This window comes from Homo sapiens, chromosome 9 (genome assembly GCF_000001405.40).
Source record: "Homo sapiens chromosome 9, GRCh38.p14 Primary Assembly".
Classification (NCBI taxonomy): domain Eukaryota; kingdom Metazoa; phylum Chordata; class Mammalia; order Primates; family Hominidae; genus Homo; species Homo sapiens.
In genome coordinates this window covers 3,161,320-3,738,035 of record NC_000009.12, presented here as the reverse complement: position 1 = coordinate 3,738,035, position 576,716 = coordinate 3,161,320, and the positions used below count along the sequence as shown (strand labels likewise).

The 576,716-nt window shown below is 36.7% G+C and overlaps 1 protein-coding gene and 4 long non-coding RNA genes across 37 annotated transcripts, besides 16 other annotated features; 2 read left to right on the top strand and 3 right to left on the bottom strand.

Moving 5' to 3' along the window:
- Positions 41,096 to 41,708: an enhancer, noted in NCBI's record as "OCT4-NANOG hESC enhancer chr9:3696328-3696940 (GRCh37/hg19 assembly coordinates)". NCBI's record gives its function as "activates a minimal SCP1, AML or CMV promoter by ChIP-STARR-seq in primed H9 embryonic stem cells {active_cell/tissue: H9 hESC(primed)}" and the evidence as "EXISTENCE:reporter gene assay evidence [ECO:0000049][PMID:30033119]".
- Positions 46,280 to 69,950, bottom strand: RFX3-DT (RFX3 divergent transcript). Its single transcript, NR_121586.1, has 5 exons — positions 69,628 to 69,950; positions 66,391 to 66,562; positions 63,388 to 63,625; positions 47,077 to 47,199; positions 46,280 to 46,532 (listed from the first exon to the last, which is right to left on the bottom strand). It is a non-coding gene; the product is annotated as an RFX3 divergent transcript (long non-coding RNA).
- Positions 62,695 to 63,894: an enhancer, noted in NCBI's record as "CDK7 strongly-dependent group 2 enhancer chr9:3674142-3675341 (GRCh37/hg19 assembly coordinates)". NCBI's record gives its function as "activates an origin of replication core promoter dependent on BRD2, BRD4, P300/CBP, MED14 and CDK7 cofactors, with strong dependence on CDK7, by STARR-seq in HCT116 cells {active_cell/tissue: HCT116}" and the evidence as "EXISTENCE:reporter gene assay evidence [ECO:0000049][PMID:35650434]".
- A 28,643-nt stretch (positions 69,951 to 98,593) lies between the features above and the next one.
- LOC124902110 (uncharacterized) lies at positions 98,594 to 211,551 on the bottom strand. Its single transcript, XR_007061398.1, has 8 exons — positions 211,259 to 211,551; positions 191,124 to 191,258; positions 169,147 to 169,242; positions 135,452 to 135,513; positions 131,298 to 131,343; positions 130,349 to 130,381; positions 104,571 to 107,098; positions 98,594 to 104,185 (listed from the first exon to the last, which is right to left on the bottom strand). It is a non-coding gene; the product is annotated as an uncharacterized LOC124902110 (long non-coding RNA).
- Positions 160,047 to 160,247: a silencer, noted in NCBI's record as "fragment chr9:3577789-3577989 (GRCh37/hg19 assembly coordinates)". NCBI's record gives its function as "represses an EF-1alpha promoter that drives an FKBP-Casp9 reporter gene in an ReSE screen in phorbol 12-myristate 13-acetate-treated (for megakaryocytic differentiation) K562 erythroleukemia cells {active_cell/tissue: K562(+PMA)}" and the evidence as "EXISTENCE:reporter gene assay evidence [ECO:0000049][PMID:32094911]".
- Positions 211,091 to 211,390: an enhancer, noted in NCBI's record as "active region_28142". NCBI's record gives its function as "activates an Ori minimal core promoter by ATAC-STARR-seq in GM12878 lymphoblastoid cells {active_cell/tissue: GM12878}" and the evidence as "EXISTENCE:reporter gene assay evidence [ECO:0000049][PMID:35858748]".
- Positions 211,651 to 211,700: an enhancer, noted in NCBI's record as "active region_28141". NCBI's record gives its function as "activates an Ori minimal core promoter by ATAC-STARR-seq in GM12878 lymphoblastoid cells {active_cell/tissue: GM12878}" and the evidence as "EXISTENCE:reporter gene assay evidence [ECO:0000049][PMID:35858748]".
- Positions 211,881 to 212,070: a silencer, noted in NCBI's record as "silent region_19740". NCBI's record gives its function as "represses an Ori minimal core promoter by ATAC-STARR-seq in GM12878 lymphoblastoid cells {active_cell/tissue: GM12878}" and the evidence as "EXISTENCE:reporter gene assay evidence [ECO:0000049][PMID:35858748]".
- RFX3 (regulatory factor X3) lies at positions 212,035 to 519,739 on the top strand. 33 transcript variants are annotated; one of them, XM_006716844.3, is made up of 20 exons: positions 212,035 to 212,289; positions 247,691 to 247,757; positions 249,144 to 249,260; positions 342,440 to 342,564; positions 391,272 to 391,369; positions 407,519 to 407,777; positions 436,416 to 436,490; positions 444,778 to 444,959; positions 449,786 to 449,905; positions 460,575 to 460,696; positions 462,424 to 462,536; positions 466,918 to 467,033; positions 467,511 to 467,665; positions 471,731 to 471,828; positions 474,952 to 475,101; positions 480,837 to 481,045; positions 489,851 to 490,004; positions 508,178 to 508,240; positions 509,147 to 509,189; positions 512,756 to 519,739. In XM_006716844.3, the coding sequence occupies exons 4-20, from the start codon at positions 342,448 to 342,450 to the stop codon at positions 512,992 to 512,994; spliced, it is 2,313 nt and encodes a 770-aa protein (XP_006716907.1). In that variant the 5' UTR covers positions 212,035 to 212,289; positions 247,691 to 247,757; positions 249,144 to 249,260; positions 342,440 to 342,447; the 3' UTR covers positions 512,995 to 519,739. The 33 variants fall into 33 exon arrangements, with proteins under 33 accessions (XP_006716907.1, XP_016870489.1, XP_024303398.1 ...); XM_017015000.3 differs by having other exon boundaries at positions 249,141 to 249,260; XM_024447630.2 differs by lacking the exon at positions 249,144 to 249,260 and adding an exon at positions 214,275 to 214,406 and having other exon boundaries at positions 247,691 to 248,667.
- Positions 212,278 to 212,894: an enhancer, noted in NCBI's record as "H3K27ac hESC enhancer chr9:3525142-3525758 (GRCh37/hg19 assembly coordinates)". NCBI's record gives its function as "activates a minimal SCP1, AML or CMV promoter by ChIP-STARR-seq in primed H9 embryonic stem cells {active_cell/tissue: H9 hESC(primed)}" and the evidence as "EXISTENCE:reporter gene assay evidence [ECO:0000049][PMID:30033119]".
- Positions 212,501 to 212,590: a silencer, noted in NCBI's record as "silent region_19739". NCBI's record gives its function as "represses an Ori minimal core promoter by ATAC-STARR-seq in GM12878 lymphoblastoid cells {active_cell/tissue: GM12878}" and the evidence as "EXISTENCE:reporter gene assay evidence [ECO:0000049][PMID:35858748]".
- Positions 258,566 to 259,765: an enhancer, noted in NCBI's record as "MED14-independent group 3 enhancer chr9:3478271-3479470 (GRCh37/hg19 assembly coordinates)". NCBI's record gives its function as "activates an origin of replication core promoter dependent on BRD2, BRD4, P300/CBP and CDK7 cofactors, and independent of MED14, by STARR-seq in HCT116 cells {active_cell/tissue: HCT116}" and the evidence as "EXISTENCE:reporter gene assay evidence [ECO:0000049][PMID:35650434]".
- Positions 259,494 to 259,543: an enhancer, noted in NCBI's record as "active region_28140". NCBI's record gives its function as "activates an Ori minimal core promoter by ATAC-STARR-seq in GM12878 lymphoblastoid cells {active_cell/tissue: GM12878}" and the evidence as "EXISTENCE:reporter gene assay evidence [ECO:0000049][PMID:35858748]".
- Positions 262,285 to 262,434: an enhancer, noted in NCBI's record as "active region_28139". NCBI's record gives its function as "activates an Ori minimal core promoter by ATAC-STARR-seq in GM12878 lymphoblastoid cells {active_cell/tissue: GM12878}" and the evidence as "EXISTENCE:reporter gene assay evidence [ECO:0000049][PMID:35858748]".
- Positions 265,833 to 266,127: a silencer, noted in NCBI's record as "tiled region #5337; HepG2 Repressive non-DNase unmatched - State 23:Low". NCBI's record gives its function as "represses a minimal TATA promoter and a strong SV40 promoter by Sharpr-MPRA in HepG2 cells {active_cell/tissue: HepG2}" and the evidence as "EXISTENCE:reporter gene assay evidence [ECO:0000049][PMID:27701403]".
- Positions 335,474 to 337,005: an enhancer, noted in NCBI's record as "VISTA enhancer hs1350". NCBI's record gives its function as "enhancer in: neural tube[7/8] | hindbrain (rhombencephalon)[7/8] | forebrain[6/8]" and the evidence as "EXISTENCE:transgenic organism evidence [ECO:0001131][PMID:17130149]".
- Positions 446,331 to 447,132: an enhancer, noted in NCBI's record as "H3K27ac hESC enhancer chr9:3290904-3291705 (GRCh37/hg19 assembly coordinates)". NCBI's record gives its function as "activates a minimal SCP1, AML or CMV promoter by ChIP-STARR-seq in naive and primed H9 embryonic stem cells {active_cell/tissue: H9 hESC(naive and primed)}" and the evidence as "EXISTENCE:reporter gene assay evidence [ECO:0000049][PMID:30033119]".
- A 17,796-nt stretch (positions 519,740 to 537,535) lies between the features above and the next one.
- Positions 537,536 to 556,447, bottom strand: LINC01231 (long intergenic non-protein coding RNA 1231). The gene is made up of 5 exons (NR_121585.1): positions 556,147 to 556,447; positions 551,001 to 551,118; positions 544,442 to 544,576; positions 539,112 to 539,850; positions 537,536 to 537,736 (listed from the first exon to the last, which is right to left on the bottom strand). It is a non-coding gene; the product is annotated as a long intergenic non-protein coding RNA 1231 (long non-coding RNA).
- Positions 542,237 to 543,609, top strand: LOC105375959 (uncharacterized). The gene is made up of 3 exons (XR_929439.3): positions 542,237 to 542,324; positions 543,143 to 543,335; positions 543,472 to 543,609. It is a non-coding gene; the product is annotated as an uncharacterized LOC105375959 (long non-coding RNA).
- Positions 556,101 to 556,735: an enhancer, noted in NCBI's record as "H3K27ac-H3K4me1 hESC enhancer chr9:3181301-3181935 (GRCh37/hg19 assembly coordinates)". NCBI's record gives its function as "activates a minimal SCP1, AML or CMV promoter by ChIP-STARR-seq in naive H9 embryonic stem cells {active_cell/tissue: H9 hESC(naive)}" and the evidence as "EXISTENCE:reporter gene assay evidence [ECO:0000049][PMID:30033119]".
- Positions 556,133 to 556,302: a silencer, noted in NCBI's record as "silent region_19738". NCBI's record gives its function as "represses an Ori minimal core promoter by ATAC-STARR-seq in GM12878 lymphoblastoid cells {active_cell/tissue: GM12878}" and the evidence as "EXISTENCE:reporter gene assay evidence [ECO:0000049][PMID:35858748]".

Sequence of the window (576,716 nt, the reverse complement as noted above, 5' to 3'; positions counted from 1 at the left end):
TTGTTTTGTATAATACCTAAATCCTGCTCAGGAGAAACTTCCAGTTACCTCCCAATATCTAGTCTTTTCTTCTCCAGTAGGAACAGAAATCTGAGTTTTAGCTGGGCCAGTGTTGTCCAGATAATAGCTACATTTCCTGGTCTTCTTTGAATTTATAGTCTGATGAGATGTAATACAAGTGTTTTGTGAGAGTTCTAGCAAAGCTACTTAAAAGTGGAGAGGTGTGCCTTTTTCTTTCCTTCCTTCTTCCTGCCATCCTGGAGTAGGCAGGAGCTCCAGCAGTCATCTTGGACCAAGAGGGGAAAACCACATACTGAGGATGGTGAAAAGGAAAAGTAGACATCTGTACCCTTGAAATCACCATGGAGTTTTCATACCAGTCCCCAAATACGTACCTTTGGATTTTGTTATATGACAAATAATTATTCTATCAAAACTCCTGTTATTTGGGGGTTTTCTGGTGTTTACAGCACAATTCTATCTCACATACCCTTTACCTTTTGCTGAAAATATATTACTAATTTTTGAAGTGCATGTTCACGCATTACTTTGGACTATTAGGGTAGGGGAAGTGGAGTAGTGACGTGTGGGGGTGGGGAAGGAAAAGTCTCAGGTTTGCTTCTAAGTAGACTTGCAAAAAGGAAGATAGTCATATTTAGTCATCTGATTTAGCTTTGAGTATAAATGTACTCAATAGGTTGCTTTTGTAGATTATTTGCATCTTATTTTGTTATCTTTAGTCCACCATGTTTGATTAAGTAAGAAGAGCCTTTGTGATTATCCAATGCAATATCTGTCTACTTCAGGAATCTTCTCTACAACACCCCTGTTGCGCCATCCACCCTCTGCTAAAAGACATTGGTAAGAAAATATTTAAGGTCTAAGACACCCAATCAATTGATAAGAAGGACTTCCTTGTGCTGATGCTGCACCTGCCTATTCAAAACTTCTGTCCACCAGGTCATGGTTCTACAGAGCTGAACTTCCTCTCAATAGCTCCTGTGGCTATTTAAGAAAACTATAATAGTATGTTGCCTAAACGTCTTCTCAGCTTTAGGCTAACCAACCCAGTTCTTTCAATTATTCTTCTTTTCAGGTAGTTCCTGGATCTCTCTATTGCTCACTGACACATTTTAGATTGTCAACAGTCTTCTTTGCTAAAACTCATTTTGTTATTCTGTGTCTCACAGAAAGCAGAGGCACATCATCTGCTATCATGACACTTTCATAATCGATGGCTATGATCTCTGCCCTCTGCAACCTTCTGTTCTCCTCACAAAACAGAAACTTACTCATTTTCCTCATAGTTCCTTAAAGCCCCTTAAAAAACACTTAATCTCTTTCAAATAGGAGGCACAGAAACACCCTCCAAAACAAAAACAAACAAGCAAACACACAATAACTTGATAGAGAGAAAAGAATTTTGAAATACATTCCAAAGTATTTAAGCCCCCCAAATTAAAATGAATTAAGACATATGCAAATAGATCATGTTCCCAATAGTTTCTCCTGAACACACACACACACACACGCACACGCGCACACACTAGCAGCAACTAGTAAAGCCTTTTGCAACTTGCGGTGTTTCCCAATCATCTAAATATAAGAAGCTATGAGCAGCTCCAGGCTGCCTTATCTCTCTCACAGATATCTGCCTCCTCTTGGTCCTGGGATTAAATCTTCTCTAGATCACTATCTCACCCTTCAGCTATTCAGTTCCCCATTGACAATGTAAATGTCACTTTGAAATAACTGTCCCTGTGACTTACTTTGAGGATGCTTGAAAAAGTAGTGCTTTTGCAGAAGTTGACGTTGGGTTATATTATTTCACATAAAACAGAATGTGGTCAGTGGGCAAATTCTGCTTCTTAAGGGTGTTCTAGTTCCTTTTAAGAAAGATTTTATGCCAAGAGAAAATAAAAAGTAACTGACCTTACCTTGGGCCACCCCTCCTTTTTTCATGATTGTAACATCCATATTATGTCAGGAGGCTAACAGGTCATAGGTAGTGGTGTTTTTTTTAACTAAAAATTAGTGTCCTCCACTGTTGTACATTTTGGCCAAATGTTTGTTCCACACTGGTGTGGAGTGGAGATTTCTGATTCTCAGAAGGCCTTGCCTAACTGTTCACCATCTTCTATCAGCTCTCACAACCCTCTCTTAATAACAAACCTTGGCCGGGCATGGTGGCTCATGCCTGTAATCCCAGCACTTTGGGAGGCCAAGGCGGGTAGATCACCTGAGGTCAGGAGTTCGAGACCAGCCTGACCAACATGGTGAAACCCCGTCTCTACTAAAAATACAAAATTAGCTGGGTGTGGTGGTGCATGCCTGTAATCCCAGCTACTCTGGAGGCTGAGGCAGGAGAATCACTTGAACCCAGGAGGTGGAGGTTGCAGTGAGCCGAGATTGCACACTCTGGCCTGGGCAACAAGAGCAAAACTCGATCTCAGGAAAAAAAAAAAAAAAAAAAAAGCCTTGGTAAACCTCTTCTTTTGTTGACACAACCATGGTCCCCATGTGTCCCATGGTATTTTTATAGCATTCCTGACAAGTCTATAAGAAAACGACCAGTAACCTTTGGAGAGAGGAGTCCTAACTGCTACCATGTGCCCTGGGTTATCTCAAGAATGTTCAGAGCTAAATTTACCACCTGTGCCATCTGTCATAGTTGACTCCCTCCTCATTCCATAGTCTCGTTTGCCTTTTTCTGTGGTATTACCTTATGTATTTTGTATTGTTAAGATTTCTCCACATCTTATTTGGAAACAGGCACCATGCAATAGAAATAGACTAGATCCATTTTGTCAGCAATTGACTTGAAGCAGTACTTACCTTTTCTAGTGCTCAGTTTCCAAACATATGAAATAAGAGGGTTCAACTGGATTTTGAGGCCACTTCCAGCTCTCACATTCTTTCACCAGGTGACTTTGGGGCTCTAATAATGCGTTTTGAAATACAGTCTAAAAGGAATACAGAGCTAAGGCTTCCACCGGAACAACAGGGCTGTTTTTCTGCCTACTTTGGGAAAGGAGTTAGGGTATGGGGAGATACTGGGTCCAGAATTGGTGTGTTCTTGATCTCACTGACTTCAAGAATGAAGCCATGGACCCTCGCGGTGAGTGTTACAGTTCTTAAAGGTGGCGTGTCCGGAGTTTGTTCCTTCTGATGTTTGAACGTCTTTGGAGTTTCTTCCTTCTGGTGGGTTCGTGGTCTCGCCGGCTCAGGAGTGAAGCTGCGGACCTTCACGGTGAGTGTTACAGCTCTTAAGGCGGCGCGTCTGGAGTTGTTCTTTCCTCCCGGTGGGCTCGTGGTCTCGCTGGCTCAGGAGTGAAGCTGCGGACCTTCGCCGTGAGTGTTACAGCTCCTAAAGGCAGCGTGGACCCAAAGAGCGAGCAGCAGCAAGAGTTCCTGCAAAGAGCGAAAGAACAAAGCTTCCACACAGCGAAGGAAGACCTGAGGGGATTGCCACTGCTGGCTCGGGCAGCCTGCTTTTATTCTCTTATCTGGCCCCGCCCACCCCCCCCCACATCCTGCTGATTGGTCCATTTTACAGAGAGCTGATTGGTCCGTTTTGACAGGGTGCTGACTGGTGCATTTACAATCCCCGAGCTAGACACAAAGTTTGCCACCTCCCCACCAGAGTAGCTAGATACAGTGTCCACTGGTGCATTCACAACCCCTGAGCTAGACACGGGGTGCCGATTGGTGTGTTTGCAAACCTTGAGCTAGATACAGAGTGCCGATTGGTGTATTTACAATCCTTTAGCTAGACATAAAGGTTCTCCAAGTCCCCACCAGACTCAGGAGCCCAGCTGGCTTCACCCAGTGGATCCCGCACTCAGCCGCAGGTGGAGCTGCCTGCCAGTCCCGCGCCGTGTGCCCGCGCTCCTCAGCCCTTGGGCGGTCGATGGGACTGGGCGCCGTGGAGTAGGGGGCGGCGCTCGTCGGGGAGACTCCGGCCGCACAGGAGCCCACGGAGTGGGGGGAGGCTCAGGCATGGCGGGCTGCAGGTCCCGAGCCCTGCCCCGCAGGGAAGCAGCTAAGGCCGGGCGAGAAATTGAGCACAGCAGCTGCTGGCCCAGGTGCTAAGCCCCTCACTGCCCGGGGATTGCCGGCTGGTCGGCTGCTCCGAGTGCGGGCCCGCTGAGCCCACGCCCACCCGGAACTCGCGCTGGCCCGCAAGCGCCGCGCGCAGCCCCGGTTCCGGCCTGCGCGTCTCCCTCCACACCTCCCTGCAAGCTGAGGGAGCAGGCTCCGGCCTTGGCCAGCCCAGAAAGGGGCTCCGTCAGTGCAGCGGCGGGCTGGAGGGCTCCTCGAGCGGGGCCAGAGTGGGCGCCAAGGCCGAGGAGGCGCCGAAAGCGAGCGAGGGCTGCGAGGGCTGTCAGCAGGTTGTCACCTCTCAATACCACTGATTCATAAATAGAAGCTATGTTCCCCTGGGAAGAAGCTATAAGCTGAATCCACTCCTCGTTGTGGCTGAAATATGTCTCACTTTTGAGCTTTCAAAGGATGCAATCTGGTTTATTCAGAGGATAGAGGTAAGAAAGTATCAAACTACTTGCAATAGCTATGTACTAAAGGTATTTAAGGGTGCTTCACAGAAAACTGAGATAGGAACTGCGGGCTGCACAAAAGGTGGTATTCAATCCAGACATCAGGTTCACCAAGACCCATGAGATCCTACCCGTGCCAGAAACAAAATCTTCATTGAAAACTTTCATTATTTACTTGCTCAACAGGGACTAAAAAGTCCCAGCCTAGTGTTAACTGGTTCATCTGGTGACCTGATCTGGCCCTCTGTGACCCGTTACTAAGTGAAATCTAACAGAAGTGAACCGTGACCCATTTGTTTTCCAAGCATGCAATTTGGTTCATGAATCTAGAAAACAATAGTGTGAAAAGCCTTTCACTTTCTAACTTTGGAAAATGATTATTTTTTAAAAACCTAATTAGATACCATGTTTCCTCTCTCTCTTTTTTTTTAAATAAGTTAGTTTAGTTAGAAAAGGCATTTCTGTGATGCATCTAATGGACTTGCTTGCTGCAGTGTGCTGGTAGAAATCTATAAAGAGTAAGTGCTGGGGGTGGGCCTGGAGTGGTGGGGAGAAGGAAAGCAAGCCACATCTCCTGATGCACAATTCTAAAGAATCCAGTGGTTCTTGAGTGTATATAGAGAGTACATATGAGTCAACAAGTAGACAAAGAAAATCCAGACCTTTGATGACCCCTGGTGAATAAACTAAGCACTGCATTGAAATGCAGCTAGAGCCACAGACTTCCGTGCAGGCAAGCCTCTGGAATGGCTCCTCTCTCGAGTAAGGCAAAAGGTTTTTTCTCCCCCAAATGCCTGTTTCATTTGTATTACAGACATACCTTACATACTTGAGGCATCGTTATCCTTCTGAACAATTCTCATGTTGGTGATCTCTGTTGGTAGAGACTAAGAAATGTGTATCCAACACTACTTTCTATTTGTGCTGTGACCTCTTAGACCCGAACAGTGTTATTCATGGAACACTGAAGAATTCAGTGACCTCCATAAAGCAAGATCTGTAACTATCTTTCAGATTAGGTATCTATTTATTATTTTTATGGAATAATTATAAAGAATAAATCAACCATCTTACATCACTCAAATTTAAGATCAGAGTTTAAAGATAATCACTTGTCTATAACTGCTGAGTACCGGGTAAAATACTCTTCTAGGCAGCAAAAGTCTGCATTTTTGTAAACAGCTGTGTGTGACCAGCATGTGGTACATGCGAGCCAGAAAGCAGGCTGTATTTTGTCAGCTTGTAGAAGAGAAGGGAAATTTGCCATTGTAAAAGAAGGAAGCAGAGAGGGGAGGTGCAGAGACTGAAATATTTTTATTGTACACCCCAGGCGTCCAATTATAAAAGAAATGTCAAATCCCTATTTGTAATAATCCAGAATGGAACCTACCTGGTAAAGTTATATAGAGTGGAATACAAAACAGTTTATACTGTTAATACAGTTTAGCTTATCAGTTATTTGCGTACCATAACTATTGGCTTTTAAGTTTTTGTTGCCTGAACAGGAAATATTTTTTATATCTCTCAGATTGGTGTACGCAGGGTGCTGAATTGCTGAGTTTATTCCTGCTCCCTTCACCCTTTTTAATCACCACAGACTAAGGAGTGCCTTTTTTCTCTGCTATGGTTTGAATGTTCCCTCCAAAACCCATGCTGACATTTAATTTCCAATAAAATGGTATTGGGGAGTGGGGCCTTTGAGAAGTGATGAGGTCATGAGGGCTCTGCCTGGTGAATGGATTAATGCTGTTACAGGAGTGGATTAGTTATCTCAGAAGTGGGGTCCTGATCAAAGGGTAAGTTTGGCCCCCATTTTCTCTCCACCTCATGCACTTGCTCACCACATAATGCCTTCTGCCACGGATGATGCATGGGAAGGCCCTCACCAGATGCTGGGGCCATGCTATTGGACTTCCTAGCCTCCAGAGCTGTGAGCCAAATCAACTTCTTTTTTAAAATGAATTACCCAGCCTGTGATATTCTGTTAAAACAGCAGAAAATGGACTAATAAAATCTCTTTAAAAATGAACTAAATTAAATTTTTAAAGAAATACAAAGCATTACGTATTCCAAATATGTGCTTCAGCTTCATGGGTAGGCATCTCAGTCTCTCCACTGGGATTACAGGGGCTCAAGTAAACATAAGTCATCACTTTCTTATGTGGCCTTCAGCATAGTCCTTCTGGATGAGGAGGTTGGCATTCAGGAAATTTAATCAAAAGCCAGAGGTCTAAAATTTCAAAGGTGGAAAGTATCTTAGAAGTTGTTTAGTTTAATTCCTCCACTTAGTTTGAACATGAGAAAACTGAAACCTAGAATTGGGTGATGTTTCTAATACAGCACAACTAAACACAGATCTGTTTCTTCCCAGTCTAGCTGTCTGTCCTTTCCATCACTCTGCCTTCTTTGGGGCATGTTGAACATTCTGTGCCTTTATAGAGGACAGCCATGTCACCCTTGGGAGTATCGAGTAAATTGTTAAATTAGGAAATGAAGTGAAGAGGGGATATAATGAAACGTTAATAAGAATTTAAGAAACAACTCAATTTGGAGGAACATTTATACAATTTTCAGTTTCTTTTTCAAATTAGAAAAAGTAGTTTTGATTCTAACCACAAAGTCCATTTGTGTTTATTACTTCATTGCATGTTTTAATGACAAGTTATAGCATTATATATAGCACATTATAATGTGAAAGGTATGTCATGATACTATTATTGGTGTGATTAGGTATGTGTCCCACCATGTGGCTGAAGGACAAACAAATTACTAAGAATTTATGCACTGTGTGTCTCATTGTTACAAGTATTTTCTGAGACTTTTAACCCGGATATGACACATTTTGAAATCTTTATCTCATGTTTGAAGTTCGCTCATCTTTCATTTCTATATGAAGTACATATCCCAATTGAGTAAATGTAGCATTAAAAAGTCTCTTGGGGCTGGGTGTGTTGGTCATGCCTGTCATCCCAGTGCTTTTGGAGTCTGAGGCAGGAAGATCACTTGAAGCCAGGTGTTGAAGACCACCCTGTGTAACAGAGCAAGACCCCATCTCTACAAAAACATTTTAAATTAGCCAGATATGGTGGCATGCACCTGTAGTCCTAGATACTCAGGAGGCTGAGACAGAGAATTTCTTGAGCCCAGGAGTTCGAGGTTAGTGAGCCATAATTACACCACAGCATTCTGGCCTGAGCAACAGTGAGACTCTGTCTCTAAAAGAAAAGAAAAGGCTCTCCAGTATGCCACTGAGGCAGAAAAGTATCTGTGTATAAAGTGTTGGAAGATATGTCCAAATGCCTTCAAACTAAAAGTCATGGGCTCTAAGCCACCAAATACAACATAGGACTATTCACCCCAGATTCAATGAATCCTTCCTTTCAAAAGATCAGCTGGACATGATATGAGGTTCTTAGTAACCTGATCAAGGTTTGTTTCCCAGTTTTGAATCCATAGAAACCAACAAATTTAATGGAAAGGTAGCAAGATTTAATGGAAAAAGCATTGGGAATCTGAAGACTTAATTTTGCAACCCATCTCTGCCCTCTATAGCTGTGTAACTTTGGGCAAATTCTTTAGCCTTTCTTGTTGAATGAACTCAGTAATGGGGGTTAAGGAAAACTAACTCTGGCATATGTGGCTACAACCTGAAATTCTTCTGGGCCTGGTTATAGGGTAGTAATTTTGGCAGCCATAGCACAGGAGTATGAGCTAGACTGATTGTAGAGCCTCCTATAACATCCACACAAGAACATCTCCACAGGAGTAACCAAGCATCCCCTGGACTGGGCAAGACCAGTGTTCAGTGGCCACAGTGTATAGCTCTGGCTGAAGTTTGGCACCTATAAACTGAAGAACTATCAAGCCTCTTCTTCATCTAAATATAGGTGGTTTGACTTTTTATGCATGGGTGTGTGGCAGAGTAGGGAAGTGGGTATGTATCAAATGATGTATCCTAGATTTTCTTCTTTAAATGGCAGGCTTAGACTCAAGCAATTAATTGCAAAAAATAATGCAAGCATGACTAGTTTCACTTGAAGTTTAGATTTCTTGCCCATCATGCTGCTAAGAAAATTAATAATTTTACTGGCAATTCAATCAATTTTGAAGAACAAGCTCTTCCTGCATTGAAAACAAAAGCAAAACAAATAAAAAAACCTTAAATGTAGAAAAGTGATACAATTTACATTGTTCTCTATAGTACAGTCTTTCCTAGAGGATGGCGTTACAGTGTCCCAGGTTGATAGCCAGGTGTGGTGGCTCATTCCTGTAATCCAAGCACTGTGGGAGGCCGAGGCAGGTGGATTACTTGATGTCAGGAGTTTGAGACCAGACTGGCCAACACGGCGAAACCCCGTCTCTGCTAAAAATACAGAAATTAGCAGCATGTGGTGGCCTGTACCTGTAATCACAGATACTCAGGAGGCTGAGGTGGGAGAATTGCTTGAACCCAGGAGGCGAAGATTGCGAGTGGAGATCCTGCCACTGCACTCCAGCCTGGTTGAGAGGAAGTCACTTTTTCTTTTTCTTTTTTTTTTCCTTATTTTGAGACAGGGTCTTGCTCTGTCACCCAGACTGGAGTGCAGTGGCCTGATCTCAGCTCACTGCAACCTCCACCTCCCGGACTCAAGCCATTCTCCCACTTCAGCCTCCCGAGTAGCTCGACCACCATCACGCACCACCATGCCTGGCTAATTTTTGTATTTTTGGTAGAGACAGGGTTTCACCATGCTGCTCAGGCTGGTCTTGAACTCCTGAACTCAGGTGATCCACCCACTTGGCCTCCCGAAGTGCTTAGATTACCGGCGTAAGCCACCACTCCCGGCCAGGAAGACACTTTTTCTGATTTCATACATGTCACATGTCCCTTTCCATCTTAGAATGACTGCTTAATTTCATGACAGTATTTACTAATGGATGTGAGTTGTACATGTAAACAAGTATAGAGCCAGAAAAGCAGTTGCAAAATTTGGATTTAACCACAAGTGCAAGTAGATAAAAAGGAATCAATGTATGATGTGGCATAAGGTTCCAGAACCGCACAAATGAAAGAAAATATTCTTCAGCTATCTAGAAATGTGTTATTCAATCCAACAATTATTTATTCTATGTTACCTTAAATTTCCTACAATGATGCCTTATGGCGTCTAAGGCCTTTAATGATTTGTGATCTATCTGTCTGCTTGATCTTCTTCCACTGGCTTCTTGAGTTGCAGTAATTCAGAATTTTTAACCTTTGTTTGAAAACATTATTCTGTTCCATGCCACTACTCCTTGATATACTGTTTCTTTTTTTTTGGATTTTCTTCCTCCCCTAGTGAATTCCTACTCATTCTTAAAGACCTGGCTCAAATGCCTTTTGTCACCTGCCTTTGCCATGCGTAGGCACAATTAATTGCTGTTTTCCCTGCATATGTCACATTGTATTCTAATTATTTGTAAGCAAGTATTTTAACCATCCAGACTATAAACTTCAAAGGGCAATGACTGTGTTGTCGTCCTTCCCCAGTTCCTGGAACATGGTCTTTAAGCACCATTTTTGAATGAATGAATGGTATGAATGGTAGATTGAGCTACAAAAATGAAGACGTGGCCTTTAACCTAAAGAAGATTATAATCACAGATAGGAAATGAACATCTTAATCCAATCTTCACTCAAAGACAGATTTCCAAGGCTTGTCCTGAAGATACAAAGTGCTGTAGGAGCATGTGAGCCTAACAGTAAAACTTTTGTTGAAAGAATAATGAATAAAATAAACATTTATTGAATAAGTAACAAAGGACAATGATGAGAAAGTTATTGTAAGGGATAAACAGTAAACACTTGGTGGAGGAGACAATATTTGAGCTGAGGTTTAAAATCTTTACCACTGAGCAATGGTAAAGATTGCAAAGATTGAGCAGTAGTGCTGGTACAAGCAGAATCATAAAAACATGGTGTGTTGGGGAAATGAAAAGCAATCCAGTTGGTTAGAACTTAGTGAATATAGGAAGGGCTATTAAGGGATTTGTCTGAAGATCTGTATTGCAAGTACTATGAAAGCCTTGGATTTTAGGGGAAAAGCAGTGGGGAGCTGTTGAAGGTTTTAGAGCAGAGGAGTGAACTGAGCTATAAATACCTGTGTTGAATGAGGATTAAATGAGCTAATGTATAGAAACTGCTTGGAATAGTGGTTTGTACATAGTGAGTAACTCATGCATTTTTGTTATTATAGTCAGATATGTTTGGAAGAAGAAATAATGTGGGAAGAGATTGAAGTCAAGAAAAAAAATAAACTATAGCAATAGTCCAGATAAAAGGTAACAAATTTCTAAATCTAGACAGAGGTTGTAGGCATGAAAAGGAAAAGATTATATTCAAATGACATTTTAAAGGTAGAATGGAAGTACCTTGACCACCAATTGGTGATCCAAGAGCAATTTAGCCTTGCCATATAGAAGAGTGGTGGTATAAAAATAATGAAACCAGAGGAGTTGGTGGTCTGGAAGGCAGGTAATGTGTGCGTTGGATATGTTGAGTTGGATGGATCTTGGGACTCAAAAATGTCTACCAACCTAGTAGTTGTGTGGGTCTGAGGTCCAAGGAAGAGGAATAGATGAGAGATATAAATTTTGTGAATCATCAGCATAGAGGTGATCACTGACACCATGCAAGTGTAGAGGAAGAAGAGTATTGAGGGCAGAAAATTGGTGACTGCTAATTTTTAGCAGCAATCTGATCTTGTGTCTGATAATCCTTGAGACTTGCAGAGTGTCTTCCTTTCTTGCCAGTCATGCTATTTTGGGTACCAGTGGATGTTGTGTGCAGGAAAATCAGAACACAGAGCAAGGCAGCATAAATATGTATAAGCTGAGACAACTTAATCAATAATAACCTTCTTATTTCAACAAAATACAGGTGCTTTAAAAGGGCAAAGTAAGCATGCTAAGATTCCACCATAGTGCCCCTTAGTGTATTTCTAACCTGATCATTGACATACTTCAAATTAGGGAAATGCTTCTTCATTAGGAGCAAGCTTTCTTTTTTGTTGTCTCTCGATTCTGATATTGCATGGAAACTGACTTTTAATGATGTGCCTCACAGCTTTCACTTCACAACAATTATTTTTAAATGGTTATACCTTACAATACTTTATAATTATATAGCTCTTTGCAGCTTATAAAACTCTTAATGAGATTTTCTCAGTAACTTCATAAGATAGGCTGTATTTATTCCCATTTTACAGACATAAAAATTGAGTTTGAGGCCTCATGGCTTGATAATGACATTGAGAGGAAACTTCCGTGTAGCTGTACTTTAAAAACTGAAATATAACTAGATGCTTTAGAATGATCATCTCCCTTAATTTGTTGCATGTGGTCATTATTGATCCATGCAAGTTACTCTTTTATTTTTCTGTTCTTCATATCTCATTCTCCATTTCTAATTCTTTTTATTACCACAATAGGCACATACTCTCGTATATATTGTATATAACGTAGAGTGAAAAAAAGGAGCAGAATGAGATGTGTGGAATAAGATCTCTTATTTTCATTTATAATATATTTGTAGAAAAATCTATGTGTTATTTATGGATACGTTTATATGTGTGTAGGGTAGAGGAACAAGAATATTAAAACCTCTCTTCTGTCTCCTAGGAGGCTTTTGGAAATTCTGCTTTCCAGTGAAGAAATCTTCAGGTGTAGAGAACTGGTTGTCAAACTTGAGCATGAATCAGAAGCTCCTGAGGGTTTCTGAAAACACAGATTACTGGGTCCCCTGCCAGAGTTTCCTATTCAGTAAGTCTGGGATTTGCCTGAGAATTTACATTTCTAACAAGTTCCTGGGCAATGCTGATTCTGCTTATCTGGGACCACACTTTGGGAGACGCAGGCATAGGGGGAAAGGAAAGCCTAAGGGATGGGCATGTAATCCACAGGACTTTTTCAAATTCGCCAACTATCACCAAACGTTTTTTTCCTATGAAACAAACCCAAAATTTATTTTATTTCATTTTTAAATGTTTTTTTCTTCCAATTTGTATTTTAGGTTCACTGGTACATGTGCAGGTTTGTTACATGGGTAAATTGTGTACTTTGAGGGTTTGGTGTACAGATTATTTTGTCACCAGGTTATAAACATACTACCCTGATAGGTAGTTTTTCGATTCTCACTCTCCTCCCATCCTCACCCTCAAGTTGGCTCCAGTGTCTATTGTTCCCTCCTTAGTGTCCAGGTGTACTCAGTGTTTAGCTTCCACTTATGTGAGAACATGCAGCATTTGGTTTTCTGTTTCTGCATTAATTCACTTAGGGTAAGGCCTCCAGCTACATCCATATTGCAGCAAAGGACTTGATTTTGTTCTTTTATGGCTGCATAGTATTCCATGGTGTATATGCACCACATTTTCTTTATGCAATCCACCATTGATAGGCATCTAGGTTGATTCTATGTCTTTGATTTGAATAGTGCTGCAATAAACCTACACATGTATCTTTATGGTGGAACTATTTATATTCCTTTGGGTATGTACCCAATAATGGGATTGCTAGGACAAATGGTAGTTCTGTTTTAAGCTCTTTGAGATATCTCCAAATGGCTTTCCAGTGACTGAACTAATTTACATTCCCACCAGCAGTGTATAAGCATTGCCTTTTCTATACAACCTTGCCAGCATCTGTTATTTTTTGACTTTTCAATAATAGCCATTCTGACTGGTGTGACATGTCATCTCAGTGTGGTTTCGATTTGCATTTCTCTAATGATAGTGATGTTGAACATCTTTTTCATATGCTTTTTGGCCACATGTATGTCTGCTTTTGAGAAGAATCTGTTCATGTCCTTTGCCCATTTTGTAATGGGGTTTGTTTTTTTGCTTGTTAATTTGTCAATTTTTGTTTTTGTTGCAATTGTTTTTGGAATCTTCACCATTAAATCTTTGCCGGGGCCTGTATCCAGAATGGTATTTCCTAGGTTTTCTTCTAAGGTTTTTATAGTTTTAGATTTTACATCTAAGTCTTTAATCCAAAAGTGTCTTTCACCTTTTTTGTATATGGTGAAATGAAGGGGTCCAGTTTAAATCTTTTGCATATGGCTAGCCAGTTATCCCAGCAGCGTTTATTGAATAGGGAGTCCTTTCTCCATTGCTTGTTATCGTTGACTTTGTCAAAGATCAGATGGTTGTAGGTATGTAGTTTTATTTCTGGGTTCTTTAACCTGTTCCATTGGTCAGTATGTCTGTTTTTTTATCAGTACCATGCTGTTTTGGTTAATGTGGCCGTGTAGTGTAGTTTGAAGTTGGGTAACGTAATGCCTCTGGCTTTGCTCTTTTTGCTTAGTATTGCTTTGGTTGTTTGGGCTCTCTTTTGGTTCCATATGAATTTTAGAATAGTTTTTTCCAATTCCTTGAAAAATGGTATTGATAGTTTGGTAGGAATAGCTTTGAATCTGTAAATTGCTTTGGGGAGTATGGCCATTTTAACAATACTGAGTCTTCTTATCCATGAACATTGACTGTTTTTCCCTTAGTTTGTGTCATTTCTGATTTCTTTGAGCAGTGCTCTGCAATTCTCATTGTAGAAATCTTTCACCTCCCTGGTTAACTTTATTCCTAGGTATTTTATTCTTTTGGTGCTATTGCAAATGAGATTGTGTTCTTAATTTGGTTCTCAGCTTGGATATTATTGATGTATAGAAATGCTACTGATTTTTGTACATTCCAAGTCCCTTTCTGGCTTTTTTTGTTAGCTCCAGTTGTCATTCTATTTCTCTCCAGCTCTGCCTATAGTTTGGTAGAGTGGACAGAGAGGAAAGAGTTCTAGCCAAATAAATCAGCTCTGCCACTTTGATTAATGTCCGAGCAAATTACTTAATTTCTTGCTATGCTAGTATTCTCATTTCTACAGATCACAAAAATACTGCTAGTAAATCTTCAACTTTATTCATTAATTTCATTGTTCATAGTAATATTGGCATTGCTATTTTGAAACCATGTTATGAATATTATAAAATATGGCAAGTCAGTTATTAGAAATCAAGATATTCTAGATACAAGAAAACAGATATAAAACCAAATAAGTTCAGCAAAAACTCTAGATTGTCAAATGAGAATTGAAAATATTATTAATTTCTACTACTAAAAAATACATTTCCTACATCTGTCCATTGAGAAAAACTAGAACAATGACATCACAGTAGTAATAAGCATTCCCGGTTCCTTGATTTTGGTTTCTAAATACTATTTCCTACTAAAAGGACTCAGAGCTCCTTTAAGAAATATGTGATTTGGCTGGGCGTGGTGGCTCATGCCTGTAATCCCAGCACTTTGGGAGGCCAAGGTGGGTGGATCACTTGAGGTAAGGGGTTTGAGACCAGTCTGGACAACATGGTGAAACCCCATCTCTACTAAAAATACAAAAATTAGCTGGGCATGGTGGCACACACTTGTAATCCCAGCTACTTGGGAGGCCGAGGCAGGAGAATTGCTTGAACCCAGGAGGCGGAGGCTGCAGTGAGCTGATATCATGCCATTGCACTCCAGCTTGGGGGACAGAATGAGACCATCTCAAAAAAAAAGGTGGGGGGAATGATATGTGAATATGTGATTTTTGGTCTGAGGCAGCAGTTGTACAAAGTGAGCTGGGACATTTTCGAGGTCAGAAAGCTAACAAGTATTTAAAGATTAATGTGATAATGATAAAAGAAGACAGACTTAAGGGTCTCCCACAGGCCAAATTTGGGACAACCTGAACATCAAAAAAGAATAATTACTATAACCAAGTGAAGCACAGTGAATATGTAAAACTTTATGAGTCTATGTGAGATTCAAAAAGAGAAAAAAAAGAGTAATGAACTTCATTTGACACCCTTGGGATGACTATTATACCACTCCTTAATTTGAAAATTGGTTATTAAAGAGAGAGAATTAACCATTTATCCTGCTCTTGATGAGAGTAATTGCTTCTTTACACACACACACACACACACACACACACACACAGACACACACGCAAGCTGATAAATGTAGAAAGAATGATAGCATTAGACAAAATATCATTTTTGAAACCCTAATAAAATAATTGGTTTACATAAGAGTCATCAATTATTACAAAACTATTAGCTAAAAGGTTTATAGAAAAGTGGATATTTGCTAGCCAGTTGCAAAGGGAGGACCATATCTTTCCGATGGAGAGATTTGGCTGTTACCACCTTAATCCACTGATCAAACACAGCATCACTGAAAACGGGACAACTAGATATTATGTGCTTCCTGGTGGGATATAATATAGAGTAACTTTCAGGAAATCTTGCCAGGATGTTCAATCTGACTCCAATAAAGCCTTTAGATCCAAATTCTAATATACAGAGAATACAAGAGTTGCAGGAAAATGTTTAACAACTTTACATGGGAACAATTCTACAAGAGAGCTGGCCTGAATTCTTTAAAGAGCTAATGTCATAAGGAAAAGAATTGAAGGAAGTATTCTGATATTATAAGAGATATAAGACATACAGTAATTAAATAAATGTATAATTCCTGGTGAGATCTTGGTTTGATAAATTTTGGGGTCTTTTAGGGAAATTTAAATATAGAATGGATATTAGGGAATTACATTTAAGTGTGATAATAGTATTGTGGTTTTGTGGGGATATATCTTTAATTTTTAAAAATGGATGCTAAGTTATTTATGAATGATGTGTCATGATGTCAATAACTTATTTTAAATAGCTCAACAAAAAGCTATCTAGATAGATAAAATAAATATGGCCAATTGTTAAAAATTGCAACTATGGGTTTTCATTTTACTATTTCTTCTACTTCTCTGTACATTTGAGATTTTTAATAATGTAAAAATTTTGAGTTTAAAAATATTTTTAAATTTATATTCTATATGTGACATATATTTTAATCTGTATGTGTCCAAAACATCTATCACAAATAGTAGGGGTTTAAAAATGTTAGTTCCCTTCCTTACACTGAAATAAGAAGAAAAAAACAAACCTTATCTTTGGCTCAGCTTAAATTCTTTTTTTAGAATGAAGTGAAGTTTAAACAAACATACACATAAGTAAACAAGCAAACAAACTTCTCACCCCATTCTCCCTTCCACCCCATTCCTCTAATTGATTTACTTGGCTTGCCTTTGTTGTACCAACAGAGAGAGCCTTCAGCTTTTAATTCACTCTGGATAGTGCCAAAGACATTTTGCACTTATTCAAATCATAAGGTCTAAGAGAGAGAAAGTGGGAGAGAAAGCATGCAATGAGAAGACAGATGGAGTGGGGAAGAGATATGAGACAGATGGGCCTCTCTCAGAACAAGCAATATTGCCATAATAATAAAACTGTAAAAACAATTCAAGGAGAATGGTTTAAATACTAAGAGCTGGACTGCCCCAACTTGCTAGAAATATGGCCAGAGGGGACCTAAACTCACCCTAACCTTCCTGAAGTCAGAATTCAGATTCTTTCATTCTAGTGAAAGATCACCTTGGCTTATTTGCATATAGGCAGGCCAAGGTTATCCAAGTTTCAATTCACGTCTAAAACAAGGAATACATAAGTAGTCACTCTTTCAACAGATATTTATCAAGCTTCTACTATATGCCAGGCACTTTTCACGGAGCTTGAGATATATTAGAGAACAAAACACACTAAAATTCCTGCCCTTATGGACAGATAATAAATAAAGAAATAAATAAGCTAAATGGAGCATGGTTTGCAATTTAAAATAGGACGGTAAAGATGGACTTCGCTGAGACAGCCATTTAAGCAAACACTTAAAGAGAGCAATGGAGTCAGCTGTGCTACTGGTTGCAGGAAGAGCTTTACAGGCAGAAAGAATGGAAAGTGCAGAGACCCTATGGCAGCTATGTGCCTGGTAAGTCCCAGGAACGGAGCACAGGCTGGGAGGACTAAGAGTGAGATTGAGGAAAATGGTAAGACATAAGGTCAGAAGTAATGATGACCAGGTCATGAAGGGCCTTGAATACACTGAAGAATTTGGATTTTACCCTAAAGTTAAATAGGATCCAAGGAGCATGAGTAGAGAGGAATGACATGCTCTGGCTTATATTTTTAAAAGAGGGCTCTGACAACTGTGTTGTGAATAGACTGAAGGGGAGCAAGGTAGAAGCAGGGAGACTAATTAAGTAGCTACTGCAGTAATCAGGTGAATGGTGATGGTTGCTTGGATCAAGGTGAAAATGGTGGAATATAAAAATAAATGTAACTGGATCAGATGCTTGCAGTGAGAAGAAGCAAACAAAAAATTTTAGCTCCTTATTTCTCAATGTCATATATGAAGATGTTTACTTTTTCATCTAAAGGTAAGCTTTATCCAACATGTACATGACCTTGTGAATTACTATGGAGTGAATTATCTTGTATGGCTTTCTGTGGAGTTCAGGGAACAAGATAATGGGAAGTATCTTTAGGGCTGATGGGAGCATGAGTGGAATGAGTACTTACAACAAGGACCCAAGAGTCCAGAAGAAATTCCAGGGCCTGGCTATATTGCCTGGCTATATTGCATATCAATACAAATTTTGTTGAAAACCATTTAGACCGTCTGGCCTTGCTGGCATGCCAGAATTTTTTTTTTTTTTTTTTTTTTTTTTTTTTTTACCAGAACCAGGTCCACTTTCAGGGCTCCATGGGGGCTCTTCAATGATAGTTACTTTAAAAATGCTAGACTTCCTTCTTGTTAAAGGCAAAGACATAAAGTGAAATTGTAATTCTAAAGTTACTTTCAAGTGATAAAGTCAAAGGTTTGACTCAAGAATAGAACTTAGCGAATAGGGGGAAGCAATGACTCATGTCCAGGCTGTGTGGTCATCCCACCTCTGAATGATCTTGGCAGCATCCTAGAACTACAAGAAAAGCAATTAGAAGAAACTGGGATTGCAGTTTAGGACAGTAGAGCCTACAACTCTCCTCCATACTGGTTGTACTAATTTACATTCCTGCCAACAGTGTACAAAGGTTCCTTCTTCTCCACATCCTCTCCAGCATTTGTTATTGTCTGACTTTTGGATAGAAGCCATTGTAACTGGGGTGAGATAATATCTCATTGTAGTTTTGATTTGCATTTCTCTGAAGATCAATGATGTGGAGTACTTTTTCATATGCCTCTTTGCCATATGTATGTCTTCTTTTGAGAAATGTTCAAATCTTTTGCCCATTTCTTGATCAGATTACTAGATTTTTACCTATAGTTATGAATCCATTGTCAGATAGATAGCTTGCAAATATTTTTTCTCATTCTGTGGGTTGTCCCTTCACTTCGTTGACAGTATCCTTTGTTGTGCAGAAGCTTTTTAACTTGATGTGATCCCATATGTCCATTTTTGCTTTGGTTGCCTATGCCTGTGGGGTATTACTCAAGAAATTTTTTGCTCAAACCAATGTCCTGGAGAGTTTCCCCCATGTTTTCTTGTGGTAGTTTCATAGTTTGAGGTCTTAGATTTAAGTCTTTAATCCATTTTGATTTTACTTTTGTATATGGTGAGACATAGGGGTCTATTTTTATTCTTCTGCATATGGATATCCAGTTTTCCTAGCTCCATTTATTGAAGATACTGTCCTTTCCCCAAGATAAGTTCTTGGTAACTTTGTTGAAAATGAGTTCAATGTAGGTGTGTGAATTTCTTCCTGTGTTCTCTATACTGTTCCATCAATCTGTGTATCCGCTTTTATGGCAAAAACCATGCTGTTTTGGTTACCACAGCTCTGTAGTTATTATCTGTGGTATTATCTGAAGTCAGGTAATGTGATTTCTCAAGTTTTGTTCTTTTGGCTTAGGATAACTTTGACTATTCTGGGTCTTTTTTGATTCCATATAAATTTTATGATTAGTTATCCTGTTTCCATGAAGAATGCCATTGGTATGTTGATAGGGATTGCATTAAATCTGTAGGTTGCTTTGGGTAGTATGGGCATTTTTAAAATATTGATTCTTCTAATCCATGAACATAGAATATCTTTTCATTTTTTTTGGTGTCCTCCTCAATTTATTTCATTAGCTTTTTAAAGTTTTCATTGCAGACATCTTTCATTTCTTTGGTTAAGTTTATTCCTAGGTATCTTAATTTTAGCTATTGTACATGGGATTACTTTCTTGATTTCTTTTTCTGATTCCTTTCTTTTTTTGCTGTTGGCATATAGACATGCTACTGATTTCTGTGTGTTGATTTTACATCCTGAAACTTTCCTGAATTTTCTTATCAGTTCTAATAATTTTTAGATGGAATCTTCAGGTTTTTCCAAATATAAGAGCGTATCATCTGCAAACCAGGATAATGTGACTTCTTCCTTTCCAGTTTCGATGCACTTTCTTTCTTTCCCTTGTCTAATTTCTTTAGTTAGGACTTTCAGTACTACGTTGAATAACAGTGATGAAAGTGAACATCCTTGTCTTTTTTTAGATCTTAGAGGAAAGGCTGTCGGTTTTTCCCATTGAGTGCAATACTAGCTGTGGGTCTGTTGTATATGGCTTTTATTATGTTCAAGTATGTTCCCTCTCTACCCAGGTTTTTGAGGAAGGGATGTTGAACTTTATGAAATGCTTTTTTAGCATCAATTAAAATGATCATATGTTTTTTGTTCCTCATTCTGTTGATATGATATATCAATCTGATGATTGATTTGCATATCTTGAACCATCCTGCCATCCCTGGGATAAATACCCCTTGGTCATGATGAATTTGGTTTGCTAGTATTTTTTTGAGGATTTTTACATCAATATTCTTCAGTGATATTAGCCTGTAGTTTTCTTTTTTTAATGTATCTTTGTCTGGTTTTGGTATCAGGGTAGTACTGGCCTCATATAATGAGTTTGGAAGTATTCTCTCTTCCTTTATTTTTTGAAACAGTTTTAGTAGGACTGTATTAGTTCTTTAAATGTTTGGCAGAATTCAGCCATGAAGCTATCAGATGATGGACTTGACTTTACTGGGAGACTTTTTATTAGGGCTTCAATCTTGTTATTTGTTATTGATGTGTTCAGGTTTTGTATTTCTTCATGGTTCAGTCTTGGTAGGTTTTATGTGCCTAGGAATTTATCCATTTCTTCTAGATTTTCCAATTCATATAGTGGCTCATAGTAGCCTCTAATGAGCCTCTGAATTTCTGCAGTATCAGTTGTAATGTCTCCTTTTTCATCTCTGGTTTTATTTATTTGAGCTTTCTCTCTTTTTTTCTTAGTTAATCTGGCTAAAGCTTTGTCAAATTTGTTCATCTTTTCAAAAAAAAACCACTTTTTGTTTCCATTAATATTTTTTATTTTTTCTTTTCAAATTCATTTATTTCTGCTCTGATCTTTATAATTTTTTTCTTCTACTAATTTGGGGTTCAGTTTTCTCTTGCTTTTCTAGTTCTTTAAGATGCATCATTATGCTATTTATTTAAAGTTTTTCTTCTTTTTGAACTAGGCACATAGGTATAAATTTCCCTCTTAGTACTGCTTTCACTGTGCCCATAGATTTTAGTATGTTGTGTTTCCATTATCTTTTATTTCAAGAAAGGTTTCAATTTCCTTCTTAATTTCTTCCTCGAGCCACTGGTAATTCAGGAGCACATTGTTTAATTTCCATGTGTTTGTATGGTTTCCAAAATTCCTTTCGTTGTTGACATACTAGTTTTATTCCATTCTGGTCAGGGAACATGCTTGGTGTTATTTCAATTTTTTCGAATCTTTTAAGACTTGTTCTGTGACCTAACATATGTTCTATCCTAGAGAATAATCCATGTGCTGAAGAGAAAAATGTATATTCTGTAGCTGTTGGGTGAAATGTTCTGTAAATATCTATTAGATCCTGTAAATATCTATTTGTTCTATAGTGCAGATTATGTCCAATATTTGTTGATTTTCTGTCTGGGAGATCTGTCCAGTGCTGAAAGCGAGATGTTGAAGTCTCCAGCTATTATTGTATTGAGGTCTATTTCTCTTTTTAGCTCTAATAATATTTGTTTTATATATCTGAATGTTCCAGTGTTGGGTGTATCTATATTTACAATCATTATATCCTCTTGCTGAATTGACCCCTGTATCATTACATAATGACCTTCTTTGTCTGTTCTTACCATTTTTGTCTTGAACTCTACTTTGTCTGATATAAGTATAGCTATTCCTGCTCTTTTTTGGGTTTTCCATTGGCATGGAATATCTTTTGCCATCCTTTTATTTTTAGTCTACATGTACCTTTAAAGATGAAGTGTGTTTCTTGTAGGAAACAGATGATTGGATCTTGTTTTTTCAACCATTCAGCCACTCTGTGTCTTTTGATTGGAGAGTATGGTCAATTTACAATCACTGTTGTTGATAAGTAGGGACTCACTCCTGCCGTTTGGTTACTTGTTTTCTGGTTGCTTTGTAGTCTTATTATCCTTCTTTCCTTCTTTCCTGTATTCTTTTAATGAAGGTAATTTTCTCTGGTGGTATGCTTTAACTTCTTGCTGTTTATTTTTTGTGTATCTGTTTTATGTTTTTTGATTTGACGTTACCATGAGACTTGCCAGTAGTACTTTATAACTCATTATTTTAAACTGATGACAACACTGACTGCATAAATAAACAAACATGCAAAAATAAAACTGATTAAAAACTGCACTTTCACTTCATCCCCCTGCTTTTTAACTTTTTGCTGTTTCTCCTTATGCCTTATTGTACTATGTCTTGAAAATTTGTTTTGGTTATTTTTTATTGGTTCATAATTTAGTCTTTCTACTTAAGTCGAGATGTTTATACACTGCAATTACAGTGTTATAGTAATCTGTGCTTTTCTGTGTGCTGTTACCAGTGAGGTTTGTACCTTTAGATGATTTCTTCTTGCTCATTAACATCCTTTTCTTTCAGATTGAAGAACTCCCTTTAGCATTTCTGTAGGACAGGTTTGGTGGTGATGAAATCTCTCAGCTTTTGTTTATCTGGGAAGGTCTTTATTTCTCTTTCATGCTGAAAGGATATTTTTGCCAGATATACTATTTTAGACTAAAAGATTTTTCCCCTTCAGCACTCTAAATATGTCATACCACTCTCTCCTGGCCTGTAATGTTTCCCCTGAAAAGTCTGCCAGATGTATTGGAGCTCCATTTTATGTTATTTATTTTTTTCTCTTGCTGCTTTTAGGATCCTTTTATTTATCCTTGACCTTTGGGAGTTTGAAGATTGAATGCTTTGAAGTAGTCTTATTTGGGTTAAATCTGCTTGGTGTTCTATTTCCTTCTTGTACTTCAGTGTTGATATTTTTCTCTAGGTTTGGGAATTCTCTGATATTATCCCTTTAAATAAATGTTTTACCCCTGTATCTATCTCTATCTCTGTCTCTATCTCTATCTTTATCTCTGTCTCTATCATCTACCTTTATCTCCTCTTTAAGGTCAAAAACTCTTAGATTTGTGCTTTCGAGGCTGTCATCTAGATCCGTAGGCATGCTTCATTGTTTTTTATTCTTTTTTCTTTTGTCTCCTCTGACTGCATATTTTTAAATATCCTGTCTTCAAGCTCACTAATTCCGATTAATTCTACTATGAAGATAATCTGATGCATTATTCAGCATGTCAATTGCATTTTTCAACTCTAGAATTTCTGCTTGATTCTTTTTAATTATTTCAATCTCTTTGTTAAATTTATCTGATAGAATTCTGAATTCCTTCTCTGTGTTATCCTGAATTTCTTTGAGTTTCTTCTTTGAGTTTCTCAAAACAGCTATTTTGAATTCTGTGTCTGAAAGGTCATATATCTCTGTTTCTCCCTGATTGGTCCCTGGTGCCTTACTAAGTTCATTTGGTGAGGTCATGTTTTTCTGGATGGTGTTAATGCTTATAGATATTCTTTGGTGTCTGGGCATTGAAGAGTTTGGCATTGATTTTAATCTTCACAGTCTGGGCATGTTTGTGTCTGTTCTTGGGAAGGCTTTCCAGGTATTCAAAGGGACTTGGGCCCCAAGCCCAATAATAGTGTGGTTTTTGCAGACTCATGGAAGTACCACCTTGGTGGTCTTGGATAAGATCCTGAAAAATTCTCTGAATTACTAGGCAAAGACTCTTGTTCTTTTTCCTTACTTACTCCCAAATATACAGAGTCTCTATCGCTCAGGGCTGAACCACCTGGAACTGGGGGTGTGGTGATGCAAGCACTTCTCTTGCCACCACCACTGGGACCGTGCTGGGTCAGACCTGAAGCCGGCCTAGTACTAGGTCTTGCCGAAGGCCCTTCCTTTCAGTGTGGTGAGTTCCCCCAGGCCCCAGGTGTGTCCAGAGATGCAGCCTGGGAACAAGGGATTGGAGTCAAAAACCTTTGCAATTTACCTGATGTTCTATTCTACTGTGGCTAAGCTGACACTCAGACCACCATACAAAGTCATTTTCACTCTCCTTTCCTCTTACCACAGACAGAGAAGCCTTTCCCTGTGGCCACCACCAGCAGTAATCTAAGGTGAGTTCTGCCAGGCCACCACTGATATTTGCTTAAAGCCCAAGGACTCTTATGTCAGCTTTTGGTGAATGCTGCCAGGCCTGGGACTCACCCTTCAGGGCAGTGGGCTCCCCTCTGGCCCAGGGCAGGTCCAGAAATGCTGTTCAAGAGCCTAGGCCTGGACTTGGGGACCTCAAGATCCTTCTTACTGCTCTATCTTACTGTGGCCAAGCTGGTACATAGGGTGCAAGACAAAGTCTTCTTTACTTTTACCTCTGCTTTTCTCAAACAGGAGTCTTTCACTATAGCCACTGTAGCTAGGAATGTGCTGGGTCTCCCCTGAAGCCAGCATGTTTCAGAGCCCAAGGTCCAAGGTGTACTTCATGGTTATTACTGGTGGTTATTCAGGGCCCAAGGCTCTTTAGTCAGCAGATGATGAATTCTGCCAATACTTGGTCCTTCCCTTCAAGGCAGTGGGTTCCCTTTTGGCCCAAGGTGTGTCTAGAAATATCACCCAGGAGCTAAGGCCTGAAATGGGAGCCTTGTGACTCTGCCCGGTGTCCTGTCTTACTGTGGCTGAGCTGGTATCCAAGATAAAAGACAAAGTCCTCTTTATTCTTCATGCTCCTCTCCTTAAGCAGAAGGAAGACATCCCGTCTTCCTTCTGTGACGTCTTCCTTCTACGACTATGACTTTCTCCCTTGCTATGAGCTGTGCTGCCTGGGGTTGGGGGAGGGATGGCTTAGCCATCAGCTGGTATCTCCCTAGGTCATGTACCACCCTCGTTCACTGGCTCTAAGCCCAGCCTACCACTAGGAGTTGCCCAGGAATTGTAGTCCTTGTGTCCTAGACTACCTTTAAAGTTTACCTAGGACCCCAGAGCACTTTGGCTTGCAGTGGTGAGGCTTGCCAAGAAACTCAAGTTTTGATTGAAAGGATGGGTGACCCACATCTGGCTAGGGCTGGTCCAAATGCTCCCTCTATGTGCTGGAGCTGGCTGAGCCCAGCACGGCTTTATTTTCCACTGTGACAGAACAGCACTGTGTTCCATGTAAAGTCCCCCAGTCACTGCACTCTTCCACCCCAAAGTGCACAGATTCTCTCTCCTTGCAGCATGGTCACTGCCAGGGGATGGGGAAGGGATGGTGTTGGTGACTCAAGACTGCCTCTCCTGCCCTCCTCAGTGCCCCTTTCCACAATATGAAGTTAAAACCAGGTGCTGTGATTGCTCACGTGATTGTTTGTTCTTGAGACGGTGCTTTGCTGTGTGCAGAGAGTTGCTAAAATTTGGTGTTCCAGTTGGGGAGCTAAGGGGGTGTACAATGTAGGCTTCTATTCTACCATCTTGCTCTGCCTGCTCAAGAATTGCATTTAAGTTACAAAACAATTTGTAGAGGATTGATATCTTAATATTAAATTTAACCAATAAATAATTATTTAGGTCTTTAATATCTTTTAGCAATGTTTTATAGTTTCAGTGTACAGAACTTGCCCATTATTTTTTAGATTTATCTCCAAGTATTTTGTATTTGTTGATGCTTTTACAAATTGTTTTGTTTCTAAATTTCCATTTCTGATTACCTATTGCTAACATATAATCAATTATATTTTTCAGATACCTACAGCTGTGTGAAATTCAGTAGTTCTAGTAATTTTTTTTGTAGAATCCTTATAATTTTATGGACTGTCATTTCCTCTGTGAATAAAGACAGTTTTACTGCTTTCTTTTTTATTATTTTATTTTTTAAGTTCTGGGGCACATGTGCAGGATGTGCAGGTTTGTTACATAGGTAAATGTATGCTATGGTGGTTTGCTGCACCTGTCAACCCATCACCTAGGTACTAAGCCCAGCACGCATTAGCTCTTTTTCCTAATGTTCTCTCTACCACCCTCCCCTGACAGTCCCCTGTGTGTTTTACTCGCCTCCCTGTGTCCATGTGTTCTCACTGTTCAGTTCCCACTTATAAGTGAGAGTTTTGCTTCTTTATTACCACTCTAGATGCCTTGTATTTATTTTCATTGCCTGATTGCTTTGATTAGAACCTCCAGTACATTGTTGAAAAAAAAAGGTGAGAGAAGATATCTATGTCATGGTCCTAAAAGTTAGAGGGAAAGTGTGCAGGCTTTCCCATTAAGTATGGTGTTAGTAGGTTTTTCATAGATGCTCTTTAACTGGTTGAGAACGTTCACTTCTGTTTCAATTTTGCTGGGAGTTTTCTTTTTCTAATCAGGATTGAATGTTCAATTCATGTTCAGGAATGTTCAAGAATACTTTTCTATGTTTATTGAGATGATTATATAGTTTTTCATTTTTAGTTTGCTAATATAGTGAGTCACATTTCTTGATTTTAAAATGTTAAACCATTTGAAATTCTACATTCATAAGCTAAATCTCATTTGGTCATGATATATTGTTCCTTTTATACATTATTGAATTTTATTTGGTAAACTATTGATTTTTCGCATCTATATTCATGAGAAATATTAATCTGTAGTTTTCTTCTTTTATAATGTCTTACTTTGATTTTGGTATCAAGGTAATGCTGAACTCATAAAATGAGTTGTGAATTGTTCCCTGTCATGTTATCTTCTGGGTATTTGTGTAGAATTGGTATTATTTCTTCCTTAAATTTTTGATAGAATTTACTTAACCCATCTAGAGTTTTTTCTGTGAGAAGATCTTTAACTATGAATTCAATTTTTTATAATAAACACAGGGCAATTCTGATTACCTACTTTTCTTGAATGAGCTTTGGTAGTGTGTCTTTTAAAAAATGTGTCCATTTTACCCATGTTGTCAAATTTCTTTGCGTAAAGTTGTTCATCATATTCCCTTCTTACTTTCTAGGTATCTTTCAATAATTTTAATATGAGTTTAGTAGCTTAGTAGTAATGTACCCTGTTTTATTCTTAGTAATAGTAATTCGTGTCCCTGACTTAATCTTGTCATTCTCTCTCTGCTTGTCTCTCTGTTTGTCTCTCTCTCGTCAACCTGACAAGGTTTATTGATTTTATAGATCTTTTCAAATAATTAGTGTTTTTTTATGGATTTTCTTCATTACTTTTCTGCTTTCTATTTCATTGATTACCATATTGGTACTTATTATTTTCTTTTTTCTAATTTATTTGGGTTTAATTTGTTCTGCTTTTTCTAGGCTTAAGGGAGAAGATTTGAGACCCTTCTTCTTTCCTATTATAGGTGTGAAATTCTATAATATTTATTCTAACTTCTGATTTAGTGGCAGTTGTGTATTTTGTAAGGCTGCATTTTTATTTTCACTCAGTTAAAAATAGTTTCTAATTTCCCTTTGATTTCTTGTTGAGTCCTGCTTCTTATCCAATTTGATAATCTCTACATTTTATTTGCAGGGTTTAGCCCATTTACATTTGTGGAATTTTCAATATGTTTAGACTTAAGTCTATCATCTTGCTATTTGTCTTCTATTTGTCCTGTTATTTATTCTTCTTTTTCTGGCTTCTTTTGGAGTAACTAAATATTTTTCATCATTTCATTTAATCTCCTTTGTGGCTTGTTAGCTATAACACTGATTATTTTAGTGATTGCTTTAGGGCTTACAATATATGTTTTTAACTTGTTATAGTCTATGTTCCAGTTATGTTATATCATTTACATATAAAAATCTTATAATAGGCTGGGCATGGTGGCTCATGCCAGTAATCCCAGTACTTTGGGAGGCCAAGGCAGACAGATCTCTTCAGTTCAGGAGTTCGAGTCCACCTTGAGTGACATTGCAAAACGCTGTCTCTACAAAAAATACAAAAATTAGCCAGGCATGATGATGCACACTTGTAGACCCAGCTACCCAGGAAGCTGAGGCAGGAGGATCACTTGAGCCTAGGAGTTAGAAGTTGCAGTGAGCCAAGATTGTGCCATTGCACTCCACCCTGGGTGACAGAGTGAGATTCTGTTTCAAAAACAAACAAACCAACAAAAAATAAAAAAAACCCTTACAATATATTTTCATTTCTGCCTTCCAGACTTAAATTGCGGTCATGTTTTATTTCTACACATTATGAACTCCACAACATATTATTATTATTTTGCTTGTATAGTCAATTATCTTTTAAAAAGATTTAAATAGTAAGAAAGTATCTTGGCTGTGTGTGGTGGCACACACGTATAATCCTAGCACCTTGGGAGACCAAGGCAAGTGGATCACTTGAGCCTAGGTGTTCAAGATGAGCCTGGGAAACATGGCACAACCTCGTCTCTACAAAAAATTAAAAAAAATTGCCTGGGCATGGTGGCACATGCCTGTAGTCCCAGCTACGCGGGAGGCTGAGGTGGGAGAATCATATGAGCCCTGAAAGTCTAGGCTGTGTGAGTTGTGATCATGCCATTGCTCTCCAGCCTGGGCGACAGAGTGAGACCCTGTCTCAGAAAAAAAAAAAAAAAAAAAAAGAAAGAAAGAAAAGAAAAGAAAGTATTTTCGATAATTACCTATATTGTTTCCATATCTGGTGTTCTTTATTCATTTGTGTGGTCTAAACTCCAATTATACATTTATTCGGCCACTTGAAATTGTCTTACAAATTACTTATGCTATATTCATTTTTTAAAATTCTTTTTTTCTTTGTGTTTAATGTGAACAGTTTCTATTGATAGGCTAGGTTTTCTTATCTCTTCTTTTGTAAAGTCTAATTTGCTCTTAATTCTATTCAGTATAGTTTTCATCTGAGATATTTATAGTTTTCATCTCTAGAAGTTCAATTTGGGTCTTTTTATATCTCCTATGTAGTAAAATTTTAGAACATCTAGTATACAGTTATAATAACTGTTCTTCTCTTAATTCTAATATTTATGTCAGTTTTAAATAGGTTTTGATTGGTTAATTTTTCCCTATTACAGGTCATATTTTCTTGCTTCTTTGCATGCTTCATATTTTCTGATTCTATGCCAGATGTAATTTCTACCTTATTGGATACTGGATATTTTTGACCTGTATTACAGTCAAGTTACTTGGAAACAGTTTGATCTTCTGGAAACTTGCTTTTTAAGATGTGTTAGTGAGACCAAAGTAGTATTTAGTTCAGGGACCATTGTTCTCCACTACTGAAGCAAGACCTTCTGGGCATTCTGCCCAATGCCTCATTAGTTGTCAGGCTTGTGAGAATAGTCACTATTCCTGATCCTGTAACAGTACCAGCCTTGTGCCCTCCAACTCTTGTTTTGTTTTTTGAGACAAGGTCTCAGTCTGTCACCCAGGCTGAAGTGCAGTGACATAATCGTAGTTCACTGCAGCCTTGAATTATTAGGATCAAGAGATTCTTCCACTTCAGCCTGCCAAGTAGCTGGAGCTACAGGTGTATGCCACCATGCATAGCTCAATCCTCTTATTTGGTTCTTTTCCAAGTATTGGGTAGTTTCCTTATGAACAGCATGCACCAATCAGTACTCCACTGAATTCACTGAATTCTCCAGAGGTACTTCCAGAGGTACTTTTTTTTTTTTTTTTTTTTAAGACTGAGTCTTGCTCTGCTGCCCAGGCTGGAGTTGCAATGGCGCGATCTCGGCTCACTGCAAACTCTGCCCCCACGGGTTCAAGCATTTCTCCTGCGTCAGCCTCCCAAGTAGCTGGGATTACAGGCGCCCACCACCACTCCCGACTAATACTTTGTATTTTTAGTAGAGATGGGGTTTCACCTTGTTGGCCAGGCTGGTCTCAAACTCCTGACCTCAGGTGATCCACCTGCCACAGCCTCCCAAAGTGCTGGGATTACAGGCGGAGCCACTGTGCCCCGCCTCCAGAGGGACTTTTTACAGATTTCCAGAGAACTTTTTTGCGCAGCTCTCTCCTCTATGGTCCTCTGTTCTGAAACCTCTAGCCACTAAGGTCTCCCCCGATCCTTAGCTCTGTCTTCTCAACTTAAAGAGGAAGTTTCCTGGGCTCCAACTGGATTTTTGCTTCTTGCTCTGTGGCCTTGAAATTCTCTCAAGGCAATCAGTAAGTTCAGCAATCATAGGTCTCACCTTTGTTTCCCTTCTCTCAAGAATCACTGTCTTTCGTTGCCTGAGCCTAGTGTCTTATTGTTTTATATATTTTGTCTTTTTGTTTGTTTGAATGTTTCAGTTGGAAAATAACTGTCTGGATTACTTCATTTTGGCCAGAAGCAGCAATCACTGGTGAAGTTTTAAAGTGGAAGAATTCTGTGTTGCCGGCTGAAAGGAGATTCAAAGCTTATAGATTCTATGCTACTGGTAGCAGAGCTGAAATTTTGTTTAGAAATCACAGAGCTTGCTTTGAACATTTTTGCCTTTGGCCTGGAAGGTGCTTGAAGTAACACCAGCGGCCAGGGGTACCTTATAGTTTCTTTATTTGATATTACAACTATAAATTATAGCAGTTAAACTCAGCTGGTACAAGTCACTTATTTATTTATTTATTTATTTATTTATTTATTTATTTATTTATTTATTTATTTATTTATTTGAGATGGAGTCTCATTCTGTCACCCAGGCTTGAGTGCACTGGCGTGATCTCGGATCCCTGCAACCACCGTCTCCCGGGTTCAAGCGATTCTCCTGCCTCAGCCTCCCAAGTAGCAGGTGCCAGCCACCATGCTTGGCTACTTTTTTTGTATTTTTAGAAGAGATGGGGTTTCACCATGTTGGCCATGCTGGACTCGAACTCCTGACCTCAAGTGATCCACCTGCCCTGGCCTCCCAAAATGCAGGGATTACAGGCATAAGCCACCACTCCTGGCCCAAGTCACCTCTTTTAAAATGCAAAATCCCTTGGGAATTAATGAGTAGTAACCTTCTAACAAGTTAAGAGCTACTGATTATTGGAAATTTCCTGGTATATGTCAGCCACTTTAGTGAACATTTTATATCCATTCATTCATTGAATCTTCACATTAATCCACTCAGGTACCTTTGTAGCTTAAATAGACTGGAAGAAGTTGAGGAACTTGTCCAAAGTCTGAGAGCTCTTGAGTGCATTAGAACCTAGACTTAGAAGATGCCAACCTCTTGCTTTTCAAAGTGTAGTCCACAGACCAGCAACAATAGCACAACCTCAGGCTCTATTCTAGACCTACTGAATCCAGACTTGCATTTTAATAAGGATTCCGCTTGATTTACCTGAACAGTCAAATTTCAGAAGTCCTGCTCTGATCCGTGCTCAACCTGTTCTCCCTGTCAACTGGTTGAGAGAAAAACATTAAAGGAAGTTGAGCTTTAAGACAAGGTAGGCAGGATAATGTGAAGGCTTGGAGTACCCTTCTCATGGTTCAGGCAGGCAAGGTTGGGGTGCCATGGTGTATGTATTGCATAATCAGAGGTCATAATGAAAAACATCTTACACACTGAGTACTTCCTAAATGGTGATACTGTTCTAAAGAGCTTTGCAATATTAACGGACTTAACCTTCACAACAAATCTATAAAGGTTTGTGCTCATTTTATAGATGAAGAAACTGGAATTCAGAAAGCTTAAGTACCTTGCTCAACCCAATTTATTAGTGGCAGAGCTACAGTGTGACCTCAAGGCAGTGTAGTTCTAGAGTCTAAGCTTCTAGATCACATACATCATACATCATCAGAAAGCATGGAGAACTTGGGCAGAAAGTGGAAAACGCAGAGGACATGGAAGAAGAGGAGAGGTACAAAAGATGACTTCTATCTTGCTTGCTCTTTTTTTTTTTTTTTGCCAAAAATAAAGCTATGCATAGTAATATAACATGAAAGTGTGCTAGGAACTTTAAAATATCTACAAAAGTCTATTTCTTTGCATATCTGAAATCCAATGTGTCATGGCTCTGCAGGTGAGCATAATTAAATAGCAATGAAGATTTCTCATCTACTGAAAGAAAAGATGAAGAGATAGAGAGTAATAGTTTTGGCTATACAATTTTCTGCTAATCCTGAGCAGAGAGAAAACAACATACTCAGAGGGTATTTCTGTGTACTGTAAAGCAAAGAGAGATAAAAATATGAGAGCTGCTGGCCCTCATTGAAAGGATAAAGGGTTGCGGATTGGTATTTCCTTTTAGGCTTTATAGAATTTTTGTTTGTTTGTTTTTTGAGACAGAGTCTTGCTCTATCGCCCAGGCTGGAGTGCAGTGGTGTGATCTCGGTTCACTGTAAGCTCCACCTCCCGGGTTCTTGTCATTCTCCTGCCTCAGCCTCCCAAGTAGCTGAGACTACAGGTGTACGCCACCACGCTCGGCTAATTTTTTGTATTTTTAGTAGAGACGGCGTTTCACCGTGTTAGCCAGGTTGGTCTCAATCTCCTGACCTCGTGATCTGTCCGCCTCAGCCTCCCAAAGTGCTGGGATTACAGGCGTGAGCCACTGCGCCCAGCCTGAAGTTTTAAATTTAAGAGGACACTGCTGCTTGCTGACGTTGGTGAGGATTTTTGCTTTATGTAGAGTGGATTAATTGTGCTCATGCTTATTTGTAGCTTTACTGAGATATTTTAGATATAATCTGTAGTTCCTCCTCCTAGAAGGAAGCAATACAAAAGCACGAGTCAGCTGGCTTCTGGGGCACAATTCAGAGCCTCTGTGTTTTATTGTGCATTGCCTCAGTTAATTAGCTTTCTAATTATGATTTTATTCTAAGTTGTTATTTTAAATCAATGCCCAGAGATTGTGTTGAGGTAACATATTACTTGAGAAATAATAGGGATTTGGTTCTCTGCCTTTAGCTCTGAAAGTTACACTGTTCAGAAAAACATTGTTTATGTGTTTTCTTTTCCCGCACCAACCCTGCCTTCTTTTGATGTTTCAAGCCACCAACAAGACTTGTGCATTAATCAGGAAAGGTGTTCATTCAGCTCTGTTCTCAGAAATCACCCATCTCACTTTACTTTCCACCTTATTTTATTCTGCTCCATTTTCACCTAGTCTTTTACTTGGTTTTTGCCTCTCTTGTTTTTATCTGAATTTCTACTCTTTGGACTTGCACTTCTTTAGCATTTTTTGTCCAAGGACCTTTGGAGTCCTGTAGCAATTCAGTATTGACCCAGTGGCTCCTCCTGATCTTGCCATGGATTGCATAACTTGATCACTCGATTTCAGCCCCTTGAGAGCCAAACCTTGGAACTAACCTGCTGGGCAAGTGCCTTGGCTGGGTATATTTGGAACCCCTCGATATCTATCCCTTGATCCTACCAAGCCTGGAAAAACATGCAATTGGAACAGGGTTGACTTCTACTATCATCTCCTTTTGGGTTTATTCTTTCTTTGCCCCTTACCTTCCCACATGTATCCAGAAATTTTGTTGATGTTGTCCACCTTTATTTCTTTCAGAAAAGCTCTGATCTATATCCCATTGTCACAGTAGCTTACTTTTTACTGGATGTCAGGTGTCTGATCTGTTAAACCTAAGCATGGATTTCTTTAAAAGATGGTAGTAGATTATACTTCTCCCACTCGAGGTAACATGTGCATCTTAATAAGCCACTTGACTGAGATCTTCTGACTCATATACTGAAGGTGCCTTAATACCTTGCTTGAACAAGGTGTGATGTAAATAAATATAATACAAAGCAAATCAAAAAATAACAACAGCAATAACTCTTCTCACATTAGGAAAATCTGATATTGTGGTACATGCTACGACTATTTGTTGGTTGTCTTCTAGAGACTTTTTTCCTGGGCACAAAGTTGCCAAGACGATATTTCTCAGCCTTCCTTGCAGTTACATGTGGTCATGTGATTAAGTTTGGAACAATAGACTATTAGAGTATATGATGTGCTCAAATACCGTGTCACTTGCAAATTCAGATAAGATTCTGGCTTTGGACTTTGCCTCTATCCCTCACATCCCATGGTCAGCATTTTGATATGACAGCACCCTAGTTTTGGCTATGCAGGTGAAGACACCACTCAGGAGAAGGCAGAAGCCCAACATGAAAAAAACCTGGGTCCCTGAATGATTTTTGTAGAGCAGAGTTGTTCCCACCAGCCTATATTGGCTAAACTGTTACTTGAGTGAGAAATAAATTTCTCTCATTCAAGTGACTATCTTTTGGGTTCTTTTTGTCACAGCAGCTTAGCATTTGCCCAAACCTATTGGGGGAAAATGTCTGAATCATTGCCTTGGGGAATTAGGGTTTGGAGACCTGGGTTCTATATGTCTGACATTGGATAAGTTCTATCTCAGTCTTCCCTAGGAAGATAAATTGATTTGTGGTTGGGGCCCTTTCTATCTTTAAAACTTTGTTGGTTGCAGAGTTTTCATCTGTATCACAATCATCTTGAGGGCTTTTTAAAACACAGATTTTTGGGCAACACTCTCTGGGTTTCTGATTCAGGAATTCTGGGGAGGGCCTGAGAATATGCATTTCTAACAAACTCCCAAGTGGTGCTGATGCTGCTGGTCCAGGGATCACTCTTTGAAATCCCCTGACTTTCCTCTAACAACACATTAGAGAAATATTTTGCCAACGTTGATTTGAAGGGCCACTGTAGGAGATGTTGAGGCTCCACCCCATAACTTTTGGATCACCTGTGAGTTCTCTTGTAGCTCCAGTGGACAGTTTCTACACTGCTGACAGATTCCCAACCAAGTCCATGGGCTTCTCTATTTCTCTGCCTGAGGGCTTTCTCTAGCACCAGTGCATCTTGCTCAGCCTGCCTATACGGCAGCCTGGAAGGGCTAGGGATTGGTGGCTTCCAAGGAAAACCCTCCACTAACAAGGGATGGCTGTTGGTAGATAAATACCCAAGCCTCCCTAGCCCTGAGTAGAACAGTTCTGGCTGTTTTCTTTGTTCAGATAATCAAGTTGCAATTGCCCACAACAAACTTATACTCCTTTTATTGCTTTTTCTCCCTTCTTGACTCACTTTCCCCTCTCCCTCACTCCTGCTTTGCAAGATCACCTCCAAATAAACTACCTACACCAAAGTCCTCCAACCAGGATCTCCTTTGGGAAAGAGGGGTGGATTTAAATAGAGCCACCTTTCTACTTATTCCATTGCCTAGGCACCCACATATCTTGGTACAACTCTAAGTAGGACAGAGTCTCAAGGGGAATTGGCTATCACTGAAGGTGGGCCATTTATTATTATTAGAGTCATTTAAACAGCAACTGGACCACATTTCAGCAAGAACAAATGAGAGGCAGTAAGGAGCAACCTTTATGGGAGCAAGCTCTGGAGCCATAGTGCCTGATTCAAACCTCAGGTTTGCTGCTTACTGGATGAGATGCTGGGCAAATTATTATGTCTTTGCACCTCAGTTTCCTTATCTGTAAAATGGGGGTAGTAATACTTACCACCATATAGGGTTTGGGGAGGATTAAATGAGTTAACATATAAAAAGTTCTTAGAACAGTGCATACACGTAGCAAGCTCAATAAGTGTTAGCATTTTATTGCATTTCTGGGGCAGGGACTCCAGAATAATGGGGGAGGAGGCTTCTAAGTCCTTTCCAACCCTAATGTACCTTCTCTTCATGTCAGGAACAGAACTGCCATCTCTCCACCACTTGCTAGAGCAGACAGCTGGCAGAGAGCTATGTGTTCTCAAATTGTTTGAAAAGTGGAATGACTCTCTTGTCCTTCTGTTAGCCTGTGTTCCTTGTTGATTTTGGTAAACTACCAGTTAAAATTTAAAAAAAATGGAGACAATAAAGGATTGTCGTAATCTTTCAAAGTCATTAGCAATGGAAGCTTCCTAATATCTTTCTGCTAGACACATCCACAGCAAGTGATTAAGGAGCATAAACATATTATGTACTTTAAAAATACTTTTAATACCAACAGTACATCCTCTCTGTAAACAATTTAGAAAAAAAAATGATCAGCCATAATAATCCTACTTCTTACTAAGATATTGGTGTATTGCCTTACATAGCTTTCTCTATAGATAGATGGATAGATAGACAGATAGACAGATGATAGAGAGACAGATTGAAAAATGAGATTGTTCCATACAAGTTGCTTTAAAACATTTTTCACTGAATATAGTATGAATAGCAAACTGTGCCTTGAAATATTATTTCACATTATTTGACTCTAATTTTACTCTTAGAAGGTGACTTACTTTGATATAAAAAGGGTATCTTGCTATCTAACTAATGTCTCTGAAAATACAGATAAACAAGAGATTTAAGAAAATCTATAGATAAATGTCCATACAAAGCTTAAAGGGATTAGCTGAAAACAGCCAATAGGGAAATGCTTTGCACATAGATAATTTTTTTGAGTGGAACTGGGATCACCAAACCTTTTCCTAAAGCTGCTAAAAAATCACATTCAGAAGTATTTTTTAAATCCCTTCTCTTGGTCTCTACCCTCCCACAGGAAAAATTACTGAAGATAGGTTAAGAAAGACATTTTATCAGCATTAGCAAGGAGAGTTATCAAGTTGATTAGATAGAATATAAACTGAATTGGAAACTTTGAAATAATTCTGATTTCAATTGTGGGGATCAGGAAGGAAGCAAAAAGTAGGACACTGGACCAATATTTTGTTCTCTAAAGGTCATGGATGTGAGCTAATTACACAGGGTACATTCCTCTGTGGAACTAGAGAGAGCCCTGCTTTTGTGTATGTGCCTCTTTCAGGTACATAATGTAGAGGACACAAAAAAATTAGACTCTTCCTTCTTTCTGGGAGTCAAGGACATATTGTCCCCCTATGGTTACGTACCACCAGACATAAGCAGCATAACCCAAAATTGACTTCTGACTTTTATAATTAGTTCCTAAATCAAGAGAATGTAATAAGTATACTAATACATTATACAACGGTTTGAATGGGAAAGAATTAGGGATAAAAATAAGGTAAAGGATTTTAAGTCTGTTTTGGGGTAGCGACTACCACTAAATGAATTCGAAAATTATTTAACTTTAAGTAGTGCTTTGAAGAACATGGAAAGAATGAGAGACCCCATTCATGTTAAATCCTTCTCATATCGTTCCAATTGGCAAGAAAGCAAGAATGCATACCAGGAGAGGTCAAGGTGATTTTGAGGCAGTGATGCCCCCCTCTCCCTGTGCAGCAAAACAGTGTGGTTATGGAATTCAAAAAGGAATGAAGGCAGGCAGAGGGACTTGGAATGGTGCACGGGGGGAAAGAAGTAATATTGAGAACTTTGAAGTGGTGAGTTTGACTTTCATGTGGAAACAATTGATGACATCATCAATATCTTAAAAAAATGATGACACAATCCAAGTGGCAGGAAAGATGGGAAATCTTGTTTGAACATACTTCGAGTGTACAGGACATAGAAGCAGAATGTGAGCAGAGGAGATGAAAAGACTGGAAACTGCCTGTTGATAAGTAGAAAATGAGTCTGTGGGCAGAGCAAAGAGGAAAAGGGCATCTTAGTTGGATCCAAAAATAAGACCCATACTTTCTAAGGATCTAAATATGTGATACATCAACAGAAAGGTAAAAGAAAGTGGTAAGCATCTCTGTTTTGGACCTGGAAGGAGAATTATGTATTCTTTGAACTGGGATGAGAAGAAATAGGAAAGGCTTTAAAATTATACCAAGCAAAATAATGGGAAGTTAAGAAAAGATGCTGTTCAGTCAGAGCTGGAGATTTCAAGTCCAAGTCATTGTGATAGTAAAATTCAAACTCACCACTAAAGTGATAGACAAAATATATATTATATCCTCAGGATAAAATATATTGTCCTGAGGAAAACAGAGAAATAGAGAAAAGCATTGATGCAAACCTTTTTGCATTAATTTCTTTCTTTTCACAAAAAAGGAGATGATAGAAAACTGACCTACTTACTGGTAATGGTAAATCAGCATTGAAGCTCAAACATTAGATAATGTGCATCCTGGGAAACGGAAGAGTCAGATTGTGAATGGGCTAGGATCACATTTCTGCCCAGGGAACTGTTGGGTAAAAGAGAGTGAACCTAGATTAGACCTGGAATGGACTTTAGTAAAAGCAAAAATCTACATTTTACAAGTGTTTGAATGTCTCGCTTTTCAAGTTTTGCCTCAGAGAGACAAGTTTGCCAAACCAGTTCATGCGCTAAGGTCTCAAAGCAAAGTAAACCTTAAGAAGGCAAACAAAAGCTTTGCTCAGGCAAAATAGCTTGAACAGGCTTGAAAACAGACACATTAAACAGAACCTAGAGTATGAACTTGACTAATTGTTTTCTTTCCCGTTATTTGATTTGGATGTAAACAGTGATACACAACTCATCCAGTCCTGTCTCCACCCTATAAAGGTATTTCCTTTTGATATTTCTGTTTATTTTTTTTCAAGAGGAAGAGAACTATTATTGGTTTCTGCAAGGTGTAAATGGGAACTAAAGTCAAGTCTATACATCACCAGGCAAATGAGATGGGACGATACGATTGGCTAACTCACACCTATAATGGAGAATTTTAAAGCCAGTGATCAACAGGGGGCTTTTGGCTCTCTTGGCATTAAGAACTACACCAGGGAACTGGACACAGACACCTCTTAAAAATTATGATTGTCTGCTTCTCTCTTATATAGAGGGATATGACCATAAATCATTTTACCATATTTTTACCACTAAGGTCACAGCTAATTTTCATGGAAGGACCATTAGGTGAATGGCATTGATTATTTATTTTGACCAGCTATTGAAAAGCTCAGATTGGATCCACTAAGTGTTTTGAATTGACTACCTAATTGAGATATATAACAATTTAATTAAATTCAAAATGCAGACAATTGACAAAACCATTACAAAGAAAAATTCTTAAATGGAATTGAACAAACAGATGGTTAGGCTGAATTATTAAGAATGGGTCATGTGAAATAATATAGCTACAGAGAAGAGCGCGTCATGGCTCAGAGAATGTCCAACTTAGCTGATCTGAAGCTAGTCTTTCTCTCTGCTTTATCAAGGAGTCTTCCAGGATGAGGAGCTATGTATAGAGGGAGAGACTGCTAGGATTTGAATGTAAGGAGGAAAATGACTGAGTGGTTATGGAAGGGAGTGATGGTTCTAGGTATCCAGAACAATACGAATTTGTGCGGATGTGTTGAGCAAAAGGGTGAACTCAGTAAAGTTACTTCATTTTTTGAGACTTAGTCAAAAATCTGGGTGAATAATATGTATATTGTGGTAGTTTGTGGGGAATAAATGAAATGATTTAATGTTAGTAAATTACCTACAGTGGGGCTTACAGCAAATGTTCAACAAATGTAGCTGCTATTATTGTTGTTGTTAACGTTATTGTGATGTCAGGGTCAAGCTTGTTTCCCAGATAGAGAGGTTGATTTTTTTTGTGTATGTTTGCCTCAAGGCCAGCCATTTCACAATGCTTATTAATGAGCACAGTAATTGAGGGACATAGAAACTGTAAAGGCCAGAGACAGCAAATAAAGGGCACATGTGTCTCATGCTCACTACTTCTACACCCAAAGCAGACATAAGTAATCAATTGTAGTACTCTCCACTGACCCTGAGCTCACCCTCGAAATCCTTCCCACATTCTTTTTCAGGCAGCTCCCAGCCCAGTGATTCAAAGGGAGCACTTGAGATGAAATCTACTTGGTAAAATAGAGTTAGCTCCGATGAAATTGCACTCAGGGGAATAGTACTCATGGGGAAAATGAGCCGAAGTTTTACCATTTTTAGAGGATAAAACAGCTTTGAAGAAAAACGTGAGTTGATTAGTGCAATGAGCAAAGTTTGTTCTGATACGAGATTCAAAGATTAATAAACTGTCCTTTTTCTCAGGATATTGTTTTGTCATAGTAAAGGAAAACATTGAGCTTAGGTTGGGGAAAAAACATATGCCGAACACAGTGTTTTCAGTAACAGCTGCTGAACAATCGAGGAGACATCATGTCCTGCCTCTGAGTCCTTTACCTTGCTCCTCTAAATGGAAACACAAGTGCCTGGGGATATTTGAAGCATGACAAACACTGGAGGAGTGCTGATGGAAAGCCCTGTAAAGAATTTCCATGCCTGATCATATAACAGATGGCTCCCTACAAAAATCATTTTAATATTAAACAGACAATTCAGGCCTATGAAAAATTCTGCCATAAATCTGTAATTGAAAATATTAAAAAACATCCATTCAAAAAGACTGTAAATTTTTACAAGGAATTTCTTATGCATTTCAGAGCTTATATCAAAAGAGGGAATGTCCCCTCTTATTTAAAGAGGGGATGTCAAATCAATTCAAAGTTCTATAGACTTAAAAAAAAATCTTAGAAAGAAAGGTGTGTGTCTCTGTATGGCTCTGTGTGTGCGTGTGTCTGTTACTTTGTCTGTTTGATCTTCTCACACACCTATACTCACTGAACACCTTCCTCAGCCCATACTGACCCATAGGCCCTCCTGCTTCTCCCGTCCTTCAGCTCCTTGTGGATTCCGTAGTCCTTTAGCCCAGCATCGATCCCATGCTCAGATGCTTTTGATGACACTCTTTTTAGGACACTCTGGAATGTCTGACTTTCTTGATTTCCCACCACTCCTATTGCTACTCCGGCAAGAGCTCTGAAAGTCAAGGCTTTTGAGGACTTGGCAGTTTCCTGGGTCCTCAAGTTATTGCTGCTGAGATTTCAGTTCGATAGTATACATGATTTTGTCCAGCCTTCTTTGTTGCTGTTACTTGTTTTTCGTTGCTACCCAAAACACCTCCCAGCAATTCGTAGCCCTAAGTGAATTCTCACCCCATCATTTCCCCATCTGCTTTATGCATGGAGAAAGGAGAGACCTGCCCAGCATCTCACTTCTAGAGCATGGCCTTCACCTGCTGCCTGGCCCACCTGCCCCTTCACACCCTATGAAGCTTCTTGCTTCAGGCCTCCATGGAGTTGTGTTAACATCTGTAGATTCTAGCTTCTCTTAGATCAGAACCCTGGTAGTTCAAGAGATTGTAGGAGAGATGTGGACAAACTTTTAAAAAATTAAATAGTTATATATTTGTTTTAGTATGATTTTTAGAAAAAAGTTATCAAAACCATAATTTCATGGACTTTTTAATTATTATGATTAAGGGGAAGGCTAAGGAAAAACAGTCCATTTAAAGTTGGCTTTGAAGACTCAAGGCAAGGTGAAGAGAGGATGCAAAACAAGGACACCAGATGCTAATCTGAGGAAGACTGTGGAATGAAAGGATGTTTGATGGTCCAAGTTAGAAAACATAAAGACAATCATCTGCACTGGACATGTGTCTGTAATTGGCAAATGGAAATATATTCTCTGTCCCCCTCTCTTTCAGGTCATAGACTCTTGTCTTCCCTATCCAGACATTACAAGACAGCGTTTCCAATTTCCACGCTGTTGAGCTAGGTGATATGGCTCTTTAGCACTTCTTCTGCACCATAATAGCAATAAAATCTCTTAAGAGTTTAGGAGTCAACTGATTTTGCTTCCAGACAATTCTCCAGTCCTTTAAGGAGCCATAGCAACTAAAAGGATATACTGATGTTTGGTAGTTGTTGTTATTGGCTTTCTTTTTGTTTATTTTGATTTATTTACTTTATATTTAACAAAAGCAGGAAACATCAGTGAAGAGTGAGGGTGGTCAGCCCCAGGTGTCCTTTGCTTCCTGAATAGGAAGTCTTTTGTTAGCATCCATTAACACGTTAGGGGACTTTCAAATCAACATGCCCTTCCTGACCCAGAAAGGGCTGTGGTCGTAAATGGTTCCCTTAGGGGGAAGCTTAATAGTTCCCTGGTCCTTACTTAACATGGGAGGAGGTTTAAGTTTAAGTTCTCACATAATAAAGGCTTCAAAATTTTTACTTTAACAGCTGCTTACATAGAGCTATGGGAAGGCTTACTCCAGGCACTTCACTAATATTAACGGATTTATTTTAATCTCCTTAATAACTCCATGACTAAGTGTACCTTATGTCCCCATTTTCGAGTTGAAAAGATGAGGCACAGAAAAAATACATAATGGGCTCACAACCCTACAAAGAGTGAGAGGAAATTTGAACTAGGATTCACATGTTTTCCACCACTATCCGAGGCTGAAAAGTACTAAAAAGGGGCCAGGCCCTCATATGCAGATTTATCTAGTCTCTAAAATTGAGGTGGAAGAATAAAAGACAATGGTATCTTTATGCATTCCTCCAAGAAGAAGCACACATGTCCTCGACAACACACACATACACACTTACATATGCATATATAGGGCTGACTTCACAGGTGTGTGATCTGTGCAGTCTCACAGGGCCCTGCATTTAGAAGGACCCCGACACATAGTTTAAAGCTCTACTGTAGCCGTCTTGAAATTCTTTATAATTTTTGAATAAGGAATCCTGCATTTTCTTTTTTTTTAAATTTTATTATTATTACACTTTAAGTTTTAGGGTACATGTGCACAATGTGCAGGTTTGTTACATATGTCTACATGTGCCATGTTGGTGTGCTGCACCCATTAACTCGTCATTTAACATTAGGTATATCTCCTAATGCTATCCCTCCCCCCTCCCCCCACCCCACAACAGTCCCCAGAGTGTGATGTTCCCCTTCCTGTGTCCATGTGTTCTCATTGTTCAATTCCCACCTATGAGTGAGAACATGCGGTGTTTGGTTTTTTGTCCTTGGGATAGTTTGCTGAGAATGATGGTTTCCAGTTTCATCCATGTCCCTACAAAGGACATGAACTCATCATTTTTTATGGCTGCATAGTATTCCATGGTGTATATGTGCCACATTTTCTTAATCCAGTCTATCGTTCTTGGACATTTGGGTTGGTTCCAAGTCTTTGCTATTGTGAATAGTGCCACAATAAACAGACATGTGCATGTGTCTTTATAGCAGCATGATTTATAATCCTTTGGGTATATACCCAGTAATGGGATGGCTGGGTCAAATGGTATTTCTAGTTCTAGATCCCTGAGGAATCGCCACACTGACTTCCACAATGGTTGCACTAGTTTACAGTCCCACCAACAGTGTAAAAGTGTTCCTATTTCTCCACATCCTCTCCAGCCCCTGTTGTTTCCTGACTTTTTAACGATAGCCATTCTAACTGGTGTGAGATGGTATCTCATTGTGGTTTTGATTTGCATTTCTCTGATGGCCAGTGATGATGAGCATTTTTTCATGTGTTTTTTGGCTGCATAAATGTCTTCTTTTGAGAGGTGTCTGTTCATATCCTTTGCCCACTTTTTGATGGGGTTGTTTGTTTATTTCTTGTAAATTTGTTGGAGTTCATTTTAGATTCTGGATATTAGCCCTTTGTCAGATGAGTAGGTTGCGAAAATGTTCTCCCATTTTGTAGGTTGCCTGTTCACTCTGATGGTAGTTTCTTTTGCTGTGCAGAAGCTCTTTAGTTTAATTAGATCCCATTTGTCAATTTTGGCTTTTGTTGCCATTGCTTTTGGTGTTTTAGACATGAAGTCCTTGCCCATGCCTATGTCCTGAATGGTATTGCCTAGGTTTTCTTCTAGGATTTTTATGGTTTTAGGTCTAACATTGAAGTCTTCAATCCATCTTGAATTAATTTTTGTATAAGTGTAAGGAAGTGATCCAGTTTCAGCTTTCTACATATGGCTAGCCAGTTTTCCCAGCACCATTTATTAAACAGGGAATCCTTTCCCCATTGCTTGTTTTTGTCAGGTTTGTCAAAAATCAGATGGTTGTAGATAAGCGGCATTATTTCTGAGGGCTCTGTTCTGTTCCATTGATCTGTATCTCTGTTTTGGTACCGGTAACATGCTGTTTTGGTTAGGCCCTGAGAATGATGCAGCCAGTCCTACACATATGTGCACACATGCACGTGCACGCACACACACAAACACACAGAGACACTGAACACAGGTGTGTTCGGAGTAGGAGGAGTCCCTATACTATTTACTACTTGAAGGCAAAACTGTACCTGTTTACTGGTGTATCCCGGATAATTCACCAGATAGTTAGAGTGAATGAATGGAGAGATGGTACTGAATCTATGTATGAGGAACAATGTAACAAATCTGTCAGTGAGTTACCAGTACCTACACTGGGGGCAAATCTGCTTATTTGATACCTTCACGGCATCAGCAGCATACCTTGCAAAATACGTTTATTTCGAGAGGCTGACAGCAGAAATACTCTGTGGTAAGGTCACAAAATTTAATGAACACCACTGCTGAAAATAGCTAGTTCTTTTAATTTGCCTATACTTATGTAGTTACAGTTCACACTTTTCCTGAAGATCATTATAAATTTGCTGGTTAGTAGGAAGATAAATTAACCAAATAATTTGATCTAGATTAAATTTAGTTCAACCCCAAAATTTAAATTGTCCCTTGAGGCAAAGCTTAGTTTCTGCAGGGGAAAAACGTTTATGCCCTTAATAATCTATTGTTTCTCCTGCTCCTTTCTTTAAAATGTCATGTGGGCCGGGCGCAGTGGCTCACGCCTGTAATCCCAGCACTTTGGGAGGCCAGGCGGGCGAATCACTTGAGGTCAGGAGTTTGAGACCAGCCTGGCCAACATGGTAAACCCCATCTCTACTAAAAATACAAAACTTAGCCAGGCATGGTGGCATGTGCCTGTAATCCCAGCTACTTGGGAGGCCAAGACAGGAGAATTGCTTGAACCCGGGAGGCAGAGGTTGCGGTGAGCCGAGATCGCACCATTGCACTCCAGCCTGGGTAACAAGAGCAAAACTCCATCTCAAAAAAAAACAAAAAAAAAACCTCATGTGTTTAGGGGCAAGGAATGGGAGGTTGGGTAGGGAGAGACACATGCTACTCCTCGGGTGTGTGTTGGCTAGATATTGGTCTCCTGGTCTCTGGGATATTCTTTGCCCACTGGTGTCATCCTTGCCCTGCTGCCTTTGGATGCCATCTTCTAAGGCTGATTTAACTTAGGATTCATCCTTTTTTAAATTTTTTTTTTAAGACAGGGTCTCGCTCTGTCACCCAGGATGGAGTGCAGTGGTTCAATGCAGCCTCGAATTCCTTTGGCTCATGTGATTCTCCCACCTCAGCGTCCCGAGAAGCCAGGACTATAGATGCACAGCACCACACCTGGCTTTTTTTTTTTTTTTTTTGTATTTTTTGTAGAGGCAAGGTTTTTCCATATTGCCCAAGCTGGTGTCAAACCCCCAGGCTCAAGTGATCTGCCTGCCTCAGCCTCCCAAAGTGCTGGGATTACAGGTGTGAGCCACTATGCCCGGCCAAGGTTCCATTTTTGTGACTCAGTTTCTCTAGCTGGGCCATCTGTCTAGTCCTTTTATGTGGCAGTTCACCCCCAGCATCTCCCCTAGCAGACCCATTGGCTTCAATTCAAAATCTGCACCACCTAAGAAGGAAGAATAGCATGGGCATACCAAACTGCAGGAGCTCCTCTCTCTAAGCCTGTTTGTTTCTGTGACTATGCCCCAGGGTAGTGGGAACAATGCCTCTTCTTTACCTTGAGGAGTATCATCACTGATGTAATAACACATCTCCCTCTGTCTTGTAGTCTAAACCCAGAAAGGGCAAAGCCAAGACATTTATGTCTGGTTGCAACACTTCCTTTCGCTGTCTCCTTTCCTTCTCTCTCATCCTATTTTCAAGGACAAGATATGTAGGTTTTTCTATTAACTCTATATCATATCTTTTTTTTTTTGTGACTGAAGATTAGCCTTAAGGACAGACTTGGCCTTGATATGCTAAATGGAGCATGAAGAAATTTGGAAAAATTCTTTCTCAAGAAAATAATCTGGTTTGCGAGATATTCTTATTGCACAAACCAAGCTCATGTCAAGAGCTGAATATTACCTCCTCTTTCTCTTTGCATACCTTCTGCTTTAATTACTAAGCTTCCCTCAGACAAATAGATACTGAGGACAGATTTAGAGTAAAAGTCTTATACTCAGAAAGGTAAAAAAGAAAACATTAATGTTTAAAATTATTTCTCCTATAAAAACTGTACCTTCATGATCACTCTGCTTTAGGGATACACAACAATACAACAACAGTGATATCTTTTTCTTTTTCTTTTCCTTTTTTTTGAGACTGGTTCTCACTCTGTTGTCCAGACTGGAGTGCAGTAGCACAGTCATGGCTCACTGCAGCCTCAAACTCCTAGGCTCAAGCAATCCTCCCGCTTCAGCCTTCCAAGTAACTAGAACCAGAGGCAGGTGCCATCACACCCATCTAATATATTTTATTTTTTGTAGAGCTAGGTTCTCACTATGTTGTCCAGGCTGATGTGCTGTCTTCTTAGAATGTGTGTCTTTCGCTTGGACAAAGGAAGGCTATGTGTTGGTTGTGTACCCTTCTTTGTGGTTTCACTTGTTGGTCTTGTACAAGTGTATCTCATTTTATTGCACTTTGCTTTGTTGTATTTTGTAGATATTGTTTTTTACCAGTTGTAGGTTTGTGGCAATCCTGCATCTACCAAGTCTATGGGTGCCATTTTTCCAACACCATGTGCTCATTTCGAGCCTCTATGTCACATTTGGATAATTCTCACGATTATGTTTTATTTTTTCCTACATAATGAAGGTACACTCCCGGCCCATCCTGTAGTGAGACATATGAATAATTCTGGCCAATGGGCTATATGAAGAAATAAAGTGCTTAGCTTTTGGGCTGAACATAGGAGAGTAGTCATGACAACTGGCAGCCCATGTATTCCAGATAGTACGGCTACAAGATGTTGAAGCAGCTGCATCCTGGGTCCCTAAGTCGTATGTGGATCAGAGCTGCCCCAGCAACCTGCAATGGAAGTGAAGTGAGAAACTTTTGTTGTGTTAAGTCGCTGACATTTGGGAATTAAATTTTCACTGCAGCATTAGCAGTAGCTAATTAGCATTAGCCTAATATGACCGACAGAAATGGAATGGGAAAAGAACAAAAAGCACATGTCTGTTTCCTCCTGCCCATTTTTAAGGAGATTTTAAGGAAGTCTCACTCAACATCAATAATTTATTTTATTAGGCAGAGATGTGTTATAAGGCCGCCCCTATCTGCATGGAAGGCTAAGAAATATCATTTTTTAACCTGACATATACTTCATCCACTATTATTAGTCAAGAAAAATAGAAGGATAACTATTGGGCAGGCAACTAGCATGGTTTGCCACAATCTACCCCCTTGGTTACCTGTCATTCAGATGTACCCTTATTTCTAGTGGTATGGAAATAAGGCTTGTACCAGCTCACAAATGCCAGCTGTTACAATTTCAGACATTTTGTGAGTTGATTGTTAGAGATAGCCATTATTAAGAATTAATATATAAGGTAGGCATGATGGTGCACACCTGTAATTCCAGCTACTCAAGAGGCTGAGGCAAGAAGATCATTTGAGCCCAGAATTTCAAGGCTGCGTGAGCCATGATCACACCACTGCATTCCAGCCTGGGCAACAGAGCAAAGCCTTCTCTCTGAAAAAGTATAAATAAACAAAATTATATACATTTACAGTTAAATAAATGGCATCTAAAACAAAGGTGATATATACTCAAAATTCATGACTTCTTAATTATTTTACCACATTTTTCTATTATCTATGATCTTGAAGTTGCATGTGTCATATCTGTATAATGGAGATACTTCAAAGTGATGTGATAAAATGCATTTGATCCAATTCCACCTTCATTGACATCATGTTGGTATCTTGAAATCAGCCATGGTGGGAGTATTTACACCACAGGATTCAGCAAATACTCTAAATCAGGGCTTGATCTTTCTGTTTATTAATTGTCTAGACTTAATCATAAAGAAAATATTACTAATGTAAATTAAACTAAAGGTATATTATGACAATAGCCTCTATATGGTAAGTAGCACCAAAAATCGAGGAAACATTATTTCAGTATTTGACAACTAGGATCTGAAAAAAGTTGCTTTCATCATTGAATAAATAAATTCTGACATACTCTTCATTACATCTTCATTGCTTCATTTTCATCTTACTCATAAAAACAAACATATCAACCATCATTCATGTGGGAATTACACTTATTTGCAATTTTTTTTTGTCAAAAAACACATTCTGTAAGAATCAATTGGTCATAAGGAGTTTACAATAAAGAGTACTGTATATATTACTATTATTATTTGTAAGTTATGAGATACACATCCTTTATATCAGCAACATTTATAATAAATATATAGCGTGTGCGTGTGTGTGTGTGTGTGTGTGTGTGTTCTACACAACCCTATCTCAGCTGGTTGTTAAGCATTTATCAGAGCCCAAGTTTCTTTCCAAAGAACATTCCAAGTGAGATAACCTCAAAGGCTCTTGCATTTCTTGCATCCAGCTTAAAATGTAGGTACTGTGGGAGATATGCAGTCTTTCCATCAGATACAAATGGAAAATTGTTTGTTTGTTTGGTTTGTTATGGGTCTGCTAGCCTATAAACCAAAGGAAAATTGGTCTGCCCTCCATGTACAATAGTGGAGAAGAAGCAGGACTACCATAATAAGCGCCCATTTGGAAAAGAGGCTGGAAAGTGCACAGTCATCAGTTATTAAAGCACACAGTCATCATAGAAATTAGGCCATTCTGCTTGACAAGAGTAGCAAAGGCTTCCTATCTTGTCATGGGTAAGTTCCTTGGTTGGCCGATCTGGCTGAATTTGTTTATTCTCTCTGGAAGGATCTACCGGAGTCCCTCTTCCCCTCCCCTTCTGGCTCTCCCCTCCGATGTTGCTTGGTAAAGATGCTCTTCCTAGGGCTACACAGCATTCAAAACCAACTTGCTATTGGTGTGCTTTTAGTAACCAGGGACTATTTTAGGGGTTTACTAATCATAGAGAATCTGGGGACAGTCTTAGGGAGAAGAAACTTCCTTGGAAATATATTTCCCTTTAAACTTAGAACAGTTTTGCTTTATTTGCTCCTGGTAAAGTCCGCATTTAAAAATAACAGTCAGCTGGGCGCAGTGGCTCATGCCTGTAATCCCAGCACTTTGGCAGGCCAAGGCGGGTGGATCATTTGAGGTCAGGAGTTCAAGATCACCCTTGTCAACATGGTGAAACCCCGTCTCTACTAAAAATACCAAAATTAGCCAGGCGTGGTGGCGGGCGTCTGTGATAATCCCAGCTACTTGGGAGGTTGAGGCAGGAGAATCACTTGAACCCAGGAGGCGGAGGTTGCAATTAGCAGAGACCGCACCATTGCACTCCAGCCTGGGCAACAAAAGCGAAACTCCATCTGGAAAAAAAAAAAAAAAAAGTAAATAATAATAATAATAGTCAAAGATGTTATCCAGATGTGGATTTCAAGTCTCAGGAACCTCCTCTTTCATGTTCACGACTCCATGCTCTGCCCTTCTTTCTTGCCCTGGATTCAATGGCTGTTGTCCAGAAGCAGTTAGAAACAATCAGTTCCCAGGGGGAAGCAACATCCCGGATCCCATCACTACTGGCAGGCTCTGTGCCTTCTTCCAGTGGAGCACCAGTATGTAGGCTACTATTTGTCAATCACCATTCATAATTGCTTCAAGTTTGAAGGACAGAACCAATTGCCTTCAGGACTCTTTTCACCATAACTTGTAGACAAAAGTCAGGGAAAGATTCTTTAGAAAATAAAGGTGTTTCGGCTGGGCATGGTGGCTCACGCCTGTAATCCCAGCACTTTGGGAGGCCGAGGCGGGTGGATCACTTGAGGTCGGGAGTTCGAGACTAGCCTGGACAATATGACGAAACCCTGTCTCTACTAAAAATACAAAAATTAGGCCAGGCATGGTGGCAGGCGCCTGTAATCCCAGCTACTTGGGAGGCTGAAGCAAGAGAATTGCTGGAACCTGGGAGGCAGAGGTTGCAGTGAGCCGAGATCATGCCACTGCACTCCAGTCTGGTAGACAGAGTGAGGCTCCATCTCAAAAATAAATAAATAAATAAAAATAAAGATGGGGCGTTTCTTCCCTTCTCTGCTTGTAGCTCAAGTAGTTCTAGTCTGGTGTCATCTCTTCAGTCAGATTTGTCTGAAGGTAGTAGAGCTAGTACATACCCATATATAAAATCTTTGCCATCATTTCTCCTTATCGTATAACCTCATTTAGCCGATTACCTGCATTACCAGTAAAGCAGGCAGCAATTAAATCAAATGTTCTGCCACTACTTAACAAATATCACCAGCTTTCTGACTTAAAGTCTCTAGGTGCTTGTTACCCAAAGCCCCATTTCTATTTCTCCCACAATTTCAGTTTCACATTTTAGGATTACTGAAAGCATCCCCCTTCGAGATACCAAATTTTGTTATCAGTTTGATATTATATTTAGCTCTGAAAGGTAGAAAATGGAACAATAGTAGTTTGAACATATTAATGATTTTGTTTTTTCCACAAAATCAGAAGCCTAGATTCAGATCATCCAAGCTGGTGCAGCACTTCACCCCTGCGTCAAGTTCTTGCTCCACTTCCAGCATTATGTCTGTCATTCAGAAGGTGAAAGGCAGAATACGAGGGGTATACACAGAACTGATCTAGTCCCTGTAGAGCATTACTGAAACCCCCTCATTCAAAATAATAGTGATAATAATGAATAATAAAAATTGTAATTTCTGGTAAAATGTATCAAGATATCACCATAAGAGGAAATCTGATAAAGCTACACTCAGATACATTAAATTCAGATTTTTCTGTAACTAAGTGTTAATTATCTTTTTACTATAACTGGAATAATTTCCAGAGAAATCTCTGCATTCAGTTGCCAAGGGCAACACTAATGTCAAATTTTTGACTTTGGTAACCACAGTAGAACTTTTATAAGATGGGTTATAAAAACCAAAATTATCTATTGATGATTGGATAAGAGACCTGATTCAACTTTATGGTCTTATAGCAATTTCTGCATTTTATAAATTCAAAAAGAACTGCCCAGCTGGGATGCAGTAATTTCATTTTCTCTAAAATATCAGTGTAATCACATAAAAGGGAAAATGGCCCCAGGAGAAGTTCTCTTGCTATTAGCAGTAACATATATAAAACTCTTCTCAGAAAAGGGCTGTTAATCATGTCTTGCAAAGGGCCCTAAAAAGTCATTTATGCCATCTTGGGTGGATAAATGAGTATTCTAACCTTAAAAATATATCCAAGGAAGAAGTTTCAAACTCTTCTTCTGTTGGCTTAATTATTACGGGCACTGCCTTGGAGCGATGTTAAAAAACATTGATGATGCAGTTCTTTCAACAGGTATTTATTGAGCATCTACTGTGTTTATAACATAGTAAGAGAAACAGCGAAATATGAGATATGGTCTTTCACGGCAAAGAGATTATAATGTAGTTGAAGAAATAAAACATGAAGAAGGAAGAGTTTGCCACAGAGAAAGGTATGAAATGAGCTAAAAAGAATTCCTGAAGGAAGGTGACTCTGTTGGGCTTTCATAATCAGAATTTGGAGCATGAATCTCAGGAGAGAGAACATTCCCATGCATCCAATTTTTATCAAGTTCTCCCTAACTCTCACCCCTGGCACCTCTCTTACCCCTACTTACTTTTTTGTCTCCTTTCTTGCCTTGGTTCAAGCCTCTGTGGTTTTCCACCTAAACTATTATGATAGATACTGAATTTCCCTCAATTTCTCGGTTTTTAACCACCAAAGTCTTTAGCAACCCGTACTCATCACTATAAGAAAGTGATCTTTAAAACATTGATATGATGGCTTTTTCCAGGCCTGGGATTAGGGGAAGACAAAGGAAGCACTCGCCTTGAGTATGAAATTTAGGTGGCCTTAGAAAACTCAGTAACTAAGATGACTAACTTTTTAATGAAACATTTTTTAAAAATCAGAATTAATGCAAAAGATCCATGATGAACAAAATGTCAAAATTTTAAATAAAAATAAGATCTGACAGTGCTGTGCCAAGCCATATTGGAGCTTGAGACAAAAGTAAAAATGTATGTTCCTAGAGCCATGTTTTTATGTGTTTTTAAAATGGTTGTTTTCCAGAATATTAAAGTAACTGAAAAAATATTGAAAAGTTGAAAAATAAGTATATTAGAACTCAACATTATTTTATCCAAATATTTTATTTTTAATAAAAAACATTATAATTTTAATGCTTTGGTTTTAATAAAAACAAAGTCATCAATTCAACAATTTTTTTTTTTTTTTGAGACAGAGTCTCACTCTGTCACCCAGGCTGGAGTGCAGTGGTGCGATCTCGGCTCACTGCAACCTCTGCCTCCCGGGTTCAAGCAATTATCCTGCCTCAGCCTCCTGAGTAGCTGGGATTACAGGTGGGCGCCACCATGCCAGACTAATTTTTGTATTTTTAGTAGAGATGGGGTTTCACCATGTTGGTCAGGTTGGTCTCAAAATCCTGACCTCATGATCTGCCTGCCTTGGCCTCCTAAAGTGCAGGGATTACAGATGTGAGCCACTGTGCCCAGCCAACAATATTTTTTAAATGTCTTTCTTGCCTTGATGCCTTTGCTCATAGTACTACTTCTGCCTGGAGTGCCCTTGCCCAAATGTATATCAGGCAGATGATTATACATTTTCCAGAAATAAGCTTTTCCTGAACCACCCTCCCCTCCCCTTTATTCCCCAAATCAGGCAGAATAGACCATTTTTCCTTTGTGGTTTTCACTGTAGTCTGTACTTACCTCTATCAAAGAACCAGTGGCATTTCAGACATATGTATTTTATTATTTGCCCTTTCTAAAATAGGACTACCTTATATACACCATGGAATACTATGCAGCCATAAAAAGGAACGAGATCATGTCCTTTGCAGGGACATGGATGGAGCTGGAAGCCATTATCCTCAGCAAACTGACAAAGGAACAGAAAACACTGCATGTTCTCACTTATAAGCGGTAGCTAAACAATGAGAACACATGGACACAGGGAGGGGAACAACACACACTGCGGCCTGTCACAGGGGTTGGGGATGGCAGAGGGAGAGCATCAGGATAAAGAGCTAATGCATGTGGGGCTTAATACCTAGGTGATAGGTTGATAGGTGCAGCAAATCACCATGGCACACGTTTACCTCTGTAACAAACCTACACGTCCTGCACATGTATCCTGGAACTTAAAATAAGATAAAATAAAATTTAAAATAAATAAATAAAAAAGGCAGGTATTGCTCTTATTCATCACGGAATCCTTGGTGACTAGTGTGATGTCTGAGACTCTGTAGGTACTTAATAATATTTGTTGAATGCCTGGATTAATGGACAAACAAGGGTGAGAAAGTGATAAATATAGTCAAAGAAAAGTAAGTAGAAAAGATTTCTTGGAAACGTAGAAGCTATTTTAGATAAAGCCAAACATTTATGTTTAAACTGCAAAAATTCATAGTAAATTACTACAAAATAGACAAGTCAATTTAATTAGTTGGTTAATTAAATATACTTAACTATTTAGCAAGGCTAATCTGTTCACCCTCTATTGAAGGACAAAAGAACTTCAGGCAGGGAGACAAAATAAAAGTCTATTGTAATAGTTTGTGTCTGACATGATAACGGTCTATAAAAATGTTGCGGAAGAAGAAAGGAAAAGCAAAATCTGGATGAAAAGTTTTGAAGAATTATTTCATTGGATTTGGTAAAGAGAAGGTGGAATGCCATGAGAAATATTTACATTGCAGTGCAATTTGTTCTTAAATTTGACACAGCTAAAGCTTCAGGCATTGTTCAAGGCCAAGGTCCTTGTCAACATCTAGGGCCATTTTATCTTTTAAGCCCTAAGGCACCATGCCATACATAGTTCCATAAGTTTTTCATGCACCCATAGAAGTGTTTATGACATTACAAACAAAAAAAAAATCATTGACTCCAAAAAAACAGGAAAAGAAAATTGCAGTGTTGAAATGAACAAGTGTTTGAGTCAACCTCCACAGAAATGTTTGAAAGATTAAAAATATTTTATTGGCCGCACAATATTGCAAGGAAGACAGCAACATTGAAATTACAAGTGTTTAATTAAATGTCTCTGGATTGTGACATTAGGTCAACTAGTTGAGGGCAACTCCATTCAACTCATGTATATATTACATTTAATGTGGAATGAGAGCATTTTAATATGTGTAATAAAAGATAAGAGTCTCCAAAAGTAAGAGTGCATAGAGCCTATGAACTATCAAAATAACCTTGTCTACACTCCGTGATGGTTCTTATCACAATGATCATTATCTCTGTACCTCACAGGTGGATTCTGAATGGTGGGTCAATGTCCATAGGAAATGGCTCCAGTTGTCTATACTGTTTTCTAAGCATCTGGACCTGAACCCTAAATAAGAATGTAAAATGAAATACTGTATTCCTCATTCTATTTCTTCAAAGTTTATATTGTGTTAATTTTAAAAAAGCAAAGTTTAAAGTATGTTTCAGGCTGGCCATAGTGGCTCATGCCTGTAATCCCAGCACTTTAAGAGGCTGAGGTGGGTAGAACACTTGAGGTCAGGAGTTCAAGACCAGCCTGGCCAACATGGCGAAACCCTGTCTCTACTGAAAATACAAAAATGAGCTGGGAGTGGTGGCACGTGCTTGTAGTCCCAGCTACTCGAGAGGCTGCGGCAGGAGAATTGATTGAACCTGGGAAGTGGAGGTTGCAGTGAGCCGAGCTCACGCCACTGCACTCCAGCCTGGGCGACAGAGGGAGACTCTGTCTCAAAAAAAAAAAAAAAAAGTATATGTTTCAATGAAAACAAGAAAACAAATGCTATTGATGGTAAATAATCACATAGTAAATGTTTCTCAGTAATTGGCATTTTCAACACAAGAGGATGAGCTGAATTTATCTGTAAGTGCTTATGCAATGCATCCTTTGCTTTTACCCTGTCAAGAATGGGGAAGCTGGATTTGGATACAATGGATGGGAGGTACACCTAGTTTGAGCTTAGTCATTATCAGAATGGTCCTTTAGATCAATAACTAAGAACATTAACCAGTTCTTTAAACTGTCTTGAGTGTAGCATCCACAAATTGCTGCTCCTGTGCCATTTTAAAAAGCCTGTTCCTAGGGACTTTGTCTTCAACAATGTAAACAATCAATTTACAGAGCACTGATCTTCTTCAAGTCCAGGTGAATTCTCACTGTGACAGTGGCATGTAGAGGTGGCATGAAGTGCCAGGAGCAGCAGTGTCTCATTGGCGAAAGCCTGGGTCCTACCTACGGAACCTCAGCAGGTGTGATTGTTACACTGGAGAACACCAAAGGTGAGCTGCACTGTAATTCCACTGCAGTGAGCCCTTGTCTGTAGTAACTAAAGTCACCTCTGGTAATAGCTATTTATACACCATTTTTCAGATGAGTAAATTTTCTTTAAGCAACTGTACTGGCTGACTAGGGAAATGGAAGTTTAATTCAAAAAGAGAGAAAAAATAGGCTTTGCTTTCAAGGGGATTTGACTCTGTAAAAAATGCAATTTGTATTTTGAACCATTTAATTCTGGTTTTCTTTTCTAAGTTATCTGAACTAAGTTAATCTTAGGCATCAAATTGTTGGAAATACTCATTTGCTTGGTTTGTTTTATGCTGTCCCCACAAAAAGCTTACATTTTCCTAAAATTCCTACTAATAGTTTGTAGAAAGTCCATATATCCACAAACACCTGCCTTTGCTTGATATTCACTCTTTTTCTCCCTCTTACAGATCAAACAATTAAGACACAGTGATTTCCCCAAGGTCACACAGTTCTTGGGTGTTAAAGCTTTTACTAGACATTCTATTTTGTGGCTCCGGTCAAAGGATTTTTCCCACCTGGGTCTCAATGTACCCTTAGCTGTTTCTTTTATTTCTTAATTCCAGTTCTGAAAAGGCCAAATAGAACTGTTCATGTTAACATTCAACAAAAACATCTGTTACAGGCAGTTACTGACTGACTAGTAATATTCATCTTCTCTGCCAGATCTAAATTGGACCTGGGAGAATTTCCACATTTGCTGGTAAACTATTAAAGGCTCCATGATGGGGCATTTTCCTGAGAGAAGAAATAGCTCACATACCTCTTCTTAACGCCTATGAAGAAAATTGCCCCCAGATGGGTAGACTGTGACTTCTTATGGGAAGGAAAGGAGGATTTCACAAAAAGTGGAATCTCTCTTGCTTTGGCTAAAGCGTCAACTCATTTCCCACTGCCAAATTTAGCAACGATGTACACCTGTGTCCACATAGTCTGCCTCCCCTCGTTAAAATGGACAGGCTGAATCCACTCACATCTAATGTCAGCCGTTCCACTTGTGTGCAGAATCCCTTTCTTATTCCCCAGCTCTCCTTCTGTAGCTATTCCTTTTCCCCTGCACTATTAAATTTTTCATCTCTCCTGGATCCTTCATATTAGCATACATAGAGGTTATCTCTCCCATTTAAAAACAAACTTTTATTTCATATCCTCTCTAGCCATGTCCTATTTTTCTGCTCCCTTCATCGTGAAATTCCTTCCAAAAGGTCATCTGTGCTTTCCGTTTTTCTTCACCTTTTATTCTCTTCTCAGCCCACACAAATTAGATTGCCATCACGACAGCTCTGCTGAAACCAGTCTTAACAGGGTCACCAAAGCCTAGGGTGACCATATGTTCTTGTTTGCCCAGGACAGTCCCAGCTTACACCTATTGTCTTGGCAAAATTATTAATAACTTTTCTGTCACTCTTAAAAAACCATGGGTTGGAGTATAAATTACATGGATAAAAAACCATCCAACCAATGACCTCCATCTTGCAAATCTGACTGTCACTTCTCTGGACTTCTCTTTCTTAATCTCCCTGAAGTGCTTCTTGTGGACCTTTAAATGTTGACATACTGCCAGGCTTCCAACTCAGCTCTCTTCTCTCCTCTCCTCTCCTCTCTTGACTACCCACACTCTCTCTGTAAGTTATCGCATCCAGTCCTATGGCTTTGGGCACCATCTGTATTCTAAGAACTCATGAATTTGTGCCTTCTCTATGACCTCTTCTCTAAACTCCAGACGTACCTTTTCTGCCTATTGGAGAGTTCCACTTGTATGTCTAACAGGGATCTAAACTTTAACATGTCCAAAACAGAACTTTTATTTTCCCTCCATCCTTTACCTTTTCTTCCCTAGTGCTCCCATTCTCAGCCGCCAGGTCAAATACTGTGTCATCCTGTTAGTTCTCACTTTTCTTCACAACCCATATCCAATCTTAAGTCAATTAATCTTTAATTGACTGCCTCAAAACCTATCATCCACCTGAGTATTCTCCATCTCTCCTCGCATCCCCACAGTCCCGGTCACTCTCCATCCTTACTAGGACTACCAATAGTCTTCCTGTGTCTATTCCTGCTCCTCTACAGAGCAGCCAGAGTAATACTTGCCAATTGTGTATCAGGTTATGTTGCTCTTCAGATCATGCCCTCCAGAGACATCCCATAGAGCAATGAGAATAAAATCTAGACTTCCTCCCATTGCTTAGAAGGCCCTGGTTTCCTCTGTGTCTTTCATCTCATTTTTAATCATTCTCTCCTTGCTCTCTCTGCTCTGTCCATGCAAATGGCCTTTGTGCTGCAACTCAAACACACCAAGCTTCTTCCTGTCTCGGAACCTCTGACATTGAGGTCCCCTCCACCTGAAAAACTCTTCTCTGGGCCCCCTAATGGCTTTGCTCTCTCACTTCCTTCAGTTCTGACTCCCCAGCTATTATAGCACCCCCATCACTCTCAACTCACTCACAAGGCTTCATTTTTCCTTCTAGCACTGATGATTCCTCCAAATTGTACTGCCTTTTTATATGCCTATTTTCTATCCTCCCCATCATAATGTAAGAACAAGGAATAGAACAAGGGGTCCTATCTGTGTTATTAATCCCAATATTCAGAGTATCTAATTTACTATGACTATATATTAGATGCTTAACCAACATTTTCTGAAGGAATGAGTCACCCAGTTTTCAACTGAGTGAATTTTGAACAGTCCTCACTTCATCAAGTATCTGCTCCCTTCGGAATTTGTGGACTATTTTGTTTCATTGTCTTCATTTTTTAGATCTGTCTAGTTGAGTGATACTCCCACAGCCTGTAAACTCCCAGAAGGCAATGATTGAGGGAGCCAATTAATCTAATTTAGCCTCCAAAGAGCTGCACATCAGGGTGCCTGACTTTCTTGTGTCCGTTTTAGACAGGCAAACATATCCATGTGACTGTAAAGACAATAGTGAAGGTCTCATATCTCAACAGCTCTAGACTCTCTTCCCTGCTAGTTTCTTGTTCAATCTCCATATAAATCTGAATTGGGTTTCACATCTGATTCTAAATCTACCTTTAGGTGAGGGTTGGAGTCGGAGATAGAGTGAGAAATACACATCTACTCCCCCAACTCCCAAGAGAGATGAAAACATACTGAAACTGTCATAAGAAGAATAGTCAAGAGCATATATTAAATCATTTATGTATGTCACATGTGGAAAAATAAAAATAACTATCTTAAACCAATAGAAATAGCTATCATAACTACATCTAAGCAATCAATATCTCCTTCTCATCTTCAATTTTTGATATGGGAACCTGTTTCCCTGAGGGCTAGATGCTGAGTTCTCCCAAATGAACACTTAATTCTCCCGTGTGCCTTGCTCTAGACCATCTCTCTTAGTGGTTTACAGGAGTGTGCTCTCTTCCTGAAAGCCCAGGGCCAAGCAGTGACCCTTTTGCTGTCACTGAAGCTGGGACAAATGAAGGTCTTTGCGGATTGTGCAGAGTCATCTGGGCACATCCAGAGCTTTGAAGTGCTTCATAATATGGTAAATATTGCAAGTCAACAGCTATCTAGATTGCAATATAAATAAGGTTGATGATGACAAAATATTTTAGTACAAAGACATCAGTTTAACTGAAGAAGTCATAGCTATCAGGCCTCACCATGACTAGGATGAAAGATCCTTCAAGACTGCCTGCCACCTCCGCCCTGATTCTACATTCCCCTCAGGAACCTTCTGGCTATTAATTTGGCTTCCCAATTATTCTGAAACCAGAAAGGAAGTGTCTTTGTGTGACTGTCCCCCAAAGTAAGTTAATAATTGGTCATGTGATCTTTGCTTTTAAAATATTTATTCCTTTTAACACAGTAATTTTATTTCCTATGACACTAATAAGCAATATGGTAAAAAAAAAACACTTTGCATAAAAATGTTTATAACAGTATCATTTATAATGGCAAAATTTTTGGAATAACAAACGTTATATATCTAAGAGTGGTTTAGTAAAACACTTGACTCATTCTTATATATGCTGTCATTAAAAACATATTTTAATGTCTACATAATGACATAGAAAAATGCTCACAATATAACGTTGAGAAAAAAAGAATATAAAACTGTTTAGTATGACTCAAAATTTATAAATGTTGTATGTGTGTGGAGGGTGTAAAATACTAGAAAGATACCAAAATATTAATAACGCTTGGATCAAATGATAATTTTAAAAACTATTCTTATTCTACTATATTTTTTTGTTCTCTTATATTTTTTGTAATTTCTAAATTTTGCATGAGCATATAATACTTTTTAAATCAGAAAACTACGCATAAATTTACATCTACTTAAGTAATATTTTAGCCAAAAAGGATTTCCTTTCAGAGACATACCACATTTTTTCTATACGTTTTCCCCCATCAGAAAAGTACATTTACTTTGCAGAGGTCACTAAACTCTAAGTTAGTTATAAAAATCATTAAGAATGGAGTCCCTGAAAATATGCAGTTTTAAAATGTTATTTAAGTGAAGGCATAAATACCATAGTTCAGGAAACTGTAAGAATTTTCATTGTTAAGTGTGATCACAGCGATGAAATAATAAAATTAAAATTCTTATTCAAAATCTAATGCCCAGATGCCTATAACTCATCAGGTGCTTGAGGAGTTAATTTCCAGAAAAATGAGTAAGTAGCATGAATTGTGACATATCTATTCTCCTACCCCTCCCCCCATCTCTGAAAATATCCAGAATTTGCTTTAAAAGCTATGCAAAAATGGCAACCCCCCATACAGATAAAAAAGATCAAGGGAGGGAATGAAAGATGAAGCAGCAGATGAGATAATAGACAAGATAATTACAGAGTTTTAAAAGCCTTGGATTTATTTTTAAGATGTAAGAGCTCTATTTAGAAAAGCCCATAGCTAACTTTATGTGAATCTTGAATGAATTGTTCTGAAACATGTGAATAGTAATAAAATGAAGGAAAGAAGAGTTCACTTTGTTTTCTGTGCAATGACTATCCTGACTGTCCCCATGGCTAAGGTGGCCTGGTGACGTTCTGTCCTTTACATGAAAGGTTAATGCCACTGACTTCCCCATGGGCAGATCAGGGCTTGGGGTTTTGTAGCACAAGCTATTTGCCTCTCTCTGACTTTTCACCATGGCCCACAAAATAAAATTGCTGTGGTTTTAAAAGAATTAAGAAGCATCGTTCTGTCTCTCTCTCTCGCTTCCCAATAAAGGAATACTAACATCTCAGTTGTGAGGTCAAGAACAAACGAAACCTCTTCTGTGCTTTTGTTTTTAAGCCGGTCTGTTCTCAGATGGTACTTGCCCTTTTCTCTGGAATTTGCCCATTGGCCACATACAGCATTCTCTCCATGCATAAACCATTCTCTGCCATGCTCTGGCCTAGAGCTCTAGGCCAGAGGTCTTCTGTTTGCACTACTTTGGGTTGGATGGGCAAATAGTTACCCATGGCCTAGATGCAAGGTCTAGTGAATATGTAAAAGCTGATCTTTTGGCCTCTATCTGACTCAGTTGTCTGTTTTTAGGTGGTTCCTAATTAGGAGAGAGAAAAGAGTTTGGCTACTACTTACTTCAGAGAACCCAAAAAGGCTGCATTTCCTTGAGTGGTCTTCAACTTATACTGACATGTCCACATTAGTTCAGAATGGATCTCTCACTTAGGTGACAAGATAAGGCTATATATTGCCAGTATTGCCAATCAAATGAAAGGTTGAGGTTTAGGCCACAAAATGTATTCTAATTGGTACAATTTATAGGTATAATTTATCTGAGTGCAGGGTTCTAGAAAACAAAATCTCAGCATTATTGGGAAGGATGGATTGTCTACTGATGACTTTAGGATTAGAGGAAGCACTGTGGCTTCTTGGAGAAGAGAATGAATTAGGAATTTATTTTGAAAAAAAGTCATTTATAAGGAATTTTAATCTGTCACAATCTAGAGTCCAAATCTGAGTGGCAATGTTAGGCATTTTCAGCAGGAGACTAATTTAGAGCCACATTCTTTGAGTGTGTGGAGATGTACTTCCTTAAGTGTAGGTAAACAATTTACCTTTAAAACTAAACAGAGTGTATTATGTCAGTCTTGGTCCTTCAGGACATAGCTGCTAGGACAGAGGTAAACAAGCAACGGTTTTATTGGCAGAACCGTCTGTGTGAGAGAAAATGGGAGACCGTATGCAAGTCTGGCACTGAGTATAGGGGAAAGAAAAAGGACAGGTTGAGTAGAAGCATCTGAGGTAGCAAGGCTGCCAGGGAGTCCTGTGTCTCCAGGAATGAGCCTGCCTCAGTATGCCTGCCCCATGAAGCCAATGGCTGGAATCATCCTGGGAAGCATGGCCAGGCACAACTCACAGGTGTGGGGTTGAATTTTAGAAGGTCCCACCTGGGGCCCTGGGTCAAATTGCTCCCCGTCATTGCGGCCTGCAAAGCACCTTACCAAGGCCACCTGACCCAGGATTTAGTAACCAAGAGAAACAAAACTAGACTGTTTTCGAAGCTGTATTTCCACTGTAATTTGCTAACAGTACTCCACCAGTGGAATGTTTACTTACCTAGGAAGCAACTGATTGAGAAAATCACTATTTTTGGTATGTCATGTACATAACTGAGAAACAGTTACAGGAAAACAATTTGCTAATGAACAAGACAAGCTCAAGGGGTATTCAGAATTTGCCAAGAATCGTTCCATACTGTTTTTTTCATCAGGGACAGTGTTTGCTCTGAATACTAGGTCTATTACCTGCTAAATTTCTGAATTCCCAATATGTGGTGTGTGTGTATGCATGTGTGTGTGTGTGTGAGAGAGAGAGAGAGTGCGTGTGTGTATGTGTGAGAGAGTGCGTGTGTGTGAGAGAGAAAGAGAGAGAGAGATGTGTGGTGTAAGAGAACTGAGGAGAGAAGCAGAGAGAGATTTGAGATCCCTAGAGCTCAAACACATGTCAGTGTTCAGTCAATAGCTAGCTGGCACATGTGGAGCTAAATTTAAACATATGTTTTTGGTTTAAAAAACCTTGTCCTGACTGCCAGAGGAAGAGAGAGGTCTTAAAGTTTGCTTTTAACCATCCTGAATTTATAATAGGGTGTTCATATGAAGCAAAACATAATAAAATACATTTATCAGAAACACATTTATGTTTGTACCAGAAGAATAGGGTCATAATAATCTATCTAAAAGTTTTATGGGGGATTATTCTAGGCACTTATTTTTCAAAGCTTTTGCATATTTCACATAAGCCTGTGCAATGTAATTTTTATAATGGTTCCTCAGATATATCATTTTTACTATCACCAAGATCTTTTTTCATCTGAGTGAATGAGGATGAGGTGATGTTTCTTTGTCATAAAGTTGAGGATCTGAAATGGTTATAGGGTACAGCCTCATCAAATCTCTTGATTTTGCCATGCAATGGGATGGGGCACAAGTGTTCTCTAAAACAGGTATGCTAGCTACATAGTCCTGTCCACATAGAGTCACTTTCTGATCACCAAGGTAATCCAAGAGCAGAATATTTGGTCTTCAGAACTTTTCCCCCTCATTTAATAGCTGTTTCTCAGTTGTGTGCCAGCATTATGCCCTTCACTTCACTTGATGAAAAATATTTAAAAGTGGCTATGTGAAACCTACTGTTTCATATTGCAGGGATATTGTTGAGGCCATTGTCTATTATATTAAAATATCCTCTCCTTGGAGAAATTTCTTCCATCTCAATTCTTGGAAATATTGTTTTTTTCCAGCGTACCTGACAAATGCTTCCTTCTAGGCACTTTGAGTCTTGATTCTGATCATGCTTTTCTCTTCACTTTGGCCAATGGGAATCTCAAAGGCAAATTCACAACTAAACTTTAATCATTGTGCAGACATCTTAGTGCACATGTCTGTGTCTAAAATTTACCCATTTTCTACTCTAGAAGAGTTATTTGTTATTTTAACTTAACATGTTTGTCTGCAGTCCATAGAGATTAACTTTTGGAAAAAATATATGGTGTAAGTAAAACAAATGTAAATTTTCTGGAGTTTTACAGTAACTGTAAAATCAAATCTAATTCATTTCAGATCCCCAAGAGCCTTTCTTCTTTTTCTTATGATCTCTAGGACTGAAAATGACACTGTAGCTCATCTCCTAGAAGAAGGCAGTTAATCAGCAACACAACATCTTGTGAGGGATCACATTTCTGTTTTACTGAAATGAGACTGTGAGCTGATTTTGACAATAGATATACTGACGCATTCCATGAGTGCATGCTCGTGTGTGTATGTGAATAACAGAAGATTTTGAGATCCACCAGAAGATAAACAAAGAAAATGGTGACATTTCACCTGGTTTCCCTCTCCTGCCTCTCCCTCCATAATTTTTTGGTCTTCCAGAGCTGAGTCACATTGACAAGTTCAATTCTCTCTAAAAGCACATCTCTTGCCCTTGCATTGCCGCTGACTCACGTACCTGAAATCTTTCCTTTGTGTGGAACGTACTTTTACTTTTGAACTCTAACCTGTTCCTTCATTGCCCTTCCCAGCTTGGTTTTCTTCCTAGTTTTCTTCTGTTCTTCACCGCCTTCAACAGTGAGCAAAGTAACATCTGATGCTCTTGTTACACAGCTTTCTTTTTTAGAGGCCATTACAAACTTACAGAGATAAAAATAACAATATGAAGGATGTATTGTGCAAATCTTTTTAAAAGCCTGCAAAACAGCAGAAAGAAATCAATTAGAATTGCCATGGCAACTACCAACAATTTTATATGCAAGAACGAAATAAAATAAGAAAAGTAACAAAATAGAAAATGCATAAACCGATTCAAATACCATGAAGTGTTTATGAAGTAAACACTGTAGAGTGAAGCTACATGAAAATAGATTTCATTAAGGTAAATGAAACATAGTTTAACTCTTCATTACAAATGAGCGAGGTATAGATCATGAAATAAACTATTATTGATAAACTCTTAATGATATAGTTTTTTAGTTAAAACAATTTTTGGAAAACAAGTTTAGACAGATCAGAAGAGTAAATTAAAATGTATAAAGTGCAATTAAGAATAACATTTTTTCTAAGCATATATTTCTTCTAATAATACTTAAAGCTCATATATTAAATTTGATAGCTAGAGGTAAATTAAAGAAGTGGGACAGGATATGTAACTAAAATACCTGATGGAAATTAGAAAAGAACAGAATTCTAGGACATGAGTGCTCTGGATTTCTGTCCTCACCTTCTAGAGTTAAGGTATCGACTTCCTCATCCTAAATCAGTGATTCTCAATCCTGCCTGCACATAAAAATCACCTGGGTTATCCAGATCTATGTATCCCAATATTACAATGTCTGGAACCCATACCAAATCTATTACATTAGAATGTCTGAGGGTGTAATCTGGTCATTTGCATTTTTAAGGCTTTCACAGGATTATATATGCAGCTAGTGTTGGGAACCAGGGCTGAATCTATACCTTAGCCTGCCTGCACTCTTACCTACTACCTACGGTATTACCAGGAAATTCAGTATCTCTCTGTTTGGATTCCTTTGTGTGGTAGGCAGAATAGAGGCCCTCCCAGTAGATGTGTTTCCTATACCCTGGAACCTGTGAATATTAGGTTTCATGGCAAAGGAGAATTAAGGTTGCACATGGCATTAAGATTGGCAACCAGCTGACCTAAAAATGGGAGAAATATCCAAGTGAGCTCAATATAATCAAAAGGGTTCTTATGAGTGGAAGAGAGAGGCAGAAGAAAAAGAACCAGAGGCAGCAGTGTAAGAAGGACTCAGCCTCACTGCTGAAGGAAGGGGTCACCAGCCAAAATATGTGGGCAGTCCTCAATTGCTGCAAAGGGAAAGAAACAGATTCGCCTCTAGAGTCTCCAGAGGGATGTGGCCCTGACTACACCCCTATTTGAGCCCTGTGAGACCCAGTTCAATCTTCAAACCTACAGAACTGTAAGATAATAAATTTGTATCGTTTTAAGCCACTAAGTTTGTGGTAATTGGTTATAGCAGCAACAGAAAACAGATACATCTTGTCTCCATAAATTATCCCCAAAATCCTGGGTCTTACGTAGTCCAAAAATGTCAGTACAACTTAAACATCGTGTTGCTACTGCGAATCTGCCCTTTGCGGGCCCATGGAAGATTCTTGGTCACTCTAAAATACTGCCTCACTATGCAGATTCCCATTCAGGCCTCTGCAGTCCTTTCAGAGATGTAGCTCCCTCCATTTTAATCACAGCCAAAAGTTCCCTATAGTTTTTCTTCTTCAGCTTTTCCAATGGCCTCTCTTCCTTTCAGGAATCTATAGTCAGGATTTATATAACTTTCACTTTTCCAACCTAAAGCGTAAGTTGCCTGATGATACCTCCTTTTCAGGGTGAAAGACAACTTGTTTCAAGAGGCAGCTTCTATGTTGCCTGTCCCCCGTAATTGCTGGGTACACTGGCCTTCTTACCATTACCGCAGGGCCACGTGTCCTGCACCTACCTCCGGAAGTAGAGTTCACTTCAGTGGTGCCAGGACTTCCTCTTAACCCTTCCTCCCAAATGTGAGTTCCAAAGTTGGTTATCTGGCATGTCCCTTCTCATATGGAGTCAAAAACACAAATCAATTCATCTCCAGGAGAGCATTCTATCATATGGGATCTCCCACTCTAACTTGAGAATCACATAGGCTCACAATTAATGTGAGGAAACCACAGTTAAACTGTTCTATTTTTCACAGGATCTTTTGGATCCTAAACAATGTTTATATGTCTGCCAGCCTGGGATGAGCTAGAGAGGTAGTGGAAGGACTATCAAAACTTAAGAAAGACATCACCACCATTGAAGACATTACTCAGAAAATAACACTGATGATTCCAATGTGCCACTGTGGCATCCTGTGTACGATGGTAATCTCAACTTTCGCCTAGTCACTACACTGGCGTTCATCTCCATCCATACCACCATTCAAAACTCTGTGAAGAAACACTTGATATTCACTGTTAATGGCAATGTGCAAGACTATACCTGAAATTTCATTGTTCTTACCACTTTGCTTTCCTCTAGAGAGAAAGCACCAGGTGTACCTCTAATTCTGTCCTAACACAGGGATAGCTGTGTGTTCAAGTATAATGATGCTATTTTATAGTTGCCCCTACCCTGAAATAAAACATAATCAGTAAGGAATTCTTGAAAGCCTGTAAGTGGAAATAGCAGAGTGGACGTGTCGATATAGTATATGAGGAGCACCTGGTAGAAGGGCAGTGGGGTGGGAGGGGGGAGTGGGAAAGAGGGAGACAGCAAAATTATAAGCGAGACTGATTGAGTGCAAGCTAGTGAAAGCATGAAATTTATGTTTATTATTCCTTTCATTTTAAGTTCCAGAATCAGGGATTTTGTTGTGGGTAGAAACTGTACTGGGTTATGGTATGTAGATTACATTTCAATAGAGCAGTTAATTTTTCAAATGGCACTGGGTACCTGTTTCAGCTTTAGATCCAGTGTTTCCTGTAGGTTGAGAGGTGTCCTGGAATCCCAATCCAATTTCAGGAGAAAGAGGCAGCTTAATGAGACTGGAGGAGTGGATGCATTCTGTTCTTTATTCCTGTCACTTCAGCCAAGTGATATGCACTACTGTTTAATCCACTGCCTCCTAGAACAGGCAAAGCTTATTTAATGTCATGCAAAGTGTCTACCAATGCAGGAATCAGCTTCAAAAGTGAATATTTTAAAATCCCTAATGGGCCCTGCTTAGAACTAAAGGTTATGAAGGAAAGCATTTTATTTTGATTTTCTCTTCAATATTGAGGGGGCTAATAAAGGTAAATGTTGTGATGCAGATAAATTAGAATCCTGAGTGTCTTTGTAAAGCCAACAGAAAACATGGAGTCCTTGTGGGGAAAATTACGCAAGTAGGTTATGAGCTCTGGACTACTCTAAATGAATAAATAGTGTGCTGGGGAGACTGTATACACATAATACATGTTGGGAAGTTCAACATATGTTCTGTATAATGATTGGTAAATATATGAGACTCTAACAACAACAACAGCAACAACAATTCAAAGAGAAACATATACACATGCTTTCCTACAGTTAGCAGATTAGAAACATAAGTCTAATTGTTCTTTTTTTTTTTTTTCTTTTTTGTGGTTTTTATGTTGACAACACGAAAATACATTGCAGTGATTTTGGTCCTACTCAGGCCTCAGTTTGGGGGCCAGCTCTACCACAAACCAGCTTTTTGAACTTTTTGACCCTGAGTAAGTTATTTTATCTCTCTAAATCCCTGTTTTCTTATAAGCTTAAAAGTCTGAAATAAAAAATACCATAAGTAGTTATTGGGAATAAATAATATATGCAATAACAGTATGAATAAAAAAATACCATGAGTAGTTATTGGGAAGAAATAATGTATGCAAGGTACCTTGTACATAATTGGTGCTTATTAAATGTTAGTCTCCGCTCTTCCGTTTAATAAGCCTGTTATGCCTAATAACAACTGGAAGTCAGTCTTTGGTAAAAATATGAAAGGAACAGAGAGGAATGAAAGAATTTGAATGGGCCAGGAATGTAAAAGATGGTAAAGTTTCCTTAAATTGTGGGGCAATCATATATTGATTTTTCTCAATATCCTTCCATTGTAGCTAATAAACTCCTTTTCATATTTGTATTTAGAGATACGGAATATCCCAGAAAAGAAAACAGGACTAAATTAAGTGCATTTAAAACCATCTTGTCTCAAGATGGTTGCCATTCAGAAAAGCAAAATAAGTAAAACCCTAAGCAGTGATGTTTGAAGTGTGGAACATAAAATCAATATAATGGTCTCAAACAGCATTTTAAAAAGTTAAATAGAGTAGAATAGAATATTTCAGAGTACACCAAATTGAATAAGGGTAAGCTTTATTCCATGAAGCTATTATTTCAGATACACACATACACCATGCATGGGTGTGTATCAGGTCACAATGTAAAAGGTATTTCTTACTGTGGGTTGTGGTAAGGAAAAAAAATATTTAAAAGCCACTGTCCAAAAGGGAAAGAAATAGCTATGTTCCTTTTCAATAAATTAGATTCTGTCTTGGCCTTGTTCAAAGAAATGGTGTCATTGCTTTTAGGGGATGTAGACTTCTATCTCAAGATTCTTGTCCTTGAGTCATCTCCAAATGATTCACATTATTTCAGATCATGATGTAGTTTTATCAATATTTCCATACATTTCATCAGGAAAATAGATAAGAAACATTGTCAAGTTGAAGTAAGAAAAAATTTAAAAGGATATTTTTATTTTCTTCAGATTCCTGATAGCTCCTCCGAAAGATAGTAACAAAAAAATATGAGACAGAAAATACCAGATAAACTCACTCTGCTTTTTTCTAAAGAATGTTTTCCGCTGGGCACGGTGGCTCAACCTGTAATTCCAGCATTTGGTGAGGGTGAGCCAGGTGGATCACGAGGTCAGGAGTTCAAGACCAGCCTGGCCAAGATGGTGAAACCCCATCTGTACTAAAAATAAAATAAAGGCCGGGCGCGGTGGCTCACGCCTGTGATCCCAGCACTTTGGGAGGCCGAGGCGGGTGGATCACGAGGTCAGGAGATCGAGACCATCCTGGCTAAAACGGTGAAACCCCGTCTCTACTAAAAATACAAAAAATTAGCCGGGCGTGGTGGCGGGCGCCTGTAGTCCCAGCTACTCGGGAGGCTGAGGCAGGAGAATGGCGTGAACCCGGGAGGCGGAGCTTGCAGGGAGCCGAGATCGCGCCACTGCAGTCCGCAGTCCGACCTGGGCGACAGAGCGAGACTCCGTCTCAAAAAAAAAAAAAAAATAATAATAATAATAATAATAAATAAATAAATAAATAAATAAAATAAATTAGCCGGGCGTGGTCCACCTGTAATCCCAGCTACTCTGGAGGCTGAGGCAGAGAATTGCTTGAACCCGGGAGGCAGAGGTTGCAGTGAGCCGAGATTGCGCCACTGCATTCCAGCATGGGCGACAGAGCAAGACTCTGTCTCAAAAATAAAAATAAAAAAGAATGTTTTCCTAAGTCATCCAATAGCCATACATCAATGAAAGCATTTAAGTGCATAGATAGATGTAAGATATTGCAAAGGAATTGACTCAGAAAGAGACTGGTCTTGGTTAAAAAAGAAAACAAAACAATTGGGCTATATAGGAGCTAATGCTTAATTAACTCCTACTCTGGGCCTAACATTCCATCAAGTGCTGTAACATAATTATTTTATTTAGTCCTTAAGCAAAGGCAGGTAGTATATATTCCCACTTTACAGGTGAGAAAAATGAGCCTCTGATTGGTTACTACCCCAAGACACCCCACAATCCTGAACCACATCTGTCTGCCTAATTCCAAGCCGAGATGTATCTGCTCCACTTTTTCTCGAAGCACCTGTCCTTCAAGTCCTGCTCCTTGTTTTCCTGCCTTTTTGCCCCGTGGAAACCATCCCTTCACTCCTGTTAGTGCTTCATGCTTTCTTCCCATCAGAACTTATTTTCCATATTAAGTTATTTATATCAAAATGCAGGTAATGACATTGCTTTGCCTTGCATTTGTAATAGGAATCAAATCTTCGGCTAAAGAGACTCCTCCAAGGTGGAATTTCAAACATCAGAGAAAAGGTCGAGGAAATTTTAGGGATGGGAGGTGGGGGAAGAAGAAAGGGAAAGGAGTATTTTATGATGCTTTTATATCTTACCAATGCAGTGTTGTTCATTGCATAAAAAGTTGTCCAACTTCTAATCCCCCTTCAGGATCCCCATGACTCTCCTGTGTGCTTTGCATTCCATATCTGTTCAAGTCCAGTCTGCTTTGCTTACATGCTGAGGTTTTTCTTGTTTAAAACTAAAACAAATTACAGTTAAGTAGGCCACTAAAATGTTTTTTAAACTATCAATTTGGCAGAGACCTCATTTTTTTCTGCCTCTGTAATTCCATTCTGTACACCCTCAATGAATGCACACACAAAAAGTGACTGGCAGATAGAATTTAGAATCCATGAAAAGAAGTAACCATTGTCTCCCTTCTATCAGAGTTCAGGTTCTTTATTGTAAAGTTGGTGTTTGGTCCTTAGATTTTCAGGCCACAGAAGCCCAGTTCTACCCACAAATAAAGGTACTAGGGCCCTCCTCCTTCACCTCACCAGACGTCAGGATTCTCTTTTGGTCTTAGTGGTTCTAGTTGCTCCTTAAAGGGTAGCCACATGGTGATGACTTATTAAAGATGGTTGGATGAGACAGGCATTGAGTGCAGACTGGGCAAATTCCCACACTATTAAAGTCATGTCAGTATCAGCACAGGCATCTGGGTGTAGGTTTATAACATTTCCACTAATGCAAAGTCATGAGGACATCTCCTATATTATCATCTGGAAACGATGTTGTCTTGCCTTTCACATTTAGGTCTATAATTCGTCTGTAATAATTAACTTACTTATGTTGTGAGGAAGAGGTAAAATTTCGTTCTTTTTTTCCATTGAATATCTCTTTGATCCAGTTCCTTCTATTGAAAAGACTATCTTTTCCCTTCCTTCCTACATTGCCTCTTTTATCCACATTCAAGTGTCCAAATATATGTGTGTCTGTTCATTCACTCCCTCTGTCCTGCCCTGTTTGTCTATACTCATTGGATGCCATACTCATTGGATATCATATAGAATGAATCCCGACTTTGTTATGCATCTTTAAGAAAATCTTGGCTATTTTTAGCCTTTTATATTTAAAAATAAAATTTTAGAATCAGCTTATCTAGTTCCATTAACCAATCTGTTGAGATTTTCATTGAGATTCCATTGAATCTATATATAAATTTTGAAAGAATTATAATTTGAATAATTACATTTTCAGTTTCCAATATATATGTTCATAGGATACTTCTCCAGTTACCCAATATGTAGTTTTTTTAATCCTTCACCCCTTTCCCAACCTTCCCCTCCAAGGCCTCAAAGTCCATTGCATCATTCTTATGTCTTTGTGTTCTCTTAACTTAGCTCCCATTTATAAGTGAGAACATGCGATCTTTGTTACTGAGTTACTTCACTTAGAATAATAGCCTCCAACTCTACCCAAGTTGCTGCAAAAGACATTTCATTTCTTTTTATTGCTGAATAGTATTCCATGGTGTATATATACCACATTTTCTTTACCCACTCGTTAGTTGATGGGCACTTATCCAATCCTTTATTTTCTTTCTTGCTTTGCTACACCAGCAAGTTATGTTAAAAAGCATAATGTTGAAAAGAGAGTACATTTGCCCTCTTACTGATCATAGAGGAAACACTTTCAACTGTTTATTCTAAGAATGTTATAAGGATTTCTTTTCTTTCTGCATCATTTTTTAACAAATTTTTATTATGAATCAATGTTAAATTTGATGATATTGTATCTTATATTCCCGGGAAGATATAACCTGGTCATAATGCTTTCTTATATTTTATTTAAAACTTTTGCATCTATATTCATGAATGAAAATGGCTGGTAGCTTTTCCTTCTGTTATTGCATTTGTTAGCATTTCTTATCAAGATTATGCTAGCATTACAAAGTGATTTTAGGACTGCACCCATTTTTTAAAGTTTTTAAACCTGTAATAATTTCTTCCTTAAAGTTGATAGAACTTACCATTAAAATCATCTGGGTGGGTTTAGAGTTCTATTTGTGGAGAGGATTTTAATCATTGTGTCAGTTTTATGGGCCTATTAACAGTCTCCATTTCTTAAATAATTTGCCTAAGAATTTCTCCATTTCATCTAAATGTTTAAATTTGTTGACATAAACTTGCTCATAGCATCCTCTTTTCATCTTAATATCTGTAGAATCTGTAGCAATATCCTTTTTTCATTCTTCTTATTGATTAATGGGCCTTCTTTCTCCTTTTCTGGATCAATTCTGCCAAGGCTTTATTTGTTCTATCAACTTTTCCAAGGAACTAACTTTTGGCTTTGCTGATCCTCTCTATTGTATGTTTATTTTATTTTTTTAACGTCTGCCCAAATCATTATTCATTTTTATTTCTTATTTATCTGGGGTTGGTTTGCTGTTCTTTAATAATATCTTTACAAGGATGCTTAGATCATTGATTTTTTTGCCTTTCTTCTTCTCTAACATAATTAAGTACAGTACTGCATTAGCTGCTGTCCACAAGCTTTGATTTGGTGTATTTTTATCACTATTTAGTTCAAATTATTTCTAATCTCCATTGTGATTTCTTCTTTTACCCATTAGTTATTTAGAAGTATATTTCTTCATTTCCAAATTAATTTTTATTAATATCTAGTATAACTTCATTGGATTAGAAAACATATTCTACTGAGAATTTTGTGACTGTGCATGCTTGAAAAGAATAAGTTTTCTGCAGCTGTGTCTATTAGGTCAATTTTGTTAATCACGTTATTTAAATCTTGTATGTTCCTTCTTTTTTGTTTTATTTTTCTGTAAGTTACTGAGTCATAATAAAAATGTCTCACTATGATTGTGGATTTATTTTTCATTTAATTATGTCAATGTTTCCCTCACATATTTTGAGGCCTTGTTATTAGTTGTGTGCAAATTTTAAATCCTCATGGTAAATAGGACATTTTATCATTATGTAGAGATGTATTTATCTATAGAGTTTATTATACTGTATTTATTATATAAAAACGGTATATTAGTATAGCTATAGCTGATTTCTTTGGGTTGGTGTCTAAAGGATTCTTTTTTCTTTTTACTCTCAAATTTTCTATATCCTTATATTTTAGATAAGTTTTTATAAACAGTACATAATTGCATTTTCTTTTGTTTTCAATCGAATTTGCACATTTTGCTTTCAAATTGAGTTTTTGATCCTTTTATATTCAATGTAATTACTGATATATTTGAGTTAAATTTATCATCTTATTTTGTGCTACTTATCCCAACTGTTCTATTTGGATTTTTTTATCATTCCAATTTTTGTCTGTACTATCTTCACAGTTGTAATTTTTCAATTTTTTAAAGTAATTTAACTACAAGTAACAACATGTTTTTTTGTTTTTGTTTTTGTTTTTTGCCTTATCAAACTTCAGTGTTAATTGAAAACCCTTCCATTGCTCGCTGGCTTCCTTTGTTACTATTGAGAAGTCAGTTCTCAGTCTAACTGTTCTTCCTTTGAAAGTAACTGCTTCTTTTCTGATGCTTTAAGATTTTTGTCTCTGTCTATTGTTGTCTGAAGTTTTGCTGCAATGTCTGGGTGTGAGTTTCTTATAATTTATTTTGCTTAGGATATATGGAGATTCTTAAAGTTGTAGATTGATATCGTTTTTACTTTTGAAAAATTCAGAGCTGTTATTTCTTCCAATTTTATATCTGTCCCATTCCCTTCACACTTTCTGGGCTACAACTTGTCACTGACCACTTATGCCTCTTATCCACTCTTTTCCAATTCTTCCCTTTTATTTCTGTGTGCTGCATTCTGGAGGATGTTTTCTTCTTGTCTTCCATTTAAAAATGTTAGCTACATTTCATTTGCTCTTAAGCCCATCTTAATTTTGAGTATTATATTTTTGGATTTTTTTCTTAATATGTCACATTAAATTTTAGAGTTTCCTTTTCACGGATGTTTTTAAGCTTGGAATTTATTTCATAAATGTAAAAAGCATCGTTATTTTGTGAACCATATCTGATCATTTCAATAATTCATGTTTTGGAGGCTTTTTTTGTAGCTTCTCTGTCTTCTGTTACTCATTCAGTGATCTTGTTGCCTTGTAAACCCTTATTTTTCATTGTATGATGGAAATTATATTTTATAAGTCATATGGAGGAAGTGCTGAGGCCTGTTATGATGATGTCTTTCTCTTGAGAGGATATTCATTTGCTGCTGCAAATAGCAGTGTGTGTTATCATTCCAGAAATATCTTAATATAATGTCAGAGTTGAAGTTTACTTGTACTGTTAAATGATGCAAAACTGACTACAATTCTGTGCCAGGGCTGGTTTCCTAGCAGCTACTCCTCATATTGAGAGTGTGGCCTTTCAGATTCTCAGCTCGAAGGGGGCTTGAGTTATTAAATCCCTACTCCTGAATCCCTATTCCTGGCAGGTTTTAGTTTCTGACTTCTGTTTGTCCGGCTCTGAGGAATCATCAAAAAATATAGTTTAGCTTTGCAGCTGCTTCCCCAGACTTGGCAGAAGCCCGCAGGGGGGAAAAAAAGTGATTTTACGGCTGGGTTTCTTTCTCTAGTTTCTTGTCTTTTCCTAGATCTTGACTTTAAACTTCCTCACTATCTTGGACGTCTTTGATGCTTTCAAGTAAGTGCTTTTTATACTTCATCCAATCTTTTTGGTTGTCCTCAGCAAGGGGATTGGTCCAAAATACCATGTTAGCCTTATAGAAGGTAGAAAGCAATAAGATATTAAGTCAAGATACATAATTTAAATAGGCTATTTAGAGTCTCTACGATATTATTTAAAATAATATATGTATTATTATATAAATAGGTAACCATCAAAATAGCTAAAAAGAAAGAGATGGCCACATGCGGTGGCTCACGCCTATAATCCCAGCACTTTGGGAGGCTGAGGCTCGTGCTGATCACGAGATCAGGAGATCAAGACTATCCTGGCCAACATGGTGAAACCCCATCTCTACTAAAAATAGAAAAATTAGCCAGGTGTGGTGGCGCACCTGTAATCCCAGCTGTTCGGGAAGCTGAGGCAGGAGAATCACTTGAACCTGGGAGGCAGAGATTGCAGTGAGCCGAGATCACACCACTGCACTCCAGCCTGGCGACAGAGCGAGATTCCATCTCAAAAAAGAGAAAAAAAAGAAAGAAAGAGATTTGGATTCTACTAGTGGTTTCCTATAGGGATCAGTATCGAGTGTGAGAAAGGTTACAGCAGATGACTGTCATTTCCATGATACACCCCACGTCCTAGTTGAACTTTCAATCATGCTGTATGTGTGGCCGAGGTCACTGAATATCCCCAGTACGTATTCTCCCCTTTTCCTTTTAGTCATAGAGGGCAATGCAGCTACAGACTCTATTTTCTAGCCTTTTGGAAAGATGTGGCCAGCTAGGTAGCGGCTCAGTTTGGCCAAAGGGTATGATTATTAATGAAACTTCCTTAAGGTCTCTTCTTTAAGAATAAAGCCATGTAACCCAGACTTTCCCTTTTCCCACCTTCTGGAATTGAGACATCAAGAAGAAACAGCTTCAGTCATGCAGATAAACACCCTAGGCGATGACAGAATAACAAGACAGAAAGAACTCGGGGTCATGAATGACTTGTGGTTTGTATGCTCTGGACTACACACATTCCTCTAGCTGTTACATGAGAGAAAAATATGCTTCTGTTATATTTAAGCCACTGTATTTAGATCTCTTTGTTATAGCAGCTTAGCTAGCTAAAATAACATAGACGTAGTTGGGTAAAAATTTAAAAGTAAAGTATTTTATAAAAAGAATAATGGTGCCAGAAAATGTGAGTTTGATCTCTATGAGATGATGATATTAGGGAAAGAGGGAAAGAGGGAGTATATGACAGTATTTTTCATGGAGACTGGGTCAGTGTACAGCTATATGTATTAACCAAAATAAAGAAAAGTGATAGCCCTGGGAACCATAGAAAGAAAACAGGGTAAAGAGAGTGAAAAGTCAACAAGCCATATTGGGAGTAGAAGCAAAGTGTGGAACTATGATGTGAAACTCCTGGTTAGTGACGAAACTTCTCTTAGTTAATTGACATCAGTCTTGTATGAGTGATGAGACTCTGCATACCTGTGGTCTTCTTAATTGATAAGTCATTTATACAGATCATAATCCGTAGACAAATAATTTAGAGGGCACAGTCTAATAATAATAACAATTGGTATTGTTGAGCAATTACTATGTGCCAAATACTGTGCTATGTACTTTATTATCCAAGTAACACTCACAATATTACAATATAGGTACCATTATTATCCCTATTGACAGAAAGTTCTATGATTTGCCAAAGTAAAGCATCTGATGTGTGACACAGCTAGCATTCAAATGCAGGGTGTTTGATGCCAAAATCTTTAGAGTTAACAATAATGAAATATGGTAACAGATAGTTTTGGGGACTCTAAAGAGCTAAGAACGTCAGATGTGGAAGAAGACACTGTGAGGAAGGGAATTAAAAGGAAGACAAGGGTCAGAGTGCCAGGGTGTAGTCTTGGGAACAGAACCCCTAGGGCTGGTGGAAGCAGGCGCACCCTTGGCAGAGGACAAGAGTGATTCCACCCCGTGTGTGTTCTGAACCCATTTGAGCAGAGATCCACCAAACATCATCAGGGATGGAAGACCGGTGTTCAGACTCTCACAATCAGGGCAGCTAGAATTTCTGCTGGAAGTGGGGGTGCTGAAAGTCACAAAGCTAGCTGACAGCAGCAGCAGCAGCAGCAGCAGTGATAACAGCAGTGGCAGAACGTGCATGATGTGATAGTTAAGACCTCAGGGAGAATGAGGAATCCTGCAAAAGCCAGAGAAAGAAATGGGCTAGAGGCTGGGTGGAGGGGCCTTTATAGAACTGTCAGACGAGAGAGTCTGAGGAGGGCAGAGCAGGTTGGCAGCATTCTCTACCTTCAGAGAAACAGAAATAATGATAGCAATGAAAACAGTGGCAGGCAGAGGACTGGAGAGGCAGCCCAGAGAGAGGAAAGCAGGCTTGGCAGGAACTTGGCTTTTTACCTACCTGGGGAAAAAGTTTTGTGTCATTTTTTTTTCTTTTTCTTGTGGGGCATAAGGAAATAATCAGCCCCTCTGGAGATCTTTTACTTGAGTGTCTATCTCTTGGACTGTCATTTTACTTGGTGTGCAGTGTATGGAACAAAGGCAGAATAGAAGTCCTTCATAGGCTGATGCCTCATTATAAATATGAGTTAGCCAAGGCATTTAATTTTCCACTTTATGCAGTTAAACACTGCATCCTGTGCAGGGGTTAGATTTAACATTAAGCTATTTGTACAAGATTTGAAAGAATGAAGTCCATGGCTGAGCTCCAACTGTGACTTTAAAGTAGCTTCCTTATCTCTGAGACAAAGGGGTTGGGCTAGATCACTTCTAAAATCCTCTTGGTTTTCTGATTTTGTTTGTTTTGACTTACTTAGGGAGATCTGCAAAAGACTGCCTAGAGCACTTGCCTAAGATTGTAGGTCAGATTTTTCACCACTGCCCCTCTATAGAGACACGTGTGTGCATGCATGTGCGCATGTGTGTGCGCGCACACATGCACACACACACACAGGCACATATACACACACCCATAAGCTGTAATGTATGCCTGTAATGTAATGTAATGTAATGTAAGCTGTAATGTAATGTAATGTATGCCACATCAAAATTAGCAAAATGATCTATTTTGCTAAAATACTAAGTATTTGTCAGTGTTTCATAACCTTTTGTATATCACAGTAGACATCAAAATTGATAATATTTGTATAGTCATGGCAAAGGCTAAGGGGCACATAAGCCCAGTGTACCTCTAAAATTCATTCCCATCCTATCATTGGGAACCGATCTCACCCGTTAGGCAGGTTAATATTTCTGACTACATTAGAATCACCTGGAGAGTTTTTTTTTTTTTTTAAATAAATAATACTTAGGCTTTGCCCCAGAACAAGTGAATCCAAACAACTTTGCTGGTGGCGGTGGGGGTCGGGGAAAGGTGCCCTGGCATTAGAACTTTTAAGTTTTTAGAATATTCTAATCATAATAGTTTGAGAATCACTGCATAAGCACCAAAAAAGCAGGGAATATATCTTATGACCCACATATAGTGCTTAATGCTTAACAAGCACTCAATAAGTAGGTGCTGAATTGATTAATTACTACATGTCCTGGACAGTATAGCCAGGGATAGTCCTAGACCAACTTGAAAAGCTAATAACATTTAACTAGTTCCATATTCCCAAGAGGGTCATCTCTAGTCATTGTTAAGTACTCCCTCAACTTTCTCTCCTTCCCTTATCCCAGATTTGTGCTATTTCCCAACTGTCCGGTAATTATCACTAAATCCATCACAAGATGTTAACCACCAAGAATTGTCTTCACTTCCAAGTCTCATTAAATTTCCCCAAATAGGAATAGAGGTTCAAGAAGGCTCTCTAGAGACATTGGACACAGGCCCTTTCAGAAGAAGAACCAAAATTGTGACTAGATAATCACACCTCAAATAGAACATCAAAAGAGAATACTGGCGTTTGACAGAGAAGTCACAGGAAACGCCTAAGACACAGAAGGAGTAGGAAGCAAGCAGTCAGGCCTGCTGAGATCACCTGGGAGATGGGAGGAGCTCCCTATTGTGGGGAAAGGGTAAATGAGAAATCCTCCCTGTTGTGGGGAAAGGGTATATGAGAGATCCTCCACCATGGATTGCTGCACTTCTAACCCATGGGAGAGCTCCTCCACCCACATGAACTTGGAGACTAGTGTGGGCAATGATCTGCACCCTTTTGCAAGGGCACTGCACCAGACTCATGCTGGGTCACTCACAACCCCGAGACCTAAGTAGCTACACCATGGCACCATTGTGAAAGCACTGTGTTACCGAACTGCATCCTGCCTTGAGGACCACAGCCCCCACATTTCCACATTTTGGGACCCCCAACTGACATCTCCCAGTATCCACCTGGAGGATTGCTGTGGCACAGTGCTTGCTGACCCAAAGGTGTTGCCGGGTTTCCAGTATGCTAGCCCACATGGAATACTACTCCCCAGGAAAAGGACGATATAGCAAACCAAGGAGATGGACTGTGGAACAAAGGAAACCAGAGTATGCACTTTCCAGACCCTGAGAGCTTCCTGCACGGGGCTGTGAGGACAAAATTTGGAGAGTGTAATCCCTTCTCTGACTCTGCATGCTGCCCCAGCAGTTGCTGCAACCAAACCCAGGTGGGCAAGCCTGAGAGCTGACTGTCTGGGATTGGGGGCCGCAACTCTCCCACAACTGGCAGAGTGGCCTCTGTACTCAGGCTTGTACACAGAGTGGGACCCCTTCTCTGTACACCACTGCAGCCACAGGCACTGTTGCTGCCACTGGGAATTGGGACAGGCAAGCCAGTGGGTTGCTTGTCTGAGGCTGTGAGTGACTACTGCACCCCTCACTGGTGGTGTGGCCCCAACTCTCAGGCTCACATATGGAAGGAGGAATCCGTTCCCCTCTCTGCATGGCTCTATGGTCACTGCTGCTGCCAAGAGCAGGCAAGCCTGAGAGCTGCATGTCTGGGGCTATGAGTGGCAACCCCAACCCTGCTGGCCGCAAGGTCTCTGTGCTAAGGCCCACACACAGAGGTTGCGGTCCCTCCCCAACTCTACACAACACTGCAGTCACTGCTGTAGCCAGGAGCCAAAGCAAATGCTACCCAGAAACTGAGAGCTCCCTATTTAGGGGTGTGGGTGCCAATCCTGCCCACACCAGGAGCAAGGCCTCTGTGCTATAGTGCATTTTCTGAATACAGGCTCCCCCCACACACCAATGCAGCCACTGCTGCTACCAGAGATGAAGTGTACACTCCCTAGAGCCTTAGAGCTGCCTGTAGGAGATTGCTAATAGTGACCTCACCCATACTAACAGCAGGACCACTGTGCTCTAGCATGAGCTCTGAGGTCAGTTTACCCAGACCCACCACAGCAGATCTCCCTACCCTGCCTACTATAGCCTACACCCCTACACACCATCTGAAGCCTGAGCTCAGACCCATCTAGCCTGGCACTTCCTCCTACCCCAGTCCCCAGAGCCCAAGCATGCTGCCTTAGGACCTGGGGATCACTACACCCATTCCACCACCTCTGGCATCTGTGCAGTCCCTTCAGGAACCTGAAGATGGGCCCACCCAACCTGACACCAACACCACTGCCAGCACCCACCCACATGCACTACCTAGGAGCCTGGGGACTGTCCTGCCCAGCCCATCGAGCCATCACCAATACAAATATACACTTCTCAGGACCCAGAGGGTCATCTGCCACTACTAACTGCCATCACACACACCATACTTTCTTCCCAGGGACTGAAGAACCTGCCCACATGCCCAACCCACTGCCGCCAATACTAGCATCTGAACAAGCCACCCTGGAGGCCCAAGAATCAGCCTGCCTGGACCTGCTGACACTGGTGACAGTGGACACCATCCTGGGGTCCAAGAACAGGGATGCTTGGCCCTCCACTGCCACCACTGGAGGCTGAAGACTGGCCCATCTGGCATCTCTGTTTCCAGCCAAAGCTCACCAGAGCCTCCACTAATAACCATACCCTAAGCCACCAAGGAAATCACGAATACCACTGATATTGTTTACAGCCAAAGAAATTGTACAGAGAGACTACACTACAGTATGCACCCAAAATAAAAGCCAAAGGGCCATACCTGACCAACACCATTAATGCATCGTCAGAAAAATTTCTCTCCTGTGAAAGCAAATACAAAAAATTGGAAGAAGTGACAATAATAGCAAATATGAAGGTATCAATGTAAGAACACAGGAAACTTATAAAAGCAAGGAAATATGACACCTCTAAAGGAACCCAGTAATTCTCCAGTAACAGATCTCAATAAAAAAAATTTCACAAAATCACAGAAAAAGAATTCAAAATTTTGACAGTAAAGAAGCTCAGTGAGATACAAGAGAATTCCAAAGAACAATACAAAGAAATTAGAAAACAATTCAGGATATGAATAAGAAATTTAGCAAAGAAATAGATGTCATTAAAAAGAACTAAATAGAAATTCTAAAACTGAAGAATTCATTAAATTAAATACAAATCATATTTGAAAGCTTCCACAACAGACTAGATCAAGCAAAAGAAAGAATCTCAGAACTTGAAGACAGGTCTTTTGAAATAACTCAGTCAGACAAAAATAAAGAAAAGGGAATAAACAAAGCTTTCATGATATATGGAAAGTGGAACACCGTAAAGCTACCAAATATATGAATTACCAATATCCCAGAAGATGAAAAGAGAACAAAAGGGTTCAAAAACCTATTTAACAAAATAACAGATGAAAACTTCCCAAGTCTAGCAAGAGATATGGATTTTTAGATACAGGACACCAAGCAATCCCCAAACAGATAGAATACAAAAGGTCTTCTCCAGAGCACATTATAGTCAAATTGTCTAAAGTCAAAGCAATTAGCTGGGCATGGTGGTGCATGCCTGTAATCCTAGCTAGTCGGGAGGCTGAGGCAAGAGAATCGCTTGAACCTGGGAGGCGGAGGTTGCGGTGAGCCGATATTGCGCCGTTGCACTCCAGCCTGGGCAACAAGAGTGAGACTCTGTCAAAAAAAAAAAGAAAAAGAAAGAAAAAGAGAATTCTACAAACAGCAAATGAAAGCATTTACAAAGATTACAAAGATCACCTATAAAAGAACCCCCATCAGACTAACAGTAGACTTTTCTGTAAAAACTTTACAGGCCAAAAGAATGGGATGATAGATTCAAAGTGCTAAAAGAAGAAAACTGCCACCCAAGGATATTATAGACAGAAAAATTATGCATAAATTAATGAGAAATAAAGTCTTTCCCAGACAAGTAAATGCTGAGGGAATTCATTACCACTAAAGTAGCCCTATGAGAAATGCTGAAAAGAGTCCTAAATCTGGAATTGAAAGGATGAAGGTTACCATCACAAAAACACACGAAAGTCTAAAATGCACTGGTAAAGCAAACATACATATGAGGAAGAGAAAAGACTCAAATGATACCACTTCAGAAACCGCCAAACCACAAGGACAAACAATAAGAGAAAAAGAAAAGAACAAACAACATACTAATAACCAGAAAACAATTGACAATATAACAGGAACAAAACTTTACATATTAATAATAACTTTGAATGTACATGGATTAAATTTGCCACTTAAAAGATGTAGGCTAACTGGATGGATAAAAAACATGATTCAACTATATACTGCCTTCAAGAAATATGCTTTACCTGTAAAGACACATATACACTGAAAATAAAGGGATGGAAAAAGATATTCCACACAGAAACCAAAAGCAAGCAGGGGTAGCTACACTTACATCACATAAAGATACTTTAAGTCAAAAACAGTTAAAAAAAAAGACAAAGAACATCATTATATAATGATAAAGGGATCAATCCAGCAAAAGGATATAATATTCTAAATATGTATGCCCCCAACACACTGGAGTACCCAGATTTATATATCAAATATCACTGGATCTAAAGAGAGAGAGAGAGACTCCAATACAATGATAGTTGGGGATCTTAACACCCCACTCTCAGCATTAGACGGATTATCTAGACAGAAAATCAACAAAAAAAATATTGGATTGAAATTGAACCTTAGACCACATGGACTTAAAGACATTTTATTCAACAGCAGCAGAATACAATTCTTCTCATCAATGCATAAAACATTCTTCAAAATAAACCCAATGTTGGTGACAAAACAAGATTCAACAAATTTTACTAAATTTAAATCATATCAAGTACCTTCTTAGACCACAGAGGAATAAAATTAGAAATCAATACCAAGAGAAACTTTGGAAACTATACAAATACATAAAAATTAAAGAACATGCTTCTAAATGGCCATTGGCTCAATAAAGAAATTAAAATAATTTAAAAATTTCTTGAAACAAATGACAATGGAAACACAACATACCATACTAAAACCTGTGTGATACAGCAAAAGCAGCACTAAGAGAAAATTTTCCACAACAAATACCTACATCCAAAAAAAGGGAAATATTTCAAATCATCTAACAATGCACCTCAAGGAATGAGAAAAACCAGAATAAACCTAACTCAAAATTAGCAAAAGAATGGAAATAATAAAGATCAGAGCAGAACTAAACCAAATAGAGGCTAAAAAGAATGATGAATTAAATGAAAAATTGGTTATTTGAAAAGGTAAGCAAAATTGATAAACCGCTAGGTAGACTAACCAAGAAGACAGAAGACCCAAATAAACAAAATCAGAAATGAGAAAAGAGACATTAAAGCTGATACCAGAGAAATGAAAAAGATAATCAGAGACTATTGTGAATACTAACAAACTGGAAAACCTAGAGAAAATGGATAAATTCCTAGAAACTAGGAAATCTGAACAGACTAATAATGAGTGGTGAGATTGCAGCAGTAATAAAAAGTCTCCCAAAAAAGAAAAGCCCAAGACCGGATGGATTCACTGCATAATTCCACCAAATACATAAAGAAGAATTCATACCAATCCTCCTGAAACTATTCTAAAAAATTGAAGAGGGGGGAATTCGCCCTAAGTCATTTGACAATGCCAGCATCACCCTGATACCAAAACTAGACAAGAGCACAACAAAAAAGAAAACTACAGGCCAATATTCCTGATGAGTATAGATGCAAAAATCCTCAAGAAAATACTAGCAAACTGAACCCAACAACACATCAAAATGATTATATACCATAATCAAGTGCATACCAAGGATGCAAGGATGGTTCCACATATACAAATCAATAAACATGATATATCACATCAATAGAATGAAGGACAAAAACCATATGATCATCTCAATACACCCAGAAAAAGCATTTGATAAAATTCAAAACCCCTTCATGATAAAAACTGTCAACAAACTAGGCATAGAATGACAAACACGCAGCTAACAACATACTGAATGAGGAAAAGTTGAAAGCCTCTGCTCTAAGAATTAGAACAAGTCAAAGATGCAGACTTTCACCACTTCTATTCAACATACTACTGGAAGTTCTAGCCAGAGTAATCAGTCAAGAAAAAGAAACAAAAGGCATCCAAATTGGAAAAGAAAAAGGCAAATTGTTCTTCTTTGCAGATGATGTGACCTTATATTTAGAAAAAAAACAAAAGTTTCCATCAAAAGCCTCTTAGAACTGAGAAATTTGCTAAAGTTGCAGGATACAAAATCAACACATAACAATCAGTAGTGTATCTATGCACCAATAATGAAACCCAAAAAAGAAATCAAAAAGGCAATCATATTTACAATAACTACACAAATAAAATAAAATAAAATACCTAGGAATAAATTTAACCAAAGAGGTAAAATATATCTACAAGGAAAACTACAAAACACTGATTAAAAAAACCGAAGACACAAGCAAATGGAAACATTCCATATTTATGAATCAGAAGAATAATTATCATTAATATGATAAACACTGCCAAAAAACAGTCTACAGATTCTATGCAATCCCTATCAAAGTACCAACATCATTTTTCATAGAAATAGAAAAAAAAATTCTAAAATTTACATGGAACCAAAAAAAGAGCCCAAATAAAAAAGCAATCCTGAGTAAAAAAAAAAAAAAAATACCTGGAAGCATCATATTACCTGAAAACATATCACAAGGCTATAGTAACCAAAACAAAATAGTATTGGTGTAAAAATAGACACATAAACCAATGAAACAGAATAGAGAACTCAAATAAATCCACAAATTTATAGCCAACTGATCTTCGACAAAGCCATTAAGAATATACATTAAGGAAAATACATCCTCTTCAATAAATGGTGCTGGGAAAACTGGATAATCTCATGCAGAAAGATGAAACTGGACACCTATCTCTCACCATATACAAAAGTCAACTCAAGATTCATTAAAGATTTAACTGTAAGACCTGAAACTATAAAACTACTAGAAGAAAACATAGGGCTGTTCAGTACATGGGTCTAAGCAGTGATTTTATGGCTAGAACTCAAAAGCATAGACAGCAAAAACAATAAGAGACAAATGGGACTATATCAAACTAAAAAGCTTCTGCACAGCAAAAGAAACAGTCAATAGAGTGAGGAGAGAATATCTTGAAAGGGAGAAAATGTTTGTAAACTCCTTTATGTGACTAATATTCAGAACATACAAGAAACTCAACAGTAAAAAAAACCGACAATAAATAATCCCACTAAAAATGGGAAAAGGACAAAAATAGACATTTCTCAAAATAAGACATACATATGGCCACCAGGTATATGACAAAATGCTCAGCATCACTAATTATCAGGGAAATGCAAATCAAAACCACAATGAGACATCATTACACTGCAGTTAGAGTGGCTATTATTAAAAAGACAAAAAACAACAGATGATGACAAATAAAAGACAAAAAACAACAATGGTGAGGATGTGGAATAAAAGGAACTCTTATACACTGTTGGTGGGAATGTAAATTAGTACAACTTCTATGGAAAGAAGTATGGAAATTAAAAAATAACTGGAAATAGAACTACCATATGACCCACCAATCCCATTACTATTTATCCACAGGAAAAGAAGTCAGCATATCAAAATGATACCTACATTCGCACATTTATCACAGCACTATTCACAGCAGTAAAGACATGGAATCAACCTAAGTGTCCAACAATGGACAAATGAATTTTAAAAATGTGTGTATACATAATGGAATACTATTTGGCCATTAAAAAGAATAAAATCATGTCATTTGCACCAACATGAATAGAACTGGAGGTCATTATGTTAAGTGAAATAGCTAAGGCACAGGAAGACAAATGCCTCACATTCTCACTCATATGTGAAAGTTAAAAATTTTTATTTCATGGACACAGAGAATAGAATGACAGATACCAGAGACTGGGAAGAGTGGGTGGATGAGAGGGGGAATAAAGAGAGGTTGATTAATGGGTACAAACATATAGTTAGCTAGAAGAAAAAAGTTCTAGTGTCTGATAGCCAACTAGGGTGACTGTACTTAGCAACACTATTTTGTGTGTTTCAAAGTAACTAAGAAGAGAGGACTTGAAATGATACCAACACATAGAAATGATAAATACTCAAGGTGGTGGATACTCCAAATACCCTGACTTGATCATTACACAATTTATGCATGTAAGAAATACTCACATGTGCCCCACAAATATGTAAAATATTATGTATCAATAAAAGAAAAAAATTCCCCCATACATAAAAGCAACATGGTACAGTAGAAACATCAGTTGCTCTGGAATCTGAGAGAGCTGGTTCTAAATCCAAGCTCGTTCATTAATTAATTGTGTGCGAGCCCCTACCCTTAAAATTTCTTATCTATCAGATTGTGATAACACCTATTTCTTGGCACTATAGAGATGATTAGAAGTTAGTAAGAAATATATATATATTCCATCTTAGGCACAGATAAAGGAGAAAACTTTGGAGAATCAAAGGCATTACTTAAACTCCCTCACCAGTACACAACTTTCACATACTTTCTTTCTTCATGTTCTTTTCCTATAATCTTATATTTCTTTTTCTATTTTTCTCCCCAAAAATGACTCAATATGTAGAAATCCTACCTTATAAAATCCACTTTGCAGATAGGGTTTACAGACAAAAAGTTCTGTCACTGGGTTAGGGGGCTTTCTTCTCAACTTCTGTGTAAAGCTGGGTCTTGGCCCTACAGTCAGAAAGGTAGTGTATCAGTCCATTTTCACAGTGCTATAAAGAACTGCCTGAGACCGGGTAATTTAGAAAGGAAAGAGGTTTAACTGACTTACAGTTCTGCATGGCTGGGAGGCTTCAGGAAACTTACAATCATTGTGGAAGGCAAAGCCTTTATCACAAGGTGGCAGAAGACGAGTGGGCAGGGGAAACTGCCACTTTAAAACCATCAGGTCTCATGAGAATTCCCTCACTATCATGAGAACAGCATGGGGGAAACTGCCCCCACGATCCAGTCACCTCCCACCTGTTCCCTCCCTTGACAGGAAATGAGAATTGGGTGGGTTCACAGAGCCAAACCATTTCAGGTAGGGGGCATGAAGTACATGTTGGGGAGAGCACAGGCCTCATCCCTCCCTCACCCTGATCGTCCGTCAGTACTATCATCAGAAGTGTGAAGCTGATATGAACATTCTCCAGGGTAGCAATCACTTCATTTATTTCTTTGCAGAACAACTGTATTTGGGGCCCCTGCTGCACCCCTGCCCTTTAAGTAATAAGTTTCAGATTTCGGATGTCATTCTCTTAAAATGGTTTGTCACTACCACACATGTGCACCTTAGCTTCTCACACCCCAAACCTACTCTGTCATCAACACTGACCAGAAGTTATCAGTTTTAGATTTTATAGTAAACTAAACTTAATAAAATATTTTAATGAAAAATAATATACATACCCAAATACATCAATCTTAGTTCTTTGTAGGAATATTACTTTGTTAAGAGAGCATAAGCAAGCTATCATTTATTGAGAATTCACACCTTCTGGTATCTCTTTATTGTATAGAGAAAATTTCTGAATTTATTTCACTGTTCCATTCTTTGGCATATGTGAAGGTGATATTTTACAGGAGTTATGCAACATCCAAGGCTGGACAAGGCAATTCTTACAGATATTGTTGGTTTGCCTACATTATAAGCCCAATAACTCTGCTCATGGATCCATGCCAAAATTACAGTTTTCAGAAACTTCTGCAAAAGGATTTAAACAGTTTTGTGCCTTGCCACCAAAATGTGTGTTCATTTTCCTACACCTCCACGCCTGGCAGTATTTCAGCCCAACATTTGTTACAGTATTTTCAGTTCATCTTGTTTATTTTCTGCTTTATTTTTTCCCTTCAGGTACATTTTATGTGCAAAAGCAAAGTTATCATTCCCCATGTGTACTGCTACTGTTTAGCCCTGCTCCTAAGCCATATTATTCTTAACTAAAATACACTTTAAAATAACGTGGTCAGCAGGGTTTAACATTTTTACTTCCAGCCTCAACTGTTGTAGCCCATGTCCAGAATAGTATTTGTTAGATCTCAGATCCATAGGGCAAAATTGCAGAAATATTACTAAAAGTGAGTATTTGATATAAAATATTGTTTCTGAAAACGCATGTTTTAAAATATTGATGAGATGTCAGTATTGCAATAGGATAGGGAATGCATTGTTAAAAGGATGCAGTGTGACAGTGTACAAGAAGCTCAGAATGTGAAGTGAAATGGTCTAGATTAGTCGTTCTCTCCCACTAAGTTCCTGGACCAGAAGTATCAGCACCACTTGGAAACTTGTGAAAAATTCAGTCTTGCGCCTTACCCCAAACTAACTGAATCAGAGAGTCTAGGGGTGGGATCCAGCAATCTGTCTGTTACCAAGTCTCTGGCCGACTCCTACCCCATGGATCTGACACATGCTGTGTGAGCATCAGTGGTTATTTTCAAACCTCAGATCAGCTGCTAACTCTATTTGTGGCCTTGAAAAAGTAACCTCTCTGAGCATTAGTTTCCCACTCCATGTTCTCTCTCTCCATCTTCCTTTCCTGTACTCTGACTGTTTAGAGTCAAGAAGGCAGGTCTGCTGGTGAAACTGATGTCTAGCTGGGGAACGATATGCCAGCTTCCACTTCTTGTAGATGCCCCAATATTCACATGAGATTTTCTTGACTCCCTTTGGGTTTGGAGTTTATTTTGTGGATTCTCTGAACTGGCCCTTCCCAGTAAAACTGTAGAGAAAGTGGCTAGGCCCCCAAATTGGGGGTCCCTTGGACTCAAAATATAAAACACAAAATGCAGAATCCTTTGTCTTCATCCATGAGCCTTCACTATAATTCCAGAACCACAGGAAACACTTCCATTCACCATTCTGCTATGTTGGCAACATGTGGATAATTATACACTGTATTCTCCATTTTGCAGAATTATTGTGAGGGTCAAATGAAAGAAATGATTATGGAAGTACTTTAAAAACTGTAGAGCACTACACAAATGCTAGTTATTGTTGTAATCTAATACTCTAGAGAATTTTTTTCTGTTTCTGTTTCTCTATCCTTTATAATTCTAGTCTCAATAAAGAAAATGAGGCCTCTTCCCTTACCTGTAAGTATTTAATTGTTGATTGCATCACTCTCATTTCTGTTTTACGAGGCAATGATAGTAAGGCCTCTTTTGGTTGTGAATAGCAGAAATCCATCACAGACTTGTGTAATCCAGAAATGGGGAGACAATGAGGGTAACCCACAGAAACAAAGGAGGGGCTGTAAGAAGCAAGGCCTTGGGCTCTGGAATAAGACAGTCAACACTGCCGTGGCTTTTTCTCTCCTGCTGCAGCTCTCATCTCTGTCAGCCTTTCACTTTGCTTTTAGCACTAGCCTGTTTCTCCTACTCCAGCCAGGTTATCACCACGTGGCAGAGAACATGACCACAAGCAGCCGAGGTTCAACAACATTTGAGGAAGGAGATGGCATCTGTTTCTCACTGTGCATATATGGATCCCAGGGAGAAACTCTGATTGGACCAAGAGTATGGGTACAGTTCTGGGTCATGTGACCTCTCCTGAAGAATGAGTAGGCGGCAGCTCCTGGAGTACATAGTGTATCACCAGAAGAAAGATCTGGGGGAAGCTTATTAGGACTACCAAAAAAGCTAGCTGGCTAACTAGCTAACAAATCCCTCCACAAGAATTATCTGGGTACAGTCAATTCTGTTACAGGGCCTGAGAGGAGATTTCTGTATCCACTTCCAGTGGTTTACATTAATACAGAAAAGGACTTACAATGCTAATATACAAAATAATGCGAAAGTGTCTTTCTAAGCCTAAAACCCAAGCCATAAATAAAGGTTCCTTTTTTTTTTTTCAGTAGAATCCAGCCAGTCATGTAGCTTATTATTTGTCAGTAAACAAAATCTAGATAAGAAATGAAACCCACAATACTGAGGTTGTAAGGAGCGAGGAGGTGTACCTGCCCTCATGATCCCATTGGCCCAGGAGTTAATCAATCAAGCATGTTGATAATGCATTCCACGCTTCCTCGTGGCAATTTCCATCAAGGAAAAGACAAATGACAAGTTTATGGTTTTATGTGGCTTTTATACAAAACTGCATAGCTTCTTTCTGAAACGCAGACGACATATACTCAAATAATGTCTATGCCCTTTAAAATACTAAAGTTTGACTAGGACTTGATCTTTCTTCTTTAGATCAAAAACATCTAGCATTTCTTCCAAACTACATGTAACAAGAGACTACAGCTTCTTAAAACAAAACACACATGGGCGAGTGGCGCAGTGTAAATTTATGGCTGAGAGAGGCAATGTTTGAAAAGTCGAGGATTCCCTAAGAGTCGTGGTGGCAACAATTTATGAATTTATATGTTGTTCCAGATTAAAGTAATTATTTAGACTGGCCCAGGGAAGCCAACATAATCCCCACTCTTAAAACAAGCTATAGATTGCATTTTCTTCTTGAAAGCCCTGGTTAGACTGGTACATCTTATCAATAATTTTGAAAACAATATTTCCACTGAGAAATTACAAAAGAAATAACACCATTCAATTTCTTCATGTTTTGCATTCTTTCAGAGTCAGCAAACATAAAAAAGTCAGCAGGTGGAGCTCCTATTCCCTCAGCAGACCTGATAGAAGTCCTTCTCTTGAAAGAACTTTCAATTACAGACTGTCTCTCTGGCAGCCCCGTTCTAGGCTCCCTGCAGACAGTATCAGAATAATATATGAAAATGCAAGACTTGGAGACATTACAGTATGCTGTCATAGGCCATGAAGGAGAAGAAAGAAAGAAGAGCCAGAAATATATATATATATATATATATATATATATATATATATTTTTTTTTTTTTTTTGCTATTTCTCCCATTTTACATTTCTTTTCAATTAACAAAGAAGGTGCCATCCTTCAAGAGTGAGACGTGACAGGTGTACTAATTCATTTGTTCCCTGGTACGCTTTGTACCAGTTCTCTTACCCTTTCACAATGTGGCACTTCATTACCACTGAGCTCAGCATTGGATCAGACAGGAGAAATGGTATCCAACAGGAGAATGAAAAAAGTATGGAACCAGAAAATGCCTTGGACTCCTCTTCAAATTTTGTTTTGTAGTTATTCTGTTGGGAAGTAAATTCACGAAAAATTTAAGTATCTTTCCTGTTAACCACTAACTCTGATATCTTCTCCAAATTTTTCATGAGGGTGTGTGATTGCCATTTTGCAGCCAGCAATGACAATAAAAATACCCTTTTAATTCACTACATTTGATATGCACATAATTCCTTTAGTGTGAAACCTACTAGTAAGTAGTTCAATTTGCCATTTCTAAAGGAGTAGTGAGAAACTGGGTGATCGAATACATTTCTTATAAGGACCTGGCACGTGGGATCATGTGACAGCAGATGGCATGTGAAAGCCGTTGTGGGAAATACGGCCCCTGCTAAATAGGCTGTGAATGTACAAGGTTGTGCGTGTCTCCTCAGAGTGCCATCCAGTCACCCTGGCATCTGCAGGAGAGTAAACAGCATCTCGTTCACTTTCATAACAAAAGCTAATGTGAACGACCTCAGGACAGTCATGGAGCTGCAGGTACATGCGGCCTGCTGCCCTGTGGTCAAATGCACAGAGCAAAGCTAATAGCATTCACTCCACAGGGGCCCTGAGCTTGGACAGGCCATGGACATTTGGAATGTATCAGAGTGTTCAATAAGGCACAGACAATTGAAATCTCAGGGGCTGCATGTGGAGAAGCAGAAAGAACGCAAAGTTCTCCATTTGGTATTAAAATTCCTCTCTGTCTATCCTACCCTGGTTGGAGAGAAAAAAGAGATTCCTAAGCACATCCGAAGGTGTTCCCTATACTAAGATCTTCAAACCTTTTGCACATTCTGAGAATTTCATGATCTTCTCTTGATTCACACCAAGGAGAAGCTAAATTTTGCTCTGCAGTACACATCCAAGGCAGCATGCTAATGAGAATTATTATTAAGCAATGTAGAGTTGGCACCAGTCTCTTGCAATCTGCTCAGCAGCAGAAGCAGGAAGGGCAGAGGCAGAGAGTCAGAAAAGCAGCTTTACTGAATGCTCTTCTGGACCTGATTAGTTTTGGTCACTTTCAACACCAGGCAAAGCCAAGTATAATTGCAAGCTTCACAGGCATGGCACACTGTTTCCCACTCTAATATATTTGGCCTTTCCTTAAAGAGACTTCTAGATTTTACTGTTGCTTTAAAAACCTTCCACTCTTTAAAACTGCAAAATCAAGTGTTTTTGTAAATGCAATAACTAGGGTACAGGAAAAATGGATTTGCTGTGCATTTGGGATTTCTTTCATTTTAGCACCCCATCCAAACAGGCCCATCTCAATCTCAGAATAGGAATTATGTCTCAGAACACTCCCTGGCATAGTTTTTGGAGTAGGCTGTAACATCTTGGTCAGATGGAAGGAACTGGACCACCAACCAGTGCCAAACAGAGGAGCCTGAAACTAGAGCTGTTACGAATAATTCTCCAAGTATTTAGACTAAACCCTTTTGTGAAGATGGAGCATGAAGCAAATTATTTGGAATTAAGCCACAAGACCAAAATAAAAGATCATTTTCACATTTGTATTGATTCATTATTAGACACACTTTATCAGAAAGGTTTTTACTGGAACATCCTGATGTGAGATGGTCCTAAGATTAACAGGCAGCAGCCATCCATACTCTCTCTCTCTGTGTGTTGAGTATTAGAACCATAGGCCCACATAGCTGATTGCCACTCAGATATTCCTTAGGCACTTCAAATGGAATAAGTTCCCAATTGTATTCACCGAGGTATGTTCCTTTTCCTTTTCCTATAGTCTCTAACAGTCAAGAGACTTGGAAGTCAGCCTTGGTTGGCTTCTCAGTTTCCCTCAACTCTCTCTGTCTCTCAGATTCCTGAGCCCAACCCTAGACTTTCTGAATTCAAATCTTTGTGGATATAATTTAGAAATCAGTCTTCTAAAAAGCACCTCAAAAGATTATGTACACTCAAGTGTGTCTATCATTTTAAGAGAGAATATACTTTAAGCACATCATCTGACATTAGAAAATAAATTTAGTTTCTAAGACAGATAGCATAGACTGTGATTATTTTAAAAAATATTTTGGGCTGGTGCAGTGGCTCACGCCTGTAATCCCAGCACTTTGGGATGCCAAGGCAGGCGAATTGCCTGAGCTCAGGAGTTCAAGACCAGCCTGGGCAACACGGTGAAACCCCGTCTCTACTAAAATACAAAAAATTAGTCGGGCGTGGCAGCGTGCGCTTGTAGTCCCAGCTACTCAGGAGGCTGAGGCAGGAAAATTGATAGAACCTGGGAGGCAGAGGTTGCAGTGAGCCAAGATTGCCCCACTGCACTCCAGCCTGGCCGACAGAGCAAGACTCCATCTCTAAAAAATAAATAAATAAATAAAATTTAAAAATCACATATTAATTATATTTTGTTATCTGCTCCTGGGTTACCAATCAAAATTAGTACATATTAGAAGAATTAGGAAATTGAATAAATGTAAATGATCGCAATTGATGAACCAATTGAGCAACTTTCATTGGTTAACTACTATATTATGTTTCAGGCACGTTGCTAGTGGAATTTCCTGAGGTGAGAGGTCATTGCAGGAAGGTAGGGTTATAGATGACTTGAAAATACAACATGGTTTCCCACGACTCCCATGCTCCTGATTTTCCTCTATACCAGAACCCTACATTTTAAGCTGGGAACATAAGATTATATTTACTAGTCTCTTTTGCACCTAGTCTGGCTATGTGTCTGAACTCCAGCTAATGCCATGTAAGTTGAAGTGTTGTGTGCAATTTCTCAAAGTTTCTTAAAAGAAGGGAGCATGCCTTTTCGTCTCATTTTATTCCTGCTTTTCTGCAGACAGGCTGGATAGCCAAGGACATCTTGGATCTCAAGGCAACCTTGGGGATAGAGGTTATACGTAGCAGAACAACAAAATAGAAGACACCTAGGTCACTCACACTGTTGAGAACATAGCCCTGAATCACTTACTCCCAGACTTATAAATCAGAAAGAAAAGAGCATCTAATTTGCTGAAGCCACTATTTCATAGGTGGGGATGAGGGAAATTCTGTCACTTGCCATTGAACTAATGTTAAATTAATAGAGATAGTATTTCTCAAATTTGGAGGCAAGATGTTAGGAGTATGAATTCATTACAGACAGGTCTTTGATTGCTTTTAGTGAAATCTAGAGATAAATATGTAGGCCCCTGTATAATGGTGACAGTTAATCACAAGTGTAAAGAATAGTGGGTTGGGCCTTCTCTTTTGTTTTTCTAAAAAAAAATTGTCACATATTAATTATATTTTGTTATCTGCTCCTGGTTTGCCAATCAAAATTAGTACATATTAGAAGAATTAGGAAATCGTATACATGTAGATGATCACAATTTATGAACCAGTTGAGCAACTTTCATTGATTACCTACTATATTGTTTCAGGCACGGTGCTAGACTTATTTACAGAGGCCATAAAGAAATTCAATTTCTTGTCTCTCAAGTCAAATGGACTTCCTGTAGTTTTATTAATGTGAGAGGAAGCTTAACTTAATAATGTCTATAAATTGGGGTTGAAGTGCAATGTTCTGCCTGCCCTATTTCTTTTGTTGTTATTTTATTTTATTTTATTTTGTTTTCAGGGGATATATGAGCAGATTTGGTACAAGGATATATTGTGTAATGGTGAGGTTTGGGCTTCTAGTGGACTCATCACCCAAATAGTTAACACTGTACCCAATAGGTAATTTTTCAACCCTCATCTTCTTCTTACCCTATCTCCTTTTAGAGTCCCCAATGCCTATTATTTCCATCTTTCTGTCCATGTGTACTCATTGTTTAGATCCCACTTGTAAGTGAGAACATGCAGTATTTCATCTTTCTGTTTCAGAGTTACTCAGAATAATGGCCTCCAGTTCTATCCATGTAGCTGTGAAGAACATGATTTTATTCTTATTTATTCCCTGGCCTATTTCTGATGATTGGGATGGGTGAGGTGAGCCAAGCTGGAAAGAAAGACCCCACTATACCAAACATGTTCTGTTAAGACATAAAGATAAGACAATTACTATTGAACATTCAGGTAGGTTTCAAGAGGTAGGGCATATTTTGGGAGGGCTACATAATTTGCGGAGTCCAATGCAAAATGAAAATATGGGGCCCCTTGCATTAGGAGAAATACCCAATGTAGATGACGGGTCGATGGGTGCAGCAAACCACCATGGCACGTGTATACTTATGTAACAAACCAGCACGTTCTGCACATGTACCCCAGAACTTAAAGTATAATCTAAAAAAGTAATAATAATAATATTAGTTAACCCATTAAAGTATAATCTAAAAAAGTAATAATAATAATATTAGTTAACCCATAAAAAAAGAAAATATGGGGCCCCTTGCTCAAAAAGCAGGAAAAGGGTGACATTAATGCTATTAAAACATAAAGCTTCTTTTCTTTCTTTGGTAGTGACTCTCTCAAATTGTCATGGTGCGCTTTCATTTGCTATTTAATGTTGTTCTAAGTAAAAAAAAATTAGAGTTTAAAATTTTTAGCATGAATTTTACCATTCATCTTTATATTGTGCAATGGCAGTTTTAAATGCAAATATAAGATCATTCACCTTGCATGTGGAATCATTGAAATTCCATAATTCATATTTCATAGCTCATACCTACATATGTATATTGTTCTTGCCAGAATGGCAGAATAACTACATAAAACTAACTCAACTGTTTTTATTTTACTTCTTGATCTGCACACATTCTATCAACACTCCCTACCTTAAAGTTGCTGATGAGTAAGGAAGGACTTATTATCATTGTTTTAGTGTAAGCTGTTAGCTAGTATAGGGAAATAACATGAGTAAGAAAGGGTATGAAAGTGTACCTGAGTTCATGTTTCTTAACACCATTGCCATCTTTTAAAAAAATTATTTTTTTCTGATTATCATTTTTCTTTTATTCATTTATTTTATTTTATTGACAAATTGTATATATTTGTAGTGTGCAACATCATGTTTTGAAATGTGTATACATTGTGGAATGACTAAATCAAGTTAATTAACAAATGTATTACCTAAAATAGTTACTATTTATTTATTTTCTTTTTATTTAATTTAGTTTAATTTTTTATTTTTTATTTTTATTTATTTATTTGTTTATTTTTTTGAGATGGAGTCTCGCTCTGTCGCCAGGCTGGAGTGCAGTGGCACGATTTTTGCTCACTACAACTTCTGCTTCCCAGTTTCAAGTGATTCTCCTGCCTCAGCCTCTCGAGTAGCTGGGACTACAGGCGTGTGCCACCACGCCCAGCTAATTTTTGTATTTTTTAGTACAGACAGGGTTTCACCATGTTGGCCAGGATGGTCTTGATCTCCTGACCTCGTGATCCGCCCACCTTGGCCTCCCAAAGTCCTGGGATTACAAGTGTGAGCCACTGTGCCCAGCCTATTTTTATTTATTTATTTTTTTAATTTTACTTTAAGTTCTGGGGTACGTGTGCAGAACATGCAGGTTTGTTACATAGGTATACATATGCTATGGTGGTTTACTGCACCCATCAACCCATCATCTAGGTTTTAAGCCCCACATGCATTAGGTATTTGTCCTAATGCTCTCCCTCCCCTTGTCCCACACCCCCTGACAGGCCCTGGTGAGTGATGTTCCCCTCCCTGTGTCCATGTGTACTCATTATTCAACTCCCACTTATAAGTGAGAACATGCAGTGTTTGGTTTTCTGTTCCTGTGTTAGTTTGCAGTTTGCTGAGAATGATGGCTTCCAGCTTCATCCATGTCCCTGCAAAGGACATGAACTCATTCTTTTTTATGGCTGCATAGAATTCCATGGTGTATATGTGCCACATTTTCTTTATCCAGTCTATCACTGATGGGCATTTGGGTTGGTTCCAAGTCTTGGCTATTGTAAATAGTACTGCAATAAACATAAGTGTGCATGTGTCTTTATAGTAGAATAATTTATAATCCTTTGAGTATAGATCCAGTAATGGGATTGCTGGGTCAAATGGCATTTCTGGTTCTAATCCTTGAAGAATCACCACACTGTCTTCCATAATGGTTGAACTAATTTACACTACCACCAAAAGTGTAAAAGCATTCCTATTTCTTGGTAGCCTCACCAGCATCTCTTGTTTCCAGACTTTTTAATAGTCACCATTCTAACTGGCATGAGATGGTGTCTCACTCTGGTTTTGATTTGCATTTCTCTAATGACCAGTGATGAGGACTTCTTCAAGGAGAACTACAAACCACTGCTCAAGGAAATAAGAAAGGACACAAACAAATGGAAAAACATTCCATCCTCATGGATAGGAAAAATCAATGTTGTGAAAATGGCCATACCGCCCAAAGTAACGTCTATATTAAATGCTATGCCCATGAAGCTCCCACTGACTTTCTTTGCAGAATTAGAAAAACTACTTTAAATTTCATATGGAACCAAAAAAGAGCCCAGATAGCCTAGACAATCATAAGCAAAAACAACGAAACTGGAGTCATTATGCTACCTGACTTCAAACTATACCACAAGGCTACAGTAACCAAAACAGCATGGTACTGGTACCAAAACAGATATATACACCAATGGAACAGAATGGAGACCTCAGAAATAACACCACACATCTACAACTATCTGATCTTTGATAAACCTGACAAAAACAAGCAATGTGGAAAGGATTCCCTATTTAATAAATGGTGCTGGGAAACTGGGTAGCCATATGCAGGAAACTAAAACTGGACCCCTTCCTTATACCTTATACAAAAATTAACTCAAGATGGATTAACGACTTCAATGTAAAACCTAAAACCATAAAAACACTAGAAGAAAACATAGGCAATACCATTCAGGACATAGGCAAGGGCAACGACTTCATGACTAAAACACAAATAGCAATTGCAAAAAAAGCCAAAATTGACAAATGGGATCTAATTAAACTAAAGAACTTCTGCAAAGCAAAAGAAAGGTTCATCAGAGTGAACAGGCAACCTACAGAATGTGAGAGAATTTTTGCAATCTATCCATCTGACAAAGGGCTAATATCCAGAATCTATGAGGAACTTCAACAAATTTACAAGAAAAAAACAGCCCCATCAAAAAGTGGGCAAAGGATATGAACAGACACTTCTCAAAAGAAGACATTTATGCAGCCAACAAACATATAAAATAGTTACTATTAGTGGTGAGAACACTTAAAATCTGCTCTATTAGCAATTTTGAAATATACAATACGTCGTTATTAACTATAGTCACCATGTTGTACAATAGATCTATTGAACGTATTCCTCCTGTCTAACTGAAATGCGAATATTCTTTAACCAACATCTCGCACCATCCCTCACACTTCCAGCACCTGGTAACCACCTTTCTACTCCGTGCTTCGATGAGTTTGACTTTTTTGTATTCCACATGTAAGTGAGATCATGCAGTATTGGTCTTTCTGTGCCTGGCTTATTTTACTTAACATAATGTCCTTCAGATTCATCCATATTGTCACAAATGGCAGGATTTCCTTCTTTTTAAAGGCTGAATAGTATTCCATTGTGTATATATACCAGGTTTTCTTTATCCATTTATCTGTTGATGGACACTTAGGTTGATTCCACATATTGGCTATTGTGAATAAAGGTGCAATGCACATGGGCATGCAGACATCTCTTTAATGTACTGATTTCAATTTTTTGGATATATATCCAGTAGTGGGTTTAGGTAATTCTATTTATAATTTTTTGAGAGACTTCCAAACTGTTTTCCATAATGGCTGCACTAATTTACATTCCCCCGAACAGTGTACAAAGGTTCCCTATTCTGCACATCCTTATCAACACTTGTCTTTCATCTTTCTGATAGTAGCTGTTCTGATAGGTGTGAGGGGATATCTCTGCGATTTTAATTTGCATTTCTCTGATGATTAATGACATTGAGCTTTTTTGCATATACCTGTTTGCCATATGTATGGTTTTTTTAAATGTTTATTCAGATCCTTTGCCCATTTTTAAATTGGGTTATTTGTTTTCTTGCTATTGAATTGTTTGCATTCTTGAGTCCCTTATATATTTTTGATATTAATCCCTTATCAATTGTATGGTTTGCAAATACTTTTTCCTATTACATAGGTTGTCTCTTCACCATTGCCTTATTTCTGCATTCAAAGCACGTTCTAGTTCAAACACTGGCCTCTTGCAGCTGTCAGTTTCTGCTTAGTCAGACATAGATGTAACAAACTCACCTTGTACTTGCTTTGAGTCTCACTGCATTCCCACCCATCATGGGTCCAGAGAAATTCTGTGCTTATGGGGCATACTGAACATTATGTGGGAGTGGGGTGGCAAAAATGGCAGCACACATGCTTATTGCCATATCCTGTGTTCAGGCTCCATCATCTTATTGCACTTCATTTAAAAAATATAAATTCAAAGAAAAAAGTAACAATTTCAAGACAGTAAGAGTAGAATATTAAACCAAGTGCAGGACCTTTCTGATAATGTGTTCTGTGCAACTATGTAGGTTGCACATCCACAAAGACAGCCTTGTAGGGTATGAGGAGGAATAGAAGTTACAGTAATTCTCTTTGACTTCACCATTCATTTATACAGCACCTGGGAAAGCACTTCCGGACTTAAGCCTCATGAGAAAGATGCTCCTAACTTATGCTTTCTCCCTCACTACCTTATAAACAGCCCTCACCCTTCTCTCTCTTTGTTCAAACCTCCATAATCAAACCTTCAAGTTCCTCAGTGACTCCACCTTCCCTCCTGGGAAGTTCTGAGAGAGATGTGTTCCCCTCTTTGCCAGGACTTACGGAATCTCTTATCTGTCCATTCAAGAAAAAGAGAAAGAGTTGGGATGTGGACACTCATCCCATAATCAAGGATGAAGATGACTATGAATGCTCCAATTTCAGGTCAGTTTCCCCATCACAGAGAGATGCAAAATACTTCTCCTATTCACTTAAGAAAGGTAACCATATCACCAAGACAAACATTTCATTATTTTCTAAGAGAATATTGCCTACAGTCATATTGAGGAAATGTTCTTCTATTTAGTGACTTTAGTCTTTCCCCTTTTGAATAATAGACCCTTCAATTATTTTGTTAAGCATTATGTAGTTCTTAACATTGGCTTGCTTTACCAGAAAAAAACCATGTTGGTTGAAAGTGGCTCTCTCCAGTGAAGAGGCAGAGTGTATATTTGGCCCTTTCTTCTCAGACATACAGGCCCTTCGCCACCTCTGGTCACTTGACCTTGGACTGTAAGCATATTTCCCTTTTCAATGGGCATCTAATGGTCAGAAAACTTATGCTCCCATTATCTGATAATAGCTTAATGAATCTCATTTCTAGAATTTTTATCTTAAGAGGAGACTTTTATAAGTGAAAGAAGGAGGAGGGGGAGGAAGGGAAGGAGGAGAAGGAAATGATGGAGGAGAAAAATCATTTTTAATATCAAAAGTTTTATATGTAACAGAGGATGCAAAGGCAAAGGATCACCCTGCTAGTTATTAAGCTTGTTTTATATGGAGAAACAGTTAACCTTATGAAAATAGAAAGAAAACTATACTGAGAGTTACATACTCCAGGGTAATAGTGGGGCTTTGCTGAACTCCTTCGACAAACACTCTACTAATTCAAAACAATTGTGTTTCCTGGAAACAAAAAAAGCTTCACAGCTCTTTTTCATTCAGTTAAGTAAAGGGAAAAAAAAGCTCATATTCAATAAATATCCTAGCACCATACTAAAAATGATTTCATGGTAGTGAGGTTGGGAAGCTAGAATATTATAGGATAAACCTTATAGACCACTTCCTTCATACTGTTTTAAATGTTAAAGATAAATTAAATCAAATTAAAGAAGGCTAGAATGAGATATCAGGAAAACTTGATGTGTTTCCCTCTGACCCTTAAATAACATCTTTTATTGAATTATCACCTACCGGGAAAAAAGTCTCACAAAGCCTTCTGGTTCCTGCACACCTCTCCAACATTCTTCTTTCCTACTCTCTGCTTCACAATTTTTTCTCCAATAACATGAATTGTTTACAATATCCCTTTATACCAGGCTGTGTCTTCATACCTTTGTTCATACTATCTTCCCTTTGTGAATTTTTTCAACTCCTCCCCAACCAGCCTTTAGCTAGCTAATGCCTATTCATCCTCAGCTCAAATATCATGATCTCCAGGGAAACTTTCCCTTCATTCATCTCCAACCTGAAGTTGACTTAAGTATCCCTTCTAGATATTTCCAAAAGACCCCATTCACATCTCCATCGCTGTACTTAACTCAGAAAAGTTCCTTGTGCTATGTACCACCTGTGTCACTTTACTATGAACTCCTTGAAAGCAAGGACAAAGTGTTATTATTATTATTTTTTAATTCTCCAAACCGCAATAGGCAGTCAGTAGATGTTCATTAAATGAATGAATAAATGATTCATTGAGTCTAACAAGCTGAAAAGAAAACTATAATTTGGAGAGGCAAAATGGCTTTCCTAAGACCTCATCACTAGTTTAAGACTTGTATCCAGGTCTCCTGAGCTCAAGTCATTTCTCCATAAACAATAACTTAGAAATCCCTAATAATAGAAAAAAAATGGTGGTTAATTTGGTTTAAAAAAAAAAGAAAGTCAAAGAAAAAGGACTGAGACTGAAATCACTAAGGCGTGTGGATATGTTTTCACTTTAAGAAAATTAAGTGGTTTTCTGAATTTAGATGCCATTCCACCCCTTTAAAGATAAAATGCCGAACTTACCATACTTATTGCTCAGATTTGTACTTGGTAAATTTATTTATAAGATTAAAGATGTAAACTGGCTCATTAAAGAGTGTCAAAAACTTGTCAAACATCAAATACCTGTTACATAACAACATTTTGAAGTCTACGTTATTATATACAGATTGCATTTCCACTTTAAAAAAATTTCACATCCTAAAATTTCAGGGAAAATCACCACTTAGGTTTTTCCAAACTCCAAACAACCTGAAAGTGTTCAGAGCCGTTTGAGAATTCTACAAACTGGCTGGAGATAGTCTATACACAAAATATTGTTATTCTCACTCAAAATTATTACTGTAGGCAGGGTGCAGTGGCTCACGCCTGTAATCCCAGCATTTTGGGAGGCCAAGGTGGGCGGATCACCTGAGGTCAGGAGTTTGAGACCAACCTGGCCAATATGGTGAAACCCCATCTGTACTAAAAATACAAAAATTAGCCAGGCGTGATGGCGGGTGCTTGTAATCCCAGCTACTGGGGAGGCTGAGGCAGGAGAATCGCTTGAACCCAGGAGGCAGAGGTTGCAGTGAGCTGAGATTGTGCCACTGAACTCCAGCCTGGGTGACAGAGACTCCATCTCAAAAAAAAAAAAATTATTGTAATTTCAGCAAGGGGGAAATCAAATGAGAAAAGATGTGGATTCTTTTATTTCTCAACTGTTTAAAAGCCAAGTATTGTATGAAAAACTATTCTGAAAAAAAAATTTTCCTGCTTCATTCAACCCCCAGAAAGTTTTTTGATGACGCCTTGTTGATTACCCACCCAATATTTATTTCCCTCTTCCCAAGAGCACCCCATTTTCATTTATACATCCACGGCTCCCTTACCAGAAGCTATGTGTCTTAGGAGTAATCTTATTCCTTTGCTAATGATTGGTTCAGGAATGAGGAATAAGACACAGTACTGGCTAGTGACGTCAAGGAAAACTTGTTGAGAGTTTCTGGAAAATGTTTCTTTACCTTTAAGTGAGAGCTGTTGGAAGAAGTTACGCACCAGTGAAGCTGGGACTGCCATTTTGTGAAGCCAACAGAGGAGAACAGAGCCTAAGAACCAGCTTTGGGAAAGAAAGCTAGTGCTTGCCAGACTAAGCCAACTCTGAAGTCTGTTCTACTTCTAGACTCAGTGTTGAGTCAATACACTTCATTATTGTTTAAATTTCTTGAGTTTCTGTACTTGCAGTGGAAGGAATCTTGTTTAATATGCAACAAAAATAGTGATTTCATTAATATATCCAGTGTAAAACTCCAAGAAATTTTTTGCTTTAAAGTTCTGCTGCAGAGTGGCACAGCAGAAGCAGGCAGGTCCATAAAGTTATTCAGCTTCTATTTTTCAGTTCTTGGGCTACTGGGGGGTTTGGAGGGACATCAAATATTTTAAACTTACTCTCCATCACTTTACCTCTCAGATAGATAACTGTCTATGTGTTCAGTTTAATGGATGTTCTCATAAAATTCTGATATTATCACCTCCTGCATTTGAGGACCATGATTCCACTAGCTAGTAGTGAATATATTCACCCTACACAGAGTAGATTGTGTGGTTCTGATTAGCTCCTCGGGGCCTTCAGTTATTCAGGTACCTCAATAAATGTTGTGTATTCTCAAGGAATGTCAATGTACTATGAAAATCCCAGAAACTTTATCCTATGTTCTTGGGGTTATTCCACTTAAGTGGGTGCTTTTTGGGACCGCACAGGTCCTAAACACTCGAAAGATTTAATGTTAATGAGTTACTTAAAGAATTTGTTATGGAATTAAAAAACAGATACAGTGCTATCTATAGTTACCAGATTAAGAAAATTACTTATTTAGTCCTATTCTTTTGATTAAAAGATATTTCACCAAGAAGCTGGCTAAATATAACACTTTTAGTCAAATTAATTTTGAGGTATTGGAGGGAGTATAAATGATACAATGTTTATTCTGATATTTTATATGAACACGATAATAATTATTATAATTGCTCAAATTTATTTTATATACTGTGAGCTAAGCATTATACTCAAGTATTTTGCTGTGTTATCTCATTTAACCTTTACAACAACCCTTTGAAATAGGTTCTGGTATTTTCTTCACTTTGCAGATAAGAAAATTAAGGTTTAAATAAGTTTCAGCAATATTCCTGAGATCTCCAGAGCCTATGTTCTTAACATCGATTCTAAATAGTCAACAGACTATATTCTAAACAGCTAACCATGTTATTGAACTTCCAAAAAGGCAGTGTAGTCTTCAATTGCCTTTATAATTGAACATTATTAAGAATCTTTAAAATGGCCAGGTCAGAAATTTTACCTCAGGTAAGTAAGATTGTATCTGAGGCATACTGCCAAATAGCAGGCTTCACAATTCAGGGAGGACAATAGCGAACAAGAGTTCAACCATGGGAACACATCAAATATGGTGGGAGTCTGAAAAACATCTCATACAGATTGGGCAAACTATTTTGCCAGGTTGACTATTAATTTTCTTAATGATACTTAGAGAAACAATACATGTGCATTGTAGAAAAATAAAAAATATAGACAAAAGAAAAAAAGAATGTCACATACCACCATCCAGAGATTGCCATTGTTAACACCTTAGTGCATATCTTTCGAATTGTGTGTGTGTGTGCCTGTTGTTTAATCTTTTAACAGTCTTTTTTTAAAAATGAATTTTGAAAACCAAAGGCCAGTTGGTCCCTGGAATATTCTATCTTTTAAGAATTTGTTCAATTGTGTCCTGTTACTTCATCTCCTGTGGAAGTGATTTTAAAGGCTTGATGAATTCAGGTGAAACACTGTGAAAAGAATATCATAGATGATATTGTGTACTTCATGTTTTATCACATCAGAAGACACAGAATTTCTAGTACATTTACCATTAATTTGATAAGATTGACATTCTCTGGAGTAACGACAATCTGAACCTGCTATTGTGTAATTTTATTTTATCTCTTGTGATTAGAAATTATTCTGTGTAATATCAGCTGGGCACAAAATGAAGGTCCAGTGTCCCAACATCCATTTACCTAAGGATTTTAACCTTGATAAATCTTGTCTGAATCAATAAGTTAAATAGAATTTGTGAAATGCTATTGTCCTAATTCTGTCATTTCTCCCACATTAATTAATTGGCATTTAAAGTAGAGCTTTCCCTCATCAACTGTTTTGAGCCTCACTTACCTCCTTGTGTGATTATGAAGTTATCTAGATGATGTCTATAAACTTTTAAATCCTAGAAGTATTCAAAGGAACACATAAAGTTACTAGATATGTTCATAATGCCCAGAAAGAAGAATACATAACTCTTTATACATTTAAATCTAGTCCTCTGGAAAATGAAGTAGATTTATTATGCATTGTTCCAGAGGGAAGTTTTGGGAAGGCAACTATTAACGCAATACAGGGAATAAGTTTCTTGTAATTAAAGACACCCATTAACGAAAGGTTTTTCTCACAAAGTAATAAGGAAATATTTGCCTCTAGAAATATCAGAGGCTGAAACTGTCATGGTTATTAGTCTTTAAGTCTATCCTCCTCAATTGAAATGTTAGAATAATAAGAAAATATAAAGATCTTCGGTAGAATGGCAAAGTCAACAGAAATAGTGCCTGATCTTATAACATCTCAGAAAGCATACTAGTAAGTAAAAAAAAAAAAAAAATCCTAATAAATCTCAGTAATATAGCCAAATTCCAAGAGATGCAAACTGAGTGGGGGTCCTTACCTTTGCAATCTTCATATTGGGATCGATAGAAATACCTTCTGGGGGAAAGGGAGAAGTAAATATGGGTCTGATTCTCTGTGAGGGAAGTAAAGGTTTTAGGACTAGTCACTGAATTGTGGACTTCAGCTTTTTTCCTCCACCCAGGAACAGTTTACATCACCCAGTTAGGTGGATTGAATCCTGGTATAGCATATTTAACAAAATATTAGAATAGTTCTGATAAAGAAGTATACCATTGGAACATCTCTTACTGCTCATCCCTGCTTCCTATTTCTTTTATTTCTATCCCTGTGCTCAGTCCCATTCCTTTAGGTAGAAAATAACCAATCCTAAAACTGAAGACTAAAACAGTGTTGGATATGGTACAAAGATAAGCCATGTGTCTTTTGAAGTATATCAGAACAAAAAGAATACCTGCCTTGAGAATCATGCAGCCATCCTCCACACCCACAGCCACTAACTTCGTTAGTAAAAAAGCAAAGCGCTAAAACAGAACACATGTTCCAAGTTCAAATATTGATAAGAATGACAACTTGGATTTAGTCCAAAGTGACTTTCACTTTGTAAATTACCAAACCAGCAAAATTATATGAGATGAAGCATGCAAGTTAGTAGATGCCTCTCTGGTACCTCCTAATATTTTTTATGGCAGTACACCTGAAGTTTATTGATGAGTGTGGCTCCAAATGAAATAAAATCTTCCAGGCTGGTAGACGTGGACCCACCAGTTGGTATCTTTTATGCTACTGGGGCTGGTTAGGAGGCACATTATTTTCATATGGGAAAATCTGTGCTTTGGGAGGCCAAGGTGGGTGGATCACCTGAGGTCAGGAGTTTGAGACCAGCCTAGCCAACATGGCGAAACCCCGTCTTTACTAAAAATACAAAAAAAATTGCTGGGCATGGTGGCAGGCACCTGTAATCCCAGCTACTTGGGAGGCTGAGGCAGGAGAATTGCTTGATCCTGGGAGGTGGAAGTTGCAGTGAGCTGAGATCACGCCACTGCACTCCAGCCTGGGCAACAGGTGAGACTCTGTCTCAAAAAAAAAAAATAAATAAATAAAAATAAAAATAAAAAAAAGAAAAGAAAAAAGAAAAAGAAAATCTGTACTGTGCCAGAGCATATATGCTTCCATATCCTAGCTCTTATTATATCATTGAGTCTGCTTGAGTTTTTAGTACAGTAGGTCTGGCTGTGACCTGCCACCTTGCCAAAGAGGGAAAAGAGAACTCTATTTAGAGGAAAACATAACTCAGTGGACCAAGAAAAAGACTGGCTATGATTACTAATGAATGGGTTGACAATAACTTAAAATTCATGGGTACAGGATATGTATTCCTTGACTTTGATTCCAAACAATAAAAACGTTTCTTAATTCACATAACAAGAAGTCCAGAGATGAATGGGCTTCATAACTGGTTGAGTCAGCAACTCAATCATGTCACCAAGGATTCAGGTTCTTTCCATGTCTCAGCTTTGCTTCACTGCTTGTCATAAAATTGTTATCTGCTAGATAACTGCCAGCAGAAAGGGGAGAATTTTTTTCCTTTGTTCAGTTTAATAGGAAAGAGAAAAATAATCCCCCCACATCAGTGATGAAATGTAAACCCTTCTCTTGAATCTAATTGTATCCCTTTACTTTTTTTAAGAGACGGGGTCTCACTATGTTGACCAGGCTGGACCCCAATTCCTGGGCTCAAGCAATCCACCCACCTCAACCTCCCAAGTAGCTGGGACTATAGGCACACATCAGTTTGCCCAGGCTCTCCTTTTACTATTGTACTTTCTTCTTTCTTTTTTCCACATGCTAAACAGAGTAAACAAGACCTGCCTCCTCCCCTCTCATCCTATTTCTAGGCAGCTATTTAGTTGCTGACCTAATGACCCTCTTATTTACCTCAGATCTGCATTACGGTAGCAGTTGATTATTATTTGATTCCCCATTTTCTACTGCTCCTTATTGTTAGAGATACATCATGAACCCTGTGGGGATAAGTGGCAGGGAAGAATTTGAACAGTCTATTGTCATAGCACCAATGTTATCAAACTAGCAATAAATCCTACCTCAATTCCTATGTGGTTTTAATTCTCTCTCATTCTTGCATATTTCTACTTCCAATAATACCATACCATTTTAGTGTGCACTTTCTTAATTAATTGTGTTGCTCTGTAATAAATCTGTGCTTATTTATGTAGTATATTGATACCGAACCATTTCATGAAATGCCATGATTCCTCCTGCCTGGGAGAGTTGGGCCAAACTTCATAGGTAAAGGGCACAGTCCTCCACAAGCATGCCTTCACTTTATACACCAGCCACAAGTCTGGGGTCCCCAGTTGTTGCAGTCCATTTTGTGCTGCTCTAACAAAATATCTGAGACTAGGTAATTTATAAAAAATAGATATTTATTTTCACTGGGCTCCAGGAATTTCAACTTCAAGGCTTGGGCTGTTTGGTTGTCTGGTATGGGCTACTCTTCTGCTTTCAAGATGGCATCTTGTTGCTACATCCTCTGGAGGGGAGGAACACTGTCCTCACATGGCAGAGGTGAATGGGCAAACCAACTGAACAATGAGTGAAGTTGCTTTTACAGGGGCCTTAATCGCATTCACAAGGGAGGAACCCTCGTGGCCTAATCACCTCTTAAAGACTCTACCTATTAATACTATCACATCACATTGCCAACACCTGAGTTTTGGAGGGGACACATTCAAACCATAGCACCAAGCCTCCTTTACTTCTGATCAGTTGGCTACAAAGTCAGGGGTTCCCACTACCCCCTCAGTTTTGATAATTCACTAGAAAAACTCACAGAACCCCAGAAGGCGCTATACTTGTGAGGACAATTGTGTTATAGCAAAAAGATACACATCAGAACCAACGAAAGGGAGAGTCATATAGAGTCACATAGAGCAAGGTATGAAAAGGTCCAAACACACAACTTCCATCATCTTCAGGGATGCATTACCCTCGCAGCCAGTTTATACCTGACAATACACAGAGTACTGTCATCAGGAAATCTCATTTGAGCCTTTGGTGTCCAGAGTTTTACTGGAGCTTGAGCATGTACTGCTCATGAGGCTGATCTTTAGGCTCCAGCCCATCCTGGAGGCTTAGGCTAATGCCTTTAGCCTCTAGTTCCTCTGGATGTTAGAGCTGAGGTAGTATGTTCCAAAATCTTCATCATAAATCACACTGTCGGACTGTTCACTGGTAAAAGCTCCCAGGCAAACAAAAACATTCACATCAAGCAGGACATTCCTGGGGCCTAGAGATCTCCTCCCAGTAGCCAAAAGCAAAAGCCAGAGCTCTCTTTGGGTAAAGTTAATTCTTCACTATACAAATCCAAGCCCTTTTACAGAATGTGCATTTATAATTTTTAGTCAGCACTCTAAGTAAACAATTTTTATCCCTAATCCTGTGTAGAATTTTTAAATCAATTAATGCTACATTAGTGATTTTTAAAGTTTAAGAAATGCATGAATTGAAGTACGTCTTCCTCTTCATGACAAAGATGACATAATGTTTAGTAAGAAATAAAGGAATATTTTAGGCTGGCAGTATTGGCAGTGAATCTCCCTGAATCATTAATAAAACAGAAAGAACAAGTAGGATAATGAAAGCAAAAACTCAAGCACAATATCTACAACTAAACTAGGCAATAAAATATTCTCAAGAACCTAAAATATAAACAAGTGGTGACAAATAGCCCATTTTATAAGATCCATCAGTGTCTGTGCAAGAGAAAGCTGAGGAAAGGCAACAAGATGGCCCTGAGAATAGAAGAACCTCAAAATCACCAACAGGTACTCACTGGAAATTGCCAGGGGACAATCTGAGAACAGAATCTAAAATGTACACTTTTAGAGTCCAGTTCACAGGGACAGGATAAGACAGTTATCGTAAGTTCTGAACTGTTAGGATTGTATGGCCCTAAGGACTTTAAAAACTATGACATCTGAGGCTCCTATTGGGACAAGGTCACACTTAGCAGAAACTGCTTGGAATATAACCCACATTGGGCAAGACAGGGACAGTAGTGGGTGGGGAAAAGAGAAGATCTGGATAAAATGGGAAGGAGGACAGGAGGCAGCAGACTTTGAAAAGTAAGAGAATATATATTTTATCACTTCCAGAAAAAATAGCAAAGACAGTCCTAGATCACACCAGCAAAAATGTTAACCTAATCCATTCCTACATTCAGAATGTATAGAAAAACTATTTTTACTTAAATTAAGCAATGGAGAAGGATCGTAATTGAATCCACACAATTTTATTATAAGACAAAATAAAATAAAGAGAAAAATAATAGCTGCAGAAGTGGCTGAAATATGAAGCATGGGGAAAAGGAGAGAACTGTAAAAAGAAGAAAATCTAGAAATCTGAATTTGGTTCCCTTGAGTCTTTGGCCAAAGATTAAGCAATGCAAGTACAAAATAAGGCAGTGGAAGGCCAAGAAAAACTATGAGTTGAAAGGGGATTCCAGAGCTTGCACAGGGCTTGGAAATGTTGGGTTTCTGCCTAGCTCAAGTGAGACACTTAAATAAACCTGCAGACATGCAATTGACACACAAGAAAGGCCAAATCTAATAAGTAGGCTATTCCAGCCCCAGACTAGACCTGCCATATTAAAGCTTATAAATAGTCCTCTAAAGGATCAAGTGGATGCACAAGTAAATTAACTACCTGCCATAACAAAGTTCAATCCTCTTTACAAAAGAGAACAAAATTGATGGCATTCAATACAAAATTACTACATATATAAATAAGCAGGAAAAGGTGGCCTACAATACAGAGGAAAATCTATCCATAATAATGAGACTTACAAATCACAGAAATTATGTATTAGAATGTAGCATTAAGGCATGTATGTTTAAGAATACAAAGTAAAACATAAACATAATGAAAGGAACCACTAGGAAATCTCAATAGAGAAATGGAAACTATCTAGAACAAACAAATGAAGACTTCGGAATGGAAAAATACAATATCTGAAATTAAAAATTCACTGGATGGGCTTGAAAGCAGACTAGACACCAAAGAAGAAAATATCATGGGACTTTAAGACAGATTAATAAAAAAAGTCCAATCTGAAGACAAGACAGAAAGACAATTGATGAAAAATAAATAGAAGCTCAGAAACCTGTAGAACAGTAGCAAATGGTTTAATGCGTAAGAGAAGAGAGCTCAGATATAGATCCACACTTAAAGAGTTAACTGATTTTCTCCAAGGGTAGCAAAGCAATTCAATAGGAGAAAGAATAGTCTTTTCAACAAACAGTGCTAAAGCAATTGAATACCTCTATGGAAAAAAAAAATCAATCTTCATCCATATTTTTCCTTTTTACAAGAAAAAGATCAAAATAGATAATAATCTGAAATGTAAGTTATAAGACTAGAAGAAGACAGGAAAAAAATAAGTTTAACCTCGAGATAGGCCAAGATTTTTTCACAGGACAGAAAAAGGACTAGCCAAGAAACAAACAAACAAAAACATAAAACCTGATAAGTTTGGACTTCATCAAAATAAAAATCTCTGTTCAACAAAAAACACACTAAGAAAATTAGTGGGTCAGGGCCAAGACGGCCGATTAGATGCAACTGCGGTCCAAGGCACTTACAGAGAGGAATGAAAGGAGCAAGTGAATTCAGTCAGCACCTTCAACTGAAATATCCAGGTTCTTGCACTGGGACTGACTAGGCAAACAACCCACGAAGAACGAAGAAAAGCAGGGTGGGGCAACAGATAGCCTACTTGGGAGCAGCACAGAGGCAAAGGAACCCCCACCCCAGCCAGGTAGTGACTGTATGAAGCAGTAAGTGATTGTATGACCCTGCCCAGGAAATCATGCTTCTCCCGTGGATCCTTGCAACCTGTGGATCAGGAAATCCCCTCACGAGCCCATGCCCTCAGGGCCTTGGGTCTGATAAACAGAGCTGTGTGGAGTCTAGGCAGAGCAGCTGCTCAGGCACACAGAGAGACCCAGGAATTTTACATATTTCAGCCCCAGGATCCCCAGCAAGGTGGGAGATCTGTCTGTTCATATCCCTAGGAAGAGGGCTGAATCTAGGGAGCCAATCAGCATTGTTCTGTGGGTCCCACTTTCACAGCACCTCACAAATTAAGACCCACTGGCTTGGAATTCCAGCCAGCCAGTGGCACAGGCTGGAGTCTGACTGACGCAGGACCAAGTTCCCAGGGGAGGGGTGACTGCCATCTCTGTAGGTCAGTAGACTCAGCCATTTCAGCCTGCCAGCACTGGAGAATCCTAGCTGTCCAGACGAGGAAGGGTCCCCCACAACACAGCACAATTGCCTTGTCAGCTGTTAGCCAGACTGTTTCTTTAAGCAGGGCCCTGATCCATTCCTCCTTACTTGGAGGGACCTCCCTGCAAGGGCTTCAGCCACTTCAGCCAGGGTTATACAGACAGCTCTGATTTCTCCTTGGGATGGAGCTCATGGGGTAAGGGGTGGCTGCCATCTCTGTAGTTTGGTAGACTCAGCAGTTCCAGCCTGCTAGCTGTGGAGAACCCAAATGGTCTGGATGAGTAAGGGTCCCCCTCAGTGCAGCACACCTGCTCTACCAAAAAGCAGCCAGACTGATTCTTTAAGCATGTTCCTGATCCTGTTCCTCCTGACTGGGTGAGACCTCCCAATAGGTGTCTCCAGCCACCTACTACGGGCATGCTCAAACCAGCAATAGGTCAGCACCCTCCCAGGATGGAGCTTCCAGAGGAAGGAGCAGGCTGCCATCTTTGCTGTTTCATAGCCTTCACTGGTGATACCTCCAGGTATGGGGAAAACCAAGGCAACTAGGGTCTGGAGCAGACCGCCAGCAAACCACAGCAGCCCTGCGGAAGAGTGGCCTGACTATTAAAAGAAAAACAAACAAAATCCCAGCAATATCCACAAAGAAAGATCCCACAAAATCCCATTCAAAGGTCAGCAACCTCAAATATCAAAAGTAGATAAGCCCACAAACATGAGAAAGAATCAACCAAAAAAATGCTGAAAACTCAAAAAACCAGAGCTCCTCTTCTCCTCTAAATGACCACAACACCTTTCCAACAAGGGCGCAGAACTGGGCTGAGGCCGAGATGACTTATTGACAGAAGTAAGCCTCAGAAGGTGAGTAATAATGAACTTCGCTGAGAGCTAAAGGAGCATGTTCTAACCCAATGCAAAGAAGCCAAAAATCACAGAAAACAATACATGAACAAATAGCCAGAACAGCCAGTTTAGAGAGGAATGTAACCAACTTGATGGAGCTGAAAAACACAACATGAGTACAATGCAATCACAAGTATCAATAGCAGAATAGACTAAGCATAGGAAAGAATATCAGAGCTGGAAGACTACCTTTCTGAAATAAGACAGGCAGACAAGAATAGGGAAAAATGAATGAAAAGGAATGAACAAAACCTGCAAGAAATATGGGATTATGTGAAGAGAATGAACCTACAATTGACTGGGGTACCTGAAAGAGATGAGGAGAATGGAACCAAGTTGGAAAACATACCTCAGGATATTAACCAGGAGAACTTCCCCAACCTAGCAAGACAGGCCAACATTCAGATACAGGAAATGCAGATAACCCCAATAAGATACTCCACAAGAAAATCAACTCAAGACACATAATCATCAGATTCTCCAAGGTCGAAATAAAAGAAAAAATGTTAAGGGCAGCCAGAGAGAAAGGCCAGATCACCTACCAAGGGAAGTCCATCAGACTAGCAGCAGACATCTCAGTGGAAACCCTACAAGTCAGAAGAGATTAGGAGCCAATATTCAACATTCTTAAAGAAAATAATTTTCAACTCAGAATTTTATATCTAGCCAAACTAAGCCTCCTAAGCAAAGAAATAAGATCCTTTTCAGACAAGCAAATGCTGAGGGAATTTGTCACCAACAGCCCTGCCTTGCAAAAGCTCCTGGAGGAAGCACAAAATATGAAAAGGAAAACCTGTTACCAGCCACTATAAAAACACACTGAAGTACACAGATCAGTGACACTATGAAGCAACTACATTAGCAAGTGTGCAAAATAACCAGCTAACACCATGATGACAGATCAAATTCACACATAACAATACTAACCTTGGTTTCCTGGGCAAGATGGCCTAATAGCAACAGCTCCTGTCTGCAGCTCCCAGCAAGACCAACACAGAAGGCAAGTGATTTCTGCATTTCCAACTGAGGTACCCGGTTCATCTCATTGGGGCTGGTTAGACAGGTGGTACAGCCCACAGAGGGCGAGCAGAAGCAGGGTGAGGTGTCGCCTCACCCGGGAAGTGCAAGAGGTCGAGGAAATCCTATCCCTAGCCAAGGGAAGCTGTGAGGAACTGTGCAGTGAGGAATGGTGCTATCCGGCCCAGATACTACACTTTTCCCACAGTCTTCACAACCTGCAGACCAGGAGATTCCCTCAGGTGCCTACACCACAAAGGCCCTGGGTTTCAAGCATAAAACTAGGTGGCTGTTTGGGCAGACACCAAGTTAACCACAGGAGTTTTTTTGTTTGTTTGTTTGTTTGTTTTTTCATATTCCAGTGGCTCCTGGAACACCAGCAAGATAGACCCTTACCAGTGGAAAGGAGGCTGAAGGCAGGGAGCCAAGTGGTCTTGCTCAGCAGATCCCACTCTGACAGAGCCCAGCAAGCTAAAATCCACTGGCTTGAAATTCTCGCTGCCAGCACAGCAGTCTGAAGTGGACCTGGGATGCTCGAGCTCGGTGGGAGTAGGGGCATCTACCATTACTGAGGCTTGAGTAGGCGGTCTTCCCCTCATAGTGTAAACAAAACCACCTGGAAGTTTGGACTGGGCAGAGCCCACCACAGCTCAGCAAAGCCACTATAGCCAGACTGCCTCTCTAGATTCCTCCTCTCTGGGCAGGGCATCTCTGAAAGAAAGGCAGCAGCTCCAGTCAGAGCATATAGTCGAAACTCTCATCTCCCTGAGACAGAGCACCTGGGGGAAGGGGCAGCTGTGGGTGCAGCTTCAGCAGATTTAAACATTCCTGCCTGCCAGCTCTGAAGAGAGCAATGGATATCCCAGCACAGCGCTTGAGCTCTGCTAAGGAACAGACTGCCTCCTCAAGTGAGTCCCTGACCCCAGTGCCTCCTGACAAGGAGACACCTCCCAGCAGGGGTCAACAGACACCCCATACAGGAGAGATCCAGCTGGCATCTGGCAGGCGTCCCTCTGGAACGAAGCTTCCAGAGGAAGGAGCAGGCAGGAATCTTTGCTGTTCTGCAGCCTCTGCTGGTGATACCCAGGTAAACAAGATCTGGAGTGGACCCCCAGAAAACTCCAGCAGACCTGCAGAAGAGGGGCCTGACTGTTAGAAGAAAAACTAACAAACAGAAAGAAATAGCATCAACATCAACAAAAAGGATGACCACGCAAAAACTCCATCTGAAGGTCACCAAAAGCAAAGACCAAAGGTAGATAAATCCAAGAAGATGAGGAAAAACCAGCACAAACAGGCTGAAAATTCCAAAAAACAGAATGCCTCTTCTCCTCCAAAGGATCACAACTCCTTGCCAGCAAGGGTACGAAATTGGATGGAGAATGAGTTTGATCAATTGTCAGAAGTAGGCTTCAGAAGGTGGGCAATAACAAACTCCTCCAAGCTAAAGGAGCATGTTCTAACCCAATGCAAGGAAGCTAAGAACTTTGATGAAAGGTTAGAGGAATTGCTAACTAGAATAACCAGTTTAGAGAAGAAAATAAATGACCAGATGGAGTTGAAAAACACAGCATGAGAACTTCGTGAAGCATACATGATTATCAATAGCTGAATTATCAAGTGGAAGAAATGACACCAGAGATTGAAGATCAACTTAATGAAATACAGTGTGGAGACAAGATTAGAGAAAAAAGAACAAAAAGGAATGAACATAGCCTCCAAGAAATATGGGACTATCTGAAAAGACCAAACCTACATTTGATTGGTTTAACTGAAAGTGACAGGGAGAATGGAACCATGTTGGAAAACACACTTCAGGTATTATCCAGGAGAAATTCCCCAACCTAGCAAGACAGGCCAACATTCAAGTTCAGGAAATACAGAGAACACCACAGAGATATTCTTCGAGAAGAGCAACCCCAAGACACATAATCATCAGATTCACCAAGGTTGAAATGAAGGAAAAAATGTTAAGGGCAGACAGAGAGAATGGTTGGGTTACCCACAAAAGGAAGCACATCAGACTAAGAGCGGATCTCTCTGCAGAAATGCTAAGCTAGAAGAGAGTGGGAGACAATATTCAACATTCTTAAAGAAAGGAATTTTCAACCCAGAATTTCATATGTAGCCAAACTTAGCTTCATAAGTGTAGGAGAAATAAAATCCTTTCCAGACAAACAAATGCTGAGGAATTTTGTCACCACCAGGCCTGGCTTACAAGAGCTCCTGAAGGAGGCATTAAATATGGAAAGGAAAAACTGGTACTAGCACTGAAAAAACAAACCAAAATGTAAAGAATATCAACACTATGAAGAAACTGCAACAACTAATGGGCAAAATAATGAGCTAGCATTATAATGACAGGATCAGATTCACACATAACAATATTACCCTTAAATGTAAACGGGCTAAATCCCCCAATTAAAAGACACACACTGGAAAATTGGATAAAGAGTCAAGACCCATCAGTGTGCTGTATTCGGGAGACCCACCCATCTCACGTGCAAAGACACACATAGGCTCAAAATAAAGGGATGGAGGAATATTTGCCAAGCAAATGGAAAGCAAAAAGAAACAGGGATTGCAATCCTAGCCTCTGATAAAACAGACTTTAAACCAACAAAGATCAAAAAAGACAAAGAAGGGCATTACATAATGGTAAAGGGATCAATGCAACAAGAAGCAGTAACTATCCTAAATATATATGCACCCAATACAGGAGCACCCAGATTCATAAACCAAGTTCTTAGAGACCTACAAAGAGACTTAGACTCCTACACAATAATAGTGGGAGACTTTAACACCCCACTGTCAATATTAGACAGATCATCAAGACAGAAAATTAATAAGGATATTCAGGACTTGAACTCAGCCCTGGGCCAAGTGGACCTAATAGACATCTACAGAACTCCCCACCCCAAATCAACAGAATATACATTCTTCTCAGCAGCAAATACCACTTATTCTAAAATCAGCCACATAATTGGAAGTAAAACACTCCTCACCAAACGCAAAGGAACAGAAATCATAACAGTCTCTCAGACCACAGTGCAATCAAATTAGAACTCAGGATTAAGAAACTCATTCTAAACTGCACAACTACATGGAAACTGAACAACCTGCTCCTGAATGACTACTGGGTAAATAACGAAATTAAGGCAGAAATAAATAAGTTCTTTGAAACCAATGACAACAAAGACACAATGTACCAGAATCTCTGGGACACAGCTAAAGCAGTGTTTAGAGGGAATTTTATAGCGCTAAATGCCCATAGGAGAAAGTAGGAAAGATCTAAAATAGACACCCTAACATCACAATTTAAAGAACAAGAGAAGCAAGAGCAAACAAATTCAAAAGGTAGCAGAAGACAAGAAATAACTAAGATCAGAGCAGAACTGAAGTAGGTAGAAACACAAAAAACACTTCAAAAAAATCAATGAATCCAGAAACTGTTTTTTTTTTGAAAAGGTTAACAAAATTGATAGACCACTAGCCAGACTAATAAAGAAGAAAAGAGAGAAGAATAAAATAGATGCAATAAAAAATGGTAAAGGGGAGATCACCACTGATCCCACAGAAAAACAAACTACCATCAGAGAATACCATAAACACCTCTATGCAAATAAACTAGGAAATCTTGAAGAAATGGATAAACTCCTGGACAAATACACCCTCTCAAGACTAAACCAGGAAGAAGTAAAATCCCTGAATAGACCAATAACAAGATCTGAAATTGAGGCAGGATAGCTTACCAACCAAAAAAAGCCCATGACCAGACAGATTCACAGCCAAATTCTACCAGAGATACAAAGAGGAGCTGGTACCATTCCTTCTGAAACTATTCCAAACATTAGAAATAGAGGGACTCTTCCATAACTCCTTTTATGAGGCCAGCATCATCCTGATACCAAAACCTGGCAGAGACACAACAAAAAAGAAAATTTCAGGCCAATATCCCTGATGAACATTGATGTGAAAATCCTCAAAAAAAATACTGGCAAACCGAATCCAGCCGTACATCAAAAAGCTCATCCACCACAATCAACTCAGCTTCATCTCTGGGATGCAAGGCTGGTTCAACATATGCAAATCAACAAATGTAATCCATCACATAAACAGAACCAATGACAAAAACCATGTGATTATCTCAATAGATGCAGAAAAGGCTTTAGATAAAATTCAACAGCACTTCATGCTAAAAACTCTCAATAAACTAGGTATTGATGGAACATATCTCAAAATAATAAAGAGCTGTTTATGACAAACCCACAGCCAATATCATACAGAATGGGCAAAAACTGGAAGCATTTCCTTTGAAAACCGGCACAAGACAAGGATGCCTCTCTCACCACTCCTATTCAACACAGTATTGGAAGTTCTGGCCAGGGCAGTCAGGCAAGAGGAAGAAATAAAGCATATTCAGATAAAAAGCTAGGAAGTCAAATTATCTCTGTTTGTAGATGATATGATTGTATATTTAGAAAACCCCATTGTCTCAGCCTGAAAATCTCTTAAGCTGACAAGGAACTTCAAAAAAGTCTCAGGATACAAAATCAATGTGCAAAAATCACAAGTATTCCTCTACATCAATAATAGACAGAGAGCCGAATCATGAGCAAAATCGCATTCACAATTGCTACAAAGAGAATAAAATACCTATGAACACAACTTACAAGGGATGTGAAAAACCTCTTCAAGGAGAACTACAAACCACTGCTCAAGGAAATAAGAGAGGACACAAACAAACGGAAAAACATTCCATGCTCATGGATAGGAAGAATCAATATCACGAAAATGGCCATACTGACCAAAGTAATTTATAGATTCAATGCTATTCCTATCAAGCTACCATTGACTTTCTTTACAGAATTAGAAAAATCTACTTTAAATTTCATATGGAAACAAAAAAGAGCCTGTATAGCCAAGACAATCTTAAGCAAAAAGAACAAAGCTGAAGGCATCATGCTACCTGACTTCAAACTATACTACAAGGCTACAGTAACCAAAACAGCAAGGTACTTGTACCAAAACAGATATATAGACCAATGCAACAGAACAGAGGCCTCAGAAATAACACCACACATCTACAACAATCTGATCTTTGATAAACCTGACAGAAACAAGCCATGGTAATATGATTCCCTATTTAATAAGTGGTGTTGGGAAAAGTAGCTAGCCATATGCAGAAAACTGAAACTGGGCCCCTTCCTTACACCTTATACAAAAATTAACTCAAAGTGGATTAAAGATTTAAACATAAGACCTAAAACCATAGAAATCCTAGAAGAAAACCTAGGCAATACCAATCAGGACATAGGCATGGGCAAATGCTTCATGACCAAAACATCAAAACCAATGGTAACAAAAGCCAAAATTTACAAATGGTATGTAAGTAAAGTAAAGAACTTCTGCACAGCAAAAGAAACTATCACCAGAGTGAATAGGCAACCTGCAGAATGGGAGAAAATTTTTGCAATCTATCCATCTGACAAAGGCCTAATATATAGAATCTACAAGGAACTTCAACAGATTTACAAGAAAAAAAAAAACCCATCAAAAATTGGGCAAAGGATATGAACAGACACTTCTCAAAAGGCATTTATGCTGCCATACGCCGGCAACATACATATGAAAAAAAGCTCATCATCACTGGTCATTAGAGAAATGCAAATCAAAACCACAATCAGATATTATCTCACGTCTGTTAGAATGGCAATCATTAACAAGTCAGGAAACAAGAGATGCTGGTGAGGATGTGGAGAAATAGGAATGCTTTTACACTGTTGGTGAGAATGTAAATTAGTTCAACCATTGTGGAAGACAATGTGGCAATTCCTCAAGGACCTAGAACTAGAAATACCATTTGACCCAGCAATCCCATTACTGGGTATATACCCAAAGGATTATAAATCATTTTACTATAAAAACACATGCACACGTATGTTTATTGCAGCATTATATGCAATAGCAAAGACTTGGAACCAACCCAAATGCCCATTAATGTTAGACTGGATAAAGAAAATGTGGCACATATACACGATGGAATACTATGCAGCCATAAAAAAGAATGAGTTCATCTCCTTTACAGGGACATGGATGAAGCTGGAAACCGTCATTCTCAACAAACTAACACAGGAAGAGAAAACCAAACACTGCATGTTCTCACTCATCAGTGGGAGTTGAACAATGAGAACATATGGGCATAGGGAGGGCAACATCACTCACTGGGGCCTTTCAGGGGATGGGGGCAAGAGGAGGGATAGCATTAGGAGAAATACCTAATGTAGATGACAGATTGATGGGTGCAGCAAACCATCATGGCACATGTATACCTATGTAACAAACCTTCATGTTCAGTCCATGTATCCCAGAACTTAAAGTATATATATATATGTGCTAACCTTTAATGTAAATGGGCTAAATGCCCCAAATAAAAGACACAGAATGGAACATTGGATAAAGAGTGAAGACCCTTTGGTATGCTGCCTTCAAGAGATCCATCTAACATGCAAAGACAAACATTAGGATCAAAATAAAGGAATGGAGGAAAATTTACCAAGCAAATGAAAAACAGAAAAAAGCAGATGTTGCAATCCTGATTTCTGACAAAACAGACTTTAAACCAACACAGATTTAAAAAAAAAAAAAAAGACAAAGAAGGATATTACATAATGATTAAGGGCTCAATTCAACAGGTAGAGCTAACTATCCTAAATATATATGCACCCAATACAAGAGCACCCATATTCATAAAGCAAGTTGTTAGAGACCTATAAAGAGACTTAGACTCTCACACAATAATAGTGGGAGACTTTAACACCCCATTAACAATATTAGACTATCAAGACAGAAAATTAACAAAGATATACAGGGCCTGAATTCAGCTCTGGATCAAGTGCACCTAGTAGATATCTACAGAACTGTGTACCTCAAAACAACAGAGAATATACATTCTTCTCATTGCCATGCAGCACTTATTCTAAAATTGATTACATAATTTGAAGTAAAACTCTTTTCAGCAAATGTAAAAGAAAAAACTGAAATCATAACAGTCTGTCAGACCACAGCACAAACAAATTAGAACTCAAGATTAAGAAATTCACTCAAAACTGGCTGGGCGCGGTGGCTCATGCCTGTAATCCCAGCACTTTGGGAGGCCGAGGCAGGCAGATCACGAGGTCAGGAGTTCAAGACCAGCTGGCCAATATGGTGAAACCCCATCTCTACTAATAAAATACAAAAAATTACCCGGGTGCGGTGGCACACGCCTGTAGTCCCAGCTACTCAGGAAGCTGAGGCAGGAGAATTGCTTGAACCTGGGAGGCGGAGGTTACAGTGAGCTATGATCATGACACTGCACTCCAGCCTGGGTGACAGAGTGAGAGTTTGTCTCAAAAAAAAAAAAAGAAAAAAAAGGAATTCATTCAAAACCACACAACTACATGGAAATTGAACAGCCTGCTCTAGAATGGTTCTTGGGTAAATAATGAAATTAAGGCAGAAATCAAAAAGTTCTTTGAAACTAATGAGAACAAAGAGATAACATATTAGAATTCCTGGGATGCAGCTAAAGCAGCATTAAGAGGGAAATTTATAGCACTAAATGCCCACATCGAAAAGATAGAAAGATCTCAAGTTGACAACTTAACATCACAACTAACAGAACCAGAGAACCAAGAGGAAACAACTCCCACAGCTAACAGTAGACAAGAAATTACCAAGATCAGAGCTGAACTGAAGGAGATGACATGAAAAACCCTTCAAAAAACCAACAAACCCAGGAGCTTGTTTTTTCAAAAAATTAATAAAATAGATAGACCACTAGCTATACTAATTAAAAGAAACACTATCAGAAATAAGAAGGATATCACCACTGATATCATGGAAATACAAACAACCATCAGAGAATATTATAAACACCTCTATGCACATAAACTAGAAAATTGAGAAGAAATGGATAAATTCCTGGACCCATACACCCTCCCAAGGCTGAACCAGGAAGAAACTGAATCCCTGAATAGACCAATAATGAGTTCTGAAATAGAGGCAGTAATAAATAGCCTATCAACCAAAAAAAGCCCAGGACCAGAGGTCCTGGCTGAATTCTACCAGAGGTACAAAGAAGAACCGATAACATTTCTACTGAAACTATTTCAAACAATTGAAAAGGAGGAACTCCTCCTTAACTCATTCTATGAGGCCAGCATCGTCCTTATACCAAAACCTGGCAGAAATACAACAAAAAAAGAAAACTTCAAGCCAATAACTTTGATGAACATCAATGTAATAATCCTCAATAAAATACTGTCAAACTGAATCCAGCAGCACATCAAAAGCTTATCAAACGTGATCAAATTGGTTTCATCTTGGGATGCAATGTTGGTTCAACATATGCAAACCAATAAATGTGATTCATCACATAAACAGAACTAAAGACAAAAACCACATGATTATCTCAAAAGATGCAGAAAAGGCCTTTGATAACATTCAACATCCCTTCATGTGAAAAACTTTCAATAAACTAGGTATTGAAAGAACATACCTCAAAATAGTAAGAGTCATACGTGACAAACTCACAGCCAATATCATAGTCAGTGGGCAAAAGCTGGAAGCATTCCCCTTGAAAACTGGCACAAGACAAGAATGCCCTGTCTCACCAGTCCTATTCAACACAGTATTGGAAGTTCTGGCCAGGGCAATAAGGCAAGAGAAAGAAATAAGGTGTATTCAAATAGGCAGAGAGGAAGTCAAATTTTCTTTGTTTGCAGATGACTTGATTCTATATCTAGAAAACCTCATCATCTGAGCCCAAAAGCTTCTTAAGTTAATAAGCAACTTCAGCAGTCTCAGGATCCAAAATCAATGTGCAAAATTTGCTAGCATTCCTATACACCAACAACAGGCCATCAGAGAGCCAAATCTTGAATGAACTCCCATTCACAATTGCTACAAAGGAATAAAATACCTCTGAATACAGGTAATAAGGGAAGTGAAGGGCCTCTTCCAGGAGAACTACCAACGACTACACAAAGAAATTAGAGAGGACACAAACAAACGGGAAAACATTCCATGCTCATGGGTAGAAAGAACCAATATTGTGAAAATGGCCATATTGCCCAAAGTAATTTATATATTCAATGCTATTCCCATTTAGCTACCATTGAAATTCTTCACAGAATTAGAAAAAGAAAACTATTTTAGAATTCATATGGAACCAAAAAAGAGCCCAAATAGCCAAGACAATCCTAAGCAAAAAGAACAAAGCTGGAGACATCACACTGCCCAATTTCAAACTATACTACAAGGCTACAGAAAGCAAAACAACATCGTACTTGTACACATAGACCAATGGAACAGAATAGAGAACTCAGAAATAAGACCACATACCTCCAATCATCTGATATTCAACAAACCTGACAAAAACAAACAATGGGGAAAGGATTCCCTATATAATAAATGGTGCTGTGAGAACTGGCTAGCCATATGCAAAATATTAAAACTGGACCCGTTCCTTACACCATATAAAAAAATAACTCAAGATGAATTAAAGATTTAAATGTAAAACCCAAAACTATAAAAACCTTAGAAGGAAATCTAGGCAATACCATTCAGGCCATAGGCACGTGCAAAAATTTCATGATGAAAATGCTAAAAGCAATTGTAACAAAAGCAAAAATTGACAAATAGGTTCTAATTAAACTAAAGAGGTTCTGCACAGCAAAAGAAACTATCATCAGAGTGAACAGACAACCTACAAAATGGGAGAAAATTTATGCAATCTATTCATCTGGCAAAGATCTAATATCCAGAATATACAAGGAGCTTAAACAAATTTACAAGAAAAAAGACAAACAACCCCATTAAAAAGTAAGCAAAGTACATAAGCAGACACTCCTCAAAATAAAACATATATGCTGCCAATAAACATATATAAGACTGTTTATTAGAGAAATGTAAACCAAAACCGCAATGAGATACCATCTCATGCCAGTCAGAATGGCTAGTATTAAAAGGTCAAAAAACAACAGATGCTGGTGAGGTTGCAGAGAAAGGGATCGCTTTTACACTGTTGGTGGAAGTGTAAATTAGTTCAACGATTGTGGAAGTCAGTGTGGCAATTCCTCAAAGACCTAAAGGCATAAATTACATTTGACCCAGCAACCCCACTACTGGGTATATACCCAAAGGAATATGAATCATTCTGTTATGAAGATACATGCACATGTGTGTTCATTAAAGCACTATTCACAATAACAAAGTCACAGCATCAACCTAAATGCCAATCAGTGGTAGACTGGATAAAGAAAATGTGATATATATACACCATGGAATACTATGCATCCATAAAAAGGAATGAGATCATGTCCTTTAACAGGGACATGGATGGAATGGGAAGCCATTATCCTCAGTAAACCAAAGCAGGAACAGAAAACCAAAAACCACATGTTCTCACAAGCAGGAGCTGAATGATGAGAACACATGGCACACTGGGGGAACAACACACACTAGGGCCTGTCGGAGGGGAATGGTTGGGGGAGGGAGACCATCAGGAAGTATAGTTAATGGTTGCTGGGCTTAATACCTAAGTGATGGGTTGATCTGTGCAGCAAACCACTATGGCACAGGTTTACCTATGTAACAAACCTGCACATCCTGCACATGTACCCCTGAACTTAAAATAAAAGTTGAAGAAAAAAATAACTGGCAAGACATAACTTCTAACAAGGAACATGTATGTAGAATATAAAAAAAATTCCTCTAACTCAACAAAAAATACAGCCCAGGAGAGGTTTATAGAGGAGGCAGAGCAATATGGCCAAATAAAAGCCTCCAGCAACCCCCACCCATACACACACACACACAGGAACACCAAATTGAACAACTATCCACACAAAAGAATACCTTCATAAGAATGAAAAATCAGGTGAGTGACAACAGTACCTGGTTTTAGCAAAATATTAAAGAAAAAGGCACTAAAAAGGGTAGAAACTACAGTCTTGAATTACCTACACCATCCTTCACCCATCTTGTGGCAGTGGCTACAAGGCATGGAGAGAGAATCAGTGCACTTGAGGGAGGGAAAGTGCAGGGATTGTGGAACTTTGCATTGGAACTCAGTGCTGCCCTGTGACAGAAGAAAGCAACACAAGGCAGATCTCACCCAGTACCCATGGAGGGAGCATTTAGACCAGCCCTAGCCAGAGCTGAATCATCTATCCCAGCAATCAGGGCAGAAGTTCCAACAAGTGCTATCACCATGGACTAAAGCACTCTGGGGTCCTAAATAAACTTGAAAGGCAGTCTAGGCCACAAGAACTGCAATTCCTGGGCAAGTCTTATTGCTGTGCTGGGCTCGGAGACCGTGGACTTGGGGTGAATGTGACCTAGTGAGACACTAGCTGGGGAAGCCAAAGGAGCGCTTATATCACCCCTTCCCCAACCCCAGGAAGCATAGTTTGCAGCTCCAGGAGAAGCCCCTTCCTTCTGCTTGAGGAAAGGAGAGAGGGGAGAGTATAAAGGATTGTCTCTTGCAACTTGGATACCAGCACAGTCACAGTAGAATAGAACAAAAAGAAGACTCCTGTGGCTCACATTCTGAGTCCTAGCTCCTGAACATTTCTAAACACACCCTAGGCCAAAATGAAACCTGCTGGCTTGAAGGGAAAGACCCATTCCTGGAAGAATTCATCACCTGCTAATTAAAGAGCTCTTAAGCCCTCAATAATTAGTACTAGTAGCCAGGCAATACTCACTCTGGGCCTCAGAGCCATGCTGGCTTCAAGTGTAACCCAGCACATTCCCAGCTGTGGTGGCTGCAGAGCAAGAATCCTTCTGGTTGAGGAAAGGAGAAGGAAGAGTAAAAGAGACTTTCTCTTGCCACTTAGGTACCAGGTCAGCCACAATGGAGTAGAACATTAAGTGGGTTACTCGGGTCCCTGATTCCAGGCCTTGGCTTTTGGATGGTATTTCTGGGGCTGCCCTGGGCCAGAGGGGAGCCCACTTCCCTGAAGGGAGAGCTAGGCACTGATAGCATTCACTATAAGGTGATGGAAGAGTCTTTGGGCCTTCAGTGAACATCAGTGACAGCCAGACAGTACTGCCACAGGCTTATGGTGGTGGTGGTCATGGAGAGAGACTCCTCTGCTTGAGGAAAGGGAAGGGAAGAATGAGAAGGACTTTGATTTGTGGCTTTGGAACCAGCTGAGTCACACTAGAATATAACTCCAAATATATTCCTGAGGTTCCTGACTCCAGGCCCTGGCTCCTGGATGGCATCTTCAGAGCCATCTGGGGCTGAGGGGATCCCATTTCCCTGAAGGGAAGGACACAAGTTTGGCTAGATTTGCCACCTACTGATTACAGAGCCTTTGGGAGAGAGAGAGGGAGAGGGAGAGATCCCATTTGTTTGGGGGAAAGTAAGGGAAGAGAACAAGAGTCTCTGTTCTGATCTAGAGAATTCTCTAAGATCTTACACAAGACCAAGAAGGGGGTACCTCTATGAGTCTGCAAGAGCCACAGCATTACTGGGCTTGGGGTGCCCCTAAGAGCAGATGCAGCTTCAGTGACCAAAGAATTAAATCACAACACCCAAGTCCCTTCAAATACCTGGAAAACCTTTCCAAGAAGAATGAGTACAAACAAGCCTAGACTGTGAAGACTACAATAAATACCTAACTCTTCAATGCCCAGGCACTGATGAATGTTCACAAGCATCAAGCCCATACAGGAAAACATGACCTCACCAAATGCATAAAATAAGGGACCAGGGACCAATCCCAGGGAGACAGAGATACGTGACCTTTCAGACAAATCATTCAAAATAGCTGTTTTGAGGAAGCTCAATTAAATTCAAGATAACACAGAGATGGAATTCAGAATCCTATCAGATAAATTTGACAAAGAGATTGAAATAATGCAAATGAATCAAGCAGAAATTCAGGACTTTAACATGCAATTCATATAATGAAGAATGCATCAGTGTCTTCTGACAGCAGAATTGATCAAGCAGAAGAAAGAATTAGTGAACTTGAAGACAGGCTATTTGAAAATATATGGTCAGAGGAGAAAAAATAAACAAGAATAAGAAACAATGAAGCACACTGACAAGATCTAGAAAATAGCCCCAAAAGGGGAAATCTAAAAGCTATTGCCCCTAAACCAAAGGTAGAGAGGGAGGTCAGGGCAGAAAGTTTATTCAAAGGGATATAAACAGAGAATTTCCTAAATGTAGAGAAAGATATCAATATTCAAGTACAAGAAGGTTATAGAGCACCAAGCAGATTTAACAAGACTACCTCAAGACATTTCATAATCAAACTCTCAAACATCAAGGATAAAGGAAGGATTCTAAAAGCAGCAAGAGAAAAGAAACAAATAACATACAATACATCTCCAGTGCATCTAGCAGCAGACTTCTTATTGGAAACCTTACAGTCTAGGAGAGAGTGGCATGACATATTTAAAGTGCTGCAGGAAAAAAACTTTTAACCTAGAACAGTACAGCCAGTGAAAATATCCATCAAATATGAAGGAGAAAAAAAGACTTTCCCAGACAAACAAAAGCTGAGGGATTTCACCAACACCAGACCTGTCCTACAAGAAATGCTAAAGGGAGTTTTTCAATCTGAAAGAAAGGGGTATTAATGAGCAATAAGAAATCATCTGAAGGTAGAAAACTCAGTGGTAATAGTGAACACACAGAAAACCACAGAATATTATAACACCGTAATTGTGGGGTATAATTACACATATCTTGAATAGAAAGACAAAAAGATGAACTTAACCAAAAGACTAACTACAAGCTAGGAGTGGTGGCTCATGCCTGTAATCCCAGCCAGCACTTTGGGAAGCTGAGGCTGGTGGATCACTTGAGCTCAGGAGTTCAAAACCAGTAGGGGCAATATGGTGAAACCCTGTCTCTACAGAAAATACAAAAATTAGCCAGGCAAGATGGTGGACACCTGTGGTCCTAGCTAACTAATACTCATTTATGAAATATTGGGAATTTTTTCTATGAAGTTGGAAAAAAGACAAGGATACCTATTATCACAATTTCTGTTCAACACTATACTGGAGTCCTAGACAGTAAAACTGGGGGGAGTAGGGCAAATATAAATAAATTGGAGAGAAAGAAAAAAATCTGTTATTATTTGCAGATACTATAATTGTGTACCTAAAAAATCTAGAAAAATCTAAGTGATTAGTAAATTTAGCAAGATTGCTTCATTCAAGGTCAATATACAAATTTCAATTGTACTTCTGTATGCCAGCAACATAAAGAGAGAAAATAAATATTTTTAAATTATATAATTTATAATAGTATGAAAAATGTCAAATCTAGGAATAAGTCTAATCAAGAAGTGTACAACATTGACCAAAAAAAACTGCAAAAATATTTCTAAAAAAGCTAAATGAAACAAATGTTAATTAGCTCAATTTAGCCATTCCATAATGTATACATATTTCAAAACAACATATTGCATATGATAAATATATATAATTTGTATTTGTCAATTAAATATTTTTTTTAAAAAAAGGACTATTGTAAATAGCTTCAGAAGCTTAAGAAAAGATACAACATAAATAAAACAAGAATAGGAGGCTATAAAGAAAGAAACATTTGGGAACCAAAAAAAGAACTTTTGGAGTTAAAGATGTGGTAGTGAATTTTTAAAATTTAGTAGAAGGATTGGAAGACAAAGTTGATATATATCCCATAAAGTAAACAAAAACACAAAGAAAACTCAAGCCAATATCCTTGATGAACATAGATGCAAAAATCTTCAACAAAATACAAGAAAACTGAATCCAGCAGCACATCAGAAAACTAATCCACCATATGAAGTAGGCTTTATCCCTGGGATGCAAGGTTGATCCAAAATACGTGAATCAATAAATGTGATTCACCACATAAACAGAACTAAAAACAAAAACCATACGATCATCTCAATAGATGCAGAAACAGTTTTTGATAAAATTCAACATTCTTTCATGTTAAAACCTTCAGCAAACTAATCATTGAAGGAACACACTTCAAAATAATAAGAGCCATCTATGACAAACCAACAGCCAACTTCATACTGAATAGGCAAAAGCTGGAAGCATTCCCCTTGAAAACCAGAATAAGGCATGGATGTTCACTCTCACTACTCTTTTTCAACATACTACTGGGAGTGCTAGCCAGAGCAATCAGGCAAGAGAAAGAAAGAAAAGGAATCCAAATAGGAAGACAGAAAGCCAATTTATCTATTTGTAGATAATACCATTCTATACCTAGAAAACCCCATAGTCTTTGCCCAAAAGCTCCCAGATCTGATAAACAACTTCAGCAAAGCTTCAAGGATACAAAATCAATATACAAAAATCAGTAACCTTTTTATACACCAACAATGTCCAAGCTGAGAGCCAAATCAAGAATGTAATCTCATTCACAATAGCCACAAATAAAAGAAAAAAAAAAACCTGGAAGTATAGCTAATGAGGAAGGTGAAAGATTTCTGTGAGAAGTATAAAATACTGCTTAAAGAAATCAGAGATGACACAAACAAATGAAAAAGCATTCCACTTTCATGAATACGAATAAGCAATATTATTAAAATGGCCATACTGTCCAAAGCAATCTACAGATTAAATGCTATTCCTATTAAACTACCAATGATATTCTTCACAGAATTATAAAAATCTATTTAATGGAAACAAAAAGGAGCTCTAATAGCCAAGGTAATGCTAAGAAAAAGAACAAAACTGAGTGGAACAGAATAGAGAGCCCATAAATAGTGCCACCTACAACCATTTGATCTTTGACAAAGTCAACAAAAACAAGCAATGGGGAAAGGACTCCCTACTTAGTAAATGGTCCTGGGATAATTGGCTTATCATATACAGACGATTGAAGCTGGACCCTTTCCTTCTGCTGTATACAAAAATCAACTCAAGATGGATTAAAGACTTAAATGTAAAACCTACAACTATAGAAACCCTGGAAGATAACGTAGGGAATATACCATTCTGGACATAGGCCCTGGAAAATATTTCATGATGAAGATGCCAAAAGCAATTGCAACAAAAACAAAGGTTGACAAATGGGTCCTAATTAAACTAAAGAACTTCTATACAGCAAAAGAAACTGTCAACGGAGTAAACAGACAACCTGCAGAATGGGAGAAAATATTTGCAAACTATGTATTTGACAAAGAGCTAATACCCAGAATCTACAAGGAACTTAAATAAATTAACAAGCAAACAACAAACAACTACATTAAAAAGTGGGCAAGGGACATGAACAGACACTTTCCAAAAGAAGGCATACGTGTTGCCAACAAGCATATGAAAAAATGCACATCACTAATCATAAGAGAAATGCAAATTGAAACCACAATGAGATTACCATGTCACACCGGTCAGAATGGCTATTATTAAAAAGTCAAAAAATAATATATGCAGGTGAGTTTGCAGAAAAAAGGAACACTTACACCCTGCTGGTGGAAATGTAAATTAGTTAAGCCATTGCGGAAAGCGGTGTGGTGGTTTCTCAAAGAAGTAAAAACAGAAGTACCATTTGACCCAGCAATCCTATTATTGGGTATATATTCAAAGGAACATAAATCATTCTACTATAAAAACACATGCACGTGTATGTTCCTCTCAGCACTATTCACAATAGCAACGTCATGGAATCAACCTAAATGCCCATCAATGGTAGACTGGATGAAGAAAATGTGGTACATATACACCATGGGACATTACATAACCATAAAAAGAACAAGACTGTGTCTTTTGCAGTAACACGGATGGAGCTGGAGGTCATTATCCTACAAGAGATAACTCGGGAACAGAAAACCAAATACCACATGTTCTCACTTATAAGCAGGAGCTAAACAGTGAGTACACATGGACTCAAAGAAGGGAACAACAGACACTGGAGCCTACTTGAGGGTGGAGTTTGGGAGGAGGGAGAGGAACAGAAAACTACCTGTAGAGTATTATGCTTATTACCTGGGTGACAAAATATTCTTCACACCAAACCCTGGTTACACACAATTTACCTGTATAACAAACCTTCACAAGTGCCCGTGAACCTAAAATAAAAGTTAAAATATATATATATATATATATATATATACAAAGTTAGAAAAAAGAAAAAATATACAAAATAAAGAGAATCCAAAAAAACACAAAGATAGAGAATATTAAAAGGAATAAGCGAATTAGTGGATTAGTTTAGGAGACCCAACATTCAATTAATAGGAGTTCCAGTAGCGAAGGAAACAAGGGGAAATACGTGATAAAAGAAACACTATAAAAGCATATCCCACATTTGAGTGTCCAACAAAATTAATGAAAAAACCCATAGCACCAAATCTCACACTGTTCACAAAAGTCAATTTCAGGTGTTCTCTAAAACAAAATATGAGAAGCAAACTAGTTAAGCTTTAAGAAAAATATATCTTCATGATTTAAAGGTAGGGAAAGAATTCTAAAACAGGGCTGAAAAAGCTCCTGCCATAAACGGTAAGAACACTGTCACATTTTAGTATGTTAAAAAATGACTTAAACAGTGATATAGATGTTCATAGATCAGAAGACTCAATCTTGTAAAGAGGTCTTTTCTTTCCAAATTATATACTCAATTCAATCCTAAACAAAATTTCAATAGGTGATTTTTATTATTTTTAGACAACTGAAAGCTAATTATAAAGTTAATATGAAAATGCTTTGAACCAAAAAAGCCAAGGCAATCTTTAAAAAGGAGAAAGCTGGAGGGCTTACAATTCTATATACCTATATAAAGCCATAGTGACTAAGACAGTGGTATTTGAATAAGAATGAACCAACAGAAAAGAGACAATTTCGGAAAGAAACACATATACATATAGTCAGCTGGCTTATGACAAAGGTGATTCTTAATAATAGAGTGGAGAAATAAATTTTTTTCAATAAATAATGCTGGGCCCCTTTGGCATATATATGAAAAAAGTGAATCTTCACACCTACCTGGCACACACCATAAACAAAACTCAGTTCTGGATAGATTGAAGTTCTAAATGTGAAAGGTAAAACAATAAAGAGTTTAGAATAAAACATAGGGGATTACATGGATGACATTAAAGTAGGCAAAGATTTCTTAAACAGCATATGGAAAACACTGGACAATTTTTAAAAAATGAATAATGGTACTGTTTTAAAATTTAAAACTTCTGTTCATCAAAAGCTATCATTATGGTGATAAAAAGGCAACCTACACTGTGGGGGTAGATATTTGCAATACATATATCTCAAAATGAACTCATATTCACAGTAATTAAAGAACATCTAGAAGACAATGGAATCTTGACAAAAGACTTTACCAGAAATTTAACAAAAAAAGTAAGTATTCAAATGGCCCATACACAATATGAAAAGGTGTCCAACTTCATTAGTTTACAGATTTCAAATTAAAACCGTAATAAGATAAACTGCAATCCCATCAGAGTAGCTAAAATGGAAGGCATAAAATACCAGAATGTTGAACTTCTATATACCACTGGTGGAAATATGTATTTAGTCAACCAACTTTAGAAAACTTTTTGGAAGTACGTACTGTAGCTGAACGTATACATACCCTATGACCCAGCAATTTCCCTTATAGGTATATACCCATTAGACATGTAAACATATGATCACCAAAATGTTTTACCTTGTTCATAGTCATGCAATTTGAAATAGCTACAAAGTGGACCTTATTGAAATGCCCAATAGTAGAATGAGTAAATAAATTGTGGTGTGTTTACATAGTACAATACTAAACAGTAATGAGAAAGAACAACTTCCAGCAGACAACCAAAAGACTGAATATCTATAGAAAATTGACATTCAATATAGATATCAAGAAATAGAGGCCGGGCAAGGTGACTCGCACCTGTAATCCCAGCACTTTGGGAGGCCAAGGGAGGTGGATCACCTGAAGTCGGGAGTTCAAGATCAGCCTGACCAACATGGAGAAACCCCATCTCTACTAAAAATACAGAATTAGCTGGGCACGGTGGCGTGTGCCTGTAATCCCAGCTACTCGGGATGCTGAGGCAGGAGAATCGCTTGAACCCGGGAGGCAGAGGTTGTGGTGAGCTGAGATCGTGCTATTGCACTCCAGCCTGGGCAGCAAGAGTGAAACTCCGTCTCAAAAAAAAAAAAAAAAAAAAAAAAAAAAAAGAAATACAGAATGAAAGAATTTGGACCAAAAAAGTACTAACTGTATAATTCCATTTATATAACATACACAACCAGAGGGAATGCATCTATGCTATTAGAAGTCAGGAAAGTGGTTCCTTTTGGAGGGAAAGTGACTGGAATGGGTCATGAGTGAGGACTCAGCAGCCCCTAATGTTCCAGTTCTTGATCTAGGGACTGATTTCACAGTTGTGTTCACTCTATGAAAGTTCAGTGAGCAGTACACTTTGATATGTGCACATTTCCTTATGTATATTCTACTTTAATGACTTTTTTTTAAAGTGGAAAAATAAGCCTGAAGAGGAGAAAATGGGTGAGGATTTCAATGCGACAAAATTGGCCAAGTGTTAGTAATTGTGAAATTTTGGTGACAAGTGCATGAGGGTTAATTTTATGATTTCTGTTACTGTTATAAATGTTTAAAACTTTCTGAAATATAAGATAAAAATAAGTGTTGAAGAAAAGAAGGGAAAAAGATAATGATACACGCCAGTGGCGGGGCTCAGAAAACAATACGCCAAAATGAAGGCTTCAAAAGCAGCCTCAGAAGCAAAAGTTTTTCTCTAACCTTCTCCTGCTCTCCTGTCTCTCAGCCCCACTCTCCCCTGAGGCTAGCTATAGAAACTAGAATCCCTCTTCCCCAAGGTGGGTCATAGAAACCAGAACCCCTCTTCACCAAAGCCAGCCATAAAATCTAAAAATATTTCTTCAACTTTCCCTCTGCCTTTCTGTGTAAAAACTGGCCATAAAGAAATTATCTAACCTGTCTTGTTTGACTGTAAGTCATAAGATCCCTATTCCAGAGAGGGTCTTGCCCTGTACCCAGAAAAGGAACACATGCTCAGAGAGGCGGAGAAGAACCTAGATGAACAGGCCTTGCTGGGTTTCTCCACTTAGCTTATTTGCATTAGATCATACCCTTTTTGTCCAATCATATTTCTAAACACTGTCCATACTTTGTTGAACCTAAGTATAAAATGGACAATTTCCTCCTTTATCTTTGGGTCTTCATTCTGAAGGTTCTCATGTATATACATTAAATAAATTTTATGCCGTTTCTCTAATTAATCTGCCTTTCTCTAATTAATCTGCCTCTAATTAAGCTGATTTTTCAGCAAACCTTTAAAGGGTGATTGGGAAGTTTTCAGTTGGCCCCTACCCCTATCATTGATCAATACAGAAATGAACAAATATGAGAATAGTGCTCCTGGAGGTGGGGGATAATGTTTGATAATGAGAGCCACAGAGCTACTGGTTTTGTTGTAAACATTTTAGGACTATTTGATTTCATAAACTAAGTGCATGTATTACTTTGATAAATTAAAAATAAAATTTAAATGTCAAAAATAAATAAAAAATAACTGAAAGAAAAGATGAAACAGTCCTATAATTTTAATCTCAAAAAATAAAATCATGTTTTATATTACTTGAAGGAATTGGAATAAAAGGACAGAAATTGGAGTTAAGAGGCCTGAATACTATAATTTCATATAAAATTTAATTTAACATTCATGAACTGAAAAAAACAAAAAAAAATCAATAAGGAGCCATAACTGTCTGCCAGGGAATACACTGGAAGCCGGAATTTTGAGACAGACAGAATTTACATATAACTTAATATTGCATAATTATATTTTAACAATGTGGTAAGTCAACTCTAATTTTTCAAGCTTATTTGGCCATATTATGCTGTGGTCAAATAAAAACATCCCACTGAATCCTTATTCTAAGCAGAACACTTTGGGGAAATCTGAGCTAAAGAAGGTGTTTAAAAGCAAAGCAGGTACATTGCATTTTATGTGATTTACCTAAGGTAGCTCTGCTAAAACCCAATTGATATTTCCAATCCCTCCTCCCAGCCAAACAGGATGTTCAGGCCTTGCAGCAAACCCACCTGTTTGGCTAATCAACATATAGGAACAACCCCTGTCTCCCTTGCTTACTCTGCTTTGAAGGTGGAAAGGCAAAATACTTGCTATCCTACTACTCTTGCAGCTTGTGGTGGTCATATGGCTGAGTTTTTGCCAATAACACAAAGGCAAAAGTCAGCTGGAAATTTGAGAAAGTTTTTGCATTCTTGATTAAAGGGATATTTTAGCCTCCTTTTTCCTATCTTGATAGAATATTAACCTCCCCGCCACATACTCCCCCTTCAAGTGAGCACAAAGCACGAATTGTTTTGTTTCTGTGTGATTATGCCCATATAGCATTTTAAATCAGGGTTCAGAAGAGGTTGAAAATAAGTGCATGTGTTCAACCTGACATGTTTATCTGGAGCCCTATATATTGTCTATAAATACAAACAGTTTAAGCAAATTAAAACATGTTTGATAATGAGAGACGCCAAATTCAGGATCGTGGCTGTCATATGCAGGAAGAGGAAGGAGAATGGGATTGATTGGGGGTTAAGGGAGCTGAAACATCAAATATATCTGTAACGTGTAATTTTAAAATGAAAGAAAATGAAGCAAAATATTAAATTTGAGGACGCCAGAAGTTAGATACATGCATGTTTATATTAGATGCTATAAATTTAAGTATATTAAAATATTCCAAAATTTAAAACACTGTACTTGGAGGGAACTTTTTGTAAATGCATTAATAGGTAATAAAAATAAGGACCCTGAAATCTCATCCAGTTAAGGCAAGAAGGTGAGATATTAAAAAAAAGGGTAGGCAAAATATAGAAGAATAATCCAGAGCAGACCACAGCATGGATGTTTCATTGGCCTAAGAGCTGGAAGATGATATCAATACCTATAGTGTAATACGTGTATATATACATATATATGCATGCATATGTACATATAAGTGATATTTGAGACTAAATTAGGTAAAATATAGATTGCTCTCATTAAATACTGTGGGTTCAATACTTCAAAAACAATTTCCTTTCTTGTTTTTATGAAAGTCTAATGTTTGGTTTGGTATAGACACCTAACCTGAGTAAACCCTCCATCGACTTTCCAGAACTTGGAGAGGTACAATACAGGTGAGTCGTCTCCTGAAAAAAAAAAAAAAGGAATTTTATTGAAGCTGATTTCTTTCTGTACAGTGTTGTTACAGAAGCACCATAGCACCGTATGGTATGTTAGTGACCTATATTTTAAGCTAAGATTTAAATTTATACACTTATAAATGTTTGATTAAAGGTACTATAGGACTAACTACATATTAATAACAACAAAAGTATAAATCACTTTTTCATTTTGAATCTCCTTCAAGAAGCTGTAATACTCAGTTATAACTCAAACTATTCAAAAATTAAACTCAATGATGCACAATTTATGTGTAGTACTATACTAGAATAGCCCCTCTCCTCAATTACACGTGACCTGAATGATCTGATAGCACAATTGGTTTTATAAATATCCATTCAGCCATGGAAATACTTCCCTAGGAAATTGAATCGCCTCAATTACCCAGTTTGGGGATTCATAATAAAATATTGAAAAGTTTTTATTTAAATATGTTGACTATTTTCTCTTGTAAATGTGCCTCTGAATTATATAATTTGTCTAGATGGTGAACATGACTTAGTGGAAGAAGCACCATATTTAGAATTAGAACTAGTTTCCAGCCCTAGCTATGCCATTCACCAGATGTGAGATTTGGATAAGTTAATTTCACCTTACAGTTATTTTGCCTCAATCCCTTCATCTGTAAAATGGAGACATATGATTACATCTTATATAACTGTCTAAGTAATTTATGTAGATTGTAATCAGTACATGTTAGTTCCTTTCCTGCTTCCATAAGATCCATCTGAAAGGACACTATCATTGGCTGAGATGCTGAGAATCTGGGGCCATTAGCATCCAAAGCAACGAGGAACACCACATCTTTTATTGCAGTTGTTTTAAGCAGTTGATTTATTTTTTCAAATCGCTCAAACAAAAACAATGCATCAATTAGAGCAGAGCTCTAAATCTTTTTGCAAGGTTTTCAGGAAAATTCAGCTTATGAACCATTTTACTTTAGCCTTTTCATTGATAATTTGCCTGATAAAATCAGAAAGGAAGCAAGTTAAAGAATAAATGTTTCAGTTTAGGGTTAGATAGGAAGAAGAGGGGGTTATGTAATCAGAATCGCATTTTAAACTTACCCCAAATCAAAATGGCCATACATATATATTTTTGTTTTAACTATTTTTACATTTTCTTAGGCAACGTGGGTAGTCCCAAATCCGCATCTACCCAAAATACTGACCAAAAATACACAGTCATTATTACTAAATTCAATGGTTAGGGCCTTTAAGGAAGACTGCAAGGGATAATTTCTGTCCTATACCACAAGCTTCTAGGAGGGGGAAAAATGTTACATACTGATAACAGCAAAAGTGAGAGAAGATACAGCTGTATCATCATTTGACTTTTGATTCTTCCATTTGATAAAAATAAGTCATTTTTCTCTTGACTGAATGAATATACTGATGACCTAGGAGATTTTCACAGCCTTCTTGGAGAATCAAAATCAGTTTTTCTCCAAAGGTTGTGTGGGTGCACTTCCAATGAGGATCTGATCAGAATCTCCATGGTGGCCTTTCCATATTACAGAAAGTTCAGCCATTATTATTCCCGTGCTCGGGTACCTCTTTGAGAACTGCCAAGTGTCAGGGGAGATGAGACTGCTGCGGGGAGTTCTGTAAGGCAGAGGTTGAGGCTTGCTGAGAATCATTTCAGCTGAGTGTGATTCAGGGTAAATCAATACATTGCTTAACTACACTGGCAGCAATCTACAGGAAGAATTATCATTTTTCTCTTTAAAATGTTCTATAAATCAAACAATAAAGATTATGTCCTTCTCAGTCAGAAGTATGTACTAACAATAAGTCAGGTTCCTCCCAGCAAATGTAACCTGTGTGCTTTCTAGCCTCTGAACCACTCAGCTGAAAATAGTGATATTCAGAATAGATAAGCTAGAAAGGTGAGTCCCCAAAACCAATCTGCTGAAAGATGCAGAACTGGCTGGATAACAGTCACCTGGGAGCTTGTTAAAAATACACATGCCCAGACTGTGACCCATAGATTTTGATTCTGTAGGTCTGTGAGAGGTCCCAGGGACATGTATTTTTAAAAACTTTTCAGGTAAACTAAACAATGTAGGATGCATCCATATAATAAAAACATCCATACATACATATGCAGAAAAGAATGAGGAACTTCTCTTTGGATATGTATGGATAGAGGCCAATCTTCAAGACATTTTATTAAGCGAAAACTGCAAGAGGTATTATACTTTACAAGTGCTGTTAAAAAAGAAGGATGAACATACATAGTTGCTTATATATGCATGAAATATTTCTGGAAGATTACACAAGTGGTTGATAATATTGGTTTTGCCTCTGAAGGGAATAACTAGGTGTTGGCAGATAGGAGTGGGAGACAGATTTTTCCACAGCATAAACTTTGTACCTTTTCAAATTTGAGCCAAGTAAAAATTTATATATTAAAAAATTACTGAATAAAATACACTTTCTATTATGACAAAATATGGCTTTTAACTAACTCTCCAGGTGACTCTAATGTTCAGCCAGGAATTTAAATACTATTGGACAAGACATATGAAAATGCAACATATTAATGTGATAATATGTGCACATTTATGTATTATGTTACTGTGTTATTATTATGTAGTATACAACATATCCATGTGTCAGAGTTTAAGAATTTTTTTCTCCTATGAAGATAGAGCAACAGAAAGCTAGATACAGGGCAGTTGCATTATTGTGAATGATACATTCCTGAAAACCTCACTTACTTCTAAACTGTATAGTTCAAAACTCAGTTACAATAGCTCTGACAAAAGATGATGCATCTATTTGCCATTAACATTGCCACCTCCTAATAGAAATAGCAAAAACACAGCTTATAATTTATTCAGATAGTCAGCTTTATATTATATAATCCTTGAACATTTTTGTAAAGGGGAAATCAATTATTTTAAGATATATAGATAGTTTAATAATGTTTTCTACCACACCACTTAAAATTAGTGAAGTTCAAAATCACATGAAATGTAGCCACATCCCTCTTGAACTGCATTTGAACCTCCTCGTAAAAGAGCTTCACAGAAAAATATATTTTGATGTTATTCATTTGGCTTTATTTAGAATTGATCAAGAAAACTCACTGGAAGAACGCTTCTGCATTTTCTGTGAAACTGTTAAAGACGTCGTGATTATTGGGCTCTTTACTATACATGCTACTTGTATAAGATATAATTTCTCCATTAAAATTTTTGTACCAGAAAATGTTTTTAAGAAATGTATGCTTCCTTTTGGCAGATGAGAATTACTGCTGAGAAACTTGGGATTGAATATTATGTTCAACCACAGTATATGGCAAATTTTCTTTTAAATGTTGGGATGATCTGGCCTTAGAGAGGAATCAAGAAAGGCGTGTATCACCTGTTTATAAAATTTAGGATGCATGATTTTCTAAAAAAAAAAAAAAAAAAAAAAAGCAAACAAAACAATCTTTTACCGTATGGCAATTTGTATAATTTCTGGTTTTAATTAAAATTTGGCTCCCTACACAATATAAAACAATTAAGCAGATAAGAATTAGGCTCTCATCCTGTGAGAAGGTCTCGGAGAGAAATATCAATCAGAAAAGTTCCTACCTTTGATGTAGTGATTCCTGAGGGGGTTGGGCCAATGAATACATGCCTTAAGTGGGTGGACAGGAATAGTGATGGAAATGCTCTAAGAGCTAAGCCTCAGGCTCTAAGAAGAACTAATATGCTTGATTCATTCTTACCATTTGTATAAAGTCTTGGGAACCAACGAAATTATTTTGACTCTCCCTAGTCTTTCCCTTGGTTAGGACTCTGCACAGAACCATCTAAGAGAGATGACTAATCTGTATCTGGAAGAATATGTAGGCCATAGGAAAAACCTTCTGGGACTAAAGTGGAAAATAATTTGGCTTATAATAATTGATAAATATAAAATGGCACATCATGTTGGAAAACAGTCTGGCAGTTCCTCAAATGGTTAAACGAAGTTAGCACATGACCTAGCAATTCGACTCCTAGATATTCATTTCCTTTTTGTCTACTTTAACTAATAACTTTAATTAGTCCAGTGGATGAATTAGGAAACAGATAAACTTTTTTCCATTCTTAAACTGAAGGTCATCTGGGATGTACTATATTGAACTCTGTGTTTTTTGTCTCTCCTTCCTTCTGTGTTATACTTATCTCTAATTTTATAAGTATATTATTATACAGTTAACATTTTTACCAAAATAACAGATATGATTAAAAATAATAACATATCTGATGTTGATTTTTAGAAATATTTAAAAATATAAAAAAGCATCATGAGCTTGGTGATGCAGGATTTTTCTTGGCCCCTTCACCGGACTCGTGGAAGGGGTATCCCATCTACTCAACCTGCCATGCTTAGCCCCTTGTGAGAGGAAGCACGTGAGTGAGTGAGTGCAGAATCCTGTTGGCCTTTCCAGGTGCCAACACGGGAGAAAGCTCCATGTGGGGTCCATGGCCAGACCAGGTGCCTCACCTCAAGGGGAACGTGGTAGTGCCCAGGTGAGGGTGCCCAAGACCGCGAAGCCCCAGAGGGGGTGTTACAATGGTCCTTTAGTTCCACCGTCCATGGACAGCAGCATGCTAGCAGATCAGTTGACCCCTTGCCTTACCACATGGGGTGGCTTCCCTCTGCTGGTGAGGGGAAAGGGCCAGTGTGACAGCCTTTCTGGGTACCCACAATCAGTGGGTCCTGAGCTCTTGTCTGGTGTCCAAGAAGAATGAGGTCATATGGACAATTGAAGGACAGTGAAGAACGAGAATTTTATTGAGTCATGAGAATGGTTTTCAGTGGAGAGGAGACCTGGAGAGGGGATGGGAAAGTCAGGTCAGCTTCCCCGAAATCAGGTTGTCTCTTCCCTGAAGTCAGGACATCACCCCCTCTACTGACTGAGTCTGGGTTCTTTGTAGGCACAGGATGGGGAGTGTGTGCTGATTGGTTTTTGAGTATGCAAAAAAGGTTAAAGTGAAGACACCACTCAAAGGTGGGCATGACAGTGTAGAAAACCAATTGGGAAGGGGTAGGTATATGTAAAATATGTGAAGGATGGGGATCAATCAGAGGAAAGTGCTCCAAACAGGAAGGCAAGTTCTCAATCTGGTCCAAGGATTTAACTTGTAGCTTGGCTTTCAGGCTTTAAACTGTCTTTGACTTGGTGATGGGGTTTTACCAGGTATCAGTGCCTATCTGCTGAGGCATTTGGCTGTCTCCTGTTGCTATCACTGGGACACAAAGATAACCACTTAATATTTTGCAACTTCATGCTTTTTCTCAGGGTGTATTTACACGTCTGTATACATTTTTTAATAAAATTGGGAGCAAATATTTCACAATTTTCCTCACTCGATTTTCCTGATTTCATGAAATTTTCTACTACCATATCATTCTCATGACTACAAGCTATTATCTCACATAGATGTGCCATATAATTTTTGAACTATTCTCTGAGAAACAGATTTTAAGAAAGAGATTTGTACTGTGTGTAGTCATTTTATTGGCAAGAGTTCTCAAGATCAATATTTACGGACAATTGAAGAAAGTGGGATTAAGTAGAGGGAGGAATGGAACTGCAGTGAAAAACCTCAGGGCAGCCAGGCATGGTGGCTTACATCTGTCATCGCAGCACTTTTGGAGGCCAAGGTGGGAGGATTGCTTGAGGCCAGGAGTTTGAGACCAGCCTGGGCAAACTAGTGAGACCCTATCTTTAGGGAAATAAGAAAGAAAGAAAGAAAATCCTTGGGAAACTCTGGGGCTGGGATGACCCTTCAGAGTTGTCCCTCCTTGAGACAAAAAGGCTAGAGGGCTTTGAATAGGGACTGTGCCCAAGGAGTAAGCATGAACTTGGGCAAGGCAGCTATTTTCAGCCAAAGGCAACTCCCAGATAGGAATTCAGCTGAGAGCCATCAGTCACCAATGCTACCAGCAACTGAGGTAATGAATTCCTCAGTTCTGAGAGGGAATCTGGGTGACATAAAACAATATTTGCTAGTCCATCTCCTGTGCCATTTGAATTCACTTAACTCATATTTTATTAAGTTTCATTGTATCCATCCTCTTCTAGTAATAGCTGTATGATTCCACTCACCCTCAGCTAACACATCTATTGATCTCAGTGGTTTACACAATGTTGTAACCCAGATCCTCATCCCTACAGTCACAACCCTTAGTCACCATGACTTTCTCGGGCCGCAACTGTTGCATTTATCCAGTGATTGTCAAAACTGGGCAATGTAGCATACCAATATGTACCCCTGTGGATTACATCAGTACTGAACATATTCTCCCCTATACTTATAGTGAAGCAGCAGCCCTACCTCCTTTGATGATCAGACCCAAACATCCTTGCCTGGATGTGACTTCTTTCATTGTGTATTACTTTCCTTGCCTTCTTCATGTCATGAGGACCCCAAAATGACAGTAGTAGTTTTAAAATTTAATAGGACTCTTGTTATGTCCTTTGATGGAACACTTCACTCTCTAGGGAGCAGAACATCTACATCTACATTTTCCAGAGTTGTAGTGATGGGAAGCACAAATTCTACAAGTTGATCACTTGGATGGATGGTAAAAGGGCTAATTTTACTTCCTTCTCTTAGGTCCGAGTCCCATACATTCAACCTACTGGGGACAGAGCATCATCATACAGTGGTCATTGGTTAGAGTGTATGCTAGATCTTGGAATATAGCACTCAATTCCTGCAGAGTATCATATCCAAGCTGGTGCCTCAGTTACACTTTCAAAATGCTATTCTATCACTCCATCAGATTAGTAATTTCTATGTAGTGCAGAGTGTGATAGATCCGGTGGATCGTGTGGTCATGTGTTCACTTCCATCTGTCCTTTGTTGTCAAATGGGTCCTTAGTCTGATATAGTATCGTATAAGATCTAATGTAAGTGAATCAAACACTCTATAAGCCCTTAGATAGTGGTGCTGGCTGAGGCTGTGAACAGGAAAGGCAAACCCATACCTGCTATATGTGTTAATTCCAGCCAAGGTGAATTGCTGTCCCCGGCAAGGTGGAAGGAATTCAGGGTAGTCAATTTGGCACCAAGTAGTTGCTTGATGTCCTTGTGGATTATGCTTAACATTGGTCTCTGTTGCTGGGAGTTGGGCTATTTGGCAGTGGAAATAGCTAGATTAGCCTTGGTGAGTGGGACCTATGATCTTTGGCCCATGTATAGTCCCCATCCCTGCCACTGTGACCACTCTGTTTATTGACCATTGTGCCAGCAGTGAGGTTGCTGATGATAGAGGCTGGCTGTTACTAACTGGCAAAGTCACTCTGTCTTTTTGGTTAATGACTTTTCTTTGAAGGATGCCCTCTAACAGGTATTGGCATGTGATACAAAGATCTTCATACTTGGGCTCATTCCCATAGACTACCCACATATGTAATATGCAACATATTAATGTGGTAATACATGCACATTTACATATTATGTTACTGTTGTGTAACATTATTATTATGTTATGTAGTATATAACATATCCATGTGTCAGAGTTTAAGAATTTTTTTCTTCTATGAAGATAGAGTAACAGAAATCTAGATACAGGGTAGTTGCATTATTGTGCTTCAGATGTGCTTCTTACCAATTGATGTGGTTTGGCTCTGTGTCCCCACTTAAAATCTTATCTGGAATTGTAATCCCCATAATCCCCATGTGTTGAGGGAGGAACCTGGTGGGAGGTGATTGGATCATGGGGGTGGTTTTCTCATGCTGCTCTCATGATAGTGAATGAGTTCTCATGAAATCTCATGGTTTTAAACGTGTTTAAAAGTTCCTCCTTCACAGGCCCTTCTCTCTCCTGCCACCCTGCGTAGAAGGTGCTGGCTGCTTCTTCTGCCATGATTCTAAGTTTCCTGAGGCCTCCCTAGCCATGTGGAACTGTGAGTCAATTAAGCCTCTTTCCTTTATAAATTACCCAGTCTCAGGTGGTATTCTTTATAGGAGTGTGAAAATGGACTAATACACCAATTTTCCAATTTTTGTTTTTCCTGGTCCCTGAATAAACAACTAAATCATTTCCCTCTTCTCATGAATTGGTGTAGATTGCAAATTTGGTCCACTGTTCTTTTTGCACAAGGTGGAAGAGCAAGTGCACTGCCAAAAAACATGTGAAGATTTCCTTTCTCAGCTTTCTTTCAGAGACATTCTTGAGTGAGATCACAGTGCAACAGCAGTTCATTTTTAGCTTGCTCCTCATATTGGGATGACCCACCTGTGAACTGAGTCTGAACTTTTTCACCCCTAGTGAACTAATCATAACGGGCCCCTCACGTGGCCGTAGATTTGTACTGATTGGGAGGTGTCAATGCAGTTTAATTGTGCCCTTCAGCCCTGCTTATGCTTGACACTGGGTTCAGCATTTCTGTCTTACGACGGATTGCTGCTGAGTCCACCTGACTCTATGGCATGTCAATACCGAGAGAAGGACTTTGCTAACAGCCATCAGCTGCCAGTGTTCCAGTAGCTGGAGGAATGAATGGAAGAGGAACTTAACGAATTCTCTAATGCTGAGTATTTCTAGTTTTTGTTTTTTTTTGTTGTTGTTTTACTTTTTTTTTTTTTTTTTTAGACAGAGTCTCCCTGTCGCCCAGGCTGGAGTGCAGTGGCACGATCTCGGCTCACTGCAAGCTGCGCCTCCCAGGTTCACGCCATTCTCCTGCCTCAGCCTCCTGAGTAGCTGAGACTACAGGCGCCCACTACCACACCCGGCTAATTTTTTGTATTTTTTAGTAGAGACGGGGTTTCGCCGTGTTAGCCAGGATGGTCTCGATCTCCTGACCTTGTGATCCACCTGCCTCGGCCTCCCAAAGTGCTGGGATTACAGGCGTGAGCCACCACGCCCAGCCTGTTTTACTATTTTTAGCAATACAACTTTGAAAGTTCTTATTCTAAGCAGATAGTCTAAAAAAAGATATAAACCAAAAATAGAGGAGTAATAAGATGATGAAAAATGAAACTAGGAGATGGGTTCTAGTCCTAGATTTGCTATTATCTTTGAATTTTCTACTTGACTAATCATTTCACTTCCTGGAGTCTTAATTGTCTTATCTACATTGTAAGATAGTTGAATAACATCAGTTTCTCCCAATCTATAGTCTACTGAGAAAGTAATAAAAATTCATTCTATTTAATAAAGACTAATGAAATAATTTATCTATCTTTCATAAGGTTGTAGAGGGATCAGGTAGGGGACACAACACTGATAATTTAGGCAAAAAGAGAACAATATCAAATACTGCAGAATAAAAGTATCCTAGAATATACCTGTGTGACAGATATTTCCAAGGTTATCTGGTCAAACTCACCAACATGTGCACCAATCCCCTCATTTTAAGCCATAGTAAACCTTTCATTAAGATCCTTCAATATTGTGAGTAGACCTGCCCAGCTTCCGAAGGCACTCACACCTACAATATCCAGAGGCTTTTTCTCCTGTTAGTAGTTGCTGCTTCTTTACTCACCTCACATTCTTTCCTCAATTTATTCCAGTTGAGCTCCAGTGCTCCCCGTACCATTGAGCTGCCAAATTCAATAGCCTCTGTTTTGTTCTTTTCTTACCTCACTTCTCAGCAACATTTGACATAGTTGGCCACTCCTGCCTTGAAGTGATTTGTTTTCTCCTAATTATTGCCTTAATGAGCTCACTTATTTGAGTAGCCTTAATGAACTCACTTGAGTATTTTATCTGTGGATTATTTTTGGAATTTGTTTCTAATCAATTATCTATGGATAATGAGAGTTGTATATCTTCCTTTAAAATCTGTAGATTGTAGACTTTAAAGGAATATATAAAATTCTCATTATCCATAGATAATTGGATAATGGACCAAACTACTGGCTGGTCCCTCTGAGTCTTCTATTCTGGATTATCCTCTTTCTCTACCCAATCTCCAAATGGTGGCATATTCATGGGCTCAGTAACTTGGCCCTGTTCTCTTAAGTGTTCCCATTCATTTTCATGGCTTCAGATGGTCTAGGCTTTCAAACCAATATCTTCCATTTGTCATCTCTCTTCTGAAACTTAGATTCAATTATTCAACTTCATACTTCATAAGCTGATAGGTATCTAAAACTTCATTTGTCCTTAAAAGAATGTTTCATTTTTGTGCTTGCCTCAACAGCACATATACTAAAAAGAATCTTTCATTTTTCTGACCAAATTTATTTCTTCCCCATGTTCACAAATATCAGAAAACTGTACCTCTTCTTTTTTTTTTATTTTGAGACGGGGTCTTGCACTGTCACCCAGGCTGGAGTGCAGTGGCACGATCTCGGCTCACTGCAAGCTCTGCCTCCTGGGTTCACGCCATTCTCCTGCCTCAGCCTCCTGAGTAGCTGGGACTACAGGCGCCCACCAACACACCCAGCTAATTTTTTGTATTTTTAGTAGAGATGGGGTTTCACCATGTTAGCCAGGATGGTCTCGATCTCCTGACCTCGTGCTCTGCCTGCCTCGGCCTCCCAAAGTGCTGGGATTACAGGCGTGAGCCACCGCGCCCGGCCAACTGTACCTCTTCTATTAGGTTGCTCAGGTCAAAAACTTAGAATACATTCATAATTTAGCTCTTTGTCTTTCCAATCTATCCCCAAAGTTCCATCATCTTTAACTCTAAAAGCTACACCAAATTTGATCATTTCTCTTTATCTCCATTATTTCTACCTCCCTCTAAGTCACCTCTATTTCTCACCTGGACTTTTGCTACAAACTTCTTATTGGTTTCCCTGCTTGCACTCTTGCTTTCTATATTTTTTATGTAATAGCAAGAATTATTTACTTAAAATAAATCAGATCATGTCACTCTTATGATTAAAACCTAAATGGCTAGCTTCTGATCATAGATAAAATCTAAATTTATTTTTTTTTCTCTGAGTCAGGGTCTTTCTCTGTCACTCAGGCTGGAGTGCAGTGGCATGATCATGGCCCACTGCAGCCTCGATATGCCAGGCTCAAGTGATCCTCCCAACTCCACTTCTTAAGTAGCTCAGACTGCAGGTGTACCACCACGCCCGGCTAATTTTTTTACTTTTTGTAGAGATGAGTTCTCACTATGTTGCCTAGGCTGATCTTGAACTTCTGGGCTCAAGTGATCCTCCCCCAGAGTGCTGGGATTACAGGTGTCAGCCACCAAACCAAGCCAAATCTGAATTTCTTACCTTGTCCTACAATGTCATAAATGATCTCGACTTGGCACCTCTGAAGTTTCTGTAAACATTATCTACCCTGTCTACGATCTTTCCGCAAAACTCATCTTCTCTCTCACCTTAAGAATTTTGTACCAGCTCTTCTCTTTTTTTGGAATAGTTTTTTTTTTTTCTCTTGATCCTCACAGTTCCAGCTCCTCATTATGACAGATATCTCAGTTGAGATGTCAGTGCTTTAGAGAGGTCTTCCTGGCCACTCTATTCAAAGTAGTCATCTAGTTTTTTACTCTTTATGTCCCATTTAATTCTCTACTAACACTTACTCTCTGGAGTTTTCTTCTTTATTTATTTATTGGGTCTCCTCACTAGAATGTAAATTCTTTGAGAGCAGAGATGTTGTCTGTCTTGTTGCTACTGTTTCTTCAGGGCTTAGAAAAGAGGTTAGCACTAGTAAGTGTTCAATAAAATTTGTTAAAGGAGGAAAAGAAACAGAACATTCTGGGACCCCTACTCTCCTAACCCAATAGACCAAAATGCCCAGGAGACAATTGAAACCCACCATCATTCACACTAGTGTCTTTATTTTGACTTCTAAAACCTTATTAAAAGTCCAGTTACTCTGCTATACCATAAATTTAACTTATTTAAAGATAGCAGTTAATGATCTCCAACTCTTACCTTTGTCAAATAAAATGCTCCTATTTCCAAACGTGACATTTGGGGGAAGAAGATTTCAAACAAAGTACACAGTGGACATGAAAAATCAATTGCCAAGAGGTATGACAAAATTTACTTCATAATAAATGCATTTTATTTGTATACACACATTTTCTTATTATACATAATCCAGAGACAACCATATTATTCTAATGGGCCACCTCTGCTCATAGTAAAAGGGAGAGATAACTTTCATAGTAATTTTGGTAGGATATTCTCAACAAGTTTTATTATTGTGGCTTTTTATACAAAGCGCAAGTTTGTGCAGGCTTGCAAGATTACTGTATTAGTCCATTTTCACACTGCTGATAAAGGTGTACCCAAGACTGGGTGATTTATAAACAAAAAGAGGTTTAAGGGACTCACAATTCCACGTGGCTGGGGAGGCCTCAGAATAATGGCATAAGGCGAAAGGCACATCTTACATGGCAGCAGGCAAGACAGAATGAAAGCCAAGCAAAAGGGAGTTCCCCTTATAAAACCATCAGATTTCGTGAGAGTTACTCACTACCACGAGAACAGTATGGGGAAAACTGCCCCCATGATTCAGTTGTCTCCCACCAGGTCACTCCTACAATATGTGGGAATAATGAGAGCTATAATTCAAGATGAGATTTGGGTGGGGACACAGCCAAGCCATATTGATTACTTATCTTCTTGACAATCCAATTTCTTAAAATCCAATAGCAATGAGTTTGTTTGATCTTGCTAGGTTATACAGCCTCACTAGATATTTTAAGGTATCCTAACTCTTGTAATTATAATGCATTTTAATTCAGCTAAATTTATTCCATGATAAGCACAGAAAATTAAATTCTCAAAACCAATCATTACTACTCTTACCTTCTTGATCACTTTCTTTCTTAGTTAAGCCATCCTCAAGTCTAATCATTAGTTTACTCTTATCCAGCAAGAGGAAAATTTCCATTGCACTTTACTAATAAATGTATCTGCTGCCTAACCATTGGTGTCATCCAATGTTATCTGTGTTTTACATAGCTTAATTTACTTAATCCTAATGACATGTACTACTACCTTGACAGTTTTACAGATGGAGAAACTACAGCACAGAGCAGTTAATTAACTTGTGTAAGGTTAAATGGCTAGCAAGTAGTAAACCTGGGCTATAACCTCAGGCAGTCGAAATCCAGAACCTGTGCTTTCAGCCACTACACTACATTCCCATTGGTAAAACTCACAATTTTCTACCTGATATTTTAAGTTATTATTGTTTCAGTTGCTTTTACAGTTTGATAAACACTAATATCTTCTCCAGAAAAAAAAATCCAATTTCTTCAAGAATTTCTCATATTACATGATTCCAAATTGCTTCATGACCCAGGTTACCTCTGGAAATACAGATGTGCCTATTCATCCTTTTAAAGTGTCAGAACCTAGCATTAGTCCATGTGTGGGCTCCAGTATAAATGCAAAGAGATAATTAGTTCCTTCTTTCTGTATAATTTTGCTAATGTAGTATTAAAACTCAGTTTATTTGGTAGCCACATCATACTGTTTACTCATATTTTTATCAAAAATATTTTTCACATGATTCAAAGCTCCTTTGAGCTGCAATGCATACTTCCCAAAACACCTATAGGAACCAAAAAGACAGTTTCAGTGCAGTGCGGCTATCAGACACTGAAAGTTGGCTTCGCTTAACCTCAAGAGACGCATGCATATTCAAACCTAAAATTCTTCAAAATACTACACTTGTGAGATATTTTATTATAAAGCTAAAATATTTTATTAAAAAAATTAAAATAACAAAATAAATCAAGAAATATTGTGTGCTACAGAACCCACTTGAAGGCCTGACTATAGTATGTGTAAGAAAAATAATGAAAGCCCTTGGTAATAGAAGGCCTTCCACTACACATGTAAGATGGGAGAGAAAAGAGAGTGCATATATGAGGAAAAAAAGAGAATGAAAGAGTTTGGTTTTACTGAATCTTTTTCTCCCTCTTCCGCTTTAAAAATTCTCACAAGTTCTAAGCTTCTTGGTTGCTTGTTTTCTAGTACTTCTCCCTGCTTTACTCTCTGGACTTAATCGTTAGCATTGTTTTCTCCGCCTGTGATCTTGGAGCCCTTCAGTAAGGTGTCAGTTCAAGGATCTGGTATTAAGCTTCTTCAACATTTTGGGCTTGGTGAAAGTTTCACCATTGGCCTGAGTTTGCCCTGACAACATGAGAAACAGCAACTAATGTACTGTTATTAGCTCTCATTTTTCTCCCCATGTGATATTGGGTAGATTTCTTTTTTTTTTTAATTTTATTATTATTATACTTTAAGTTTTAGGGCACATGTGCACAACGTGCAGATTTGTTACATTTGTATACATGTGCCATGTTGGTGTGCTGCACCCATTAACTCGTCATTTAGCATTAGGTATATCTCCTAATGCTATCCCTTCCCCCCATCCCACAACAGGCCCCGGTGTGTGACGTTCCCCTTCCTGTGTCCATGTGTTCTCATTGTTCGATTCCCACCTATGAGTCAGAACATGCGGTGTTTGGTTTATTGTCCTTGCGATAGTTTGCTGAGAATGATGGTTTCCAGCTTCATCCATGTCCCTACAAAGGACATGAACTCATCATTTTTTATGGCTGCATAGTATTCCATGGTGTATATGTGCCACATTTTCTTAATCCAGTCTATCATTGTTGGACATTTGGGTTGGTTCCAAGTCTTTGCTATTGTGAATAGTGCCACAATAAACATACGTGTGCATATGTCTTTATAGCAGCATGATTTATAATCCTTTGGGTATATGCCCAGTAATGAGATGGCTGGGTCAAATGGTATTTCTAGTTCTAGATCCCTGAGGAACTGCCACACTGATATTGGGTAGATTTCTAAAAATCTAAGTGATCGTTTTTTGCATTTATCCTAATAAGCTGCATCTTGTTTTAATTCCACACATGCTAAGATCTTTTGGGAATCCTATTCTGTCATCAATATTAGTGTATTAGTCCTTTCTCACATTGCTAAAAAAAAAAAAAAAGAAAGTACTTGAGTGTGTTAGTCCATTCTCACACTGCTATCAAGAACTACCTGAGAATGTGTAATTTATGAAGAAAAGAGGTTTAATTGACTCTCTGTTCTGCAGGCTTAACAGGAATCATGACTGGGAGGCCCCAGAGAACTTACAATCATAGCAAAAGATGAAGGAGAAGCAAGCATGTCTTACCATGGTAGAACAGGAGAGAAAGCGAGATAAGGGGAAAGTGCCACACAATTTTAAGTCATCAGATCTCATTGGAATCACTATCATAAGAACAGAAAGGGAGATATCCACCCCCATGATCCAATTACCTTCCACCAGCTCCCTCCCCTGGCATGTGGAGATTACAATTAGATATGAGATTTGGGTGGGGACACAGAGGCAAACCATATCACTGCAACTGAGTAATTTATAAAGAAAAGAGGTTTAATTGGCTCACAGTTTTGCAGGCTGTACAGGAAGTATAGCTACTTCTAGGGAGACCTGAAGAAACTTTCAATCATGGCAGAAGGCAAAGGGGAAGCAGGCACACCTTTTATGGCCACAGCAGGAGGAAGAGAGAGCAGGGAGGTGCCATACACTTTTAAACAACCAAATCTCATGAGAACTCTATCATGAGAACAGCACCAAAGGGATGGTGCTAAGCCATTCATGAAGGACTCACTCCCATGAGCCCATCACCACCCAGTAGACCCCACCTCCAACACTGAGGATTACAACTGAACATGAAATTTGGGTGGGGACACACATCCAAACCATATCATTTAGCCAACCAGATTTTAGGTCACTCACAAATTTGATAATATGCCATTGATGTATTTAGACGAATTGTGAAAATGTTAACAAACAATAGGAATGTGGTTCTGATATAAGATCAGTAGAGACTTTTTTAGGAATAGAAAATGACATATTAATCAGTACTCTGAAAATGGTCATTCCATTGTTTATGGACCATCCTAAGTGTACCATTATCTAGTTTAGCTTTTTCTATCTTACTGCCATAGTCATCATTCAGGTGTACAGTTTCAATAGCATTCTTTGGTTGTATCCATTATGTACTCTTTAGTGGCATCATAGCATAAAGATTAAGACCGTGGGTTCTGAAATGTGGCTACCTATGCTTAAAACATAGTCTCCAATTTTTAGTTGTGTTGTCTTCAGCTAGTTACTAAATAGTTCCTCATGTATAAAATGGGGAGAAATAATACTTCAGATTAAATGAGAAAATGCATGTAAAGCACTTAACCTACAGCCTAACATCAAATAAATGCTTAAACATTAGCTCTTCTTAACAGTAGCAGTTAACCCACCCCAAAGAAAATGAGGTTAGTCTGGTACAGCTTAATCTTAAGGAGCACATGCTGGGTCCTGGTGAATAAATACCACTTCCCTTTGTAAGAATTTACATGCTGTCTTTTTATACTGTTTGAAAAACCATCCATTTTAATAATCCAGTGTATAATTTTGCACAGGGATTAATGTCAGGCTCACTGATCTATACTTACAGAATTTACCTTTTTCCTTTATTAAAAATTTGCACTGCAGTTGTTTCTCTCCAGTCTGGCAACACCTCTCCCTCTCACCACCATTCTTCACTGGTAACAGTTTACTGGTGCAAAAGTCTCATTCCCTGGTTCACTCCAGCCCTGGAGTGCAGTTTATTTCAGCCAGGGCACTTGATGTTCTCTATCTTCCCATATCTTTGACATCAGTTCCCCCTTTAAACATGTTTGATCTAGGCTCTTGAGTCAGTCTGAAGACCATTGTCTTTGACGCAGAAGACAGACCGAAGAGGAACGAAGTAGTCCTGCTTTGTTTTTAGCGTCTGTTATCCCCATCTGTCTCAAGCACAGGGCCTACCACTTCCTGTTCGTTCTTCTTGCTCATGAGTACCACTTTTTTAAATCCCCCTCTTTTTGCCGTATTATATTACACAAACTTTAACTCCATGACAGTTTATGCCTTAAATGATTCCTAAAGACCCATGCAGGTATTTTAAATTCACCATTGGCTATCTATTCCTCATTCTGCTATTTGTTTGTCTTTTTGAAATGTGAGCTCAGACATTTTCAGTCTAAAATGACATTTGAAGTTGCTTCTCCAAATTTCTTCCTAAAATATCTTTTAAGACCCAAATTAAAAACAAAAACATATGCACAATATGTGACCCTGGAGAAGGTTAAGGTATGACTGTTTTAAAATAACTTGCCAGCCATGTCTCAGTTTTAAATGAATTGAGAAGGTCAGTTGTTCAGTAAATGTGAGGTGAGTAGGTGATGTGGACTAAGGTTATAGCTGTGGAGATGGTAGTAACTGGGCAAATTCAGGACATAATGAAATTTGAACCAACAGCACTTACTGGTGGATTGGATATAGGTTTTGAGGGAAAGAAGTTTCAAGGATCCCCAAACCTGTAATTTATTTTGTGCAAATAGATAGATGATCTCTCTTTAGTGCGAGGCAGAAGACTGCTCTTCACTAAAAATTTGCACTGTAGTTGCTTCCAAAGAGCAGCAAATTGAGAAAGGGTATGAATACATCACTTTGGCCATATTCTTTTTTTTTTGTTTCTGTTTTTCTTTTTGTTTTTGAGACTGGGTCTCACTCTGACACACAGGCTGGAATACAGTGGCACTATCATGGCAGCCTCAACTTCCCAGGCTCAAGTGATCTTCCCACCTCAGCCTCCTAAGTAGCTGGGATCACAGGTGTGTGCCACCACGCCGGGTTAATTTTTAGTTTTTTGTAGAGATTAGATCTCCCTGTGTTGGTCTCAAACTCCTGACCTAAAGTGATCCTCCCACCTTGGTCTTCCAAAGTGCTGGAATTATAGGCGTGAACCACTGTGTCCAGCCACCATGTTTGTTTTAAGTTTCAGTTTTCTATTATACACCTGTATTGAAATATCAAGAAGCATGTAAGAGCTTGGTGCTCAAAAAAGGCTAGGCTGGAGATATAAATGTGGGCTATCTTCTAACAATGCTATTTAAGTCCCTGGATTAGTTGAAATTACCCACATAAGATCATAGAGGTGAGAAGAGAGCAAGGGTCAGGGCCTTGGGTCACCAAAACACTTAGAGGTCTAAGAGAGGAGGTGAAGAAGTTTGAGGTGAAGCAGCCAGAGATAAGACAAAAGCCAGAAAACATGATATCCTCGAAACCAAGTGAAGGATATGTGTCAAGAAGGAAGCAATAATGCACGATGCCAAATATTAAGAGTTCAAGTAAGATGATCATTAGCATTAGCAAAATGAGGTCACTGGTGAGATAGGGTCCATTTTATGGTTAGGAGAAACGACCGATTAGAATGATTTTGAGGATAAAATGAGAGGTGAAAAAGTAGAGACAATGAGGATACAAAATGTCCCATTTTTCTGTGAAGGCAAGCAGATAAACGAGCAGTAGCTGGAACATGAAGTCAAAAGAAGGTTTTTGTTCGTTTTTTTTGTTTATGTTGTTTGTTTTGATGGGTAATCTCAAAGCATGCTTGAGTTTGTGTAGGAAGGATCCAGCAGAGAGAGAGAGAGAGAAAAAATAATGTAATAAAGAAATAAAAGACAGAAGCAAAAAGTTCTTAATAAGTGGCGATGTTGGGCTAAGATAGAAGGGAGTAGCCACCTTTCTATTATAATTAGAAGGGAGGCCAACATGTGTGTGCAGATACAAGTGGGCTGATGGAATATCTGGTTGGACAATGAGGTAGTTCTTATTGGAGTGGAACTATTTTTTGTATAAAACACGAGAGAAGTCATTAACTTAGAGCAAGGGGGAATGGGATGTTGAAGATTTGAAATCATCCAGTTAGAAAATGGAAAAGTAAATTTACTAGAGAATTGGGGTAGGTTTGTTTGGCCGTGTTAATTGACCATTTGAGGTGTATGATCATGGACTTTGAAATGACTCTGGACAGTACTGTTGTGATATTCTCCAGTAATATCAAGGTGTTGTAAACAAATATGGAGTAATTAATTTGTTTAAAGAGGTTAGAGGTTTTTTCTGGCTATATACAAAATAAGAGATATGGGAAAGTAATCAATGAGAATTGTAAGAAAATATAGTGCTGGGCAACAGAACCTAAGCCTAGTAACAACAGAAGTAAAGTAACTAAGGGGAGTCAATGTTTTTTGTTTGTTGGTTTTACCTTCTATTTGCTTGGAGTTTATTTTGCTCATAGTTTTAGAATTTCCTGAGGTGGGAACTTCTATAATTGGTTCGGGAACTTGTCTTTTTTCTACTGTATCCATCTAGTACTATAAATTACCCTCTTGGCACTGCTTTGGCAGCACTCCACATATTTTAATACGGTATGGTTTACTTTTCATTCAGCTTTATGTATTTTATAATTTATTTCAGGACTTACTCTTTGATACATTATTTAGAAGTGTGTTGTTTGATTTTCAAGTGTTTGGAAATGTTCCTCTTGTCTTTCTGTTATTTATTTTTAGTTTGATTCCACTATGGTCAGAGAACACGCTTTATATGATTTCAAATGATTTTAAATTATTGAAGTTTGTTTTATGGCCCAGGAAATGGTCTATTTTGGTAAACGTTCCATGGGCACTTGAAAAAGATGTCCATCCTGCCCTTGCTGGGTAGAGTCTTCTATAGATGTCAATTTTTTGTTAGTTTATTACATTGTTCAAGTCTTCTATTTCCTTGCTGATTTTCTATTAGTTTTATGCTTGCCAAGATGGGTGTTAGAGACCTAACTGTAACTGTGAATTTGTCTTTCTCTTTCAGCTCTTTTGATTTCTATTTCATGTATTTTTGAGATTCTGCTGTTTGGTATATGCACATTAGGATGGTTATGACTTCCTGGAGAATTGATTATTTTATCATTATGTAATGTGTCTCTTTGCCTGTAATAATATTCTTTGCTATAATGTCTGCTTTATCTGATATTAATATAGATACTCCTGCTTTTTAAAAATTAATATCTGCATGGTATATTTTTTCAACCTTTTATTTTCAACCTACGTTGTTGAATTTTGAGTGAGTTTATTATAAACAGAAAATAACTGGGTTATATTTTTTATTTATTTTTAATTGGCATATTTAGACCATCTGCATTTAAGGCAATTTGCCATTTTATTATTTGTTTTCTATTTGTTTCTTGTGGTTCTTATTCCTCTGGTTTTCTTTTATGACTTCCTACAGATTACTTAAACATTTTTTGGTACTCTATCTTGATTTATTTATAGTGCTTTTAAGTGTTATCTCTTTGTATAGTTCTCATAGCAATTGATCTGGGTATTAAAAATATATATGTGACTTATTACAGTCTACTGGTGTCAACATTTCATTATTACTTTGAGTCAAGTGTAGAAACCTTTCTTCTGTTTAGTTCCCTTTACCCTCCCCACTTCAGAACAGCATTGTCTTGGGTATATGATGGTGTTATTTGTTTCAATCACTGAATATGATTTACAAAATTCATGAGGATAGTCTAGTGTATGTACCCACATTTGTTTTTTTTTTGTTGTTGTTGTTGTTGTTTTTTTTTTTTTTTTTTTTGAGATGGTGACTCACTTTGTTACCTGGGTTGGAGTGCGGTGGTGTGAACATAGCTCACTGATGCTTCAAACTTCTGGGCTCAAGTGATGCTCTTGCCTCAGCCTCTCAAGTAGCTGGGATTACAGGTGTGAGCTTGTACTCATATTTCTGTTCATTACAATGCTTTTTCTTTTTCTTTATGCTCAAAATTGATTATTTTATCATTTCCTTTCTGTTTGAAGAAAATCTTTAGCTATTCTTGAAGAGCAGGTGTGCTAGCCACAAATTCTTTCCATTTTCTTTTATCTGAGAATGTTTTTATTTTCACTTCATTCCTGAAGGATAGTTTTGCTGAATATAAAATTTAATATTGACAACTATTTTGTTTCAGCACTTGAAAAATGTGTCAAGCCTTCTGGCCAGCATGGTTGCAGATAAGAAGTAAACTGTCGTTCAGATTGGTACTCCCCAGTTGGTAACATACTGTTGTTCTCTGGTTTCTTTTGAGATTTTTTGGTGTGTTTCTCAGAAATTTAATATACCTTGGCATGGATTTCTTTCAGTTTGTCCTATTTTTGGTTTCTCAGTGTATTAGTCTGTCCTTGCATTGCTATAAAGGAACACTTGAGACTGGGTAATTTATAAAGAAGAGAGGTTTAATTGGCTCAAGGTTCTGCAGGCTTTAAAGGAAGCATGGTGCTGGCATTGGCTTGGCTTCTGGTGAAACCTCAGGGAGCTTTCAATCATGGCAGAAGGCAAAAGGGGAATAAGCACTTCACATGATGAGAGCAGGAACAAGCAAGAGAGATGGGGAGGGTGCTACATGCTTTTTCTGAGCTTTCCAAACTCTTCCAACCTCTGTTTGTTGCCCAGTTCCAAAGCTTCTTCCACATTTTCAGAAATCATTATAGCGATGACCCAGTCCTGGTACCAATTTTCTGTATGAGGCCACTCTTGCATTACTATAATGGAATATCTAAGACTGAGTAATTTGTAAAGAAAAGAGATTTAATTGGCTCAAGGTTCTGCAGGCTTTACAGGAAACATAGTGCTGGCATCTGCTCAGCTTCTGGCCAAACCTCATGGAGCTTTCAACGAATGCAGAAAGCAAGGGGGCAACAGGCACGTCACATGATGAAAGGAGGCGCAAGTGAGAGAGACTGTGGGGAGAGGTGCCACACACTTTTTAACAACCAGATCTTGCGAGAACTCACTCACTATTGTGAAGACAGCATCAAGTCATGAGGGATCCACCCCCATGATCCAAACACCACCCACCAGGCCCCACCTCCAGCACTGGGGATTACAATTCAACATGAGATTTGGGTGGGAACAAATATCCAAACTACATCACTCAGGCTCTTAAATATATAGGAGTTTTTTTTTTTTAATTTTTATTTTGTTTTTATTTATTTTTATCAAATTTGGGAGACAAATCACTATTTCTTTTCTTACTTTTGTTTTTTTCTCTGTCACCCAAGCTGGAGTACAATGGCACAGTCTCCAGTCACTGCAGCCTTGACCTTCGAGGATCAAGCAATCCTCCCGCCTCAGCCTCCCAAGTAGCTGGGACTGCAGGCATGCACCACCATGGCTGGCTAATTTTTATACTTTGTTTGTAGAGATGGGGTTTCACCATGTTGCCCAGGCTGGTCTCAAACTCCTGGGTAAAAGTGATCCACCTTCCTTGGCCTCCCAAAGTGCTGGGATTACAGGTGTGAGCCACCATGCCCAGCCAAACCACTCTTTCTTAAAATACTCTTTTAGTCCACTCTTTTTTCTGTTAACCCAATAATATAATAAATGCCCCTAATAACCCAATATTGGGTTTTATATTATTCTTCCAAATTTCCCTGAGCTTATGTTTAGTTTTTATTTTGGGGGGGGGTCTATTTTCTCTGTGTTATTCATATTGGGTAGATAATATTAATCTGTCCTTAAGTTTATTGATTGTATCTCTGTCACCTCCATCTCTCCATCCTACTATTGAGACTTTCAGCAAGTTTTTACTTCTATATTTTCTATGTCATTCTCTTTTTATATCTTCTGTTTCTTTTCTGTGACTTTACATTGTTTCGTTTGTTTCAACAGAATTTGTTATTGCTTTTTGAAACATTGTTAGGATGGCAGCTTAAAATCTTTGTGGGTTAATTCCAATGTCTGATTCATCTTGAATGGTGTTAGTATATTGTCTTTTTTCATTCTAGCTGTGATTTTCCTGGTTATTAGTGTTGGATGATTTTTTTTTTTGAATTGTAGCCTAAAATTTTGGCTATTATTTTGGGAGACTCTGGATTCTATGTAAACACTTTATTTTAGCAGCCAGTCACCTAGTTTAGGTTTAGCGCGCAGATCCTTGCCTACTTTTGTAGGTTGTGGTTCCAATTACAATTTAATTTTCAAGGCTCTCATTGTACTATTTTCATCTGCTTGATTTATCTCATGCCAGTGATGGTGCTACATGAAGGGGCAGAAAAAGTTTCCCTGCATCAGACTGTCTGGTGCCTCTACATAGAAGAAAGAAGTATCTGGCCCACAGAGGAGAAGCTTCCTGGGTCAGGCAGCATGCTGTGGCAGGATTCTCTTTCCTGGCGCCAACCAGAAAACTTGGTTTTCTAAGTAAATGGCATAAACCTCAAATAAAGTGTTTTACACAAGAGTCTGACTTGAGTTACTCAAGCCAGAAACCTAGGAATGATGTACGATTCTTCCCTCTGTCAACCAGAAGTGAATTTACCAAGAATTAATGAAGCTTTGGTTTCAATGCCCATCACTTGCAGGACCCTGGAACCTGAATGAATTCACATAGTCACATGTTTTTGTAAAATCTGCAAAAGTAGCATATTTTAAGTGTAATTAGTTAAGACTATGCCTCTTTTTTTCTATGATTTACCCTCCATTACATTCTCCTCTGGTCATTGCCCCAGGCACTTTCAAGATCTAGCTAAGAGGCAGTTGTGCCAGGGATAATGTTAGTTCAGATTTAGTGGGATAAACTTATGTTGTCCACAGACACTCCTGTATGAAATTATTGCCACTGTTTCTTCTATAGAGTAGCTTCTGGGAAAGTTCCTAGCCACCCACTATGCTGACTCATCTAGATTTGTGACACAGAGTTTCAGGGCCTTTGGTTGTCTTGCAATATGAGCATGAGCAATCTTACTCAGTATGATACAGAGAGGAAAAATAAAACTTGAAATTTAAGGAGCCAGAAGTTAGTCTGTGGAAAAGTCTTCCCATCATCAGACGTGTAATACGTAGCATTTATTTAGATAAATAGCAGAGCATTTATTTAGCTCAATATTGGAGCATTAGAAACATAATGGTACCAAGGCAAAATAAAAGTTCTCTTGCCAAAAATATACTCAATCATGTAACATATATATCATTATAAATAATCCATGCTTTCTTAGATTAAAATTGTATGGAATAGAATTGATCAAAATTTTGAGATGGAGACCACAAGCTTAAAGCTATACTACAAATAGTATATCTATTTGCGATGTCACGTGTTTTGTTTCCCAATTCTCAATAATAAAAAAATAAATTTTGATTGACCATGCTAAACCAAAGACTGAATTATCTTTCTATTCTTTATTTAGAAGATAATCTTATAAAATCATTGTCATATAAAAGGCGATATCAAGAGTTTACTGCCAAAATATTTAAAGCAGTTGATTGATTAAAAATAGTATGTCATTTTTTAAAATGTGGTAATGTTTATAGTATTTGGCAGCTCTTTAAAATTTGTCATTTGTTGTGGTTTGTTTCCTCATTCTAAAGAAATACTTTTGTATCTAATTTGAAGTGTGTAATTTTGTATTTTTTCCTTAAAAATTATCTCACAAAACCTGGATCCAATCCTACTTTCTTCCCACTTTTAAAGCCACATCCAATCTATCTGCAAATCCTGTTAATTGTCACCTTAAAATATATATCAAGTCTTTCTACCTCTCTTTATTTCTATTGCCACTGTTATAGTAACTAATCTTACCTCTTACCTGAACAAGACAGCAAAACAAAAATGTCTTAACTTAGTATAACCAAAACTACTGCTTTTTATATGTGTTTTCAATACTTTACTGTCTCACTTTAAAAGATTAAAGACTTCTTTAGGCCTGGCGTGGTGGCTTACGCCTGTAATCCCAGCACTTTGGGAGGCCGAGGCGGGTGGATCACGAGGTCAGGAGACGGAGACCATCCTGGCTAACACGGTGAAACCCCATCTCTACTAAAAAATACAAAAAATTAGCCGGGCGTGGTGGTGGGCCCCTGTAGTCCCAGCTACTCGGGAGGCTGAGGCAGGAGAATGGCGTGAACCCAGGAGCTGGAGCTTGCAGTGAGCTGAGATTGCGCCACTGCACACCAGCCTGGGTGACAGAGCAAGACTCTGCCTCAAAAAAAGAAAAAAAAAAGACTTTTTAAAATCCTCTTATTTTTTTCTGATATGTTTGTCTTATAACTTTTTACATTATATTTTGGGCCAACATAGTATCCTTCTGTTTCTTCAGATAAATAACCAGTTATGCTAACATCTTGTAAGAGAAAAAAAATTTTTTTTCTGCTAAATTAAAGTGGCAGCTTTATTACTTACTAAATGCATTTTAGCTTTTATTGTATACAAACTGTCTATTTTCGTGCTAGTACAAAGTGTTTTGATCACAGTAGATTCCTGGTGATTTTAATATCTGACAAGGTAAGTCCACCGTTAATTTTTTTTAAATGGAATGTTACTGCACATTCTTTTTCCATATGAATTTAAAATTATTTACCAGTTGGAAAAAAAAAAACATGTTGGGATTCTGATTGGAACTGCAATAAATTTATGTATTAATATGGGAAAAATTATCCTTCCACTTTTCTAGTCTTATTTTACACCTTTCAATAAAATGTCATTTTCATCATTTAGATCCAACTTCTGTATTCTTAGATTTATTTTAAGTGATTTATCTTTTTTATTCTAATTATAAATGGGATATTTCCCCATTTCAATTTCTAATTGCATAATATTAATAGAGAGGGAAGCTATTAATTTTGTATTTGGGCAGCCACATTTCCCAATTATCTTATTAATTTGAATGGATTTTTAGCAGAACATCTTGAATTTCTTAAGTACATAATCATACCAACTACAAATAAAGATAGTACTGTATTTTCATTTCTCATATTTAAACTGCTCCTTTAATTTTCTAGCTTTATCAGTCTCCAAAATGTGTTGAAAAATAGCGATAATAGCAGAAATCCGTCTCTTGTTACTGATAAAATTTAAAGCAGCTGCTGAATATAATATAGTTGTTGGGTTTAGGTAGAGGACTTTTTAAAATCTTGTTGGCATTGCTATGAACTGAATTTTGTCCTCCCAAACTGCATTATGTTGAAGCTCTAATGCCTACGCGATCGAAGAAAGATTTTTTAAGGAAATGATTAAGGTTAAATGAGGTCATAAGGATGGAACCTTGTCTGATAGAGCTGGTATCCTTATAAGAAGAGGAAGAGATACCAGAAGAGGAACTGTTGTAAGAAGAGGAGAAAATACCAGCTTTCTCTGTCTCCTCTATGTGAGGACATAGTAAGAAGGTGGCCATCTGCCAGCCAGAAAGAGCGCCCTCACCAGAATGTGACCATGCTAGCCTCCTGATCTCAGACGTCCAACTTCCAGGATTACGAGAAAATAAACGTCTGTGGTTTAAGCCACCAAATCTATGGTATTTTTTATGGCAGCTTGAGCTGACTGATACAGGCAGTTTCCCTTTCCAGGCTGCCCCAGCTGAGAATTTACTGGTAAATGCAATAATATAAAAGCATAAATTATGACACAGTTATGACATTGTTTTCTAGCCTAGCAGTTCTTAACTGAGGTGATTTTGTTCCTCAGGGACAGTTAGCAATGTCTAGAGAAATTTTTGGTTGTCACAACTGAATGGCAGTGGTCGGGGGAGCCTATTGAGAGCGGTGAAGGTGTGTGCATCTAGTGGATAAAGGCCAGGGATGCTACTAAATATCCTACAATGGATAAACACTCCTCACAACAAAGTATCAGGCCCAAAATGTCAATAGTGCCCAGATTGAGAAACTCTGGCTAGTCAAGCCCCTGAAAACCCCCTTCTGCTAGAGGAAGGAAAAGGGAAGAGGCTGTTCCTAAACTACCTGGGAAATGCCCCCAGTCCCTGGGCTAAGGAGCTGTGCATGGCCAAGCCAGGAAGAGTAAAGCACTGGCTCTCAGAGCATCAGCTTTGGGTGAGTATAGCCAGCTCTGTCGGGTCTTGAAGTAAAAGTCAAGAGTAGATTTTAGCATTGGACTGCATTCAAATTGTACACGTCAGGTACAACACAGCCTGGACAGTTAGAGAACCCAATTTTTTGTAGCAGCGGGTCAACTTGTTCACATTACCTCCTTGTATGGCTTTCAAGATCCACCAGGGAGTTTTCTTGTATTCCTAATTTACTTAGGTTTTTTTTTTTTTTTTTTTTGAATGGCTAGTGAATTTTATCAAATACATCTATGGCAATCATTAAAATAATTATATTTTTTCCCTATAATGTTTGGTACTTTGGATTATCTTGATAGATACCTTCCTTTCAAAAAGTACAAAGATTGTTTTTGTTATCTTTGAGAGTTTTTAAAATTAAGGCTATTCTAACTTTATTCAGGTTTTCACGTTTCTCTACAGACTAGAATTGGTACATTGAAAATAATTATATATTCACTAATGGTTATAAAGAATTCATCTCTAACACCATCTGTGCCTGGTGCTTTTTGAAAAACGATCAATCTTTAAACTTTGTGATTTGTTCTACAATTATCTTCTTGAATCCATTTTGGTCATTTCTGTTTTTTAATAGCTTTTTGATTGGTCGTGCCTCTTCTGATTTATAATCTAGTGGTAGTCAGAGAAATCTTTTTAAAACTCAAGTTAAATCATGCCACTGCTCTGCTTAAAACTGAATAAATGAAATTTGACCTGTTTACTATTTTTACAAAGCCCCTAATGTTGTGTCTTGCCCATTACACACTTGCTTGTACCACCCCTTCCTTTACCATTTCATTGTAGACACACTGATATACTGCCCATTCCTCAAATATAGGACCCTCTTTCCCCAGGGTCCTTTCTATTTGCTTTCCCTTTTGCCTGGAAAATTCTCCACCACCACCCCACACCACATTTCTCATTGGTTGCTCATTTTCTTGCTTCAGAACTCAGTTTTTAAATTTGCTACCTCAGAGGCATTCTCTGCCCATCCTATCTAAACAGGTTTCTCCCCACCCCAACACCCATCCTGTTACCTAAACTAGGCAAAGATGTTCTCTCTTCTGGCAGTCACAAAGGTGGAGTGTAGTTGTTAGCAACCACTGAAGTATGGCTTTTCCTCAAGGGAAAAGTCAGAAAGATACTGGATTTTTCACTAAGAAAATTATCCACCCCCTTCACCTTACTTTGGTAAAAGCACCTAGTTTTAGAGCCCAGTGGTCATAACAGAACTCTAAATTAATTTTCTAAACATAATTTATGTCACTAAGAACTTCTCAATTCCTTTTGATTCTCTAAAGACATTTATATGCAACTGCATACAAATGCCAGGAATATTTTAGAATTGTAGCCATATAGAAATTAGCATGGATACAAGAACACTAATGTTAACAAAAGGAGGGGGGGAGAAATTATATTTTTCATCAAGGTATCAACTATTTTTTTTAATTTAGCCTCTCCAAATGGCTTGCTGAGAAATACTATTTGGCAAGGTATTTTTCAATCTGGCTTATGTTGCCTTTGTAATTTTACTACGCCCAGCATTTTAACATTTTTGAACATATTCCCAAAGATCTTTAATGATAGATGCATCTTTTAAAAACTCAGTCAATAAAGTACACATGTAGCAACAATGGACCACTAAAGGAATGCTGCAGATTGGATTAAGAAAATTCACAGAATGAACAATAAAGAAATAAACCTAGGCATCATTACTAAGTGGGTAACGACAATCCCTTTGAAAAGATTTTACCAATTTTAATATGAAAGCATTTTTAAATGCAGCAAAAGTGTATGTCTCTCTTCCCGCTACTTAATATTTTCAAAAACAGAACCCGTCCTGAGTGTCAGTTATAAAAGACAATGTCAAGACCGAATAAGTAAGTGAATACAAGGTAGGCCAGTTCAGGAGTGATGTTTACGGACGTGCATTATTATTATGGATAACATTTGTTAGCATCTACCAACTAAATATTAATGATTTAAGGTTTCTGGTTGTGAGTGGTCAAGACTTTGACTCTAGATTCCTTTTACTGTCACCTCAGATCTGGTAATACTTTTTTGCTTTTAAAATAATGAAATTAGCTTCTCAGTGAACTTCAAAAGAGGAAGAGCTATTCTGCAGCAGATGCTCTCCTGCTAACTCAGAATCATTCATGGGAATTGTCAATTTGTTCTTCCAAAAATATCAAGTCAGATGAGAAGAAAGCAAATGTTTTTGCTATCAAGATATAGACATTTGGTCAGAGGAATAAAATAGGCTCAAATGCCAAAAAATAATAAAGAAAATGTGGAATGAGTAACTTCCAAAGTTATGGAAATAATTTGACTGTGTCTTACTACATGATAAAAATTGACAGGATTCCTAAGTACCCACAGATGGAGGTACTATACTAACAACTCGTTAGATCAGAGTCATGATTAGAGTCCTTATTATAATCATGGTGTAGCCAGAAATTTTGTCTGTTTCAAAACAATTATATATGTATGTAAAATGTGTATACATGTGCAGTTAATTTTCTGATGATGATGATTAGTTTGCTTTAAGCCAATGCAGAGTCTCTTATAGCAAATATTACATATCTAAAGAAGGGCTGAATAGGGCTTTAGGTGTAATCCATGAATAAAACTGCTTCTAATTTGTTCATAGTCAACGAGCCTACAGGTAAAGGGATAAAACCCATATTTTAAGTTCAATTAACATAATATATCAAATAGACATTCACAATTTTATTCTACCACAAATATCAATCCTCATTTTCTTTGGCTAAAAATGTGAATTAGTAAAATTTCAGAATGTAGGAATAAAAACCACACAAAATACGACTTAATTTTTCTTTAGATGCAACTTAATCAGCTGGAAAAGCATTATGATAAAATGGCTTAGATAGGATTGAAGAAGCTAGAAAGAAAAAATTAAAAAGTAATATTTCTGTAGTCTAATGCAGTGTGGTAAAATGGTGTGGACTTTTTGATCTGGTAGACTGGGGTTTGAATCATGCTTCCTTACCTGTGTGACATTGAGTAAATTTCTTAATCAATCTAAGATTCAATTCTCTACTTTGTAAAAATAGAATAATGAAACCTCATAGGGATGTGGTGAGAGTTAAATGAAGTAATGAATACAGAATGCTAGTGCAGTGTGGGAACATAGCAGACATTCAGGAAATGACATGTATTATTGAGTGACTTCTGCATGCCAGGTTTTTATGTTATCTCATTTTAAACCTTAGAAATTTGGTTCCCTTACTTTGCTGTATATTGGAATCACCTAAAGAGACAAAAGTCATTCATGTCTAGTTCTTATGCCCAGACTCTGAATTGTGACCTGAACTTTGGGGTTCTTAAATAGCTCTCCAGGTGATTCTAATATGCAGCAAAGTTTAGGAACCACTGCCTTATAGCAATGCAGTGAGTTATGTATTAGCATACCCATTCCAGAGTTAAGAACACTGGAGATGGGTTTACTTAAGATCATAGGGTTAATGACAGAGATGGGGAGAATGGTCTTGATGTATCATTTGACAATAATAGTAGGTCACAACATTTTTTTTTTAAGTTACAAAATAGCATGAAGAATTCAATGCTAATTTTTATTTTCGAAGTTAATTATATGTATAAAAGACTTTAAATATGTTTACCAAATATATTTATCAAATAAATACACATACACACACATATATATATGTTTTGGGGGTAGAATTAATATTAAGTTTTGTTTTAGTTTCTGCACTGTGATGATGTTTCTAAATGTTCAGCAAAAAAATGTTACTTTTTTAATAACAGAAAAGAGCGTATGTGTTATTTCTTTTAAAAATCAGAAAGCTGGAAAATAAAAAGATTTATAAGTTCAAGAATGAACATCTTTAATTTAAGAGACCTGGAGAACATTCAGTTGACAATATCCAAAAGGCAGAAGGATGCATGATTCTGAAGCCTGGAATAGAAGTGTGGGCTGGATATGTAAGCTACTTTTTGGAAGCACCTGTTAGAGAGATTTAAAATTACTACAGGCCTTCCATCAACTGTAAGGTATCAAAGAGTTCTAAGACTTTCTTACTGATTTGGCATTAGGACTTGTATCCTTTTCTTTTTATTTCTTCTGCCAGCATCTTAGTGTAGTCCTGATTAGCTCATGACTAGAACATTTCCGGAGCCTTTTAATTAGTTTCCTTTGTTTCAGTCTATCTGTATTTCAATCTATTCTGTATACCTCTTCAGTAATACTTATAAAGCTCCACTAAACCTTCTGCTTAAAAAACAATGGCTTCTCATTATCCACTAAATCAAAGTTCAAATTTCTTAGGCAACCATTCAAGACTTTTCATGATCTGGCCCCTTCCTGTTGGTCTACCTTTTTCACCTGATCCTCCGGTCGAACATGATTATTTGCTCAAATACACCATTTATTTGTCTGCTTCAGTCCCTTTACACACATGCCTCTCCGTGTGCTTTAAATATCCCCCTGTATCTGCACATTTCAAATTCTGACCATTCTCTGAAGCTCAGCCCAAATGCTAGGTTCTTCATAAAAGCCTCCCTTATGATGCTCACTGGAAGTCATCACAGCTCCAGGCAAATTTTTCACTCACGTGTGGCACTCACATGACATTTATTCCCTACCTGGAATGTGGCTTACCATTTACAGGTCACTAAACTATAGAAACTCATTTAATTCTCACTAAAAAAAATTACCATATAGGTAGATAAATGCATTTTTTTAATTGAGAGAATGTGTGGTCTGAGATCATACAGTTAGTAAGTGGGATAGTCCAGATGTAACTCCATTCTTTTCAAGAAAGGAACAGAAATCCTAAGGAGGTGATCTTTTGTATTCTTTGAAATTGTGCTAAAATACACATAACATAAAATTTAACATCTTCACCATTTTAAGTGTACAGTACAGTGGCATTAATACACTCAAATTGTTGTGCAACCATCACCACCATCCATTTTCAGAACTTTTTTCATCTTGCAAAATTGAAAGTCTGTACCAATTAAACAATAATTCCCTATTTCCACCTTCTTCTAGCTACTGACAACCACCATTCTACCTTCTGTTTCTATGAATTTGACTACTCTAGTTATCTCATACAAGTGGAATCAAACAATATTTATCCTTTCATGACTGGCTTATTTCACTTAGCATAGTATCTTCAAGGTTTATCCATGTTGTAGCATGTGTCAGAATTCTAATATATATATATATTCTAATATAATAATATATTAATTCTAATATAGAATTATAATATAATATATATATACCACATTTTGTTTATCCATTCATCTGTCAATGGACCCTTGGGTTGCTCTCACATTTTAGCTACTGTAAATAATGCTGTTATAAACATGGGTGTACAGATATCTGCTCAAGTTCTTGCTTTTAATTCTTTTGCATATATAGCCAGAAGTGGAATTGCTGGATCATAGGGTAATTCTATTTTTAATTTTTTGAGGAACTGCCAAACTGTTTCCATAGTGGCTAGGCTGCACCATTTTACATTCCCACTAGCAGTGCACAAGGGTGGCAATTTCTCCATCCTTGCCAACACATCTTCTGTGTTTTTTGTTTGTTTGTTTGACAGTAGCCAACCTAAGGGGTGTAAAGTGGATCTTTTGCATTTTAAGGATTTAAAACAGGAGTTACAAACTCAAATATTCATAGAGGCCAAGGAGGTAACTGTAAACAAGTGAGACAAGCCCCTTTAAGATGATCTGTGGCACTGGACACTCAGTCTCAGGGTCTAGGAGGTAATAGGAATTGGCTGATACAATGGCCATTTGTAGAGCCCATGGAGTTATTACTCGGCTGTACCAGATTAGGGCTCTGGCAGATCTTCATGCAGATCTTTCATGCATTACATGACATCTTCTGATTTTTAAGGATTAAGTAATGGATTTGAATTTAGAGCCCACTGCAAGCCAATATTCTTTAGTCAACTAGATTTAGATGAAAGGATGTGAATATAGGACTGTGGGTATAAATAGAAGCCTTCCCACATTTGCAGTGAGAATCTCACTCTTGGGCAAGACAGCAGAAATTCTGTGGTGGAACAGGTGCTGAAACCTAGCACCTGGAATATGGCTGATATGGCAAATGAGAGCTGACGACTAAGAGCTCCAATCATTTGGGCTCCTGCTTAGCAGGATGTAGAGGAGAGGCATCATGCTGGGGGTTTCCCCTTTCTCAAACACTGACAACCATAACTTCATCCAGCTTCTATGCTTTAGACACTACTACTGGTTAAGGGTGCTAGGACCATTCTGCTGCAATTGTCCCTCTGCACAAGTCAGCACTGGGAGACATCACCAAGGCAAATTCTCTCTCAAGATACAGAGAAGCATATGGGACCACTAGAAATACATCAAGAAGAAGGGTGGGCTATGTGTGTTTATATGGGGCCCATAAGAATGTTCTCCAGTATTTGCTTTTGGGGATGAACTACATCCTGTTAGTTACATCCAGAACTGTGTTGAGCAGAGATAGGCAACCTTTTTCTGTAAAGGGCCAGATGGTAAATATCTCAGTCTCTGTGTTTCACTTATAGTCTATGTCACATATTCTTTGTTTTATTTTGTTTTTTATAACCCTTTAAAAATATAAAAACCTTTTTTAGCTCTTGAGCCATGTAAAAGCAGGTCATGGGCCAACTCATGGCCTGTAGTTTGCCAGCCCGATACAGAGAAAAATCCCAGTAACATTGTGTATACCTTGCCTTTCCAATAGATTGTTAAGAGCCATTCAGGAAATTAATGACTTTTTGCATCCACTGTGGTTTCTAGCATGTTGCCTTATGAATACATGGGAATGACAAATACTGATAAGTAAACGGATTCACAACTAAGAAGGGAGTTTTCAAATATTTTAAGCCAGGAGGTGATATCCTGGATCAGTTCTAGGATATAACCTTCTTACAGTTTTCTTTAAACAGAAACTCAGTGTCAGCAACTCCTCAGAGATAGAAGGACTCACCATTTGTGGCCTGACAGGATGAAGAGATATTAGAAAGGCAAATGGATACCTTTCTGGATGAGAGGCAAAAGGCAACAGGAGCTGTTTTCTTTTTTTCTGTGTAAAGAAGCCAGAGTAGTTTTGTAAAGAATAGGTGAGAAGAAATGGTAATAACACTTACATTTCATGGAAAGAACGAAGATTATAAACATTAAAACCCTGTAATAACACCACAGATTTGAGATTTAATTTATTTATTTGAGACAGGATCTCACTTTGTCGCCCAGGTGGGAGTGCAGTGGCATGATCTCAGCTCACTGCAACCTTTACCTCCTGGGTTTCAGTGATTTTCATGCCTCAGCCTCCTGAGTAGAGACTGTATTTTAATATCCCAAATTCAGGTGCAACCACTGGGCAATGTTGACTTAAATAAGAATAGAGTATATTGCCAGCGAACACAAAATATTGTCCTTACTTCCTTTGTGAAATGTCTACTTTAAAGAGGAATTTTATAATATTCTTAGGTTTCCAATATTAAACGTAGAGCTCCAGTAAGAATTTGAGGGCAGAATTTTATCTATGGGTTGGAAAAATTATGTTCATTTAATGAACTTTGTTTGTTTGGCCTTATGCTTGCAAGCGCTCACGCCACTCCCTGGGCACAATGTAACGGAGATAAGTTAACATTTCCAAGTCTCTAGGATACCAGTGTTTATACGGTGTCCTGATCAGGGTTTACTAAGTGTTAGTAGAGTAGACAGCTCTGAGTGTGATATGAGGGGCCTCAAGTGATCGTCTAATCTAAAAATATTTCATTATTAGCACTCAAGAATGGTAATGGGACTATAAAAGAAATTATTCCTATGGGTTAAAGCACACAAGCTACCAGAGTATCCTGTTAAATTGTAACACCTGGAATGAAATAATGACATGTGAATTAACCCATTATCGGCCATTAAGAACCCAAGAGGGATCCATTTTTCAGGTTACTAACCATCCATTGGTCAGCAGAGGAGAATGCCCTCAAAGCAAAAGATTTGACAGTAGAAGAGTTATGGTGACCCAGCACATACAGGGTATGTAGGCCTGGGTGGGGCTGAAATGGGAACTCTGAAAAGTGAAGGGAGGTGTGAGTGAGGGAGGATGAAAAAATATGCTGAAAGAAATAAAGGCATACAAAATACACATGTACTTCCTTCCTAAAGCTGACAAGACTCAACCCTGGTGTCATTAATTGAGTCTCCTCAGGTATAGAATTCAATAAAGAGACCAGCAACTACAGAAATAGAAGTAAGTAGTTTCTCAATAGATCCTTAAGAGTTATAAGTAGTATTATAAGCACTGCACTATTCTAGATGTTATTAAGAGATGAGACGGGAAAGTTAATATGACCTCAGTATGTACTATGCACTCACCCATTATTTAGTTATCTCATTCAATCCTTACAACTACCCTGTAAAAGAAGCAGTAATTCTTCTTATTGCATATGTGAAAATTTAGAGTCAAATAGCCCATGTGACTTATACAAAGTTACTTGGCATAAAGTTTAGAGCTTAATAATTCTTGTTATTAAGCGCTGTGCTGGAAGATTTACATGCATCTCTTATTTAATATCAAAGCAGTCCATTAAGTAGATATTAGTAGTATCTTTGTTTTATAGCTAAGAAATCAAATGCTCAGTCAGGTTAATTACTTTGTTTAAAATAAGTGAGGATGCTGCGATTCAAACACACACTGACCGTTCCCAACCCTTAATTGCAGGAGTACGTTGCTTTCCAGGTGAGAAGTCCCTGGCTTCTGTCCTTCAAGCAGTGCTTCCCATCTTACTATTCCACAGGACATTTTTATATAAAATATGTTGTATAATATAACCCATATTGTGGAGCAAAAATATAACAAATTCTCTTAGATTGGCAAAAAAAAAAAAAAGAAAAAAATTCCTCATCCTTTTCCTCTCTCCCCCCACTCCTCTTCCTTCTTCAATGATCTAAACTTCCTTTCCGGTATGGGTCCCCATTTCCAACTATAGGCAGATACAAAGGGCTGGAAGGGAGGTACCTAAGCATGCCGTTTAAAAGTATCTTAGACCATTTCAGGTGTGTATCCATTTAAGCTAAATTTCAAATTCCTGTCATCAGGTCTGTTTCCCTCCTCTTTTCCTATTTCCAGAGATAAAGTCTACATTGAAAAAGGAAGGAATTGTGTCCTTGTGAGGGCGAGACAGGGCTTCAGGAGCCCACGTGGATATTTTGCCTGCCTTGTCTTTCAAGATGTCTGATTGATTTCTGTGAGGACGTTTGTCTGATTTGACAACAAGGTCCCAGACTGGCATCTCCTTTTTTTTTTTTTTTGAGATGGAGTCTTGCTCTGTTGCCCAGGTTGGAGTGCAGTGGTGCGATCGTGGCTCACTGCAACCTCTGCCTCCCAGGTTCAAGCGATTCTCCTGCCTCAGCCTCCCGAGTAGCTGGGACTACAGTTGTGTGCCACCACGCCCAGTTAATTTTTGTAGTTTTAGTAGAGACGAGGTTTTGCCATGTTGGCCTGGCTGGTCTCGAACTCCTGACCTCAGGTGATCCCCCCCCACCTCGGCCTCCCAAAGTGCTAGGATTACAGGTGTGAGCGACTACGCCTGGGCTGTCATCTCCTCTTAAAGTCTGGGATCTGCTCTTCATTGGCTCTGACTGCTTTTGTCTTCACTCAATCTGGTTCCTGTCAATGATGGTGTTCAGCAACTGGCTGCATCATGAGCACATTTCATGGTCATCAGATAACTGCTGGGCTCATACTACCAGAGCCTCCTGGTGTCAGAGACCTTTAGAGGTGCTACCTTTGCATTCCCTTATCCCTAATGGGTGACTCTCTCTGAAGTTTCTGCATGGAAACTACATCCCCTTTGTCCCACTGGAAACTTCTTGGATAAGGAGGGATGAGAGCTACAGGTACCAGTGAGCTGGTCCTTGAGCCCACTACTTATGTGGGTTCTTTTTTTGTTTTTGTTTTTTGAGACAGGGTCTCACTCTGCCACCCAGGCTGGAATGCAGTGGTGCGATCTTGGCTCACTGCAACCTTTGTCGCCTGGGTTCAAACGATTCTCCTGCCTCAGCCTCCCAAGTAGCTGGGATTATAGGCACCCGCCACTGCACCTGGCTAATTTTTGTATTTTTAGTAGGGATGGGTTTCACCATCTTGGCCAGGCTGGTCTTGAACTCCTGACCTCGTAATCCACCTGCCTCAGCCTCCCAAAGTGCTGGGATTACAGGCGTGAGCCACCGTGCCCGGCCCTTATGTGGGTTCTTAAGTACTACTGTACATTTAGAAAACCCTGCAAATCTAACATCGGCTCCAGTGCAAATGTGAAGCAAACTTATGATGCTACTGCGCCATTTCTAACTGCCAGGAAGGCTTAGGGAAAGCACTTCATGTCACATGCTGTGTCTCTTGAAAAAGGCATATTTACCCTAACCAGTTGAAAACTGCTGTCAACATAAAATTCGAACACAAAAGTTATAGCAATTACCAAAATCTGGAAGCAATCAAGATGTCTTTTAATAGGTAAATAAACAAACTGTAGTACATCCATACAATGAAATATTATTCATCATTAAAAAGAAATGAGCTATTGAGCCATGAAAAAAACATAAAGAAAGCTTAAATGCATATTGCTAAGTGAACGAAGACAACCCGAGAAGGTTACATGCTACAACTATATGACAACTATATGACATTCTGGAAAAGGAAAAAACTATGGAGACAGTGAAAAGATCAGTGGTTGGCAGGTTTTGGGAAAACGAACGCAGGGGTTTGTTTATAACAGTGGAACAATCATACACTGCATAATGTTTTCATCAATGACAGACCACATATAGCACCAAAGTGGTCCCATAATATTATAACAGAGCTGAAAAATTTCTATTGCCTAGTGACATCACAGCCATCCGAATGTCGTGGCACAACACATGACTCACATGTTTGTAGTGATGTGTTTGCAGTGATGCTGGTGTAAACACACCTACTACACTGCCAGTTGTGTAATGGTATAGCACATACAATTATGTATAGTACAAAATACACAATAATGATAATAAATTATTATATTACTGATTTATGTATTTATGATACTCTACTTTTTATGGCTTTTTTAGAGTGTACTCCTATTTACATATTTTTTAAAAGTTAACTGTAAAATGGCCTCAGGCAGGTTCTTTAGGCGATATCCCAGAAAAAGGCATTGTTATTATAGAAGATGATAGGTTCATGTGTGTTATTTCCTCCAAAGATCTTCCAGTGGGACAAGCTATGGAGGTGGAGGACAGTGATATTAGTGATCCTGACCCTGTGTAGGCCTAGAGTAATGTTTGTGTTTGTGTTTTATTTTTATTTTTTACAAAAATGTTTAAAAAGTTAAAATAATTAAAAATTACAAAAGTAGAAAAAAGCTTATAGAATAAGAATATAAAGATTTTTGTATGGCTGTACAATGTATGTGTGTTTTAAGCTAAGTGTTATTACAAAAGAGCCAAAAAGTTTTTTAAAAATTAAAAGGGTTTTGTTTTGTAAGGGTTTTGTTTTGTGTGGTTTTGTGAGACAGGGTCTCACTCTGTAACCCAGGCTGGAGTGCAGTGGCGTGATCATGGCTCTCTGCACCCTCGACCTTCCCAGGCTCAAGTGATCTTCCTGCCTCAGCCTCCCGAGTAGGTGGGATTACAGGTGCCTGCCACCACACGTGGCTAATTTTTGTATTTTTTGTAGAGACTAGGTGAGACCAGGTCTCACCATGTTGCCCAGGCTGGTCTCAAACTCCTGGGCTCAAGTGATCCTCTTGGTTCAGCCTCCCAAAGTGCTGGAATTATAGGTACGAGTTACTGCACCCAACCAAAAGGTTTATAAAGTAAAAGAATCACAGTAAGCTAAGATTAATTTATTATTGAAGAAAAAATTAAATAAATTTAATGTAGCCTAAGTGTACAGGGTTGATAAAGTATACAGTAGTGTACAGTAATATCCTAGACTTCCATATTCACTTATACTCTCTCACTGACTCACCCAGAGCAACTTCCAGTTCTGCACATTCTATTCATGGTGTGTGCCTTATTCAGGTGCACCATTTTTACCTTTTATGCCATATTTTTGCTGTACCTTTTCTATGTTTAGATATGTTTAGAAACAGAAATACTTACCCTGTGTTGTAATTGCCTATGGTATTCAGTACAGTAACCTGCTGTACAGGTTTATAGCCTAGGAGCAATAGACTATATCATATACCAGCTGTGTAGTAGGTTATATCAACTGGGTTTGTGTAAAGTACTCTCTATGATGTTCACACAACTTGGAAATCTCCAAACGATGCATTTCTCAGAAAGTATTGACACTTGACTGTACTCTGTATGATAATGTAATTATGGATACATGTTACAAAACACTTGTCAAAATCCATAGAATGTACAAAACAAAGAATGACCCTTAATGTAACCTATGGCTTTAGTTAATAATACTGTATCAATATTGGCACATCAATTATAACAAATGTGCCACACTAATGCACAATATTAATAATAGGGAAAGCTGGATTCCTGGGCAACACAGCCAATTAGGAACAGCTCCGGTCTTCACCTCCCAGCGAGATCAATGCAGAAGGCAGGTGATTTCTGCATTTCTGGCTGAGGTACCCGGCTCATCCCATTGGGGCTGGTTAGACAGTGGGTACAGCCCACGGAGGGCGAGCTGAAGCAGGGTGGGGTGTCGCCTCACCCAGGAAGCACAAGGGGTTGCAGAACTCCCTCCCCTAGCTAAGGGAACCTGTGAAAGACTGTGCCATGAGGAACAGTGTCTTCTGGCCCAGATACTATGCTTTTCCCATGGTCTTCACAACCAACAGACCAGGAGATTCCTTCGGTGGCTACACCACCAGGGCCCTGGGTTTCAAGCACAGAACCGGGCGGCCATTTGGGCAGACACTGAGCAAGCTGCAGGAGTTTTTCTTCATACCACAGTGGTGCCTAGAATGCCAGCAAGACAGACCCATTCACTCCCCTGGAAAGGGGGCTGAAGCCAGGGAGCCAAGTGATCCGATCCCACCCCCATGGAGCTCTTCAAGGTAAGATCCACTGGCTTGAAATTCTCGCTGCCAGCACAGCAGTCTGAAGTCAACCGGGGACACTCGAGCTTGGTGTGGGGATGGGAGTCCGCCAGTACTGAGGCTTGAGTAGGCGGTCTTCCCCTCATAGGGTAAACAAAACCATTTGGAAGTTTGGACTGGGCAGAGCCCACCACAGCTCCGCAAAGCTGCTGTAGCCAGACTGCCTCTCTAGATTCCTCCTCTCTGGGCAGGGCATCTCTGAAAGAATTGCAGTAGCCCCAGTCAGGGGCTTATAGTTCAAACTCCCATCTCCCTGGGACAGAGCATGTGGGGGAAGGGGCGGCTGTGGGAGTACCTTCAGCAGACTTAAACATTCCTGCCTGCTGGCTCTGAAGACAGCAGCAGATTTCCCAGCACAGCGCTCAAGCTCTACTAAGGGACAGACTGCCTCCTGAAGTGGTTCCCTGACCCCCATGCCTCCTGACTGGGAGACACCTCCCAGCAGGGGTCTACAGACACCTCATACAGGAGAGCCCTGGCTGGCATCTGGCGGGTGCATCTCTGAAACAAAACTTCCAGAGGAAGGAACAGGCAGCAATCTTTTCTATTCGGCAGCCTCTGCTGGTGATACCCAGGCAAACAGGGCCGGGAGTGGACCTACAGCAAACTCCAGCAGACATGCAGAAGAGGGGCCTGACTATTGGAAGGAAAACTAACAGAAAGAAATAGCATCGATATCAACAAAAAGGACATCCACACAAAAACCCCATTGGAAGGTCACTAGCATCAAAGACCAAAGGTAGATAAACTTACAAAGATGAGGAAAAACCAGCACAAAAAGCCTGAAAATTCCAAAAACCAAAACACCTCTTCTCCTAGAAAGGGTCACAACTCCTCGCCAGCAAGGGAACAGAACAGTATGGAGAATGAGTCTGATGAATTGACAGAAGTAGGCTTCAGAAGGTGGGTAATAACAAACTGCTCCAAGCTAAAGGAGCATGTTCTAACCCAATGCAAGGAAGCTAAGAACTTTGAAAAAAGGTTAGAGGAATTGCTAACTAGAATAACCAGTTTAGAAAAGAATATAAATGACCTGATGGAGCTGAAAAACAGCACAAGAACTTTGTGAAGCATAGACAAGTATCAATAGCCGAATCGACCAAGGGGAAGAAAGGATATCAGAGACCGAAGGTCAGCTTAATGAAATAAAGCATGAAGACAAGATTTGAGAAAAAAGAGTGAAAAGGAATGAACAAAGCCTCCAAGAAATATGGGACTATGTGAAAAGACCAAACCTGCGTTTGATTGGTGTACCTGAAAGTGACAGGGAAAATGAAACCCAGTTGGGAAACACTCTTCAAGATATTATCCAGGAGAAATTCCCCAACCTAGCAAGACAGGACAACATTCCCCAACCTAGCAAGACAGGCCAACATTCAAATTCAGGAAAAAAAGAGAATAGCACAAAGATACTCGTCAAGAAGAGCAACCCCAAGACACATAATCGTCAGATTCACCAAGGTTGAAATGAAGGAAAAATTGTTAAGGGCAGCCAGAGACAAAGGGCAGGTTACCTACAAAGGGAAGCCAATCAGACTAACAGCAGATCTCTCTACAGAAACCCTACAAGCCAGAAGAGAGTGGGGGACAATATTCAACATTCTTAAAGAAAAGAATTTTCAACCCGGAATTTCATATCCAGCCAAACTAAGCTTTGTAAGCAAAAGATAAATAAAATCCTTTACAGACGAGCAAATGCTAAGGAATTTTGTCACCACCAGGCCTGCCTTACAAGAGATCCAGAAGGAAGCACTAAATATGGAACGGAAAAACCAGTACTAGCCACTGAAAAAACAAACCAAAATGTAAAGAACATCAACACTATGAAGACACTGCATCAACTAATGGGCAAAATAACCAGCTAGCATCCTAATGACAGGATCAGATTCACACATAACAATATTACCCTTAAATGTAAATGGGCTAAATCTCACAATTAAAAGACACAGACTGGAAAATTGGATAAAGAGTCAACACCCATAGGTGTGTTGTATTCAGGAGACACATCTCATGTGCAAAGGCACACATAGGCTCAAAATAAAGGGATGGAAGAATATTTACCAAGCAAATGGAAAGGAAAAAAAGAGCAGGGTTGCAATCCTAGTCTCTGATAAAAGAGACTTTAAACCAACAAAGATTAAAAAAGACAAAGAAGGGTATTACATAATGGTAAAGGGATCAATGCAAAAAGAAGAGCTAACTCTCCTAAATATATATGCACCAATACAGGAGCATCCAGATTCATAAACCACATTCTTAGGGACCTACAAAGAGACTTAGACACCCACAAAATAATAGTGGGAGACTTCAATACCCCACTGTCAATATTAGACAGATCAACAAGACAGAAAATTAACAAGGATATGCAGGATTTGAACTCAGCTCTGGACCAAGTGGCCCTAATAGACAGCTACAGAACTCTCCACTCCAAATCAACAGAATGTACATTCTTCTCAGCACTACATTGCACTTAGTCTAAAATCGGCCACATAATTGGAAGTAAAACACTCCTCAGGAAAGGCAAAAGAATGGAAATCATAACAAACAGTTTCTCAGACCACAGTGCAATCAAATTAGAACTCAGGATTAAGAAACTCACTCAAAACTGCACAACTACATGGAAACCGAACAACCTGCTCATGAATGACTACTGGGTACATAACGAAATTAAGTCAGAAATAAATAAGTTCTTTGAAACCAATGAGAACAAAGACACAATATACCAGAATCTCTGCGACACAGCTAAAGCAGTGTTTAGAGGGAAATTTATGGCACTAAATGCCCACATGAGAAAGTGGGAAAGATCTAAAATAGACACTCTAACATCACAATTAAAAGAACTAGAGAAGCAAGATCAAACAAATTCAAAAGCTAGCAGAAGACAAGAAATAACTAAGATCAGAGCAGAACTGAAGGAAGTAGAGACACCAAAAACCCTTCAAAAAATCAATGAATCCAGGAGCTGGTTTTTTGAAAAGATTAGCAAAATAGACCACTAGCCAGACTAATAAAGAAGAAAAGAGAGAAGAATCAAATAGATGCAATAAAAAATGATAAAGGGGAGATCACCACTGATCCCACAGAAATACAAACTACCACCAGAGAATACTATAAACACCTCTACACAAATAAACTAGAAAATCTTGAAGAAATGGATAAATTGCTGGACACATACACCCTCCCAAGACTAAACCAGGAAGAAGTCGAATCCCTGAATAGATCAATAACAAGTTCTGAAATTTAGGCAGTAATTAATAGCCTACCAACCAAAAAAAGCCCAAAACCAGATGGCTTCACAACTGAATTCTACCAGAGGTACAGAGAGGAGAAGGAATGGTACCATTCCTTCTGAAACTATTCCAAACATTAGAAATAGAGGGAATCCTCCCTAACTCATTTTATGAGGCCGGCATCATCCTGATACCAAAACCTGGCAGAGACACAACAAAAAAGAAAATTTCGGGCCAATATCCCTGATAAACACTGAAGCAAAAATCCTCAATAAAATGCTGGCAAACAAAATCCAGCAGCACATCAAAAAGCTTATCCATCATGATCAAGTCGGCTTCATTCCTGGGTTGCAAGGCTGGCTCAACATACACAAATCAATAAACATAATCCATCACAGAAACAGAACCAACGATAAAAACCACATGATTATCTCAATAGATGCAGAAAAGGCCTTCAATAAAATTCAACAGCTCTTTATGCTAAAAACTCTCAATAAACTAGGCATTGATGGAACATATCTCAAAATAATAAGAGCTATTCATGACAGACCCACAGCCAATATCATACTGTGTAGGCAAAAGCTAGAAGCATTCTCTTTGAAAACTGGCACAAGAAAAAGATGCCCTCTCTCACCACTCCTATTCAACATAGTATTGGAAGTTCTGGCTGGAACAATCAGTCAAGAGAAAATAAATAAAGGGTATTCAGATAGGAAGAGAGGAAGTCAAATTGTCTCTGTTTGCAGACGACATAATTGTGTATTTAGAAAACCCCATCATTTCAACCCAAAATCTCCTTAAGCTGATAAGCAACTTCAGCGAAGTCTCAGGATATAAAATCAATGTGCAAAAATCACAAGCGTTCCTATTATACACCAATAATAGACAAACAGAGAGCCAAATCATGAGTGAACTCTCATTCATAATTGCTACAAAGAGAATAAAATACCTAGGAATACAACTTACAAGGGATGTGAAGGACCACTTCAAGGAGAACTACAAACCACTGCTCAAGGAAATAAGAGAGGACACAAACTAATGGAAAAACACTCCATGCTCATGGATAGGAAGAATCAATATCGTGAAAATGGCCATACTGGTAGATTCAATGCCATCTCCATCAAGCTACCATTGACTTTCTTCACAGAATTCAAAAAAACTACTTTAAATTTCATATGGAACCAAAAAAGAGTCCATATAGCCAATACAATCCTAAGCAAAAAGAACAAAGCTGGAGGCATCACACTACCTGACTTCAAACTATACTGCAAGCCTACAGTAACCAAAACAGCATGGTACTTGTACCAAAACAGATATATAGACTAATGCAACAGAACAGAGGCCTCAGAAATAATGCCACACATCTACAGCCATCTGATCTTTGACAAACCCGACAAAAACAAGCAATGGGGAAATGATTCCTTATTTAATAAATGGTGTTGGGAAAACTGGCTAGCCATATGCAGAAAACTGAAACTGGACCCCTTCCTTACACCTTATACAAAAATTAACTCAAGATGGATTAAAGATTTAAATGTAAGACCTAAAATCATAAAAACCCTAGAAGAAAACCTAGGCAATACCATTTGGGATGCAGGCATAGGAAAAGACCTCATGACTAAAACACCAAAAGTAATGGCAACAGAAGCCAAAATTGACAAATGAGATCTAATTAAACTAAAGAGCTTCTGCACAGCAAAATCAACTATCATCAGAGTGAACAGGCAACCTACAGAATGGGAGAAAATTTTTGCAATCTATTCATCTGAAAAAGGGCTAATATCCAGAAGCTACAAGGAACTTAAACAAATTTACAATAAAAAAACAACCCCATCAAAAAGTGGGCAAAGGATATGAACAGACACTTCTCAAAAGAAGATATTTATGCAGCCAAAAAACATATGGAAAAAAAGCTCATCATCACTGGCATTAGAGAAATGCAAATCAAAACCACAATGGGATACCATCTCACTCCAGTTAGAATGGGGATCATTAAAAAGTCAGGAAACAACAGATGCTGGAGAGGATGTGGAGAAATAGGAACATTTTTACACTGTTGGTGGGAGTCTAAATTAGTTCAACCATTGTGGAAGTCAGTGTGGCGACTCCTCAAGGATCTAGAACCAGAACTACCATTTGACCCAGCAATCCCATTACTGGCTGTATACCCAAAGGATTATAAATCATTCTACTATAAAGACACATGCACATGTATGTTTATTGCAGCACTATGCACAATAGCAAAGACTTGGAACCACCCCAAATGCCCATCAATGTTAGACTGGATGAAGAAAATGTGGCAAATATATACCATGGAATACTATGCAGCCATAAAAAAGAATGAGTTCATCTCCTTTACAGGGACATGGATGAAGCTGGAAACCATTATTCTCAGCAAACTAACACAGGAACAGAAAACCAAACACCGCATGTTCTCACTCATAAGCGGGAGTTGAACAATGAGTACACATGGACACAGGGAGGGCAACATCACACACAGGGGCCTTTCGGGGGGTGAGGGGCTAGGGGAGGGATAGCATTAGGAGAAATACCTAGTGAAGATGATGGGTTGATGGGTGCAGCAAACCACCATGGCACATGTTTATCTATGTAACAAACCTGCACCTTCTGCACATGTATCCCAGAACTTAAAGTATATATATATGAATATTCCCACCAAACTCTTTACACCTCTGGGTTTGATACTGGCTCTCAACTAGGGGATTCTGCTAAGGGACAGAGTGCTTGGTAACAGGGTGGCTGTGTCACAGCAGCCAGCATAAATCCAATGACTGAAAGAAAGAACCATCATTTACTAAAAAATAAAAATAATAACAAAATAACAGGGAAAACTGGTGGGAGGAATGAGGGAGAATGTGGGAACTCTCTGTACCTTCCACTCAATATTTCTATAGCAAACTGCTAAAAAAACACTATTAGTTCTTTTTAAAAAGCATGAAACAGATTTTCATTGGGATTCCATTACTGTATTTTTCTCCCCACACTATCTTTCCAGGGTTTCAGGTTTAAAAGTGAGTCAAGACTTTGATCTCCTACCTTCCCCAAACCCCTCTCCAAAAGACTGAAGGGCTATCTTTTACTTCCCCTTACTGGCTTTTAGGAGCTTTACTTATGTCACATCCTCCTCCTTCCTCAGGAGATATTTGCCCCACCTCCAACCTCTTCTACTAAGAGATAAAGATGTAAGACAACAGTGAAAGGAGCTATGCTGTCAATAAGGAGGATTAGTGAATTATATTATTATTATACACATCTTATTCCTAATTGTACAAGTGGAAAAATCTTTTTTTTTTTTTTTTTTTTTTTTTGAGACGGAGTCTCGCTCTGTCGCCCAGGCTGGAGTGCAGTGGCGCAATCTTGGCTCACTGCAACCTTGCCTCCCGGGTTCAAGTGATTCTCCTGCCTCAGCCTCCTGAGTGGCTGGGGTTACAGGTCAGCACCACCAGGCCCAGCTAATTTTTGTATTTTTAGTAGAGACGGGGTTTCACCATGTTGATCAGGCTTGTCTTCAACTCCTGACCTTGTGATCCGCCGGCCTTGGCCTCCCAAAGTGTTGGGATTACAGGCGTGAGCCAGCGCACCTGGCCGAAAAATCTTTATAACATAATGTAGAGCAAGTTAGTATGCCTGTAAACATAATTATAAACTTTGGAGGATTTTCTGAAATGTAAGATACATATAAGCAGCACACAAAATATATGGGTACATGTGATGGTTAATATTAGGTGTCAACTTGATTGAAGGATGCCTAGATAGCTGGTAAAGCATTGTTTCTGGGTGTGTCTATGAGGGTGTTGCCAGAGGAGACTGACATTTGAGTCAGAGGACTGGGAGAGGAAGACCCATCCTCCATGTGGGTGGCCACCATGCAATTGGCTGCCAGCGCATCTGGAACAAAGCAGGAGGAAGAAGGTGGGATAAGCTGGCTTGCTGAGTCTCCTGGCTTTCATCTTTCTCCCGTGCTAGATGCTTCCTTCCATTCCTCCCGCCCTAGGACATGAGACTCGAGGTTCTTCCGCCTTCGGACTCTCGGAGTTACACCAGTTGTTTGCTGGGGGCTCTCAGCCTTTGGCCACAGCCTGAAGGCTGCACTGTTACCTTTCCTGCTTTGGACTGAGCCACTACTGGCTTCTTTCTTCCTCAGCTTACAGACGGCCTATTGTGGGATTTCACCTTGTGATCCTGTGAGCCTATTCTCCCTAATGAACTCCCTTTCATATATACATATATCCTACTAGTTCTGTCCCTCCGGAGAACCCTAATACAGTACAGTTTAATGAATAATCATAAAGCAAATAACTGTGTAACCACCAACCAAGTAAATAAATGGAACATTTCCACCATCCTCATCCCTACCCCATATGCCTCTCTCTGATCATAACTCTCTTCCTATCCTCTCTGGAAAACCACTATTTTAAAGGTTTGATAATCATTTCCTTGTTTTTTTAATATTCACAGAATTTTAAAACTGAAAAAGATCTGAAGATTTTGTCCCACACGTTTCAGATGAGGACTTTTAAGTCAAGAGACCTAATACCTTTCCCAAAGTCACAGAAACTGGTAACGAAGGATCAGAAACCAACCATTCTGACCTCCAGAGATACTTGATGTATATAACATTCTCTACTTACATAATGCTCTGTATATAGTGCATTAGGAACACAGAGAAGTGTGTGTGTGTGTGTGTGTGTGTGTGTTGGAAAGTTGGTAGTAATAATAATAGCTATACTTTATTAAGGGCTCATTATGTACCTTATAACAATCCTCTGTATTGTATGTTAAATATCATTACTTATTTGTTTATTCCTGTTTTACAGATGAGGAAGTTGAGACTTGGAGATATTAAGTTGCCAAAAGTCAGATAATTAGTATGCAGGAAGATCTGGATTCCAATTTAGTCTTGTCTGACTCCAAAGCTTGGGCTCTTGTGCATGTTGTTTTCACTTAAAACACTTAATTATTTTATTACTATAAAAGTGATGCATTCTTATGGTCAAAAAAGTTCTAAAAGTGGCATCAGTTAGGAATGGGCTTGTCCACATGAGCAGAAAAACCCTGTAAATAACGTAGAGTGAGAGAAGTTTATTTGGTTCACAGAGTAAGAAGACTAGGCAGGGGTAGAGGTGGGGTGGGGAGGTAGGTAGAATAGGGCCATTTATGGCAGCTCAATGATAACATTAGGGACCCATTTTCTATTTTCTCACTCCATTGTCCTTAGTGTGTACACCTTTGCCCTCAGGATTTTCATATCAAGGTGGCAAAAAGCCACTCTGTCTCCAGGTATTGCATCAGCATTCCAGGTGGGAAGTGGAAGGGAGAAGGAAGCAGGAAGGTGCCCTTACAAGGAAAACAATAGCTTTTCAATAAACCCGTAACTTATGCCTCATTGTCCACAGTCGTGACACATGGCCACCCTCAAACAGCAAGGGAGCCTGGAGAAGTATTTTTAGAAAAGCACACACTGCTACTCCAACAAAATTGGAATCCTGCTATTAGGGATGAAAGAATAGATTTGGAGTAGGCAATTAGCACTGTCTTCCACAAACACCATAAAAGTTTATTAATTGAAACTTACAGGTCTTTCTACTACTTCTGACTATCATCCTCCTCTCATGTGATAATCACAGTTGATTTTTTGAGTCACGTTTAAGCGACAGAATGGACACGTATGGAAGAGACTGGAACAACTTCAGTGGGGCAAAGGGGATATGTGCAAAGAAAAAAAATAGAGTTGAGTCTGAGCAAGAAAATTGAGATGAATTAGGCATGAATTGACAATGGCTCTTACAGATTAGGCAGACGAGTTTGGCTACTATACAAAGACTAAGAAAGCCACTGTAAATGTTGCACAGAAGAGTGAAATGTTTCTATAACAAGAGAATACATATCTGTTGTCATACTGAGATTCTTAATCCCTTTCCGAGCTAAGTCAATATAGTTATCAACACTTTGCTGCTTACCACCTCCAGAGCAACATGCCAGAGAATATGAATAGATCACTGGAGCATGATTCACCATTAATTAACAGCATTATTCTTTTTGGTGATTTATAAAAGACAAAGGAACAATTACTGTTTAACTAGAAATCTGTGTAGACATGAATGTCTCTTCTTTTCTAAGTTGATTCTGCTACTAGTGTCTTTTTAAAAGCCATATGGATATGGTTTAAGCTTTAAAATGATCAGCTAATTCTATTCAAGCTCAGTGTATAATTCATTAGAAAATACTTCCTTTCCTACCACCAAAATGCCTCAGGGAATATATATATTTTCACTCATTTGAATTGTGTCAGCAGTGTTACAAAAGAACTTCTTTCAGATGACATGAAAAAGAGTTTACATGACTTTCCCGAAATATTTTTAGATAGTGTTTAGTGTTACTGGGAGCTTTCAGTACCAAAAATTATTTGGAAAGTCAATAACTTGTTCTAATTCTTAAGCAACTTGAGTTTTTTAAGGAAGCTCCTGTTCTGATATTTCAGGAGGTAATTTTTCTATGATTCTGCTTGTACATGCTTTCTTCTGTAATCACAAAGTTTTGATCTTACTGCATTTTGGGACCACCCTAACATTTGAAACTTCTTAATTTGAAGACATTTTTTCTTTACAGTTTTTTATTTTGCTTTTTTCCTGTAGGAAATCATGAAAACAAACAATAACAACAAAAAATGGCTGGGCACGGTGGCTCACACCTGTAATCCCAGCACGTTGGGAGCCTGAGGTGGTGGATTACTTTAGGTCAGGAGTTCAAGACCAGCCTGGCCAACATGGTGAAACCCTGTCTCTACTAAAAAATGTACAAAAATTGGCTGGGCATGGTGGCATGCACCTGTAATCCTGGAGGCTGAAGCAGGAGAATCACTTGAACCCGGAAGGCAGAGATTGAAAGATGGTCTCACTGTACTCCAGCCTGGGCAACAGAGACTCTGTCTAAATAATAATAATAATAATTATTATTATTATAGAAGCATTTCCTCTTCTGGCTTTCTTAATAACTTTGAATATAAAAGTTAACTTTTGTTTACACATTTCACTTATTTTTTACCAACTAACTTTAATATTATTTACTGTACAAGGGTCCACTAGTTTCTCAAATTTATCTACCTTGTTGATTTTATATTAATAAATTTGGATAACAACTGGTCATATTGATAGCAGTAAGATTAATTTATATCCTACCAGCCTATAGTGCAGGATAATTTGGCCCAAGGGTAGATTGGATTTTACCTTTGAACTAAATATGTAAAACTGTAAATATTATTTCAATACAGATACCATCTACTTAAGAAAACATATTTTCTGTCACTATAAAATTACTTCAGTAATAGCCATTTAAGGTCTTTTTTAAAACAAATTTTTGAGACAGGTTCTCACTTTGTTGCCCAGGCTGGGGTGCAGTGATATGACCTTGGCTCACTGCAGCCTTGACCTCCTGGGCTCAAGTAATCCTTCCACCTCAGCCCCCCAGGTAGTTGGGACTACAGGCACATGCCACCACACCTGGCTTATTTTTGTATGTTTTGTAGAGACAGGGATTTGCCATGTTGCCCAGACTGGTCTTGAACTCCTGTGATGGTAAGATCTTAGTAAAAACATGCCATCTTTCTTAATAAGAATAAAAGCTAAACGAAACAAATAACTCTAAAATAAAAAAGGTTAGAGTCTCTGGAGTTGAAACTCAAAGTAAAATTTCCTTTGGGACAGAGAACTGGACCACATAGTCCTGATTCTATCCTTTAGACTTGACTTTCTTTAATGTCTAACACTAATTAATGCTGCCATCACCAAAAATCTAGCCTCAGACATGAGCTGCTCGTTCCTTAACAGTCTGCCCTAAGGATGACCTGTAATCCTTTGTTTAATATAAGAAAACAGAGCTAAGACTGATTTAAAAAAAATTGTTTTTAAAAATTGAAGAACCAAAAGAAAACTAGGTGATCTGACTCCGAAAATTTAGCTTTTTCTCTAGGTTTGCAGGTACATTCCAATTCTGTGGAAGCCCAATATTATAGGGTTAAAGCTAGTTGCTGTATCAGATAAACCCTAACATCTCAGAAGACTAACGCAACAGAGGAGTATTTCTTGTTGTCCCCTGGCTCTTTTTACCCTGTACTGAGCCATCTTGCACATATCTTCTATGATGTCTACCTATATTATGTCAGATGGAGAAAAGCCCTGGAGACTTGCCCCTGTTGTTGGAGGCTGGGTAGCAGTTATGGGACGTGTAGCAGTTGCAGCGATGGAAAGCACTGAAGACAAAGGCAGGAGCTACAGAGCCGCCCTTTGCTCTTCAAGGTAAGGGAAGCCCTTGATTAGAGGTGGGATCTATACCACCCTACATTGGGCTACTCCACGCTACATTCTCATCGAACCTTAAAACCTAGCAAGTCATCCACTTGAAATCAGTGGTCTTGACACAACATCTAATATCTTTCAATCCCTTCTTCTAATATAAATGCTGTATTTAGCTCACAAAAATGTTGACCTATTTCTTTGTTCTTGCACTGTGAAGTTTGAGTGAGTATTCAAACTTTGTCACAGTCTGTCGTGTTCTATTTGAAAGAAAAAAAAGTTTGACTGATGTTGCGCAGGATTACATCTGGAATGAGTGAGATAAAATTTCCTCGTGCTCCTTCTGACCATTTGGTAGGCAAGTTAAAATTGCTTTGCAGTCCCCAGAGTTGTGGGTGGGAGAACACGCAGTTCTTAAAAGAGCTTACAAGCTTCTCTCCTTGCATGTAGATCTGCCTCTCTTTTCACTTGTCAGGGTCTAGAGGCACTTGTCTTAGTAAGACTAATGACTACTTTTCTTGGGCCTATTTGGAACAAGAGAACACACACCCTTGCCAGTAGTTATTTTAGTGTTTTTCCTCGCCATTTTTCCTTCTCTTTGAAACTTGAGGGGTCCTTATTCGTGAGCTGGAATAAGGCCCTAAAACTAATTTGAAATAATTAGCTGAATACAACTTTTATCAAGCCATGGTTATTCGATGTCTAGTGTAGTCATATAGCATTGAAGTCACAGGAAACAATCATTATCTAGGATTATGCTAAAATCTCCAAACACAAAAATTAGAAAAAGGATAAGACATAATACCTTGTGAAAGTCAAACCTGGATGCAAAATAAGAATGAATTAGGAAAAACATTTTCTTTAAATATGCCATGCATGAGTAACTATCTTGAAAACTGTCACATGATAATGATTATCAGAAGCAAAGAGGCAGTTAACTGCATAAAGTATTGAGAAAGACAAAAATAATGTTTTATCTATATATGTAATACTGTCTAGACAAGAGAATAGCCTGATTCTAGTTGACTGACCCCAGATTTTACTAAAGAACTATCCTGAAAGGACAAAAGCATAACAAAACAGGCCACATTTAATTGACATGAATTTCCTGGGTACGACACTCAAGTGTCCTCACTTACTACTCCCTAAGCAACTTGTTGGAAAATAATTATTGTATTTTTGTTTATTTATTTATTTTGAGAGGGAGTCTCACTCTGTTGCCCAGGCTGGAGTGCAGTGGTGCGATCTTGGCTAACTGCAACCTCTGCCTCCCGGGTTCAAGTGATTCTCCTGCCTCAGTCTCCTGCGTAGCTGGGACTACAGACATGCACCTCCACATCCAGCTAGTTTTTGTATTTTCAGTAGAGACGGGGTTTCATTATGTTGGCCAGGCTGGCCTGGAACTCCTGACCTCGTGATCTGCCCATCTCAGCCTTTCAAAGTGCTGGGATTACAGGTGTGAGCCACCATGCCCAGCCGGAAAATGCTAATTTATTAATTAAACAAATGTTTATTGAAATTTTACTTTTGTGGTAGATACTTGTCTCTTGATTTTTAGGAGCTTTTTAACCACTGGGAGAAACAGATAAAGAAAAGATCATATCAGAGATGGATGTGGCTATGATGATATAAGCACAAATGCACATGGAAAGGCATCTCAAATCAGCCTAGGGAATTGGTGAAGGCCAATGGTGGTAACAAGCTCAAACTCTGGAGTCAGACCCTCTGGGCTTAATTCTCCATTCCATAACTTAATTGTTGCATGACCTCATGCAAATCAATTCATCTCTCTAAACATGAATTTATTAATCTGTAAAACAAGGAAAAGAGAGGCAGCTTTCCTAATGAGGTTTAAATGAGATTATGTATTAGAGCATTTGGCATAGTGCCTGGAGACTGTAAATGCTCAATTTATGTTGGTGATTGCTATTTACAGAAGAGATGGTGCTTGAACTGGGCTATGGAATAAGTAGGAGTTAGAGAATAGGGAGGCAGCAGAGGGCATTTCAGGGAGAGGCAATGACATCTGATAGGCACAGAGACATGAAACAGTATAACATCTCTCGGTGACAAGTGGTTTATACCTATTCAAATTTAGTTTATTTTCCTAAAACCAAATATGCCTTCATAGTTTGCATGTAAATAACTTTTAAAAAAAGTTTCCTACAAACACGTGTAAATCTCTCAGGAATTCCTTCAGACATAACTTTCTCCCAACCCTCCTCATTCATTGGTTCACCAATGGGTTCAATTTGGCTTCCTACCTTGGTTTCTGCTCTTATTCTAACTCTCAAATTTGCGTTGTTTACTGCAGACCTGACTCTGCACTTCCAGGGGACACACATCCTGGTGTTTGCCTACTGATAGTATAGTAGAGATATGCCTTACCATAGAACCTCAGCCATCCTCCTGCATACTCCCTAGCCTGCCCTGCCACTGATCTTGCACCACCAGACAGGGAGGATGACTGGACCATTTTTTAGAAAAGTAGGCTGGTACCAAATTACAATGAGCTTTCTATGTTCAGCTTAGGAATCTGGACATTTTCCTAAAAGTTATGAAAAATTGCTAAAAATTGTCTAGAGGAAAGACATGATCAGATTTCTATTTTAAGATCATTCTAGTAGGAGTTTCCAGATTACAGATAGAAAAAATCACGGGAAATGTCTCCTCAGCTAATCCCAGTGAGATGGGACCTGTTCAAAAACAGTGGCAGCAGGGAAGAAGGAAAAGCAGTGAGAACGAGTGAGACTAAGAAAGCAGAATGTCCTGAACTTGGAGACTGGATTGGCTAAGAAAGTTAAGTTATAGAGAGGTGTCTAGGATTACTACCAGATTTCCAACTCAGGCGACCAGAGGGGTAGTGATTCCAATTATCAAGAAAAGGAATACAGGAAACAAACATTAAATTGGAGCATAAAAGTAATAAGGCCAAATTTTGGATATTTTAAATCGAAGTTGATTATGGGACATCCAAATGGAGATGCCCATTAGCAGGGAAGTCTGGGATTCTTGAACAGTCAGATTTTTTTATTTTTATTTTTTGAGACAGAGTCTTGCCCTGTCACCCAGGCTGGAGTGCAGTGGCATGATCTCGGCTCACTGCAACCTCTGTCTTCCCTGGTTCAAGCGATGCTCCTGTCTCAGCCTCCCAAGTAACTGGGATTACAGGTGTGTGCCACCATGCCCATCTAATTTTTGTAGTTTTGGTAGATATAGGGTTTCATCATGTTGGCCAGACAGATTTTTGATTTAACATGTGGAAGGAATGTGCTTTATGAAGATGAGGATTCTTGTTTTCAGACAAATATATGTATCTTCCATTAGAAATGAGTAATTCTTCTGTTCTAGAAATCACTGTCTGGTGATTTTGGATGCATGCTTAAATCCTAGAGGGCCTGATTATCATTGGATTAACTGACTGAATCATTCTAAAAGGTATAGCTATCATACACTTCACCTTCTACTATATTAGTTTGCTCTATTATTTATTTATTTAGAGATGGAGTCTCACTCTGTCTTCCAGGCTGGAGAGCAATGGCACAATCTCAGCTCATTGCAACCTCCGCCTCGTGGGTTCAAACAATTCTCTTGCCTCAGCCTCCCAAGTAGCTGGGACTACAGGTGTGTGCCACCACACCTGGCTAATTTTTTGTATTTTTAGTAGAGACGGGGTTTCACCGTGTTAATCAGGATGGTCTTGATCTCCTGACTTCATGATCTACCTGCCTTGGCCTCCCAAAGCGCTGGGATTACAGGCATGAGCCACCGCACCCAGCCAGTTTGCTCAGTTTATATAACCACTGGTACCCTAGAGAGGTAGCTTGGCAAATACAGGCCCTTGTCTGAGTGTGTATCCTGACAATTAGTTACTAACTTACGGCCTTGGCAAAATTATTTAAGTTTCTGGTCCTCATTTTCTCACTATGTAAAAATGAGAACTGTAATAGTACCTGTTTTATCGTGTTGTGACGACTGAGTTAACTCACAGAGCAATGACTGGCACAAAGAAAACCCTCAATAAATGTTAGTTATAATTATTGTCCAAGATAATACAGTCAAACTCCATTGTAAAGCATCTCACTTAATTATTGCATAATTTTAGTTTCACATCAGCAAAATCGTACCCATCATGAGCACAGGCATAAATCACTGTAAATTTATAAGCTGCACTGATTTTTTGAAAATATTTTTAACAGTGAAGATTTTATATATATGCCACATTAATAACAGTATACATATTGAGAGATATAAACACAAGAGGAATACAGCCACAAGTGTGATTAAAATGAACACGTGTTAAAAGTATTTAAATCATACCTTGGATTTACATAGTTTTTTTTTTTTTGAGACAGGGTCTCACTCTGTGGCACAGGGTCCCACTCTGTCATCCCAGGTAGAATGCAGTGGCACGATCACAGCTTATTGTAACCTTGAACCACTGGATGCCCCTGCCTTTTTAAAAAAAGACCAAAATATTTTGTAAGTTTACATTTTTTTTAACATTTGAAAAATTCAATAGCGTTTCAAAAAATTTTTCAGCAGCCTTCTAAAGGTAGTTTATCATGCTTAACTTCACACACACATACACACACGAGCCATACAAACACACCTTGCCATGGTGAAACACAATTACATTAATTAGATCATAAAAGCCCATTTATATGGAGAAATTTTGCTTTAATGAATAATTATTTCATCAGAAATTTATTGTATTAAAATTTTTAAATAAGGTCCAGAATGTATACAAATTCAAGTTCTAGCTTGTGTCAGAGTACGATCTTTCTATATTCACTTTTACTAATAGAAAGTAGAATGTAGAATTGGGAGGTCGAGGCAGGCAGATAATTTGAGGTCAGGGGTTTGAGACCAGCTTGATCCACATAATGAAACTCCATCTCTACTAAAATACAAAAATTAGCCAGGCGTGGTGGCGGGCACCTGTAGTCCCAGCTACTCGGGAGGCTGAGGCAGGAGACTCGCTTGAACCCAGGAGGCAGAGGTTGCAGTGAGCCGAGATTGCACCACTGCACTCCAGCCTGTGCAACAGACCAAGACTCCCTCTCAAAAAAAAAAAAAAAAAAAAGAAAAGAAAAAGAAAGTAGAATGTAGAAATTTAGATGTCGTAAAACTTCAAAAACTAAACTGCATTAAAATATACTGGTATCTTCAGGAGCTTTAACACTGCTATATTTTCAGGTTATTTTGCCAATAACCAAATAACCCATCAGAGATTACAAACTCATGGTGAAACAGGTGCACTGTTCACATTTCTTAGATTCATCAACATCAAAGAGGACTCTTCCTTAAACTTTAAAAAATGCCAATCCATTTATAGACCAAACACTGAAGCCCGGTGAGGTAAAGTGATTTCCAAAAGTAACACAGTAATGAAGCTAGTTCTGAGACCCAAGTTCACAGAAAGTTGGGTAAACTCTTGTGATGCACAATAAAACACAATTTTAAACCTGCACAAATAAAATGTAATTGTCTTAATAGGAAGTGCCAAAAATTCCAAATCATTTTGGAGGTCATTAGTGAAAGTTAAATTTAGGATGGTCTAACATGAGAATAAAGGTATGTTTGGATGAAAATAACTACATTTCTTTTAAAAGCACTTATTCGCAAACTTCAAAACTGGATAAGGAAAATGCCTAATTACATAGCTTCCAAACTTACCTAAAAACCCATTTAGAATTTACAAAATATACACACCCATGATGGAGAAAAACTATAGCACAATGAAAAATTAGAAATCAAGAAGTTTTTATATTTTCTACGGAGAAAATCTGTGAAACCAATGAATCAATTTGTAGGGAGTTATAACAGTAAAAGGGTTACAAACTATGCACATTTAAGAACCACATTTTAAAGGAGCAAAAGATTAAGTCTGGATATTTTTTAAAATCATGGTTTTAAACCTTTGTCAAGTTTTAATTTTTATATTCCTACTTTCTAGTTCTTGACACTAACTCAACATTGCTAATATAGTTATCAAGTGGTTAACTTATTCTTCCTTTTATTCAATTCAGAGAAAAGTATAAAAAGTAAGGCTTTAAAAATTTTAAAGGAAACAGATAAGCTTTATAATATTTTTGTGTGTTTTATAATCTCAGATTAACAAAATTCAAGCAACAGCATACTAATTCCTTTAGCACAAAAACATTTTTTATTTTTTAGAGACAAGGTCTTGCTCTGTAGCCCAGGCTGGAGTGCAGTCTGAAACTCTACAATGAATGATGAAAAAATTATACTATTTTCCCTTCCTTCACCTTGAAGTGCATAGCTCACTGCAAACCGAATCCCTGGTTTCAAATGATCCTCCCACCTCAGCCTCTCAAAATGCTGGGATTACAGGCATAAGCCACCATGCCAAAGCAAAAAACATTTTAAAACTGAAATGAAAATTCATAAGCTTCAGATACCCAGTGATATTTATTATACATTGTGGATTAGGCTGAAAGTTAGTATTATAGGTTAGGATAACTAATATTTCTTCTTCTGTTCACAAATGCACTGGTATCCAACAACCACTGGAAAAAAGTATTCAGAGATCAAGATGAAATGGCAAAGTAAAAGAAATAATAAAATGAAACCCTACTCATCAATAGTCATTGAAAATGATGATTAAATAAATGAAAGTGAAATAGGTTTTAATTGACCCTGAAAAGGATTTTGTACAGGACCATTTTTGACCCAAGACTCCCAGTCCTCCATGTCTTCTTCTGTACCTTCTTGCTTACATGACTGCTTGTTTTCTTTACTTTTAATGAAAATTCACTTTCATTGAAGGTGTAGCCCTTCTGGTCCTGGCTCTGTGGAGGGGTTTCAGATTATAACTTCTCAGTTCATGAGGTCCGAGGTTTTGTCTCCAGTCTCCAAGAGGCCATTAAAATAGTAATTCTAGCTTATGAAAGAAGGGTAGATTTCCTTCCTCAGTACTGGTTTAGTTTTTTGATTTGGACTTTTGATCCTTTGTACGTCTTTGAGAATTTCCCTTTCTTGCCAGCTCACCAGTGCATTTAGTAAGCTGTTTTAAAATACTTTAGAATTTTTAGGTATTTGCTGAAGGAGGATCATTCAGTTTACCTAGCCCACCTTATGGTCAGAAATGGAAACAATTGTTATAAACCTAGACAATGGAAAAGTATAATGTAATTTTAAAAATTGGAGTCAGAGTGAGAAAAACAAGGTGAAGGAGGGGAAAATAGTATAATTTTTTCATCATTCATTGTAGAGTTTCAAGAGATACTATCTAAATTTGAAAGAGAATCACAGATATCATGAAAAATAATACTGTGATTGCCAGAGGAACTAAAACCAAAATTTGTTAATAGTGTTTATCTCTGAGTCCTGAGTAGGGTGAGGGATTTTGGAGGAAGTGTTTTACTTTTTGAAAAGGTGGAAATAAAATTGTTTTTATTCCCAGCTGACATGTTCATCTACATAGAAAATCTGGTGGTATCAACAAAGAAACTACTAGAAGTTACTTTAACAAGGTATCAGGATATAAAAGATCATAATAAAAATCAGTTATATCTCTCTATACTAGTAATGAACAAAAGAAATTTAAAAACAGTATTATTTGCAATAGCATCAAAATTACGATTACTCAGGGATAAAACTGATAAAAATAGTGAAAGATCTGTATACCAAAAACTAAAAAACATTACCAAGAGAAATTAAAGAAGACCAGAATAAAAGAAGATATGTACCTTTTTCATGGGTCAGAAGACTTAATATTATTAACATGTCAGTTCTTACCAGATTATTCTGTAGATTCAACACAATGTTAACCCAAATCATTGATTCTAAAATTCATATGGAAACACAAAAGACTTATAATATAGAAAACAACCTTTAAAAAGAAAAACAAAAATACTCCCTGATTTCAAAATTATAAATTTACAGTATACAAGATAGTGTGGTATTGGGGTAAAGATAGACAAACATATCAATAGAACAGAATAGAGAATCCCAAAATAGAACCGCATACATAGGGACAACTTATTTTTGATAAAGATAGAAAGGGAATTCAGTGGAGACCAGTAGTCTTTTTAATGAATGGTGCTGAAACAATAGGATATGAAACAATCTGTATGGAAAGTTGTGAACCTTAATCCTTATCTCATATCTTACACACCACTTAATTCAAAACCTCTCATAGACCTAAACTTAGCAAAAATAATAAAACTGTGTTAAGGAAACAGATGAGATAAATTTTGGATTAGGCAAAGACTTTTTAGGTAAAACAAAAAAGGCACAATAAAAAAAGATATTAACAGATTAGACCATCAAAATTAAAGTCTTTGTTCTTTGAAAGATACCTTCAAGGAAGTAAAAAGGCAAGCCGTACACTGGGAGAAATATTTGCAAAATATGTATGTCTGATGAAGGATTTGTGTCCAAAATATATGAACTTTTATAATCCAAGAAGAAGATGACAAACAAAAAAAAAAAAAAAGGAGGGGGTAAAACATGAACAGATATCTCACAAAAGAAGAAATGGGACAAGTCAATAACACAGGAAATGCAGCTTAACATTACTAGTCATTAGGGAAATACAAATTAAAACCACAATGAAAGTTGGCAAGGATGTGGAGCAATTAGGACTCTCACACATTTCTGGGAGGAATACAAAATGATAAAGGCACTAGGAAAGCATTTTGGCAATTTCTTAAACATACACTTGGTATATGACCCAGTAATTTCACTCCTAGGCGTCTGTAAAAGTGAAATGAAAACATCTATCTCCAGGCACACTTATACATGAATTGTGGCAGCATTATTGTGGCAAGAACACTTATATATAATGATGGTAGCAATATTCATAATAACAAATATCTGAAACAAACTCTGGTATATCCATACAATGGAATACTAATCAGCAATAAAAGCAAATGAATTATTGATATACACAACAATATGGGTGAATGTCAGAAACATTCTGCCACAGCACCCACCCCCCAGCAAAATTTAAATATTGTATGTTCCATTTATGTAGCATTCTAGTTAAAGGAATAATATAGTGGCAGCTTATCAAAGTTTTCCTGGGGATGGGGTGAGGTAATTGGTAAGAGAGAGTTGACTACAAAAGCACAAGGAAGATTTTGATGTTGATAGAAATGTCCAATATCTGATTGCGGTGGTGGTCAAATGACTGCATACTTTGCTAACATTTATCTAATTGTATACTTAATAGGAGTGAATTTATTATATGTGAATTATATTTTAATAAAGGATTAAGAACTCTTTTATATCCCCAGGATGGCACAACAATACTGATTATCATAAATGTACTATTCCAATACCTTTGTTAGCTGAAAAAATTGGTTAGAAGCAGAAATTAAAAACCACAGTATGTATTGGAATAGATTTCAAAATCTCTTCCTAATAAAGCTGTTCTTGATTATCAGTATTACTTATAGCCTGAAAGTAAATTGGGTGAGAGATATCATAGGTCTGTAGTTTTCTGTGTTCTTCCTTCTGAACTTACTTCAAGTGGATAAATGGATTCCTTATTTAATGCCTCATTTCTTTAGAGAATTTTAATGCATTAATATCCTCCAAGTAGATCCGATGGCCTTTCTGAAACCTTTTATGTGGCCAGATGGGAAGGGAATAGAACAATATCCCAGGTCCAGTTTTTCCTCTTACTAAACACTAAAAAAAAAAAAAAAATCAAGACACCCTTAAAATCCCTTTTTCTCCAGTTTCTATAAGAGAGGGGTTAACAAAGCCCTGTAACACTCTTAAAGCTCTCCTGCTGCTAAGGGGAGTGCAACAGAGACTGTCACCATAAGGACTGATTCCTGACTGAGAGCTGAGTCTTTCTCAAGAGAAATCTGACAATTAAGTGCAGAAGTTGTCCTTGGATTGCACCAAAGATTATCCCAGCTGGGGTTCTGAGAAGGACTCTGGCAGAATATGGCCAAGGGAAGGCCCTTTGTGGCACAGATCGAAAACACCTTGCCCTATGGGGCTGATCACAGTCAGATAACTAGGAAGAGACTGCCTTTTAGATTTACAGAGAGCCTCCACAAGAGGGTCTCCAGAGTAAAGTCTTCTTTAAAAATTAATTTTAGAAAGAAACACATTATCAGTATTTCAAAAGACAAAGCAACTTAGGCAAAATTTAGACTAAAATAAGAAAGAAAATAAGATTACAGTTATATAGAAATCTTTACCAAATTTTTTCATGTAAGCTATTTTCCCTGGTACACTGTGTGGAACTGTCCCAAATTCAAGATTCTCTTGTTTAGACTACAGCTTTAAAAAATATGTTTGTCACCACCAGGCCTGCCCTAAAAGAGCTCCTGAAGGAAGCACTAAACATGGAAAGGAACAACCGGTACCAGCCACTGCAAAAACATGCCAAATTGTAAAGACCATCGAAGCTAGAAAGAAACTGCATCAACTAATGGGCAAAATAACCAGCTAACATCATAATGACAGGATCAAATTCACAAATAACAATATTAACCTTAAATGTAAATGGGCTAAATGCTCCAATTAAAAGACACAGACTGGCAAATTGGATAAAGAGTCAAGACCCATCAGTGTGCTATATTCAGGAAACCCATCTCATGTGCAGAGACACACATAGGCTCAAAATAAAGGGATGGAGGAAGATCTACCAAGCAAATGGAACACAAAAAAAGCAGGGGTTGCAATCCTAGTCTCTGATAAAACAGACTTTAAAGAAACAAAGATCAAAAGAGACAAGGCCATTACAAAATGGTAAAGGGAACAATTCAACAAGAGCTAACTATCCTAAATATATATGCACCCAATACAGGAGCACCCAGATTCATAAAGCAAGTCTGTAGAGACCTACAAAGAGACTTAGACTCCCACACAATAATAATGGGAGACTTTAACACCCCACTGTCAACATTAGACAGATCAACGAGACAGAAAGTTAACAAGGATATCCAAGAATTGAACTCAGCTCTCTGCACCAAGCAGACCTAATAGACATCTACAGAACTCTCCACCCCAAATCAACAGAATATACATTCTTCTCAGCACCACACATCAAACTTATTCCAAAACTGACCACATAGTTGGAAGTAAAGCACTCCTTAGCAAATGTAAAAGAACAGAAATTATAACAAACTGTCTCTCAGACCACAGTGCAATCAAACTAGAACTCAGGATTGAGAAACTCACTCAAAATCGCTCAACTACATGGAAACTGAACAACCTGCTCCTGAATGACTACTGGATACATAACGAAATGAAGGCAGAAATAAAGATGTTCTTTGAAACCAACGAGAACAAAGACACAACATACCAGAATCTCTGGGACACATTCAAAGCAGTGTAGAGAGGGAAATGTATAGCACTAAATGCCCACAAGAGAAAGCAGGAAAGATCTAAAATTGATACCCTAACATCACAATTAAAAGAACTAGAGAAGCAAGAGCAAACACATTCAAAAGCTAGCAGAAGGCAAGAAATAACTAAGATCAGAGCAGAACTGAAGGAAATAGAGACACAAAAAAAACCCTTCAAAAAATCAATGAATCCAGGAGCTGGTGTTTTGAAAAGATCAACAAAATTGATAGAGCACTAGCAAGACTAATAAAGAAGAAAAGAGAGAAGAATCAAATAGATGCAATAAAAAATGATAAACGGGACATCACCACCAATCCCACAGAAATACAAACTACCATCAGAGAATATTATAAACACCTCTATGCAAATAAACTAGAAAATCTAGAAGAAATGGATAAATTCCTGGAAACATACACCCTCCCAAGACTAAACCAGGAAGAAGTTGAATCTCTGAATAGACCAAAAACAGGTTCTGAAATTGAGGCAATAATTAATAGCTTACCAACCAAAAAAAGTCCAGGATCAGATGGATTCACACCTGAATTCTACCAGAGGTACAAGAAGGAGCTGGTACCATTCCTTCTGAAACTATTCCAATCAATAGAAAAAGAGGGAATCCTCCCTAACTCATTTTATGAGGCCAGCATCATCCTGATTCCAAAGCCTGGCAGAGACACAACAAAAAAAGAGAATTTTAGACCAATATCCCTGATGAACACTGATGCAAAAATCCTCAATAAAATACTGGCAAACCAAATACAGCAGCACATCAAAAAGCTTATCCACCATGATCAAGTGGGCTTCATCCCTGGGATGCAAGGCTGGTTCAACATAAACAAATCAATAAACGTAATCCAGCATATAAACAGAACCAAAGACAAAAATGACATGATTGTCTCAATAGATGCAAAAAAGGCCTTTGACAAAATTCAACAGCACTTCATGCTAAAAACTCTCAATAAATTAGGTATTGATGGGACGTATCTCAAAATAATAAGAGCTATCTATGACAAACCCACAGCCAGTATCATACTGAATGGGCAAAAACTGGAAGCATTCCCTTTGAAAACTGGCACAAGACAGGGATGCCCTCTCTCACCACTCCTATTCAACATAGTGTTGGAAGTTCTGGCCAGGGCAATCGGCCAGGAGAAAGAAATAAAGGGTATTCAATTAGGAAAAGAGGAAGTCAAATTGTCCCTGTTTGCAGATGATATGATTGTATATCTAGAAAACCCCATAGTCTCAGCCCAAAATCTCCTTAAGCTGATAGGCAACTTCAGCAAAGTCTCAGGATACAAAACCAATGTGCAAAAATCACAAGCATTCTTATACACCAATAACAGACAAACAGAGAGCCAAATCATGAGTGAACTCCCATTCACAATTGCTTCAAAGAGAATAAAATACCTAGGAATCCAACTTACAGGGGACGTGAAGGACCTCTTCAAGGAGAACTACAAACCACTGCTCAATGAAATAAAAGAGGATACAAACAAATGGAAGAACATTCCATGCTCATGGGTAGGAAGAATCAATATCGTGAAAATGGCCATACTGCCCAAGGTAATTTATAGATTCAATGCCATCCCCATCAAGCTACCAATGGCTTTCTTCAAAGAATTCGATAAAACTACTTTAAAGTTCATATGGAACCAAAAAAGAGCCCACATTGCCAAGTCAATCCTAAGCCAAAAGAACAAAGCTGGAGGCATCACGCTGACTTCAAACTATACTACAAGGCTACAGTAACCAAAACAGCATGGTACTGGTACCAAAACAGAGATATAGACCAATGGAACAGAACAGAGCCCTCAGAAATAATGCCGCATATCTACAACCATCTGATCTTTGACAAACCTGACAAAAACAAGCAATGGGGAAAGGATTCCCTATTTAATAAATGGTGCTGGGAAAACTGGCTAGCCATATGTAGAAAGCTGAAACTGGATCCCTTCCTTATATCTTGTACAAAAATTAATTCAAGATGGATTAAAGACTTAAATGTTAGACCTAAAACCATAAAAACCCTAGAAGAAAACCTAGGCAATACCATTCAGGACATAGGCATGGGCAAGGACTTCATGTCTAAAACACCAAAAGCAATGGCAACAAAAGCCAAAATTGACAAATGGGATCTAATTAAACTAAAAGGCTTCTGCACAGCAAAAGAAACTACCATCAGAGTGAACAGGCAACCTACAAAATGGGAGAAAATTTTTGCAATCTATCCATCTGACAAAGGGCTAATATCCAGAAGCTACAATGAACTCCAACAAATTTACAAGAAAAAAACCAACCATCCCATCAAAAAGTGGGCAAAGGATATGAACAGACATTTCTCAAAAGAAGACATTTACACAGCCAAAAGACACATGAAAAAATGCTCATCATCACTGGTCATCAGAGAAATGCAAATCAAAACCACAATGAGATACCATCTCACACCAGTTAGAATGGCAATCATTAAAAAGTCAGGAAACAACAGGTGCTGGAGAGGATGTGGAGAAATAGGAACACTTTTACACTGCTGGTGGGACTGTAAACTAGTGCAACCATTGTGGAAGTCAGTGTGGCGATTCCTCAGGGATCTAGAACTAGAAATACCATTTGACCCAGCCATCCCATTACTGGGTATATACCCAAAGGATTATAAATCATGCTGCTATAAAGACACATGCACAAGTATGTTTATTGCGGCACTATTCACAATAGCAAAGACTTGGAACCAACCCAAATGTCCAACAATGATAGACTGGATTAAGAAAATGTGGCACATATACACCATGGAATACTATGCAGCCATAAAAAAGGATGAGTTCATGTCCTTTGTAGGGACATGGATGAAGCTGGAAACCATCATTCTCAGCAAACTATCACAGGGACAAAAAACCAAACACTGCATGTTCTCACTCATAGGTGGGAATTGAACAATGAGAACACATGGACACAGGAAGGGGAACATCACACACTGGGGACTGTTGTGGGGTGGGGGGAGGGGAAGGGATAGCATTAGGAGATATACCTAATGTTAAATGACGAGTTAATGGGTGCAGCACACCAACATGGCACATGTATACATATGTAACAAACCTGCACATTGTTCACATGTACCCTAAAACTTAAAGTATAATTTAAAAAAAGTAAAAAAAAAAAAAACAAAAAAATTATGTTTCTTAGATGCAAAAGGGTTGGGTGTAGGATTAGAGACAAGAGGCAGGTAGTTCAACATAGCAGTTAAGAAGGCAGACTCCGTAGTCATAGTCTGTTAGTCTGGTTCAAGACCTAACTTCAGCAAAAATGAGGTGTGCTGTCTAGGGAAAATTACTTAATCTCTCTGTTTCCTTATAGGGGATAATAATGGTAATCTACATATAGAATTGCTACAGGATTAAGCAAAATAATACATACAAACTGAGAACAGTACCTAGTACATAGAAAATGTTTGTGTTAATTAGGATTAACTGTGAGACAGAAAACAAGATTGATGTTTCTTTTTCATGTAAACATAATGCAGACCAGTGTAGTAGCCTCACACTCATTATGGTCTTAGTCTCCTACTCTGTTGCTCCATGTGTGTGGCTTGGTGGCATCCTTCTTCTAAACAATGGGATAGAGAAGGGGATGAAAATTAGAGGGGGAAAGGGTGAAGGACTTAAGCAATCTGCCTTAAATTTTTTTTGAAGTGGCCCTGTGAACACTTAGTTGACAAGAGCTTAGTCATAAGACTCCATCTAACTTTAAGGGAAACCAGGAAAGGAAGTCTTCCGGCTCAGCCCAAAACATGAATAATTCTGTTTTCATAAAAGAAGGGGAGCAGGTAACTAATAATCTGTCAGAATGCTTCATAAATGTTGGTAATTATTGTTATTCTGTTACTTACATGGCTCCTAGATCAGTCTCCTGGTCTGATAGTTCTTAGCTCATGGGACTTCTTTTGTATGTGCCTCTCTACTTGAATCTGTCACTGAAATTTGCATATTTATAAAACTGCTTATTAAAAAAAAGTCTTATCTTTTCCCCTTCCTAATGTTCTGCTCAGAGTAAGTCCAATATTGTCCTTTTCTTATATTCATACCTATACTCATAATCTTGATATATTATTTTCTCATTTATCTTATGCCTTTCTTCCTCAACTAGTCTGTTATGCACTGAATTGTGTCCCATCCAAATTCATATGTTGAAGTCCTAACCAGTAGTGCCTCATATTGTATTTGGAGGTAGCATATTTAAAGAAATAATTTAGTTAAAATGAGGTCATTAGGGTGAGCCCTAATCCAATATGACTGATGTTCTTATAAGAAGATAAGATAGAACACAGACACACGGAGGAAAGACCATGTGGAGATACAAGGGGAAGATGGACATCTACAAGCCAGTGAGAAAGGCCTCAGAAGAGACCATCTCTTGGTGTCAAGCAGTGACACCTTGATCTCAGATTTCTAGTCTCTTGAAGTGTGAGAAAAATTTCTGTTGTTTAAGCTACTCAGTCTGTAGTGTTTTGTTATGGCAACTCAAGCAAAATTTTTCAGTCTGTGAGTTTATTTAGTGTTATCAAAGTCCCAACAAGAAACAGATGATACACTAGAAAGAGGGCAATTTGATGCGAATTTAAGTACAAAGGACCTATTTACCAAGATGTGGGTGTAGAGAAACTGAAAGAATGGTGCAGTAACCTAGAGAGCAGTGGAACTGTTACTACCCATAAGCCTAAAGAGGGGAAAGAGCCTTTATCAGAATTCTTAAGTCAATGGATATGGCTATCTTGAAGCAACTTTGCAAGGTAGGAGACAGGGTAATAAAAAACCTGACTTTACTCTCCTCTCTCCACGTCTCCAATCTCCTGCCAGTGCTGCCCACTGATGGAAACCAACTGGCAGCCAGAAAGCAATGATGTAGTCAGAATGCATGAAGGTCAGCTTTCTAGAAAGGTGGGTAAAAAAGAGTCAAGAGTGAATATGGAGACACAAATAGAAGATAATCTGGCACAACAAGGAAGTTCTTTTGTATCTTTCACTCTTCCTTGTTCCTTATCTCCACGTGTCCATAATAACTAGTATAGCAGAGATAGCCGGTCCTCAGTAAGTATTAGAAAATTGACCATGCTTGACATTTTCAAGTACTGTAAACATTTCCTCCACTGTATTTTTTAGAATATATCCTCTCTCACTATTCCTAGTTATAGCCTTAACCCAAGTCTTAACCATATCTTACCTCTAGGACTAGTGCTTCCCTGTTCCTTTTGGCTCATTCTACGCAAACGAAAAAACAAACAAAAACCAATCAACCCATGAGACCACAATACTTTAAAAAAAAAAGATCATAGTAATCATCTCGGTAGATTATGATAATGTTTCTTCCTTTTCTCACCTTTACATGGCTTCATTATAGTTGACATGAGATTAAGATTGTGGATATTCGAGGAACGTTCCTGTCAACTTCCTTTCCAAAAGTTATTACAACTTCCAGCCTGTCTTACCTGTTTCTGGCAGGTAAGCGTTATATCTTTTGAAGTCTACAATAAACTTTCAGAATTTTGTTTCTTTTCCAAAGATGATTGTCAAATACAGAGGTATGGCTTTTTCAAGAGATGCTAACAAGTTATGTTTTAATTGTACAACTAAGTTAACTTAAAAATAGTCTTATAGAAATTACTCTTATAATAGATACTTCCTTAATGTGCTCTCAGCAGTGAGAAGAACTTCCACCTAGATTAAGCTCCAGTGTAGATCCACTTATTATATACATCATTCAATTCTGCCACCTCTGCAGCTGGTTCCTTAGACGCTGATGGTTTCTGGCTTTTCCAGAAAGTCAGTTCTTTGTATTTCATTGTAGGGTCATTGAGACAGTACTGCCTCAAAAGAAAATGATATGGATATTTTATGCAATTTTACTTATTTCATTTAAGGAGGAATTTAATCTTAAACTTATCCACTTTCAAAATAGGCATGTTTAACCCTATAAAAAATCTTTGTCATACAGTTTTCTATAATCTTATTATTCACTTAACATTTCTTGTCTATTATCAATCTTCAAACAAATTAGTGTTTTTCCTCTAAAGGTTGTTACTTCTGGGTGAAAAATGATGTAACATTTAACAAGTAGTCTATAATTACTGTGTCACACATTTGAAGTTACAAGTAAGATAACCCTATAAAGCAAATCCAACTGTCTTTATTTTTTCATAATGAAGTATATCAATTTTTAATGAAGGTTGTAGTGCCAAATTAGGGTAATGAGTTCAAGTACACTTAAGTAATCACCCTTTTATTAGTTTTTTCTGATCTTTGTGAAACTAGCACAAAGTTCACTATAATGATCTCAGTGGATCTATTAACTAATCCCTCCCTTTATAGGAAGAAGGAAAAAAAAGCCTAAGAAACAAATTGTTTTAAATTCACTTTTGCCACTATTATTTCAGGGCCATTTTATCCATCAATCACTATGCTTAGGATTTATGCAGTTCTCAAGGTCTTTTGAAAATGTTGGGGATCTAAAAAAAAAAAGTTGACTTCAAAATATGAAAAGTGGCAAATAATAACTATGTAATTAATGTCTACAAAACATACCATTATTGTCATTTTTAAACTCAATTTTTAGTCATGTATATTTTATGTGATGTGGATGTATTTTAATGTGTTTAATATTATATGGGGTTGGAAGTCTTCAAACCAAGTCTTTAAAATGGCCTTAATCTTTAAATTTTTTTTGAGACAGGGTCTTACTCTTTTACCGGGACTGGAGTGCAGTGGTGTGACCATGGCTCTGCATCCTTGAACTCCTGAGCTCAAGTAATCCTCCTGCCTCAGCCTTCCAAGTAGCTGGGACTACAGGCACGCACCACCATGCCTAGCTAATTTATTTTTTCATTTTTTTGTAGAGACAGGGTGTCTTTCTTGCCCAGGCTTGGCCTCCCAAAGTGCTGAGACTAAAGGTGTAAGGCATGGCACCTGGCCCTTAATCTCTTTTATGACAGTAGTACCACATAACATTTCAAACAGTACTTGCGGGCAAGTGTTTTAAACACCCCACTGTAAAATGTGTATTTTTCTGTTCCCTGCCCTCAAAACAAAAATGTTAGTAAGCTAAAAAAAAATTTTTGGAAAAATATTGCACGCACGTAAATTCTCTCTTTCAAAACAAACAAGGCATCAAGAGGCAAATACATGTAATGTCAATCAGTAATCTTTATTTTTCTTCATTAGTGGTTGTGTCATATTGCTTAAAAAAATTTTTAAGGATGAAAAAAGTTCAGTCATATGCTGTAACAATTGATATACACATTCAAAAACAATTTAAATGAAGGTTTTACATATTATTGTGATATCAGTATGTGGGGCAGGTGACATATATGGCATGTTCCAGTGAGCAGATACTATTAGTATACTTCCAATAGGGAGAATGGCCCAACAGAACTTGGGAGATGTTTTCTCCAGACTACATATTACATTATAAGAAAAAAAAAAGGTAGAGGAAGGGAGGAAGGGAAGGGGAGGGAGGAAGTGGAGAGGGAGAGGGAGAGGAAGAGAGAGAGGCAGAGGGAGAGGGAAAGGTGGGGAGAGAGGGAGGGGGCAGAGAGAGAGGGAGAGAGAGGGAGAGGGAGAGAGAGGGAGGGGGAGAGAGAGAGAGAGAAAGAAAACAAGAATTTGGCAGTTAAAGAATTTGGATCAAATAAAATCATTTTTTATATATAATTGACAATAATTGAGAAAATACTTTCCAGCACATATTATTGACATGAACTGCTGATTCATTTATAATAATTAATCTTTAACAGTTAAAGTTCATTGTCTTGTAAAAATCTACTTGGGGTTCACAAAGGTCTTAAAAAACACTGGTAGAAATATTTATTAACATTATTAAGGTACTTACTCCACCAAAAATTTTTCTTAATTTCACTGAAGTACTATATAAACACATATATTTAATATTTTGAATCAATTCACCTGGTATTCCATCTCTTAAAATCCATTAAAATCAGAATTTTAGAATTGAGATCATTCAGGTCTTTTTATCCTTCACTTACAAACTTAGTTTTCTTCTACTTCCAAAAGGCTTGAGTCTGAAGTGTTACCTACCGAGCTTATTTGACTTTCTAAACCTAGTCATAGAGCTAGCACCAAAATCTCCCAAAACGCTCTTAAGTGTTACCTTAGAAGAAGGTTGTATGATCGCCACGTTTAAGATACTTGATTCCAATAGAAAAAATTTTTTCTGTATTCATCTAGAGTTCACTTTAAGCCCTCAAAAGAAATTTCTTGTTTCTAGATGCATTCAAAATTATAAAGCAGCAGAACTCATTTTTTGGAGCGGAAAATCAATGCTATCTATTGTATGTCACAATTACATATTTGAAAATTTGCCAAGAATTTTACTATTTATCCTTTCTCCCCAGGGTTGAACAAAAATATTATGGAAAACATGGGCTAATTAGTAGATTAAAATAGAGTAATAAAAATTCTATTAATGATTTATAGGGTTTGGGGGCAGGTATTACTGGCATACAATGCATATTAATTACAATTTTGAAAAATGTAAACATGTGCATAAAACAAGGTCTAGACTAGAACTCTCTAGTAGAACTTCTGAGATAACAGAAGTCTGTATTTGCACTGTCCAACTTAGTAGGCAGTAGCCACATGTGGCTATTGAACATTTAAAATGTAGCTAATGTGACAGTGGAAATGAATTTTGTTTTAATTAATAGATTTTAATAGCTATATGTCATTAGTGCAGCTGAGACAGTGCAGAACATTTTCACCATCCTACCATGTTCCCTCATAATCCTTTCCACTAAAATCCCAACCTACTGCCTCTGCCATAAGAAGATACTAAACACAGATTACTTTTTCCTGTTCTTAAATTTTATATAAATGGATTCATATGCTATGTACTCTGTGTCTGGCTTCTTTTGCCAAATGCAATGTTTTTGAGATTTGTCCGTGTTGTATCAGCAGTCCTTTCCTTTGACTTGCTCAATAATACTCCATCGTATGACTGTATCACAATTTGTTTTACTCTTTTACTTTTTAAAGACAAGGTCTTGCTCTCACCCAGGCTGAAGTACAGTGGTGTGATCACGGCTCACTGCAACCTTGAACTCCTGGATTCATGCAATTCTCTTGCCTCAGCCTCCCAAGTAGCTGGGACTCCAGGCATGTGCCAACATGCTCAGCTAAGTTTTAATTTTTTTTTGTAAAGACAGAGTCTCGCTATGTTGCTCAGGCTAGTCTCAAACTCCTGGCCTCCAGTGATCCTCATGGCTTGGCCTCCCAGAGTGTTGGGATTACAGGTGTTAAGTCATTGTGCTGGGCCCACAATTTGTCTTCCCATCCTCCTATTGATATACATTTGAATTGTTTCCAGACTATTTTTTTTTTTTTGAGACCGAGTTTTGCTCTTGTTGCCCAGGGTGGAGTGCAATGGTGCGATCTCGGCCCACCGCAACCTCTGCCTCCCAGGTTCAAGCGATTCTCCTGCCTCAGCTTCCCAAGTAGCTGGGATTACAGGTATGTGCCACCACACCCAGCTAATTTTGTATTTTTAGTAGAGATGGGGTAACTCCATGTTGGTCAGGCTGGTCTCGAACTCCCGATGTCAGGTGATCCACCCGCTCGGCCTCCCAAAGTGTTGAGATTAAAGGCGTGAGCCACCACGCCCGGCCCCAGACTTTTTTTTTTAAAGCTGCATGTGTACATCAAAAGGTAATTTGGTGTTAAGCAAAGGTAGTCAACTTATGATTCTATAATCATCTTTCTGTGCTGGAGTAAAAATGTAATTCCAAGACATACACATGCACACAAACGTGTGTACACATAGCCACACACACTCTTCAGAACTGCCGAGTAATCAGCTGGTTTGTATTACTTAAAGAAAACACAGAAAGACAAATCTACCAGAAAAAATTATTGCACTGTTTTCAAAACCAAATCATACTTTAGGTGGGGATAGGGAGGCTTGAGGGTGCTCCAGAGAATAGTGGCAAATTATGTTCAGTTTTGAATTACCTTGGCCCCTATCACTCTCTTATCATTTTTAAATAATTATCACATATCCACAGAATTTCAGATCTAGTAAAGGGAATTAGCAATCGAGTAATAAAATTATCCAGTATTCCACATAAGTGCTCAATAAATATTGGTACAAATGAAACCATTCATTTTATATAAGAGAACCCAAGACTCTACATCTCTCTCTCAATTGAAGAAAATAGGATATAATCAAATGAAAAAATTTAAAACAGGTGTGATTTCTCTCATAAAAAGATTCACCACAAATTCAACAATAAGGTGCCACAGCATACATTACTTTTCAAACTCTCATACTATTTTTCAGAAGCAAGCCTATCACATAGCACTATTTTATCTTTTCATATGCATCCTTTCTTTTTTAAAGTATAATAATGAAATAACTTATTAGTCCTTGAATATGGAGTAGATATGAATAGGCAAAAACACTCTAATAGATAATACAGAAATCTACCACTACGAATGTGTTAAAGTAACTTATGAAATACACAATCTATATATATCATCAGGGCTTCAGATTTTTCTTCAAGTAGTTCAGATACAAATGTGTTATTCCATGTCTCTTCCAATCATTCTGATCGGAGAGAAAAAAACAATCCAAGTTAAAACACAACATTCTAAATTAATAGATAATGTTGAACATTTTACATTCAGGAACTATGTCTGCCCAATTTTAGCTTGGTTATGTACCTTTTTTTATTGATCACACAGTGTGTTTTGCACTATAATAGGTGATAACTGTTAGAGTGGTCCAATACTGGGTCTTTTCTGTGACTTCTTAGCAAATAATTTATTTCTGAAACATACATGCAACATATGTGAAGATGCATCTATGCAGCTTTAAAAAATGGCTAAAAAAAATCCTACAAGCAATAACTATGGGTTAAAAGGTTTCTGGGTTCTTTTGTAACTAATTACAGTATTAAACAATACATGCATATAAAATCCGTATTTTCGATTCTATAGCTTGAACTGGTATCTTGGTCATCTGATTCAGTGTGGTGGTGTATTTGTACCTTTTCACACTGCTATAAAGAACTGCCGGAGACTGGGTAATTTATGAAGAAAAGAGGTTTAACTGACTCACAGTTCTGCAGGCTTAACAGGAAGCATGACTGGGAGGTCTCACGGAAACTTACCATTATGGCGGAAGGCGAAGGGTACAAGGACTTTCTTCACATTGTGGCAGGTGAGAGAGGGGTAGTGGTAAATATTTTTAAACAAGCAGATCTCGTGAGAAGTCACTCTTGAAACAGCACTAGTGGGATGGTGCTAAACCATCAGAAACTGCCCCCAGGATCCAATCATCTCCCACAGGGCCCCTCCTTCAACACTTTCGGATTACGATTTCACATGAGAGTTGGGTGGGGACACAAAGCCAAACCCTATCAGGCAGTAACACTAACATTTCAAATATTAACCTCAATATGGTTAGAATTGTATCATCATCAAGTATCCTAAAACATGGGAAAATATTCTAAATTCTAAATTTTCAAGAATTAACTTCAGGAAATTTATCTATTCCTAACTCTGGAAAAGACCAAATCTGTAAGGCAAAAAAAAAAAAAAAAAAAAAAAAAAAAAATTTAAGCAGCTTAAAACTGATTCTATAATGTCCTAGCACAAGGGTTGCACTTATTTTTTAATAGTCCCTCGAAGTACCTATTTATACTCTTGAGATACAGTTTTGCACAAGGTTCACTATGTGGTTTTCTTGCCTGCAGATTAAGAGCAATAAATTAAAAGGGCGGTAAGGATAATAGAACTATGTTCACTGACAAAAATAAAAAGCAACAGCTGACAATGAAAGACGGGACAGGCAAACTATAACAGACAATGGAATTTAAAAAAACAAAGCTATTCAGAGAGCCATGTAGTGTGAACATACAGCCCTACACACCATTATAGGAATGAGGACTTTATCAGTAAATATAATAAAGAGAATATTCATAACGACTACCAGTTTTCATAAAGCTGGAACGTATACCTCATTTCCCATCTGTATGTCAAATGGGACCCACACTGGTCACCACACAATCATTTGTCTGACTAGAAGCCCTTACTACCACAGTGGGTCAGGAAACCTTTTAGCTTTAGCACTAGGCTCACCACTGTTCACTACTGCAACACATTATTATTGTAAGAACATCTCTAACTCATGAGATTATCAAAGGCAACAATATTACTTTTAAAAACGTACCCAAAGTAGCTGGTTCCTAAAACAAGGTAACCTTGTATTCTATGGCACGCAGCCATAAACTAAAACCACCGACTTTTAGGACTCTCGGCCTGTTTTTCCTCAAATGCGAATATTACCTAACACTGGTGTTGTTGGGATTACATGAGATAATGTATGTAAAACACTTAGCACCAGTTCTGGGACACAGAATGAGCTCAGTATTATTTTAGCGCTGGTGAACGCATGCCGGCCCAAATCCCTTACTTGCAGGTGCAAAAATTAAGCCTCAAGAGGAGAACTGACTTCCTAAGGCTCTACTTCTACTATGTCATTGTCCTGGTTAAGCAGCTTAGCGGCAAATGTTGGGAGATTTTGGGTATTGGCAGGGCCTGGGGGCATGTGCCTGCTGGACTCGAGTCTGCAGAGAATTGGAGGAGTCTGTTTGAACCATGAGGCATTACAGGCTGTGCCTTATCAACGGGTGTTTGAGATGGCAGGTTGTGTTAACAACATTCAACACAGACGGAAGCCATTCGTCTATCTCAATACAGCCACAAACAGCAAGACCCTCAGCTACAGTAGGCTGAGTAACGGGGGATGAGAGCACGGCAGGTAACAGGATCCGGGCTTGAGCTCAACTCCCAGTTCGGTCTTTAAAGAGGGGTGAGCACTTAAGGGCTGAAACTAACAGAACTAGAAACTAACAGGATGGTATCGCAGGCAGGTGTAAGCTACCCCGCCCCTCTACGCCTTCCGTCGAGGGGAACCGCCAAATGCGCTTTCTCAGCCTCCGGGCAGGGCAATTTCTTGCTCTCTACAGGCACTTACTCCCATCCCTTGTAGATAGGGAGTGATGACCTCGCTTTTTCGTTATGGAGTGAGGGCCGGACACGCTTGGACCTCACCTCTCCGCGCCACGCTGCGGCGGCACCGCGGGAGGCCGACTCGCGCCCACGCACACCCCACGCTCGCCTTCTCTAAGATGGCGGCAGAGGCAGCTCGCTCACGCCCCGCCGCCCGCGCTCCTCCACAAGTCGTGCCCTCAGGAGGCGGGAGCGGGTGAGAGCGCGGAAAGCAGGAGGGCGAGAGTGACGCGGACCCTCCAGTCTAGCGCAGGCCGCGGAGCCCTGAAGCGTCCAGGAAAAGGAAAAGCCAGGAGGCTGACGCTACCAGGAACACCGCCGGCGCCTCAGAAACTAAAAAGCGGCGGCACATCCGGGCCCCTCTGCCCGCCCCGCCCCGGAAGTAACGTATCGGGCAGGGCGGGGGCCGCTCTTCAAAGTGGATTCTTCCCTCGCCATAGCTCGTTTCTTCACAAAGTGCCTGGAATCACCCTCGCCACCCCCTCCCCCGGGTTAGCCGTTACTCTCTCGTGGCTCCGGGACGTCTCTGTACAAAGCTGGCTGCTGGGACAGGCAGCCCTCGTTTCACAGATAGTACCCCTCGCACCACGACTCCTGGGCCTCGCCAGCGCGTGTAGTAACGTCCCTCCGAGAGGACTCTTGGTGACCTCAGCCCCAGCCAAGCATAGGCGCACCTCTTCGGAGTCCTGCGGTGGAATCCCGGCCTCGTGCCCCGTCACCCCGCCGCCCCGCCACCCCACCCGGGTTTGGGGGCCGTCAGTCACAGCGCTGCGCCCTCCCCTTCCGGCGGCTTGGCCGGGCCCGCCTCCTCCCCTCTTCCCTCCCCCACCCCTCCCCGTGCGAGTGTCTCCCTCTCCCTCTCGCTCTCTCTCTCTCTCCCTCTCTCTCTCTCTTTTGTGAGTTATAGCAACCGTTGCCTTGTGAATCAAGCGCCATAGTCACCGTAGTCCTGGCGACTGTTACCCATCAACAACAACTACTCCTCTCCTCCTCCTCCTCCTCTTCCTCCTCCTCCTCCCCACCACCACCATCTCCATCACCCACCAACAACACCACAATAATCCACAGCCAAGGTGAATATTCTTCGGTCTCTACATGTGTGTGGGAGCGTGTGGCTGCGTGTGAACGCGTGTGTCCGTGCGTGTGTGTGTTCGTGTGTGCGAGCCGAGTGTGGCTGTGCTGGGGTCTCACTCCTGACACGGGGGCTGCCGCTGCGGCGCCGCCGCCGAGGGGCTCTGTTCCCCGGGCTTGTTTACAATGGACCCTGCGCGCCGCGGCTGGGTCGGGGGTGTGGGCGCCGCGCCGCCCGCCGGCCCCGGCCCTGCGCCGGCCGCACTTCAGGGATGGAGCGGGAGCTTGGGGGGCTGCGAGCCGAGCGGGAGAGGGAGCCACAGTTTTCCGATGCGGATGCTGGATCTTTCCCTTAGGTCTGGTCTGAGGAGGAGGGTCAGGTGAAGAGATAAGAATTTGTTCTTTCTTTAATTTTCTTCTTTTCCAACGCTGCTGTTTCCTGCTTCTTTCAAAGCCGAAATAGACAACAGTGTGCAAGGGGGGGACCCAAGAGGTGGTGTTTTGTTGTTGTTGTTGTTCACTTGTGGGGCCTTGTTATGGGTTTTGTTATTTTTAATCCTCATACGTTGGTGAACTTTTCCCACCGCCCATTCCCTTCATTTTTGCCCCTCTTTGCCTGGTGCTGAATGGGCTGCTCTTCTTTCACCATCATCAGCTTCATGGTTTTCTTTTTTCTTTTTAAAACTGTATTTTCTTTGTGCGGCAAACAGTCTTAACATCCATTCAGCACTCTTCCCTCCCCCTCTTTCTCCCCCCCCCCACACACCCCTTGCACACATATTGAAACCTGGGGCCTGTTCGTTGGGCCCTCTTTGCTGTACTGGGAAAGATGTTTTTCTTTTTTAAAGTCTGTCTCCTCTCTCTTCTTTGGTGTGTGTGTGTGTGTGTGTGTGTGTGTGTGTGTGTGTGTGTGTGTGTGTGCTTGTGATTTAAACCGGATGCAGGGCATCTGTGATACTTGGGTTAGTAGTTATTGACAGTGCTTTATCCTTCATGTGGAGGTGGGAGGGGGAGTAGTGAGGTTCCGTTTCACTTTGATGATCCTCCTTCCCCGCAGTAGAGTGTTAACAATTTTCATTGTGATTATGAGACTTTGTGATGAACAGGGAAGGGACACAAGGAAGCTTTGTGAGAACTCAGTTCACAGTGTTATTTGTGACAGTTATGGTACTTTAAGAGTTTTTTTTTTTTTAATCTCCTCATTTTCCTTTGAGAGTTGAAATTCAAGTCAAGTTCATAAAGAATGTATGAAGGTTCTCAACTTGAAACGTGTGTATATTTCACTTTCTTTCTGGTTAAGATCTAGGCATGTGTGTACTTAACATATTCTTTTTATTTACTTTTTGATTTTCTTTGGACAGTGACTTGAACCTGCTCAGGAGAGAGAACTTTTTCCTTTTTAAGTATTTCTTTTAAAAATTATTTTTCTCTGTAGATTTGAATACTTATTAGTCCTTATATAGTAGGTTCTTGGTTAACGTTAACCCAGTTTTACAGATCCCCTAAATTTGTTCATTTTTTTCAGCTTAACTTTTAGTTAATAGATTTATCAGTAGAGTTTTGATAATGAATGTGTGCTAAAACAAATATAATGTACTATTGTAGTTGCACATATTGAAGTTTTAAATTTACAGTTTTAAAATGCTTATTCAAATAGTCTTCTTTCTAACAGCAAACATATATTGATTTAACTGACACAGCAGCTTGTGAATAATGTGACAGTACTAATTATTCTTGAGATTGTCAACGAGCAGGGTGGGTAATTATAATGCTATTAAGGCTAATATTTTGTAAAATAAGAGTTGGGATTTTAAAAAAACTTTTTCAATTCATTTCCTTGTGATTGCTATTTTAAATGAAGACGATATTTTGTTCTGAAAGAAGTCTTTCTCAGAGCACTCAGATTTGTTTATAATTATTCCTCCTCTCCCCAAACTGGGTTCCATGCAAATCTCTAATACTAACTTGTATTTTTTTTTCTGTTCAGATGAGTGTCAAATGCCTGAACACTTTTGGATGGTGAAGCTCCTGGGTCCTATAAACTCTCTCTGAAGTTAATAGGAGTTTTGCTGTCTTGGGACAGTTTCAGACCTTATGCCATTTACATAATAGGTTTTCAGTTAAGTAAATTATATACTATAATGTTATGGTTTAATATTTTATTTACAGTGTCTGAGAACTTTTTTTGAGGCATTTCACTCATGTATAGCTCAGGTTTTCTGTGATTTAGATTTTCATTCACAAGTTGATTTGAGAGCAGAACTTAAATTGAATTTCATTACTTTTCCATTTTTTGAAGCATATATGTGGGATAAAATTGCTATTAGAGCTGCTGTGGAATTGATTAAATAATCAGAAACACTGAGAAATGGTAAATTTAAAAATTAAACACAAGGATAGATACTTAGCATTTACTTTATTCTTTCTTAATATTTTTCCTAGAAGGGACTATGTTATGTATTGATACTCTCTTGTGTTTTCAGTTTTTATACTAATAGAAATTTGTAAAAGTGATCATGCTTTGAAACTAAAACTATTAAATAGAAGTCACTTGTAACTTGTTTTGAATAGTCAAATGTCTGTGATTCAATGTATGTCATAATGCCTAACTCAGTCGTTTTGGTGTGTTTTGCCTATGAATTGTATTAAATGGTGTAGGCATCATACATATACACATATATGGCAAACTAATGAATTTCTAGAAGTTTTGCATCGTTTCACAATGTTTTCATTAAAGGTTGTAGTGATGGTTAGTTTTTTTTGTATTATTCCTCCAGTACTCAAATAGTCTTGTACTCTGCTTTGGTACTCAAATAAAAGGTTATAGTTTATAAGCTTACTGTGCTTTAACCTGGAACAGTTTATTTTACCCTAAACAATTTATTATGGTTAATTTTTTTACCATTAACAATAGCAATTAAAAAATGAATGAATCTTAAAGGCAAGTTGGATTTTATGCGTCGTTTAAATGATAATGTATGTTACTTTTTGGTAACATTTTTCATTTCTTGAGAAAGTTGATATTGTGTTGGTATTCTCCAGCTGAAGAAATTAGCAGGCAGAATATAATGATTTTTGGTTTTCAGATTTTAAAGTCTGTGTGTGTGTGTGTGTTTGTGTTTAAATGGGTGGGCATAGCAGCAGATGTGTGGCAAAAGTTACACACACACACACACACACACACACACACACGCACACACACTTTTCCAGAACAGTAATAGGAATATTACTTTGTTCTTAGTATCCATAGTGAGAATGTGTTACAAGAAATGAGAATAGGGAAGAAGTAAACTTTAACATTTTTGAGAGGCTCCTGGTTATTTTGTTTTAATGCTGAACCTTTGGCTAAAAATCCTCTATTTGAGCTCAGTTACCTTAAAAACAGTTTTCATAACTGAGTAATTTGCCTTTAACTCTTTGGTATATATTCCCAGTGGCCATGACAAAGTATGTTTTAAATTCCTCTCTATTCACAGATACATAGTGTTCCCATATTTTGGAAATCCAAGATTAAGTGGATTTGACTAAATCTGGCTTGTTAGGGACAGATGGCTGCTTTAAACAGGTGTCACTTTCATTTTTTACTGCATTGTGTTGGGACTTCCAGTGGTTGACAAAAGGGCTGTCTAAAGCAGGTGGCATCCTTTGCTTTTGTTGTTAGTAAAATCTACTTTTAGAGTTTTCTAGGAAAAGTTTTTTTTTTTTAAAGTAAAAGTTTTGAACTACTCAAGATTCGTAATTTAACATAACTTTTATTTCTGAATATTCTATTTTTAAGTGGTAGAACCTGCAGATTCTTTCACAAAACACTTATCAATTCTTATAAATAATGGTAAATTCCCTTTGAATCCAGAAAAAGTACACAGGAACATTTTACACACCCAAGTCAAACCCCAAGGCCAATTTGAATAAAGTGAAATTTGGTTAACATGACAAGTTAACTTTTGTCATCCTTTACTGAAATAATTTTTTGACAGCATTTTTTATATGTTGGAAATAGGTGTTGTTTTTGTTGGTTAAGTATTTTCAAACTAAGACATTTCCTGACTTCATTTACTGCTATAAAGTTTATAGTGATCTTTTAAAATGATAATATTTTTAAGTATTAATGTTCAAAAATATGTACTGCAGTAAATAAAAAAACTATCAACCTATTGATTTCTAAGGTTCACTTTTACTCTACAATTCTGTCCTTTTCTGTGGGAATTTTATATTTCTTATAACAGATGCACCAGAGGGTGCTGTGCTGTTTGCAACATGAGATTATTATCACTAAGAATGTGAACTCACTAGAACTTTTATTTAAAGAAAAAAATTTTTAATTATATATGCATTGAAGCATATAATAGGCTTATTTTTATGGAGTTTAACATACTATCTTAATTGGCAGTTTTACATCAGAACCTAACTTCGTGTACTAATACATATTACCGCAACATATAACAATATAAAGATTGATATCTTTGGCACTGTCTGGCATTAGTCCTATAGGCATATATGTTGATTATCTTATGTAGATATTTTAATCTTTATTTCAAAACTTAGGTTACCCTGAGAATCATACTATTTGGCGATATGTGGCTTTATACTTCTTAAATTTCATATGATTAGCACATATCAATAATTGTCCATTCTTATAACACTTTTACATGGCATAGTGATATGCTTTTTATTGTATAATCTTTAAAAAAACCACTGGAAAAATAAATGGCAATAGTGGTTATCAGGCTAATTCATAATAAAATAGTATTGACATTATCTAGATAATTCTGGCTGGTTGTATTGGTTCACATTTATAATCCCAACACTTTGGGACTGAGGCAGAAGGATCACCTGAGGCTATGAGTTCAAGAGCAGCCTGGGCAACATAGCAAGATTTCATTTCTGTAAAAAAAAGTAAAAGAAAATTAGCCAGCCTTGCCGGTGCGTGCCTGTAGTTCAAGCTACTCAGGAGACTGAGGTGAGAGAATTTTTTAGCCCAGGAGTTTCAGGTTACAGTGGGCTATGATCATGCCACTGCACTTTAGCCTGGGTGACAGAGCAAGACCCTGTCTCAAAACACCAAAAACAGAAACGAATGCAATCCGTACTTCATGCTGTTGGAATAGGCTAGTTTGATTGTTTAATTTGGCTTATTATCTGAAAACTTTTAGGTTCCCAGCCCTACTGTGTGCCATATACTTTTAAACTGGGAGTGATCTTATATTGCTTTTTGTATTTTATTTGTTCAGTGAGAGATTTTTAGGAGAATACTGAATCCAATCTTGGGCTACTTCTTGTATCATCGACTCTTTTCACAGCAATATATACTCTAAAAGACATACTGAAACAGTGATACCTTCCTTAAGTAAGCTTAGAAAGATACAGTTACAGCATATAAACTTTTTAATCTTGATAATGGATTTATCTGTACTAGTCCATATTTTACTATAATTAGTTAATTGTGATATTTTTATAAAGTAAGCTTACAAGGCATAGTAGTTCATGTGTGTTAGACTGCCTCAAAGAATCCAAAACATTTATTAAAGTAACACTATGTTTAAATACTGGTCTTGCTAAAATAGGTTAGGCATTTTTCTTTAAAAATATAGTCCTACAGTTTACCAGTTAGTTTTTGCCACTAAGATTTTTCCTTTTTTGAAACAGGGTTTTGCTCTGTCACTCAGGCTGGAGTGCAGTGGCATAGTCATAGCTCACTGCAGCCTCAATCTCCTGGGCTCACGTGGTCCTCCTGCCACAGCCTCCTGAGTAGCTAGGACTACAGGCTGTTGCCATCATTTTAAAATTTAAAACATTTCAATTTTTTTTTTTTTTGTAGAGACAGGGTCTTGCTACATTGCCCAGGCTAGATTTTTGAAAGTATACTTTATAGCAAGTTGTATTGCTTCAAAATCTTTATATTTGTAGTTTTTATTTCGTATCAAATGCAGAGTGTTCTTAGTGAAAACAAATCAGTTAAAAATGGAAACGTGTTTAGAGTATCAATAAATAGGTATAAATAGGTTTTGTTCTTTAAATAGATGGATAGAATAAGTATACTGGTGAATAACAGGCTTTGGAGTCAGATTTCAGATAATCTCATTAGTTGTGTGACTTTGGACAAGTTATTACCTTCACTTAACCTCAGTTTTCTCATTTGAAAAATAGGATCAATCTTCCCTGCCTTATGGGGTTTTGTGAGGATTAAAGGAGATAATTTATGTAACGTACTTTGCTCAGTATTTGACACAATATGTGTTCAATACGCGTTGGCTTTATTTTTAGGGAAGGCTGAGAAAATACCTATTCTAATCTTTTTGCTACCTAAGAATCCTTTGACCATCCCTTTTTTAATGAGCCCAAAAAGTTTTGAAAGACTTTGCTTACCAATTTATACTCATTAAATAATAATTATTCTTTTTCCTCCACTTTAAAAAATAAGGCACAGACAAGCTGCCAATCACAGGCTTGGATTATCATTTGATAACCAGTCTTATCACACTGAATTAATAGAATGCTAGCCCAAAGTTATGTTTTAGTTTTACTCTGCAGCCTTATAATGGGCTCCTTTTACTAGGTTTGCATAACTCTCCTGGTCAAAGGATTTTAGATTAAGAACTAATGATGTAATATGTCATTATCTGTTATACTCCCATTGTCCAGTTCATTGTCCCACTTATATTTTTATTTTCACGTTATACATGAATTATTTGAAAACAGTCTGAGCCCTATTTATAAACTTTATACTGAATGTAGTCAGTAAAGTTTAATAATAATAAATAGTCTAGTCAGTTGTGTAAAGATGAGTTTATCAAAGAATTATTCTACATTTTTATAATGCGTTGCTTAGAATTGTTACTTTACTAAGGGTAGAAAAATGTGTGAGGTTACTACTTGTGTACCTACAGCAATAAATAATTTTGGGATGATTTGTCAATCCCAATCTTGAGTTGTAAAGTAACCTTGGAACATTATTTAGTGTAATATATAATATGAAATCATAGAGGAAATATATCACCTGTGGCTTCCTTTCATTAGATATTAAAGATGTTTAAGTAACATTTTCAAGTTGGCTGCTTAATTATTAAAGTTGCTATTCAGTAATTTCCTTTATTTCTATATTTTTCCTGAACATTTTCATCAGAATGAAATACTTTTCTCATTTTAGAGTGATCTATAAACAGTCCTAATCTTTCTCAAACTGGAAATTTGACTTATATATTTCAGTTGAGAATTTACCTGATACTATATGTCTTTTCTTTTTTGCCAAAGCATTGTATATTGTACAGATGTTTGTCTGTGTCACTCATTTCACCATTCTCCCCACTCCCGTTAAGTGTTTAGTTATATGACCCCCTTTGCGTTATTTTTGTAGATAATTAGCCCCAACATATCAATTAGACTGACTCTCAGCTTAGCCACCTCCTCTGCTTCCTTTCGCCAGTGAATTTGACACAGATTTAAAAGGAACTTTTGGGAAAAGTTTAGGAAATGTGATTTGGATGGTCAGGTTATGCAGTCATACATTACTTAATGATATGGATATGTTCTGAGAATTACGTAGTTAGGTGATTTCATCATTGTGTGAACATCATAGAGTGTACCCAACACACACCTAGATGGTATAGCCTGCTACACGCCTATGCTATATAGTATAGCATATTGTTCTCGTCTATAAACCTGCGTAGCATGTTATTGGACTGAATACTGTAGGCACTTGTAACTCAGAGATAAGTATTTGTGTATCTGAACATATCTAAACGTAGAAAAGGTAATGCATTGTGTCAAGATGTTTAGTTGGTTATGATGTCACTGGGCTATAGGAATTTTTGAGCTCCATTTTGTTATGGGATGTGGTTTGTTGTTGACAGAAATGTTATGTGGTGCGTGACTGTATGGTTATTCTTACCATTTCCGATAGTCTATTATTATCTTACAATTTCTACTCATCTGACTGTCCTCTTGGACAAATTTATAACCTTGTTCCACTAACTATGTAATTTGAGTGTGGTTTTGATTCAGAAGGCTCCCTTCTTAGTCCTGGCTATGTACTGGCCTCTGGCTAAGTACCTTAGGGTTAAATCTGTAGTCCATAAACACTGTGTTTGCACAATCACAGATGCCTGCTGTTGTTGACTTTTAATTCCTGGATTCTCCTTTCTCACTTTTATTAGAAGCAGTAATACCCAGCTAGTACTGCTTGCCTTTGCTTTAGAGTGCTTGGTCAAGATTTCTGAAGGTTCTTGGTAATTCCTGTTTAGGCAAAAATGAGGTATTGGGTAATAGGAGTTGAGCTTAGGAAAACTAATAGAGTGAGACAGCTGTCCTCAAAATAATAGTGTGTTAGTTGGTAAGAGGAGACAGATACAGTGAAAGATGATAAAAGGAGAAAGGACAGCGAGTGACCAGGCCAAGATATAAAGGACTTCAAAAATGCTAGCCAAAGGAGGTTAAAGAGAAAATAAAGGTTCTCACTCTATTTCTAACTGTAAAACCTTAGCCTGGTCACTTATACCCTATAGGTCTCAGTTTCTCCATCTGTAACATGAAACAATAGGGCTATGGGATTTCTAAAGCCCTTTCCAATCTATGATTCTGTAGCAAGATTGACACTGGGAAAGGGAAGGAAACATGCCAATAACATGGAGCCAGGAATTGGCATTTCCCTTACTCATGTTCTCAAAGGCTAGCAAGTTGTTTGCTTATTGTTTCTTCTGGTAAGAACAAGAAAGAAAGAAAACCCACAGCCTGGTGCTAGCATAATGGCCATACCTATAGCAAAGTCTCAGAAGGTTCCACCATTTCAATGGCTTCTGTAGAGAGTGGTGGCCAAGTGCCCTCATTTTCTCACCCACATAGGAATTAGCTGAGTCTCACAGCTTGAGCTCCTGCCGGAGCCAGCTTCTCTATGTGTGTGTGCCAGACAAGTGTCTGACATTTGGGGCTCCTCCTGTCTGTTGCTCACCAATGAGATATTTAAAACAGGACATAATTTCCCGAGTATGTGGATAGGCAATTTAACAGAGAGAGAGAGAGAGAGAGAGTGCGAAAGCGAGCTAGTGCATGTGTGCTCTCTGATCAGAATAAAAATTAATTTAGGTTTCTGTTGATCTCATTTTTAAGACATTTCTTCCCCAATTATTGAAGCTATTCAACTGGTTTTTAAGAAGAGCTAAAAATCCCGTCAAGGTCTAGACAAGCTCCGAGAGCCTTTGGACTACTTTGGGGTCCCTGGTCTGGAAAGCATTGCTATCCTCCACACTAGTCTCATATTTTTCCATCGGTAATAGTTACTGCTTTTCTTTTTCTTAATATTGTTTATACTTGGATAAGCATTCTTTTAATTCAGCTTTGGTAGCAGAAAAATAGTCTTTTGTTTAAGAAGTATACATTTTCTTAAATTTTAAAAAATTTTTAGTTTAGGCTGGGTGCGGTGGCTCATGCCTGTAATCCCAGCACTTTGGGAGGCTGAGGCGGGTGGATCACGAGGTCAGGAGATCTAGACCATCCTGGCTAACACGATGAAACCCCGTCTCTACTAAAAATACAAAAAATTAGCTGGGCGTGGTGGCGGGCGCCTGTAGTCCTAGCTACTCGGGAGGCTGAGGTGAGAGAATGGTGTGAATACAGGAGGTGGAGCTTGCAGTGAGCCGAGATCACGCCAGTGCGCTCCAGTCTGGGCAACAGAGCAAGACTCCATCTCAAAAAAAAAAATTTTTTTTTTTACTTTAATACTACTTTGGTTAGTAGACTTCTCAAGATTTTAGAACATAGCAGGCTAAAAGAGGAAGCATTTTTGCATTTATTCAGGATAAGTCATATATTCTGCTGTAACTCAACTCTTTTACCAGCCTAATAGGGGAGTATATTAAAGCTTAGATTGTAATTATTGATTTAAAAAATTTATTTTTGAATGCTTTGTTTTTTACTGATTAACTTAGACATTTTCAAGTTTCTGGACTACATTCAGATTTGCATGCCTAATAGCATTTGTGTATTTCAGTATAACTTTCATCTTTAAAATATATCTCATCCCCTTCAGTCTCAGTCAGCATAGTTTACTTTAATGTTCAAAACCATTTTAGAGATTCTTTGCTTGTCAGTTAAGTTTCCTCCATGTTTTAGTTGTGGAGGAATGGGGGAGGTTGCTGTAGAAGGGCAGGAAAAGCAGATACATTTAGGAATCATATCCTGTTTCTATTGTTAGACATCAGTGCATTACATATTTTCCCCAGTTAATTTTCCTGGACCATTAAGTTTAGGCGGGTGTGGGGGCTTGAGGTGGGACTTACGGGGCGTAGGGAGGTGGGAGACAGAAGACTCAGGTGATCCAGTATTTCTTCCAGATTTCTTTCCTTACCTACTGTAATATTGTGCAGAATACATCTATTTTTGTGAAGACGGGCATTCTGTTTAATTTTGTTAGTGATTCCTTTTTTCCAAAGAATCAATATATCTGTATATATCTATCCATTAGTATATTAGTAGATGGAAAATAATATCTTTCTTTTTTAAGGAACCTGAATTTTGATTTAGTCATGCACAAATTTTAGAAAGGAATTAAAAAGACTGGTGAGAAAATCTAGTTCATAAGCAAGGTAACAGTAGTGATGCCTTAAATCTACCTCTTTATGTTTTGCTTTGGATAAATGGTTTTGTGGATATATGTTTTTGCATTAGAATTTAGGTTTTCCCCTGATACTATTTATGCTATTTTAAATAACCAAAGAGTAAAATCTGTCACATCAGGCATTTGCTGATTGGCATCTGATTATATCTAATGACAGTCTCAGAGATGAATTTTGATGACGTGTCAGTTTAAGGGTCATTAATAAAAAACATGAAAAGCTATTATATGAGTAATCTGAAAATCACCTTTACAACTTTAAAAGCACAATATGTATTTTACGTGCCATGGTGAAAACCCAACTTGAAAAATCAGTACATAACACGGAAACCCATAAATTTAGATTCTTTGTTTCATAAAATGATTATATTGCATGTGTCTTAGGAGCATTTTAAAATACTTTGTTTAGCTCACACTTGTAATCCCAGCACATTGGGAGGCTGAGATGGGAGAATCCCTTGAGCCCAGGAGTTCAAGACTAGTGTGGGCAACATAGTGAGACCCTGTTTCTACAAAAAATTAAAAAATTAGCCGGGTGCAGTGGTGCCTGCCTGTAGTACCACCCCCTCAGGACTGAGGTGGGTGTATTGCTTCAGCCCTCGAGGTGGAGGCTGGAGGCTGTAGACAACCCGGAGCCTGGGCAACAGAGGGAAACCCTGTCTCAAAAAAACAAAGCAAAACAAAACAAAACAAAACAAAACACAACTTGGTTAAAAAAATTACTTTTCAATTAGAGTGTAGTAGATATATTAAGAAAAATGGAGTTTAACTTAATGTGTTTTGTGTATGTGTATGTAGATATTTAGAAAGTCATTTTAATTTACATTTTGCTTGGTGTTGTAGAACAATCAATACTGTTTTTGTGCACTGATTTTTGCATTATCCATCTCTTGGAGGATCATTAGGAACATTTAGTATTTCCACCTTAGTGCTATTTTCTTGAGGCAAAGAAAGATTAGGGGAACTGTCTGATGAAGTTCTTTGAATGACCTTCGTGTAGTTTTGTGAGCAATTTTTAATAGTGTCTCACATTGTATGATGATTTTTAGAGGCTACTTTCAGTTAATAAAGGCCATGAATGCTGAAATTGAATTAAATTGTAGTTAAAGACAAAAATTGTAATTCATTCCAATTATAGGAGGTTAAAATATTGTGCTGTTGGATCAACATTTGATCTCCTTATTTTTAGAAGTCTGCCAAGTTTTGAATTGTAAAACCTTTTAAATAATATTGAATGAGTAGAGCTGTATAGTAGTTGTGGGTTTATATTTCAGCAAAGATTTGAGTGCCATATGTCTTGGAAGTAAGGTGGGATTCTTTTATCTTGGAACTTGGAAAGAGATTTATTTTAATATTTTGATTGGGTTAGGTTTGCTTGAGCATTTTTGGGGGTTGATAGAAATGCAAATGACTATGGACTGGAGATACAGATCAGAGTAATTTGTGAGAGGAGGTAATTGTAGCGATCCTGATGCAACACTCACTTCCAGTCCTACTGCCCGTGATAAACTTTGAAGTAAAGACTTCCTTCTTTAATGATGTAAGCCTCTCTATTAAAATGTGTTTTGTTAATTTTCATTGCTGCCTGGAATTTCCCAAATGTACATTATCTGGGAGCTTTGGAAGTTCCAGTTTACCTTCTGGATTATAAACCTTAGAAAGAATGCCAATAGATGGCACCCCATGCCCAGAACAACACCTTAATCTGAAGGAATGGGGTAAAAAATGAAGTGCAGGATCATATAATTTGAAAAACTAGAGTATGAACAGTGACTAGTACAATGTAGAGAAAAAGAAATATCATTTCAGGGACTAAATATGAATCCCAGTTCACCATATTCTGCATATTCTGCATATCTAGTAATAATATCACTGCTATGACTGATGACATTTCTAATATTTGATTCAAAAACATTCTAGCAGAGACCTAAGATAATTGGATAAATTAGTCTCTAAGCTTTTGGTTTTTTATTTTGTCTTTTAGCTTTAATTTTGAATGAGGAATTAAAGGATTTATATCAATGTATATTTAGTGCAGTACTATTTTGGTTAATGTAGGAATCCCGAAATGACTTAGATTTCCATTGAGTTTTAAGGAGCATAAAGAAATGAGAGAAATGGGTTATTAGATACAAAATTGCATATTCTCAGCTATGTGGACATATTTTTTAAGGTTTCCAATTGTAGAGGGTTACAAAAAGGACATAACGATATTTGGGAATCAAGAAGGATAAAAAAGTGTTGGAAGAGATACTGAAAAGTGGAGTTGAATGAAATTAGTAGAGAATTTGGAAATAAAGATAAAAATAAGATGGAAAAATTACATTATGAATGGTGAAATAATTTATTGAATGAACAATTTCTTTTTAAAATCTTTACTGTGATTTTTACCTAATGGGAGGACCCAAGGAAAAAGATTGTACTTAGCCTCTTTTTGAGCACCACATTTGTTTTTTTGTTTGTTGGAAATTTTTATAACAAGGTGCTGGGATCTTTGACTAGTATTGTATGAGGTTTGACTATTTCTAGACATTGTATATAGAAAAGATTAAATTGAGGTGTTGCCTCAGAGTTTTCTTGTAATTATTTTATTATTACAAGGTAATATATTAATATATAAAAAACACAAAATTAGCATATCCAGTTGGGATATCTGATTAGTTTATCTGATATCTAAAGCAGCCTACAGTTGTAAAGTCAGTATATAGTAAAAAACTGTGTACCATAAATGTATATATTCCTAAAACATTTTATATTTTGGAACATTTAAAACTTACACTGGAGTAGTATAATAAACTCCCATATGCCCATTATATGGATTTAACAAAGTAGTACCTTCTATTGCTCTAAAGCTATATAATTTGAAATATTTGCATATTGAAATAACCTTGAATCATTCTTTACTTTGTGTTGCTTTGAAAATATTTAAATCTTATGCTAACAACAGATTCAATGTATACTTGAAAAAATGCTTATGTTTAAAACAAAATATTTAAAAATGATCTTGTTTTTTCTCTCAGCACAGCATTTCTCTTATTATTTATTATTTTTGTTTTTATGGGTACATGTTAAGGGTATATATTTAAGGGATATTTCGATACATGCATACAAAGCATAGTAGTCACGTAAGAGTAAATGGGGTGTCTGTCACCTTAAGCATTTACCATTTCCTTGTGTTACACACATTCTAATTATACTTTTAGTTATTTTAAAGTGTACAATAAATTACTGTTGACTGTAGTTACCCTACAAGCACAGCATTTCTAAATCAGGAAGTTTGTTCTTGGTTTCCGGTCATATCTTTTGTTTAGTAATTGAATTCAAGTCTCCTTTACTTGAATCCTGACCCATTGTTAAGAAAGGGAGAAAGTCCAGGGACAGTAGCCCATATTTGAAGAAACCTGTGTTGAAGACTAACTCTCCCAAGGGTGAAATGGGGTTATCTTTTGTCTGCCATTCTTTTAACTTTGTTTGTGGGTATATTTGAGTAAACAGTTGAGTCATTTTGTAAGTTGATGAGGGAAGAGAACCAACTATCTTCTGCTTCTTCTGGAATATTTCCTTCAAAGTTTGCTACTCATTTTGTTTCTAATAGAACATAAAGGAAGAGACATCTAAGAGCTAATGTACTGATAGTTTATGATATCACTCAAAGCAGTTTAATATTTTGTGGTTTAGTATCTTCAGGGAATGAGGAGGTTCCTTCTCTTAGTTTTTTTATTTGACTGAGGCCAGACTGGTATGAAAGAAGTTTATTTTACAATTCTAAAATCTATAGCCAAAAAAAAATCGTTATTCATGTAATAATGGTCTTACTACATGAAACTATTCTATAATGAGCAGACTAGTATTATAACAAATAGTGATTAATGGCATTTTAATAAACAACACAAAATTTATACCTAAATCTTTTTAAAAGCTGATGTTTCCTTGTTTGAACCTAATTAAATGATTAAGATATGAAGAGGTAAATACAGTGCATTAAATAAGCTTGCATTTTTTGTTTGTATAATAACTTTAATTGCCAAACTTCATTATGATCCAAAGGGTTCAGTGGAATTGTGTATGACTTAATATATTTTGTGGCGGTCTTTAAAAATATTTCTGTACAGAGTCACTAGACAAACTGAGTAGTAAAGTGATACAAAATAACCAAAGTGATACACTAATTAAATGATCTTATTTTAGAACTAAACTGTTTCTTTTCTCAAAGGGTTATATATAATTCTAACTGACATTAGGAAACATCTTCATTATGTAATTCTGCCTATTAGATTTTTATACTTTTCAAAAGTAAATAGAAGATACAGTGTATGAAGAAAACACCAGTATAAAGTTTAATGAGCCAAACAATATGTGAATAAAACGTAAATGTAACCCTGCAAAACAGAAGATTATAGAATGTACATGTTATTTTCAGAAATATTTATAGATTTCCTTATGAATTTAATGCAAGATGAGTTTCAACATTTACAGTAGTAACTTTTTCTGTGCTTTTAGATACCTTGTACTTAAAATCAAAGTATAATTTTATTTGGCTTTTTATTATTTTACATTCTGTTTAGTATCAATGAAAGCACAGGCAGTTTTATTCTAGTGTTTCAAAGTTGTTTAGTTTTAAATTTGACCAGTACTACATTTGCGTTATAGGATATAATTTAAAAATCAGCCATTTTCAGTGTGGGAATAATAATATTGATCCACTTATTCTATGTTTGAGTAACTCCTCAATAACTTAATGCTGTAATTTGGAAGAACACTGTCTCTTCACATTTAAAGGAGAGTTTTGTTTGTTTGTTTGTTGCTTTTTTTGGGGGGGGCAAGAAATGATCTGTATCTTATAACCTGGCCCTGTTTGCATAGCAGCTAAACTTTTGGGTCTGGAACTTCAAATCCCCTGTGATGAGTATCTTTCTTTCTCAGTGGCCAACTTCAGCCTTTCTTCCTATCTCTACTAATTTTACTGCCATATTCCACTTTCCGTTTACTATGTCTGGCCCTGCACAGCAGACCAAAAGAGACAGCCATGGGACTACAGCAGATTAGAGAGGTGAAAAGGTCTCTCACTAGAGTCACACATGTTTCCAAATGGCCCAAATATACAGGATTTCAGTAGAAACATAATTAGAATGTTTTATTTTAGAGTCAGATTCTTTTAGTTGGAATGGACTTGGGAAGTTATCAAGTTGAACCCCTCCTTCCTCCTCCCCACTTCTTATAGGTAAGAAAACTGAGGGTAAGTGACTTGTACAATGACATAGAACATCAGAATTAGGACTGTCGAACTCCAGCCTCCACACTCCTCCGCAAATGTTCTTAGGGCTAATACAAAACTTTTTTTAAAGGCAAAGAACTCAAATGTACTGCCTTTAGTGTTTTAAGTAACTGTTTATCTATAATTTTGAACTCCATATTTTTTTCTAGAAAAAGCAAGTTTTATAAATCTGCATTCAAAGTTTGCATAAATACCTTAATGTTCTAATTATTTCCAAATGTAATTTTTGGTATATGGATTATTTTTAGAATGACGTAGAAATAAAATTTAAAAATGTTTTCCAAACCATCAGTAGGCTTTATTTTAAGGAGAAATGCCATACTTACTAGGTTTTTTAAAAAGAAAAATATTGTATATTTAATTCCTATTATTTGTATTTCCTCTTATTGGGAATTAATGATGTATGTCATAATCAATGTATTAGTGTAAATAATTTTCAGTCCTGGTATGCACGTCTTTACTTTTTTGATGAGGGTAAAGGTGCTTTTAATTGTTTTAAGAATTTTTGTAAACATTCATTTAATTATGAATTTTAAAAATGGAAATCTTTGTTCTTGTAGGTCACTCTTTTGTGGAACAAAAGTAAAATACTGGCAGCTGATATAGGTGGTACAAGCTGAGACTTGCCCAGCTGGGCTTTAAAAGTGTAGCAGCGCTCTTAAGTAGCAGTGAATGAACAGAATGAATATATGAACGGACTGCCCTTTATTCCATAGCAACCAGACGCAATACTGGCAACTATGCTATTATCTGATTTTTTATTTTCTTAATCTGAGTTTTTGGAAGGTTATGTTGTTTACTTTTTAATAGTATGGGACTGTGGCAGGAATTGTAATTACCAAGATTTTGTCTAATTATTTCTCTCTCTCTCCTCTCTGTGTCTCTCTTTCTGTGTGTGTGTGTGTGTGTGTCTGTGTTTTACAATTAGAAGTAAATCAGTGAGCTCAGACTTGAATTAGTTTCGGTATTGTGCTAAAGATGAGCAGTTTGAGCCCTAACCCTGTTAATTATTTGAAACAGTCAATTTAAGAGAAACCAAGAATATGGCAATTGAACTTCCCAATGTAACCTGATGCTCTCTGCAGCCTCATTTGTGGTAACAAATATGAAAGGATACATTTATATAAAACAGGAGTATGTTTCCTGTGGGGGAAAACCGCTTGTCATTTGCTTTTAACAAGGTGTAAATCCCCACAGATAAACCTTCTTGTAAAACTGTTCCCTTTGGATTTAGCCTCACCTTCAACAAAAAGGGAGATGTAATAAACGAAAGTATGATGAAATATTAGTTAGCTCTTGCATTTTTTGCCTAGAAGTTCCTCTTTTTTATTCTTTATCATTTTTTAAAATTTAATGCCGCTGTTTCAGATGAATTGAGAGAGTCAGAATATAATGCATTACATTCATTTTACTTTCTGTTAATGTTTTTAGGGGGAGAGATCTAAATAATATACTTTTAGATTGAACTATATTTCTGATATATCAACATATATACTGACTCATAAATTAGAATGGAAAATACAAATATTGAAAGTGTAATTCAAATGAATAGAAAGTGCTAAATACTTGCAAGCCTTAAATTGGGATTTGAATATAGAGATTGAGTTACCAGAGTAACTAAATACTAGACTGCTGTATTTGTTGGATGTGCAGAGAAGGAAACTCAAATATGGAACGTGGTCTTAATGTCTTATGAATCATTTTTACTTAACTTTTAAAATTCAGATTAATAGAGTCCTCTAAAAAGAAGGTTTTTTTGAATTTTTAGAAATAGCTCAGAGTTTTACGTTTCCCTCTGTCAGAATCTTTTCAGGATTCCTCATTGCCTCTTCGTCAGAGTCGTTTAAGAAATATTTATTAGTTATCACAGTGTCCCACAGAACAACCACAGTCTTTGCTGTTAGGAAGCTTATAGTCTCATGTCCATTTTCAAACTTGTATTTCACCACTTTTCTCTGTACTTCCCCTTTTTTGACCAGTCTACATTTCGTATCTGTGGGATCTGCATTTGTGAATTCAACCAGCTGAGGATGGGAAACACTTGAAAAAAGAAAACAATATATAACAACACAACAATAAAAAAAGTAAATACAGTATAACAACTTTATATAGCACTTACATTGTATTAGGAATTATAATTAATCTAGAGATGATTTAAAGTATACACGGGAGGATGTGTACAGGCTATACACAAATACTATGCTATTTTATATAAGAGAGTTGGGCACCCTTTTTTAAGATGGAGGTCCTGGAACCAATTCCCCATGGTTACGGAGGGACAACTGTATTATGTATTGGTTAAGAGCATGAACTTCAAAATGAACAGCCCTGGGTGTGAATTCGAGCTCTGCCACTGACTAGCAGTTTAATGTTAGGCAGATTACTTAAATTCTGTGAAATAGGATTAATAAAATCAACCTGAAAAGATTGTTTCAAAGACAGTATATGACATAGTCAAAATAGCACTGTGCCTGACATGTGAGTGTTTAATAAATGGCAATTGCTATTATTATCCTATATGGTCTGAATTCTGCCTTGTCATTTCTTTTCTCTAAAACTTAGTTCTCATCCTTTATTCTATTAGAATGTGTTTTCTACCCTACTTCAATTAATCTCTTCTAAAATTTGAGTGGTCCCTAACTTGATGGGTTCATTTCTAGTAATTTCTTATTATCTCTGCTAATTGGAAATTGTGATTTAGATTTTTGTTTGTTCAGTTGTAAATGCTTAATCTTTTTAAATTGTTTATAAGCTTACTGAGGGCAGAAGACTCCATAATCAAGGTTTTTGAACTCAGCATGAGACCCAGTGTCTTTTTCTAGTAGAAACAATGAATAGTTGTTTAAGCTTCAGATTGTCAATTTGGAATCTCTAATCAAATTTTAGAAAACACATTTCACTATTTAAAAATTTTGTCTAGTTCTGATTTTACAATGACCTTTCAAGCAATGCAGTCTTACTTTTATTATTTCCATTGGATTTATTTACTTCTTTTTTTTCCAAAATGAATTTAATGGCATGAATTCATGAATTTCTGGATATTTCTTCAAATAGAGTATCATGTAGCTGGCAGTGGATTGGGCTGACCTTAATCCAGGTCTTTTTCTTCTTACCTTTTCAAATGACATTCTGTCACCTCATTCTATATTTATATATATACATTTCTCTATATGTGAAATTCTAGACTCATATATCTATATATAGATATAATTCCAGACTTGTTTGGATTTTCTTAGTATCCAACAAGGCTAATATCTTACTTTCAGAAGTTGGGGAATGCCTTTAAGGATTCTATACCTTATTTCTATTTTCTAGTTGTGACAGGGTGCAAGAATTCCTTAATATAGGAGAGACATGCGGGGCATTATGGGAACCTTGCTTTGGGGGACTACTTTGAATATCCCAAACTTTGGGTTTTTCCTTCTACTGCCTAACTTTACTGTGCCTGCTGGGATGTCAAAAGTAGAGGATCAGGACTTCAGTTCCAGGGTTACACCAAGGCAACCAGTAGTATCAGAATGGAATTACTACAGTAGTGAGATCCATGTTTGCATTTGTGATATTTTAATTAGGGTTGCACTATGCGAAGGTATGATTATCTGCCTTTATGTCTGCTACAGAGACTTTACCCTGAAAAACCTTTTTTTTTAAAAAAAAAAAAACAGTTGTCCTTCATAAATCTATCCAGCCCTCATTTTAATTAGTGTATATTCATTGTATACCATCTCTCGAGATGATGAGTTGCTGAATTTAGTGCCGTTTGTGAAGTCATCTTAACCTCTTTCCAGACTTAAGGAGTGCTCTTCAATTTCTGTAAGTTTTAATATACATGCTCATTTCACTTTTTAAAAATTATTTCATTCATTTCTTGAGCAAATATTGGCACATAAAGTAGGGGCCAAGAAGTGAACTGCTGTGAAGGATACAAGAATGAATAAAACTGATCATTCTTCAAGGGCCTCTGCCCTTGAAGGAACTCACATTCAAACAATTGGGGGTGAGGGAGAGAGAAGATAAATGAGTATGTATTATAATAGATGGTTGTCAATGCTATGGAAAAAACAAATGTGAGAAGCAGGGGGGTAGAGAGTGTAAATGATATGTAAATGATGGGGGTGGAGAAGGTTGTAATTTTAAATAGGATGATTAAGAACACCTTGCAGATAAGGTAACATTTGAACAAAGACCTGAAGGAAGTTTTGAATATGTCTTCAAATGTGGCTTTGTATATTTATAATATAATATTGATACTTTGGTAGCTGCTGGCCTTCCTGTTAAAGAGTCCTAATTTTTACATCTGTCCTCACACAGCACTTTCTGCCTTTCTCTTTACCCCCTTTTATCATTTTTATATGCCTTTCCCTGAATATTTTATTTTATATTTTATATAAATATAAAATATTTTATTTTATATTTTATATAAATATAAAATATTTTATTTTATATTTTATATAAATATAAAGTATTTTATTTTATATTATATAAATATAAAATATTTTATATTTATATAAATATAAAATATTTTATTTATATAAAATATAAATATACATTAATATATATTTATATATATATAAATATAAAAATGTATATATTCATATATATATAAATATATATTCATATATATATAAATATATATTCATATATAAATATATATTCATATATATATAAATATATATTCATATATATATTTATATGAATATAAAATATATTTCATATATTCATATAATATATAAATATAAATATATAAAAATAAAATATAAAATAAATCTAAATATATAAAATATTTTATTTTTATATTTTATTATATATTTTATATATAATATAAAATATATTATATTATTTAAAATATTTTATTATACATTTTATATAATATATATAACATATATATTATATAATATATATTATATATAATATATATTATATTATATATATTATATATAATATATGTTATATTATATATATATATAATATATGTTATATTATATATAATATATATAATATATATTATATCATATATAATATATATATTTTATACATATTTTATATATAATATATATTTTATATATAATATAATATATATTTTATATACAATATATACATATAGCATATATTTTATATACAATATATACCATATAGCATATAATATATATTTTATATACAATATATACCATATAGCATATAATATATATTTTATATGCAATATATACCATATGGCATATACTATATATTTTATATGCAATATATACCATATGGCATATACTATATATTTTATATGCAATATATACCATATGGCATATACTATATATTTTATATGCAATATATACCATATGGCATATAATATATATTTTATATGCAATATATACCATATGGCATATAATATATATTTTATATACAATATATACCATATGGCATATAATATATATTTTATATACAATATATACTATGTGGTATATAATATATATTTTATATACAATATATGCTATGTGGTATATAATATATATTTTATATACAATATATGCTATGTGGCATATAATATATATTTTATATATAATATATGCTATGTGGTATATAATATATATTTTATATGTTATATACAATATAGTATATATTATATATAAAATATATATATAATATATAGTATATAATATAGTATATAATATATATAATATATATAATATATAATATGTATAATATATAATATATATAATATATAATATGTATAATATATAATATATATAAAGAGAGAGGGAGAGAGAGAGAGAGAGAAAGATGTATTGATCAAAACTAAGGAATCGAGCCGATTGAGCCATTTTCAAAATTAAATTCTTGAAGTCCACCCTACCTGCTTCCAAGTTGGAGGCTCTTTGGAAACACTTAAAAAATTGAACAGCGTGTGCACATGAAGTGTTAAAAGTAAAAATTACAATAATAGGCAAATAGAAATTAGAGTTAGCCAGACTGCTAATTTGGTTGGTTATACCCTTAGTTTACTTATGGCTAATTTAAATTTGACAGAATCTTTGCATATGATGGCTTCTGTGATAAAAATGCTCTTCAGTGTTTTATATGAAACAATGTCATTGTTTATATAGCATAGCTATCATCTAGTCATCTTTGATAGTAATTTATGAATTGTATTTATTTGTAAAACTTTGTACATGTAAAAAGACATAAAAGGCAAATGAGAGATTATTTAAATAAAAGTTACTAATGGAGGCAAATTGTCTTGAATTCTATTATTTTGACAAATAGATTGTCATACTGATATTTTTAGAATGGGGTTTTCTGTGTACTAGTGTCACAACCATATTTTCCATTTCAGTTTGGTGTCAGATACTCAGTTTGGTGTCAAATATTCAGCATTATGTGCCTGTCATCCATTATGAAATGTACAGTTTCACAGTATTCGAGGCTATTCTACTGTATTGGACTACTTAAAAAATGGTACAAAATAAAATATAATAAATATAACATAAATGTGTATACATTTAAGTTATTTAAGGAAATAGACATTTTTATGGAACCTTAAGCAAAGCAAAAAACCATCTTTCTCTCTTTGAACTTATACAATTATATATACAATATTTATTTTTAATCTAGGTTTCTATCCTGAAAGGCCGGTTCAATGATTATACTTGCAAATATGCCCAGGCATTTATGTCTGAAGTGAGTCAGCTGTGCACACATTTTCTCAAGCTGTGGGCCAGAGTCTGTTGAAGACGAGTACCTGGTTATTTCTGACATTAAAAAAGTAAAAAATTAAGCAAAATTTAGTATCTCCACTTGTTTGTACCACCGTTGTGTTTATGAAAAGATATGTGAGGTATAAGAGACTTTGGTGACCAATGAGTCTTCTCTCATGTTTTTCCTCGTAACTCTTTTGATTAGGAAACATCTAAGCATATTACAGCATAGAGCAGTTTGATGAAATGATGAAGTGAATTTCCATGTATCCATCACTCTCCTTTAAAGTTAACAACTTATGGTTAATCTGGTTCCAGCTATAATCATTTATTCCCCACCTATCTTATTATTCCCATTGCTTTTTACCTTTGGAAAGAGAACCGACATAGATGACTCAGGGCTAACATTCACATTGCCAGTCCATTGCTCTGCCTTGTATGTTGTGTTATCTACCCTGTGGATGGAAGGGTGAGGAAAAAAAAATCGTGAAAATAATGAAAGTTTCTAAACAAGTGTTAAATTTAATATTTTGAATTGTGAAGTGTCATATGTCTGATGTTAGATTTAGAGTTGGAATTGAATACTGTATAATTTTTCAAATTTAGTGTTGACTGCACAAAGACTGAAAGTTCTGTGAGATGGTATTATTTACCTCTTTATTAAGATGGCTTTTATGTTTTTGAAAGATTTTCTGTGTATTTTTCTTTCACTAAAAATTGTGAAATATATAAGTGAGTTTTTGGCATTCATAATATGATGTGGCTGAAATTATCCTTTGGATTTATAGAATGTACTTCAAGGTACCTTTTCATTATCCTCAATTATTGATTTCAAAAATCAGCTCATTTCAGTATCTCAAGTTTTTAGATATATAAAGGTGAATGGTAGTAGTTAAAAAGTGAAAGTGATTTTTTTTTTTTTCTTTTGAGACAGAGTCTTGCTGTGTCTCCCAGGCTGGAGTGCAGTGCGTGATGTGGGCTCACTGCAAGCTCCGCCTCCCGGGTTCACACCATTCTCCTGCCTCAGCTTCTCGAGTAGCTGGGACTACAGGCGCCCGCCACTACGCCCGGCTAATTTTTTGTATTTTTTTTTTTTTAGTGGAGACGGGGTTTCACTGTGTTAGCAAGAATGGTCTCGATCTCCTGACCTCGTGATCCGCCCGCCTCGGCCTCCCAGAGTGCTGGGATTACAGGCGTGAGCCACCGCGCCTGGCCGAAAGTGATTTTTGATAGAAGTTAGAAAACGTGTTTAACTGAGGTTACTCTTATAGTCAGTTCTAATCAGTATCACATTCCTGTAATAAATTTTAATATTAAAAATTTCTTTGGGCAGGGCACGGTGGCTCACATCTGTAATTCCAGCACTTTGGGAGGCTGAGATGGGTGGATCACTTGAAGCCAGGAGTTCGAGACCAGCCTGGCTAACGTGGTGAAGCCCTGTCTCTACTAAAAATACAAAATTAGCTGGGTATGGTGATACATGCCTTGTAATCCCAGCTACTCTGGAGGCTGAGGCACGAGAATCGCTTGAACCTCGGAGATAGAGGTTGCAGTGAGCTGACATTGCACCACTGCACTCCAGCCTGGGTGAAAGAGTGAGACTCTATCTCAAAAAAAAAAAAAAAAAAAAGAAGGAAAAAAATATGTATCTTTTTGTATATCAACATCCTTATTGATCTTGGCTAAACAAATTGTTGAAATAATTTGAAGAAACAAAATAAGGAAATAGTCTGTCAGGAGAAATAATATTTTTATGGCCCTCGGAGTAATTTTATTTTTCTTTTTATACTTGGTAATACATGTGTACAGAAAAGTATTCTAACCTGTAAGTCAAGTTCTTGTTTACCAACTCTATTTATATATCAAAGAATTTACAATTCTTGATAAAAATTATGAAATTAAGAAAAATCTGTTCTATTTGGCAACATTTACTGAGGATCTTTGATTTTTAAAAATTTTCTTTTAGGAAGGTGGGTAAATGGAGATGAAGCAAATGTAATAGGGTGTTACTAGTCCAAGAAAACTGGAATTTGCCAAAAAGAGGCTAATTGCATGGTGGAATATGTTATTTTATATAGCTACATAGTATATAGTTTCTTTTACGAATGCCACACTTAATTATATTGAAGCTTTGTAGCCTTGAGGAGACAAGGACCCAATGAATACCAGAAGGCACATTCCAATGACACTGCCAATATAGATATCCATACCTGTTGGTTTTATTTTTGCCATTTAGTTAATAGTATTGACAGGGTCCTAAGTATTCATGTAACCAGTTTAGAACTTTGATTCTTTAAGATCAGATCCTTAACAGAATTATTGAATATACTCAACTAATAATTGACTAAGTATTAAATAACTGTTTTGGAAGTTAACACATTTGCCTAACACGTGCCTTGTGACTAGTATACTCCTCAGTAGAATCTGACTTTAATAACTTTATTGACTAGTGTGTGTGTATGTGTAGTGCGTGTGTTTGAATGATTTGTTCTTATTTGGGAAATATCAATTTTAATTACTTTTAAAAGGTTTTCATACATTAGGCCCTATGGAATCAAGTTAAATTTTTCTTGTCATACAGGAGAACTAGAAAGTATTCAAATTAATTCTTTGTAAAATTAAGTGGAGCCTTTAAGTTACTAATCTTGGTTTTTACATTGTGTCTGCTGACATCACTGAATCTTTTAAGAACTTTTTTTTCTGAGTTGCATTTGTTTTAAGAAGGATGAAGCAAGGAATATATAATTATTGAATATAAACTTTCATATTTGTTTTCTCTTTTTTCCTTTTCTTTTCATCCGGAAAATGAATCCACATTTCTTTTAACAAATCCTCTTTCAGTTCTCTTTCTAACACGTTCTTGTCCGTCATTTTCTTCTACCTCTTTTCTCCCATTTGCTCTGCTGTGCTGTGCTTTGCTTTGCTATGCGCTGTTTCAGTTCTAAACCACCTTAGTGAACCCATTCTCTTCTTGCTTCATCCTCAGTTCTTTGGTCAGATGTTGCCTTTACACCTCTCAGTGTACTTCAGCTCTCCTTTATTGTTGATTTCTTGGCCTTTCTTTTTTGGATAGTTGTTCCACATTCCTCTGTTTGTTGCTCTGGGGTACTTTTAGAGAAATAGTTAATTTCTTTTACTCTGCTTCCTGTAGTGTGTAATGAGAAGAAATGAAAGCAACCATTGAAGGACAGATAACTGGCTCTTTAAAAAGGAATAAGGTAGTGCAGTTGACAGGTTATTTAAAGGGTTCCCAGCTCAGAATAGTTAAGTTGAAGGGCTAAATGGTTCCAAGAATGTAGAGAAAATGTCTCACTTAAAAAAAATTAACTTTCCAAAGTTGCAGGTAATATTAATATAGCAAAAATATCCGTGGAAAGTCCTGGATAGATTTTCATAGTTAAGATGATTATTATTTTTGTGTGTGTGGTCTTTGGTATTTTATGATAGAACACCTTTATCTTGGTCTCCAAATATCTTATGAAAAAGGCTTATTTAAAAATAAGTAATACAAATTAGTACAGTTTCTAAAGGAATCAGAAGCTGTCCCTTAATGTCTACCCACTTTTCAAAATCCATTTCCCACAATTTGACTTAACAGTATTTCATTTATAAACTCTGCTGTGCTTTTCTTCTCATTTACATTCAAATAATGCTATCTAATTTTAGTAAATTTATGTGAATAATTTATTAAGTGTTAATCTTTAAAGTTATAGAATGTGCATATGATAGGCTGGTATAGATTTTATAATTAATATAAAATTATTACTGTCCAAAAGTGATGAAAAAAATCTGTTTTTATAATGAAATGTTGAACTTCTTGATTTTTAAAATAATTTTTTTGGGGGAATGGTTTTTATTTTTACCAACTTCATGATTTCTGGGATTCCTAGTTTTAACTTATTTTTCTATTATTGAAGTTTATAAAAGTTGAAGGTACTTAGTGCTGCTTTTTTCCCTAAAACTTGCTCAGTTCATTTATATCCATTATGACCTTTTAGGAGACTGTATGAAAATAAAAACTTGGGATTGGTAGGTGGTATAATTGAAATGTAGATGATAATCTGTTCATTGTTTGTTTTACCAAATTAGTTAGGGATTCTGAGGATACATTTTGAATATTTGTGTATGTTTAGCATTTTGTCCCTTTGTTAGAAATCTCTCAGTGTGACTTGTTTTTAATAGGATGTGTCTTGAATTGTAGGCCAATCACTCCTGAAAAGTATTAAGCCCTTTAAACACACTGGTTGGACCCATAGAGGGAAGCCTACAGGTTTATTAGTACTCCTTATCCTGAAAGCACAGCATACCCTTTTAGGTTGCACAGCAACAGACTCCTAGCAACCGTAATAGATTGAATTTCTAAGAGTGACCAGGCCGGATGTAATAATAAAGCAAGAGGTACAAACAGTTGTCATGGTTTTCTTTTCACGGTAAGCTAGTTTGATTTGGGAAAGCTTAGCTTTTCAAAAATGGGCAACCTTCTTATAAAACTACTGCTGTTTGTGCACAGGACTTGTGGTATTAAAATAGCAATAATAGTACCAAATTTAAACAGCTACTGCTTAAAAATAATATACCCAAAATAACAACAACAAAAAAAGGATATCACGTAAAGAAGTTTTCAGGGAAGTATTTTTAAACAGTTTATCAACAACTTAAAAGTGTACTGTAGCAAAATAATGCTTTTTAGAAATAAAACTGATATTTGTGTTTTCTCACTCTTGCTGTGGCCCTCTGTTTCACTTTGCAGCAGCTCCTTGTAGTTTTATGTGATTCAAGGGATGTTCATATAAAACTGATGATTATGATAAACTTAAAATTTATCTAAGAAAACAGGCTATTTGAACTGTACATGAACAACATTTTTTGAAATTAAGAACTAATAAGTAGTGGAGCACAGAATTTATTAAAGAAGAGTAAAGTGTTAAAATATATAATCCTTTACAGCGACAGTAAAAGTATCGGTGATATTCCTAAGAGTGTAACATTGTGCTGTAAGTTAACATTTCTCCTTTGTGTCCTTTAGTATGTGATTGCTAATGTAGACGTGAAAAGGAGATTAATTCAGATACATTCACAACCTGAAACAAGATGCTTCCATCAAAAGAATCAGATCCTCATATAGCTGCTAGAGTTGGAACTACAGTCTTTGACAGCAATAAGCTGTAAATATACACACATGCTAATACCCTTGATTTGTTCATCTTTTGTGTCAGCATTTGGAAAAGATTGTTAAAGTGGCAGTTATAGTAAAGACGGGCAATTACAGTAAAGAGCAGAAATTAGGTATTTGTGACCTATTATATTTCATTAAAAGACTTCCTTATTAAAATGGCACTGCTTACTCTGATTACTTGACAGCTGCCCTAAACAGATTAGAAAATACACAGCTTCAGCTAAAGGTAAAATCAGCCTCTTTAAGCAAGCTTATGGCATAGAACAAGTAAATGGTATAGTGTAAGCAATTTTTTTGTAACACTTTTGCTTGAGGTAGAGATGTTTGTCAGTGATTAAGTGGTGTATTCTTTCACATTCCTGTAATAATAGTTTGTCCACAGTGGCATTTCCCATTGAGATATTTTTATACACCCATCTGATATCATACTAGTTCCTACTAGTATGAGGCATCCTAGTTCGAGAGATCAGCATGACTTCACCAAAAAATCTTTTTCCTGCTAAGTGATGAGTTACAGCTCCAGTTCAATGTAAATACTGCCTTTACCAGGCAAAAACTCTAATTTTTGGAAGTTTCACCACGAGGTTATCAGTTTTTTTCTTTATCCTTTAATAATCCACTGGAGCCACTGTGAATTTAATATTTAAATTTGGGCATCACTTTCAGAACATTTAATTGTTTGCTTATTTAGAGAAGAATTCCTTGTGGCACTTGTTACCTTCAAGATATTTCTATTTACTTTGTTATATAGTATAGTGACTGTAGCACTTTATAGAATAGTACTGCCTATCAATTGTTCAGATTGTAGTTTAGCAGTTAAGTAGCCTGAATTGGTACATATTGTAACATTTCAAGACTTTGTCACTATATTTCACATCACGAGGTATGGCATAAACACTGTAGATCAGCCTGTGAGTATCAAATCACAGCTCACTCTTGAAGACACAAACACAGGTTCAGTATGAAGCAGATTTGTGGGAAGATTACCTCCTGCAACTAATCTTGAATGTAGATTTTTGTCAGGACTGTCACAACATTAATAGAAGGCTTGTTGTAGTACTTGCATGGATCTGTGAAATTTCCACAAAGATGCAAACTGTGCTGTATGAGACAGTTGTATGCCAGTTCCACATACACAAGTATCTTTAACTTACATATTTAGTGTAATTTTTTTAATCTGATGCATCTTGCATGAAGTGTGTTAGCTTGCAAAATTGTTAGGGAAAAATGTGGGTTCTTTTGAATAAGGGAAACCAGAGTTCAAATCCTGGTTTTGTCATTTGATAGCTAATTATCCTTAAATAAGTTCCTTAACTGCCTTGATCCCAGATTTTTAATGTAAAAATGGGAATATTACCTGAAAGATAAAGTGAAAGGGAAAATGAGATAAGCGTATAGAGAGAGCTTAACGTGATAGTACAGAATTAGTAGTTGAACTGTGGAAGCTAGTATTCTTATTTTCATCTTTCTGGCTTAGTCTTTGTGGTATAGGATATGAGGAGAGTTTTGCAGGAGAGGGTAGCAGCTGAAAATAGTAACATGGCAGTAGACAATCAGAAACAAAATTGTTTTCAAAGAGGAATGTTATGTACTGTATGTTAAGTCATTTTCAGTATTGGTAAGTGATTAAGAATTCTTTAAACTTTTATAAAATGACCTCTCATTCAGATTTCAATCTTGGGGCAGGATCATTAAAGATTACAGGAGCAGTAATAGAAAAAAATATGCACTAAGAGATGAAATACTTACTACTTTGCACAAGGAGTAAAATTTCATTAACAGAACAAGTTTAGTTATTTTAGTAAATATATACAACGAGGCTCGTATTAAATAGCCTGTCTTTAAAATTTTCTTCCGTGTAAAAATCTGTATGAGCAGAAGTGACTAAACTGCCCAGGCTTGTGTAAGCACCTTACAATGTTGATATAAGAGAACTGAAAATGAATATAGCTTCTGCTTAGAAGCAGTAAAGTAACAGTGGAGTCACATAAAAGTTTGATTACCTTTGGCACTTTTTGGCCCACCCCTTAAAGCTATTTAATGTGCTCATCATTGATTTACAAAATATGGTTTATGTTTGAATATATTCTGTTGTTGCTTAAGTGACCATAAAGGCATTTAATTTAATTAGAAGGTAATATGTTTAAAAGAATAGAAGTGGTTTGAAATATAATAATGGTTTGAAGTAGCTAGTGTGATTAAACTGGTTTAGGCAGTGGCTATCCTATTTCAATTCTTTGAGGAGAGTAAATCCAGCCTAAGATTAATGAAAGGAAGAGGCACAGAACATGCTTAACATTGCCTTGATATTTTAAGAGTGGGAAGAAAACCAGGCTAAAGTGATACTTTTAGAGCCAGGGGAAACAGTACTTACACAGATATAGTTACGCAGATACAGTCTTTCAACTAAAACCACTAGCTGATTCTATTGTTCTGCACATTTTAAGTTAATCATTTTTTTCTTGAGTACAATTTATGTGTGCATATTATTAAGCCATTTAATGACATTTTAAAGAATTAAATACTGCCAAAAATAAATCCAGAAATGTTAAATTTCAGAGTTAAAATATATTCTATTGATAGCTGCCATTTTTTTACATCAATGAATATGTAATTCTGATGTATTTTGTGTGGTGCAATGTCTGACTTATGGATGGTACAGTACAGTTGACCACTTGTAGAAATGTAGAACATAATTTTACCTTTTATGCTTAATTGCATATTATGTCTAGCTCAGTGACGATTCATACATTAGCTTCATAAATTTTCTTGCTACATAGAATTTTTTTTTCCTAAAAATGGAGAAGTTCTTGCTTTATGGTTATCTTTTTTTCCTTGATATTCTGAGCACTTTGAATGGTTGAATAGGGGAAAGTATAATATATATATATACATATACATTAATATACATACATATGTAAATACATACACATATGAAATAGTGTGGACTTTCTTTTCAGGGCAATTTAAAGTTAGAATTCTTCATATTGATAGAATTACTAGGTGAGAAAAACTAATTAAACTACCAAACTTGTCCAGACTCTCACTATTGGTAAGGCCTTTTAACACCAAAATCTTTTATGCAAACTGTACACTATATATAAATGCTTCTCAAAGTGTGAATGGAAGACCCCTGGAGGCCCTTTTTCAATTCCCTGTGTGAGGCTGCATTTTCTTCATAACTTCAGACAAAACAGCAGATTGAGTGCAGAACTAGATGTGAGAATCTGTCTTCTATTAAGCAAGACATTAATGGATTTTATAAAAATGTACACCAGTTCCATAGTTATCAAATTTTATTTTGGAAAATTTAGATTATTTTATAATTTAAAAACATTAACATAGAATGATTACTATTATTTTAAATTAATGAATGTTTATTATATTTCTCTGTTTTATTTTCTAATCAGATGGGTATAGATAGATACAACTATGATTTACTGAAGCCTTACCAGCTGGAGAGAGCCACTGTTGCTCATCTCTTCTTAATTCTGCATTCAGAATGTCACATTTCTAGCTTGAAAAGTAGCCATTCCAGAAGTATACACACCATGGAAATTAGTAGAAATCACAAATCTGACTTTTTTTGGTGGGGAGGGAAAGAGTGGAATGTTGGTTTTAAACATTTATCAGTACATGACTGGATATAACACATCCCAACAAAAGTTCTTTGGGATTCTCAAAAAATTTAAGATCTGAAGGGGTTCCAGGTCAACAACTCTGCTTATCACAAAAGAACTGCTGCTTGTTACTATACTATGCAAATTTAACACCAGAGTCTATGCAAATATATGATTGAGGCAGAATTTTCAGCCAGGTACTCTGTCTCTAGAGCCACTTTACCAGTCTTTTTTTCTATAGTGTCTTCTAACAAGATTAATTCCACAAAGTGATTTGAAGTTAAAAGATACGTGATATCTTCTGTGGCTCTCATCATACTAAGTACATAGATTAATTACTTGTTGACTGCTTTGAGACTATCAGTATTATGGGGGTATAGAAAAATGGAAAGAAAAAGGGTTATGGGCTTGAGTGGTTAGGGAAACCTTCAGAGATGAGGTAAAGCAGGACATGGATCTTAAAAGGTTGTTTTGGAGGTTTATTGGCTGTGAGGAAGAGGTTAAGCATACAATGGCATAGAGGCAAGTATGATTTTGGTATAAAGAGTTGGAAGAGCTTGTTGGGAAATTGTGAAGCAGATGGACTGGAAAGGAAATGGCTTAGGATTTGGACCTTAACTAAGTTTATAGGATAACCAGCCAGTGTGTGTGTGTATGTATGTATATATATATATATATATATATATATTTTTTTTTTTTTTTTTTTGAGATGAGTCTCGCTTTGTCGCCCAGGCTGGAGTGCAGTGGCGCCATCTTGGCTCACTGCAAGCTCTGCCTCCTGGGTTCACACCATTCTCCTGCCACAGCCTCCTGAGTAGCTGGGAATACAGGCGCGTGCCACCACGCCCGGAAAATTTTTTGTATTTTTAGTAGAGATGGGGTTTCACCATGTTAGCCAGAATGGTCTCGATCTCCTGACCTCGTGATCTGCCTGCCTCGGCCTCCCAAAGTGCTGGGATTACAGGTGTGAGCCACCGCGCCTGGCCCAGTGTATATTTTTTAAAAATGGATCACGTGTTTAGATGAAAGTGGCCCTTTAGGGAGATTAATCTGGCACATCTGTGTAGGATAGATAGCAGAGTGGATCAGAAGTCAGGGGAACCTCTCTCAATCATCTGAAAGGAAGCATATGGTACAGAACTTGGGCTTTTAATTGAGAAAGACTTTGGTTGAAATCCTTTTTCTGCTAGTCTTTTACTTTCAGTTCATGGATAAGATGTAGATAACAACTAGCCAGTGGGGTTGTAAATATTACTGAGGGTGTGAAAGAGCCTACAACAGGTTAGATGCCTGGCACCATGCTAGGACCCTCAGTAAATTATTATCAATACAACATTTATGACTACTACTACTATAATAATAATATTGTTATTATTTGATGAGTTATAATGAAGATTCAGGCTGGGCAACCATCCTTGTAAATAGGATGTGGGGAATCAGGCCCACCCCGACACCAATAAGAGCAAGAATACAAATGAAAGCTCACTCACTATATTTCTCCATACTTAAATGTTGCATATCAGTAAAGAAGTGGTTAAATCAAACATCCTCTGACCTCCTAACTTGACCAGAAACAGCTTTATAATGAGATAAATGACCACTTAGAATTCTCAGATTTTTTTAGCAGTTCTGTTCTAGAGCATAGTGGCAAAGGGAGAGCTGACCCTTTGTCACCTCATCTGTGTCCTGCAGTCTACCTCCATTTTTCATATCCTGGGCTCTTTGCCATAGCATGCCCACAAGATCATCCTGCAGGCAATGTTGCCCCACCCCTTGCAAGCTATCTGTTGACTACCCTGTAGGCGTAGAGTTGAGTATGCCTGAATCTCCATCTGTCATGAGGAGTATAGTCAAGAACTTTGCATGGGAATTTGGGGTCCTGGGAATGTGCTGAAGTAGAGTCTGAAGGACTCGGGGAGCATGGCCCTGGGCTGTGCAGACTTCTTGCCTCCCAAGGAGGTACCTGGCCAGAGGGCCAAAGCAAGCTCTCTAAAGTGAGTGGCCCAAGGGCAATGGGCCCTCTCGCCTGAGTCTCACGGTTGTGCTGGAAGGGACATCTGACATGAGTGTCAAATGAGCAGGGCTTATTTACTCTTAGTTATGGGGTATGAGAAAATGTGAGTGAAAAAAGATGAAAGATCACTGGGTTTCAGGAGAATTATGGAGCCACTGAGAAAGTAGGACAGTATTTGGGAGTTGGTAGAATGGGACCTGAATGTAGAATAGCCATGTTTTGCTCACCGTTATATCCTCCAGCACCTAATTACCTTCTAGCACATTGCCAAGCATCTAGTACTGATTCAATAAATTTTGAAGGGCAGAGTAGATATTTTGAATAGTTGTGCCAGAGATGAAAATAAAGTCATTGTAGAATATAGAAAGAAACAAGGAAAATAAGGTCTTGTGGGTGAGGCCAATGTAGCACTTTGGATTGTAGGTAGATAGCATCGATTAGCATGGTCATCTGTAAACTATTAGTATGGGGAGACTGTATTATATATTTAATTTTTGTATGTGTGATACCAAACAACTAGTCTTTCTTAAATGAATAATTGAATAATATACAAGAAGGAACTTTTAAGAAATGAATTGGATTTTAAAGTTAAGATGAGTGACAGAAATTTGTATCATCAGTAAACTGGTATACCTGAGGAAGTTGTAATCATAAAAAACAAAGAGATCCTAAGCAACTGTGGTTTTTGCTCACAATGAGATATGAAACAGTGAAAGATATGTTCAAAGAATAGGTTTTATTTGTAACCTATTTGGAAAGAAGAACACAGATGACTGTAGACTGGCCTAAAATTTTCACTTGATATTTGCAAGGTGTATATAGGGAAAGGTAGTAGGAGAAAAGGATTAGAAGTAATGGAGTAGGGTGAATTATAAACATTTATAACTGCAGATATGTTTGACTCATGTTGCTCAAAATTGTTAAGAAGTATTGTGTAGTCGTTTAGTTAATAACATATAAGGCCTCATGTCAGAAAATATACTGAGAGTAAAGTAAGAAAATGTAATAATATGGTTAAAATTGCCAAATTCTTTTCGAGAATCCAAGTGTGTTGATTATTGTAGATTATTACATTTTTGATGTATCTGGTTTGTTATCACCTAAATACACAGCAAACACCTGTGATTGTTTTAGTGATCCTTGTCCTGTCTTCTTCAAGTAATCTCAAATATGTGTATTTAGACTGTTGCCTATTCATATATACTCAGCTGTGCCTGTTTGCTTTGTTACTTTTCTATGTCTAATGGAGCAATATAAAAATTTATGGCAACTGTCACTTAATGTCACCTTTACCTTTAAAGAAAAAAGGTAAAGCCAAATCATGCCGGGTAACTACGATGCTCTTTATAGTTAACTAAATTATCAGATATACGTTGTAATAAGTTGATCTCTGATATCATGGGCCAAATTTAGGGAACATACATAAACACATACATGTAAGTATGTTTGTATATCATTGCTACTCCACATTTACTTTATTAGCCAATAAAGATCATTAGTTTAAAAATAACTTGTGTATTCTCCTTCCTTGAACAAAAGATCTTTCTTTTAAAAATTTCTATAAAACTAAATTATTTTTAAGGAATGAGCAAATGCATGTCAGCTGCTAAATCATTCTCACTTTTGCTTCTCTACAAGAAATTAGCAGGGTGATTTTCAGAATTGTTTGCTCTCTCATCTTCACAGTTTAAAAGCACATATTCTTTTAAAGAATGCTTTTTCTGAGATTTCCCCTAATTTATATTTCTTATTATTACAATACTATGATTATTCTTTGAATTATAGTTCTTTGAAAACTAAAAATTCTCTCATGTAAAATCAAAAACAGTATCTTTTTTGGCTAAATCAGAAACATCTAAAAATATCAGTGCATTCATGTGAAGAAATACTTCTAAAATAATTCAGTTATGTAATTAATATAATTAATACTTATCTATAAACTTAATAATTTTAAATAGTCACATGGCTTCTACATATCAAAAAATTCATTTTTAATGTGAACTAATTGTTCTTGCTTTTAATATTTTAGGCCACTTGGTCATTCTGGCATTTTATGGTAGAGAATACGTTGAGTTTGGCTCTGGAAGGAATATGAGGTAATTTGAACACATGTTCTTTATAAATAATGAACTGTGTGTACATAATACAGAGTATTTTCAGATGTCATATATGGAGTCTCATGTCTGAATTTTTTCAATAGTAATTTTCTTTTTTCATATTTTGATGTTTTTCCTTTCTTGATGGTTGGCAATAGTTAATATGGTGAAGAACTTTATTTTCTATCACTACTATATATGTTTTCAAGAAAACAGTATTATTTACATAGTTATGTGTTTTCAGTTTATATTTTTAAATGCTTCAGTTAACCTAGCTTTCGGTGGTGCTGTAAAAACCAGAAGAGAATTCCTTCCTTTCCACCTACCAACTTCCCATCCCAACCAATCCTGCCCCAGGTAGGATTAAGGTCATGCTGCATTTAAAAGTCATAACTGCCACACAGAGTTTTATAGAGGAACAATAAAGAAAGAGCACTGGAACTCCAATAATGTAAAATTTTCAGGCACTACTCAGAGTGCTTTGAGAGCACAAATATGAGACTCATAGGTTAGTCTTTTCCTGTCCTTTGATACCCATATGTGACCCTGTGTGATGTATGGGTTTGTCATTCTAAAATGGCAGTCAAATAAGTGTATATGCCACATATATTTTCATAGTGGTTTCATAGACTAAACATTAAGCCTATATCAAAGGAAGTTTCAATTAAAGGTAGAAAAATAATAGTTGACTTTATGAAATTAAGCCAATGATACAGTAGCAGGCTTATCAGTAGATATTAAGTATTTGGTAGAGTAATTGGTTAATATACTGCTGATGTCATAATTCCCCTACTCTACTACTCAATAATAGTTTTGTTATGTAGGAAGATGCAGCAGCTTGTTTGTGTGAACTTCTGCTTCCACTACAAACAGTACTTTAAAGACAGGCCTTCCACTGCCATTCAGAAAGGTGAAAAAAGCAGGAGTCAGGGTGGGGTGGATAGGTGGGAAGGGTGTCAGAGGGATAGGCATAGTGTCTGTGAGTACTTGTAAGCTGTCATCATTGGTCTTTGAGGTTATGTTTGCATCCAAATTACTTCCTTACCTTTCCAAAGAGTTGAAATGCAATTGCCAGCCCATTGAGGATGATCAAACATTGCTATTTTAATGTTTCTTAATTTTTAATAAATGAAGCTTATATTATTAAAATTGGTATTATTTAAAAATAATCATGTGATTTACTTTTTTTTAAGCATGTATAATCTGGTAAATTTTTGAAAAGTATTAATAATTTATCTTTAAATACTACACTTTAATTTCTAAGTTCTAAAAATTGTGTTCATGTTGTTTCAATCAAAGATGTGATGATGAAATAGAATCCATCAGTCTTCACAGGGAACAAGGTACTCCTTATTTCAATTTGATATATGGTCTTTGTTTTAGCAGCCATGGAGGATACTCTAGTTTCTTTGGGAAGATAAACACTCAATCTGCTAGTTAAGAGACAAAGCTCAAGAGAAATAAGCTGAAGCTGTAACCTCCATTTCAAACTTGTGGTTCTGCGTAAGTCCTCTGTAAAGTACATCAAAAATTCCCCTATGCATTTTCTACAATTTTATGGATATAAGGTTGAAAGAGAAATTGAGTAGTTTTGTGTCTAAGGCCTTGACAACATTATTTATAGTTAGTAATTGCATTTATGTATAGAAGTTACAATTTCAGAGTTACAATAATCTTTATCATAGGTAGTATATTTAAAGGGACTTAGTACTAACTCTTTTAAGTAGTTTTCCTAGGAAATAATTACAGTTTTATTATATTTCTCAAACCATTTGAGTTGTCTGTGTCAAACAAACCAGTTGGACGTTCTTTTCCCTTATCACTGAGTTTTCATGATTGAAGATATCTGACTATGGACATTGATATTATACCTAATAATTGTGAATCTTTTTATGGATTTGCAGAAAAGCGTTTCCATAGTATACTTTTATTAAAAGTACTTACAAACTTATTTATCAAAAATAGTTTAGAGGAAATTAATCAATAGATGTGTTGGTGAAGTCCTTCTCTTGGTAAAGTAATAGGAAATGAGCTTATCTTAAATTATCTGAGAGAAGCAGTAGAGAACAATTCTATATGTGTTTCTCCTTCCCTCTTTTTCTCTTTCAATTTGATTTTTGGACCTCTTTTCATTTTGATAACATTAAACTCCTTTGTAGTATGTGAAGTAAGGAAGTATCTTGGGAACGGGAGTGGTAGGAAAAGAAGCACGTTTATTTTAAAATATTGCCTAGCCTATAGAACAGTAATTATAATACGCCTCATATTTTCAATAGGTCATGCTACACAAAGGTCATGCTTTACAAAGCTCTTTTGTGTGTAGCATCTTATTTAGCTTTTCCCAACAGTAAGTTATATGGGGAAGGAATTGTTTCCAAATTTAGGATGAGGAAACTTGAGATAGAAAGGTCAAGAAACACTTTTCCAGATCTTTTGACTCTTACTCTAGAATTTGTATCTACTCTATTAATAATTTTTAAATCATATTTTTAATAACTTGAATTTTCAGGGGACACCTTTGGAGGGATAATTGGAAGCAGAGCAGGTCCATTTTTGTCTTTTCTTAAATTAGGACTCTGAGTAGTACTTTACTGGGAGACAGGGTTTCGAAGCTGCTCTCTATATTGCTTTTCTAGGTGGAAGGACTGTAAATTAGAGTAGTAATCTATACCTCTCTTTTTGTTATTGCAGTTGCTAGAAGTGATGATCAAAGTTATATGCTGCTTTTTCTAATGGCATCGTGGATATAGAAATAAGAATTACACTCTTGGCAGTTTACTTTACTTTTATTGCTTTCCAACTAATAGTTTCTGACTTAATACTGTACACAGGATATACAAGTTACTAACCTTTTACCAGGGCCAATAACAATTGGTCTTTAAAGAGTAGTATAGTTTTAAAAATGTAAATGTGAAAAATTATAAAAATCAAAATAGAAACTGTCCATATTAAACATAGCATGTCTTGGGCTTAAAATGACATTAGTAAATATCCTCATTCTTTGTACAGCTTAAAATATTGCTTGAATTTCATAACCCCAAGCCTGGTATTTAATTAAGTACATTGGTTGTTAAAAGTAATTTCCATAAGCTATTGTCTGTTTATAGAACTTTGAAAATTCTAGGCCGGGCATGGTGGCTTGTGCCTGTAATCTCAGCACTTTGGGATGTCAAGGTAGAAGGATCCCTTGAGCCCAGGAATTGGAGACCAGCCTGGGCAACACAGGGAGAGGCTGTCTCTATTAAAAAAAAAGAGAAAATTCTAGGTTATGATAGCATTTATGAGTAATGGTAATAGTTTCTAGAAATGGCTCCCTTTTCATATTGTAGAATTCTAGAGTCTTTGATAATAATGAGTTCCAAAATATGTTTTCACTTTACCCAAATGTGCATTTAAATCTTATTGTAACAGTCTATGAAATTACTTATGTGCACATAGAAAATAAATCGTATCTGGGGCCCATCAAAAACATGATAACGTTTAATAAGGGTTAGAAGTTAATCACACAAATTCGAAGTAACTGTTTAGACTCAAATCATAGCATTCTACAAATTGAATATGTATTAGCAATTTTGTACTTTTAGATATGAGCATGAATCCGGAGTTTAATATTCAAAAGCTGGTGATTATTATTTTTCTTTAACTTGGTCTTTGAGCATTTAGTTGAGAGTACTAAACTAAACACTCTGAACTAATAAAGTTTCATTATTTTGTCCATAGCTTATTCTGGACATAAAGCAGTTGGAGAGACACTGAAAAGGGCAGAAAAAATGGGTATTGACAGCAGTGAGAAAAGATTGGAGCCATGGAAACTATTTTGTATAGGAAAGGAGGGGAAAGAACTTAAAATTAGTTTTCAAATTTATTTGTATTTCTGTTTACTCTTTGTTCCAAACTCCCAGCTAAAATCGATAAAAGCAGCATAATATGTTAAAGAGAGCCGTAACTTGTTGCCTTGAAAGCTTTTAGAAAGGGTGATTTTTATTTGTCATAAAAAAGACAGTCCCTAAAAGTTCACTGGGCTCTGGAGTAGGGTAGAGAGGGATATTTGGTAGGTCATACCCCACAAAAATCTTTTAAGACCAGAATAGTTAGTAATTCATCTAAATAATATCTGTATTATTCTTTTTTTTTTTTTTTTTTTTTTTTTGGTTTGAGACAGTTTCACTTTTGTTGCCCAGGCTGGAGTGCAATGGGATGATCTCGGCTCACTGCAACCTCCGCCTCCTGGGTTCAAGCGATTCCCCTGCCTCAGCCTCCTGAGTAGCTGGGATTACAGGCAATGCGCCACCATGCCTGGCTAATTTTGTATTTTTAGTGGAGACAGGGTTTCTCCACGTTGGTCAGGCTGGTCTCGAACTCCCGACTTCAGGTGATCCGCCCACCTCGGCCTCCCAAAGTGTTGGGATTACAGGTGTGAGCCACTGCACTCAGCCAATATCTATTATTCTTAAAGTCTTTACCAGGTTTAAAGTTCTTGGATTATAATTCTGATGCTAATTGCTTGGAAATGTATTGCTATGTATTTATGAATATTCTCTTATAACTAAAGATGATGCATGTAATTTTTGCAGATTTTAAATTGTTTTTCAGAGATAAACTAAGATAAAAATTACAAGTTCATTTCAAATTTGGGATTATAGACAGAACTAAAATTCTTTTATTCTGAGAGAGATTACAAATTCCGTATTATGTACACTTTAAAAATAATTGATAACAAATACAGAGGGAAGCAAAAAATTAGTCAACAATGTTAGAATGAAGCAGTATCCTTTGGCAAAGTGGTCTAGCGTAAGCAGCTCATGGCTTTTTGAGTGAGTCAAACCTGAGTTTGACTATTGGTTCACTCACTTACTAATTCAATATTCTTATGTAACATGAGGACATTAATTGTTACCTTGAAGACTTGTGAAAATTAAGTAAAGGACTTATGCAAAGTGTGTAATCCAGTGCCTGGCACAGAATAGTGCTTCAGAAGTAATAGTTTCATTCATTTCTTATATAAATGTAAAAGTTTCTTCAGTAGATTGGGTTAGGAAAAACCAATAGAACAGGGAGGTGGTATAGGGGCAGATTTAACTCCAGTCATTTCCAAGGGGAAATGGTTTTCAGTATGTTTTTTATTTTTATTTTTTGTATTTACTATTAATTTAATTAATTTTGTTTTGAGATAGGCTCTTGCTCTGTTTCCCAGACTGGAGTGCGGTGATACCGTCATAGTTCACTGAAGCCTTGAACTCCCTGGCTCCAGCAGTCTTCCCGCTTCAGCCTCCTGCCTGAGCCTCCCAAGTAGCTAGGACTAGAGGTGTGTCATCATGCCCAGCTTTTTTTTTTCCTTTTCTTTCTGTAGAGATGGGGTGGGGGGGGGTGTCTCCCTATGTTGCTCAGGCTGGTCTTGAACTCCTGTCCTCAAGTGAGCCTTCCTTTTTGGCCTCCCAAAGGGTTAGGATTACAGGTTGAGCCACTGCACCCAGCCTTTGTTTACTATTTAACTGCCCAAATTTTACTATATTCTGTGGTAGGCAACAAAAACTTAATTGCTTTATTACCTTAGGGAGAAACCAGTTTTGGTCCTACCTTGATTAAAAATCTTCAAAAACTTGATCCGCTTTTAGTAAGAAAGCTACACAGAGTTGTAAGTAGAAAACCACATGTGAAGTAGAAAATACTAAATGTTTTCAGATACTAACTTCTGGAGAAACTCCCATCTATCAAAAGGAAGTAAATGTGTACTTAAGAGTTAAATGTGGCAGATACATTATTTTCTTGCAATTTATGGTTAATCAGCTCTCATTTTGTTTTATTTTGATTAGCGTAGTTATCTTAGGTCCCTCTGACCACTCCTCATCCCTACCCACCCCTTTCTCTGTAAGTCTACTGACTCCTTTAGCTACCTTGCATTGTCTTGTATTTCATACACTAGCTAGCTAACATTCATAACAATAACTAGTATTTATTAAGTGCTAGTTGTGTGCCAGGCACTGAGGTAAGCACCTTATATGAACTCATTTAATTTTTATGTGCTGTCTCCGAGGGCAGTAGGTTCTATATATCCATGATCTTTTATATTCATTTCTGAAATTCAAAGGGTTTGAAAATGGTTTCCTATATTTATAGCAAACTAATTTGGCTGAAAAACCTGAACTAAGTGAGATGAAGCTATGTAAAGGTCTTTATATATCCTACATCTGCAACATTGTTTTTATTTTTTGCTACAGAAACATTAGTGTGTATGATTATGAGTTGCTGCCCTATATTCACCTGGGATGTTATATATATATTTGGTATTCACAAAATTCAAAAAATTTTGAGTTGTGTAATATATCTGGCCCATAGATTTAGAGTAGGGGGTGGTGAACTTGTTTCGTTACTCCATTTTTGTAGATGAGAAGGTTTATACTAGAAGACATGAGGTAAATTCCCAAGTTTATAAATACTATGTTAAGATATCAAGTAATTTACTCAGGTAATGCATGTATAAAATCAGACTCAAACCCAGCAGTTTACCCCAGAAACCGTATTCTTAAACTAGTGTTGCCACGGCAAGATTGGCACTGGTATGTATGTCTTCAACTGATACAGTTGCTGATCTTTACTAATAGAGGAAAGCATATACCTGGATATCTATAATCTGGATTTCAATGTGAATTATTGTGCTTTTATAAGTATCTTAGGTATCAATGTGTCTGATTATAGAGTTCCCCTAAGTATAACAGAGCCCGGCCACTATGGCCTGTCTTAGGTAGAGGTAGAATCTGGTTTCTCTGTTGTCACTTCTTTTCCCTCCTTTGTATTATCTGTGTCTCATTCAGTGCCATAAATTGCATATATTGGTTTTATTCAACAAATATTTATTTAATACCTGTTATGCAGTAGTCTGGAAATACAACATTGAGCAAGAAAATGGTACCTGTCTCAACAGGGACACTATTGTTATTATAGATTGGACATATCTTGGTGGGGTACCCCATGTTGCAGCATATTTGGCATCTCTGGGCCAAAATGGCATTAGAATCACTCCCCTCCCTGCATCATTGTGACAACTAAAATGACCCTAAACATTTCCCAAAGTCTTCTGTTTGGGGGTCGGGTAGTGGTGTATCTGGGTGATACTCAGGCTCAGCCCTGAGAGTAGTAGCTGCCCACTTGCCTGCCCATCCACTATCCAAGTGGAATAATTGATTTTAAGTATTTATTTTTGCTGAATCCTGGCATAATGCAAAATAAACAGCTGAGAGATCTATGAAGCAAATAGCTAAACTGCTTATACTCTTGGTACAATGGCTAAACTCAAAAGCAAGATTGGTTGTGGATAGTCTACCCATAGCTAATTGAGAATTCCCATTATACTGTGTAAATAATAAGCATAAGTTAATAAGCTCCCAAGTGGACATACCAAGTGATGCTGGATTTTTTTTTTCAGTTACAGAATCAAGGTCTCTAGGCCCTTACATATGCAAGTTATTCAAAGACATATAATATAGCACACTTAGCATATCTTGTAACACTTATACATATCTGTTTCATTTTCATTTTTAAGTGACATTTTACAGTAAATTCCCAGTTCTAATATATGTGAATAGAAACAACTATGAGGGTTTTATGATTTTGAATCCATCGTTTGAAAAAGGAATAAAATGTAAATCTTCATTCAGTATCCATATCAGCTGCTTTTTGGGCAATATTTTATATTAAACGTAATTAACATTCAAAGTTCACAGAACCTGTTCATGCTTATGACAGTTGACATTATTTTAAGTGAAAACAATTTTATTAAATTGCAATTATAAAAGTTTATATATGCTTAATGGGAAGCATTCAGAAAATACAGAAACGTACAAAGAAAGTAAAAATATGTATGTTCTTGTGCTCACAGATGACTACATATCTGCTTGAGCATTATTGTCATGTCTTCTCGGGATTTCTCCGTGAGTGCATATGTGCTCACTCTGGCACTCTTGGGTGTGCTTCTGCTTGTGTGTGTATGTGCTCTTTTCTCCTACAAATCAAAGTTTATTATGAAAATTGGGTCATACCATTTTTTTTTTACTTTCACACTCATATTTTGAACATCTTTTAATGGTAATGAATAAAATTTTGTATCTTTATTAGCATTGTATGTATGTATCATGTATTTAAACAATTCTCTACGTAGACATTTGGGTGGTATCCTATACAGTATTTTGGCATGTATGTGCATCTTTGTGTAGCTGTCCAATTATTTTCTTTATATGAATTCCTAGGTGTGGAATTGCTGAGTAAATGCTGGGTACATTTAGAATATTTTTATCAATTATCAGAGTGTTCTCTAGAAAGGTTGTACCATTTCATATGCCCAGCAATAATGCTTTAATGTTTTGTTTCTTTGTTTACTCTGACACTGGATATAATCAGTCTTTTTATTTATTTTTTTTATTTTGGCAATCGAATAGTTGAATAAATCTATTTGAATTTGCATTTCTTCAATAACTAATGACAAAAATACAAAGAATTCATTAGCTGTTCATATTTCTTTTGTTGAGTTTCCATTTATATCTTCCATCTGTTTTTCTGCTGGGCAGTTTCTTTTCCTCTTCTTAAATTTCAAGATCTCTTCATATTATAGGATATGGAAATTTGTGATCCATAATGCACCTTTTTTTTAGTTTAAAAATATGATTCTTTTTGTTTTAGTGATTTTTGTATGTAATTTTTTTTTGCTTTTTATTCCAGTTGATGTCCCCACATTATAACATGATCATTATAATTCAAAATAATTCATTAGATAGGTTAAATATTAGATTTTTTTTTTTAAAAAATGTACTTTTCAGATGGGAAACTATTTTCTTGATGTGGAAGGTTAAATTGTTCATGTTAGTTAGATGTGTTTGCTATGATTACAGTTTTAATAGCTGTATATAAAAATAAGGATTGTGAGAGAGAAATCCTTTGATATATTTGAACAACGTTGCATTAAAGCCAGATAGCCTTGGCTTTATTTGTTCTTTAATTTATCCAACAAATATTTATCAAGTGCCTATTAGGCATTAGATGCTAAGAATGGATTTTTCATTTGCTGGCTGTGTAACTATGGGCAGGTTACTTAAAGTAGCCAAGTGTCAGTTTCTTTATTTGTAAATGAGGGATAATACCTACCGTATTGAGTTATTGTAAGGGTTATAGATTATCCAAAGTAACCAACAGCACCTGACATATAATTGGACAATAATAAATTGTAGTTAGTGTTATTATTCTTCATAGTAACAAAACATAATGTAATTTTAGCTTGCTATTATATATAATATTGCTGTGGTAGTCATTTAGCATATAGGGTAATTGATGATGGTTATAATTTTATTAATAGGGAGGAGAATGGAGCCTAGCTAGGTTGATTATACTTACCATCCTGTCAGCTAAATAATATTTCCTTATATTTGTATAGCAGTTTACAGCTTTCAAAGCTCTTATTTATTCTACAGCGTTCCTCTAAGACAGGCAGGGCATGTATAATTTTTCCTGTTTTACAATACAGCAGCTGAAGCTTAGAGAGATTAATTGACTTGTCTAAGGTCATATGGCTTTTAAGTGATTAACAGGTTCCACTTATAATTAAGATTCCTGGTGAACGTAGATTGACTCTCATTGTGGGAAAGAACAGAGAATAGAATCTGACTATAATTGCTCAGTCTTCAAGCTTTAGCCATTTTATAGTTTCTTGTGGTTGTGTCCATTCCAGTCATCTGAACATTGGCCTGAATGTTTTAGTTGTCTATTACATTGATGGCATTCATGCTCGTGTGAAGTCACTTTCCTTTCAGTTTGGGTTGGGCCTGTAGCTTGTTTTAACAAAGAGAATGCAAAGGGATTAAAGCTCTTCCAGGTCTGGGTGCAAAAAGGCCCGACAACTTATGCTTTTGTGTTTTCGAGAGAGAGGATCATCATGTAAGAATCTGACCGTTCTCCTAGAGAGACCCAGTGGAAAAGAGGCCACATGGAGAGGGAGAATTTCTGAGATTACATGGAGAGAGATGCTTAGCCATGCTAGTATCCTAGCTGATCTCATTTCTCACCTGCTGGCTGAAAGCAGTAGTATGAATGACCACCAGCAAGATGACTGTAAGAACTGCCTAGTTGAGCCCTGCTCAGATTGCAGAATTATGACCAAATAAAATGGTGGTTGTTGTGCCAGTAAGTTTTGGGGTGGTTTGTTACACAACAAAAGAAAAGCAAAAGAAACATGCGACAATATTCTTGAAAATAAAAGCCTTGCTAAAAGATGTTTACTTTTCTCGGCCTACCTTGACAGTTTTGGTCTTTCCTTGGCTTGCCAATACCAGCTAACAAAAGAGAAATAGTAATGAACAACTCTTTTCTCTTCCAGAAGCCCGCGATTTTGGCCTATACTTGGGTGAATCTGAGGTAAACTCAATCTCTGTTCTGAGTCTCTTCAGAGAAATCTCAAGAGATAGGGTTGCCTCCTAAGTCAAGTATCTGATTCTTCTTTTCTGTCGATTTCCCACTTCCAGTTTTCTGTGGTTTTAAAAAAATTTCTTACTATCAGAGTATAGTTGGTTTTGGCCTCAGTCAGCCAAGTAAGACAAGATGGACTAGGCTTTCCTCCTCACTTTTACTTGTTTCTGTTGTCCCCAAAAGATTTGAGAGGCCGTTTAGGACTGAGAGTGGCTCTGAGACCAGTAATCACCTTTGTTTTTGATGATTCACATATTAGTTAACAGGAAAGATGTGATAAATTGTTTATGCAGTTTATTTTTTCCTGTCTCACAGATCTGTTTCACTCTCATTTAAGTACTGAAATACAGATTTTTTTCATAAGTTTCTATTAGAGATAAGAATCAGTGATCTAAAAATTTTAAGTATATTTTTAAAAAATCAAACTAAGTGAGGGTTTGTTTTTTTTGGTTAAGATCTTTTTGTCCTGAAAATTATAAATTCAGAATATTACAGAACTTGATCAACTTCCAGAATGGTGGAGTGAGGGCCTCAGTGAATTTGTGCTGCCTATACAACAACAAAAATATGGGTAAAATAATGAAAATCAGCCATTTTAGAATTCTGGCAATTAAGCAGGAGTATGAATTGAAAATCATCTGTCCAAGAGAAAACTAGTGAATCTTGGGAAGACCAGTGGGGTCTGCGATATTTTAACTTGGGGTTATTCTCATCTCTCTCTCCAGCTTAGTGGTGTAGCTAAAAGCTGGCAGTATTGCAGACAATGGAGAGAGCTGACCACTTCTGGAGCCCCATTGAAGGCACTATCCCCAGAGCACAGTTAATATTTTGTCCCAACTTGCAGCTCCCTGGGAAAACTCTTTTCAGAGAGAGTGGCTGGATATTTGATTTGACTCTGAACTCAGCTCAGTTGGGGGAAGAAAAAGCTTACCCCCAGGGCATTACTGAAACAATAGCAAACTGTTGGCAAAATGTCAATTGCCTAAGGCTGTGATTTCAGTTGAGGCAAAGGAAGAATCTGGCCAGGAATTTAAAAGGAAAGTCTGGAGAACTAGCCAACTATAGGGAACTTTGGAAAGCTCTGGCATATTCCTGGGTATTTAAAAGGCTGTACAATGTGCAAGTCTGTACACATGCCCGGAAATGACCTGGGAAAGGAGAATGTCACCTCTGACTGATCTTGAGGCACTGTGTAAGCAGGAAGTGAAAATCAGTGCTATTTGTAAGCTTCCTGAAGTTTGAAGGTATGACTTCTCATGAAGATTTCTTTGGCAAAAGGTAGAAGACATATAGGCAAAGCATTTAAGGAAATCTTTTAAATGATCATTGGTTGACTACTACATTTTACTGGTCCAGGTATGACTTCTTGGAAGCCAGGCTTACAAATAAAAACAAGATCCTAAAAAAAAAAAAAAAAAAAGTTCTAGCAGAGAACTCGGTGGCCACACACTACGGGGAATACAGGATCTGTAAAATTCGTTCATGAAAGTACTAAAGAATCAGCATCAAGAAAAACAACACACTGATGATTAAAAAATTTAGGGGAATAATGTGGAGCAATCTGATATGAGATTTGTTAAAATATATTACCTAAAATGTTCAGTTTTAACAAAAATTGAGAAATGCAAAGAAACAGGAAATAAAACACACAGAGACAAATAATAAAAAACGAACAAAAAAAGTCCCTGTGGGAGCCTAGATTTTAGACTTTGTAGTCTTTAAGTTAGCTATTACAAATACATTCAAAGAACTAAATGAAACCATGTCTAAAGAATTAAAGGGAAGCATCAGAATGGTGTTTCACCAGAGAAAGAGTATCAATAAAGATAGAAATTATTAAAAAACAAGGAAGTTCTGGAGCTTAAAAGTATAATAACTGAAATGAAAAATTCACTAGAGGAGCTCAACAACAGATATAAATTGGCAAATGAAGGAATCTTTTAACTCGAAGTTAGGTCAATAGAGATTGTTCAATGTGAGGATCAGAAAGAAAAATGAACAGAGTCTCAAAAGACTTATGTGACTCCATTAAATGTTGTGCCAACATGGACATTATAGGATTCCCAGAAGATGAGAATGAGGCAGAAAGAATATTTAAAAAAAAATGGCAGAAAACTTTCCAAACTTGCTGAAAAATATTACTCTGTGCTACACATCCAAGAAGCTCACTGTAATCCAAGTTGAATAAGCCCAAAGTGATCCATACCTAGACCCATCATAGTTGAATTTAAAGAAAAATCTTGAAAGTAGCAGGAGAAAAATGACTTGTTACAAGGAATCCTCAATAGGCTTAATAGCTGACTTACGAGAAACCCTGGAGGCTAGAAGACATTTTCAACATTGAAAGTAAAAGACTGTCAACCAGTAATTCTCTATTTAGCTAAACTTTTCTTCAAAACTGAAAGTGAAATTAAGACGTTTCCAAATAGATAAAAACTGAAAGGATTCTCACGAACTCTAAGAAATGTTAAAGGGAGTCTTTCAGGTTGAAATGAAAGGACACTTAATGGTAAATTTTAATCCGTGTGAAGAAATAAAGAGGAATGGTTAAAGGTAACTACAGGCATTATGAAAGACATGTACAAATAGATTGAATAATAGATTGAAGTTTTTGTTAGGGATAGGCTCTAAATCCATGTCTTTTGTATAGTATAAATTGTGATTCTGTATTGGAATTATACTTTGCTGTCTGGAGAAGTGTTTATAAAAGTAATGAAAATTTTGGTTTCAGGTAAAACAAAAATTAGAACAAAAATTATACTGAAAATAATTATTACATAAATTTTGAATGATAACTATGAGCTAGTGACATATATGTATTACATCATTTTCTCATTACAATATCTCACTAGGGTGTGTTATCTAGATTTTATAGATGGGGAAAATTGAATTAAGAAAGAAAGTGACTTGCCCAAGGTCATTTAAGTAGTAAGTGGTGGAGCTAGGATTTGAGCTGTGGTCTGTTTAACACTAAAGCCCAAGCTTTTAAATACTGCTTTACACCTTAATATCCGGTGCTTTAATATTCTTGGCCTTCTTTCAAAAACTTCCCTCTTCCTGTCAATTCCAATAAATGCGTTTTTGTTTGTAACATTTTTTTCTCCAGTTATTTAAAACACAACTGAATAAAGCAATTCTTATAAAGTTGTATTGATGGGCTTATGATACATAAAAGATGGATTCCTTCATAGTTTTACAGATATGGTTCTCTTCTGGAATTTATAATACAACATGAATGCATCACTACCTTATAAGGCAGAGATAAGGTGCTGTTTGTCTGTGCCTCTAGTTTCTAAAATTGACTTGGTTTAATGGCATCATCTTAATGGTGATTGCTGTCACTGAGCTACTTCATCTCTTCCCCTGTTTTCAAGCAGTCCATAAATACTAAACTTTGCATCAATGCTGATAAACTAGCTACCTTCCAGTGCCCTATATTTGATGATCCTCTCTTGGCACTTAATAAGTTCAGCTTATAGATGATGTTTATGATTATATTCTGTGGGCAGCAAGCCATCCAGATGCCGAGGCAAGAGACCAGGGGCACGAGTTGTTCCAGTGTAATAAAGAACATAAAACAACAAGAGTTATACTAGATCTACATAGACATGATTATATATGAATATCATATGAATTATATGTATATATTATATATATTATATATGAGTATCATTAATCATTTGTAGCAATTACTCTTTATGCCAATATTATAATAATACTCGCTCTATAATCATAACCTAGGAAAAACTAGGCCATACAGAGATAGGAGCTGAGGGGACATAGTGAGAAGTGACCAGAAGACAAGAGTGTGAGCCGTCTGTCATGCCTGGACAGGGCCACCAGAGAGCTCCTTGGTCTAGCGGTAACGCCAGCGTCTGGGAAGATGCCTGTTGCCAAGCAGACTGTGGTCTAGTGGTAGCGTCAGTGCGAAGGGAAAACACCTACTACTTAGCAGACTGGGAAGGGGAGTCTCCCTTTCCCCAGGGGAGTTTAGAGAAGACACTCTACTCCACCTCTTGTGGAGGGCCTGACATCAGTCAAGCCTGCCCACAGTTATCTGGAGGCCTGACTGTCTCCCTGTGATGCTGTGCTTCAGTGGTCACCCTCCTAGTCCACTTTCATGTTCCATCCTGTACACCTGGCTCTGCCTTTTAGGCAGCAGTAGCAAAATTAGTGAAAGTACTAAAAGTCTCTGATATGCAGAAACAATATTGTAATATTATGCAGAAATAATAGCGTATGCTATTGCATACGCTGTATATGCGATATGCAGAAATAGTAGCATAAGCTGTCCTCTCTCTCTCCCTCTCTCTCTGTCTGCCTTGGCTGCCAGGCAGGGAAGGGCCCCCTGTCTAGTGGACATGTGACTCATGTGACCTTGTCAATCATTGGAGATGACTCACACTCCTTACCCTTCCCCTTTTGCCTTGTTTCCAATAAATAACAGCACAGCCTGGCATTCGGGGCCACTACCGGTCTCTGCGTCTTGGTGGTTGCGGTCCCCCGGGCCCAGCTGTCTTTTCTTTTATCTCTTTGTCTTGTGTCTTTATTTCTACAATCTCTCGTCTCTGCACACGGGGAGAAAAACCCACTGACCCTGTGGGGCTGGACCCTACAGTGTTCAAGATGAAGATATAATGCTTATAAGCATCCATTTATAACTGTTTATAGTTGGCAACCTACCTTCCTTCCTTCCTTCCTTTTTCTTTTTCTTTCTTTTTTTTTTTTTGGAGACAGGGTCTTGCTCTGTTGCCCAGGCTGTTAGTGCAGTGGCACAATTATAGCTCACTGCAGCCTAGATCACCTGGGCTCAAGCAATCTTCCTGCCTCAGCCTCCCGAGTAGCTAGGACTATAGGCATGTGTCACCACACCCAGCTAATTTTTTACTTTTTGTGGAGATGGGATCTTCCTGTGTTGCCCAGGCTGGTCTTCAACTCTTGGTTGCCTCAAGTGATTCTCCTTCCTTGGCCTCCCAAAGTGCGGAGATTACAGGCATGAGCCACCATACCTGGCTGCTAGTTTGGTCATTTTCTGTTTCACAGACATTTAGATTGATTAGGGTTCTAATGGTGTATTGTTGCAAACCTGTCTTTGATTCTTTTAAAGATTATACTGCAATATTTTGTGGTTTGGGCAAATAAGCACTGTTTCTGGAGACAAATCTGTATTCAGAGTCTTGGCTGCCACTTGTTGGCTGACTTACTTTTAGATATGTTTCTTCTGAGTCAGTAATCTCATCTATAAATTGGAGACAGTGATACTAAACCTTTTAACTTTAATTTTAAAAGCGTCATTGATATTATGAGCTTCTATGAGTTTGTGTTTCGGGGAAGTCTTATAACCAATGAGACAATCACGGAATTTCCTTCTTGCAAATGGTGTAGGTAAAGGAACTTTGAAACTTCAGTGGTACTTTCATAGTCTGTATTTGACAAGGGATCTTTTCTGATGAGATTGGTTCTTGTAGTTTGACTGTTAATAGAAAAAGTTAAAACAGTAGGTCATAAAAAGTGCTGCATACTTCTCACTAACATTTTAACTTGAAATGTGCAAAATGTATAAATAGACTGTTTTTGTGACTAGGACCAAGGGCCTTTTTTTCAATATAGGCTTGCTGATTGGAACTGCAAGTCTTATATAAATCTACATCTATAACAAGTCATATCCAGTTTATGCTTTATTTCTTTAATATAGATTAAAAAATTGAGACACTTGCAGAGCAGTGGTTCTCAAAGTGTGGTTCCCAGCCCAGCAGCCTCAGCATCATGGGAATTTCATAGCATGCAAATTCTTTGGTTTTACTCCAGACCTACTGAATCAGAAACTATGGAAGGTGGGGCTCAGTATTCTATGCTTGGCTTCCATGCTACATTTTCAGAAACATTATATTCTATATTTTATTATTTTTCCCAGGTTTAAAAATATTTCTCTTATCTTTGCCTATTTCAACAGCAGTATTTTGCAGTGACTTGCCTTTATCAAGTCTTTTCAATGCGTTTGACTTAGTTTTTAAAGATACAAGACCTTTTATTTTTGCTTTTATGGTTTATGTGATATTTAATTAAATTAGCTAATTACAATAACAATAAAACTCCCCTGTTGAGGTTTTGGAACAAATATTGTTCTGAGTGAATATACAGCTCAGCAGTTGGGAGCAGAAGTGTTGAGGGGCATGCTAGAGAGACTCCTGCAGGCTGTGAGTTTTCAGTATTCTGTGGGCATCTGTCAGTATGGTTAAAGAGGAAATGAACAATGTGGGTTTACATAGCAAGCTGGGTAAGTGAAGCTTGATCAAGAGAGCTTCTCATGTGTATTATTCTATGTAGGCTTATATATTTCTTGGATCCATTTATCTTTATAACCCCTAATTCAGTACGCATGTTTTAGACTTTTGTTAGTCTGTAGGTAGTCTTCTTGGCTAGACCCCAGAGTTAGAAATATGTTTTTAGTGATTTTCAGATCTCTCAGTTCAGTATTGTGGAGAAATAAGAGAACCCAGTAGTTCATATGAAAAATATGTGCCTGTTATTATGACACCAAAGGGGAAACTCTGTAGCAGCTAATACTTGAAGTAGAAAACAGATGGAAATCTTCTTCTCTAGCCTAAGACTGCAGCTTTTGCCCTGGCTTATAGTGCCTACTTTGATTTGGGAAATCCAATTATGTGTGGAGATAATTCCACAGGTGAAGTGTTTGCCTACCATTGAGATTCTTAAGGGATATATAAGTCGATCCAGACTCTGGCATGCTGAATCGAAACTGTTGCTCCTCAGCAACATTCTAGATGGAGTTTTGATTGAGCTATTTTTTAATGAGTGTTTTAATTATTACTATATTTTTAACCACATTGCTAATCTCACAAAAGGAAAGGGCCTGAATAGCCTGTCTAAGTCAACTCTGGATCATCTCGTTACTGCAGTAGTTGGATCATAATACTGCTGTGCAACATTAATAGAAAACTACATAATGTACAGAAAATAACTATTGCATAGGAACATCAGGATACTATAGCAGTTGTCCAATAAAACAGCAGTATTGGTCCCCCTGAAGTTGTTCAGATAGGGATTTGATAAGCCTAGTATTCATTCTTCACTGACACAGTAACTCAATCATTTCACTGACAAAATAATGGTTGCTACATATCTGATTTAACAAAGAAATGAATGTTGCTTAAATCCTTACGATAGATTGAAGTTTTTGTTAGGGATAGGCTCTAAATCCGTATCTTTTGTATAGTATAAATTGTGATTCTGTATTGGAATTATACTTTGCTGTCTGGAGAAGTGTTTATAAAAGTAATGAAAATTTTGGTTTCAGGTAAAACAAAAATTAGAACAAAAATTATACTGAAAATAATTATTACATAAATTTTGAATGATAACTATGAGCTAGTGACATATATGTATTACATCATTTTCTCATTACAGTATCTCACTAGGGTGTGTTATCTAGATTTTATAGATGGGGAAAATTGAATTAAGAAAGAAAGTGACTTGCCCAAGGTCATTTAAGTAGTAAGTGGTGGAGCTAGGATTTGAGCTGTGGTCTGTTTAACACTAAAGCCCAAGCTTTTAAATACTGCTTTACACCTTAATATCCGGTGCTTTAATATTCTTGGCCTTCTTTCAAAAACTTCCCTCTTCCTGTCAATTCCAGAGATAACATTCAATAACTTGACAACAGTGACCTTTCTAAACAAATACAGTGCGTTACAGAACCAGATGGCCTAAGATTATATTTTATTTTTCTGGCTCAAAATAAATTGCCTGCCCTAAGACTGATAAAGTCCAAAAAAAGACCCTTCTGTGTCCCAGGACCTCATCAGGCCACATGGCCAGCCAGTGCTGTTTATCATAAGTCAGCCACGAGTAGAAAACCTATGTCTTTATACTATAATTTAGATTAGGACCTAATGAAGGGGCAAGAAGCTGGTTTACTAAATAAGATCATTCAGTAATCGCAGTGCATTTGGTAGAAAGATTCTGAAGAAGTGAAGACAGAATTCTAGGCAGTACTGCTGTCTGTTCTATAAATTGGATGTAAGGAGAAGGCTGATTTATAATTCAACAAACTCCCAAATTAGGCATCCCTTTTTCCCCCTTGCTGGGATTTAAGGAGGATTTTTTCTAATAACTAGCCACCTTATTCTTGATCATTCAAAATCTGGGTGAGAATTTTCTTAAAAGTCTTAGACAGATATATTTTAAACGTAATTCTATATTGGGAACATAAGTGATTATGCCACACATAGGCATAAACAATGCTTTCATGAGTTCAATTATACTTAATGAATTTCACACTTAGAGAGACAAGTTTAAGCAGGGTAGGCATAGAAATGTTTCAAAGATATGTTGAAGCCAAACTTGTAATTGACAGTCAGATATAGTGACAAAAGAAACACTAGACTTGGAATTAGGAGACCTCTGTTTGAGACTTGGCTTTACCATTACTCTGTAAGGATCCTTGAGCAAGTGATTTAAATTCTCCAAGACTCAGTTATTTGTAAAATGATGCCAGAATGATATTACTTGCCTTATTTTATTGCAGGGTTGTTCTGAGGACAAAGTTAGGGAACAGGTGACAAAGGTACAGTGATGTACAAATGGATGCTGTTATTATGGCAGCATCTAATATATATAAGGGTAAATGTCCTGAGCTGTGAGTGGGACAGATTTGCCTTTAGAATTGCTCTGCTGTTTAGTAATTTGGTGCTTTGGGCCAAAGCACCACAATCTTTTTGAATTTCAGTACTCTCATCTGTATAAAATAATCAACATCACAGATTTGTGAGAATTACATTAATGTAGATACTATATTTAAATTTTTGTAAAATAGTGATGGGGTAGGAGTTATTATCTTGAACAGATTTCAGAAAGTTAGAAAAGAAATAGCCAGAGATTTTTTATCTGTTCCCAAACATCTTAATAAGATAAATTACTCATAGAATGTTAGAATGCTAGAAGAGCCCTGTGAAGGTCATCTATCTTATCCTGCTCATTTAAAGACAAGGATCACCTCCTAATACTTTTGTCAGTTGTACTCTGTTTATATGCATAGATGATAACATCTCACCAGCATCATCAATTGTAAAGGATAGCAACTGTCTCTCAATCACAATAGATACAGATTTCTGAAAATGTAAAGCCATGTCAGAGAAGAACTCTGGAGCTAGTATCGGGCTGTGAAAAGAATTTGGGCTTTGGCCCGGTGCGGTGGCTCACTGCCTGTAATCCCAGCACTCTGGGAGGCCGAGGCGGGCGGATCACGAGGTCAGGAGATCGAGACCATCCTTGCTAACATGGTGAAACCCCGTCTCTACTAAAAAAAAAAAAGAAAAAAAGAAAAAATTAGCCGGGTGTGGTGGTGGGCACCTGTAGTCCCAGCTACTCGGGAGGCTAAGGCAGGAGAATGGCGTGAACCCGGTAGGCGGAGCTTGTAGTGAGTCAAGATCGCACCACTGCACTCCAGCCTGGGCGACAGAGTGAGACTCCGTCTCAAAAAAAAAAAAAAGGAAAAAGAAAAAAAGAAAAGAATCTGGGCTTTGTTGTGAAAAGTTGAGATGGAATCTTGCCCTGTCAGTTACTAGTTTGTGACAGTGAAATATTTACTTAGTATTTTGTGGCCACATAGCTATGCTGTTTTTTTGTTGTTGTTTTAACCTACCATTGTTGTTTTAACTTACCACATAGGCTATGTCTGTGTCTATACTTAAACCTGACTGGCTCTTCATTTTTACATATCATTCTTTGGATCTGAGATGTGTTTGATTTTTATGCTATTTATACTAATGGTTCTTGACCTTCTCTTTCTTGTCTCTAACACATTTGAGACTTGGGATTACAATAGTGATCCTTGAATATTGCAGGGGTGCTTGTGGCAAATCAGCATCTTGGAGTTGTCGGTTAGGTGTACTTCGAAAAGGCTTCCTTTTTAAGGCTGGTTTAGGGACTTACACATGAGCTATAATTTTTTTTTTTTTTTTTGAGACGGAGTCACGCTCTGTCACCCAGGCTGGAGTGCAGTGGCGCGATCTCAGCTCACTGCAACATGATCTATAATTTTTAAAACTATAATTATTTTGGGTCATATGTCCTGTTTTTCTTTCATTGTTGATTTTGTACGGTTGAATTTATATTGGTGTCTAAAAAATTATTTGAAAGCTAACTGGACAGTATTTTAATGTGAAATTGTAAAATAGTTTTAAGTGTATTCCCATGAGAAGAGCTGTTCCAAAGAAAATAATAGGAAAATAATATTTTATCATTGACCCAGTAAAAACAAGTGCAAAACAAATTTATGTTCACAATCAAGAATAATGACCTTTCTGCACTTTTTAGAACCCAGTATTGAGAGATTTCGTAGTTTATATATTGACTTTATCTTTGACTTATTGAAAATATTGTTTTCATCCTTATTGGGTGTCCTGGAAAAATACCCAAGTTGATCCTTAAATTTGAAAAAAGAAAATTCAGAACGAAGTATTTCTAGATTCTAATGGTACTAGACTAGAAAATAGAAGATTGGTAGGTAAAGAAAATAATGTATATGAAATAGTATATGAACACAGAAGCATAACGTATTTGTGTTCCTACATTGAACACAAATTCAGTATGCATTTTCTGTCTTTTTGCAGCAGTTCAACTTTGGACATGTATTTCTTTCTTTCTCTTTTTGTTAAATAAATGAACAGAATTTATCCCTTGATCATCTGTAACATAGTTTCATTGTAACCAATAGTCTGGGCTTTCACTTGAATGTTTTTTTAATGAATTTATCTGGAGATGCTTTGCATTTTTCTAAATTTTGGCTACACTAATTAGAGAGTGGGTATTACGAAAAACTGACAGGCAGTTTTAAAAAATATTAAATGAATTGGTTTTGAAAAGGGATACAACTATGTAGTTTTACATTTTTCAACTTGTTTTTACATTGCCCTTTAGAATGTTTAATATTTTGTAATGAAAGTATGCGGTTTTTCTTCTTTTTTTTCTTTTTTCTTTTTTTTTTTTTTTTCAAAAGGAAAACAATCGGGTAAAAATCTGAGAAATATTTTCAGTTGTCCAAGGCTAATGTTGACTTAAATAGGTCTAGGTCTTCATGGTTGACAGCTGCAGATAATTAGCTTTTTCTTTCTTAACAAAGAAAGCAAATGGAGCTGCAAGACATTCATTGCCTTTTCTGTCATCAAAATAATAATGTATGTATTTAACTCCTGCAGTTCCTTAAATTGATTTAGTGCTAAGCTGCCTACATTACATATAATAGGAATGACAAGTGAAAGCTGCAGCACATATTTGCGTGGCAAAAGGGAGCAGTGATTGACAGCAAAGTTTCTCTCTACAAGAAATAGCAGTGTTGTGGAGCTCAAAAAGGGCCAGATACATAATTCTTAAAATTGTAGAGCAGATTCATGAAATGAATTTTAAAAAGTGATTGCCACTTGGTGTACTTGAGTGTCTTTGTGTTTTTGGCTCTGGGTGAGGGGCACAGATGGACAGAATCTCACCTGACTGCCAAATATCAATAAATTCCTTTTAAGTATGTTAGTATTTGTTATTTAAGAATGATACTTACAAATTTTAGATCAAATTGTGTCTCTGTACTCAGTAACTGAGTCCTTTAGCTGTAACAATTCACTGTATTTGAAGAAGCCGAGTAATACATCTATTCAAATAAAGATTTTGAAGGCCCTAAATTGAGTTATCTTTCATGGAAAATACCCATTTTCACATGTCTGTAAAACTTGAGGCATCGTTTCTGGAAAGGTAATCACATAGGATTGGTAGTTTCTTTTGGTCAGACAGTGGTTAAATGCGATCATCTTTCAGAAGTACTCAAAAAATATTCTGGCTTTCTTTTGTTCCCATGACACATACCCAGAAGCCATGGTTGCAAGGACACTTGGTGATTGCTGCTGCATGATGCTCTGTGATGAGCCTAGAGTGCTGGGCTTCATATTATACCATGGAAATGTTTCTTATTTTGTTGACAACTCTGTGTCTGTGGGAGGCGGGGAGGGGAAGCCCTATGTGTGCTTGTACACTGGCAGCCTCTACTGGCCATTGCAAAGAGCAGCATTGTCCTCTGTTCTTTCCATTCCAGGTTGCATATGCTTTTACTTGGGTTTAGCTCTTTCTTCTTTGGTCCTCACCCTCTTTGTTGTCCTCTTTTGAAGACTAGTTATTCTGTTGGATGTCTTGATTTATAATTAATAAAGAGCTACTAGTCCAGTATTTTCATTAATAAATTAATATCATAAGTGAATGGAATTCTTCAGGACCTTAGAAGAAGTTATGAATATAACCTTTCCTTGAGAAATAATTTTCATGTAAGAGGGAAGATAGATTTATCTTTATGTAGGTTTTAAAATACTTTCTCAGTTGCAAGCCTTAATGTATGATATAGAGATTAGTCTTTTACTTATGACTGACAAAAAACCCTGATGCCTTGAAAGAAAGCCTTGGCTCAGTGATAGACTTAATTACACACACACACACGTACATACACACACACATATATATATTTGTGTGTGTGTATATATATGTATATATATGTATGTATGTACATATATATGTATATATAATATATATTGTATATACATATATACATTATATATGTATATACACATACATTATATATGTATATACATATATACATTATATACGTATATACATATATATTATGTATATACATATATACTTACATATATGTATGTATATACATATATACTTACATATATGTATGTATATACATATATACTTATATATATGTATGTATATACATATATATATATATATATAATTCTTTAGATTTAGGTATATCAGCTTTCTCTTAGAGGTTTCCAGGAAGTAGGCATAAACTCTTATTGGGCTTTATGCATATGAATACCTCCGGGGGTTGGATAGAGGGTGGTGTCTAAGCTTTAAGTCTAGACAGAAAATGATAAGTATTTGTAAATAAAAGATCCAAGGATGGTAGTAAACTGGATTATTCTGTTTCAGGGATAGAAACTTATAAAATGTTTGATCTAATATCTTTGACTTCGGGCAATAATTTGACCACAGTAGATGATTTCTCCAATAAAATAGACTCATTTCTTGACATTTACATTTTATCAGTGGCTCTACTTACTAATCACCTAGTTATCTTTGAATCTCTTGGTATTTTCAAATAAGACATCTAATTGAATCTTTTTATACAAAGTCTCCTATCCAATGGCTTCCATTCCTACTGCTACCACCAATTCCTAGATTATTACAGTAACTTTAGGTTAGTGCAAAAGTAATTGGCAAAAGCCACAATTACTTTTGTGCCAACCTATACTAATAGATTTCATTTTTTCCATGTTCTTCATCTTTTAATTCAGCCCGTACAACCTAGCCATATGCATTTGACTAAAACATTGCTTTTATTGCATCACATTTTTTTCTTTTAATAATTTATTATTTGCTTGAGAAAATGAAAAGTACTAAAGGATATAGCCAGTAGAGCAAGACAAGGAGCATGGAGCTAGGAATAGGAAGATGTGGGATTTTTGCTTTGATTTTGGCTATATGACCTTAAGCATATATGTATACCTTCCTGAGTCTCTGTTTTTCTATTATTTAAAATTATTTGTTGCCAAGATTGGTTAAAATAATGTTATATGAAATTGCCATGAGTTCTTTAGAACTCTATTTTCCTGCTACAGAGTAAAAAGACAAAATTTCTTAGTCTGGAATTTCTTTTCAAACTGCTCATTTCTGTACTATGCATGGCATAAATAGGTACTTAATGAATGCTGTTTGAATAAATTCTGTACTTCCAATCTTGTATTTCTCTCTTATTTTCCAACTCAAATATGTTGTCTCTACTCTGACCACTGAAAATGTTGTTCATATGGTCACAGCTACATCATTCTCCTGTTCTTTGCCCTGCTAAGAATGCTGTCCTTCACTTTTTTTTCAAATCCTGATTTTTAGGAATAGTCAAGTTCCCCTATCTCCTTTGAGTCCACTTTTGCTTTTTCTTTTTTTCACCATAGCAATACTTACTATCTTTACCACTCACTGCTCTATTTTGAGATATATAGTATCTTGTATTATTAATAAAAATGCCCTGTTTGCATACCTTCTCTTCTTTGTATACTGTAAACTCCTGTATAATAGGAATAATAGCTTTGATTTTTGTAGTTACTCTTTAAGGATATTTTCATTGAACTTGTAATATATCCAGATTAACATATGGGCCAAGTGCAGCGGCTCACGCTTGTAATCTCAGTACTTTGGGAGGCTGAGGCAGGTGGATCACCTAAGGTCGGGAGTTCAAGACCAGGCTGGCTAAAATGGTGAGACCCTGTCTCTACTAAAAATACAAAAAAAAAAAAAAAAAGTTACCTGGGCATGGTGGTGCATGCCTGTAATCCCAGCTACTAAGGAGGCTGAGGTAGGAGAATCACTTGAACTCAGGAGGTGGAGGTTGTGGTGAGCTGAGATCATGCTACTGCATTCCAGCCTGGGAAACAGAGTGAGACTCTGTTTCAAAAAAAGAAAAAAAGCAAAACAGGTTAACATATAAGAAATGGTTTATATTTGCCACGAGATATTAGAACAAGGATTGGCAGGTTGTTAGAAGTGAGATACTAAGATGCTGTCAGACTACTGATACTCTTGATTTATAGGGGTAAAGAGTTCAGATTGCAAGGGTTTGGGGAAGGTTCCCCTCTGGAAAAGAATGACCTGCATATTGTTATGAGTTAGTGATTCTTCTATTTTAATAAAGCACCCCTTTAACATATAGATACCTTAATTAGGAACAGGTCCTTATATATCAATATTGTTTGCTTGTGAATATAAATTAAGTGGTAAAAGGCATAGAAGTCATAGGGGTGAGAGAGACACTTACCTTTCCACCGATAACTTTTGAATTTTTTTTTTTTAAGTATTTACATGTTTATGTGTTCAAATCTAACAAATTGGAACTGTTTCTTGGATGGGTAAGTTATCAAACATTCCCACCAGTATAAAAGTCTTCAACATATATTTCATTGCTTTTATTTGTTAAATCAGCTTTATTGGGATATAATTTACTTACTGTGTAATTCACCAATTTTAAGTGTACAATTTGATGAGTTTTGGCAGATGTATACAATTGTGTTCCACCATTACAACCAAATATGGATCATTTCCATCACCCCCACAAGTTTGTTCCTGCCCTTTTGTAGTCAATCCTTTACCCCATCTCATTGCTCCTGGCAACCGCAGATCTACTTTATAGTACTACAATTTTGCTGTTTCTAGAATTTTATATAAATGGAATCACGCAGTATGTAGTTTTTGCACCTGGCCTCTTTTAGATTTTAGCTGTATATGTATCAGCAGTTTGTTCCTTTTTATTGCTGAGTGGTAGTTTACTGTGTGGCTATACCGCAATTTGGTTGTTCTGATAACTATTTGATGGAATTTTTCTTTTTCAGGGTTTAGCTATTATGAATAAAACAGTTATACAAACACAGTGTTATGCAATATAAGTGTTTTTATGGACATATGTTTTTATTTTACTCGGATAAATGTGTACAAAGCGATTGCTGAGTCATATGATAAGGGTATGTTTTAACTTTTCGAAGTAACTGCCAAACTGTTTTCCAAAGTGGCTGTACCATTTTGCATTCCTGGCAGTTGCTCTACATCCTTGTCAACACTTGGTATTAACAGTTCTTTTTATTTTAGCTATCATTCTAATGAAGGTGTAATGGTAACTCATTACAGTTACATTACTTTGTATTTCCCTAAAATGATTAATTTTTTGAACATTTTTTCATGTAGTTTTTGGTCATTTGCATATATTCTTGTGTAAAGTGTCCAAACCATTTCCCTATTTTTTATTTTCATTTTTATTTATGAAGGCAGGAGTGCAGTGGCATGATCACAGCTCCCTGCAGCCTTGACTTCCCAGGCCCAAACAATCCTCCCACCTCACCCTCTGAGGAGCTGGGACCGTAGGCGTGTACCTCCATGCCTGGCTAATTTTTTTTAACTTTTTGTAGATACTGGGGTCTCCCTATGTCGCCCAGGCTGGTCTTGAACTCCTAGGCTCAAACGATCCTCCTGCCATGGCCTCCCAAAGTGTTGGGATTATAAGCATGAGCCCCAGTGCCCAGCCCCTAGTTTTAAAAAAAACAGTTCTTTGTTTCCTTCTTATTGAGTTCTGTATATATATTTACATATTCTGGATAGAAGTCCTTTATCAGAGATATGTTTTCCAATTTTTTTTTTTCCAAGTCTGTGGGCTTGTGCTTTCATTTTCTTAAGTGTGCCTTTTCAAAGAATAAGTCTTTAATTTTGATGAAGCCCAATTTATTGATTTTTTTCCTTTGTGCTTTTTGTGGAGTGCTAAAGATTTTTATCTAAACGAATATCATTTAGATTGCCTTGTATGTTCTTCTAGTAGCTTATAATCTCATTTTTAGGCTTATGATACCCTTTGAGTTAATTATTGTATATGATATGAGGTGTTGTATCTTTCCAGATGGGTATGTGATTGTTCCAGTTCCATTTGTTGAAAAAGACAATAATTTTTCCATTTAATTACCTTAGCGTTTTCATTGAAAAATCAGTTGACCATATATATGTGTGGGTTTATTCCCATTCCATTTTTTAATTACTGTCTTTATGACAATACCCTATTTTCTTGATTATTGTAGCTCAAAGTCTTACAGTTAAGTAATATATAATCCCTCCCACTTTCTCTTGTGTTTCAAAAGTGTTTTGGTTACCTTATGTCCTCTACATTTTCATATACATTTTTAAAAGCCTACTGGGATTTTGATTGGAATTGCATTGACTCTGTAGATCTGTTTCAAGAAAATTAATATATTAAACAATATTGGGTGTTATGATCCACGAACATGATATGTCTCTTTCTTTACTTAAGTCTTTAATTTCCCTTACCAGTGTCTTGCAGTTTTTAGTGGATAATTCTTGCATATATTTTTTGTTAACTTTATTCCCATTATATATTTAATACTATTATAAGTGACATCACATGCTATTGTAATGCTAGCAATGCAATATTAGCAATGCTAGTATTTAAATACAATATGACTAGTATTGAAGTATGGTACACTTTTTCTATTTTGACCTTGTAACACTGTAATGTTACTAAATGCACTGTTTCTAATAGCTTTATTTAATTTTTGGTAAACTCTTAAAAATGTTCTGCATAGACAATCATGTTGTTTGCAAATAAAGGCAGTTTTTACTACTTCTTTTCTAATTTGTGTGCCTTTCATTAATCTTTCTTACCTTATTGCATTGGTTAGGACCTACAGCGTTGAGTAAAAATGGGGAGGGAGGATATCCTTGCCCTCTTATATTAGAAAGAAAATATTCAGTCCTTCCCTATTAAGTATAATGTTAGCTATAGTTTCTTTCTGGATGCCTTTTATTAGGCTGAGGAAATTCTCTTCAATTGCCAGTTTGCTGAGGGTTATTTATGAGTGAATGTTAAATTGAGATGACCTTATACTTTTTCTTTTAGTCTGTTAATCTGGTGAAATATCCTGATTGATATTCTAATGATAAAGCAACCTTGAATTCTGGAATAAATCCCATTTTGTCATTATCTGTTTATATGTATGTTGCTGGGTTTGATAGGATTTTGTTACAGATATTTTGTTATTTGTCTTCCTAAGGGATATTGGCCTGTAGTTAAATTTTCTTGTAGTATGCTTGTCACTTTTTTCTTTTTTAAACAGGGTAACACTGGTCTCATAAAATGAGTTGGGGAATGTTCCGTCTTTTATTTTCAGGAGGAGTAAACCCCAACTTAATTATGAATCGGAAAACACAAAAGTTCACTTGTGGCACTCAAACAACTTATTTCTTGTGACTGAAATAAGAAATATCTTAATATGTATTAAAGGGTGTGTTCTCCCTTTCAGATGTTCTCCAAATGATTATTTGTATGTAAAAACAAAAAGTAAAACAGAAAATAAAATAGCTTATTTAGGTATGCTTATATAGGCCTTTGTAAAAATTGATATGCAAATTAAAATTTAACAGCTTTGGATATTAATTTAATATCAATAAGCCATAGATATGACATATGAAAATATATTCACAGAGATGTTAATACTTATATTATTTTGTTTTCGTTCATGTAAACATTTTGTGAAGTCTCTTGTACATTCTCATTAAGTCATACTTTGTTTATATTTCAGCTTAACAACTTGTCAGTGGTAATTGTTATGTTACATTAAATTAAAAAAATTCTTTTTCTAGCATAATATTGTTCTACTAACAGTTCTTTGTGGCAGGAAACTATTCCTTGAACATGCAGTAGTTCTTAAATTGTATCCCATTTAGATGAGAAAACTGATAGATGTATTTAGATTGCTTAGTCACTGATTTGACCTCGTTGGATGACTTTTTACATGTTGCTGTTAAAACTGTTCTATTTTCATCCAAAGCACATTCTGTGAACTTTAGGATCAGGATTTCAAATGCTGTCTACCATCTAACACGGTATCTGTTAAAATTGTTTTGGATGATTGGGAAGTTGGATTAAATGAATAAAAATGGTGAACTTTATTGGGTGGCAAACATGAAACCCAATTTATATTTTTTTGTGATGAAAATAGTTTGTTGCTCTCATATATTTAAAAATATTAGAATTTTAACCTTGTGAAGAGCTTTATAAACATTTGCTACATGTATTTTGTCTATCTAGTTTAGATAAATATTATTTATATTAAATAAATATTTTAAATAAATATTAATGAGAAAGAAAATAAGAAATAGTAAATCTCAGCGATGAATGTTAAAATGTACCAAAACTACCAGATTTTATAAATTGTGATAACCTGTCATCTTATAAGAAAAATAATTGGTGAGAACATTAAATACATTAGAGTAAGACTACAGGAGAAGTATTGAGAGGCGTTTGTAGTTCTCTGTTACATATGTAATAAAAATAATATGTTGTTAGGAAATTGGTTAAGTGATTAGGGAAGCATTGTCTTTTCTCACTGTAGAAATAGAAGCATGTATACTTAGAAATGGCAAGAAAATAGTACAGTGTTTTGAAGCTTTCTTTTGATAGTGGGCATGTGTAGCCTATAACTACCTAAGCCTGGGGTGGGGTTGGGTTGGGATTAAGGGAGGTAAGGTATTAGCTCTGAGAGTCTATGAAATCCTGCTTCATTTAAAGTAGATCAAAATGAACTAAGTGACATGAATAAGGTTTTACAATGACTGAGTTTATCAGTTTCAAGTTTAGAGCTAAGGAAAGTAAAATTGAACATTGAAAATTATATTTTTTAAAATGTTGGTTTATCTTATTTGATGAGTATAAGGTAGAGGAAAACTGGGAAAATAGGGTGATGATTGTTTTATGGAACAAGGACTTTTAAAAAATAATATTAAATCTATTATGTGATGTTGTTAAAATATTAGATTATTTAGTTTCATCCATGCATAGATTGAGGTGTAAGAGGATTTGTGTTCTTAAATTGGTGTTGATTTAATTTGCATCTCATAAGAAAATTGAGCATTTTAGTAACATATAATTTAATTTGTAGAGCCCAGAATAGATTTAGTATCTTTTCTAAGTACCTGTTATGTAACTTTTGGGTTTTATTGGCCCCTGCCTTCCATCATCCAATTTGTCACATTCCCTACAATAAAGCTGATGAATTTGTGTATTCATATCTAAGCTGGGTTGTAAGCCAGAGTAATGGTAGAAGGCAAGAGAAAGATACCAGACTGGGGTCCTTTGATATGTAACCAACCATCTTTTGAAGTTGAACATTTGTTATAATAAAGTTTTTTTTTCTCCATCATGTCACTATATCATTATTTAAAACCCCTTTCCTCGATTACAAAAGCAATACGTACATTACGAAGTAGAAAGGAACTACACCCATACTCTCACCATCCATGGATAACATAGATAACCTTCTTTAGGTAAAATACTTTCAAAATGAAATTGTATTAGAGTTATTAGTGGAAGATGTCCTCTTTTAAATTCTACCTTCTATCAAACTATAACTTATTCTGAGTAAAATGGATAAGAATGTAGTAGGATGAGATAACTAGGGGCTGAAGTGATAATTCACGAGAAGATTGAGAAGGAAAAGAATCCCCATGAAATTACTGAAGCACAGAACAAAAAGGGAAGAGCAAAACAAAAAATTCTGACTCTCATGAGTATGTCTATGGAAATGTAAAGTTATATAAATAAGTATTGTTATGTATTATGTATACTTTCACTTATTATTCATAAAATTTATTTTGATTCGGGTCGCTTTTTAGTTAGCTCACTGCATCCAAATGTAAAACAGTGTCTTCATAATAGAGGAGTGCCCAGTAACTGCGCCAATTTTATGTTTTCCAGTCCTTTATTCTCAGAATTTAATCAGTAGGATCTTGTCCTGAAACTTACCATGTGTCTTCCACTTTTCACAGATGTGATTGGGGTAGAAATTCTTCCTGTTTATCTGAATGAGAACCCTTTGGTAAAATTCCTTTGATTCTGAGATAACTAGATGAAATGTGTTGCATAAATCATGTCACAGCAAACAGTTGTCACCTGGCACTAGAGCTTGATGAAATTTAAAAGTGTTGGCTCATTGCCTGTAGTGTTCAGTTACAGTTCTATAGAAAGTCTGTTTGTACAGATGAAGCAGTTCTTGGTGTAATGCAAGATTCATCTCTCAAGTGATAGGGTGCGTATGAGTTTATTCCAGAGATCTTTACTCTGAGCTCCCAAGACATACTCAGAGGGGCATTGTTTTAATTTCTCATTGCCGTCCCTTTGGCACACTTACAAGAAAATGAACAGATCTTCAATTTGGTGAAATTCTTAGCATTTATTTAATTCAGTGTCTACGGCAATGCAGGAATGTTTTCAATACTATTCTTGGCAGATAATCAAATTTGAGTTTGAAGATGCTGCTTTTGTCTGTAACTACTTATTCCCTGTCAGCTCTTGTCTTCACTTTCTTCTACTACCAAAGTTTCTATATCCATCTTTACTTATTGGTAGCTTAGTCTTATACTTAGCCTTTTCTTACAGAATAATAAATATCTATTAAGCATGTGTAGAAAAAGGGTAATGAACACATGTTCATTGACTCCAGAAGAAACTACAACTACAGGACTGTATTCTTTACACTGTGCCAAACTTTATTCCTAAAAGCTACATTAGATTTTGCCATTCCCAGACTTTAAAACCTTTGTCACCTATAGGAAAACATACAGACTTCGGGGGTCATAAAACAGGTGTATTATCTGCTTTAAAAAAATCACTTTGTTTCTATTTCCCACCTCCATTACTCTTCTACTCCATAGGTAAATTCTGATGTTTCTGATCTGAATCCTTTTATTTGTATGTGTGCTTGTAAGACATGTAGATTTATTTTGTGTGCAGACAAATACTGGATGTGCCTGTATTTTAAATTTGTAATACTTGTGTTATGCTCTAGACATTATTTATTTTGACCTCAGCACTCTTTTAAAGATCTGTCTATATCAATGGCATACATCTGGATTGCTACTCCTAACTGCTGCATAGTATTCTGTAGACAGCACTTGCTTCATTTTATTTATTCTATGTATTGGTGACTTTACATTACAAGGCCTTTTTTAATAACTGACCCCATATTTTTAAGTTATCTCTTGGAATTACACTTCATGCACCTTAAATCCTAGCTGCATGAAGCCCATCATTCCTGCATGAAAACAGTGTCCTTTTTTATATTGCCATGGCTTTGCACATGCTGTTCCCTAGGATACTTCCAGTCTTCTAATGACTGCTTCCTCACGACTCAACTCAGATGTCATTTCCTTGATGAAGACTTAAGCAGCTATTTCATGCTTGAGCTAGTTGCTCTGTACTCTGCTCACACAGCACTTATTTTTATCTTGGGAATATAGAAGCCTACAATTCCACCTAGCAGTCTATATTTCTGTCTAGATTCCTTGAAGACAGCGACTAGATAGATCTCAGGCATCTTTGTATTCTTTACTCTAGTTTGGTGAATTGCATATAGATGGCAATCGGTAAAACATTCATTGAATGAATGAAGTGTGTGGAGTTCCTTAAAGTGAAATACCATATAAGCAAAAATGATTCTCGTAAGTAAGAAAAGGTTGGGACACAAATACAAATGTCTTATAAAACTGAGAGAATGGCATACAGGAAGCTGAATCCTAAAATGAATTGAGGCTTGTAAAGATACTAAGTACTGGAACATGTTCAGATCATGAAAAAAAATAATAATAAAAGAACAAACTACTGGTTGGGACAGATGTAATACTGGATAGTGCAGTGAAAGCAGAGTTATGGAACTCCTGGGTTTTTAATTTCTCTATCAAAATAAAATGATACTCAAATTGAGTAAAGAAGACTAATGACAGTAAGGGAATTGAAGTTAAGAAAGGCAAAGCAATGATGAGAAAGCACTTTTTTGCTCTCAACTAGTTAATGTCCTAGGATTAAATGACTTGCAAATATGAATGGTTAGGTAATCTTTGAACCATTATGGCCAGTAACAGAGATGCCAGAAAACTAAAGATCATGCAGATACTGTTTTTATTTTCAAAAAAGAGAGGAAAAGGTAGAATTCTCCTATTTTAAGATCAGTAGGTTTTATGTTTATCCTTGGGACAATTCTTTTCTTTTTTTTTTTTTTTTTTTTTTTTTTTTTTTGAGATGGAGTCTCGCCCTGTTGCCAGGCTGGAGCGCAGTGGTGCGATCTCGGTTCACAGCAACTGCTGCCTCCCGGGTTCAAGCTATTCTCCTGCCTTAGCCTCCCAAGTAGCTGGGATTACAGGTGCATACCACCACACCCAGCTAATTTCTGTAGTAGAGACGGGGTTTCACCATGTTGGCCAGGATGGTCTCGATCTCTTGACCTCATGATCCACCCGCCTCAGCCTCCCAGAGTGCTGGGATTACAGGCATGAGCCACTGCGCCTGGCCCTTGGGACAATTCTTTAACTGATGATTAGACAGATGACTTGTGAGGACTTGAGTAGTCCTCTAGGGACCACATGGGCTTCCTAGGAGTGTCTCATGTGAAACATGTGACTTTTTTTTCCCCATGTAGGTGGAGTAAGTTGATTTAGCACGGTTTCAGACAGTGTCTCATGAAATGTTTATGACATATTTAATAGATGGCCAAATTAGGAGTTAGGTTATTGGGCCAAGTAAATTAATGGATGGTTGAAATAATTTGATGAATGAATTGATGTCAGCTTGGAGAAAGGTATTTCTAGTGACATGATGTGGCCGTTTTTTTCACTTTGTTCTATTAATCATTTTTATCATGGACTTGAATTAAACAGGCACATCACATTTGCATATCACATAAAGCTGGGAGCAAAAGCTAATAGTTTGGATGAGGGAATTAGGATTGAAAAAAGCTTAGCCATCTGAAATGATTAGCTGAAATTAAGATGGTCTGTAATACTGATTAACATAAAATTTTGCATATAGGTTTGTCAAATTATCACACTAGCCACGGATCAAGTGGATATGTTTTAAAAGAAATTCATATGAAGAGACCTGGAAAGTTGTGGTTTAACTGTCACTGCCATGTCCCACAGTGCCATGGTTTGAATGTGTCTCCTCCAAAAGTGAGATGTAGAAACTTAAGGGCCAATGTGATACTATTCGAGCATGGGATTGGTCATAAGGTCATGAGGGCTCCTTCCCTTGTGAATGGGAGTAAAACCCCTATAAAAACAGCTTTACACAGCCTTCAGGAGCGTGCTCTTCTGCCTTCTGCCATGTGAGGACACAGTTTCCTCCATTCTGGAAGATGCAGCCCTCACCAGACAACCAAATCTGCCGACACCTTGACTTCCAGCCAAGGATTGTCAGATATAAGTTTTTGTTCTTTGTAAATTACCCAGTCTCAAGTATTGCTCTGTCAGCACAAACTAAAACACAAGTGTAGACTGTTTTAATAGAAGCGAAGTACTTGGAATGGGGAAGTGCAGTCTCTGTACTGATGAGAAGATACCATTGTATTCATTTATGGTTTCCAGGTTTTAAGAAGTATCTGGGAACTTTATTATAAAAAATATTTTGAAGAATCAGAATGGTTTCCTAACATAACTTTTGTGTGTGTAGTGTAGAGAAATTATTAGAATAATAACTTTTCAGATACTTAAGGCTGAAAGAATTAACCTAGTTCTATATTTGCTCAGCTTTTAAATCATGTATTTACTAGCAGGCTGAAAATTGTGCCAAGCATTGGGGATATAATAGTGACTAAAAACAGAAAAACTGACCTCCTTTTTACTCTTTATGGCACTGACAGTCTGATGGAAAAGGTAGACATTAACCAAGTAATTACATGAGTAAATGTAAATTGCAGCTATGATAACTTCAATGAAGTAGAAGTATACAGTGTCATGAGAAAGAGTATATAGTAGGAGCATTTGATTTGCTTAGTAAGGGAAGGGAAGGGAAGGGAAGGCTTGCCTGAATTAAGAAAGAATATGCATTGACTAGGTGAAAAGGGGTGGAGAGGGATCTAGGGTGAGTAAGCATGGTGCTTAAGAAAAACAGCCTGTCTGATGCATACAGAATCTGCTCTAAACCTGAAACGGTAGAAAGGAATGAGGCCACTCAGCCTTTAAAGACCTTGGTAAGAAGTCTGTTCCTTACCTAGAAACAGTGAAAAACATTTGCTGGTCTTACATAGAAGAGTACCTGATTTAAATTTGGAAGATATTTCTGGCTACGGTGTGGGGAATTGACTAGAGAGGATTTGGTAAAACACCTAAGGAAGAGTTCCAGTTGGGTGGATGAGGGGGCATTGTGCTGCAAGAAATGGGACTTGTCAGGGAAAGTGGAATTCAGTTCTGAAGACGAGGTGGGAGACAATGAAGATACATTTAGGGGCGGGAGACTTGGGTATGAGTCTCAGTTTTACCATTCGTAGCTTAGTGGCCTTGTGTAAATCACGTTATTTCTGTGTCCCTGATTTAATTGTACCACGTTTTTCTCATAGGTTTTGTTGAGATTAGATGATTTGATACACATGTGAATGGCTTATAAACTGTAAAGCATTATATAAAATGAAAGATTTGTGGGGAAAAAAATAGTCAATAATAGCCATTATTGGACAGGGTAGCCTAGTCATAGAATGGGATTTTTTCAGTGGTTCCTAGTCTTAACTAGTTGGAATAGATGATTCTTTAAGATTTTTATCATTGTAGTTTCAGATTTCCCTATCTCTTCTCAGTTGCTTTGGAGCATTTACTAACAAGGACAGCCTAAACATTTATAGCGGGTCCATGCTTTTTGGCTTTCTAGTGGCAACCAAGTAGCTTGATGTGATTTTAAGTGAGTTTTACACATGCTCTTTCTCTTATATATGATCTCAGACATAAGAGGCAATTTAAGGAATCTTGTAGCAAAATCTAAAGCAAAGAATTAGAAAGTATAAAAAAATTCTCAATATATCTTTTGGTAAGGTAGAACATACATATCTGAAGTTGCATTCAAGTACATGGAGATATACATGTATTTCTTCTCTCGAGTGTTGCCTGTGTATATGTATGTGTTTGTGGGAAGCTATGCAAATACAGATCCTGTGAGTAGAAATATACCTTTATTTTTTGAAATGGTTTATTTTACAACCCAAGATAAAGTAGAAATCAGGGTAAAATATACTGTTTAGCTACTTTTTTGAGACAGGAAAGGAATGACATTCCTAATTCATAGCAAAGAGTGCGTGTAGGTAACATTATTTATTCACATATTTGTGCACACAAAATCCACTCAAATATCCATTTAAACAGCTAATATATTTATATGTACTACTCTAACTTGTATTTTTACTAAAATTATTTATGTATGTTATCACTAGTCTCAAAAACTGATGCCCAAGTTAAATGTGGACATATCTTTTTTTACAGTGAACTAAAGCAAAAAGACCGGGGTATATTTAAAAATATATTTAAAATATTTAAAAAATCTAAATTTATGCCATCTTCTGGGATAATGCCAAAGACAATTTCAACTGTAGCACTCTGTATAATTAAACATGTTTTATGTCATTGTTCTTGAATTTTTTGTTGCTTTATTGTTCATTAGAATTACTCTTTTTTTTTTTTTTTTTTTGAAAAAAGAGTCTTGCTTTGTTGCCCAGGCTGGAGTACAGTGGCACCATCTTGGCTCACTGCAACCTCTGCCTTCTGGGTTCAAGTAATTCTCATGCCTCAGCCTCCCAAGTAGCTGGGATTACGGGCATGTGCCACCATGTCTGGCTAATTTTTGTATTTTTAGTAGAGACAGGGTTTCACCATGTGGGCCATGCTGGTCTCGAACTCCTGGCCTCAAGTGATCCACCCGCCTTGGCCTCCCAAAGTGCTGACATTGCCAGCATTACAGGCATGAGCCACTGTGCCGAGACAGAATTATTCAATTCTAAGTAGGTATGACTTCTGCTTGTGTCTTAGGATTTGGGGCATTTCTATGCAGAAGAAATACTGTTCATTTTAGTTAGTTAGTGATAAGTATTTAGTTCCCTAATGAACTGCGAATAATAATTGCTGAAAACCAGTTACACTTGGGGGGTGTTTACACTTGGGAGTTGCTTCTGGATCCATAGCTGAGTAGAAGACATGACAGAGTGATTAATCAGATCTCGTCTACAGACTTCCATTTATACTGATAATGACCATAATAGATGGGCCTGTCACTAGGCTAAGAAATTTACATGTGTTTTTATTTAATCTTTCCAACAGTCTTACGGGATGTGCGTACTGTTATTCCAGTTTTGCAGATGAAGAAGCTGGGATTTAGTGAAGTTAAATAACTAGTAAATAGAGAGGGCTATGTTCCATCCTAAGTTGCTTTTGATTCCAAGACTGCTATGGTATTTTGAGACGGCTGATTTGGTACAAAAGAACTTGATTGAAATCATTTTAGTCTAATCTCCTGGAGCCATGCTACTTTCTATGGTACTATATTAAAAAGAGATAATACACAGATAGCAGATACAAAGGTTGAAATCAGAAACCTATAGTATTCCCTGTGTAATAATGGATTTCTTGTTGCTTTTATAATAAGTTTTTAAATAGCTAATGCATACACATAGTAAAAAATAATTCAGATAGCCAGAGTGTCTATAGAGTGCAAAGTATGTCTTTTTCCCACACCAGCCTCCTATTCCCCCACACAGAAGCAACCATTGTATCTAAATTGTGGTTATTCTTCCAAATATGGTGTTAACATGAATTTATTTTTATTTTTATTTTGCCCAGGCTGGAGTGCAGTGGCACAATCATAGTTCACTGCAGTGCCAAACTCTTGAGCTCAAGCAATCTTCCTGCCTCAGCTTCCGTAGTAGTTGGGACTAGCAAGCATGTGTCACCAGGCCCAGCTATTATTTTTATTATTTTATAGACCTGGTGTCTCCGTATGTTGCCCAAGCTGGACTTGAACTCCTAGTGTCAAGCAGTTCTCCTGCCTTGGCCTCCCAAAGCACTGAGATTACAGGCATGAGCCAATGTGCCTGGCCATTAGTTGTTTTTTTAAAAAATGACATTTGAGCATCAATTCTTAAGAAAACTAGAAGAGCCAGATCTTGTACCAGATTGACATCTGAATGGGCCAAGCTAGAGAAGGCTGGAGAAGGATGCAGATGACACACCTTCAGTGATGAGAGTGTCAGATAGGGCGTCAGCATTACCCACCATCCCCATAGGGGTAACAGAAAGCCCTTGCAGCAGGTTTGTCTTGTTTCATAGATGAGAAAATTGGTTACTTAGGTCATGTAGGGAGTTGCAGGTAGAGCAGAACTCAGATGCAGAAATATGCTTCTCATTTTTCCAATTCTACTTCAGCACAAATGACTTGTGGATTTGAGAGTGTAACGAAGAATTGTACAATTGAAATTGTACAATTCCAAAATTGACTAAGGGTTTCTACTGGTAAGCCAGATAGCAAACTTCAGAAAGCCAAAGTCAGTAGCAGATATTAAAAAAAAAAAAAAACTTTTAAAATACATCTTTTTATTTTAGAATAAATTTAGATTTACAGAAAGCATGTGAAGATATTAAACAGAGTTCCCATGTATGCTACACCCAGTTTCCCCTATTATTAATAGGTTTATCCACTATCAGGTTACTCTGGAAGGAAGTCACTATATGCAGCCTACACATAAGAAGTGGAAGATTATGTTCCACCTTCCTGAGGGCTAAGTAAATTATTTGGAATGCTTCTGCACAAGAAATTTGTCTGTCATTCTGTTTATTTATTTTTTCAGTCAAAACTTATTTATTATCTTTTTGAGACTCTCTCTGTTGCCCAGGCTGGAGTGCAGTGGCGTAATCGTAGCTCACTGCCGCCTCGACCTCCTGGGCTTGAGCCATCCTCCTACCTCAGCTTCCTAAGTAGCTGGGACTACAGACACGCCACCATGCCCTGCTAATATTTGTAATTTTTTGAGAGATGGGGTTTCACCATGTTGCCTAGGCTGATCTTGAACTCCTGGGCTCAAGTGAACTTCCTACTTCAGCCTCCCAAAGTTCTGAGATTGCAGGTGTGAGTCCCTGTGCCCAGCCTCAGTCATTTACATATATAAATATGGCTCATGGATTATATGATTTTTGGGTTATAATCCAGTACTACAGTTTTATTGCTCAAATTGTTCCAACTTTGGCCATTGAGAGCTCTTTTAGTTGACTTCTATATCTCTTTAACACACTTTCATCATTGTGTTTTATTTTTGTTTTCTATTTTGAGCGCTTCGCTTTCCTACACTGCAGGATGCTCCAGATTCGCCTTTTATATTTCCTGCTTCACTCCTAGAATCAGCTTTTTCTCCATGGAAGTCCGATTCTTTTTATTGGAAAATAGTATTGGAAACCAAGATCTGGGTGCCAGTTGTAATTGCAGCTCTTTTAAAACCAAATATTGAATAGAAAAGGAAGTTTTAGCCATTTTCCCAGGTAGTACTAAATTAAGTCATTGCAATAATTTATATAAGTTCACTGGATTGAATGGAATGATCCTAAGGATTTTTAAGGGAAAATTCTAAGAATTCTTATTACTGTTTTCTGTTACTTTTTTAAAAAAATTCTGTAATGATATCACTTGATTTGATTTTTTTTGTGTGTCCTTGACCAAAAAACTTGAGGCAAAACTTCAAAACATGGTAATTTGAAGCAGGTTGGGATTAACTCTGGGATATTGGAAAGACTTTAAACTCCATTAGGAAAATTAACAAGCATGTAGTCTATAAAAGACATGTAATTCATATTTATATAAAGAATAATACTTTCTTCCACCTTCAGACATCTAAGATTTAAAAAAATGTTCTTTTTAAAAGAAAGAATAGTACTTTCTTTTGTATCACTAAACATTTCAAATTTGTGTATTGAACAGAGGATTGGGGAGAATGTTTTGTTAAGGAAAGAGAAAAACAAAAAAATAGCAAAAAAAAGAGAGAAAAACATGACCTCTGAGGATAGTTAAAATACATTTTAACTGTGTTTTATGTTGTTTTAAAGAGACGTTCCCTGTTATATATCTCGTCTTTCTGACACCAGAATTGAGATTTTCTTAATCTGAGGTATTTTCACATAGATCAAACAACTCATTTTTAGAGGTTTTAAAGGGATTTATTTGTATGTGTGTGATTGCAACCTTAGTAGTACTGATGAACCTTTTTGAAAGCTTATATTTTAATTTTATTTTTTCTCTGCCTTGCCAGGCAAATACTCTCTTTAGCATCTACCATTTCAATAAACAAGTTGAATTTTACAGCCCATCAAGCAACCAGATTGGTAGAACCACAGGATCTGATAGGTGAATGCATAAACTATAAAAACCAAAATCATTTTCAAAGAATTAACCAAATGTTTTTATCCTGGGCTACGATGATCACTATTTGTCCTAAACTATTTTAATTTTCTGTGTCTTAGGTTTTTTTTTTTTTTCTTTTCTTTTTTTTTTATTGAGACAGGGTGTCGCTCAGTTGCCCAGGCTGGAGTGCAGTGGTGTGATAATAGCTCACTGCAGCCTCAGTAATTGTAGCTTCAATCTCTTGGGCTCAAACGATCCTCCTGCCTCAGCCTCTGGAGTGGCTGGGACTACAGATATGCACTTCCACACCTGGCTAATTTTTTTCCTTTTTAGTAGAGACAAGGTCTTGCCATGTTGCCCAGGCTGGTCTTGAACTCCTGAGCTCAGGAGCTCCTTGGCCTCCCCAGTTCCTGGGATTAAGGCATGGGGCACTGTGCCTGGCCAATTTTCCGTATGTTAGTTTAACTGTAAAGAATAGTCTTTTAAATCAATGTGAATAGAAAAGTGTCAAATAAACTGATAGTGTACAGTTGTAATTAGAAAGAAGCACAGCACCAATGAGGAAAAGAACCAGGCAGGTAAAAACTGAGGGAAGGGTAAATGAAACCATCTCTAATAAATAAGCAAACATGACTAGTGCATAGAAAAACTGTGTGAGGCAGAGAAGCTCCAAGAGCTCTGGGATGAAAATAGCTGGAAATCCTCAAGAGGGATGGAGCTTAGTGTAGAGATGGGGAAGTAATTTTGAAATGTTGAGACCTATGCTTGAAGAGCCTAGAAACAATGATCTTGGACACGACAGAAGGAAATTAAGTGTCTACAGTATGCTAGGTGTTGCTCTCCTATGTATTAATATGATATCATTTAATTCTTACCTCTATTCTTTGAGGGAGGGTATTATTAGCAACAATTTGACAGATGGAAAAAATGAGGTACAGAGGGGGTTGAAAACATGCTGCAAGTCACATAGCAACTAATTGGGGGTAAACTCAAAGGGCCTGATTTTTAATTTTAAAGTAGTTTGGGGATAAAGATAATAGACAAAACCAACAAGGTGTAGCATAGGTGCAAATTCTTAGGGCCTAGGTCACCCATCAGTACTTCTTTGGAGTTTTCTGGGTTGAATTGGTTAAAAGAAAAGAGTTGAAAATTGTTACATTTAGATTTAGGTAGTTTATTGCAGTTTAAAAATGTGGGTTATGGCTGGGTGCAGTGGCTCACACTTGCAAACCCAGTGCTTTGGGAGGTCAAGGTGGAAAGATCACTTGAGGCCAGGCGTTTGAGACCAGCCTGGGCAACATAGTGAGATTCCTTCCTTACAAAAAATTTGAAGAATTGGCCAGATGTGGTAGAATGCATCTGTAGTCCTAGCTACTTGGGAGGCTGAGGCGGGAGGATTACTTGAGACTAGGAAGGAGTTTGAGGCTGCAATTCACGCTATGATGGCGCCACCGCAGTCTAGCCTGGGCGACAGAATGAGACCCTTCTCTATTTTTTTTTAAAGAAGAAAAAGAAATATGTGGGTTGTAATAAGCTGCTGTATTGTGGGAGGGCCTCAGAATGGACAGAGGACTCATGGTGATACAGCTGATGTAGCAAATGGATTTGGGGATGTAAAGGTCGAAATGGAATTATTTGGTCCTTTTAATTACCGCTTAACACTTTGAACAGGATCCTTTGTCAAAATCCCTACCAACTGCACAGAATGGTTTTTGACTCTCCTTTTTTGGAAAGGATCATTTTTAAGAGATTACTCTTAGACTCTGGCAAAAGGATTGTTAGTATATTAGTCCATTTGTGAGTGGGAAAAAAATATCTAAAACCACTGTGAATTGTAAGAATGTAATTTTTTTTTTTAAATCATGTGTTTATGTTTACAGAGTAAATCTCAAGAGCAAATTAATTATATGTCTGTAGTTCTTGAAGTTAAGTAGGTGAAGTGAGGGAAAAGCATGATTTATTCTTGCTTTATTGCTGGCCAAATCTCTAGGCTGGCCATTTTTCCCTTTTAATGAAAATGCTTGTGATTCCTTGTCTTCCCATTGGCTCATAGTTGAGAGCTCTGTTAAGTTGTCTGTGAGACGGAGTATATTAGGCTTGCCTGATTAAAATTGTTCATGAGAGATCAAGCAGACAAGGGACTTTTAGCATAATTAAAAAAGCACTGCTAGCCTTTAAATAGGAGATTTCAGAGACTTTTGAATTCATATCCACCTGTAGGGAAGTGTGTTTATCTAATTAGATTCTGATTCTCTTATGAATGCTTCTTACTTAATTCATGCATGGTGTCCTTTCATTTTATAGACTATTATCCCTTCATGCAGGAGACACAAAAAATGCTTAATGGAACCAAATCTTGAATGAACTGAAATGTTTTCCTTGAAAGATCACAATGTGATAAGTTAAGAAGTCGGTTACCTCCTTTTGTTAACCTGTGTATTTATAAAATGAGCAAGAACAAAGTTGAAAATAGTAAAAGAAAAAAATCGAAACAAATTGTATATCCTGTGTTCTCTGGTTAACCTGAGAAAATTATACCAGCATTTGAGAAATAGTCTTCTTTTGTTTAATGGATGTCTTAGCCCAAAGTTTTTGTCTTTTCATTTTTCATTTCTCAACTTTTGCATTGCTGGGCTCTGAAATCATTCAGTTATTATCTCCATGTTACTATCATGTTTCAGAAAAAAATGATTATACTTAATGGAGTTTAAAATTGCTTCTTTTGTCCTTCTGAGGTAAAGTCCACTGTTATTGACTGAGTACTTTATAGAGCACTTCAGTTTTTTTTTCTTGTGTGTTTTTTAAAAGACATTTTAATTCTTCAGAAAGGAATGCTTTTTAGCATAAATCAAAATGTTATTGCTATAATGAGGCAGCATGTTAGAAGAAAATTATCAAGGTGTGAATTTTTTTTAACCTACATGTATAAGGCATTAATTTCATAGACTAAGGGATTCTGACATGTGAACACTTCTCTAGAGAAGGCATTTTCCTCAACGAATAAGTAATGCTTTGTTGTCACCCAGAAGATTGCTTTAGAACATTTCTCATGTATTTAAAATAATTTTTCCATTAGCTGAGAATTGTTCTCAAAGCTTCTTGATTTTTTTTAAGTTCCATCTTATTTTGGATTTTTTAAAAAGAATTAGTTCTAGCCTGATTTTAACATAAAACAGCAGTGTCCAGCAAGAACCCAAATTATTTCCATTTTAAGTCTGTGTGAGAGAATAGATGATAAAAGAAGCCCCTCAAACCAAAATGTACCATACGTTACTCCAATTTATTAAGATTGATTTTAGGAAACTAATCAAACATATTGATCAGGCATAAAAATATTTTAATTGAAAATCATAAAGAATTGAGAAGGAAAGGAGTCTGAAATTTTAAATGGTGAGAGTTGTATGTATGTTTTTTTTTTTGAAGTCTCATTATCTGCAGAAGGAGTGCACTAAACAAGGTTACATCTTGAAATGGTAAAATCTCTGAATAGTTTTGTTTGTGGGAGGAGGTCACAGAAAGGTTATTCCTCTGGCTTTCTTCTTCTTGACAAGTCATCAGAGTAGTTCACAGATCTCCTGGTTTCCAACCATTTTACATTCTTGAGAATTAATTCTTGCATCAAATTATATATTACCTTTACTTTTGATTAAATAAACTATTTTAATAGGATCACACAAGTAGGACAGATAGTAATAGTTGCTTCAATGAAGACTTCATTTAGGATGAAATAATATAAATTAATACGGTATAGTTACATGTTATAGTTATGGCAACTTGTATACCTCTGCCCTATGCAAGTACTGTTTCTTTTATATACTCCCCCAGTAACCCACTCGTTTGTGTATCAATTTGTTTGTTTACTCATTCACCTGCCCATCATCTATCCATTCAGTCAATCAATATTTATTGAACTGTTCTCATATATCAGGCATCGGGCTTGGGCAGTGGAGATACAGGGATGAGTAACTGTCTTTGAGGAGATGTTTTTGCAGGAAACAAACCTACAAATAAATAATACCAGTATGAATAGAGTGGTGTACATGTAAAAGGAGGTACATCTAAATGTGACTGGAATGTCAAAGAAGATTTCACCAAAGGAAACAATATTTAAACTGATCCTGGAAAGATAAAACTTCATTCACCAGGCCAGAAATCAGGGCATGCAGAGAAGTGAGAACAGCAAGTACAAATGCATTGCATTTTTAAAGGACTTTGAAAGATCTTAGTATGTCTAGAATACAGGAGAAATAACAGGAAATTATGCTGGAAAAGTAGGCGGGAAGATCTCCTATCGATCGCGTTGACAAGTTTACACTTTGCCTCTAAGGAATTATAAGGCACGAAAGCCATCAAAACTGGATGCATAACATGAGAAAATTTGTATTTTTAAAAAATAAATTGGGTGGGAATACAGGAAATATTTGGAGAAGAAAGAAAGAGTCTGTACGCAGTGATCATCAGATGGCCCTTATTTTTTCAGTGAACTCGGAGTGATTTTGTAAGATTGGATTATGAAGCCAGATGGGCTTGACTTCAGATCCTCAACCTGCAGATCCCCTTAACTTCACTCACCCTGAGATATTTCATCTGTAAAATGGGAAAAATAGCTATCTTGAAGTATTGATAAGTTGATGTGTTCAAGATGTTTTGCTTAAATTTCTAGGCCTATGATAAATATTCACTAAGTAGTGGCTATTACTATTATGCATTGAACTCTTAACTGCTTAGAATTGCATAGTAAACATTATAAATGCTCCCTTCTCTCAATAAATTTATAATAACTTACTTTATGAAAAATACAAACAGACAAATACACATTTGAAAACTATGTTTATCTTTGAAGATTTCTTTATTGCTTTCCCTACGTGAAAGATAACTCAGTTGAAGATTGACAAGTGCATTCATTAACCTACAGGCTCCCAAATACTTTAAACCATTCAAAATGTTGGGTATTGATGGCTTTAAGTTTCATGAATGTGATTAAATGTATTTCTCCCCAAGTACAAACTATCTGTTCTGTTTTCCTAATAAGTGGCATTAAAGATCAGGAAGTACTGTCTGTCTCCTATCCCACATAGGAATTTCTCCTAGACCCTCACCTAACAAAGTGATCATTTGAGTTTCTGCTTCAACTCTTTCTGTGACTGAGAAAAAGCTTTATGTTACAAAGCAGTCCATTCCATGTTCAGACAGCTTCAATTGTCAGTATATTCCATTGGTGTAGCTGATACAGCTTCCTTTTAATTTCTCCTCTGTGGGTACTGATTCTCTCCTGAAGCCACACAGACCAAATCTAATCAGCATTTTACTTGCTGTGCCATCAGCTGTTTGGCAAATGCCAGGATTCCTTTTTTGAGGCTTCTCATTTCTAGGTTTAGTGTATTCCCAGTTTTGCCAGTCGTTGATTTTGTGAAAAACAGCTTTGTTGTGGTATATTTGGCATACAATAAACTGCATATAGTTAACTTTTAATTTGATAAGTTCTGATGTAGTATATAGCTGTGAAACTAACAGTACAATCAAGATAGTGTATATACTATCGCCCCAGAAGTTTCCCTGTGTCCCTATTCTCTTTCTCTTGCCTCTCCCTGCCCCACCAAGATCTATCCCTCCCTACCCTTGCAATTTTTCTTCTGTTTTCTGTCACTATGTATTAGTTTACATTTTCCAGAACTTTATAATAATAAAATAATACAGTGTGCATTCTTTCTGTGTGGCTTCTTTCACTTAGCAGAATTATTTTGAAATTCATCTATATTGTTGCCTGTAATGGTAGTTCATTCCTTTTTATTGATGAGTAGTATTTCATCACATGGATATACCACAATGAGTTTATATATTCACCTGTTGGTAGATAATTGAATTATGTCTATTTATTGATTATCATGATTAAAGCTCTTATGACTATCGATGTACATGATTTTGGACAAATGCTTTCTTTGGATAAATCCCTAGGAGTAGAATTGGTTAGGTGATATGGTAGGTATGTATTTCAATTTTTAAGAAACTCCCAAACTGTTACACAGACTGTTTGCACTGTTTTAAATTCCAACCAGCATTGTATGAGAATTCCAGTTTCTCTACATCCTTACCAACAGTTGATGTGGTCAGTTTTTAAAATTTTAGCCATTCTATTATTAAAAAGTCAAAAAACAGCTGCTGGCAAGGTTGCGGAGAAAAAGGAATACTTTTACATCGTTGGTGGGAGTGTAAATTAGTTCAACCATTGTGGAAGACCATGTGGCAATTCCTCAAAGACTTAGAGGCAGAAATACCATTTGACTCAGCAACCCCACTACTGGGTATATAGCCAAGGGAATATAAATCATTCTATTATAAAGATACACGCATGTGTATATTTATTGCAGCACTATTCACAATAGCAAAGCCATGGAATCAACCCAAATGCCCATCAATGATAGACTGGATAAAGAAAATGTGGTGCATATACACCATGTAATATTATGCAGCCATAAAAAGGAATGAGATCATGTCCTTTACAGGGACATGAATGGAGTTGGAAGCCGTTATCCTCAGCAAACTAACACAGGAACAGAAAACCAAACACCACATCTTTTCCCTTGTAAGTGGGAGCTGAATGATGAGAACGCATGGACACATGGAGGGGAACAACATTCACTGGGGCCTGTTGGAGAGGGTTGGTGGTAGGAGGCAGGGCATCAGGAAGAATAGCTAATGGATGCTGGGCTTAATATCTAGGTGATGGGATGATCTGTGCACCAAACCATCATGACACACATTTACCTATGTAACAAACCTGCACATCCTGCACATATACCGCTGAACTTAAAAGTTGAAGAAAATAAAATGTTAGCCATTCTAATGGATGTGTAGTGGTTTCTTTCTGTGGTATTAATTTGTACCTTCTTAATGATTAATGATGTTGAGTATCTTTTTTTGTGCTTATTTGTCACTTTATATCTTCTTGAGTGACTGTCCAAATCTTTTGCTCACTTTTAATCAGGTTGTTTATTATTGAGTTTTGAGAGTTCTTTACATTTATGGATGTAAGACGTTTATTGGATATATGTTTGCAGAGCCTAGCCTGCTTTTTTTCTTCATTCCTGTACAGTGTCTTTCAAAGAGCAGAAAATTTTAATTTTGATTAAGTCTAATTTATTAATTTTATCTTTTATGGATTGTGCTATTAGCATTATAACTAATAAATTTTGCCAAAATAAATGCCAAAAATATGTTTATGTCTTCTTCCAGAAGCTTTATGTTTTACACTTAGGTCTATAATCCATTTTTATAATAAACTTTTTACTTTGGAATAATTTTAGATTGGCAGAGAAGTTGCAGAGGTAGTACAGAGGTTCCCATATACCCCCATTCCTTTTCTCCTTTTGTGAACGTTTTAAATAAGCATGATATATTTGTTACAACTAGGCAACCAGGGGGTATATTACTATTGGCTATACTTCAGACTTTATTTGGATTTCATCAGTTTTTCCACTAATATCTGTTTCTGTTCCAGGATTCTACATTTTGTTTAGTTTTTGTGTCTCCTTAGCTCTGATCCTTGATGGCTTTTCTGTCTTCCCTTATTTTTTTATGACCTTGACAGTTTTGAGCAGTACTGGCCAGATACTTTTTGGAGTATCCTTCAATTTTGTTTTTTTGATGTCCTTTTCTTGATTACACAGGGGTTCTGATTTTTTTTTGGGAGAGGTGCCTTTCTCATCACATCATATGGTATCAATATACGCTTATCATTGATGTTGCTTAACCTTGATTACCTAAGGTAATATTAGCCAGGTTACTCTATGGTAAAGTCATTTATTTATTTATTTATTTTTGAGATTGAGTCTTGCTCTTGTTGCCCAGGCTGGAGTGCAATGGTGTGATCTCAGCTCATTGCAACCTCTGTCTCCCGGGTTCAAGCGTTTCTCCTGCCTCAGCCTCCCAAGTAGCTGGGATTACAGGTGCGTGCCACCACGCCTGGCTAATTTTTGTATTTTTAATAGAGACAGGGTTTCACCATGTTGACCAGGCTGGTCTCGAACTCCTGACCTCAGGTGATCTGCCCGCCTGGACCACCCAAAGTGCTGGGATTACAGGTGTGAGCCACCATGCCCGGCTGGTAAAGTTCATTCTTTTCACTCTTTCTATATTCTGTTTTTTGGAAGCAAGTCACTAATTATAGCCTATGCCCAAGGAGGGGAGGGTTTTATAGAGTTTTATAGAGGGTTTTATGTCCTATCTCCTAGAGGTGTGGGTATTTACATAAGTTCTTTGAAATTCTTCTATAAAAATATTTATCTCTTCTCTCCCATTTATTTCTCCAATCATTTATCAGTATGGCCTCATTTTATACTTCACATTACATTCAAATACTACGTTATTTTGTTACTCGTTCCAGCTTTGGCCATTGAGAGCTCTTTTAGGTTGGCTCCTGTGTCTCCTTAACTTGTTACCCTCCACCTTTTTTGTTGAGCACATTTTATTTTTTGATACTACAAGATGCCCGAGTCTTTTATTTTCTATGCCCCAGCGCCAGAATCATCCGTTTCTCAAAGGAGTCTTGGTTCTTGTTTTTAGAGCTTATTATATAGAAATTAAGACCTGGACACTGGATATGCTGGTTGTTGCCACAGGGTGTCACTGTGTCTAGGTTTGCTTGGCAGACAGAACCAGGAAACATATGTAAATGTGCTAACCCATGGATCTCTCTCTCTCTCTCTCTCTCTCAATTCTGTAGCTGTCCATTTGTATATATATTAAACTAAATATGCGTTCATACTGGTGTCTCTGACTCTAATCTCATACCATGTAATTCATTTTAGTGCGGTTTATTATCATTAATGTCTCTATCCAACAATGAGAAACATGGCTTCCATCATCCATTTACTTGGTTGTACAAACCCAGTATACATATAAAGCAGCTTCAGAGTTGTTAGCCTATACCCTGCAATTCATTTTTAGTTAATTTTGTGTATGGTGTTAGCTGTGGACCAAAGTTCATTTTTGAAAATATGGATATCCATTTGTTCCAACAATACTTGTTAAACTTCTTTCTTTACTTGGATGCCTTTGCATCTTTCTTGACAATTGGTTATCATTTATATATGGGTCAGTTTTGAAATTCTGTATTCCATTTCATTGGTGTGTTTGTTTGTTTTTACCCCAGTAACATACTGTCTTAGTTATTGCACACTTACAGTAAGTCTTCAAATCAGGTAGTGTTAGCTCTCCTTTTTACTTTTTCTTTATCAAAGGTGTTTTTGCTATTCTAAGTCCTTTGGATTTCCATATGAATTTTAGAGTTAACTTGTCAATTTCTGTGAAAAAGCCTATTGGGATTTGGGATTTGGATTGCATTAGATCTTTAAATGAATTTAGCAAGACTTGACATGTTAACAATATTGGGTCATGTAACCCATGAACAAGTTATACCTCTTTACTTAGCCCTCTAATTTCTTTTAGAAGTATTTTTGTAGTTTTCAGTGTATAGATCTTGCACATCTTTTGTCAGATTTATTCCTAAGTATTTTGTGTTTGTGGATGCTATTATAAATTTATTTTTTTAATTGCAGCTTTTAGGTTTTAATAACTAGTAAGTAGATGATATACAATGGATTTAAATATTGATTTTGTATCTTGCAACCTTGCTAAACTCACTAGTTCTTGTAGTGATTTTATAGATGCTAACTTTCTGTCTAGATGATCATATTGTCTGAATAGAATTTTATTTCTTTCTTTAAAATCTAGATACTTTTTGTTTGTTTTATTTTGCTGATAGCACTAGCTAGAACGTCCAGCACAGTATTGAATAGAAGTGATGAAAGCAGACATCTCTGTCTTGTTCCCGATCATAGAGAAGAAATACTTAATTTTTCATCTTTAAATATGATGTTAACTACAAGTTGTTAATAGATTTCTTTAATAGATGGAAAAAATTCTTTTATTGCTACTTTTCTGAGAGTTTTTATCAGCAATGGATGTTAGAATTTGTTAAATACTTTTAGGTGCCTATTTAGATGATTGTTAAGTTTTTCTTTTTCAGTTTCTTAGTATGGTAGATTACATTTAAGGTGGTCCGAAACCCTAAACAAACTTTCAGATCCTGAGACTGACTCTACGTAGTTCTGATGTATTATCCTTTATGAATATTAGATTTAACGGTTTAAGATTTTTACATTTATGTACATGAGAAGTATTGGTGTGTGGTTTCCTTTTCTTGTAATATCTCCATGTGTATTAAAGTAATGCTGGTCTCATAGCCTAGGTTGGGAAGTATTCTCTCCTCTGCAGTGTATGGGAAACATGTTAGTATTGTTAGTATTGTTTATTCTTTAAATGTTTGGTAGAAGTCATTTGAGCCGGAGTTTTCCTTGTGGGAAGGTTTTTGAATTACAAATTCAATTTCTTTAATACATATATCACATTATTTGTTTCTTCTTGAGTGAGCTTAGGTAATTTGAGTCTTTCAAGGAATTGATTACTTCTGCTATTAAATTCTCAAACTTATTGGCATAAAGTTGTTAAAATATTCCCATATTATCTATAGATTCTGTAACGATGCCACCTCTCCTTCCTGGAATTGCTAATTTATATCTTTTAATTTCAGATCAGTCTGTCTAGAGGTTTATCAGTTTTGTTGACCATTTCAAAGAATGAGATTTTGTTTTCACTGATTTTTTTCTATTATTCTGTTTTCTATTTCAATGAATTTGACCATGATCCTTACTTTCTCTCTTCTCATTACTTGAGGCTTGATTTACTCTTGTACTGATTTCTCAGGGTGGAAGCAGAGGCTATTAAGTTAAGACCTTTCTTATTTTCTAATATAGATATTTAGTAGTATAAATTTCCCTATAAGTACTGTTTTAGTGGCTTACTACAAATTTTTATTTTTATTTTTTTTAATTTCGTTCAGTTTAAAATACTTTCTAATCCCCGTTTTTGTTTCTTCTTTGACCCTTTGGTTTATTTAGAAGTTTCATACTTATCTCCAAAATATTTGGGGATATTCTAGAGACCTTTCTGTTACTGTTTTCTAATTCAGTTCAATTGTGAGCAGATAACATACTGTTATAGCTTGAATCATTTTAAATTTCAGACTTGTTTTATGGCCAGAATATTATAAATCTTGGTTTCTGTCAGTTTTTGATTCATATATTTTGAGCTCTGTTATTTGGTGCATAATCATTTAAAATTATTATGTCGTCTTGATGAATTGATCACTTTATCATTATGAAATTATTCTCTGTATTCCTAATAATAGTTCTGTTCTGAAATCAACTTTCTTTCTGATACAGTATAGCCACTCTAGATTTCTTTTGACTGGTATTAGTGTGGTATATCTTTTTCTGTCCTTTTGCTTTTAACTTATATGTGTCTATATTTAATGTATATTTCTCACAGGCAGCATGTTGTTGTGTCTTGCTTTTTTAGGAGTCTATTAACCTCTGCCTTTTAATTTTTAATTGGAGTATTTAGATCATTGGCATTTACTACTATTATTTTTGATATGGTTCCTTTTGTCATCTTGCCATTTGTTCTTTCTTTGTCCCATCTGTTCTTTCTTTTTCTTTTTCTACCTTCTTTCTGTTTTTACACCATATTTTTCATGGTTTCTAGACCCTTTAAGCATCTCTGTTGTCCTCTTGACCTAGCTCCAATTTATTTAAAGATAGATATAGACTTACTGTATCAAGTTCTTCAAGACTGAAGTCTAATGTCGTGTAAGTATTTTTGACTGAGGATTTGTACAGGTCATTTCGTCAGTTCTAAAAAACACTGCTTGCTAATTTTGCATTTGCCATAATACTTAAATGTGAAAGTATATGAACATTGTAGTTGGTTTTGAATGACCTTTTTTAGGATCAACTGTCGGCTTCTGTGTTATTCCCATTCCCTGATGCAAGACTCTGAGGAGGTGACACACTGGAGCCTGAGGTGCTTATTTACGATCATATGGAGAACATCTTGGAGATGGCCAGCTTGTATTCTTAGGTTTATCAGTATGTTTCTGTCTTTATTCAAGGTCTTCTTTTTTTCCATTTTATTTAGGGAGAGGAAAAAGAAAATATATACGTCATTAGTTTTTTTCATCTCTGTCTCTCTACCCATTCTTTCCCATATAGAAGGCCTGGTAGAATATATTTTTCAAAAAATTGAGAAGCATTTCCCTATCCAATTTTAAGGAAATATATTTAATATGCCATCTGACATGGAGAGAGGGCATTCAGGTCTTGTGGTTTCTGCAGGTAAGCGCATCACATGAAGAAGGGTGAAAGGAGAGATAGGGTTGGGCTTGAATACTGCAGTGGTTACTTAATGAGGTTTTGAAACCGGCAAATCAGCACCTTTTAACTTCAAATCCTAGGAAGTAGGGTGGAACGAAGTCTATGTATGAACTCCTGAGAGGCCTAAACCTGAAATAGCTTTATGAACCCTGGCCTAGTACTGAAGAAAAATAACTTCTCCAAGTTCCCCCTTGCTTGAAGTTGCCTTCTTCTACGAGGATTTCCTTGGACTAGCTTTATTACCAGAGGATTTTTGTTAAAGCACCTCTAGTTTCTAGAAGCTATATAAATCAGGGTATTCTTGTTCATTCTGTGTTCTAAGTCTAGCTCTTAAAATTTCAAAGAAGCAGAATGTGGTACCTCCCCATTAAATGCAGGTGCTTTCTGCCCTGTTTATTTCAAACAGTTGAATGTCTATAGTAGTTAGGACTGATGATTTGTAAGCTGACGAATGATGCCAAAAACTAAATGTCTCTTGAGTACAGTGGAGCCTATAGTCTAGTCTCCATGAATATTAGGGCAGTGTGCCAACTAAAGCTGGCTTAATTCTGCAAGCAGGAGCCCTTTGCAGAAGGATTCATGGTAATTAACCAATTCAAAGTGCAATATTTTCCTTTCATTAATGTGGCAGAAAACAACTAAATATCTACAGCAAGAATGTTTTTGACATTTTCATTTGCTGCTTGGAAAATAATGGATACTATGAATTGTGCTATAAAAGAAAACTGCTAGGATTTTGTCATTTCCATTTCAACTTCCTAACAAAAACGTGGATTACTCAATGAGCAATTTTTTTTAAAAAAATTAATAGGAAGAGTTGGCTGCAGGAGTTACCAGAATTGATTGACATTTTGAGGTGCTTGGCTTGTAGGAGATTCTTAGGGAGTTTATTGGCTCAGGCTTCTTGCTTGTCACATCTCCTTCCCTGTATGTCTGAGTAATAGAATTCCAGTTGGGTGTGATCGTTTCCTATCCTTTCTGTCTTCTCAAGTTCATTTTTATCCCAAATATTGCACAGCATTTTGCTCTCTTCTCCTGTTTCTTTTGGGTTAAAGAAGTATTTATTTCAATTAGTTCATGCGAAGGATTGTTAACTTTTTACTTTTAAAAATGTACTTAGGGCCAGCCAACTGGCATGTAGTATTTTGAATAATTTTGGAACTAAGTGTCCATTGATGACAAATGTTTTGCTGGAGGAATTACTGAAGTATTTATTCATTTTAAGGTATATTAGTTTTGACATAAATACTCTTATCTGTTGATAGTGTTTATCTTTTTACTAAAAATATAATGCTTTTATAATCATACCTTTGATTGCTAGACTCTAGTTATTAAAAACTTGAAGATCACTCAAAATTTTTCCCTCCTGCAATTTTGACACACTTTCTGGGCTATATTCTTGCTTCTGTATGTTCTTTTATAAACTGGATATGTTTAGTTAGAAAAATACTGGTTGTAATTACCAGAAACCCATTTCAGCCTATCTGAAAATGGAAATCTAGAAGGATATTGGGATAACTTCTGAAATCACAAAGAACAACTTGGCTTCATGAAGAATTGTAATTTGCCATAGGTAAAGCTGTTAGGAACATAGGTAATACTCTTCCCATCTTTTATGCTTGCTTCTATCTAGATGTCTCTTACTTCTTTACACTTTTTAGTGTAAAGATGTACTTTTTAGTACTTTCAAGGATGTACATGACCAAATATAGTTACCTATCACTACTACTTAATCAGTTAAAGTGACCAGCATAGAGACACCAGAGTGTCAGTCCCAGTCCTGAAAATAGCACGAGAGAAAATGTAGACCAACTGGGAGCAGATGATTCACTCTTGATCTAATTAGTTATTGTTGAGAGAGCAGCATCATGAAGTACAAATTTGGCTGCTGTGGCCCCACTCAGATAAAAGGCAGTGTTATCCTTTTTTTTTTTTTTTTTTTTTTTACAATGCAGATGCTTCTTAAGTATAAGGATATCAAAAGAAATTCTCTGTGAATGTGAATAATTATCCATTCAATCAATAAATATAATTTTGTGTTTACATGTGTCAGGAACTGTGCTAATTGGTAGGGATTCAGTGGTGAATAAGGTAAATACAATATTGAGGTAACATTCTAGCAGAGTAAATGGAATTTGTAAAAATCACCGTATAAATAAATAAAATGCAGTCATGAACTGCATAATGAGGTTTCAGTCAATGATGGACTGCATATATGACAGTGGTCCCCTAAGGTTATAATAGAGCTGAAATATTATTATAGCCAAGTGATGTCTTGATGATCCTGAGCCTATGTAGGCCTAGGTTAATGTGTATGTTTGTGTCTTAATTTTTAACAAAAAAAAGTTTTAAAAGGAAAAAACTAAATATACAAAAAGATTACGGAATAAGGATATAAAGAAAATATTTTAGTACAGCTGTACAGTGTATTTGTGTTTAAGCTGTGTTATCACAAGAGTCAGAGTTAAAAAATTAAAAAGTTTATAAAGTAGAAAGGTTACAGTAAGCCAATGTTAATTTATTACTAAAGAATGAAAATTTATTTTTATAAATTTAATGTAGGCTAATTATACAGTGTTTATAAAGTCTATAGTAGTGTACAGTAATGTCTTAGGCCTTCACTCACTCGTTGACTCACCCAGACCTGACTTCTAGTCCTATAGGTTCCATTTCTGTTAAGTGCCTAATACAAATATACCATTTTTTATCTCTTATGCCATATTTTTACTGTACCTTTTCTATGTTTAGATATGTAAGTACTTAACACTGTGTTTCAATTGCCTATAATATTCAGCACAGTAACATACTGAACAGGTTTGTAGCCTAGGAGCAATAGGCTATAGCATATAGCCTAGGTGTATAATAGGCTGTACCATCTAGGTTTGTGTAAGAACACTCTGTGATGTTTACAACATGATGAAATTGCCTAATGATGCATTTCTTAAAACATATCCCTGTTGTTAAGCAATGCATGACTGTAATTGTGAAATGTGGTAAGTGCATTAAAGAAGACACCCATGGCTGAGCTAGAGAACTGGCATTTGGAGTGCAGAAGGAGGGTGGGGAGAAGGTAAGGACACTTACTGCACTGCTTTCTAAAGAGGTGACGTTTATCTTTAGACTTGAAAGATTAGGGAAGGATGTTCCTATTAAGGAAAGTGGAATGTACAAAGACCTTGAAGTACAAGGACTGTAGAAAGTTTAAGGAAATACAAGATGATCATTGTGGAGGAACATAGTAGAAGAATTTAGGATGAATTTGTCAACAACTAGCTTTTGTAGTGTATACATAGACCAAGGCTCTGATTTAATTCCTTAGCATTTATTAGAAAATCTACCATGTTACAGAGATTGCTAGATTTGGTAAGCTTACATGCGAATAAGGTGAACATAAGGATGAGCCTTATAAAGGATGACACACTTAATAATGATATAAGGCAGAGTGGTATATTCTGTTAGAAGCGTATTTGTTCATTTCTTAAATATTTATTGAGTGCTTTATTACGTGTCAGACACTGATCTAGGCACTCAGGCCAGATAGTAAATAATTACTAATTATGTAGGACCTCTCTTCTCATGGGGCTTATCAGAGCCTTGTTACTCAAAAATACGATTCTCTGAATAGTATCGTCAGTCAACTATGAGATTGTTAGAAATGCAGAATCTCAGGCCCCACCCAGATGTACAGAATCAGAATCTCCATTGAGATTTCACATGATTAGTACAAATAGTATAGATTGAGAAACACTGTTCTAGAGCAGGGTTTGGCAGACTATGGCCTTGGTGCCAAATCCGCCTGGCTGCCTATTTTTGTAAATAATGTTTTATTGGGACAGCCATGCCCATTTGTTTACATATTATCTATGACTGCTTTCACAGGCAATGGGGCATTTGAGTAGCTGTGACAGGGACTCTAGCCCACAAAGCCTAAAATATTTACTACTTGGCCCTTTACAGACTTAGTGTCCCACCCTTTGTTCTAGTCCGTAAACAAGTAGCGTGACAGATATTTTTACTTATTTGATTGTGAAAATCTTTATGGAATAGGCAATGTTTGAACAGTTCTGAAAAACATTGGTTTAACACATTTTTAGCCTGTAATCTACAATACAAATGAAATACAGTTGACCCTTGAACAGTGTAGTGGTTTGGGGTGGCAACACCCCCACCCAAGCACAGTCAGAAGCTAGCTATAACTTTTGACTCCCTCAGAACTTAACTATTAATAGGCTTGCCAATAACATAAACAGTTGATTAACACATATTTTCTATGTTATCTGTATTATGTACTGTATTCTTACAGTAAATTAAGCTAGAGAGAAGAAAATGCTACCAAGAAAATCGTAAGGAAGAAAAAATATATTTACTATTCATTCAATGGGAGTAGATAATCATAAAAGTCTTCATCCTAGTTATCTTCACATTGAGTAGGATGAGAAGGAGGAAGAGTAGGGGTTGGTCATGCTGTCTTGGGGAAGTGGAAGAGGCGGAGGAGGTAGAAGGGGAGGCAGGCACACTTTGTGTGACTTTATGGAAATACAGTTGACTCTTGAACAACATGGGCTTGAGCTACATGGATTCACTTATATTTGGATTTTTTTCAACCAAATGCAGATAAAAATACAGTATTATGGGATACACAACCCACATGTATGGGGCCGCCTTTTTGTATACTCGGCTTCTGCAGGGCTGACTTCAGGACTTGAGTATTCAGTGATTTTGTATATATTGATTTAGGTATACATGGGTTTGGTAAACTTACACGCTAACCTGGAACTAATCCCCTATATATACTAAGGGACAACTGTACATTGTAATTTGTATCTGACTTTTTTGCTTTATCTTTTCTCTAAAAATGTTTCTTTACAGTACCAACCCTTCTTCCACTGTTTACTTTAGTTTTAGCGCCCATGTCATAGAAGCATCCAAGTCATAAAAGAAACCAAAAGCTATCTTGAGTAATTGGAACCCTTCTGCCATATTGTCTAATTTAACTTCGTTTTCTGGCATTGCTTCTACATCTTCTTCCTCATAATCTGGCATTGGTTTGGATGCACTCAAGGAATTCAAGTCATATTCTGTTAATTCCTCTGGTGTGGTGTCTGTTCTTGGATTTCTCCAAGATCCATGTCTTCAAACCTTTCATCCATTACCTTTTTTTTGGCCACATCTACAAGCTCTTTCATGACTTCCTTGCTTGGCACTGTTCTAAATCTTGTGAAGTCATGTACAAAGTCTGGGCAGAGTTATGTCCAACAGGAATTTATGGTTTGGGCTTTGATAGCTTTCACAGGTTTTTCTGTAACAACCATGGTCTCTTCAATGGTGTAATCTCTTCAGACTTTCATGACGTTCTCTCTACTGGGGTTCTCTTCCATAGTATCGACAGTCCTTTCCATTGAGTACTATGTGCCTTAAAAATCCTTATGACCCTTTATCTAGAGGCTGAATTAGAGATAATGTGTTTGGGGGCAAGTAGATCAGTTTGATGCCTTTGGTACTGAACTCATGGGGTTCTGGGTGACTGGGGCATTGTTCAATATCAAAAGAACTTTGAAACACAGGCCGTTTATTTACAAGGTACTTCTTGACTTCAGGAACAAAGAATCAGTGGAACCAATCCAGAAAGCTGTTCTCATCTTCTTAGGCAGTGTGGCAAAAGAGCTTCTCATTGTACAACCAAAAGCTTAGCTGGTGTTTATCTTTCTTCTTCATGGCTTGGGGAACAGATTTATAGATAAGACCAGTCCTGATCATAAACCCGACGGCATTTGCACAAATAGTGGAGTTGGTCTGCTGCTTCCTCCCTTAAATCCTAGTGCTTCTCTTCCTTACTCATATGTGTTCTTTGTGGCATTTTTCCCCAGAATAGAGCACTTTCTTCTGCATTAGAAACCTGTTCATAAGAGATATGCTTTCTCCTCGATGATTTTCTTAAATTTGTCTGGGAACTCGTCTGCTGCTACTTGGTTGGCAGAAACTGCTTCTCTTGTCTTGACATTTTTAAGTCAAGCCTCTTTCTAAAATTACCAAACCATCCTTTGCTGGCATTAAATTCTCCAGCTTTAGATCATTCACCTTCCTTTTGCTTTAAATTGTCATATAATGACAACTTTTTCTTGAATTATATTAGAATCTATAGGTATGCTTTTCTTATAGCAATCCTGCACCCATATAAAAGCTGCATTTTCAATATGACAGAAAAGGGTAATTTGCAAAAAGTGCGGGGTTTTCATACCTGTTGGCGTAACTGTAGTGACAACTTCATAAATTTTCTTTTCTTTTTTTTAAATCATTCTTATGCTGTGTTCATGCCTTTGGTACTGAACTCATGAAAAAGTGGGCAACCTCAGCCGCAGACCTTAATCTATGGTACATATGAAACAATTCAACTTTTTGTTGTAATGTAACTTTTCTCAGCTTCTTGGGAGCACTTGCAGCATCACTAGTGCTGCTTCATATGGGACCCATGGTGTTATTCCAGGTTTATAGCATTGCACTAAATATGATGAAAAATACGTGAGAACTGTAAGAGATCACTTTTTACTGTGATACACAATTTACTGGAAAGATGAACTGCTCACTCAGAGATGATTAGCATCACAGGGTAGATAGTCCCAGCACTTGAGCTCACTCACAATAGCAACACAAGGTGGCTACAAAATTATTACAGTTGCACAGTAGGTATTATAGTTAATTTTATGCAGTTATTATTTAATACGGCATCTTTACATTTGTTTACACTTCTCTTGACTGCAAATGGTACCGTGTGCATTCTAAGTTCTTTTGTAAGGTTTGATACATTTTAACTTTTTATAATGGATTTATATATATTTTATGGTAGTAAATGATAAAACAGACTAGTACCTACATATATTTTATGCATCATGACATACCTTCATCTTAATTTTTTGATATTTCTGGGGGACTCATTCTTTATGTGATTTTTTTTTTCAAATTGTTACACATCTCTAAAAAATGTTCCAATATATTTTTTGGAAAAAAATGCACATATAAGTGGACCTGCACAGTTTAAAGCTGTGTTCTTCAAGGGTCAACATTACATTGAAGTCTGATATATAAAACATATTTAAAAATTCAAAAGAATGAATCAGATTTTGTGATGGACACAATTATGGCAAGTGGAGGGCAGACCTAGGAAATTAAAAATATTGGTGTCATTGTGATGAAATAAAAGGATAACAATAGTATACATTTATTTCTCTAAAAAAATTTTACCAAGTGCCTTTGAGGCACAAATGTTCATTTGATGGTAATGGTATTTTGAAGATTGCTAAGACTTATGTTTATATCTCTATCTTATTTCTGAGGAAACTGATACTAAAATTAAAGCAAAAGTGTTTTGCCAGTGAGTACAACAGTAGTAGAGCTGGAACTAACTGGGATCTATGCTTTCTAATTAAGCTGATTAAAATTTACTCAATCAAAGAGATTTAAGGAGATTGATGGTTACAGCCTAGCATGCTATCCATCTTTCATTCCAGGCTTTAACCTAGAACACTCTGCTATTAATTATCCTGAGTATTAGATTTACATGTAAGATTTCTTTTGAAAGTCTTTCAAAACATCATTTTATTCTCTTACATACCCTTTTCTCGTTGAAAATTATATTGGTCACTCTGAATACAAAGAGTATTTCTGTTATGACACTGATGATTTGAATACAGAAATCACTTGCTTGAACAGCTATGACTGATAAGTAACTAAGAAAACTTGGGAACCTCAGTGAACCTGGTAACCTAAGTCAACTAAGGTTTGAGACTTTAAGAGTTGTCAATGGGATTATTATCTTGGCTCTGCAAGTGGGCCGTGGGTTGGAAGCCACTGCTTAGACAGAAACCTGTTACTTTGTGGGCTGCTTCAAAGAGATTGAGGGCTTTGAAATAGGGAGATATCAAGTCCATCTCTCTATTGTTTAAAGCAAATGTAAAGCAGATGTATAGCAGCCGCTAAGATACATCTGCTATATAGTAAATTAAAAGAGGGCATGGAGATGTGTAGCTACCCAGAGTACCACTGAGTCACTATCTTTTAATTATCGGCCTGCCCAAATACTTTGCAAGTGAATGTAGTTCAGGCAAGCCAGAATATAAGACGGAAATGGGTTAGGATGAGATTAGCACCTCCAGGAGCCTAGAGGGAAAAATGCCTTATCTAGTCCAGTGGAAAAATACCTGGGGCTTCACATCCTACAATCAGACAGTGTTCAGGTTTTATGAGAAACTGAGGTTTCTAGAAAATCCGAAAATAGTTGTCAATTTATGTCTATCTCCACAGACACACACAATTATATTATATTATATATATTTGTATATTATATATATAGTATTGGTATATATTAAGATTACATATTAAACATTTTCTTTAACCTAAATTTTTAGTTAATCATAAGAATAACTAAAAATTGGCCGGGCGCGGTGGCTCACGCCTGTAATCCCAGCACTTTGGGAGGCCGAGACGGGCGGATCACGAGGTCAGGAGATCGAGACCATCTTGGCTAACACGGTGAAACCCCGTTTCTACTAAAAATACAAAAAATTAGCCGGACGTGTTGGCGGGCGCCTGTAGTCCCAGCTACTTGGGAGGCTGAGGCAGGAGAATGGCATGAACCCGGGAGGCGGAGCTTGCAGTGAGCCGAGATCGCGCCACCGCACTCCAGCCTGGGAGACACAGCGAGACTCCGTCTCAAAAAAAAAAAAAAAGAGTAACTAAAAATTAAAAAGAAATGTTTTAAAGAAATTAAAACGTTTTTGGGGCCCTAGAGAGTATTAGAGAGTATTATGGGCCCTTGGCACTGTGCCTAATGGGTAATTTAGCCCTGTCTATCTCTAAGCATTTGTTTGAATGAGAATATCTAGTATCTAGAACAATTGAGAAACTCATCCTTGGCAAAAATACGCTTTATTTGTGGAACTATTCATTTCATGTAAATGTTTTAAATTTTTAAAAAACTTTCTTTTATTTACTTTGTCATTTAAATCTGTTGTAGTTTGGGGACAGATAGGTTTCCACAGTCTTTAAATATAGCTAGAAAGACCTTTATATTCTGTTGGTTGTGTGGCAGTGAGATCAGACTAACTTCAAAAATTGGGAAATGAGAATTCAGATCATTTGAGATTTTCTGAATTTTCTATTCTTTTTATTTTGACTTGAATAAAAATAAGCAAAGTAAGGGTTATGAAGGACAGCATGGTAGCAGAGTATTGCTGATATTTTGCTTGTTCATGAAAAAGGAAAAGTATGGGAAGAAAGACTTTATAAAATAAATTTTAAACGTTTTTACTTAACTTCAGAAACTCTACAAAACTTGTGATATTGTGAATACTTTCAAAGTGTTCCATCATCATTATAAGATCTTAAAGTTCTGAGATATTCTATCAAAATTATTTAGCGCTACCTATTCATTCAACTCAAGCTGATAAATTATACAAGTTGGGGATGGGGAGAAAAGAGGAGAAATAGAAATTGAAAGAGTGAGAGAGAATAAGAACAGTTTAAAGTAATGTGTGCAAGAGCTTTTGCTACTTGCCTTGATGTAATGCCTTGATGTAATACCTTGATGCTGGATTGATTCTTCTGCCATAAACAGTGATAAAACTGAACAAAATATATGAGGCAACTTTTCACATGTTGGACAACAGACAGTGCAAGACTGTGATTATTGAGAGAAGGCAGATACATAAAAAGAGCCCCACATTTGCTCTGCATTTCTGCCTAGGGACATTTTCCTGACTATGTAACAAGGACTTGGAGTCCAAGCAGAAACAGTGGCACCTCTGAGCTGAGAAGGCAGAGACCAGAATCTAGGCCTGTTGAAGCAGCTGGAATCTGGAGCGGGGCACCAGAAGGGTGAAGGCTGCACAGAAATGGGGATCCAGAATTCTGAATATGGGTTCCCTTCAAGTCATGGCTGAGTGATGAACTGCACATATGGCAAGTCAAACTGTGGGCTTACCAGAGAGTTCCTGCTATGGATCTGAGAATGAAAAGATATGGTACAGGTTTCTGGTAGATGTTGGAGCTGTGTCCCAAGTTTAATTCTGCCAAAAGAGAGGAGCTTGAGAAACACCTTGGGATTTTCTCAAATTCATCCTAACAAAACATAAACAAATTCAGGGTGTTTAGACAGTAATTATACTGCCTGAGAACAAAGATTACCATTCTTCAGAGGATCATAGCAGAATCCATGTTCTCTGCATTGTATTATTTATATAGTAACAATATATATTTATATATTGTATTATTATATAACAATATATATTTATATATTGTATTATTATATAACAATATATATTTATATATTGTATTATTATATAACAATATATATTTATATATATTGTATTATTATATAATAACAATATATATTTATATATAGTATTATGTAATACAATATATATTTATATATTGTATTATTATGTAATACAATATATATTTATATATAGTATTATATAATAAAATATATATATAGTATTATATATATATTTTATTTATATATTATATTGTATTATATATTTATTATATAGTATAGTATATAATAAGTTACTGCACGTGCAAAAGAAAAAGGAAAAGTATGACCAATAGTCAAAATAAAGTCAATAGCAGTAGACCTTGAGATGGCCTAGTTGTTGAGTTTAGCTGAAAAAGGCTCATGTATGCATACCAATAAAAGGACTTAAACAAACAAATTGTGGTCTTAATGAGTAAACGGGTTAGAAATCTTGGCAGAGAAATGGAAACTACTAGTGTTCTATACCAGTGGTCCCCAACCTTTTTGGCACCAGGGACCGGTTTTATGGAAGACAATTTTAACATGGACTAGGGGGTGGAGGAATGATTCAAATACATTACATTTATTGTGTGCTTTATTTCTATGATTATTACATTGTAATATATAATGAAATAATTATCTACTCATCATAATGTAGAATCAGTGGGAGCCCTGAGTTTGTTTCCCTCCAGCTAGACAGTCCCATCTGGGGGTGACAGGAGACAGTGACAGATCATCAGGCATTAGATTCTCATAAGAAACATGCAACCTAGATCCCTCGCATGGGCAGTTCACAACAGGGTTTGCATTCCTATGAGAATCGAATGCTGCCGCTGCTCTGACAGGAGGCAGAGCTCAGGCAGTAATGTGGGCAATGGGGAGTGGCTGTAAATAGAGATGAAGCTTCACTGGCTCACCTGCTGCTCACCTCCTGCTCACCTCTTGCTCACCTCCTGCTGTGTGGTCTGTTTCCTAACAGTCCATGGACTGGTACCTGGGTGGGTTCCACAGACAGTTGAGGGGTTGGGGACCCTTGTTCTATACCACTGTAGGATGACTATAGTTATCAATTATTTATAGTTTCAGATAGCCAGAAGAAGGGTATTGGATGTTTGTAATACAAAAAAAAAAAAAAGATAGGTATTTGAGATGATGGATATGCTAATTACACTGACCCGATCATCATACATTATATGTATTGAAACATCACTGTGTACCTCATGAATACGTCAGTTAAAAAAATCACTCATTTATAAACATAGATGGAATTATGACTGAATTTTTCAGTTAAATGAGCCAATAAACTGTCTTTTGTGCTTAAAAGTAAAAACAGAAACGTTGTTCATAAACATGGTATAAAAGTTGTAAATAAAATATAAGTAAATCCAATCGTATAGTATATTTAAAAAAGATCATTATTCCAAAATAATTGAATGATGGGTTTTTTTGGTTTGTTTTAATAAATTCTACTGTGTATGAAAAGCTAAGTGAAAATTCAAGAACTGAAAAGAACAATAACTAATTAAAAATTTGTTTTACGATCTCCAACATGCTATTAAGAAATATCATTCAACTTGATGCATATCAGTGAAATTTATTCAATCTGATTAACTTAGAAGAAAATTAAAGAAAAATGAACAGAGATTCAGGGACCTAAGGTACAATACCTCATGGTCTAGTATATGTATAATTGCAATTACAGAGGTGAAGAGCATGAAAATGGGGAATGAAAAGTATTTAAGAAATAATTGTTGAAAATTTTCCATTTTTGATTAAGAATACATTGACTTATACATCCAGTAAGTTCAGTAAACCCCAAGCAGTATGAATATACTATAATGTGCCACATTAAACAGCTGAAATATCTAATCGTTATTTCAGGGGGTTCTATGTGTTCCACATTATTCAGGAAGAAGCAGCTAACTTTGTTTCACATGGGGAACGATATGGTACAGAGAAGATAGGGCTATTTTATACATTTTAAAATGTTGAATCATAAGGTTTTGCTGAATCTGTGGGTCTATTTAAAACTAAAGAACAATGTTTTTCAAATCATAAAAGTAATGCAGGCTCATTGGAGAAAATACATGACCATACAGATATATAAAATTTACCTCTGATCACAAGGCCTTTGACACTTTTATCCTACCACATTTCTAGTTTGTTTGTTTTTGCCACGTAGTAGGGAATCATTAAACAAAAACAAATTTTCTTTTCTTTTCTGAGACACGGTCTCATTGTGTTGCCAGGCTGGCGGGCAGTGGTGTGTGATCATGGCTCACTCAACCTCTGCCTCCTGGACTTAACGCATCTTCCCACTTTAGCCTCCCAAGTAGCTGGGACCACAGATGTGGGCCACCATGCCTGGCTAAGTTTTAAAATTTTTAGATTTTTTGTAGAGACAGGGTTTTGCCTGTTGCCCAGGCTGGTCTTGAACTCCTGAGCTCAAGTGATCTACCTGCCTTGCTCTCCCAAAGTGCTGGGATTACAGGTATGAACCACTGTGCCTGGCCAACAAAAAATCATTTCTTATTAAGGCATCCTACTCTCTAAAACAAGCCCTAAACTCTCATCGCCACTTGAAGTTTTTATCTTGAGACTAGTATTATTCTTTTTGTGAGAAAATCTCAGGATGTGAATTCGATCTATATGTATTATATATGTATAATTTTAGAGATATACCAATTATAGATGAAAAATTATGGAATTGCAGAGCATGAAAATAGCTTGTATTTGCCATTTCTGTATTATAAAAACTGAATACATAGTTTCTTTTTTAATTATTAAGACAGTCAATTATGGGCCGGGCGCGGTGGCTCACGCCTGTAATCCCAGCACTTTGGGAGGCCGAGGCGGGCGGAGCACGAGGTCAGGAGATCGAGACCATCCCGGCTAACACGGTGAAGCCCCGTCTCTACTAAAAATACAAAAATTATCCGGGCGCGGTGGCGGGCGCCTGTAGTCCCAGCTACTCGGGAGGCTGAGGCAGGAGAATGGCGTGAACCCGGGAGGCGGAGCTTGCAGTGAGTCGAGATCGCGCCACTGCACTCCAGCCTGGGCGACAGAGCGAGACTCCGTCTCAAAAAAAAAAAAAAAAAAAAAAAAAAAAAAAGTCAATTATGTAATTACAGTGACTCTACTGTTGCTATTCCCAAATGTGGGAAGATGATGCCCTACTGAACATTTTTCACAGACATCTCTGGGTATTTAAATTTTTTTCTCATTGAGGTGATATTTGGACAAAATGAAATTGAAGTGATTTTGTACCTGAAGTTCACCAGGGACAGCCTCCTAGTTCTTCTTCTTTTTTTTTTGAGAAGGAGTCTCCCTCTGTCGCCCAGGCTGGAGTGTAGTGGCGCGATCTCAGCTCACTGCAAGCTCCACCTCCCGGGTTCACGTCATTCTCCTGCCTCAGCCTCCCGAGTAGCTGGGACTACAGGCACCTGCCACCACGCCCGGCTAATTTTTTGTATTTTTAGTACAGACGGGGTTTCACCATGTTAGCCGGGATGGTCTCGATCTCCTGACCTTGTGGTCCCCCCGCCTCGGCCTCCCAGAGTGCTGGGATTACAGGCGTGAGCCACCGCGCCTGGCCTTCTTGTTTTAAATATATTCTAAGATTTTGTTCTTTTTAAAAATTACCTTAAGATATATATATATATATATATATATATATATATATGAAAATATATAATACATAAAATGAAATATACCCTTTTAAAAAATGTTGAGTTGAGTTTTTAAAATTTATATCTATGTAACCACCACCATAATCAAGTTGTAGAACATTTTTATACTTCCCGAAGCTCCCTTGTACCCATCCCCAGCCCCAGGCAAACACTGATCTGCTGATCTACTTTCTGTCTCTCTAGATGAGATTTCTGTTTTCTAGAATTTCACATAAATGGATTAATAAAGCATTATGTACTCTTGTGTCTGGTTTCTTTTGCTCAGCCCAATGTTGAGACTCACTCATGTGCTATGTGTATGAATAGCATATGAATAGTTCTTTTTATTCCAGAGTAGTATTTCATTTTAGGAGTATACTACAGTTTGTCCATTCACCTCTTGATGTATATTTGGTTTTCAGTTTTAGCTATTATGAACAAAGTTTCTATGAATCTTTGTAAGTCTTTGTTTAGACAAATGTCTTCATTTTTGTTAGATCAATACTTAGGAGTGGAATATTGGGTCATATGGTTACTATATGTTTGACTTCAGAAGCACCTTTCAAAGTGCTTCCTGAAGTGGTTGTACCGTTTGAAAACATTCCTTCCTTCACAGAGAGCTCCAGTTGCTCTGTATCTACTCATTGTTTTAAAGTTGAATAGAATTCTCAGCATATGTTTGGATAGTGTTAAATTGATATTAAGGAAGAAGCCTGTAGTCATCAGGAATCTGCATTTAGTCGGACTAAACAGTAGGATAGTTCTACAATAAGGAAATAACTTATTTTTTGTCTTTTATCTTCCCAAGGTTGTCAGTTTTCACATAGATCTTTATTTTCTTGACAAAAGTACTATTTTTATAGAGGTTTTTAATTATTTTTTTAAATATAGCTCCATTGTCACAGTCCAGATAGGCAATCCTACTGTAATTATATAGAAATTACATTTCTGAAATACATTTCTCCTTCTGAATCCATTTATTTTTATAAAACCTCCTGAACCCCAGTGTCTTATATATAGCAGATATCTTACATAGTACAGGTGTTCAGTCAGTGCACATTTTTTGAATACCATATTTTCTCTTGATTATATATATTATTTACCATTCAAGCTAGTAGCTAAATTGGACAAAACTGTAAAATAATAAGCCTGACTTATTTTGGAGTCTTCTTAACTGGCATATTGAATGATTCAAGTTGTTGAATTTGATCTGTAAATCACTTAAAAGATCTTTGATTCCCAGTAGCATCAAAGGTAGAAAAGAGTTGCTTCTAATAAGGCAGAAGGGTTTCTCCTTTGCTTTGTCTAACAATTCAAAATAATCTTGTAAGGTTGGGCAGATCTACCCCATGCCAGGGTGGAATAGCCACAGTGTTTCTGTGTTTGACTTTAGGTCATCTCTTCTCTTTTAAAATACACACACATGTGAACTTCCACCATTACCACCACCATTACCAACAACAGCAACACAAAGCCCAAGTTTGTTTCAGGGTCAGTTTGGGAATGTAGAACATAGCCATTGTTGACTCTGGAGTCAGCCCTGCTGGGCTGAAACAAGACTAGTTTTCATTTTGGGTGAGTGGGATAATGTTCATTGCTATTTGTGCCAGGAAGATTTAGCTGAAGAGTTTTCACGTGAGGTAAATCCCATGGGTTCAGTTTTGTTCTCCAGCCTCTTGTCATACTAGTAATTTTTAGGGCTGCTCCTGCCTTCCCTTAGGTACCTTTTCTACTCTGAAGAACAAATCAGGTCTCCTTATCCAAATGCCTCCTTAGATTTTTTTTTTTTTTAGAAGAGTCACTTACAACACTATCATGATCCCCAGGAAAATATAGAAGAGCACAGTCTCTGGCTTCAGAGTTCCTATCAATTCCTGTCAGCAGAACTGTATATCCTGTTGTTGGAATGAAATTGCCTGCTAGAGTAATTTTGTGATAGGCTCTCTTAGGTGCCATTGCATTAGGAATAGAAGACCAGAGGGGCAGAGAGAAAGAAAATATATTAGAGGTGATGTGAGTGGAAGCCAGCATTCGTCTATGAGGGCTTACTTTCCATATGTGATCTGTGTCACACAGCAACTCTACCTACAAAGACAATAAACGAGCTCCATGCTTTGATTTGTCCATCTGTAAACAGAGTAATACTACCTGTGTCATCAGGTTAATGGGATAACCAAATGAATTCATATAGGTCAAGGACTTGCAATGCTGAGAGTTTTCATCTTCTGCTATTCTGTACAACAATAAGGACTAGATAGAGTATTTGCTTTAAAAATGCACGCACCTTCTGTCATATATTTTTACAAAATAGACTAGAAGATGTTAACCAGGGTTATTTCTATGGAGTTGGATGTTTGGTAATTTAAATGTTCCTTTTTTCTTTAATAAAGTTTATTTTACTGTAAATTTTAGATGAAAGGAGGATATTCAGCTCTTTACAAGTAATGCTGCCTAACAGTTGCATTTAATCAATAGGGGTTTCTTCTCCATTGCTTTTGTTAGCTTTCTCCACTTGGTTTTGACCGGCTCCTCAAGACTTTGTAAGCTTTGAGTTCAGAACGTACTGTAAACCTTTAACAAGATGATCTGAGTAGTTCTTTAGAGGTTCATTAATATCTTATTTTGCTGTTGATTGTGGCTTAGATAGTTATTCTCAGTGTTTGTTCTGGCTCAGTCACTGAATGTGGCCATCCTGCAGGGGACAAGTCACTCCAGAGCCTCAGGAGATACTGTATTGATTATTTGTTGCCTTCTTGTTTTTTTTTTTTTTTTTGGCACATAGTAGAAATATTTATCTCTGAGAGTCCACAGATTTCATTACTCCTTAGGCTAGTTTCTGTTGTAGCCACAGAACTTTACAGATGAGAAAGATCCATATTTGCTGGTTTCAGATTTGACCCAAGGATATCTTTGGTTGTGCAGATCAGGATCTAAGGGATTTAAATGGACAGAATGCTTTCTGACATCTTGGATCATCTGAAGAAAAGAACCAGGAATGAATGGAGGTAAGGAAGTAAAGGAAAGAACAGTAGTGATGAATGAAGGCAGTTATGGAAGGATACAGGGGTTTATAGAAATAATTCCTGACTTTGCTGTGGAACCTGCCTCTTAAAATTTACTCCTCTTCTTTTATCTATGTGGGATACGGTGATGCAGCTGAAAGACTCTAAAATCTACAGTTAGTTTGGGGGAAGATAGAAGTCAAGTTACTGCTTACTTAAAATGACCTTAGACAAGTCTCTTAACCTTTTTCAGTTTCTTCATGTGCAAAATACAGTTATTAATAAAAAATATCTATACTACCTCTTAAAAGGGCTGTTGTGGGGTTCAAATAAAATAATGTATGTAAAAATATTTTGTAAATAGTAAAGCTGTAGCTAAGTATTTGATGGTGATATTTATGACTGCAATTGGTCTTCACAACTACTGTAGCTTTCTTATGTTGCTCTGGGCTTCTGTGTTCACATTTCAGCTGTCCTCTGTGTAGGGGCATTTGGTTTCATGAACCGTAGAATGTCCTGTTAGTACTCAGCCTGTGTATGAGTGCTTTCCTGGCCTTGATCATTCTCCCAAGTGGTGAAAGCTGCTGACTGGTGTGCTTCAGTGCAAAAATCTGGAAGAAGGCAGCACACATGGTGAGAGCTTTAATGTACGCTGGCTCACTGAAGGATGGTCGGAGGCTGGGAGGCAGTTCTGAGGAACAAGTGGTGCTGCGGGCCCCGACGTTCTTTCTGCCACATTTAGCTAGTCTCCCTCCTGTGCCTTCACGTGCGACGATGACAAACTGCCTTACAATTTTGAGTGCGGTAGGAGGAGGAGAAAAAGCTGATTGATTTCTCACATGCAGAGGTTGTGTTGGAATTTTACGGTTTGCCTTCCATGTGAGCCAGTTCTGCATCTGCAGATTCAACCAATTATGGATTGAAAATATTTGAGTGTGAAAAACAATAAAAAATTATTAAACATTCTACATATAACAAAGTTTCATATGTACCCCATGCATATGTACAAATATAATTAATAAAAAATGAAAAATACAGTGTAACAACTATTTACATAGAATTTACAGAATTTTATATGAGGGACTAGAGCATCCATGGATCTTTGTATCCTCAGGGGATCCTGGAAGCAATACCCTGCAGATACCAACGGAGAACTGCAGGTTGTTAAAGGTACAGTAAATTTAATCATGCACTTAGTTCTCAGAAGAGTACAGCAGGATAAGTTGATACTTTACAGACTTATTTGGTATTTTATTACCATATTGATTCAGGTTCATGCTCATTTGGCCCAGGTAAGAAGGGTTTGCCTCAGTGTCAAAAAGACAGAGCATGGATTACAAATAGCAGTTTTTATTAAAATATGGTATTTTTAAGATACTTAGTAAAAAATATACTTGTTTTATCTTATTCTGTCAAACATATAAGAGACCCATGAGATTATTTTAATTAAAGAAAAAATAAAAACTTGTCCTTTTGATACTTGGAAGATATTATAAAGTATAATTATATCAATTTGGTATTCTTTACAATTTGATAGTACAGCATCTATTTTTGTGCTTTTGGTAATGTATGCAGTGTTGAAAGCATCGAAGTTGCGCAAAATAAAAAAAATGTGAACTGTGTTCCACATATATGTTGTTGTTTTTTTAAACCAAATGGAAATTGTTCCAGTGCTATACTGCTGAATGTTACCCTTTAGCCATTTAAAACAAATTCATAAATACATGTTTTATCCTTCAAAATTAAAATTAAGATATTCAAATCTATAAATTCTGGTTGAATGGAGCATATAATAAGAAATAGGTGAAGGCAGCAGGACAACATTAATACGTAACTTTTCTATCATCTCATGTGATATTATTAAATGTATTGGTTAATCCAAAAACACTCCATGTAATACATAAGTTTCCACTGGATCATGTCTCTTGCTTTGAAAAGAGATTGCCCCAGCTTTGTTTTAACATTGGCATTCAAATAACTTGAATAATTTGTCTTTTTAAAAATATGAATTCTAAGCAACTTATTTTTCTATGATGATATCCTATTTTAATTGATGTTACCTAATTTAAAACGTTTAAATTAGTGATTTGATTAATAAGCTTCAAGTATTTGGCCGGGCACAGAGGCTCACACCTGTAATCCCAGCACTTTGGGAGGCCAAGGCAGACGGATCGCCTGAAGTCAGGAGTTCGAGACCAGCCTGGCCAACTTGGTGAAACCCCGTCTCTACTAAAAACGCAAAAATTAGCTGGGCATGGTGGTGGGTGCCTGTAATCCTAGCTACTTGGGAGGCTGAGGTAGGAGAATTGCTTGAACCCAGGAGCTGGAGGTTGCAGTGATCTGAGATGGTGCCACTGTACTCCAGCCTGGGTGACAGAGCAAGACTCCATCTCCAAAAAAAAACAAAAACAAAAAAGCTTCAAGTATTTATAAATCAATGCTATGTAATAATGTTTACCATTTATTGAGCTCTTACCATGCATCAGGCACTGTTGTAAGCCCACAGAAAGCAGTAACTTGTTGAATCTTTATAATCACTCTAAGGCGGTAAGAACTATTTATACCATTTTATAGTCTATTCTTATTTTACAGTTGAGAAACTAAGGCATTGCTACTTAAGTAACTTGCCCAATATCATGGCTACTCAACTGTGGTAAAGCTAGATTATGAATTTAAGCAATGTGGATAGAGAATTCAGCACTCCTATTCATTGTGCTATGTGAAATATAGAAAATTTACAAATAAAGCACAGAATGCTCACATTAATCAGATAAAGGCCAACAAATATGCATATCTATTTTGTAGAATCTATATCTGCTTTTATTAGGTGAAAATAGGCATTTAAAGAACTCAGATATTTATATAGTGTCACTACTGGCCAAGACTGCTCATTTAAAAACACTTGCTATTATAAACCTTATTAAGCAAATCATATGTTCTTCCCGGAACTGTTTTTTATGTGAATTTTGTGAGTTTACAAATTTTAGAAGGATTTCTAGAATTCTTCCTGTTCTAGTATTTTATGAATTTATGATCCCCTTTCCTTTAATCCTAATTCTGAAATTGTTCACTTGTAAAACTGTTGATTTGTTTAGTCATTTAATTCTTTTTCTTTTGTTCTTCACCCAAATTTATTGAGGGGGTTCTGCATCTCACAGATGATAGTATGTGTTCATTTTCTTCAGTTCAAAATACTTCTGTTTTAATTCTTTGACCCATGGGTTAGTTAGAAATGTATTATTCAGTTTCCAAATATTTGATTTGCTTTTTATTTTTGTTACTGATTTTTAACTTAATTCTTTTGTGATCATACAAATTACTTTGTAAGATTTGAGTCCTTTAAAATTCATTGAGATTTGTTTGTGATCAGGTATGGTCTGTCTTCTTAAATGTTTTGTGTGTACTTGAGAAGGGTATATATTCTGTTTTTGGGTAGAATGTTCTATAAATGTCAGTTTGCACAAATTGATAGATGCTGTTCAAATTTTTTTATATCTTTACTACTTGTTATATCATTAAAAGGGGTATAAAATATCCATCAATAATACTGCATTTTATTATTTCTTTTTCAGATCAACTAGGTTTCGTTTTATGTATATTGGAGTTCTGACAATAGGTACATAAACATTTAGGATTGTTATATTCTCTTGATGAATAGGCAGGCTCCTTTATCATTATGAAATGACTCCTCTTATTCCTGGTAATATTTCTTGCTTTGAAATTTCCTTTGATATTAATATAGCATTATATATATTTTATATCATTTTAATTTTAATCTATCTGTGTCATATTTAAAGTGCATTTCTTGTAGAAAGCATTTTGTTTGTCTTTGTTTTTTATAAGGTTTGACAATCTCTGTCTCTTCATTGGTGTGTTTAAATTTTATTTAATGTGATTATTAATACGGTTGGATTTAAATCTACTGTGTTGCCATTTATTTTTTGTTTCTTCTGTCTATTCTTTGGTTCCTTTTTCCTGTTTTCTTGCCTTGTCTTGGATTAATTGAATAATTTTTATGATTCCATTTTATGTTGTTAATTGACTTATTGCTCTACTTCTTTATGTTTTACTCTTTCAGTGGTTACTAAATGGTTTAACGTATGCTGCTTCAACTTATCACAGTGTACCTTCAAATAATGTGCCACTTCATGTATAGGGTAAGAAAAGCCAGTGATTCTCAACAGCACCAGGGACAATGGGATAGAGGACCATACTGGAATCATATTGGGTGTACATATGGGAACTTTGAGAATTTCTCACTTCAGATGCCCTTCTATTGGCTTTTTTTCCCCCTAATAAGAATACTGATAACATCCTTTCTTTTTCTGGATGAGAACACTGAGGATCAGTTTAAAGTGGCTTTAGTAAATGGCAGAAACAGGCCCAACATAGCATAATGTAATGAATACCCGTCTTTAGGTCAGTTACACCTGGATTTGAACTCTAGTAATCTTGTTTGCTAGATATGTGATCTTGGACAAGTTATTTAACCAGTATAATGTTCATGCTAAAATATGGAGAATAATCACCTTACAGGGCTGTTGTCCCATGTGCTCATACAACACTTTATTTCTATCTTGATTGTCAAAATTAACTGGGATAGTATTTATAAAGCACCTAGTTAAATTGCTTGGCAGGACTTCAAATATACTTGTCATGTAAAGATTCTGGAAGTAATTGGCTGACTCCCAAGTAAGTGCTCTTATTTTACTTACACAGTAAATTATCTCTGCAGACTTTAATCAGTCATTTACACCTTGAAACATGTTGTGCACATGTTAGAGAAGCAATGATTAATATAACTGAAGTTACTATGAGCAGGTATGATAATTAAACCAAATAGGTTCAGAGTTTGAAGAGATCTAGGTAGTGAATAAAACTTCAGGAAGGCTAGTGGCTGGGACATTCAGGAACATTGCCGCCACCTTCTAGGAATTGATAGAGAGATTGAGGGGTCAGCACTGATGTGGTGTGAGAGGGAATATAATCTTGGGTCTCATTGTGTTGCAAAGAGGCAGTTCATATTATAGAATTAGAATTTAGGTAAATGAGAAGGATTTGGAGCAAGAGACTAGAAAGTCATGATATACAAGTGAAAGTTGAAGTTGCAAAATATTTCAGGGAGACTGTGTACAGAGAAGAACAGAGAAGGCAAAGGGTGTATCTTAGGGGATTAGTCCTTGTTGAGGAGAGAAGAAAGAAGAGATAGCCAAGGAAGTTAATGCTTTCCTCTTCTTGGGATCTTTCCCAGCATCTAACAGCAGCAACCTGCCTTCAGTAATGGAATACTTTATTGAATTTATAGTGGATGTGGGTCTTGTTAGTTTTATTCTTAAATAGATCTGGAACTATTATTGTGTATATTAAAAATGCTAATCATTGGCCAGGTGTGGTGGAAAATGGTACTGGTTGGCTAGCCAGGGTGGCTCACGCCTCTAATCTCTGCACTTTGGGAGACTGAGGCAAGAGGATTGCTTGAGCCCAAGAGTTAGAGGCTGCAGTGAATCATGATTGCACCACTGCACCCTAGCCTGGGCAACAGAGCAAGATCCCAACTCTTATATATATATATATGAGTATGTATATATATATATATATGAGTATGTGTATATATATATAAGTATATATATATAAGAATATATATAGTATATAGATAAGAGTATATATATAAGTATATATATATACTTATATATGAGTATATATATAAGAATATATATATACTTATATATGAGTATATATATAAGTATATATATAAAAGTAAATATATAAGTATATATATGAGTATATATAAGTATATATATGAGTATATATAAGTGTATATATGAATATATACACACACATATATGTGTATATATATACACACATATGAGTATATATGTGTGTATATATACTCATATATATACTTATATATACTCATATATATACATATATACTCATATATACTTATATATACTCATATATACATATATACTCATATATACATATATACTCATATATACTCATATATACATATATACTCATATATACATATATACTCATATATACTCATATATACATATATACTCATATATACATATATACTCATATATACTCATATATACATATATACTCATATATACATATATACTCATATATACATATATATACTCATATATATATACACTCGTATATTGCAGTAGATACTACTAGCATATATATATATACCACATTGCAGTAGATACCACTAGCATATATATATACACACTCATATATATACACACACACACATATATATATACTCTTATATATGTATATACACATATATATATGTTAGTGGTATTTACTGCAGTGTGCCCTTTTGGTAGGACAGCAAATATGTCTTTGGATCTTTCAACTAGTATGAATAATGAAAGCTAACTCTATTGTGTTTTTAATTTCTCACTGATTTTGCAAGATAATGACTTTACTCTTAAGATTGACATTCTCATAACTGTTGAATATTTCAAATATGGAACACAAATTTTGTTTCTTTTAACTTGGAAATACAGAAAACATTAAAAGTATTGTAAGCAGACTGGAATATGGCAGGAGCATAGCCTTTACAGTCAGATGTAGTTCCATGTGTGTCCTAGTTTTGTCTTTTGCCAATGTTGAGCTCTTAGGAAAAGTATTTGATCTTTCTGGAACTCAGTGTCCCATTTCAATAAAGTACTCAACCAACACACACATAATTTTCACACAAGGTTGTTGTGAAAATTAAAGTATTAAGTTTATTAGCAGATATGTGGTAGGTGTTCAATAAATAGCAGCTTTTAAAATTTTTAATTGGATGTAACAGAGGAGGTAAAGATGAAAGAAGACAATCTTGATTTATTGGGAGAATTTCTAAGTACCAAACACTAGCCTTACCATTCTTCATGTTATCTAGGTGGAGAGTATAATTTTTTTCTTTTCCTGATTTATTACTTAGTATTCATCCTCCCACACTGGGATATTATTCAAAAAAGCATAAAGGGTTTTTCACTTGCAGCCTTACTAAGAGTTGTCAAGAGAACTGCTACACTGCAGAACTTAGCTTATATTTGCTCCAACTGTCTCTACTCAAAAGGTGTTAAAGCAATGAACTGTTAGGGTGAATTTCACATTCAGGAAGCATTTGTTCCTTGTCTTCAGAGCAAGGAGAAAGAAACAGGGATGAATTCTTTAAAGAAACTGTGTCTAGGATCTGCAGTAGTTTTAGATATTTTTCTTTATTGAGGTTTTTGTATTGTCTTGTTAAGTTAAACTGAAACATGAAAAGAGCATAATCTAAATACTAAAGGTGGGCCATTTAAAAATAAAATAAAAGTGTTCACTTCTTAGCAACTTAAACAAATCATAAGCTATAGTATGATGTTCCTAAAATATTAAACTCCCATATGAAAATAGTTTGATTGTATATCCTTGAGAAGGAACATAAATTACCTAAATTATGAATTGTTTATTAAGTCTTATAGTATTTCATAAAACAATTTATCAAGTAAATTGAATGCACTGAAAGAGTTCTACTTGGTATACATTACAGTATGCTTTAACAAGTATTTTAATATTTTCTTAGGAAGATGCTGATGTTTCTATTTGGGAAATTTGGATTAAAAGCTGGGACTAGTATCCTTAGGAGAATAGGTTGTAACTGAAAAAAAAAAATCGATCTTGCTATAAAATGACAATTTTGTAAAAATTTCTGTTTATTTCTCAAGGAGAGAGGTTTTTTGGTTTTTCCTGTTAAATTGAGAAAATTTTCTATATTAAAGGCTGTGCTTTAACCAATTAAAGAAGTGTGATTTTTAGACTCAATATAAAACATATTAGAATCTTATTTTCTGAAGTAACCCTGTTCTCTATAGTTATTGATTTTTATTCAGCTCACATTAAATAATAAACAGGTTTTCAACATTGGTGGTAGCTTTATTAATATTCAATTTGGAAGAAACATGAATTTACCAGTAGAATTGCCAGCATCAATAATTTTTAAAAGTAAGAAATTTGCAGTTTTTTTCTGGTCATTCAAAGCTAGTTATAAGTTTCCCTTTCTTTCTAAGAATAACTGTAACAGAATTGGTATGCTTAAAAAGTGGACAGAATCCTATTATTTTAAGCCAGGTGATAGCTTTTACTGCAACCATGTTGCATCTCCTGAAACTACCCTAAGCTTCAGGAAATGCCAGCTTCACCCTTTGCACCTTTCTTTTATAAACTTTTACTAACATATTTACCTTAGGAAGATGATATTTTTGTTTAGAGCCCTCTCAAGAAGAAAAAAATAACTAAATGAATTAATATATCTTTATTAAATGGTTTGAAGCCTTTCTTTTACTTCTCTATAGATAATTACTATTTATTTACTTGAAACGAAAATAGCATTATCTTTGAGTCAACTTAAGAGCTCAATTCTATAATTCATAACATTCCTTATAAAATGGTGTGGTAGAGCTTCATTATGGATATTCAAACAGATCATGGCACTAACCATGACTCAAGGTCACCTTGATGGCCTGTCCAACCTTAGAGTCTGTGAGCTTACATTTCTCTGAACATAGATAAAGTAAAGTAATACAACATGATTAGTGTTGACCTTTAGTGGTCTTATTATGAAGTAGTTCTACTGTACTTTGGAAAGTACAAGCCAGGAATACTCAAATCAGATACTGATCTGATTTCACAGTAAGCTTTGTTTTGAGACACTGAATATTTTGGCCATGTGGCTTACGTCTAAGTACTGAAAATAGCTTAGCTGTTATTTTTGATGCCCATAATGTTTAAAATGGTGTGAATATAAGATCCTATGGATAATGTTACGAGTAGTTGTCCAGATGTGTGAAAATAATTTCAAAGAAGAAAATGATACAATTAAGCTGCACTCCTGACTCAGCTTATATATGTAGAGTATTTTGGAGGGGCTGTTGTGTAGCCAGTGTTTGACTATGGGGCTGACTAGGTCCGTATAATTGGAGGTGGAGGAAAGGTAGAGAAGGGAACAAGAGGCCTGCGCAGTGGCTCACACCTGTAATCCCAGCACTTTGGGAGGCCGAGGCAGGAGGATCACTTTAGGTCCAGAGTTCTAGACCAGCCTGGCCAACATGGTGAAATCCCCTCTCTACTAAAAAAAAAAAACACACACACACAAAAATTAGCTGGATGTGGTGTCACACACCTATAATCCCAGCTACTCGGGAGGCTGGGGTGGGAGGATCACTTGAACCCAGGAGGCGGAGGCTTCCCGGGCTGAAACCCTGTCTCTACTAAAAATACAAAAATTAGCCAGTCTGGTGGCGGGTGCCTGTAATCCCAGCTACTTGGGAGAATTCCTTGAACCTGGGAGGTGGAGGTTGCAGTGAGCCGAGATCATGCCACTGCACTTCAGCCTTGGCAACAGAATGAGACCCTGTCTCAAAAAATAAATAAATAAATAAAAAAGAGGAGAGAAAGGAGCAAGGGAGAAAGGGGGAAAGAAAGACACAGAGCGAGGAAGATGGACTGGGTTGCTCTCCTACATTTAAAAAAATTCCATTGCTGTCTTAATTGAAAAAGAATTTATGTATTCATTGTTGAGTAAACCTTATAAGGAAAGGGAATATAATTTTCATATGCAAATAACCTTTCCGTTTTATTTAGAAAACACCGTCCTTATAAATTTGGTTTGTGAGAAAAGTGGCTCCATGGATCATGAGAAGTAATCAGCTCATATTTGTGTGTAATTTTGAATATAATATGTAAATATTAGCTAACTCTTATGGTACAACAAGAATATCATTTCCTTCATAAGCAAGATTACATAGAAAATACCATTTTTGAGTCAGTTATACTGGGAGGTGTTTGCTTCTACCTTGCTTTAATATATTACAGAAATACTGCTTTTATGTAAATTAGGCATGGGTAACTTATGAGCTAGTAAAAACCAATAGTATGCATCAGATGATTAAAGAAATCAAGCGGCGTGGTTGGTTTCAGAGTTACATTTGTACAAAGCAGTTTTTAAATCTTTTTAAAAGAATGCATGAACATAATATGTAAAGAGGTAATTGGAAAACATTTTAGCGTAGATAAATAGTACATGTTGTGGAAAGCTTGTAAACCTGCCATCTAAAACTGATTACCCTTACGAGCATTTCATGCTGTTTGACAGTGAAAAGTGCACCTTGTAAAAGCTGTTACACAAACCATTACATTGAAAAGGTTTCCATCTCACACCCCAAAATTACACTTATTTGCTGCAAGTGAAAATTCAGAATTTGTTCCCTGTTTATTTTGGTTGCATTTACTGTTGTGTTGAATTTTGCTTTTTCCCTCTTCCAGGAAAACTAGAAATTAGTCTTTTTGGTTTATTTATTTCAGTATAAATAGAGTCAGTTTGTATATTATAAGTGGCATCCAGAGATGATGTAATAATAAAATTCTGAGCCTGAGACACTCAGAAACTCTGTATAATAATAAAATACTGAGCATGGAACACCAAGATACTCTATGTAAAGTATTTTGGTAGATAGAGAAAAACAAGTTGGCAAGATGGTTCAGAATTCCTATAGAATATAAAGTGCTGTGAACCATTTTAGTTGATAGCGCCACACACACACACACACACACACACACACACACACACACACACACACAGTTTATCTCACTTGAAATCGTGTTAAACACCCTGAAACAGAGCCTTACTCATGTGAGAAAGAGACTTGGAAACGTCTAAGAGAAGCTCTTATTTTAAGATTGCATTCTCCATGTTATATGAGTATTTCTTTCCTTGTGTAGTAAGCACTTTGCGCGTCTGTCAGGCCTTGCTACCTCTGAGTGCCTTCCTCCTTTCTTCTCCTATTAACCATAGCCTATTAGAAAGAGCTTTTGACTGGGAATTGGGAGTCTTGAGTTCTAATACTAGATCTTATACTAATGGATCCATTTGGTTGATTTTTCTCAGTTTCTCTGTGAAATGGGAGCCTGCACTGGATGATCTGAATACTTTTAAGCTTTAAAGGGCTGTGATTTTGGGAAGCAGGCCAATTATCTGAAAACCGATTACTCCTTCACCAAAAGAAAATTTACTGGGTGATCAATTCACTGAATAGATAGTTTTTTTAAAATCAGTTTGCTGAAACATAAATTTGCTGAATGGCCATTTTGTTAAATTTACCAAATACTCTGATTTATCATTTTGTCTAATGACCAGTTTTCTAAATTGTCAACTGCCTGAACTGTGTTTGTATTAACTACATACAAAGTTTATCACAAATGATGCTGCATAGAATAGCTGCAAAAGTTTTTGAAATTTTTAGTGGGAAGTAATTATTAAGTTTTAATTTGATTTTAATTTTTCCATTGCAATTTCAACCCTGATATTTCGCAGTAGAATTATTTAACAGTCTAACGCAGCTGAATGCCAATTTTATCATTGATATTTCAAATACTGAATGCTTTTTAGTTACTTAAAACGGAAGCAACATGTTCATCCAATTCAATTGGTTAACAAGTGTGTGAATTAAGGGAAGTATACAATGTACTTAAGTGGATAGAAAATGTGTTAAAAGAAAGAAATCTTCTATACCATCATTTATACACTTTTTGGCATTCAAAACATTTATAACACTTTGATTTAAAGTAAATAGATTCTGATCCCCAAAAGTTGTTGGCCTAGAAGATAGCAAAATGACAGAATATTACATGGGTAGGCCACAGTGCTGGATTACAACAGTATTTACTTTCACGTAAATTAAAAGCTTGAACCATCAACTTAAATATCGGAGAATTCTTAAAAGATTCTTTGAAACTATTTTATTCAGTACAAGTAGCTGTTAACAATATAAATGGTTAAAAGAAACAAGTTTTGACTGAATGGGTAATTTGTCAAATTGGCCATTTGGCAAAATAAGTTTATTTTTGGCAAAGTAGACCTAGTTTTATCGTACCCGATCACCATCTCTGCCAGGGACGGGGAAAAAGAGGCAGTAGTGGAAGACTACTACTGTATTTGGAGTTAGAACACTTTTTCCTCGGTCACACCCTATAAGCCAAGTTGGAGCCATTTGGAAGGTCTTCTCCCTCTGTGTTTATTTGCGTGTGCATGTGTGATGTACTGTGTGTTCAACTTAAGTTTCGATACCAAAGACCTGTTGTCTGTGTGTGTGGCCATGTGTGCGTGCGTGTGTGTGTGTGTGTGTGTGTGAGAGAGAGAGAGAGAGAGACAGAGACAGAGATAACTCTTACAGCACAGACTTTTTGAAATAGTGAAGTAGTACAATAAAAAGGCCTGGGTGAGACTTGAAAAATTTCTTTTTGCTTTCCTCTGCTTGACCGATCCTTGTAACAAAGTATGTTCTATATAAGCATTTGACTGAAACAACAAAATGAAAAGATCAAGGTATATGCTGAATTACTTGGCATGCACCAAGGAAGGATGGCCCTGTGCTCAAGCAGGAATAGAGATGTTGGTTGTACTGCAGGGTTACCTATGGGATTGCTATGGGGCTTTATTACCCTGAACAGTGTCTTTGGCCTATACAGCCTTCCTTAAAGCTCTACTTCTCAGTTATTGCCCTTGATTGCAGTGCCATTAGGAAGGAGAGTTAAATACCATTTTCTTGCCATTGCTGAATGCAATTTGTGATCAAATGTAAAGGTCAGGGAGCAACAACCCCTGGCACCTGTGCCAGAGGCTCACTGAAACAAGCTCATTGGTGAATGAACGAATTGAGATTGCCCCTTCTTTTGGCGTCTTGAGAAGCTGCAGGCAGTCATTCCTACTCCTTTAGAAGTGGGCGTTATGGTGTGTACCTGAGAGCTCAACTCTGAGATTTCAGAAAGAAAAGATTCTGAAATCACTGTGGCACATTGATTTTTAACATTTTCTGAGCCCTAATTCAAATTCCAACAAGCCTATCTGTATTGATGCTTCAGCAGAGGTAGTGTAGAAACTCTGAATATTCCATGATTCAATCATTTTTATTAGTCTTAGCTGAGATCTACAGAATAGACAGTCAGCTTGTCAGGTACTCTGCATTGCTGGAAATGAAATTAAGATATTTTTTAGAGGATGATCTATCACGGAAAACTATTAACTGGATTAAAAAATTATAGCATATCTAATTCCCATAATATAGAAGAATGAAAACAGAAAAGACTCTAGACAGGACTACATAATAGTTGGTGTGTTAAACATCTAAATTGTTGTCATATTATTAGCCTAATACTGCATATGGCTAGGTTAAAAAAACAATGAAACAACATGTTGCTCCTTGACTTAGTAGGTGATATAGCATATTCAAGTTCTCACTCTGCCTATTTCTAGTTATATGAAGTTATATGACCTTGGTGCTGATGGAATTATTTAAGTTCTATCAATTATTAAATAATTAAATATTTAATTATTTAAGTTATGCCTCAGTTTTCTCATCCATAATAAATGGGATAATAATAGTACCTACATCAGGATTTCTGTACAGATGAAATAATGTATGTGAAGTCCTTACATAAATGTGTTAACTAATTAGTAACTAGAGGCTTCTTAGAATACCTTTTTTTGGTAGAAAGTTTCAATGATTATTAAGAGAACATAGAAGAATATCAGTTGAATGTTACCAAGCTCAAATAAATTTCAAGTGGTTAATTAACGATGAAGTCAGAACAATTACTATTAGGCTAATTACTTATTCTTAGCATTTCAGCTATGAAAATTAACGATATCTGAGTGCTTCTGTCTCATAAAAACAAAGGAAGCATACCAGGCCACTTATTCTAAGATGACATGATTAGAGCATTGGATCTGAATCCACAATTCAGCGAATCAGATGTACTTATTAAAACACAGTAAATGATATGTCAGAAGGTTCAGAGCAATAGCTGAAGACTTGATTCGTTCATTTGAGTTTACTTAATCCTTATCTTGTTTCTTTATTTTAAAAAACTATACACAAAATCTTTTGAGTCTTTTAATTCTTTGAATATGGGAGTTGTTATAAAATTCCATTGTAATAGAAATTGAACATGAAGTCACATTAGAAAATTAAGAAAAAACACAATAATTTGATTAAAAATGTCTGTAATATACAATTATATTTATGTAGAATTTTAAAAAATTGTGTAGAATATGCCTCTGGTGCAGCATATTCTAATAGTAATGTTTCAATAGGGTCTTAAACTCATCTTCTTTGGAGATTGTTCTTTCAACAAATCAAAGATTCTGTGTATATATTGGGCACTGTGGCTACATATGTAAGTGAAAAAGATAAGGATAGTCCATGCATTCATGGAGTTTATAGTCTTGTTGGAGAGACAGTTACACTATAGATGTGATAATTGCTGTGTACTGAGTAAAGATAGTATGCTATAGGAATACCAGGAGGACACTAGATTCGGACTTGTTAAGAGCAAGATGGAAAAGCAGTGGTTGTTTGGGAAGCTATCACGGGAAAGTAGGATTTCTCCTGAGACCTGAAAGACAAAGTGAAGATTAGAGGAGGTAAGAAGGAAAAATTGTTTCAAGCAGAAGAAACTGCCTGTTCAAATGTCCCCAGGGTTGGCCGAGTCAGTGGCTCATGTCTGTAATCCCAGGATTTTGGGAGGCTGAGGCAGGTGGATCACTTGAGTCCAGGACTTTGAGACTAGGGTGGGCAACATGGTGAAACCCTGTCTCTACAAAAAAAATCCAAAAAATTAGCTGTCAGGCGTGGTGGCATGTGCACATGGTCCCAGCTACTAAGGAGGCTGAGATGGGAGGATCACCAGGGACTGGGAGGTTGAGGCTGCAGAGTGAGCCAAGTTTGTGCCACTGCACTGCAGCCTGGGCAACAGAGTGAGACCTTGTCTCAAAAAAAAACAAAACAAGACAAAAAACCAAATGCCCCAGGTTTGGGGAACTGTGGGTAGTTCCATAAGGCTGGATTGTATATAAACTTGGGGAGACAGTAGGCAGGAGCTATATTCTAAAGAGCCTCCTAAGCCTTGTTAAGTAAGGGTTTGCAGTTTATCCTGAGGGCACTGAGAACCTATTATAGGTAGTGGCCTGAACTCTAGGGATCTGTGTGGCGAGATATAGATATGTGGGTGTATTTTTGAGATATAATTAGGAAGCAGACTCAGTAATTTATTAAATTTGGAAGATGAGAGAAAAAAAGAAATCTGGCTCTTACTTTTAGCTTCTTTGAGAAAAAAGGATGCCAAGATGACTGGATCCCAAGATTACCACTTTTATCTTATGCCGTCAGTAGAATTTGAATTCATTGAGGGCAGACTGTGTATTCCCCAAGGCATGTAACAGCAGTTATTGGCAGAAAGTTTAATAGAAAAGATGAAAATCTAAATTGAATTTTGATGATTTCATGTGAACAGGTGGACTTGTAATGATGATAGTCTATTTAAAGAGATTCAATGGGTAGTTAAAAATCTAGAACTGTAGCTCAATAGAAGGAAGGATTATTGACTAGAGTTACAGATTTGGGAATTATTCACATATGGATAATAGTTATTAGTGGCTAAACTCTTTAAAACAGAGTTTTAAAAACAGAGTGTTGTTGAGAGAGCAGAAAAACACCCCAGCTCAACTCTTTTTTGTTTGTTTGTTTGTTTTGGTTTTTTTTTCTGTTCAAAGGGACGCAATTAAACTTCTGAGGCAAACAGAAAGATTGGCCAGACAGGTAGGAAGAAAACCGGAAAAAATGAATGTCTTGGAAGGCAAGGAGGAAGCTTTTTGATAAAAGAGATTGTCATTAATTTCAAGTGTAATTTGATAGTACAATGAGTGTGAAAAATAAGAAAAGGTCATAGAATTTGCAGATTAAAAGATTGTTCCTTAGTGACTTTGGAAAAGTTGATCTTCTCTTGGAGGGATGTGGCAGAAACTAAATAACAAAGTGTCAGCAGTTGAGTAGAATGGGCAGAAATGAAGACAGTGACTGTAGATAACTCTTCTGAACAAGTTTGGTGGTGAAAGAAGTGATTGGGATGTTACACTTAATGTATTATCAAGGAAAAAGAAGAGTTTTTTTCCCCATTTTAGTCTCCATCGAAGACCACCAAAGTTTGAGAGAGATGACAATGAAACTTATTACATGAAATTTCACACTTATCTAAAATATTATATAATGACAACTATATTTTTGTAAGGAATTTACAGTTGATTTTGAGCATTATAATAAACCTAGTTAAGGATATTAACTAAAGATTTATGAGATAGCCTAGGATAACCAACTTTAGATAATATAGCTATATAGTAAGGAGATTTTAAAGGAATTATTGTTTCTGGAGGCAAGAAAATGCTTCATACCAAATTGGAAGGACAGCCATCCATGGAGTGCATCACCAGTTCCCATAGATAAGTACCAGTGGAACTGTTTGTAATTCAGTATAGATGACTTATTTGAAATTTTACTGATTTTTACAGAGAAATAATTTTTCTGTTAAGTATCCGAATTTACAGTATTGGCTATAGTCTTTAATCTGTTTACATTTTTCTCCTTTGGCCAAGTCTTTATTCCAAGTGTATATACATATACATATAATGAAAATCAATGTAAAAATTTAATAGCATTATGTTTTACAGCAAGTGTTTTCAGAATTTATGTGTATATGAATATATAGAGGTTTTTTTGAGGTCCACCTACACCCATGTTCACTACATTTGCCAGAATGGCAGTAATGAGAATTCAGTTCTTTAAGATATTGTACATTTAAAATGGGGTATATTGTTTCTATTATTAGCAATGTTATTATACAGTATTATTTTCCTCTTTTAGATGTGTTGATCTCTTTGAGTCTGTCATTAGAATAGTTAGGAACTGCAAAAGACTCTATTCTGCACTTTTATTAAAAGAAAAAGAGATGAGAGAAAAAAATTCTTGTGTAGGCAAGATAATCTAGAGGAACACTGTCATTGGAGTCTTTTCTGATGTGAAGAAAATTAAGAATTTCTGTTCTGGCTGTCACTCCCTGTAAAATCTAAAGGAAACTCTGTTTGGTGCAGTACTACCTGCTCGTTTCTTTTGTGGCTCTGTAAATAATGCTGCCTTTTAAGCCAATCTTTGCCTCCCTTTGCTCCTGTCCTGTATGTCTTTCCAGCAGTTTGGCTTCAGTGTTAAGGGATTGTTTTATTTTAGTTTTTGGTAATTAGTCCTTTAAGATAAAAATTACAGTAATTTCATTTCTTTCTTTAAGTAATAGTTTTTCATAATCTATTCTGAGTCAAGGAAAGAATTAGTTAAGAGAACACCTTTGAAAAGTGAAAAAAGTTACTCAGCCAACCTGTATATGTTACCAGTGTGCTGATTAATCATCTTCAGCATTAATCACTGTCATCAGTTATCACAGGAAGATGACTGCTGAACAGTCTACACTATTATCATTCCTTCATTTTTCTACAGATCAATTTAGTACAAAGATTTATTGTACACAGTCATGAGGATTACAACATCAAACCTAAATAAAGAGGCAGCGTTTTTATAATACAGAAAATCATGACTTTTTTTACATTCCTCATTTACTTGATTTATTGATTTGATAAAGCCCTGTGTTTTACAATGAATAAATTTTTCACAAAGATGTGTTTTAAATAAAGAAAGGTTGGTGTTTGACAACAGTTTATAGCTTAACTAGTTTTTTCATTTGTACTGGGTGAAGGCGGAAGAAAGCCAAGTGTTTTATATTCGTAGGTGAAGCAATCAGCTCAATATATTTTTTGTCAGAGTTTTAAGAAATTAAATTTAGTACCTGACTATTTAAACATATATTTAAATGTAGTACGTGACTAAACATATGTTTAAAATACATATATATGTGTAACATATATATGCATTAATAATTTCTACTATGCCCCATCATTGTACATCGTCTTTCTAGAAGATGCCTAATGTCCTTAGGTGTTTTTTTGTTGTTGTTAGAGTTATCTTAATATTGTTCATTATCTACTCCAGAATAGCTGGAATTGTGTACATTTTGTACTAAATTTATGTTAAATGTCAGTAATTTCCTCCCCAAAAGCACTGCTCATTTTAGTTGTCTTAATTTTAATAGAAATCTTAATTGCTATAGACACTATATATGCTACTATTATTTTCCAGCATTTATTTAGGAATGCTGATGCTGAATGAGAGCATTAGTAATAAAAGTATTAAATATAAATATATATAAATATAAATGCTGCAGAACTTCAATTACAATAATTTTGGTTCTATGTTTTAAAAATAGTAATTTTCACCTGCAAAACATTTATTTTTTTCTGTAAATGGCATTTCTGTGATCTTATGTTGAATCAGGTTTCTAATGCTCTTGTAAATAAGTTATTCTTGAATATGGTCACATTTTAGATGTCGTTTATTTTTACTATACCCATTAAGTAACTATCATAATAATTTTGGTTAATTCGGTTCAAGTAGGAATTGGAACTAGCACCTTTTGTCTTTCTATGCTAAGGATAAAGGAAGGAAATTCTCTGTTGAGCTTGAAAATTAAATTACAGGTCTTTGTTTTCTGTACTGAATTTAAACCTGTTACATTCCTCAGTGTTAAAAATAATACAGTAAGTGTAGTGGAACCAAACTTTGCAGACTTTGGTCTTTAGGAGAGCAAATTATTTCAGGATGAAAGACCCCAATAAAAATTAGGTGGATACTACCTATTTTTAAGCTAGCCCAGTAACATAGTTCTGTTTGATAAGTAATTGATTAGGTCAGACTATTAATCCATTTAATCTGGCATGTACATTGTGAGTGATAAAAGGAATCCAACTGTGAATTTGAGTGTATTAAATAATCTTCAGGAAGTTCCACAAAAAACATTTGAATGCCTTAAAACTTGCAATAATGCATGTTTGTTCCAAACACATTTGCTTTGCCTAGGTTTTACCCATCAGGTTGAAGAAATGCTAATCTTGTTCCATTCAGCATCTGGGTTTTTGCAATATCTTTTCCTTCTCGTAGGGGTTAATTAGCCTTCTTTCAAAATGTGGCCTATTTAGCTGTAGATTCGCATGATTCAGCCAGAGCTGGCTGTACAAAGAAGAACCGTTAACAGGCGGGTGTGTCCAACTGCTTAATTAGCCAGAATAAAAAGGTCCTTTGTCAAACAAGCATCTGTTGCTCATGACACACCTGACAGACACATTAGGCGAGGATGACTAGACTGAAATTGTGCATGTCTCTCCTGTAAGAATATACAACTCATTTACATATGGGCTGCATCATTGACAAACTGCAGGGGTTTATTTAGCTTATCAAAATGGATTAATGTGACGGCATTTGTGACTGATAAACAAATATCACTTGAAAGAAGGCTGTGAAGGAACTAAACTAACCAAATTACTCCCAAACATAAACAAAACACCAGAAACCACTGCTGGATGAATGGGAACACCTCAAATATACTCATAAGCTATTATGCTGGGAGTAAAACAAAACCTAAAATGGAGCATGCTAGGGCACTGCTCTCATGTGATGATCCTTACTTTGCAGAAATGTTGGAAGCCTACCAGAATACTATGAATGTGTCAGTGGGCTTAAATGATCTGTTTAGCAAAATTTGGCGGGAGGGTTATATTCCTCAAACATGCTTTAACATTCTAATTAATCTGCTGTTTTTATCAGGTCTTCAGAATTAATCACTAAAAATGCCTCTGGAAAAATACGTATTAGTTGGGTTTTATGGTCTCTGTTGAAAGAGAAGAAATACTTCCTAACTTTGGTGTCAGAGAGAGGGGATGTCTTTCTGTTGTTGTTGGAAGTGTAAATCATGTAATATCGATTGAGAACCCCAAAGATTGCTGTCTAGACCAACAGTCTCTAGCTTTTCTTTGGAAGCCCTATCATCATGATATTGCAAAGCAGTGTATGTACTGGTTGACATCATGTGCTTTAGAGTCAGACAGACATCAAGTGAATTCAGGCTTTTTCTCTTACTAGTTGTGTGGCTTTTGGCAAGTTATTTAATCCATTTGTGCCTCAGTTTCTTTATTTGTTAAATGGGGATAACACCTCCATCAGGGGGTTCTTCTGAAGATTGAACTAGAAAATGTATTTAAAGCACTTAGTGTAGTGCCTGGCACCAGGAAAAAACTATTACATGAGAGGCCAAATTATGAACTTTTCAGTTAATCTGTGGAAGGGATATGATTGATACCCTCTAATGTCATAAAGCTTGGCAAAGAGAGCCTCTCTGTCAAGGCTGAAGATAGTAAAATCAGAGGAAAATGAAATTGTGTCTATGAAGGAAAATGGAGACACAAAAGAGAGACTAAGTTTTTATCAACTGGCATGACCCTATATTCCAAGAGCCAAGTAGATCAGACCTATGAGCAGTAATTTGGGAATAAACAGAACATATACTAGGACTTGGTTGATACTTGATGGGATACTTGGTTGTGCAGGACTAGGCTTTATGTAACAGTTTGGATGTGGTTTATAGGTACAGCTGGAGGCTTGATGGAAAGTTCTCCGTGACTCTCTAGCTTTATGTTTTACAACCATTGTTTTTTACCTATCTTATTTCCCCTACTCTATTCTATAAGATTCCTCCTATTAAGTAGTTGACAACTTTTTCTTTTCTTCCTGTCTCATTCTAAAAATTCATCAGTTTGCCTTTCTTACTTGTCTTTGTGCAGCGTCTGTATGGCCTTCGGTAAGTGATGTAACATCTCTGGGCCTCAGTTAACTCATCTTTAAAATAAGGAAAATCATAGTTTTAATCTAGTGATACATCTATTGATAAAATCACTAGTTTTAATCTAGTGATACATTTCTAGCAGTAAAATGGTCTAAACTTGGGTATTACTTTTCTGTGTAAAATTAATATAAATGTCATCAATATTGTTTCAAACCCAAAAAGCAATTTTCTTTTTTTTTTTTTTGAGACGGAGTCTTGCTCTGTCATCCAGGCTGGAGTGCAGTGGAATGATCTTGGCTCACCGCAACCTCTGCCTCCCAGGTTCAAGTGACTCTCCTGCTGCAGCCTCCTGAGTAGCTGGGATTACAGGCATGCACCACCATGCCTGGCTAATTTTTGTATTTTAGTAGAGGCGGGGTTTCACCATGTTGTTCAGGCTGGTCTCAAACTCCTGACCTCGAGATCTGCCCCACTTGGCCTCCCAAAGTGCTGGGATTACAAGCGTGAGCCACTGCCCCCGGCCCCCTCAAAAAGCAATTTTCTACTTCAATCTTTATATGTAGAAATAGATTTCTGATTACCCTCAAAAGAGTCACAAACTCAAATGCCTATAGAGGCCATTCAATTGAAAAGAGTATAACCATTTAAATAATTTGCCTATAGAACACATAATATGTGCTCACCTCTTTAAAATTTTCAGATGTTTCAAGAAATTCTGGAAATTTGTTTCTTTTTTGTTTTTTGTTTTGAGACGGAGTTTTGGTCTTGTCGCCCAGGCTGGAGTGCAATGATGAGATCTCAGCTCACTGCAACCTCTGCCTCCCAAGTTCAAGGGATTCTCCTGTCTCAGCCTCCATAGTAGCTGGGATTACAGGTGCCCACCACCATGACCAGCTGATTTTTTTTTTTTTTTTTTTTTAAGCAGAGACAGGGTTTCACCGTATTGTCCAGGGTGGTCTTGAACTCCTGACCTCAGGTGATTCACCCACCTTGGCCTCCCAAAGTGTTGGGATTACAGGCATGAACCACTGTGCCCGGCCTGGAAATTTGTTTTTTAGTTCAAAGTTTTCTGATTTTTAAATGTTAGCAATTAAGAATTTTGTAATCACTCTGAGTCAAACAAAACCCGAGTGGGGAGTCAAATGTAGTCCATAGAAGGCCAATTTCCAAATCTATGCCTTTTATCTTCTGATATGCTCTCCCAGGTGGCTTATTGGGAGTTGTTAAGAATTACTTTAAAGGTAGTTTTAATTTTTTTTTTTTTTTTTTTTTTTTTTTATTATACTCTAAGTTTTAGGGTACATGTGCACATTGTGCAGGTTAGTTACATATGTATACATGGTAGTTTTAATTTTTAAAGAGAACTTTTTTCTTTACATTCTTGCATGTGTTTGATCTAAAACAGTTGATGTCAAAGTGTGGGTCATAGACCAAAAAAAGTATGTAGAGTAGTCTGTAATACAATGTATGTGCAAACAAGTTAGACTCTGGAACATTCCCATCCAGCTCTGGGGGAAATAGGAGGCAGATTTAGTGCGAGTGACATCATTGTAAGAAACTCATCTACTCTTAGTTGAACAGCTTAAAGGAGAAGCTATAACTGGCAACGCTGTCTTCCTCATCTGTACACTAAACTGACAGAGGCCACCAGCCATCTTGGAGTTGACAAGAGAGGCTGAAAAAGACCTCACAGAAGATGATATCTAATGTCTGGTTCATTCCTTATTCTTTGCAGAAAAGCATTGCCTCACTCTTACTAATAGTTCCTCTGCTATAGCACAAATGGCATATAAATGTGTAATAAATCAAAGGACCCTGGCTTTTGCTTTCTTTTTTAGGGATTTTTTTTTTTTGTTTCCTGTCTGTGGTAGAAGAAAGAGGAAGAGGCACAGACTGGGTTCTTAATTTGTGTATTCTCTCCCCAAATTTTGAGAACTATTGGTCCTCTAGTAATACTCGTTAGGCAAGAATTTTGTGTAGTAAAAAATAGTGTCATTCTCAAACATTTTTGGTCATTTCTGTGGTCTTAATGCTGGTTCAAAGATTGTGTGTGTGTGTGTGTTTGGAGATCAGTACTACATTTAAATAAACCACCATTTGTGAGATTTCACATAAAAATCTGGACTTTCAGTTTCTTTCGGAAAATGGAAGGAAGTTTCCCACATACTCACAATATGCTGGAGCTGAGCATTAGCTAACCCATCTAGGAGTATTAGCCACTGAATTGATCACTTTCCATTTATTTTGTAAACCCCTAGCCACTTCTGCTCTCTGTGCCTGAGGTTCCTCATTTGTAAATGCAGATTATAGTCATACCAACTGCATTGAGTTGTTACATGGATTCATTTTTAAATTAATAAATATATCAAGCACTTAAAAGAATTCTTAGCGTGTGTTGAACAATCAGTGCTAGTTGTTACTGCTATACCTTTTGCATGTACAAGGTTTATTGTGCTGCTTTAGGGGTTTCACTAACAAAAGAATGAGAAAATAATCCCCTAAAAAGATGCCAATGTCAAAGTGTAGAAAGAAAATTAAGCACAGAGTCAAAGTGAAAAAGCCCAGTCCCAAGTCTACTCCTGTCACCTTGAACAAGTCTCTTAATCTCTCTGGGTTTTAGGTTCCTCGTTTACAAAATAAGAAGAATAGATGCATTGTCTTCAGAGGTCCGTTTCTGAAATTGAATATGATTGAAGGTTTTGGGGGAAAATTAGAAGAAGTCATGCTGTGACAACAGATGCCAAGAGGGGTTAATTTTCTCCTTGAAAAACTGAATACTCTTTCAAAAATTTCTTAGTTAAAAATTAATGTTCACTGTATTTCATATAGATTTAAACTATGATGCAGTGCTTTTCTTATGCTACCAATTAAACACTGTTTCTCTTGCTCCATTCCTCCAGGAAAGAAAACTAGAAATCTGGTCTTTGCTCAATAGCAAGGAAATTCATATTTCTTTTATTGAATGCATAAGTAGTAAAAGGGGATGTCAAGGCCAGGAAGCCGGAGAAAGCATACCTGTTAGAGTAAACAATGGCAGGTCAGGCAAAACTGAGAAACGTGGCATGTTTAATTGTGAATGAGAGAAAGTACATGTCTTTGTTTACAAATCTCATTTACATGATAGTAGTCTCCCTCATCTTTCAACTGTATTAAATGTTATGGATTTGGGGCTATCTTTGTATAAGACTATAATCGAATTTTGATTTTAGTACCATATTATACCATACACAAAATTAGTTAACTTGATTCTTTGGCTAAGTTTAGGGCATATCAGTTGGCTTTTGGATATACGTTAATTGTTTTAGATCACCAAATAGTAAGTTTTAAAGTTGGAAAGGACCTTAGAAATGATTTACTCTATTTATGCAGCCAAAAGACACATGAAAAAATGCTCATCATCACTGGCGATCAGAGAAATGCAAATCAAAACCACAATGAGATACCATCTCACACCAGTTAGAATGGCAATCATTAAAAAGTCAGGAAACAGCAGGTGCTGGAGAGGATGTGGAGAAATAGGAACACTTTTACACTGTTGATGGGACCATAAACTAGTTCAACCATTGTGGAAGTCAGTGTGGCGATTCCTCAGGGATCTAGAACTAGAAATACCATTTGACCCAGCCATCCCGTTACTGGGTATATACCCAAAGGATTATAAGTCATGCTGCTATAAAGACACACGAACACATATGTTTACTGCGGCACTATTCACAACAGCAAAGACTCGGAACCAAGCCAAATGTCCAACAATGATAGACTGGATTAAGAAAATGTGGCACATATACACCATGGAATACTATGCAGCCATAAAAAATGATGAGTTAATGTCCTTTGTAGGGACACGGATGAAGCTGGAAACCATCATTCTCAGCAAACTATTGCAAGGACAAAAAACCAAACACCGCATGTTCTCACTCATAGGTGGGAATTGAACAATGAGAACACATGGACACAGGAAGGAGAACATCACACATCGGGGCCTGTTGTGGGGTGGAGGGGAGGGGGGAGGCATAGCATTAGGAGATATACCTAATGTTAAATGACGAGTTAATGGGTATAGCACACCAACATGGCACACGTATACATATGTAACTAACCTGCACATTGTGCACATGTACCCTAAAACAAAGTATAAAAAAAAAAAAGAAATGATTTACTCTAAATTATATTCTGGTGACATCCTGACAGCCTATAAAAGTGTCAAGAAAGTAGAATTCATGACACTTACATCCAGGTAGGGTTTGTGTTCTGAGAATTAAGAACATTTTGATATAATTTTGGATGATAGTTTATAAAGGGATTTAAACAATTTATAACAAATGAGATAGAAGGTAGCTTTCAATGAAATTTAACCTGGATAGTCTCAGGATAAGAGGTGCTAATGGGAATTTTTTTAAAGAATGTGGATTAGTAATTATTTATAAAGTGGTCAGAATGACCATACACATGCACGGACTGTCATGGTAGTATGTTGGGATAAGAGGTATGAGAGTTGAAAGTTAGTTTCAGTATAGGATTTTAAGAACAATTGTAAGGAAGCTAGTCATGCAGGAGTGACATTTTAAACTTTAATTTCATTTTAATCTATTTCAGAGACCATCATGCAGACATCAGAGACTGGGTCGGACACAGGCTCGACAGTGACCTTACAAACATCTGTGGCTAGTCAAGCAGCAGTGCCTACGCAGGTGGTACAGCAAGTACCAGTACAACAACAGGTAAGGAGCTGCTGCTCTTAGAAAAGATGCTGTTACTTTCATTATGTTGGCTGTCCAACATACCTGTATCCAAAAATTATTTGAACTTTACTGTCTTGCTATGATAGGCATACTTCAGTTTTTAGGTTCATTCAGCAAATGTTTCTTGAGCATTTCTTGGATGTGCCAGGTTCTTTCTGTGCTAGGCTATAGGGATACAAAAATGAATACTCAAGTTATAATCTGTATTCTCAAACAGCCTGTCTTGACTCCTAAAGCAAGTTATTTTTTCTGATATGACCACTCAAAGTTTTCTCCTTCTCTTCTCTCCTCATTGTTTATCACAACTTTCTATTTCTTTCATATTGAAATGTCAGCAATATTATACTTTATTTAGTTGGCTCACAGTAGTACTTAATAGGATGCATGCACCTTCCAGGCAGGGATTTTGCCTTTGTGGTATTTTAGAAAGTGCCTTTGCATTAGGTGGTTGATAAATACTGTTGAATGAAAATAGAATAATCTTCAAGGTCTGGAGATCTGACTCAAGCTATTTAAAAAGTTGGGAGTGAATTCATCATCAGATATTTACTACAGGTCTTATTCATACGCAGGGCAGTTGGCTTGTTTGGAAAGATACTGACAAAGTAATGCTGTTCATGTATGTGGATTGTGAACACACTGGCCTGTGATTTCTTCTAAAGAGTGGTGAGAACATAAGTGAGAAAGATCATATGTCATATAACATTATCTTGAGATTCAAGATTTGCCTATAATTTCTTAGTATTAAAGAGACTCTTTAGCAAACGTTGCTCTTACAATTATAAATAAGTGGTTAGGGAGAAGGATATAGATGGGTTATAGATGATGAAGGACATTTTTATAATTGATAGATGCAAGGTTATATTCTTTACAGGATATAGAATTGGGTTGGGCAGGGGGTGTGCTGCAATCGTACAGAAGTCATTGGCTTTTAGGATAAGTAAAGACATCTGAGATAATCGTCTTGTGTTTGTTTTGTTTTGTTTTTTGAGACGGGAGTCTCGCTGTCTCCCAGGCTGCAGTGCAGTGGCATCATCTCGGCTCACCGCAAGCTCTGCCTCCCGGGTTCACACCATTCTCCTGCCTCAGCCTCCAGAATAGCTGGGACTACAGGTGCCTGCCACCACGCCTGGCTAATTTTTTGTATTTTTAGTAGAGACGGGGTTTCACCATGTTAGCCAGGATGGTCTCGATCTCCTGACCTCGTGATCCGCCCACCTCGACCTCCCAAAGTGCTGGGATTACAGGCATGAGCTACTGTGCCCGGCCATTTTGTGTTTATTTTTTAAACATTTTTAAAAAAATCTTAGCATACTCTGCCATATACACATATACAACTTTCCCATCCCTCAAGCTACCAGTTTATTAGATTGAACTATATATAGTTTTGATCTACAAAAAGTGTTACATGTTTCAATCTATTGCTTATGTTCCTTTTATTTCTTTTAAGCATATTCTCTCTTTTTTAGAATTGTAGATCCAGAGCATACATATGCAGGTTTGCTTTATGGCTAAATTACATAATGGTGGGGTTTGGGCTTCTAGGGTACCCATTACCCAAATAGTGAACATTGTACCCAATAGGTAATTTTTCAACACTTATCCCCTTCCCACCCTCTCTCCTTTTAGAGTCCCCAGTATCTCTTATTGTCATCTTTATGTTCATGTGTACCAATTGTTTAGCGCCCACTTTATTGGTTATGTTTTTATCTTTTTATATATATTTTTTAACCATTAAAAATGAATCTTCACAATGGTGATTTAAAAGGCTCTGTTATTATTAATGCCATCACCAATTTTAAGACTCTGAACCTTATTGAGAAAGGGATAGCTTTTGTCATGTCATCTGAAGAGCAAGTAAAGAACAATTCAGACATTGTTATAACTAACTTTAAAAAGATAACAGTTATCTTTTTAAAGGCAATGTTGAACATTTAACTCACTCTGGTTTTCATCTCTGTAGAAGAATGGTTTTGAGAGAGTGCCTATCACTAACAAGAGTGTGATGGAAATAGTGTTCCTATCTCTGGAAGGTGCCTTCTGTAAACATGAAAAAAAAGTTTTCTTTTTATTGAATTTACATATTATCAAATATTTACACCAGGTCTTAATAGGGTATATAATAGTATAAAGACTCAAAAAACTTAGCAAGGTCTGTTATTTTAAAAAAATGGCCTTTAACCTCCCCCATTCTCCCACAAACCACTCCTCATAGGCAACTACATTGACCTCTTTAAACCTGTTATTCTGATATTTACCTCCATTTATTTAAATATAGTATACTTATTTTACTGCACCTTGATTTTTTAGTTTTAAGCATTTTAAACATTACCTTAGCATGCCCTTCTTTTGGTCCCTAACACAACACACACACACCCTGGCCCACCCACCCGCCCACCCACCCTTCCTGTCCCTTATGTTCTTGACAGATTGAACCATATGTGTTTTTTTAGGTACAAAAACAATAATTTCATGTCTCAACCTATAAGTTATATTTTAATTTCAGTAAATTCAGTAAATTCAGTGCTTATATTACCATGATATATAAATGCTTTTCAAATCCAGCCTTGTAGTAAACAGTGATTACCTTCCTTTCCTGTAAAACTCATTTATTTTTCTTAGATTTAATGACTGTGTTTCTTCTAGTTTGCAGGATTGCCATGGACAAGCCAAACACCAATCTGATTTCTGATCTTTTTTATGTGGTTTATGTGATTTTTTTTTCTCTGAAACTTTGTAGAATATTTGAAATTCCAGTTTTATGAACTTTATGATGATGTGCATTGATGCAGGCCTATTTTCAAATACTGTACTAGAAACTTCATGGGCCATTTCAGTCTGGACATTCATGCTTTTTCATTTCTGGGAAACTTTATTCAGTTTTTTCATTTATGATTACCTCCCCCTCTGTTTTCTTGTTTTTTTCACTTTCCGGACTTTTTTTGTTCTATTTTCAATTTCATTGTTCAGGCCTTATATTATTTTTAATTTCTATCACTTTTTTTTTAATTTTCAGGAATTTTTAAAAAATTCCTATGTGTTCCTTTTCGTAATATCATGTTTTAATTCATGGTTTTCTTTTACCTTTCTGAAGATATTAATTTTTTTTTAACTTGTTGAAATTTTTTTTCTCTTTACATAGTCTGTTTCTTTTAAGGTACTCTGTTCTGTTTTGTTTTGTTTTTTACTATGTCTCTGTCTTTCATGTTAAAAGCTTTTCTCTGATGTCTGACAATCTGTGGGTGTTTATCCATATTTTAAAATGTGGATATAAGACGCTGATTTGAATGCATGAGTGAGTCTTGTTGACTTCAAAATGGGGTCATCTGACTGACAAGGCTTTTTAATTAAGAACCCTCTGATGTTCAGTATCTTTGTTTGCCCTCTTTGGCTGGTCAATTTTTTTAAGAAGACTTGTCCAACTTCCTGCCTAGTGGGGGAATGCTTGGCTGCCTGGGAGCTGAGTTGGGGAAAGAGTTGGGTATTTATTGCACGAATTTAATTAATCTTTCTCTTTTTTCATGTGGTATTACCCATGCTTGGTATTCCTCAATGAAGAGATTAAGCCAAAGAACAAACCTCCAAACATTTTACTAAAGTTAGGGAAAGCCAGTTACCTTACTGCGTAGGGGTTGGTAGAGGGAACCTGATTGCTTCTTAAGTAGAATCACATTTTATATTAAATACATATATTAAAAACAAAAATTGGATTGCTGTCAGAAGTGGAAAATCAGTGTCACTAGCCATAAATAGAAGATTATACATACACACCCTCACCACCCCCAACACTTCATTCTTGACCTCATAAAAAATAATCTTGTGTACACCTGGACCACACTTTGGAAAAAACATTGTACTGTGCCATATGGCTCACTCCCAACAGGCATATTTTTCATTTCCTCAAGTTAGCTTTTTCTTCTGGGACATTCAAGGCAGGTGATACCTTATATTCCTTTACACCGAGCAAAGAAGGTGAGAACACTCATTTTCTTTTTGTCAACAAAGTGTTTTATTTCACGCAGTTTTTTGTTGTGATATTTGCCTGGAGACCCTTGTTATGTTGTCCTCCCAGACTTATTTAGAAGCATGTTTTTCTTCTTTGTCGTTATTTTTCTTTTTTTTTCTTAAGTAGAATAGTGTCATGTTTGAAGCTCCCCAGTATATTCCAGTGGTGTCCCCGTGGATATAAATTGTCTATAACTGATAAGATTCATGCTATAATTCCTATTCCTCTGACATGCCTATAATGTTTGAATTGTTAATGTGCTGCTATTATCTTGGGTTTGCAAACTATAGTAAAATGCCTTTAAAAGTTTCCAGCTTTTGTTACTGACCCATAATGGATATAGAAATCATGATATTGATGTCAAAGGTAGTTACTTCTGTTGATTCAACTTTTCATTGTAACTTTGCTTTGTTGATTTTGACATAAAGAGAAAGTTTATAGCTAATTTTTAAAATTTTGAGGCATTCAATATTATATATAGGTTGGTGCAAAAGTAATTGCGGTTTTTGCCATTAATTTAATTTTTGCACCAACCTAATATACTAGAATGATGAGTGTATTAGTCCATTTTCATGCTAGTAATAAAGACATACATGAGACTGGGTAATTTATACAGGAAAAAGCATTTAAGGGACTTACAGTTCATGTGGCTGGGGAGGCCTCACAATCATGGCAGAAGGCAAGGGGGAACAAGTCATGTCTTACACGGGTGGCAGCAGGTAAAGAGAGAGAGCTTGTGCAGGGAAACTCCCATTTTTAAAACCATCAGATCTCATAAGAATTACTGACTATCACGAGACCAGCACAGAAAAGACCTGCCCTCATGAGTCAGTTGCCTCCCACCGGGTTCCTCCCACAACAATGTGGGAATTGTGGGAATTACAATTCAAGATGAGGCTTGGGTGGGGACATAGCAATTCCCCACAAGTTTGCTCCAGTTCCCAACAAGTTTCTCATCTCCATCTGAGACCACTTCAGCCTGGATTTCATAGTCCGTATCATTATCACCATTTTGGTCAAAGCCATTCAACAAGTCTCTAGGGAGTTCCAAACTTTCTCACAATTTTCTGACTTCTTCTGAGTTCTCCGAACTGTTCCAACCTCTGCCTGTTATCCAGTTCACTTCTACATTTTTGGGTATCTTTTACACTTTGACATTTTGGGGTATCTTTTCAACAGTGCCCCACTTTACTGGTACCAATTTACTGTACCACCCCAACATGATTCAATCACCTACCACAGGGTTGCTCCCAAGACATGTGGGAATTGTGGGAGTTATAATTCAAGATGAAATTTGGGTGAGGACACAGGCAAACCATATCAATGAGAAACCAGAAAATTTCAGGATTGCAGTATTATACACTTCTTCTGTTTCTTCAAAGCCATAAGGCTTCTAATTTCACCGTGTAGTAAGTACCGAATAAAACAATTCTAAAATTGTTTTTATGATTTTTTGTTTATTTTATATGACCTCAAGTATCCATTTGTCACACTTTCTTAGACAATATGGTTCAGGGATAGAGAATTCTGAACAAAGAATAGCAAGATCTTACTATGTACAGGGCGAATATTACTTACCTGAAATGCCTGGGAACAGAAGTACTTTTGCTTTGGAACTTTTTTCAGTTTGTGGTATATTTGCATATACATAATGAGAGATCTTGGGGGTGGGACCCAGCATTAAACATGAAATATATGTTTTTTTATATATACCTTATACACATAGCCTGAAGGTGAGTTTATACAATATTTTAAGTAATTTTGTGCAGGCTATTACTTGAGGTCGGGTGTGGAATTTTCTTCTTGTGGTGTCATACTGGCACTCAAAAAGTTTAGAATTTTGGAGCATTTCAGCATTTGGATTTTCAGATTAGGGATACTCAATCTGAAATGCTATATGAAATTTCCTGTCTTTTCATGATCTCACAAAACATCATAGAGTCTTATTTCCAAATATAGACATTGTTGCCCAATTCAATAAAATTGATAAAAATATCTAAGTATCTTGATTAGAAACTCAAATTTTGATATTACCCATCCTATCATCTTTATAAAGACTTTTTGGACCAATGGGTCTCTATAGAATATGACTAGAAATGGATTGCTCCTTCTCCTCATCCTTCATCCTTGAATGATTTGGTAAAGAGTTTCTTGTAGATTATTCTTTGTTTTTCATTTTATGCCTCAACCTAGGAGGTCGTCTAACCCCTGCTTGTCCTAGAACTGAGTTAAACATCCAGGAGAAAGACAAAGGAAAATGTCTTCCTACTATTCCATGGCCAGCCAGATTAGTTTTCTTTTCAAGGTAGAACTTTGACAGAAGTCAGAACTTTCATTCTTTATTATAATCTTGGGCTCCAGGTATTCCACAAATACTGCTAACATTGAGGATAATTTCTAAGCCATCTTGACCATGGCTCTAAGATTTTTTTCCTCCCTTTTAAGTTTTTCAGTTTTAACTGCCTTTGCAACTGTAGTCCTCCTCTCTACTATCTCTGTCTGTCTTACCTCTTTCTTGGAGAAGAGCACAAATCTTTTTCTCTCAAAATGAGTAAATGTATTGTCTCTATATTGTTTCTTCTAAATGTAACACATGAGGTATAGTGGAGCCCTGGGGTTCAGGGACTTCTATTGAGTTCAAAGCAAGATTTTCTTTTTTTCAAAGAAGCTTTCAATTTTGCTGAAATTTTTTTATGATTAGAAATTGTAGTCTTTACCTTTTCCTGCTAAGGGACTCAGAGAGTTTGTTTCTGGTAGATTTTTGGTTTGTAATTGGGATATTTGAAACCCCTTTGTATGCCATAAAAGCTCCTTTCAAGACTATATTCAGGAAAGAACATTTGTTTTTTTCTATAAATTGCCTAGATAGACTAGAGAAGGACACTTTGTTCATAATCTGAGTCATTAAAAGGAATAGAATAGCTAGTTGGCTATATTGGTTTCTTTTTGGTTAGTATCAGCCTATCACACATTTAGCCTTTCCACATAAAATATGGTATATCCTGCAAACTGAGCATATTATCCTTGTGGTCAAAAAGATAAAAGACATTTTCTTTGGGGAACAAATCTAACCAGAGTTGTAAATTAGGTTGCAGGAGAAGGGCAATCTTCAAGTAAGGTAAGATTTAAATGAATAGTCTCCATTAGATCTCTTTATTTTGGGTATCTACAAAATGATCTGTTAATCTTTAGGAAATAGATTTTAGTAATTTAAGTGTAATATGAATACTTCTTAGATCCTCACATTTCTTAGACCGTAGTTTCAATACTGGGTCATTTCCATCTTCACTTCTGTTTGCCATATTCTGAGTAGTATGTCGTTACAACCAGTAAGAAACCCTGATAATTAGAATTATACCGATGATAAAGTTTATTGTCATTAAAGCAATCAGTAGTGATTTTTAAAAATTGCCTATAGTTTGTTAAATTCATAATAGAGTATTCTGTTGGATCAAATTTTGATCAAAAGTATCTTAAATGAATTTGTTAGTTTGGGGAGCTATGCCCAAGATAGTGCACTCCATCATTCTTGTCTTTATCTTTCTTTTCTGTTCAGGGTCAAGAGGTTTGCTTTCTGTGAATCCTAGCATTGATGGACATGAATAGAATTCTTTTCATTTGAGACCATTATTTCATATAATCAGCTGAAACAAAGGCATTTTTCTCCGGTTTGCTCTTACTTGGGACTTGATTCCCATTGGCTTGGTTCCCTGAGGGGGGACAGTGTTCTCATAATTAAGACTGTGGCAGACATCCTGAAAGATTGAGTTATATTTTAAAATGAATTCCAAATGAATGTCTTTTTGAAAAAAAAAAAGACAATGATTTTAGCTCTTGGAGAGATTTATTTTTAGAACCAGAACTGCAAAATATTGGTATCCAGTATAAAGAAGTAAGGTGTTTTGGAGGACCATGCTGATTTACAATGGAAATAAGTCTTGCTGTGCCAATCCAATATTAAGGCCCTTTTGTTGACCATCTCTACTGAATAGTTAAAAAATGAGAGCTCTACTATTTAAGTAGTTGAGTAATAGTATGCTTTGATTCTCTATTAAGTAATTAAAAAAATTTTTTTTTATCCAGAGTTAGATCATTGTGATCAGTTCTAGATACCATGTTCTAAGAGGAATGTGCCAGGCACTATGTTAAATGCTGGGGTTTCTAAGAAAATTTGACATGGTATTTGATGGGTAGGAAGCCAGCTTTTGAAGAAAATACAAGTTTGATGGAATTTGATACAAAGTGCTTAGGAGCAAAGATGGAAGATTGTCTTTGGGAGTGAGGGTCAATAATGTGACACCAAAGATGTGACCCTTGAGCTGCATGCTGAAGGAAAAGTTGGAATTCACAAGAAAAACAAACTGGAAGAGGGTATCTCTGGTAAAGGAAAGCATGAAAGATTTCAAGTGAAATAAGGCAATCTGTGAAGGTGACTGGGGAGAGGAACCTGGGAAGTGAGGGATATGGAACAGTGTTGCACAAGAGCCTCTTTGCAGAAGGTTGAATCAGATGACTCATTTGTGATACCTTCATATGTGTCCCCTCCCTAGCATTTTCATTTTCTTCCTACTCAGTTGACTTATTTCATTAGGTATTCCCCGACTGCCAATTTTCCTGATAAGAGACATATGTACTTGTCTACTACATTTCCTTTTTGTATGTTCAGTTCTTAATCCTATGAAATTTGGATTCTCCCCATCCAACTTGAAACTGTGCACTTCTGGACAAGCTAAATCCAACATTATTTTCTAGGATCTTTCTGGATTTTTCTTTGACACTTGATACTATTGACTATTATCTCTTTTTTCTTCCGTGGCTTCTGGGCTTCCTCTTGTATTTCTTTGAGGACTACTTCATAAAGGGAAGCAGATTTTGTGGAAATTGAGTGGGCTTTATTGTTGGAAGGCATAAATTCAAATCCTGGCTCTAGTCCTTTCTACTTATATGACTGGGCAACTTATTGGCTTTTTCTGAAACTCAGTTTTCTCTTCTATAAAATAATTGTAACAATGTCTTGCTCATTTATAGCTAAAAATATTAAATAATACTTCTGCTAAAATATTTAGGTTAGTACCTGATTATAATAAGCCTTTAATATGTTTATTATTTTTTACTATTATTATTTTCATTGTTATTATTAATAGTAGTAATAGTAGTAGAATTCATGATCTTCTAAAAAAAAATTTGGAGTTTTTAAACTCCTTTTCTTGTAACATTGGCTTTTGGCCACTTTCTCTTTGTTCTCACTTTCAAGTAACTTATCCTCTGTAGCTATTTTAGAAACCAGTGCTGCTTTCATTTTCTTTACTAGTCAAGAACTTTTGTTCCTCCTTCCTTGTATTGGACTGGATTATGAGTCAGGGAGGCTCAGACTCTAGATCAGAACCAACACCAACTTCCTCTGATCTGCAGAGGTGGTGGTGGTGTCTTTCACTTTGAATAGGCACCCAGTGTAGTCATCAGTCGTTTGAAAAAATGCCAGACAATTTCTCAATAAAGATACCTCCATCATTTTATCTACCTCATAAAATATAATAGTTTTGGATCAAGTGTGGCATTGTGATAGGATATAAGACTTTAGGAAATTAGGGTGGAAATAATATATTATTATCTTAGATGACCTTATTGGAATTTGAGTTTCTAGTTAGAAAAGGCTTAAACTATTCCTTTAGTGCAACTATTCCCAAGGACGTCCCAGAGTTGAATTGCAAGGAGTTTTCTTTTCTTTTCTTTTCTTTTCTTTTTTTTTTTTTTTTTAAGACAGGCTGGAGTGCAATGGTGCAATCTTGGCTCACTGCAACCTCTGCCTCCTGGGTTCAAGTGATTCTCCTGCCTCAGCCTCTTGAGTAGCTGGGATTACAGGCGCACACTGCCATGCCAAGCTAAATTTTGTACTTTTAGTAGAGACGGGGTTTCACCATGTTGGCCAGGCTAGTCTTGAACTCACCTTAGGTGATCTACCCGTCTCAGCCTCCGAAAGTTCTCAGATTATAGGTGTGAGCCACTGCACCCGGCCAAGAGTTTTCTTCTTCAACAGATCACTTACTGTATAAGACTATGTATAGACTTACTTTAGTTGATTCCATAGTTTTGTTCTTAGAGACATACAATTTCTTTCCTATTAATATCTAATTTGCCTATCAAACTATCAATTTTAGCATTAGTTCTTTTTTTGCTGGGAAAATTCAATGTGTCCTATAAAATGTTTTACATGAGTAGAAAATAGAAAACTTTAGGATAACTGGCACCTGTACTTACATATAATTTGAACAGTTTGCAACATAATTTAAACAGAGCACCTACCCTTTTGCCATAGCAAATTAGAAGAATTATTTATGTGTGCTAAAAATACACCCTCATTCTAATAGATCTCAATGTATAGCTGAGTCTGTTTGTCATCAGTGTGTCAAAGAAAGGTAAACTTTAAGGTCCAAATCAAAATTGTCATTTATAGTATGAGCTGGTCAAGGAAGTTTCCCCAGAGGGACTGACTTTTAAGCTAAGATTTGAGGAATAGAGGTAACAGTGAGGGAATAAAAGGAAGTGTTTATTCAGGGAAGTGAGTGTATGAAGACCTGGCACGAGAGAGGAGCTGGTGGGTTTGTGGAGTTGAAACAGAGTCTATATGGCTGGGGGAGAGCGTGGGAAGGGTGTGGTAAGAGTTGAAGTAGGGTGTTAGGTGGCACCTGGACAGGTGTCTTGGTATCTTGAGCTTATGAATAATATTTCAGTCTGCACTATAAGCTATTTAAGTTTTCAATAATAGCTATCATTTTGAATTTACCTACCATTTTACTTCTGTCAGAAGTCCAGTTCAAACAATGGATCATAGTAATAGAAGCTACAATCTACTGAGCATCTTATTATGTGTCCCTATGCTTAATGCATGGCTCATTATTTCTCAAGCTTAAAACAACCCTGCAAGGTAGTTGGTATTATCTGCCTTTTATGGGCGAGGAAACTGGGCCTAAAGGAATTTAAATAACTTGTTTTTGATAATAGCCACTTGGTCTTGACAGCCTGTGCTTGTATTTGAGAAGTATACGCCAGGACAGTAATTATAAAATGAATGTATGTGAGCTTGATGTTACATTGCTTTCAGGAGTGGGGCACATATTATCTGTTTAGCAAATGATTCTTTTTTTCAAAGGCTCTTTCATGAAACCAGTAAATACTGGCCAGTAGTAAATGCTCAATATGTATTGGAGGAATACACTAAATAATGCAAACATGAGGTATTCTGTAGTGTCATTGTGTATGTGGAGAGGAAAGGACTTGGGCCTTGCTCACTTAGTTTCCTGCTGCCCCTGATAGCAGCTCTTTACATGCCTTTGTGGAACCTCTAGGGATTTATGGAACACAGTTTGAGAATCATCTTTTCTCCTGGATACTTCTGTAGCCAAATGAATCGGTCATCAAAAAATTTCAAGCTCTGTATCAAACTGAACCACTATATCAGAGGGTTAATTTAATGGAACACTTACTTTTCTGTCCCTGAAAAATAATTATTGTACCTTTTTTTAAATCCAGGGCTGATTTTAGAAATAGATACACAAGTTATGCCTTTTTATTTTCTTTGAAAATGTGTGTTGAAAGTTTTACATATCTTCTAGAATTTATCAGGTTTTCCGCTTACCAGAAACCCCCATCCCCATGCAGAACACTCTGTCCCTGCCTGAAACAAAATAAAACAAAACAAAACTTGTGTTGACATCAGTCAAACCATTTCTGAAAAGACTCTGATGGTTCATTTTCCTTACAGCCCTTGTGAACTGATAGGCTTTCTATTTAAAGCAAACTGGAGCCACTCTCTTTGTCCTGGCTGCGTAGTAACTCAGTGCTAAGTCTTAAGTCTAATATTTTAACTAATATACCTTGCTTTAGCCATTTTTTTTTTTTGGCCAAGAGTCATTCTCAAGTCATCTGACTTCATGAGCTCTTAAGCTCTACTTCCAGAGATAAAGCAGTCAGATGAATTAAACAAGATAAACTGTGAAGTGCTATAAGCCCTCTGACAGCTGTACTAAACATGGCAACCCCATGGTAAAGAACATAATTTACTTTATGTCAAGAAGGATTAATTTTAGCTCTACCAATCACTATGCATTATCAAGAAATGTCACAAGCAAAAGTAGTAAAGCAAAGAAGAGCACCCAGGATATAAAGGACTATTTGAGCAAAATAACTAGCAAATTTAAAAAAGTGATCCTTGAACCTCCTATGCCCTACCTAAACTCAGACTCTAAGTATGAACATCAATAAATATAGAACCTTAAAAAAAGAGGGAAAAATGATAAAATCCATGTAGTAAAATATTAGCATCTGGGTAATCTGCGGAAAGGAATATTTTGTATAATTCTTGCAATTTTTCTAGGAATCTGAAGTTGTATTAAAAGAAGAACATTTTAAAATAAATAACTTTGCCAATCTGAAATAAGTTCAAAAAGTGATAATATGAGCTACTAATAAATTATAGTCAATAGCCATAGGTATTTATTTAGTGTTTTATCTTTAAACAAATAAGAACTGAAACTTTGCCATATATATTCTAAGCAATAAGAGCTCTTCAAAAAAATATCCAGTTTAAACCACTTTATAGTCACCTAGAGAAATATATAGCGAAAAATAAATTTTGAGGTTTTGCCTAATTTTCTCTACATTTCCTATCAACTCTTGTCCTGAAAATTACTATCAAGAAAATAAATTTGTTTGAAAAACACATAAAACAGATGTTAATTAAGAATTACAGGTACTCTAAAGGACTATTTTTAAAACAGGTGTGTATAAGGAATTGGTGGTACAATTGGACTACTTTACAAACCTCATTGCTAGAAAATACAAACTAAATGATTCTCAAGAAAAAGACAAAAGCATTAAAAATTAGAAATCAGGTACTAAACTAAAAAATTATAGTTAGCCAGTTTCTGGCTTTGCTTTTTGTTTTAATTAGTAGGATATATATCCTAGTAGACTGAAGGCCCTCAGTTTCCACCCCAATCTCTAAGAAAAGCTAGAATAATTAAATCAATTGATCAGTATTTTTTTAAAAAAGTTAAACTCACCCAAATTCATATTATAGTTGACATATTAATTATTGAATGTGGGACAGAATACAGATTTTTAAATTAAATACAAAGGTACAACTTTTCATCTTTTTATAATTTAAACTCTTAAATGTTGCTTTAAAAGATTATATTTTATTTCTTTAAAGTACAGTTTTAACAAGTGACTTTTAAAAGTAAGCCTCAGGCCAAGTGTGGTGGCATGTGCCTGTAGTCCCAACTACTTGGGAGGCTTAGCAGGAAGATCACTGAAGCCCAGGAGTTTAAAACTGCTGTGAGCTGTGATCACCACTACATCTCTAGCCTGAGTGACAGATCTAAGGGGGACAAAGGAGATAGAGTGGAGTCTGTTTTTCACCTAACATATAATAAATTTATATATTAACCTCAAGGTGTCAAATGGAGAAAAGTGGAACGAGCTCCAGTTGAAACAACAAGCAAACAAACAAACAAACAAAAAAGTAAGGCTCAAAACTGAAAGTAGTAATATATATAACTTTTTATTTCTGGTTTACAGATTGGCCAAGCTGTTTCTTGTAAATCCGCTTAGCTAACCAAGGGCATGATTTTTCATGATTCTTTTTTCTCTGTCTCCCTTTATTATTTGGTGTTTCTGGGTTATTAAGTATTGATAGCTTTGGATCCTGTTAGATCTGTGCTTTTTATTAGTAGTAATTTCAGCTATTTATAAATAGTATGATTAAAGAAGAGAAATCAAGGAAAAGATATATATAAGAAAATATGATGAATGGAATTATATTCTTAAATAAAAATGCTTATGAATATAATTAGGTTTAAAGAAGCATTGTCCCATTTGTGAATCTCAAGTTAACTTTCTATCTCATCATTAGCAGAATTAAACCATAATACAGATTTACATGTTTCTTTTTGTTTGTAAACAAATCTAAAAAATCTGTATGTTGAAATGATTGTTGAAATGATAGAGCAAAATTATTTCTGAAGTTTTTTGGAAAGTGATACTAAATAAATTAATTTTACTTTGAACAAACCTAAGCTTCAGATCCCAGTAATAATCTTTTTATTGATTTTTTTCTTATGGGACTGATAAGATCATCGATTACAGTCCTGTTTACGACCATTAATAACATAATTATTCTACAAAAAGCCTTTTTACCAATAATTTTGGGAATTTTTTTTGGTCTTTGTTTTGGGCTTATTTTCAAGGTTTTTCCTTGAATTTGAGGTTCCCTTGACTTTGAGGGTTTGTTGCCTATGGGTTCATTGATTTGGTAGGCAGTTATAATATTTAAAACTCATGATTATGCTTAATTTTCCCAAGCACTTTTAGAAATACATTTTGAAAAATGGAGTGTTTCTTTAATTATTTTAATTAGGTATTAAAAATATCTAATTTTAAAGATATCTAGATTAGATATAAAAATAACAAAGCAACAGCGCATCAGAGAAGTTGAGAAACTTTATCATGGGAAAAAAGTGATCTAGAGAAGCTAGTGTAATAAAACAAATTCATACTCTTTAAAGCTCAGTATAAAAATGTTCAGTATAAAAATAGCACTACTAAGAATGCTAATTAATTAGATGGTTCTTAACTAATTGTGTTAAATCTAAGTAGACAATTTATTTCACGTGGAAAATATTGTTAATGTTTGAGCTTAAATTATATTTCTATCTTCATTTTGGTTGGTAATACTTCAAGTTAGCATTCATTTAATGTGGTTTTTGTCCTGTTTCTTATGAAGCAGTAATAATATTGCTGTAAAATATTAGAGATATGAACTAAAGGGATAGTGACTTGAATTTGATCTAATGAGATGTAGGTGAATCAAAATGCCAGGTCTGCCACTTACAAGCTATATGGTGTTAAGCAAATCACTTCAGCCTTACTGAGCTTCACTTTTTATAATACTGATTGAGCATCTGTTATGAGCCATGAACCCTGTTTGGTGCTGTGATATGAAGAATGTTGATGTTAGGTCAAAGAGACTGGTAGGTAAACAGAAGATGACATAAAGAATGGTAATGTCTGAGGTATACATAGGGGATGTGGGAGCAAAGAGGTGAGTCAGTTGGTGGGAGGAGGAAGCTGTGGGAAACTTTCTAGAGAGGGTGGTACTTCTTCAGGGTACCACCAGTCTTAGTTTTCTTATCTTTGAAATATAATTTGCCCATAATGAGGCTGGGTGCAGTGGCTCATGCCTGTAATCCCAGCACTTTGGGAGGCTGAGGCTGGTGGATCACCTGAGGTCAGGAGCTCAAGACCAGCCTGACCAACATGGTGAAACCCTCATCTCTACTAAATACAAAAACTTCACCAGGCATGGTGGTGCATGCCTGTAATCCCAGCTACTTGGGACGCGGAGGCAGGAGAATCGCTTGAACCTGGGAGGCAGAGGTTGCAGTGAGCTGAGATCACACCATTGTACTCCAGCCTGGCAACAAGAGCAAAACTCTGTCTCAAAAATAAAAAAAATTAAAGTAAATAAATAAATAAATAAATAAATAAATAAATAAATAAATAAATTGCCCATAAGTTATAAAGGTCAAATGAAAAAATAATTGATGTAGTGGTGCTCTGCAAACTGCAAAGCGTTTTACAGATATAAGTACAAATTATTGATCTGTATGTCACATACTCTGCTGAGAACTGGAGACATGCAAATGGTTGCAAAGAGTAGTGTTTCTCAAAGTGTGGTATATGGATGTATTCTCAGTTATCTCTGTGTGTGTGTGCAGGTGTATGTGCTTATTTAGATAAAATTTTTAATGAAACTACAAATTGAATCTATTAATAGATGAGCTGAATAACCACATTATAACTGAGATTTCCACTCAATTTCAGTGTGTTTCATATTTGCCTATGATCTTTTTCATTCTAGGTTAAACTACTTTAATTGTCTTGCACTAATGAGGAGAAAGAGAACCAGTCTTAATATGAAAATGTTAAAGCTAAGTGATATCACAGGCAAATTGAATAAAAAAAAAACCCAACTTCATTGTACTAGTTGGTCCCACACTGTCATTGTTTATACCTTGCTTTATGTTTGCTTATGTTTTAATAATATTTTGTGGAGGTCAGCAGTCATGACCCCAGGGAAGCCTTCTTGATTGTCCTATCTAGATTAACTTTCCTTTATGCACTCTCCTAGCCCATGTACCTTTCCTTCACAGACTTTTTCATTAGTATGGTCTTAATTGATTCAGGTAATTAGTGTCTCTCCCCAAAACTGTAATGTACATTGATGATCCAGGGACCATGTCTCCCTTTGCTCCCACTGTAGTCCAACCTTGCATGCACTATGTCTGGCACATAATGGGTCCTCAGTAAATGTTTGTTGAAATAATGAGTGAACTAGGTTATGACTGAGTTGCCTTCTAAATTGACAGTAATTTATTTACATGTTTAGTGTTGAATATGTACAGGCACACACTCCAATTTTTAAACTATAATTTCTGAATAGCGTAAGCAGTCACTATCTGATGTATCCAAAATGGAGCATCTCTATTCTAGGTTAGTGCAACAAGACTTACTAGAATATGAGAAAGAAGGCCGGGCATGGTAGTTCACGCCTGTAATCCCAGCACTTTGGGAGGCTGAGGAAGACGGACCACCTGAGGTCAGGAGTTTGAAACCAGCCTGGCCAACATGATGAAACCCCATCTCTACTCAAAACACAAAATTAGATGGGCATGGTGGAGCATGCCTGTAACCCTAGCTACTTGGGAAGGTGAAGCAGGAGAATCGCTTGAACCCGGGAGGCAGAGGTTGCAGTGAGCCAAGATTGCACCATTGCACTCTAACCTGGGTGACAAGAGTGAAACTCCATCTCAAAAAAAAAAAAAAAAAAGAAAGAAAAAAAATATGAGAAAGAAGTGTTAGAATTTTTATTTCTATTTATTTTTACTTAAAAATAGGAGATATAGCCAAGATATAGAAACTTATACATATCATATATATGAATGAGGCATCCTGAGGGGCGAAAAATGCAACTTGTTTGTTACACTTTCCATTTTCAGCAAGGTGGATTAATGGATTATGTAGTCTGATTTTAAACTAACTTCATAATATTGACAAGTGGCTTAAAAATTTTTCCACATATAGCTTACAGATTGAAGATTGCATTAATATTGCAGGCAGAAACAAGAAAAGGGCAGAATGAGTACCTGTCCAATTCTTCGACAGTCATGTAACAATTTGAAGATATTACCTAAATAAGAAGTTGGCTCTAAAATTCCAAATACTAAGATTTTTGACACATGGATTTATGTCTATTGTATGTATTATTTTCAGTGATGAATTCTTATCCAAGTGTATATTGTGCTGTAAAATTAACTAATGAAGTTGCCTCAATGAACAGGATACTTAAATATTTGATCTTTAGTTTTTATTTTGTAATTCCTATTTTTGTATGTTTTGTAAAGTGTATACTTATATTTATACACTAGAACATGTATATAATTTATAAGTAAATATTTTTAACTAAGAAGCAAACATAATAAAAAAATTCAGAAACTACCGAACTGAAAATTTCTAAGTATAATTTACACGCAATAAAATCCACCTATTTAAGTGTACTGTTTGATGAGTTTTGGCAAACATATATACCTGTATAAACATCACCAAAGTCAAAATACAGAACATTTTCATTACCCCAAATACTTCCCTCTTCTTTGTTATTAGTACCTTTCCTCTCCCATCCAAATTCTAGGAAAATACTGGTCTGCTTTCTGTTATTTAGATCGCTTTATATTTTCCACGACTTTTATTTGAATTTCCAATAAATGATGTCATACAACATATATTCTTTTTTTTATTATTATACTTTAAGTTCTAGGGTACATGTGCACGGCGTGCAGTTTTGTTACATATGTATACATGTCCCATGTTGGTGTGCTGCACCCATTAACTTGTCATTTATGTTAGGTATATATCCTAATGTTATCCCTTCCCCTCACCCCATGACAGGCCCCGGTGTGTGATGTTCCCCTTCCTGTGTCCAAGTGTTCTCATTGTTCAATTCCCACCTATGAGTGAGAACATGCGGTGTTTGGTTTTTTGTCCCTGCGATAGTTTGCTGAGAATGATGGTTTCCAGCTTCATCCATGTCCCTACAAAGGACATGAACTCATCCTTTTTTATGGCTGCATGGTATTCCATGGTGTATATGTGCCACATTTTCTTAATCCAGTCTATCACTGATGGACATTTGGGTTGGTTCCAACTCTTTGCTATTGTGAATAGTGCTGCAATAAACATACGTGTGCATGTGTCTTTATAGCAGCATGATTTATAATCCTTTGGGTATGTACCCAGTAATGGGATGGCTGGGTCAAATGGTATTTCTAGTTCTAGATCCCTGAGGAATCGCCACACTGTCTTTCACAATGGTTGAACTAGCTTACAGTCCCACCAACAGTGTAAAAGTGTTCCTATTTCTCCACATCCTCTCCAGCACCTGTTGTTTCCTGACTTTTTAATGATCGCCATTCTAACTGGTGTGAGATGGTATCTCATAGTGGTTTTGATTTGCATTTCTCTGATGGCCAGTGATGATGAGCATTTTTTCATGTGTCTGTTGGCTGCATAAATGTCTTCTTTTGAGAAGTGTCTGTTCATGTCCTTTGCCCACTTTTTGATGGGGTTGTTTGTTTTTTTCTTGTAAATTTGTTTGAGTTCATTGTAGATTCTGGATATTAGCCCTTTGTCAGATGAGTAGATTGCAAAAATTTTCTCCCATTCTGTAGGTTGCGTGTTCACTCTGATGGTAGTTTCTTTTGCTGTGCAGAAGCTCTTTAGTTCAGTTAGATCCCATTTGTCAATTTTGGCTTTTGTACAACATATGTTCTTTTGTGCAAGCTGGCTTCTTGCACTCATCATAATGTTTTGGGAGTTCATCCATGTTATTGTGTGTATGAGAGGTTTTTTTATTGATGAGTAATGTTTCATTATACCAATATTTATTATAGTTGGTTTATCCATTCACCTATTGTTGAACATTTAGGTTGTTTCTGGTCTCAAACATTCGTATATTCTCAGGGCATAGGTTTTTATTTCTCATGGGTAAATACCTAGGAGTGGACCTGTTGAGTCCCATGGTTAATTGTTTGTTGAACCGTATAAGAAACTGCCAAAATATTTTTCAAACTGGTTATACTATTTTATATTCCCACCAGCAGTATATGAGAGTTCTACTTGCTTGACATCTTTGTCAAACTTGGTATTGCCAATATTTTTAATTTTAGCCATGCAAATGAGTTATATAGTGGTATCTCATTGTGGTTTTAATCCGTATTTCTCTGATGACTAATAATACTATCTTCTTATGTGCTTATTGACCAACTGTATATCTTAATATCTTTGCCTACTGAGAGCTTACTATTCTTCCCTTTCTACTTTTATTTAAAGTAGTAAGTACCTAATTTGTGTATAATTTTTTTTTTTTGGAGATGGAGTCTCGCTCTGTCACCCAGGCTGGAGTGCAGTGGCGCTATCTCAGCTCACTGCAACCTCTGCTTCATGGGTTCAAGCGATTCACCTGCCTCAGCCTCCTGAGTAACTGGGACTACAGGCGTGTGCCACCATGCCTAGCTAATTTTTTATATTTTTAGTAGAGGCGGGGTTTCACCGTGTTAGCCAGGATGGTCTCGATCTCCTGACCTTGTGATCCACCCGCCTTGGCCTCCCAAGGTGCTGGGATTACAGGTGTGAGCCACCATGCCTGGCTAATTTGTGTCTAATTAAATGGATTTCTATAATACACTCACATAGGTGTAAGTAACCTTTTAAAATTGTAACTTAAAACCAAGGAAAGCAAGAATAAAATAACTTTAATAATGAAAAAGTAACATAAGTGAGGTCATGTTTTTGGTAAGAAATAAATGGAATACTAAAAATGATGTGAAATTTGTTTAATTTTAGAAATCTTATCAGCTTGTATTGAGAAACCTGGTAATATATGGTTAGATGGTATGCTAGTTTGAATAAATTTAAATGTGGCCGCAGCATGCCATGGACAGAGTTAGATAAGACAAATAAGCTACATCATGGTGTGGTCTTGCTCACTGGGATCAGAATCAAAGTAAAATGGCAGACATGTGCACAGCTCATCCTGATAGCTGTCTGACCAGAGTGTATTATCAGGCGCACTCCTATAATTCTGACTGGGAGTTAATGGTCTTCATAGTGGAGATGACAGCTTTGGAAAGAGATCAGTAGTAATCTTCAATCTGAAGAATTTTGTATTTGACCATAAGATTTTCAACATTTAGGTAATACTTTAGTGAATCTCTGTAGAGAGCTTGAGTAAATATTAGTCACTGAGGCTCATTTGTTGGATCATAGAGATTAATGTTTATAATGTACATACTGCAAATAGTATGGATAATATTTATGGGATAAATAATTTTTTGTTCTAATTTTGTTCATGAACCTTGTATCATGACAATGATAAATTACGTAACTGTTGTTAATGCTAATTTGAAGACTGTGGAGCTGGAAGAAGTCTTAAATGTTATCTACTCCAGTTTTTTTTTTTAACCTGTATTTTTAAAAATTATGGTAAAATACAAAATTTACCATCTTAACCATTTTTAAGTGTACAGTTCAGTGTGTTAATTACATTCACATTGTTGTGCAACCAGTCTCCAGGATTCTTTTCATCTTGCAAAGCTGAAACTCTCTACCCATTACAATTTCCCATTTCCCCCTGGTAACTGCTGTTGTAATTTTGTTTCTATGAATTTGGCTTCCCTAGTTGCCATATAAGTAGAATCATACTGTATTTGTCTTTTTGTGATCTGTTTATTTCAGTTAGCGAAATGTCCTCAAAGTTCATCCGTGTTGTAGCATGTATCAGAATTTCCTTTTTAATGCTGAATAATATTCCATTATATGGATATATACCACATTTTGTTTATTCATTCATCTTCCCTTGGATACTTGGGTTGCTTCCACCTTTTGGCCCTGCCCTTGTGAATTATGATGCTATGAACAAGCTGTACTATTGGGAATTATGATGCTATGAATGGGCTGTACAAATATCTCTTTTAGGCTCTGCTTTCAATTATTTTGAGTATATACTGAGAAGCGGAATTGCTGGATCATATGATAATTCTATTTTTAAAATTTTGAGGAGCTGCTATACTGTTTTCCATAACAGCTATACCATTTCACATCCCCACCAACAGAGCGCAAGGGTTCCAATTTCTCCACACCCTCACCAACACTTATTTTCTCTTTTCTTGACAGTAACCATCCTAATGGATGTAAAGTGGTAGTTGTGGGGTTTGTGTGTGTGTGTGTGTGTGTGTGCGCGCGTGTGTGTGTGAGACAGAGTCTCACTCTGTCGCCCAGGCTGGAGTGTAGTGGTGCCATCTCGACTCACTGCAACCTCTGCCTCTCGGGTTCAAGCGATTCTTCTGCTTCAGCCTCCCGAGTAGCTGGGACTACAGGCGCATGCCACCACTCCTGGCTAAGTTTTTGTATTTTTATTAGAGACGGGATTTCACCGTGTGAGCCAAGATGGTCTTGATCTCCTGACTTCGTGATCTGCCTGCCTCTGCCTCCCAAAGTGCTGGGATTACAGGCGTGAGCCACTGTGCTTGGCTGGTACTTGTATTTTTAAAAGTCTGTTTTTCTTTTTCTTTCTCTCTTCCTAATCTTTCGCCTTCTCCTCCTCCTATACTTTTTGTCCTCCTGCTTTTGGCAAACAGGTCTGTATATAAAATTGATCTTCCCAGAACTTCACAGAACTGGGAAACCTAGAGCTTCACCTTTCCTTATACCTTTTATTCCTGAAGGGGCCAGGAGGAGAACAGAAGAGAAAACACAGATCTCTTTGACTTTCTTATTTTAAGGCTGAGGAAACTGAGGCCCAGGGAAATGAAGTGCAGCCACACAGGCAATTAGGACTAAAATTTTTAATTCTCTATTTAACAGTTTTCTTAAACTACATAGGTGTCAAAGAAATCTTTAAAGATCTCTAATAATTTTTTCTGGGTGGGAGTGTGAATTAGCTTTCTCAGGTTACCTAGAAAGATATTGTCTGAAGTGTGGAATGTTTATTCTTTTGGGATGTGATGTGATTTTAAGTGGTCTTAGCTGCCAAAAGATGGACTTCCGTTGATTTTGGAAAAGAGCTTTAAGAAAATGTTGAATTGCAGAGTGAGGAGTTTATTCCCTCATCCATTCTCTCTCACTGTCTCGGAGTAGTCAGTGAGGTCAGTTTGGTGCAGAGTATCTATAAAGCCTCATGAATATTTGCTAGTCTTCCCCCATACCTACTGACACACCTAAAAATAGGGAGTAGTATTCAAGCTTAGAGATACAAACATAGAGATATGGCAACGAATAGTTGGCTAGTACTAAATACCTGTTTTGATATTATTTTTAGTTTTGTATTATAACAATGAAAGATGGAAGATAGTAGTTTACCATTTTTTCTTGTGTTTGCAACCTTTTTTCCAAGAGATTTAAGTAGAAAATGGAAGAACTGTTAAGTACATAAGATACGAGGTGAGGCCAGGCACAGTGGCTCATGCATGTAATCCCAGCACTTTGGGATGCCAAGTTGGGCGGATCACTTGAGGTCAGGAGTTCAAGACCAGCCTGGCCAACATGGTAAAACCCTATCTCTACTAAAAACACAAAAATTAGCTAGGTGTGGTGGCGGGCACCTGTACTCCCAGCTGCTCGGGAGGCTGAGGCAGGAGAATCACTCGAACCCTGGAGGCAGAGGTTGAGGCAGGAGAATCTCTCAAACCTGGGGGGCAGAGGTTGCAGTGAGCCAAGATCACACCACCGCACTCCAGCCTGTGTGACAGAGCGAGACTCCATCTCAAAAAAAAAAAAAAAGAAAGAAAGAAAGAAAGAAAAAAAAGATGGCAGGTGCTACATGGAGATGGCATATATACTGCGTTAGTTTGGGTACTAAAGAAGCAGACTCTGGTACAAAGATTTAAGTACAAGTAGTTTATTTGGGAGGTGATCCCTGGAAATAGTGGTAGGATATTGGGAAAATCAGACAGAAAGGGGCTTTATCCAATACAGTTTTTCTTATTATATAAGATACAGCTGTGGATAATTATCACAATGGAGAAATCTGGGGAGCCAGTATTATCCCACATCTCAGAGTTATCCCACTTGAGGGATGAGGAAGCCTCTGGTGTTTATACACGTATTTCTGTTGGTCATAGGCAGAGAGATACAGGGGTGGTTAATTTCCTGGTATTGCTAGCTAATGTGATGGTAGGCAAAGAAGGTATTAGGGTACCAAGAAATCTCTCAGGCAAAGAAATACAGTTGCTGTAGTGAGAAGCTTGGCCGGTGTACACTGAAGAGGTAAGGGTGAATGTATACAGATTTGGGGCATGTAATATTTACCACTTAGGTATTAGAATAATGACTACCTTAGGTAATCTCTATTGTGGCTAAACATTTTCAAAGATATGAATTTATAGCCACCTCTGTTATTAGGCTGTAAAGTGTTGAAACTGTAAAGGGAATTTTTCTTGGTACCTAAACATAGTCCTTCCAGTTGCTACTTGAGTTTGTTTTCAGATCCTTTTCTCAATGGGCAAAGTACTGAAAGTGTCTGTTCCCATAGTATTCCTTCCTCTATTTGAATAAAGACTATTATTACTAGCCTTCTGTTCTCTACTAACCCAAATTATTTTAGGTTTTCTTTGTTATGCCATTTCTCAATCATTTAGTAATTTATGTTACTCTTTCTTGGACTTCCTGTAGCGTCTTTTCATCTTACTTAAGTTGATGAGTCTATTTTCTATAGCTGCTTTTTCAGGATAATACAATTAATGAAAAGAAGTCTTATATAATTTAAATTTCTGGCCACATGTAAAACTTCATAATTTATTAATTATCATCATTTGAATAGTAATTTAAATGATTTTAGTTATACAGATCACTGAAATTATCCCCAAAGTCATAGCATATCTATATCAATTATTTGATAGTTATTGTAATATATTTTAGAGCTGCGTAAGCGGAAACACTTATTTAATCCTAAGTACTTTGCTCTAATATAAAGTATTAAAATTAAAGAGTAAGAATTAATTGTGCTGCTAAAGAAATGGAATTGGTTGCATGATTTTAAAGTATCTAAATTCATTTTGCTTTATCTTAACTCCACTGGCAAATAAAAAAGGGCTATTGCTAGCACTATGAACAGAGACATCTGAATTTTTGAAAATGGAAGCCGCTGTAAATGATAAACAGGCAACCCTGGTGTTTAGAGAACTTACCCTTGATAGCAACTAATAATATTCCCTTGCAGTTATACACATACAATAGTGAATAAATTGAATGACTTTACTCCTAATTAGTCTTTCCTGCAAATATTAAATAATTTAATAATATTTTGCTTTTTTTAAAAAAGGATTCATCTTATGTTACAACAGTAATTTCAAGAGTCTTTGCTTTTAATTACATTCTTGGTCATTACTCCCACAGATATTTTGTCATTCTATTGTGGCCATATGTCATTATGAGAAACTTAATACATTACTGTTCAGTTTTCTGAGAGGAAACACCCCACATCATAGACACATGCACCAATTTGAATTACTTATCTGGACATTGTAAAGTAAAATACTTAATCTCAATTTGCAGTTGTATAAGCATGTATTTTATATAGTGGAGAAAGGAGAAATATTTTGTATACTTTTTTGCTTTTAATCTTTAGTGAGCTATAATTTATTTACAGTAAAGTGCACAGATATCAATTTATGCAGTTTATTATGTTTTGAGAAGTGATTGTGTAACCCACACTTAAATTAAGGCATTTTTATCACTCTAGAAAACTTTCCTCTGGCTCGTCCCAATCTCTACCCTCCCCATCCCTCGATCCCAGAAACAAACACTGTTCTGATTCACAGATTATATATATATATAATTAATAGTTTTTAAAAAATAATTTTTAAAAATCATGTACTTCATAGAAGATTTGAAAGGATAGAGTTGTAAATTTATTGAAGACTGTTTTGAACCACAGAGTAGGCAAGGGACTGAATATTGATACTATGGTTGGAAAAAGGAATCATAAAAATATATTATAATTTCCAAAACTACTTACTTTTGAATAAGTATTTTGTTCAGTTTTCTGAGGATAAATAATTAATATTGAATTGAACCCTATATATTACCTATGTGTACTCATTGGATAACTTGCTCTAGGGATCATTTAATTTTTTTTTTTTTTTTAATAATTTGAAACATCCTAACCAGCAGTCTTAAAAAAACTGCTCTGGGCTGGGCGTGGTGGCTCAAGCCTGTAATCCCAGCACTCTGGGAGGCCGAGGCGGGCGGATCACGAGGTCAGGAGATCGAGACCATCCTGGCTAACACGGGGAAACCCCGTCTCTACTAAAAATACAAAAAAAAAAAAAAAAAAATTAGCCGGGCGTAGTGGCGGGCGCCTGTAGTCCCAGCTACTCGGGAGGCTGAGGCAGGAGAATGGCGGGAACCCGAGGGCGGAGCTTGCAGTGAGCGGAGATGGCGCCACCGCACTCCAGCCTGGGCGACAGATCAAGACTCCGTGTCAAACAAACAAACAAACAAAACAAAAACAAAAAAACAACTGCTCTGTAAATCTAATTCGTCATTAATTGAGCCCCAAATTAGTCATCAGCAATTTGTGATCCATTTCTTTAGTCATTTGTTCTTGGCTTCAAAATATCATTTGCTTTCGCTAGTGTAAAAGTATTCTTTAAGTAATTATCTGATTTGTTGTCAGTGCTTACAAAGCTTTCTTACATCTTCAGAAGCAGTCCTTTTATGGTAGAATTTTAATTTCTACCATTTCAATTACTTTTATTCTTGTAAAATAGCATATGGGTGGAGGTATGAAGTAAGAAAGTCATGAAATAAGGAAAAATAGAACTCCTTTATTTGGAAATTTCTATGGTCTGAATGTTTGTGTTTGTGGACAAAATTTATATACTGAAATCCTTACCCCCAAAGTGATGGTATTAGAAGGTGGGGATTTTAGGAAATGATTAGGTTATGAGGATGGAGTCCTTATGAATAGGATTAGTGTACTTACAAAAGACAACCTAGAGAGACCCCTGTCTCCATCCACGTGAGGACATAGGAAGAAGGTCAGTCTATGAGCCAGAAAGCAGGCTGTCATCAAACGTTGAATCTGCCTTGATCTTGAAATTCCCAGCATCCAGACTGTGAGAAATAAATTTCTGTTGTTCGTAAGTTACCCAGTTTTTGCTGTAGCAGACTGAACGGACTAAAACGAATAGTTCCAGCACTCTTCACTGTCTTCCTATCTTTTTCTCCTGGTGTGCTATTTGCCTTTGTGATTTTTTCCTTGGAAGCTCAAAGCTACTTGTCATATTTCAGTTTGTATCTGCCTCCTTTCCTTCACCAAATCCTTATTAAGGATTCCCTCTGTACTATTAATAGCAATTGTGATAAGTAGTAAAGAAGAAATAGACATTGTTCCTGACTTTATGGAGCTTACTTACAAAATAAAATTATCTTTCTCTCGTCTACATCAGAATTACCACTGTTTTTGCAAGGAAGCTAGTTATACTAAGATGTAAGTGGATGACAGAACATTGAAATTAACTCTGTCATCCAGTTCACATTATAAACTACAGTACTTAGGAGTCATTCTTTGTTGAAGGGTTCCAGGCAGGTGGGTGATAGATTTTAGGTGGCTAGGCATTCCCAGTGACTGTCAGTTGACTGAAACTTGTTACAGCAATGTGCAGGGACACTTTGGTAATTAGGTCAATAATATCTTTTGTTTACTAAGCCAAAAACCACGGAGATGTCAAAGAAAATCAGTTAAGGAAATGATATCCCTGTCTATCTTATTGGTAAGACCATTTTCTTATCTTTAAATTATTTCAATGCCCTTTTACTTTTCTCTATATTTTTTAAGATTCTAAAACTTAACTATGTTGTTCTCAGTCCTCTTGAAATTGAAACCATTATCTTTAATATTCACTAATTTTTTATTGCTTTACCTTATTTATTCTTTTGTTTTAAAAATGTCATACAAGTGCCAAAGGGAACACATTTTACTAAAAAGGATTCAGATAGAATAGAAACACACAAACAAAGTGAAGCTTATTTTATTTTGTCTTGTCATCCTGGTATCATTAAAATTTTCTTTCAATATATCTTTTTTTAAATTATATAAATCAGCTATATATCAGTTTGGATTTCTCTAAACTGCTTTCAGAGTAATATTTCTTAGAGTATGATAAGTTTTAGAAAGGTAATATATTATGCAATAAATTGCATTTTCACTTAGAGGCAGAAGATCAACAGTGGAACAATTTATGCTAGTGGAACTGAGATTGTGGATTAATTCCTATTTTACCAAAATATTGAATTCTCTTGTAAACATTGTAGTCACTGCATGTATGTAGCTAAAATACTGAAATAGCTCTGGTTATCTTATATATCCTAACCTCTTGTGAAATAGATTTTCAATTCTAGGGATTGATGATAGCATTCTCCTAAATTTTCATGTGATACTTTACTCATTGACTTTGAGATTTCGTCTTGTCCTTTGATATTTTTAGTTTTCAATTTGCTTGTAACTTAACTATTCGAACTTTTTGAGGAAGAATTATCCTTGTATTTCACCAAAGCCTTAACATTTAGCAGGAAATTAAGGATTTAGGTTGTTATGTGTGTTACTCTTAATTAGGGAATGTCAATGAAAGTAAAAGCAAAGAAAGGGGAAGTGGTTCCGAGTGTATTTCCTTTTCCCTGGGGAATTCTGAAAACCCATGGAGGTGTAAAATGTTGGTAACAATTCCTTTGGACTCTGTCTGGATTAGTTTCTTCTTGCTGTGTATCAAATTACAAGGATGTAGTAGCTCAAAACAACACCCACTTATTATCTCACAATTTTTGGAGGTCATAAGTCTGGGGGTGCTTGATTGAGTTCTCTGTTCCATGTCTCACAAGACTGAAAGTAATGTGTCTGTCACATGGGGCTTTTGTTTAGAGATCCTGGGGAAGGATCCATTCCAAGCTCATTGAGTTACTGGCAGAATAGCAGAACTAAGGCCTCTGTGTTATCTTGTTGGCTGTCTGATGGGATCTGTTCCCCACTCCTAGAGGCTGCCTGCTTGACTTCTCTTGTAGCCCCTCCATTTTCAAAGCAACAATACGGCCTTATGTATTGACTCTGACTGCTGCCACCAGCCAGAGAAGCACTCCGCTTTTAAGGACTCATGGGCTAGAGCAGGCCTACTCAATTTTAACGTCAGCTGTACCATATAACGTAAGATAATCATGGGAGGTATTTTTCATTGTATTCACAAGTTATAGGAATTAGAGTTTCTAATCTTGGTTGAGGGGGAGGCATTTTTAGAATTCTCCTTACCCTACCACTTTGAAATCTATTATCAATCTTCATAATACTTTACTCATAGCCAGTGAGGTAGAGTGAAGCATATAACTCACATATGAAAGGGCATTAAGAAGGCCTAAATTTTAAAATGAGAGTTTTGCTACAAAGGATATGGGGAAACTACTACTTTTTTGAGTGGGAATGCTCCTTATTATAAATAATTCATTTATCTCCCAAATGCATGCATGATTTCAATGCAATCCAACTGAAACACCCAGATGACTTTTGAATGTACATAAGAATAGCCAAAAAGAAAGAAAGAAAGAAAGAAAGAAAGAAAGAAAGAAAGAAAGAAAGAAAGAAAGAAAGGAAAGAAAGAAGAAAGAAAGAGAAAGAGAAAGAAAAGGAAAGGAAAGAAAGAAAAAAAAAAGAAAAGAAAATTTGCCAAAAACAGACTAGTGGTAGAGAAAGAACTTGTTTTATTTAATCTCAGAAGATACTATACAGTTATGGTAATCAAAACTGAGTGATATCAGACCAGGAATAAATAAGCACATCACTGTATAAATGAAAACTTAGTTCATTATGTTCTTTAATAGTAAAATAGTTAAATAAGTTAAGCTTCGTCTATACTATGGAGTACTCTAAAACCAAAGTAGTTGGTGCGTGTATGTATGTGCAGACACACACGTATACACGCACTTGGAAACAGCTCCAAAGATGTATTGTTAAGTGCAAAAAAACAAACAAGAAGTAGGAAAACACACATATCTCACCTAGGTTCCTATACTATATGTACTCTCCTATAAAAAGACACTGCATCCGGGGCATAAAATGCTCACCTATGGTGTTTCCCTTGTATTTGTGTTGGGTCCTGTAGCATATTCTCAATAGTGAGCTATGAGCAACAGTACCATGTATTATTTGTGAGCCAAGACATTTAGGAGCTAGTATGCTTCTACAATCTCTCAGCTGCTGCGAGCCTACATCACAGTGACACAACTAAAAGGTGGTGGAACCTCTGTTAACCAGGGTCCCCAAGTGAGCGTGTGGAGCAGGGCCCGCTGCACCACTGACTGCCACACAGACAGCCTCCCAGTGGTAACTCCTAAGTTAGAGAGTTAACTTAGAAACATTTTCTAAGTTAGAGAGGTAACTTTGGAGTTACCACTGGGAGGCTGTGTGTGTGGCAGTTAGTGTTAACTCTCCTAGTTAGTGTAGACACAGTTAAACACATGAGGATGAAATTATTGGTAGGGGGTTGGAGGATTGTATACCATTATCTCTGTGAAGTGGAATAGCAGGAAGTGTGAGCATAAAGGATGCAGTTGCATTTTACTTGGATTATTTCTTTGTTGTCTGAATACTTTATGAAACTGTGTTTATATATAAGTTTTGTTATCAGAATACTGGGATCAGTAAAATGCAGTTCTCCTAAAAAGTAGGTAATATATTAGCAGTTTGCTTCAAAATTAACTTTACCCTTGCTAGAGGAGTATTATGGTTGCTACTCTTTTTCTTTTCTTCAGGGATTTAGATGAATAGTAAGTTGATACAATGAAACAGCTATTTTTGTTTTAATTCATGCATGAAATGTAAATCTCTAAAGTAAAAGTCTTTTGTTGGTGTCTTTATGAAGAGTATAATTTATAGTGTATGATGTGCAGTGCATTATTTTCTAATATTCTGTCTTTTGCAAACTACCTCATGATTTTTTGCTTTATCCAAGATGCCCACTATATTGTTACTTTTTTTTTTTTTTTTTTTGAGATGAGTCTCTCTGTCACCAGGCTGGAGTGCAATGGTGTGATCTCGGCTCACTGCAACCTCCACTTCCTGGGTTCAAGCGATTCCCCTGCCTCAGCCTCCTGAGTAGCTGGGACTACAGGCGTGCAACACCATGCCCGGTTAATTTTTTGTATTTCAGTAGAGACGGGGTTTCACCATGTTGGCCAGGATGGTCTCGATCTCCTGACCTTGTGATCCACCTGTCCCGGCCTCCCGAAGTGCTGGGATTACAGGCGTGAGCCACCACGCCCGGCCTGTTACTTTTTTTACTTAACTGTTTTCTATAAAATTACTTAAAAGAATTAATTTAAAACAAAAACTTTGGACCTAAAATGAAAAGCCAGCATCTCTTGACATAAATATAAGATTTATCTTATATTCATAAAACTGAATATAGTAAAAATTAAATAATACTTATGAGATATGGCTAGCTGCATTTGCTTAAAAAGACCCAGTCCTAAGACCTGCCTTCTCTTAAAAAGTGAAATTATTCTTCAATAGAACGTTGGTTAAGCTTAAGAAGGCTTCAGTTAACATACTGAGGATTGTAGAACCATATATTTCATGGGGATATCCAAACCTGAAGTCAGCAAATGAACAAATCTACAAGCGTGGTTATGGCCAAATCAATAAGATGCAAATTGCCTTGACAGATAACATTTTGATTGGTCAATCTCTTGGTTGAGCATCATCTGCCTGGATGGCATCAACCAAGATATGCCACATCTTGGCATCAACCAAATATGGCATCATCTGCCTGGAGGATTTAATTCATGAGATCTATACAGTTGGAAAGCACTTCAAAGAAGCAAATAACTTCCTGTGGCCCTTCAAATTAACTTCTTCAGGAGTTGGAATGAAGAAAAAGACCGCCCATTTTGTAAAAGGTAGAGATGCTGGCAATAGGGAAGACCAGACAAACAGTCTTGTTAAATGGATGAGCTAAGGTGTATCCCATGATTATTTTTGTAACCTAGTCAATTACTAAAATGACTGCTTTCAAATTGAAAAAAAAAAGTGAAATTAGTAATTGTTATAGATGGTAAATGCTGAGACCTTGTCCTTGAAAAAACAGAATGATTTTAAAGAGAATTGAAAATGGGCTGGGTGCAGTGGTTCATGCCTGTAATCCCAGCACTTTGGGAGGCCGAGGCCCGCAGATCATGAGGTCAGGAGATGAAGACCATCCTGCCCAACATGGTGAAACCCCGTCTCTACTAAAAGTACAAAAATTAATTGGGCATGGCAGCACACACCTGTGGTCCCAGCTACTCAGAAGGCTGAGACAGGGGAATTGCTTGAATCCGGGAGGCGGAGGCTGCAGTGAGCTGAGATCGTGCCACTACACTCCAGCCTGGGTGACAAAGTGAGACTCCGTCTCAAAAAGAAAATGGAGTTAAGTTTTTAGTATATGATTTATTGTTACTTAATGTCTTGCCTTTGTACTACCAATATCATTATTCCCATATTTGGGGAAACACTGGTATTGTGGGAGGAATTCTAGGATTAGAGTCAGAAGATCTGGAATCACTGCCAGCTGACACCATGTCTTTGAGTTGTCATTGTATCTTTGTACTTATGTCACTATTTATAAAATGGAGATAAAAATGCCTACCATTTTTACTTCACCTTAGGATTTTTGCAAAGATCAAATGCAATATTATTGCATATCACTATTAATAATAGTGTTAGCACTGGTTTAATAATCATGTATAAGTAAGAAGTTCTGCTATTTAGACTATAGTGCTTTGGCTGCAAACAAATAATTCATTCTTGTAATTTCCAGTTCTATACCCTGAAAGAACCGACATCTTTATTTAACTCTCCTGTAAATATGCATAATATCAATAGACACCGGGAGTAAGTATGAATCTGTATCTATGTATTCACAGCAGAAAATACATTTAAAGTACATATTCTTATGGTCTCTCTAGAGTTGCCAAACTTAATTTTCTGTAGTTAGATATTTTGATGTGCTGCATACATTTATTGATATTTTATGTTTCTGTAGTTTCATTTATTATTAGAAAGACTAGAGGAGCCTCCTGTTACAAAGAACTCTCCTAATACTGCAGTAAGCTTGACATCTTTAGCTCATTTGCTCTTTCTGGTCACCACAGTATTATTTAGTAAATGCTTTTCCCAATAAATTATTACTTAGTTTAGTAGAATCTTAGCATTGGTAGGCTCTGCTAGGACCCAAGGGAAATAATGCTTAATACAGTGTTATAATCCTGATAAAATGCTACTCACTTTGTAAGAAGTAATGGTTGCTATGTTCCTTTGGATTCACAAAAATAGGTTTATGTATTTTATGTAATATCTATCCTGTTTTGTCGCTGAGAAATTATTCTAAACTAAATCTTTCCTGAGTAACATTCCTGCTCCCAGACACACTCCCCCTCTCGCCTTTGAAACCTGCTTTACTTCTTCCAAGTAGCTTCTGCTCTTTGATGCCAGTCTATTTTGGGAGAAATAAATGGTAGGCATCTAGGGATGATTTATTGAACTAATTCACTTCCATTTAATTCCTCCTTTCTCAGATGGTCACAAGGTCAAGAGAGCCAGGACCCTACTGCTATGTTAGCCTTCATATTATTCTTCTCAAGAAGTTCAGGCATAACACTATTACACTTATGCTGTCCTCACAAGTTAGAGTTGCCTATAGCAATCATGTAGTTTTAGTAAATAATTCCTATAAAGCATAAGTTTCATGTTTAACTGCAACCCTGTATAAGAAGCAGGCTTTTGATGTTTATTGGATTTGAACCTGCTGGAAGCATCTGTTAAAGTCTAATGAAAGAAAATTATATCCAAAGAGCTAAGACTTTCTGAAAAACAGAAGAAGCTACACAGTTTATAAGTGATAGGGTCATCTACCACAGGGGCAATGAGTGAATTTATAATGTAAATAAACAAATTCTGTTTTCTACATAAAATGAATTCTGTCATTTAAATTAACAATACAATATTTTCTAATCTTTGACATTCATCACATTCTTTGACATGGAAGGGCTACCATTCCTAGAAGATTCACAGCAACTTTGTAATTAACATTGAATATGCAAGGAAGTCCTTTGTAAATTAATGTTAAAGATCCAGGGAATCTCCTGGCTCTTGCTCAATAAACACAGTGAGAGAGAATTTAAGTAATATTTTTTCCAACCCCCTTAACCATGCTTTTTGTTCTCTGTGATCCTGTGCTCATGAAGTATAAACATCCTTACCTACAAATTATACCAAACATTCATAATACTTGTAGAACTTGTTTTTGGCAAGATTTATTAAATAGCCTGTGACTTATTTTATTTTATTTTACTTTATTTTTGAGACAGGGTCTTGCTCTGTTGACCAGGCTGGAGTGCAGTGGCACAATCATGGCTCACTGCAGTCTCAACCTCCCGGGCTAAAGCAATCCTCCTGCCTTGGTCTCCTGAGTAGCTAGGACTACAGGTGGGTGTCACCATGTCCAGCTAATTTTTTATTTTTTGTAGAGGCAGGGTCTCCCTATGTTGTCTAGGCTGGTCTTAAACTGCTGGGCTCCAGTAATCCACCCATCTTGGCCTCCGAAAGTTCTTGCAATTTATTTTACTTTTTTTTTTTTTTTTTTTTTCCTAAAGAAACAAGGTCTCACTATGTTTCTCAGGCTGGTCTTGACCTCCTGGGCTCAAACAGTCCTCCCGCCTCAGCCTCCCAAAGTGTTGGAATGAATACCGTAGCCTCCCAAAGTGTTAGAATGAGCCATTGTGCCTGGTGCCTACTTTTAACCAAGACTGAAAAAGCTGTTTTCAGGTTTATGATTTCTATTTTCATAACCCTTGCTTACAGAGAAAATCAGTTTTTCCCGTATGCTTTTTCTTTTCTTGTGTCTTCCCTTCTAGCATATCCGTACTGTGCTTTTGACTTTTTTACTTCTCTTTCCTCAATTGCTTCATTTCCCTGTGGTTTTACTGGGCCAGAAATACCGACTGAGTTCTATTCCTTCTCTTTTCTCACAAGGTTACTTTTGTAATTAACCTCCCTGCTGCTACTCTGGATGTCTTCCTTCTCCACTGTCCTTTTATTAATAGCTGTTATAATGTGGGTCCTTTTTCCTTCTGTTTCACATTTAGTCAGTCACATAGCAGCCTCTACCGTAACTGTTCTAATATCCCATGTTTTTAATCTGCTAAGAGCTCTCCTATTTCTTGTAGGTCTATTAAAATGATCTTAATACAGTTTTTGACATTTCTGAAAACTAAGGTTTGAAATGTTTGGTGCCAACCAAATGTGTAAGAAATGCTCTTCTGTGTGAAAGGCAATGAAGGCCTTGACATAATAAAGAAATTTTTACAAAGAGACTAGTATTGTTCTTAGCTGACTAATAAGCTTAACAATTATAAATGAACTCATTTACTATTGAAAAGGATTTCTGTTTTGAGGTGTGATTCATTTTATTTTTCTTGAAGCACATCCGAAATAACATATTGTATAAATTTGTCCTCAAAATATACTAATTGATTCTGTTGAGCTAGCACGTTTTCCTGTGGTATATAATTTGTTTTGGTATTCACTTTTTTAAAAAATAATACAAATTACAAAAAAAGTACACAAAATTAGCAAATGTATTTGTAATAGAATATTTGAATAGTAATATGAGGTGCTTCCATATATTTAAATATGCATCAGTAAGAGAGTGTTAAGTTTTTTAATTCATCTAGTGTTTATGAATGTAAATACATCATGCATATATTTATATTTGGGGGATAATTTTTTTTCCCTTCAGTTGACAGAATAAATTCTGGTACAGAATGTTATTACAGTCAGACTTCATTGCTGCCAACATACTGATGTGTACTAGGTAACCATTTAAAAATTAACTCAAGGTCATTTTAAACCTGATATGGTCAGGTCATTTTAATTCATTGAACACTTAATTAGTGAAATTGCAGATTATTCCTGCTAATTCCACCTTTGTTCTTCTCTTTTCAGTTCACATTTTGCCCATTTCACTGTTTTTTTTTAATTTTAAAGTAGTGAAAAATATTTGTTTATTCTCTTTGGAAATATTTCTGGGAATTTATTTTGGGAAAGGCAATGAAATTGAGATGATTAATTTCATAGAGAGTTTATTTAATTATCTCTTCTCTAAGTGCTTAGATAGTACAAATAGTAAATGTGTCAGTTTAAAGACTTCACAAAGATGGGTAGAAAATAAAATTATTGGGGATGGTAATGAAATGACTACAAGATGCTGGTTTCCCCATCTCTTTTAGAAATGCTAACCTGAATAGTTCCTGCACTAAGATAATGGCAACTAAAATAGAAAATAAGCTTGTAATAGATAACTTAGTAAATATTTGAACAAAAATTAATGTTTAACATAGTAGCAACTAATATTTGAACAATTTGAATCACATTTGATCATTTTAGAACGAGAAAATAGCATGCAACTTTACTTTAAAATTTCACCTTTGGTTTTTAATGATACACTAATGGTATTAAAAGTGATCATATCAGTTCACTTTGAAAAAATAAACATTTTTTTCATTATTTAAAAAAATACACATCCCCATTTAGAAGATTCTACCAATTTTATAATATTCTCTGGGCATTGTTTGTTATTGAATAATTATTAAATATAGTGTGTTTTCCCCGTGCTGAACTCTGGGAACATACCAACAAATATAAAAAATGTTGCTGCTCTATATGTGCACTTGGGCCAGGGCTAGGGATGGGCTGGAATTCTCTTATTCTCATTTCCCATCCTGTGTCTGGGTGTATACATCCTGATAGACTGGCTCTGTGGTCACAGTTCTCTTCCTGGACCTGACTGACTTTACTTTGGGTAGAAGAGAGCATAGCTATGGCTTTCCAATCCACCTTTACTATTATAACAAAGGCAGAGCCTCACTGCCTAAACAGCAACAATAACAACAACAAAACAAATAACAAACTCTAAACTAAAAACTAGGGTAAAGAAAAGGTTCTTGAGGGTCTTAACTTCTTAACTTCTCACTGGTAGAATGAGGTATGTATACATAAGATACTTTCGCTTTTTTGGTTCCTCTTTTCATTGTCTGCCCTTTTTTAATCCCTCTTTGCTTCCTCCATTATCTTTTACCTTTGAAAAAAATCCCTTCTCAAATTGCAAGCGGTATGCCCAATTCCATTTCTTACTTTCACCAAATCGTTTCAAGGGTCTCGTAGGCCCAGATTAAAGGATGGCAGAAAAACCATGCATACCAGATGATATGGGTGGGCTCTGTGTCCCTACTCAAATCTCACCTTGAATTGTAATAATCCCCATGTGTCAAGGGTGGGACCGGGTGGAGATAATTGAATCATGGGAGCAGTTTCCCCCATGCTGTTCCCATGTTAGTGAGTGAGTTCTCATGAGATCTGATGGTTTTATAAGGGGCTTTCCCCTTCGCTTGGCATTCTTTCTTCTTCCTGCCATCATGTGAAGAAGGACTTGTGTTTGCTTCCCCTTCTGCCATGATTGGAAGTTTCCTGAGGCCTCCCAAGCCCTGTGGAACTGTGATTTAATTAAACCTCTTTCCTTTATAAATTACCCAGTCTCAGGTATTTTTTCATAGCAGTGTGAGAATGAACTGATACACTGGATAATAATAAAAATGGTGTTACCGCCAAAATATGCTGTAATTCAGTATTTTCACTATTTAATTTGGTCTTCCATTCACTTTGTCAATTCGTTAACTTGGTAGGTAGTGTAAAGAATTATGCCCTATTTTTACGTTGTACTGTAAAGTCTCCATGTGATCAAGAGACGTATTTATATATTGCTATCCTAGACAAGTTAGCCAGCATCTATCCAGATTTCTTTTCCAAGATTCTTGACATTTTCCCAGTTTCATTTCTACTTTAATTATAGAATCTCATGATTTTAAGGGACCCTTGATGAACATTTATTGTGCATATTTATGGCTGAAACCAAATGGGATCTAAAGATGAAATTTTCACAGACATAAAGACAAGACTCTTGTTTATGAAGTATTTCATAATTTTACCAGTTATTCAAGATGTATTATAATTGTCATACAGACCTAAACCATGATTTGTATCTAAACTTAATTGCTTTGGATCCTCACAGTAACCCTTTTGATAGATTAGATATCATTTTTATTTTATACACAAGGAAATCATTGCTTAAAGAAATAACTGACGACCCTAATATCCAGTATCAGCACAAGAACCTCTTAATTTCAAATTAACCAATTTTTCCACCTCACAGTATTGACCACCATGAAGAAAACCAGTTGAGAATCTGAATTAGTACTAAGCTATGTGCTACCACCTGTGTATTCATAAATCCTGAGAGCAAAATGAAAGAAATAGTCTCTTGTGGGATAAAATAAGTTACAGAAGACCTTTTAGAGAAACTCATTTTTAAAATATATATTATAGTTGTTCATATTTCGGGGATACATGTGTTATTTTGATACACATATGCAATATGTACTGAACCAGTCAGTGTAGTTGGGATATCCATCACCTCAAACATGTATCTTTTCTTGGTATTGGGAACATTACGATTCTTCTAGCTATTTTGAAATATATAATAAATTATTGTTAACTACAATTTCCCTACTATACTACCAAATACTAGAACTTACTACTTTTATCTAACTGTATTTTTGTATCCATTAACCAACTTCTCTTCATCCTCCCTTCCTCATTTCCCTTCCCAGCCTCCGGTGAAATTTGGTTGTAATATAAGCTATTAAATAAAAATTCTCTTTAAATACTGCTTTCCTGCGTGCCACAAATTTTATGTTGTGTTTTTATTATCTTTAAATTCAAAATATGTTCTAATTTCTCTTGTAATTGTAACTGCAAAAATAAAAATATTATTTTGTTTAAAAATTTAGAAAAGTAGAGACTCTAAATTTTTAATTAGGCCTCAAAGGAAATAGTGGATTTCTATTGGTTGATGAGATAATTTATGTAGAGAAAACAATATAAGCGATGAGAAGGTAGCAAGAATGTACAAGATTTTAATGGATGATTATAAAGGAGCGGAGAGGCTATGTTTGAAAATATCCATCAAGGTTTACATATTATTAATGAAATGATTTTGTGTCCTGGTTATTTTGTTTTTATCTAAAATATGATTGGGATGCACTTAATAATTTAAGCGGAGGCATTATATTATGAAAAAAGTGAGTATTTTTGAAAGTGCCAAAGATCTGTCTCCTACTATTAAATATAATATTTGTATTTTTTTCTATAGATGCTTTGTCAGGTTAAGTAAATTTCTATCCTTAGCTTACTGAGTGTGTGTGTGTGTGTGTGTGTGTGCGTGTGTGTGCATGTGTGTATGTGTGTGTGTGTTTAATCATGAATGGACGTTGAGTTTTGTCAAATGCTTTTCTGGCATTTATTGAGGTGATCATATGTTTTTTTCTTTTATATTGTAAATATGGTGGATTGTATTTGTGGGTTTTTAAATATTAAACTGGCATTGCATTCTTGGGTTAAATCCTACCTGATTATGATTTATTGTCCTGTAAATATATTATTAGATTAGATCTACTTATATTTTGTTAAAGATTTTTGCATTTAGGTTTATGAGAGACATTAGTTTGTAGTATTCTTTTCTTGTAATGTCTTTTCTAGTTTGGGTCTCACTTTTAGGCTAGCCTCATAAAAACAGTTGGGAGAGGTTCTGTTGTTCTCTGTTTTTTAAAACATTTGTGTTAGATTGGCAATTTTTTTCTTCTTGACATGTTTCCTACAATTTACCAGTGAAACCATCAGGGCCTGGAGTTTCCTCTGCGGGAATAAATTCAAGTTTACATATATGATTTGGGATTGGGTGTTTTGGGGCCAGTTTTGGTCATTTAGGCCTTTTATAAACTTTTTCCATTTCATCTTAGTTGTTGAATTTATTGACACTACGTTGTCTTTATTATTACCTTTTTAAAGATGTATAGTGACGTTTCCCCTTTCATCCTTGCAATTTGTAATTTGTGTCTTCTTTTTCTCTTTGATAAGTCTACCTTGCTGTTTCTTGTTTCAATTATTTTTTTCTGTTTTCATATTTTTATTTCTTTTATTAACTTCTTTCCTTCTTTCCTTCCTTCCTTCCTTCCTTCCTTCCTTCCTTCCTTCCTTCCACTTATTCTAGATTTGATATATTCTTCAATTTTTAACACAAAGTGGAAACTTAGGTTATTGCCTTAGATTTTTTTCCCCCTAATATATATATTTAAAGTTATAAATTTCCCTCTATGCGAGGCTCTGGCTGCACTCTGAAAATTATGATATATTTTCAGTAACATTCAATTCAATACATTGTCTAATTTCCCTTGTGATTTCTTCATGATATAAACCATAGATTATATTAATAAGTATATTGTTCGTTTTACAAATATGTTGGACTTTTTAAGATATCTTTTTGTCCTCGATTTCGAATTTAATGTTTTTGGTCAGAGAGCATGCTCTGTATTGTTTTAATACTTTTAAATTTGTTGGGACTTGTTTTATTCCTCATTTATTCCTGAACTTTCATGATGCATGTTCATGTGCATCAGAGCATGCCTGTTCTGCTGTTGTTACATAGATTATGACGTGAAAGTCATTTTGGTTAAGTTGATTGATAATTTCTGTATTCTCAATGATTTTCTGTCTTTTTTGCGTATCAACTATGGAAAAAAGAATGCTGAAGTCTCCAATTGTAACTGGATTTTTAAATTTTCTTCTTTCCGTTATATCAGTTTTTGCTTCATGTCTTCTGAAACTCTGTCTTTAGGAGCAAAGACATGTAGGATTTATTATTTCTTGATATTTTTCTTAATGAAATATTTCTCTTTTTCTCTGGTAATATTCTTTGTCCTGAAGTCTACTTTGACTGATATTAATATAGCCAGTCCATTTTTTCTTATAATTGGCATTTGCAAGATTTATCTCTTTATATCCTTTTATTTTTAACCTGTTTCTGTATATTTAAAGTGTGTTTTGGTGGATAGCATATAGTTGGATCTCACCCATTTTTACCCACTCTGACAATTAGGATATGAATCTTGTAGATTCCAGGTAATTATTGATATGGTTGCATTTAATTCTAGTGTCTTGTTATTTGTTTTTTATTTGTCCCATCTGTTCTTTTATTTCCTTTATTTTTGCTTTCTATTAGATTTATTCAGTGTTTTCTAGTATGACACTCTATCTTCATTATTTTTTTCTTTAGTATTCAAAGATTTAAAAAATATGTATTTATCAGTCTGTGTTCAACCAATAATTTACCACTAAATATATATGAATATTATAAAAGAGTATTTTCAATTCCCTCTTCTGTCCTTTGTGCTATTTTTGTCATTCCTGCATTTCACTTCTACATATGTTGTAAGCCCCACTAGGCATTGTTATTATTTTTGCTCTACATAGTCAGAAAAGTAAAAGATAAGAAAACAAAAAATCCCTATAACTTTTTACAGAAAAGTAAAAGATAAGAAAACAAAAAATCCCTATAACTTACCTAAAAATTTATTATTTCTGATGTTTCTCATTTCTTTATGTAGATCTCAGTTTCCATCTAGTATTCTTTTTCTTTAGTCTGAAGAACTTCTTTTGTCATTATCTTCATTGGCTGTCTGCTGGAGAAGTATTTTTGTTTGTCAGAAAAAGGATCCTCTCTTCATTTTTGAAGGCTATTTCACTGGTTATGGAAATTTAGTTTGAAATATTTTTCTGTCACTACTTTAAAGCTGTTTTTTTTGTCTTAGACTTGCATTATTTTTCACTGAGAAGTTTTCAGTCATTCTAATATTTGCTGCCTGGTATCTATCTTTTTTTGTCTGCTTAATTTTTTTCTCTTTATTACTGGGTCTAGCATATTAATTATAATGCACTTTGGTTTAATGTTCTTTATTCATTTTTTAAAATGTTTTTTGGTAGAGATGGGGTCTTGCTGTGTTGCCCTGGCTAGGCTTAAATTTCTGGCCTCAGTGGATCCTGCAACTTTGGCTTCTTTGTCTGTACATTGATGATGTTCTTCTGTTCGTGTTTATCATTTCAATCAAATTTGGAAAAAGAAATCTACCACTCTTTATTCAGTATGTTTTCTGTTACTTCTCTGTCTGAGACTACTAAATACTGTCCCCTAGTTCATTGATACTTTATTTCTCATCATTTCTTTTTTGCCTCTGTTCTTCATGGTAGGTAGATTTTATTGCTAAGCTTTCATTTTAAGTGGTATACATTTTCATTGTATTGTCTGCTTTTAATCCTAACCAGTGAAATTTTAATTTTACATATTGTATTTTCCTACTCTACAAATAGTACTTGGTTCTTCTTTGTAGCTTCTTTCTTTTTTTCTCAGCACGGTCATGTTTTCGCTTAAATCATAAGTCTATTCATAATAGCTGTTTTAAAGTTTCTGCCTGCTAGTTCATTTCTATCATTTCAAGGTCTGTTTCTATTGATTGATTTTTCTCCTGATTACAGGTCACACTTCCCTGCTTCTTTATATGTCTAATTTTGTTATTTATTATATGCTAGGCATTATGATTCTTATGGTATTGTAAGTCTGGATTTTGCTGTCTTCCTTTAAACATATTACATTTTGTTTTGGGTAGTCAGTTACACTGCTTGTAATTCAGATATTGTCAAGGCTTGTTTTTTAGCTTCATTAGGATGAGCCTAAAGTTGTCTTTACTCTAGAGCTAGTACAGCCCTACTACTAAGGCTTTACTCCTTCTGGTATATCTACAGAATGCCCTAGGTGTTCACTACAGTCTTACCACTATGGGTAATCACATCTTAAACCATCTCTGCACCTTACACTTGTGCAGTTCAGAAAATGATGAGAGATTCTCTTGGGTCTGTTGCTGTCGTTTTCTCTAATGCCTTCTTTAATACTCTGCTCCCACATTTCAGCTGCCATTAAGCCTCCCCATTTCTTTATTTTATTTTATTTTAGTATTATTATACTTTAAGTTTTAGGGTACATGTGCACAATGTGCAGGTTAGTTACATATGTATACATGTGCCATGCTGGTGTGCTGCACCCATTAACTCGTCATTTAGCATTAGGTATATCTCCTAATGCTATCCCTCCCCCCTCCCCCTACCCCACAACAGTCCCCAGAGTGTGATGTTCCCCTTCCTGTGTCCATGTGTTCTCATTGTTCAATTCCCACCTATGAGTGAGAACATGCCGTGTTTGGTTTTTTGTCCTTGCGATAGTTTGCTGAGAATGATGATTTCCAGTTTCATCCATGTCCCTACAAAGGACGTGAACTCATCATTTTTTATGGCTGCATAGTATTCCATGGTGTATATGTGCCACATTTTCTTAATCCAGTCTATCATTGTTGGACATTTGGGTTGGTTCCAAGTCTTTGCTATTGTGAATAGTGCCGCAATAAACATACGTGTGCACGTGTCTTTATATTTCTAATCTTTGTTTCCTTATCTCAGTGAGACCATCATTCTGTCCTAGTTTCTCTGTTCCTGTTCTGCAATGTGGAAAATGGTTCTAGGTCAGAACCCAGGATCATGGCAGGATTCACCTTGTTTGTGTCCATTCTCTTAAGGATCACCATCTTATGATGCCTTTTGTCACATGACTGAAAACATCATTTTACATATTTTGTCAAGTTTTCTATTTGTTTCATGTGGCAGGGCATTTCCCGTAGTATTTACTCCAGCATGGCCTGAAGTGGAAGTCTTATAATCTTTCAATACGTTTTAATATGATGTGTAAGGTGCATAATGTGTAAGGTGCAGAGAAGTTTAAGATGTGATCAGCCATAGTGGTAAGACCTTAAGTATGATTTTATGTTTAATATGATTTTAATATGTATGTAATATATTAATTTATTTTCACTTAAAAAAATCTAAGAGCAATATAAATATGCAGAATAAAAGATGATAGTTTTTTCACCCCCTCACCTCTTTTCATGTCACTCAGCAGAGTTACCATTTTTAGAAGTTTGGTGTATATCCTTCTATTCTTGTTTATATGAATTTGTATACACATACGAACATATATGCTGATATGTATATATATATGCACACACACATACACACATTTTGTTTATGTTTATATATTCATAAATTTATTTTTGTATACACAAAGCTAATCATACTGTAAGAATAAGTATTGTTCCACAACATACTTTTTAAACTTAGTAATATGTATTGGCAATCTTGCCTAAAATACATATATATCTTACTTTATTCTTTTATATCAGCCATGTATTCTATGGAATGGTTGAACTAAGATTCACTTCATAATGTCAGATTTCATCATCATTAAAGTTTTCCTTTTTCTTATAAATTACGTATTTTTTGAAATTTTTTTGTACAGCAACTCTTCAGATATTGAGTTTTCTTGTTGAATAAATTCACAAAAATGTCAAATGATATGCCTGCTTATAAATTACCTTTAAATTGCCTAAAGAACCTATTTATATTACTACTAACTATATGTAAGCATGCTCGTTTTCTTAAAATATTGTCTTTAATTAATATAATCCCTTTGGTAATTTTTATAGTTCTAGAGAGTAAAAAGTAGTTTTCTTTTCATTTGAAGTTATCTGATTATGTTTAATGTTGAGCTTTTAACATTTACATTTATCGTTCATCTATAATTTTAATTTTGTGACCCACCCACCTATGTTCTAACATGTTTTAGTTCTTTTTTTATTGATTCATAGGGAGTATTTATATATGTGGGATACTATACCTTATTAAGTACGTTGCAAACTATTTATTCAATTATATGTCTAGATTTTGAACTTTGTTTATGTTGTTAGTTGTCCTAAACTGTCTTTGTTGTTGTTGTTGTTGTTGTTAGTTCAAATCTGACTTGCTCTTATGGCATCTGGCTCTTGAATGTTTCTAGGGAGGTTTCATCATTTCTAGTCTATAAATATTGGCATGATTTTATTTTATCCTATTCATTTTTATATTATTTAATTAAACTAGTATATGTTTGTATATTTACATATATATGTGCATACACACTTTAAAAAAAAGATTTTAGTTTCTTGAGAACACTTCATTTTTCTAAAGCACCTTTAGTATTACTGCAAAATTAAGAGGAAGGTACAGAGATTTCCATAAAACCCCTCGCTTCACACATGAATAGCCTCTTCCATTATAAACATTCCCCACCAGAGAGGTACATTTGTTATAACTGATGAACCTACATTGACACATCATTATCACCCAAAGTCTAAAATTTATATTAGAGTTCATTCTCGGTGTTGTGCATTCTATGGTTTTGAACAAATGTATAATGACATGTATCCACCATTACAGTATCATGCAGAGTAGTTTCACTGTTCTACAAATCCTATGGGCCCTGCCTGTTCATCTCTCCTTTCCCCCAGTGGCTGGCAGCCACTGATCTTTTTACTGTCTCGGTCATTTGACCTTTTCCAGAATGTCAGATAGTTGAAATCCTACAGTATGTAACCTTTTCAGATTACCTTCTTTCACTTGGTCATACGCATTCAAGTTCTCTCATGTCATTTCATGGCTTGGTAGTTCATTTCTTTTCACTGCAGAATAATATTCCATTATTGGAATTAATGAAAACAATATTTCATTGTTTTGATGTGTAGTGCAGTTTATTCTTCCGTCCACCTTCTGAAGGACATCTTGGTTGTTACCAAGTTCTAGCAATTATGAATAAAGTTGTTATAAACGTGTTTGCCTGTTTTTGTGTATACGTAAGTTTACAACTCCTTGGGTAAACACCAGGGAACATGATTACTGGATCATATGACTAGATTATGTTTAGTGTTGTTAGAAACTACCAACGTGCCTTCCCAAGTGTCTACCATTTTCCATCCCTCCCAACAATGAATGAGAGTTTCTATATTTCTCACATCCCTGCTAGCATTTAGTATTATCAGTGTTCTGGATTTTGGCCATTCTAATTCAGCATTTTAGATTTTGGTATCTTATGATGGGAGAATATTTGCATATCCTTATTTGTCATCTGTATTAAGGTCTTTGGCCCTTTTAAAATCAGCTTGTTTATTTTCTTATTGTTGAGTTTTAAGAGCTCTTTGTAAATTTTGGATAACAATCCTTAATCAGATCAGTATTGCAAATATTCTTCCCCAGTTTGTGGCTTGTCTTTTCATTTTCTTCACAGTGTCTTTCAAAGTAGAAATTTTCCATTTAATGAAATCCAGCTTGTGAATTATTTGTTCCATGAATTACACCTTTGGTGTTATGTCTAAAAAGGCATCACCAAACCCAAGGTTATCTAGATTTTCTACACATTTTTTTAATAGGATTATCAATCTTTCTCAAAGTTTTGGATGCTCATTTGTCTTCGGTTTTGCTTATTATATTTTTATCCTTGCAAACAGGTTTACAATTTTATTTAAAAGTATTTTTATCACTTCTGAATGTTGTAGTGAGGAAAATTTTTCATAATTCCAAGTCAAAAGGAATATATTCCTTTTTTATTTTATGTCATAATATTTCATACTTGAATGATCTTCAAATTTATTCTATATTGTTAAGTTTAAGAAGCAAGGTTCAGAACAGTGTGTATAAAATGCTTTGTTTTTTCTTAGAATGAGGTGTGTATGTATTCACACGTGGGCACTTCTATACACATTCATATACATTTGCACGTTTGTCTAAAAAGATATAGAGAAAAAGAAAGGCAATGAAAGGATAAACCTAAACATAGTGAAAATGGTTACCTGTTGGGGGTGTGGGGGCAGTAAGTAAGATAGAAGCAGCAGGGGTGAAAGGAGGGTCATCTGTCCAAATATATTGCCTGTTTTATAGTTTTGGCTTTGGAACCACATAGATATTTCATGTAATCATAAAACAAAATTAAATCAAAATTAAATACAGCAAATCCTAAAATTAAAAAGAAAATTAAATACATGAATTTAACTGCGTATCAAGCTGATGACTTATTTTAAGTGACTTTATAGTAATACAAATTACACATCTCTAGGGGCATATATCTTAAGGGCAGAAAATTGAAGGAAACAATATTTGATAATCAAATATTAGTAATATGATATTTTTATTTTGAAACCATAAAATTTCATGATAAAGCAAATAAGTAATCATGTTAAAATCTCCAGTAACCAAAATTTGTACCATAAGAGCAAAGATGGACAAATATATCCAAGATATATTTAATTTGTATATATTTAAAATTCAATGAAAAAATTACTATGAATTTATGATATGTATTTTTATCCTTCAAAAAATATGTGTATTTCTAGCTTGGTTCAATGAAAAGACCTAGAAATATGAATAGCATCCTAGCAGCAAGCATTAATGGGTCCCAATTGTAGTCTTTGAATTCCATTTTCCACTAAGAAGAGCCAGGGCTTTTTTGAAGAAATGTCTGATTCCAGATCTTGAGTAGGAAATATGACATAAGCCTGAAGCATCTTGTTATAACAGAAAGTAGCAGAGTTAAGAAAGATGGTGGGGTTATGTCATAGGAACTAGTTAGAAGAGGCTACCATTGGCCAACAATGGGACAATTTTAGCAAGAAAAAAAGATTGCTAGGATTGAAAATCATTAAATATGTTCAAAAGCTGAGAATCGTAAGGATACAAACAAAAACAAAATAAAAAACCACACCGATCACCTCTGGAGGGTACTGGGGGATAAAGTCATTTTCAGTACTGTAATATAAAAAGAATCATGTACTTATCCTATTTTTCCCATAAAAACTTTATTTCAAAGTAACTAAATAATTAATGAGAGGAATTTATTCTTTATAGAAGGATTTTGCTAATAAATGAAGAAAGAATAATAGAATTAGACTACCGCAAGTTTACAACCTTTATTATTTAACATAATATCTGTAGGAAATGATCATCAATGGCTACTAATATCCTCAGGCGAAACGTGGATAGGGAGCAGGATACTATTAATAGATAGACCCAGGTGGCAACATATGACTCCACTAGTGAAACTTAACATTGCAGAGGGACAGCCAGTTGTTATATGTCAACTGATATGGTACAATACTAAGTACACAACTTTTAAAAAATTGAACTTGTTCAAGCCCCAACATATACCAGTTTATACAGCATACATGAAATAGAGGAACTTATTAAATGACATTTCAGGATGCTGTTTATCAGTCTAGATGCCAGAAATTCTCCAAGATAAATGACCCAGTTTCTTGAATAAGTAATAGGCGGGAAATAAAAAGGATAAGGGAACTTGGAGATTCAAAGAGAAAGAAAATATCAACCCAAATGCATTATTATGTAGACCATGTTTGGATCTTACTTTGAAAAAACCAATACTATAGTGATTGGACTCATCAGGGAAATTTTAACAATGACTGAGTTTTAGATGATGTTAAGGAATAGTTAATGTTTCATAAATGATATTATTGTGTTCCAGCTAAAAACAATTCCTATCTCTTAGAAATACAAATGAAAATATTTACCAGTGAAATGATATAATCTCTGGAATTCCTTTGTTTTTTTGAGACAGAGTTTTGATCTTGTTGCCCAGGCTGGAGTGCAATGGCACAGTCTCGGCTCGCTGCAACCTCTGCCTCCTGGATTCAAGTGATTCTCCTGTCTCAGCCTCCCAAGCAGCTAGAATTACAGGCATGCACCACCATGCCTGGCTAATTTTATATTTTTAGTAGAGACGGGGTTTCATCATGTTGGTCAGGAGACTGGTCTTGAACTCCTGACCTCAGGTGATCCAGCTGCCTTCACTTCCCAAAGTGCTGGGATTACAGGGGTGAGCCACCGCACCCGGCCTTCTGGAATTACTTTTAAATAATCCTGTGAAGGGAATAAACAGAAAAGATAATTTATCTTGGATGACAAGTACATAGGGTTATTACAGGATTTTTTACATATTTGAGTGTTTGAAATTTTCTATTATGAATTGTTCTTAATTTAAAAAAATCAGCTTTTTAAAATTAAATTGGAATAGAATTTCATAAGTCACCAAAATAAGAACTTTCTTTTTTTTTTTTGAGACAGAATCTCACTCTGTCACCCAGGCTGGAGCGCAGTGGCACAATCTTGGCTCACTGCAACCTCTGCCTCCCAGGTTCAAGCAATTCTCCTGCCTCAGCCTCCCAAGTAACTGGGACTACAGGCGCATGCCGCCACACCCAGCTTACTTTTTGTATTTTAGTAAAGACGGGGTTTCACCGTGTTGCCCAGGCTGGTCTTGAACTCCTGAGCTCAGGCAATCTGCCCACTTTGGCCTCCTAGAGTGCTAGGATTACAGGAGTAAGCCACCGTGCCTGGCCAAGAACTTTCATAATTTTAAACCTGAACAGTTGAAATGTGTCTATACATTTATACCTGCAGGGAAGTTACAGAATTTATTCAGCATAAATGTTGCAGTTGCTCTGGAATCAACACATGCTTATCTTGAAACTATGACATGAATCTAATAGTTTTTCTTATCAGTCTTTCTCAAATTTATCAATAATACCGGATAAACCTTTGAGATAGATCTAATGCTCTGTATTCTTCCTATCATACCTACCTCTTACCAAGGTCCTAATACTTGTTTTTCAGGTACAGCAGGTACAGACTGTGCAGCAGGTACAACATGTCTATCCCGCTCAGGTGCAGTATGTGGAAGGAAGCGATACTGTCTATACCAATGGAGCAATGTAAGTTTATATGTGGAAGTCTTTTTAATTCCCCCACTCAGAGAAAAATAATGTACTTTTGAACACCTCCCACTATTCCCAGATTGTTTCCTTGTTTTCAAAGTAATTTTCTACTAGAACAGTTATTGAAATTAAGCTGATGTTTAGAGCTTTTGTCTATATTTATTAAGAATATGCACTCATTTTCCTTTCACTTAACCCCATAGGATATTTTAAATTATTTAAAGTCTTATGCCCTTTAATAGTTCTTCCTATGTAGAGAAAAAATGTATATACCCCTTGTTAGTGATATCTGTATTTTAATGATAGCTTCTAAACTCTATGCTTTTTGTTTTATTATACGAGGTCAATTTTTATGTGATGTATTTGCATGTAAATGAATATAAAACTAGTATATTAGGAGTTTGGGATTTTTGAACATTTTCAGAATGAGATATTCCACATAAAAATGTCTGATAATAAATGTTACTTTCCTATCTAAACCTGCCCCCTGCCCGAAACCAGCTTATCTCTTTTGCATCAACAATAATATAAATTTGTAAATTTATTTTATTTGGGCTTCTTGGCTACTTTGCAATAAGATGCAGAATGTTGTTATAAATAAAGGAACTAAGAATTATTGTAAGTCGCAAGGATTGTTTCCAAATTGGGTTTTTTGTTTGCAACCTGTTGGCTTCCTCGGTTAACTTAAAATGAATTCAGGTTCTCTCACTGACTCTTCTGCCCACCTCCCATCAGTGTTGGTATACTCCAGGATGATAACCTCTGCTGTCTTTATTCTTACTACATCTACTCTTTCCTTGAGTGATTTCATTTATTTCCGTGATGTCAACCTATAAGTTCCATGGAGGCAGGACTTTTTTTGTTTTTATTCACTACTGTAATAACTCAACACCAGAAGTGTGCATGACATGTGAGTTCAGTTGTTGTTATCTATTATTATTATAACTAAAAACAGAATTCTGGTTAATTTTGTATTCGTTTTATAATTGTGACCAATGTACTTAAATATTCTGAGCTTTTTGTTATTGTTACCATGGAAGGGGAAGGAGAATAATTTCACTCTTATTGGGTTTTTGCAAGGATACAAGGAAATATATTTAAAGTACCTAATACAGAGCCTGGTACAATAATAGATGATACAAAACTGGAAGCTTTTCATTGACTCTGGCTTCTTTCTTTTCTTACTATATTTGGTCACTGAATCTACCCACATCACTACTGCCTAACACTACCTCCATTACCTATAAAATAAAATCTAACTTTCCACACTGGCATTCTCCGCATTCCTACCTCCGCCTTATTTTCTACCTTCTAGGCATAACCAATTTTGTGCATTTTTCCCCAAATATTCCCCTTTCATACTTCTATGTTTTTGGACATGCCGTTTTCTCTGCTGAAATAGCATTCTCTGTCTTCTCTCCTTTCCTCCCAGTCTCCCTAAACCCAGTCTAGTGTGATCTTTATAGACAGACATGTCACTCCCTTCTTTGTGACATGGACCCTGACTCTCCTTCTCTGCAGTTAGCTTATCCTTCCCTTATAAAGGGCAACATTATCCCCTGACTTTTACTTACAGCATTGTACTGTGAATGCTTGTTTATGTTTCCCATAGTAGGAAGAACTCTCCCTGAATGCGAACTTGGCATTTTGTTTTATTTACATTTGCTTAGGTGATTGGCACATAATAAAGTCAGTAAATTTCTGTTACCGTATTAAATCTATACCTCTTTACATATTTTAGACACACTGTGAATGTTTTTCACTCTACTTATTTGTTGTATAGGTCCAGGGCCCCCTGGAGCATGATTTTGGAATCTTCACCATAAACTTAAACTACTGTTGGCATTTATACCAAATGAAAAAGACGCCTGCCACTTCGACCTTTATGCTCTCAGGGAAAATAAATGGCTTTGTAGACACTGCTAGAGGTCACCCAGTTGTCAGTTGTCATTTCATCTTTGTCTGTGACAAGTAGTAATGGGCACCTGCAGGGGAATGTGAGAATGGGAGTTTGTAGCTTTCGTGTCTGTTGTGGTAGAATGTGACAAGGGAAAAGGGCAGTTGAAATGGGTATTGAGAGAGTTAATTGTATAGTACCTATCACAGTTATTTCTCATTTTGTACTGGTCCCAGCTAAGGTGGAGAGATTAGTCTGTTATGTATGAAATGAAGTACCAGTTGAGCCGAAAATCTGAAATCCGAAATACTCCCAAATCTGAAACTTTTTGAGCACCAACATAATGCTCAAGGGAAGTACTCATCATGCATTTCAGATTTTAGATTTTCAGCTTAAGGATGCCCAACTGGTTAAGTATATAATGCAAATATTTCAAAATGTGAAAAAATAAAAAATTCGAAACACTGCTTGTTCCAAGCATTTTGGATATAGGATACTCAAACTGTAACCTCAGTTTATCAAAAGTGCTTTATGTATCATCTAAAGAGTAGGACACACTCAATGAACATTAGTTATTGCTGTAAAATTATGCACTCATTATTTGTTTACAGTTTTTGCTACTACTTAATGATTCTAAATTCTGCATATTGTCTTGTGCATTTTTAAACTGCTTTACTGCTGATATTAGGGTCTTCCACATAATAGGTAAACATGAGTTGAATGAATTCATTCATTCATAAAACCTTAGAAAAACAGCATTTGTAAGGTAGGTTCTTTAAAACTATAGGACCCATTTAAGTGCAGAAATGATTCAAAGCAAATATTTAGTGCTAACATGTATTTTCTATGGCCCACTAGCTCAGCTGGTTAGATCATGACTAATGAGGTCTAGGTCATGAGGTCATTTGTCACAAAGTCCAATTAGCTTTGATCTGGTCTGTGTGGACTCAAATTGTATCCTCAACTCTAGCCAATAATGTCACAAATGTGCACTTTTGGTCAAGAGGGAGAAGATGCATCTTCAAAAACCTTTCATTACTATCAAGGATAATTTTTGACTAAAGGTTCTGTAGCATCATTTTTATACTTAATAAGGAAATGTCATTGTGTTGCCATGAAGTATACTCAAAATTTTAGCAACTAGCGACCATAAGTATTTTTTCTCAAATAGGACTAGAAAATTTTTTTCAGCATAAGCTATTTTGGTCTTTCTGTAATTTTGTAGTGCTGACATTTGACTATTATAATTTTTGTCTCTAATGTTCATTTTAGGGTCTTTCTATGACTTCTTTTTATTTGGCACACTTCCATGTACGTTAGGAAAGAATATTCCATATTATTCTGTTCTACCACACTGAATTAACAGCAAGTTAGTGTTTGATCCCTGACTTGGATCACAGTCGGAGTCCCACTTCTGTGTGATAATAAATGCTTTTTGCTAATGATACTTCCAGAAGATAGGGACTCTGATCTTTATCATGAACTTTTGAGCACCCAGTACATGGCCCTACAACCTGTGCATGCTTAGTAAGCTCGCTAATGCTCTTGTCACCAGCGTCCCCATGTCATGTAGCCATAATGCATGGGGTCTCACTCAAGAAGTGATGACAGCTCTCACAGATATGTGTCGTCACTTATGAATATGTGTAATCATTATAATTTGATGATACTAAAATGTTTACCCGATTCTCCCTGTGAATATGGACAATTACTGCCAGCATAACAGGCTTAACAGTGTGGGTTAGTGAGTGAGTGTACATTTCAATTAAACAACTGAGACTGCTTTACAGCACTGTGTGTTGGAATAGAGTACCTTTTTGCTCAAGGGAGAAGGTAATTTAATTACTTTTGCCCCTGTTTATTTTATCCTTGCTTCTGTAGGAACCCATGCTACATCATTTGTGTATTTCCTTGCAGTAGTTTTTCCAAGATTTCCCAAAGGCTTGATCATCATCTTTATTTCTATAAATTCTTACTACTTATGATATTTAATCAATTAGAATACTATGATTAAACCTGCTTGGAAACATTGCATACCATGTAGAGAGAGTTCATTTCAATGGAAATTTCTTGGTGTAGCTAAGAAGTTTTTTTTTAAAATAAAATGATTTTTTTCTTCCCCCACTCTTTTTTGACTCATACTTCCCCCACTCGCTCCTACATCATGCTAGTCGAAGTGGAAACAGAGACATCATGCTGTATTATGGTCAAATTAAGAAATCTTTATTTTAAAGGATTTTCTTATATAAACCACTCTTTGAAACTTGCCCACTCTTTAGAGATAATCAGTGTTTTAAAATGCAAAAGTATGCATTGTATGGATATCTGTTCTAGTAGTCTTCCTGTTTAGATTATAGATTTCTCAACTCCAGTACATAACTTCTCATACCATGATCCATTGTACATTAGTCCCTTAAGAGTTCTGTGGTTACACAAGCAGTGAAACACTGTGTGATTCAGTTTCTCTTGAGAACCCTCAATTCCTGTTACCCTTTTAAAAGCTCTGAAAAGTCCTATAGAAATGCATAGAACCAGAGAATACTTGTACCTGAGTAATATCTAATAAAATCACATGTTATGCTTTGGGAAATGGTACACTAATATATATTGACATTGAATAATTTAAAATCCATTTTTAAAGTACTATACCTATAGTCATCTCTTGAAAATCATGTATTAATGCATTTTTGAAGTCATCTAATTATTTTCCCATACACTTTAAAAGATTAATAAGGAACCTTAAAAGGAATATTTCTTCAATCTCTCAATCTCTTTTCTTCCTCTATAAGTGGAATGTGAAATTTCGATATTTGCAGGTGAAATTATGCTTTCTTCTTATTATTCAAATGCTGTCTCCTTAAGAGAAATGGTTACATGGAATTCTGTAATTGAGATGCAGAGGTGCTTTCTTCATTTATGCTTCTACGTATGTACACATTCTGACTGGTATAGGAGTTGATTTGTGAATCCACTTGCCATTTAGATTTCAGTAATTGTATATGTCTGGTTACATAGAAATTTCTTTTGGAGAGAGGACTGCCCTTATGTGGAAAAGACCATGGAAGGGCACCCTGTTCTCTCTCTAATACCTAAAACAATGGCCCATGATCGGTGCTCAATCTATATTTGCTGAATGAATTAAATAAAATTGGCATTTAATGATGGGTGAAACAGGAGCCGACTACTTGGTGGCTTTAAGTACCAGGGATAAAATGAATGAAACTGAATTGAGATACTGCTGACCACATGCTTTTCAGCCCCTTCCAAGCTTACTTGCTTCTCCACATTACAATACAATTGCCCTTATCAAGGTCATTGATGACCTTCAGTTGTTAAATCTTTTTTTTTTTAATTTTATTATTATTATACTTTAAGTTTTAGGGTACATGTGCACAATGTGCAGGTTTGTTACATATGTATACATGTGCCATGCTGGTGTGCTGCACCCATTAACTCGTCATTTAGCATTAGGTATATCTCCTAATGCTATCCCTCCCCCATCCCCCAACCCCACAACAGTCCCCAGAGTGTGATGTTCCCCTTCCTGTGTCCATGTGTTCTCATTGTTCAATTCCCGCCTGTGAGTGAGAACATGCAGTGTTTGGTTTTTTGTCCCTGCGATAGTTTGCTGAGAATGATGATTTCCAGTTTCATCCATGTCCCTACAAAGGACATGAACTCATCATTTTTTATGGCTGCATAGTATTCTATGGTGTGTATGTGCCACATTTTCTTAATCCAGTCTATTGTTGTTGGACAATTGGGTTGGTTCCAAGTGTTTGCTATTGTGAATAGTGCCGCAATAAACATATGTGTGCATGTGTCTTTATAGCAGCATGATTTATAATCCTTTGGGTATGTACCCAGTAATGGGATGGCTGGGTCAAATGGTATTTCTAGTTCTAGATCCCTGAGGAATCGCCACACTGACTTCCACAATGGTTGAACTAGTTTACAGTCTCACCAACAGAGTAAAAGTGTTTCTATTTCTCCACATCCTCTCCAGCACCTGTTGTTTCCTGAGTTTTTAAGGATTGCCATTCTAACTGGTGTGAGATGGTATCTCATTGTGGTTTTGATTTGCATTTCTCTGATGGCCAGTGATGATGAGCATTTTTTCATGTGTCTTTTGGCTACATAAATGTCTTCTTTCGAGAAGTGTCTGTTCATATCCTTCGCCCACTTTTTGATGGGGTTGTTTGTTTTTTTCTTGTAAATTTGTTTGAGTTCATTGCGGATTCTGGATATTAGCCCTCTGTCAGATGAGTAGATTGCAAAGATTTTCTCCCATTCTGTAGGTTGTCTGTTCACTCTGATGGTAGTTTCTTTTGCTGTGCAGAAGCTCTTTGGTTTTATTAGATCCCATTTGTCAATTTTGGCTTTTGTTGCCATTGCTTTTGGTGTTTTAGACATGAAGTCCTTGCCCATGCTTATGTCCTGAATGGTATTGCCCAGGTTTTCTTCTAGGGTTTTTATGGTTTTAGGTCTAACATTTAAGTCTTTAATCCATCTTGAATTAATTTTTGCATAAGGTGTAAGGAAGGGATCCAGTTTCAGCTTTCTACATATGGCTAGCCGGTTTTCCCAGCACCATTTATTAAATAGGGAATCCTTTCCCCATTGCTTGTTTTTGCCAGGTTTGTCAAAGATCAGATGGTTGTAGATATGCGGCATTATTTCTGAGGGCTCTGTTCTGTTCCGTTGGTCTATATCTTTGTTTTGGTGCCAGTACCATGCTGTTTTGGTTACTGTAGCCTTGTAGTATAGTTTGAAGTCAGGTAGTGTGATGCCTCCAGCTTTGTTCTTTTGGCTTAGGATTGACTTGCCAATGTGGGCTCTTTTTTGGTTCCATATGAACTTTAAAGTAGTTTTTTCCAATTCTGTGAAGAAAGTCATCGGTAGCTTGATGGTGATGGCATTGAATCTATAAATTACCTTGGGCAGTATGGCCATTTTCACGATATTGATTCTTCCTACCCATGAGCATGGAATGTTCTTCCATTTGTTTGTATCCTCTTTTATTTCATTTTTATTTCATTCTTAACTGATCACTTGTCTCTCCCCCACTAGAATGTAAGCTTCATGTGGGCGGGGACCTGGTTTGTTTGCATCCTGTTCTCTGTCTAATACCTGGAACAGTGGCCCATGATAGGTGCTCAATCTATATTTGTTGAATGAATTAAAGATTAGCATTGAATGATCAGTGAGACAGGAGCTGACTACTTGGTGGCTTTAAGTACACAGGGAAAAAATGAATGAAACTGAATTGAGATGCTGATGTGGCATTCACACAGCTTTCTTATTTGTTTTGTTGTGTTTTTTCCTCTGGTGAAAAACTTTCGAGACTTAACGTACATGTGTGTGGTTACTCGGTTTTTCTTGTTTATAAATTTTTATCGGTGACTTCAAATCAAATCTTTTATAATGCCATTTCTGCTAAAATTGATTTCAGTCCATATTTATTTCCCTGACCTCTGTTGTCAGGGCAAGTGACTCATATATGTACTGACTATGTATATCTTTTTGGTATGCTTCAAAAACCATTATAGCACTGGAAATTTTGGTAATGTTATCATGAGCAACGGCCACAGAATATAAAATTCCTTTTTATAACAGTAGACTTTGGGGTTTTTTTTTTAAACTCAAGTAGGCTAAAAGAATTATTTTATTTTATTTTTGAGTTGGAGTCTTGCTCTGTCGCCCAGGCTGGAGTGCAGTGGTGCGATCTCGGCTCACTGCAACCTCTGCCTTCCAGGTTCAAGCAATTCTCCTGCCTCAGCCTCCTGAGTAGCTGGGACTGCAGCCACACGCCACCACGCCCGGCTAATTTTTGTATTTTTTAGTAGAGACAGGGTTTCTTCATATTGGCCACGGTGGTCTCGAACTCCTGACCTTGTGATCTGCCTGTCTTGGCCTCCCAAAGTGTTGAGATTACAGGCGTGAGCCACCGTGCCTGGCCTAGAATAAATTTTAAAACACTTTTTCCCTTTCGTTCCTGTGAAAATCAGGTTTCATAATTGTAGTATCAACTAGTACAATGGTTCCCAAAGTGTATTCCCCAGGCTAGCAGCATTCACATCAACTGAGAACTTGTTAGAAATGCCAGCTTTTGGTGCCCACTCCAGTTCTACAGAATTAAGAACTTTAGGGGTGGGACCTAGCTCTCTGTGTTGCAACAGGCACTCCGGGTGATTCTGATGCACATTAAAAATGTGAGAACCACTGTTCTACCATACAGAAATAAAGAATTTAAATGCTAAGTAAAGATGTGCCGATCCTTACAAAATAATCATAGGATGGTATAAATGATTCCAGTATGCTGTACATTGTCAACATACATAGTAATGAAAATACTACACATGAAGGAGAAAACTCAGTAAGTTATTACAAGAAGTATTACTGACTTTTAACATTTATTCTTGCATTTCCTCCCCAGTAGCTGTAGCAATGGCTGAATAAATGCTTTTTGTTTTTTACTTTTTGTTATAGCAGATGAAGTTAGAAGAAATAAGTATGTCTTTTGAATATAAGTGAAAGCAAATGTTTTATTAGTGATATTCTTTAGTGTTTATTACTTTATATTTAACCTATTCTTTTTTATTCTTATGTAGTAAGGGGAGGTTTAATATCAGGTCACTTGAATTCCTTTCTGAAGTACTGTTTTCCTTTTGGTGTCTTCCACAAAATAGACATGTCATCTTTCTGGTGTATCCTCTGCCTTCAGTCTGATGAATATTCGGATATTCAGTCTTGAGAATATCTGTTTTGAAACTCATATAAGTAAATAAGTAGTGCATGCGGTCCAGGCACAGATTTTACATATATATATGCACTTTGTTGAAGATTCCAAATAATGTAGCTACTTCTTTGCAGGGTATTGGTGGCCCATGTAAAAACTCCATAATTTGAAACTGTTTAAGGCAGAGGTTCTTGGTTTCAAGCAACAGAAACCAACTCTGGCCTATTTAAGACAAAGAATTTATTGAAAGATGTTTGTGACTCACAGAATTTCCAGGAAGTCTGGAGAATCAAGCTGGAAACAGGCAGGCACAAGTGATGTCAGGCAGCAGCCAGACCATGCACAAAACCGTAGCACAGAGATAGTGCAGTACAGACACCACACCACTGCAGCCATCCCAAAGACTGTCTGCCATTGCTACCCCTGGGTACTGATCTTGTGTCCTGGCCCTACTGCCACTGTAAACATGACATGTCTCTTACAGTGTGTCACCATTTCCATTGCTTTGTGCCCCTAGCTCCTTGTTTAGAGCAAGTCCACCTGGTTATTTGAGTCCTAAGTTGATTTCCTTTAGCTTGTTTGTAAGGGAGGTTGGAAAAGCCAGTACCTGGCTTAAAAATATTTGTCCCTGGTTTCCAAATGCACCTCTTGTGCTCTCAAACTTTTCTAAGATATTAAAAAGTTGCTCATTCTGGCTGCCTTTAGTTATTTCCTCAGTCTAGTTCAATCAGACATATAATGCCCTCACTACACTGAGCAAGCTTCCAATAAGATCACCTCTTATTATTGTATCTATTTCACAGGTTCCAGAATCATCTTACATGGCCCATCTCAGTCATGGGCCCTGATTGCAACTCCGTTTTCTCATGGTGTATTTTTACCTCTCTGGCCTCAGGACTTTGTAGGTTGTCTCTCTGGCTAGAACATTGCCCTACCTCCTCCTACCCATAAGGCCTTTACCACTATCCCAGCCCAAATCAAAATCCAAACTTCTTACAATAGTCTGTAACAGTGGCTTTTAAGCTTTTAAAACTATCATCCACCGTGAGAAAATTAGGCGTACATTTCATACTCTGGTAAGTACACACATACATACCCAGGCATTCACACACAAATCATTTATGTGTATATTCTCTTACGATAAAAACAAAATTTCTAAAAATGATTCTTATTCTCATTAAGTGTAATAAGCACTGATGTTTTCTAGTCTAGTCTAGTCTCTTTTTTAAATGCTGTTGTGACCTATTAAAACTAATTTCATGGCCCACTACTGGATCATGGCCTGCAGTTAAGAAAATTGTTTACACTGCATGCATGTTTAGTTTTTACCTTCCTTAACCTCATTTCTTTCTAACAGCTTTCTCATTTGTTATATCTAAAATACTTCAGACTTCTAATTTCCTTCTAAATATCAGGATCTTTCCTGTGTTGTGTGCTATGTTATGAGTTTTTGTACTGTCTTCCTAAAATTTTATTCTTCTTGTTTTCCATAGGGCTGACTCCTTTTCATCTTTTAGTTTCAATCTAAATAAAAAATCTGGCTTTCAGGGATAACATTCCTTAACTATCCTATTTGGTATGCTCTCTCTTATTTATTCTACTTTTATATTGTATTTTTTTTTTGCTTTCATAGGAATGAGGAAAACTTCTAATTATCTTATTTTCTTTCTAATTTTTGCCCACTTTCTCCTTGTGTTACGTAGCCCTAATAATAGTAGAGGTCATGTCTGTGTTGTTCCTTTTATTCTAGGTGCTAGAATAGATGCTTATTAAATATTTGTTAAAAGAATGTATGCAGAGTAGCCTAAAAGCAATAAAATGTTGTACCCATGTGAGATAATGGTCACCATATCTATATTCTATCCTTATAATACAATTTATGGTATGAGATTTACATGCTATTTTATTTCCTTAATGTATCACTTTCATGCCATTGGTTGATTTTATAGTGACAAGCTTATTGGTTGGAGGACATTCAACATCTTGGTAAAATACAAAATAAAGAATTTAGAGATACTGAGTATCTGGAATTGTGGATAAGACACCTGAAGATAAAGAAAACAGAAAAAAACTGGTTATAGCTAAGATAAATTGCCATAATCATCCTAGTGAATAAGTAAGTAGGGAATATTCAGGGTCACCCTTAGCCAAGGTGTATGCTAAGGCATGATGGGAAACAAATGGCACTAAATTACTGAATTCAATGAATCAGAGTCCTGACATTTACATAGAACCTTATAATAGAGTCAGCTATGAAGAAGCTTCTGTCGGCAAGTATACACATATCGATGTGTTCATATTCATTACTGGATACATATGCAGAACAATGGAAAGATTTCTCTTCTGCTATAGAAATAATATGACATTATTTTCATGACTTAGTCTATGGTAATCAATACAGAACAAACAAAATGAACACAGCAGTATCATTTAAATGTGCACAGAATTGCTTGGGGATTTATCTATTTCAGGAATGTACAGTCCAGAAATAGTTAGCTGCTTTCAATCTGATATGCCAAAAATTGAGTCGTTTTCTTGAACATATGTTTAGGAAATTTCTGGAGAAAATAGTGTGCAAGCAGTAACTCATATGAAGAATATATTCAGTATACAATATAAAAGATGAGCTGATCTGAGATATCAGAATTAGAGAGTCTATTTCTAGTACCTAAAAAAGAACTGTTTATTTTTGCCGTTGGTGCTTCTTTTTTAAAATAAATTTTTAAGTATTTATTCAGGAGCTTAAAGTATTTAGACATGGAAAAAACCTTTAGGAGTTACCTGTTACTTGTGCATGACTCTGGCTTTGGCTCCAGGGACTCGAACAAGTGGGTTCATGCTTGCCTTCTTACCTTTAAGGGACAATGGCTAAGAATATTATTATTATTATTTTATTATTATTATTTTTTGAGATGGAGTTTCGCTCTGTTGCCCAGGCTGGAGTGCAGTGGTGTGACCTCGGCTCACTGCAACCTCCACCTCCCAGGTTCAAGCGATTCTCCTGCCTCAGCTTCAGTAGCTGGGATTACAGGTGCGTGCCACCATGCCTGGCTAATTTTTTGTATTTTTTTAGTAAAGACAAATTTCACCGTGTTTGCCAGGCTGGTCTCGAACTCCTGACCTCAGGTGATCCACCCATCTCAGCCTCCCAAAGTGCTGGGATTATGGGCATGAACCACCGCGCCTGGCCCAGCTAAGGATATTATAATCAGCCTGTATTACTCAACCCAGTGTTTGAAAGTCTCCCCCATTTCCAACTGCAAGTGTATTTTTGTCAAAGCCAAATTCAGACAATTTATCACACTTCATTCCTTAATATAATTCTGTGCTTTTTCTCCCTAAAAATTGCTACTCTTTACCCCAGTGTGTGTTTATAGAGTAGCCAAGGCTTCTCCACAGTCGCACGATGGAGTGATGGGGATAGTTTATGGATTAGGCACACTCTTTAGTGACTTTATCCCTTCTCCTCTTCTTTGGTCATTTTTTAGCTTATGAACTGACTTTGAGGGCTATATAGATATTTCATATATCTGTGATGCATTTTTTTGCATTACTGTTCTTTACTGAGTATAATGATACAAAGAGGGCAGGCCCAAAAGCTGCAGTGATCCCTTGGGATGTTTTTCTTATGATGAGGTAGCAACTTCCACGATCATAGAACATCTAAAATTCCAATCCGAAGTGGTAAGTATCTTCTGAAATGGCCCTGCCTTTTCCATGGCTTCTTTACAATTGCAAGTACATCATCTACAGGCCTCATTCTGGGTAATAATGGAGAATAGTGTAGTGCTAGAAAACAGTAAAGTAAGCTGTAAGGAAATCTCAAATAGCAACAGGAAGTTCATATGGTCCCTATTCCACTTGTTAAGCTGTTCCTTAGTAGTTGTTAACATATATCATTGACAGATATAAAAAGTTATGTTCTTTTTTTTTGACATAATGGTTGAGAATATACATTAAGTGTAGATTCCAGATCCATGATTCATCAGCTCTGTGCTTTAGACTAAGTAATTCAACCAATCCAAACTTCAGTTATTCACCTTGTATGCGAAATAGGAATTATTAATATAACAGCACCTACCTCATGGAGTTTATGAAAATTTAATGAGCTAATGCCTAAAAAGCACATAGAATAGTGTCTGCTGCATAGTAAATGGTCAGTAAATATTAGCTATATTTAGCTATTATTATGTTTTATTTGAGAAATCTACTTACTAGTAGGGGGCATCCTGAATCATCCTGCTTGGATGATGAAAAGGAAAGGGGGCACCATGTCCCGCATCTCTCAAAGTATTTATTGTTCTATATCTATTTGTACAGCTTATTTGACTATACTTAAATATCAACATTAGATTGTGCTATTTTAAGCACAGTTAAGTGGGGCCACTGTCATATTCGGTAGACAAAAATTAAAATGACCTCATTTCTCATTTTATCTAAATTTGAAACCAACATGGCTGTTTTATTTTATTAAATAAACATATAAATAAAGAAACAAATGAGATTTCCAGTTGGGAAATATAGCAGTGATGAGAAGAATGGTACGTGTATTTTAAGTGACATTTTTCTATCTGGAAAAAAAAAAAAAAAAACATTTTCTATGAATTTGTTTCTATCATCACCCCAGACTAAACTTTTTACCTGGATTTGCTGTGGCTCTTTCTGGAAAGGGCTCTTTACCCAGTGTGGAATACTTTCAGAACACTCTTATTACTTTACTAAAATATATATTGTAAATTACAAGTATAATTTATAATGGATTAAAAGTATTTGTTTTAAATTAATCAAAAATCTTGGAGTAGTTTAGCATAATTTCTCATGTTTTAACAAAATAAAAGATTTGTGATACAGAAATTTATGAAACTGGCTATTACGTCTACCATACTTTTAAATATTTTTATTTGCTGACTGATTAGTGTGCCAGCTATGTACCAGCAACTGTGTTAAGTGTTGAGAGTACTGATGGGAGTAGGAAGACTTGAGGAAATTAACAACACATTGAGAGCTATGTTTCAGGAATTCAAAGGATGTTGGGAAAGTACAGAACATAAAACATAACAGTCCTGTGAGGAGTGGCCATAGAGGGCAAAGGATGCAGAAAATAATTTTGAGATAAGGTGCTTCCGTTGAGAGCTTAAGAATGATTAGGACAAAGGCAGGGAGGTGGAATAAAATGAAAGGGCCTTTCAGGCAGAGGAATCCTTATGTAGTGAAGCAGAAAGGCAAGAGAAAATGGCACTTTGTCAGGACCAGAAAAATGGTCAATATGATGTGAGTGAAGAGAGCATTTGATAACATGGCTAATACCAAGTCTCGAGATTATGTAGGCACGACCCCCTGATGATTTTTGTAAAGTGGACAAGAGTTTTGAACTTTTTCTGAAGGCAAGAGAGAATCATGGAAAGGTTTTTAAGCGGTTTTATTTTTATATCTGCGTTACAGAAAATTCTCCTGGCAGCAAAGTTGGAGATAGATTGCAAGAGCAACTGATTAGAGAAGGGAAAATCCATTAGAAGGCAATTACAGGTTGATCATCCCTAATGCAAAATCCAAAATCTGAAATGCTCCAAAATTTGAAAGTTTTTGAGCAGCAACATAAGATAGTGACATCTTTGCTTTCTCATGGTTCAATATATACTAACTTGGTGTCATGCACAAAATTATTTAAAATATTTTATAAAATTACCTTCACGCTATGTGTATAAGGTGTATATGAAACATAATTGAATTTCATATTTAGATATGGGTCCTATCCCCAAGATCTCTCATTTTATATATGAAAATATTCCAAAATCTGAAAAAATCCAAAATCCAAAACACTTGTGGTCCCAAGCATTGTTGATAAGGTATTCTCAGCCTGTATAATAGAGAACATTATGAATTAAGGTAGTGTGTATGATAATGGAAAAGAGAATTGGAAAATTATTTAGAAGATAACATTGACAGGACTCAGCAACTCATGTCAGTCAGAGGGAAGAGTAAGCAATAATTTCCAAAGCTGAGGATGGTGGTGCTGCCCTCTACTGAGAAGCGGAAGTGTGGAAGAAAGAACAAGAGAGGAATGGAATCTCATCATACGTTAAATTTTACACAGCCTCCCATATTTCATGGGAGTTCTGAGTAGTGATGACCACTTGGCTGTTAGAAACCCAGATTTAATATTCTTAAAGTATAACTAGGAAGTAAAGAGGGCAGTGATACCAACTTATGTAAGATTGTTTACTAAGAGCATGTATATGGTAATACAGTACTTTATGTGGTAAAGGTCTTTGATCTAAATAAAAATAAGAGCTCAAAATGGAAAACTCAGAAAAATATTAATATTTGATGTGCTAGAAAAATTGGAGATTCCAAAAGGCTCTTGAGAGGTTATGGTAAAAAGCAAAAAGTGGAAAAGGAGAGCCATAGAAACTAAGGGACAAAAAAGGTTAAGACATCCAGGCTTTAAGATATATATAAGACAGATCTGAAAACATATACACCAAACTCTCAGGAATGGCTAGCTTTAGGAGGTGGCGTTGAAGATAATAGCAAAAGAACTGGGAATTTCAATTTTGTATTTGAATGTTTAAAACCTGTTCTATATATATTATAACTTCTTGAGAACTTAGTATTTTAAAATAAAAAGTTAAAAAGATCCTCTTAAAATTGAAGTTATAGTCAATTGAAAATAAAAATAGATGAATCAAATAAGCTTAATCAGAACAGAAAAGGGAGGGAAGGGTAACATGGAGTGGCCAACAGTGTCATACTATAGATAGGTCACAAGAGATAAGGACTGACAGGAGTCTTTTAGCTTGGTATTTAGCTGTGGTCACAAGTGACCTTATTAAAAGCAGTTCTAATGAAAGGCTAAGGGCAGAAGCTTGACTGTAGTTGTTGGAAAGTGGAAAGTGAGGACATGAAGAGTTAGAATAGTCATCTTATAAAGGAGGAGCTTAAGTGTGAAGGGAAAGAGAGATATGGGGAGGGACTTAGGGTCCAGGGTGAGTAAACTATTTGCTTAAGATCCTTATGGAGGTAAGAAAGAGATCCATGATAGCTCCTTTAGTCATGGAGGTTTATTGGATGTCACCCAGGAATGTTAAGTAGTCTGAGTATTAGCTAAGTAGGAGCTAAGTCAACTACTCACACTACTCCTACTTATTCCAGGTTCCAGCTTTTCTAAAACTGGGATTTGTAGTACATTTTATAAGCAATTGAAGTTGTTCAGCAAGATTTCTTGGAGGGAAGAGACCTGAGCTTATTTATATGCTGGAGATAGGCACCAGGAGAGGGCAAAATCTCTGTAGTACAGAAACTAGTTGAGGTACTTATTTAAATGAGTGGCCCCTTAATTTGAAAAGTAAATCGAACTGTTTCTGGGAATGAAGTTTTGTACAAAATGCGAAACTTGCCATGTTGCAAAGGCTAAGCCAACCAATATATTTCAATTACATTCATATTAGAAAAAAATTAATAAGATGACATAAATAAGCTAGTAAATTTCTTTTTTCTTCTTCTTCTAAAGCCGAACAACAACGTATCCTTACACAGAGACACAGATGTACAGCCAAAATACTGGAGGGAATTACTTTGATACTCAAGGGAGTTCCGCCCAGGTGACTACCGTGGTCTCATCCCACAGTATGGTGGGCACTGGTGGGATTCAGATGGGCGTCACAGGAGGACAACTCATCAGCAGCTCTGGAGGAACCTATCTGATCGGCAACTCAATGGAGAATTCTGGTCACTCAGTGACACACACAACTCGGGCCTCCCCAGCGACAGTAAGTATTTGAATTTTTAGTAGTTTAGTTTAGCTTTTAATAGTCTCTAATGAACATTTCCTTTGATAGAGGGAAAAGAACAACACAGATGGGACTGGGGCAAGAATGTGTTGGATAGTTTTAGTATTGAGAGTTTGCAGAATGTAGTATATGTAGTATTATGCAGAATGTTACTGATACATATGCCCTCTAATCAGGTGAATTAGAGTTTTTAATTTTACTGGCAATTAGAAAGGTGAGTTTTACTCATTAAACTGCTGGCTTTAATAAGCTGTCTTCCATCAGTAAAATATCTTAAATTTATATAGAAAGAACTCACTTTCATATTATGCTTACTTTATGAGATAAAAGCCAGGCAGTAATACAGAGAATAAAATATAATTTAGCTTGGAATTTTCACATCTTTCAACAATAATATTTATGCTAGCTCATGCCCAGAGAAGTTATATTATGTAAGCCAGCATCCCAAACCTTAGACATGTAAGTTTTGCCATTTTCTCATGCCACCTGTATTATTATTAACTTAATATGTTTTCCAAGTTGACTCACTTTTAAAATAGAAAATCGTGTGTAATTTTTTCCTAATACATATTGAAATCAATATTTAAATAGTAAAGTTAAAAATGTTTACCCATGTGCCATATGTAAATTCGTGTTGCATTCCACCAGAGAGATACTTTAGAAAGCATTACTATAGGTGATTCAGATGAAAAATATTTGTGTTGGCTCTGATCATAGATATGAGCAAACAGTATCTTAGGAGCATACATATTTAAGTTAAATTTAATAGATTATTTTAACACAGTGGGTTATTGTTTGGTGGTTTTTTGTTTTTTTTTTTTTTTTTTTTTGAGATGAAGTCTTACTCTGTGGCCCAGGCTGGAGTGCAATAGTGCAATCTCAGCTCACTGCAACCTCTGCCTTCTGGGTTCAAGTGATTCTCCTGCCTCAGCCTCCCAGGTAGCTGGGACTACAGCCACATGCCACCATGCCTGGCTAATTTTTGTATTTTTTAGTAGAGATGGAGTTTCACCATGTTGGCCAGGCTGGTCTCGAACTCCTGACCTTCGGTAACCCACCCTCCTCAGCCTCCCAAAGTGCTGGGATTACAGGCATGTGAGCCACTGAGCCCGGCCAACACAATGTATTTTAGCGTACTGAAATGATGTAATAGAAATAGTCATAGAAAATTTTGCAGAATTTGATATCATCAAACTTTGTAGCCTGAACTTCTGCTTTTCACCTCTACTAAGCATATGAGAATGGTCATTTAGAACCACATAGCTAAAGCAGCAATGAAATAGATTTTCTAGGTATTACATATAAAAGGGTGCTGGGGATTTGAATTAAGGAGATGTATCCCATTTTATCATTTCATCATATAGTTTGTTCTTGCAATGAAATAGAGATAGAAATAAATTGGGGAGAAAATAGTAATATGAGAAGCTTTATATTTCTCATTTTATGGATTTTCTCCAGGATATTATATGTGCTTGGTAAGTACTTTGTATATACTTTGTGTATTTGTAGTAATTTCATGTGTTCCTACTTTCATCATTCAGTGCCTTTTCCCTAATTTATTTTTAAAAAACTCTTTATTTTAATTCGCTATTTGTTACTAACATCAGAACAGATGACTAGCTGTTCTGAGCGGAGAGTTCCTTTTTGTAATTTTTTTCTTTGTAATTTTGAAGCATTTCTTATGTGTATTTGTTGTCTCTTCCTTTTAATAATATTAAATACAGTATTTTAAACCTTTTAGTCACATCAGTATATTTATGTAGATTACAAGGGGATTGCTACTAATAAACCATAGCTTTTCTGGATCTCAGTTCCCCTATCAATAAAATAAGGGGTTAGTTAGACTAAATGATTTCCTAGTTTCCTCCTAGCTTTAGCACCATTAGATTTACAAAGGAATTATAAAATATTCTAAATGTAAAAGTAACTATAGCTTCAACATAAAAAGAAAAGAGATAGAAAATGGTGGCAGTAGTATATAGCACTCCTCCTATAGGCCACCTAGAAAATTATTTTCAGTGAAAGGAAAATACCACTTATCAAGGCCTTAGGAAAACTGAAAAACGGGGCAAAATTTACCTTTCCCACTTTCATTTCATCCACCCTGTCTTATCCTAACCTACCATCCTTCGAAACCCCATTCCTTTCCTACCTCACCTCTTCTAGGTATTCCTACTTGCCTTCATGCTGATTCTGATACCTGTTTAACATCCTCATCAACTGGGTGTGGGTTTACTAAATTTACTTGCTCTCTCACTAAATTAACCAAATTGTTTAATCCAGCTCATGTAAATACAGTTGCATTGCTAACCTTTATAGTTTGAGGATTCTTCTTCTATTTTTTTTTTGATAAGGTATACACTTTCTATGTAGGTATGTATGTATGAAAGGTGGCATTATTCCTTAAGTTATCCATTATACAAATTTGATGTGTGATTTTTATTATACTAACTGGTAAATTAAACAGATAACTGAATTATAAAAACTGGGAATAGTTGAAAACTGTTACAAAACACCAATTTATAATATCAGTTGTACATATTAATTTTATACTAAAAATATTCATATTTGAGGTTGTTTTGTTAAGGATAAAAATTCTAAGGTGATTTTTTTTTGTTTTGCGTTTTTTTAAATAAGAAAATTTTCCTTTTTAACAAAAGGAGTATAAAAATTAAAAAAAAAGTAACTTTTGTATGGAAAAATCACAAAGTGATCTCACCAAGCCCATATTGATTGATAGTGCGGTACTTGTCTAAATATACTTCTGCTAGTGTTTATTGTATTACCTTGAATTGATTATTGAAAAGTATATTTAATTTAAATCCCCGTCTCAATTGTACTGAAGATCTGCTTGACTCACAGTGAGGTTGTGATTCTCAGTTTACAGTTTCACATCTGTTACTGTAGTAAAATTAACAAAGTTGAAGTGCCGTGAAACCTATTTAAGATTTCATATCATGTGCCTCTTGCCAAATGTGAGAAATGCTAACCATAGATTTTTGATTGTTTTCACTCCTAAAAATCAAGATTTTTTTTTTTAGGAGATGCCATGCCATTAAATGGGATTTAATTGAGTTTATGTATATTTTTCTTTTACTGTAGAATCAGAGAAAAGATTGTATATGAACACAATCTTTAAAGATTTGTTGGTCAAGACTCAAGCCATTTCTTTCCAAACATTGAGCCTATCTGTACCATATAAGTTCAGTTTTTCTCACTGTTCTTTAGTGTTCGACATATAACCTATAGAATGACTGATGCAGCCTACTGTGCAATAGTAGCATATACTGTGGCCGAAATTCTTGACTGAGAAATAGTCCGTTGGGTCACTCCTTAGGGGGCTATCAGTAAGTGTAATGCATAGTCAATTAATTCAGTTGATGTAAAACTAGCTATGTTTGGGTACTTGGAAACAGCACAAAGCAAACACTGTTACCCAGTTCCTATGGCAAAGTTTTCTGCTCCAGTCCTTAGAATAGTTGCCTTGATGTGATAATTGCCAGTGATAGACTGGATAAAGAAAATATGGTACATATACACCATGGAATACTATGCACCCGTAACAAAGAACGAGATCATGTCCTTTGCAGGAACATGGATGGTGCTGGAGGCCATTTTCCTTAGCAAACTAATGCAGGAACAGAAAACCAAATACTGCATGTTCTCACTTGTAAGTGGAAGCTAAATGATGAGAATACATGGACACATAGAGGGGAACAGCACACACTGGGCTTTAGAGGAGGGTAGAGGGTGGCAGGAGGGAGAGGATCAGGAAAAATAATGAATAATAGGCTTAATACCTAGGTGATGAAATAATTGGTACAATAAATCCCCATGCCACACATTTACTTATGTAACAAACCTGCCCATCCTGCACAAATACCCCTGAACTTAAAATAAAAGTTTATAAAGTCAGCATTTGTTAATTTGGTAACAAATTAAATTTTATATGATGAATATATTATATCAACTACTAATACTCAAATTTAGTCAAAATACTATTTCTCCTTTGATTTACTGTTTCCTTTTATATGGTCCATGTGTGTATAATTATATATATGTATATAGATATATACATCTATGCTTTTACTTATATAAATACATACACATACATTTAAAAGGCATTTCCTGCGGATAATATTAAATAGCAATTTTCAGAAAGATGTTATAACATTTTTATTGAATCATCACTGGATATGGGTTCAGCTAAGTTGCGACCTGAATATGTTAGGGATCTGTTTATTGTTAATATTTCAGTAGCACATGGACATTAAGGTAGAAGAATTGGCTACAGTCATAATTCTGAACTCATTATACATCTGTCTTCTAACTATATCAACATAATATTTCCCTCTGCTTTTATTCATTTGAAATTCTAAGTATTTTCATGATTATTTTTCTATATAATCACATCATTTATAGAATTTTAGAGTTTTGGAACCTGAACATACTTTTCACTTGAAGATTAAAAATTTGTGAATGTAGTTAGTGATTTTTTTTGGTGCTCATCACAACATAATTTATCTTATACCAGAGTATGCAATAATTACCAACTTGCTTTAAAAAGCCTTATTTACTCACTCTTACATAAAATAATATTTTTATTCTTATAATTAGATGGTTATGTATGAGTTTTTTAAATTCTTCTTAATACTTAAGATTACATTAATCATTTTTGAGACCGTGATATGAAAGTTAATTTTTACACCTTTATGTATATACATTTAAATGGGCTGTTGCTAACATTAGATCCCAGCCAAGAGGCACAAGAAAAATATCTTGAAATTAATATTGTTCATATTCCCACCTCTTTTGATTAATGTAAAATATTATAATTTATTTAATTATTTGGAGGAAAATTTGAAAGTCCATCTGCTGCTATATAAGTAAAAGTTTGGCCTAGTTTATATAATTAATAGAAAGTTAAGAATTCATTTAAGAATTATGAGTGCTTTTATTTATTTATTCTTGGTTTGGCATGTTTATGAATTTGGTGTAAGGGAATGCTTTTTCTAAGAGTATAAATATGTTTAGCTCTTCAAAATAATTTTACCTTCTTATTCTTTTGCTGCTACGTTACCAATGGCCATGTGTTTGATTTCAAAATTTTAATTTATTTATACGAATTAGTTATACATTCTTAAGTTGCACATTCAAAAGATATAAGAAAGTACATGAGTCTCTCTCACCCGTTTCCCAATTCTCATCCTTAGAGGCAACCAGTATTACCAAGTTCTCTCTTATTTTTTTATTTATTGATTTTTGATTTTTTTTGAGATGGAGTCTCACTCTGCCACCCAGGCTGGAGTGCAGTGGCGTGATCTCGGCTCACTGCAACCTCCACCTCCCGTGTTCAAGCGATTCTCCCACCTCAGCCTTCCTTGTAGCTGGGATTACAGGTGTCCGCCACCATGCTTGGCTAATTTTTTGTATTTTTAGTAGAGACGGTGTTTCACCATGTTTGCCACACTGGTCTCAAACTCCTGACCTCAGGTGATCTGCCCGCCTCAGCCTCCCAAAGTGCTGGGATTACAGGCATGAGCCACCACTCCCTGCCACCAAGTTTTTTAAGTATTATTCTAACAATATTCTAGCAGAATATTCAAGCAGAATATATATTTTTTCACTCCCTCTCTCTTTTTTTTTTTTTTACACAAATGGTAAGAAAAATGCCGCATCTTGCTTTTTTTCACCTAACAATATGTCTTGGAGACTTTTTGTTTCATATTAGCACACGAAGAACTCCCTTATATTTAAGGGAAATGATTATATTAGAAGGAGCTGAATTGCCCATCTATCTTACCAGAGGAAAAAATGTTGAAATAATATTGGATTATTGGTTATGACTACATCGAGACAGAAAAGCAATATAGTTACATGAGATGAACGCTTCTGTTTAATTATCATATATGAAGATATGCTTAGAAGAAATTTTAAGTTAGAAGTATGCATAAATTATGCATAAATCACAGTTCTTATTTTATGTGACAAAACAGTAATTTCTATTTAAAATAATTTACTAAGTTTTACAGTTAGCCTCAATATTTTTTAAAAAAAGACTCTGTCCACTTATTTTGGCAGGAACATGTATCACCATTATGATCTTAGCTTTTTCTGTTTTCCTGTGTCCCTTTTTCCCTAGGCCAACTCAGTCCCTGAAATGAAACTCCTCAGACAGATTACCATGAACCGTCTGTTTCCTACACTAAATCATAAATTGACTGAAGGTTCTGGGCCTCATTTTCAAAGCATTTAATAAAATGGGACTTTGAATGACTTGTAGTCTCCATCACTTCATCTGTATTCCATTCAGCTGTCAGTCAGTTCCACACTGCTCCAGCCTCGAAGCTGATAAGATCTAGAGGCAGTAATTTTACCATTAGGGCTGTAAGACATTCCACTCCTAGAAATCTTGATAAACTAGCAGGTTAAGACAAAGAGAATCACAGCATCCTTCATTCTCTCCTGAGCATAGCCAGTGAATTCCTCTGAATTTTAAAGCAAAATATAATGAATTATTTTATTTTTTAGCTACTTCATATTTGAAACAGCATTTCAGAACACAGGTGTATGGGTAACATGCCAGAAAAAGCTAGATTCTATGTCATACAAGATCTAGATAAGCAAAGTTTAATGATGCTCATAAATTCTACTTATAAATATTAAAGTAACCTGTACCTCAGGCAACCTCTTATATATCTTTTGCTTGATCCTTCCTTAGATTTACAAGTCAAGTTTCACGTTAAGTTACTTGTTTGAAACTAACATAATTTTTAAAGAAAAAAACTCCACCAACTTAATGCTTCACTTATAAAAATTAGATAATCCAGATAAAATATGAAATGCATTGCTACAGATTAAAATATTAATACATTGTAGTCTAAGAGTGACATATGAGTCAATATTAGACTCAGAAAGTTTCAATACTGCCTCTTCTACTGGCCCATGTGTTTAATTTAAAGGGGAAAAATACGACACAGTGCCTATGACCAATTGTCAGTTCTCTGAGAAAGAATTTCTCCATGTTCCTGTGCATATTAGTTCATCCCCCAAAGCATGTGATTTGATTACCACTTTCTCAGTACATGTAACTCCAGTTGTTGTCTTTATTTGCCACAGAATTATCTGGTTTCCTTTAAACTCTAATTATGGCATTTGATTGTAACTATTGGTGGCAGTAAATTTCATGACATAGGAGTTTTGTAATCTACGGACTTAGAAATAATTTTACACATACACTTAAAATTTACTAAGTGTAAGTTTGAGTGACTTTTTCATCTGTCTTATAGGAAAGGAAGATGTGATGTTTAATTGTGCTTTCAAAATTACAGGAAAGATGCAGTTAGGCAAAAGAAAGGAAATACAAATTCAAAGGGAGGTAAAGAGGTCAGAACTTGTAGATGATGTGATTGTGTACTTGATAAAAATCATAGAGAATGAAATTAAAAACTATAACAACTAATAAGACATTTTAGTAAGGTGGCAGTACAATTTTTTTTTCTTTCGAGATGGAGTCTCACTCTGTCACCCAGGCTGGAGTGCAGTGGCACAATCTCAGCTCACTGTAACCTCCACCTCCTGGGTTCAAGCGATTCTCCTATCTCAGCCTCCCTAGTAACTGGGATTACAGGTACCTGCCACCAAACCCAGCTAATCTTTTGTATTTTTAGTGGAGACAGGGTTTCATCATGTTGGCTGGGTTGGTCTTGAACTCCTGACCTCAAGTGATCCACCTGCCTCGGCCTCCCAAAGTGCTGGGATTACAGGCCTGAGCCACCGCACCCAGCCACAAAATTAATACACAAATAAATCAATAGCTTTTCTAGATAGTTAGAAAATATAATGGAAACAAAGATCTCATTTATAATAAAAACAAAAAATGCCTGGCAACAAACTAATAATAAGTGTGCAAGATCCAATTGCTGAATAAAAAACACCTAAAGTTCGCCAGGGATACAAAAGGAAACTTGAATAACTGGAAAGGCATACCATATTCTTGGATAAGAAATTTCAATATTAAACATTTAACCTCCCTAAGTTAACATAAAATGTTTCAACATAATCTCAATCATAATACCAATAGTTTTTTTGACAAGAAAGGCTGTTCATGTAAATAAACTTGCAAGAATTTATAGAAAATTTTGTAAAAAGAAAAATAATGAGGGATGGGGTGGAGGGAAACAACCTATCAGATATTAAAATGTATATAAAATTATAATAATTAAAACAATTATCTAAGCACATGAATAGACTAGTAAATGAAAGACTAGAGACCAAGTAGGCCAAATGCATGCAGGAATATTGTATATATTAAAGGAGGCATTGCCTGTGAGTTGAGAAGTCATGGATTATCAGTAAATGATATTTGGAACAACTGAATATTTATATATTTATAAAAGAAAATTAGATTGGTTCATATATTAGTCTTTATATCAAAATTAATTTCACTTGGATAGAAAAGTGTGTTTTATCATTAGAGTGGGAAGCATAATATAAAATCCAGAAGCTATAAGAAAAATATTGATAAACTCAGTTATGTAAAGGTGAAAACATCCTGCTGAGAAAACCACAATAAACAAAGGCAATGGTGAAACAACAAACTGGCATAAAGTTTTGAGGTATTATACTCAAAGGACTAATTTTTTAAATTTATAGACCACTCTTACAAATTCATCAGAAAAAATAACAAAAACAGAGCAAGTACAAGAACAGGCAGTCCAATGAAAAGGAAGTGAAAAATAAACTACAAAGAAATACCACCTTTCATCCCATACAAGCAATGCGGAAGAGGTTGGTAAGCCTTGCCAAGTGTGCAAGGAAATAGGTACTCTCAATCATGATTGATGGGAATCTAAATTGGCACAGAATTGGAGAGCAATGTGGAAATTTTTTATCAAAATTAAAAATACACATATCCTCTGACTCAGTCAGTGTGCTTCCGGGAATTTACCATACTGATAATACTGTTATGTATATGAAATGCTACATAAAAACTATATTTGTTGTAGACTTATTTGTAATAGAAAAAGATTGGGGTCGGGGGCGGTGGCTCACGTGTGTAATCCCAGCAGTTTGGGAGCCTGAGGCGGGTGGATCACCTGAGGTCAGGAGTTCGAGACCAGCCTGACCAACATGGTGAAAACCCCATCTCCACTAAAAATAGAAAAATTAGCTGGGTTTGGTGGCACATGCCTGTAATCTCAGCTACTTGGGAGGCTGAGGCAGGAGAATCGCTTTGAACCTAGGAGGTGGAGTTTGCAGTGGGCCAAGATCACGCCATTGTACTCCAGCCTAGGCAACAGAGACTCTGTCTCAAAAAAGAAAAAGACTGGAAACTGCCTTATCCATCAGCAGGGAAATATGCAAATAAACGTTAGTACTTTTATCTCTTAAGTGGAATTACATGTAGCCCCTAGATAATGAGGCTATATATATATATATATATATATATATATATATATATATATATGCTATGTAGCATGCATTATATGTATATATAGGCACATATGTGTGTGTATGTATGTATATATATGCACACACACATATGTACACATTTATATGAAAAAAGTCTCCATGTTGAGCGAAAAAGCAGAGTAGTGTGTGTGTGTGTAAATAGAAACACATATTACTATGTGCTTATATAAGATATCCTAAAGTTTTTTTTTTTGTTTTTTTTTATGGAGGGGGTGGGACAGTCTTGCTGTGTCACCTAGGCTGGAACGCGGTGGTTTGATCTCGGCTCACTGCAACCTCTGACTCCCAGGTTCAAGTGATTCTCCTGCCTCATCCTCCCAAGTAGCTGAGTACAGGCATGCGCCACCACACCCGGCTAGCTTTTGTAATTTTTGGTAGACATGGGGTTTCCCTGTTTTGGCCAGGCTGGTCTCAAACTCCTGGCCTCAAGTGATCCGCCTGCCTCAGCTTCCCAAAGTGCTGGGACTACAGGCGTGAGCCACCACGCCCAGCCAATCCTAAAGATGTCTTTAGGAAGGATACATGAAGAATAAAAGGTGGGAGGCATGTGAATATATTATCTATTAAAAAAAAGAAGTCACTTGTTATTTTTAAAAATTTTGGACAAGCTCTTAATGATTATACATTATATCTATTTGGTCATATTCCCCAAATGCATGTAGATAAAGCAAATCCTTTATGTGCCCAGTATTAATATTGTCTGTGAGGTGTCACAGTTCACATTAAACCCTGATCCTAGGTTTCAGATAAAGTCCTCATTTATTAGACTGTTGAAAGTTTAGACAGTGAAAACTGGCATTTAATTCATTTGAAATTTTTAGAGCCATTCTTACTGTTCAACATTTTGGAATGAAAGTTGATGTTTGTATTTGTATTTATGTATTGAGAATCTGAGTTTTTTTTTTTTTTTCGGTCACTGACTTTCTCAAACATTTATTGAGGTATTACTGTTGACCAGGCACTGTGCTTCTGTGAATTTGAAGACTTAACAGTATGGGCTAATGGAGCTAGTTCCTGCACTGAAAGGTACCTAATCCTGTAAGGCAAAAATACAAATTCACAAATAGCCTCCAGACTTCTTTTTAGGGTTAGTTTCAACTACTTTCTTGCCACATTATTTTTTAAATCACAAATGTTCATATGTTATCAATTGATTAATTTTAGATTTATCAAAATTGTGCTTACCTTCTGATAATATTGCTTATACAAGTTCAAAATTGCCTAAAGATTGGGCAGGATTGGATAGCAAGAGAGTGAAAGAGAATCATGAATGCAAATAATACTTAAGATTGCAGAATCACCCTTTAATTAGAGTTAACTGGCACCATTGTGGGAATGTCCGTTACCTACCTATTTATATTCCCTTAAGTAGTCATTGCAGTCTGACTCTGGCAATGAAAAAAAAAAAGATCATGTTTTAGTGAAACTGTTTTCAAACTTGAGTGTGCATCCTCTGGAGCATTGATTAAAACACATCTCTGGATCTCACCCCAATGACTTTCGATTCAGTCAGTGTGGGCAAGGGCCCCTTGCATTTCCAACAAGTGCCCAGGGGATACTGAAAATGCTGGTCCAAGACCACACTTTAAAAGCCTGTTTTAGTGATTACGGAGACTAACTACAAAGTGAAAATGTTCTTATACTCAGAATAAACTGCAAAATGCAGAGACCATTTGAAAATGTAAGATGGAGTTTAAATCCTATTATTTAATTCTAACCCAGCAAATTTCTGAGGGGTAATTCCAACTCCCAAGTGCTTTTGTACTTGATGTCTCAGAAACTAGTTTTATCGTCACAGACTCATAGGCTTCTAGTGAGGGTGGGGGAATCTGGGCTCCACAGAATAATCAAAGAAGTCCAAAAAGACAATCTTGATTTCAACCCAGCATCCCAAAATAAGCCAAATGTTCTCAGAACACATTCAATTTATAAGGTTTCTTAGGCAACCGTTTTTCTCCCCGCTATGAAAATGTTAAGAATAACTTCAGGTTACAACTTTGGTACAAAATTGCCAAAATTTCAGGTTGAAAGCATAATAACTTAATTTTTTTCTCTAGACGTCATAAAATTATCAGTGAATAGAAAGGAAAAGATTTCATGTATTTGAACATTTATAAAACCTTAGAAAAGATTTTGTCTTTAGCTACTTTCTGGTTAAAGAGGACATGAAAAGCCAAGCTGGCTAGATTTGCTTTCTGGGCTTTTTTTTTTTTTTAATTTTAATTTTAATTTTTTAATTATTATTTTACTTTAATTTCTAGGGTACATGTGCACAACGTACATGTTTCTTACATATGTATACATGTGCCATGTTGGTGTGCTGCACCCGTTAACTCGTCATTTACATTAGGTATATCTCCTAATGCTATCCCTCCCCGCTCCCTCCACCCCACAGCAGTGCCCGGAGTGTGATGTTCCCCTTCCTGTGTCCATGTGTTCTCATTGTTCAGTTCCCACCTATGAGTGAGAACATGTGGTGTTTGGATTTCTGTCCTTGCACTAGTTTGCTCAGAATGATGGTTTCTAGCTTCATCCATGTCTCTACAAAGGACATGAACTCATCCTTTTTTATGGTTGCATAGTATTCCATGGTGTATATGTGCCACATTTTCTTAATCCAGTCTATCACTGATGGACATTTGGGTTGGTTCCAAGACTTTGCTATTGTGAATAGTGCTGCAGTAAACATACGTGTGCATGTGTCTTTATAGCAGCATGATTTATACTCCTTTGGGTACGTACCCAGTAATGGGATGGCTGGGTCAAATGGTATTTCTAGTTCTAGATCCCTGAGGAATCGCCACACTGTCTTTCACAATGGTTAAACTAGCTTACAGTCCCACCAACAGTGTAAAAGTGTTCCTATTTCTCCACATCCTCTCCAGCACCTGTTGTTTCCTGACTTTTTAATGATCGCCATTCTAACTGGTGTGAGATGGTTATCTCATTGTGGTTATGATTTGCATTTCTCTGATGGCCAGTGATGATGAGCATTTTTTCATGTGTCTATTGGCTGCATAAATGTCTTCTTTTGAGAAGTGTCTGTTCATATCCTTTGCCCACTTTTTGATGGGGTTGTTTGATTTTGTCTTGTAAATTTGTTTTAAGTTCTTTGTAGATTCTGGATATTAGCCCTTTGTCAGATGGGTAGATTGTAAAAATTTTCTCCCATTCTGTAGGTTGTCTGTTCACTCTGATGGTAGTTTCTTTTGCTGTGCAGAAGCTCTTTAGTTTTATTAGAACCCATTTGTCAATTTTGGCTTTTGTTGCCATTGCTTTTGGTGTTTTAGTCATGAAGTCCTTGCCCATGCCTATGTCCTGAATGGTATTGCCTAGGTTTTCTTCTAGGGCTTTTACAGTTTTAGGTCTAACATTTAAGTCTTTAATCCATCTTGAATTAATTTTTGCATAAGGTGTAAGGAAGAGATCCAGTTTCAGCTTTCTACATGTGGCTAGCCAGTTTTCCCAGCACCATTTATTAAATAGGGAATCCTTTCCCCATTTCTTGCTTTTGTCAAATTTGTCAAAGATCAGATGGTTATAGATGTGTGGTATTATTTCTGAGGGCTCTATTCTGTTCCATTGGTCTATATCTCTGTTTTGGTTCCAGTACCATGCTGTTTTGGTTACTGTAGCCTTGTAGTATAGTTTGAAGTCAGGTAGCATGATGCCTCCAGCTTTGTTCTTTTGGCTTAGGATTGTCTGGGCAATGCGGGCTCTTTTTTGGTTCCATATGAACTTTAAAGTAGTTTTTTCCAATTCTGTGAAGAAAGTCAGTAGTAGTTTGATGGGGATGGCATTGAATCTATAAATTACCTTGGGCAGTATGGCCATTTTCACGATATTGATTCTTCCTATCCATGGTTATGGAATATTCTTCCATTTATTTGTGTCTTCTTTTATTTCGTTGAGCAGTAGTTTGTAGTTCTCCTTGAAGAGGTCCTTCACATCCCTTATAAGTTGGATTCCTAGGTATTTTATTCTCTTTGATGCAATTGTGAATGGGAGTTCATTCATGATTTGGCTCTCTGTCATTGGTGTATAGGAATGCTTGTGATTTTTGCACATTGATTTTGTAGCCTGAGACTTTGCTGAAGTTGCTTATCAGCTTAAGGAGATTTTGGGCTGAGACAATGGGGTTTTCTAAATATACAATCATGTCATCTGCAAACAGGGACAATTTGACTTCCTCTTTTCCTAATTGAATACTCTTTATTTCTTTCTCTTGCCTGATTGCCATGGCCAGAACTTCCAACACTATGTTGAATAGGAGCGGTGAGAGAGGGTATCCCTGTCTTGTGCCAGTTTTCAAAGGGAATGATTCCAGTTTTTGCCCATTCAGTATGATATTCGTTGTGGGTTTGTCATAAATAGCTCTTATTATTTTGAGATACGTCCCATCAATACCTAGTTTATTGAGATTTTTTAGCATGAAGGGCCATTGAATTTTGTCAAAGGCGTTTTCTGCATCTATTGAGATAATCATATGGTTTTTGTCTTTGGTTCTTTTTATATGCTGGATTACGTTTATTGATTTGCATATGTTGAACCAGCCTTGCATCCCAGGGATGAAGCCAACTTGATAGTGGTAGATAGGGTTTTAGATGTACTGCTGGATTCAGTTTGCCAATATTTTATTGAGGATTTTTGCATCGATGTTCATCAGCGATATTGATCTAAAATTCTTTTTTTTTATTGTGTCCCTGCCAGCCTTTGGTATCAGGATGATGTTGGCCTCATAAAATGAATTAGGGAGGATTCCCTCTTTTTCTATTGATTGGAATAGTTTCAGAAGGAATGGTACCAGCTCCTCTTTGTACCTCTAGTAGAATTCGGCTGTGACTCTGTCTGGTCCTGGACTTTTTTTGGTTGGTAGGCTATTAGTTATTGCCTCAATTTCGGAACCTGTTATTGGTCTATTCAGGGATTTAACTTCTTCCTGATTTAGTCTTGGGAGGGTGTATGTGTCCAGGAATTTATCCATTTCTTCTAGATTTTCTAGTTTATTTGCATAGTGGTGTTTATAGTATTTTCTGATGGTAGTTTGTATTTCTATGAGATCGGTGGTGATATCCCCTTTATCATTTTTTATTGCATCTATCTGATTCTTGTCTCTTTTCTTCTTTATTAGTCTTGCTAGCAGTCTATCAATTTTGTTGATCTTTTCAAAAAGCCAGCTCCTGGATTCATTGATTTTTTGAAGGGTTTTTTTGTGTGTCTATCTCCTTCAGTTCTGCTCTGATCTTAGTTATTTCTTGCCTTCTGCTAGCTTTTGAATGTGTTTGTTCTTGCTTCTCTAGTTCTTTTAATTGTGATGTTAGGGTGTCAATTTTAGATCTTTCCTGCTTTCTCTTGTGGGCATTTAGTGCTATAAATTTCTCTCTACACACTGCTTTAAATGTGTCCTAGAGGTTCTGGTATGTTGTGTCTTTGTTCTCATTGGTTTCAAAGAATACCTTTATTTCTGCCTTCATTTCGTATGTACCCAGTAGTCATTCAGGAGCAGGTTGTTCAGTTTCCATGTAGTTGAGCAGTTTTGAGTGAGTTTCTTAATCCTGAGTTCTAGTTTGATTGCACTGTGGTCTGAGAGACAGTTTGTTATAATTTCTGTTCTTTTACATTTGCTGAGGAGTGCTTTACTTCCAACTATGTGGTCAATTTTGGAATAAGTGTGATGTGATGCTGAGAAGAATGTATATTCTGTTGATTTGGGGTGGAGAGTTCTGTAGATGTCTATTAGGTCTGCTTGGTGCAGAGCTGAGTTCAATTCCTGGATATCCTTGTTAACTTTCTGTCTCGTTGATCTGTCTAATGTTGACAGTGGGGTGCTAAAGTCTCCCATTATTATTGTGTGGATGTCTAAGTCTCTTTGTAGGTCTCTAAGGACTTGCTTTATGAATCTGGGTGCTCCTATTTTGGGTGCATATATATTTAGGATAGTTAGCCCTTCTTGTTGAATTGATCTCTTTACCATTATGTAATGGCCCTGTTTGTCTCTTTTGGTCTTTGTGGTTTAAAGTCTGTTTTATCAGAGACTAGAATTGCAACCCCTGCTTTTTTTTTTGTTTTCCATTTGCTTGGTAGATCTTCCTTCATCCCTTTATTTTGAGCCTATGTGTGTCTCTGTACATGAGATGGTTCTCCTGAATACAGCACGCTGATGGGTCTTGAGTCTTTATCCAATTTGCCAGTCTGTGTCTTTTAACTGGGGCATTTGGCCCATTTACATTTAAGGTTAATATAGTTATGTGTGAATTTGATCCTGTCATTATGATGTTAGCTGGTTATTTTGCTCGTTAGTTGATGCAGTTTCTTCCTAGCATCGATGGTCTTTACAATCTGGCATGTTTTTGCAGTGGCTGGTACCAGTTATTTGTTTCCATGTTCAGTGCTTCCTTCAGCAGCTCTTGTAAGGCAGGCCTGGTGGTGACAAAGTCTCTCAGCATTTGCTTGTCTGTAATGGATTTTTTTTCTCTTTCACTTATGAAGCTTAGTTTGGCTGGATATGAAATTCTGGTTTGAAAATTCTTTTCTTTAAGAATGTTAAATATTGGCCCCCACTGTCTTCTGGCTTGTAGAGTTTCTGCCAAGAGATCCGCTGTTAGTCTGATGGGCTTCCCTTTGTGGGTAACCCGACCTTTCTCTCTGGCTGCCCTTAATATTTTTTCCTTTGTTTCAACTTTGGTGAATCTGACAATTATGTGTCTTGGAGTTGTTCTTCTCGAGGAGTATCTTTGTGGCGTTCTCTGTATTTCCTGAATTTGAATGTTGGCCTGCCTCGTTCAATTGGGGAAGTTCTCCTGGATAATATCCGAAGAGTGCTTTCCAACTTGGTTCCATTCTCCCCATCACTTTCAGGTACACCAATCAGACGTAGATTTGCTCTTTTCACATAGTCCCATATTTCTTGGAGGCTTTGTTCGTTTCTTTTTACTCTGTTTTTTCTAAACTTCTCTTCTCGCTTCACTTCATTCATTTGATCTTCAGTCACTGATACCCTTTCTTCCACTTAATCAAATCGGCTACTGAAGCTTGTGCATCCTTCACGTAGTTCTCATGCCATGGTTTTCAGCTCCATCAGGTCATTTAAGGATTTCTCTAGACTGTTTATTCTAGTTAGCCATTCGTCTAATCTTTTTTCAAGGTTTTTAGCTTCTTTGTGATGGGTTCGAACATCCTCCTTTAGCTCAGAGAAGTTTGTTATTGCCGATCGTCTGAAGTCTTCTTCTCTCAACTCGTCAAAATTATTCTCCATCCAGCTTTGTTCCGTTGCTGGCGGGGAGCTGCGTTCCTTTGGAGGAGAAGAAGCACTTTGATTTTTAGAATTTTCAGCTTTTCTGCTCTGGTTTCTCCCCATCTTTGTGGTTTTATCTACCTTTGGTCTTTGTTGATGGTGACTTACAGATGGAGTTTTGGTGTGGACGTCCTTTCTGTTTGTTAGTTTTCCTTCTAACAGTCAGGACCCTCAGCTGCAGGTCTGTTGGAGTTTGCTGGAGGTCCATTCCAGACCCTGTTTGTTTGGGTATCACCAGTGGAGTCTGCAGAACAGCAAATATTGCAGAACGGCAGATGTTGCTGCCTGATTGTTCCTCTGGAAGCTTCGTCTCAGAGGAGCACCTGGCTGTATGAGGTGTCAGTCGGCCCCTACTGGGAAGTGTCTCTCAGTTACGCTACTTGGTGGTCAGGGACCCACTTGAGGAGGCAATCTGTCCGTTCTTAGATCTTAAATTCTGTGCTGGGAGAACCACTACTCTCTTCAAAGCTGTCAGACAGGGACATTTAAGTCTGCAGAAGTTTCTGCTGCCTTTTGTTCAGCTATGCCCTGCCCACAGAAGTGGAGTCTACAGAGGCAGGCAGGCCTCCTTGATCTGCGGTGGGCTCCACCAAGTTGGAGCTTCCAGGCCGCTTTGTTTACCTACTCAAACCTAAGCAATGGCGGACGCCCCTCTCCCAGCCTCACTGCCACCTTGCAGTTCAATCTCAGACTGGTGTGCTAGCAGTGAGCGAGGCTCCATGGGCGTGGGACCCCCTGAGCCAGGCATGAGATATAATCTCCTGGTGTGCTGTTTGCTCAGTTGGAAATGCAGAAATCACCCGTCTTCTGCGTTGCTCACAATGGGAGCTGCAGACTGGAGCTGTTCCTATTCGGCCATCTTGGAACCTCAATCCCCCTGCTTTTTTTTTTTTTTTAATTGAGGATTAAAAGAACAGTTTATCCCGAATCTCTCAGTTAAGCTACTTCTTGACATTGCTGTGGAAGTAATGTATTTGCATATTGTTTGAATATACAGCTTTTAACAGTACATAGCTGGAACCTTAGCTTGATTGATGGTGTTTCTGTATATATCTGCTGGGTCTGCAGAGCTCAAGGAACACTCTGGAGATCCTTCGAAGAAGGTTTCCATTGACTAGATGGGAACTGATACTGTTTCAGCTGCTTATTACAGGGTATTTGAAGTTTTAAAGCCACAAACTACAATGAGAAATACCTTTACATTGTGGCCCAATACTCACTCATATGTACATACATATATTCATGAGTGCACATCTACATACAAACATGTGACTATGTATATACATGTACATGTATACATATGACTGAAACTAAAGTTTCATGAAGCAATACTTATCCATACTGTGTGCAGTTAACTCTGGTTATTTTCTACTCTATTCAGTTAGGTTTTTAGAAATGCTGGTCAGTACCTACATTATTAATTCTGTAACCCATTAGTTGCACCTTACATTCTGAAAAACACTGCTTTGGGCAAATGAAACAGGAGGTTAGAGCATTTACAATACATGTATGAAAGGCCTGGGGACAGAGTCTCCATTGTAGAGGTTTGTTTTGTTTGGCATTTCTTTTTTGGGGGAGTAGGGGGGTGGGCAGAGTCTTGCTCTGTTGCCCAGGCTGGCTTGCAGTGGTGCAATCTTGGCTCACTGGAACCTCTGCCTCCCAGATTCAAGCGATTGTCCTGCCTCAGCCTCCCGAGTAGCTGGGATAACAGGCGCCCACCCACACCCAGCTAATTTTTTATATTTTTAGTAGAGATGAGGTTTTGCCATGTTGGCCAGGCTGGTCTTGAACTCCTAACCTCAGGTGATCCACCTGTCTTGGCCTCCCAAAGTGCTGGGATTACAGGTGAGAGCCACCACGCCCGGTCTTGTTTAGCATTTCTAACAGGTACCCAAATGATTTTGATACTGCTGGTTCAGGACCACATTTTGAACAACCGCAATTTTAGTGATTATAGAGACTAAATGCAAAAGGGAAGTGTTCTTTCTTTTGTTGTTCCTGGTTGAATGGCTTCCTATAGGATGTACCCTCCTCTTCACACACACCAGGAGGCTGTCATTTCACACAGGTGTGAGTGGTGGCTACATGCTGATGCCAGCCATCACAATTCCCTTTTCTAAACATAAGTCTCCAAGTAGAAATGTTCTGTCTTACCTGATCTCAAGATGCAAACCAGGTAGAAATGTTTTTGTCTTACCTGATTTCAAATACAAACAAAATTTAAAGTCCTGAAGATCAGAAGAGAAATTACCCAGAAAGAAATTCCTGGTTTTAAGTGTATCCTCTTCATTAAGTTTCTCTAAAAAATTTACAGTTTTCACAGGAAAACAGAAATGCTATGTCTCTGAGAAAGTACTCACTGATGATGTTAACAGAGTAACTTGTATTAACAAGAAAATGCAATTGTTATACATTAGGTAACTGTTTTTATAATTAAAATTTAACTATCTAGTTAAAACTTTTTATTGCCTAGTAACTTCATCATTTTACATCATTTTTGAGTAACGTTTATCGATCATATTTAAATTTTTCCAGTTAGAAAGTAAATTGTTAACAGTAAATCATTTAGCAAATTTTGATTTTATAAGCCACTCACTCCTCAGAAGATAACTTCATTACAACAATTTGAAATATTTCCACTTTGTTTATATTCATTTTATATTTGTATATGATGGCAATGATGTTGAATTTAAGCATGATAAATCTTGGATTTCAATTTCATAGTTAATACCCAAGAAAGTTCTACACATCTCAAGAAAATCCATCAATCCCACATAGTCTCAGGTTTCTAATCTGTTAAAAAGGAGATAATATTCCTTACCTTTACTATTTTACAAAGTTGTTGTGAAGATAAAGTGAGAATTAATATAGAAACCCTTTATAATTCATAAAGCATTGTACTATTCCATTTTCAAATCACTGTAACAGTTCTAGAAAAGAAAGTTTCTACCATGAAACCAATTTTAATTACAGTGATAGTTGAATATATCAATATTGACCTTTACTCTTTTAACAAAAGATTAAAAAGCCATTTCAGAGTCGAGAGAACATGCCTTGACCTATAAAGACAATAAATAAGATGATATAATTGTTCTTTTTCTTCCTGCCTTATTAGCATATAAGGGAATGACAGGTTAATATTTACATTAAGAGAGAGTTCTAATTGTCCGTATATATGATATTCTGTTTGGGACATTGCATAGATGTGTATGTAACCAACATGTCCAGGGGAGCCTCTTTTGGTTCCATGTAAATCATACAAAAGACTCAACACCTCTTCCCATTTTGCTGCATTTCAAACTGAGGTTTACCTTCTTGGCATTATCAACTGCCCCTAAATGATCCCTGTGCTCCAGCCAGTCTCGATTACTTGTACTAGAAGCATCTGCAAGTGGCATAGGTTTTACTGAAGATTTTGCAGGGGAAAGCACTGTTCAGGATCACACCCTCTAAAAGACGGTCACACAAAGCCTCTTTTGTACCACCTTGTTCTCCCCACTCTGTCCTTTTATTCTGCCAGTGATCCTCCACCTTCAGTCTTTCCAGGTCTGGGATCATTCCGTCTCCTCTAAATCTCAGAATCTCTCAATGCTCCAGTGAACACTTAAACCTGAGAGCAACTCTGCAAAACAAAGGGCCATCCTATGAGAAGGACTCTCCTTTAGAAGGCAATGGGGACTTAAAATAGGGAAAATGCATTCCCTTATAATAGGAAAAATATGTTCCCTTATAATAGGGAAAATGTGTTTTTTCTTTTCTATTACATTTTTCTTTTCACAATATGTATTGCCTTTGAAAAAATGTAATATTGATCCCTTCTTTGAACATGGGAAGAGAACACAAGCACAACGTTTATTGGACATCATTTGACCCTCTCCTCCCCACCCCCATTCTCTTTTCCCCCTGGCTTAGGTTAAGACTTTTCTCCAAAATCTCTTTTTTGATGCTGATTTTTGGACAGATGTGGCACAAGCCTCAGGGTGGCTCTTGAATGCTTGGAGACTGTCTGCCTGTCCTTCATTCCAACAAGGCAGCATTAGCATCTTGGTGATTGGGGAAGTTTTCAGCCTGAGTTTTAGGCCACGGATTTATTGCACTGTCTCTGTCTCCCAGGAGATAATAGGTGCCCTGTACCCTACAGGTTCTTCCTAGAAGGGTTGCTATATCTTTGTTGGAGCTCCACTAATCTTTGTGTTTTTTCTCCCTGGTGTGAAATACGACATCTCCCTTGCCCTTTCTGAATTCCTAATCCTAATTCCTGAGAAATCATGGAAGTTCCCTTCACTGCTGTAGTCTGTCACAAAATATGCATGCTTGGCATACTCAAAAGAAATGACGTTCTCTGTCGTACAGAATCTATGCATTTTTCTTGAATCTACCTGACAAGAACAAAGGCCAGGTGATTGTTTGTATGGTCATATTTTTATCACATTTGTGACCGTACTACTTTGTACAACGGAAGCAAATTAATTGGTATAGTCTCTAGCTCTCCAGGCTTAGTGTGGAGATCGTCTTGCCCAAATGAAGGCAACTCCTGGGATTGTGTCTTTCAAGGATTCAAAGTTTGGTTAGTGGAGCTGACTCACATATGTATTTGCTGTAATTCTCCAGTTCCTCTCTGGTGCTCCAAATATTTTCTCATAGCAACCCATACACCTTCCCCTCTTTCTTCACTCAATTGAACTCACTCACAGCAACAGTCATGGCATGGGGGTGGGTCATCTCTACTCTCTGATGAAATCTAATTTACTCTGAATAGGTTTCATTGTAAACCACTCTCTCAGCAAGTTGCTCCAACCAGGTTTGATTTTTCTATTTATGTTCCATAGCACTTTGTCGTATGACATCTTGCAAAGAGATCTTTTCATGTTCCTGCTAATATGTGGTCAGAAATCTGGCATGTAAATTGGCATGTAATGTGGAAGTTTATTATGTGAACTTTGACTCTTGAACCTTTGCCAGGCTTTGAGACCACATATAATTCCTAAGGCTGGGCAACTTTTCATCGTCTTTTATCACTTTTCTGCCCCAGAGACCAGCCACTCTGACATTTCAGCAGTCTGTCTAAAGGCAGTGCTGAATCCCCCTCTTCATCTTCTGAAAATATTTCTGGCTTCCAGTAGCACTGAATGGAGGGTTCCCATCTTTGGCTGAGAACCAACAATGGCTCACCCCACCATTTGATCTTACAGGAGTTGCCATAGAGTCTTATCTGATTGTGAGGCAGTAGTCCAGGACCTTCATGAACCAGTCTTAATTCCCAAGCACTATGTATCCTAACGTTAGATAATCATAGGGAGGAGGTGTACACTATTAGTGACTCAGTCCCAGGGTGATCATTTAATAGATTACATATAGGCAGTGTATCTTAGTTCAGAGAATTGATTTTTTAAATAATAAACAAGGATATTTTCATAGCCTAAAGCTTTGTAAGTTTAAAGAAAAAAATGGAGAATGTTTACTATCCCCATTTTTAATGGAAAAAATGAACTTTTTAATCTTAAAAGAAAATTGGTTCTGTACCATTAAGTAAAAAAAGGCAGAAGAAGATTTTAAAAAATTGAAAGAATCTAAGAGAAAGGAAAAAGAGAGGAAGGAGCAACGCTCAAGAAGAGAGATATCACTGAGGCTTTGCATTAGTCTAACTTAGGTTGTCACAAGGCCTCTTGTTAATGTGATTACAGTACTTTGCACTACAGTTGAAATTTCAATAACAAAATGATCTGTATTCTTAGAATAAAGACTATGCGGCAGAGAAATGAGCAGGAAAAACATTTTAGAATCTATTCATGTCAATGTGTTTGATATGTGTATTTGAAATGTTCTAATCACATAGTGATGAAATAAAGGCCATTGTGTTCATTTCAAGTAAAAATACAGCACTACCAAGCCTTCTCCCTTAGACTCCCACCTTTAGAGCTGTGATTTGAAAATATGTTTGTATTCATCCCTTTCATTCTCACTGCAGTGTTATCACCAGTTTCTCACCTCAATCCTGGACTATTATGATAGCTTCCAAGTTGGTTTTCCTGTCTAGATTCTCTCCTATCCTACATTATATCCCAAATTATTAATAATATATGAAGTGATGTCAGATTAATTCCCTTTCTCAAGACTTTTTAACAGTGGCCCACATCCTATATAATTGAACACTCCTAGCCACAAAGTTGCAGTCTGTATATATTTACCTATCCCTAAAGGAACCTTATCATTTGGCCAATTGTATTAGTTCATTTTCATGCTGCTGAAAAAGACATACACGAGACTGGGCAATTTACAAAGGAAAGCGGTTTAATGTATAGCTCACAGTTCATCGTGGCTGGGGAAGCCTCACAGTCATGGCAGAAGGCAAGAAGGAGCAAGTCACATCTTATGTGGATGGTGGCAGGCAAAAAGAGAGCTTGGGCAGAGAAACTCCCGTTTTTAAAACCATGAAATCTCATGAGATCGATTCATTATCAGGAAAACAGCACAGGAAAGACCCGCCCCCATTATGCAGTCATCTCCCACCAGGTCCCTCCCACAACACATGGGAATTATGGGAACTACAAGATTAGATTTGTGTGGGGACACAGACCCAAACCATATTACCAATCTTACCCTTCCTTGAACCTACATTGTGCAATCTTATCTTGTTTGCTTTGCCTAAAATGTTCACTAACCTGCCCTTATCAGAATGCCAGGTATTATTTGTCAATTTTCTTTTTTTTTTAATTATTATTATACTTTAAGTTTTAGGGTACATGTGCACAACCTGCAGGTTTGTTACATATGTATACATGTGCCATGTTGGTGTGCTGCACCCATTAATTCGTCATTTAGCATTAGGTATGTCTCCTAATGGTATCCCTCCCCCCTCCCCCCACCCCACAACAGTCCCCGGTGTGTGATGTTCCCCTTCCTGTGTCATATTTGTCAATTTTCTACTAAAGAACTGCCTTACCCATGCTCTGTCAAACTGTAACAGCAAGAAGTAATTTCCCTTCCTTCCAGTAATATTCAATTATTTAATTCATTCAGTTTGCCTTTAATCACTTACATATTTATGAAACTCTGCTAGTTTAACGAATTTCCCACTATCAGCAGCACACACCATAGTTGCACTGGGAGAGGAATAGTGTTGATTTTATTCTTATACTTAAAAAAAATCTTGAATTTGAATCAGTTTTAAATTCTAGCTGACTCGTAACCTAATCATTTTTGTTGCATGAAGCTATGGGGATATAATATCTTTGTTGAGGTTAGGAGCATTTCCTCAGATGATATATGAGAATATCACATTGAACACTTGGGCCAGTAATCTTTTGGATCAATGAGCCTACTTTTAAGCAAATTTTCCATCGGTGTTAACTGATCATCATTTCCTACCTTAAATATGACAGTCATGAGTATTGTGGTAAAACATCATTTAGTGTTACGTATATTTCTACCTAGCAGAATTTATAAATTTTTCCTAATGAATGAACTTAACTTTTTAAGTGATCCACAATAAACTGGAAGCATGTGATCTTACCAGTTCACTTTGGGATTAGTGTTTTAGGTGTCAAATGCTGATGTGTGCCATTTTTTTCTTGAGATTGGTAAACTCTCAGAAGGTTGAACAAATATTTACTTAAATATCTAACCTACAATAATGGAAAATTTAACAAATCAATTTAATCTTTGATGAGACTGGTAGAAACTTATCCTAATTCACTAACATTTTATCTAGCTAATTTGCACACTATTCCTCTGTCCCTCTACCCAACCTCTCCCCATATGCATAAAACTACCCCCTTGAAACTATGATAAACCCAAATCATGGGCTAATTCGTAGGAGTGACATTAGTAATCCATTTGGAATCATGCAACTAGTTAATCCTTCATATCTTTGTAATTTCAAAGGCTCATTATTACTCTTCTTCCCCATTTCTGCATTATTCCTCTTGCCTCTTCCTCACCCTCACTTTCCCACCGTTGTCATGATATATTCCTATGAATGATAGTGTCTTCCTTTACTGTTGTCCCAGAGCTTCTATTCAATCCACAAGCATTTATTGGGCACACTTTGCTTTCACCTATTTTAACCTTACTACTAGCATGGCCCCATTATACCTAGCAAAACCCTTCTCCTGGCTTTATCTGAAAATTAGCATTTTTCATACATCCCTACACTTTCCTCAAAACCTTAATGACATTGCTTTTTCCCTGATTCCCGCATACATTATCTACTTCCAACCTATTTTTTCAGCCTCACTCATACCACTCCCATATATACATGAAATGTATATTTATAGCTCATGCCCTACAAACTAGGTTTCTTGCCATTTCCCAAATATGGACACAGCCTGTGCTTTCTTGCCTCCTGGCTCTATTAAGTCGATTCTTCCTAGATTTCCCTTTTACCCCCTGAACACTTCCATCTTTTAATACATGGGTTTTGAATTCAGAGAGTCTGTAAACTAAGAAAATAAATGTGAATTTTGTAGGTGTTCTTATATATATTTTTTCCAAGTAGAGAGTTCACAGTTTTCATTACATCCTCAAAAGGGTTAAAGACTCCTCAAAAGTTAAAGACTACTACTCTTATTTTCTTCCACCTTTCTGAACTATGCTTGTATTTTTGTTACAAGTAGTCTTGTTTGGCATATTAGTCCGTTCTCATGCTGCTGATAAAGACATATCTGAGACTGGGTAATTTATAAAGAAAAAGAGGTTTAATGGACTCACAGTTCCATGTGTCTGGGGAGACCTCACAATCATGGCAGAAGGCAAAAGACTCATCTTACATGGCAGCAGGCAAGAGAGAATGAGAGCCAAGCAAAAGGGGAAACCCTTTATAAAGCCATCAGATCTCGTGAGACTTACTCACTACCACAAGAACAGTATTGGGGAAACCACCCCCATGATTCAGTTACCTCCCACTGGCTCCCTCCCACAACATGTTAGAATTGTGGGAGCTACAATTCAAGATGAGATTTGGGTGGGGACAGAGACATATAATTTGGTAATTATGCATTTATTCATATATATGACCATGTGTATACCCTGTCTCTCTTACTGGATTGTAATGTCTATTGGATTATGAAAAATTTTTGTAATCATGATCTTTTGCACACAACCTTATATATGACAGTCACACAGTTACTATGTACTTAAAAAAGAAAAGAAACTGTTTTTTAAAAAATGTAATCAGGGCTATGATCCTTTCATGAGATTGGAATTCCCTTCAATAAATTTTTAAAATGAATATAATAAATACATGTTAATTTTTTGTATGCTTCTCGGAAGTTCTTATCAGTGAGGTGGTAACTAAATGGCCTGGTTATCCCATTGGACTAATTAATAAGCCTTAAAGATTTCATGAGTATTTAGTATTTGGAAGCCCGTGGGTTTCCAAGTAGGTTCCAACATGCATGCTGAGGCTGGTGTCTTCCTTGTAGAAGAACTCAGTCTTTATTTCTTGCTTGTCCTATCATTCCATATTTCTTCCTTTCCATTCCCCGGGCTACACAAATTCGGCACAGGCCTAAGTCAGTTAGGCAGAAGATTCCTAAAGCCAAAAGAAATACCCCTTTTGTTATCTGTGTTACAAAGTGACACAAAGAAGAACCGAAATTCTGAAGGTCCAAGGCATTCTAGAATGTCAGTGTATCTGTTCCTGGGGAATCCATTTTCACCCACATATTTCCTTGCACCTTTCCAAAGCTCTTAAAAAACTGTCCAGAAATGAGAAGGCCATTTCCTAAAAGCCTGGCCTTCTAGGGAATCATCTGGAAATCTAGGACCACTATAAAATAACAGCTTCAATAACAGAAGCAGATCTCTGACTTTTTTTTTTTTCCCAGAAAAAGAAGTGCTGGTTTATCCAACTGAAAAGTGCTTATTAACAAACTGAGAGCATGGACTTCTCCTTTAGTGTTGCTCAGCAATTATGTATCTGGTAATTTACCTTTCATTAAAAATTATAATATCAAAAGTTACAGATCATTTTATTTATATTTACTAGACTGAAATCTTACCTCAAATTCTCTGCACTCAAACTTTAAAGAAAATATAGGTATAATGGCAAATTAGGGTTTTGAGCAAATTCTTCCTATAAGTGAATTGTAGTCATATGAATCCTTTGACTTGTTTTCTGCTCTGTTTTCTCTTTGAAAAAAAAGCACTTATTGATCATGTTTTAAGAGATGTTATACCAAAGTCCTTTATAGTTTCACAGTTTAACATTTTGGTAAAATGTTTGTTCATTCATTACATTTACATTACTCTTTCTGTAATATATCTCTTTTCATTTGTGCAGTATCACTATTTTCAAGTATAGTGGTAAACTGCATTAACATCCATTCTGGCAGAGAGAATGTTGTAGAAGCCTATGTTTCTAGAAGCCTGTGTTTCTTAGAAGAGAATGATTAAGAAGTTTACTTAATTTTGTTGTCTAAAAAAAGTTAACAGTAGGATAAATTGTATTACATCTTCCTATGAATTAATTTAATATCTATTTTAAGAATTTTTTTATGATTTCTTAACCTAACATACTCTTTTCAGTATTATGTTTTATTAACTCCAGGGAAGAATTAGCAACGTGGGAAAATAATGTAAAATAAAATTAAAGCTATTAACTTCTAAGTTGTTTAGAAGAAAATTAGATTTAATGTTGGTATAATTGATACTGAGTATTTTGTGTATAAAGTGTTTTACCATAAAGAAATTGGAAACTTGGGAGAAAATTAAGACTTTGCTATAGATATTACTGCATTATTTTTCTTTGGGAGGGGGCAGTATGTTAAAATTTGAAGGCATTATCAATTTCCATAGTCAAAGTATAAGAAAGTTAAATATGTTTTAAAGCTCTAAATATTTTTATAACTGCTTATACTGAATTGTTGATGTAATCAGACTGTTAAGAATAATGAAATCAATTTTCTCTCTTAAATTGCATGGTGTGATTTTTTTCTTTTGAATTTAGCTAATATTGTTAATATAGCTCAGTATCCAAATACATGGTGTTCAGTACCTGTTTTTAATGCAACATGCAATACTACCAGGAGTTGAAAGATAGATAACTTTAAATATGAGGTTATTAAGAGTGTATCACATTTATCACTAACACCTGGTACTTAATTAATAATCGTACATGGTATGCTGAGATTTCACAGATTAGAGCTGTTTCTGTGATTGTCCCTTCTCTTTGTTGTCTCTGAATTATTTTCTCTTCTTCATTCCATTTCTGCTGTCATTTCTAATATTTCTGCCTTAACACCACATCGTAAAATATAATGTAGGGACCATCATTTTACTTCTTCATATTTGTTCATACTGATGACCCCCTACTTCCATATTTTAATACAGGATTAATGGAGGGATGTATGGATTTAGTAACTTTTGGACATTAATGAAAGAATCTTTGTTCATTTGCATTAAAATATTAATGCATATTAAACTCAAAATCTGCGGTATGATTTTCCTTTCGTGAGAGAATAGCACTAATATTAAATACTCTTTAGGTGGGAGACGATTTAGAAAGAGAATAGTTACTATCCCATATCCTGAACTATGAAAGTCAAGAATGTTTATTCATAAGAAGAAAAATCCACCAGGGTCCCTGCTCTTCAGGTCTCCATTCTGATTATAATTATGGAATGTTCAAAAAAGGTTTACTTTGTGAATGGGCTTATTATTAGTGTGCATATTTTTATTTTGTTCTCTGGAGGGTGGGGAAGAAGGGGAGAAAACACATTAAGTGGCAACTGTTCATTAACGACCGTTGAGGAAGAAGTTGGACTTTAAAGAATCTATCAGAAATTCTCTGGTCAGCCTTTTATTACTATCTTGTCTTGAGCCCTTTTTTTAATGACATCTATTATCAGATTGAAATGGCGATTGAGACGCTGCAAAAGTCTGACGGTCTGTCCACTCACAGAAGCTCTCTTCTCAACAGCCATGTAAGTTGCCTCTTCTTCATGTACACTAATCTCTTGCTTGTTCTGCATGTGTTGCTTGCCTCTAAATGCTTGTTTTATTTATTTACTTATTTATTTTGCTTCTTAACCTTCCCTTCTCAGCCCCTTATGATCTCTGTGTCATTTAATGGCTATTTTGTACAGTGAAATATCCAAAAAATAGAGTCTCCAGTATAATTTATTAGGTTTCTGTACTCTTTGGGTACAGATATAATATTTTCGAGTTAGTAACAAGTTGCCATGTATTTGTACAAAGTAATAATAGTGATTTTCAATATTTAAAATGTTCCAGTTTGATATTTATTTACTATGAAGCAAATACTTGTAATCTGCATCTCTGTCAAACAGCCATGTCTACTTGCGTGACCAGTAATGTTCTTTAAGTAGAAAAAGGATGATTAATGTGAAATCCAATGATAAACTGTTTGAAAATGATTTGTTTACCAGTAAGACTATGTAAGGTGGGCAGTAAACAACCCCATAGTTGAATTCAGGTCCTAAGACCTAAAGAGAAGTAAAAGTGAACCAAAAGAAAAAGTGAGACTGTCTACAAGCCATAAATTGCTAATAATTGAGATAAAACTACCATTACTATGCCCTGAAGCTGTTTCCTGTTATCAGATGCAGATATCACTATGACACTGGTAAGTGTAAGAAGGGTGATGATAGTTTTGTGAAATTATAAACATTTTTATCAGCTGTTCTCATGTGGGAAACCAATGAAAATGCTGAATAAAAATTTGTTTTGTTAAGATGATTTCTGAATATATGGAAAAAAGTAAATAGACCCATGGTGTAAATTCATTTTAGATATATCTTCTGCTAACTTAACATTAGTGACATTTTAGTTTAGAATTTTCTCCCACAACTGACAATTTGTTCTTAAATTTAGGGATAAAGTATTATGACTTCTTATTTCTTTTTCATATTTTATAACTGAAAAGCTCGATATTGGATCACCCAAATAAGACCATTTTTTTCAATAAACCTAAAACTTTTACTCATAGAAAATGTTTTAACTGTGTTTTTTTTAAGTATTTGATCTTTGAAAAATTTTAATTTTATATCTTAAAATAGCACTAATTACCTCCTTATGTTCTTACACTTTGTTTTTAGATGGGGTATTTTGTCTTGTTTCTTTTTTCAAAGGAAAGTATCATGGAAAACAAAACCAGGTTAGCCAACTTGGAGAATGCCTATAAATTTGGTGACAAATTATACATACAAACTTAAACATGATAGTATATATTCTGGCCCTTCCTTTTGAAAGAGTTTAAGAAATATAAGTTTTTTCATTTCTGAAAATTGGTATTTAGTATGTCACTCTTTTATGTTTCGTAAGTATATTCCTGCTATGTTGGCATGTATCTGTGATTGCATTAAAGGCTGATTTCCTGTATACTACTAGGCTGTGTGTGTCCGGGGGGTGATGATTAACTTATATTTATGCTTTGAAAATGGGAAGTGAAATTGTTCTTCCTTTTAGTCACAAATGTGCAAGGACATAAGAAAAAAAAAAACCTGAAGTTTCCAGTTACCTGTTTCAGCTTTCAGACTTCCAAGTTGTGCTTTCATATTCAACTCAGGGTTCATTTTTACTTGACATGAATAACTTAGTAAAATATGTTATATGTTTAATTTTAAATTTAACTTCAGTTATTCATCTTAGTATTTTTATGAACAATAATGGAAGTATAAGAACATGTTTCTTATATATTTTAAAAATGTATTTGTTGATTTGTTTGAAGCTTTTCAACTGTTAGAGATTTTTAACAATTATTTTTCTTTATAGAATTCATGAAAGAATGTTTAAGATTAATAAATGTTTGAATTAAGCTGCATAAACAATGACAAATATTTATTACTTCATGGCTTCATTTTTTTTATTACATAATATGTCTGATCTTCCATACTGCTAACAACTCCCAGAGACACTTCAGTATGTGGAAAGAGTGGGCGCAAATGTTGATTGTGCAGTGGTAATCTTTCTCCAACTATCCTGATTCATTTTTATTACACCTTGAGGCACAGTGAAGTTCATTCAAAAATATATTTATAGTCAAATATTTAGAAACAAAAATGATTCTACGGATGGTTTATAAACAGTGGAGAAAGGATCAGTGCTTCTACTGACTGATCAGTGAGGTTAGTTTCTTCCTAAACACAGAAAAAGATCCTGTTGTCTTTTTCCTCCCTGGAAAGTTGATGATGCTTTTAATGTTTCTGAGATTTATCAAAAACAACTGGAATTTGCTAGTGCATGCATTCTGGTTGATAACTATTTGCTAAAAGTATTTTACATTCTGTGAATTTAACTGGTGTTTTTATGTTGTGTAGAATTTTTTCAGTGGAGAGATGGAGTTTTTTAAAAAAATTGTTGTTAATATTTTAAATGTTAGTAAACTATGTTACCTTTATTTCTCACTATATGGGGCATAATATAGAATTATTTGAGGTTTGTGGGATTCTTTAAGGTGAACATGAATTCCGCTTTATGATGATTAGTTCCCTGATTTATCACTGTCTCCAAAGGATCAATTTTATTATGTAAAAACATTGGGAGAAATTATTGATAATAATTTGCATCCCGTATTTTACCTGTTTCTAAGGAGAGGTGTTAATCATGACTTTTGGGTGAAAAGTCTATTCTCATTCTATTTTGGAATATGGATAAGCAAAGACTTCCTATTTTCTGTTTCTGTATTTGCTTATTCACAGTAATTTTAAAAACTCTTATTAGGACTAAATAAGATAAATAATCCCCTCAGCAGAATCCAACTTGATTGCTTTGCTTTACACCTTTCCACACTTTAGAAGATGGGGTGAGGTATTGAATTTTCTACCCCATTTTCAACATATTCTTAAGAGAATTAACATGGTGGGAGTTATTTTAGTACCAGCATCTCTAATAGGCATTTAGTAAGTATTTATTGCAAGTGGTAGTTCCAAGAAAGTAAGGATTTTTGTATGTTTTGTTCACCAGTGCATCCCTAGTGCCTAGAACAGTGCCTGGTACATAGTAGATACTCACTAAATATTTGCTGAATGAATAAAAAGAAACAATAGAAGGGATCAGGCCTTATGTTACCTTCATTATTTAGGAATTCTAGGATGCCTTTGCCAATCATGTGTACATTTATTGTATTGTTTCTTTTCAAGTTTGCTTCAAGTAGATATATATGTGAACATCGTTGGTAAAGGGTGGTCTTCTTCTGGTATACCATCTGAGTAAAGAATGTATGGTCACTCAATTATTTCTCTATATGCAGCCTTCAGTTTAAGAGTAAATAACTCTTTTTTTCCTCTAAACAATCTCATCTTTTAAAAAGATCTTGCCAAGAGTGACTTTGTTTTTCTCCTGGTATTTTAGAATGGTACTTTAGATTTGGTTTTACAGAATTCTATTAGTCTAATAATTTTTTATTTAAATATTTTTGTTTCTAATTTTTTTATATATGAAGATGCTACAGTATGAGATGTATAGTCTGCCTAAATGAAATTAAAATATTTAATTCTTTTCATTGCAGACAAGATTATTTTATACTTTTTCTTGGTGTTAATTAATATGAATTAGTATTTAATGGTTGTGGTGTGTTCACTTATTTACAAACTACTTATTTTACATTGTAAATTTGAATTCAGAAATGTTGTTAATTGTTCCCAATAATCGCATGAAATTTAAGGTTGTACATTTCTTTAAAATTCCATTTAAAGTTTATGAAAAGCTCTAGCCGTCTATTTTATGTACTTCTCACAATCTAGCAAATAATTATTTCCTGTTGTTTGCTGGTTTTAGCTACCAAAATACATTTAGCTCAAAGCAAAACCTTGTTTTTTACTCACTTTTCCTTGACTTTGCTGTATTGTAAATATAAGTTATTACAGAAATAAGGCCTGTCAAAATGCATATCGTTAGTAAACTGAACTTAAAATGAATCCTGATGGGTAATAATCCATCTGGGAAAAAATGACAAATGTTACATTTAGATGTTAATTGGGCAATGCAATATTTATTTCTTTTTATTTGTCAATCAGGATTTCCCTTTGGGAAAAACAGGAACCATTCATCTTTAGTCTATCTTGATTAATACAGATTAAATGCAAAGGTTGAAAGATGCAATTATCTTCGTTTCCACCATTAAATGAGTGTATATTAGTTCATAAGTAGAGTAATCAAGTTTTAAAGATAAAGGTTAAAAGTTCCTATGTTATTTTATGGGCTTTTGAAATCATTCCTATGGTATTTTATGGGCTTTTGAAGTCAGCATACATTTTACAAGACATTTTATAAAAGAGCAAAAGATATAATAATTGTTTCGTTCTAAATTATTGAATGTTAAGATTGGGGAATACTAATGTCCAAATACATTGTATTAAAGACAAAACCCAAGAAAACGATATTTAACAGGCATTAACTTCCCTTGGGTAGCTCATGGAGCCTGTGCCTTTAGGTTGCACTTAAACTTACACAAAAACTTAACTGCCAAGTTTCTCTTACAGTCAAAGTAATGCTTCCTAATACTATGTTTTAGACACAAATGTCTGATTTATAATTCCATCACTGTGTCAAAACGTAAAAGTTAAATACTGGCGTATAGGATGGAGATTATAATCCCCAGCCACATCTCAAAGTCTTGTCTGGTGGATCCTTTTAAATCAATTTCTGTTAATACAGTGAATTTCTAGGCGATCTAGCCCGAGGTGGGTTAGTTTTTGGCAGTCTTCCTAGCTGGGACCTGCAGGGCTACAGCAAAGCCATCTCCATCCTTTCAGGGCTTTTACCTCCACTTGACTTCCTTATTCTCTCTCAACCTGCTCTCCAGGCATCTGGCAAGGAATACAGTTCCTCCTTCTGCATACAACGGGTAGGGAACAAAACGTAGCTTTGCTAGTGTCAAAGTGATAGTCATCAAAATACCTGTTCTTGTACCATTTTTCAAACTAACTAGTGATTTATATAAATATATATGTATATGCATATATACATATAAACAAACTGATTTTTTGAACTAGTTTAGAAATGAAGAATTTAAACAGAATTTCTTCAGTTTAAGAATATAAACTATATAAGAAGAACAATCAGTTTATAAAACGGTGCAGATTTTTTGACTTACCTAGCCATTTCAGTGGCCTGCATAGCCAATCGAGTAAAAGCTTCACTTCTTGTAAATTATTCAATTGGGATATAAGTAATATCATTTAGGCTTCTAAGTAGTTTGTGCCAACGTTTGCTGTAATTATCTCACTATTTCTATGAAAAGTTTTCTTTATGAAGAGTGGTCTGATTAACCCATATATATATATAAAAATGTAAATATACCATTGGACTCAAAATATTTTATATTAAACTTTAATATTTGTACTAGCTTTTACTTTTATAAAAGGTAATTTACAGTATCCTTCAAATATTCTATTATTGGATTTTCTTTTTCAAATTTTGTAGTAAAAATTTTAATCTACAAGATAATTCCTATGATCATGAAAAATAAGTAAGCTCTCATTTTTACATGTTTGTCTTATTTTTAAGTAATTTAATGTTGCAAGAAGACTAGTACACAAGTAGGGCAGTTTTTTAAATGTTTTATTTGTTTCTGGTTAATTAAAATTTTTTTAATTTGCTTTTATCAGACTAAAATTACATCAGATCTGTTTTTATTATTTGTATACTTTTGGTTGTAAAGTTCATATTATAAGATTGACTAATTCCATTTCTTTAAAAAAATGCCCTTTAAATGAAGATTTTTCTATATGATATGTCTTCTGTTCATTAGCAAAGGAAGCAATATTGAGTTCTTTACTCAGAACAAATCATGCTATTATACCTTTGACAATATGCATTATTTTATGAGGATATGTAGATGTACTTACAAACATATCTTTGGCATTTTTAACTTACACATATTGTGTGTTCCATGCTTGTGGATGTGGAAACTTCATTAGTTTAGTTGAAAAATACTACTCTGTTTCAAAAAGTATTTACATTTTTTATGTCTGCCTTTCCAGAATTTTTTTCTTTCGTGTCTTCTTTATAGTCCTTGATATCAAGAACCTATATGCCCTTCTTTAATATATTAAGACTGCCACTAGAAGGTGGTCAACCCTTGCTCTGTCTAGTATATGTACACAAAACAAGAACCAGCACTGTTGTACAATACAGCTCACTAGGGCTGCCATAACATCACTCAAGTGCTTCCCAATCTCAATCATTTTACCAAAGCATGTGGATAAAATATATGAATCAGGATTTTATTGCTGCATTTTATGTGTAGTCTCCCTCAGCTATACTTAAAACTAATAAAGTCTTAAAAAAAAAACACTAAAGAGACATGCTGTCCCCCTGTTGTAGGCAAAATACTAATTTGAACCTCAGTAACTTAATTTCCCAATCAGACTGCCTTATCTCTTTTATACTAAATGAATATGTGTAGCAAACCTATTCTGTGTGTCACTTAGAATACTCAGAAATCATGTTTAAGCGCCCCTGGAAAACTTGTTTACTGACAATCAAGTTATAGATGATTCATAACAAAAGAATTATTTTGGCCTGTAATACTTTTATGTCATTGTAAAAACAAATGTTTATTTTGTGTAATCTTTTTAAACTTCTATAGGTCAGCCTTGTATATGTTAAGAGGTATTATGCATGTTTAAATGTGCATATTCATTCGTATATGTGTCCTGTGAAGGACTTCAAGTCTTTCTGATCAAAATCTGAATTTTATTTTTAAAAGTACTCTGGTTTGTCTTGTAGATTTGGTGGCTATGTTTTCAAAGCCAACTATCAATATGGGTTTAATGACATAAGTTTAATTACATAAACATCATGTAGGAATATTTGACATTAAAATGGTTTTTGGAAATTCAGTTGTCATGACTAAAGTCAGTAATTCTGAAAATATTTTTAATGAATTTTTAAATTAAAAGTCTGAAAATTCAGGTTCTAAGTTTGATTGCAAATCTTAAAATATGTAAGTAAAATGGAGAAATTTTTTATTTATTTAAATGTCCATATTATTTTTAGCATTTCATTGGAAATTCCTAGAGGACAAGGATGAGATCACATTCATTTTTGCATCACTAGATGCCTGGCACATTACTTGGCTCATGGTTGGTGCTCAATAAATGAATTCTTTGGCTTCTATAATTTATAATAACTTGAATTGCAAGTTAAATGTCAGCTCTTTATTACACCTGTCTTACATATGGCATGAAAATTTTTGTTGACACAAGTAATGTGAAATATTTACTGCTTTTGTGAAACATTGGTCTGGAGTAATCAGGAAATGTGAATTGGAAACCAGACTCAGGCATGGAGACAATATGTGACTTTGAGAAAGTTATTTAAGTCTATTTCAGTTCTGCTTTTATAAATAAATAAATGAACAAAAGATTTAATTTTGTTAATGTTAAAATTCAATAATATAGACTTGGATTCAATTTTCTAAAATTTTCTTGTACATTCAGTGCTTTAAAGATTTTTTTGTAATGTACACAGGATAACATAAAACTTTAGAATGTGAACATAGACTGAAAAAGTATTGTGTTACCAACTATCATTGCAGTGTGCCTTCCAGAATAATGAATAAACACAGTTTTGAGGTAGAAAAATTAAAATGGTTGTAATAAATGATTCCTTTTCATTACATGTAAACTCTTTGCCAATGTCTTGTCAGTTTATTTTCATTTGGGGAAGAAACGACTGAATTTTGTCTTTTCTGCTTTCAGAATCTGTCGCAGTAGACAATATTGTTATTATCTAGTGGTAATTTGAGATAAATTAAAATTCTATAAAAAGGAATGTAACTTTAATATAAACACTCATACCAGGCAGCCTGCTGTTCATATGTTATAATAAGCCAACACTAAAGACATACTGTTTACCATGCTACCAGGCTTGGTAACATATTTTGTTCTGTGGCAATCATATTTCTGATATTTATGACCAGTTAACGGGATTATTTGAACTCCTTGAAGTGGTGTCTATTTTCAAAATTGGAATCAATACAGGGAAAATTAGTATGTCTCTACGTGTGCTTGAATATTTGAAGAAATGGATATTGTCTGAGATCCTTAGTGATGTTCAGCTATTTACAGTGTTTCTGAGCGTTTTCAAAGGCAGATTACCACCTTCTGAATTATAGCAGTTTACTCTATCATAAGACTTGATGAAGAACTTCTAAGTATTTCTGTATGTTGCATTTGCAGTGTCTTGTAGAAATTTTGGCAAATTATGTGATTTGTCTGTGTTTATTGTGTCTTATTTCCCTAGCTCCAGTGGCTGTTGGACAATTATGAGACAGCAGAAGGAGTGAGCCTTCCCAGAAGCACTCTGTACAACCACTACCTTCGACACTGTCAGGAACACAAACTGGACCCAGTCAATGCTGCCTCTTTTGGAAAATTAATAAGATCAATTTTTATGGGGCTACGAACCAGGAGATTGGGCACTAGGTTAGTATTGAAAAATAAGATCATAAACTAATCTCTCTTTTTCAAACTAGGGCAATTCAATATATTGTTTAAACAAAAGTACTTGATTACAGACAATATATAAGGAAATACATAGAATGAGCTCAGTTTATAACATCCCCAGGAAAAGGAAAGGACATTATTCAGTGACTTCTTTCCAAGCCACAATTATATGTTGTCTAAAACATGAACTGAGCAAAGCTTTGAGAAGAGCTGATTCTCAAACTACATAGAAATTAGCAGACCAACCTGTTAATGCAAGATTTGCATATGGTGCTTTAAAACACACACAAACACATACACACACACACGCACATAAAAATGTATTCTCTTATTGAAAGAAATCATACTAATGATGATGAGTTAAGTGACATAGTAAATGGAAAACTATGTATCACTTGACTCTTGAAAAATTACATTTGTCTTTATAAATAACTGTTGGGATAGAGTAAGAAACTAAAGCAGTTTTTTCATTTCATTTCTGGAGGCCAGTTAAAAATCATTTGGTAAACTTGCAAAATATTGTTTAAATTCCTCAGTGATGAGATAGCTCTATTTTACCTCTTATTAGCCCCTACTTTTTTTTCTGCTCTTAATATGAAACCATGTGTATGTGGAAGGAAAAACATAGTATAGTTCAATTGAATTGAAACAATGTGAAGAAGTTGTTTCTGGTTTTTCTTCCTTTGGAAATAAATATGAGTGTTTTCACTAACCAAAATATCATGAAAAGAATACTTAGAACTCTGGGGCTTCATTTTTGTCTTTCCATATTTCTATAAATTATCATAAGATAAATATTTTAAGTAGCTGGACAGAAGGATATGGATGTTTTTAATTTCCTAAATCTTATAGAAATCACATAAAAAGTTAAAATAGAGATACTGTACTATACAACATTAGGTGATATACCCTTAATTAGCTATAAAGCACAACTTCAGAGTATTTTCGTAAAGAGTTTTTTTTTTTTTTTTTTTTTTTTTTTTTTTTTTTTTTTGAGATGGAGTCTCACTCTGTTTCTGTTGCCAGGCTGGAGTGCAGTGGCACGATCTCAGCTCACTGCAACCTCTGCCTCGCAGGTTCAAATGATTCTCCTGCCTTAGCCTCCCAAGTAGCTGAGACTACAGGTGTGTGCCACCACGTCCAGCTAATTATTGTATTTTTAGTAGAGATGGGGTTTCACCATGTTAGTCCAGATGGTCTCCATCTCTTTTGTGATCCACCTGCCTCGGCCTCCCAAAGTGAAGAGTTTTTAATCTTAATAAAATAAACACAGCCTTCCTTAGTAATTGACTTCATTAAAAATGTATACCAAAAAGAGGAGTGAGTGTTGTAGGAAGAAAAGATTGATCTTTTTCTCACCACCACAAGACTCATGGCTAGGACCCCTATAACGAAAGATTAACAACAGAAAAGGATACAAATTTGTTTAATATAAGTTTTACATGACTGGGAGCTTTCAAAAATGATGGCCCAAAGAAACAGAGAGAACTGTATGTATTTTATGCAGTCTGATGAAGTGGATAGTTCTGGAGAAACATGATTGGACAGAAAGGGGTATGATCTAATGGTTCTAGGGGTATGATCTAATGGTTCTAATCTGGGGGAAACTCAGCAAGGTCTGTTTTGTTTTGTTTTGTTTTGTTTTGTTTTGTTTTGTTTTGTTTTTGTTTTTGTTTTGTTTTTTGAGAAGGATTCTCGCTCTGTTGCCCAGGCTGGAGTGCAGTGCCCCAATCTCAGCTCACTGCAACCTCTGCCCCCCGGGTTCAAGTGATTCTTCCTGCCTCAGCCTCCCGAGTAACCCGGATTACAGGCACCACCCCACTCCACCACGCCCAGATAATTTTTGTGTTTTTAGTAGAGATGGGGTTTCGCCATGTTGGCCAGGCTGGTCTCAAACTCCTGACCTTAGGTGATCTGCCCGCCTCAGCCTCCCAGAGTGCTGGTGTTATAGGCGTGAGCCACCGCACCCAGCCCAGCAAGGCCTGTTTGTTCAGATTTTTCTGCATCCCTGTGTCTTCAAAAATAAGAACGTTCTTTTCTGCAAGGTATAGGAGGACCCCTCTGGAATGAGGGTCTCATGACCTATTTTCAGGAGAAAGTAAGCTAGGTTTTATGGCCTGCTTCAGAGGAGAAGGAGTGAGGGGAATTTTTTCTGGTTTCTGTGGCCCGCTTCTGTTGTTTCTTCAAATGCCAAGGTGCCATAGTTTGGGATAGCATGTCCTAAACCCCTTCACTGTGTCAGTTTTATGAGATTTACAAGGCCTGTATGTATTAGCATGAATTATTGCTTTTCTGTAGCATTTTAAGTGATTATACAGCTTTTGGATTGCTGAAGGTTTAGCTCTCTCATAAATATGTTTCCTTCTTTCTGTACTTCAAAAGATAGTATATTTTAAACTGAAGAATGTGATTGTCTATTCACACTAAAGGAATAGTTTTCATTCCCTTGAGAAAACTTTTTGTTTCTATAGTACTTTTTTTCAAAACCACAAAAATCATTATTTGGGGACCTAACCTACTATCTCCTCGCTGGTGGCTCTGTAGTTATGCATACCGTGCCAATATTTTGAAACTCTGGGCTTTATTCAACATTCTAATAGCTGTATTGTTGTCCTTCTTTTGTTACTGAAAGGAATTTCAATGGGTCCTATTTTGAGGCTCCATTCAAACGTTGAAACAAGTCTTTAAAATAGAAAGGGACAAAATTGGGGTTGTTTGGTTTTGTGAATGAGTAGAATCCATACTCTGTAAGTACGTATTGCAATATTGCCGCTTTTACTTTCTGATGTTCTGGGTTCCTCCCACCCCCAACTAGGTAACAATTATGAATTATGTCTCCTGTTTTTTTTTTTTTAATTGTATGTAGTGTTTACAGTTATGTTTGTGAAGCAAACCCTAGAAAAATAAGGAGAAAATAAGTACTATGGAGGGAGTTTAAAGAAATGAAGTGCTATGAAGACAGAATTCTAATGTAAAAAAACTGACAATTGTAGGAGTGAGGTACTAGACATTCTTTCTACCATAGAAACTGTTTAGCATTTACTTTCTACTCCTAATCCAAGGAACAGATGGAAAATTAATATAAATCATGAGGCAAATTAAATACTTTTTTTTAAAATGAACTATATGTAGAACTATTATTAATATTATCTATCAATAAAATAATCTGGTGAAACCACTCAAACCAGAACCAGATCTTTTCTAAAGTTTTTGGACCTAAGTAAACAAAAAGTAAATCAAATCACTGTTTTAAACAAAGGCAAATAAAAAGGTACCTTTTATTAGATCCCATCTCCAAGTTAAATTTGAGTAAAGAAGACCATGGATATGCTTCTCTCCCCCAACCATTCCCAATGAAATAAAAAGAACCTCTCCCTCCCAACCCAATTAAAATGTTAATTTGTAGGAAACCAAAAAGAAACTCAGCACTCCATCTATTTGAGGTCTCACAAGAGAGACATCATTTTCCTCTGTAGTTTTGTCCTGTAAGTAATGTCTCCTGCTTCCTACCGTACCTCTACTCCCTACTGTCCTCCAGCTTGTACAGGAGAACGCCACAAATTGGGTATGTGGAATTTTTTGGTTTTGCTTATTGCACCATTCTGCAGTGGATTTTTGAGACAAGATCTAATCTCTGCAAGTAGAAGACCTTTCTTTACGGGCGTTAAGTTTCTCTATCTGCTTTATTGTGCTGAAAGCATGTAGGTATTTGGATGCCCTGCATTTTTTAAAAACTGGCAATATAATTTATATAGTATAATTTTAATGTCTTCAAATATATATAAGGTTCATTTAATATATGTTTTTAAATCTTGGAAGTGCAATTCTGCTCTATTTTTATAAAAAATATTTAATCCACACTCTTCTTGCATTTCTTTTTGTAAATGGAAGAAAAAATTGGAAAAAGTGCTGATGTATTGCTATATATGGACTTGTGAAAAACTACTATTTTCTCTTTGCAATAATTTACATATTTAAAATGATATTTTGCAAGAATTTGCAAATTCCATTCAGAGCAAAACTTTGTCATTTCTAATAGCAAACATGGTCTTTCTCATGAACATGGGGAAATTGTGACATTTTTATTCCAGGTGGAAATTTGCCATTTTCATAGAGAAATTTCCCCATCTCTTCTGTGACAAATCCTGTTTAGCCTGCAAAACTAACACAAATCCATAAAAACAGAAACTAATAAAATGTGTTTCAAAATCAACAGATTAAAGGCTTACTTTCTTTTTAGGTTTCAAAATATTAAGTAAGTCTTTACCACAACATTTTGTAACAGACAATTAAGTTATCTTACTTCATCATCACTGAAGTAAAGAGAAAAATGTCAAACTTATCCAGGAAAGTAGAATTAAGATTTTTTCTTTGTTCTATATACATGCTTTACAATAAATACGTATTCCATTGACTAATTTTTATTGGCCTGTTAACTAATTTTTACTGGCCAAAAACTTTTTTCCTATCATTACCCTTCTTAACTAAATTTAAAATAGAAATTTGAAAATGGAATGTAATTTGTATGGAACAAATGGACTGTTTGACTAATATTTAAGTGGAAGTTTATAAACAAATATTTTTAGCAGGGCCTTTAGCTGATTGATTTGGAATCTTATTTTGATTCTTCAAATTTTATCACCATAAAAACATAAAAGTATTCAGAACAGGTTAATCATAAATATGTAACATTAACTTACTGTTTTTACCAAATTTTTCCAAGTGTGAAGTTTAATGGACATCCCATGTGATTAATATTAGTTTGACTGACTTTTGTTTCTAATGTTTCTTGTTCATTAATGAAGAGGAAACTCCAAATACCACTACTATGGGATTCGTGTCAAGCCAGATTCCCCTCTTAATCGTCTGCAAGAAGACATGCAGTATATGGCTATGAGACAACAACCCATGCAACAGAAACAAAGGTAGACTCTGAAGTTATCATTGATGTGTCCAAGCTATGTATTTCTTAGTTGTTCGGGTCTCCTTTTTTCTGAACAAATACCTAAGTATAAAAGAACGTTCTTATTGTTGGCATGCTTTCACTACAGATAGTTCTTAAATATGATTTAGAATTTCAGTGATCTCGCCTGTTTTCCAAATTTTTAAAAAGTACTTATCAGTCAGCCGTTTGGCCCCTTTTAAGTGTGACATCCCAAACTGTTCAGACAGGGAAATGAAACACAAAACATAAGGAGCATACCCAAGCAAATACCAACTGGAGAAATTTGTTTCAGTATTCATGAGCTTCTGACTTGCTATTCTGCACATCTCTCAAGTCATTCTTTTTGACACAGTATGAATTCTTGCAGAATGTTTGGGATGCCTTACATTTGCTTTGAATCCAACTTTCATAGATACAGAATTGCTGATATTAGAGTTGTAAGAGATCTCAAGCATTCATGAATGGATGGATGAATGATGGATGGATGGACGTATGGACGGATGGATGGACGGATGAATAGAATCATAGATCTTAGATTTGAAAAATATGTCAGTCTAGTCTGGCTTTAAAACCTTATGACAATCAAAGCATTAATAGTTTCTGTTTTTTCAGATGAGTCCCAGAGAGGTTAAATGATTTGCACAAGCACAAAATAAAGTTGCATAGCTAAGGGCCTTCTAGTCCCATGTGACTTATGTCACAATTTAGAGTAAACAAAATGAAAAAATCCTTTCCTCTTTACCAGCATAGCTCAACCAAGACAGAAGTTATGATTTTTCTTTTCAAGTGAGCATGCAGAATTAGGTAGGAGAAAGGAGGCCTCTGCATAGGTCCCAGTGTAATGATCTGTAGTGATTAGTTGCCTTGGCCACATCTCCCTATCCATGCTAGTTTAGTCAGAAGCATTAACTCTAAGATAATGTCTGAGAAAAGAATATATCACACAGTAATTTTATACTATTTAGTCAGCCAATACTGATGTTAAGCCCTGCATGCAGAGATAAGACACAGTTCTTATGTTTGAAGAGTTAAAAAATTAGAAGGGGAGGCACATGGAGAATGGAAAAAAAATGGAATACAGTCTGGGAAGTGCTAAAATAAAACTTTGATCAAGGAACTATCACAATACAGAGGAGTTTTCGGCAATATCTGGGAGAAAGGGAGATTGGGAAGTTTCTAGAGAAAGTGCTCTTTGAGTAGGAACTTAGAGGAGTCATAAAAAGAGAAATATTGAAGCAGAAGGAAAATTCACCTAGCGGTGAAGTCCATGATGTCTGTGGTAAATGGTCCATGACATATTTATTGAGGCTGGTATTACAGAAGGAGAATCAAGGAGGTGGTTGAGTAGTTTAGTGGGAGATGAGATCTTAAAAGTAGTTTGGATCATATATTAAGGGATTTGCTTGTATGTAAAGCTAATAAGTTTGTTCTTTGTGCAGAACATAGCTTTGAAGCTATGTAAGGCTTTGAAGCAAAACAATGAAACTTTGATTTTTTCTAGAGAGATGACTTTTTGATTTTGGGCAAGACATATTTAATGGAAAGAGACTGGAGGTAAGGATCCTTGTTCAGTGGCTTTTTACACAGTCATAATTTCCAGTGTAAGTGCACCAGACTGAAGACTCAGTTCAAGGTTGGCTATTATATAAAAGATATCTTAAAGGTTTTAGATTTTTTATTACAGATTCTCAATCTTATTTTTTTATTGCTGATTCTTATTTTTTGATGTGTAGCCAGTGAAAAATAAGAAGGGCTCTGAAAAAAATAATAAAATAAATTATAGAATAGTACCTCATAGAGTTGGATAGTACCTCATAGAGTTTGTGTGAGTTGCAATAAATTGTTACTATTTTGGGTTATGATTGCTTTTTGCATCTGTTAATGGCAGCACTTGTAGCCTTTACTTTTTGGTGTGATTTCTGCACTCATGCATAGCACCACTACACAGTGGAGATGATGGTGAAATCAAGAAAAAGAAAGTTTGCTTCAGAAATAACATATACTCAAACTTAAGTATGAATAAAAACTTAATAAATTATACCTAAGACAGTTGAAGCCCATTATTTGACTGCAAGGAATTTCCTGTGATTTAACTGCCAGGAATTCTAGCAAGCTTTCATAGAAATAGAAGCCTTCAAGGGACATTCTTTATAAAAAAAACCTGAGTTACATAAGTAAGGCCCAGTACTTTCTGTGGTCTCCTCATGAAACAGATTCTATAAAGATTAGCAAGCCATAAAAACCTCTGCATTCTCAGGATAGTGGTACTTGAGTTTGGAAACAGATAAAATATGGAGACATTTCAGAAATGATATAAGAATCTCAGTAGTATTAATAAATTGAATTTGATTCTTATTTCTTACGAAACAGGAATGTGAAAGAACCAAAGAAGTACTGAAACTTCCTTTAATTTGTTGTGTTTTTTTAATGATACAAGTTTAGGATTATAGACAGTTGCTCTTAAAATGATGTCTTGCTAACTGATTGCAGTGTTACTGTTGCCAATTGCATGGGCCTCTCTTATAGGGCAGCAGGAGTCTTCTGTGGTCTCTCTGAAGGAATCTGTCCACTGACAACATTGATAAGCCTTAACTGAAACCAGTTACCCTGTTGTGCAGAAATATTTAGACAGGAAAGAAGGAGTTTCTTTTCATGGGTGTGGACATAAACTAATTTAAGAATATTTGTTGAAAACAGTGGGAAAAGAACTTCTTAAAAATATATTTTATGGCTTAAAAAAATTTTCAATTTCAAAATTCAAATGATTCTACTGAATACAGTAAAAATTATATAAAGAGACTGCCAGTCTCTTGTAAAAATACAAATGACATGTGAAAGGTTTAAAGTATAAAATAGAAGATATTTCAAAATATTCACGTTGTTTGAATACTTGAAGGTTTATTAAATGCATCCATGTGTGCTTATCTTTCATAATGTAAATTTGTTTTATATGTTCTTATAGTGAAGAAATGCAAGTCTATGCAGTGATTATTTTGTTAATTAAATATAACTTTTGGAGCTCAATTGTACATTTTTCTCATGAATTTGGAATTATAGTCATTGTAGGGATAAGAATGATTATTGTTTTTATATAGCTCACAATTTCTTGAGCTCCTTTATACAAGGTGTCACTTGAAGGTTTGATGGGGTGGTAGAGGAAATCTCCATTTATCTATAAATCCAATTCCCAGCAATACCACTGTATGGAACATAGCCATGAGTCGGAAAATAAATGTAAACAGCTTCTGATTGGAAAGCAGATGTCATAGAGCCTGCAGTTTCAGTTAGTTGAAAAGATAAAGCCATTCTCAAGCCATTTTACCTAAAATAAAGGAGATTAGAGCCCACTTGATTCACAGGCAGTCATGAACTATGACAGCTGCCAAGAAGAAATACAAGTAGACAGGGTCTTCTGTTTAAAATTATTCAGTACAACAGTTTGTGGACACTCCGTGGAGGGGCAAATGGACCTAGGCACTCCAGTAAATATTTCAAATATCACTCTAATGACTAAAATCTAGCCTAACACAATATAACAACTGCTTTGCATATTGATGGCATTATGGGTAATCAAGGGGAGGTAAAATACCATGGTTAAGGAGGCAGGAGACTGTGTAACAGTTTTTTTAAAAAAAACTTCTATTGAAAATACTTCATATGAAAATAATTTTTTTGCACTAAAATGAAGTAATCTTCAGTTTTTGACGAAATGCACTCATAGACTAATTTGTTTACCCTAATTTAGATAATAAGTAAGTTAGATTATTATAGAGCAAAAAGGACATCAGTAATTTCCACCTCTTCAAACTAAGTAACAGTATTTGCTGCAGTTTATTTTTGATAATGAAAAGAAGTACACAGAGAGTATTGGCATGTATATTTTAGATATTTTTCCAAATTCCAGTAGTAAAAGCCAAATGCTTTTGTTAATATGCTTGGCTGTGTTTGATCCCAGTAGCCATTCTCAAAATATTAAATGTCATTTATCATTTCTTCAACAAATACTTATCAGTTGTTATTTGCATACACAATCTGTCAATCACATCTAAAAGACATAACACAGAATCATAGAATGTTAGAGAAGGAAGGAAGAAATCACCTAGTCCAACTTATCCTGTTGATGAGAAAACCGAAGTCCATAAAGGTTAAATAACTTATCCACAGTCATATAGCAACCAGGTTAAGAACTCTTGTCTTTATTCTCATGAGAATTCCACCCTCAAAGAGGTAAGATAACCCAAACAGAAATACACGTAATAAAATTTTTGCATATGAAATAAAGGGAGAAATCACATTTTAATGAGTATGTTTCAAGTAACTGAGGAAATGTGCCACCTCCTGCCTCTTTGCATGGTCTCTTCACAGCAATTGGATTCTGTGAAAGAATAAACCTTTCTTTCACAGGATGTGAAGTAAGAATGTCACTTAAGAAGAGAGAAGAAGAGGTCATTTGGAAAGATGGTACAGCAAGCCTACTTTTGTTTTGGCTGTAGATAGATGTAAAAGCATGCACGTTCTTTTAGAAGTGAGAGAGGAAATTTAAGAACTTTTATCATTAGATGGCCTTTCTTAATATAGGGTTCATAGACTAGTTAAACGAACCCTATATTTAGAATTGGAAAATGGGGAATTGAGTACAGGCTACATAGGCACTTCTGCAGAGTGTATGACTTAACTTCACTGAGCCTCAGTTTCTTCATCTGCAAAATAGAAATTCATAATAGACTATCTCACAGATTGTTTTGAAGTTCAAGTGGAATAACGTATCTGAAAATTTTTTTAATAACTGGAAGTGTTAAAGTGTTAGATAATTATTATTAGGATCATTATTATATGATGAGCACTACAGAAAAATATCTTTCTTATGGGATATTTAGTGTTTTGGAGGAGAATGAAGCCTGGCAATTGGTCAGATTGGGCTTCCATTTCTCTATACCTCTAGGCTAGTGGTTTCTAACTTTGATTGATGTTAATAGTTTATCATTCCTTTCCTAGACATTAATTCCCTGGTGATGTAATGATAATCTTTTCTATTGAAGAGAGGAGAAACATAAATAATCACAACTCAATAACTACCAAACTATAGTAATTTATGTAGTTTGTTAATAATAACAGTCACCACTTATGCTCCTGAGTAGTATTTGTGGAACATTTAAAATATTTTTCAGTAAACACATTACATGCAAGATCTCATTGGCAATTATATTGTTACTTACTGATAAGGAAACTGAGGACCACTTAATTTTGCTGTATTCAAGAAGCTCACTAATTTATTTCTTCCTAGATAGAACCTCAGTTGCCTTTTTTGTTGTTGTTATTGTTTATCTCTTGGCATCAGATGGAGCCAGATTGTCATTCTTCAAATAAAGAAGGTGGGAAAGGGTAAGAGATAAAAGAAGTGTCATGCATACTTGTAGCAAGAATATATCAGTTCTATACAGCTAACCATAAACCACCTATGCTTAGAGGACTCAATGAAGAAATTCATGAGATCAGAGAATCATGTCTGCCTCTTTCAGCACTGCATCCTCAGCACCTGGGAGAGCTCTAAGCACATTGTCGGTGCTCTCTAAATATTTGTTAAATGAATGAATGACCCACAACTCTGATTTTCGCCAGCAGCTTCAACCTCCTCCTTTACCTGCTGCAGTTAACATATAGCCCATTTCAATTTAATTTTTTCCACCTCTTCTTGCCCGATTATAGATGTAAAGCTAATGAAGAGACAAATACTCAGAGAGCCACCAACAAGAATGGAAGAGATGGAATACCTATCATTAACCAGCATGGTTGATGTTAGAAGTCATTTGCATATATTATCAGTATATTCAGTGTAACATCAAAATTAGCTACTATTCTAAAAGAGTGGAACTCTTCATATTTACTATTTTCTTCTGATCCATTAGCGTTTATATCACTTGGTTCATTTCAGACATGAAGTCATCTAAAGACTTTCTGGGACAGTTTTTTCCAAAGAGATTACAAGATTCCAGTAGAAAATTCTAGCCTCCTGCCCTTGTTCTGAGCTCAGTATTTCAATTTATTCATGCAAATAAAATGATTGTGTAATTTCTGGAATTACAAAACATAATGATGTCTCCTTTTGCCTATACAGTTTATATTTTGTGTTTGCATGTGCATTTTTCAGCCACTTTGAAAGGATTTTCCAAATGTTTCATTTAATCTGTAGAAAATCCTTCCACCTGGTGCTGTTAGTTGAATGTAATGGTAAATATATACCATTCTTTGCCTTCCATTGGACTGTTTTAGTACCCATGTGTGTGGGATTGACAGAATATTACTTTTACAGTAGAGTTACAACTGTCCAAGTCCTAAATAGCAGCTGTGACTAACCCCATGGAGGAAGATTCCTAATTATTTTCTAAGTTTTCTGTGTTAGTGACAGGTTTTATGCATACAGTCAGCTATTAAAGCATGAGAGTTTCTTTTATTTCTTAATCATTAACAACTTTAGCACTGATTACCCATTGAGTTGCAAGCTGTTAAAATTATCATTTGCCTCTTACTAATTTTGAAACCAAGTGCTGTTTCATTATTTGATAAAGCACAGGTCTTTCTCAGAGCACACTCAATGAAAGAGTACTAAGAGTTTACTCTGGGAAAACCAAATCTAAAAATAATTAATTCATAAAGTAAATGGAAGTAAAGGGAGGAAAATACTCTTAAATATTAAAAAGTTCAGTATTTTTAAAGGATTCAACAGGAAGGTTTTTGTTTGACTTTTTTTTTTTCAATGGAAATCTTACCTGTTTTTTAAAATTTATTATTCTCCTGATATGGTAGATTTGATAAAGTTTATGGTGATTATTTTATGAAGAGTATAGAGAATCAGAAAATCTACAAGTCATGTTTCAATGCTATAATGTCAGTTGAAATTCAACCAAGGTTAACATAATGTAGAATTACTATGTAAGCCAATAGAATATAAAAGACATCTTGGAAAAATTATATTTATACCCAGCATTTTAAAAACCATGTGCCTATAGTGGCCTACCCATAATACAGTATGTGCTCAATAAATATTTGTTAAATTGATTTGATATATATACAAAATCAGTTGATGATATGATAAAATCAAGCATGTTACCTTAAACATTTATTCATTCAAATATATTTATTGTACATTCCAAATATAGTTTATTGAGAAAAGTTAAAAATTAATGACTTATTTTGTTTAAAATGATGTTTTTCTAATATTAATTGATGTATTTCTACAACATTGGGCTGAAGGAATCTATTTGGGACCAACAGGCTCCTGTGGATTAGGCTGTACTACCTACTTAAGAAATACCTCAGAAACTTGTTAGAATAACCAGTTCCTAAGCTCCATTCTCAAATATTTTGGGAGTGGATCTAGGGTGAGCCTAGGCACCTGAATTTTTTGAAAAACTACCTAGATATTGATATGCACTTAGATTTCAAAAGCAGTGATATATAATCTACAACCACTGTTTCCAAGAAGAATCAGTTGCTACTGGTATTTGTTTAGCCTGTTTTTAATGTGATTGTTCTTGACTTCCTGTTAAACTCCCTCCTTCTTTGGGAAGACACAAACTTCAGAGGTGAGGGTAGGGGTAGGATATTTTCCTTAGTTAGGGTACCTTGAAAATGAGGATCTAGGCTTTCTCAGTCCAGTATTTCTGATTTCTGGGGATTTTTTCTAAGTTCCAATCCATTGCCAGACAATACATTGTCGATATACCATGACATGATTCATTACTTAAAGCAAGAAAAGCAAAAGTTATCACTACCTGGAAGCTCTCTCATACTTACAGGCCCACATTAGCCCTCTTGTACATGAGCTGTATTCCATATTACCATCTTGATGTCATTCTTTATGGCACAAACCCATCCTAAACTTTGTCCCTAGACCTTTTCCCAGGAGGCATAACATATGCTTCTGGCTTGCAGAGGTCCTGTAGCCAAGCAACCAAGAATGAATGCACATAGTGTGTCTTTGCTCAATCTCTGTCCATCTTTCAATCCACTATTCACCGTGCTACCCTTACTCTTGTGGTTAGAATGAAAAAACACTCATTTCCAAGTTCTGATATATTTTCTGTGTTTTTCTTTATTTCAACTGTGTATTATAAAATCTTTTCCTAAGTACTGACCTGCATAGTTTCTCCAGAATTTACCAACTTACCTCCTTCTTTGCCCTAAAAGTTGATCTTGATGCATTTTTCATCTCCCACATAATATAGTTTATCTCTAATTAGTGTTTCCCACTCAGTATCATTAAGTATAATCATATGTTAATTATAATGCATCATGATTTTGATTCCTTATTAAAAATATAATCTCTCCTTTCATTAGGAACTTTCATTTGCAATACTAACAGCTGTCTCCATCTTCCTAAGGAAGCAGACAATTTTGCTTGTAGGCTATAGTATTCCTAAGCATTGTGCGCAGTTAGATTGTGATGTAACATCTGTCTTTTGAAAACTTACAGTCTAAGTGGAATATAAGTCATTTTCTTTTATGGTTAAATTCCATTTGCCCTTGATATTTGTGCCTATTAAGCACCTGTAGTATGTTAAATGCTTTGTAGGACAAAGAAATGTGGCAGAGCATAACTGGGCAAAGTCTTGTAATAATTTTGCAATCCTGTATTAAAAATTAATGTAATTGAAGTCTATTGGAATTATTTTCATTTTTTCCTCCTCCAGGGTAAATATTAATAACTCAAATTCCTTTAACCACTTTTATTCAAGCTCTGTGAATCCCAAACTCCATTAACTTAAATGAAGAAACATGGTTAAACAATTTTAGGCTATTTTATTAATGAGACACAATTCCATAGCTGAAAAGGGGAAGCTAAAATCAGTTGAAACTTGGAATGAATCAATAAGGAAAAGAAACTTTCCTGAACAAAATAAGGTTAAAATCATTCAAGTCTGCTACAACAGAATGGCTAGCAACTGCTCTGCCGCACATGTACACAAAGTGCTTTTTTGCCTCATGAAGTTTCTTTGCTTCTCAAAGATGATTCTTTAAGGAGGAAAAAAAAATCAGAAAAACATTAAATTTTTAATAAACAAGGCATCTAGCACATCACAACACTAACTCTTCTGTTATATTTGGATATGGCCCCAGTTGAAAAGTACCTCCCAGAAGGTTTTTCCATTAAGTAAAAGATTAGATCTGAGTTCTTTTCTCTCATTAGAAAACAGCAATCAATTTTTTTGTAATGAGGAGTCATCACTAAAATTATATTCATGAGGATGAAGAGTGCTGTACTGATTTCCAATCTCTTCCCCCTCTGACTTTATTTTTTGTTTTTCATAGTTGTTTGTAAGATACTGTCACATAAGAAATAAATGTAAATGTCATTATGAGAGATTTGGCAATTATTTGGAAAATTTCATTTATCTGAGTTGCAATTGATAACATCCAAGATTGATTCATTTCCTAAGGCAAGCTGAGCATTAGTTTGTATGATGTTCTACCAGGTTCGGTGACTTCATATTTGTTGTCAGCATGCAGGCATCTTTGAGTATGTCCTGTTCACATATTAGGGTCATTGTTATTCATAGTAACTTCATATTAATGATGCAGTTGAATTTTAGTATCAATGTAGGGGTCAAGTGTCTGGATGGTGAGAATACTAGTTTGTTTGTAAATATAATTAGAAATAGGGAAAAAAAAGAATGGGAGGCCAGACAGCATAGTGTGAATGTTATCTCTAGATAGTATGTTTATTGTAGATTTTAATTTTTTCTTACGCTTTTCTGTTGTTTCCAAATTTATAAAATGAAGAAAAATAAGTGGAATCAGAGAAAAAGAAGAAATTACAGTTGCTGCTTACTTATTTTGTTTTGCTTATCCTAGGATACTTGGCCAGGCTTTTTTATGTTTTGTTTTTTTATATGATATTTCTTTTTCAAGACATCTTCCTTCTTCCCCATGCCACTGAAGCACATTTTTTTCTATCTTAGCTGTATGGAAAATACATAAGTTTGTATGACTAGGACCTGAAGATACATAACTTTAACTGACTTTGATTCTTTATTTTAATTTGATAAACTCTGTTTGTAGATTGATTCTTGCATATATTTTGCTACAAAATGATGCTTATGGCCTTTGTATTTGAGGATGTTGATAATTGTCATGGAGATAAATGTGTTGAGATGCACGAAAGGTTCTAGGAGATATGAAAAACAATATGATAGGATTTGTAGGCTGATCATGTTTTAGAGATATTAACTAATTGAAAGCCATTCATCAACATTTCTCAGGCCTGAGCTCCTAGATCATTGTTCAGATTAAAGTTCCAATATATCCATTGACCATTAAAAGTTACTTTCAAGCTGTGTATTAAAACTTAATCATGGACATCTTTGCTCCTGCTGTCCAAAGAAATACCTTATAATTCTTTCATTCTTAGGTAAATTTCTGGATTTCCAAAAATGGGTCCCCTTCATGCATCCCTTCTCCCCTTTTTTCTTTTCACAATTGAAAAAAATATTGCCTTCTAACTTTATGAGACTATCAAGGAAAAAAATCCTACAACTATCATGAGACGTTAAAGAAGATAGAATAAAACTGAATGCTTTGGGAGTTTCGGGTAGTACAAAAAAGCAAGGAATAATTTGGTTTATTTGTTTTTTTCCATCTAATATTTTTAGGTACAAGCCTATGCAGAAAGTGGATGGGGTTGCAGATGGTTTCACAGGAAGTGGTCAACAGACAGGCACATCTGTTGAGCAAACTGTAATTGCCCAAAGCCAACATCATCAACAGTTTTTAGGTATGTTAAGGTGTAATGCATATTAGTTGCTACTAGGATTTTGAAAAGTTAGTCTTTTCTCCAAGTGCAATGTCTATTATAGATGTCAATGACATAGAAAGATTTTTTTTGGTGCCAAAATTATGCACATCATATGTATAACAGTCCTAGTTCATGTCTGCCTTTCGTGTTTATTAGAGCTTATTTTTAAAAATCTCGAGCTATATAGGACTTTTATGCGTATGAATTAAAGACTCATTGCTATGAAATTGTTTTCCAGAATTTGTATTATTCGGCTTTTGTGATCAAAATTATGCTGTTTACTTTCAGTAGTAACTTCAAGTGCCAAAAAGAATTCTCATTTCCTATGTATAAAGTTATATATGCACAGGCTCAGATTAGAAAAAAAATTTTTATAAACTTTTTTAAAGTAATTTATTCATTTAAATTAATCACAGTACTTTCTATTTTTGTAATTTATAGATGGAATACATGTTTCTTGTTATTGAAAGAGTTAGGAAGAAAAACTTGCATATTTTTCATATTTTTGCCATAGCCAAAGGGGCAAAAAAGTGGCACTTTAATTTGATTGACAACTCTTCTAGAGATGAACATGCATATTTTCCATATAACAGGTCAAGATAAGTAGAAGGTATCAGAGAGTGACTGTGTGTATGTGTCTGTGTGTGTGTATATGTGTCTATGTGCACTTTCTGACAAAGACAACTAAAATAGACTCTCAGGTTGGAATCATTACTGAAGTTGAAAACATGGCAGCGTTTCTCAGACTGAAGTCCTAGGGTTATATTCTTGTGGACCTTTGGTCATTCAACAAGAATTTTATTTTGTGATTTCACTTCGATTATCATCTTAAAAACTAAGCATATTCTGGATTACCTAGAAAACTAGAACTAAATACTGTTCTGCAATTTTAGTTTCCATATTTGTACCTGGATTTATGGTAAGACAGGCACCAAAATGTCTTACATTAATTGTCCAGAGCTAATAAGAAAAGAACACAGAGAGACTTACTATGTAAATTACGCCTCCCTCACAAGGGAAGCCTAGATCATGTCCCTGTATTCTGTGTGAAGGAAAGTTTCACAGTCATTTGTACATAGAAGAGTAATAGGAGAAGCAGCCACCACAAAGCACATGTTGGTATAGATCTGTCAGACCCAAAAGATCCTGTGCTGCGGCAGTCAATACTGATCCTTGTTGCAAGAGATAACTTAGTTACAGGACAAGAGCATCATCCATCACATCAAATTAATGTTGTTAAATTGTATGTTATTTTTGTAGTTTTCTTTGTATCTGCTTTGTAGCTCTTTAGGTTTATGACTCTATAACAGTTAAGAACATAATGAGTTTAAAATTCGTTTTTTTATGTAATTAAACAACATAATAAAAATATCTAAAATAGGTACTAGCAAGCTCGAGATATTTTTCTTTTAATAGGGGCCTTGTGTTGAGAGACACTGTGATATGCAGTATACTATTTGCAGTATAATTGTATTGCAAATTTTGTTTCTAGAAAATTCTTAAGAATGTTCCCTTTAGTTTTATATTTTGTGCTGATGATGTTGCTTAGTTTTACTTGTAAAATATTAATATAAAATGTCCTTGCTCTCTGGACCCCTGACCTTTAAAATTTGTTTTTCTTTTTGGTCTTCTTAAATTTTCCCTCATTAATCTGTAATTGGCACCATCCACAATAGCTTTTTTCTGTTCTGTTGTCACGGTAACAGATGCATCTCGAGCACTTCCAGAGTTTGGAGAAGTTGAAATCTCTTCTCTGCCAGATGGTACTACCTTTGAGGATATCAAGTCACTGCAGAGTCTTTATAGAGAGCACTGTGAGGTAAGTCTTTTCAAATGTAGTATGAACACATGCTAGGTTTTGCCAGATAACTTGCTAATATAAAATAATCAAGCTTATTCCTAAAGGACAGGTGAACTTAGCACTAATTCTTTTGAGCGTATCTTTTAGCACTAACAAATTCATTTTTCTTCTTTCTGGTCTCAGAGTGGAGAGATGAGGAATGCAGAAAAGTGAGAATAAGTTTTATTCTCTATTTCTTAAGCCTATCCTAATATGAATCCTTTGGCGTAGCAATTCCACCTCTAGGTATTTGTCCTACAAAAATATTTATATCTGGGTGACAAGAGAAGTGTACAAGGGCATTTGTTGCATTATTATTTTTAATGCAAAAGATTGGTTATAATTTCTTTATCTAGTAGGGAGCTGCATAAATAAAATATGGTATTAATACAATCTTTAGAGTAGAATACTATACAGCCATCAAAAGAATAGGCAACTCTATACACATACCAAAATGGATCACTTCGAGATTTAAAGTTAAAAGAAAAAGCAAATGCAAAAAATTATGTATACATATTTTCACTTGAGTGAAAAATAACATGTGTGTTTATGTATGTGTATATATGTATGTTTCTTCCTTTTCCTTCATATATATATCCATATGTATGGATATACATATCTATATATGGATATATATATATCCAGAAGGAGAAAGAACAAGAAAATGTTAACAGTGGTTGCCTTTGTGAAGGAAACTGGGTGACTGGGAGTTAGAGGGGAGAGACTCAACTTTTCAACAGACCTGTTTTATCTTTTGAATTTTATATCATAAGTGTATATTTCTATTAAAATAATTTCTGGAAATGTTTAATAAACCACCTTAGGTGTTCTTTCCAGGGATCACTGAGGTTCCAGTTTTGTTTGTTTCACTTTTGTGGTTAATTAGGGTTCCTTTTGGTGTTTTCTAGCCCTACTCCTACTCTCGTTCTGAGTATCCCACATCAGAATTTGCTTCATTGTCTGGGAGGTGAGCTCTCTGCATGCCAGCACATTAATGTACCACAGCTCACCTGGCAAAAAGGGGATAATGGATTATAGTAAGAGTTTTCTTGAGTGCTTCTTTTGAAAGAAGAGTCTATTTAGAATTTAAGTAGCTTTATTCCAGGGATATTTGTGATCTACTTAGGAGTAAAAGATAATCCTTTGGATTTCCTGGGCAGTCCTCCTGACTGCTGACAATGCAGTATGCAGTAAGAGGTTCTTAGCTCATAGCATTAATAGACATTTTCCCCGACACCAGAAATAAGAATTGCTAGCGCAAATCTGAGTGCTTGTCAAGGGTACTAGATTATTAACCACCAAGGGCAGGTTCTCTCCTTATTAACACAACATGTGCCAGAAGTGTTCTTCAACGTGTCCTACCAGTTCCCAACATTCCTTGGAATGATGAAAGCACTTAATATTCATTTTCCTTTGACTACTATGCTTTTACCCATATTAGAGAATTTCTGGATTTTCCTTATGTATATAGAGAAAATTATTTCTTTCTACATTTATCATCTTATTCAATAAAGATTTGTGTAAAGATTCTCTAAACAATTTCTCATTCCCATGTGTTCAAGTGAACCTTACTTTAAGCAAACCAGCCTATATGGATTTTTTTTTTTTTTTTTTGAGACAGAGTCTCACTCTGTCACCCAGGCTGGAGTGCAGTAGTGCGATCTCGGCTCACTGCAACCACCGCCTCCTGGGTTCAAGCGATTCTCCTGCCTCAGCCTCCCCAGTAGCTGGAATTACAGGCATGCACCACCACGCCCCACTAACTTTTTGTATTTTCAGTAAAGATGGGGTTTCACTGTGTTGGCCAGGCTGGTTTTGAACTCCTGACCTGAAGTGATCCACCCGCTTCAGCCTCCCAAAGTGCTGGGATTACAGGCATGAGCCACTGTGCCCACCCTATAATGGATTTTTAAAAAATTTCTCCTATTTATTAAGAATGTAAGTTGGAGCATAATTATTTACATTGCTACAAAACATACAGTAAGATTATTCTAAGTGACAAACTCCCCTGAATAAGGTTGAAATAGTCTTTGAATTATAAGATTTGTATTAACATACCATTTTCAAAAATATACTTTTTATGAAGAAATAGGGACATATATTATAATCTGTGTGGAAAATGGCAGTCCACAGAATGATCCCCATTTATTTCAGAATTACCAGTGTTCCTACCATCTCTCTCATAGGGCTGAGCTGCATATATAAAAAAGAAAAATTCTAATTATTTTTTCCTGTTAATAAATATTCATTTTGAATAAATATGAAAAACTTTTGAAATACAGCTGCCTGAATCTCATATTTAGTCCCGTAGTCATTTGCCCTAAGCCAGTAGAATATGGATTATTTTAATTTATATTTGCCTATATATTTTAGTCTGAACATATTTGAAAGTAGGTGGACAAATGATAAAATGTTTTATTCATGTGTAAAACTGCCTCAAATGAAGCTGATATGAATGTCTTTTTTGAAAGAGTTATTTGAGATTATTTAATTTGAAGAGATACTGAATTTAAGATACACTGAAATTCTTTACTTGCCTAATTATATTTCACATTTCCTACAGTACATATTTTTAAAGAAAGATTAATATACCTACTTTGCCTGTTATTGGGAATTCTCACAATTTGTTTATCAAAGATATTTTTGTATCACTAGTTTGTTATGTAAGGAGCAAGTGTAACTTTTTATACAAGTTGCTGAAATATTTTTTTTAATGTAGGTTAAAAGAAGTGTTCTTACAGCAATCTCATATATAGAACTATATAAGGTATTATGTATAAGGTATTAATAGTTGCTCCACACTTTTAGAGATGTCTCTTGGAATGTGCCTAAGCTACAATTGAGAAAGCAGTTACAAAAATTTGCTGCTGGAGAAGATTTTGATCTTTGCTGGGATGAGGGACATCTACATGCCCTTTATTTTCAGAGCTTGCATTTTGCATTTTTATTGTTACTGAGGACTGTCTAAATTAATTTGTCTCCCTATCTTCATTTTCAATATTTAACTACTTGCAACATTTTATACTTTTAGAATATATTTCATACCAGTTATTGTGTGTATCATACATTGGGCCAGCTCTATACAGGTGGCCCAAACTCAACAAATATGAAGTTATGGTTTGTTGTTTTTGCCTACAATACTCTTATAGACACTCTAGATTGTCCCCTGATTTCTTTTATCTTCCACGAATTTTATAGATCTTTGTGGGGCTGTTTTACCTTTGCCTCAAAGGTGATGACATCAATCACATTATACTGACTACTTCTGTCTTTTAATGCCCAAAATAATCACAAAATCATGTGTTCTTGGCACAAACAGGTTATTCTTTAGTTTTATGCCTGCTTTTACCTGAAGGCTTATTTACAAACTAATTGCAATGACAGGGTAAAATTATCATCATTGACAGTTAACGGAAAGTGGTACATTTAAGCACCATAAAAAAAAGTCTTAGATGCATCTGGGAAATAGTTCTAGGAGATAAAAAAGGAGAAAGAGGAGGTGAGGCCCCCGAGATTTGAAAAGGAGATAGTCTTAAGGTTGTTCCGTAAAGGAGGTATGCAGAGGTAGGATTGGATTCTCTTTAATGTTGAATGCTATGCCCAGAGAGGCAGTATCCACTGAAGGCCTGCTGACTCCATGGTTTCTGCCCCAGCCTCTGTTTGGCTGGGAACACAGTGGAACCTGTGGTCAGCTGCCTTAGACAAAGCTAATTCAGCCCTAACTCCATCTGCCACACAAAAGCAACTCCACACCCTTCACTTCCACCTGCTGTGATGGCCAGTGGTTACCTAGCCCAAAGAGGACTGCTGGTAATTGAATCTATGTTTTGTACCCTTCCAGGTCTTAGAATAGGTAGGGTGACAGTAACTATAGAGGCAGAAAGAAGCAGTAGGTAAAGGAAAGAAAGAAAGAAAGAGAGAGAGAAAGAGAGAAAGAGAAAGAGAGAAAGAAAGAAGGGAGGGAGGGAAGGAAGGAAGGAAGGGGAAGGGAAGGGAAGGAAGGAAAGAAAGGAGGAAGGAAGGAAGGGAGGGAGGGAGGGAAGGAAAGAAGAGAGGAATGAAAGCAAAAATGAAAAATGGAAGAAAAAAGAGGTAGAAGTGAGGGTGGCATGAATACATTATGAAAAGAATGTTATCCTGCTTAATCTTCCAAGAATTTTCCCCTCTTTATCTTCTTCCTAGCTAGTTTCTTTTTTTTTTTTCTTCCACTTCCTTTGGTAAAATTTAGTGTAGTTTCACCATGTTAACTTATGACCCCAAGGGAGAACTTGACCATATAAAATCTTGTCATGTTAGACTGTCCTCACACAGTCCCGTAAATAATATTGTAAGGTAATACTGGTACCATTTTGTTTTTTAGGCAATATTGGACGTTGTTGTGAATCTTCAATTTAGCCTGATAGAAAAATTGTGGCAAACATTCTGGCGCTATTCTCCCTCTACTCCAACTGATGGCACTACCATTACCGAATCGAGGTCAGAATCAACATCTTTTCCAATTCATTTTCATGGCTGAGTAGATGTCACAACTAATAAATTAGAGATATGTATACCAGTTGTGAACCTTACCTGATGACATTAATTGAATAGATTGATGTTTTGGCCATCCTAGAAATAAACCATGAACTGCTCTCTTGAGGTTTCAGTGTGTGTATATAGCTCCCATTTGTACTGATTTGGGGGACTGTGGTAGTTATTTCATCCTCATGGAATTACTATCATATCTGCCTTTCATACCGTCAGAAAATACAAATGTGCATAGACAGCTCTGGGGGAGTGTTTTATATATCTGTCTGTCTCTCTCGGTATATATAGCCAGCTGTATGGCACCAGTGCAATGGTGGTATAGTTCTAACCTCAGTAATATTTGGTAAACTTAAACTATTTTTAAAGTCCATTTTCTTTTTTATCCTCATTTGCCATCTATTCATTTGCTACATTTATTCACACCAGCAATCTGAGTGAAATAGAAAGTCGACTTCCGAAAGCAAAGCTGATAACTCTGTGCAAACATGAGTCTATCCTGAAATGGATGTGTAACTGTGACCATGGGATGTACCAGGCTTTGGTGGAGATTCTCATCCCCGACGTCCTTAGACCTATTCCTAGTAAGTTAAATGCAGACGAGTACGGATGCTTTTGTTCTCATACATTCCACCCAGGAAGTTTTGAGAAGTGACATTGCAATCTAGAATGATTCTAATTTCATTTAGATTTGCCAGATAGAAAACATGCAACACAGAATATTGCGTGAAAGCAGCCTAGAGCAAAACTGTAGTAAAAGGGAACAGATGATCTATTTTTCAGTCTTTCTTTTCTTTTTCTTTCTTTCTCCTTTTCTTTCTTTCTTTCCTTTCTTTCTTTCTTTCTTTCTTTCTTTCTTTCTTTCTTTCTTTCCTTCTTTCTCTTTCTTTCTTTTTTCTTTTTTTTGATAGAAAAGCCAACCTGTAGATATAACAGCCCCAGTAAACTACTTGTAAGAACACTAGCAGGCCAGTCAACCGTATAAAAATTATTCTACCCAAGGACACAGTCTCCTTCATAAAGCCAAAAATTATGGAAATCTGTAATTGCTAGGCCAACCTCCTTCACGGTTGCTTTTGACTTGAAGTGAATCTATCTTGATTTCCACTGAAGTTGAATTCCATTATAAAAGCATTTACTTTGTCACCTACATCATGTTAGGAACTACAGATGCGGTTTCCATTAGCAGTAATGGTTAACTGGCATTTTGAGAGAAAAATCTTTGTAACTACACAAGCATTGTAATCCCACTATGAAGAAAATGGGAATTACATAGATAGGTTAGATTACCTTTTTAAGTGATGGTGCTTTTTAAACTACTTTGTAGCAAACAAAGCTATTTTCTCAAGTATCGATATAAACGCTACCACAGATACTGTTAGAGGCAGCTGAAACTATTTTATGCCTATATCTATATGAGTACACAGTAGTGACCTTAACTTTTTAAGAAATGAGACAGTTACTACTCTACATTGACATCAATAAAGTAAAAGCAAGCATATAGCTTGTGAAGTTGGCTACTGTGTACTTCAAGTATACTATTCACAGATGATTTGTGTTAAATTATTCTAGAAAATATGAAAATAGGAATTTAGTAGAACAAAAGGGGAAGATATTAACATTTGTATGCTTATACTTTCTTTTTTTCTAAATAACAATAGACAACAGTAGAAGGTATGAGATCTTTAATATGTTCCCGGCCACCTTGAAATGTATGCTTAAACATATTTCCATATAATATTAATGAACACACGTAAATTTATATAGGAATAAGTAAAAAAAAAATTAGCTGACATTATCTCACAATTTTGTAAATTGGTAATATATTCTACTCTACCTACAGCAAGTTTCCTGGCTAAAGGTTGATTAAAAGTGATGTTTTAGAAAGTTTCACTAGCTAAATTCTCTACTGATTTATGTTCCAGAATCGGATTTTCCTTGTTTTTCTCTTGCTCCCTGTGCTCTGAGTGATAATCTCTAGAGATGTTTATAAGAAGTTGCATAGGGTAGCTCATTAGCCTATGACATCTTACTACCAACATAAAATTTTTCTCATGAGATAAAAGAAGGGATGTCAGCAAGTACTTTCTTTTTTGAGGCAAATCAACAACATCAGTATTCATTAAACAGTTCTAAAATCTTTTGCTTCTGTAACAGCACCATAAGACTTTAACTTGTGAGTTTAACAGTTCTCTGTTTTAAATCTTGTATCAATTTTAGTTTAATTCAAGCCCATAATTTTAAGTACACAATACACTGGCCTTTGTCTTTTGCAAATTTTGATTTGAAAACCAGTTTATTCTGTCAAATAGCTTGTCTCTACATTAAGCAGACACCCGAATAGTTTTGTAGTCTCTCTGAAATTATAAGATGCATTGATATACCACCCTGCCAAGAAAATTTGGAAATTTAATTCCCATTCTACAATGAGGTGTAGCAAAGTAAAGCTTAAAATACAATTTAGATAGCTATCTTCTGCTTGTATGCATTTTAGTATTAATCTTGAGCAGGTTGAGACAAGTCAGCTTTGGAATAGAGTTTAAATTCCAAACCATCCATTCATGAGGCTTTGAAAGTTGTCAGAGTCAATCTGCACAATTTTGTACATACATGAATCCCTGTAGAGAGAGCAAACTTAATTTTATTTTTAAAAATTGTATTTTCCTGGCTACTAGCACTTCACTCTACCATTTTCTGTCCAGATGGGATTTCTTTTTTTAGCTAAAAAAATTCTGCACATCACACTAATTTAATGTCAGCTTGAAGCTACTATATTCTAAAATGCAGTTATCTGAAAATGAAAAAAACGTTAATTGTATGAGCACTCAATGGGTAACACTTAAATGTACAATTGGAAGTATAACCAGAGGTGGCCCAGAATATCATTTAGTAGAAAAAGTAAAAATTCACAATTATTTAAAATGCAAAATATATCTTTTCTCACCTAATTGCCCTTGCATTAAATTTATCTAGATAAAACAAGGCCCGTAATAAATATTTTTAAAGTAATATTTATAGATTTGGGGGTTATTTTTCAGATTAAATAATTAATGTACACTAATTGTAGGAAAAATGGAAAATGCAGATTGCCAAAATGAACCTTGAACAAAATTTTACTGTTTCAAAAGGGATTATTAATTTTTTTTCACTCTTTTTCATTTCCATTCATGCCTGCCCTCCATGGTTCTAGCACATAATACAACAGAAAAATATTTTTCTTTCCTTTTTCTTTTTTTGACTAACATGGGAAGCTTTGAAGGTTTCAAAAGATTAGTTCTCAAGAAATTTCCAATTCAGTGTTTCCAGTAGATGATCCTCGTGGTTAAGGATCTGCACTGCTTGAGTGTTTTTCCTAACCAAAATTTAGCCCGTTCCAATCTCGTCTCTCCAGTTTTGAACAGTTAAACAAATCTCTTAAAAACACATTTAGTTGTCTTTATTATTGGAATGGGAAAATTTATATTGTTTGCAAATAACTTGAGTAAGTGAAATTATTTATAAAACCTGGTTTTAACAGAAGCATAGAGAATCATGTCAGACTCATTTGAGCACAGAAAGAAAAACCAAGGAATTTAAGCCCATCCGTAATATTAATATTCCTGGGGACCTCGGCCCAAAATATAACTGTGTTTCTTATAGTAGCATATGTTGATACCTACCCCATTATAGAGAACCTACAAAGGTTACTTTTATGTTGTGGGTGCTTCAGGCACTTGTCTACTAAATGTCTCTAATTTTCCTCTACATTACTATGGAGCCTTGGGCACAGAGGAAGTAAAATACTATTAACTGGATTACTTGTTGAACAAGGAAAGTATTCTGTCTCCTACTATATAGCAATCTCAGTAAGCAGATTTTTTCTTATAAAATAGTCATAGTCATCACTGATAACTGAAGATGCTTCTCATTATTTTATGACCACCGTAAAATCTTCTGTCATGGGACCTATCCCTATTTCAGGTTTTAACAGATATGTCAAGGATACAGAATGAGCTATTTTAGGAGTATCTTAAGAATACGGGTTTCCGTAACAGCAATTTTATCATACTGATCGTTTACCTCTACCTGCCAAATGAAATGGAAAATAATTGCCCAAAAATTTCAATTCAGACAATTTTAATTTTTACCTTTTCAACAAGGATGAGAGAGAATTACTCTAATTCACAGATTCTAAGTAAATAGATGCATAGAGAAACAGAGCAAGCTTTGCATTATTTTTCTTTTTAATAAAAGAAATGAAAATAGATTAAGAGCTTGAAAGAACAAGATGAAGAATTTTAAAGAAAATACATAGCCTTTAGCACAAAACTGTTAATGAAAGGAGTGTTTTTTTCCAAGCAAGAAAATTCTTTAAGTATATTCACAACTGGTATATGTTGCTGTAAGCAAAAATGTTTGAATCCTTTTTTTTCCCAAAAAAGCGTCATAAGTATCTGGGAACAAAATAACTTTAAAAGAAAAAGCCCAAAATATAATTCTTGGATGCTTTAAAAAGTTAGGAATAATGTTAAATAAAGTTTCATCAATGAGGACAATATGAGTTCTGTGCTGTATCAGATATTGTGTACGAGCATTTTCTTTTATTCTAGCACAAACATTAATATTCTTTCATACTTTTTTTTATCCTGCTTTTATTCTTTAATGTTTAGGTGCCTTGACCCAAGCCATTCGAAATTTTGCAAAAAGCCTTGAAGGTTGGCTTTCCAATGCCATGAACAATATTCCACAGAGAATGATACAAACCAAGGTATACTTTATGTCCTTGCTTTTTCTTTTGTGTTGAGGAAATTATTCTGAATTGTGAACTTTACATCTATCCTATCAAATGGTATTATGTAAAATGTTGAGGTTATAACATACATCATCTTTTAAAACTGATTTTTATATTTGTATTTTATAACCATGTAGTAAAGAACTTGCACAAGAGATGTTTGACAATGTTCCTTTCAAAGAGAATAGGGAAGCATTTTAAGTGTGGTGCATTTATAAGCTCTTTCTAAACAATATAGTAGATATATATATTCTAAATTATATCTGTGAGAAAGATATAAACTATAAATGTTTAATTTCAAATATTAAAATAATAGCCTAGAATGTTCAAATAGTTTTCATTTGAAGGAATTTTCTATTTCTAAAATTTCCTGCTATACTTATCATATCCTGAAAAGTTCATAGAAATTAATATTGTTTTGCTTTTTCAGGATGTTTTGGTGTTTTTCTAAACACTGGAGAATGCTTTTGTGAATAAAGTGAACAATTAACTCATAATTAATCAATATATCTCAGGAATGTGGATTATTTAGCTAGAGATACAAATTTTAGTCTCTACTTTGTCTCCTACTAGCCATGCTGCTTCCAGTTAATCTGTGAACATATCCTCATAGCAAGATTGGACTATTTCTAAATTTTATTTAAATGTTGGTAACAGAAATCACATTTGTGACTTCTTGTCAATGACTGTATTTACTGTCAGACTCCAGCAATATACTTTGCCTTTGAATCGGGGGGCAGAGTTGAGCAATTGAAGTTATTTTAGCTGATAAACCTCTGTGGGAACATAAGTAGCCTCCAGTTCGTTTGCTTGGGCTTAAAGTTTGCAATAAAACTTTCTCTCTCTAAAACATATAGAAGGCAACATTTCATTGATGTGCCCATATTAGATTGTTCCTCTAGAAATGTGCTTTCACAGTAGGGCCAGCCACGTGTGGCTATTTAAATTAGAATTTTAAATTAAGTGAAATGAAAAAACTAGCTCCTCAGTCATACTCGCTACATTTTGAGTGCTCAGTAGCCTCCTCTGGCTGCTGGCTACCATGTTAGGCAGCATATGTGTAGAGCATGTCCATCATGGCAGAGAGTTCTCTTTGGCATATGTAGAGCATGTCCATCATGGCAGAGAGTTCTCTTTGGCAGTGCTGTTGTATACCACATGGAGGTGTGCAAGAAAGAAGGTGGCCTTTGATTATGGTCAAGGAATCCTTTTCAACTTTCAGTCAGTCACATTTGTAACAATACCTCAAACAGCTAAAAGCACTTCCCTTCCCAGTGTTGTCAAAGTGAATGTGGTAACAATCCAATTGCAACGTTGGCCATCTCATTGACCTCCAGAGTTTGGTTGAATGATTCACCACAGTAGAGGGTACCGTCTGTTCTTCTGGTTTCACTGATATGCAGTCTTTTTTCCTCTCCACATTCAATTAACAGAGACAATTTACCCTGACAGAGGAAACAGCATTCCAACTACTGTGGCTTTTGGAATCAAAATGCCCAGGTCAATTCCCATCAGTAATGAAGTTTCTTTGCAGCCTTGAGCAAGCTACTTATCTTCTTTAAATCATAATATGTGTCTAATAAGATAGTTATGAGACTTGAATAAGATAATATATGTAAGGCACTTAACCCAGAGCCTGGCACATAGTATATACTGGATTAATGTAAACCACAAAAATGGAATAAGGTTCTTTTTTGAGGACGTATGAGCTTCCCCCCAAGTTCCAAATAGTCCTCAAACATCTCATGTCAAGATAGAGCATCCTGTTCCCTGTGAACACCCTCTACCGCTCCCAATTGATCATTCAACTGCTCGTACCTTATATACCCATATAGTGATTGAGTGCAATACTATACATTCCTGTAGATGTGTCTATTTTTAAAATATATTTTTAAAAGATTAAAATCATTAGATCTATATTGTGCACATAACAAATTTCCATGAGATTATGAGATTTAGATTTCATGTAGACATTTTGCATTATCTTTGCTGTCTTTCAAAATAAACTGCTTCATTCAGGGTCTGAACAGGCAACAAATCGTGCATCCAACGGTGGGGATAAACAGAGTTTAAGAAGAGTTTATTTCCAAAGGTATGAACAGAGTTGAAAAAAACAAAGAGGAATAGTAAAGCATCCCAGGGCTAGCAATAGTGGGAATTCTAACCATCCCTAGGAATGAAGGGGTGAGAGGTGAAAGTTATGGCATTAGGAAATCCACTCTTTCCCTCAGGACTGTGGTAACATTAGAAAAGGAAAGCAGGTTCCGCTCTAACAGGCAGCAAGCAGAGGTTGCAGTGAATAAGTACCCTGGTAACCGCTCTTTCTTCCCATCCTTCCATCTCCTGCCAGTGCCTGTTATTGGTCAAACCCAGGTGGAAGCCAGAGAACAAGAGGGGAGGTTAATGTGGTCCATTCGGATCAATCTTCCTGGGCACAGAACAAGATGAAGAAAAATGGAAAGTAGATTTTGAGAGGCAAATAGAAATTTCCCGCATAGCCCTTTTAAAGAAACTCTAATTCTGAAAAAAGGTTATTCTAGTTGGTTGCCTCTGATAATCTCGCCTCAAAATTACTCGTTTCTATAAAATAAAGGTAGTAAGAATAAATCTGAATGGTAATGCTCTCACATGCATTTTTAAATACAATGTAAAGAGTAGGAATGTCCAGATCTCTTTTTATTTGAAAGGGCAAACTGCACATCCCTACTTTTAAAATTTGCCTAGTTTCTACTTGACTGTCCAAAGAACAGTAAAAAAAAGAAATGAAAACCAACATTTTTCTTGCTTCCCTACTCAAAGTCATTTCTTACTGTGGATGAGTAGTCACTTGCAAGACTAGTTTAATTAATGCTACGCTCAGATGTCGAAGAATGTGGGAGTTTGTTTTAGTCTTGACCTCAACCTACTCAGAAGGAAAATAATACTTGGTTTAGAGATTTAAATGCTGTAATTTACAAGTAAACTCTCTCACCAAATGAATTTTAAATAAGTGTCAGAGGCAAGCATTTAAAATTTGTGAAGGGAAAGAAGATTTGAAAATTGCAGTGGTTTCTTTTACTGGAGGAAACAGAATCCCAACTTAATTGGATTGCGTTACAGGTTGCCGCTGTAAGTGCCTTTGCCCAGACTCTGCGAAGATACACGTCGCTTAATCACCTGGCCCAGGCAGCTCGTGCAGTGCTTCAGAACACTTCCCAAATCAACCAGATGCTTAGTGACCTCAACCGTGTCGACTTTGCCAATGTCCAGGTATTCTATTTCCTTGCAAAGCATGTCTCTTAAGGAAAGATACCCAATTTGTTCTTCTTAATTGGGATCATCAAATTTCTTTTCAAAGTCTCATCTATATATGGCAGCATCTATATTCACAGTGTTCTGAAAGAGAGGAGTTTGACCCAGATACAGCTGTAGTGCTCCCATGTTTGTGGTTAAAGTAAGCTCACATTTACAGTCCTAAAAGACAACGTAATATATCACCAGCATTTGCTGAATAGTTAGTAGAGTAATAAAGGTCACAGTCATTGAAGTTAGACAGGCAAGAAATTAAGCTGTCTCATATACCAGCTGTGGGATCTTGGGCAATTGCGTTACTTAACTGCTCTAGGCTTCACTTTCCCCACCTTACAACACCTGTCTTAGATTATTGTTTATATATTTAATAATTTGTACCATGACATGCAGAGATATTTCTATTTTGTTGCCCCTCCTTGAAAGAACTAAGAACAATTCTATTTCAGAGTTTACTATAGCTGCCTAGTAAATATTTATTCACTTGAAAAGAATTATATGCAATAAGTTCAACTATTGTGGTAGTTCAAATGAAAAAATATTTTTTAACCTTGTGATCACATTACCCACTTGTACTTTAAAGTATATTTTAAAAGCTAAGTTAGAAACATTATTATAGAGTTTCAATATCAATAAATACTTTATTTTTGATTCTAAAGTAATGAATCTAAATGTTACCAAATAAAAACAATAGCATTGCCCACCAAAAGCATAAGCAACAAGAGGAAAAATACATAAACTGTACGTAATCAAAATTTAAAACTTTGGGGTTTCAAAAGAGACCATCAAGAATGTGAAATGGCAAACCACAGAATGTGAGAAGATTTTTGCAAATTATATATCTGATAAAGGACTTGTTTATAGAATATATAAAGAACCATTACAACCCAGTAATAAAGAAAACCTGATTAAATATGGACAAACATCTGAGTAGACATTTCCGCAAAGAAAACATACAAATGGCCAATAATCACATTAAAAGATGCTTAATGTCATTAGCCACCAGGGAAATACAAGTCAAAACCACAGCGAGGTACCATTTCGTATACTCTAAAATGGGTCTAAGCAAAAAGACATATAATAACATACCCTATTGGCGAGGATGTGAAAACATTGGAACCTCATACACTGCTGGTCAGAATATAAAATGCTGTAGCCACTTTGGAAAACAGTGTGGCAGTTTGTCAAAAAGATAAACATATAGTTACCGTATGACTCAGCAGTTCAACTCCTTGTTGTATACCCAAGAGAAATGAAATCATGTCCACACAAAACTTATACATAGAGGTTCATAACAGCACTATTTATATTAGCCACATAAAAGCAGAAACAACCCAAATGTCCGTCAACTGATTAATAGATAAACAAAATGTGATCTATCCATACAATGGAATATTATTGGGCAATAAAAAGAAATGAAGTTCTGATTCATTCTGCAGTATAGATGAACCTTGGAAACATGATGCTAAGTGAAAGAAGCCAGGTACAAAGGATCACACGTGACATGATTCCATTCGTATGAAATTCCAGAATAGATACATCTATACAGACAGAAGGTAGATTGGTAGTTACCTAGGCCTGGGGGATTGAGAAGACTGGGAGGTAACAAATAAGAGTCATGGGGTTTATTTTTAGGAAAATTAAAAAGGTCTAAAATTGATTGTGGTCAGTGATGTACAACTTTGTGAATATCCTAAAAGAAACCTTTGAACGGTATTCTTTAGATGAATGAATTGTATAATATGTGAATTACATTTCAGTAAAGCTGTTAAAAAACATTACTGTTGTTTTAAAAATAAGCTAATTAGTAATTATTTTATTTTCTAGAAATTTTAATTTCTACTTCTTGCCTAGTTTTGTCATTTAAAATATACCAAAAAGTAACATTTGGGCTTGATCCATTTTAGAGTACGATAAAAATTAGTTGTTCATTGAGACTTTCATGGACTGGGTTCAAACTTCTGAGATATATATATATATAGAGAGAGAGATCTATATCTATCTAATATTTTATATTAGATATTTATATCTATTTATATCTAATTTAAAACTATATATATGAAGTTTTAAAAAATATCATCTATCCATCTAGAAAAACACATACACACATACAAGTACATAATCTTTACAAGAACAAAGTTTCTCAGCTTTACAAAACCATTTACTTTACATATTTCCGTGGGATGTATTAACTGAATAAGCAAGAGTATTAAAAGTTAATATTGCCTTAAAATCTATACTGTAATATTTATTTCAAATCTTTTTTCAGAAAAGATTTGTTTAAAAGTCTCTTAAGAAGAGTTGAAGAAGTAAGGCAGCTTCTAGTTTCAGAAAGTAATTTAAACTCAGTAACAGAAAACATTTTAAAGAATTATTTATAATAATATCCGAAAAAGTTTTTCAGTGTTCTGTTAGCATTATTATATGTATAAATACATATATATATATTTGTGTATCTGCATTCCAATGAAGTATTTCTACAAATGAGTTCTTCCCTGGTTATAAGCATTAACCTTGGGAACATTTTTGCATATTAATGATCAGTGATATGTCTACTGTACGACTTATCCTCTACCTGCCAACTTTAAGAATACCCTTTCTTTTCCTCTATTTTTGACTATCATGTTTTTCTGGGTCCACCATGATAGCCATTACTCCTGAAACCCATATGATTCGGCATCTGCCCTCCAAAACCTTCTTCCTTTCTTCAGAGTACCATGACACAGTAGTGAGCCCTTCATTTCCCCCTACATTTTACTTTTCACAGCTCTGTACATATTAATGAGTAATCTCTTTCTCAAGGTAGCACTTTTCCTCTTTAACACCCTTATTTCTTTCCTTTTCTTTTCCTAGTTTTGCCAGATTTTCCCAGAGTCCCTTGCCTCCCATTTTACCTTTATCCCCATCTCCAGTTCATTTGGAAGTCGTCCCAGCTTCTATAACATGAACCTCAATAATCTGACAATATAAGAATGATGCTCTTGTAATAAGGAGACTTCTATTTAAAACAATGAAATTACATGTGTGTCAATATTATAATACACTTAAGAGCTTGAAAGTGCTAAAAAGTTCCTTTCAGGATATCCATATATCACTTTTCACTACTTCATTCTCCTCTAATTAAATTTTCTTTTCTTTATGCATTTAAGATAATTTTTCTATTGCAGTATAACTGGTTTCCTGTTTCATTTAATTGATAGTATTACGATGGCATAATTCTCTAATTTTTTGTGTAAATGGTGGTTTTTGAGATCTACATTATGGGCTAAATAGCTTTCGGTGGGCTGACCTGATAACTTAGCTATTGCATATAGTTGTGTTTCTGTATTTAAAAGGCATTCTGATTTTGAAGTTCCTGACTACTTTTCATTTTGGATATTTTTTTTTTCTAATTTAAGAACATCTCTAAGTGTCCTTAGCTTTTTTAATTATAGACTTGAAATATCTACATTCGTTTCACAAGGGAATATTTACAATGCGCTCTATTGTTAGTATATTTTCACTTTAGAGAGTAGTAAAATGAAGTATAATATAAAGTAGTTTGAAAAGCCAGAATAATGTGCTGTGGTTTTATTTCTCTAAGTTAGGTTTTAGATTATCATCTTTTCTTGGCAAAAACTAACTGCCAAGTAAATAGTGAGTTTGAATTTATGGTAAGAAATGAAATTAAATTCCTTCATGGATACTAGTAAGTTTCTCCTTCCAATTATCAACGTGCAAACAAACAAAAAAAACCTCTCCTGCTAATTTCAGCTTTATTTGTAATACTAAAATGTTGGAACAAACAAATGTCTAACTATGTGGGATTGGTTATGTAAATAATAGTATATGATGCAATAAAACAAATTCATTCAGTGGACAATGAAGATAGGTCTAATTTGCCTACATGGAAAGATGGTTATTAAATATTTCTAAGTGAAACTAAGCAGAATATCTAATAGAAAATATAATATGATCCTCTTTTATTTTAAACATTTAAGTATGTATAAGCATATAATAATATAAAATGTATGTGTAGATATATGTGTTTTATAATACAAATATATATTTAAAATATAAATGTATGCATAAATAATATAGTGTATATATATGATGATATATGCATAAATTATTTCTATATGCATGTGAAAAGTTTGAAAGGTACATACATCAATATGCTGTAATTTCTTACTGTTGCCATTTTAAGTATTCTTAATGTTTTGTTCCTTTTTTGCTTATTTGTATTCACAGTTTTTTCTATAATGATATTTTAGTATACTTAAAATATTTAAAAGTGGTATTCAGAAGGTAACATCTGAATGGATTTATGATTAATTAGATAAGAGGAAAAAAGACAGTGAATAGTATCATCAGCTGAGATATAGAAGAAACAGTAGGTTTCCCTGGGAAAATAAAATAAGTTGAGTTTGGGGCATTTTGCATTTGAAGTGCCTTCAGGTTGAAATGTCCCTTGAATAGGTAAAGTCTGTAGGATCAGGAGAGATACTGGAACTAGAAGATGGAGATAATGGATTTATTCAGTTGAAGTTGTTAATTTGAATGAACTTGTTTTTTGAGAGCATATAGAAAAAGAAGCTATAGACACTCTTTTGAGAAAAATACATATGTATTCACAAGGTTTTATTAGGAGCCTCACAGACACTTCTCCAAAGAAATCTATCTTGACAAAATTATCTGGACACAATGAACCCAGCTTAAAATTTTTCATTAAATTTCATTTCTTTAATTTTATGCTTAGGGAAACTGAGGCCCACATAAATTAATTGCTTGAGGTTAGTTTTGTTTATTCAGGACCTAACACCTATGTCTTCTCATTCCCAGTCAAATATTACGTTACCAAAGAATTATGTTTTGCCTTGAGTGAATAGGTTTTTTTAAATCTTAAAATACAACATAGCACTGGAAACATCACAGTACTTATGGCAATCACTGAAAAGTAGCCTTAAAAGTTCCTATTTTCATTGCTGTTACCAAACATTTCCCAACCAGAACCAGAAGGAAAATTGCAATAATCACATTTTTTGGCAGGAAGCACGTCTACATTTTCTCAAGAGTTTTTGTTGTTGTTGTTATTGTGGTTTTCATTTCTCTGAATTAATTTGCATTCATAGCCTTGCCTTGATAGCCCTTGAGATTTCTGTTCCCAATCCATATAACTCACAGCAGCATATGCTTCTACCTAGTATCATTTAGTGTTTGTTTCTGTTTTAATCTTGAGGGGACCTCTTTTGGCCAATTTTATCTATTTATCTGTCTGACTTACCCTAAATCTTCTCAAATAAATTGGTTTTAAAGTTTTATCTGATGGGGAACAAAAAGACAACTTCTGAAAGCAGTATGAAAGCTGAATAGGATGAAAGACCCTGCCTACTGTAGGTTCAGACTTCTATTTTTTGAAGTCATCATGTATTTTAGTCTTTTACACAGACTAGTTAATGTAGAAAAACCAAATGATACTTACATGTGTCATCACTTTTCTGTGTACCAGAGTGAGCAACGAGAAATACTCATCCCTTAAAACTGATAAAGATTGTGTTACCCTAACAATTGACAAGTAGTTTTTTATTTTCTGGATTCATTTAACTGTGTGAAGCTTTTATTATAATTTTCTGTTCTTGCATCTAGTGTGTGTGCTGGCATTCAATGAAAGGATGCTGAATTGAACTTTTCCTTTTCTTTCTGTGTTACTGTCTCAGGAGCAGGCTTCCTGGGTGTGCCAGTGTGATGACAACATGGTTCAGAGACTAGAAACAGACTTCAAGATGACTCTTCAGCAGCAGAGCACCCTGGAGCAGTGGGCTGCGTGGCTTGACAATGTGATGATGCAAGCACTGAAACCCTATGAAGGAAGACCCAGTTTTCCTAAAGCCGCCAGGCAGTTTCTGCTAAAATGGTCTTTCTACAGGTATCATCTAGGTTTTTCCTAGGCTTTCTTCTTCATATTCTGCAAATATGTGTGTGTATGTGTTTGTATATGCTTCTGTGACAAAAGAAAAGAAAGTAATAAAGACTTTAGTTTGTGGAAACTCCCTGTTACAACTACCTTCAACCCAACTCAGTGATTACAACACCATGGAAATGTACCAGGAAACTTAGAGAAATAAACTTTCTGCTAGGAAAAGAAATCTCTTGCTCAAAGCCCTACATGTCCTCAGATGGGAACGTCTGAGATTCCAGTCTAGATAATGTGTTCAGCAGTAATCAGAAAAGGGCAACTGTCCTCCCTCTTGCAACATACATTATTTAGGCTTCTTTCTTGAGGCCTAACACTAGTCTCCTTTTTGTTCTCTGTTTAGTGATGTTCAGAATGTGGTCCCTAAACCAGTAGCACCACTATCAATTGGAAACATGTTAGAAATGCAAATTCTTAGCACCTCCTCCAAATCTACCTGTATCAGAACCTGTAGAGGTAAGGCCCAGCAATTTATGTTTTAAAAAGTACTTAAGTTGATTCTGATGCATACCCAGAACCATCTATTTAACTTCTTAATTTTATCAATTATAACTGTTTTCAAACCTGGCTGCACATCAGAATTAATGTAAAAAAAAAAAAAAAGAAACAAATCCTAGGTGCCTCCCAAGACCTACTAAATCAAAATCTTGGTGGTCAAGAGATAGTGATTAGTGGCTGGGCACGGTGGCTTACGCCTGTAATCCCAGCACTTTGGGAGGCTGAGGTGGGCGGATCACGAGGTCAGGAGATCGAGACCATCCTCGCTAACACGGTAAAACCCCGTCTCTACTAAAAATACAAAAACAAAATTAGCGGGGCATGGTTGGGGTTGCCTGTAGTCCCAGCTACTCTGGAAGCTAAGCCAGGAGAATGGCGTGAACCCGGAAGGCGGAGCTTGCAGTGAGCCGAGATCATGCCACTGCACTCCAGCCTAGGCGACAGAGCGAGACTCCGTCTCAGAAAAAAAAAAAGAGAGAGATAATGATTAGGAATGAGGATAATCAGGATTTTTTTCACAAAGCTCTCCTGGTGATTCTAATGATCATCAGTAATCTCGTAGACAGTAACATAGCTTATTAATAATATAAATCACTTTTTGACTAAAATAGTATAGATAGAAACGTGTATTTTTGTAGACATAGAAGCACCCAGAAGAAAAGGGCTTTCTGATTACATGACATATATCAAATGATGGGATGAGCTGTTGACCATAACTCGGCCACAAAGATTAAAAACAGCATTTATGACCTTTGTAGGTCAGTGTCTCTACCATATATGTAGGATGGAATTGGCAGAGGGAATTCTTCCATAAGTTGGGTAAATTATATTTTTAACTCTGGCATTTGTTCTTATGGTGAGAGTTCATTTTTTAGCTTCTTTAGATAAAGCTGGCCCCACTGATTTGGCCCTAAGATTAATATCTGCTGTAAAGTATAGGCAGTCTCTACTGTAGATTCTGTGCAGCCATGCACATATCAGAAAGTGGTGGCCACAGGACATACACCTGACTGTAGCTGTGGCTACACTATGGTCATCCTCTGGACATCAGTGGTGAGTCCAAAGCTAGTTGTGAGGAGGGAAAGACTATGAATGAGTAATAGAATGTAGGAACTAATAGTACTTGTGAACTCAGTAGACCCAGACTATAGGATTTCCATATTGCTTTGACCACCTTTGGTTATAATGATGGAATCAGAGGTCTTTTAATTATGATGGTAGTTCCTTTGGTTTTATTATAAGTGACTTTTTTCTTTCTCAACTGATTTGGTCCATATTCTTATTTCTTAAACTGAAGTAGACGTATAGATCCACATTATATGTTTCATAAGAGTTAAATTATCCTTACGTCCTGAAAATAGCTGTCTAGTGTCTAGCCCAGGGTCAAATGCAATGAAAGAAAGCCAACCAGTTTTTTGCTGTTGTTTTGTTTTTGTTTTTGCAGTGGTACAATTCCACAGTCCTGCCTCTCATATATTTAACACCTTTAGCCCACATAATTCAAGAAGCACATTATTAAGGTGTTGTCTGGCTCTGTGACCCACTAGTATGCATCAGTGAAGCCAGTGCTAGGTTTGGATCTGGGTGTTTATGAGAAATGTGTTGATGAGAAATTAAGTTTTCCCTTGATACAGCAGGAGGATTTGAAATGCGTTATCACAGTGTTCTCAAGGTAGATGCAGCAACAGTTGTAGTAATGGTAGAATTAGAAAATTTAATTTGGGAATATTTTTTAAGATTTCAGCCAGGCACGATGGCTCACGCCTGTAATCCCAGCTACTCGGGAGGCTGAGGTAGGAGAATGGTGTGAACCTGGGAGGTGGAGCTTGCAGTGAGCAGAGATCACGCCACTGCACTCCAGCCTGGGCGACAGAGCAAGACTCCATCTTAAAAAAAAAAAAAAGATTTCAGATATTTTCCCAGTTGCCCAACAGTTTCTTTTTATTCATCAAGTTTTTTCCCAGATAACAACGTAAGTGGTATATGTGCTCCATGAATAATTGATGAAACAGCAGTACACTGACTGGCTGTTCCAAAACTTATATGACCAAAGGCAGAGTCCATCCTCTACATCCAAAAAAGCAAGGTGCTTTTTTTCTTCCTACTGCTTTCTTATGTTATTAGTGTCAGACTTGCCCTTACGTCTACCTGTGGTTGGTTTTTTTTTTTTTCCTATATTTAGTTGATGTCATTTTAGAAATACATCCCTGGAGCCTTCATCTCCACAGAGATCTGTTGCAGGTATCTTGAAGGGAGAGAAAATTACTTACTTGTATTTCTTGTTCTCTGCAGATATACAAACCCAGTAGATCATCACTTGCCTGCCCTCTGTCCTCCCTGAGTTGAGGATAATTGGCTTGTTATTATTAGATACTATTATAGTTATTATTTTCGTTTCAAAAAGACTTGAAGGCCTACAGTTCAGGGCCCCAGAAGGAAAGGCACATTCAGACAGATGCATACCTCCTGCTGGTAGGCAAAGTCAATAGCTGAGAAACTTAAGCCTTTAATATCTGAACTGTTTTTTACTGAGACATAAGAACATATTGAGTAATGAAAATTACATTCACAAACTATCAGAGAAGCAGAATTAGAATATTTTTTAATGTTTTTGGCATTACAGATGCCAAAAATTTGTAAATTTGTAAATGCCATTATAAATTTGGCAGTCACATACACAGGCCCTTCATGTTCTGAAATCAGATGCTTAATCTAATTTCTAAAATTTTTTGTATATATTTACATGCATGGAAATATAGAAATGAACTTGCCGAGAATCATAATAGCAGTTGATACAGCGCTACAAAGAGGTTCTGCTCTGAATGGGGGCTCTCTCCTTGCCTAACCTGGCTGTCAGTGACTAATTGTGGTTCCCTGGGAGGCAGAAAAAAAAAATCACTGCCTTTCTTGGGCAGAATTGGAGAAGTTATATGGGCCATTTCTCAGCTTGTGTGTTTTGGATAACAGAAGAGAGCATTCTTCAGGGCCACCCTGAAGGTCATTCAGATATCCCATTTTTAAAGAGTGGAATGTATAGCTTTGATATTTGGCGTGAAAGTAGGCACAGGGTGCCTAGTTTGCCTACAACTGGACAATATATGAATCTTCCAAAAAGTAATACTCTTTTTTGAATCAACTGTAAGCACTTTTCAAAGAGTGAGTTCACATAAGGATCACAGGCGTGATGTTCTCACCTGAAGGGTGTGATACATCTTCAAACACTCAGAAGAGGCAGGTTGGCTATCGCATGTTAGGGCATATATTTCAATTTCCACGCCATGAGTTATAAAGATAAATACACAAAGATATTTCTTGTCCATTATAAAATAATTAACGTTTACAACTCTGATCTTAAAAAGAGTTGAATTCATGGTAACTTAGCAACAATTCAGTGGAGTCAATTTTACAACATTTCTTACGGAAGTCTGAATCGGACAATAGGATTCCAATTAAACTGTTAATTGTGTCATTTAATACTTGGCATGTAAAGCGGAGGCCTGACACAGAGAGAATAAAGTAGACATAGCGTTAATGATACAATTCAACTGATTCTTTTCTAAACATATGACAATAATTTCATGACATACATGTCAGTATTTTTTAAATAACTAGGTATTATAATTGAGGATCAATAAATTTTTTTTTAAACTTCCAACAGAATTTAGTATTACGTGTGCATTTTATGCTGAAATCAGGTGATTGCCTAACCATCCAAAAGTTTCCAAAACACTCAGAATGAAATCCAAAGGCCTTATCATGGCCTACTAGACCCTACACAGTCCAGCCACTAGAGTCATCCAGACCCTATCAGGTATTCTTCTCTTTGCTCACTGCCTTCCTACCACATTAGCCTCCTGGCTACTCTTTGAAAACAGCAAGCAGTTCTGTCTCAAGCTCTTTCATTTGCTCTCCTTTCTGCCAGGAAGACTCTTCACCTGTGTTCGTTTCCTCACTTCAATCCAGTTTCTGCTCAGATATCACCTCCTCAGAAAGAATTTTCTAGATACCCCAACTTAAAATGCCTGCCCTCATCACTCTCCAATCTCTGGCCCTGATTTATAGGATCTCTTACTCCCTAACTTTATATTTTTTTATCTACTTGTGTATTTACCAACTGTCTCACCTAACAGAACGTGAACTTTTTTGAAACCAAATTTTGTCTGTCTTGTCTGAACCAAGACCCTGCCGCAGAGTAGGAACACAATAAATATCTGCTAAATAAATGTGAATTTTATTGGAAAAAGTTGAATTTGCATTTCTAAAATGATATCAGAAACTACTTGTTATGAACATTCTCCTTAGTTGTTCACATGATTTCAGGGTTATTATATTTTAACAGAAGGCCGAGGTGGGCGGATCACCTGAGGTCGGGAGTTCGACACCAGTCTGACCAACATGGAGAAACCCCGTCTCTACTAAAAATACAAAATTAGCCAGGCGTGGTGGCGCATGTTTGTAATCCCAGCTACTCGGGAGGCTGAGGCAGGAGAATCGCTTGAACCCGGGAGGCAGAGGTTGCGGTGAGCTGAGATTATGCCATTGCACTCCAGCCTGGGCAACAAGAGCGAGACTCCATCTCAAAAACAAAAAAAAGAGAAAGAGAAATAGAAAGGCCTAAAATTTGAACTTAGAAATATATAAAGAAAGACTCATTCTGTATCTGTGATATTTATTCCTGAAAAGATTTATTAACATTCACCTGACTCAGTATTGTTTTTCTGTATTATTATATAATGAATGACATCTTTTAAAATAAATATTTTTATTATGCAGTTAATATATGCTCACATTAGAAAATGTGGTAAATACAGGCCAGGCATGGTGGCTTGCACCTGTAATCCCAGCTATTTGGGGGAGGCTGAGGCAGGAGGATCAGTTGAGTCCAGGAGTTCGAGACCAGCCTGGGCAACATAGTGAGACCCCATCTCTAACAAAATAAAATAATTAGCTGAGCATGGTAGCAAGTGCCTATGGGAGGTGAGGAGCGTAAGATCACTGGAACCCAGGAGTTCAATGCTGCAGTGAACTATAATGGCATCACCACACCCCAGCCTGGACAATACAGCAAGACCCCTGTCTCTAAAAAAAAAAAATAATTAATTTTTTAAAAAGATAATCTAGGAAATACAAAAACTTCTACCCGGAAATTACCACTGGTTAAATGTTTCTTTTTGGGTTAAATAAAATTGGGATCCAGTTGTTTACCATAGGCTATTTAACTATATTTTTCTCTTAACATTTTTTATTTGCAATTATATCTTAAGCATTTCTTGCCATTAAATATCTTCAGAAACATAATGTTTAACGTCCTCATACTATTTCATTATGTTTATGCCTCATACATTATTTAAACATTCCCTTATTCTTGAACATTAAGATGGGTTTTGGTGTTTTGATAGAGTTTTTAAAAATGCTGTTATGATTATCTTCATATACGATTGTACGTATATCTTTGGATAAGTTCAAGTAAAAGGATATAAACATTTAAAGTAACTAATACTAGTTTAATGAAGTGTGTGATCTCAATGCTAATAAAGTATTAGATATTCCAATTCACTTGGGGGTAGGAATTTTTTGATGTATGGAGTGTTTTTATGTAAATGAGCTCATGTATCTTGCTTCAACTTAACGATTATATTATAAACATCTTTGTATGTTACTACTTATGTCTACTTCATTTTTTTAATGATTGCATAAAATTTTATATCTGGATGAGCCATAACTTGTTTAATCAGCATCCTACTAGATTATCTTTTTAATGATATTTACTTTCTTTTCCTAGTTTCTCATTAGTAGAAATATTGTGCTGCAGTTGTGACTATCTTTGGTCAATTGTGTAAATTTCTAGAATTAGATTGCTGGGTCAAAGGTTTTGACCTTTTAAATTTTGACAAATACTGCCAAATTTCCCTCTACAAAAGTTTTATGAATTTATATTCATAGGGACAGTAAAGGAGAGTTTTTCCAAACCAGCTATAACATTGGGTCTTTTAACCTCTGACAGCTTTATAGATTATATAGGGTATCTTACTTTAATTTTCATTTCTTTAATTCCAAGTAAAATTAGTCATGTTTTTGTATGTTTGTTAGGCATTTGTCTTATACTTTAAATTTTTAAAATTTGAAAATTTTAAATACTTGCTATCTTTCTTCAGCAAGATAAATGCAATTAGGAGCAAATATTCTGTTCATGCTTTACTTTAAAAATCATTTATTTCAAGTCTTTGTTAGTATGGGTAAAAACGTTATGTAACATTTTCTTTTTATTTTTGTGTTGTTTTTGCTTTTTTAGTAAGTGATTCACTGCTTTAAAATTTTTTTTACCATAGGAATAGAAATATTTATTTTCATATAACTCTTATATTGTAATCTTATAAATTATTTTTACAAATTGGTGATATGTCACTGAATTTTAGGAAAGACGTGGATAGAGTTATATATAGAATTTTGTCATATATGTTGGCATGCAAATGAAAGTATTCATTTATTTTTAATAATTATTTATAGAGCTGTAAACTTAAGGAATTCGTTAAAGTAGTCAACTCTAAGATATCATTCACTAGACCTACTATTTATGATAATGAATATATTATTAACACTAATGTAGGTAACAGTATAGTTACATTGGCAGTTTTCTTAAGATTTCACATACATTATGTCATTTGACTCTTAGGCTAAACTTTGAACCTTACAAAAAATTATATGATCACAATTGAAATCACATAGTGGTAACCCGGGTCTGTGTAACTTCAAACCCGTGCTTATTCTTATTATTATTATTTTAGTAAATAGATCCACAGAATTGAGAGGTCCTCTGCCATCATCATATAATAATTGCTATTCTTGCCACCATAAATAAATGAGAATGAGAAAGTCAGCTTCTCCTATTCTGTGTATTATAATCACAATCACTTATATTTGAATAGCGTTCTAGTCATCCATAAGTTGATTTCACATCCTTTAACTTATTTTATCCTTGAAATAAGCATGTAAGTTAGATAAGACTAAAGGCAATGTTTTGTTTTCATGCAAGAGGAAAAACATCTCGGGGAAATGATGTTTTTGAGATCAACAGTCAATGAAGAGACAGAATCAGAATTCAAGGCTTCTGTGTTTCAGATGGACAATGATGATCTGTCACTTGCCAAGTTGAATGCATACAATTTGATGTATTAGTAGCCTCTATTTAAACAAGGTTGAAAAATGAAACAGAAAACAAAAGTACAGTCTTTTGTTTTTCCATTTGCCTGATGTCTTATAATTCTTTACTGTAAAACGAGGCATAGGTGAGTTTTTACCTCTTTCTCCTGAGAATACAATGGTTGTTTTAGTGTTCATCTGCCAAAAATCTTTAGAAAAAGGTCAGTAAATGAAAGTGATAAGAAACACACACATACACACACTCACACACACACATCACTCTGATTCTAAATTATGACTATTTTAAGATTTGAAGTGCATGAACAAGCTTAATGATTGGCATGTTGAAGCCAAGATTTTATTTTGGACTCATTTCCATTTTAAATATAATAGAGTTTATTATAAGTATTTTATAAATATTGCTTATATTTTCGTATTATATACTTTAAATGTTTGCATTTTCAAAAATAACGCATTTCTTAATTGATTTTATTGTGCTTATTTCTAATGTAAATGTGCCTTAATTTAAGTGGAAATCATTAAGAAACTGGAAACACTTAATACGTTTGCCTTCCAAGGAAACTTGCTGGAATCCCTGTACGTACTTGCCTATACTCTGTATTGCCACATCTGGGAACATTGCTTATTATATTTTGTGAGCTTTGTCTGGCAGAAATGCATCTTTTTTCTAAGGCCTACCCCAGAGATCGTTATCACTGAGAGGGGACAGACTGCCAACCTTCATCAATAGGATTTTCACTCAAGTTGTTTTTCTTAGGGTAGTAATGAGTGGTCAATCTTTCAGACATTTTTGTGTTCAATTCTGATTTATTTGTGAGTTTGGTAGAAGCAGCAGACTTGCCCATGATAGTAGAATGACTTTTTCCATTAAGACTATCTATCTTGAATAAGGATCAAGTCTCCGTGAGGATTACCTCTTTATCATTCTATTTAAATGAGTTGCAACTGCGTTCAATAATGAAATGCTTTCATGGCAGGTTTTATACTATACCAACCATATAGACTCCCAGCTTGACTTTTTTTTAAGAGGAAAAATAGGTAGAATGCTAATTCTTGTCACTAATGTTAGCTGCATATTTGTCTTTTCTCTTGGAACAGCTCAATGGTTATTCGGGACTTAACCTTACGCAGTGCTGCTAGCTTTGGCTCCTTCCACCTGATCCGTCTACTCTACGACGAATATATGTTTTACTTAGTAGAACATCGTGTTGCTCAGGCAACAGGAGAGACTCCTATAGCAGTCATGGGCGAGGTAAGAGAGGCTGAAAGAGCTGTGACCCACTGGGTTATTAAAAATAAGCCAGAATTACACTTCAGTCTAAATACATTATTGATTAAAACCATGGTTCCTAACCAAGTCAGCCTCAGAGCCAGGAGGGACTGTGGAGTTATTGCAAGAGTTCCTTAAATTCCTCTGTTCTTATGTGCTTAATCAAAAGATTCTAAAATTGTGGATTATATCATGTGAAAGTTCATGGAATGTGTCTCTATATTATACAGGTACCTATGTAAAAGAAAAACTTGAGAACCACTGGAATATGAAAAATATTTTAAGTGGGAAAAAGATTGGTGCTCCTGATAAAGCAAAGGGCTGGGAATACAATGGAAAGGATTAAATATGTATTTTGTAGACTCTTTCCCGGTCTCCAAGAACAAAGTAAATGATTCTATTTTAGAAGGATAAAAATGGTAATGATGATAACTAACATTTTTTGGACACTTACTATGTGCGAGGCACAGTTCTATGTTTTTTACATGTAATAAAGCACTTAATGCAAGTCTTTGAGATACGTTCTACTTTATTCTGTTTTACAATAAGCATCCGAGGTTTATGCAGAAAGCTAAGGCACAGAAAGGTTAAATGATTACTCAGCTAAAAAATGGTAGAGATTTTTTTTTCAAACACAGTCTGATTTTCAAACCCATATGCTTCTAACCACTAATGATGTAAGGGGGAAAATTCTCTTCTTCAGAATTTCTGAATAGTCATCAAAATGGCTTATCAAAAAGCTTAAACTCTGAATATAACAAGGGCTGGTTAATATAATGAGGAATAGATGCAAATGCTCAGATGGTTCAGCACTGGCTTATTTTGTTATATTGAATGCAGGAGGCGGGGGTAGTTTATACCTTGTCGAATCATACCAGATTATTAAATGTGACAAATTACCCAAGGCGGTAAAAAAGACATGTTCACTTTTAAGCTATGTGTATGTGCTTATATAAATAAAAAAGAGTGAAAACAGATATTATTCAATGCTTTTCCTAGTTTAATATAATAAGGTATAAATAAAAATACATTAAAATACTTCAAGGACCTCCCTAATATTCTAGTATAAATAAAATGCATGTCAAACTTGCCTAGAAGGTCAGTTGAAATATTCATCTTTTCCACTTCTTTAAAACCCCTTGCTGTATATCCATCTAAATGTCTTTGTATGATGTTCCCTGTTGATGATAAAGCTTAAATGATGCCAAATATATGTGTGAGATTAAGCAGGAATCACTGTGGCTTTTCATTGTAAGCAGGACCTCATGTGACCAAAACAATCTGGACTTTTCTTATATTTGACTTCCCCTCATTGCCTCTTTCTTTACTTGTTTTATAGATGCCTTGTTGGAAAATGCCCAGGTAGCACGTGGACTCAGTACTCTAAAATTTCTTAACTCAGGGTTCAAGACTTCAGAAATGGACCTTGCCTTTTAGTATACTTAACACATTTGCCACTACCTCATATGCTCAAGGACTTCTTTAACAAGATAAATAGGATAATGATGGCGGGGATTCTCATTAACACCATGTGGCTAATCTTGATGCATGGCCTTTGCTTTCCTTGCATCTCTAGGGAACAAAGGCAGTGGATGTGAGCCAGTCACACAGTGTGAAGGCTTAGCAACCTCCTGGTATGCTTGCACAGGCGGCACCAGAATTAAAATGGGCTACATAATCTATAGTGCCAACTCCATTCTAATAGTTATTCTTTTTTTTTTTACTACATGTAAACGATCTAAATGAATATGACAGATTTTACATGAGGCAAAGATATATACGTAAAATCTAAATTTAAAAAATGGTCAAAGATCTAATCATACTTCTTGATTTCTTTGCTTACTCAGTTTATAGGAAAGCCCTTTGACCTGCCTATGCTCATCCATTATTTACCCCAAAAGGCAAATTCAGACTAATTTTATAGGTTTGATCTCCTCATACAACACTGATGCCTCATACACCTGTTTGCTCTCATAGATCTATTGGCCATGGTCATACTATCATATCTAAAATTTCTTGATTTGGGGAAAAGGAGAAGGAAATTCAAAAAATAAAAAGTTTGTTTTCTCATGTTCTCCTCACATTATCCTAAGCCTACCTTCTCTTGGTCCCTTGGGTGACTTCCTTTTCCAATCACCAAATCCAGACGTGCCTGTGTACATAGTGGGAGTAACACATCAGGCCAAAATCCATTGAAATCCATACAAATCACCATAACTCCCAGTCACAGCAAATGGTTTGGAATAATGAGTAATAATAGCAACCACAAAGACAATAACAATTGTCACTATTTACTGAGAGCATATTATATACTTAATGAAGATAATAGTCTTGCTGTATCAACTAATGGCTCTTTCTCAGTAAATGGCGCCACGATCCTCCCAGTTGATTATACCAGACACGTGAGCATTCTTTTTTTATGTCCTTCTATCTTGACTCCCATCTACAACCAATTACCAAGTTCTGTTTCTCAAATCCCTCAGAGTGCAGTCAGTATCGTCTTGTGAAAATGCAAAGCTGACTGTGTCATCCCCCACTTGAAACCCTTCAGTGACTTTCCCTTGTGTTACTAACATGAGCTCTTGCATGATCTGGCCCTGCCCCTCTGATCAACATCAGCCTCCCACTTCCTACTCTTTCTGTTGCAATCACAGTGGCCTTTTCTCTGTTCTCATTCACTAAGGTTTTCTCATCCTTGGACTACTGCATAAATGGTTCTTTCTACCTGGAAGCCTCTGCCCATCTCCCCATGCCCATTCTAACTCCTACTTCATGTTGTAAAAATCAGTTTCTCAGGGAGACTCAGTTACTCCAGAATACCTTAAACAGTTCAAGTCTTTCTGATATGTACTTTTACTTGTCATTCTAGAAGCTCCACAATACTAATTGCACAGTTCTCTGTTTGATTTGTATAGTCAAAGATGTAATACCTGGAAACAATAAAGGACTTTGAGTCAGAAGTGAATTCTACTTCTAGCTCTGTCATGGCTATTAGTATAATCTTGGGCAAATCATGTTGACTTGTGTTGAACTCTAGACTTCTGATCTCCGAAACTGATTTATCATTTATTAACAAGTTTTTATTGTGCAGATACTCTATGCCAAAGCTATCATGATTGGAATATAATGATGAAAAAAATGGATTTTTACCCAGCCTTCGAGGAGCTTAGATTTCAAGTGGGGGATACATATTTACATAGTCACATAACTATAGCTACAAACTTTGTTAAGTGCTTTGAAGGAAAATTAAAGGGATATAAGAATGCTTAAAGCTTGAGGCCCTAAATCTAGCCTGGGAGGACCAGGGAAGTCTTTCCCAAGGAAGTGATGTTTGAGGTAAGAACTAAAGGACAAAAGATGTTAACTCTGTGAAGAGAGAATCTGAAGGTAAGGGGTGAAAAACACCCCAGGCACAGGGGAATGTGCACAGGCCCTGACAGAGGTGGGTGAGAGCACAGCCAAGGGGAAGTTTTCCTGAGAAACCTAACGTTCAAGCACCAGGGAGACCAAATAAACACTGTCAAATGCAACAGACAAGAGGAAAAATTGAATTAGGATAAAAAGTCAAAATTTCAAGTGAAGCTAACACCTACATAGCAGTTGTGTGCCAGGTACAGTTCGAAGTGCCATATATATATGTTAATAACTCACCACAGATCTATAAGTGGATACTATTATTACACCTGTGTTACAAATGATGAAATAAGAGGCCGGGCTTGGTGGCTCACACCTGTAATCCCAGCACTTTGGGAGGACAAGGCGGGTGGATCACCTGAGGTCAGGAGTTTGAGACCAGCCTAACCAATATGGTGAAACCCTGTCTCTACTAAAAATACAAAAAAAATTAGGCGGGCGTGGTGGCATGTGCCTGTAGTCCCAGCTACTCGGGAGGCTGAGACCAGGAGAATTGCTTGAACCCAGGAGGTGGAGGTTGCAGTGAGACAAGGTCACGCCACTGCACTCCAGCCTGGGCGACAAAGCGGGACTCCATCTCAAAAAAAAAAAATAATAAAAATAGAAAAAAAGAAGAAGAAATGAGACACAGAACCAAAAAGTAACTTGCCCAAGGTCACACAACCACTAAATTGTGAAATCAGGTTCTGAAACCACGCAGTCTGGCACCAAAGTCCTTGCTGTTAATCTGCCATGCTTATGACCTGCTACAGATTGGAGTAGGATTGGAGTAGGAACAATTTCAAGGGCAAACCTGCAAAATAGTCACAAACTTTGCTGGGTATTTGTTTTGCCTTTACAGGTGCTTGCTTTGGAAAAGGTGTCAGTTAAATAGTTTCATAAGCAAGCAAAAAGACTTTCCTTTTAAGGTGACTTAAGAACAATGAATGTATCTTTTCAATAATGTGAACTCAGTTTTACTGAGTTTTAAAATTAACATTACTTACATTATTTGAGCAGGCAGGCAGGAAAGAACAACCCGTTTTACATATAAACAAGATATATACAAGCATACAAACTATTACTTTTAAATTGACTTTAATGCTGTCATTTCAATGTTATAAATGTTGTTGGTGTTTTGAAATAAAGACTGCTATACAATGGACTCCCCTAAGCTGGAAACAGCTTCACAGTCCCAAGAAGTTTTCCTGTAAATGTCAGTATGCTACTACATTAATACTGCCTAGTAAATTATTTAAAGCATATGCAATTCTAGAGTTTTTTTTTTTTGCCTAAATGATAAAAAGGAAACAATTTATTTATTGCTAAAATTTATATAATTTTTAAATTTTCATTTAAATATTATAAATTTGTCCACAAGCTTTCTGGCAGTGGTGAAATTTTAAGAGTAAGAATAAAATAAAATAAATGAGTTGCATCTGTTTACATACCTGTTAAATAAACAATTTTAAAAATCATAAAGCTTTCCATACAACTCTGACCAGACAAATTGAGCAGAAAAATGTCCTTTTATTCAAATGTTATGGCTGTTTAGAATCTTTCTGCTTTATCTCTTTAAAACATACATAGTCCATTAATATATTCACTGAATCTTTGAAATTTTGATTGCTTCATAAAATGATTTTGTTACAAACCTTTTAATAATCTATTAAATATATCAATTCTTTTAATCATAATTTAATTATACTTAATATTATGTCTAAGCCACCTCTTTAGCCATTTTCAAATAAAGAGAAACCAGTAGAGTCTTTAAGTGTTCAATTGCGAATATCAATATAGAAAAGATAATATTTCAGTAATAGAGAAAAATTTAACCTGTAACAATTTAACATCAAAAGAAAAATGTCTTGGATTCATCAAAATTGATATACTCAGTTAATTTTTTTGGAAGGAAAAAAATCTTCAAAACCTAGAAACTGAAGAAGAGCAATAATAATTGAACATGTAAGCTTTTGGGATAAAAGCTCAGTGAAAGAATTCCATTTGGTGGAAGTAGAATTACATTCATAGTAAACAAATATTGGTGCTTAAAGTAAAATCAAACCAAAGAAAAACAAATTTTAGCAAGCATTGTGCTAGTGTGACTAGGGAATACACTTTAAATGTGCCTGTTGAACAATAGACTTGTTACAACAGTATTTTAAAAGCAAAGAATATTATCACAAGTCGAGATAGTTTGCAGGAAAAAAAAAAACAATCATGGAAGAGTAGTGGCTTAGAAAATGTAAGGAATACTTGTCAAAAATTATACTGTTGATTGTTATTTAGAGTGAAGCTTATTATTTACTATATTAGTATTTTTCCAATTGAGGGCAGGCCTTGTGCCAATCCCTATTCTAGATGTCTTACATTCTTATTTGATACTGATTGAAACCTTGCAAAAGATGTCTCAGTATCCCTATTTCACCAGTGAGGAAAAGAGAAATTGAAAGTTGCCCCAAATCAAAACTAGCAAGTGGTAGAACTAACTTTAGAAAGTAGGACTGCCTCACTTCAAATAGTCAAATGGGATGGGCTTAATCTATCTTTCAGTTTTTCACCATATAAATTATTATAGTTTCAAAATAGGGATTATGTGCAACTCCCCCAAACACACAAACACATAGACACACATTTTCTCTCTGACAATCACAAGCCAGGTGCCTAGCTTAAAAGTTTTTATTACTTTGTTTCAGAGTTTTTTTTCCTCTGCCTTACAGGATGCCTCTTAATACGCTTGCCATCTTTTCCCCTTGCACTTTTTGTTAGTAGATATTTAGAATATGAAAACTAAATGGAATATTAGTCTAAGCAAATTGCATTTGGAAAACTAAATCTGCCGGAAAAGAACAAATTACACCCTACAGCTCCTGTACACCCATCCTGAGACCAGACCTAAATCAAACATTTTTTTAAAGAAGTCGTAGTTTGGTTTTAGTTGTAAATCTGCTCATCTACATTAGCACAATTTCTGACAACTTGAAAATAAATTATAGAAGTGACCCCAAAGTTCCAGAGAATTGGCTCCGTGTCCCATTTTTTCTTCCTTGTTCCTGGTTTGTCATTCTGTTCATTTCTCTTCTTGGATTTGAGAAAGGAATCTGTTGACTCAGCAGCCCAGGGCTGCGGTTCTTTCTCTCTGGGATCCCTGCTCATTAGCTTCCTATGCGTGGCTTTCTTCCCTGCTGGCTCTGGGCTATAACCTCTCCTCTCATCCTCTTCAGGGAATGGAGAAAATTTGCTTATAACTGTGATCTAAACATAATCATGCAATAGGTACCCTAAAAATACTCAAGGAAGGAAGTACAAAGGACAGACTACCAATTGATAGGACGTCTTCTTGGATTTCATGATTGATACATTAGATTTCTTTACTCTGGGCAAAAAAAAAAAAAACAAAAAACTCCTAGACCAAAAAGTGTACCTTCTCCTTAGAAAGTGCCTGTCAATACTATTTCAGAGAAATACTATGAAGTTGGACTTTTGTGGGTGCTTACGACAGCAATTTCCCTAAAGAGCTTAGAAGTGGGGAAATAAACCAAAATAGAAGTTGAAGACTTTTTAAAATATTTCAAGGACTAAAATGGTCACTGTAGACATCAGGAAAGAAATCTCAGCACACAGTCCTCTTCAGCAAAGTCCACCGCTAAGTTATTTGTTTAGTAAAGAGTTTGTCAGGTAGCACTGCAGCTATTTGGGCAGACCCAACCAGAGAAAAAGATTCCCTGGCATAGAGTAAGCATGACGGTGCCACCTACTGGCCACTTTGCCACACTCTGTCATCCTGTGCCTAGCCCAAGTGGCTCTTGGCTTTGACACTGTCTTTATGGTGGTTTTGCTCTCAACCACAGGTGAAGATAGTGGTTGCTGGCCCCCCTGATAAATAAATAACTCTTGTTTGGGATAGGCAAATTCCTAAACTCACAGGAATTGTTTTCTTTCTTTATACCATCCTTGTATAAAATATACTACCATAAAATGTCATAAAAATTAGAGATTCTCTGCAAGAATATGGGCCTTATGTGATGATAATACAAGCACTTCAAACCTGATTGATGCTTGTTGTGAAGGTTTTCTTAGTACAAAGGGAACATGTTTCTACACTGCCACTCTGATTGTCTCTCCAGTTAATGATTTCCAGAAAAGAGAAGTGGTATAATCAAAATTAAGATATAGTCCTCTGATAGAATAAATTAATGCTATGCTTTCCTATTAAATAATATAGGTGTTTTCAAGGGGAGCCAGTGTTAAATTAGGAGCAAGGTTCGTTCTATTTCCCCAATAGTTTTACTTGCATAAAGGATATGCTGCCTGGCCCAACCCTGCAATTTACAGGGCCCAGGATACCATGTGTCTAAATATTTTAAAAGTTATGAATCAGACTATAAATAAAATCTGTTCTATCCACCTACCTTGACAAATATGTCTTGATAACAACTTGGAAGGCTGAGTTTGGATTTGAAATTCTGTCTCCCCTGAGTTCCATACCAGAAAATATTGACATAGACATAGCCAGCCCGTGTCGCCAGCCTCTGGCCCTAGACTGCTTCATCACTCCCCATCTTATATTATGAACAGCTTTGTGCTCAGATTTGTGGACACCTCAGCCCAGTCTTCAAGTTTTGTCTACCTTTTGCAAACAGCTGCCCCTTTTTGGCTGTCTCTTCATGCCTCTGAATGGTAGAGTTGGAGAAGAGAACTGCCAGGGCCTGGAAGGGAACTCAGAGCCACGGGGCAGGGAATTCTAGGGTCTCAGATAAGAAGAGGTGGTATGGGAGGAGGGAGGGAAGCACAGGCTCCAAGAAGTCACATCCAGCTGGCTCTGTGGACTCCTTACACTGTAGGAAAGGGACTGGCAATGGAAAACACAAAGCAGAGTTCTCCATAGTGTGGGTCTTGGGCCAAAGGCCCCTCTTGCTTTGGCCTTAATGGTGGTGTTAAATGCTCCTGTTTTTGAGGCTACTTTTCTCTTCAAAGGCAACTAAGGCCAATATTGTAATCTGAACACTTCACCGCCTGCACACTCACTTGTAAGTGTGTCTTAGACATTTAAACACAATTAGGTACACCTGTTGCTATGTCCCCAAGGCAGGCAGAAAAGCCGGAACAGTTAGAATCATGCTGCCCTGTTTACAGATTGGCCAGTAGCACACATTGCCAGGATAGCTGTCTAGCCCACAACAGCAAGACCAACAGCCACTGCGGGCAGGATTTGCCCACGTGTGGAGCAAACTGCCAGAGATCTTGGCCTTCTTAGCAGGTTTCAATAAAAACTATTTAAAGATACATAGAAAAGTACACATACACATACAAAGAAAAGTAACCAAGGAACACAAGGTTTTACCAAATGGAATGTTGTTAATCCTTGCAAATATTATAAAACTAGAAATTAAAGTCAGCAACCTTTTCCTCGCTTGCAAAACCATGTATCAGTGCTAAATGCAGAATGCTTTGATTTATTTGGTTCTTGTTTGGGAGACATTTAAGGAAAATAATAATGCTCTGGACTCCTTATATTGAAATTTCAAGATGTTTCTTTTCACCATCAAAAACATCCAGAATAGCTGCCATTACCTACCTTTTTTGAATCAGTTTTATTATCTCTGTTTTTTTTTTTTTTCTTTGAGATGGAATTTTGCTCTTGTTGCCCAGGCTGGAGTGCAATGGTGATCTCGGCTCACTATGACACAGCCTCTGCCTCCCGGGTTCAAGCGATTCTCCTGCCTCAGCCTCCCGAGTAGCTGGGATTATAGGCATGCGCAACCACGCCCAGCTAATTTTGTATTTGTATTTTTAGTAGAGACGGGGTTTCTCCATGTCGGTCAGGCTGGTGTCAAACTCCCGACCTCACGTGATCCGCCTGCCTCGGACTGATCACTTTTATTAAGTAACGTTAATAGAATTGAAATCACAGGAAATTGCAGAGCTATATATTATTTGTAAAATTCAGAATGTTGCAAAGTTCAAGTTAAGTATGGAATGCTGAAAAGAGAAGCATTGAGTCAGGAAGTTCCAAATCTGCGTGTGAACAATCTTCCTGATTCTCTAAAAAGGGCTTTAAAGGGCCTATTTCTTCATTGACTTCTTTGAAGAACAGAGAGAAACACTCGGGTTAGGCCAAGGTTTACATGCTGATAACTCATCTAAGTTCATCAGCTATTTCCAGTTGTGTAATCACCCCCATTCCAGCAAACACATGCACACACAAGCACTTCATCCCTTCTCAGGCCAGCCCTTCTCATGGTATTTGCTGGCTTGAATCATAAATGGCTTGATCAGTGCATAAACCGACTTCCAGCTCCAGTCCTAGTTTGAGTTTACAGTGTCAACCTGACGTCAAAGCCCACTTTACCCTTCCATTCTTAGACTGTGCTTCCTGGAATCCCACTTAGCTAGAGGCATTTATTTCATTTTAAAATCACCATCTTATGACCTTATTATTAAATGGAATTTTACTGTTTTATCGATAGTATTTGAAAATTGAGTTTTAAAGATAATGTGACACGGTAGAAGCACTGTTCTAGGTCCCTCTGCAAACACGAACAAATTCAGTCCTCACGTTGTGAACTGTCTGTTCATATATTGGGAAGTCTAAGGCTCAAAGAGTTTAACTTGTCTGGGAGCACACAATTTTTTTTTTTTTTTTTTGAGACAGGGTCTTGCTCTGTCACCCAAGCTGGAGTGCAGTGGCACAATCACAGCTCACTGCAGCCTTGACCTCATGGGCTCAGGCGTGGGATAGTGGTAGAGTTGTGATTCAAACCCAGGTCAGGCTGGCTCCACTTCTTATGTTGTTCCGCCCATGCTGTGCTCCACTCCTGTATTTAAATTCTATATTTCCCATTTAATATCTTTGCACCCTGGGAAAGTTATATATAATATCCTTGCTTGAGTCTTAGTTTTCTCCTCAACAAAATAAGCATAAGGACATTTTTTCATAGGGCTTTTGTGAAGATTAATTTAGGTAGGTAAGTAGAGTAGATAGGCAGGCAGACAGGCACATAGTAGGTTCCTGATCTTTGTTAGTTCCATCTCCTTCCCCTTTCCATAAATATGTAAATATCTGATAAGTATTTGATTGCCTTCTACTCTGGATTAGATTTTTAAATACCAATTCTGCATTGACTATCCAAGTAATAATGTATATAATTAGATCATCATTTTTTGGACCATACAAAGATAAAGTTGAAATTGATAAAACAGATAAAAAAAGACATATGAAGGCATTGATAATACTGTACTGCTACTGGAAGAATACTCTGCAAACAATTTTTGAATGTTGAGTCAAATGATTCATGGAATTACAAAGAATCCAACAGCATTCTTTGGTATGTAGCCAAAGTGGTAATCAAAGGCAAACTAATTCAATGCTTTGAAAAACACAAACAACAAAATAGAGTGGGAAAACAAGTCAATTAGAAAAGAAAATGGGAACATTAGAGAAGAAGCATAAACATAATTAGTTCTAACTAGACAGTCATAGCTAGACTTGAATTAAATCTTAAATAGTAGAAATGAATGAAAGGTTTTGTAAGTACTTGTGAAGTGGAGAGAAAGGATAATGTATAGAATTTAAGCAAGTTAAAAGGTTGCTTCCCAAAGAGATATCTTATTCCAGCCACAAGATAGAAACTATTTCAGAAAAGTTTATAATCATTTGTTCTTTGGGCCTGTGACAGCTTAAAAATCTTCTTTCCTAGAGCAAATGATTCATTCACAGAAACTGGCAAAATGTATACATATACAAATACATATTTTCTCCCCTACATTTGTTTATCTAAAGTTACCATTTGCTGGCAGAACTGGTCTCCAAGGTACCTGATGACCCTCAAGTGAGTAGTCTTTTCTGGTTAACATTTTCACATATGTGGACTATCTGTTGCTGATTATCATGTTCCCAGGTCAGCAGGAATGCTTCTAGCAATGTGGTGTCTGCTTTGTGTGTCCTGCTGTGTCCACTGCCTGTGGTCACTTCCGCCATCTGATAACATGCCAGCACCTTGGCCTCTGACTGCCCACCTCTGCACAGCATGGATCCTCATGGAACCATTGAGAAGTGCTGACACAGAGGGCTTTCCAAGGTCTTTGGGGCTGCTTGTGGTGCAGCTGGTAGCATGGGTTGGTGCTCATGAAACTGTCCAGAGGACCAGGATATATCCTCTTCCTTAGTGTGTACTTTAACATATTCTTTTGGATATGGAGCTTAGGACTGCTCTGTCCCTCCTATCCCTCAGTATATTTTGGTTTCCTCAATTTTGGTTTCCACTTCTTTCTCTGAATGACTTCCTTGTCAACTTCCTTGACAACGTTCAGCTCTGTGAACCTCATAGACTTTTTAGATGCATGTATGGTGTCAACAGCCTAGGCCTTGAAATGCATGCTGTAAACACTTTCAGACCGGTAGGAACTTGTATGTAAAATTAAAAGTCTGTAAATGAAAAATAAAGTACAAATGTACTAGTGGCAAATATATCATAAAAGATTAATTGATTCCTATATACCACTGTACCCTATCCTTAGTGAGGAACATAAACAAAATTGAGGAAAAAATTGCTATGTCCCAAATAGCTTAATCGGGTTGGATGTGTTTCCTCCAATACTAGAAAAAAAAAGTCATATGGTTTCACTCAAGCAAATGTGATAATTTAAAAAAATAACTTATGTATGTGTGATAAGCAGTAGAATGGGCATTAAAATGTCTACATCTTAATCCCTGGAACCTGTGAATATATTAAGTTATAAGTGGAACTAAGGTTGCTAATTGGTTGAATTTAAATGGGGAGATTATCCTGGATTATCCAGGTGTGCCCAATGTAGTTACAAGAGTAACTACATTGTTAGTATGTAGAATACTACATACTAACATGAAGAGAGAGGTGGAAGAATCTGTGTCAGAGTGACGCAATGTGTGAGACTCAACCTGACATCACTGGCTTTGAAAATGGAAGGAGGCCAGAAACCAAGGAATGGTGACAACCTCTAGAAGCTGAAAAAGAGGTAAAAAAAATTCTTTTCTAGACACTTCAGAAAGAACCACAACTCTGCCAACACCTTGATTTTAGTGACTGCAAACCCATTTAGAACTTCTGACCTCCAGAATGACAAAATAATAAGTTTGTCTTGTTTTTAGCCACTAACTGTGGTGATTTGTTGCAGCAGCAATAGGTATGTTACAGTATGAAAGCTATATTCCTCTGAATGAATATTGCTCATTGAAGACTTACGGATTATAGGTTCTTCCTCCAGTATATTATTTTTTCCTGCTTCCTCCTCTCCTTGCCACACATCGTACTGTCCTTTCTCCATTGATGACCCACGCTGAAAGCCGTCATCATCTGGAACACTCCCTATTTGCTTTTACCTATGGAAAACTTCTATATTAGACTCTCTCTTTACGTCTTCACCTGCCACCCAAATTGGAGCAAATGTCCCGTTAGGGAAGCTTGCCCCACCTGAATAACACATGTAAACTTTTCCCTAATCTCTTGTCTTGCAAACTTTAATGAAATCTTTTCTGTCATTCTCGACTTCTTCCGTCTTCATCCACGAATGCGTACAATTAAACACCAGCTTTGGTCTGTCTCTCTTTGCCTGTATATGCAAGTACCCAGCGAAAGTGGAGGAAGATGATTTTTCTCACTCATTTCTGTCTTTAAAAGCTGACTCTTACTTTTCCCTTGTGACCTTCATCAGTTGATGCCCATATGCATGAGCTGTCCTCTCTTGAAGGCTCTGGTTCTGTATCCTTCCTGTGACCCAAGTCCTTATATACCTTTCTGAAAGATAAAAATCTTCTGTTCCCTTCACTGTTAATGAGCTGGAGCAGGTCTTCCAGGGTCTTACAAGCTGTTCCTCTAGTCAGGTGTCAGCAAACAGTGGTCCACAGGCCCTATCCAGCTCATCATCTGTTTTTGTAAATGAAGTGGTTTGATTTTGGGGTGGGGTGCTTTTGGGTTTTTTTGTTTGTTTGTTTGTTTGTTTTGAGACTGGGTCTTGCTCTGTCACCCAGGCTGGAGTACAGTGGCACGATCACAGTTCACTGCAGCCTCGACCACCTTGGACGGTGATTCTCCTACCTTAGCCTCCCGACTAGCTGGGACTACAGGCGTGTGCCACCACACCCAGCTAACTTTTTTGTATTTTTTGTAGAGATGGGGTTTTGCCATGTTGCCCAGGCTAGCCTCAAACTCCTGGGCTTAAGCAATACGCACACCTGTGCTTCCCAAAGTGCTAGTATTACAAGCGTAAGCCACTGTGCCCAGCCTTGTTTTTGTAAAGTTTTATTAGAGCTATGTTACACACATTCATATACCTGTTATCTATGGCTATTTTTGCACTACACTGGTAGGGTTGAATAACTGTGACAGAGTCCTAATGGACTATAAAGCGTAAAATATTTACCATCTGGTCCCTTACTGAAAAAGTGTGCCAGCCCCTCTTCTAGACCATACACTTTCATATTTTGCTGGTATCAGTTTTGTTTTATTTTGTTTCCTGGGTGATAGTTAACATAGTGATATTAGACTTGGACATATAAATAGAGAAAGAGACAGAGAGGAAGGATGAAAATGTGCCTACCCGTAAATCTGTAATCTGGATATACTAACAGGGAGATTTTCTGTAAGATGCAATTTTTCTATGCAGCTTTTGGTATCCTTTCAGAGTACTGGGATAGTAGAGTCGGACTGATTCTGCATGTCTGGTTTACAGTTCTTGGGAGATAATGATGATATTTATACATAATAACAATATTGATAATGGTGATCATTTGTTAAGTGCTTCCTTATGTGCCAGGCACTATGCGAAGTACTTTATCTTGGTTCTTTGGAAAGATCCAAATTAACACTATTGGGGAACTTGTTACAGATTTGCTTAAACAATTAGCAAGCGATGGCTGTGCTTACAAAGAATTAATGATACGTATAACATAAATGTGATTATGATTACTCACTAATTCTTTCTCCTCAGGGTGGGGTAAACTCTTCCAGCAGGGAAGGTGTCCCTAAGGGTGAGGTCTTCATCCCAATCCCCTGAGCTCTTTCCTTCTCTCCTACTTCTGTTCCAGTCTCTGTTTCTTGGCCCCCACCATGGATCCCCACCTGTTTGCTGTCTAGGCACCCTAACTTCCTCTGCGTTGTTTCAGTGCCCAAACATTACAGAACAAGGCTTGCCTGCCTCACTATGAAAAGTCAGCTGTTGCTGAATTGAATGTACAGTGGTCTCTTTAATGCACCTGTGGGCTGCATTCTCCCACGCTGAGCCAGGTTCCTCTCAGTATGCTCAGGTATAGATACTAGGCCTCAAAATCCTGTAATGAACAATCCAGCTGCCTGGCCACAACCCAGGGTCTCTCAGGGATCCTGCCGATCATTGCCCTGGCTGTGCTAAGCTGTTGCCCACTTATACTTCATGGACATTGCTAGTCTTACACGAATATTTGTGCTAATAGACTCTCACTGGCTGCCTGGAGCATGCATTTCCCAGCCTGCTGTTGTCCAGTGAGGTGTTCGTTATTTTGACCCTAGTCAGGACCCAGAGGAAATAGTCTATAGGATAGGAAGTATTTCTTCTCTCAAACAATAGACATGCTTTCTCTACTGTCTGTTCTAGTTTCTCTTCGGAACGTTTCCTATTTATCTCTCTGACTGATGGAATGTGAATTCATACATTGAAGGCCATATACTTTCTAACTCCAGAGTACTTTTAAAATCCCTTAATTTATATTTCTTCCTCCATGTGTGGGTGTTTCTCTCTGTCTGTCTCTCTCTGTTCCCTTCCCCTCCCTCCCCTCCCTCTCTCACCCCACATCCCATCCCATTTCTCTCTCTCTCTCTCTCTCTCTCTCTCTCAGATTCTAAACCAAGGAGAATATCTGGTCTCAAATCTAACAACACCATATTTACTACATGACATTAGACTAATCAACTCATTGTTTTCAATAGCTGTAAGATGAAATCTAAACACTTAACTTGCCAAATTCCTAAGTTGTTTTGGTGAGGCTGAAATGAGGAAGTAAATTCATTCATCTGGTAAGTATTTATTCAGCCTTTAATGTGTATCAGGCACTATACCAGGTGGGATACATTTATGAAGAGAACAAATGAACTTTCTTACCCATGGCAGTAACATTTTGGTTGGGAAGACATATATTAGGTGAGGAAACAAAATAAGTTCGGCAGGTTGTGGTGGGTGCTTTGTAGGAAGTGAGCATGATGCGGTGACTGAGAGTGACAGGGATGGTGATACTCAAGATAGGGCTGCCAGGAAAGCTTCAGGGAAGCAATATTGACTGTGTGACACTCGCAGTCTGTTTGAGAGAAAGCCTACTGTATACTGAACCACAGACACACCTTATAAGTGGTAAGATGTCACGTCAGTGAAGAGTAGCCCCCTCTAATCCTTTGTGCAAGAGGAGAAATTACAAAACAGTAAGTTTTCCCAATTTGTGATGCTGCAACTTCATAATAATCCCTATAGTTTCTTGTGAGCTTCCTTTTTTTTTCATCTAAATCTTTTACTGCTTCCTCCTCTTCTGTTTTTTGTTTGTTTGCTTGCTTGCTTGCTTGCTTGCTTGCTTGCTTGTTTTTGAGACAGAGTTTCGCTCCTGTTGCCCAGGCTGGAGTGCAGTGGCACGATCTCAGCCCACTGCAACCTTCGCCTCCCAGGTTCAAGTGATTCTCCTGCCTCCGCCACCATGCCCAGCTAATTTTTATATTTTTAGTGGAGATGGGGTTTCACTATGTTGGACAGGCTGATCTCGAACTCCTGACCTCAGGTGATCCACCCGCCTCAGCCTCCCAAAGTGCTGGGATTATAGGTTTGAGCCACCATGCCTGACCTCTCTTCTGTTTTTGATTTGTGCTGGCCTAATCTTGTCATCTGGCCCCTATCTATGGTACTATTTTTCTTCTGCCTGCTCTCAATCTTCCCTGCCACTGTTCATACCCTTCCTTCCTGCTGCTTGACTTGTTGCATGCCATAAACCCATGCAATTGGTTTCCATTTCTAAGACTTGAACCCTATACTTCTAAAACCTTCCCTGAGGTTTCCTAAGCGCTCATTTTTCTGCTAACCTACCTACCCTTCAGAATATAGGGAATGTCTGCTACTTACCTCCTGAAGACAGGAATATTTCCAAATTGATCTGACTAGAATTGGCTGGCATAGTGCCTGGCAAGTAGTAAATCCTCAATAAATATGTATTGACTAAATGAGTAAGTGAACTGATTTTGCGGATCTCATGCAGCCTATCTATAGGGTTAAAGTGTTTTTTCCTCTGTAACTTTACATCTGTTGTCCCCTCACATGTAAAATGCATATAAAAGCCTTTACCTTCAGCTCTATAGGATAGTAAAATCTTATCTCTTCTTCACAGGATTTTTAAAATTTTTAATCTACTCTCTCTATTTGCTGTACATGTGAAACTTTGTCGTTGATCCCAGAGACACCTAGAGGTATTGACAGTGTCTCTGACATTCTTTGTACATTGTCCCCCATAGTGCATAATGACAAGCCTCGGAATTTAGTATGTAACTGGATTTTTGTTAATGATAATAACAATCACTGAGATTTCAGCTGTTTTGGTTTCTGTTTTCAGCCTCTGAATTATCAAATGTATTATTCGTATTAAGTAGAAACATCTAAGGAAAATCTTTGTATTAAGGAAGTTGTCATGTTTTCGGAGTTAAGTAGCAACTAAATGCAATGTTTCTTTTGAAGATAATTTTCAAATATGTCCAGAGTTTGGTTTTAGACACTTTGTGTGATATTATTGATCAGCAATAGCAATAATAACTTAACTACAAACAACTTGCAGAGACTTTTCAACAGCAAATAGAATACTCACTTTTTATCAGTATAAAGGTGTGTTTAGAATCATCACTACCAACTCCTTTCAAGAACTTAAGTGTTAAGTATTCCCTTAAATCTGTATCTTCTTGTGTTATGTCAGTTAGTAATAACTGTTAAATGATCCTTCAGTTTTGAACATTCTCTGTTTATAGTTCTAAAATATTTAAATAATACCAAAAATTGATGAAGAATCCCTCTGGGTTTTTGTTGTTTAGATTATATTCTTTAATTCAAGAAAATCCACATAATTTACACTGAATTTTTATTTAGACTTATAAAAGACCTGACCTATGTGATCAAGAACAACTGCAAAACTTCAGTATTTATGATTTATATTTGTTGCCCCGTGGGATGTATTAGGTTGGTACAAAAGTAATAGTGGTTTTTTCCATTACTTTTAATAACTCTAAAAAATAGCTCTAAAACAGTGGGGCAGACTTTCAAATAAACATACTAATAATTACATGTCTAGGAGGCCCCTGTCTCCTTCAAAGCAGTCACCTAGGAAGGCTACACATTTGTTCCAGTAATGCTTCTATGGCTTAAATATGTTGTGGAATGCCTCTGAAATGCTAAGAAATAAAGGTGAAATGACATTATTTTAAGTAACCTGAATTGTGGCAGAGGTGAATTTAATTTTGTTGAGTAGTCAAATCATCCCAGGACCAAGTGTAGTAAATAAAATCTGGAGTGTTGTTTGGAGCCATAGTTGGATGTAAAATAACAAGATGGGCTTTCCTAATGATGCATAAACTAACTCTTGAAATTGTCAAAGAGGGATTCCAGAACCCTGGACCTTGGAATAAATGTATAAGCTCCCAAGGTAGCTACTGTGAAGAACAGTACTTGTCTAGGTAAGGAAAAAAATATGTGTATGTTTGCAAAATAAGATCAGTTTTATTACTTTATAGACAAACCTTGTAGATGAAAAAAATACTCCTATCATGGAACTCTTTATAAGCAAACTTCTGAATGTAAGTAGAATTTCTGCCTCATCCTTTCTAAGCCTGTTGAGAAATCTGAATTTCTAATAATGACTTATTACCTTAAAAAAGTAATGTTTACTGTTTTAAAAGTAGATGCTTTGCAGTTTCTCTTCACCTTTTTTTGATTAGCTTTGTTACTCTATTCAATTTTTATTTCAGTGTATCCATCTTTGTTCACCCTGAGATTCTCAAAATGTGTTTTCTCATTGGAAAATTATCAAACTATTGAACTAAAAGTTAGAAAATAATGTCTAAGCCGAAGGCTATTAATTGTTCTATATTGTTTCAAGCTCTCTTTGTTGGCATTAGTAATGATCAGATGCTTTTCTTTTTAAAGTGAGACCCTATTATCTGAGAGAAGTCTCAAAGATTTTGTAAAAACAAATACACTCAATTTTGGAGTTTCTATTTTCCTTTTTTACTAATAAAAGCTTTAAAAATAGAGTTCAGCCAAACTGCTGGATATTGTTTCTCTAATGTAGAGACTTCCAGGTGGACTCATCTGCCAAGTATAGGGGGTGGAGCTGATGTGTCCTGCTTGATTGGGGCTTTTCCAAATTCGTTTTGCCACATCAGTCTTCATCCAAGTCATCCAGGCTCCTATTTCTTCATTGCTGAGTTGAAATAATAAAAGGTAAAATGGAGCAAGGAAAGCAGAGAAAATTGTTATCCTTCTGCGAAGAGGCTAAGACAGCTAAATTGTGACATAATTTAAACTGTTCAAATTTGACAAGTTTGATTGGAAAATTATGTGATCCATGTAATTAGAGATCAAAATGGCCACTAGTTTACAGTTTTAAAGAGTCATAGATTGGCATTTTTACTACAGACTGATAGAGTATTATTTTATTCTGCCCTATATTAACTATTGCACAAATGACTATTGTTTTGCAGTTTGGTGATTTAAATGCCGTGTCTCCTGGAAATCTGGATAAAGGTAAGAATCGAAAATAATGTACATTTTAAGAACTTTTATTTATTAATAAGTTCTTACAGAGGAAAATACGGTATATGTTTACAACACTCTGATTTTGTGGAAGTGGCATACAAATCCTAGATAAATAGGAAACTCCTGTCTTTTCATTATTTCTCCATTTTTCCCCATCCCTATGCCTTCTACATATGAGGTATATTAAATGCAGATAACTGAATTTAAATGTAGTTATAAAATTCTTTATACTTTTTTCCTGAAGTTCATTACAAGCAACAAGAAATTATTTCTGACCATGGCTAGAGTCCTGGAGATAAGTGATAAAATTGGATGAGACATTTTTATTCAAGGCCCACCAGGCAAGAAAAAAGATTCCTCGGCTCACCTACCTCACCAGTTCCTACTTGTGTGTAGAAAAAGAACTCAGAGATAGCAGTGAGGTTTACTGTAAATGCAAGATTAGTAGTGGTATAGATGAAAAAGGTAACATATGTACTTCTGAAATTTTAATATCAGCATTGCCACTCTAATATACAGTATAATATGATAACATGATATATATTTCTGAAGAACCTCAAGATCAACAAAATCACACAATAAAAAAAGCAAGGTGGACTTAGGGGGAGATAGAATGCGGATAGAGCACACAAATCTTACCCACCTTTATAAGCAGAGCAGAAGCAAAACAATACTGATAAATATACCAGTGCAATTTTTAAAAACAAGTAAATTATCTATTAACCACTGCAGGAAACAGAGCCCTTTCTTTTAAAAGGTGGCGGAGGGTGGGAGGTCTCTTGAGGTGTTAAAGAATTGTTACGGTTATTGACTATCGGCGACAGGTACAAAATGCACAAAAACTGGGGAGAACTATGCACTTAGCCCTTCCAGGCCAGAGCCACTGGGCAAAATGAGGTGAAAAGAAGTACGTGGGGAGTCTGTAAAGAGGTTCGGCGCTATTCGCCAAAGTGTGCAATATTAAGGTACTCAGTACACTAGCAGCGCAGGGAAATGAGAAAATTATAGCCAAAAAAATTGTTGCTACAAATATATACTCTATAGGATTAACCAAATAACCCTTAGAAAAATAAGTCAATGATGATATTAATTAGTAATTTTAGAGCAAGAAAGGTGGTAATTGATATCCGTGTCCCACATAAAGCAACACTGATGATATACTCACACCAAAGCCTCATAACCCAAATTTAGGGATTTCATCCCAGGGTGTCCAGAAGGACAGTAGAGTTTTACTGCTCAGTCAGAGACTGAATTCCAGCCAGGCTTCTTCACACGGTGCTGAACCACAGTCTTCTGTAAACTCCTGTAGCGCCTAATTTTAGTTTTTATGCACCAAATTTCCATAACCTGAAGTAGATTTCTAGAAAGTGTCTTCGAGTTTTTATAGAAGCATAAAATGTCTACAGAATTACATTCCTTTGTCCTTAGGACCTGGAGAATGGGCTTGCTTTTATAAGTTGCTTTGTAAGTTCTCCAAAGGAAACCTGTCACCCAGAGATAGACCTAAGCAAAACCTACCTGGAACACTTAAATCGTCCAGTCCATTTTCTCACTACCCTTTCCATCCACAACAAAATAGACAGAGGAACTTTCCTCACTTTGTCTCCACTGCCCTCCCTGCCTGAAAATGAGCTTTTGTCTTTTCAGTGCTCCCTTTTTTATTATTTTGACACTAATTTCTTAGGTACAGGGAAGTCTGTGGACAGGGAGCAGAGAAGCAGTGTGACTTGTCCTCACCTGCTGGATGTGGCCACGCTGGTCCCATTTACCCCCAGACCTCTTGATGGCTCTTGAGTTAGAGCCAGATGGGCATACTCAGGACCTAAAGACTGAATGTGAAATCCTAGGAGGTTTTGAGGGCTTCTCCCACAAAATGAGAATTCTTATTCTTGATAATATAAGGGATATTTGCTCCGTAGAAAAATTTCAAATAATACAGAGAATTAGAAACTATAGAAAGTGAAGCTTTATTATCACAACCATAAGAGACTGCCACCATGAAGAGTTTGTGTTAAGATCCTTACAGACATTGTTGTTTTATGTATAAAAACATGAAAAACCAAAACATATCATGCAAACATGTTTCAAGTATACCCTCTTGATGAAGTAAATGTCTACAAAAGGTATCCCTCTCCCTGTAGCCCTCCAACCCTTTGAATGTACTTGTTCTGACACACTCAAATATTATCATTAAGTTCATTTACCAGAGGCAAATAGGTAACTTGATAAAGTCGGTGGGCCGAGATGTCTTTTGCCTCATCTAAGAGCACTTCTTTGTTTTATTGGTCACTAATGCGTGACACACATTTCTAGGTAATGCATGTTAATCTCCAGCTGTTTAATCACAAATTGCCATTTCTCAGACCTTGCTCATGGTGGCTGTACACTGTACAGCCATATATGGAAGCCCTTTTACCTCTCACTGCTTTTTTCTAGAACAAACTTTGCCCTAGTCATAATGAAATAAGAAAAGTCAAGGGGCCTTGTTTATAGAGACAGCTGCATTAGCAGAGATTTTTGCTGTGGGTGTCTGCCAAGTGGTAAAGTTAAAATCTTACTGCTTGCAAAGAATCCAGCTTAATCTGACTAAAGAGATACTTGTTGCACATTCATTGTATGTGATATGCCATAGAACAGTAGAGAATGGAGACCTGACTCTGTTTATACAAGCCACTGTAATTATCCCTCATGAAGAGGTATTCTGAGGAGACTCTCACACAATAGTAAAGCTGTATATGTGCATTTTCTCTCTCTAATGTACTTTTGAATTTTAACAGTGCATACTGGAAAAAATTAAATGGCATTCTATTATAATGATGCTTTAGTTAATATAAAACGTATTACAATTTGGGGGTAACAGTGACTATATAATGCATTTAATTTCCAGAAATGAATACCAGCTATTAACAGTATCAGTTGCCAAGAATGGAAATCCATTGCACATTTTTAATCTGATACTACTGCCTCAACCTTAATAATTTTTATAATAAAAATTAAGGGTTTATTTAATACTGTGACATTGATGAGTGCCAGAAAGTCTTACAGCAGCCTCTGTTTATACATGGAATAATAATGTTAAGAATCAACATAGGTCTTATACATTAACGCTAGCATAGATAAAATTTATATTTAGTGTAGATTTTTGGAGGAAACAACACTTTTTTTGTGTTTGCGTTTTCAGCTCAGTACATTCCCCAAAAGCCAGCATAACATACCAAAGTGACTATTTTATTATGACACAAATTATGCCATTATTTAATATAACACTTAGGGAAATTCCAAAGGCCTTTTTTTTTAAAAAAGTTAACAAAGTATCAATCACAAGTTGCCAAAAGTAAATTAATCTCACTATGTTTGAAAGAATTATAGATGCATCAGTACAGCATTGATATGAATAAAATCTGATGAAAAGAAAACCTCTAAGCTTTGTTTCCTGAGAAGAGCTAAGCTGTTGCTTTCGTAATGTCCTATATTAAAGTGTTTCTAAAGCACCTGTTGATTGCTATTTTCTAATTTGTCTTCGATGATAGTCTTGGTATTATTTGTTTGTGCAGATGAAGGCAGTGAAGTAGAAAGTGAAATGGATGAAGAACTGGATGACTCTTCAGAGCCTCAAGCCAAAAGAGAGAAAACAGAGCTGAGCCAGGCATTTCCAGTGGGCTGCATGCAGCCTGTTCTCGAGACTGGCGTGCAACCAAGCCTCCTGAATCCAATTCACAGCGAGCACATTGTCACAAGTACTCAGACTATCAGACAGTGCAGCGCTACAGGAAATACCTACACTGCAGTCTAAAGAATATTAAAGCGTATTTTTCCAGCTTACATTAACCCTGTTGATATTGGGCTTAAGTTGAAAATTTAATAAGCCTGAAGGTCGACTGTTGTCAAATTCTATCTGTGCTGAACATTAACTTTTTGGAGTTGTGAAATGGAATGGGTGTATGTATTTTGCCAGATCTTTTTTTTTAACGTAAACAAATTATTTGCTTCTTAATAATGAATTTTTTCCCTTAGTTTCAGGTGTCAAGAAGGATTTTTACAACACTTAATGTCAATGTTTTGTTTTCTTATAATTAAAAAGTAATTTACATTTTTTGTAGCTTAAAATATTTTATTGTTGATTGTTAGTCTTGGTGTATGATTTCATGTGTAAGTTTTTTAATTAGATGCACTTCTGTGAAATATCAAAAGAAATGATTTTTTTGATTTACACTGGAGGCATGCCCATTTGGCAGCAGATGCATCAAATTTGCTTTTGAAAGGTGCTTTTCATTGGACAGAACCATAAGACACTATTTTGATAACATTTTGAGTATGGAGAGAGAATACAGAGCATTTTTATTATAGTGCTAGAGGGTTTGGAAGGTCATCTATTTTTCTCTGAGGAAAAAATGAGCTGTACATTTATCAGTTCAGAGTAAATGACAGAATTGCAAGAGATTATGCTAATATGTACATAATTTGTGTACATAATTATTAAACCATGTTAACAATGCAAGCTTCCGTTAAACATTGAATTTTAACTATTATTTGCATACCAATTCCTCTGTTTAAAGACTACTGATTCTGTATTTGGGACCACTGCACAGATGCATTCTGCTGTTAAGTGGGGGCTGTTATAGTTAGATACTGAAGCAGAAAAAAAAGACTTGACTTTTTTTTTTTAAGTGTACATGCTACTTATGCTGAGCTGGACATACAGGAAACCATTCCATTTGGATGACTTTCTTTTATTCCAGGTCTTTTTCCTAATAGTAGTTCAATATGCTGCTATTATAAACGAGAATTTATAGAATGCAAGGAATGTAGCAACCTACATAACGTTATTTCCTTCAAAACTATTTCCTGGTTTCTAAAGTATGTGGATTTAAATTGTAAACAGAACCTGAAGGCAGTGTAACTGGCACACCTCACTGTTACTTATCCCCAATTCTGTAGGATTTGGATAGGTGGCTGGATGGACCATTGCCATTGAAGAATGTACATCAGGGATCATCGTACCTCGGCTATTACATGGTGCCTTAAAACAGAACTGAAGCTAAGGTTTAGTAAGGTTTATTTTGTTCATGTGACTAACTCTTCAATCCATTTGACAAAGTGTGCCTGTCATTTTCAGATTCCTGAAGTAAGGACAGGTGACATGTTCTTCAAAGGAAATTTAGGGAAAACAAAGGAAAACAAAAAGACAAAAATCAGTTTCCCTCTTTGAGTGACCGTGGATCTATTTTTTATTCTTAGAGCTGAATATTACTTGATTACAAATCAGATTGCTTAAGGGTGTGGAATAGCAGGCTAGTTTTAATACCAACTTGTTAACATAAAATCATATATGTTTTAGACCATTCTTATTTAGTTACAATTTTAGAAAGTTAACAAAGTAAGCAGGTACTTATCGAAGTGCATCTTTTCAGTCTAAATGTTTGTCTGTGTGTCTAGGTGCTGGTGAGTCCACATGGACACATGAGTGCCCATGGGGCAGGAGTCTGCTATAAAGTCAGAAGGTGAGATCCTAGAGAGTTACACCCAGCCCCATTTTAATTTGCATGAAAAGCCAAGGTTCTTTTAAGCACTCAAATTATTTAATGATTAAAACACAAGAAAGGCACATCTGTTCATTTAAATAGTTGTAAAAAACTAATCAGCAAAAATAAATAGATAATAAAGCCAAAAAAAAGGAAAGCACAAAATGATTGACAGATTATCAAATGAGGCCTATATTAAACCCAAGATGTTTATCTTTCCAGTGGTATTGGGGTAAGGGGGGTGGGGGGTTGGAAAGACGAGGTGAGCCAGTCTGTAAAGTTAGAAATACCAAATGGCTTATCGGGTAATACACAGTGTATTTAAGCTGTTGTTGCTTAATTGCCTCAGACTACTCAAATAACATCAACAACATTTCTTAAGTAAAATTTAAATATTTTAGATGTAATTTTAAAAACTGATCCAAATTTTTTATTATACAACTCACTCATATATTTGAAAGTCTTCACTAGCATAGTAGCATCACCTTCATCTAAATGTCATTTAAATTACTGTCCCCCTTTTTCCTCCCAAAAAGACAATGGATTTGTACCAAAACACACACAAAAAAGGCAAACAAAACATGATAATCTGCAAAAGTTCATGTATCTACTTCATTGTGCATAGGAAGTGTTTACAGGTAAAATTAAAATCAAAAATTGAAAAAACACTCTTCATTTTGGCTCTCCTTTCTGAATTTTTTCAGTTTCCTGTCTCTACCCGCCATCCTTTGAGTGATACTATATCTGTATTGGACCAAATGTATTTACTGGTTTCATTTTGTTTATTGAATGACTTTAAATGTATTTATTATCATTGTTTAATTTAATGTTGGATATATTTGTATCATTACAGGAATCTGGTAATAATGGGCAAATTTAGATTGATGAGGCTTAGGGATCGGGGATGCTCCAGGATTCAACATTTCTTCCAATTGTTCATGGTTTGTTCTAAATTAGGACAGATTAAGAACTAATAAAACATTATTACATTTGAACTTGACTCAATAAAAATATTCTGATCTCCTTTATGAATATTAGGAATATTCTTTGTGATTAGTGTAAGTAGTTTGGATCAAAACATAAAAAGAAGACCTATGGTTTATGCTACTTCTAGTTATTTGTAGTTCACAGTAAAACATGCACAGACATACACACAAACATTTTCATCAATTTCGAATTTGAATTGTGAAAAATATATAAGAAAATAAAAACAATTTATACATTTGAGCAAATTGAGCAATCACATTTATTGCATTTATTTCCCTTTTTCCCTTTTTTCACTCATTGAAAGTGTGGGTTTTCTAAATAATATTAGACACTAACACTCAACAGATTTATTCACAAATGACACAAGTACACATTTTAAGACTTCTTTGTATTTCTTGCAATTATAACCAATCACTAGTCATGAAATATACCTACATAAACCAAGTCCTACACTTTCAGTGAGGAAGAATGTAAGGAAGGTATGTTGACTGTTTTCAAGTTTCAGAAAAGATATTTTCATATGATAGGATTGAGTATCATGGGTATAGTTTGATCTTGACATATAGTTTGAAAATCATACTCAAAAGATTTGCATTCATGAAACCAGTGAACAATAGGGTGGAATGGATGAACCATCTCCTTGGAAGACAGGGCCCAATTTTCAATTTTTTCTTTGGCTATCAAGTTGCTAGTCACTTATTCAGGATTTTCATCCAAACTGTGTTTGGACTGACTGTATAAGTCTTACTGCCTTTTCAGAAATCTGCTTTCCTTTGTGTGATTTTTCTTGTACTGTATAGCACGGTTTATGCACCTCTCTTTAGATGGTGTACTTTAAAAACAAAAGTAAAATTTAGAAAATGGTTTTAACACTGCATACCTAAAATTAGTAGTGTGCAGCATTGACTGCCTTTGATTTGTAGTAGACAAGTAAAAATGAATACGTTCTTGTAGAATGCTGTAAAAGTTATTCAGGAATGAATACGGTTTTAGTGCCGTAATCATGAATCTTTTTATATGAATGCACTGTCTAAAAGTGCTAAATGCATTTTCAAATTTTTAAAAATTCCTCAGATGATATATTTGAAATGTCTAAAATAATGCTGTGCTTGAAACATTAGTGTAAAAGGAAAAAAAAAATAGTGTCACTGTGATGTTGGTCCTCCCTGTGTGGACACAAGTAGAAAGAAAAAACTTGGCAAGTCACCTTTGTGTACAATTTGAGGCAGTGGTTATATACAATAAATTGACCTTTATTATATCCCCCAGACACACACATTCTTGGTGAGAAAAGAACAACCATCCAGAAATTGAGATGAGAACTTTTGTGATCTGTATGAATCACAGCAGATCATGGGGGAGGAGGATTGGCATGCAGTGCTGTTGAAAATTGGGCTTGTTGTTAGATCAGAACAACCTCCATGTATATGGTTAGAACGAATCAATTAATGGAATCCTAGTATTTCTGCAAGTTTGGTGATTTTTAAAAACTGGAATAGAAGCATTAATTCAGTGCTTAGTTCTAGTATTAGAAAACCCCTTTGATGTAATGCCTTGTATTAACCCTTTGAGCATTGTAAGATATACAATGGGGGACAAAAGCCTTTCAGATCATTTATTTAGACTTAGACCGGTAAAGTATACTCTATATCCAAATGTCTAATTATGCTGTTTTTTTAAAGGGGGGGGTAGGAAGAGAAAGTGTTTCCACGCCGAACACTTGCATTTTATATACAACTCTTAATTTTTCTTCAAGAGGGCTTGATATATTTATTCCCAAATATTCACTGCCATCTAAGTAAGTGTACTGTTTACAGAAAAAAAAAATCAACTTTTCTAGTATCACACCATAGTCTCTAGAAAAGGAGGACAAATACATGGGCCTGGATAGACCTATGTCATAACTGATTTCTGCACATTGAAGGTACCTAGATTGCCTTTAAAAGGTATAAAGAAAGGGTTAAGTTTCTTTTTTTTTTGTCTTTTTTTTCCCAAAATGAATCAAAAGATCTCATTTATTTAGCTTTAGAAAGTACAAGTGTAAGTAAAGCCTTAGGAAGAAAGGAGTTCGAGTGGATTAAGAGAATCTGAACTCTTTGGGGGCAGTTAGGCTATTTGGAGTTAGATCGCTCATAAAATATTGTTTGCGAATTTCACACAGGGCATAATTTTATCTATGCTCCAAAACTTTAATACGTTGTCAAAAAATTATATATAGATAGAATGGAGAGCAAAGCACTTGATTTTAAGCTCATCTGTCAGGAGATGCTATGACTACTGCTTCTGATATCTCTAAATGTCAGTCTGCTTACACCATTGCTGATTTTGTTCAAGGGAATCTCTTCGTGCACTTGATTCCCTCTGTTCCCTGCGTGATCGAACATGAAAGCAGTGTTGTCTGCAGATGTGCTTGCGCTGCCCTAGCTGGGTGCAAATAAGAGTGTAACCTATTCTGATGTCTGGTGAAAGGACATCCATAGCATAGTGCAAGTATGCCGTAAACGTTGCTTTTTAGGCAGTTTAGGAAGTCAGACCATGCAAATTACTCATGTGTTAACATGCAATACTCAAAGGGTTTTAATTTAACTCTCTTCTTTTGAATTCTTCATGATGATTTACTGTAAATGCTTCTCAGTTTGCATGCCTTGATCATTGCTGCTAGTGATTTTATGTGCCAGTAGACCTGAGTTTAGTTTACCAATTTTACTTAAATAGTAAAAGCCACTTACAAAGTGACTGCCTAGGATTTTTTTTTCCTTTCATTTGAAATAATTGATAATATGTTTTTTTAAAAAGAAAAATGTGTTTTGTCTCTTCTTTTATTTGGTTCTGGTTTGATTCTTTTTCTCCCCTCTTTCCTTTGTTTTTTTTTTTTAAATAAATTATGATGTTGGGATTGGAAGCCCTGAGTAATGAAAATCTTTGGTAAGAATTGTTTATGTAGCTCAATAACGAGGACAACAAATATTCTTTAGAAGAATTTTGATTCTGGGGAGGAAAGAAAATATAAAAACTCCCATTGACTGTTGATAACCAAGTAAATTTTTCCTTCAGTAAATTAGTATTTTTGAAGAAACGATCGCCTTGTTTTAACTTGCTAAACAACAATTTTAAATGACCCAATAAAGAATCTATTGAACTTTATTCGTTTAAAAAGCATCTTTTGTACCAAAGCAAATTTTTTTCTCTACTCATTTCCATCATCAATTTGGACCTATGGTGGTGACCAATGCATTGGTTACAGAAACTTTAAGTGAGTGCCTTGAGAAAACTTGGAAATTTGTGCCTGAGGTGGTAAACTTTTAATTAGGTTAATTGTAGTGCTTACCAATCAGTAACTTCACTATCACTCAGGGCTTTCGTACCTTCTAGGTAAAACTTCTTTCATTGTGTTTTTTTAAGATACTGTATTTTTTTTTAAGTGCCATCATTTAAATTTCACTTAGTAAGTGGCAGATTACATTATTCAGTCCCACAAGCACAGAAACATAGTAACACTAGGAGATATTTGAACATTTATTTTACAATCGACTGAATATATTATGTAAATGAGGTAAGCAACTTTTGTAGAGATTGTATGTGTGAGATAATGTAATGTTCTTTTCCAGTTTTTGGACTACAGTTGAATAAACTTTTTAATTATTTAAAAACATCTTTACCGAATAACATGTGATGGTTTTTTGTATAATGTATTTGATTTTGTAAATACGTATTTCCTGATGTGATTTTTGTGAGAAATGCTAAATCTTTTAGTATATCATGTCCTCTCAAAATTGGCAGGAGCTAAATAATAGTTTGTGGGCGATTTGTATTGTGTACTGTACAATAACTGGGGAACTTTTATAATTATAAAAATATATATTAACTTTTAGTGTGTTGTTTAAACAAATGACTGGAACATACTAAAGATATTAGTAGGATTTTTCTGAATATTTCAGACTTGAACTCAGGCTAGCTTTCTTGTGTTTTTCAAAACAAAATGGTGTCTTGTCTTTTAAAATCAATAAATTTGTTTCCTTGTTACAAATACATTGGAAATGGCTTGGGTTTTTTCCCCCTCAAATCACTGCCTGGAGGCTAATAATACAGTACCTCATCTGGAGGGTAGTATCTGCCATTCATTAACTTAGAAACAAAATTAAGTTGTTTTCCTTTTTTGTGTCAGATGAAATTGGCAATATTTACACATGAACAGCACAAAAAGAGAAAATTATAAGCCCAGCAGGGTACAAATCTTACCCTCAAAGAAAATTAATGATTGAGTGCGATTTAATTTCAGAAGCTGTCACATTTCCATTGTAAATCCAGATTTTTGGATGTTCATAGTGTGTTTGTTTCATGTCACTTCACATTGGTATTTGGCACTCAAGTTCCTTTCTTACATTCAACTTGCTTATTAAAATTTATTTTAACACAGTTAAGAATATATGCTGCCAGTTTTTTTCCATTGAATACCTGCAGGAAAATTCACTTTTTGGTGTACAATTCTATGAGTATTGACAGACACATACAATCATGTAGCCACCACCACCCTAATCAAGTTTAAAATGATTTACCTCACATTTAATTTTGTTTCAAATCACTATATATATATATATATATATATATATATATATATATCCTCCTGTTAGAATATAATAGCCCATTTATGTGGGGTTTCTTTAAAAGAAAGAAATACAAGGCAAAAAATATACTTTTTGGAATCTCCACCATAATACTTCCAGATCGTAGCCTAAAGTTATCTCTAAAGATACACTATTGCTGGGTGCAGTGGCTCACGCCTGTAATCCCAGCACTTTGGGAGGACGAGGCGGGCAGATCATGAGGTCAGGAGTTCGAGAACAGCCTGGCCAATGTCGTGAAACCCCATCCTACTGAAAATACAAAAATTACCCAGGCATGGTGGCATGCACCTGTAGTCCCAGCTACTTGGGAGACTGAGGCAGAAGAATCGCTTTAACCCAGGAGGTGGAGGTTGCAGTGAGCCAAGATTGTGCCACTGCACTCCAGCCTGGGCAACAGAGTGAGACTCCATCAAAAATAAAAACAAAAAACAAAAAAACTACACTGTTGGCATCTTAGCCCACAGAAACACCAAATTCATTTTAACTTACATTTAAACCAGTATCTTAGAAATGTATCCAAATAATGTTATTTAATAAACAAATGAAAGAACAGTAGGCAAAATTATAGCTAGTAGTAGAGACAGTACTAGAGTAGAAATAAAAATAATCTGACCAATATGGGCATTTTTATGTTGCAGCCATTGCCACTTTTGAGATATTTGGAATTTTCATACAAAATGAAGAGTTCCCAGTTTCTAATCTTATTTTCATATTTGATTTCTCTTGGAAATTTGAGGTCTTTCAAATCTCTTATAATTAGTGCATTACTTGGCTATAATACTAGTCCTGCCGTGAGTTTTTAATATTATTTTCTACTGCTTTGGAACTCAGACATTTCAAAACTTGAACTCAGCCTACTGCCAGAGAAATGTAACTCATTTTTATTTACCCATTCAATTCAATCACCTAATATCTTTTCATTTTGATCTAAATGTAATGTAGTTTCTCTCTCTTGCTCACTCTCTCTTTGAAAATATAAATAAAAGGTAATGAAATTTCCTGAGACTATGGAGTTCACATAGCTAGTGTCTCATGATCAGTAATCACAACTTTGAAGGAGACAAACATGTGAATGTGGAGTAGCCTCTAAAACTGAGGTTTTAACTTGTATAAAACTTGAACATTTTGCAGTTTGTGTGTACGCCCGTATTTCTGCGAAGTTTCATAGCTTTCATCACATTTTCAAAGGTATATGCAACCCAAAACTCACTGTTTAGAATGTTACCACTAAATTTCAAACTTAATTTAAGCTTATAAAATGACAAGTCTAGAAACAGCATATTAATAATTACTAATAGCAAGTTGATTTGTTATTATCAACAGTAAATAATAAACCCCAAGCCTTTGCATCATCTTAAAAGATTATGCTCTCTTGGGTTCAAAAAGCTGTAGTGAAGCCTTCAAACTCTAAAACCATTTGCTCTCGATTTTATACTCAAGTTGCAATGCAATAGAAACAATGATAATCAAAGTCAAAATGGCAAAATTCAGTCGGAGCTTCTGAAGAATTAACTGATTTTAAAGATATTGGTGATAATTCTTCATCTAGAACTGTATCCACTCATGACAAGAATTAGACTGCACACTCCCAGAGGAATTGAGGAAAGCTTAATGGAGTATTTGCAAGGACGTGTCAAGGGTTAATTTTTTTTGTGTCTTTAATGATAAAATGCGGCCATAAAATGCAGATAAAATGTTTATATGCAACAATTCTGTTTACATGGAATATAGATAAAAGTTGGGTAAATAAGTACTAAGACAGTTGCTATGGTTCCCACTTCCCTAGTTGGTCATTAGGCCTAAATTGATAACCACATCTTACTAATTCCTCTACTCATTGCATGTTCTTACTCTGCTAGGGCCTACTTGGTAGGTTGCTGAAAGGGTGACTCAACCCTTCATTCCTTGCAGTCTTGTCTATTGGGTTATCACAGTTTTCCATTGACTATGAAGCTGAGACTCCTGAGAGGACAAGTAGCAGGATAGTCCTCCTGGCTCCAATTAGGAAGCAATAATCCCACTTCCTTTTTATAACTGTGTTTAACTACCTGAATCACTAGAGCAACTGCCTTCCTTACCTGTTGGTTCAGAACCATGAGGATCCCAAACTGGTCAAGGGATAGTCTTAGGACTGACGGTCTCAGCTTCCAGTTTGATGAAATCATGATTTGGTTCCCAAGTGGAAGCAATCCTGCCTTGAAAACTTGGCCCTCCAAAGTCACTAAGCTCAATGTTTGAGGCCTCAAAAGCAAAAATCTTGTAAATGGCTTATTTGGTGTAAAAAGGGGCTACTCTCAACTAGACTCCTTGATTCCAGGAACCACGTATTCTGAGTGTGAGAGAAATAGTGCCAAATATTGATGGGTATTTATTGTCTCCCAGCTGACATCATGGCTGAGCCTTTAGCAGGCTGTTCTATTTCTTGTTCTATGGAGTGAGCTGCTTCTGTATGATGAAACGCATGAGATTTCTGAATTCTGTGGTGAAAGCCCACATCCCTTCACCATATAATTAGTTCTATAATCAGTAGTAGGATTGTGTAGGATATCATATTCATGAATAAAATAACTATAAATGGAAGAATGATGGAAAAGGCAAATCTACATCTGGAATATTTCTCTATTCCTTTAAGAGAGTTGCTTTTCTCTCTTTGATGAAAAAGATCCTACATAATAAACCTGCCACTTGGTCCCCTTGGGGAATACGGCCACTTCAGGAAGCTTAGTGTTCACTTCTGTTATGGGCAGGCTGGCGCTCAGCAGCTCAGCAGTAGCAATGGCCGTATCAGCCTTGGTGAGGGGAAGTCTGTGTTGCTGAGTTGCTGAGACCCTGCAGAGCCTCATCCATTCTGCTATTTGAGTTTCCAGGTTCATGGGGGATTTCCGTCTTAGTCTTAAAGTAATTAACATTCTCCTGACTTAGAGATAAATAAGATAATCACATGGGGGAAGTGTTCAGGACTGGAAGTCAGAAGCCTGAACTGTCTGTCTTATTATAAGTCTGCAACTTACTAGATTTCCGTTCTTGAGAAATTCACTTAACTTCTACAAATCTGAGTATATTTAGAAGGAAAATGAGATCTCTTCCCTAAGCAATGACTGGAAAGAATGGTATATGTATGCTGGTTTAGAGATAGTCTTAGAAGTCAGGTAAATCTGGGCTTGAATCCCAACCCCACAACTAACTAACTATGTGACCTCACTGGGTAAATTGAGTAATACACATTTATAAGACCATGCAATATTTTCTAAATACTTAGCAGGTGCTCACACGTGGCAAGCCCTCAGTAAAAGCTACTACAGGTAGCCTTCTTTAACTACCCTCTAAAATAAAAGTGTGAGAGCTCCATTAACTGCCAATCAGTAATCTTGCAAAATGGGCTTATCCTATCATTTCCAGAAATTGCTCTAGAGTGGAACCTGGTCAACTTAACTAGGATATTATTTAACTGTGATTAAGCTTTGCCGATAAAGTACATCCTTGATTTAAACAAAGATAACGGAAAAAAGAAAAAAAAAAAGGAGGTATCTCCAGAAGTCTAGACCTCAGACAAAAGAGAATTTACTTCTCATTCAATCAATTCAGGCTTCCCAGGAGGTAAAAATATTTCTTCTGGTTGCTTAGATGCTTCTGAGCTTTTCTTTCCTGCATGCATTCAAAAAATAACCATTGAATCTCCCAGAGTTTCTTTGAAGTATTCCAGACACCCTGACAACAGTTTGGGGATAGACCATTTCTCTCTATAAATTATTTTTTTATAGTCAACTCATTTGCCTTTTAAACTTGTCTTGCTTTTAGTGGACATAGTGGCTGGACAGAATTTCTCCCACCTCTGAATCTTTTTTTTTTTTTGAAACAGATTCCCACTCAGTTGCCCAGGCTGGAGTGCAGTGGCGCAATCTCGACTCACTGCAACCTCCACCTCCCGGGCTCAAGCCATTCTCCTGCCTCAGCCTCCCAAGTAGCTGGGATTATAGGCGCCTGCCCCATGCCCAGCTAATTTTTGTATTTTTAGTAGAGAAGAGGTTTCATCATGTTGGTCAGGCTGGTCTTGAACTCCTGACCTCAGGCGATCTGCCCGCCTCGGCCTCCCAATGTGCTGGGATTACAGGTGTGAGCCACCACGCCTGGCCCTGCCTCTGAATCTTATAGCACTTATCATCTATATCAGAGGCTGTGCATTAGCAGGCTATGGGCCACAGGAGTGTGATATTCAGCTTACATAGTGTTAGGCTACAAAGGGCTTTTGTGGTTTGTGTGTGTGTGTTTATGTGTTTATTTTATTTTAATTTACTCTCAGAAATTTAAAAATACCAGAAGATCTCACAGTAATTCTGTCAAAGTAAAATCTGGTTTGTGGTATCTCTTGAGCATTGGAGGATCTGGCAACACAGAGCCTCCATGCCTACACGGCAGTCTGCTGGGACCAGAGAGGCAGGGTGTGTATGCTCCAGTTGGCCCCTCTACTTTATGTTGAATCCATATTGCTACTTTGGATCCACTCTATTACCTTCCTTACCCTGTAGGCATGTGAGGTATGTTTAATTTTGTTTTTAATCAACACACAGTAACTACATTTTTATGGGCCACAGTGTGATAATTCCATACATGTGTACATTGTGTAATGACCAACACAAGGTTTTCAGCCTATTCATCATCTCATACATTTATCCTTTCTTTGTGGTGAGAACATTCAAAATCCTCTTTTCTAGCTTGTAATAGTTTATTTTTGCATTGCTATAAAGGAATACCTGAGACTGGGTAATTTATAAAGAAAAGAGGTTTATTCGGCTCGCAGTTCTGCAGGCTATACACAAAACACAGTGCCAGCATCTGTTTCTGGAGAGGTCTCAGGAAACTTGCTATCATGACGGAAGATGAAAGGGGAGCAGACATACCACATGGCAATAGAGGGAGCAAGAGAGAGACGGGGGAGAAAGGTGCCAGGTTCTTTCAAACAACCAGCTCTCACGTGAACTCAGAGAGAGAGAACTTGCCCACTACCACGGGGAGGGCACCAAGCCATTAATGCAGGCTCTGCCCCCACACCTCCCCAAACACCTCCCATCAGGCCCCACCTCCGACACTGGGGATCACATTTCAACATGAGATTTAGAGGGGCAAAACCTCCAAACCATATCATAGCTTTTTTGAAATATACAATACAATATTATTAACCATAGCCACCCTAGTGTGCACTAGAACAACAGAACCTGTTCCTCCTATCAAACTGTAACTTTGTACCCACTGACCAACCTCTCTCCATCCTCCCCAACCTCCCTGCCTCTGCTATTTACTATTCTACTCTCTATTTCTGTGAGGTCAGTGAGTGAGAATATGCAATATTTGTCTTTCTGTGCCTGGCTCATTTCACTTAACATAATGTCATTCCAGGTTCATCCATGTTGCCACAAATTACGGGATTTCATTCATTTTTATGGCTGAATAGTATTCCATTGTGTGTAGACCATGTTTTTCTTTATCCATTCATCAACTGAAGGACACTTAGGTGGATTCTGTATCTTGGCTCTTCTGAATAGCGCTGTGATAAACATGTGAGTGCAGATATGTCTCTGACATACTGATCCCATTTCCTTTGGATACATACCCAGTAGTGCATGTGAGTTTTTGCCTTGTGGTTCACATGTTCTTAGCATTTGAACTTCTCTGCCAGATACAATTTATCTATCAAGCAAGGACAAATGAGCAGTCCTCACTCATGGCACATAGAGTGGAACTGGTAGCAGGTGTGTGGTCTCCCTGTTGCCTATCACACTTTGAGACAGAATGAGTGTCTAGCATGGCTGGACATCAGACTCTGAGAGAGAGGGACTAGCCCTTGATTTGTGAGCTTTAAGCGACACAATTAGGGGAAGCACCAGCCCCTCCCTCAGAGTGATTAGATGCTGGCACCCAGCAGCAGTCCATGCTGTTGAAAAAGTGGTCTCCTTCTGCAATTTCAGCATTCATTGAACAGGAGAGCACCATTCTCTCCCCAGGCATGTGTTCTAAGCCTTGAGTTGTGTGACATGGAAAATCGGTGCCTTTGGTCTTGATTCTTCACTTCAGCATTAACCAGAATGACTGCCTTATGCCAGAAATGTAGAAAGTTTTGAGATAGCAGGTTTCAGGCACCTGACAGTCACTGATCTGCAGAAGGCCAACCTTCTTTTAGAGAGGGCATCCTGTAGGGAATTTGCCTGGGACAAGTTAAACTTTACTTTTTATTATTTCTTCAAGTTCTTTCTATTTCACGTAGCCCTTGCTAGCTGCACTGTAATGATTGACAGAAATTTGCTGGTTGTTTGACTTTGCTGTACTGCTTCACAAATCTGGCAATCAACCAATAACTTTTGGTTCTTCAATTACTTACATAGTAGGAAAAAAAGGCAAAGACTATGCCTCATTAGCTACCAGTTGGCACTTCATTAATGCCTTTTATTTGCTTCCTAAAAACAAGAAAGCAGGACATATCCTTAAGAAAAGGGGTCAGATTACTATTATGTGACAGAGGATGGGGCAAGAGATTTTTTAAGAAAAGAGAATAGCAAAGGTTTTCACATTGAAAGAAAGATCTCAAAGAAAAGGCTATGTCTCAAGATGATTGAATAACATTTTAAAAATTGCATTCCTTTACACAAGGCCTAAAACCAACTGGTAAGAAATATTTCAGACTGAACCCACAGAGACAGTGTCCTTCTGTTTTGTGGAAAAAATGTAAAGGAGATGTCAAATTAACATGCTTAATTTCTTACAAGTGTGATTACCATTTTCAAAGATCTTTTTATATGTCTAGCCTAGTAGAATGGGATGCTGCATAATGAAGAGAGAAAGCAAAAGTAGACGAAGAAAGTTGAGAGAAAAGGAATCAACTCTGTGGGATAATAAAAGATTTCTAAGGAGAATTTTAGGAAAGAAAGTTCCTGGACAGGTGCAGTGGCTCATGCCTGTAATCCCAGCACTTTGGGAGGCAGAGGCTGGTGGATTGCCTGAGCTCAGGAGTTCGAGACCAACCAGGGCAACACGGTGAAACCCCATCTCTACTAAATCCAAAAAATTAGCTGGGTGTGGTGGCATACGCCTGTTGGCCCAGCTACTAGGGAGGCTGAGGCAGGAGAATTGCTTGAACCCAGGAGGTGGAGGTTGCAGTGAGCCGAGATCATGCCACTGCACTCCAGCCTGGGTGACAGAGCAAGACTCCATCTCCAAAAACAAAGAAAAGAAAAGAAAGTTCCTTATTTGATCAGAAATCTGGAAAGCTCAAGGCAGCAAAATGAATCTTATTTATCTCATCACCTCTCAATTCTCATGCTGGTGTTCCAGGAAGGAATGGGTCCCTGAGTCCTCCCCCCAGGCTAAAGAATTGACCTTGAACTTCTTGGAACATCATCCTTGAAGAGAGAAGAAAGTCCTACAATGCCTGCCACCTACAAGATACTGATCCAAGAATCTTCCATAAAATGTATTTGGCTGTCAAGATTGCTCATTGAGAAACTTGTAACTTGTGATGTTTATGTATACCACAGAATGGAAGTTAGTCACTTACCCTCATGGGTGCTGGATGGCGAGCCGAGTATTGAGGCTGAGGGACCCTAGACAAAAGAGTTTCTCTGTGCTGATGAGACCTGATTTGCATCAGCTTATTGCTAGCCCTGAGATCGCAAAGTGTTCCATGCATGACTGGGGACGTGGGAAGCTGTGTCTGAGTTGTCTGAATACAAATATAAATGTACTATATACTCCAATTAAAAGGAAAACACTGTCAAATGAGATTTTAAAAATACAACACTGCATACAAGTAAAAAGGCTCAGAAAGGTTGAAAGTACAAAGATAGGGAAAGAAATAGAAATAGAAACACAAACTATTAAAAACTTAATGATGAATCTGACAAAAGATATGTAAGACTTGTACCCTGAAAACCATAAAACATTACTAGGGAAAAATTAAATAAATGTAGAGATATACTGTGTTCATGGGTCAGATGACTCAAAGTTGTTAAGATATTAATTCTCCCCAAATTGATTTATGGGTTCAACACAATCCCAGTCAAAATCCCAGAAAGTTTTTAATAGAAAATAGCAAGCTGATTGTATAATTTAATACATATGGAAATGTAAAGGACCTAGGATAGCTAAAACTGCTTTGAAAAAGAAGGATAAAATTGGAGGAATACCAGTACCTGATTCTAATACCTTTATAAAGCTACCATATTCAAAATAATGTGGAATTGGCATCAGGATACCTCAGTGGAACCTATCAAATCAATGGAGCAGAATAGAGTACAGAAATGGACCTACACATTTATAGGCCATTGATTTTTTAGGATTCATTTTTACAAATAGGCAGTCAAGTCAGTGGAAAAGATAGTCTTTCAAAAAGTGATGCCAGAACAATTAGGTATGCATATGTGAAATTTGATCCTTATCTCATACCAAACACATACAAAAATAACTTAAAATGAATTATAAATGTTAATGTAAAACCTAAAACTATAAAACTTTTAGAAGAAAGCATAGACAAAATCTTTGAGACTTTGGATTAGGTAGAAATATTTTAGATATCAGGCTGGGCACAGTGGCTCACGCCTGTAATCTCAGCACTTTGGGAGGCTGAGGTGGGCAAATCACCTGAGGTCGGGAGTTTGAGACCAGCCTGACCAACATGGAGAAACTCCGTCTCTGCTAAAAATACAAAATTAGCCGGACGTGGTGGCACATCCCTGTAATCCCAGCTACTCGGGAAGCTGAAGCAGGAGTATCACTTGAACCTGGGAGGCAGAGGTTGTGGTGAGCCGAGAACTCGCCATTGCACTCCAGCCTGAGCAACAAGAATGAACCTCCGTCTCAAAAAAAAAAAAAAAAAAACACACACACACAAAAAAAAACCCAGAAATATTTTAGGTATCACTGTAAACATGATCTATGAAAAATCAAATTGATAAATTGCACTTCATTAAAAAATAATTTTCTGTTCTTCAAAAGACACTGCTAAGAGAATAAAAAAAGACAAGTAATATATTAAGGCAATTTTCTTTGGGTCTCTCATGTTTCTGCAGGTGTTCCAAGCAAATGCATTCACCACTTTTGTTCTGAACCATCTCATCAAAGATATTTACGCAGCAAAAAGCCTTGGGAGGTAGAGATAATGGCTCCCTGTGGGTTTGGGTTACTTTTTTTCCTGACCAGTATAATAAAGATATTGTCTTTTGGAGGGGCGAGGGGAAAGGTTGGGTAGGCTTGCTAGCCAGCCCCCTTTAAATATCTCGCGTTTCCTAAGCTTGGAGTTTCTCACCTGTGACATCAACCCACCTTGTCTGTAGGGCCTCCCTGGGCCTTGCTACATCCTCATAGGTCTTGGGTCAGGGGTGGGCAATGGAAGCAGATGTGAATGTGAAGCTCATGCTTCTTGCTGTGATGCTATCAAGTCCCTTTTCTCTAACCCAGGAGCTGCCAACTCCTGCCCATTTCTTGGAAACTGGCAGGCTCACTTGTTTGTTCAACAGCAGGGTAAAATACCAGACCCTTCACAGTCCTTGACACCACAGACTGGGAGAAAATATTTACAAATAATATATCTGATAAAGGACTGGTATCCAAAAGATGTAAAGCACTCTTAAGTTCTATTTTCTCCTGTCCTTTAACATTCTTCTACAAAATCACTTTTTAAAAATAATTAAAACATTAAACTCTGGCATGAGGGGTCTCACAATCACTGGTAAATAAATAAATAAATAAATAAATAAATAATAGACAAATAAATAAATAAGTTGGGTGCATTGGCTCACGCCTGTAACCCCAGCACTTTGCGAGGCCAAAGCAGATATCACCTAAGGCCAAGAGTGTGAGATTAGCCTGGGCAACATAGAGAGATCCCATCTCTATAAAAAAGTTGTAAAATTAGCCAGTGATGGTGGTGAGAGCCTGTAGTCTAGCTACTTGAGAGGCTGAGGCAGGAGGATTGCTTGAGCCTGACAGGTGGAGGTTGCAGTGAACTATGATAGCACCACTGCACTCCAGACTGGGTGGCAGAGAAAGATCCTCTCTCTATTAAAAAAAAAAAATCTGAAAACCCAAGGTGTTGAAAGTATGTACATAGTACTTAACTTTTAACATTAAATACATATTTGGATAAATATTGACTTAACATCTATCTCCCTTTAAATTTCAAACTTCATGATCTCAGGAACCTTTCAGTCTTGATTACTACAAAATTCCCAATGTATAGCACAGTTCGGTATATAATTTAACATATGAGTATTTGTTGTATGAATTAAGGAACTAATTGTCTTATGATTATACCTAATGATTATGTGATTTAAGGTTGTCTCTGCTATTACAAATAACTCTTAATGATTCTTCTCCACATGCATTTCTGAAAGCTGAATTTGGGGGCCAATAAATTGCAAAATTTTAAGCTTTGGGACATGTTGCCAAACTCTACTTTGAAACCTTGAACCAATTTATAATTCCTTCAACAGCTCGGGATTGGATCACTAGAAGCCAATTAACTGAAAAAAAGTAAAAACATCTTATATCTGATCTAGGACTGTTGGCCATTTTACAAGCAGAGAAACCAATACTTCAAAAGTTCCTAAATAAGCTAGCAAATTGATTACTCAGAAGATGATATTTGATTATTTGGAACTCTTCCCTCAATAATTGTCATATTAATTTTAGATGCATTCTTGGTATATAAGTATTTTATACATCAGGTGATCATCCTAAAGTTAAATTTGGAGTATGAATTGTAAATAGAATGCTAAGCACTTATGTTAACATATTACACCTCTGTCATTTTAATTGTAGCCCGTTAAACGTATATTCATATTCTCAGACACTTCATTGTATGTATTAAGGAAAATGTTCTTTAAACTCAATATGAAAAAATAATTTTTATAAGGAAAGCTTTCTCACCTAAGAAAGGTAACTCATATCTCATCACACAGAAAACAACCCAAGTTCCTTTCAAATGTGGAATGAATAAGGAAATTATAGGCTGTTCATACAATGGAAACTATATATTAGTAAATTGAACCAAGTACGAGTAACAACGTGATACATCTCACAAACACACGGAAACAGGAGGCCAGATATGAAAAAATATATATTACGTTATTCTATTTATAAAGTTCAAAAACAGAAAGAAGTATGCTACAGTATTGTTTACCTTTGAAGAGAAGAAAACATTTGTGCTTAGGAAAGAGTTCAAGGCCACTTTTAGGTGCTAGCAATGTTCTATTTCTTGATCTGTATATTGGCTATCTTTATATTTGCTTTGAGATAATTTATTGAGCTGATTTTTTAAAAAGTTAAAACTAGTTTGAGTCCAGAATCCCCCCTCTAGCAGAGCTTGATGGCTTAAAACCCCAAATCCAATCAATAATTTTTTGAAGTCCAGGAAGCATTTAACTTAAGCTTTTATTTGAAGGACACCTTGAATACTTTTCTGCATTCTAGCTTTACTTTTAACACATTTTTCAGTGATATCTTGGACCAAAAGTAGCCATGAAGTGTTCATGCTTTAATGATCACAAATGAATACTGCCTACCCCATTTCTTACATCTTATCACAAAAGGATAGATTTGTTGAATTTTATTTAACAAATGAATATTAAGAATTTTCTTTTTAAAAAAACTCTGGGCATCTGATAAGTTACCAGTAGAGGATACAATTTTAACTAGATCATCTTAAAAAAATCAGAACAGGAAATTTTGGAAAGTCTCCAAAATTCACAAGCTGTCTCTATTCTGCAGAAATGCTTCTCAATGGTCTGCAGTGCCCAGTGTTTTTCCACTTTGCCCAAATGGCTATTCAGATGACTAATGTCAGCAGGCTCTGTGCATTTGAGTACTAGCTCTGTGATCTTTACAATACAGAGACCTCAGTGTGACACGTGGCAGCAAACCAAGACCACAGAATATGTCTAGGAGAAACTTTAAGAAATAGCAGCTATTATGATCAGGAAATCAACCTGTTTGTGTTGCAGAAATAGGACAGTTTACTGGCTTGATAGGTGTGCTATCACTGTGATATGCCCCATCCCAGGCAATTAGATTTAGGGTGCCATATGGCCATCCTGAGTGATTTGCAGAATCCAAAATGTCCCACAGCTTAGGACCAGTGGAACAGCAGCAATCATACACAGGAACACTTGGGCTAAACAGTGTCATACAAATGAAGAGAGTCTGAAAGTGGTCACCCCCAGGGCTTGTCCATCCCACTCCTCTGGCTGCTCCTATCCTTGTTTACTCTCAATTACTGAGCAATGAGAATGCTCACACTCTCAGTTTCTGCCCTCCTCTCCATCGCACCATTCTATTTCCAGCTTTTATTGGACACAATCTTATTTTCCAGCACTAGAATATTTCAGTATTTTATTAGAGGCCCAGTCCTGACAATGATCTAGAGGTGCATCCATCCTAACATCTGGTTTTACAAGGTGGCTTGGGAGAACATAGCTGTGTAGGGACAAAAAGGTGTAATACCTTTTCCTCACCCATTTCACAGACCATGACTGATACTCCTATAACGAAAGACAGATTAACAAGAGAAATGTATGACAAATTTATTTAATCAAAGTTTTATGTGACATGAAGACCCAAAGACCCTGGGAAAACTGTGTGTTTTTGTAGGTTCATTAAAGAATGGACAGCCATGTAGAAATGTGATTTAACAAAAAGAGGTGTAATTTTATGGTCATAAACTGAGGGGCAAAAAGGGGTGTAATTTTATGGTCATAAACTGATCCAGCAAAGCCTGTTTGTTCAGGTTCTTCTTAGCCTCTTTATGTAGCATTCCTTCCTCCTAGTGTAGGGCAGGATACCTTTCACATGAAGGCTTTCAGGGAATGTCTTAGTTTTGTGCATCTACAAAAGAATACTGGAGACTGGGTAATTTATAATGAACAGAAATTTATTTTTCATGGTTCTGGAGGTTGGGAAGTCCAAAATCAAGAGGCCAGCATCTGTCAAGGGCCTTCTTGCTGTGTCATCACAAGGTGGAAGGACAAAAGAGGGTGAGAGAGAGAGAGAAAGGAGGGCCAAACTCATTCTTTTATAAGGAACCCACTCCTGTGACAGCAAGCTCACTCCCCGATAATGGCATTAATCTATTCATGGAGGCAGTGCACCCATGACTCAAATACCTCTCATTAGACCCCACCTCCCAACACCACCATAATGGGGGTCAAGTTTTCAACACGTGAACGTGGAGGGACACATTCAAACCATAGCAGGAGAAAAGAAAGAAGGCCGGAGAGTTACATTTCTAGTTTTTATGGCTTGCTTCAGGGGAGTTCTAGTTTTCATAACCTGCTTTGGAGGAGAAGTGGGGAAAGGAGAAAGAAGGGCAGGAGAAGTTCAGAGGAAATTACTTGCTTCTAAGTCCCTTTCAATTTCCTTGAGTTCAAAATACTCAGCGGCCTAAGGTGACATACTTTGGGATATTGTGTTCTGAGTTCCAGTATCTGCATGCCATGCTCTTCTGGGAGGATCAGGAATATTCTGAAGCATCACCATCAACCAATTGCTTTTCCATGGGTAACAACATTGGATGGGTTTGTCTGGGCCTGGCTCAAAGTGGATTGCAATTAGGAGTTAGGAAGACTGTACCCTTTTTCAGAAAATAATAAAGTAAAATCTTACAGGAGTATACAGAGTAAAATGTCAAAGTTCTTCCTCTCAATTGAATTCTACTTTACAGAGTTAACTGCTATTAAAAGATTGATGTGTATCCTTACAGAATAAAAACATAGTTATTAAAAAAAATTTATTTACAATTCATGCAGGTTTGAACATACATGTTTTTCTATAATTTGCTATTCTATCATAGTGATATATCAAAACTTATTTTCAAGTCATACATGTGTATCTACATCACACATTCTTTATAATAATAATATGTTTGTATAATTTTAAGACTGTGCCTTAATGTTTTAATACATTTTCTACTTATCAACATCTAAATTTTTTTGTTTTGTTTTTTGTTGAAACAGAATTTCACTCTTGTTGCCCAGGCTAGAGTGTGATGGCACAATCTCGGCTCACTGCAACCCCCGCCTCCTGGATTCAAGCAATTCTCCTGCCTCAACCTCCCGAGTAGCTGGGATTACAGGTGTGTGCCACCAAGCCTGACTAATTTTTGTATTTTTAGTAGAGACAGGGTTTCGCCATGTTGGCCAGACTGGTCTTGAACTCCTGACCTCAGGTGATCTGCCCACCTCAGCCTCCCAAAGTGCAGGGATTACAGGCATGAGCCACCATGCCCGGCCAACATCTAGATTTTTAATTTTTTTTTACAATAACAAACACTGCAATAAACATCTGTGTCTACAGCTATATTACCTTTATATGCATGTGCTAATATTTTTATAGGAGAAGAAATAGATTACCATGTGATTACTAGGTAATATGGTATATATACATTTTATTTTTTCACATTGCTCGGTCATTTTATTGTCTAGTTTTCAGTGTATATGTATATGCATTTCCTATACTTAGCCAAACTTTTTTACATTTTCAGTTTGATGGACAAAAATAACATATATTATGGGCTGAATTATGTTCCCCAAAAAGATAGTTTCGAGTCCTATCCTCATGTACCTGTGCGTGTGACCTTATTTGGAAATAGGATATTTGCTGATGTAATCAAGTTAAGGTGAGGTAAATAAGGTGAGCCCTTATTGAATGTGACTAGTGTCCTTATAAGAAGAGGTGGAAAATACAAAAAATAATAGAGGTTTAGTGCACACGTGTTCCCCCACCCCCTACACACACACACACACACACACACACACACACACACACACACTGAGGGAAAGTACCTGAGGACAGGGCAGAGACCAGAGTGATGCAGCTGCAAGCCAAGGAACAAGGATTGGTGGCCACTGCCAAAAGCTAGGAAGAGTCAAGGAAGGAGTCCACCCAGTTCCACAGGAAGCATGGCCCTACTGACAGTTCCACTTGGGACCTCAGTGCTCCCGAACTGTGAGACTGTAAGTATCTGTTGTTGTAAGCTACCAGTTTGTGGCAATTTATCATGGCAGCCCTAGGAAACCACATAAACTGGTACTTCTTTTAATTAGTAAGATTGAGCATTAATTTTATGTATTTAAAAATCATCTCTATTTCCTCATTGAATATCATGTTCAGACTCTGTCCATTTTTCTACTGACTTATAGAGAAAGGAAACTGGCATTGGAGAATTTACATTCTATGGGAGTTTGGGCACTGTGACATCAGGTGCTTCGATGGTCTGCAAGAGTCTCCTTCTCTTTAAACTAAGGACTAGCAATGAATCAACTGTCACCTGAAGTCCCCCGAATTCAAAGATAGTGAGAAGCAGATGTGAGACAGAAAAGAAAGTGCAATAAATAGTCATCATGTTTTTTTAAGAAAAAAAATGTTTACAGATAAAGTCTACAGAAAGAAATGAGCAGGCCTCCAAGTGGTGTCATAGCTGGAGAGGTGGATTGGCGGAGTGGCAGATGTGGGATCGAAGTCTATCACTTTCATAACAACATCAACCTCTCGGTGAGTCTTCTCTTTCTTTCCCTTCCCTTCCCCTCTTTTTAACCAAACAAAAAATATGCCAAGAATGAGAAAGATGATGGGCTGGGGAGTGTAGTGTGGTGTGAGCGCACTGACTCTCCGGCTGGACAACAGGATTTATATCTCAGTTCCCCCGGTTCTGAGCCTTATGACTTTAGGCTCTGGTCACTTGACCTTTCTCTGTGTCAGTTTCCTTACCTATAAAATGGGGATGTTCATAAAATAGTTCCCCCTTATCCATGGGTTCATTTTCCTTGGTTTCAGTTACCTGAAGTGAACTGTGGTCTGAAAACGTTTTGAAAGAGAGAGAGAGAGAGATCACATACTCATACATTTTACTACAGTGTTTTCTTATAATTGTTCTATTTTGTATTAGTTATTTTTGTTGATCTCTTACCATGCCCAATTGGTAAATTAAACTTTATCATAGGTATATACGTATAGGAAAAAACAATGTTTTATTCTATCTGCAGTTTCAGACATCCACTTGGGTTCTTGAAGCTGACCCCCTTGGATAAGAGGGGACTAGTGTAATAGTAGCACAGAGTCATTGTGAGGAGTTAATGAATTATTAATAACCTACTCCTCAATTAATTTTTTTATGTAAAGCTCTTAAAATAGAGAGCGAAGTATAAATATTAGCTTTAACTATGATCCTATCACTGTGTGATATGACAACACAGAGAAAGGCTGAGCAAGGACTTTCTTCCTGATGCTAGGTGCCACAAATGCCTGCCCACTTGGGGAAAAAAAGGGGAAGAAAGGACTTGTACCTCCTAAAAGAGAGAAATTTTTGAAATTCCTGAATATACCAAGAATTAACTAGTTTAAATTTTCCGCCAACTCACAGAAAGAAAACTGTAAATCGAGATTTTAAAAATGCTTTGGTAACCGAGTTCAGTTTATGGGCTGGGAAATCTGTATTCACTATGTAAAAATTCCCGGGTCACAGCGATGACCTGATGGTCCTGTAAAAGGCACACCTTTCTCTCCCAAATTCAGCACGTTTCAAAGCTTCCATTTTCTAAACATTTGTCAGATTTATGAGGACGCATACATGAATTAAATTATTTTGTCTGTGGCATCAAGACAACTATGTGCTGGGGGACGCTGGCCCTTGCTCTTCTAGCTCAGACCTGAAGGACCCAGAGGGGATGCTGATGGGGAAACGGTCACTCCATTCCTGCAGCCCCAATTACCCAAGAAGGGGCTTCTCTCGCTCATCAAGTAACAACTGCTTAGTCATAGCCAAGCTTGTCTTTTACAAGAAGGCTATTCTTTAAATTTGAGTTTATATTTTTCTTTCAACCTAAGAGTGAATTGGAACACAAAGGTTAAAGCAGACCAAAATATATTCTAACCCCCCACAACACACTCAACCAAGCAAAGATACAAATAGGAAATGTGTGGATCATGTGACTCATGATGACTTAGTCTTGCTGTAACACACTTTGGACTGATTCACATAACAAAATCTCTGAGAAATCAAGCACTGACCCTGGGACAGCTGTAGAAGGAGTGAGAGTAATGTGTCTCAATGGGAAATATATTCCAGATGACAGGGGACAACTCTAATTCAGGATGAAGCCACGAGAACTGGGGTAAGGCGTATGCTTGTAACTGAATTGACTTGAACACCCACCAACACTCCTTCAGAATCATGATATTTTTATTATCTGAGAGGAACAAAATCATGACATTTGGGTCTTCTTCATAACTGTTTGTGGATGTTCATCAGAATGGAATGCACTTTGAGCTGGGCTGATGCAGTGTCCGCAAGAAGAAACCGCTTTGCTGGTCATGCTCAGAGGGTGGAAGGTGTTTTATGGGGTGACTTCTGACTGCTTGCTTTCTGGGGGTAATATAAAAGACATATTAACTCATTTAGTTTTCCCGACAAGCCTGTGGGATAGTTTCTATTATTAATCCCTGTTTTCGGGTGACAATAAATATCGGTCAAGTGCTATTTTAAACACTTGGCCGACTTGACAGGTAACTGTTGACTCCCTGAGATTGCATGATGGCAGGAACTTCAGAAGGTCGACCTTCTGGAAATAGCTATTCAAAGGTCAATTCCCAGTGCCATATGCTTCTCTGAATAGTCATCACTGCTTCATCTGTGTTGAGGAAGAGGAGTGTTGTGGGAAACCAAACATTCCTGATTGCTCCTGCTGAAATGCTCATGGGTACCACCAATAATATAGTTATGGAGGAGAGGAAAGAAGTCAGTTCTCCAGTCCAGTTTTCTGCCTCCATTCCTGCTATGCCATCTGCTAATGTAGCCATGAAATCACTTTTCTAAAGTTCAGTTTTATAATCTGCAAAATTGGGATGATAATGGAAGCCACAACATAAGAGCAATGTGAAGATTAAATGAGATAACACATATGCTTAGCGAGGGATCAACGGGTTCTGTGACTGGCCAAAGAGCATCCATGTGGGAAGGTCACAGAAGTAGGCTCAGAAGAAAAGTCTCTTTCTCTGACCTTCTCCTGCTCTCCTGTCTCTCACCTGTCCTTCCTCCTTTGAAGTGAGTCATAGAAACAAGAATTCCTCTTCCCCAAAGTGGGTCATAGAAACTAGACCCCAAAGCAAGACAAAACCTAAAAGGGTCACTCTCTCCCTCCTCTCTTTGCCCTTAAAGACTCATTCCAGAGAGGTCCTTCCCCATACCCAGGAAGAAGGAATGCTACACAGAGAGGCCAGGAAGAATCTGAATGCACAGTCCTTGCTGGGATACTCCCCTCAGTCTATTACCACGAGATCATAACTTTCGTCCACTTACATTTCTACGTGGCTGGTCATTCTTCATTGAACCTAAGCATAAAAATAGACAGTATTCCCTGGGTCTTTGGGTCTTCATTTCTGAAGTTTCCCATGTCAAGTGAAATTTTGATTAAATAAATTTGTTATGATTTTCTCATGTTAACCTGTCTTTTCTTATAGGAGTGTTGTCTGTGACCCTTATGATGAATGAGGACTTTCCACCCCTGCAATACTGTATGAAAATAGACAAGAGCTAGTAGTCCTCCTGTCTTCTTCCTCTATGGCAAGGGCTTTGAACCATGTGACCTTTAAGATGCCCACTGTTTCTGAAGGATCTATGATTCTCTGACATCTGACTCATAAGCCATGTTTCTTCACATACAAGCTTTTGGAGTAAGATTAGTATCTTTGGTCAGAAGAACTTTCAAACATGTTCCCATGTTATCAGAATCTTTTCTTACCTCTTTATTACAATATGGCCTCCTCCGTGTTCTCCTCTGTGTGTTTGGCACCTCACCTTTTCATAAGCTTCACTCCTACTCCATGCAGGGGTGACCAGGCTCTGGCTGGTCACCAGATTTAGCACAGATTTAGAACAGCACTGATTTAGAAAGTCAGGTGAAAGCCCATCAGGAGCTGTCACTGCTGAGCCTGGGATGCTAGACCACAGGGCAACTGCACAGGTGCTCGATTGAATGGGGAACCAAGGTCTGTGACAAAGGCAGCTCCCGTGCTGAGATTCTAGGCGTCAGCAGCCAGCAGCACTCGCTGTCAGGAAAGAGCACGTGGCAGAACCTAAGCTGGTGCTTCCTCAACTCCCAAGGCCAATGTGGTAAACCATCCTGCACAAAATACCTCCGCAGGTGTTCAGGACAACTGACAGGTAGAGGAAGCAAAACCAAAAGGAGGAATGTGATCAAGTAGTTTGCTTAATTGTGTGCATAACCATTTGTATATTCATTCATTTGCTCATCCACTCAAAAAACCATTAACTATAACAAGACTTCCAAGACTGTTCCTTAACTCGAAGGAAGCCCTAGGTTTGTCTTATCCAAGTACATGCTGCTTTTTCTCTTGTGTGCTGGGATATTTAGCATGTGGACAAATTAAACAGGATTTTAAAATGTCCTTAGCTGAATTTACCATAATTTAGCTACCAGCAAATGATGAAGAATGGAACCAAGATGCATTGATTTATACCTAGTGTGGAAAGAGAAAAAAACGTGAAATTAGAAATCACATTAAATTATTTTTTAAACTATGAAACAATTTCACCAAACGTTCAGTTGCCCATGTTGCACACAATAAATTGCTTTTGTTTAGAGAATTTATGAATACCTTGTGAACTATAGGGAGTGGTTAGCTAAATTTGTTAAGATGAAATGGCCTAATTGCTAAAAGCTTGCTTACTTATAAATTATCGCCATTCTTTATTTTCCTGACCCTAAGTTCCTAAGAGATTATCAATTTTCAAAGGTGTATTGTCTGCCTTTGCCTTTTAAAATGTAAAACTCGACCTCATGTTTTGTGGAGATGCCTCCTTCAAATGTGGTCTGAAACTCCTTTTTCTCTTTCTCAATTTCAATGGCTTGAAAGGAGCACTTAAGGCAAACTTAGTTTTTCTTCTCACTCCCTGGCTCCCTCTGCACTTTGTGAACGATGCCGTTGAAGTCATGCAATGTGATGGCCCTGATAACCCCCTCTCATGCTAAATGCAACTGTCGCCCAGTCTTTTACTTATGGCTTGTCTCTATGCACACACACTTGACATTATTACTGCTGTTTTGCGTAGTCAATCCTGGGTTTAGATTTACCCACACATTCACCATGGCTCTTGTATCTCACACCTTCCACTTGGGATCATTTCCCTTCTGCCTGAAGTAAATCCTTTTAAATGTCCTTTAGTGAAAAAAATGTAATATTTTTAAAAATCGCTTTTATTTTTTTAGAGGCAAGGTCTTACCATGTTGCCTAGCCTGGCCTTTAACTCCTAGACTCAAGTGATCCTTCTACCTCAGCCTCCCAAATAGATGGGATTACAGACATGTGCCAGTCATGCCTGTAGTCCCATCCCAATCAATGATTGAAAAAGCTTTCAATCATTTTTAAATAGCAGCTTATACAAAGTAATATGTGCTCACTGTGGAAATCTTTAAAATACAGGGCAATACAGAAAGAGTAAAACATCGTTTCGCATGCCACTATTAAGAAAGAGCCATGAAAAATAAATTCTAAATGCACTTCTGTATTACGTACCCACAACACACACACACACACACACACACACACAAACATAGAGCTGTGCACATAATTAGCTCTCAGTACTATTGGCTATTTAATATTATATACCTGGGTTTTCCACATTAAGGGGAACATATTGTGAGGCTGCTTTTCAACCTGCCTTTTTCGTTTAATAATACGCTTGACTATTTTCTCCTGTTCTTTCATATTCTTCTACAAAATTACATTCTTTTAGAGAAGGGTCTTGCTCCGTTGCCCAGGCTGGACTGCAGTGGTGTGATTACAGCTCACTATAACCTTGAACTCCAAAGCTTAGGCAGTCCTCTCACCTCAACCTCCCAAGTAGCTAGGACTACAGGAGTTTACCACTATACCTGGCTAATTTTTAATTTTTTTAATAGAGACAGGGTCTCACTATTTTGCCCAGGCTGGTCACAAACTCCTGGCTTCAAATGATCCCCCTACCTCGTTCTCCCAAAGTGTTGGGAATGCGGCCATTAGCCACTGTGCCCAGACCAAAATTAGTATTTAAAGATCATTGAAAAATTAAACATTGGCATGTGGGGTGTCTCACAATTACTGGTAAATATATATTTTATCCTAACCTGGGTAGTAGGTATGTTAATATTTCTTTCAGTAGTAGTATTTGTACTTTATTTATATGTAATAAACATTTGTATGTGTATTCTTAATGTCTTTTAAAATTATAAGGGTGAATCTTATGGACATCAAGACTTAACCTGGAACACTAGTCCCCTGATAGTTTTGTGGCTCAATCTCACACCTTTATCCTCTGCTCGAATGTCATCAGAGAAGCCTTCCCTGGCCCCTACCCCCAACTCCTGATCCATCCATCCCTTTTGTTCTGCTTTATTTATTACAGATCCCTTCTTACGTCCTGACACGTCATATATTTAATTAGTCATTTGTTTATTGCCTGCTTCTTCCACTAGGCTATAAGCTCAATGAAAAAGGCAATTGGGATTTTTTGAATAACTATATATCAATGCAGAGCAGTGCATGGCACACAGTAGGCTGTCAGTAGTTCTCTGGTAAATGGTAGAATGGGTGAATGATCTGCATAGTCATAAAGAATAGTTAGTACCAGACTTAGTAGCAATACATATTTGTGCCTCCTGTCAATCCCTTAACCATGTTATGACCTCATGGTGAACCCACTAGGTTGTACAGGAGAAAATGACACTGGCGTTGTTTTCTGTCCTCTGTGATGGGCATAATAAAAGTGTTTCTGATATGTTCTGTACTGAAACATAATTCTAAGTTTGTTTTCTTTTTCTTTGACATTAGTCATTACGGCAGAGTTGTGGACTTGGAAAGCATCCGGAAAGTATAATAATTTAGTTGAACCCTTTGTTTTCCGCCATGTAGAAACTGAAGTACCGGTAGATTCAACGTTCACCTAAGAAGATGCAGTAAGTCAGTGAACAAATTGGGGCCAAGCTAAACCCTATAGTACAGATAAGAAAACTGAAGCTTAATTAGTGCTTCCCAATCTTTTTCATGTTATGACATGCATTGATAACCATTATATAGTGTCTGTGGAGGCTGCTCATGGCTAGAGGGAAATAAACAAGGGGTTCTGGCCACCCCAGGCCTTGGTACAGTATAGGTGGTACCCCAGCATAGGTGGTACCCCAGCATAGGTGGTAGCCCAGCATAGGTGGTACCCCAGCATAGGTGGTACCCCAGCATGCTGCCATATGCCTGCCTGGAAAATCTGGCTTAAAGAGTTGATGTGCCCAAAACAGCAAACAAAAGGCGCAGCTGCAATTTGCATTCAGTTAGTCCAAGCCAGAGCTCTTTTTTTTTTTTTTTTTTTTTTTGAGACGGAGTCTCGCTCTGTCACCCAGGCTGGAGTGCAGTGGTGTGATCTCGGCTCCCTGCAAGCTCCGCCTCCCGGGTTCACGCCATTCTCCTGCCTCAGCCTCCCGAGTAGCTGGGACTACAGGCGCTGCCACCGCGCCCGGCTAATTTTTTTTGTATTTTTAGTAGAGACGCGGTTTCACCTTGTTAGCCAGGATGGTCTCGATCTCCTGACCTCATGATCTACCCGCCTCGGCCTCCCAAAGTGCTGGGATTACAGGCGTGAGCCACCGCGCCCGGCCTAAAAATAATTTTAGACACAGGCATATAGGAAAAATATCTAGAGGATATGCATCAAAATATTAACAATGATTGTCCCTGGATGCATGAATTATGACTTTTATTTGCTTCGCTTTACTTTCTGTAGCTCCTACTTTCTTTATGGAGTACTTGTGCAATTGTTGAAAGTTAAATAAAAATGAACAAATCCACCTACTTAATCCACCCAATCCCAACCCAAGAGAAAAAACAAGCAGCCGGTGTGGATATTTTGCTCTTACAGCGCCTTCAGCAATCTGACCGAGGGTCTCGCATCGTGTCAATATTGTGTTCTGCTGGTGGTTTGTATCCTCTTCTCCCTCCCCCAACCAACCCTCACCAAACACCAGCTGGAGCCCTAGAAATTTCAGTCATTCTGACATGACTTTGTTCCTGCTCCGCTTTATTTTGAATTAATGAGTTCTCTTCTCACTGTAGTAATAATCGCTATGGAGTTCTCTGGAGACCACACCTGGCTGGCTGTGTTGAGTTCTGAGCCTCTCAATTGCATGCAAGAGGCTGGAAAGATTTGAGAGAAGATTGCTAAAAGTACTTCAGGGGCCCTGGAGGCACTGATTTAGGAGGCGGAGGAAAGACATACATGCGAATATGTCAACCCTGCACTAACTAAATAGAGAATGTAGAGAAAACAGACTTCCGGTTTATGAAGAACCGAAATACCAGAAACATCCCAAAGGGTAAGTGAGACCCCCTTAGGAGGCATGGAGTAGGGGGTGGGGTGGAAAGTGTATGGTGCATGGATTTCTGGGCAGTATAATTCTGCCTAAAAATGATGAAGAAAGTGGAATCTGATTAACCTGGCCTAAGAATTAAGAAGGGTGTTCACCCCAGGTCTGCCAAACCTTGAGCAAATATTTAACAAAGGGAAAGGGGAAGAATAAGAGGAGAGTTTTGGCTGATGGCGTGATGTGCTAAGGTTTAAGATATCTTTTTCATGTGTGTTGAGACTACTGTTATGCAAAGCAGTCTGGAAAACTGACCGGAAAAATCATGTAAAAGAGAGGAGTTTGATGGGGCAGTGTGGAAAGAGAATGGAATTTCGAGTCTAAGATTTCCAGTTTTTGAGCACTGACTCTGCTGACTTACGGCTCATTAATCCCCTTGTATGAGTTTTAGTTTCCCTCCCTAGAAAAAATGGGGAAATGGCCCCTCTGAGTAGTTGTGAAAATCAAATGGGATAGTGCACATTAATGCCCAGGACTTGTGGCCTCTAAGGAGCTCTATTTCAGGAGATTCAGTTCATAGGACTTGTGAGTATTTAAATGCAGGCGCTGAGGGAAACGGAGACACAGCATTCAGCAATCCTAACCTATCTTAAGCCATTTCTGCTGCTCTTTCTTCCATTTAGGCTAAGTGCTCACCGATCTAATTTGCTGCAGATACTTACTGACAGCTGTGGTGAACACCTATGGTGGAGCCCAAGCACAGGTTTGGTTTTATTTTTAAAGCTTTCCAAGTGATTCCAATGTGTAGCCGGGATTGAGACCCACTGAGATAGAGTAATAAGAATGGGGCACACAGCCTGGAAAAGAGAGAAAAAAGAAATGAGTCCATGGTGAAGAGTAAGTCTCCTCTGCTACCCTCACCCAAAGGCTCCCAGTTCTTCTCTCTTGAGGCACTTTTAATGTTTCTTTTTTTATCCTTCCAGAGAGTTCTATGTATAGATCAGAACCTATTGTGCATCGTTGCTTTTTTCACTTACCACCATGTCATGGAGATTGCTCCACATCAGTACTACTATCCAGTTTCCCTCCTGTTTAACATAGCTACATTGTATTCCATAGTATGGCTGTACCAAATGTATTTAATCACCTTCTTAAGTTGTTTGCAATCTCTTTAGGCAGTAAATATCCTTGTCCACACATTTCCAGCACTTGTGTGATTATAAAGCAGAGTTGCATCAAAAGACATTTGAGTAAGCTCTTCTAAAGAGAATTAAAAATTGCCACAAATTTGGGAAAAGCTGGATGGTTCTGTTGCCATGAAAATAAGGAGCTACCAGAACTCAGACAAGCCAATGGATCCATGTTAACCCCACCCTTCTAAAAGCCTGTCAGGGATGGCACTCACTCCAATAAACACACCTCTTCATCCTAAGCAACAACAGTCTCACCCCAGTAACCAAGCTTCTGCACATGATGTCAACACCTCTGAAAACCGGCCAACGCTGAACTTCATACTTCCAAAATAATCCACATAAGAACAGTAGTCAATTCTATGCAGACTATGCCATTGTAACTCTATAGGATGTGTTGTTCTTTGCCGGCAACTGAGGGGACTTCAGGGTAAATTTGTGATTTTTGCTTAGATTTTGACTTTAAAATCTAGCCTCATCGTAAGATTTGATTCCAGTCCATCTGTAGTCCATTTTTTAGAAGCGGAATTGCTGAGTAATAAGACATGAGTACTTTGAAATTTGGTAGACGCCATCCTCCAAAGAGATTTGCCAGTTCACCTATCCATAATCAGTGACATGCTACTTATTTCTCTGTCCTTTAACTGAAGCAACTTAAAAAATCTTTGCAATTCTACAAAGTGGAAGAATATTTTCTTTAGATTTTCATTTCACATTTTCCAGATTTAATAAGCTTGAGCATCTGATCTTATATATACATGTGCATGTATATATAATGTATACACTCATATGCATATATATGCTAATTTCCTTTTTGTGTGAATTGATGGTTTACAGCCTGTAGACTAGTGATGTTTGAAAATCATCCTCAAAGATGATCATTTCTCTCAATTGTAGTAATGTACATGAAGAAACTGAAAAAGTTGCAGTAATCCATTTTTCATTAGAATTGATTCACCAAGAAATATGCTATTTGGCTGGTTCATTTCAAATATTCAGAAAAATAACTTGTTCGAGGAAAAAATCTAGATTGTTTTAAGATACAAAGGAGGAGGTAAATCTTTGATAGTACTAAGGTTGAGGTAGCTCTCTGCTCCCACTTGTGTTAAGCCTACACAAGTTAAAGTGGTTTTCTATTTTTAAAGAGCAGAGATTGCAGCTGTTCTAAAGCACAGCCCTCTCAGCAGGTACCTGGGAAAGATAATTGGCAGGTACCACTGAAGGTCGATGTGAAGCACTGAGCACTGCCCACTCTGAAAGACCTAACGAGGCCTGGGCTCAGGAAACCTGCGGGAGGTTCGGCTCACAAGTGGCCATTTGGGAGTGTTTCTACCAATGGCCAGCAGCTATGTTCCTTCCTTATTTGGGAAGGTTTGTAAAATAACACCAATAAATTTCTATGTGTAGTTCTTGATATTACTAAGTACTTTTGTATGTATTATTCCTATTGCCATGCCTTAGGCTACAGAAGTGTGCCTGTTTCTGGAATGGAAGCTAGCTTTAAATTAGCCCAAATAAATAAAAATGAAGACGGCAACCCTGGCCATTATCCTGGAGGTTAGCTTTACTATCAACCCCCTTTTTTCAGAAGGGGACACTTGAGGGACAGAGAGGTTAAAAACGTATGCCAGCTTGTGAAAACAAGATGGAAACACAGATCTTTTGACTTGGAACCCTGTTTCCTTTCACCATAATAAACCGAAAACTATATACATAAATATCAAAAATATTCCCTCTTCAGCGTGTACTTGGAATCCTTTTTCTATATTGACATGATTTTCCAAATATAAAAATTAGTGGCAGAAGAAGGAGCACAGACCCTTACTGTAAAACTATAGAAAACTTGAATTTATTTTGAAAGCTTCCCAAACTAATGCTGTATCTGACAAATAGCACAGCACAGTAGGCTTGGTTCTGATTGCAGAGCTCAGGAAACCTGTCTAAAATGGTCTATTTTACACTTAGGTGTATATAAAAATTGTTTTAAGATGTATTTTTATTGTCTGCAATTAGCTTGTATATGCTGCTGCCTTGTCTTCTGCCTCAGGAACTGAGCTGTTTATTTCTCTTTCTTCCAAGAAAACACACATTGCAGTGCACATTGACTAAGAGCTCGGTGATATAGTGTCTTTGTCCTATTATGCAATTCCTATTTTTAATTTGTACAGTAAAACTGTCATACTAATAATATCCTCATACCAAAAATTAATTTTGATCCTTGAAAGGTAAAAATTTACGTTCTCTGTGCATGTCAGTGTTCTTGGCAATCTAATTGAGCAATTTTTCCCCCAGACCATCATTATAAATTTGACAAATTTGGCAGACCTGTAGGAATTATTGAGCTGCAAATCTGCATTATGCTTGTAAATTCTAAGAATCTCTGCTTACCCCTGATTTCAATTTTCTGTTAAGGAGGGCTCAGAAAGAACAGGCAAGGCATTTGAAGAAATCAGAGGTGAAGTAGATTGTTTTTTTGAGATGGCATCTCCCTCTGTCGCCCAGGCTTGAGTGCAGTGGCGCAATCTCGGCTCACTGCAACTTAAGACTCTTGGGTTCAAGTGATTCTCCTGCCTCAGCCTCCCAAGTGGCTGGGACTACAGGTGCGTACCGCCATGCCCAGCTAGTTTTTGTATTTTTAGTAGAGATGGGGTTTCACCATGTGGGCCAGTATGGTCTCGATCTCTTGACCTCATCGTGATCCACCCACCTCGGCCTCCCACAGTGCTGGTATTACAGGCATGAGCCACCGCACCCGGCCACGAAGTAGATTCTTAAACAAAGAAGGACAACCCCAGAGATTAGTGGCTCAGCTTAATTTTTTTTCTAGTAGGTAATGATACAATTCTTAAACACAAGAGTCTTCATGTTTGCTTTATAGTGGCAAGGAGCTTAGAGACTTCAGCAGTTTTCTGCCAATGCTGTGTTGACTGTGCAGTCAGTTCTATTGTCATGTTGCAGTTCTTAATTATTAAGAATACCTTCCTTAACTTCTCATTTTGATTGTACCTCATATTTTGTACGTATATATATTGATTTTTAAATGGATATTAACTGAATTTTTACCATGGGCCAATCATTGTCATTCATTCTACAAATATTTCGATTGTCTACTATGAACCACAACCAGGTTAAGTGTTGTGGATTTAACAATAGGAAAAATAGATATTCATGGAGTTTACAATAGCGTGAGGGAGAGAGATATTAATCAAATTACCATCCTCCCTCTCAAATACATAGTTCCAATCCATGATAAGTGTTCTGAAAGAAAAGAATGAGGTGCCCTGAGAGAATGGGGATTGATTTGCAGGCAAGTCAGGGATGATTTTCCTGGGGAGTGTTGTTGCTTTCATATGCGTTATTCACTAAATCTTCCCAGCAAGTCTTTGGTACAGGTGTTACCGTCTGCACTTTGGGGTTAAAGAAGTGGAAACGTGGAAGAGGTTAAAGTGCTCTTTGTACTATGCCTCAGATGCTTATGCAACAAATACGAATGAAAGGGAAGTGCTCATTTGTCGGCATACATGTGGAGTTAAGGCTCTTCAAGGTCATTCTATCCTTCATTTATCCTTTCTAGGAAGTTTATTTGTGTCAAGCCATCCCTAAGAAGATAAGCTATTATTATAGCTTTGAAATGATGTGGCAATAGTTTCAAAATGTGGCAAAGTGAACTGCCCACAAGTACTACACACTTGTGATTAAATGATACAGTTATTGTCTTAGTCCATTTGGGCTGCTGTGACAAAATACCATAGACAGGGTCACTTATGAAAGCTAAAAATGTATTTCTCGCAGGTATGGAGGCTGGGAAGTCCAAGATCCAGGCACCGGCAGATCCAGTGTCTGGTGCAGACCTGCTTCCTGGTTCACAGAATTGCCCTTTTGCTGTGTTTCCACACAGTGGAAGGAGAAGGCAGGTCTCTGGGGTCCCTTTTATTTTTTATCTTATTAATTTTTTTGACCAACAAGAATGATCTTGAGAGGGGTCCCTTTTTATTAGGGCACTAATCCTTATCATGAAGGCTCTGCCTATAGGACCTAATCACCTCCCAAAATGCCCCACCTCCTAACACCATCACCTTGGGGGTTAGGATTCTAAAATATAAATTTGGGGGGGATGCAAACATTCAGACAGTAGCAGTTATCCTCCATTATCTGTATGTAACTCATCAGCTTCCTGATTTAGCTGCTGTACTTTTTAATGTGCAGCCTGACTTTGGACGCCGCCCCTCCCAAGCTTAGAACAGAGCTGCTTTAAGTCCACAGGTGTCAGAATGGCAGCACCAGCAGTACCTAAGACTTTATTAGAAATAACAGTTCTTGGGCACTGCACTAGGCCTGCTAAATCAGAATCACTGGGGGCAGAGCCCAGCAATCTGCATTTTAACACTCTCTCCAGGTGATTCTCATGCATGATAAATTTTAACCAGCATTCCCTTTCAGAATGTGGACTAATGTTAATACTGGCCTAAAGGTAAGTCTGCAACCATATGATATTTACAAATGAGTCGATGCATGTAGACCAATGAATAAATATTAGCTATTATTCTCAATACATGGAATATTAAAATTGGATGGAAATATTAAGATTACCTGGTATAGCAACTTTCTTTTATGTATAAAGAAATTGAAAAGGATATAGCTACCTTAGTTAAGTATATGCTGGTGCAATTTTTATATCATCCATTTTATTCTTTTTACTATGTTCTCCACTAAATCAGATAATCAAATGTATTCTGGCTTATGGTCAGTTCCAGAGAGAATAAGAGGTGTGTCAGCAAGCTTACTATGTCTGTCTTGTAATTCCTGCTTGAAGATCAAGAAAAGAACCTTATGAGAAATCATGTACAAATCTCATACAGACACATCAGCTCTCTGGAAAAGAGCTCCAGGCTGATGATCAGGGAAATAATGTCCTTGTAGCTGTCCCCTGCAGGGGGTCTCAACTTGGATTTGAATGTGGATTGGCAAGTTATACATAATCACATTATTTTTCCAAAATGCCCCCCCAACCTCCACTTCTCTTAATTTTCCAGCTTCTTTTCCCCAATCTACTTTGGTTTCACTTCCATACAAACAGGGAAATATAGCTGCTGTTTATGTATTTGCTAGATTTACGAAACATGCCGCTGTGCCTCTGAGTATGAATGTGATATAAATCACAAGCCATAGATGAATGACTGAACAACAAAAAAATAAGTAAAAGCTGAAACTCACATGATTTTGTAACTAATGAACCTCTTTTCTCTTCTCAGGGAACAACTGAGTCAGGTCTTCTCTTACAGGGGTTATTCACATTGTTCTTCTCTTTCTATTCAATAAAAGCTGCCTTAATGCCAAAATTAAGAAAAAATAGAAATAACTACTCTAAAAGCATTCCAATAATTGCCTTCAGGTGAGGGGATATGGTTCATTCAAGCTTCTCTTTTAACTTTTCCATATTTTCTTCAGCAAATACTAATGATAGCCACTAACTATATGTTGAGTGCTTGCTATACAGTGCCATTTAATTTTCACAACAAGCCTGTAGAGTTATATTGGGTTTACTGTAAAGGCTTCCCCGAATTCAAAGCATCTAAGTAATAGCCCCATTTACCCAGGCGGTAAGAGGTGGGGCTGGGGTTGGACACCAAATCTGCCTCCTCCGGAAACCATTAGCATAGTCCCCACCATGGCTTGCTCCTTCCTTGCCCTCCCACCCCTGTGGGGCTCCCTTTCACATCCTGCTAGTAATGACCAGCAATCCTGGACTCACTCTTCTAGATAAAATGCTCCCTCCCTGAGACGCAGGTCACGTTTCTCTCTCTTACCCTATCTCATCGCACACCACACTGACAGACTGAACTACTGAAATGAGGTAATGAGAAGAAACTCTACCCTGAAATAAGAGAAACTATACCCCAAATGAGACTTTCCTCGTGAGCTACAGACAAACCCTCTCAGCATGTTCCCAGGTCCTGCCTTTGCTTCTCTCTTGGCAGGCGCACCCTCTCTCTCTCTAAGACCAGACCATCTTTGTGACTTCTAACTTGGGCCATCCCATGCGCTCTTCTCACAAAACCTGACCTCACCCTTAACAAAGAGTTGCTTTTACCTTAGAATCTCTTCCCTTTCCTCCAGAAGCACTTTTCCCAAGTTAGAGTTAATGAGGCTAGAATCACGTGCTGATGATGTCAGTAGAGCTGTCCCAGGTAGTCTCTGGCACCCAGGTTCTATTGGGAAGAGTGGGAGAGGCGAAACATCTTCAAGATCCTAACAGCAAAGAGGTGTTGCCATGCCTGTTTCTTTATTCTGCTTGTCTACAGCAATTTTATGTATGTATGTATGTATTTATTTATTTGCTGTGTATCCCTAAAAGAATTTTGTAAATTCAGAGATTACTGTTAGCGGCGGACTGTATAGATCTGCAGCAAACTCAATTCTTGCCTCCTCAGAAGAAAGAATTTGACTGAGGGGCATAGGCAGAAGGAGAGACCATGGCAAGTTTTACAGCAGGAGTGAAAGTTTATTAAAAAGCTTTAGACCAGGAGTGAAAGGTAGTCAAGTGTACTTGGAAGAGGGCGACTTGAGAGATCAAATGCATTTGAGGGTCAAAATGCCCTTTCAACTTGGGGTTTTAGACATTGGCATACTGCCTGGGTCTTGGGTTATGTCTCACCTGATTCCTTCCTTGGGGTGGGCTGTGCACACGTGTAGTGGGCTGCCAGCCCTTGGGAGGGGAGAACACAGTGTGGTTACTGGATGTAAGGAACATGGCTGTGCTGCAGCCACGTAGGGCAGCAGGCATAGGCCAAGGTAAACAGCCTAGCTGACTCAGTGGGATTGGGGTGCAAGCACATAGTCCCATGTCTTATATAATCATAACCATGTAGACACAACATAGAGAAGCTCCCCACCTGGCTCTCAGCCACTGTTTTCTGTGCAGTGTGTAAATGTAACACTGACCCTGTGAAGGGGCTGCTGAATAAAGCCAACTCTCTTTTACCTGGTGTCTCTCGAGTGTTCTTCCAGCTCCCCAACCCACATCCACCCACTCTCCTCAGACCTCAGCTGGAGCTGGACCCCAACCCTGATTGTGACACTGGAGTTGTACAGATGCTCACTTGAGGCTTTCTTCACCTACCAGTCTAGCATTCCTAGAGGAAGGTCATATACCAGTTAAACCCCGCCATTTGCCTCTTAATGCGCATGCTTGAGCCCATTTGCCCAACTCCCAAGATCTTATTGAGAAGCTGCTGATCAACAGTTTCAGGTGTTTTCTATCCACTGGGAGACTGCCGTTCCCTGGCGCCAGCTGTGATCAATTATTTTATTATTTTAGAGAGATAGTTGACAACCACCTGACCATCGCCTGATGGTCTCCTGACATTCCTGATGCGTTTGTGTGGTGGGGTAGCCCTCTCCTGCCCTGTTCATGCCTGACTAGCTACCTACCGTAACATTACCTGCACATATTTTAACATTACCTGCACATATTTGACATCTAAAATATTTCGAATTAAAACATTCACAAGAATATTTTTTCCAGTTGATTGCTAATATTGACATTAAGGAATAGTTACAGTCACATTTTAAAGGAAGCCAGCAATTCTAATTAATGTGGTTATTTGATATTCATTATCATTCATTAAAAATACCTGACAAGTTCTTATAGTCAGAAATCATATATATTTTCCTTATCTTTTCCAAATCTTATTTCCAATGTACTTACTCCATAGAATTTTATGCTACTTGTAATATAGTTTACACTTAAACATCTGTTATCCTAACCTTATACCTGCTACAACTAAAATGTATATAAATTTAAATGCAACTTAAAAAAAATTCCATGACCATATGTCTGATAAAAACTCTTGATTTAATTATTACTATACTTTTTATTACTAATTATAGATGAAGATAGCCATGAAGGTAAGAGAATTTAAGTGTAAGGACCACTCATTCTGTGGCCACTGTTGTTGCTGGAAGTTGCTAAGTCACATAGTAATCTATCATCAAAGATTATTTTTAACGATCTCTCAGTTGGCACCTTAATAGGTCTCCCTCAACTTTATTATGAACAAAGAATTAGCTACCATCTGAGTTTTGAAATGATTACAGTCATTTACTTTCTCTACAGCTACAGCAATATTTTGAATTGTGTCTTTTTTTTTGGTGCTGTAAATTTTTTTATGTGTATGGCAACTAGACACTAGACATCATAAAATTTAGGATGAGTGACAGGTATGCCTTTCCTTAAAACAGTGAGCACTGAGAAGGGGAATCTGCATCTTCATTAGTGTTTCTGAGGAAGATCAATTAAAAAAAAACTATTTGTGGAAGTAGAGGGTCTGGAAATTTATTTCCTTAAAATACTCCTTCCTGGGTCTTAACATACCTCAGCTTGAAGACTACTGGTATAGAGAGTAAAGGTTGGGTCATTCTGTTTCTCTCTCTCTCTCTCTTGCTCTCACGCTCTTTCTCTTTCTCCCTCTCCTGTCTCTGGGAAAATATTAATTTGCAGAATCAATATAGTTTATTTTTTAAGAAAGATAAACATGGCCCAGGAGCAGTGGCTCACGCCTGTAATCCCAGCACTTTGGGAGGTCGAGGTGGGCAAACCACAAGGTCAGGAGACCGAGACCATCCTAGCTAACACGGTGAAACCCCATCTCTACTTAAAAAAATACAAAAAATTAGCTGGGCGTGGTGGCACGCATCTGTAGTCCCAGCTACTCGGGAGGCTGAGGCAGGAGAATCGCTTGAACTGGGGAGGTGGAGGTTGCAGTGAGCCAAGATTGTGCCACTGCACTCCAGCCTGGGCAACAGAGCAAGGCTCTGTCTCAAAAAACAAAAACAAAAACAAAAACAAAAAAAGATAAACATTCTACTTTCTTCATAATGTTTCCCATCTTTCATAACAAAGTCCATCTTTTCCTGGAATATGCAGTACATTTTAGTTTCTCTAGTAATCCGGTCTAGTTACCATGACCCTCTCACCCTACCTCCTCGCACAATCCTTCTCTCAACCTGTCTTCTCTCACGTCTGCCAGGAATAACAAGTGTGCTAATCACCAAATCAGACACACAAGGGCTGGGCCTAAGCTTTGAAATGATATCTTTCATTTCTCTTCCCCAGTGGTGACTACCAGGGAACGTGTGGGTTCTTTCAATGGTTGTCCTCCAAAAGACATATATACATTCTAACTTTCCAAACCTGTGAATGCGACCTTACTTGGAAAAAGGGTCTTTGAAGATGTAATCAAGGATATTGTAAAACATAGTCAAATGTTGATCATCCTGGACAACCTGGATGGGCCCTAAATCCAATGGCAACTGCCCTCGTAAGAGACAGAAGAGAAGACACATGAAGATGAGGAGGTAATGTGACCATGGAGGCAGAGGTTGGAGTGAGGCAGGGAAGGAAGCCAAGAAACAGGGAATGCTTCCAGAAGCTGGAAGAAACGAGGAAGGATTCTCCCCAGAGCCTCTAAAGGAAATAAGACCATGCTGATGCCTTGATTTCAGGCTGCCGGCCTCCGGAACTGCGGGGGAAATTCTGTTGTTTGACGCCACCAAGTTTGTGGTGATTTGTTACGGTAGCCCTTGGAAACCAATACATCCATCTGAAGAAATAATAAATGAAACACAATAAGGCAATTTTATCAATGATTAATATTAGCATTACCATAAAGATTTCATAAAGGATTTGTTATGAAGAACTTCAGAAAAAAATTAGGTCCCTTCTACATGGGCCAGTTTTGTTCTTGGCTGTAAACTATGTGAGAGGAGCTTGAGGAAGCACTTTATATTCTGAGTCACTTGTGCTTTTGAGAGGGCCCAGCTCTGAGTTCAGGAAGGTGAGTTAGTTCATAATTAGGCAGCCTTTTATTTTTATGACCAGATCCTGACTTACATCCAGGCAGAATAGGTGAAACACTGTGTATGATTGGATCTGAGAGGCTGGGAAGCCCATGAGCCAAAATACCTCGTCTACCAAGAATATGTGACCTCAAAGTCAACGGTATTCATTCTTTGGGGTTAAGGCAGGAGCTCTGAACTTAGAGAGATTATTTAGTAGTTACTGGGATCTCTTTGCTAAGCACCCTAAAAAAGGCATTGTTATTGTAAAATATAGTCAAATGTTGTTATTTATGGCAGCTATGTTCTATGAAGGTGCCACTAACATTCCTCCTAGGGGAAATACCTAGGGTTAGGTTCCTGCAAGCTTCTGGTCACAACATGTCATCCCTCCGTCAATAGGTGGAAGGTGTGTAAGGGTGAAGTGGGATGCAGTGTTTTATGGCCTTTACGCCAGACTGAGAAAATCTCATTCCTAAGAGCTTCCAGAGCCTGAATCAAAGCCATGCAGCAACAGAATGTGAGAATGAGAAAAAGGGAAAAGAGTACGTAGATGATTGAGAAAGATGAGAGACAGAGAGAAGGAGGGTGAGGAGGAAAAAGTCTTAAAGGAAAACTGGAGAAGCCAGAGAGGCCTGATCAGGAACTGGGAGAAAGAAGAAGGTGTGGGAGGCAGATAAATGAGACCCAGGATTTCATACAGCTTGGCTGGGTTTAACAGTCCCACTTGGGAGCTCTGAAGTCATAGAACCCAGGACTTCTAGGGAAGCTGGTTCTTCTAAAGTCAACCTGCTCAGTTAAGAGGAACATTGTCTTCAGAGGATCAGAATGGATTTACAAACCTTGCTTCCTCCCTGCAATTCATTCCATTAGGAGGTCACAGACTGGGGGCACACAGAAAGCAGTTCAGCTTTTGAAGAAAAGGTCCGTTTATGGCACATGAATCTGTAAGTGTGGGGGATTCTTGTCAAAAGAAGAACTGCTTCTTTTCTTAACTCTGCAGCAGATCAGTTTCTCTGCAAAGAGGACTAAGGACCTGCGAATCGGTTACTCAGAGCTTGGAGAGCCCAACCTTTTAAGCTGGAGCCGAGAGACTATGCTGGGTAGCTGCTAGAGATCGGCATCAACTTTGGGACAAGAGTCCCTGGCTCTGCTGGCCCACTTCTAGGGAAATGGTTCACAATACAGCAGCGAGTAAACCTTCAATCCCAAGTTAAGTAATGGAAGACGAATATGGTCTTTTGGGCCCAGCCAGTTGACAAATGTCTGCGGGCTTTCCTATCACGTTGCTGCTGCTCTCTCGACCCTGTCAGTGAGGAAAGAACTCAGCACTTAGGACTGCTGCTCACACTTGGGTGCCAGTTGCGCCAGAATCACACCAAGAGCGAGTGCCCACTCACCAAGCAGAGCTCAGGCAAAGGACGTTTCCAAACCGACGCCCACACCCGCAGAGCGGTCCCAGCGAACAGCAGGTGTCACCCTTTTGCTTCCAAACCCCAACCACTTTCAGGTGCCTCGCGCGCTCTCCAAACTTGTGTGCTCAGGGCTGCCGCCCCGCTGGGTGGCTGGGCCCATCTGCGCGTCTACGGGGCGCTCCTGTGCGGAGGGTGGGGAGTTGCAGCTTTCCAGCGTGCCCTCCAGGGGGATGAGGGAGGTGATGCCGAGGGCAGCAGGTGCCAGCAGAAGTCACCGGGCGTCTCGGAGGTCGAAGACTGAACTTGCAACGGGAGCTGGGGAAGGTGGTGCGCGCTTCCAAATCCCTCCCCCTTGCCCCAGCAGTTTCTCGGTGCCCAGAGCAGCGCGGGGGAGGCACTGCTAGGGCTCAGGAGCAGAGGCGCTTGGACCATGGCTGCGACCCCGGCTCCGGCCCGGGTCCCCGCGCGCCTGCAGTACAGTGTGCAACTGCGCTTTGTGACGGAGGAGCAGCTCTTTCGGCCTGGACAGTTCTGGTGCCCCAGCCGGAAATCTCTGCGGCTGGAGGTGCAACCAGCAGGGGAGGAGGCGGACGCGAAGGTGACTGATGGTGAAGTACCGGGCACTGCCCCCGCATGCCGAGTCCCACTCGGAAGTTGCGGCTCTTTTGCGCGCTAGCGCGGTAATTGGAGCGCGGGTGTGTGCACGTGTAGGGATGCGAGTGTGTGCGCCCATCGCGCGTGCATGGAGTGCGGGTGTGTGCGCTCGTTGGGCGTGTACGAGACTGCGTGTGTCCGGTCGGCGTGCGTGTACCCGCGGTGCGCTATGTTGCCCGGCGCGCGCGTGTAGAAGTGCGGGTTGCGCACTCCGGCTGTCCCAGAGCAGGTGTGCATCCCCAGCAACTCTCTGAAGGGAAATGCCGGGCTGCCTCTCCTGTCCGGAAAACGTCCAGATGGATCCCGTCGTATCTTTATTGCTCTCAGAGAACTTAGTAGCTGTAGGCAGACGAGCTCTGAGAACCAGCTTCGGCCTTAAGAGATGCCAAAAGTGGGGTCAGGAGAAGAGAGGCATGTGATTTCTTCGCCGGGAATCCATTCAGGACCAAAACAGGAGAGGCGCCAATGTCTCAGTACTTCCAAGCCTACGTGTTTCTCATTCCTTTCCAAAGGAATAGGCCATCTTACAGTTGCACGCGAAGCTTTCTGGTGAGCGAAGTTGTGAAGTTGAGAAAGGACTGAGCGGGGTGTACACCAGGCTAAGTGGCTGTTGCGGTCAGTGTGGCATCCATTTGGCATGACTTTTTGGTTCGACATGTGGCCTTCACCAAGAAAGCATAAGCGCAGTCACCTGGGCTCCACGAGTTGTGGGTATATTAGGGGAATGCTTTTAACCTTGGTAGGATTCCAGATCTTTTTGAGAATTCGAGGACACTTGTAGACTTTGGCTCCAGCAAATGCTCATACTTGCTCACAAAACTTTGCATAAAAATTGGAGGGGTTCACGCTTCTTGCCCCCAGCTCATATTGAATACCTGTCTCTGGTTAAGTGTGGAAAGCAGAGCTCCTAAGGCAGCTGTGAGGCTCCGAAGACTTAGGGAGTTTCTTCCTACCCAATTTCTGAGAGTCTGAGTAGAGTTTAAAGTGTTCTGCCCTGTGAATTGGTTCCAAAGGGAATTTCAAGTAACTGGCAGGTACTGCCTTCTCCCTCCTCAGTGATAAGGATACAAGTTCACTTCTCTATCTTCAGAGACTTAGAACATGATCAGGCACATAGTAGACACTCAATAAATGCTTGTTTTGGAGTGAAAGCAAGCCGTGGGATGTGTCTTCTCCCTTTACTGTAGGCCGGGATGGGCAAGTTTGGGTCTTAAAACGAAGTATTAAATACCATTTGACTAGTGTTTTAGGAAGCTTGAGTCTTGGTAATGGATCAAAAGTCTTACTCAATAGCTCACTGATTTCTCTTTTGGCTGTAAGAGAAGAAAGGAAGTAGCTTTTAGTGTTTCTCTTGGGAATTCTGAAACTCAAGCTTCCAGAAAAGAGTACTGTTTGCCTGCTATAGTCAATTTATTTAATCTCCAGTCATGTGCAGAGAAAACAGCAGATTTGCGACTTATGCATTATTTCATGTCCTATGGTTTTCTTTTCCACAAATGTATGTTAAGAGAAGAAATATCCATAGTTCAAGGTGATTGGAGTTTCAGACTCCCCAAGGCATTACCCCAATGCCTGGTCTTTGAGGACATAATTATCCTAGAGGAGCTCGCCTTTAATGCAGTACATCAAGTCCAGAGATGACCTCTGTGGTATGTGTTGACCCGGACTAATGGAAATAGAATAATTAAAGCCAAGGCAGGGAGGTAGTCATTGCCACAAGATTTTGACAGAATTCCTTGGGAAAGATTCACTAATAAGGAAGCAGAAAACTCACTTTCCAGTCCTAAGGTGCATTCAATGTATGAATGTAGTTATTAAAGCTCAGTTCCCTTTTATGGAAAGTTTTGAAGAGAAACTATCCTGGAGTTTTTCTTTAAAGTAGCTCATTTTATTATATCACCAACTAGGCCCCTGTGGATGGGGACCAGGAAGAGAAAGCATAAAAAGAAATTCTAATACATTATTGGAAGAAAAAAGATTCTGGCAAACTCAAATATTGTGTATTTAGTAGCAGAATTTTGAGTGGCTAGGATTTCTTTGGGAATAAATTTGGCCCAAATTCTTTCATGGACTTTAGAAATGAGTCTAAGCAATGTACACTGAGAAAATTATACAGATTTACCTCATAGCTATAGTTGTTAAATAGGTAGATTCTGGGATAATGCTGCCTCAATTAGAATCCTGGCTGTACTCCCTGGCTATGTTAACTGTAGTGAATGATTCACTCTATTTAAGCTTCATTTCCTCATCTGTAACCTAAGGATGATAATATGAATTATAATGTTTAAATAAAATACTACATGTACCACGTTTGGGACAATGCCTGGCATATACTAAGAGCTCAGTAAGTATTAGCTGTTATTATTATTTAGAGACAAGTTCTCACTCTGTCACCAAGGCTGGAATGCAGTAGAGTGATCATAGCTCGGTATAACCTCAAACTCCTTGGCTTGTGTGATCCTCCTGCCTCAGCCTCCTGAGTTGCTAGGACAATAGGCATGCACCACCATGCCCGAATAATTTTTACAATTTTTTGTACAGATGGAATCTTGCTATATTGTCCAGGCTGGCCTTGAACTCCTTGCCTTAAGCCATCCTCCCTCCTCAGCTTCCCAAAGCATTGGGATTACAGATGTGAACCACTGCACTTGACCTATTGTTAATGTTATATTTACTTTATGTCCCCCAGACAACAGTTTCCTTAGGCTCTTCTTACAGTGAGTTAGGCTATATTTTTGTAAAGATGTTGCAAGAAAGACCATTAAATCTGCTAAATAATAACCTGGAAAATTTGAACAATCGTTTAGAGTCCTGATTTCAATAGCTTGACATGTAAAAAATGGAACAGAATGAGACAAACCAGTCTATTCTAATTTCAAACTTTCCAAAATTGACCACAAATTTACAGAGGTAACACACCAGGGGATCGGCAAGCAATGGATTCTAGCTTGTGAACTCTGGGAAGACATTGATTCATTTCTTCTTTTCTCAAATATTTTTTGAGTCCCCATCCTGCCAGGAGCCTGCCTAAAAACATGTTTTATTCATCCTCCTATCCCCAGGGCCTTCCACAATACCAAGTACACATGAGACATCAAAAAATGTTTCTTGAATGAATCAGTGCTTTAAATCAGGTTTCTAAGTCTTGCTAAAATAAAACTTAAAATACTGAGCACTGAGTGTGCAGAATCCAAGTTGCCCAAAACAATTAAGACATTGGCTTGACTTACAGTCTAGAGGGATGTTTTAAAATGCAGTATGTTAATAGAAGTTTGAGGTACAGTAAGGTCAACAGATCAGGAGACAATTGCCATTGAAAAGATGGTTTGTTACTCACAGTTCCCAATAGGAGGGGGCATACCACACCACAAGGGGGTCACATGGAGAAGCACCTGGGTGGGTCAGGGACAGAAGTTGGGGGCAGGGCGGCGGGGGGAACTGTTAGCAGGAGCTTTTATTGTCCTTTCTGTGGGAAGGAATGGGTGAGGCAGGGGATTGGCTGATTTGAATGATTTCAGCGGGCTCTAGGGTTTAGGGGCTCTCTCTAGTTGTCTGGTACCTGGCCCTGGGGTAATTCAGGCAGAGGGACGATGGCCCAGAGCGTGAAAGCCCAGTAAAAGAGGCGATTGGGCTGTGGACTCTGGACTGGTTGATTTGTACTTGAAAGGCATGTTCCCAAGTGAGTTGTTTACTCTCTAGGAATTGGCAAACCTTGGGAGGGGCAGTCTCTCCAGGGTTAGCAAGGCCCCAGATGTTGAAGTATCAGAATACAGAAAATGAAAAACATGGTTAATACAAGGGAGAATCAGAATACAAGGGAATGAGGAAGTATAGAGCATGGGTTGAGTGCTGGCTTCTGATAAGAACCTCAGTTCAGGGGATGAGAAAAAAATATCTGTTGCTTTTTATGCTTCAAGTGTATCCAAACCAGCAACTGGAAAAGGGGGGAACAAAAAAAGTAGGGGGTGGACCTGCCTCTCCCCAACCCTTTAACCCAAGCTCTCTGTAAGCCCTGTACTGGGGGACTGGAGAAGAAAGAAATTAAGAACTGAGGCTGTATTACACAAAGGCTAAGAGTAGACTGGATTTCCAGGAAATAAGAGAAAATTTTTTTTCCTTTTTCAGTTTAGAGATGTCTTTTAATTAATCCTCCAGAGTTAGGAAAATTTATAAATAAGCCCCACAGATAATCACGTATAAAAATGCGGTGGTTTTTGTCTGTGAGGTATTGTAAAAGGATGCTAGGCTTTTTGTTCCCTGGTGAATGCTCATCTCATTAGAGGGGGAAAAAAAGAGCAGAAGAAAAGTCAGAGAAAAACACCCTTTATAGCTCATGGGAGCTCTAATCTTCCTTCATTAAATTCTATGATAGCAGACTTAGTAAGTTGAGGCCTGTGGACAGGATCCTGAAGGCAGTCACCCACATATGAGATAAGCATTCATTACTTTTCCTTCCACAGATATCTACGGAACACATATTCTGTGCCAATCATTGTGTGAGCCATAAATGAGCTAGCTAAGAACCTACCCTACAGATCTAATGCTTTAATCAAGGAAAACAATAGTCAAAGATAGAAAGCAAGATAATTTCAGATTGAGATCAATGTTTTGAAGAAAATGAACAGAATGAAAAAAAGCTACATAGAGAGGGAAGGAGGCCAATTTAGGGAGTGTGGTCAGGGAAGACTTCTCTGAGGAAGTAATATTTGATCTGAAGCAGGAAGGAAAGATGAAAGGAGCCAGCTAAGCAAAGAGCTGGAGGAAAAATATTGCAGACAGAGAGAATGGCAGGTAGAAAGGCCTGAGGCTAGGAGGGAGCATGTGTGTTTGTAGTGGCCTGTGTAGCTGAAGTTTCATAAGAGAGAGAGGGAGTGATGGGAGTTTAAAATGAGTGTTCCAGTTATTATTGCAGCATAACAAGCCACCTCAAAACTCGGTAACTTAAAATAACCATTTTATAACGTTGCCAGATTCTGTGAGTTAGGAACCAAGGAGGGCTTGGCCAGGTGATCCTTTGTGGCATTGACTGAGGTCACTCTCTGGCACTCAGCTGGTGACTGGCCTGGTCTGGAGAGCCGAGAACGCATCACTCTTCTGGGCAGGTGCTGGAGCTGGTGTGATGTGTCAACTTGGCTGGGCCACAGTGCCTAGAGATTTGATCAAGCATTCTGGATGTTTCTGTGAGGGTATATTTTGGATGAGATTAACATTGAAATTGGTGGGTTTTGAGTGAAGCAGGTAAATGCATGGATTTTTGATGTGTCCCACAATGGATTTCCTAATTATTCACTCCTGAATTGAACTTAACCCCACTCCTCAAAAACAAAACAAAACAAACCAACCTGCAGGCCTACCCCAGAAAACACCTACTCTGCAGGCAGACAGACCAGGAAGCAAGAGTGGAGGGGGGCTAGGCTGGGCAGGCTCATGTCTTCTGATATATCCATCAGAGAACCCCAGGGAGAGAGAGTGGAGCTGGGGAGACAGGGCAAAATCGTTGCTGGAGGACAGTATTTCTCAATGGAGCATGAATAACTTGAGCTGGGAAAATTCTTCACTGTAAAGGCATTGCAGAGTGGTTAAGACCCCTGGCCCCTTGGCAATATATGTCAGCATCCCCATTCCCCAATTACTGTGATAATGATGAACAACCTTCCTGCGTTGCTAGCACAACTCCCTTCACATGGACATGAGGGAGAAAAAGATACACAAACCACCATCTTTCCCCACAAACAACCACAGAATCAGAATACTCTCTCGCACTTTTCCATCTGAACTTCAAAAAACACGACACTCATCTTTGACACAGCAGTCCCTCTCCCAAACAGCAGACTATGCCTCACATTCATCACCAAATTCAACCTCACTACCATTTCGCCCTAGCAACAATTTAGATATTATTGTTGTACTGAAGAGTCGTTTAAAAAATGTGAAATACGGTCAGAATCCCGCTAAGTAACTTCTTTCTTTTATCGTTATTTTACCAAGAGCAATACTTTCATGGTTTCAGTATAACTTTCCGAGAAAGATCTTTAATGAGACTAAACTGAGAATTTCAGGTGGCCCTGGTTTTGTGTGTCCTCATTATGGAATGTGTATCAGTGAAGAGAAAGCATTTCCTTCCTCTGTCAGGCAGGACTGGTACCTTGAGCGGATGACAAACGAAAAACTGTTCAAAGCCCCATGTGGCTGAGTCTGAAGACACAGAAGTGAAAACAGATGAAAAGCCTTGTTTTCCTGGCCAAATAAAGACCCTTTAAGGTTCCTTTTTCGACTGGTACTGGGCGCGTGACTCACGCCTGTAATTCCAGCACTTTGGGAGGCCGAGGTGGGTGGATCACCTGAGGTCTGGAGTGCGAGACCAGCCTGCCCAACGTGGTGAAACCCCGTTTCTACTAAAAAAAATACAAAAATTAGCCAGGCATGGTGGTGCGTGCCTGTAATCCCAACTACTCTGGAGGCTGAGGCAGGAGAATCGCTTGAACCCAGGAGGTGGAGGTTGCAGTGAGCCAAGACTGTGCCATTACACTCCAGCCTGGGCAACAAGAGTAAAACTCTGTCTCAAAATAAAATAAAATAAAATAAATAAAACGATTAAAATAGTCCTTTTTTTCCCCCCTATTTTCAATAGTTGTACTAAGTTGTGGTTCTTTATTCAGTACTGGTGAATAAACCAGTTTGAAGACAGGGACTCCACTGATTGGTACTTACAGTGAATGCCACTTCGAAGAAGAAGAGGTATGGCTATCTTGTGAGTAAAGTGTAGACAGCATGGTTAGTCGGCCCTTGATTTTCAGAGTTAATACTGGAAACAGAGAGGTTACTGAGGCAAGAAAGAAAGTATCATTGATATAATATTTATGCTTTGTGTTATGATTGATCACAGAGTCTTTAAAATTAATTTTTAATTGTATGTATTTAAGGTGCACAGCATAATGTGTTATAATATACATAGTGAAATCATGACTACAGTCAAGAAAATTAGCATATCCATCAGCTTCTGTAGTTACCTATTTTTTATTGTATGGTGAGAGCACCTCAGATCTATTCTCTTAGCAAATTCTCATTATACAATACAATATTATTACCATAGTCCTCATGCTGTATATTAGATCTCTAGATTTACTCTTAGTGTTTGAAATAATTACTTTAAAATATGAGGCTTATAAAAATGTACTAGACTAGAGCCATGCTGCTGATGAAAATCCCTCTTTATCCCCTCTTCCCCATGCTTCTGTCACAGATGGTAGGTGCTCATACCCCTGGCAGTTAGAAGAAGAACTATGAACTGAGTGTATTCAGAACCCTCCTCCTTCTCCTTCCACGATTATCCTCCCTCGTAAACTCCCAGTGTCTAAGAGCCTTTCCCACACCCCACACCCCCTCCAGTGCAGCCAGTGTTTTACCGTGAAGAGTTGCTGATAAAAGTGGAAGGGGTCAGGTTTTCCCCAGTGCACCAGCGTTTTAATAAGAAACAAACCCTTTGCTCAGAGGAATGACCTTATATCCTTGAATAAGTTCTTTTTGTCAGGTCTGAGAGACCTCTGGGTTTTCCAAATCACTCTCAGATCCAAATATTTACCTTCATTCACCTAAGCTGTTCCTTTGTGTTAAGTGCTGTATGAATTATCTTTAACTGTACAGTAACCTGGAGGGTAGATAATATTGACATCGTTTTATTGGTCCATTTTATCGCAGGTATATTGTCCTCAAAATCTGATTATTTCCGTCTTTCCATGATAACCTTCTTGTACTTAGTGACCCAACATTTGGCCTGTAGTAGAGTTGGACTTTTAGCCTCAAAACCAAGTTGGATTTGTCCATAGAATGAGGAAGCATTTGTTAGTTGTGTTTGGGGGAGCTGTATCCCTTCATAAGCTTAGAAACCTCAGTGAGACAGTGGAGGGACTGACAATGTAACTCTTGGCATATTTCGGACAAAACTGAGGTTTTCTGATATCCAGTACACCCATATAAATAAAACTATGCATGACCTTCTTTTGTTAATTGCTTCCCACCATTTTAACCCCTGTTTTATGAGGACTAGGCTGGCGAGGGAGTTCAATCAACCAGGTCAGATGTCCCCATTTACGAGTTTGTGACCTTAGAAGATTTATTGGAACCTGCCTGAACCTTAGTTTTCTCTCCTGGAAGCTAGGATAATTTTTACCTCATAAGATTATGCAAAAAAAAAAAAAAAAAATAATAATAACATAAACAGAATAATGAAAAGTGAAAAAAATGCAAAATGATTTCTTTTACTTTTGAAAATAAATGGAGTCAAAATTACCAAATAAAAATAACATCAAGATATTTTTTACAAGCAGTTGTAAAGAGAGGTTACTAGTTTTGTGGAGCTTACATTCTAGTACCATCCAAAAAAAGTGTTAGGATACTTTGTGCTGGACTTTGTGTGTGTGTCTGTGTGTGTGTGTGTGTGTGTGTGTGTGTGATCCTGATTATGTATAGTTGTCCTTCACATTCACAATATGGCTGACTTTGTAAAATCAACTCTGCTGAGACACTTGTTCTCAGGCCTTTTGATGTGCTGTTCCTTTTGCTTGAAATGCTGTTCTACGCCCATAACCCCATCCTGGCCCTTTGTATATTTGGGTTCTTTTCGTTTTTTATTTCAAAGTTTGAAAGTCACATTTACAGAAAGGTGTTCTCATCATGCTAAGCACCCACTGCTCCTATCACATCTGCTGCCATTTCTCTCAGCCTTCTTTCTTTCCTAGCAATTATCACAACTGGTAATGAGAACTAAAAATATTTTTTTAAAATTTACCCTTGGTTAAAATTGAAGTTGGACTCATAGGCCACAAATCACAAGAGTATTTAATGAGAAACCTTGAGAGGAAGGGAAGAGGCTGACCCAAATGCTTTTGAGAATGTGAGTGAGAAGATTGAAGCATATTTCCCAATTAGGAATCATAAAGGCAGAAAGAATAAAGAGCACAAGCCAGGCTGGGTTAAAGGACTATTTAGGTTAGAGCAATGCATATTCTGAATGTTGTCACCATGAAATTGAATTCCTGGTCAGTTTCTTTGCCAAGAAGGGTAAAAGGGGTCTCCAGTTCAATTTTGTTTTAAACTATAAAGTTTATTGTTCTCTCCTAGAAAATATAAGTCAACCTTCAGGCTGATATGATGACTGAAAAGCTTGCTTAACATGTTCATTGTGGGAAATTGTATTTATTTACTTCATGTTTGTTTTTAGGAAATTGAATTTGTTAGAAGGCTTGTTGTAAAAATTGGCTTTATTCATCTAGTTGCACATTGCAGCACCGTGATGAATAGTTTACTGACCTTCAGTAACTCTATATCAGTGACAGGACTTAATTTCATTTATTGATTTGTGCAACTTGTATTTATTACCTACCTACTATGAGCCAGGCACTGTTCAAGGAATTGAGGAAATAGCAGTGTGTTAGTTGTGCATTGCTGTGTAACAAATAACCACCAACTTAGTGGCTTAAAACAATACACATTTATTATCTCAGAGTTTCTGTGGCCAGGAGTCTGGGCATGGCTTAGCTGAGTTCTCCACTGCAGAGTCTCTCAGGAGCTACAATCAAGGATCCAGCTAGTGCCAAAGTCTCATACAAAGACTTGACTAGTAAAGCATCCTCTTCTGAGCCGACTATGTGATTGTTGGCTTAATTCAACTCAATTTCTTGCTAGCTGTTCCCTGGTGCCCTGAGTTCCTTGGCGCATGGGCTTGCCTTACATGGCATCTTGCTTTATGAAAGCCAGCAAAAGAAAGGGAGTCTAATAGCAAGATAAAAGTCTCAATTTTATGGAGCCCAATCATGGAAGTGACATTCCATGATCTTTATCACATTTTGTTGGTTAGTCACAAGGTCCATCCACACTTGGGTAGAGATGACACAGGGACACGAATCCAGGAGGTGGGGGTTATTGGGGGCTATCTTGGAGTCTACCTGCCATGAACTGTGAATAAAACAAAAATCACTGATTTTATCGAGCTTGCATTCTAGTGCCATTCAGTAAGTATCAGGGTCTTTTGTCTGTGCATGACTTTCTACAGGCCTGTTTGAGAAAAACATATTTTGTGCTTCTAATAGATTTATTGCTAAACACTATATGAAGAAATCTTTTTTTAAATTGGTTATCAGGTACAGTCCTGCCCTGAAGCCCTCAGGGTGTTTGCAGTTGAATTGCATAACTAAAGAATGTACATAAAATACATAAAAATCTCTCAGCAGAGTGGCAGTGATCAGTGGAACAGAAAAGCTCCAGTATGCTTCTGGCTTCCAAGCCCTTTACTTTGCTTTGGATAGCTGGATGGAAGAGGTTTTTATTTCTGAAGAAGACAGACCTTGCTGTGGTAACCTCTATTTAATTTTTTGTCAGGTTTATTGCATCACAACTTCATTTCCTTACGGGGAGGCTTAGCTAGATTTTCTTCTCTGTAGGGAAGAGGTATATTGAAGATAAATTTTATCTTGTGTCTAGGTTCAGATGCTATTTGAGAAATTTTATTAAGTCATTCACAAGGAGACAGACTGAGCTGCTGTTTCAAACACCAGAAATTACAATGAGGTTTTATAGAACGAAACAAAGGGGTGAAAGAGAAGAAGAAATAAATGAGGAAGGAAGGAAGAAAGGAATAGAAGGAGGGAGAGAGGAGGAGGGAGGAAGTAAGGAAATAAGGAATGGAGAAAGAAAGGAAGCTGGAGCCTCACTAGATTTGTTGCATCTTAGGGGATGATGGATAGTATACTCTATGGATATTGATTTTTTTAAACTAGATATGTTTTCTGGCTTTAAGTAATCATCTAAACATATTTCACAAGCCTTGATATTTACAGTCTTGGGTTTAGAATTTATATTTTAAAAGACATAGAGATAGACTCTGTACCACCTTGAGAGAACACTTATGTCTTGGATCTTAGGTGTCAGAAAAATAAAAGATAAATGAAAATCCATTAATTGGAATGGAGAAGAGGAAAGTGAATCTGAATCGTACGCATTTTTAGCCTAACCAAGTCCGGCTAATGGCATTGCAGATTCCATGTTGTTTGTAAATACTGTATTGCAAACTGATGTGAGATGCTTTGTTGCACTTGGAAAAAGATGGAGGCATAGTTCAAAAACTGGTCTAAGACATTAGGAGGAAAGAGCAGAGCTGAGATGCAAACCCAGCTGTTGTCCAGAGGCTGAGCTTTCATAATGCTTCTCTGTGCTCAGAAAACAGTTCCATGGAATTGTTTCATGTAAATTCCTGTGGACAAAGCCAATTTTTTCCTTGCAAGGGCATTCACTTCTGATTTCATATTTTTTTCTTTCTCAGAGAAGTAAGTTTTCTTATTTTGTTTCCACAGATAGCAAATCCTTCAGTATATGAATTCCGTTTCTTAGATGTCAAGGCTAGCAGATCAAAAAAGCGGAGAACGTGTCAACTACAGGCAATGAACATTAAGTTTTTAATCTATAGAATATAGATATAGAGACTGTAGTTCACAGAGGTGGAATACATTGGCAGACTCCCTTAGCTAGTTCATAAAGAGCCAGGGCTGGTGCTTAGTCCTTCCAATGGTCAGCTCTACTCTCTCTCCACCAGTCTCCATAGATGATATTTAGAATCCATTCTCTTAAGCAATTTAATATGGTTTTTATCTCTTGACTCCCAGGAATAGTTGTGATTTTTCTTTTCCATTTACAGGAACTCTTTGGCGCTCTGCCCCCCACCATAGAGCATTTGATTCTTTGAAGTTCCAGTTAGAATGATAATATGTTCTCTAGGTTGAAATATTTTAGTAGTATGGCCTGGTTTCTTTGTGCCTCCCCAGATTCTGATGTGGCTCTTCCCTTTCAGATTTTTCAGGTTTGGGATTGTGTCTTTATAATTTCTGCATTCCTAGGAAGATATACAGTAGGACTTGGTTCTAGTGAATATAGTTATACAGCTTCCAGGGCAGAAAGTATACTTTTATTCTTGGAAAATATGGACCAATAATTTTTATCACATTTTCTCAGCCATTATGACAGTGAGCCAATTTGTCTACAATCTTTGTTATAAGCCAGTCAAATTCTTCTTTGCTTTTGTTAGTTAATCTTGTCCCTCTTAGAGCAAATTATTCCTATAACCTGTGCCTGAACTTTAAAATAATAATGTGATGAATCAAGGGAAGCAGTTGAGTTAATTCGCAATGTCTACTTCAATGAAGCATTGGTTTGTGTTTTGGAAATAATCTCCAGGTCCTTCCACTCTTTTGCCCCTTGACTCTTACTTCAATGTATTGCTATGGTTTTTGCTGATTCATGTGGGGCAAAACATATTTGCAATTTGTAGGTAACACCCATCTCTCAAAAAGGTCATGTGATTTCTAATAAATCAAGTTCCTTAGAAAGCCAGAGAAGACACTTTTCTTCATGGGGCTCAGATCCCAAACAGTAACTTATTGTTTGATGTAGAACAGTAGGCTTTAAAATACCTTTCCAAAGCAGCATTTTCTATTGGCAAGTAGGAGGATTATGACATTTGATGGTCATTTTTATAATTTTTGATTATTATTCACTCATTTACAATTATTTGTTGAGCACCTTTCAGTGCCTGCACCATTATATTACCTAACCAGTAATAAAAAATAATCAGTTATTTTATATGATTTTTACTCTTGATGATTTGACCTAAGAGACACAGAGACCGATGTCAGTACTTAGCGGACCTAAGAGTACCTAACCTTGTGAAAAGGTACATTCTTGCCCCTTCACTGCTTGACTTGGTCCTGGTTGCTCCTGGTTGTCTTTATGGAGACCACTATCTCTAACACTCATGGAATGAAATTTCTTTTAAAGATACCAATAACACAATATTAATAGAGTGAGACAAGAGACAACACAAAGGAACTGAGGCATGAGGTAGAGTAGTGAAGTCTAGAAGGAACCATGAAGCCATGGTTATCTTTTCATAAAAGCCTTTAGAGAGTAACTACCAAATATATTTTCTACTCTGAGTAAGTCTTTCATTGGACACCTGTGTGCTATGTAGCTGCTCCTCAACATTCTGCTTCCCTTTTTTCTCTCACACTTTTCACCTTCAGCTGGTTAACTGCTGGGGTTGCAGGCATCTTTTTGGAATGACCCTCAAATATATGTCAGTCTTCTGTGGTTCTAGAATACCCAGCTTTCCTGTGTCAATCAGATATAATGGTATGCACCAACCACTTACTAGATAAAATCATGTTTTGAGGTAAGTATTATGACCAGGGTAGAAAACTAGAGCTCTCACAGCTGAGTGTCATTAGAAATGTTTTATGTGGTGGCATATTATTAAACACTTTAATTTGATGGGTAACCAAGGTAATAGTGATGATGTAAATCTTAATCTCCCAACATATCCTTCCCCAACACCTAAATAACAATGAGAAGAACTAAAATTCATGCTCTCAGCATAACAAGAAGACAAATAATGTCTTCAACTAAACTTCAAAAGACCTGCAGCTACACAAATGAACACCAGATCTCTATGAGTTATCTCTTGTCCTCCTCCCAAAGTCCTTGTGAAGTGCCAGGGCAGTCTGTGAAAAACTGATTGGAATGGAGAAGGAAGACTTAGCAGCAGGCCTGATATTGATCTAAAAGCATCACCATAAAAAGAGAAAAAAAAGTGATCTGCTGGATCAGGAAACTGACAACCAGGAGGAAGGTAAAATTGTACACAGCGTGTCAAGAGGAAGTCTTGGAAAGGTAACATTTGAGGAGAACAATTTAAAAAAGACAGGCATTCTTTCAAAGCTACATGCTGAATCGAAATAAAAAGAGAGCACATTTGCAATCTTAGAAGCCAAAAGAAAAAAGGCAAAGGACAAGTCACCTTACCCTACAGCCCTGTTTAAAACAACAGCAACAACAACAACAACAAAAACCCTCTCAACCATATTTTACTGCCCTGACATAAGAGAGAATTCTTCAACTAGAAATCTCTGAAACCTATTCAAACCTAAACCACCAGCCCTGTACACAGAAATGCAGAGGCACAAGCAGTCTTCAATGGTCTATCACCACCATAAAAATACAGAAGAAAATGAGAATCAAATTAATCCAGATGACAAAAATTTTATCCACTAAATGCAACTAAATGAAATATCCTCAAATAAGCATTTTTGGATATGAAATATAATACAAACCACTTTGAAACAGAAATGAAAACATCAACAACAGAAATGAATGCAAAATAAGTAGAACTAAAATAAAAGTTGATTTTAGGAAAACGTAGAAGTCTAAGTTACACAAAAAAATGAAGACTGATTTAGAAAGTCTCTAAGGAATAAAAGATTCAAATGAAAATTTAAGGAGAACATTGAAGAAAATGAGGAAAACAACCAAGATAACAAAAAACAAAAAGAAATCTAAAAAATGAATAAAATTTTAAAATAAAAAAATCTCAAAAGACTAAGAAAGTATTTGAAATAAAATGTAGCAAAAATAATCCAATTAGATCTCTGGAAAGAGATATATAAAACAATGGAACAAATTCATATTTAAAACGATAATTAAAAAACCTTATTTCTGTAAATGAAAGATCAGAATCTACATATTGAAAGAGCTCAGGGAATATTCACCCATAATTACTAACTCTGAGACCTATCTGAGTAAAACTATTGGAATTGATAAAGATTACAAACAATCCTCAGAGCTACAAGGTGAAAAGATGAAATATCTTACAAAGAAAAAAGAACTAGGCTGGCTTTGGATATTCAAAAACATAATGTTTGTTGTTAAAAGAAGATAAATAGTGCATCAACAGTAGAGCAGCACTGGTGTGTGTGTGTGTGTGTGTGTGTGTGTGTGTGTGTGTGTTTGTGTGTTTTAGATATGCAAGAGTGCAGGAATTTGTATCCAGGAACCTTTCTTGAGAATCAACTAGAATCCCATTAAGGCATGAGTAGATGATGTTCATTAAAGGACTGATGATGAGGATTTAATATACTTAAATGCATATGCAACACTAAATCAAGTGGAGATGAGGATAGAAGAATATATATGTTAAAGTAGTGACTAGAGGCAAATTCAGAGCCCTAAACACTTTTATTTAAAAAACTGAAACAACGAAAATTAACAAATTAAATTCCCAACTGAAAAACCTAGAAAATGTCAAGATGTAAAGCAAAGAAAAAAATGAGAAAAATAAATAAAAGTAGATATAATTAATAACTTAAAGCCTGGCTGCGTTTTGAAAAAAATAGCAAAATATAAAAACTGCTAACTAACCTAATGAAGAATAAAAGGGAGAAAGGACAAATATTCAAAATAAGAATTGGCAAGGGGAAATATCATTGAAACAGAAGAATTATAAAAAACTAATTAGAGACTCATTTGCCAACATGTATGCAAATAAATGTTGAATTGAAATGCTGAAACCTATATGAATTGAACAATTTCCTAAAGAAATTTACTCTATTTAAAGAGACAAATTCACTCTATTTAAAGAGACCAATTTACATCAAAGAAATAAAGTTATAAGGTGGCTATTTCACAAGAAAGCACCAGGCTCAGATAGTTTCACAGGGGAATTCTACCAAATATTCAAAGACCAGATAGTTTGAGGGCTCTATAGCTTATTCCAGAGTATTAAAATTATTTTTGAGAACGAAGTATGCAAATGACAATGTAATTAGAAAATTATTACCAATATCGTGTATGAATATTGATGTAAAAATACTTAATAAAGCATGAGCAAACAGAACCCAATATTGTAACAAAAAACTGATGAAACATGATTAAGTGACATTTATTTCAGGAATGTAAGCTTGGTTCACTATTAGGAAATGCAGTCAAATAATACACTATGTTAACAGAGCAAAGGAGAAAAAAACATATGAATATCTCATATGTTGCTCAAATTTCTTTGGATGCTCAAAATTCTTGGATGAAATCCAACTATATATATATATATATATATATATATATATATAAATAAAGTATTCTTATATATATAACTTATTCTTAAAGCCCATATCTTTCTTAATGGGAAAACTTAATGAGAAAACACTTCAACTAAGAGCAGGAACAGGAAAGTATGCCTACCATCTATTTAATTTAACCTTGTCCTGGAAGTAATAGCAAAGGCAATTAGAGGGAAAGAATTGGAATCGAAGAAGTAAAATTATCTCTATTTGCAAGTGATATGATCATGTACCTGGAAAAACTTAGAGAAACAATGGTAAAACGTCCTTAAATAAGAAAAATAATTCAGTAAAGTCACTGAATATAAAATTAACATAACAGAATTACTAGTTTTCAGATACAGAAACAATAACCAGTTTGATGACATAATGCTAGAGAAACCATTTAAATAGCAACAGAGAAAATTAGATACTTAAAATGAATTCGGCACTAAGTTTGCAAAAATGGGTAAGGCAATCTTCAAAAGATTCCTGAAAGACATAAAAATATGTGAGTAAATTGAGAGCCTCTTTACCCTGCACTTGGAAAGGATGACTCATCATGAAGATGTCAGTTCTCCCTAAGTTAGTTTATTAATTTAACACTATCCTTATGAAATATCAATAAGCTTTAAAAATAGTTAATAAGTTGATATTAGTTTATATGAAAAAATAAATAGCCAGGAAAACACTAAAAAGAATAGCTATGCAATAAAAGTAGTCCTACTATATACTAAAACACCACAAAGTCACTATAATTAAAACATGAAGAGACAGACAGATCAATGGAATAAAATGAAAAGTTTAGAAATAGATTCAAGAACATCTGGAACTATAACATATTGTAAAGGTGGCATCTCAAATCAGCAGAGCAAAAATTAACTTTTAGATAAATGGTTTTAGGACAACAGGTTAGCCATTGGGAAAAAATTAAAATTAGATTTATAACTCACATCATTCAAAAGAATAAATTTCAGGTGGATAGCAAATCTAAATATAAAAAAATAAAATCATGTAAGTACCAGAAGAAAACATGAATCGTTCTTGTTTTACCTGTGTGAAGGAAAAGACCAACTGGGATTCAAAATGCTGATGTAGTTTTTTAAAAACTATTAATAAATTTTATTATTTAAAAATGTTTACAAGTCAAAGCACAACTGATGAGCAGGGAGAAAATATTGGCAGTAAAGTGTTAATATCCTTAATATATAAGAAATCATTAAAAATGAAAGGAAAAGACTAAAATCCAATAGAAAAATGTACAAAAGACATGAACAATATACTGAAAGAGATATAAAATGGACCTTCAACATATGAAAGCCTCACTTTAAAAAGAAAAATGAAAAATAATAATACATTGAGGTATCATTTCTTGTCTATCAGATTGGCAAAAATTAAAACATGTAACAATACGTTCTGTTTTTAAGGTCATAAGGAAACAAGCACTCTCACATATTGGAGGTGGAAATGCAAATTGGTATAATCCTTATGGAGGGGAGTTCGGCAATATCTAAAAAAAGAACATAAACTACATACATCTTTACCTTTTGATCTGGCAATTCTGCTCTTAGGAATTCACGCTGAAGGTACCCTTTTAACAACATGAAAACACATATATTAAGTTTTTCATTAAATATTATTCATAATTGTGCAATGTTGGACTTGACCTAAATGCTGACACACTAGAAATAGATTAAACTATGTTAAACACACACAATGAAGAATTATGCAGTTGTAAAATAAATGAATGAGGAAGGTCTCTATGAAGTTTTGTGGAGTGATTTTCAGATTAAGTGAAAAAGGCAAAGTGGAAAAGACTATATAGTCCATTGCCTTTTGTATGAGAAAAAAGGGGAAATGAGAAAATATGTGCATCTGAAGATTTACCAAAAAGAAAGGGAAGATAAATGAGAAACTAAGGACGTTGATTACCTAAAGTGAGTGGGTGGGAATGGGGTGAAAAGGATAGAAATAAAGAGGGTGCAAGAGGATTAATTTAACACTTATTAAAATATATGCTTTTGTATAGTTCTAAGTTTTGGAGCTATGCTAATGTTTTGTGTTATCAATATAAATAAATAAAAACAACACACATAGGAGAAAAATTGGGGTACAAACAGAAGTAAATTGAACTGTATTTCAAATGAATAATGTAATCATACTCAAGTTATCTGAGAGGCACAAATAGAGGAAATAGAAATTCTATGATGTTTGAGCATTGTAAACTTGAAAAATATTCTATCTACCTCAACTCTTGTTTTGGTTACTTTCTTGTCAGAAAGGAATTTGTGTTAAAGGAGAAAGACACAGTGGTTTTAGGAAAAAAGAGTCTTCGTGTACTTTAAACCAAAAGTGTGTGATTAGTAATCAAATGACAGGTAGAGATGAAATGACGTTCTAAAATTAGTGTAGAGCCAGGTGAATGTGGCTGATTCAAACATTCTGATCTTGTGGTATGGCTGCTAGATTCAGTATCTTAGGTTATCACTCTTTGCTATTAATGCTTTTAATTCTGGTTTACAGACAGCAGTAAATTACTAATATAATGACAGCCATAACCACATTGGATAGAAAATATAGCATTTAAGACTTTTTAAGTTATGTTTCGAGCTTTCCCTGGAAGAAATAACTATTTTCATATATCATTTCTTTAAACTAGATCAGAATATTTGCCAATAAAAGTGGATTCAAAGTGTGTGAAAGTAGCCTAAATATAATGTGCTTTGTTTTATCTTAGAATAGTATAACTTTTATAAGTTAAAAAAAAGTCATCAGTGGAATTTGGAACAGTATTAAAATCTTTTCTTATTAGACCTACTGATGACTTATTAGTGAATAATATCTACAGGAAAAATGATTAAGCAGACATGTGCAGAAGTAATCACACCTCTGTTGTTTAGTTTTAAAATATGAATGTATATTTTCATTAATGATTGACTTATAAAAATCATCCTGAATATAGACATTAAGACATTTTAGATGCTAATTTTCTATGAAGATCATTACCCAATGTCTTAGAAATTATGTTAGTTGCTCTCCTATGAAAAAAATCTACCCTGTTCATATTTCATGGATTATATAAATAAAAATGTAGCAGGCTAAGTAGAGGCATCCAAAAAGATATGTCCCTGCCCAAATCCCCAGAAGCTGTGACTATTACCTTATATGGTAAATTTTACCTTATATGGTAAATTTACCTTATATGGTAAATTGCCTTATACGGGAAAAGAAAGGATTAAGGATTTTGAGAGGAGGCATTTATCCTGCATTAGCTGAGTGAGCCCTAAATCTAATCACAAGGGTCCTTATGCCAGCTAGGCAGAGGGAGATTACAGAGAGAAGAGGAGGGGATGTGATCTCAGAGGCAGAGACTGGAGTGTTACAGTCACAAGTCAGATGACACCTGGAGCCACCAAGAAGCTAGAAGAAGAAAGGAATGAATTCTCTCCCTTGAGCCTCCAGAGGGAGCATAGCCTTGCTGACACCTTCATTTGGGGATTTGGGGCTTCTGGCCTCCAGAACTGTGAGATAATAAATTTCTGTTCTTTCCTTTTTTTTTTTTTTTTTTTTTTTTCTCTTGAGACAGAGTCTCGTTCTGTTGCCCAGGCTGGAGTGCAGTGGCATGATCTCGGCTCACTGCAACCTCCGCCTCTCGGGATCAAGTGATTCTCCTGCCTCAGCCTCCTGAGTAGCTGGGATTACAGGCGTGTACCACCATACCTGGCTAATTTTTGTATTATTAGTAGACACGGGGTTTCACCATATTGGTCAGGCTGGTTATGAGCTCCTGACCTCGTGATCTGCCCACCTCGGTCTCCCAAAGTCCTGGGATTACAGGCATGAGCCACTGTGCCCGGACAATTTCTGTTGTTTTCAGCTATCCAGTTTATACTAATTTGTTCCAGCAGCCACAGGAAATGAATACCTAACAGTCAGTTACATTCATGTTTTGAGATAACATGGATGTGATTATTTAAAAACAGAAAA

What these genes read in the sequence shown, in the direction of transcription:
- RFX3 (XM_024447631.2), top strand. Translation starts at nt 248,586, where the DNA reads ATGCAGCAGCTTGTTTGTGTGAACTTCTGCTTCCACTACAAACAGTAC. An exon ending in AAGTACCAGTACAACAACAG is followed by an intron (nt 342,565 to 391,271) that starts GTAAGGAGCTGC and finishes CTTGTTTTTCAG; the next exon opens with GTACAGCAGGTACAGACTGT. An exon ending in CTATAGCAGTCATGGGCGAG is followed by an intron (nt 490,005 to 508,177) that starts GTAAGAGAGGCT and finishes ATTACTTTATAG; the next exon opens with ACAAACCTTGTAGATGAAAA.